At 42.0% G+C, this 576716-nt stretch overlaps 8 protein-coding genes and 4 pseudogenes across 22 annotated transcripts; 6 read left to right on the forward strand and 6 right to left on the reverse strand.

Moving 5' to 3' along the window:
* Positions 1–17543: 17543 nt before the first annotated feature.
* On the forward strand, positions 17544–238894 carry NINL (ninein like). Of its 4 annotated transcripts, none has more exons than XM_081033320.1 (22): positions 17544–17698; positions 124417–124610; positions 130855–130951; positions 136253–136425; positions 138181–138247; positions 140668–140858; positions 142192–142344; positions 144922–145092; positions 149251–149387; positions 150978–151118; positions 153339–153513; positions 154615–154725; positions 155326–155406; positions 178877–179006; positions 181693–181802; positions 182742–183088; positions 203546–203650; positions 204915–204984; positions 211207–211365; positions 212106–212219; positions 218030–218143; positions 236607–238894. In XM_081033320.1, exons 2-22 carry the CDS (start codon positions 124428–124430, stop codon positions 236796–236798), a joined length of 3021 nt encoding a protein of 1006 aa, XP_080889446.1. In that variant the 5' UTR covers positions 17544–17698; positions 124417–124427; the 3' UTR covers positions 236799–238894. The 4 variants fall into 4 exon arrangements, with proteins under 4 accessions (XP_080889446.1, XP_080889448.1, XP_080889445.1 ...); XM_081033319.1 differs by lacking the exon at positions 17544–17698 and adding an exon at positions 17750–17977; XM_081033322.1 differs by lacking the exon at positions 150978–151118 and having other exon boundaries at positions 17572–17698.
* On the reverse strand, positions 92849–95810 carry LOC308490717 (cell division control protein 42 homolog). The gene has a single exon (XM_081033332.1). It carries the CDS (start codon positions 95738–95740, stop codon positions 95165–95167), a length of 576 nt encoding a protein of 191 aa, XP_080889458.1. The 5' UTR covers positions 95741–95810; the 3' UTR covers positions 92849–95164.
* On the reverse strand, positions 173059–174242 carry LOC308490712 (B box and SPRY domain-containing protein-like; annotated as a pseudogene). The gene has a single exon. The product of its transcript is annotated as a B box and SPRY domain-containing protein-like (transcript).
* A 7874-nt stretch (positions 238895–246768) lies between the features above and the next one.
* Positions 246769–268878, reverse strand: GINS1 (GINS complex subunit 1). Of its 3 annotated transcripts, XM_081033331.1 has the most exons (8): positions 268576–268776; positions 266801–266855; positions 266108–266172; positions 261463–261561; positions 260885–260975; positions 257780–257896; positions 253573–253647; positions 247164–249147 (listed from the first exon to the last, which is right to left on the reverse strand). In XM_081033331.1, exons 3-8 carry the CDS (start codon positions 266140–266142, stop codon positions 249079–249081), a joined length of 486 nt encoding a protein of 161 aa, XP_080889457.1. In that variant the 5' UTR covers positions 266143–266172; positions 266801–266855; positions 268576–268776; the 3' UTR covers positions 247164–249078. The 3 variants fall into 3 exon arrangements, with proteins under 3 accessions (XP_080889455.1, XP_080889457.1, XP_080889456.1); XM_081033329.1 differs by lacking the exon at positions 266801–266855 and having other exon boundaries at positions 246769–249147; positions 268576–268807; XM_081033330.1 differs by lacking the exons at positions 261463–261561; positions 266801–266855 and having other exon boundaries at positions 268576–268878.
* Positions 268879–276137: 7259 nt separating this feature from the next.
* On the forward strand, positions 276138–346170 carry ABHD12 (abhydrolase domain containing 12, lysophospholipase). Of its 5 annotated transcripts, none has more exons than XM_081033325.1 (13): positions 276138–276480; positions 322787–322911; positions 328282–328387; positions 330879–330998; positions 333902–333932; positions 336012–336057; positions 338372–338501; positions 339830–339867; positions 340389–340468; positions 341481–341563; positions 343371–343449; positions 344481–344608; positions 345550–346170. In XM_081033325.1, the coding sequence occupies exons 1-13, from the start codon at positions 276305–276307 to the stop codon at positions 345587–345589; spliced, it is 1182 nt and encodes a 393-aa protein (XP_080889451.1). In that variant the 5' UTR covers positions 276138–276304; the 3' UTR covers positions 345590–346170. The 5 variants fall into 5 exon arrangements, with proteins under 5 accessions (XP_080889451.1, XP_080889449.1, XP_080889452.1 ...); XM_081033326.1 differs by having other exon boundaries at positions 276185–276529; XM_081033323.1 differs by lacking the exon at positions 328282–328387 and having other exon boundaries at positions 276184–276480.
* On the forward strand, positions 295991–296580 carry LOC308490715 (ATP synthase subunit O, mitochondrial-like; annotated as a pseudogene). Its single transcript has one exon. The product of its transcript is annotated as an ATP synthase subunit O, mitochondrial-like (transcript).
* Positions 321320–322019, reverse strand: LOC308490734 (double homeobox protein A-like; annotated as a pseudogene). The gene has a single exon. The product of its transcript is annotated as a double homeobox protein A-like (transcript).
* Positions 346171–353393: 7223 nt separating the features above from the next.
* PYGB (glycogen phosphorylase B) lies at positions 353394–395948 on the reverse strand (the record flags this gene model as incomplete). The annotated part of the gene is given in 23 exon segments (XM_081033789.1): positions 353394–353415; positions 353721–353928; positions 355719–355860; positions 357642–357700; positions 358183–358348; positions 361336–361503; positions 362379–362480; positions 363146–363193; positions 363197–363260; positions 364165–364261; positions 364264–364285; positions 364291–364326; positions 365064–365128; positions 365131–365203; positions 366782–366874; positions 367467–367490; positions 367492–367611; positions 368556–368638; positions 369031–369142; positions 371165–371296; positions 395283–395468; positions 395571–395867; positions 395937–395948. Coding segments are annotated over 23 exon segments (2331 nt in total).
* A 21213-nt stretch (positions 395949–417161) lies between these two features.
* On the reverse strand, positions 417162–428840 carry ENTPD6 (ectonucleoside triphosphate diphosphohydrolase 6; the record flags this gene model as incomplete). The annotated part of the gene is given in 13 exon segments (XM_081033790.1): positions 417162–417260; positions 417396–417428; positions 417432–417461; positions 417463–417509; positions 418747–418803; positions 420466–420603; positions 423167–423189; positions 423191–423266; positions 425421–425478; positions 425480–425486; positions 426168–426247; positions 428323–428415; positions 428823–428840. Coding segments are annotated over 13 exon segments (759 nt in total).
* Positions 428841–431191: 2351 nt separating this feature from the next.
* On the forward strand, positions 431192–448614 carry VSX1 (visual system homeobox 1; the record flags this gene model as incomplete). Its single annotated transcript, XM_081033791.1, is given in 11 exon segments — positions 431192–431546; positions 434216–434265; positions 434268–434296; positions 435444–435558; positions 435562–435567; positions 443000–443027; positions 443030–443095; positions 443098–443169; positions 448387–448405; positions 448407–448578; positions 448582–448614. Coding segments are annotated over 11 exon segments (945 nt in total).
* A 38188-nt stretch (positions 448615–486802) lies between these two features.
* ACSS1 (acyl-CoA synthetase short chain family member 1) lies at positions 486803–561850 on the forward strand. 2 transcript variants are annotated; one of them, XM_081033960.1, is made up of 15 exons: positions 486813–487428; positions 496453–496549; positions 524606–524805; positions 532619–532794; positions 533183–533335; positions 536672–536819; positions 538133–538270; positions 549556–549648; positions 550819–550931; positions 551343–551469; positions 552225–552352; positions 552448–552511; positions 555882–556000; positions 557356–557527; positions 561262–561850. In XM_081033960.1, exons 1-15 carry the CDS (start codon positions 487110–487112, stop codon positions 561267–561269), a joined length of 2055 nt encoding a protein of 684 aa, XP_080890086.1. In that variant the 5' UTR covers positions 486813–487109; the 3' UTR covers positions 561270–561850. The 2 variants fall into 2 exon arrangements, with proteins under 2 accessions (XP_080890085.1, XP_080890086.1); XM_081033959.1 differs by lacking the exon at positions 561262–561850 and having other exon boundaries at positions 486803–487428; positions 557356–558138.
* LOC308490926 (transcription initiation factor IIA subunit 2-like) lies at positions 548454–548934 on the forward strand (annotated as a pseudogene). The gene has a single exon. The product of its transcript is annotated as a transcription initiation factor IIA subunit 2-like (transcript).
* Positions 561851–576716: the final 14866 nt, after the last annotated feature.

The following is a 576716-nucleotide window of genomic DNA, read 5'->3' on the forward strand; positions in this document are numbered from 1 at the left end:
GATGTTTGCCAGAGGGGAGGGGGTTTGGGAGGCTGGATGAAGAAGGTGAAAGGATTAAGAAATACAAATTGTTAGTTACAGAATAGTTTGGGGGATGTAAAGTAAAGCATAGAGTATATAGTCAACAATTTTGCAACAACTATGTATAGTGCAAGGTGGGTACTAGACTAATCAGGGGAATTACTGTATAAATTATATAAATGTCTAACCACTATGCTGTACACCTGAAACTAATATAAAATAATATTGAATATCAACTGTAACTAAAAAAATAATAAATAATTGAAAAAATGAAAATCAGAATAGTAGCTATGAGATCTCTATGTTTATCTTATTTGTGTATGTTAATGTTATGTATGTTCTAGGTATCACATATTTCTACTATTGAATGGTATTGTGAATTTGTACTATTAAAGTAGCTTAAACAAACAAGAGATTACATGAGAATTTTCAAAAATATAACAGAAACTAACCAAAATGCTCATCAGAATCACATGATCTTGGAAAATATTAGATATTAAAGTGGTTTTGAGTTTGATTTGGTTAAATAGGTCATATCATTTCTGTTGCAAAACTTATCAGCAGGAAAAATAAATTGGTATCATAAAATTTTCAGAAGTAATCTAAAGTTAATTGTTAGAAGCAAGTAAATTAAATAAATGTAAGTAGGATATAAAGTTTCTTTTGGGTTAAAATGGTTTTCTAAATCTCTTTGGTAACATGGAACTTTAAAGTTTTGTTAGGTAAATTAAATAATGAAGATTCATTGAATACCTAAGTCATTACCAAGTAAGAATCCCAAGAAATTTTACATGCGGTCGTGCTTAAGATTAAAACAAATTTAATCAAGTAAGTGAACTTAATTATTAAACTAAGCTGATGCAAAATTAAAGTTTTCTCTCTGCTAAAAAAGACAAAATTTCTTAGACTATTGGTTTGCTACTAATATTATGAAAAATTTTCTGCATAGAAAGCAAAGATTCTGTGTTTTATCAGAATAATTTTCTGTATTTTATCAGGTCCTTGTTTACTTAAGAAAACTGAATCTCCTCAGTAGTAAGAACTAATTTTTGCTAATAATGATGTAAGGTCCTGTATTTGTGTTTGAAATTTCCTATTGCCACTTTGGGTAAATTAATAATTTAATATTACTTCATAATGATGTATGATCTTTTTTGTCAAGTATGTTTGACAATTTTCCCAGGGTTCAAATTTTAAAAGGAGACTTTTTCTTAACCTGGAAATGGCTTTGCGTTGTTCCAATGAGTCTCTAGAATACCTCAAAGATTTGCTCTTTTTCTCATTAAAAGAGAAATATTAAATTAATTAGACTTATTTTTGGTGTGCTAAACTTACATGGGAAGATTTGTCAAATAAAGAAATAATAATTATGTTGTGTTTGTATGCATATATGCTTATTACTAAATGAATGTTCTAGAGATTATAATCTTGAGTCTACAATGTTCTGATATAATATTTTCATTTGGTATTTTAATATGTTATGTTACAGAGAAAAGCAAATTTCTTTGTCAATAGCATTATAATCAGATCTACAACTGTGTCATTTTAAGTTTTTTTGGTCATTTACAGTCATTATTGAACTCTGCTTTTGCAAATATGTTTCATCTTCAGAAAAATCTATGGTGGACTGACATTCTAAAACACAGGTTTCTGAGAATAAATTTTCAGATCATACCTTTTAACTGGAGGAAGATTTATAGAATTACAGAATAACTGGATACATAAAATGCTGACAAATGGTTGGGATTAAAGAAGAATTGATTATATGACACTGAATGAACTAAGGATGATTATAATTTTTATAACTTTTTGTTTGAAATATTGCTGATTTTTAAGACTTTTTGTTTTCCAGATACAAGGAAACTTGTTTTTCTTAGAGCTATTTGTTAAATTACATCTTTGTAAAGCTAACCATTAGAGGAATTCTGCTTGTGGCTTGAATTTTACAAAAACAGCACCTTCCATATTCCCTTCCCTTGACATAAAAGAAGCCTAAAGTTTACTTTCTTAAGATATATGCTACTGGGACTTCCAAATTCTTGATTGGTGCCGGATGCCTAATGAATTTATAAATCTTTCCTTACTCCAAACTGCTGTTTTGGCTTTTGATGTATCAGATACATCAGGACTTTTGGCCTGTAACACTTAAACTAGCTTTTATTTAATGAAGATTGTCCTAGATCACATGAACTTGAAAACAATTGTGATTATTTCCTACCTTTCTGTGAGTATTCTTGATTTATATAAGTTTTTAATTTCCTTTAAACCAATTTAAAAGAGCTATTTAGAAATTAACTTTGGCAATACCATCTAGAGGTAGAAAAATATCACCCATCTATAGCATACACGTATAGACATACACAAATATAAAGACAAATGCAAACCGAGATCTTATAGCTTTCATTTAAAATTTTTAGCCACGAGACACGTATGATAGTGCAAACTCACTAGTTTATAAAAGAATAGTTGGATCCGAATTGTGTTTCAGGCAGATGGAAGAAGTTAAGGTTACCTGCTCAGATGGCTTAAACTTTTCATTAATATTTGTGCAGAAGACTTTAAAGATTTTTCATAGGTTTAGTTTCCAAATAGCTCTTTTTTTAAAAAAATTCTGATTAGAATTACCTCTGATAAAAGTGAACCGGCATCTTAAGATGCTTAACGATAGAGCTGGGAGGACTATGGGTGGAGCTGGGCTCCTTGTTAACTCTCTAGTCTTGACTTCCTATTGAACTCTGTGGTAACTTCTGGGGGAGGGATGTGAATAAAGGGGGAAGCCATGTTGGTCTCCGCCCATCTTTTGTTCCATGTGGGCAGCCGGTTGGGACACTGGCCGGCTAGTGTGCATATACCCTCTCCTTGGTGGCTTTGTTTCTTTTTCTTTTCCTGAATAAACCATTCTTTTGGTGAATTACTTGGAGACTTATTTGTCCAGTCGACATTTATGGTGGCCTGTAAGGGGACCAGAGGAGAACGGAGCTCTGGCAGCTTTCTAACAAGTGAGAAAACCACATAGGCGCCTACTGAGTTGTTAGGCTCTGCATTTTGCTCCTCGGCTTAGGGGCTACTGAGTAAGTTCTCTCCTGGATATGAGCAAGTGGATTTTTTGCGTCTCGTGCTTTCTAGGCTTTATTCGGGAATTGTTTCAATTTTTTTTGTCATTGTTGTTGCTTGTTTGTTTATTTGTTGCTGTGTGTGTGTGTGTGTGTGAATGCTTTAAGGCCTATTTCTTTGTGTATTCGTGGCACATCGGCTTGATTTCTTTGGAAAGCAGGCTGTCCTTTGAGATGAAAACTGGCCTTTGCCTAATGCCCCCTAGGGATAAGAGGTTATTTCTACTGAAATTGTTCAGTTTTAGGTGGTATTAGATTGTGCTATCTCATTGAGAAAGTTGACAGAGTGGGCCACCCAACTCAACCAGTGACCTAACTCCCTGAGAGTTGGTTATTTACCTGGAACTGGCTCTAGCCTTCGGCCTGGTTCGCAGTGATCAGACTGTTCCAGAGCAAAGTGAGCTGAGGGATCTGCAGCTTATTCTAGTAGTTAATTGCTTTGGGGCCCAGTGTTAAAAATGAGATCTCTGATGTCTAAGCTTTCTAAAACTGTCCCTTCTGCAGGGACACTGGCCAAGTATATGTTTAAAACCTGCGGGGAGTTTTCATGCACGTATATACCTAAAGGGACATATCTGACTGTGGATAATTATAAATATCAGTGGCCACTTTGGGGAACTTTTGAGGTTCCCAAACTTGATTTTCTGAAAACTAAATTGGATAGTAACAGCACTGAAACTGAGAAAGAAGAATGGAATTCCTATTTGGAATGGTATATGGAGGCCTCCAAACAAGACTATGGATCTAAAGTTATGTTTTCACAAAGTCTCAAAATTAACAGAGATTGTTAAAATTTTAAAAAGAAAAAAAATAGCATCTGAAACCTCATGTCCTCCCTCCACTACACTGCTTTGCCCTTTCCCCACTCCTCTGTCTCAAACTCCACCTCTGATGTCATCTTGTTCCTCATTGCCGCCTCCTCTGCCTTCCACTCAGCCCCCAGTGGCACCTTCTCATGAATCTTCTCTCTCTTCTTCCTCGGAACCTATCAGTACTTTTCCATTTAAGGTTGAACCCGCTGGGGATCCTAGTAAACCCCATGTCTCCTATGTTCCCTGGGCCAAAGCTGAATTGAGAACTATTGTAAAGGAATTTCCTACAGTAACTAAGTATACTAATAACTTTGCTAAAGAATTTGATATAACTATTCAAGCTTATCAGCCTGGATGTTCTCATTTATATCAGCTAATTAATATGTTGGTTGGTGAAGTCCAAGCCAGACATTGGATGAAAATTGCTGGATGGGATCATCCTGAAAGGGATTTAGAAAAGCAAAGCCCCAATTACTGGCAGAAAGCCAGGGAACTTGCTCAGAAACTACATCAAGCAATTCCTGAGGCTTTTCCAAAGTGTGTTGATTGAAGCAAAATTCAGGATTGCTCACAAAAGCCTGACGAATCTGTATTATGAAAGATTCTAGGTCATTTTTAAGGAAAATTCTGGTTTTCCTTTGGATGTTGGCCACACGTGGGCAGCTTTTAATTCTTTGTCATTGGGCTGAAAAAAGACCTTTCCCTCCTGATTAAGAAATCCAGGATGGGATGGGGGAAAATGCCTACCCTAGACTTGGTAAATTTGGCAGATGGGCTTGCTAATACCCTAAGCAGGCCACCTAGAAGTAAGATTGCTAAGACATTTCTTCCCATGTAACCCTTTCACATTGTAATAACCTTAATCCAGCTACTTTTCTTCCCTCTGAGACTGAAGCCCCTCATGACTACCTGATATTAACAGATCACCTCCTGACTCCTCATGACAATTTGCAGAAAACTCCTCTAGGTAAAGCTGATTTTTCATAATTTAGCGATGGTTTGTAATTAAAAAATGACAATGATGAGTACTGTGCTGGTTACGCTGTTGTAACTCCTGAAGCCATTGAGGCAGCACCTTTGCCCCTGGCCACTTCAGCACAGCAGGCTGAATCATATGCCCTTACTCGAGCTTGCATTTTAGCAAAGGATAAAGCTGTCAACATTTATTCCAACAGCATATATGCCTTTGGGGTGACCCATGACTTTGGAATGCTATGGGAACAATGTGGCTTCCTTACCACCAATGGGAATAAAATTAAGAATGGTCCATATGTATAGAAATTATTGAGCATTATACTTTTAACTGATGCCTTCGCCATTATTAAGGTTCCAGGGCATTCTAAACTTTACTCCCTGGAAGCCAAAGGAAATCACCTGCTGACATTTCTGCTAAAAATGCTGCCCTTAAAGGTATCAGCAGGAATTGAATCTCTGTCATGGTCCAGAGAGAAGTTTCTCCAGCTGCTAACTTAGGAAAACTGGCCAGAGAAGCCCAATAATCAGCTTGTGAAGAAGAAAAACATAACAGGAAATCCAGCAGTTGTTGGTTTAATAAGGAGAAGAGACTCTAGTTCGGACCAAATAACAATACGTTCCTACCAGAAAGTCTAAAATTCCCACTCTTAACCACTGTATTTGCATTGAACCATTGATCAACTGACAAAATGGTAGCTTTCATGCACCAATATTGGTGGGGAAATATTAATAAGGCTGCAAAAACTGCCTACCTCAGGTGTCCCACCTGTCCAAAGTATAACTCAGGAAAGCCTATTCACACTGCCCCTAGGACATATTAAATTGCCAAATAGACCATTTGAGGTCTGGCAACTAGACTTCCTACAGCTTTCCCTATCTCAAGGATACAAGTATGTTTCAGTCATGATATGTATATTTTCTCACTGGACTGAAGCTTTCCCTTACAGACAAGCTGACGAATCTGCAGTGGCTAAAGTACTTTACAAAAGATTATTCCTACTTGGGGAACTCCTCTTGAACTCCCCAGTGATTGAGGACCCCATTTCACTGGTCAGATGCTAAAACAAGTCTGTGCTGTTTGGCCAGTCCTACAACATTTTCACTGCGCTTACTATCCTCAAGCTTCAGGATTGGTTGAATGCACTAATGCTATTATTAAGACTCATTTGGTAAAATTTGTGGAAACTTCAAATACCTTGGCCAAACGCATTGCCATTTGTCTTTTTATATCTCAGATCTACTGCTTTTGGGACTCATAAGGTCTTACCTTTTGAGATAATTACAGGGTACCCTATGTATCTGGCTCCTGCCTCTCTTGATCCACAGTTGGTGAAAGGAGACATTCTTCAATATTGTAAAGGTTTAATTGATTCTATCGACAATAATCATACTTTAGTCGAACAATCATTTCACTATGTACTCCAGGGAAAAACTAAAAATTTGTACTCTACAACCTGGAGATTGTGTTTATTGGAAAAGATACCTCAAGAAGGACTCCCTCCAGCCATGTTGGAAGGGCCCTTACCCCACGTACCGATGACTAACCCCTATACTGCTAAACTCGGGAGTAGACTCTTGGATACATGTGTCACACCTAAAGTAGGCACCAAACCCTGACTGGAAAAGCACAGTCTGGTGACCTGAAACTAAAGTTGTCAAGATTTAAAGCAGGTGACCTGTAAGGAGCTTGAGTTCCTGGTTTACACCTGCCACATAAGCCAGGTTGCTATGTTCTAATTCTGTCTTTAACTTTGATGGTTTTTGAGGCCGGTTGACTCTGGACACCAGCTGTTTCCCAATCCATGCACTCTTCCCCATGATGTAAGAGGTGACACTCAGAAGAGGCCCTTCTGACATCGAGGGACAAAAGGCTGAACAGACACCAAGGGACTAGAGGCTGAACAGACATCGATGGACGAAAGGCTGGACACTGGAAAACCTGAGACTAGAAGACCTGACTATTGATCAATGATCTTTTAGAGAAAAGATCTTGATCAAGAGGGGGGAATGATAAAAGTGAACTGGCGTTGTAAGTTGCTTAACCATAGAGCTGGGAGGGCTATGGATGGAGCTGGGCCCCTTGTTAACTCTCTGCTCTTGACTTTCTGTTGGACTTTGTGGTAATTTCCGGGGGAGAGATGATATGGAATCAAAGCAAGGAAATTATTTGATTGGCTATAGCTTAAGCAATCACCTTATTTGAGAAAGCCTAATTGGCTCTTTGTGATTGGTTTCCTTAGGTTTTAATTTCTTAACCTTGAAGAATTTACTTAGGTTTTGTTTTGTATATGTAGGCTGGTAGGCCATTAGGACCACCTCAGTCTAATGCCCCCTTATTTAATTAATGTAACATTGACATCTGTTTGCTAGCTGAATATTAATAACACCTAATATTTTTACCCAAATGAGACTTCACTCAAAAAAAAAAAATGAACCCTATTAGAATGGTTAAAATTTAAAATATCTGACAGCACCAAATGCTGACAAGTATGCAGAGGAACAAAAACACATTCATTGCTAGTGGGAAATACAAATGGTACAGCCGCTTAGGAAAACAGTTTGGCATCATCATATACAATTAAACAAAGACTTACATACAAGCCAACAACCCCACTCATAGGTATTTCCCAAAATGAATAGAAAACTTATGTTCAAACAACAAAGAAACGTGTATGAAAATGTTTATAGTAGCTCCATTCATAATCAACAAAAACTGGAAGTGACCAAGGTGCCTTTTAACAGGTAAATATATAAACTGTAGAACATTCATACAATGGAGTACTACTTCGCTATCAAAAGGAATGAGCTGCTGATACATGCAGCAACATGAATGAATCTTAAATTTACTTTGCTAAGTGAAAGAAGCCAACCCAAAAGTCTACATATTGTATGATTCCATTCGTATGACATTTTAGGAAAAGCAAAACTATAGGGACAGAAAACAGATCAATGGTTGCCAGAAATTGGGGATGAGGGGAGCAGTTAAGTGCAAAAGGGACACACAGAGGAATTTGTAGGGTGATGGAACTGTTATGTATGTTACTGGGGTGGTAAGTATATGATGATACTACACATTTGTCAATTCCATACTATATAATTTTACTGTATGCAAATTTTAAAATAACCAGGATGTTGAGGACCCAAAATGGAAAGCAGACTGTGACAAATCTAACTGTATCATAAATGTGTGATATAACCCCACTGAAAGGGGTAGGGAAAGAAAGAACTGACCCAAGTAACTTGGAAAACTAGTTTTTTGACTGGAAATTGTAAGGCTAAAAAATTGTACATAAACACTGTATTCTAGCTTGTAAATTTGTTTTTCACAGGAATATGAGTTAACAATTCAGAAAGGTCCTTACATCTATACTAGAGTCAAACAAATAAGTAAATAAATGGTAAATAATGGGAGCCAAGTTTCTTACCATTAACGACAGAAGTTACAACAAAGCAAGGGGGGAAATGCCAGAAAGAAGCTTGTGGTGTTGAATTTAAATTGGAATTCGTGTTCAGTTTAATAGTTGATAGGTAGAAGATAGGTAGAAGATAGATGATAGATAGATAGATAGATAGATAGATAGATAGATAGATAGATAGATAGACAGATAGGTAGATAAATTATGTGTGTACACATGGTTCAGTATACATAGATATATTTCCTGAAATTGTGCACTCAGAGTGCCTAGAAGCAGTGACATCCCCAATAGCAATAAGTACACCCTCACCCAAATCTTGATTTCTAAATACCATTTCCCAATAAAAGTGACCAGGGCTCCTTGAGGGCATGACTGATACAAGGGCTGGGGCAGGGAAAGTATAAGCTGAGGCTGGATTATTTTATAGTACCAGAAGCTAAGGAAGTGCTCCAAAAGCAAAAGGATGGGGCATGTAAAGGGACACAGAAGCCAATCTGAACGAGCTTCCAATGGCCAAAGACGGAAAAATTTGAGCAATGAACTAAAAAGCATAGCATTGAATTATAACTGATAGTATAAAATAAATGAACACTAATCCATACTGATATAAATAATGTAGATGACTGAATAAACAAACAAACAAACAAATAAATTGAGGAGAAAAGACAGATCTTCCTTATAAAGAATACTAAATAATATATCTAGGTATTTCCCCCTCCAGGAGATGGAATTTAATCCTCCCCTTCTTCAGTGTAGGCTTGACGTAGTAACTTACTTCCAAATAAAAGAGTGTGGAAAGGGAAAATTGAAACTTTGCAGGAGAGAGATCTGGCAGACAGCCCCTGAAACAAATTATCAAGATTAGCATCACTATGTAATGTACAACACGGAGACTATGGTTAATAATACTGTACTGCATATTTTAAAGTTGCTAAGAGAGTAAATCTTAAAAGTCTCATCACAAGAAAAAATAATTTTTATAACCTCATGTGGTGACAGACATTAACTAGACTTTTTCTGGTGATCATTTTGCAATATATACAAATATTGAATCATCTTGTACACCTGAAACTAATATAATGTTGTATGTCAATTATATCTCAATTTTAAAAATGAAAATGAAAAAAGATTAACATCACAAAGAATGTCAAGATGGATATCAGGTATTCCTTGAAATGATGCAATGAGAAGGGCATTTCATCTCTGCATGTACTTCCTAAAAGCTAATTACAACAGTCTAATCATGAGAAAACATTAGACAAACCAAAATTGAGGAACAATCTAGGAAATGCCTGACAACTGTCAAGATCATGAAAAACAAGGAAAGTCTGAGAAACTTTCTCAGGGCAGAGGAGAATAAGGAGATATGATGACTAAATGCCATCTGGGATCCTGGATAGAACTTGGAAGAGATAAAGGACATTAGTAGAAACACTGCTGGGATCCAAATGAAGTCTGGAGTTTAGCTAATAGTCATGTCATTATTAGTTAATTTCCCGATTTTCATCATTGCATCATGGTTATGTAAGATCTTAACATTAAGGGAAACTGAGTCAGAGTTATATGGGAACTTTCTGTACTATCTTTGCTACTATTCTATAAATGTAAAATTATTCCAAAATAAAACTTATTAAAATAATAATAAAGTGGAATTTACTGAAAGGGTCAGATATATTCAGACTGAGTAAGACTGTGTATATGTGCGTTCTCAAGGCTTTTCAAAGGGTAACAAAGCAACAACATCCATAAATAAATATATTTTACTACTGTGCTGAGGTCAGCACATGACTCCCAGGGAATGTTATTTATTTATTTTTTTAACGACTACTGTGTTCCTTTTATTTTATTTTATTTTATTTTATTTATTTGTTTATTTAAAGAGGGTGCAGCTCACCGTGGCCCATGCAGGGATCGAACCAACAACCTTCGTGCTACCAGCACCACACTTTAACCAAGTTAACCGACCACCCCCCTAGGAAACGTTTCAAGAACCTGAATATGGCAAATGTTTCCTTTAAAGGATAAAGTTCTCTGTTAAGTCATTTGATTGTTGTTACTGTTTTTTAATTGAACTATGGAAAATGAATGTTAATTAACACTGTAAAACAAATGCAGTATCTTTTGGCCATTTGCCAAAGCACAGCCATCTGAGGGGTTGCTTGTATTTCTTAACTCCCTACATGACATTGGAATTTATAGTTGGCAATGTTATGATATGTTATTTGAGAACAATTGGATGTCTACATCACAGAAAACTGTTTTTCTACTCCACATTAATTGAAACCATTGCCAGAGACATAGAATTGTCACTAGAAATCAATATGATAGTGAACCCTTACTGTTCACCAGGTTTTTTACAAGGTGTTATGAGGAATATAAAGACATAAAAATCATGTCTGACGGTGGGAGCTTACAATCTCTTTGGCACTCACAGAAGAAGGACCAACCAGTGGAACTTCAGATAGTGACACAAGCCTTAAATAACAAATCAGGACACGAGGAAAACTGGTACAAAGCAGAATAAGAGTACTTACTTAATGGGTGGGACAGACAGCAGGCACTGTAGGTGTCTTCTCAGAAGTGACCAGTTCAAGTAGATAGAAAGGAGGCATGGCATGTCAAAGACACTAAGGCAGGAGTATAAAGGACACTCTCTTTCAAGAGGGAGCCTGTATATGGCTTTGCTGGAGTCAGGGATTCATGAGGCAGGTGACATAGGTTGGAAAGGGGGGCTGGGATGTCTGTGAAGGATCCTGAACAAGGATCCTTTACTAACAAGGGTTTACTAACAAGGGTTAGTAAATTCAGATTCCACCATCTAGTAAATGTGGAGTTATCGAAGGCTATAAAGGAAAAACAAATATGTGATTAAAACGGGTTTGGGGAAAGATGAAGTTCATTTTGTCATAGTATATAGAAAGATGAAAGGAGAAACATTTGGGAGACAGTGGCTGTGGGTTTAACCTGGTAAAATGTTATGTTATCATGAGTGGTCTTCAGAACTCTGGAGCCATGGCTCCTCTCTCATACATATCAAGGTTACACCGACTCCCTTGTGTCCTGAATAAGTAATATTTATTTTTTCTTTTGCATCATTAGTCTCTCCAGACATCCAGTCTGTTCTAAAGACAGAAAGACTAGATTTTACCAGAGGCTGATAAGTGTTTCCCATAGGATAAGACTTACAAAGTAAGTAAGGATTTTGCCAACTTCAGTTACTGACTTATTGTTGCTATTCATGTTTCTTCTAAATGCAGGCTGTGGGTGAGATGATATACTTCTAATGAGGGCACTAGAATCTACCTCTGAGCCCCATTTCTGGTTGATTTCACACCATATTCAGTTTATAAGACAATTACAATTCAATGTTCCACTGGCAAGTCATGGTGAGAACAGAGTATTTAACTTCTCCCTAAAGCATTGGGCAACATCATCTTCCACCTAAGCAAAGTACCTGGGAGACATTTCTGATTTTCATTTCTCTTTGCCTCTCACTACACCATTTAGTTTGTAGCTACCTCTTCTTTTTATATGTCAGCCAAATCTAGCCACATTGCCAGATAAAATTTCAGGTCTGATCACTTTCCTGCCTGTTTTTCTACCTGGGTTTGCTGCTGGCAAGGGAACCCACATTCCTTTCTCTATCTTTGTCTCACCTGGTCCCAGCTACCTAGGGTTGGGTCCTTCCACTTTTCGCTGGCCTCTAAGACCTTCTAAAACATATAGAATACTTCTCATGTCTGGAAAGTAGGGGTAATGGTTACCACATTTAGGGTAGGAGACTCAGCTCTGCAGGCAGTTGGAGCTATGCAGTTGGCCCAGGACAGCAGGGCAAGAAAGGGGGAGGGGCACGCTTAGCAGCCTACTTTAAACAACCTAAGGAAAATAAGTTTAATGGCTGTAAGGATTAAAATAAAATAAGAGAACTGAATATGTTATACAATTGTGTTGAAAACTGCTAGCTGACCCAAGTTATTAATTTTCTTTCTCCTTGGGGTTATAGAATGTTTACCTGGGCACTTGTTCACTCTGAATAAAAACTGTTGCTATGCAATGTGTTGAGATTCCTAATTCCACCCCTATACTTCAGCAAACACACTGATAGTTTTTACTAATATACTCCAAAATGGACAGAATCAACCCAAGTGGCTATCTTCATTTTTTTTTCTCTTTATCTTCTGATTAGGAGCTTGGAAATGTCTAATAAGTAGAAAAGTACGAAACGTGTAAAGTAAAAAGTGCTGAATTGGTGGGTAGCTCTGAAGCCTGCGTGTGTTTTCCATGGGTACGCTTACAGGATAACACCTGAAACCATGAAACTCCTAAGAACACATCGGTGGTAAGCTGCTTGACTTGGGTCTTGGAGATGATTGTTTCGGAGTTGACATAAAAAGCAAAGGCAACAAAAGCAAAAATAAGCCAATGGGACTGCATCAAACTAAAAAGCTTCTATACAGCAAAGGAAACCACAGACAAAATACAAAGGCAACCTATTGAATGGGAGGAAATAATTCAAAATCATATCTGGTAAGTGGTTAACACCAAATATAAAGAACTTATACAACTCAATAGCAAAAAAAAAAATTACAAAATGGGTAGAGGATCTGAATAGACATTTCTCCAAAGAAGACATACAAAAGGCCAACAGGTACATGAAAAGGTGCTCAACATCACCAATTATCAGGGAAATGCAAATTAAAGTCCCAGTGAGATATCATCTCATGCCTATTAGAATGGCTATTATCAAAAAGACAAGAAATAACTGTTGGTGAGATTATGGAAAAGGGAACACTTGTGCACTGTTGGTGGAAATGTAAACTGATGGAAAACAGCTGCTATGGGAACTATGGGAAACAGTATGGAGATTCCTCAAAAAATTAAAAATAGAATGACCATATGATCCAGCAATTCCACTTCTGAGTATTTATCAGAAGAAAATAAAAATACTAACTCAAAAAGAATATCTACACCCCTATGTTCATTCAGCATTATTTACAACAGCCAAAACATGAAAGCAACCTAAGTGTCTACTAATGGGTGAATTAGTAAAGAAAATGTGATATATAGATATATATATATTTCAGCCATTTTAAAAAAGAATGAAATCTTGACGTTTGTGACAACATGGATGGAACTTGTGGGCATTATGCTAATTGAAATAAGTCAGAGAGAGAAAGATAGATACTGTATTATCTCAGTTATATGTGAAATTAAAAAAAAAAAGCTCATATATCGTTATCAGAGGTCAGGGTTGGGGTTTGGTGAAACAAATGAAAGTGGTCAAAAGGTACAAACTTCCAGTTATAAAATAATTAAGTCAAAGGGCTGTAATGTACAGCATGGTGACTATATTTAATAATACTGTGTTCTATATTTGAAAGTTGCGAAGAGAGTAAATCTTAAAAGTTCTCAACACAAGAAAAACATTGTAACTGTGTATGGTGATGGATGTTAACTAGATGTATCGTTGTGATCACTTTGCAGTATATACAAATATTGACTCATTATTTTGTACACATGAAACTAATATAATGTTATATGTCAATTATACCTCAATTTAAAAAAATGCTGAATTGGTGGGTAGCTCTGAAGCCTGAATGTACCCTCCATAAAGGATAAACCACCCTCACTGGATCAAGAGAAACTGTACAGAGAAACAATACAGAATATTCTTAAAACCTTCTAAGTGAGAAGAGAGCCCAGATATTCTAACAAGATTATATCCTCCTCAGCTAACCTCTCATCCTGCCCCATCCACATCTGGCCATGCACTCTGACTATCAGATTACCAAAAATAAAAAGAGATCACAGAATACACAGCCGTCAAACAAATAGCTCGTCAGGCACACCCAACTGATGTCAGATACAGTGGGCCAGAAATCATGAAGTCATCCAGACTATTTCAGGGCAAAAAGTGGTTTTAAAGAGCGCTATTTGGACAAGAGTACAATGGAACCCATACATGCTACAGTTACTTTTCTCCTCTTACACAAAGGAAAAAAGAAGCAAGAATGCAAAATACAGAATGTATAACCCAAGGAACAACGGCAACAAAAATTCCCCACAGGTTCTTCATACTCTACAATATCATAAAAACAACATAATGTTAGTTGATAAACAAGAGCTCAAAGATAAATAGACAAAACAACAGTATGAGATGCAAGGAAAACTGCAGAACTAAGGAAACAAATTGAATACCAAAGCTATACCATTACAAAAGTAATCAGTAATTAAGAAACAACAAAGCTTAAATAAGATGTAGAGAAGTAAAAGCAGAGGCAAAAAGAATGATAGTAGCTTGTGTTGGAATGGCAATGGTAGGATTTTGGATAGGATCTTGGAAACCAACAAAAAGGACATTATAGAAAAACTGGTCAAATTCTAACAAGGTCTTTAGTTAATAGTAGTGTATTGATTTTAAATCCATTGTTCTGATAACTATACCATGGCTATGTAAGATGCTAATATTAGGGTAACCCAAGTGAGAAGTATATGGAAACTATACTACTTTTGCTACTTTTCCATAAATATAATGTTAATTCAAAATGAAAAGTTTTTTAAAGGAGAGCCACATAGATGTGATGATGATGTGTTGAATGTGGGATATAAAAGAGAGAGTCAGGATTGACTCAAAGGTTCTTTCCTGAGCAAATTTAAAAATACCCACTGCATAGGAATTTACCAAGTTTAAATGAGCTAATCAGTGGTTATTCATCTGAGGAGAGTAGGGAGACCAGGAATTCTCCACCTTAGATATTTTTAAATTTTAAGTACCTGCCCTCTACACCCCCGAGATTTGTCAGCTTTCCACAGACGCTCCCGGACTAACCTCCTGCACTCCTTAACTCTGTCTCCTACTTTGCTTCTCCTTAGCATTTATAACTAACATTTTTGTTATTTTACAGATGAGGAAACTGAGGACCCCAGAAGTTAAATGACTGGGTGGTCCACAGTCAAACAACCAGGAAATGACACTATGATTCGCAGCTTCTGACACAAAATTCATTCTTCAACTGGTGAGTAAAAACCAAGCACAGAGGTGAGGCCTGCGGATCGTGCCTCTTCACTGGCTGGAGAGGGTCCCAGAAATAGCAGAAAGGCTCCAGCCTCACTCAGAGCAGGTCAGGAAAACGTCACAGCCCAGGCCATAGTGTGGGCACGTCTTCCCTAGTCCCCTCTGATTGCCTTTCCAGGCACCTGGAAGTATCACTTGCCCTTGGCCCCTCCCCCCTGTTTCCTATCCTGTTCCCCCAGAGCCAAGGTTTCATCCTGCCTCTTCCTCCCCATACCAGTCATTTTGCCCCAGATCCTCACATCTTTTAAAGTGGAGTCCCTAAAAATATACAGTTGACCTCTGAACAACTTGGGTTTGAACTGCACAATATCCCATCTGTTTTTTTAATAGCTGAGCAATAATAGTCCACTGTATATGTGAACCACATCTTCTTTATCCATTTAGCAGTTGATGAACACTGAGGTTGTTTCCATAACATGACTATTGTAAAGAATGCTGAAATAATTAGTCTTTTTAAATTAGTCTTTTTATGTTCTTCAAATAAATACCCAGAAAAAGAATTGCTGGATCATATAGTCTTATTCTTAATTTTTTGAGGAATCTCCATACTGTTTTCCATAGTGGCTGTACCACTTTACACTCCCACCGACAGGGTATGAAGGTGCCCTTTCTCCACATTCTCTCTAACACCTGTCATTTCTTGTCTTTTTTATAATGCCCATTCTAACAGGTGTGAGATTATATTTTATTGTGGTTGATTTGCATTTCCCTGATGATTAATGATGTTGAGCATCTTTTCATGTACCTGTTGGCTATATGTCTTGCAAAAATGTCTATTCGAATCCTGTCAATTTTTTAATTATGTTGTTTGCTTTTTCCTTGTTGAGTTGTATAAGTTCTTTATACATTTTGGATTTTAACCCCTTATTGGAAGTATCATTAGCAAATATCTTCTCACAATTCATTTGGTTGCTTTTTTGTTTTGTTGATGGTTTCCTTTGCTGTGCAAAAGCTGTGTAGCCCCATCTGTTTATTTTTGTTTTGTTTCCCTTTCATTTCCAGTCGAATTCACAAAAACACCACTGAGACCAATGTCTAGAAGCTTAGTGCACATTTTTTCTTCTATGTATTTTATTGTTTCAGGTGTAACATTCATGTCTTTAATCCATTTGAGTTCATTTGTCTACAGTGTGTAAATTCCACAAGGGGCAGGAATTTTTGTTGCCCCTCCCACCATTGACTGCTGTATTCTCAGCCCTTAGGACAATACCTGGCATGAGTAGGTGCTTAGGACAATACCTGGCATGAGTAGGTGCTTAATAAATATTTATTGATTCAATATATAATGGAAAGACAGTAACCAGAAGTTTTACGTCTTCCGGTTTCCTCAACTACAAACTTGGGATATTATCCTTGCCTAGTCAGCCTCCTCAGGTTGTTTCCAGAAGAGGATACTAAACCAAGGGCCACAGAGAACAAATGCTTACAGGGATCAGCGAAGTCAGCAGCAGTGTTGACGCCTTGAGGCTTATACTTTCCAGAGATGGCCAACAGGCTGAGACAAAAACCCAGACCCTAGTTCACTGCTTCCGCTGCCACCCCCTTCCTCTCCCCCTCTCCTCCCACCAACCCTCCTGTGGGGACAGAGCCAGGAGTGCAGTTTCCAGGCTCTTGGCTTCACGTGGAAAGGTGCTCACTCAGGTAGTAAATGGCCATCAACTGTGATTGGATGGCCATCAGCTGTGGCTAGTCGGCTGTCAGCTGTAATCAGTGAGCCATTGGCCATTAATATAACTGCCATGGCTATGCTAGCAGAAAAAATGGGGGCTAGCAAGCAAATGGTGGCTGGCAGTGATGGAGTGCAGCTAGCAAGTGAGGTAGGTTGGCAGAAAAGCAGGCAGCAGGCTGCAGCTCCTGCTTCCTGGGTCTCCAACCCAGCCGCCAGTATAGTGATATGAGTCCCCTACTTATGGCTCCGTGGGTGTTCCTTTTTGGCCTCACTGTGTCCTGCGTTCTTTCGTGGGGAGCGGGACCAGAGACCTGACATCCTGACACCTCTTCACATTCCCTAAGCAGCCCGCCAGCTCCCCTGGGACCCCGCCGGCTCCGCCCACTTCCGGCCCCCTCAGGCCCCTTCCACTCCTCTTCCCGACCTACACCCCGCCCCCTCCGCGTTTGGCCAGCTGCGCATGGCGAGGGGCCCCTCGGTGGATGGGAGAAGCCCGGCATCTGCACCTCCAGGCACAAAGAGCAGCTGGCTGACCGGGGGAGGAGCCGCGGGCCATCTTAGCGCCCTTGGCCCCCGTCCCTGTGCCGCGCGCGGAGACCGGAGACACCCGTGTCCTGGTGAGCAGGGCCGGGCGGGGCGGGACCGCACGTGCCGCGGAGGCTGGGCCGGCGGCGCTCCTCCCTGGGAGCCGCGGAGCCGCGTGGGTGGCATCACTCCGGCTGCGCCCCAAGAAGTCAGGTGGGACGACAGTGTCCTGACCCGCCGCGCTGGGCGGAGCGGAGACGGGTTTTAGAAATCGCGGCAGCCTTTCTGCCCTCACCTGGGCGCCCGGGGCTGGCATCAGCGTGGGGCCCGCCTTCTCCCGTCGCCTTGTGTTTGGGCGCCCCGGTTCGGTGGTACGTAGTGTCCCGCTTTCCCGTCGTCCTAGAGGGCTCTGGGTGGGGTCACTCTGAAGTAACGTGACCTGTGGGAGTCCGGCTGCTTGACCAAGACTTTAAACACCAGGTCCTACAATAGAGGCCGTTTCTGAAGTGTCGGTGCTTCTTTGAGCAGGGTTTGCAGCGTCCGGCCCCTTTGCTAAAGTGGACGTTCAACTCCCGGCGAGCGATCCAGGATGGGGCGAAGGCAGTGGTTTCATTGGGAACGTGGAGGATAGACGGTTGGGGAGACGTGGGCCACTGCAGCCTAATTTTGCTCCCCACATGCGTCGCTGAAGGCGGCCAGGTGCCTTTATTGCCCATCCCACTGTTGCCAAGTCCCTTCAGGCTTCCCCTGTCACCTGCAAAACGCGAGGGCCGCATTCCTCTGACACATCGAATTATTTCACAGACTCATCTATAAATAAGATTGCATCCCACTATAGAACAACTTTTTAGGTTGTAGCTTGTAGCTCTTTCCTTTTGTTGTTTTATAAGTTTGCATTTGAAAAAATTGTTTGACGTACGACGCCACTCTCCGGGGCGGAAAAGTCTGCTGTGAGTTTTATCTATTGTACTAGAATCGCCCCTTTTCCTCCCATCAGTGTGCTCAGTCACAAATGCCATATAGGAGTCTGTCCAATCTCTTTGAGTGTTTCGCGCTCATAGACCGGTGTCCTGCTGCATTGTTAAAAGCTCTGTGTAGGACTGTGTGTTTGCACAAGGTGGAAGTGAAGAAGGGTCACTTGCATCCTTTCTGCTCTAGGTGACTTAGGCCAAATGTGGAACTGGGAGGAGATCCAGGGAAAGAACTATGAAGCTAGAGGGCTTGAAGGTCAAGTGAGGCTCAAGGTACCACCACCAACACTGTCAATAGGAGGGAAGGATTATGAGTGGTGGTGACTTTTAGAGGCCTGTGCTATGGTTTCCACATTGGACTTAGAATACTTTTAAAAGAAGATTTTAAAAAATTAATGATAGTTAAAACTGGTGTGTTAAACAGAACACTGTCAGCATACTCACAGTTTTTATAGCTGTGTACAAAAGTATATGTATATTAAAATAAAAATGCTAAGGCAGTTAGAGAAGTTGGCTATCACTGTGCTGTTCCTTTCCTGTTTGGTTTATCCATCATCTAGTAGTTTAAAACAATTACAAGTTTAACTGGTCAATACTGGCAAATAGAAGGGGGACATGTGTGTTTAAATGTAGTTCAGATTCATTAAAAATTAGGGGATAATTATTTTTGCAGAATGAGAAAATAACCTTTTCCGAAGAACTTCAACTTCAGATAACATTTAATAACTACCAAATTAGAAAGAACACTTTAAAGGAAAAGTTAGGGTTTAAAAGTTTTTTTAATTGAGGAGTTTGAGGAATTGAGAAGTTAAATTGAGGAATGGATAAACTTTGATGAAAACTGTTTTTCTCTAAATTGTGTTTATCCCATATACTGTGGTTTGCAGGGCTGCTTGGAGATGGATGAACTGACAGTATATATGACAGCATTTTGTAAATCCCTTAGTGTTAGCGTGTCCTTTGTTCTGAGTCCTTATGAACCTTTGGTGAGTGACTTTAGATCCTGGTTGGTGGATGGTTCTGTTTATTTTTTACCCCCTTTGAAGATGAAATGTGGCATTTGAGACTTGGGGCGTGTGACCACATTCTTTCTACCTTGGACTCTTAGGTTTGGGTTTTGCCTTGAACAGGTGGCTGCTAGATACTCTCTCCTTGCCTGACTCAAGAAAGGTCTGTGCCCTTTCCTTGCTCCCGACTAGAAAGACATTTCCAATGCCATGGCCACTTTGCTCCCAGTTCCGTGGTCATTCTGTAAAGGTTGAGCGGCAGTGGCTGTAACTGGAGTCTAGATTTGGGTTTAGCTTAGTCTTTGGTTTCAAGTACAAATTAGGAATTCAGGCTCAAGGGCAGAGATTTGGTTAATCATAAGCAAGAGGCTAAAACTTTGGGTCAGACTCCACCTGGAGCTATTTGGAGGGCAGTGGTAGCAGATAGTTTTCCTTCCCCATCCTTAGGCTAACCTTGAGCCTCTTGATCAAAGTTCCCTACCAAAGGATTCTGACTGTCATCTTAATGAAGAGTCGGACAGAGTCATCTCATGGAGCATGTTCTCTATTTTTATCTTTTGACAAAAGTTGGAGCATGCCCCTTGTGCTGCCTGGTTGCACTTTTCAGTCTTTCTTAAACCTGTATTGTCCCTTTCTAGACTTCAAGGGGATAAATGGCTTCTAATTTCTCAAAGTCTGGTGCATAGTCTGCCTTGAGTTGAAATCATTTGTTTTTCAAATGAATGAAAGTCTTACAGGTGATTCTGATGCACTCAAACTTTGTGCATTGACTGTTATTTTGTATTTCACGAGACAAAATTGAAAATTCGCAACTCTTTTTGTGATATGAGACATTCCCTTTTGATCCAGTTACCTTATTTTGGGATCTCCTTTGTTTAATAAATTAAGATTTTGGTGTGTTGGAGTTTCTGAACATAGTCATCATTTATTGTCAAAGATCTGAAAGGAAATCGTTCTCCACAATTTCTAGATTTTCAAGGTTCCACTAAAGAATTTTACATTTGTAGATGTTCATCAGTTTTTAGCTGCCAGTGATGGAATACCTAATCAGTCTTGGCTTAAACAATTAGGGAGGTCCCAGATAAAAAATTCAGGGCTTCAAGATGGGTTGTTCCAGTGGCTGAGCCAGCCTTGGGGGCCGCAAGTTGCTCCTCTTCTGCATATTGTCACGTTGGTAGTAGCTGTCTCACTTCTGGAGGGAGAGGGAGATTAGCTTTTGTAGCTCTTTTTAAAAATTTATTTTTCAACATTAGCATATTATATTAGTTTAAGGTATACAATATAGTGATTAGACATTTATATTATTTACAAAGTGATCCCCTGATAAGTCTAGTACCCATATGTTACCATGCATATTTATTACAATATTACTGACTACATTTCTTATGCTGTACGTTACATCTCCATGACTTTTTGTAACGCAATTTGTTCTAGTTAATCACTTTCACCTTTTTACCCATTTCATCAAGCCCCCTCCCATCTGGCAACCATTAATTTGTACGCTGTTTCTGAGTTTATTTTTGTTTTCTTTGTTTATTTTGTTTTTTAAATTCCCCATATAAGTGAATTCGTATGGTATTTTGTCTTTGTCTGACTTATTTCACTTACCCTCCAGGTCCATCAATGTTGTTGCAAATGGTAAAATTTAATTATTTTTATGGCTGAGTAATATTCCATTGTATATAGGTACCACATCATCTTTACCCATCTGTAGACAATAAGGTTGCTTCCATATCATGGCTATTGCAAATAATGCTACAATAAACATGGGTGCATATACTTTCTTGAATTCGTATTTTGGATTTCTTCAGGTAAATACCCAGAAATATAATTGCTGGTTATATGGTAGTTCTATTTTGAATTTTTTGAGGAACCTCTATACTGTTTTCCATAGCAGCTGCACCAATTTACAGTCCCACCAACAATGCACGAGGGTTCCCTTTTCTTCACACCCTCACCAACACTTTTTGTTGATTTATTGATGACAGCCTTTCTGACAGTTGTAAGGTGATATCTCATTGTGGTTTTAATGTGTGTCTCTGATTCTCTGATGATTAGTGATATTGAACATCTTTTCATATCTCTATTGGCCATCTGTATGTCCTCTTTGGAGAAATGTCTGTTCAGGTCCTCTGCCCATTTTTAAATTGGATTGTTTGTTTTTTGGGGGTTAAGTTGTTTAAATTCCTTATATATTTTGGATATTAACCCCTTATTGGATATATTATTAGTGAATATTTTCTCCCATTCAGTAGATTGTTTTTTTGTTTTGTTGATGGTTCCATTGCTGTGAAAAACTTTTTTAGTTCTATTTTGTTTATTTTTTTCTTTTGTTTATATAAGGAAACACATTTAAAAAATTGCTAAGAGTGATGTCAAAGAGCTTACTGCCTATGTTTTCTTCTAGGAGTTTTATGATTTTGGGTCTTACATTAAGGTTTTTAATCCATTTTCAGTTTATTTTTGTATATGGTGTGCCTAGTTTCATTTTTTTTGCATATATCCAGTTTTCCCAACACCATTTATTATAGACGCTGTCTTTACCCCATTGTGTGTTCCTGACACTTTTATCATAGATTAATTGACCATATAGGCATGGATTTATTTCTGGGATCTCTATTCTGTTCCATTGATCTATGTGTTTGTTTTCATGCCAGTACCATGCTGTTTTGATTACTACAGCCTTCTAATATAGTTTGATACATGGTAGTATACCTTCAACTTTATTCTTTTGTCAAGAATGCTTTGGCTATTTGGGGTCTTTTGTGATTCAACATAAAATTTAAGATTATTTGTTCTAGTTCTGTGAAAAATGCCATTGGTATTTTGATAGGAATTGCATCGAATATGTAGATTGCTTTGGGTAGTAAGGACATTCTGACGATGTTAATGTTTCCTAGGAAAAATTATTATTTTTCCTAGTAATTTTTTGTAATTACTCCTATAAGCATGGAGTATACATTTATTTTATTTTTTTTATTTACTTAAGTCTTCTTCAATTTCTTTCTTACAATGTCTAACAATAATGAGTACAGTGTAGGTGCCTGCCGACGAGACGAACAGTCCCTGAAGTGGGAGTGAGGATTGAGAAAAAAGAAGAGAGACAAAGATGGGATCGGGAGGGCATTCAATTCTAAGTAGACTGCCGCAGTTCTAAGTAGAATGCCTCACCCCAAGTTTATTTTTGCAGCTTATATACAAAGGGCATCAAAAAGTAACAGAACTGTCTGCAATCAAGTAGTTACAATGTTTGCATGAACAAGGGCTTGTTTTTTGTCCAGCTCTGCACTTCCTGACCTTGTCTGGTTCTGTGTTCTCAAAGTAGCAAGTTTTGCCTTGCTGGGAGCACAAACCACTCAAGGAAGTCAAAGGTTCAACATTTCACAAAACAACACCTGCTAGCACTTCAGCACCCTTTCCCACAGTACAGATTTTTTTTTTTAATCTCATAGTTAAACATATTCCTACGTATTTTGTTATCTTTCCTGCAGTTGTAAATAGGATTGTTTTCTTAATTTCCCTTTCTGGTAATTCATTATTTATGTATAACAATACAACTGACTTTTAAATATTAATTTTGTATCCTGCAACTTTACTGAATTCATTAATTAGTTCTGATACAATTTTGGTACCACGGTAATGCTGGCCTCATAAAATAAGTTTAGGAGACTTCGTTCTTTAATTTTTTAGAATACTTTGAGAAGGTATGCCTCTATGAATGTTTGGTAAAATTCATTTGTAAACACATCTAGTCTAGGACTTCTGTTTGTGGGGATTTTTTTGGTTACTGATTCGATTTTGTTAGTAGTTTTAGTCTGTTCAGATTTTCTTTTTTTTTCTAATTCAGTCTTGGAAGATTGTATGTTTCTAGGAATTTATCCATTTTATCCAGGTTGTCCAATTTGTTGGCATATAATTATTTGTCATATTTTTTAAAAAAGATTTTTATTAAAATATAGCTAACATACAATATCATATTAGCTTCAGGTTACATCACAGTTATTCAAAAATACCCACTTGGCACTCTACATAATTATTACCATATATATATATTTTTTAATTTATTGGGGTGACAATTGTTAATGAAATTACATAATTTCAGGTGTACAATTCTGTATTACATCATCTATAAATCCCATTTTGTGTTCACAACCCAGAATCAGTTCTCCTTCCATCATATATTTGATCCCCCTTACCCTCATCTTCCACCCCTCACTCCCCTCTTACACTCTGGTAACCACTTAACTATTGTCTGTGTCTATGAGTTTTTGTTTCTCATTGTTTGTCTTGTTCTTTTATTGTTTTTGGTTTATATACCACATATCAGTGAAATCATAGGGTTCTATGCTTTTCCTGTCTGACTTATTTCACTTAGCATCATACGCTCAAGATCCATCCATGTTGTCACAAATGCTCCTATATCATCTTTTCTTACTAACGAATAGTATTCCATTCTGTTTATATGCCACAACTTCTTTATCCATTCTCCATCCATGTCGTCACAAATGTTCCTATATCATCTTTTCTTACTAATGAATAGTATTCCATTCTGTTTATATGCCACAACTTCTTTATCCATTCATCTATCGAAGGACATTTTGGTTGTTTCTATGTCTTGGCCACCGTAAACAAAACTGCAATGAACATTGGAGTGCACGTGTCTTTATGGATAAATGTTTTCAGATTTTTTGGGTAGATACCAAGGAGAGGGATTGCTGGGTCATATGGTAATTCTATTCGTAATTTTTTGAGGAACCTTCACACTGCCCTCCATAACGGCTACACCAAACTGCATTCCCACCAACAGTGGATGCGGGTTCCTTTTTCTCCACAGCCTTCTCCAGCACTTGTTACTATTTGTCTTGTTGATGATAGCCATTCTGACTGGGGTGAGGTGATATCTCATTGTGGTTTGTATTTGCATTTCTCTAATGATTAGTGATGTTGAGCATTTTTTCATATGTCTATTTGCCATTTGTATGTCCTCTTTGGAGAAATGTCTCTTCAGGTCCTCTGCCCATTTTTCAATTGGGTTGTTTGTTTTTTTGTTGTTGAGTTTCATGAGTTCCTTGTATATTTTGGATATTAACCCTTTATCGGAGGTACTGTTTGCAAAAATCTTCTCCCATTCAGTTGGTTGCTTCTTTATTTTATCGATGATTTCTTTTGCTGTGCAGAATTTTTAAGTTTCATATAGTCCCATTTGTTTATTTTAGCTTTTACTTCCATTGCCTCTGGAGCCAAATTTATAAAATGCTCTTTGAACCCAAAGTCCATAGGTTTAGTACCTATGTTTTCTTCAATGCAGTTTATTGTGTCAGGTCTTATACTTAACTCTTTGATCCATTTTGAATTAATTTTGGTACATGGTGACAGATAACAGTCCAGTTTCATTCTTTTGCACGTGGCTATCCAATTCTCCCAGCACCATTTATTGAAGAGGCTGTCTTTCCTCCATTGTATGTTTTTAGCTTCTTTGTCAAAAATTATCTATCCATATTTATGTGGTTTTATTTCTGGGTTCTGTATTCTATTCTGTTGGTCTATGTGTATGTTTTTCTGCCAATACCATGCTGTTTTGATTATTGTAGCCCTTTAGTGCAAGCTAAAGTCAGGGAGTGTGATACCTCCAGTATTGTTCTTTTTTCTTAAGATTGCTTTGGCTGTTCGGGGTCTTTTGTGGTTCCAAACAAATCTGAAGATTTTTTGTTCTATTTCTTTAAAAAATGCCAATGGGATTTTGATGGGGATTGCATTAAATCTGTATATGGCTTTGTTTAATATGGCCATTTTAACTATGTTGATTCTTCCAATCCATGAGCACGTAATGTCTTTCCATTTCTTTATGGCTTCTTCAATTTCCTTCAAAAATGTCTTCTAGTTTTCAGCATATAGGTCCTTCACATTCTTGGTTAAGTTTATTCCTAGGTATTATTCTTTTTGCTGCAATTGCAAAAGGAATTGTTTTTTGTGTTTCCTTTTCTGAGATTTCATTGTTGGTATATAGGAATGCAATGGACTTTTGTACGTTGATTTTGTAGCCTGGCAACTTTACTGTATTCGTTGATTGTTTCTAATAGCTTTTTAGTGGAGTCTTTAGGGTTTTTATATAGCATCATGTCATCTGCAAAGAGTGATAATTTAACTTCTTCATTCCCAATTTGGATGCCTTTTATTTCTTTTTCTTGCCGGATGGCTCTGGCAAGGACTTCCAACACTATGTTGAAAAGCAGAGGTGATAGGGGACAGCCCTGTCATTTTCCTGAACATAGAGCAAAGGGCTTCAGTTTTTCACCATTAATTATGAGATTAGCTGAGGGTTTGTCATATATGGCCTTTATTAGGTTAAGGTGTTTTCCTTCTATACCTATTTTATTAAGTGTTTTAATCATAAATGGATATTGTGTCTTGTCAAATGCTTTTTCTGCATCAATTGATATAATCATATGATTCTTGTCCTTTATTTTGTTTATGTGATGTATCACATTGATGGATTTACGAATGTTCAACCATCCTTGTGCCCCGGGGATGAACCCCACTTGGTCGTGATGAATAATCTTTTTAATGCATTGTTGTATTCAATTTGCTAAAATTTTGTTTGGGATTTTAGCATCTGTATTCATCAGAGATATAGGTCTGTAGTTTTCTTTTTTTGTGTTGTCCTTACCAGGTTTTGGTATCAGGGTAATGTTGGCCTCATAAAATGAGTTAGGGAGTACTGACTCTTCTTCAATTTTTTGGAAGAGTTTGAGCAGGATTGGTATTAGATCCTCTTTGATGGTTTGGTAGAATTCACTAGTGAAGCCATCTGGTCCAGGACTTTTGATTTTGGGAAGGTTTTTGATGACTGATTCAATTTCGTTACTGGTGATTGGCCTGTTTAGATTTTCCATTTCTTCATGATTCAGCCTTGGAAGGCTATATGTTTCTAAGAACTTGTCCATTTCTTCTAAGTTATTAAATTTGGTGGCATATAGTCCTTCATAGTATTCTTGGATAATCCTTTGTATTTCTGTGGTGTCCGTGATAACTTCCACTTTTCCATTTCTGATTTTGTTAATTAGTTTCTTCTCTCTTTTTATCTTAGTTAGTCTAGCCAAGGGTTTGTCGATTTTGTTAATCTTTTCAAAGAACCAGCTCTTTGTCACATTAGTTTTTTCTATTGTCTTTTTGTTCTCTATTTCATTTAGTTCTGCTCTGATTTTTGTTATTTCCTTTCTTCTGCTGACCTTGGGTTTCGCTTGTTCTTGTTTTTCTAGTTCTTTAAGGTGTAACATGAGGTTATTTATTTGGGATTTTTCTTGTTTCTTGATATAGGCCTGTAATGATATCAATTTCCCTCTTAAAACTGCTTTTGCGTCATCCCAAAAATTTTGGTAGGATGTATTTTCATTGTCATTTGTTTCTATGTATCTTTTGAGCTCTCCTCTAATTTATTCTTTGACCCAGTTGTTCTTTAAAAGTATGTTGTTTAATCTCCATGTATTTGTGTTTTTTCCTGCTTTGTTTTTGCAGTTGATACCCAGTTTCAAAGCTGTGTGATCAGAGAATATGCTTGTTATGATTTCAATCTTCTTAAATTTGCTGAGGCTGATTTTGTGTCCCGATATATCGTCCATCCTTGAGAATGTGCCATGTACACTAGAAAAGAATGTATAGTCTGATGTTTTAGGATGAAGTGCTCTATATATGTCAATTATGTCCATTTCATCTAATGTGTTATTTACGGCTCCTATTTCGTTATTTATCTTCTGTTTGGATGATCTATCCATAGCTGTCAATGATGTATTTAAGTTACCTAGTATAATTGTGTTTTGGTCAATTTCTCCCTTTAGTTCTGTTAGTAGTTGCTTGGTGTATTTCGGTTCTCCCTGATTGGGGCATAAATATTGATGTATGTTATGTCTTCTTGTTGTATAGTCCCCTTTACCATTATGAAATATCCATCTTTGTCTCTTGTTATCTTTTTCACCCTGAAGTCTGTTTCATCGGAAATCATCATGGCTACACCTGATTTTCTCTGGGTACCATTTGCTTGGAGTGTCAATTTCCACCCTTTCACTTTGAGTCTATGCTTGTCCTTGTAGCTGAGATGTGTCTCTTGGAGACAGCATATGGTTGGGTTTAGTTTTTTGATCCATTCTGTTACTCTGTGCCTTTTTATTGGTGAGTTCAGTCCATTTACATTTAGGGTGTAATTTACATATGTGAATATTTCCTGTAATTCTATCTTTAGTTTTCTGGTAAGGCTGTGTCTTTTATTGTTTTTTTGCCTTTTTGTTGTTGTCTATTATTTCTGTGTGGTGGTATTCTATGATGTTTCCCTCTGTTTCTTCTTTTATTACAGTATATATTTCAGTTCTGGATTTTGTTTGAGTGGTTACTGTTAAGTTTATGTAAAAGAAAGTTTGATATTTAGACTATTCCAGTTTCTTCAGCACGCTTACTTTCTCCATTCCCATATTCCAGTTCAGGACTTTACTCTCCCCCTTTTTATATTTTGGTTGCCACAAATTGTCCCTGTTGATGGTGGTCGAATAGCCTCCGATAGTATTTCTTGTAGCAGGTCGTGTATTAGAAAATTCCGTCAGCTTCTGTATGTCTGGAAAGGTCTTTATTCCTTCTTCATATCTAAAGGATATCTTTGCTGGATATATTATTCTTGGCTCATAATTTCTCTTTTTCTATAGTTTGAATATTTGGTTCCGGTCCCTCCTGGCTTGTAGAGTTTCTGCTGAAAATCTGATGATAATCTAATGGGTTTTCCTTTGTAGGTTACCGTCTTTCTTTCTTTGGCTGCCTTCAAGATTCTTTCTTTGTCGTTGATTTTAGATGTCTTCAATACAATGTGCCCAAGAGAAGGCTTGTTGAGATTGAGATAATTAGGTGTTCTATTTGCTTCTTGGATTCAAGGATCCAGTTCTGTCCACAAGTTTGGGAAGTTCTCATCAACAATTTGTTTGAATATATTCTCTGTTCCCTTCTCTGTTTCTTCTCCTTCTGGTATGACCATTATTTTTATATTGCTCTTTCTGATTGAGTCAGAAAGTTCTTGTAGAGTTCTTTCATTTCTTTTAAGTCTCAAGTGTCTTTCTTCTTCCATCTGTGTAATTTCCAGGTTTTTATCTTCGATGTCACTGATTCTTTCCTACATCTGGTCAACTCTACTACCTAAGCTGGTTATTCACTCTTAACTTCTTCTATTGAGTTCTTAATCTCCAGAAATTCCATTTGGTTCTTTTTTAAAATTTCAATCTCTTTCGTAAAATGCTCATCTTGTTCTTTGATTGTGTTTCTGATTTCATTATATTGCTTTTCTGTGTTTTCTTGCATCTCTTTGAGGTTTTTCAGAACTGCAATCTTGACTTCTCTGTCATTTAATTCACATATTTCCATAGCTTTAAGTTCCTTTTCTGGAGACTTTTCACTTTCTTTCTGAGCTATCTTGTTGCCTTGGTTATTCATGGCAATTACTGATATATTATTTCTCTTCCTAGACATCTATAGGAGTGGCTTCTGCAACAGGTTGATAGGAAGAGGTCTTTCTTTTGTTTTCCAGTACTTGTTATTAGAATGTTTTATTTTCTCTCCGAGTGCAGTCTTGTTTTTCTCTGTCACACGGTAGTGCTGTGTTTTCTCTGCACTATTCCAGCTTCTAACACAATGGGGGGATTCCCTGGGAGATGGGCTTCTCCTCTGTTAGTAGTTCACCTGGGTCACAGGGCGCAGTGTCTGTATGGGTATCTGGAGAGCTTTTGAAGTTCCAAAGCTCTTTCTGCACCAGATTCAGAGCCCGTTTGTTTCAGCAGTTCTGTTTACTCCTGCAGGGATCGGCCCAGATGGGTGGGGCCAGGGGCGGGGTGAGTTGTGAGAGGTGGCCCAGAGCAATGGTGGCGACCACCACCACAGCCTGTCCTGCTTCCACAGCTCCCTCCCCTTTGCCAGAACTAGTTGAGCTGCGAGTCTGTGTATGCAGTCCACTTCTCAGAAAAGCAAATATTCTGTTTTTCTGAGGTGACACTGCTACTGTTCAGCTTCTAGCACCGGGCAGTTGGGGGCGGGCGATTTTTGGAGGGTAGGAAGGGGGCGGCTAGTCTCCGTGCCTAAGGCTTCCGTTCTCTGCTCGGCAGTGAGGGCTTAAACCACCGTTTTCAGCCTTCTTCCCTCAGTCTTTTCTCCGAGGTCTCTGCTGTGAGCGTTGGGTTCAGCTGTGCTATATGCTGCCCCCTCAGCCCTGTGGGCCGTGAACAGAGCCCTAGCAGTCCGAGTCCTTCCCTCTCCCGCAGTTGCGGAAGATCCAGGAGCAGCAAGCTCGGAGCACTGAGCTAGGTCTGCGTCCTGCGCCTGCGTGGCTCTGTCTCTGCACTTCTCCCTTCTCTCCTCCCCCGCTCGCGCCATTCTCCCACCTGGATTTTATTTCAGTACTGGGCCTCTTCGTCTTGCCTGTCTGCTGTGCAAGGAGTCCTTTGTGGAGTTATTGTTGTCCGATTCGTTGTAAATTTCAGGGGAGCTTTACAGAGGTTCACCTCACGCCGCCATTTTTCAAAACTGCATGATTATATTCCCTATGTTAAAGAAGTGGTCAACATGATAAGTCCAGCAGCCATCTTACACCATACCATGTTATCATAATATTATTGACTATATTTTCTATGCTGTATATTACATCCCCCAGACTTGTTTGTTTTGTGCCTGGAACTTTGAACCTCTTACTCCCCTTTATCTTGTCCTCCCTTTTACATTTTTCAATTATAGTTGAATTCAGTGTTATTTTATGTTAATGTCAGGTGTATATCATGGTAGACATTTATATAATTTTTGAAGTGATCCCCCTGACTAGTACCCACCTGGTCTTATTTTACTATAATATGATATCCGGTATAATATAATAATAATATAATATAATATAATATAATATAACGTAATATAATGTAATAATATTAATATAATTAATATAATATAGTTAATATAATATAATACCGGGTCTTATATTAATTTTTGCTCTAAAAGATGCATTAGAGCTGAGTGTCAGGCTAGGTCTGATTTTCGGGGAAACACAGTAGCTGCCTTTGCTCTTCCACCTCCATGCCTCCTAGATATTTGAAACTCACTATATTCTGGACTGCATTTCTATCTTAATCTCCACCAACCCCAAACTCCTTTTCTCTGATTCCTGTCTCAAGGAATAGAAGCCTGATTTTTAGCCAGTGATGGTTCCAGAATCTCCCCATGGAGGGAGTGTAGGGAACTCTCCAGGTGTGCATAAAGGAGATGGGCTGGGCCCTCGCCTAGTCCTGCCTTGGTACAGATGCTAGTTTTAGTGCTTCCTATTTCTTGAAGTGTCTTTGGGCTCCAAAGGTCTGTTCTTCATTTTCACTACTTGTCAAGTGAGAAAAGTTTTCCCAAGTCAGTTAAGATATTGAACAAAGCAACTTAAGATACCATACAATTTTGAAATTGTGTGACTTAAAAGAGGAGAGCTTTTTAAAAAGTCTTTTATGATAGAATCATTGAAATAGTCAATTTCTTTAAGCAGACAAATCTCTGATCTCGTGTGTCAGTAAAGGACAGGGGTGTGGCCAGGTTCCTCTGTTTCTTGACTCCCAGCACCTCCAGATTTCTTTCTTGTACTGGATCTGGTTCCTGGTTGAGTCAGTGTAGAGTTGATTTTTACCCTGGATACTTGCAGGGACCACCAGGAATAGGCACGATTTATAGAATTTAAGGTGGCCTGATGCTCCTGGGCTCCTCTGCTCCCTAGGACTACCAGTCACTGCAATGTTGGAAACTTTCGTGGTAGTGTTTCAAGTCTCATTAGATCTTGAATCCCACCTTTGTCAGATTTGGAAAGTATTTTTAGTCTTCTCTAGTCCCATTTGATTCAGGGGAACTTTGCATCAGCCCAGCATTATGACATATTGTTTTAGTTTATTTTATTTGGCATGGACTTTAAGCATCTATAATAGTAAAATACAGTGATTTCCCCATGGCCTGCTTTCTTGGACTACCACATTTTTATCTACATTTAAGATGATTTGTTCTTGGTAAATCTGTTTTGTTTTTTTAAGATTTTATTGGGGAAGGAGAACAGGACATTAATGGGGAACAGTGTGTACTTCCAGGATTTTTTCCAAGTGAAGTTGTTCTTTCAATCGTACTTCTGGAGGGTGCAGTTGAGCACCCTCAACTACCCACCATCCCTTGTGGGACTTGAGGAATTGAACTGGCAACCTTGTGGTTGAGAGCTCACTGGCCCATCTGGGAATCGAACTGGCAGCCTTCGGAGTTAGGAGCATGGAGCTGCAACCGCCTGAGTCACCACCGGCCTGGCCCAGTTCTTGATAATTCTGAATCTGTTTTTAGAGCCATTGAGTTGTTGGTGTTGACACTGACCTTCACAGCAGGCTCCTTCTTTAAGTAGAAACTCAAAATATTCAATCCCCCATTGGAGTTTCTGGACTTTTAAATACGTGTAGAGAGAAAAGACTATCAATAGTGCTTGTGTGATGTGTGTTTAGGCTCCTAATTGCATGGCTGGAGTTCAGATAAAATTTGGGATAATAATGAGAAAGGAGAAAATTATTCTTACAGTTTTCTAAATAGATTTTATAGGATATGTTATTTTATTCTCTTATTTTTTTTATAGCCAACATGAAACAAAGGTTACACCATGGTCTTGGCAAAGAGAGAGTGTGTTGCTGTTTCCATATAGTTGGGTAGAATAGTACTGGGATATGGAATATTTGGCTGAAGTATTTCTGTTTAATTTTGAGCACTATTCAAGGTACTGTTCTTTCCTTATAATTAGGTTTACTAATATGAAATATTTGCATAACATGAGGACTTTCTGCTTTATTTTAGTTAAAAGAGACATTGTCTCAAATTCTGGTGTGTGGAACATAAGTGACTTCATCTTAAAGTGAACCTGCCATCTTGACATCTGGGTGGACCTGTACCCTTTAACCCCTTCTCTTCCACTAGTGAGCTCTAGAATATGATCAGCCCTGGGCTAATTCTGTGTTTCCCCGAAAATAAGACCTAACTGGAAAATAAGCCCTGGCATAATTTATCAGGAGGACATCCCCTGAACATAAACCCTAATGCATCTTTTGGAGCAAAACTTAATATAAGACCTGGTCTTATTTTAGGGAAAACATGGTTACAGGATTCCCACTAGTTTCTGTCTGAGGCAGTGCACTGTAGATGTTAACTTGCATTGGCACCAGAGCCTTCCCGCACCTGGTCTGTTTGATCTTTCACATATTATTACTGCGTTGGAGATATAAGAAAAGAGTCTGCGGTGAAGGAAGGCATGGAGGATGCCTTCCTCCATGGTGGGATTCAACATCTAATGTCGTCTTCCCGCCTCCCATGGTAAGCCTCCTAGGTAAGTTTCCTTAATAAATTCTGAATGTAATAGTGGAGTTATCAGCCTCTCTCTCTGGTCTCTTGGCTATGGGAAATTTTATGTAACATTTAGATTTTAGATTCCTATACTTATTCATGGAAAACTTTTTTTTTAAATATTCAAAACTACTTTGTTTGTTTGTATGCTATTAGTAGTCATGAGGCGGCATGTAAAGGTTGGTAGTTCTAACTGTGGAGTTAGACCTTAATATACGTTCACTTACCACCTCTGTGACTTTGGGCAAATTACTTAACCTCTCTGTGCCTCAATTTCCTCTCCTTTATTATGGGGATAATAATAGTTTCTCACAGGGCTAAATTCCTAAGTGCTCAGGAATGTGCCCAGTATATGAGTGCTCAGGAATATTAGTTTTGTATTATCAGAAGAGGATTTATTTAGGAAAACTAAGCACCTGACTAAGTAGTCAAAAGTAGAGACATCTGTCCAGTGGCTCTGACTGTCCAAAGAGAGTAGACAGTCATAGACCTGCATGGCTCTGAGTATAGTGTTAAGGAAATCTCCTAGGGCCCTTTTAATTTTTCCCCCTCAACCATTAAGATCACTTGACTGAAATAAAAATAAAAAGCAATAATTGTTCCACAAAAAGAAACTACTCAAAATGGCAAAATGACAGCATTCAGAAACGTCTCTACTCTGCCTGTCTTACTGCCTACTTCAAAGAGAGAAATCTAGGTTACTAGTCCTCAGTGCTTGTTTGTTTCTCTCAAAATGTATCTGCACCCACACATCTCCTCTGTCCTTCACAGTGGCCTCCCTAGAGAAGCTGACACACCCACTTCCATTTAATTGGGCAGGTTCTGTCCTCATGTTTGAAACTGAGGTGTGGGCTGCTGCTGCAGGATGACAAGGAAATTGCAGCTTCAACGATCTGCATCACAGACCATTGTTGCTCAAATTGGAGTAAGATTGAGATCCTTTGGGAAGTTAATGATCACAGACTCTCAGAAGTAAAGTTACAATTTTTTAAATAAAACTAGGTAAAAATGCCTTAGCGTTTATAAACTTGCAGCAGGATCATTTATTGAAATTCAGTACATGTTTTATTCATTTTTCACATTCCAAAATGGCAGGCAGACATTAATGTTCCTTTGCCTCCAGGAGGGTTTGTTACAGGGCTGAAAGCAGAAGTTTCTGGATGATGACCTCCCTCCCTTTAAAAAAAAAATTGCATACACCAAAATTGACTTACATGTATGTGTGTGTACAGTTTTAAGAGTTTTAACATATGTATAGATTTGTGTAACTGTCACCACAAAGTCCCATTTCCCCAAAACACTCTTGCTGTCCTTTTATGGTCATAGCCCTGTCCACTACTGATGTGTTCTCTGGACCCTATAGTTTAACCTTTTCCAGGATATCATATAAATGGAATATTAAAGCATGTAACCTTTTCAAACTGGCTTCTTTCTTTCAGTATTTATGTTGTTGTGTGAATTAATTTTTTCCTTTTTATTGATGAGTAGCTTTCCAAGTGTAGATGTACTACAGTATGCCAATCCATTCACCTGTTGGAGGGCATTTAGGATTGTTTCCAGTTCTGAAGAGTTATGAATACAGCTGTTATAGACATTTATGTGTAGGTTTTGTGTGAACATGTTTTCACTTTTCGTAGGGCAAATAATGTGGGATTGCTGGGTCATATGGCAAGTCTATGCTTAATTTGATAAGAAACTGCTTACTTTCCACAGAGGCTATACCATTTCCACCAGTAATGTGTGAGAGTTTCATTTGCATTCCTTGCCTGCTCTTGGTATTAGAACTTAAAAAAAAATTAATGTTAGCTATTCAGATAGATGTATAGTGGTATCTCATTGCAGTTTTAATTTTGGGAGAATTGACATCTTAACTATATTGAGTCTTCCAGTCCATGAACATGGTGTGTCTCTCCATTTATTAAGATTTCCTTTGATTTCTTTCATTACTGCTTTGTAGTTTTTAGCATACAGATCTACACGTTTTGTTAGAATTATACCTAAGTATTTACCTTTTTTTACATGTTTTGTAAATAGTATTGTTTTATAAATTTCAGTTCCTAGTCCAAAGAAATATGATTGTTGTATGTGACCTTGTAGTCTGTGATTTTGCTAAACTCACATATTAGTTTTAAGAGATTTTTTTTTTTTTGTAGATTTATTGGGATTGTGAATAGGGACAGTTTTATTTCTCTTTTTCCAGTCTGTATGCCTTTTATTTTATTTTCTTTCATCACATTGGGTGGGACTTTTCAATATGATGCTGAATTGGATACACCAGGTATCTTTGCCTTATTCCCAATCTTACAGAGAAAACATTGTGTTTCACTCTTAAGTATGATGTTAGCTGTGGGTTTCTTGGAGATGCTCTTTATCAGCTTAAAGAAGATCCATTCTGTTCATAGTTTGCTGAGAGTTTTTTTTAGCGTAAGTAGACATTGAAATTTTGATATTGTCTTAGGAAAGGAGAGAAAATGGAATCATACAAAATGCTCAGTTAAAACCAGAGAAGGTAGAAAAGTTTTATTTAAAAAAAAACACAAGTGGAATAAATAGAAAAGTTAGAAATATGGTAGATACTAATCCAAGTACATACCAATAATCATGTTCAATACAAATGGTCTAAATTCACCAATCAAAAGACAGAAATCAATACAGCTACTCCAGCTTTCTTTTGATTAGTGTTAGTGTGATATATCTTTCTCTGTTCCTTTACGTTTAATCTATATGTGTCTGTATATTTAAGGTGGATTTTTTTAGACAACATATAATTGGGGCTTGTTTATTTAATCCACTCAGACAGTTTCTGTCTTTTGATCGGTGTATTTAGACCATTCACATCAAAAAGGTTCCTTTTATTTTTCCTGTTTTTTTTTCTACTTGTTTTTCAGTTTGAGAAGTTTCTGTTTACATATCCTTAAGCTCAGAGATTCTTTCCTCAGCTGGGCCCAGTTTTTGGTAGGCCTATCAAAGTCATTCTTTGTTTCTCTTACAATATTTTTGACTTCTAGCATTTCCTTTTATTTGTTAGAGTTTACATCTCTCTGCTTACATTATCCATCTGTTTTTGTATGTTGTATACTTTGTCCCATTAGAGCCTATTAATTATAGTAATTTTAAACTCCCAGTCTGATAATTGCAAAATCTTTGCTGTACCTGAATTGAGTTCTCATGCTTGTTTTGTCTCTGTGTTTTTATTTTCTTGCCTTCAGCATGCCTTGTGATTTTTGTTGAAGGCCACACTTGATGTATGAGGTGATAAGAACTGAAGTAAATAGACCTTTAGTGTGAAGTTTTGGGTTTATCTAGCTAGGGTTAGGCTGTGTTTTAATGTTTGCTACAGTTGTAGATGTCAGAGCCTTCAGATGCTGAGTATCCTTTTTTTGTCTCCCTATCATCTTTGCATTTCTCCAAAATCTCCATCTTAAATGGAGACTGTCTTACAGCCCTCGCAGTTGTAATCCACTGTTGTCCTGGAGTCCTGCTGATGTGGTGAGGTATTGGGTGAGGGAAGCATTCTGGAATCACAAACTGAAAATCAATCTCAGTTTTTCAGTGGGTCTGTGTGCCTGGATTGTGCCCTTCACTAGAGTCCTAGCCTTTCCTTTTCCTTCCATCCCTTTTGTGAGACAGGAAGGCTAGAGGAGGCGCCACTCGTCAAATGGCCCTTCTCCTAGGTCAGATTGGCCTCTAATAAAAAAATAGTTTCCCTTGAGAGAAGTCCTTTGTTATGGACTGTTTTCAAAATGGTTATTTTTTTCTCTGCCCCCTGTCCAAAACGTGAAAAAAAATTTTTTTTCCCTCTGGTCTTTACCATGAGAACCTGGTGGGGTTCCTGGAAGTAAAGCTCATCAAAGTGTGTTCTTCCATGAGTCCTCCCAATGTTTCCAGACTCAGGACTGTCGCTGCTTGTCGCCCGGTGCCCAAGAACTTTAGTGACAAGGGTTGGTGAGGAAAAAAGCATACTTTATTCTAGATGCTAGCATCTAGGAAAGATCGGAGACAAATGTCCAGAAAAAACCACCTTCCCCCAATGAGAATAATCAAGAGGTTTTATAGTCAGGCAGGCAGGTGGGGGAAAGAACAAAGAAAAGTGTGAGGTGGTGATGTAAGTTTCAAGGCTGACAGTTGGGAAATTGCCTCCCAAGGTCTAGTGGGAGAAGCTGCCTTCTGTGGTCTGTCTGTTTCGCAATGCGATCTCAAACTCAGCAGCAGTGGCTGGAATGTTTCATGCATAATCAGCAAAAGCTACAGGGGAGTTGCAATTCCAGTGTCCGGGTGCCTGAGAATTGAGAAATTGTTCTTTCCAGGTTAATGCTCTGCTGCTTAATTAGATCAGTAAGGTATATATAGTCTTAAGAAAGGGAACTAAGCAGTCATTAAATGAAGCAGTGAAGGGGAAAAACAAAGTTTTCTCTTGTTTACTATTCATAGTTGAATAGTAAGCTATGAGGTGACTGAACTAAGTCTAAATCATTGATTTCCCGAGTTTCACCCTTACACCAAGACTAGTAGGCCCCAGCAGTTTTGAACATTCCAGCTCTCCACAGTTGGTCTCTTTCAATCATCAGTTATCCCTCCCATGTTCCTATCAGTTACTGGCTCCAACTCTGCTTCAGGAGAGTTGTGCTTCTCTGTATATGCCTGTCTCGAGTTTTTAGGGCAGCCACTTCCCTTGTGACCTCATTCTCTAAAGGATCTAAAAAAAGTTTTTGATTTTCATTTTGAGTTGAGAGAAAAATAGTATCATTTCTGTAACTGTTTACCATTTCTGTGACTTCTCCTTTATTCCTGAAATTTTAGCTTTCCCTCTGGTCATATTTCCTTTTCATCTGAAGTTTATTTTTGTTTTTTGTTTCTGTTGTTTTTTTTGTTTTGGCATTTCTTTTACAGCAAGTCTGCTGGTGAGATATTTTTGCTACTGTTATTCAGTTCTCATAGAACCTCTCCCTTCCCTCTCTTCTGCTTTAAGACTCTCAGGTTCCTTGAAGGAGCACGTTAGGAGAAAGGAGACAGTGAGTTCTGTGAAAGGGGCCATTAAACTACACAAGAGACATCCCTGAAGACTGGGAAAGGTACAGGGGCTGTAGTTTCTGGAGGAACAAAACATCCTGTCCCAGTCCCTTGAAGATTCTGGGGAAGTCCAGGTTCTTGGAAAGCAGATTAACAGCTGCTGGAACAGATAGGGATGCCATACCCAGGCATTGGCTCAGCAAAAATTCCTGTGCCTGTTTTGGCACAGATATATGAGGGCCACCTGACTTCCAAGGTCTTGAGCTACCTACTGACTTAAACCAATTTGATCATTTACAAATTTTAGGTTCCTTTTGCAAGGGGATGTTAGCTACATAGGAAGTTAGAAATGGGTGAGGGTTAGTTACTTCTCCCTCATTATAACCTTGCTTTCTGATTATAATAAAAGGGCGTCTCAGACCAAATTCCGTCCATTATAAAGGCATTGATTAAACAAAAGTTAATAGCAATGAGGCAAAAAACTGTATATGCAGCTTGTTTCATGACCTCAGTGGAGTCCAGACTTTCATCTTTTTTGTGATCTGACCACTGCTTTGCACAAAAATTTCACTCAGAGAAGATTCTGTAACTTCCATGAAGCTGGGATTTGTAATTGTCATCAAGTAGCCAGAAATTTTCTAATAAATAGACTGGACACAGGTTGTTTAGGAAATAAGCATGGCCTCTTGGATTCTCATCCTCCATGCATGAAGAGTAGCTTTAAAGCAAATCCACATATCTGAAAACTTTTGATTTCTCCAGTGAGAGTCCCATTTGTGGACCAAAGGTCATAGCCACCAATTTAACACCAATAAGAATCCCCAATTTGTGGTGTGGTAAAAGACTTTTCTTCAGTGAAAAGAGCTCAGTTGTGAAATAGCAAGGCTATTGAGCAGCATGGCTGTGGAAAAGCACAGCTATGAGTGTGGCCCAGGCCAGGTAGCCCAGGTGCCTAGGCCTCAGTATTTCAGCTCAGCCAAAGTTGCAGCTTTAGCTGATGTTGCAGCACCACATGGGGAAATGCAGTCTTTGATGGAGATTGAATATGTGCTCTACCGAGACAGAGCTAAAACTGGTTTATACAGAGAAGAGATCACACCCTGCCCATCATCTCTGATTGGTCTGTTCTTATGCAAATTAGAACTCCAAATCCTCACAGTTTGATTGGTCCAAAAGCACTGTCCTGATTGGTTGGTAAAGATGCAAATGAGGATATAGCTGTGTAGCTCCAATTGGACAGGGAAAGTCTCAGTTCTAATGGTCGAATTTCAAACCCAGGGGCTCTAAGGGCTGACTAACAGGGCAGGAACATGATGCAAGAGGCTTGGAAGCCCAGTTTATGGCTTTTTCCTGAAATGCAGGGTATGTGAATGCATACGCTATAAGCAATGACTCTATAAGCAATGAGTATAAGCAATGACTGCTAGACTCTGGTTGTGAATTTGATCCCATTTAACCACAAGGGATCTTTTTAGGCAGGTATATTCTTTTCGGGGTCAACACATTATAAAATTATTAGCCACTTAGCAGCCTGCTAATTTCACCAATAAATACCCATTTCTGACTTTCACTATGCTTTCCAGGTATTGTAACAGAAATGTTTCTAGCGTTTGTCATCAAAGAATGGATTTCCTGATTAGAAACCAAGCCAACTACCCCAGCCTATCCTTCTTTTTAGAATGCTGCTTCCATCTGGTTTGCAGCTGAATGCAACTAGCCTACACATATGTGTATGCTGAAATATGTTAAAGTAAGTCATAGACATCAAAACACACTACATAGGCAGAGACTGGATCAGTGATAATCAAATAGATTTAAGAGGAGAAGAGCCTCCCCAAATGTTATAGCCATTGCACAGCCTGGAGTAAGGATCCAGGAATCCCAGTAACACAGAGACTGGTTTTCCTGCCATTCCAGTGGGAAAGGGCCTAGGGTCAGGTTGAATTTAATTTTTTTAAAGATCACATTTTTCGTATACTTAAGTTCTTGGCATGTATTTTACATAACTTTACAGTCGAAATATAGTTACGTTTTAAGTATCACTGAAACTACAAAACCTTTAAAATTCAAATTAACAATTAATAATAGAGTTTTCTGCCAGAATAAAATCTTCACAGGACACATCAACCTTTCCTGACCGCTGTAGTGTCAGTCGTCTGGGTTTGACATGTGTCTGTCACTATCTCTAGGTACCTCTAGTTCACTGTACCCCTCCACCACCTCACCTCTATCACCGAACCCCTCCATCATCACTCTCCTGCCTCTATGGGTCACCACCACCATATGACACATGATTGCTCATGTCTCCCACCTCTGTTTTCTCTTTGAACTGTGGCAAAGCCTTGATATTGAGGGGCCATGATATCACTTACTGTTTAAAGTGTGCATTTATAAAATTAGTTTGCCTCTGGTCTTTTCTTAGTAGCCACAAAACTAAAATAGAGGTGCTTGGAGATTTCAGGTCAAGATGGTGGGCTAGGTAAACACTGCACTTGCCTCCTCTCACGACCACATCAAAATTACAAATAAACTACAGAATAACCATCATTAAGAATCTCCTGAAGTCTTGCTGAACTAAAGTCCTACAACTAAGGCCATACAGAGGAAGCCACCTTGAAATTGATAGGAGGGGCAGAGACACAGAAGGAGCTGGTCTCATAACCACATGTGACCATTAAAAATCAGGAGGGCTGCAGAGGTACCCCCATCCCTGGAGAAGCGAGGGGTCCCAGACCCAAACCAGGCTCCCCAGTCCAAGAGTACTCACAGCTTCTGTGAAAATCAGTGGAAATTGTAGCTGAGTGAGATGGAGGGCAGCTGGATTCCCAGATGTTCTCTGAAAGGGCCCACGCCTATTCACTGATAGACTCACTCACTCTGAGCTCCAGTGCTGGGGCTGCAGCTCCAAAGGCTCCCGGGACATATGGGGAGGAACTGAGTTGTCTGGCCTCAGGGTGAGGGCTGGAGGGACAACTTTCTTCCTGATGGAGGAGCTGGCAGAATCCATTAATTCTTTGTTGAGCCTTTCCCCCTCCTTGTGTGCAGATGCCAGTAGGTGCCAAGTCTCAGTCTCCATCAGCCTAGCTAATACCATTCATTCCCCCCAACTCTACCCTGTCCTGCTGATTCCCTAAGACCCCACCCCATCCAACTTGCAGGCACACCAAAGCTGGTTCCAGTGGATTTTCCATGCAAACACCCTATCTTGGCTCATGCTGCAGAGTTTCCTAAAATGTCTCAAAGGTTTACAAAACCCAAACAAGTAGCATCGGGCTTTGGTTTGTCCTGAACCTTGTGCTGAGCGGCTCCAATCCTGGCACTAGCAGCAGGCAGCCTCATGCAGCTTGGCCTCTTGAGACACTTCCATGCGCAGCTCTGGTGGTGGCCATCTGCACATTGCAGCTCCCGCCAGGTGGATCCAGGCAAGACACAGGCAGCAGGTGAACTTGGCCTGCAGCGGGGCCCCCCTGAGAAGGCGCCAGCGCTGGCACACCAGGTAGCCAGCTTCACATTGAGCCAGAGCATCACCTGGCTGCCTCACCCCAAAAGACAACACCCAAAAGGCAGACTGGGCAAGCACCAGAGCACTGCTAAAGTGAACACTGTTTTATTAGGGTCAGCCCCTGCACAACAGCTCCTCCACTGTAGTCATGGCCAGTCCTCACAACCAGTCAGATTGAGGGTCAGTCCCTCCCATTGACATGTAAACAGCAACCAAGAGTCAGCTACAGTAGGAGATCCCAACAAGGGACACATCTGGAGCATCCAGCTCAGGTGAATAGGGAGACTCTGCCACTGGGCACCACAGGACACTTACTACATTAGGCCTCTACTAATACCAGGAGACATAACAACCTTACTTAATACATAGAAACAAGCACAGGGAGGCAGCCAAAATGGGGAGACAAAGAAACATATCCCAAAATAAAAGAGCAGAGAAAAGCTCCAGAAAATGATGTAAACAAAATGGAGACAAGCAATCTATTAGAAGCAGAATTCAAAATACTGGTTATAAATTTGCTCAGTGATCTCAGGGAGGACTTCAGCAAAGAGATACAAAACATAAAAATGTAGGTAGAAAACATAAAAAAGAACCAGTTAGAAATAAAGACTACAATAACTGAAATGAAGACTATGTTGAGGGAATCATTACTAGATTAGATGAAGCAGAGGATTGAATCAGTGATTTAGAACAAAAGGTAGCAGAAAACACCACATAGAACAGCAAAAAGAAAAAAGAATCCAAAAAAAAAGGATAGTTTAAAGGGCCTCTGGGACAACATCAAGCATACTAACATTTGCATTATTGGGGTACCAGAAGGAGAAAAGAGAGAGCAAGGAATTGAAAACCTATTTAAAGAAATAATGATGGAAGACATCCCTAACCTGGCAAAAGACATGGATATTGAACCCCAGGAAGTGCAGACAATCCCAAAGTAGATGAACCCAAAGCTGTTCACACCAAGACACATCATAATTAAAATGCCAAAGGTTAAATAAAGACAAAGAAAGAATCTTAGAAGCAGTGAGAGAAAAGCAGTTAGTTACCTAGAAGACTGTTAGCTGATTTCTCAGCAGAAAGCGTGCAGGTCAGGAGGGATTGGCACGAAATATTCAAAGCGATGAAAAGCAAGGACATAACCAAGATTACTGTACCCAGCAAAGCTCTTATTTAGAATTGAAGGACAAATAAAGAGCTTCCCAGAGAAGAAACAACTAAAGTGATGAAAAGCAAGGATGTACAACCAAGATTACTGTACCCAGCAAAGAGATTATTTAGAATCAAAGGGCTGATAAAGAGCTTCCCAGACAAGAAAAAGCTAAGAGTTCATCACCACTAAACCAGTATTATAAGAAATCTTAGAGGGACTTAACTTTAAGCCAAAAAAATAAAATAAAAAATATGAATAATAAAATTGCAAGAATTACATACCTATCACCAACTGCTTTCAATGTAAGTGGATTAGATGTTCCAATCAAAAGATCAGAGGACTGAATGGATAAGAAAACAAGACCCTGACATATGCTGCCTATAGGATACTCACTTCAGATCAGTAGACACACAGACTGAAAGGAAAGGGATGGGAAAAGCTATTTCATGAAAATGGAAACAAACCAAAAAAAAGCTGGGTTAATAATACTTACACAAAATAGACTTTAAAACAAAGACAAGACACAGAAGGACCTAGTAATCCCACTTCTGGGTATTTATCCAAAGAAACCCAAAATACTGCTTCGAGGGGATGTGCTCATCCATATGCTCATTGCAGCATTATTTATATAAGCCGAGATATGAAGACAACCGGGGTGTCTGTGAATGGATAAAGAAGAATTGGCACACTTATACAATGGAATATTATTCAGCCACAAAAAGAAGGAAGTCTTGCTATCTCTGACACATTGATGGGCCTAGAAGGTATACTGTGCTGAGTGTAATAAGTCTGTCAGCGAAAGACAAACGTCATGTGATTTCTCTTATAAGTGGAATCTAAAGAACAAAATAAACAAATGAAACAGAAACAAACTCAGATACAGAGAACATTTTGATGGTTGCCAGATGGGAGGGGAGTTGGGGATGGGTGAAAAAGGCAAGGGGTTAGAAGTACAAATTGGTTGTTACAGAGTAGTCATGGGGATGTAGGGTATAGCCTAAGAAATATTCTCAATAGTATTGTAATAACTCTTTATGGTGTCAAATGGGTACTAGATCTATCAGGGTGATAAATGTGACGGAGTTGGGAGCAGTGTGGAAAAGGTGAAGGGATTAAGAAATACAAATTGGTAGGTACAAAATAGTCATCGGAAAGTAAAGTACAGGGAATATAATGAATAATACGGCAATAACTATAATGCCAGGTGATATTAGAAGGGGTTTCACTTCATAATCACATAAATATCTAACCACTATGCTATACACTTGGAATTATTATAAAATAATACTGTCAACTCTAATTGAAAAACTTAAAAACGGGAAAGGTCAGTAGTATTGTGATAGTGTGGTACAGTGTGAGATGGTTGCTCATCACCATAAGGTGATCACTTCTTTAGCATAGGCAATAAAATCAATGTGGTAATAACTGTATAGTGCTAGGTGGGTACTGTTGAATAACTATGATATATAGCTGAAACTAATATAGTATTGTATGTTAGGTATATTTTAATAAAAATATTTAAAAAACTTTTACAAAGAATAAAAACATCAAGTGAAAGTAAAAAAAGGAAATCTAGAAAAAGAGTACAAATTGGTTATTACACAGTAGCAGTAACAGTATACATGGGGATGTATAGGGTGTAGCATAAAGAGTATAGTCAATGTTGTAATAACTATGTGTGGTGTCAGATGGGTACTAGATGTGTTACTATTATTATTTATTACAAAATAGTCATGAGTATGTAAAGCATAGGGAATATAGTCAATGATATGGTAATAACTATGTATAGTGTTAGGTGGGTACTAGACTAGTCAGGGGGATCACTTCTTAAATTATGTAAATGTCTAGCCTCTGTTGTACACCTGAAATTCATATAAAGTAATACGAATGTCAACTGTAATTGAAAAATTTAAAAAGGGGGAAAAGATGAAGGGGAATAAGAGATTCAAATTTTCAGGTATAAAACAAACAAGGCGTGGGGATGTAATCAATAATATTGTGATAGCATCGTACAGTGTCAGATGGTTGCTGGACTTAAGCTGATCACCTCTTTAGGTATAGAAATGTTCAATAACTATGATGTACACCTGAAACTAACATAATGTATGTTAGCTATATTTTCATAAAAATCTTTAAAAACAAAATAAGTGCTTGGTGCTAATTCATAACTCAACTGCTAACACTAGCGCTGAATTTTTGAGGCAGAATTTAGTTGAAAGTTGATTACTGATCGAATAAGTAATGTATTTTCACATAGAAAACTTTGGTGCCTGAGAATATGGGAGAATTCGGTTTAAGAAACCCTTTTCTATGGCTCCACCTCCCCCACCTTAGTGTGGATGGTCTGGAGTGAGCAAGGATTCAGCATAGTGCTGCCACAATTGGTAAATATCCAGGGTGTTCGGTCACTGTTAAATGATTTTGTATAAACTTGATAAAGTTAGTATACTGGAATTGTGTGTATTTCAGCCATAAGATATGGATACCTTGTGTTAGATTTTTAATGTTCTGTATCAGTTGGGGGTAACTGAGCCTGGACTAAGTGCTGTCTGTGGTGTTTGCCTGTTACCTCTTATCTGCCTTTGCTCCTCTTGACTCAGTGACCCCATGTCTTCTTGGAATTTATGCCCCCTTCTATAAATGAACAAAGCCCAGTCATTGGCCATATGCTTCCATGATCACTGGGTGACATTGGAGCACTGTGTGCTAGCGTTTCCAAAACCATCCGGTATTCTCTTGGATAATATGGAACTAAATAGTTTTTCTCCATCATTAAAGGAATTTCACGTTTTAAAAATCAGGCAGGGGAATATTTGGGGGAGTTTAGGGACCCCCTTAAATCATTTGATGCCAACATTGCTGGTTCTGAAGGTACCTTGTTAGCTCCTTCAGGACAGGAATGATGCATCCTTCCAGAGGTTTTCTCTGCATGCACAACCACGTGTATGCACACGAATGGAGGGCACCTTTGTTCATGCAGAAAGGTCAGTGAAGCCTTCCCAGTCCACTATATTTAAAATTGTAAACTATCGTCCCCACTCCCTGGTGCTTTATTTCTCTCCATACTACTTCTCACCATCTAAAATAGAATTTGTGTATTTATTGTGTTTATTTGTCTATCCCCACTAGAATATAAGTTCCACAGGTGAAAGATTTGTCTATATTGTTTGTTGCAGTACGCCACAGGTCTAAAATGTGCAAGGCACATAGTGTGTGCTCAGTAAACCTTTGTTGAATGAAAACCTATTTTGCAACTTGGTTTTTTTCTTTTACAAAATAAGCTGTCTCTGATAGCCTCCTGTGGCATTTGTAGCTGCACCAGGCACCTTCTCCCTTTTAATGTACTCTCTGTTTTAACCTAATCCTGATTTTCCTTCTGCTCCTATAGCCAAGCAGAGGGCATCGTATTACTTGCCAGTGTTTTGACAGGAATAAACCTGCTATGGGGCCCCTAGAGCCTTAGGATGGAGGAGCACAGAGTCCTTGTTGTGGCTTTGTTGGAGGCTCTCTGAGTGTGGAAATGCCTCAACCAACACTGGTCCTGTCCTTTCAGGCTTTATACAAAGTCATTATATGATCATCTTTTATGTCCAAGGAGGTTGTAAAAATCTCTTGAGACAGACAACCTTGCATATAATTGTTAAAAAGTAACAGTGTTACAAAACATGTAAAACCCTAGAAAATATCACAAGGCCTTGGCAGCAAAACCGCCTCTGGTAAAAGCAAAAGATGCAAGCTTGTGTCTTGCTTCTGCTGCTTAATATTAGGAAATGAACAAATATCTACTGTTGTGTGTATCAAATGGGGACACAAGGCTTCTCCACTTTTTACTGCATTATATTTGCAGTACTCAAGAAACACCTATGCTTGGACACTGTATACCTCTGTCTGCCTATTTGTGGTTGGCCCTAAACATACTGCTGAAGGGAATCAGGGCTTCTTTTCATCAATAAAGACCTTGGTGCTGGGGAGTAGAGAATTTAAAAATCTAAGAGGAAAGAATGTGACTATGCTTTGGGGAAAATGGAATGTTTTGAATGAGTTCCTGTGCTTGGAAAATTTTGTAAGAAGGAAAAAGTCATCAGTGCGAATGGGTCAGTTTCTTTAAGACTTGACCACTGAAAAATCCTTATCAATTTGAAGGAGATAAAAACTTACTATGAAATGAATGTTTACATTGCATATCATACTCAGCATATTTATTTTTAGACAAGGTGGTTGATGGTGATCATCTACCAGGAAACTAGTGTTAACGTTTCCAACTATGATTGAGAAATTTTCATTCTGACAGTTCTTGCTCTGTATATTTTGAGGCTCTATTGTTAGGCACTAACATTTCTATGTCTTTGCTGTTATCGCTGTGAAAAGTCTATCTTTGGTAATACTCTACCTCTAGAAGTCTATTAATATGGCCTCTTCAGCATTCATAGGTTTACAGTATGCATGGTACGGGTTCCAACAGCTTTGTTGAGACATGATTTACGTACAGTATAATTCACCCACTTACCATGGACATTCCAGTGGTTTTTGGTATATTCACAGAGTTGGGAAATCATTACCATAAAAATTTTTAGAATAGTTTCATCACCTTGAAAGAATCCCGTATTAACAATCACTCCCTATTTCTTTCCAACACTTGCCCACCCCTGTCATCCCTAGAGAACCACTAATTTACTTTTTTTTTCTATAGGTTTGCCTATTCTGGACATTTCATATACGTGGAATTATACTATATGTGGTCTTTATGACTGACTTCTTTCACTTCGAGTGATGTTTTCAATGTTCATCAGTGTTGTAGCATACATATATCAGTACAGTCATGCATCACTTACTGATGGGGATACATTCTGAGAAATGCGTCGTGAGGTGACTTTGTGCAAACACTATAGAGTGCACTTATACAAACCTAGATTGTACAGCCTACTACGCACTGGGCTCTATGGTATGGCCTGTTGCTCCTAGGCTACACGCCTGTACAGCACATTACTATACTTAATACTGTAGGCAATTGTAACACAATGGTATTTGTGTATCTGAACATACCTAAACAGAAAAAGTATGGTAAAAGTGCAATATGAAAGATAAAACATGTTATACCTATAGAGGTCATTTGCAGGAATGAAAAGTGTTCTAGGTGAATCAGTGAGTGATAAGTGAATATAAAGGTCTAGGACATTACTGTAAATTAATGTAGACTTTATAAACTCTGTACACTTTGGCTACACTAAATTTACAAAAAATAGTTTCTTCAACAATAAGTTAATCTTATTGTTACTTTTTTACTTTCTAAACTTTTTAAAACTTTTTTACTCTTTTGTAATAATACTTAGGGTAAATCACGAACACATTGTAACACCTTTATGATAGCTATGATGTCCATAGGAGATAGCAACTTTTCAGCTTCATAATAATCTTCTGGGACCACAATTGTGTATCGGTCTGTTGTTGACCAAAATGTTATGTGGTGCATGACTGTATTTCATCTAACCATTTTTCTGTTTTTTAAAAACATATTTAATACACTTTATTATTTAGAGCAGTTTAGGTTCACAGGAACATTGAAGAGAAAGTACCAAGTTCCCATATAATTCCCAACTTGTAGCCTCCCCCACCATCGACATCCCTTACCAGTGTGGTACATTTTTTACAGTTGATAAACCTACATTGACACATCATTATCCATAATTTATATTAGGGTTCACTCTCTGTGTTTTATATCCTATAGGTTTTGAAAATGTATAATGACCTGTTTCCACGATAATAGCAGCAGACAGAACAGTTTCAGCCCTAAATCATCTGTGCTCTGCATACTTCCTTCCCGTCCCCACCCCTGGCAACTGCTGATCCTTTTACTGTCTCCACAATTTTAACTTTTCCAGAGTGTCATATGATTGGAAGTACATAGGATCCAGGCTTTTCAGATTGTTTCCTTTCACTTAGCAATATGCTTTTAAGGTTTCTCTATTTCTTTTCATGGTTTGATAGCTCATTTCTTTTTAGTGCTGAATAATATTCCACTGTGTGGATTCTATTCACCAATTAATGGACATCTTGGTTACAAACAACTTTTGGCAATTGTGAATAAAGTTGCTGTAAATATTTTTGTGCAGATTTTTGTGTGGACTTAAGTTTTCCACTCATTTGGATAAATACCCACGAGTGCAATTGTTGGATCATATGGTAAGAGTATATTTAATTTTATAAGAAACTGCCAAACTATCTTCCAAAGAGGCTGCACCATTTTGCATTTCTACAAGCAGGGAATGAGAATTCATGTTGATCCCCCTGGTTGCTGTTTTGCGCTATCATTGTTTTGGTTTTTGGCTATTCTAATAGATGTGTAGTAGTGTCTCGTTTTAATTTGCACTTCCTTAATGCAGTTCTCATATGATGTTGAGCATCTTTTCATATGCTTATTTACCATCTGTATATCGTCTTTAGTGATGTGTCAGTTCGTATGTTTTGCCGATATTATAATGGGGCCGTTCTTTTTGTTATTGTTGAGTTTTCAGTGTTCTTTATTTTGGATTGCAGCCCTTTATCAGATGTCTGCAAATATTTTCTCTGTTTGTTTTTCACCTTCTCATTTTCTTTACAGTATCTTCCATGCAGCAAATGTTTTTAGTATTAAGTCTAGCTTATCAGTTATTTCTTTCATGTATTGTGCCTTTAAGGTACTATCTAAAAACTCATTGCCAGGATAGAGGTCCAAGATGGTGGATTATGTAAATGCTTTGCCTACTGCATCCCAGGGTCATAGCAAAATTATAAGTAAATTATAGAACAGTGAACCTCAAGAATCATCTGAAGACTAGCTGAACAGAGAGAGCCCTTATAACTAAGGATATAAAAAAGAAGCCATGTCGAGACTGGTAGGAAGGATGGAGATGCGAAATGGGCTGACCCCAAACCCACAGATAGTGGTTGAATGCAGGGAGGGACACCTCAGTGGCAGAGGTACCCCTGAAGAGGGAGGGGTCCAAGCCTCCCGATAAGCTCCCCAGCCCAGGGGTCGTGTGCCAGGAAGAGGAGTCCCCACTGCATCTGGCAGTGAAAATCAGCGAGGACTCTGTCTGCCCTTCCCGTTGGGTGGAGGGTAGTTGGAAACCCAGTTACCCTCTTGTAGAGCCAGCACACAGGCTCGCTCATTTCCCGGTCTCTGATGGAGGAATGGCAACTTGGGAGGCCCAGGGACATGCAGGGAAGGACTGAGTTGTGTGGCTTTGATGTGGAAGGTGGAGGGACAGAAGCCATTGTTGTCCCTGTGGAGGCTGAAATACGTGTGGCCTATAGGAGGGTGACATCTTTTCAGTGTTTATACGTCTCACAAAGGGCCAAGTCTGGGACTGCATTGGTTTGGTGGAATCCTCATGTGCGCACCATCTTGGGTGCCCTGGGTCCCCACCCACAGCACAGCTGGTGCTACATTTCCTTGACTGCTGGGCTGCTGGGCCCACCCCACAGGCTGCAGGAGGCTGTTTGCAGTGGGCAGATGTCCCATGGCAGCCCAGGAAAGTTTGCTGGTGGGTGGTAACCAAGACCTGTGCTGCAGTGTCTCTTGGTCAGCTTTTGGGAACCTGCAGGCCTGAGACAGGTGGTGGCTGGCCATGGCGTTCTCAGGGTATTTTTTGAAGGGTGGGCCCAGAACTGGTGCGGGAGCTGAGATTGCATTGACTTTGTAGAAACCACCGACCACAACACTTAGCTCCCTGGAACTCGGCCCTGCGCACCTAGAGCTACATTGCCAGGAGCACTCTGGGTGCCTGGATGGCTGTCCCTGCCCCACAAACTGTGGAGGCCTTTTCCAGCAGTGGACCGTCCATGATGGTCCAGGGAGATTTTGGTGGTGGACAGTGACCCAAAATCTGCACAGCAGCCACTCTTGGGCAGCTCTTGGGAATTTATGAGCCTGATGCAAGCGCTGGCTACAGTGTTCTAAGGGTGTTTGTTGCAGGAAGCGGTCACAGGCCAGGCATTGCCCTGAGGCAAGTGGTGGCTGGTTGTGGTTATCTGGGGTGCTGTGTGAAGAGGTAATAAGCTGGGCACTGGCGTAAGAACTGAATCTGCATTAACTTTGTAAAAACCACCGGCCATGTCTCATGCCTCCTTGGGACTGCAATCTGCCAAGCTAGTGCTGCATCACTGAGGGCATACTCAACACCAGGTCAACCAGGCCAGCCTGTGCAACTAAGGAGGCTCTTTCAACGGATGGGCCTTATGGGCAGCTAGTGGTGGGCAATAGTCCTAGGGAACCTTAGGCCTTTTGGTAAGCTGCCTCAGACCCATGACTGGTGGTTCACAGCGAGACCACCCCAACATATCTCCAGCAGTTGCCAAACACATACAGCTTTGTGGTTCCTACCAGATAACAACAGACTAGTAGTAGGCAAGGCTGACATTGGCCTGCATGGGAGCCCATCCCAAGAGAAAACAACACACGCAGAGGCCAGCTTCAGACCACACCAGAGTACTACCTTGTTAGCCCCACAAGTGGCACACCCAAAGGTGGGGGTCTCAACAGGCACAAGAGACCGCAGCGGCAAAGCCTCCTTTGAAGGTTTCTGCCCCCACACAGCAGCTCTGGGCATAGCCCATATACACTGTGGGCATATCCAGTTTTCACAGTCAGTCAGAGAGTCAGTCACACTCACTGATGTGTCAAAAGCAATCAAGGCTCAACTACAACAGAACACACACAAACATTCAAGGGAAACTCGAACATACACACAGGAGATCAAGGAGACTGTACCATTGGACCACACAGGACATATACTATATAAGGCCACCCAGCAAAGACTGAGAGACATAGTACATCTATCTAATACATAGAAGTGAACACAGAGCAGCAGCCAGAATAAAGAAACAAACAAACAGGAGAACTGGAAAAAATGGCGGCGTGAGGTGAGCCTCTGTAAAGCTCCCCTGGAATTTACAATGAATCGAACAACAATAACTCCACAAAGGACTCCCTGCACAGGCAAGACGAAGAGGCCGACTACTGAATTCACCTCCAGGTGGGTGAATTGCGCTAGCGGGGGAGGAGGGAGAGGAGAAGTGCGGAGACGGAGCCGCTTGGGCGCAGGACGCAGACCTAGCTCAGTGCTCTGTGCTCATTGCATCCCGGAACTACCGCAGCTGCAGCTGCAGGAGAGGGAAGGACTCCGACTGCTAGGGCTCCGCTTAGGGCCCACAGGGCTGAGGGGGCAGCATACAAAACTGCTGAACCCAACGCTCGCTCACAGCAGATCTCAGAGCAAAGACAGGATAGAGGGCTGAAATCGGTGGTTTAAGCCCTCACTGCCAAGCAGAGAACAGAAGCCTTAGGCATGGAGACTAGCCGCCCCCTCCTTACCCTCCCACCTGCCCGGTGCTAGAAGCGATAAAGAAGCAGTGTCAGATCAAAGGACAGAATATTTGCTGCTCTGAGATCTGTGGACCGCAGACACAGATTCGCAGCTCAACTAGTTCCGGCAAAGGGGAGGGAGCTGTGGAAGCAGGACTGGCTGTGGTGGTGGTTGCCACCATTGCTCTGGGCCACCTCTCACAACTCACCCCGCCCCTGGCCCCACCTATCTGGGCGGATCCCTGCAGGAGTAAACAGAACTGCTGAAACAAACGGGCTCTGAATCTGGTGCAGAAAGAGCTTTGGAACTTCAAAAGCTCTTCGCATATCTATCAACTTGTTGCAGAAGCCACTCCTGTAGATGTCTAGGAAGAGAAATAGTAAATCAGTGATTGCCATGAATAACCAAGGCAATAAGACAGCTCAGAAAGAAAGTGAAAAGTCTCCAGAAAAGGAACTTAGAGATATGGAAATATGTGATTTAAATGACAGAGAATTCAAGATCGCAATTCTGAAAAAACTGAACGAGATGCAAGAAAACACAGAAAGGCAGTTTAATGAACTCAGAAACACAATCAAAGAACACCATGAGCATTTTACAAAAGAGATTGAAATTTTGAAAAAGAGCCAAATAGAGTTTCTGGAGATTAAGAACTCAATAGAAGAAATTAATAATAAAATATCCAGCTTAGGTAGTAGAGTTGACCAGATGGAGGAAAGAATCAGTGACATCGAAGATAGGAACCTGGAATTTACACAGATGGAAGAAGAAAGAGACTTGAGACTTAACAGAAATGAAAGAACTCTACAAGAACTGAAAAGCTTCTGCACAGCAAAAGAAACTATTGACAAAATAATGACGCAACCAACTGAATGGGAGAAGATTTTTGCAAACAGTGCCTCTGATAAGGGGCTAATACCCAAAATATACAAGGAACTCATGAAACTCAACAACAAAAAAACAAACAACCCAATTGAAAAATGGACAGTGGACCTGAAAGGACATTTCGCCAAAGAGGATATACAAATGGCAAATAGACATATGAAAAAATGCTCAACATCGCTAATCATCAGAGAAATGCAAATGCAAACCACAATGAGATATCACCTCACCCCAGTCAGAATGGCTTTCATCAACAAGACAAATAGTAACAAGTGTCGGAGAGGCTGTGAAGAAAAAGGAACTCTCATACACTGTTGGTGGGAATGCAGACTGGTGCAGCTGCTATGGAAGGCAGTGTGGAGGTTCCTCAAGAAATTACGAATAGAATTACCATATGACCCAGCAATTGCTCTCCTGGGTATCTACCCAAAAAATCTGAAAGTATTTCTCTATAGAGAACGTGTACTCCAATGTTCATTGCAGCTTTGTTTACGGTGGCCAAGACATGGAAACAAGCAAAATGTCCTTCGATAGATGAATGGATAAAGAAGTTGTGGTACATATACACAATGGAATACTATTCGGCGTTAAGGAAAGATGATATAGGAGCATTTGTGACAACATGGATGGATCTTGAGAGTATAATGCTAAGTGAAATAAGTGAGACAGAAAAAGCAGAGAACCCTATGATTTCACTGATATGTGGTATATAAACCAAAAACAAGAAAAGAACAAGACAAACAAATGAGAAACAAAAACTCATAGACACACACAGTAATTTAGTGGTTACCAGAGGGTAAGGGGGTGGGGGGGTGGGTGATGAGGGTAAGGGGGATCAAATATATGGTGATGGAAGGAGAACTGACTCTGGGTGGTGAACACACAATGGGATTTATAGATGATATAATACAGAATTGTACACCTGAAATCTATGTAAATTTACTAACAATTGTCACCCCAATAAATCTAATTTTAAAAAAAAGAAGCAAACAAAAATGCCCCAAGTGAAACAACAAGAGAAAAATCCAGAAATAAAATTAAATGAAATGGAGGCAACCAACCTACCAAAGACAGAGTTTAAAACACTGATTATAAGAATGCTTAAGGAACTTAGTGAGAATTTCAACAAAGAAATAGCAAACATAAAGAAGGACATAGGAACCATAAAATACAACAAGTCAGAAATGAAGAACATAATAAGTGAAATGAGGAATATAATAGAAGGAATCAACAGTAGATGAGATGAAGCAGAAGATCAAATCAGCGATTTAGAAGGCAAGGTACTGGAAAACACCCAATTGGAACAACAAACAGAATAAAGAATTAAAGAAATGAAGATAGATCAAGGGATCTGTTGGGCAAGAAGCGAAACAACATTTGCATCATAGGCATACCAGAAGGAGAAGAGAGCGAGCAAGGGATCAAAAACTTATTTGAGGGGCGGATAGGTGGCTCAGTTGGTAAGAGCTCAAGCTCTGGGCAATTGGGCTGCCGGTTCGATTCCCACTTGGGTCAGCGAGCTGCACCCTCCACAACTAGAATGAAGTCAATGAGCAGCAGCTCAGCTTCCGGGTGTGGCCAGATGGCTCATGGAGTGCATGCTCTCAACCACAAGGTTGCCAGTTCGACTCCCACAAGGTATGGTTGGCTGTGCCCCCTGCAACTAACAACGGCAACTGAACCTGGAGCTGAGCTGTGCCCTCCACAACTAAGACTGAAAGGACAACAACTTGACGTGGATGGAGTTGATGAGTCCTGGGAAAAACACACTACTGTTCTCCAATAGAAAAAAAAAGTCCTGGAAATACACACTGTTCTCCAATAAACTCCAGTTCCCCTTCCCCAACAAAATCTAGAGAAAAAAACAAACTTATTTGATAAAATAATATAATGACTGAAAGCTTCCCTAACCTGGTGAAGGAAATAGACATACAAGCCCTGGAAGCAGAGAGTCCCAAACAAGATGAACTGAAACAGGACCACACCTACACACATCATAATTAAAATGCCAAAGGTTAAAGAAAAAGAAAATCCTAAAAGCAGCAAAAGAAAGGCAACTAGCAACTTATAAGTGAGCTCCCATAAGACTGTCAGCTGATTTTTTTAACATAAACTTTGAAGGCCAGAGGGAGTGTCAGGAAATATTCAAAGTGATGAAAAACAAGGGTCAACAACCAAGACTACTCTGCCCAGCAAGGCTATCATTTAAACTTAAGGGAGAGATGGAGAGCTTCCCAGACAAGAAAAAGCTAAAGGAATTCATTAGCATCAAGCCAGTATATTAAAAAAAAAAAAAAAAAAAAAAAGTTAAAAGGACTTCTTCTTTCAGCAGAAGAAAGGAGAAAAGAAGCCAACGAAGAACAAAAATCCAAATAATAAAATGGCAATAACTACCAGAGGGTGAGGGGGGAGGAGGGTAGTAGATAAGAGTAAGGGGGATCAAATATATGGTGATGGAAGGAGAACTGACTTTGGGTGGTGAACACACAATGGGATTTATAGATGATGTAATTGTACACCTGAAATCTATGTAACTTTACTAACAATCGTCACCCCAATAAACTATAATTAAAAAAATGGCAATAACTATGTACCTATCAATAATCACTTTAAATGTAAATGGATTAAATGCTCCAAACAAAACACATAGGGTAGCTGAGTGAATAAGAAAACAAGACCAAAGCATATGTTTTCTACAAGAGATCTACCTCAAATTGAAGGACACAGAGACTGAAAGTAAAGGGATGGAAAGAGATACTTCACGTAAATACTTCACGTAAATGGAAATCAGATAGCTATACTTATATCAAACAAAATAGACTTTAAAATGAAGACTATAATAAGAGAGAAAGAAGGACATTCATAGTAATAAAGGGATTAGTCTAAAAAGATGACATCACCCTCGTGAACATTTATGCACCTAACATAGGAACACCTAAATATATAAAGCGAATATTGACCAACAGAAAAGCAGAGATCACCTGTAATGCAATCTTAGTAGGGGACCCTACTGACAGCAATGGACGGATCTTCTTGACAGAAAAATCAGCACAGAAACAGTGGCCTTAAGTGACACACACTAGACCAGATGGATTTAATTGATATTTGTTTTACAGCATTTCACCCTAAAGCAGCAGAATATATGCTCTTTTCGGGTACACATGGAACATTTACCAAGGTAGACCACATGTTAGACCACAAAACAAGTCTCAGATTTAAGAATATTTAAATCATATCAGGCATCTTCTTTGATCACAATGGTATGAAACTAGAAATCAATTACAAGAAAAAACCCCAGAAAAACACACAAACACATAGAGATTAAATAACATGCTACTGAGTAATGAATGAGTCAACAATGAGATCAAGGAAAAAAAATCAAAATACATTGAGACAAATGAAATGAAAACACAGTGACCCAAAATCTGTGGGACACTTTGAAAGCAGTTCTGAGAGGGAAATTCTTAGCAATGCAGGCCTACCTAAAGAGACAAGAAAAATCTCAAATAAAGTGTATCTGTACACCTAAGGGAACTGGACAAAGGACAGCAAACAAAGCCCAAGGTGAGTACAAGGAACAAATAATAAAGATCAGAGTGGAAATAAATGAAACAGAGATTTTTAAAAATCCAAAACAATGAAACCAAGAGCTGTTTTTTAAAAAAAGATAAACAGAAGTGACAGACGTTTAGCCAGATTCATCAAGAAAAAAAGAGGGAGGACCAAAATAAATAAAAGGGGGGGTTAAAGAGAAGTGACAGCCAAAACCACAGCAATACAAAAAATTTTAAGAAAATACTATAAGCAATTATATGCCAAGAAATCGGACAATCTAGAAGAAATGGATAAATGTCTTGAAGCATACAATCTTCCAAGTCTGAATCAAGAAGAAACAGAAAATCTGAACAAACCAATTATTAGGTTGGTGCAAAGGTAACTGCGGTTTTGAACTGTGAATTTTAAATCATTATAACTAGGCTCAAACACATCTTTATTAATCAAAATAGGAACCATTATAATCAACACATTTTTGCCAATGAAAAATAAATTTGTTTATTTCTGTAGCACAAAAATCTGTGCTTCAGGATTCGATGAACTCTTGGAAAGCATTTTCTGCATCCTGCTGGTTGTGGAAGTGTTTTTCTTGCAAAAAGTTGTTGAGATGCTTGAAGAAGTGGTAGTCAGTTGGTGAAAGATCAGGTGAATATGGTGGATGAGGCAAAACTTCATAGCCCAATTCATTCAACTTTTGAATCATTGATTATGCGATGTGCAGTCAGGTGTTGTGAAGAAGAATTGGGCCCTTTGTTGACCAATGCTGGCTGAAAATGTTGCAATTTTCAGTGCAACTCATTGATTTGCAGAGCATACTTCTCAGATGTAATGTTTTCGCTGGGATTCCAAAAGCTATAGTGGATCAGATCGGCAGCTGACCACCAAACAATTACTGTGACATTCTTTTGATGCAAGTTTGGCTTTAGGAAGTGCTTTGGAGCTTCTTCTCCATCCAACCACTGAGCTGATTATCACCGGTTGTCGTATAAAATCCACTTTTGTTTTACGTCACAATCCGACTGAGAAATGGTTTGTTGTTGTTGTGTAGAATAAAAGAAGATGACACTTCAAAATGATGATTTAACGATTTAAAAAAAAATTTTCAGTCAGCTCATGAGGCCCCACTTAATTGAGCTTTTTCACCTTTCCAATTTCGGCTTCAAATGCCGAATGACTGTAGAATGGTTGACATTGAGTTCTTTGGCAACTTCTCATGAAGTTGTAAGAGGATCAGCTTTGATGATTGTTCTCAATTGGTTGTTGTCCACTTCCATTGGCTGGCCACTATGCTCTTCATCTTCAAGGCTCTCATCTCCTTTGCAAAATTTCTTGAACTACCACTGAACTGTATGTTCATTAGCAGTTCCTGGGCCAAATGTGTTGTTGATGTTGCAAGTTGTCTCTGCTGCTTTACGACCCATTTTGAACTCGAATAAGAAAATTGCTCAAATTTGCTTTTTGTGTAACATCATAGTCTAAAATATATACAAAATAAACAGCAAGTAATGAGTCATCAGCAAAAAAAGTCATGTGAGAAATGCTCATTAAAATTATGTTAATAACCACATTTATTGAAGAATTTATTCCGATATCAAAGGCAAATTTCAACAATGCAAAAACCTCAGTTACATTTGCACCAACCTAATACTTCCAATGAAATTGAATCAGTAATCAACAAGTTTCCAATAGATAAAAATCGTGGACCAGATAAAAGAATTAACACCTATGCTCCTCAAACTATTTCAAACAATCCAGGAGGATGGAAGGCTCCCAAGCTCATTTTACAGGGTTACCATTACCGTGATTTAAAAATCAGACAAAGACATTACAAAATAAAAGAACCATAGGCCGATATCCCTTATGAACATAGATGCTAAAATTCTCAACAAAATATTAGCAAACTGAATTCAGCAATAAATTTAAAAAATTGTACATCACCATCAAGTGGGATTCATTCCGGGTACGCAAGGTTGGTTTAGTATCTGCAAATCAATTAACATGATACACCACATAAACAAAATGAAAAATAAAAACCATATGGTGATGTCAATAGATGGAGAAAAAGCATTTGACAAAATCCAGTATCAATTTATGATAAAAACTCTCAGCAAAGTGGGAATAGAGGGAACATATATATTAGAGGCCATATACGAGAAACCCACAGCTAATAGACAACTGATGAATGAATTTAGAATGTAGCAGGATACAAAATTAATATTCAGAAAGTGGTTGCATTTTAATATAACAATAGGACTATCAGAGAAATTGCAAAACAATCCCATTTACAGTTGCATCAAAAAATAAAATACTTTGGAAAAAATTTTAACCGAGGAAGTAAAAGACCTGTACTCAGAAAACTGTAAGACATTGAAGATAGAAATTAAAGAAGATGCAAAACAATAGAAACATATACCATGTTTATGGGTAGGTAGGATTAATACAGTTTCAAATTTCCATACTACCTAAAGCAACATATAGATTCAATGCAATCACTATCAAAATACCAATGACACTTTTCACAGAACTAGAACAAACCCTAAGTTTTATATGGAACCATAAAAGACCCCAATAGCCACAGAAATGCTGAGAAATAAGAACAAAGCTGGAGGTGTTATGCTAGCTGATATCAAATATACTACAAGGGTATAGTAAAGCAGCATGGTATTGGCATAAAAACAGACATATAGATCCGGGAGCAGAATAGAAAGGTCAGAAATAAATTCATGTCTATATGATCTTTTAATCTGTGACAAAAGAAACAAGAATTTACATTGGGGTAAACACAGTATTTAATGGTGCTGGGAAAACTGGAGAGATATATGGGGGAAAAAATGAAACTGGACCACCTTCTTATACCATGTACAAGAATAAACTCAAAATGGATTCAAGACTTAAATGTAAGAACGGAAACCACAAAACTCCTAGGAGAAAATATAGGAAGTAAACACTTAGACATTACCCTTAGAAGTATTTTTACTGATATATCTGCTTGGGAGAGGAAAAGTAAAGAAAAAATAATCAAATGGAACTACATCAAACTAAAAATTTTTTTTTCATGGTAAAGACAACCATCAACAAAACAAAAAGATATCGTACCAAAAGGGAGAAGGTATTTGCCAATGATACATCTGTAAGAGGTTAATATCTAAAATTTATTTTAAAAACGCATAGAACTCAACACTGAAACAACAAAAACAAACCAAAACAAAACAAAAAATAACAAGCAATGCAGTTAAAAAATGTGCAGAGGACCTGAATAGACATTTCTTCAAAGAGGACATACAGATGCCCAATAGACATATGAAAAGATGCTCAATGTCACTAATCATCAGGGAAATGCAAAAAAAACCCACAATGTGATACCGCCTTACTCCTGTCAGAATGCCTATTATTCATAAATCAACAAACAACAAGTGCTGGTGAGGATGTGGAGAAATTGGATTCCTCATGCACTGTTGGTGGGATTGCTAATTGGTGCAGCCACTATGAAAAACAGTATAGAGGTTCCTCAAAACATGAAAAATAGAACTATCTTATGACACAGCAATTCCACTCCAAGGTATTTATCCAAAGAAATCCAAAACACTAATTCGAAAAAAATATATGCACCCCGATGTTTAGTGCAGCGCTATTCATAATAGCCAAGGTATGGAAACAACCAGAATGCCCATCAATAGGTGATTGGATAAAGAAGTTGTGTTACATGTATACAATGAAGTATTAACACTGCTATAAAAAAGAATTAAATCTTTCCATTTGAAACAATATGGATGGACTTAGAGGATATTATGCTAAGTGAAATAAGTCAGACTGAGAAAGACAGATAGCATATGATGTCACTTATATGTTTCATGTAAAGAACAGAACAAATGAGCAAACACAACCGAAATGAACCCACAGTTACAGAGAACAAACTGATGGTTCCTACAGATAGAAGAAGTGTTGGGGGATGGGTGAGAAGCTGAAGGGATTAGAAAACACAAATTGGTAGTCATAAAATAGTCATGAGAATGTGAAATACAGTATAAGGAATATAATCAATGTTGTAAAGAGTATGTAGTGTGTCAGATGGGCACTGGACTTATGGGGGGATCACTTCATAGATTATATAAATGCCTAATCACTGCATTGTACACCTGTAACCAATATAAAATAATACTGAATGTGAACTATAGTTATCTATATATAGATATGTAGACATAGATAGATGGTCATGGGATGTAAAGTACAGCACAAGTAATATAATCAATAGTATTGTAATAGCTATGTATGATATCAGAGGGGTGGTAGATTTGGTGTGGTTATCAGTCTATGAGAAGTGTAAATGTCTAATCATGCTGTTTTGTACACCTGAAACTAATAATAAATTAAATTTAAAAAGAAGTAATTGCCCAACCCAAGATCATCTAGGTTCTTTTCTATATTGTAACAGTTATGTAGTTTTGTATTTATGAGGTCTGTGTCTAGATCCCTTTTTTTCATGGATGTTCAGTTTCAGCACCAATTTGTTGTAAAATTATCCTTTTCAATTGAATTGTGTTTGCTCCTTTGTCAAAAACCAGTCGGCGGTATTTGTGTGGTTCCATTTCTGAGCTCTCTGTACTGTTCCATTGACGTATTTCTGTTTTTTTTAATCAATACCACGCTGTCTGCATTACTGTAGCTTTGTAGAAATTCTTGAAGTTGATTAGTGTAATTTCTTTTTTCAAGAAAAGTTTTTTGTGGTAAAGTATATACAGCAAAATTTACCATTGTACGTATTTTTAAGTGTACAACTCTGTGGTATTAAATACAAATTGTTTTGCTACTATAACGACCATTCATTTTTATACTTTTCATCTTCCCAAACTGAAACTCTGTGCCCCTTTAAACAATAACCCCCGTTCTTCCTCCTCCCAGCCCCTGGAAACCACCATTCTACTTTCTGTCTCCATTAATTTGACTGCTTTAGGTTTTTTATATGTAGGAACATACAACATTTGTCTTTTTGTGTCTGCTTTATTTTACTTAACATAGTGTTTTCAAGATTCATCCATGTTGTAGCATGTATCAAAATGTCATTCATTTTTGTTTCTCAATACTATTCTCATTCACATATGTATAATTTTGTTTACCCATTCATCTGTTGATGGACACTTAGGTTATTTCACCTTTTGGCTATTGTGAATAATGCTGCTATGAACGTGTAGTGTACAGGTGTCCGTTTGAGTCCTTGCTTTCATTTTTTGAGGGTTATGTACCTAGGAGTGGAATTTCTGAGTCATATGGTAATTCTGTGTGTAAAGTTTTGAGGAACTACCAAACTATTTTCTACTGTGGTTGTACTCTTACACATTCCCACCAGCAATGAAGGAGATTGCAATTTCTCCACATTTTTGCCAAGACTTTCTTCTTTTTTTAAATTACATTCATTCTAATGCATGTGAAGTGGTATTTTACTGTGATTTTAACTTGCATTTCTCAAATAACTAATGATATTGAACATCTTTTCATGTGTTTATTGGCCATTGGTATATTTTCTTTGGAGTAATATCTATTAAAGTACTTTGCTTATTTTGTGTATTTTTTTCTTGTAATTGATGTCTAGTTTCATACCATTGTGGTTGGAGTAGTCGTTTGATATGATTTCAGTCTTCTTAAATTTATTCAGATTTATTTTGTGGCCTAACATGTGGTCTATCTTGGAAAATGTTTCATCTGTATTTGAAAAGAATGTATACTCTGCTGCTTTGGGGTCAAATGCTCTAAAAATATCAGTTAAACCCATCTGATCTAATATGCCATTTAAGGCTGCTGTTTCCTTACTGATTTTCTCTCTGGAAGGTAAATCTATTGATGTCAGTGGGATGTTAAAGTCCCCTACTGTGACTGTATTAATGTCGATGTCTCCCTTTATGCCTGTCAATGTATTTGCTTTATATGTTTAGGTGATCCTATGTTGGGTGCATACTGTGTTTCCCCGAAAATAAGATCTAGCCGAACCATCAGCTCTAGTGCGTCTTTTGGAACAAAAATTAATATAAGACTCAAATTATATTGTGCCTGGTATTATATTATATTATGTTACCCAGTATTATATTAAAATAAAACCAGATCTTATATTAATTTTTGCTCTAAAAGACACATTAGAGCTGATGGTCCAGCTCAGTCTTATTTTTGAGGAAAACACGGTAAATGTTTACAAGGATTACATCCTCTTGTTGGACTGGTCCTTTTATCATTATGAAATGACCTTGTCTCTTATAGCCTTTGTTTTACAATTTATATTCTATGGTATATGTACTGCTGCTTCAGGTTTTTGTTTTTTTTTTCATTTTCATTTCCATGAAATAACTTTTCCCATCTCTTTAATTCCAGTCTTTTGTGTGTCTTTCAATCTGAAGTGGGTCTCTTATACATAGCCATATGTATGGGTCTTGTTTTCTTATATTCATTCAGTTACTGTATGTATTTTGATTGGAACATGTAATCCATTTACATTTTAATTGAATTTGATAGGTACTTAGTTACTACCATTTTATTCATATTCATGGTATTGTTTTCTCCTTCTTAAAGAAGTCCCTTTAATATTTCTTGTACTATTGGTTTGGTGGTGATGAATTCCTTTAGTTTTTTTCTTGTCTGGGAAGCTCTTTATCTGTCCTTCAATTCTAAATGATAGCCTTGCTGGGTAGAGTAATATTGGTTGTAGGTCTTGGCTTTTCATTTCTGAATATATTGGGCCAGTCTCTTTTGGCCTGGAAAGTTTCTGCTGAGAAATCAGTTGACAGTCTTTGACAGTTTTTCGGGAGCTCCCTTATAGGTAACTAACTGCCTTTCTCTTGCTGCTTTTAAGGTTCTTTCTTTGTCTTTAACCATTGGCATTTTAATTGTAATGTGTCTTTGTATAGGCCTTTTGGGGTTTATTTCATTTGGGACTCTCTGTACTTCCTGGACTTGTATATCTATTTCCTTTGCTAGGTTAGGGCAGTTTTCAGTTATTATTTCATCAAATAGGTTTCAATCCCTTCCTGTCTCTCTCCTTCTGGTACCTATGATGTGAATGTTGGTACACTTGATGTTGTTTCCAAGGTCTCTTAAACTATTCTCATATTTTTTTTTTAATTTTTCTTTTTTCTCCAAGCCTCTACTGATTGGTGTCTTTCTGCTGCCTTGTCTTTCAAATTGTTCATTTGTTTCTCTTCTTCACCTAATGTATGCTTCATTTATTGTATTCTTCTAGTGTATTCTTCATTTATTGTAGTTTTCATTTCTGACTGGTTCTCTTATTTTATGGTTTCTACGCCGTTTTTTATACTTACTATCTTTTTGATGAAGTTTCACTAAGTTTCTTGAACGTTTTTATAACCAGTGTTTTGAATTCTGTATCTGGTAGTTTGTTTGCCTCCATTTTGTTTAATTCATTTTCTGGAATTTCCTCCTGTTCTTTCATTTGGGATGTATATCTTTGTTTCCTCATATTGGCTGTCTCTCTTTATTTGTATATATTAGGTAGGTCTGCTATGTCTCTCAGTCTTGGCAGGGTGGCCTTATGTAGTAGGTGTCCTGTAGGGCCCAGTGGCACAATCTCCCTGGTCACCTGAGCCTGGTGCTCCAGGAGTGTCCCCTGTGTGGGTTGTGTGCCCTTTATTGCAGTTGAGCCTTCTTGGCTGTTGGCACATCAGTGGGTGGGATTGACCCTCACGCTGACTAGTAGTGAGGATTGGACATGAGCATGGCTGTGCTGTGCAGGGGCTGACCCCCCCGCCCAGAGCAGGATTTGCTTCAGCATGCTCTGCTGCCTTTTAAGACCACCCTTTGGGTATGCAGCTTGTGAGAGTAATCATCTGGTGCTCTGTTGTGGTCTGAAGCCAGCCACCAGCTATGCTGACTGACGGGCCTCTTGGGAGGTCCTCCTGTGCAGGCCAAGGTCAGCTACAGTCTGCAATTGGCATGGGGCTATCTGGCAGTAGCTACAAAGGGATCCATGATTGATAGTTGACTGTGCTGGGCCTGGAGGTCTGTGGGAGAGGCCACACTGCAAATTGAGGCTGGCTGCTACCAGTATGTGAGTTGGATGAGGTGAGAGGTCTCAGAGTCACCAGGGTGGGGCAAGTGGCATTCACCAGGTTAATGCCTATTCAGATTTGGCACCAGTGCTGAGCGTGGAGTTATTCAGCAAAAAGCACAGAGCATACTGAGGCCATCTATCACCTACCTGGGGTCTGCAGAACTCTGAATTGTCCATGAAAGACTGCAGCACAGGCTAATACCTGCTGCATGCTGCGGAAAGAGACTCAGGCAGTGCACAAGTTGGGTCCCAGGAAGTCACCAGGGTGGATCAAATGGAGTTCACCAGGCCAATGCAGATTCAGATCTGGCTGTGTACTGGGAGTGTTCAACACAGGGAAGCAGGATAATAGCAGCTATTTCTCCAGCCCTCTTTCTGAGTCTATACGACTCAATCTCTTCCGGTATGTCTCTGGTGCCTCCCGAGCCACCGTCCCTCTGCTGGAGCCCAGGGTGAGTGCTTGGGAGAGAGTCTGTGTGAGGGCCGTGTAAGAGGACAGCTGGGTTGCTATCTGCCTTCTGTCTCACCTAGACTGACAGAATCTATGTTGATTTTTCAGATTTTGTGGGGGTTCCTCTTCCCAGTACTGGTGTTTCAGGTTGTGGAGCCTGGTGTGGGGCTGGGACCCCTTGCTCCTCAGGGTTTGACCTCTGCAGCTGAGATACCCCTTCCAGTTCTCAACTGCCACATGGGTGTGGGTCCAGCCTGATTTGCGTCTCAGCCCCTCCTTCCAGTCCCAACGTGGTTGCTTCTTTATATTCTTAGTTATAGGAGTTCTGTTCAGTTATTCTTCTGATTATTCTCCAGGTTGATTGTTCTATAATTTAGTTGTAACTTTAATGTAGTCATAGGAGGAGGCAAGCACAGAGTTTCCCTGCTCTGCCATCTTCACCAGAACCCCCTAGTGTGTTATTTCTTTGACTTTGTTTTTCTTCAATATTTTCTTGGCTATTCTGTTATTTGCCTTGTTATATAAACTTTAGAATCAGTCTTTTGAAATCCACAAAATAACTTGCTGGTATTTTGATTGGATTGCATTGATGCTGTAGATCTAGTGGAAGAACTGACATTTAACAGTATTTAGTCTTCCTATCCATGATCACGGAATATCTCTCCATTTAATTAGTCTTTGATTTCTTTCAGACCATTTACTTTTAATTCATCAGTTTCTTTCCATTATGGTGAATCTCTTGTGGACAGTTTATAGTTAGGTTTTGCTTTTATAAAACTCATTCTGGCAGTCTCTGTCTTCTAACTGGAGTGTTGACTCCATTAACATTTAATTATCCATATGTTGGATTTAGGTCCTTTATGGTACTGTATTTCATTTATCTCCTCTGATTTTTGTCCTCTGTTTCTGCTTTCTTCTCTTCTTTTGGATAATTTGCATATCTCTTAAAATTTCAGTTTAACTTTTATATTGGCTTTCTTATTATAATTGTTTGCATTATTTTTAAGAGTTTTCTCGGAAGTAACAATATGTATTCTTAACTTTTTGCAATCTACTTACAGTTAATATTCTAGTACCTGACGTGACACAGAAATCTTGCAAATGTGTATATCTGTTTAATCTACCCTTTATGATACAGATAATATGCCTTTGCATCTATATGTTATAAATTCTACAAGACAATGTTATGATTATTTACTTTAAACAGTTGTTTATATTTTTTCCAATACTAGAACTTTTTTCTTTTACTTAGATATTTACCTTTTTGGATGTTGTTTATTCCTTCCTGAAAATCTAAGTTTCCACCTGGTATAATTGCTCTTCAGCTGGAGATCTTTTTTTAGCATTTAGTATTTCTTTTAGAACAGGTTTATATGTATTTCTCTTATTTTTAAAGAAATACATTTATTTTCATTCTTTTTTTAGGTGTTTGTTTGAACCTTTTATTCCCCTTCATTCCCCCCCCCCACCCCTTTTTAAATTTCTCATGTACTTTCATTCTTGAAGGATATTTTTGGTGTATTGATTTGTAGCTGGACAGGTTTTTTTCATTTGTTTTTTTGTTTTAAGCATTTGAAAGATGGTGTGGCACTCTGCTGGAATCCATTGTTTCTGATGAGAAGTCAGCAGTCATTTAAATTGTTTCCTTGTGTGTAGTGTGTTGTTTTTCTATGTCTACTTTCAAGGTTTCTCTCTTCATATTTGTTTTTAGTCACTTGATTGATGTGCCTAGGTGTGGTTTTATTAACATTTATCCTAAATGGGGCTTACTGAGTTTCTGGAATCTGTTAAATTTTTTTTTTTTAACAAATTTGGGAGAATATATACCATTTGTTCTTCATTCTGTTTTTCTGCTTGATTTTCTTTCTTGTTTCCTTTTGGGATGTATGCTAGACCTTTGGAAATTGTCTCATTAGTGTCTGAGGGTTACTCTTTTTAGAATTCTATTTTTTCTGTTAGTTAATATTAGATTTTTATTCATCTGTTTTTGAGTTCACTGGCTATTCTGTGTCATCTCCATTCTGCTGTTAAGCCATGTATGTGAAGTTTTAAAATTTCAGATATTGTAATTTTTAGTTTTTGGATTTCCACTTAGCTCTGTTTTATAGTTTCTATTTCTCTGTTGAGATTTCCTAAATGTGTATTCATTAGGAGAATATTTTCTTTTGCATCCTTGAGTATAGTGGTACTGGCAGAGGATTTTTAAAGCTGATAAATCGAACATCCCATTCATCTTCACTTGGTCTCGGGTTGTGTTTGCTCTTGAGAATGGAGTATTTTTTCCTCTTTCTTCGTTTTTGTGAGTAATTTTGGATCTTGTCCTGAACATTGTGGTGTTGTATTGTGGAGAATGAGAGTTCTGTTATATTCCTGTGAATAGTATTGAGTTTTGTTTGTGTTAGTAGGCAGTTAGCTTGATTGGACTCAAATTCAAAACTCTGTCTCTTGGGCAGCAGCTCAAGTCTCTTTTCAGTTCTTTTATTTTTAGATAAGCTACTCAGAGGCAGCTCCACCCATGCATAGTTCAGGGGTCATCTGAAGATGTGAGTAATATTTATTCACAGAATTTGGGGCTTTCTGTCTCTGATACTTTCCTTTTCAGGATCCCTTGTTCATTGTTTTTGTTGCTGTGGTTGCCTCAAACTCTACAGTCTATCAAAAGTTATCTTTTTCTATCAGAGTTTTAGCTGCTTCATATGGTGTGGCCTGGGGCTTCCTTTAGCCTCGAAGTTGTGAAAATGCTACTCAATGCCTAGAGCTCCCTTCCAGAATCTTTCTGTTCTTGGTTGCTCTCAGGTATCCACAGGAAGTTGGTTTTGTATTTTATCCAGAGTTAATGGTTTTCAATGTAAGAAATGTCCGAACTTGTAGAGAAGTTTTATAAGATTTTATTTGAACCAAACTGGCAATAGTTGCCAAGAAACAAGATCTAAAATGCTCCAAGAGAATGAGAGTTTTGCAGTTTCTTCTATACCTTTGGAATTAAGGTGGGAATGTAAGGAAGATTACATGAAGTTGGTACAAAATAGTTAAAATTATATGTTCTTTGAGGGTGGTTATACTTTCCAGGGGTCTAGAAAAGATTACTTCTGATGTTTCCAACATGTGTTAACCTAGATGCACAAGAATAATGGACAGGGCTTAAGGCAAAGATAAGCCTTTTACTAAAGAAGTTACATGTCTGTGGTGTGACTACCCACTATGACCTGCCCAGTTAGGAACTTATGATCAGATCATCCTCTGATGTTCTTTTTGGTTAGATTTATTACTGTGTCCGTGTTTCGTTCACTGTTTCTTTCAGTCATAAATTTATCTTAAGGATGCAATCCTAAGGATATCCAACCAATCTTTTGGTTGGATAGGGTGGTCTAACAGTACCAGAAGGCTTCTTTCTAGGAAGTCTTGGTATTGATGTCATCTTGTTGAAACAGTGGGCCATTGGGGATAGACCAATACTATAACCATGGGATGTGAGTTGAGGCTGAATTCTCCCAAACAGGGAGGAGCAGGTAAATGGAAGGCAGTCAAGTCTTAGGGCCTTCATTGTGAAAAACACTCTGGATCATTTCTATCTTGTGATCATCTATTTGAGTCTTGCAATCTGTCTCATTTTTCTGTATTTTACAACTAGTATAACATTTACATAAGCCATGAAAAGAGTAGAAACAGTTATCTTATACATCTTCAGGGATCATAAACAGTTGAACTATATAGAAAAATCCAAAGAACAAGTATAACTATTATTATGACTAATATCATTGGCAGAGAGGTAAAGACAACCAGACAAAATAGTTTCTGTGTTCAACATCAATCACAGGTATACAGGTCTTACCAGTGTCTTGAGATAGCAGTCGACCTCTGATGTCAGTGCCTTCTCATCCTAGAGGAGTTTTTGATGTCTGTAATAGGTGGAGGTGAGTGTCAGAGACAAGGGTAAATTTTAATTCACAGTTAGATGCCTGAAAAGATCCCTTCCAGTGAGTTTGGAGAATATGTTTTATTTCATGTCCTTCCCAATAAACAAAATCTCCAGGTGCAAATCAACGATCTTGAAAGTTTTTGTCTTTTGGAAGCTCACTGTGAAAGGAAGAAAGCAGTTACCTATTTGGTGTTTTGTTGAAGTGACTTTATAAAACCTTGGCAATAGCATAAGATACCTCCTTTTAATAATGTCAGCTCTTAAGTTCCTTCATCTAATTTAAGTCCAGTTTAAAGACACTGTGCTGCATGAAGGGATGCAAAATCCAAAAACAAATCGTGTTTGCCAAAGTCCTGGAAGAACCGAGTGGCCATCTGGGGTTTCCCATAGTCCGAACTATTTGATTAATTTACGTCCATTGTTTACCCATACAATATACCATAGATGTTTTCTATCCCTTAATTTTATAATGCTTCCCATGCAATTTGACATAAAAGATAAATCTTTTGAGGTGTTCCACCAGCCCTTCTGAAACACTACAAACTTATTCCTACATATATTGAGATTTTACTCCTTAAAACCTCAGTTTCTAATGAAAACTAAGAAATAAGCCATTAGCATTCTTTAGCTAATAAGTGAAAATTTTCATAAATGAAAATTTATGAAGATATTTTATACATTCTAGAAGCATAGGCTCTAGCAAATACATTTAAACATGCTTCCTCAACAAAGTACAAAAACATTTCAGTAACAGATAAGCCAAAAGTAGGTAAACATATGTTCAGTAATTGATTATTTTTTGTGAACCCAGGTGAAATAAAGACATGACAGTTTTACTTAATTCAACAAACTTAAGCTAGCTTTTATTTTATTTAATCTTAATCTTAGATTATGTGAACTTGCAAATATTTGAGTTAATTGCTGTATTTCTGAGAATTTTAGAATATCCAATCTTTGCAAGCGCTTATATAATGTATCATTAATTTTAATGATACTGTTCACAGGTAGAGCATTATTTCATGTTTAAAACCTACATATAGAGACAGACACAGAGAGCTTTTAGCTATGAGAAAAACTCACTAGTTTATAAAGGACCAGTTGCATCCAAATTTTGTTTTGGAGGTATTTACAATTTATATCTCTCCTTGACTAGTTAAGTTCCAAGTGACCTTCCACTTTTAAAATAAGGTCAGCCAGTTTTAGTACCTCAGAGAATTTGGTTGACACCTAAATGACATCATTGGTTTGTCTAAATCCTTTTTTTTAAAGTTTGAGAGACCAGATAAATATATGATTTCCATTCATTCTGCCTAATTTTATACCAGCCTTTTGTAATTATCCACACAAAAGATTAATTTAGTAGTACTAAAGGTCTTTTTCTTAGCTATCTTGGTACTAATGGGGGCTGATTGTCGGGGACTTGTACTCAGAGGCAAGATTTCCCTTGTTAATTTTAATTTTTCTTTATAGCCAACTTTGAAAACCTGAAATTAGAAGAAGCCAATAAGAACAGCTCAAATAACGTCAGGACCCACTACCTAAAGCTGGTAGCTCCGGAATTCCAAGAGAAGACTCACCCAAGTTCTCCTGGTGTGAAGTAGGGAGCCAGTGGAACACAGTAGCCCCTTCTGATACCTAGCACTAGGTCCCTGTCCGCAGGGTGGCCCTAGGTGAGTTTCTTCAGAATCCTGCCGACTACACCAAGTAAACGTCGATGTAGAAAAATGTCCAAACCAATTCTCCAAACACCGTTTATTGAAGAGGTTGTCTTTTCTCCATTGTATGTTTTTTGCTTCTTTGTCAAAAATTGTCCATATTTATGTGGTTTTATTTCTGAGTTCTCAATTCTATTCCATTGGTCTACGTGTCTGTTTTTCTACAAATGCCATACTGTTTTGATTATTGTTACCCTGTAGTACAAGCTGAAGTCAGGGAGTGTGATACCTCCAGCATTGTTCTTTTTTCTTAAGATTGCTTTGGCTATTCGGGGTCTTTTGTGGTTCCAAACAAATCTGATGATTTTTTCTTCTATTTCTTTAAAAAATGCCATTGGAACTTTGATGGGGATTGCATGAAATCTGTATATTGCTTTGGGTAATATGGCCTTTTTTTTTTTTTTTAACCAATGTAATACAGAATTGTAAACCTGAATCTATGTAATTTTACTAACCATTGTCACTCCAATAAATTTTAAAAAATGAAGGAAACATTAATAGGGCCATTTTAACTATGTTGATTCTTCCAATCCATGAGTACGGAATGTCTTTCCATTTCTTTGTGTCTTCTTCAATTTCCTTCAAAACTGTCTTGTAGTTTTCAGCATATAGGTCTTTCACATCCTTGGTTAAGTTTATTCCCAGGTATTTTATTATTTTTTGCTACAATTGCAAAAGGAATTGTTGTTTTTTTATATTTTTTTCTGAGATTTCATTGTTGGTAGATAGGAATGCATTGGACTTTTGTATGTTGAGTTTGTAGCCGGCAACTTTACTGTATTAGTTGATTGTTTCTAATAGCTTTTTGGTGGAGTCTTTAGGGTTTTCTATATGTAGCATCATGTCATCTGCAATGAGTGACAATATAACTTCTACATTCCCAATTTGGATACCTTTTATTTCTTTCTCTTGTCTGATTGCTCTGGCGAGGACTTCCAACACTAGATTGAAAAAACAGCACAGATGACAGGGAACAGCCCAGGTGTGTTCCTGAACATGGAGCAAAGGGCTTCACTTTTTCACCATTAATTATGAGATTAGCTGAGGGTTTGTCATATATGGCCTTTGTTATGTTATTTTCCTTCTATACCTATTTTTTTAAGTGTTTTAATCGTTAATGGATGTTGTATCTTGTCAAATGCTTTTCCTGCATCAATTGATATAAACATACGATTTTTGTCCTTGTTTTGTTTATGTGATGTATCACATTGATGGATTTGCATATGTTGAACCATCCTTTTGCCCCAGGATAAACCGCACTTGGTCATGGTGAACAATCTTTTTAATGCATTGTTGCATTCGACTTGGTAGAATTTTGTTTAGGATTTTTGCATCTGTATTCATCAGAGATATTGGTCTGTAGTTTTCTATTTTTGTGTTATCCTTACCAGGTTTTGGTATCAGGGTAATGTTGGCTTCATACAACGAGTTAGGGAGTACTGTCTCTTCAGTTTTTTGAGAGTTTGAGCAGGACTCCTATTATCCTCTTCGAAGGTTTGGTAGAATTCACTAGTGCAGCTATCTGATCCTGGGCTTTTGCTTTTGCGAAGGTTTTCGATGACTGATTCAGTTTCGTTACTGGTGATCAGTCTATTTAGATTTTCCAGTTCTTCATGGTTCAGCCTAGGAAGGCTGTATGTTTCTAAGAACTTGTCCGTTTCTTCTAGGTTATTGAATTTGGTGGCATATAGTCCTTCATAGTATTCCTGGGTGATCCTTTGTATTTCTGTAGCTTCTGTAATAACTCCCCCTGTTTCATTTCTGATTTTGTTAATTAGTGTCTTTTCTCTTTATCTTAGTGAGTCTAGCCAAGGGTTTGTCAATTTTGTTAATCTTTTCAAAGAACCAGCTCTTTGTCACATTAATTTTTTCTATTCTTTTTGTTCTCTATTTCATTTAGTACTGCTCTGATTTTTGTTATTTCCTTTCTTCTGCTGACCTTGGGTTTCATTTGTTCTTCTTTTTCTAGTTCTTTAAGGTGTAACGTGAGGTTATTTATTTGGGATTTTTCTTGTTTTTTGAGATAGTCCTGTAATGATACAAACTTTCCTCTTAAAACTGCTTTCGCTGCATCCCAAAAATTTTGGTAGGATGCATTTTCATTTTCATTTGTTTCTATGTGTCTTTTGAACTCTCCTCTTATTTCTTCTTTAACCCGGTTGTTCTTTAAAAGTATGTTGGTTAATCTCCATATATTTGTGGCTTTTCCTGCATTTCTTGCACTTAATATCCAATTTCCAAATTTGTGATCAGAGAATATACTTGGTATGATTTCAGTCTTCTCAAATTTGCTGAGGCTGATTTTATGTCCTCATATATGGTGTATCGTTGAGAATGTTCCATGTACACTAGAAAAAAATGTATACTCTGATATTTTAGGATGAAATGCCTTGTAAATGTTGATTATGTTCATTTCATCTAATGTGTCATTTAGGGCTGCTGTTTCTTTATTTCCTGTTTGGATGATTTATCCATAGCTGTCAATGACGTATTTAAATCCCCTAGTATAATTGTGTTTTGGTCAATTTCTCCCTTTAGTTCCATTAGTCGTTGCTTGGTATATTTCGGTGCTCCCTTATTGGGGCATACATATTGATGACTGCTCTGTCTTGTTGTATAGTCCCCTTTACCATTATGAAATGTCCATCTTTGTCTCTTGTTACCTATTTCACACTGAAGTCTGTTTCATCTGATATCACTGTGGCTAAACCTGATTTTCTCTGGATAGCATTTGCTTGGAGTGTCAATTTGCACCCTTTAACTTTGAGTCTATGCTTGTCCTTGTAGCTGAGATGTGTCTCTTGGAGACAGCATATAGTTTGTTTAGGTTTTTTATGCACTCTTCTGCTCTGTGTCATTTTCTTTATGAATTTCGTCCATATACATTTACAGTGATTATTGATATGTGAGGATTTCCTATCATTCTATCTTTAGTTTTCTGGTAAGACTGTGTCTCCAGTGTTTCTTTGCTTTTTTGTTATTGTCTATTATTTCTCTGTGGTATTATTCTGTGATTTTTCCCTCTGTTTCTTCTCTTATTACAGTTCTGGATTTTTGTCCGAGTGGTTACCATTAAGTTTACGTAAAATGAAGTTTAATGTTTAGAGTTTTCCATTTTCTTCAGCATTCTTACATTCTCCATTCTCATATTCCGTTCAGGCTTTTACTCTCCCCCTTTTTATGGTTTGGTTGCCACAAATTGTCCCTGTTGATGCTGGTGGAAAGCCTCATTAGTATTTCTTGTAGGTCAGGTCGTGTGTTAGAAAATTCCCTCAGCTTCTGTATGTCTGGAAAGGTCTTTATTCCTCCTTCACATTTAAAGGATATCTTTGCTGGGTATATTATTGTCGGCTCATAATTTCTCTCTTTCAATAGATTGATCTTTGATTCCACTCCCTCCTGGCTTGTAGAGTTTCTGCTGAGATATCTGATGATATTCTCATGGGGTTTCCTTTGTAGGTTACCGTCGTTTTTTCCCTTCCTGCCTTGAGGATTTTTTCTTTGTCGTTGATTTTTGACAGCTTCAACACAGTGTGCCTTGGAGAAGGCCTGTTGGGGTTGAGGTAGGTAGGTGTTTTATTTGCATCTTAGTTTCGAGGATCCAGTTCTTTCTACAAGTTTGGGAAGTACTCATTGACTATTTGTTTGAATATACTCTCTGTTCCCTTCTCTCTTTCTTCTCTTTCTGGTATGCCCATTATTCTTGTATTGCTCTCTTTTTGATGGAGTCAGAAAGTTCTTGTAGAATTCTTTCATGTCTTTTAAGTCTCAAGTCTTTCTTCTTCCATCCTTGTCATTTCATGGTTTCTATGTTAGATGCCACTGATTCTTTCCTCAATCTGATCAAGTCTTCTACCTAAGCTGGCTATTTCATTCTTCATTTCTTCTATTGAGTTGTTAATCTCCAGAAATTCTGTTTGACCCTGTTTTTCAAAATTTCAGTCTCTTTTGTAAAATGGTCATTTTGTTGTTTGATTGTGATTCTGAGTTCATTAAACTGCCTCTCTGTTTTTTTCTTGCATCGTGTTCATTTTTCTGAGAACTACAGTCTTGAATTCTATGTCCTTTGTCACATATTTCCATATCTTTAAGTTCATTTTCTGGAGACTGTTTATTTTCTATCTGAGCTGTCTTGTTACCTTGGTTATTCTTGGCAATTAATGATTTATTATTTCTCTTCCTAGAGATCTACAGGAGTGGGCTCTGCAACAGGTTGATAGAAAGAGGTATTTCTTTTGTTTTCCAGTATGTATTGGGATAATATTTTATTTACTCTCCAACTGTAGCCTTTTATTCTCTCTCACACTGTAGTGTTATGTTTTCTCTGCACTATTCCGGCTTCTTACACAATGGGGGGAATTCCCTGGAAGTCAGGCTTCTCCTCTGTGAACAGTTTGCCTGGGTCATGGGGCACCTAGTCCGTGTAGGGATGCGGAGAGCTTTTGAAGTTCCACAGCTCTTCCTGGGCCAGATTCAGAGCGCATGTGTTTCAGCAGATTTGTTTACTCCTGCCAGGAACCACCCACATAGGTGGGGCCAGGGGCAGGGTGGGTTGTGAGAGTTGGCCCAGAGCAATGGCGGTGAGCACCACCACAGCCAGTCCTGCTTCCACAACTCCCTCCCCTTTGCTGGAAGTAGTTGGGCTGTGAATCTGTATCTGCAGACCACAGTTCTCAGAACTGCAAATACTCTGTTCTTTTGATCTGTCACTGCTACTGTTCATCTTCTACCACTCGGCAGGTGGGGGCGGGGTGAGCTCTGGGAGGGTAGGAGGGTGGCTAGTCTCAGTGCCTAAGGCTTTCATTCTTTGTGGTAGTGAGGGCTTAAACCACCATTTTCAGCCTTCTTCTGTCAGTCTTTGCTCTGAGGTCTCTACCGTGAGCGTTGGGTTCAGCCGTGTTATATGTTGTCCACTCAGCCCTGTTGGCCATAAACAGAGCCCTAGGAGTCCGAGTTCTTCCCTCTTCCACAGCGAGCTCGGAGCACTGAGCTAGGTCTGCGTCCTGCACCTGCGCGGCTCTGTCTCCACAATTCTCCCTTCCCTTCTCCTCTACTCGTGCTATTTGCTCACCTTTAGGTGAGTTCAGTAGTGAGCCTTTTCGTCTGGCTTGTCCGCTTCCCAGTGAGGCCTTGGTGGAATTATAGTTGTTCAATTTGTTGTAAATTTTAGAGATTTCAGGAGGCTCACCTCACACCGCCATTTTTATTACATCACTCTGCCATGTGGTTTTTGTCCTTTATACTATTGATATTCCATGAATTTATTTTCGTATATTAAACCAAACTCATATTTCTGACATAAATTCCACTTGTTTGTGATGTAAAATTTTTTTTCATATATTTGCTGGATTTGGTTTGCTAGTATTTTATCAAAGATTTTGCATCAGTGTACATAAGAGATATAGTTTCTTATATTGTCTTTTTCTGGTTTTGGTATCAGGGTAATACTGGCGTCAGAGTTTGAATTGGGAAGTGTACCCCCTTGTTATACTTTTTGGGAGAGTGTTTTTGAAGAATTTGTAATCTTCTGTAAATCATTGGTAAAATTGAACAATGAAGCCATTTTTACCCCTGTAACTTTTAAACTATATATTGACAGAGCAGGTTCCTGACAAAGTAAAGGCTAAATATATGAATATAATATCTTTAACCAGAAAAATTTTAAATTTGTTGAATCTGTGAAAAAGGATGGTTTTGCCAGATATGGAAATCTTGGTTGACAGTTTTCTTTCACACCCCGCTCAGCCTTGCTCCCAGGCTTTGACTATGACATCACATGTCATCTGGTCTTCCTGGTTTCTAATGAGAATTCAGCTGGGAAGATTATTAGGAGCCATTGTAGGTGATGAGTTGCTTGCTTCTCTCCTACTGCTTTCCAACTTATCTATTTGTCTTTGTGTTTTGACAATATCCCTATAATATATCTCTGTGTGAATCTCTTTCAGATTATCGTGCTTGGAATTTGTTATCTTCTTGGATTTGTATATTCACATCTTCAGTCAAGTTTTGGAAGTTTTTGGCCATTAATTCTTCATATATTTTGTTCTGCCCTTTTACTCTTTTCCTTCTTGAAGTCCTATGATGCTTATATCTGTGCTCTTGATGATATCCCTTAAGACTGTTAGGCCCTGTCAGTTTTCTTCATTTTCTTTTATATCTGCTCCTTAGACTTGGTAATTTTAATTGTCCTATGTTTAAGTTTATTGATCTTTCTGCCTGCATGAATGTGCTGTTGAATCAGTCTAGTGAAATTGTTGTTTTAGTTTTTGTGCTTTTCAGTTTCAGAATTTGATTATTTTTAATAATTTCTATTTTGTTATTGATATTTTGATGTTGTTTATACATTGTTTTCTTGATTTACTCTAGTCTTTGTCCATGATTTCCTTTAGTTCATTGCGCATATCTAAGACAGCTGATTTAATGTTTTTGACTAATAATTCTAATATCTGGCTTCTTCAGGAATTATTTCTGCCAATTTGTTTTTTACTATGGATGAGTCATATATCTTCCTGTTTCTTTGTATGTATAATTTTTTCTTTGGATCTGGATATTCTCAGTAGTATTCTTGGGTAATTCTGGAATTCTGATTCTCCTACACCTCAGATATTGAAGATTTTTAGTATTTGAAGTCTGAAGCTGTCTTTGCGATTTTTCCAAGCTAATTTTACAGTATTTATTCTATGTTGTGTGTGGTGACTGGTTTCTGTTCCATTATGTCCACAGTCAGCCAACGATGTAGCAAATGTTTTCCCCCAAAAAAGGTCTTTTTGTCTCTTTAAATCTTGTTATAGATGTCTCTGAGGGAAGCTGCTATACCGCAAAGGCTGACACCAAGGCCAATATCTGCTCCAGTACCTCAGGGAATCACTAGACCAACCAAAACATGTAACCCCCAATAAAACCCGACAGGGTCCCCACTGCCAACTCTAGCACTAGCCAGACACTCCAGGAACTTGGGCTGCTGTCATCACAGCTCTAGTATGGCTGACTAGTTGGATAGGTAGCTAGCTCGTGCATGCCACTCTTTTACAAAGATCATCCTCATCACAGTGCTGTAAGTGTCTGATCTGGTTCCAAAGTTTCAAAATAGAGTTGTCCCTTGAACAGTGCGGGGGTTAGAGATGCCAACATCCCGCACAGCCGCAAATTCATGTACAACTTTTGACTCCTCAAAAGCTTAACTACTAGCCTGTCTACTGGAAGCCTTACCAATAACATAGTCGATTAACACATTTTTATACTATACATATTATATATATGTATATATATTCTTACACTAAAGTAAGCTAGAGGAAAGAAAACGTTAAGAAAATCTTAAGGAAGACAATGTATATTTGTAATACTGTACGTATTTATTGAAAAAAGTTCAAACCCATGTTGTTTAATGGTCAACGGTAGTTGATTCATATCACTCTTTTTGGATCATTGTTGCTTTGTTGATTGGACCACCTCTACAGATTCTTCCTCCACCATTTTGCATGCCATCACTTCTCCCCACTCTTTTAAATCATGTGTTTCTGATCCTTGCCGTATTAGCTATTACAATGGTGATTTAAAATTTTGGTTTTCCATTTCTGTAATTTATAGGAAAGAAGAGACATTTGCTTTCTTTATGGTAGAATTTTCTAGGTGAATTTGAATTAGAAATTGACATTGATGTTGCAAGTAAGATTTTCTGTATTTCTATATGTGTAATGATACGTGTAGAGAAGGTTCATTTTATGCATGTAAAATCATATGTGGGACATCAAAATGGCGGCCTGAGATGAGCCTCTGTACAGCTCCCCTGGAATTTACAACTAATCGGACAACAATCACTCCACAAAGGACTCCCTGCACAGCAGACAGGCAAGACGAAGAGGCCCACTGCTGAATTCACCTAAAGGTGGGAGAATCATGCAAATGGGGGAAGAGGGAAGGGAGAAGTGCGGAGACTGAGCCGGGCGGGCGCAGGACGCAAACCTGACTCAGTGCTCTGAGCTCACTGCATCCCGGAACTACCGCAGCTGCTGGAGATGGAAGAACTCGGACTGCTAGGGCTCCGCTTAGGGCCCACAGGGCTGAGGGGGCAGCATATAACACGGCTGAATCCAACGCTCATGGCAGAGACCTCGGAGAAAAGACAGAGAAAAGAAGGCTGAAAACAGAGGTTTAAGCCCTCACTGCCGAGCAAAGACCGAAAGCCTTAGACACTGAGACTAGTCGCCCCCTTCCTACCCTCCAAGAACTCGCCCGCCCCCAACTGCCCGGCGCTAGAAGCGGAACAGTAGCAGTGTCAGATCAAAAGAGCAGAGTGTTTGCTGTTCTGAGAACTGTGGACCGCAGACACAGACTCGCAGCCCAACTAGTTCCAGCAAAGAGGAGGAGCTGTGGAAGTGGGACCAGCTGTGGTGGTGGTCACTGCCATTGCTCTGGGCTACCTCTCACAACTCACCCCTCCCCTGGCCCCACCTATCTGGGTGGATACCTGCAGGAGTAAACAGAACTGCTGAAATAAACGGGCTCTGAATCTGGTGCAGAAAGAGCTTTGGAACTTCAAAAGCTCTCCCCATCCCCACAGGGACGTGGCGCCCTATGACCTAGGTGAACTGTTAACAGAGGAGAAGCCCGTCTCCCAGGGAATCCACCCATTGTGTGAAAACCTGGAATAGAGCAGAGAAAACATACCACTACTGTGTCAGAGAGGGAAAAAAAGGCAGCAGTCAGAGAGAAAATAAAACATTCTATCAACAAGTATTGGAAAAAAAAAAAAAAAGACCTCTTCCTATCAACCTGTTGCAGAAGCCACTCCTGTAGATGTCTAGGAAGAGAAATAATAAATTAGTACTTGCCATGAATAGCCAAGGCAACAAGACAGCTCAGAAAAAAAGTGAAAAGTCTCCAGAAAAGGAACTTAAATATATGGAAATATGTGACTTAAGTGACAGAGAATTCAAGAATGCAGTTCTGAAAAAACTCAACGAGATGCAAGAAAATACAGAAAAGCAATTTAATGAACTCAGAAACGCAATCAAAGAACAAGATGAGCATTTTATGAAAGAGATTGAAATTTTAAAAAGAACCAAATGGAATTTCTGGAGATTAAGAACTCAATAGAAGAAATTAAGAATGAATAACCAGCTTAGGTAGTACAGTTGACCAGATGGACGAAAGAATCAGTGACATCGAAGATAGAAACCTCGAAATTACACAGATGGAAGAAGAAAGAGACTTTAGACTTAAAAGAAATGAAAGAACTCTACAAGAACTTTCTGACTCTATCAGAAAGAGCAATATAAGAATAATGGGCATATCAGAAGGAGAAGAAAGAAAGAAGAGAACAGAGAATATGTTCAAACAAATTGTTGATGAGAACTTCCCAAACTTGTGGACAGAACTGGATCCCTGAATCCAAGAAGCAAATAGAACCCCTAATTACTTCAATCCCAACAGGCCTTCTCCAAGGCACATTGTAGTAAAGCTGTCTAAAATGAACGACAAAGAAAGAATCCTCAAGGCAGCCAGGGAAAAGAAGACGGTAACCTACAAAGGAAAGCCCATTAGATTATCATCAGAATTTTTAGCAGAAACTCTACAAGCCAGGATGGAGTGGAACCAAATATTCAAAATATTGAAAGAGAGAAATTATGAGCCAAGAATAATATATCCAGCAAAGATATCCTTTACATGTGAAGGAAGAATAAAGACCTTTTCAGACATACAGAAGCTGAGGGAATTTTCAAATACATGACCTGCACTACAAGAAATACTAAAGAAGGCTATTCGACTACCATCAACAGGGACAATTTGTGGCAACATAAAAAGGGGGAGAGTAAAGGCCTGAACTGGAATATTGGAATGGAGAAAGTAAGCATGCTGAAGAAAATGGAATACTCTAAATATCAAACTTTCTTTTACATAAACTTATGGGTTACCACTCAGAAAAAATCCAGAACTGAAATGTATACTGTAATAAAAGAAGAAACAGAAAGAAACATCATAGAATACCACCACACAAAATAATAGACAACAACAAAAAGGCAAAGAAAAAATGGAGACAGTCTTACCAGAAAACTAAAGATAGAATGACAGGAAATCCTCACATATCAATAATCACCCTAAATATAAATGGACTGAAATCACCAATAAAGAAACACAGAGTAGCAGATTGGATCAAAAAACTAAACCCAACCATATGCTGTCTCAAAGAGACACATCTCAGCTATAAGGAGAAGCATAGACTCAAAGTGAAAGGGTGCAAATTAACACTTCGAGCATATGGTACCCAGAGAAAATCAGGTGTAGCCATAATGATATCAGATGAAACAGACTTCAGGGTGAAAAAGATAACAAGAGACAACGATGGAAATTTCATAATGGTAAAGGGGACTATACAACAAGAAGACATAACATTCATCTATATTTATGTCCCAATCAGGGAGCACCAAAATATACCAAGCAACTACTAACAGAATTAAAGGGAAAAGTTGACCAAAACACAATTATACTAGGTGACTTAAATACATCATTGACAGCTATTCATAAATCATGCAAACAGAAAACAAATAACGAAATAGCATCCCTAAATGACACATTAGATGAAATGGACATAATTGACATATATAGAGCACTTCATCCTTATAAATCAGACTACACGTTCTTTTCGAGTGTACATGGAACATTCTCAAGGATAGATTATATATTGGGACATAAAATCAGCCTCGGCAAATTTAAGAAGATTGAAATCATACCAAGCATATTCTCTGTTCACAAGGCTTTGAAATTGGATATCAACTGCAAAAAGAAAGCAGGAAAAAACACAAATACATGGAGATTAAACAACATGCTTTTAAAGAACGACTGGGTCAAAGAAGAAATTAGAGGAGAGCTCAAAAGATACATAGAAACAAATGAAAATGAAAATATATCCTACCAAAATTTTTGGGATGAAGTGAAAACAGTTTTAAGAGGGAAATTTATATCATTACAGGCCTATCTCAAGAAACAAGAAAAATCCCAAATAAAGAACCTAACGTTACAACTTAAAGGACTAGAAAAAGAAGAACAAGTGAAACCCAAGGTCAGCAGAAGAAAGGAAATAACAAAAATCAGAGCAGAACTAAATAAAATCGAGAATAAAAAGACAATAGAAAAAATTAATGTTACAAAGAGCTGGTTCTTTGAAAAGATTATCAAAATTGACAAAGCCTTGGCTAGACTCACTAAGATAAGAAGAGAGAAGACACTAATTAACAAAATCAGAAATGAGAAAGGGGAAGTTATCACAGACACCACAGAAATACAAAGGATCATCCAAGAATACTATGAAGGACTATATGCCACCAAATTTAATCACCTAGAAGAAATGGAGAAGTTCTTAGAAACATATAGCCTTCCAAGGCTGAACCATGAAGAACTGGAAAATCTAAACAGACCGATCACCAGCAGTGAAATTGAATCAGTCATCCAAAACCTTCCTAAAAGCAAAAGTCCGCGACCAGATGGCTTCACTAGTGAATTCTACCAAACCTTCAAAGAGAATCTAATACCAATCCTGCTCAAACTGTTCCAAAAAACTGAAGAAGAGACAGTAGTCCCTAACTCATTTTATGAGGCCAACATTACCCTGATACCAAAATCTTGTAAGGACAACACAAAAAAAGAGAACTACAGACCAATATCTCTGATGAATACAGACGCAAAAATTCTGAACAAAATTCCAGCAAATCGAATACAACAATGCATTAAAAAGATTATTCACCATGACCATGTAGGGTTCATCCCCTGGGCACAAGAATGGTTCAACATCTGCAAATCCTTCAATGTTTCACATCACATAAAGAAAGGCAAAAATCATATGATTCTATCAATTGATGCAGAAAGCATTTGACAAGATACAACATCCATTTATGATGAAAACACTAAAATAGGTGTAGAAGGAAAATACCTTAACAAAGGCCATATACGACAAGGCGTCAGCTAATCTCATAATTAATGGTGAAAAACTGAAGCTCTTTGCTCTACGTTCAGGAACACGACAGGGTTGTCCCCTATCACCTCTGCTTTTCAACATAGTGTTGGAAGTCCTTGCTGGAGTAATCAGGCAAGAGAAAGAAATAAAAGGCATGCAAATTGGGAATGAGGAAGTTAAATTATCACTCTTTGCAGATGACGTGATGCTATATATAGAAAACCCTAAAGAGTCCATGTAATAGCTGTTAGAAAAAAATCAACGAATACAGTAAAGCTGCCAGCTACCAAATCAACGTACAAAAGTCCATTGCTTGACTATATTCTAACAATGAAATCTCAGAAAAAGAAATGTAAAAAAGAATTCCTTTTGCAATTTCAGCAAAAAGAATAAAATACTTAGGAATAAACTTAACCAAGGATGTGAAGGACCTTTGTGTTGAAAACTATAAGACATTTTTGAAAAAAATTGAAGAAGACGCAAAGAAATGGAAAGACATTCCGTGCTCATGGATTGAAAGAATCAACATAGTTAAAATGGCCATATTACCCAAAGCCATATACAGATTTAGTGCAATCCCCAGCAAAATCCCAATGGCATTTTTTAAAGAAATAGAACAAAAAATCATCAGATTTGTTTGGAACCATAAAGACTTCGAATAGCCAACGCAATCTTAAGAAAAAAGAACAATACTGGAGGTATCAAACTGCCTGACTTTAACTTGTACTGCAGGGCTACAATAATCAAAACAGCATGGTATTGACAGAAAAACAGATACATCGACCAATGGAATAGAATTGAGAATTCAGAAATAAAACCACATAAATATGGACAGATAATTTTTGACAAAGAAGCTAAAAACATACAATGGAGGAAAGACAGCCTCTTCAATAATTGGAGCTGGGAGAATTGGATAGCCACGTGCAAAATAATGAAACTGGACTGTTATTTGTCACCATGTAGCATAATTAATTCAAAATGGGTGAAAGAGTTAAGCATAAGACCTGACACAATAAGCTGCATAGAATAAAACATAGGTACTGAATTTATGGACCTTGGGTTCAAAGAGCATTTTATGAATTTGACTCCAAAAGCAATGGAAGTAAAAGCTAAAATAAACAAATCGGACTATATGAAACTTAAAAGCTTCTGCACAGCAAAAGAAGCTATCGACAAAATAAGGAGGCAATCAACTGAATGTGAGAACATATTTGCAAAAACTGCGTCCTGTAAGGGGTAATATCCAAAATATACAAGGAACTCATGAAACTCAACAACAAAAAGACAAACAACCTAGTTGAAAAATGGGCAGAGGACCTGAAGAGACATTTCTCCAAAGAGGACATATAGATGGCAAATAGACATATGAAAAAATTCTCAACATCAGTAATCATCAGAGAAATGCAAATAAAACCCACAATGAAATATCACCTCACCCCAGTCAGAATAGCTATCATCAACAAGACAAATAGTAACAAGCGTTGGAGAGGCTGTGGAAAAAAAGGAACCCGCATCCACTGTTGGTGGAATGCAGTTTGGTGTAGCAGTTACGGAAGGCAGTGTGGAGGTTCTTCAAAAAATTACGAATAGAATTACCATATGACCCAGCAATCCCTCTCCTGGGTATCTACCGATAAAATCTGAAAGCATTTATCCATGGAGACAAGTGTGCTCCAATGTTCATTCCAGCTTTGTTCACGGTGGCCAAGACATGGAAACAACCAAAGTTTTCCTTCGATAGATGAATAGATAAAGAAGTTGTTCTATATATACACAATGGAGTAGTATTCGTTGGTAAGAAAAGATGATATAGGAACATTTGTGACAACATGGATGGATCTTGAGAATATAATGCTAAGGGAAATAAGTCAGACTGAAAAAGCAGAGAACCGAATGATTTCACTGATATGTGGTATATAAACCAAAAACAACGAAAGAACAAGACAAACAAATGAGAAACAAAAACTCATAAACACAGACAATAATTTAGTGGTTACCAGAGGGTAAGAGGGGTGGCGGGAGGGAGATGAGGGTAAGGGACATCAAATATACGGTGATGGAAGGAGAACTGACTGCGTGGTGAACACACAGTGGGATTTATAGATGATGTAATACAGAATTGTACACCTGAAATCTATGTAATTTTACTAACAAATGTCACCCCAATAAATTTTCAAAGAAGGGAAAAAAAGCCATATGTGGATAAACTTGTGTGTATATAACTAAGTAATTGTATAAGTGTTTTATCACCACGTTTATAAATTTTTTGTCTGTAGCTGTAGTTGTAGCATAAATGTATGTGTAGTTATAAAAGTCTTCAGGAACTGGGAAGATATTTGTCAAAGGGTACAAATGTAAGATGAGTAGGTCTAGAGATTTAATATACAGCATGATGATTATAGTTAAAAATGTTTCGAATAGTGGAAATTTCCTGAAAACGTAGATTTCAGGTGCTCACATGACACACCAATGACCACGATGTGTGGAGAATGTATGTCCGTGAACTTGTGTGGTAATCATTTCACTGTGTCCGTGTGTAGTAAGTCATCATGCTGTACACCTTCAGTTTTTATAGGAAAGTAAAAAATCTTTACTTATATCTATTGACATATAATCAGAATTTACAAGATTATATATATATATAGTTATTTATTTTACAAGCCTGGATGCCTACCTAGTTTGTAGATGATTATAGATGTGTGTAGAGCCCGAGACACATCTGCCTGTGTAACAGTGGAGATGCCAGTGTTTATTCAGTAATTGCCATATACCAGACACTGGTCCCAGTATTTATTTAATAAATTAAAATGCTTAATAGTAGCTCGTTTAATTCTCACAATTTCCTTAAATTTACTGAGGATCAGAATTGAAATAATTTTTCCAAAGTCACAGAGCTAGAAAGTGCCATATTGTAGCTGCAGTTTTCTGCCATCACTTTGTACCACAATGTCTTCTTTAGGAGCCCCCAGAAAAGTAGGCTTTCTAGGACAGTTTTATTTATTTTTATTTTATTTTTTAAAGATTTTTATTGGGATAGGACAACAGGACTTTACTGAGGGACAGTGTGTACTTCCAGGAGTTTTTCCAAGTCAAGTTGTTGCCATTTCAGTCTTGGTTGTGGAGGACACAGCCCAGCTACAGGTCCAGTTGCTGTTGTTGTTGCAGGGGGCACAGCCCACCATCCCTTGCTGGAATCGAGGAATCGAATCAGCAACCTTGTGGTTGAGAGCCCACTGGCCAGTGTGGGAATCGAACCGGCAGCCTCGGGCATTAGGAGCATGGAGCTCCAACTGCCTGAGTCACTGGGCCAGCCCTCTAGAACAGTTTTAGAATTTGATATCCTTATAGTTTCTAGTCTAAATATCTACCGATTAAATGAGGTATCAGTTTATGTTTATATTGTTCGGACTGGAAAATTCCTTTGATAAAAATGGTTCTCTAGGTTTAATGCTCGTATTTAGGGCTTATGTAGGCAAAGTACATAAGTAGTATAAATTTTGAAAAACAAGAAAAAAACCATGAAAAGTTAATGCATAAATTAATACTGAAAGCTCAGAACTGCTGAAGTATGAAGGTTTGTTTACTAACTGCAAGGCTATTTAAAGTGGTGCCAAGGTCTGCTGTGCTAGAACCCAATGCTTTAATATTTAATAGGGATCACATCTTTCCAGATAAAGAATGAACTGACCTAGAATGTCTACCTTTGGTCCTATTCATTATTAGCACGTTTTTATGGAGGGCCTTGTTTGGAATTGTTTCCTATTACAATATTCTGGGTCTGCAAATATCAGCACCCGTAGGTGCTCTGAGAGACCATGCTTCTCATCCCTCTCCGCAATACCCAGCAGGTTTCTAGGGGCACAGATTAAATTCCCTCATCACTGTGCATCAATTAAATGCAAACCAACACCTTGCTCTGTAGGCCTCCAGAGGGCTTTATTGTTCTGCAGAATGCTGGCCAGCAGCATCTGTCTCTCGTCCAGTCTCCAGTTTAATTCGTTTGGGGGTAAGTTTTTCTCCCCAGGATGAAAACAGGATTTTGCTTCAGACAGCAAATTTACATTTGTATTTTAAATTAAGCTTTATAGCATTAGCATTATTGAGATTCTACTGATTCAAATATCAAAAGAATTAAACCATGAGAAATCAAGTGCTCCTCTTTATCAGTATTTTGTCCACAGTTCTGCATTTAGCTGCTGGTTTTGATGTATAAACATTTTGTATATACGTGGAATCCTGAGGAGGATTAAATAATTCAGTTTGGATGAAGAAGAAACTGGAGAGGCGCTTGAACTCCTGGGAGCATTTATTATTTATAACAAGAACTTTGCTACGAGGCCTGCACTCCACCCCATCCCCCACCTGAGAGCGAGAAGGCGCTCGCCCCGTATTTCTTTTCTCCTTCCCAGGGTCCTGTGGAAGTATTATAGGGGAAGGGCAATTCTGCCTTCTGCTCTCACACATAGGCCTAAGGGAGTCGAAGCAAGATTCCTGTGATTAATGCACTGTAGGTTCCCCCTGGGCAGGGGCCAGAATTATGGCAGCTTTTCTTTCTCACCTTAGTGTTCTGTACTTGAGGTCGATTTTTTTTTTCCAGAGAGGAAGGAGAAGCAGTTTTTCAATGAGGCCGTCTATAGAAATAGAATTTGAGCAGCAGGAACACTAGGAAGCTGGGAACGTCTGCAGGACCAGTAATTCTGATGTTATTAGTGGTGGTGCTATAACAAGCACTGAGCATAAGTAGCAGTTTCTCTGCATCCAGTATCTGGCATTTTCTATAACCATCCTCTCAGTAGCTCAGTGAAGATGTTTTAGATGCAGTTTGACAGAAGCTGTGACTTATGCAGAGCCAAGTGGGGCTGGCATCCCACAACTTTGCAGTGAGGCGTGGAGAAAAAGGGCATTGGGTCACCTTAGTTGTGAAGGCAGCATTGCCAGCCTTTTGGGTCAATTAGGTCTGTCTTTGCAGGAGTCAGAAAAACACTGACACTTTTAAACATTCACATGAAATCTTTGGCCCATGTCCGTTTATCTTTGTGACAGGAATGTGGCATTCTCTGGACTCCTTACCCTGTGGTGTTTCATTAACATGCAAAAGCGGGCTTGCAAGGGAAATCAGATGCTTGGAGAATCAGAGGTTCAGATTCTGGGGCTTCAGCATTGCATTAAAGGAATTGACCCTGACTCAATCCATTTCATTGTCCATTTTGATAACTTAATATTAGTACCCACCAGACATCAGAAGGCAAAGCTCACATCCTTTGATCAAATACTTTATCCAGTGTGAGGGGATTGTGCAGCAGCAGGTTGCTGTATCCTGAGAGCCCTTACCCAGTGTCTTCTGTCACCACCCTTTGTGTCTGATCATGTAGCACCTGCTATGCCCTTATCCCTGCCCAGCACTGTGGCCACCCCATTTGACCAGCCACAGGTTGATGGCCAAGGAACCATGACTGTCCTGTTGGAGACACCCCGTGTACTGTTTGCCATCTACACCAGGTCTAGGTCCAGTGGAAGCTTGAATGAACTGAGAGAACTTGCAAAGCAAATTTTGGTGTAATTCATTTTGTGGGAAAAATAAAAATATAGCCTGTAATATTTTTGCAAGAGGTAGGTCTCTGCGATCAGGAAATCAGACAGCAATAGTAGATACTCAAACCTGGAATAACAGACCTACTTTCTTTTGGGGGTTGCCAGCTCTGTTGAAGTCTTTTCATATTCATAAGGTAAGAGCAAAAGCATATGTGTGTGCATGCACACTCCATAAGGTTTAGCTGCTTCTCTCAGAGGAGGAAATCTAAATGAAAACACAAATTCCCTTAGTTTAGCGAGCGTTCTACTTAGAGTACAGTGTCCTGAGGTGAAAAATCCACACCAATTCCCTCCCTGCTGTTTACTCCTGTTTTGGATGGTGACACATGTTTATCTTTGAATTGATATTGCAGGGTTTGGACTGGCCAGAGCTCACCTGAGTGCAGTCCAGTCACCAGTGTGTCTCTTAGGCTGTTTTTCACTCAGATAACCCCAGTATCTGAACCAGGACTTCAGTATCAGTGGGATAGAGGCGGGTTCCCAGAGAAAGGGAATGAGGAGGGTTGGAGAAAGATTGAAAAATTGAGAGGGAGGGATGGAGAAGAGGAAGAGGAGGGAGACAAGGGAGAAAGAACACACAGTGAAAATGGAAGTGGTAGGCACTTATTAGGTTGGTGCAAAAGTAATTGCGGTTTAAAAGGTTAAAAATAATGGCAAAAACCACAATCACTTTGGCATCAACCTAGTATCTTGACTCCTTTCTGGAGCTCTGATGGAGGCCTGTGAAATACCACTCCTGGCTTATAAATGGGGCAGAGCATGCTGAGGTAACTGCATCTCACCTGAACTGTCCATTTTTGGAGGTCTCCTGCCCTAAACCACCTCTCCTTGTAACAGGAACTGTTACCTCAGATGGCGCCTCCACCTCGAGGCTTCACTGTCACCCCAGTGGAGGGAGGTACTGCCTGACTGCCACACTGTCATGTTGTGTGGGGTACGATTACATTTCCATTCTTGTGCCAAGTTTGGCTTTACAGAGTTCAATATTTTCTTAGTTTTTACTTATTTACTTTTTAATGTACTTATTCTTTACCAAATGCTCCATCAGCTCTGTCAGAAACCTTTCCATGTTATTTTCCAGATTGTCACACACAGCACCTGTTGGTTCCCCCATTGTCTGTTTTGCGTGGGTTGCCCTCTGTGGACAAAAAAAGGGGTTCTATGGAAAGTAACCTCACAGGGTGATCTGATCATAAATTCCTAACTGAGCAGGTCATGGTGGGTAGTCATGCCTCAGGCATGACATTTCTTTACCAAAAGGCTTATCTTTGCCTTAAGCAAGCCCTATCCATTGTTTCTGTGCATCTAGGTTAACACACCTTTGAAATGCCCCCTTTCAGATTCCTCAAGATAGCACATAATCTTCAAGACCCGGTCTTATTTTACTATAAGACCGGGTCTAATATGATGTGATGTGATATAATTAATATAATACCAGGTCTTATATTAATTTTCACTCCCAAAGATGCATTAGAGCTGATCCGGCTAAGTCTTATTTTCAGGGAAATGCGGTAATCTTTATGTTCCCTCCATAATCAAATGCATAAAAAGAACCTGTAAAACTTAATTCTCTGGAGTATTTGAGATCTTGCTCCCTGACATATGTAGTCAGTTTGGCTCAAATAAACTCTTATAAAAATTCTCTACAGGTTTGGGCATTTCTTACCTTGACACCTCCTATAAGTCTCCACTGCTTGCATATGACCCAGATCCTAGATCCTGTGTCTTTCTTTCTTAGTTAATCCCTCAATTTGCTCAAGTACAAATTCCAGTAGCTTCCAGATTAGGTTGAAAGTGATCTTCCCTCAGCATGGCAAAGGCACTCCTCTAACTCTCAGTCTTGCTGGTGAGAGCCTATTCTACATTACTCCAGCCCAGTGTGCTGAGAGTGTGGGGCTGCTCCTTTCTCTTTGGATACTTTTGTTTTTGGATACCCCAGGTTGTTCACTGAATGTGAAAGAATTCACAAGTCTCAAAAAGAATACAGGTTAGAAAGCTTATTTACGAAAAGTGCTGGCAGGGAAGTTGCCAGGGGCAGTCTTGAGCAGACAACTGCCCTGATCTTTAGATTAGCTTTTCCTTATATAGGAAAGGGGGAGTCCGTCAGGCAGGTCTGAGGGCTGACATTGCTTCCTGGGGTCTGGTCTGTTTTAAGATAATGTTATCTCCAGACTCCAGGGGCTTTTTGTGTCACCAGTAAAAACTACAAGGGAGTTGCAAAATGGATTCCGGTGTTGAGAAGCATGAGAATTAAGAAATTGCCCTGGCCAGGTTAGGATTCTGCTAATTAAATGGATTAACGAGGTATGGGTAGCCTTGGGAAAGGGAACAAAACAGAGTTCTTAAATTAATCACTGAGGGGAGAAATAAAGAGAAAGCAGCTGAATGTCAGGATGGATCTAACTGCAAATTAAGTCAACAAGTAACCCCCATATAATATGGTTGTTAGGTTCCTAAAACTGCCATGTTATATGAAACAAAGAACTAGTACAAAAAAGGGGGTTACGTTCCAAAAATTTAAAAATATATACTGTGGGGACAAAACCCCAAAAAACAGTTTCCAGGCTCTCGGCCTCACATAGAAAGGTGCTGGCTCAGGTAGTAAATGGCCATCAACTGTGATCGGATGCCAGCAGCTGTGGCTAGTTGGCCGTCAGCTGTAACCCGTAGGCCATTGGCCACTAATATAATGGCTGTGGCTATGCTAGCAAAAAGGAATGGGGGCTAGCAAGAAGATGGTGGCTGGCAAGCGCGGACTGCTGTTAGGCAGATTATGTAGATCCTGCTTCCTGTGTCTCCAGCCCAGCAGCCAGCGAGAATATATTGGTTTGACTCCCCTATCTATGGCTCCGTGGGTGTTCCTTTTTGGCCTTACCGTGTCCTGCATTCTTGGGCGGGGAGTCGGAGCTGAGACCCTGCACGACAAATGGCGCAGCGAGCAGGGTCCCCTGCGTGACATATACTATTATATTTTTATAATTAAGAGAAATATCTTTATTAAAGCAACTTTCACCAATAATATAACATGTTAATATGTATTAAATAATGTTTTCTTCGTCATCACTATTAAGCACCATTAACCGAGGGCATTTTCTTTTTGACAAGATATCTTCATTCTCTGAACTTAATACTCCATGAACAAAATTAATTTAAAATTCTAATAAATTTTAAAATTCTGCAGTCAAATCTGATACGACATTCATGCTTGAATGAAAATTTTCAAATGTGATATCTTTTGCTCTTAAAAGCTTTTATGTTCTGTGTTATTCGGGGATTTTCCTAATTTCAGATGAGATATTTTTCGCTCTTAAAAGCTCTTAATACGTTCCATGTTGTTCAGGGATTTCCCTAATTTCGAATGAGATACTCTTTGCTCTTGAAAGCTCTTACTATGCTCCGTGTTGTTCGGGAATTTCTCTAATTCTCAAACCATGTTAGAGTGAAACTGTGTTCTAGAATGCTGTGTTGTACGAGGGTTTTCCTCAATTCTCGAACCGTGTTAGAGGGAAACCGTGTTATAGAAGTGCCATGTTATACAGGGGTTACCTGTGATTACAGATGGCTAGATAGGGAGCTATGTGGTGAATTAAACTGCAAATTAGCTACATCTAATTGTGTTATTGATTTATTGAATTTCGCCCTTACAAGTTTTACAACTTGTTTGTTCTGAAATTTCATGAGGATGTACTTGGTGTGTGTTTGTCCTTGTCCCACGTGAACTTTGCCATCAGTGTTTTTTGAAAAGTCTTGTATTATTCCAGTAATCCCTCTTCCCTTCATCTTGTTCCCTTTCTTTGTTTATAGAGGATACCTGGAGTTTTTGGGTTGATTTTTTTGTTTTGTTTTGTTTTAAGGAAAGAGAAAAGGCATCGTAGAACAGAGCCAATTTCAGAAAGCAAGCCATCAAATGAGCTTTCTTTTTAAACATTTTTTTATTTCTTATTTAAAAAATTTTAATTGTAGGAAAGAAAACAATGTGAAATTTACCCTCTTAACCATTTTTAAATGTGCAGTTCAGTATCGTTAACTATATGCACACTGTTGTGCAGACAGATCTCTACAACTTTTTTTTTTTTTTTTTTTTTTTAGATCTCTACAACTTTTTCACCTTGGAAAACTGAAACTTTATACTCATTGAATAATCCTCCCATTTTACCCTCCCTCAGCCCCTGACAACCACCATTCTACTTTTCCATGATTTTAAATGTCTACTTCAATGTCTGCTTTAAATATTCCACTACTTTAAATGTCTTGTATAAGTGGAATCATATAGTATTTGTCTTTTCCTTTTGTGACTGGCTTATTTCACTCAACATAATGTCTTCAAGGTTCATCTGTGTTGTAGCATGTGACAGGATTTCCTTGCCTTTAAAGACTGAATAACATCCTGTTGTATGTATGTGCCACATTTTCTTTACCCATTTGTCATTAGACATTTGGGATGCCTCTCTACCTCTTAGCTATTGTGAATGATGCTGAAATGAACATGGCTGTGCAATATCTCTTTGAGATCCTCCTTTCAGTTCTTTTGGATAAATAACCAGAAGTGTGATTGCTAGATCATATAATAATTTTAGTTTTAGTTTTTTTGAGGAACCTCTTTTCTGTTTTCCATAGTGGTTGCATCAGTTTACATTCCCACTAACTATATACAAGGGTTCCAATTTCTTTACATCCCCCATTCCCCCAACAGTAGTTGCTTTCTGTGTTTTATTTTTTTAATTTGTACTGTCTGTATTGGTGTAAAATACCCCTGGTCATTCGCAGTGTGAAAGGATTCACAAGACTTAGGAAAGTTTTATTAAAGATCGGGCTGAGAGAATAGAAGGCCTGTGGCAGTGTCTAAAGAAGACGGGTGCCGCACATTGTAAGGAGAGAAGCACCGGCAGAGGCATTGCCGGGGACAGAGTCTAAAGTAGACAGCTGCAGCGGGTTGCTGTTTAGCTGGGGTTTTATATTTTTCTATGCAGTATGTAGGGGGCTCGTCATCTTGCAGTTGTTCACAGTTGCAGCTGGCCCCTTCTGAGAACTATTGTCACAGTTGGTTTCCTCTGAAAATTGTCCTGGTGTTTGTCAGTCTGCAGGTGTTAGTGCTAGCTGGGGACTGAGAGCTAAGTGGTTAATCTTTAAACCTATTCCTGTTAGCTCCTAGACTCATTCTTATGAACTTTTTCTGACTTATCAGGTAATCTTTAGGTTCATTCCTGTTAGCTCCCAGACTTGTTCTCATTAATTCTTTTTTCTGACTCATCATTGTTCATCCTAATGGGTGCTAGATAATTTCTCATTGTGGTTTTGTCTACAATAATTTCTAGTATATTGTCACTCAAAACCTTTTCTGGGACTTCCGAATGCTGGGGAAGCCACTTGAATCAGTGTGACTCCTCTATGGTGATGGTGGAATGTAGACCTGAGCCTTATTTTCCAAATGAAGGTGGCCTTGGCTTTGGGGCGTTGGAGTTTTCCAAGCCTTCCTGGCCAGTGTTTCCAACTGTCTTCACCACTAAGGTTTGTCCTGTAGTATTTGAGAGGCTACAAAAAGACGTGCATGTACATGTCTTTGCATTTGTTGAATAATTACAGCTGTTGAGCACTTTTCTATATGCCCTTTGGCCACTTGTATGTCTTCTTTGGAGAAATGTCTGTTGAACTTTTTTTTTTTTTTTTGAAGGGTTTTTGTTTGTTTAATACATCTGAAAAGAATGCATATACAAAGAATTGAGACATGAGAAAGCATTGGTTCAACACTAATGAATCTATAAGAATTAGGATTTGGGGAAGGTGGAGATTACCTAAACATTTTTAAAAATTGGAAACTGCAACCCAAATAAGCTGATAAAATCCCTATTAACACTTATGAAGAGTCTTCATAAGACTCCCCCCGTGACTTTTATTAAACTAGAGAGCCCCAATTGGCTGCTCTAGAGTTCCTCATGCAAAACAGAAATAAGGGGATTCCCCTGACTGGTCCCCATGTTGTTAAATGTTCTCCCCATCCCCACCCCACCCCTAGCTTCTTAAGGAAGCAGGTCTCCATCCTCCTAACTTGAAAGAGGATGTGAATCACTCCGCAGACATCTGTCCCCTAGCACCACCCCTCATATACACCAGGTCTTCTGCTGTGTTCTAGGAACACCGTATCACACACTATCAAGCTGCACATCTATGCTAAGCATATAAGACAATGACTGACGGGGAAAAATGGTTTTTTTAATTACGTACTCAATCCATTTGGTGCATTTCAAAAGGTGCAATACTTGTTTTCATTTTATCAGTAAAAGAAGTTAGAAATTAACTTCAAAAAAAAAAATCAGCAAATGGCTACCAGATTTCCTTGAAAGTCACAGTCACGTATATAGTGCATCCTAGAAAAGAGGAGGGGCAAGACAGGTTCCACCCGCTTTCATGAGTTTCATCAAATACTGGACCTACTCAAGAGTGGAGAGAAAAGGCAACTTTCAAAAAGGAGTATGTCATTAAATGAGGCATTTACTATACTCCTTCCTAAGAGCACCAGGTGGGGAACATGTTTTCTAAACTAGATCTAGGAGGTGGAATGCACAATCACTCCATCCTCCTCCCCGTAAGGGCTGTCTGATGGTTAATGAATTTTTTAAAAATGACTAAATAAAAACAAACCCCACACACACTCCCCCCGCCCCCCCCAAAAAAAAAACCCACTAGACATCCCAGATTACTCTCCAGAGTGGAACCCAGGAGCAGCTTCAATAACCCAAATCAGTCTGCTACAGAGTCATCACAAGCATGCCTTGCTTTTAAACAAAAAACAAACAAACAAAAAACTGGAACAACAAAACAAAAACTAGTACTGATCACTTTTCTGACAATACACAATTACCCAAAATTAACTAGTACTGAGGGGGGGAAAGGGGCCATACCTACGGGCCTTGTCTCACACGAGTGCATGAGGGTAGGTGCAGGGCATTTGTCATTATTGCCAAAACAAATTTTAATTTTTAATCTTTAGTTTGATTTAAACATTGCTTTTAGTATGATGCCGACACCAGATGTGCAGAAAGGACTCTGGAGAGATGTTCATAGCAGCACACACCTGCGGCTCTTCTTCGGTTCTGGAGGCTCCAGGGCAGCCAATATTGCTTCGTCAAATACATTCTTTAGGCCTTTCTGTGTGAGCGCAGAGCACTCCACGTACTTGACAGCCTTCAGGTCCCGGGCTAGTTTCTCAGCCGTCTCTGGAGTGATAGGCTTCTGTTTGTTCTTGGCAAGTTTCTCAATAGTAGAGGGGTCATCTCTTAGATCAATTTGGGTCCCAACAAGCAAGAAAGGAGTCTTTGGACAGTGGTGAGTTATCTCAGGCACCCACTTTTCTTTCACATTTTCAAATGAGGATGGAGAGACCACTGAAAAACAGACTAGAAAAACATCTGTTTGTGGGTAACTCAGCGGTCGTAATCTGTCATAATCCTCTTGCCCTGCAGTATCAAAAAGTCCAAGAGTATATGGCTCTCCACCAATCATAACTGTGACTGCATAGTTGTCAAAAACAGTCGGTACATACTCAGATGGAAATTTGTTCGTTGTATAGGATATCAGGAGACATGTTTTACCAACGGCACCATCACCCACCACAACACACTTAATTGTCTGCATTGCTGAAACCGTTTTCTATCCACTTTAAATACTTCAAATCCGATGATGACCTCAGCTTCTCGCCGGGGCGTTGGCACTCTGTTGAACTTCTTTGTCCATTTTTAAATCAGATTACTTGGTTTTGTTGTTGTTGAGCTGTAGGAATTCTTTATATGTTCTGGTTATTATCTCCTTATCCAGATACATGATTTGTGGTTGTTTTCTCCCATCCGTACATAGGTTGCCTTTTTACTCTATTGTTATCTTTGATGTACAGAAGTTCTTACGTTTGATATTTGCCTATTTTCGCTTTTGTTGCCTGTGCTTTTGGTGTCATATCCAAGAAATCATTGCCAAATCTGACATCTTGAAGCTTTTCTCCTGTGTTTTCTTCTAAGAGTTTTATAGGTTTAGGTCTTAGTTTAGATCTTGAATCCATTGAGTTAATTTTTGTGTATGGTAAGGTCGGGGTTGGACTTCGTTCTTTTGCATGTGCATATCCAGTTTACCCAGCACCATTTATTGAGGAAATTGTCTGTTCTTCATTGTGTGTTCTTGGCACCCCTGTCAAAATCATTTGACCATATATGCAAAAATTTACTTCTGGGCTCTCTGTTGTGTTCCATTGGTTTGTGTGTCTGTCTTTATGGTACTGTTTTAACTATATGGAATTTTGATTTTGATTACTATATGGAATTTTTAATTTTCTCATATTTTCCTCTCATTTTTTAAATCTCTTTATTGTTTAGATAAACTTTATATAAGATTACCTTGTATTTATCTTCCAGCCTTGCCATTGAATTTTTTATTGCAACTGTAATGTCAGTGTCCAGGAGAAATCCCTTGATGTCTAATCATTCCTTTTACCAGCAGCCTATTTTGTTTAATGACTTCAATGATTTTCTTTTAGCTCTCTGTAGATATTAGTTTTTGTGCATGTGTGCATGCATGTACATGTCTTCGGTTAAGCTCTACTTTTACTGCCCTCTCCTCCCTCACAGGCATCTTCTACTTCTTCCCCAGTCGCTGCCTTCAGATTCCAGCAAATAGGGTATGTGTGTAAATGTCAGAACTCTGAGCCCACATTCAGACTTCTCCGTGAGTTCTGAGACTTTCCACAATTCTGTATATTCTAGTATGTTGTCACTCGAGCCCTTTTCTGGGACTCCTGAATACTGGGGAAGTTACTTGAATCAGTGTGACTCCTCTGTGGTGATGGTTGGGTGTAGACTTGAACTTAGGCCTTATTTTCCAGATGTGGCTGGCCTTGGCTTTGGGGCCTTGGAATTTTCCAAGCTTTCCTGGCCAGTGTTCCCAACTATCTCACCACTAAAGTTTGTCACGTAGTATTTGAGAGGCTGCAGAAAGACATCCCTCCCCCCGCCCCATCCCATGGTGGGAAGAGGACAGATTCCATAGGGTATACATGAATAGAGGCAGTGCTTCCTTTTCCCCATTATTTTGAAACAGTTGGGCATTGTGTCGGATGGAGATTTAGGAATTGTCCTAGCAAATTGTGACTGAAAGATCTTTTTTGCCCAAACTGCAGAACTGCTGTACTTGAATCACCCTGCTTTCCTGTACCTGGATGGCCAGTAGATGAAGCACCTATTGTCTTGGGGCATTGTCTCAGATTCACAGGGATGAGGGAAAGGAGTGTTCCCAGTGGCCAGGAATTCGATTGTGTGGGGTTGAGCAAAGCTAGGTATAACATAGGTGATGTGGGGCTCAGTGTATGGAGGCCTAACCCTGTGTCAGACCTTGCATGGAGGCAGTGGGTGCAGACCAGCAAGTTCTCTCAAGAGGGGCCTGGCTAGTCATTGCACCTGGGAGGGCCCTTTGGTGCTCTTTAACTTCCAGCTCCCGCACCTGAGTTCTGCCAGGTTCTGGTATCCTGAGGCAGGACTTCAAGCAGGTGTGCCATGTGTTCAGCAGGTTGAGTGGGATGCAGGTATACACGAAAGTTTGCTGCGCATCAATTTTCCATATTTTTCCTCTATGACAGTGCAAATATTGGAAAGGTTCTTGAGCTTACCTAGCCCCCTGGGGAATGCCCTTACCTCCTGAGTGAAGTGCCCTAGAGTGCTACTCCCCACTCTTACCCTGCTCAGCCCACCCAGCTCAGACATGTATTGGGAGCGTCCAGGGAGGAGTAACCCTGAGATTAAAGGGACCCTTAGTGCCATTGAGCTTCCTTTGAAATAGTTAAATTGCACCATCATGTATTGATGTTGCTTATATGGGTTCATTGTAGAATGTCAGGCATAAAGAAGTAAATCCAAAACATTTCTGGCATTTGAGCCATTTGACAGAACACACAACAAGCCTTCTGCACTGAGGTTGGCTCTGAGAATGGAGGAGGATGCTGGCAGGATTCCTCCCTGAGTGTGTCTGCCTTGTGGCCAGGAAAGCTGAGATGGAATAGGAAGTTTGGGAGAACTGTGGCAGTCACTCCCTCCTGACCTTGGGTCCTGTTGGCCTGAGTTTTGCCCATTTCCCATTTACATTTTCTTGTTTCCCCTTCCACCCCCAGGTCCCTGTTTGCACTTGCCGAAAGATGCCCCTGTTACTAATGTGTGTCCTCTTCTAGGAAGACTTGTGACCTCTTAAAAGAGGTTTGCTTAAGACTGTGTCATGGGCTGGCCTGGTGGCTCAGGTGGTTAGAGCTCCATGCTCCTAACTCCTAAGGCTGCCGGTTCGATTCCCACATGGACCAGTGGGCTCTCAACCACAGAGTTGCCAGTTCAACTCCTCGCAAGGGATGGTGGGCTCCGCCCCCTGCAACTAGGATTAAACGTGGCACCTTGAGCTGAGCTGCCGCTGAGCTCCCAAATGACTCAGTTGGTTGGAGCGCGTCCTCTCAACCACAAGGTTGCCAGTTTCGACTCCCACAAGGGATGGTGGGCTGTGCCCCTTGCAACTAGCAATGGCAACTGGACCTGGAGCTGAGCTGCGCCCACCACAACTAAGACTGAAAAGGACAACAACTTGAATCTGAATGGCACCCTCCACAACTAAGATTGAAAGGACAACAACTTGACTTGGAAAAAAGTCTTGGAAGTACACACTGTTCCCCAGTAAAGTCCTGTTCCCCTTCCCCCCCTCCAAAAAAAAAAAAAAGACTGTGTCATAACCTGGCATGTGGGACCACCCTGGGGGTGTAATGGATACACTGCACACTGCACTATACACTGTGGAAAGAGGTGGCCTGTTTGTTCAGATTCCCTGAAATGTGCTCCTGGCAGTCTCTTCCTATAAGGGGTGGGATGGGGTGGAGGTCCCTGTTTTCAGAACCTGAATCTGTTTGCATTTTAACAAGGTCAGATTTTCTTTGCAGTCTTGCCCCTCAGATTCATTTTGGGTACTCTGGGTCTTCTGCTGCAAGCTGACAAAGATAGGGGCCTGAGGGACTCTGTGCTCAGTACGGTGGGAGCAGGGGCAGTTCAGACAGTGCTGCTCTCCTCGAAATGAAGGCCCACCCCTCCAGTGATCTTTTCACTCATAGTCATATGGGAAGCTCCTCTTGCATTCTGGAAATGTCAGCCCTGCCTCAAAAATGTGAATCTGTGTCTCCAAGGAAATGAGATAAGAGGGCTGGACCTCCTGAAACAGCCCCAACTTGCGGGAACTAGCAAGAATTAGAAGGGGAGCTTCAAACACTACTGTTGTGGGTTATGAGGAAGGACCTGCCATCCTTTTTAAGTCTTTTTGCCTCGTAACCCCAAGACTCAGCAGTTATTTATTTATGCCTCTCCTTGTTCCCACAGGGTTTGAGGTGTCCTTCTCACCAGGGGAGAATTCACACACAGCCTGCACCTCCCCATAGGCTGTCAAAGTGCCACAGACACCAGTCTGAGGCTTTTCCCCCCTTTTCTATTTAGAAAGATGCATCTCGGTAAGAACTTGAAATCCCTTTTGTGCTGTTCCTTGTGAAAATAAAAATAATATGTGATAGAGGGAGAACTAAGACTTGAGTCCTGGCACCCCCAGTTGGCTTGATGCAGGACTTGCTCACAGCTGGGACATGAAGAAGTTTCTTTTCTTCCTGCTCTGCCCTTGGCAAAACAGCCCGGCTCTTGCACTCTTCTCCGAACCCACCTTCTCCAGGGACACTCCTGAATAATCCAAGGGCATGCTCCTGCCAGACATGGTCAATGGGAGACAGAGGTCAGCTTAGCCCCTTCTGAACTCATGAAGAGGCATCAACAGAGGTGTTTGCTGAGGAATGTTTTGTAAGAGAAAACCCTGGGCACTCCCAGTGTCTCTCTAAGAGAATCCTTATCTACATTATGTTATACATCCCTGCACATGAGAGCAAATAGTCAGTCATTTTTTACAATGAGGAAGGCATGGAAAGATCTGTCAGATATCATATGGTTTCGAAAAAGTTGCAAAATAGTATATTCAGAGTTATAATTATGTAAAAACACGTGTGTCTATGAATATACATGTATATGTGAGTCCATCTGCCCTGTAAACTTGGGAATAGTCTCAAAGCCCACACTCAAAGCAGTGATTTCCTCTGGGAAGTCCATTTGGGCTAGAGGGTCAGGGCTTTGTTTGTGTTTTGCTTTTTTTCACTTGATATAATAGCCTTTCCCCCACCCCCAACCATTCTCTCCAACTTCCTTCTCTTTGGCAACCATCAACTTGTTCTCTATATCAAGGGTCTTTTTCTGTTTTGTTTATTTATTTGTTTTATTCTTGTAGACTCCACATATAAGCGAAATCAAAAGGTATTTGTTTTTTTCTGTCTGATTTATTTCACTTAGCATAATACACACTCAGTCCATCCATGTTGTCCCAAATGGCAAGATTTCATTTTTTTATGGTTAATATTCCACATTTTCTTTATATGAACACTTAGATTGTTCCCTATCTTGGCTACTGTAAATAAAGCTCCAGTGAACATAGGGGTGAATATGTCTTTTCCAGTTAGTGCTTTGAATAAATACCCAGAAGTGGTATTGTTGGAATGTATGGCAGCTCTATTTTAAATTTTTTGAGGACCCTCCATACTGTTTTCCATAGTGGCTTCACCAACTTACAATCCCACCAACAGTGTACAAGGATTCCCTTTTCTCCACAACCTCTCCAACATTTTTTTTTTTTTGATACTAGGCAATCTAACAGGTGTAAAGTGATGTCTCATTGTGGTTTTAATTTGCGTTTCCCTGATGATGAGTGATGTTGATCATCTTTTCATATATCTGTTGGCCATTTGTATATCTTTTTTGGAGAAATGCCTTTTCAGCTCCTTATTTTTAATCAGATTTTTTTTCGTGCTTTGTGAGTTCCTTATATTTTTAAGCGATATTAACCACTTATTGGATGTATCATTTTCAAATATCTCTTCTCAGTCAGTAGGTTGTCTTTTCATTTGTTGATGATTTTCTTTTCTGTGAAAAACCTTTTAGTTTGGTTATTCCCATTTGTTCATTTTCTCTTTTGTTGCCCTTGCCTGAGGAGACATATCCAAAAAGATATTGCTAAGAGCAATGTCAAAGAGTTTCCTGCCTATGTTTTCTTCAAGGAGTATTATGGTTTCAGTTCTTACCTTTAAGTCTTTAATCCTTTTTGAGTTTATTTTTGTATATTTGTAAGAAGGTGGTCCACGATCATGTTTTTGCATTATCTGTCCGCTTCTTCCAACACCACTTATTGAGGAGACTGTCTGTACCCCATTGTGTATTCTTGCCTCCCTTGTTGTAGATTATTGACCATATAAGCTAGAATTTATTTCTGGGTTCTCTATTCTAGTCTACTGATATACATACATATATTTGTTTTTATGTTAGTACCATACTGTTTCGATTATTGTCGCTTTGTAGTGTAGTTTGAAATCGAGGCGTGTGATACATCCCACTTTGTTTTTTCTCAAGGTTTCTTTGGCTATTGGGGTTTTTTGTGGATCCATGTAAATTTTAAGATTAGTTATTCTAGTTCTGAGAAGAATGCCATTGTTTTAATAGAAATTGCATTGACCCTATATATTGCTTTAGGGTACTAGAAGTACTTCTAATTGTTTGAATTGATTACAATTAAAGACAAAATAGAAAAAAATGGAGAAGCCGGCAAAGTAGCAGGGAGAGCCTGGGTGGTGGGAGAATTGTGGTGGTACCAGTGTGGTAAGCTCTGCAGTTAGGTTCCCTGGTCACTTGTTACCCTCTGTGCCTTAATTCCCTGCCTTTCAAATACTGAGTTTTGCCACTTGTCTTTCTTACTGTTAAGTTCTTCTATCAATGTACTTCTGCCTTATCAAAAATTAGCATTTGCAAATATCAGTAATTGTTTTCTAATTTATTACTTAATGTTTTTCTTTTTTCTGTTCATTTCATTCTTGATGTTTTTGCAGTTACCTTCTCAAAACAGTCTGGGAGAGGGGCACATGTTCACAGCTTGATCTCTCTTTAGCCTTTCTTTTCTCTTTTTCAAGTTTTTTTTTAAATTAAATTTATTGAGGTGAAATTGATTAATAAAATTTTATAGGTTTCAAGTGTACAATTCTACAATGCATCATCTGTATATTGCATTGTGTATTCACTACCCAAAATCAGTCTCCTTCTGTCATGATATATTTGACTCCCTTTACACCTTTCTGCCTCCCCCGTCCCCACCTTTCCCTCTGTTAACCACTATAGCGTTGTCTGTGTCTATGAGATTTTTCTTGTTTGTCTTGTTCATTTGTTGCTTTCAGTTTTGTATCCCACATATGAATGAAATCATATGGATTTCGACTTTTTCTGTCTGACTTATTTCACTTAGTATGATAGTCTCAAGATCCACCCATGTTGTTGCAAGTGGCAGAATTTCATTTTTTCTAGTGGCTGAATAATATTCCATTGTGTATATGTACCTCATCTTCTTCATCCAATCACCTATTGACATTTCAGTTGTTTCCATGTCTTGGCCACTGTGAATAATGCTGCAGTGAACCTAGGGGTACATATATCTTTACGAAGAAATGTTTTCAAATTTTTTGGATAGATACCCAGAAGAGTGATTACTGGGTCATATGGTAATTTTATTCTTAATTTTTTGAGGAAATTCCATACTGTTTTCCATAGTGGCTGTACCAGTTTACGTTTCCACAGCAGTGTATGACGGTTCCTTTTTCTCCACATCCTTTCCAATGCTTCTTATTATTTGTCTTGGTGATAATAGCCATTCTAACTGATATGAGGGTTATCTCATTGTGGTTTTGGTTTCCATAATAGCTAGTGAAATTGAGCATCTTTTCATATATCTGTTGACTATTTGTGTATCTTCTTGGGAGAAGTGTCTATTCAGGTTTGCTGCCCATTTTTTAATAGGATTGTTTGTTTTTTTGTTGCATGAGTTGTATGAGCTCTTCATATATTTTAGGTATTAGCCCCTTATAGGAGTTGTTTTTTGCAAATATCTTCTCCCATTCAATTGGCTGCCTCTTTATTTTGTTGATGGTTTCTTTTGCTGTGCAAAGCTTTTTAGTTTGATGTAGTCCCATTCATTTTTCTTTGCTTTTACTTCCCTTGCCTTTGAGGTCAAATTCATAAAGTTCTCTCTAAGACCAAGGTCCCTAAGTTTAAAACCTATGTATTTTCTATGCATTTCATTGTTTCACGTCTTACAGTTAGGTCTTTGATCTGTTTGAGTTCATTTTTGTGTATGGTGACAAATAGCAGTCTACTTTCATTCTTTTACATGTGGCTTTCCAATTCTGCCAGTGCCATTTATTGAAGAGGTTTTATTTTCTCCATTGTATGTTTTTGGCTCGTTTGTCAAAAATTTTTTGCCCATATGTATGTTGGTTTATTTCTAGGTTTTCAATTCTACTCCATTGGTCTCTGTGTCTGTTTTTCTGCCAATACCATGCTGTTTTCATTATTGTCACTTTGTAGTATAATTAGAAGTCAGGGAGTGTGCCACCTCTGGCCTTGTTCTTTTATCTCAGGATTCCTTTGGCTATTCGGGTTCTTTTGTATATAAATCTGATTATTTTTTTTTTGTTCTCTTTCTTTAAAAAATGCCATTGGGATTTTGATGAGGATTGCTTTGAATCTATATATTGCTTTAAGTAATATCTCCATTTTAACTATGTTGATTCCTGCAATCCATAAAAATGGAATATCTTTACATTTCTTTATGTCTTTTTCAATTTTTAAAAAAATAATGTCTTGTAGTTTTCAGTGTATAAGTCCTTCACATCTTCTGTTTATTCCTAAGTATTTTACTCTTTTTGTTGTAATTGCAAAAGGAATTGCAAAAGGAACACAGTGATATTGTATATTGATTTTGTATCCTGAAGCTTTACTGTATTTGTTTATTGTTTCTGACAGTTTTTGGTGGAGTCTTTAGGGTTTTCTATATAAAGAATCATGTTGTCTGCAAAAGGTGACAATTTGACTTCTTCATTCCCAACTTGGATGCCTTTTATTGTTTCTCTACCTGATTGGCTAGGACGTCCAATACTGTATTGAGTAACAGTGATGAAAGATGGAATTCTTGTCTTGTTCTTGATCTTAGAAGAAAAGCTTTTAGTTTTTCACTATTAAGTATGATAATTAGCTGAGGGTTTGTCATTTATGGCCTTTATTATATTGATACTTGCCTTCTATACCTATTTTACTAAGTATTTTAAGCATGAATGGATGTTGTATCTTTTCAAATGCCTTTTCTCCATTTAGTGATATAAACATAATTCTTCTACTTTGTTTATGTAATGTATCACATTGATCAATAACCATATGTGGAACTATCTTTGTGCCCCTGACATGAACCCCACTTAATTGTGATGTATAATCTTCTTAATGTATTGTTTTATTTGATTTGCTACTGTTTTCTTTAGGATTTTTGCATGTGTGTTCATCAGAGATATTGGTCTGTAGTTTTATTTTTTTGTATTATTCTTCTCAGGTTTTGGTATCAGGATTGACTTCATAAAATAAGTTAGGAAATATTACCTCTTCTTCAATTTTTCAGAAGAGTTTGAGAAGGATAGGTATTAAATCTTCTTTGAATGTTTGGTAGAATTCGTTAATGAAGCTATCTGGTCTTGGACTTTTTAGGAGGTTTTTTATGATTGTTTTAATTTCCTTACTATTGTTCAGTTTATTTAGATTTTCCGGTTCTTTGTGATACAGAAGTTATATATTTCTAAGACCTTGTTCATTTCCTATAGGTTACAATTTGTTGGCATGTAGTTTTTCATAATATTCTTATATGATCCTTTGCATTTCTGTGTCTGATTTTATTTGAGTGTTTTCTCTTTTTTCCTTAGTGAGTCTAGCCAGGAGTTTGTCAATTTTATTAATTTTGTGGAAGAATTAGCTCTTTGTTGCATTAATTTTCTTCTGTTGTCTGTTCTCTATATCGTTTAATTCTGCTTTATTTTTATTTATTTATTTTATTTATTTTTTTAATTAAAGTTTATTGGGGTGACAATTGTTAGTAAACTTACATAGATTTCAAGTGTACAATTCTGTATTACATCATCTATAAATCCCATTATGTGTTCACCACCCAGAGTTAGTTCTCCTTCCATCACCATATATTTGATCTCCTTTACCCTCATCTACCACCCCTCTCCACCCTTACCCTCTGGTAACCACTAAACTATTGTCTCTATCTATGAGTTTTTGTTTCTCATTATCTGTTAGTTTTTGCTTTATATACCACAAATCAGTGAAATCATAAGGTTCTCTGCTTTTTCTGTCTGACTTATTTCGCTTAGCACTATAATCTAACGATCGATCCATGTTGTCATAAATGGTCCTATTTCATCTTTTTTTTACCGCCGAATAGTATTCCATTCTTCTATAGAAGGAAATTTTTGTTGTTTCTATGTCTTGGCCACCATAAATAAAGCTCCAATGAACATTGGAGCACATGTATCTTTATGGATAAATGTTTTCAGATTTTTTTTTTACCCATGAGAGGGATTCCTGGGTCATATGGTAATTCTATTCGTAATTTTTTGAGGAACCTGCACACTGCCTTCCATAACAGCTGCACCAGTCTGCATTCCCACCAACAGTGGATGCGGGTTCCTTTTTCTCCACAGCCTCTCCAACACTTGTTACTATTTGTCTTGTTGATGATAGCCATTCTGACTGGGGTGAGGTGATATCTCATTGTGGTTTTTATTTGCATTTCTCTGATGATTAGTGATGTTGAGCATTTTTTTCATATGTCTATTTGCCATTTGTTTGTCCACTTTGGAGAAATGTCTCTTCAGGTCCTCTGCCCATTTTTCAATTGGGTTGTTTGTTTTTTTTGTTGAGTTTCATGAGTTCCTTGTATATTTTGGATATTAGCCCCTTATTGGAGGCACTGTTTGCAAAGCTTTAATTTTTATTAATATCTTTCTTTTGTGGATTTTAGGTTTTGTTTGTTCTTTTTCTAGTTCTTTAAGATGTAATGTTAGGTTGTTTATTTGGTTTTTTTCTTGTTTCTTGAGATAGGCCTGTAATGATGTAAAGTTCCCCCTTATTACCACTTTTGCTGCATCACAAAGTTTTGCTATGTCACATTGTAATTTTCATTTGTCACTTTGTATTTTTTATCTGTCCTTTTATTTGTTCTTTGACTCAGTCATTCTTTGGTATCATGTGATTTAATCTCCACATGTTTATGGTTTTTCCTGCCTTTTTTATTTTTGCATTTGATTTCCAATTTCAAAGCATTGTGCTCAGAGAATATGCTTGGTATGATTTCAATGTTCTTATATTTGTTGAGACTAGTTTTGGGTCCCAACATATGGTCTATCCTTGAGAATATTCCATGTACACTAGAAGGGAATGTATAATCTGGTATTCTTCTGGAATAAAAGGCTTTGTAAGTGTTGATTGTGTCCATTTGGTCTACTGTGTCATTTAATGCTGATAAATCCTTACTGATTTTCTATTTCGATGATCTATCCATACCCGTTAATGCAGGTCAATGGAGTATTTCAGTCTCCTACGACAATTTTCTAGTTTTGGTCAGCTTCTCCCTTTAGTTCTGTTAGTAGTTACATTATGTATTTTGGTGTCCCCTGATTGGGTACATATATTTTGGTGTTTGTCTTCTTGATGTATTGTCCCCTTTATTGTTGTAAAATATTTAACTTTGTCTCTTGTTACCCTTTTTATCTTGAAATCTATTTTCTCAGGTATAAGTATGCTTACACCTGATTTTATGTGGATGCCATTTGCATGGAGTATCTTTTTCCACCCTTTTACTTTGAGTCTGTATTTCTCCTTGCTGCTGAGATGTGTCTCCTAATGGCAGCATATACTTCGGTTTTATCTTTTGATCAGTCTGTGCCTTTTTATTGGTGAGTTCAGCTCATTTACATTTAGTATGATTATTGATATGTAAGGATTTCCTGTAACTGCTTTACCTTTTCTTTTCTGGTAGCTCTGTGTCCCCATTGTTTATTTATTTATTTTTTTATTAAAGTTTATTTGGGTGACAATTGTTAATAAAGTTAATAATAGATTTCAGGTATACAGTTCTGTAATACACCATCTATATATCATACTGTGTTCACCACCCAGAGACAGTTTTCTTTCTGTCACCATATATTGGATCCCCTTTACCCTCATCTACCACCCCCCACACCCTTGCCCTCTGGTAACCATTAAACTATTGTCTGTATCTTTGAGTTTTTGTTTCTTCATTTGTTTGTCTTGTCCTTCAGTTGTTTTCAGTTGTATATACCACATATCAGTGAAATCATATGGTTCTTGACTTTTTCTGTCTCTTATTTCGCTCAGCATAATAATCTGAAGATCCATCCATGTTGTTACAAATGGTACTATTTCATCCTTTCTTATGGCAGAATAGTATTGCATTGTATATATACACCACAACTTCTTTATCCAATCATCTACTGAAGGACATTTCGGTTTTTCCATGTCTTGGCCACCGTAAATAAAGCTGCAATGAACATTGGAGAATATATGTCTTTACGACCAATGTTTTCAGATTTTTTGGGTAGACACCCAGAAGAGAGATTGGTGGGTTATATGGTAAATCTATTCTTAATTTTTTGAGGACCCTCCAAACTGCCTTCCATAGAGGCTGCACCAATCTGCATTCCCACCAACAGTTTCTGAGGATTCCTTTTTCTCCACAGCCTCTCTAACACTGGTTATTATTTGTCTTGTTGATGATAGCCATTCTAACTGGAGATATCAATGAGGTGATATCTCATTGTGGTTTTTATTTGCATTTCTCTGATGATTAATGATGTTGAACAATTTTTCATGTGTCTTTTAGCCATTTGAATGTCTTCTGTGGAGAAATGTCTTTTTCAGGTCCTCTCCCCATTTTTTAATTGGATTTTTGTTGTTGTTGTTGTTGAGTTGTTTGAATCCCTTACATATTTTGGATTTAGCCCATTATCGGAGTCATTGTTTGCAAATATTTTCTCCCATTTGGTTGGTTGCCTCTTTATTTTGTTGATGGTTTCTTTTCCTGTGCAGAAGCTTTTTAGTTTGATATAATTCAGTTAATTTATTTTAGCTTTTACTTTCTTTGCCTTTGGGGTCAAATTCATAAAATGCTCATTGAACGCGAGGTGCATACATTTAGTACCTGTATTTTCTTGTATGCATTTTTTGTTTCAGGTCTTATGTTTAGGTCTTTGATCCATTTTGAGTTAATTTTGGTACACGGTGACAGATAGCAGTCCAGTTTCATTCTTTTGCACGTGTCTTTACAATTCTCCCAACCCTATTTATTGAAGAGGCTGTCTTTTCTCCATTGTATGTTTTTGACTTCTTTGTTGAGCGCATATTTTTGTGGGTTTATTTCTGGCTTCTCAGTTCTATTCCATTGGTCTGTGTGTCTGTTTTTCTGACAATACCATGTTGTTTAGATTATTGTTGCCTGTAGTACAAGCTAAAGTCGGGGAGTGTGATATCTCCAACATTGTTCTTTTTTTCTTAGGATTGCTTTGGCTTTTATGGTTCTTTTGTGGTTCCAAACAAATTTGATGATTTTTTTGTTCTATTTCTTTGAAAAATGCCATTGGGATTTTGATGGGGATTGCATTAAATCTGTATATTGCTTTGGGTAATATGGCCATTTTAACTATGTTGATCCTTCCAATCAATGAGCACGGAATGTCTTTCCATTTCTTTGTGTCTTCTTCAGTTCCTTTTAAAAATGTCTTATAGTTTTCAGCATGTAGGTCTTGAACATATTGGTTAAGTTTATTCGCAGGTATTTTATTCTTTTTGCTGCAATTGCAAAAGGAATTGTTTTTTTTGTATTTCTTTTTCTGAGATTTCATTGTTAGTATATAGGAATGCAATGGACTTTTGTACGTTGATTTTGTAGCCAGTAACTTTACTGTATTAGTTGATTGTTTCTAACAGCTTTTTGGTGGAGTCTTTAGGGTTTTCTATAGCATCATGTCATCTGGGAAAAGTGACAGTTTGACTACTTCATTCCCTATTTGGATGCCTTTAATTTTTTTATCTTGCCTGATGGCTCTGGCTAGGCCTTCCAATACTATGTTGAAAAGCAGAGGTGATAGGGAATAGCCCTGTCGTGTTCCTGAACATAGAGCAAAGGGCTTCAATTTCCCCCCATTAATTATGATAGTACTTGAGGGTTTCTCACATATGGCCTTTATTATGTTGAGGTATTTTCCTTCTGTACCCGTTTTATTAAGTATTTTCAATATAAATGGGTGTTGTATATTGTCAGATGCTTTTTGTGTATCTATTGACATAATCATATGATTTTTGTCCTTTTTTTGTTTATATGATGTATCACGTAGATGGATTTGCATATGTTGATCCTTGTGCCCCTATTTGCTAGAATTTTGTTTAGGACTTTCGCATCTGTATTTATGAGAGATATTTGTCTATAATTTTCTTTTCTTTTCTTTTCTTTTTTTTTAAATCCTTACCAGCTTTTGGTTGCAGGGTAATGTTGGCTTCATAAAATGAATTAGGGAGTACTGTCTCTTCCTCAATTTTTTTAGAAGCCTTTGGGTAGGACAGGTGTTAGATCCTCTTTGAATGTGTGGTAGAATTCACTAGTGAAGCCATCTGGTCCCGGATGTTTGCTTTTGAGAGGGTTTCTGATGTCTGGTTTAATTTCCTTACTGTTGACCGGTGTGTTTAGATTTTCCAATTTTTCCTGATTTAGCCTAGGAAGGCTACATGTTTTTAAGAACATGTCTTTTTCTTCTAAGAGATTGAATTTGGTGGCATGTAGTCCTTCATAGTATTCTTGGATGATCCTTTGTATTTCTGTGGCATCCGTGATAACTTCCCGTTTCATTTCTGATTTTGTTTATTTGTGTCTTTATTTGTGTTTTTTCTCTTTATCTTAGTGAGTCTAGCCAATGGTTTGTCAAATTTCATTAATTTTTTCAAATCTCTTCCATTAATTTTTTTCTGTTGTCTTTTTGTTCCCTGTTTTGTTTAATTGTGCTCTGATTTTTATTTCCTTTCTTCTGCTGAGTTTGGGTTTCATTTGTTCTTTTTCTACTTCTTCATGGTATAATGGGAGGTTATTTATGTGGGATTTTCTTCTTCCTTAAGATGGGCCTGTAATGATATGAACTTCCCTCCTAAAACTGCTTTTGTTGCATCCAAAAAATTTCATTGTCACTTGTGTTTGTGTATCTTTTGACTTTTCCTCTTATTTCTTCTTTGACCCAGTCGTTCTTTAAAAGTATGTTGTTTAATCTCCACATGTTTGTGGTTTTTCCTGCCTTTTTTTTTGCAGCTGATACCAAATTTCAAAATCTTGTGATCAGAGAATACGCTTGGGATTATTTCAATCTTCTTAAATTTGCTGAGACTGGTTTAATATCCCAATATATGGTCTATCCTTGAGAATGTTCCATGTACACTAGAAAAGAATTTATAGTCCAATGTTCTAGATGAAGTGCTCTGTAAATGTCAGTTATGTCCATTTCATCTCTGTGTCCTTTAGGGCTGATCTTTATTTATTTATTTTCTGTTTGGATGATCTATCCATAGCTGTCAATGATGTATTTAAGTCCCCTAGTATAATTGTGTTTTGGTCAATTTCTCCCTTTAGTTCTGTTAGTAGTTGCTTGGTATATTTCGGTGCTCCCTGATTGGGGGCATAAATATTGGTGATTGTTATGTCTTCTTGTTGTATAGTCCCCTTTACCATTATGAAATGTCCATCTTTGTCTCTTGTTATCTTTTTCACCCTGAAGTCTGTTTCATCTGATATTAGAATGGCTACACCTACTTACTGTGATTACCCTTTGCTTGAAGTGTCAGTTTCCACCCTTTCACTTTGAGTCTGTATTTGTCCTTATAGCTGACATGTGTCTCTTGGAGACAGCATATCGTTAGGTTTAGTTTTTAGATCCAGTCTGCTACTCTGTACCTTTTTATTGGTGAGTTCAGTCCGTTTACATTTAGGGTAATTATTTATATATGAGAATTTCCTGTCATTCTATCCCTGGTTTTCGGTAGGATAGTGTCGCCATTGTTTCTTTCCCTTTTTCTTGCTGTCTATTTTTTCAGTGTGATGGTATTCTATGATTTTTCCGTCTGTTTCTTCTTTTTTTGTGTTACATATTTCAGTTTTGTATTTTTTTTGAGTGGTTACCGTTAAGTTTATGTAAAATAAAATTTCATTTTTAGAGTATTCCATTTTCTTCAGTATGCTTACTTTCCCCATTCCCTTGTGCTGGTTCAGACCTTTACTCTCTCCCCTTTTGTTTTTGTTGTCACAAATTATCCTTGTTGATGCTGTGAGTTGATTTCTGCACTGATGTAGCAAGTTGTCTTTTTCTCTGTTTTTAAGTGTCTTTTTTTTTTCTTCTTTACCCTGTATGTTATGTTTAAGGTATCGTGTTCTATTCAGTGTAGGGGTTGCCATTTCCTGCTTCTGTCTGTTCATAATATTTGTAATACTACTCATAGTTTTGTATTCTTTTGTTTTTCTGTCAGGCTACATAGCCTCCTTCAGTATTTCTTGTAGTGCAGGTCGTGTATTAGAAAATTCACTCAGCTTCTGTATTTCTGGAAACGTTTTTGTTCCTCATTCATATCTAAAGGATGTCTTTGCTGGATATATTATTCTTGGCATAAAATTTCTCTCTTTCAATAGTTTGAATATTTGGTTCCAGTCCCTCCTGGCTTGTAGAGTTCCTGCTGAAAAATCTGATGATAATCTAATGGGCTTTCCTTTGTAGGTTACCGTCTTCTTTTCCCTGGCTGCCTTGATGATTCTTTCTTTGTCGTTGATTTTAGACAGCTTCAATACAATGTGCCTTGGAGAAGGCCTGTTGGGATTGATGTAATTAGGTGTTCTATTTGCTTCTTGGATTCTAGGATCCAGTTCTTTCCACTAGTTTGGGAAGTTCTCATCGACTACTTGTTTGAATATACTCTCTGTTCCCTTCTCCCTTTCTTCTCCTTCTGGTATGCCCATTACTCTTGTATAGCTCTTTTTGATGGAATCAGAAAATGCTTGTAGAGTTCTTTCATTTCTTTTTTTTTTTTTTATTAATTTTATTGGGGTGACAATTGTTAGTAAATTTACATAGATTTCAGGTGTACAATTCTGTATTATATCGTCTATAAATCCCATTGTGTGTTCACCACCCAGAGTCAGTTCTCCTTCCATCACCATATATTTGATCCCCTTTACCCTCATCACCCACCCCCCACCCCCTTACCCTCTGGTAACCACTAAATTATTGTCTGTGTCTATGAGTTTTTGTTTCTCATTTGTTTGTCTTGTTCTTTTTGGTTTATATACCACATATCAGTGAAATCATAGGGTTCTCTGCTTTTTCTGTCTGACTTATTTCACTTAGCATTATTCTCTCGAGATCCATCCATGTTGTCACAAATGCTCCTATATCATCTTTCCTTAACGCCGAATAGTATTCCATTGTGTATATGTACCACAACTTCTTTATCCATTCATCTATCGAAGGACATTTTGGTTGTTTCCATGTCTGGGCCACCGTAAACAAAGCTGCAATGAACATTGGCGTACACGTGTCTCTATAGAGAAATGCTTTTATATTTTTGGGGTAGATACCCAGGAGAGCGATTGCTGGGTCATATGGTAATTCTATTCGTAATTTCTTGAGGAACCTCCACACTGCCTTCCATAGCGGCTGCACCAGTCTGCATTCCCACCAACAGTGTATGAGAGTTCCTTTTTCTCCACAGCCTCTCCAACACTTGTTACTATTTGTTTTGTTGATGAAAGCCATTCTGACTGGGGTGAGGTGATATCTCATTGTGGTTTTCATTTGCATTTCTCTGATGATTAGCGATGTTGAGCATTTTTTCATATGTCTATTTGCCATTTGTATATCCTCTTTGGAGAAATGTCTCTTCAGGTCCTCTGTCCATTTTTCAATTGGGTTGTTTGTTTTTTTGTTGTTGAGTTTCATGAGTTCCTTGTATATTTTGGATATTAGCCCCTTATCAGAGGAACTGTTTGCGAAAATCTTCTCCCATTCACTTGGTTGCCTCATTATTTTGTCAATAGTTTCTTTTGCTGTGCAGAAGCTTTTCAGTTTCATATAATCCCATTTGTTTATTTTAGTTTTTACTTCCATTGCCTTTGGAGTCAAATTCATAAAATGCTCTTTGAACCCAAGGTCCATAAGTTTAGTACCTATGTTTTCTTCAATGCAGTTTATTGTGTCAGGTCTTATGCTTAAGTCTTTGATCCATTTTGAATTAATTTTGGTACATGGTGACAGATAGCAGTCCAGTTTCATTCTTTTGCATGTAGCTATCCAATTCTGCCAGCACCATTTATTGAAGAGGCTGTCTTTCCTCCATTGTATGTTTTTAGCTTCTTTGTCAAAAATTATCTGTCCATATTTATGTGGTTTTATTTCTGGGTTCTCAATTCTATTCCATTGGTCTATGTGTCTGTTTTTCCGCCAATACCAAGCTGTTTTGATTATTGTAGCCCTGTAGTACAAGGAAAAATCAGGGAGTGTGATACCTCCAGTATTGTTCTTTTTTTTTTAATATTGCTTTGGCTATTCGGGGTCTTTTGTGGTTCCAAACAAATCTGATGATTTTTTGTTCTATTTCTTTAAAAAATGCCATTGGGATTTTAATGGGGATTGCATTAAATCTGTATATGGCTTTGGGTAATATGGCCATTTTAACTATGTTGATTCTTCCAATCCATGAGCACGGAATGTCTTTCCATTTCTTTGTGTCTTCTTCAATTTCTTTCAAAAATGTCTTATAGTTTTCAGCATATAAATCCTTCACATCCTTGGTTAAGTTTATTCCTAGGTATTTTATTCTTTTTGCTGCAATTGCAAAAGGAATTGTTTTTTCTATCTCTTTTTCTGAGATTTCATTGTTGGTATATAGGAAAGCAATGGACTTTTGTACGTTGATTTTGTAGCCAGCAACTTTACTGTATTCATTGATTGTTTCTAATAGCTTTTTGGTGGAGTCTTTAGGGTTTTCTATATATAGCATCATGTCATCTGCAAAGAGTGACAATTTAACTTCTTCATTCCCAATTTGGATGCCTTTTATTTCTTTCTCTTGCCTGATAGCTCTGGCGAGGACTTCCAACACTATGTTGAAAAGCAGAGGTGATAGGGGACAGCCTTGTCGTGTTCCTGAACGTAGAGCAAAGGGCTTCAGCTTTTCACCATTAATTATGAGATTAGCTGAGGGCTTGTCGTATATGGCCTTTATTATGTTGAGGTATTTTCCTTCTATACCAATTTTAGTAAGTGTTTTAATCATAAATGGATGTTGTATCTTATCAAATGCTTTTTCTGCATCAATTGATAGAATCATATGATTTTTGACCATTATTTTGTTCATGTGATGTATCACATTGATGGATTTGCGAATGTTGAACCATCCTTGTGCCCCGGGTCGTGATGAATAATCTTTTTAATGCATTGTTGTATTCGATTTGCTAGAATTTTGTTTAGGATTTTAGCATCTGTATTCATCAGAGATATAGGTCTGTAGTTTTCTTTTTTTGTGTTGTCCTTACCAGGTTTTGGTATCAGGGTAATGTTGGCCTCATAAAATGAGTTAGGGAGTACTGACTCTTCTTCAATTTTTTGGAAGAGTTTGAGCAGGATTGGTATTAGATCCTCTTTGAAGGTTTGGTAGAATTCACTGGTGAAGCCATCTGGTCCAGGACTTTTGATTTTGGGAAGGTTTTTGATGACTGATTCAATTTCGTTACTGGTGATCGGCCTGTTAAGATTTTCCAGGTCTTCATGATTCAGCCTTGGAAGGCTATATGTTTCTAAGAACTTGTCCATTTCTTCTAAGTTATTAAATTTGGTGGCATATAGTCCTTCATAGTATTCTTGGGTAATCCTTTGTATTTCTGTGGTGTCCGTGATAACTTCCCCTTTTTCATTTCTGATTTTGTTAATTAGTGTCTTCTCTCTTTTTATCTTAGTGAGTCTAGCCAAGGGTTTGTCGATTTTGTTAATCTTTTCAAAGAACCAGCTTTTTGTCACATTAATTTTTTCTATTGTCTTTTTGTTCTCTATTTCATTTAGTTCTGCTCTGATTTTTGTTATTTCCTTTCTTCTGCTGACCTTGGGTTTCGCTTGTTCTTCTTTTTCTAGTTTTTTAAGGTGTAACATGAGATTATTTATTTGGGATTTTTCTTGTTTCTTGAGATAGGCCTGTAATGACATAAATTTCCCTCTTAAAACTGCTTTCGCGGCATCCCAAAAATTTTGGTAGGATGTATTTTCATTGTCATTTGTTTCTATATATCTTTTGAGCTCTCCTCTAATTTCTTCTTTGACCCAATCGTTCTTTAAAAGTATGTTGTTTAATCTCCATGTATTTGTGTTTTTTCCTGCTTTCTTTTTGCAGTTGATATCCAATTTCAAAGCTTTGTGATCAGAGAATATGCTTGGTATGATTTCAATCTTCTTAAATTTGCTGAGGCTGATTTTGTGTCCCAATATATGGTCTATCCTTGAGAATGTTCCATGTACACTAGAAAAGAATGTATAGTTTGATGTTTTAGGATGAAGTGCTCTATATATGTCAATTATGTCCAATTCATCTAATGTGTCATTTAGGGCTGCGATTTCGTTATTTATCTTCTGTTTGGATGATCTATCCATAGCTGTCAATGATGTATTTAAGTCCCCTAGTATAATTGTGTTTTGGTCAATTTCTCCCTTGAGTTCTGTTAGTAGTTGCTTGGTATATTTCGGTGCTCCCTGATTGGGGGCATAAATATTGATGACTGTTATGTCTTCTTGTTGTATAGTCCCCTTTACCATTATGAAATTTCCATCGTTGTCTCTTGTTATCTTTTTCACCATGAAGTCTGTTTCATCGGAAATCATTATGGCTACGCCTGATTTTCTCTGGGTACCATTTGCTTGGAGTGTCAATTTCCACCCTTTCACTTTGAGTCTATGCTTGTCCTTGTAGCTGAGATGTGTCTCTTGTAGGCAGCACATGGTTGGGTTTAGTTTTTTGATCCAATCTGCTACTCTGTGTCTCTTTATTGGTGAGTTCAGTCCATTTACATTTAGGGTGATTATTGATATGTGAGGATTTCCTGTCATTCTGTCTTTAGTTTTCTGGTAAGGCTGTGTCTCCATTGTTTCTTTGCCTTTTTGTTGTTGTCTGTTATTTCTGTGTGGTGGTATTCTATGATGTTTCCCTCTGTTTCTTCTTTTATTACAGTATATATTTCAGATTTGGATGTTTTTTGAGTGGTTACCCTTGAGTTTATGTAAAAGAAAGTTTGATATTTAGAGTATTCCAGTTTCTTCAGTACGCTTACTTTCTCTATTCCCATATTCCAGTTCAGGCCTTTACGCTCCCCCTTTTTATGTTTGGGTTGCCACAAGTTGTCCCTGTTGATGGTGGTCTAATAGCCTCCTTTAGTATTTCTTGTAGTGCAGGTCGTGTATTAGAAAATTCCCTCAGCTTCTGGATGTCTGGAAAGGTCTTTATTCCTCCTTCATATCTAAAGGAGATCTTTGCTGGATATATTATTCTTGGCTCATGATTTCTCTCTTTCAATAGTTTGAATATTTGGTTCCATTCCCTCCTAGCTTGTAGAGTTTCTGCTGAAAAATCTGATGATAATCTAATGGGCTTTCCTTTGTAAGTTACCGTCTTCTTTTCCCTGGCTGCCTTGAGGATTCTTTCTTTGTCATTGATTTTAGACAGCTTCAATACAATGTGCCTTGGTGAAGGCCTGTTGGGATTGAGGTAATTAGGTGTTCTATTTGCTTCTTGGATTCGAGGATCCAGTTCTGTCCACAAGTTTGGGAAGTTCTCATCGACGATTTGTTTGAATATATTCTCTGTTCCCTTCCCTCTTTCTTCTCCTTCTGGTATGCCCATTATTCTTATATTGCTCTTTCTGATGGAGTCAGAAAGTTCTTGTAGAGTTCTTTCATTTCTTTTGAGTCTCAAGTCTCTTTCTTCTTCCCTCTGTGTAAATTCCAGGTTCCTATCTTTGATGTCACTGATTCTTTCCTCCATCTGGTCAACTCTACTACCTAAGCTGGATATTTTATTGTTAATTTCTTCTATTGAGTTCTTAATCTCCAGAAATTCTATTTGGTTCTTTTTCAAGATTTCAATCTCTTTTGTAAAATGCTCATGGTGTTCTTTGATTGTGTTTCTGAGTTCATTAAACTGCCTTTCTGTGTTTTCTTGCATCTCGTTCAGTTTTTTCAGAATTGCGATCTTGAATTCTCTGTCATTTAAATCACAAAGGTCCATATCTCTAAGTTCCTTTTCTGGAGACTTTTCACTTTCTTTCTGAGCTATCTTGTTGCCTTGGTTATTCATGGCAATCACTGATTTACTATTTCTCTTCCTAGACATCTACAGGAGTGTCTTCTGCAACAGGTTGATAGGTATGCGAAGAGCTTTTGGAGTTCCAAAGCTCTTTCTGCACCAGATTCAGAGCCCGTTTGTTTCAGCAGTTCTGTTTACTTCTGCAGGGATCCGCCCAGATAGGTGGGGCCAGGGGCGGGGTGAGTTGTGAGAGGTGGCCCAGAGCAATGGCGGCGACCACCAGCACAGCCAGTCCTGCTTCCACAGCTCCCTCCCCTTTGCCGGAACTAGTTGAGCTGCGAATCTGTGTCTGCGGTCCACAGTTCTCAGAGCAGCAAATATTCTGTCCTTTGATCCGACACTGCTACTTTATCGCTTCTAGCACCGGGCTGGTGGGGGCGGGGCGAGCTCTGGGAGGGTAGGGAGGGGGCGGCTAGTCTCCGTGCCTAAGGCTTCCGTTCTCCGCTCGGCAGTGAGGGCTTAAACCACCGATTTCAGCCCTCTTCCCTCAGTCTTTGCTCCGAGGTCTGCCGTGAGCGAGCGTTGGGTTCAGCGGTTTTGTATGCTGCCCCCTCAGCCCTGTGGGCCGTGAGCGGAGCTCTAGCAGTCCGAGTCCTTCCCTCTCCCGCAGCGGCGGTAGTTCCGGGCGCAGCGGGCTCCGAGCACTGAGCTAGGTCTGTGTCCTGTGCCCGCGCGGCTCCGTCTCCGCACTTCTCCTCTCCCTCCTCCCCCGCTCGCGCGATTCACCCACCTGGAGGTGAATTCAGTAGTCGGCCTCTTCGTCTTGCCTGTCTGCTGTGCAAGGAGTCCTTTGTGGAGTTATTGTTGTCCGATTCGTTGTAAATTCCAGGGGAGCGTTACAGAGGCTCACCTCACGCCGCCATTTTTCTCCTCTCTCCTTTCATTTCTCTTAACTCTAAAGTCTCTCTCTTCTTCCATCTTTCTTCTTCCATCTTTCTTTTCCGAAGATTTCTGTCTTTGATGTCACTGATTCTTTCCTCCATCTGGTCAGATCTATTACATAAGCTGGCTGTTTCTTTTTTAATTTCTTTTATTGAGTTCTTAATCTACAGAAATTCTTCTTGGTTCTTTTTTTAAATACCAACCTCTTTGGTAAAACGTTCATTTGATTTTGTTTCTGAGTTCATTACACTGCCTGTCTGTTTTCTTGCGTTTCGTTGAATTTTTTCAGAACTGCAGTCTTGAATTCTCTGTCATTAAGTCACACATTTCCATGTCTTTAAGTTCATTTCCCGGAGACTTTTCATTTTCTTTTTGAGCTGTCTTGTTACTTTGGTTATTCTTGGCAATTAATGAATTATTATTCCTCTTCCTACACATCTGCAGGAGTGGGTTCTGCAACAGGTTGATAGGAAGAGGTCTTTCTTTTGTTTTCCTGTTGGTTTGGTGGAATTTTTTATTGTCTGTTTGATTGCAGACTTTTATTCTCTCTCACACTATAGTGTTATATTTTCTCCATAGCATACTGGCCTCTCACACAATCTGGTGATTTCCTGGATGGCGGATTCTCCTCTGTGTACAGGTCACCTCGGTCCAGGGCACTGCTTCCGTAGGGGGATGTGGAGAGCTTATTAATTTCCAAAGCTTTTCCTGCACCAGTTTCAGAGCCTTTGTGTTTCAGCGGATCTGTTTACTTCTGCATGGATCTGTCCACATAGGTGGGGTTGTGAGAGGTGGCCCAGAGCAATGGTAGCGACCACTAGCACAGCCAGTCCTGTACCCAAGGCTCCCTCGCCTTCACTGGAACTAGTTGAGCTGTGATTCCGTGCCTGCAGGCCACAATTTTCAGAACTGCAAATATTCTGTTATTTTAATGTGACACTGCTACTGTTTCGCTTCTAGCACTGGGAGGGTGGGGGTCAAGGTGAGCTATGTGAGGGTTGTGAGGCTGCGGCTAGGCTCTTTGCCTATACCTTCCCTCCTGTGCTCGGCAGTGAGGGCTTAAACCGCCATTTTTACCCTTCTTCCTTTAGTCTTTGCTCCGAGGTCTTTGCCATGAGCATTAAGTTCAGCCATGTTATATCTGATCCCTCAGGCCGTACTGTGGTCCATAAGCAGTGTGAATTCTTACCTCTCCCACAACTGCGGTAGTTTCAGAATGCTGGGATCTTGGAGCTCTGAGCTCTGGTCTGCTCCTGCACCTGCAGGGCCCAACATCTCCACACTTCCCCTTTCCTTTCCCCATCCCCCAACTTGCCCACCTTTAGATGATTTCAGTTGCACTCCTCTTCGTGCTGCCTGTCTGCTGTACAGGGAGTCTCTTGTGGAATTATAGTTGTTCAATTTGTTGTAAATTGTAGGGAAGATTTTAAGAGGCTTACATCACGTTGCCATTTTTATTCCCATTGTTTCTTTACCTTTGTTTTTCTGTCTGTGATTTTAATTTGGTGGTATTCTATGATTTCCACCCCCTATGTTTTCTCTTTTCTTGTGTATTATGTGTCTCAGTGCTGGATTTGTAGTGTGTGTGTAGTTACCATTGATTTTATGTAAAAGAAAGTTTCAAATATACAGTAGTCCTTTTCTTTTGCATGTATCTTATTTCCATTACACTTTGCAGATTCAGTCATGTACCCCCTCCACTTCTGTGCTTTTGTTGTCACAAATTACCCCGATTTGTGCTGTGAGTTCGTTTTCAAGTTGTCTTCTTCTCTTTGTCTTTCTTATGTTTTAATTTCCTTTAATATTTGTGTTATATTTAAGTGTATAGTGCCCTATTCTGAATAGGGGTTGCAATTTACTGCTTCTATTTGTCTGTTAGACATCTTACTCATAGTTTTGTATCCTTTCGTCTTTTTGTTTCAGGTATAATAACCCCCTTCAGCATTTCCTATGATACAGGTGTTTTGGAAAATTCCCTTGGTTTCTGTATGTCTGGAAAAACTTTTATTTCTCCTTCATATCTAAAGGATAACTTTGCTGGATATATTATTTTTGGCTGCTAAATTTTCTCTTTCAATAATTTGAATATTTAGTTCCATTCCTTCCTAGCTTATAGAGTTTGTGCTGAAAAATCCGATGATAATCGAATGGGATTTCCTATTTAGTTTACCATCTTCTTTCTTGGCTGCCATGAGAATTCTTTTGTTGTCATTAGTTTTTGATAGGTTTAATATAATGTTCCTCAGAGAGGGCTGTTTTCAATTGAGATAATTAGTTGTTGTGTTTGCTTCTTGGATTTAAGGATCCAGTTCTTTCCATAGGCTTTAAAAGTTTTTGTTGACTATTTATTTGAATAGGTTCTCTGTTCCTTTCTCCCTCTCTTCTCCTTCTGGTATACCCATTTTTCTTGCTCTTTCTGATGGAGTCAGATAGTTCTTGTAGTGTTCTTTTATTTTTGTTTACTCTCAAGTCTCTCTACTTTCATCTGAGTCATTTCCTGTTTTCCATCTTTTATGTCACTAAATCTTTCCACCTTCTAGTCAGCTCCATTTTCTAAGCTCACTAGTTCATTATTCATCTGTTTTCTTGAGTTCTTTAAAATTTCAGTCTCTTCGATCAGTTAATTGATCCTTTGTTCATTGATCTTATTTCTGAGTTCATTAAATTCCCTATCTGAGATTTCTTGCCTCTCATTTAATCAGCAGTGCAATCTTGAATTCTGTCATTTGAATCACGTATTTCCATGTCTTTAAGTTTATTTTGTAGAGACTTTTCATTTTCCTTGTGAACTGCCTTGTTACCTTGGTTGTTTGTGGTATTTGATGGAGTATTTCTCTGCTTAGTCCTTTATGGGAATGAAATCTGCCGTTTTTTAATTTAAAAAAATTATTTTTTTTAAGAGATACCTTTTTAGCAGATTGATAAGAAGAGGTCTTTCTTTCGTTTTCCCTTTGGGTGGCACTGGAGTGCAAGTGTTATTTTCTCTTGCACTTCTCCAGCTCCTTGGATCTCTGTGGGGATGCAAAAATGTCCTGTATTCCCTGGGGAGGTAGGCATCTCCTCTGTGATCAGCTCTCCTTGATCTCAGCGCATCATCCCTGTGCCAGAATGTGTTGGCGATGGAGTTCGGAGCCTGTGACATCCTGGTGCTGCCTTTGAGACCAGGTGCAGTGTTGGCACTACCAGAAATGTCCCGGTTGCCCTTGCTAAGGGATGGGTGGGGGCAGGATGGACTGGGAGAGGCCACTGTGCTTTTGTGTCTTTTCTTCCCAGTAATGGCAACTACCAGACCTCAGCTGCCTTACATCTGTGTCTCCATCATTGTCACTGGGATTAGCTGCAGCCTGCTTCTGCTACTCAGGTACTATCTCTCTAGGATTGTAGATACTCTGTTCTGTAATCCCATACTCATTTTTACAGCTTCTTCTGGGGCCTGCTGCTAGCTCTGGGAGGGTAGGGGGAGTCAGTCAGGTTCTGTGGCTTCATTTTTCTGCCTGTCAATTGCATCTTCTAGAACACAGCTGTCACATGTCTATATTCTGTCTCTGCCCCATCACTGAGTTGAGCCACAGTATATGCTGATCACTCAGGCAGGAATGCTGGGGTCTGCAGAGGACACACACTGCAACCTAATTTGTCCCCTCTCCCAAGACCTGCAGTGAGCTCCAGGCTGTGTCCATCGTGGCACCTGTCTTTGCTCTTCTCCCTTTCCTCCTCCCCTGTTCACTCTGGTTTGCCCACATTCAGATTTTATGATGCATGGCTCTCTCAGACGTGTTTGTTTGTTGAGCAGGGATCCTTTGTTGAGTTATAGCTGTTTCAAACTTGTGCTTGTAGTAACTTCAGGGGGAACAATCAGGAGGACCTTTCATGCCATCATGCCTCTGACATCACCACTCTTTGCCCTTTCTTAATTTCCATTCTCTTGTCTGGGAAGTGAATGAATAATTTGATGAGCAAATAGAGCAGGGCCACACAGATTGCTGAGCAGGTTTGATATCCTTTTGCTCTTACATGAAATCTGAGACCATGCACCTGTTTGTTCATCCCCGGGATGGGTACTGGCTCTTTTTATGGCTAATCAACAGGGTTTTAATTAAGAGTTCAGGCGAGGTAGGTCACCTACTGAGAATCCAGTGGAATACCACGATGAAGATTCTACTCAATGTTTGCTTTTTTATTTCATCAATTCTGTTGTTTGCCTGAGTAAGATAATGGACATGCACATTTTCCATTTAGGGGTTGATGTGAACAGATTCTAATCCTTCATACAGTTCTAGTGCTGATCCATCCATCCCTCCCAGCCCCATATGGGTGATGGTGAGTGAACACCGCTGACCATTTTAAAATTACATCTCTATAATTGGCATTTAAGGAATGTGTGCTGTACCTTAGTAAGAAATGTTGCTTCATTGTTTCATGTTTGTACATTACTTGATTATTAATAAGCTGGCTTGATTTTCCATGTTTTTTTACTTACCATATTTATGCTTTTCAGAATTGTCCCTTATGTCCTGTGTCTATATAATAAACTAAACCATATGAAATTGTCATTTTTGTGGGTCAGAATGGTCAAATAACGTATGGATTATCCTAATATCTTTAGGAGCTTAATGTTTTATTCATGTTTTAATAACATTTTTCTTGTTGCAAAGTGTTCTGCTTATTATAACATGTTTAAAAAATGCAAAAATAAGGGCAGCTGATTAGCTCAGTTGGTTAGAGTGCGGTACTAATAACACCAAGGTTGCTGGTTTGATCCCTACATGGGCCACTGTGAGCTGTGCCATCCTTAAAATATATATATATGAAAACGTAAATGTATAATTGATGTATAATCCATTATAATGGATATGTACTGGATAAATGTATAATGGATGTATAATGGATGGGTGTATAATCATCCATCCATGTGACCATAAAATCATCCCTTACTATTTTATTGTACTTTTTCTCTTTTACTTATCTCTTTTTAAAATATATTTCCCCCCTGAAAGTTGCAGAATTTTCTTGGTAGAACTATTAAGAGGCATAAGTGAATTATTATATGCATAGTGACCAATAAGTATATTTGTTATTAACATTATAAACAGCTTTATCCTGCCTTGATATTTTATCAACTATACACTTCTTTTGCTATTAAATATTCTTTAGAAATGTGACTATTTCATATTGTGCCATATAAATACTGTATAATTTAGCAAATTATTATTTTATTGGATATTTTAGGTTATTTTTCTTTTCTGTCCTTATATAAACAATACTCTGATGAACTTATATCTTTGTAGCGTTTTTTTCCTTTAGTATAAGGAACTTCTGTTAGGCATTTAATGTATGTGAAATAACTAGGTCAGGTAATTGAAATCTCTTAAAATTTCTTAGACAAAGTACCCTCCAGAAACATTTCTCAATTGTCACTTCCTCCAGGAATGTCTGAGATTTCCCTTCTCTGGGAGGCTTAATTAGCAGTGAAAGTTTTTATTCTTGATAATTTGGCAGTCACAATTAATACCTCTTGGTTTTAATTTGAACATTGTATAGATGTTTGTTGACCATATATCTTTCTTCTTTTGTGATTTGTTTACTAACATCTTATTTTTATTGGAGTTTCCATTTTGTATTATGTTTGTAAGGAAAAAACCATGCTTATATGTAAAGAGAAAAATTAAAATTTATAAATACTAATAATGATTTTTTTAGGTAGTGAAATTTTAGATGGTTTTCGTTCTCTTTATATTTGTCCTTTTTCATGATTATTCTGTAGTAGATTTTTTTTCATACAGAACGAAGAAATTCTGGTTTTTATGAATGAAGGAGTACTGGCTCTTGTAACATGTTCCTGGCCTCTGCTGCAAAGGTGGAGCTGGTTCCTCCCAGTCCCACTTAAACTTGAGAGGACGCTGGATGCCCTTTGCCCACATGCCCAGCTTCTACCCTGCACCTGGGCCACACTGCCTGGGATCGCAACAGTGTGAGGTGTGACAGTAATAGTGTACCATTGTTGTTTTTTCCCCCTGGCGTGTCCAGCCTGCTATTGGATGGATGAAGAAGAAGAGAACCACTATGTTTCACAGCTCAGAGAAGTCTACAGCAGCTGTGACACCACCGGGACAGGCTTTTTGGACCGGGAGGAACTGACCCAACTTTGCCTTAAGCTTCATCTGGAAAAGGAGCTGCCCATCCTTTTGCAAACACTTCTTGGAAATGACCACTTTTCCAGGGTGGGTATTTGACTTTATTCTCATAAAGAAAAACACAGAGTACTATAGTTGGCCATTACAAGCATTTGATAAATATCAGTTATCAGTTAAAGATACTCATCAAAGGAAAGTTATTAGGAAATGGGATGGTGTTTTTCCTTCTTATGGAACTCCTAAATTATAGAAAGAGTTTCCTTAGGATGACGTTTTTAGTGTAGTAACTTCCAGAGGTTTTGTTTTGTTTTTCCGGGAAGATGTTTGAGTGAATTTTTGGCTCGGGTCAGGGGCTTATGGTCTTGGTGGGTGGCAGGTGGTGCACAAAAACACAGGGCTGGATCTGTGGGCAGCTCACACACTGGTCAGTCATTCAGAGACTGGCAGCTTCAAAGTACCTCAAGGGTAGATTGAATTGTACACCTGAAATCTATGTAAATTTACTAACAATTGTCACCCCAATAAAATTAATTAAAATATATATATATATATATATAAGGGAGCTATATTAAGAAAATATGTCAAAAAAGACTTGAATAAATGAAATGATATTCCAAAAAAAAAAAAATTACACAGGTTGAAATTGATCTGGCAGTTGGACAAAATCGCAAAGTACTCTGAAGGAATAAAGGATTCCCGTCTTCAGAAGAGTTCAGTGATTTCATCTAGGCCAGATATTAACTCTTTTTCTCTAGGAAATTCAAGGTGATATGAATAGTGATCTAGAAATTTTCCTGATAGAAACACCAAAAAGCACCTCCGGCCTTGTTCCTAATTCTTGAATGTGTCCAGATGTTAACATGTCAGTGCTAATGACAATGCCTGTTATCTTGTCATCTTTGGAGGGAGAGTGGCTTTTTTTCCACAGAACTGAATAAAAACTATTTCATTTTTAATGAGAAAAGAAACCCAGCCTGCAGATTTCCCTGAATTGGCTCTTGGCCAATAACAAATGAAGAAAAACAAACAAAAAGAATCCTTACTACTGGCATAGGAAGACAATCCAGGCGAATTCGACCTCTTGTTACTTTCCCAAAGCACCCACTTCCCTGTGTTGCTAATGCTTGTCAGTAGGGTATTACTACTCCTTCATAGAGAACTTGAGTCAATTAAACAGACCATACCTTTTCTGTCTTTTTATTCTAGTCCTCCTTTTTTTTGACTTAAAAGGCAGTTTGTTTTTGATAAATTGTTCTAGCCCCTCTTGCCATCACCTGGACTTGTGTTTGGGACCTAGATGAACAAAAATCAGATCGTTTGGGTTTTTGGTGTTGTGTGAGTCCCTTATATATTTTGGATATTAAGCCTTTATTGGCTGTATCATTTTCAGATATCTCCTCCCAATCATTGGGTTGTCTTTTCATTTTGTTGATGGTTTCCTTTTCTGTGAAAAACCTTTTAATTTGATGTATTCACATTTTTTAATTTTCTCTTTTGTTGCCCTTGCCCGAGGAGACATATCCAAAAAGATATTGCTAAAAACCATGTCAGAGTTCACTGCCTATGTTTTCCTCTAGAGGTATTATGGTTTCAGTTCTTACATTTAAGTCTTTAATCCATTTTGAGTTTATTTTTTTATATGGTATAAGAAAGTGGTTGATCCACGTTCATTTTTTTGTCTGTATCTGTCTACTTTTCTCAACACCACTTATTAAAGAGACTGTCTTTACCCCATTGTATATTCTTGCCTCCTTTGTTGTATATTATTGACCATATAAAGCAAGGATTATTTCTGGGCGCTCTATTCTGTTGATCTATATATCTGTTTTTATGTTAGTACCATACTGTTCTGTAGCTAGGTAGTGTAGTTTGAAATCATTGGTATTTTAATACTGATTAAATTGGATCCATATATTGATTTAGGTAGTTAAGGACATTTTAACAATATTAATTCTTCCAATCTATGAGCATGGCATATCCTTCCATTTATTTGTATCTTCTTAAATTTCTTTCTGCAGTTTCTTAGTTTTCAGAGTTAGGGTGTTTCACCTCTTTGAATATATATATATATATATATATATATATATATATATATATATATATATATATTTTAGGTATTTAATGCTTTTTGATGCAATTGTAAATGGTACTATTTTCTTAATTTTTCCTATTCATTCAGTATTGGTGTACAGAAACTCCACAGGTTTCTATATATTGATATTTGTATCCTGGAATTCATTTATTAGTTCTCATCGTTTTTTGGTGGAGTCTTTAGGGTTTTCTCTATATAGTATCATGTCATCTGAAAATAGTGTGAGTTTCCTTCTTTCTTTTTCTCTGTCTCTCTCTCTGTCTCTCTGTCTCTCTGTCTCTCTGTCTCTCTCTCTCTCTCTCTCTCCCCCTCTCCGTCTCTCTCTCTCTCTGTCTCTCTCTCTCTCTCTCCCTCTCCTTCTTTGTTTCCTTCCTTCCTTCCTTCCTCCCTCCCTCCCTTCTTTTCTTTTTCTTGTCTGAGTGCTGTGGCTAGGGCTTCCAATACTGTGTTGAATAGAAGTGGTGAGAATGGGCATCTTGTCATGTTCTTGATCTTAAAGGAAAAGCTTTCAGGTTTTTACCATTGAATATGATATTAACTATGGGTCTGTCATATGTGGGCTTTATTATGTTGAGGTATGTTCCTTCTGTACCCACTTTGTTGAGAGTTTTTGGGATATTGAATCTTGTCAGATTCTTTCTCTGCATCTATTGAGATGATCATATGATATTTATTTTGTTTTTTGTTAATGTGATGTATCACATTCATTGATTTATGGATATTGAACCATCACTTGTATCCCTGAGATAAATCCCACTTGGTTATGGTGTATAATCCTTTTAATGTATTGTTGAATTGAGTTTGTTAATATTTTGTTGAGAATTTTTGCATCTGTGTTCATTAAGGATATTGGCCTGTAATTTTTGTTTTGTTCTTTGTAATGGTTTTGGAATCAGGGTAATGCTGGCTTCATACAATGAGTTTGGAAGTGTTCCTTCCTGTTCAGTTTTTTAAAAAATAGTTAAAAACGATAGGTATTAATTTTTTTAATGTTTGATAGAACTCACCTGTGAAGCTATCTGGTCCTGGGTTTGTGTTTGTTGGGAAAGTTTTTGTTTGTTTTTGTTTTTAGTAGTGCTTCAATGTCTGTGAGTAATAGATTTGTTTAGATTTTCTATTTCTTCCTGGTTCAGTCTTGGAAGGTTCTATGCTTCTAGAAATTTATCAATTTATTCTAGATTGCCAAATTTGTTGGCATATAATTGTTTATAGTATTACTTAGTGATTCCTTGTGTATTTCTGTAGCGTTGGTTGGGTTGTGACTTCTGTTTTATTTATTATTTCGTTTATTTGGGCTCTGTTTTCTTGATAAGTTTTGCTAAAGGTTTGTCAATTTTATCCTTTTAATGAACCAGCTCTTAGTTTTATTAATCTTTTCTGGGTTTTTTTAAAAATTTCTTTTCTTTTTCACTCTGATCTTAATTATTTCCTTCTTCTGTTTACTTTGGGTTTTGTTTGTTCTTCTTTTTCTAGTTCCTTTAGGTATAAAGTGAGATTGTTTATTTGGGATGTTTTTTGTTTCTTGACGTAGGCCTCTATAGCTATGAACATCTTTCTTAGAACTGCTTTAGCTGCATCCCATAAATTTTGAAAAGTTGTTTTTTAATTTATCCTGGATAATGTTCCACGTGTATTTGAAAAAAAAAATGAATCTTTTTTCATGTTTGGGATGAAATGTTCCATAAATGTCTATTATGTTGCTCTCGTGTATGTGGCATTTAAGGCCACTACTTTCTTATTAATTTTCTGTCTGGACGATCTATCCATTGATGGGAGTGGGGTATTAAAATTCTCTATTATTGAATTATTGTGAAGTTCTCCCTTTAAATCCATTATTTGTTTTATATATTTAGGTGTTCTTGTGTTGGGTGCGTAGATATTTACGATTGCTACATCTTCTTGTATCAGCCCCTTTCTCATTATGTAATGTCCTTTTTTGTCTGTTTTTACATTCTTTTTTTCAAGTCTATTTTGTCTTATAAAGTATTGCTACCCCAGCTCTCTTTTTATTTCTGTTTTCATGGAATATCTTTTTCCATCTGTGCACTTTGAGTGTGTATGTGTCTTTCAATTTGAAGTGAGTCTCTTTTAAGCAGCATACAGATGGGTCATGTTTTTTAATCCATTCAGCCACCCTATGTCTTTTTATTGGAGTATTTAATCCATTTACATTTAAAGTAATTGATAAGTAGATACTTATTGTCATCTTGTTCGTTGTTTTTTTGGTTGATTTTGTGGTTCTCTGTTCCTTTTTTTTTGTCTTGATACTTTCCCTTATGGTTTGCTGGGGTTTTTTAGTGTTTTGTTTGGGGTCCTTTTTCTTTATTCTTGGTATATGTCCTTTGTAGGTTTCTGGGTTTCAGTTACCATAAAGTTTATGTATATCATTCTGTATCTATAGCAGTCTATTTTAAGGTGATAGGCATTTAAGTTCAACTATATTCCAAAAGGACTACATTTGTATTACCCCTTCCATACTTTGTTTTTGAATGTCTGATTTGCTGTATTTGTTAAATATTTGACTTCACCTATGAGATTTTTTTCACCTGTCACCTATTTTCTTATTTCTAGTTATTGCTTTTCTGTTTAAAGAAGAACCTTTAACATTTCTTGTAAAGCTTGTTTAATGGTGATGGATTCCTTTAGTTTTTATTTGTCCAGTAAACTTTTTATCTCTCCTTCATGTCTGAATGGTGACCTTTCTGTGTAAATTATTATAGGTTTTTGATTCCTTTATTTCAACTTTTTGAAGACATCCTGACACTGCCTTCTGGCCTGTAAGGTTGCTGCTACAAAATCATCTGATATCTTTATGGGGTTTCCTTTGCAGGTAACTAGTCATTTTCCTCTTGCTGCCTTGAAGATTATCTCTTTATCTTTAACTCTTGCCATTTTAATTACAGTATGTCTTGGTGTGGGTCTCTTTGGGTTTATCTTGTTTGGAACTCTCTGTTTCCTGGACATGGATGTCTTGTTTCCTTTCCCAGGTTAGGAAAGTTTTCAGCCATTATTTCTTCCAATAAAGTTTCTGTTCCTTTTTCTCTTTCTTCTCCTTTAGGCATCTCTAAATTGTGAATGTTAGTGTGCTTGATGTTGTCCCAGAAGTCCCCTAAACTATCCTTATTAAATTTTTTTTTTTCTTTTTGCTATTCTGATTGGTTGCTTTCCACTAGGATGTCTTCAGGTTGCTGATCTATTATTCTGTGTTAGCTAACTTGCTGTTGATTTCTTCTAGTGTAGTATTGTATGCTTCAGCTCTGCTTGGTTCTTTATTATACTTTCTAACTCTTTGTTGAAGTTCTTCCTATTCCACTCTCAAGTTTGGTGAGCATCCTTATGACTGATTCTTTCAAGTCTTTGTCAGGTAAAGTACTTATCTCTGCTTTATTAGTTCCTCCTCTCCTCCCCCTTCGGGGGGGGGGGTGATTTTTCTTGTTCCTTCATGCAGGAGATATTCTTCTGTCTTTTAATTTTGTTCATCTTCCTATGTTTGTTTATATGAATTAGACAAAATAGCTTACCCAAATTTCAAAAAGTGGTCTTGTGTAGAAACAACCTTTTTGTAAGCTGTTTGCTGGGTGGTTTGGGGAGGCCATTTGGAGCCAAGCAGGTGTCAAAGGCATCTGGGGACACCAGTGTACTGTGCTGTAGTAGTTCCGGGAGGGGAGGCCGGGTTCATGTAGTAATGCCTTGTTGATCCTGCTTGCTCCCCTTATTTGGATCCAAAATAAGCTCTGGGCAGTGTGGCTGGGAATGCACTGTGACGATCTTGCAGGTAGGCCACAGCACCTAGATAGAGCCTCGACCTGCCCTATGGAGGTGGAGAGGTTTGTAAACAGTGGTGCTCAGTGGCTCCTCCAATCCTAGAGAAATCATGCAGGCCCCAGAGGGCTCCCTCAGTTTTCCAGCCTTCTCTGTTTGGTCTCTTTCTCTCATTTACTGTCTAGAAGCTGTTCAGTCAGCGCTCAGTTGTTTCTCAGGAATAAATTGCTCTATGTATAGATGTATATTTCACTGTGCTCTTGAGAGTGGGGGAGTCTGGCATCCTCCTGTGTGGCCACCATCTTGGACCTCTTACTATTTTTAAAAATCTTAAGTACATTTTTGAAAAAAATGAAATGAATATTCTTAATGCAAAAGGCAACAATAAGATGTTTCCATCTAAGAAAAAAAAGAAAAGGTTGATAGCTTATGTGTTTATTTTGTTGAAAGTAATGTTGATCTCCTAAATTCACACAGGTTAACTTTGAGGAGTTTAAGGAAGGTTTTGTGGCAGTGTTGTCATCAGATGCTGGTGTTGGTCCCTCAGATGAAGACAGTAGTTCTTTGGAATCAGGTAACAAGATTTCCTCCTCTTGCCTTTAGTTTATATTCATTTACTACTTTCTGAAGTATAATACTCTGATTGAGGAACCTAGTAGGTCTGAGACTAAATTTTAACCCCACTCTGCCGCTACCGAGCTGTGACAACAGGGACAAAACATTTCCGTTTTTTCTTCTCTATCCTTATTTGTAAAATAGTATTGTAAGATAAAAACCCTGTTGTTTTCCTTTAAACTGCACACGATACTCTGAATACTAGCAATCTCATCACCAGATGTTTGGTAGTTTTCCCCACACCAACCAATTCCAGCTGGGTGCCCTACAATTCAATTCTGTTATGACCCACCTGGAGATACTATATTTCCCCGAAAATAAGACCGGGTCTTATATTAATTTTTGCTCCAAAAAGACACATTAGGGCGTATTTTCAGAGGATGTCTTATTTTTTCATGTATAACAATCTACATTTATTCAAATACAGTCATGTCATCTTGTTCTGGAACATTGTCATGAAGTAGTAAATGCATCCGTCTGGCTGACGATCTTAACTGGGGCTTATTTTCGGGGAAACATGGTAGTGTCAGAGCCCACAGGTTGAAGGCTCAGTCTAATTAGTCCTCCACTTCAGATGCTGTTTGCAAGTCCAGGTTGTCACCTGTGCTTTGGACCAACAGCTATGAGTCAGAGGTTCCACGACCCTCTCCTCAGGTTTGACTAATTTACTAGGGCAGTTTCCAGAACTCAGAGTAACATTTTACTTACTATATCACTGCTTGTTTAATAAAAGTATGTAACTCAGGAATACCCAGAAGAAAGAGATGCACAGGATCAGGCATAGGGAAAGGGTGCAGAGCTTCTGTGCCCTCCACATGCGCCACTGTCCCCCGTCCACTTGTTCACCAACCCAGAAGCTCTCCAAACCCCATCCTTTTGGGGTTTTATGAAGAATTCATTACATAGACCTGACTGATGAAACCATTGGCCATTGCTGATTGAACTCTACCTCCAGCTTCTCCCCAGAGGTCATGGGGGTGGAGCTAAAAGTTCTAACCCTCTCATCACATGGTTTGTACCCTTGGTAACCAGGCCCCATTCTTGGGTGCTTTCCAGAAGTTACCTCATTAACAAACACAGGGATAGTTGCTCTTATTAGGAAGTTTGAAGAGTTTTAGAAGCTCTATGCCAGGTATGGAACAAAGATATATAGAAATATATATTTATATATATTTACAAATATATTATAAATCACAGTATCACAAGTGTCAAGTAATACTATGTGCTATCCTTACAGCATAGGGTATTGACATGAATAAATGGATGTGGTGGAATTGAAGATTTCAAGAATTTAAAGTACAGTACAGATGTAAGGTGTTTGTAGAAGTTGGTAGAGCAGGTAGGATACCACCAGCCCAAGACGGACCTCAATGTATTTTTTGTCTCAGACCATAGTGTTGCACTGTGCTCACAGTACTTATTCGACTCCTGTTACCAAAATGGGGCTGGTCAGACAAAGGTAACATTTCTAAGGGAAGGTGGCATCCTGAGAGGGAAAGCCACCTGGCATCGGTAACAGGAGGTCGAGGGAGCATTTTGGAAGGAGGTCCACTCAGAGGCATGTAGATTGTGGGGTGGGAGTTGGAAGAGGGTGATAGATGAGCTCACTAGTTGTTCCTGCTCCATCAGGTCTCAGGCTTTGAGTGATAGTCACCTGATCTGCCAGGACTGAGCTTGGCTCCTCCGCATGCGTAGGGAAGAGGGGTGAAGGAATGATAGTGGAGCCTCTGTCTCTTGTGTGGGGCAGTGTGTTTGACGAAGGAGGTGGTGGTGTTGGTTAGCAGGTTGAGGAGGGAGCTCTTGCTCTCTGGTGGATCCATGGTGAGGAGCAGGCGTGTGTCTGTTGGAGACCAGGGTGACAGTCTAGGAGGGGCCTATGGTGGAGAAGGAAAGTAGATCAGGAACATTGTCTTTTGTGTGTCAGCCTTTGAGCTTTATGCACATTTTATATAGGTTCCGTTTAACCCTCATAGAAATCCTGTGCATTATCATATGCATTATTTAGATGAGGAATCTAAAGCCTGAGATGTGAAGAGATTTGTCCAGGATCCCACAGCTAGTAAAATAGTGGCTACAGTTTAAATCTCAATTTTCCAACGCTAAGCCCTGGGCCCTTGTCTATGTACTGTTGGCAGAAGCTGCACCTTCCACTGGGTGCTGATGGTTGACCCCCCTTCCCATCTCCTCCTGCTGGTTGCAAAGACACCTGAGTACAGTGTGAAGAGCCCTGAAGTGAGAGGGAAAAACCCTTGGAGGTTCATTGGGTGCTTTGTCTCACACTTTTCTTTAAGATGTGAAGGCCCACTTGCCTTTCCTAACTCATAGAATTTTGGAATATGATCGTGTAACCATGGATTTGAACATGCCTAAAAGGCGAGTGCCCAGTGTCACTGACACTGTATGTCTGCTCTTCAGACTAGAGAATGTGTGACGCTTCTAAGCCTAAAACTATGTGGATCTGTGGGACATGTTCTCAGGCCCTCCACAGAAACAAGAAGCTATTTTAAAACTTGTGCTTTTCTCACCAATGACAATTTTGTTTTATTTACTTTCTTGCGGATTTCAAGCTTTCCTCAATTAAATGGTTGTATGCCCTACTTCCTCTCGAGCCTGCAGACAGGGCTCATCCCAGTGTCCATCTCCAAGCACCCATCCACAGAGGCCTGATACCCACTGCTGGAAGGCCTGACCGGGCGTTGGTGGTTCTGTAGCACAGGGGTTTCCTGGTGTCTTCCAGGATTGTGTTCTTTCAGCTTCCAACCCCTGGCTCACCCTTCCTGTCTTGGGCCCCTTCTGTCAAATGTGGTTTAAGACTTGGCCTCCTCAGTGCCTCATTTGCCCCTCTGCTCCATTCATAGCATCACTCTTTCCCTGCTTTCCAGTTTGTCACATCGGAAAAATGTGCTTTTGATACTCCAGGAAAGAGAGTGTCATTGTGGGATCAAATTCTGGGGACTTTGAGGACTATCCCTGCTTCCCTATCATTCTACTGTTTTCATTAAAGGCTGTTATTGAACATATAACCAAACGTATTTTAATTTTTACACTTTGTTACTCCTTTCCTATAAATAAAAATGCACACCAAGAAGACACAACAGGTGTCCAGGGTTTGGCTCAGCAGGTGTACTGTCCTGTCTTCTAGGGCCACTGAGGGGTCGTATCTTGTGCTCTGCAGACCCTGTAGGGTGCAGGACGGGGGATTGGGCTGTGCCTGCACTGAAATATGGTTACTATCCTTTCCACCCTGAAAAGGTATGACTCTTGTGATTCTGTGGGTAGTGGAAAGCTGCCCCATTCGTTTTACTGTCATTCCTATGCCCTTGTTTCTGTCCTGACTTGCCACATGGACACTCTTTTCTAGAGTAGCATTTCTCCCTATTGGAGGGAGGGACGCAATAGGTTTATGGACCGTTTTGTTGTTGTTGTTGTTTGTTTTGAGAACATTGGGGAATATTATGAAAAGAACATTGGGCAACTCATTCCTCTAAGGAGAGTACCGACTGGCTGGCAACAATGGAGAAGTGGGGTCAGCATCAAGGACAGGGTGGGACTTCAGACCTGGACTAGGGGTCAACTAAGAAGGGGAAGTAGAAGGAAGGAAAATCAAGCTTGGGAACCAGAAACACATGCTGGTCACTAAATCTTCATGTGTGCCAATGAGCGGGCAAAATCCAGGAAGTGACCATGGTGCTGACATAGGGGCCAGGGCTCTGCTTTTGCTGGGTCTGAGGGGTCTTATAATTTAGGGAGGCATGCCAGAGCTCCCCTCAGAGTTTTCTGCACTTGGTTTTCCCACAATTTTCCCCTTACCATGTGGCATGAAAATCCCTCATCTAATACCCCTCAAGGGGGAAAAAGGAGGATTCTTCTCCACCCATAGTTATCAGCTAGCAGCCTTCCTATAAATAGAAACCAGAATGAGATACAAGAGCCTTTATTCATTGGTCCCTCATTCACCCTTTCAGCAACTCTCTATTGAGAGCCTTTCTCCATGTAGTTGTAGTTCACCCCTTGTGAACACTGGCAAGTTTGCTCATGGATTCTCTGTTTTTCCCTCTGCTGACTTAAACACTTTGCCCCTCTCTTCAGGACGTCCCATGAACTCTGTCATATGGTGAGAGTTCTTTGGGCCAGACCCTGTCAATGCCTGTTGTGCCAGGGTGAATAGTAATAGTGCCTTTGATTACCTCAAAATGGCCCACTGGGGTGAGAAATTATATAGTCAACCTGCATATTGTCAGCTGCCTTGAATGTCACACTGTCACTTTATATTCTGCATATCCCATGTGGAACTGAGCATCCTCCTCCTGGAAACTCGTCCCGCTTTCCCAGGATGGACCCAGGCTGTGGACCAGCTGTTTGGGACATGAAGGAAAGAAATGTGGTGGCACTTGGCTTTAAGGAGCATGATTTCTGTTGGGGTGAGGCCCAAGACACATTTGCAATGAAATGCTCCTTGTTTTCCTGGCCTGGCCTTGCCTCACTGGGCCCTATCCCTTTCTCTCCAACTGGCCCATTCTGATTGCTTCCCTCTGACCCCATATCCTGTCCTGGCTGCTGCCCATTTCTCCACCCCGTCTGTCTCCTGCCTGCCAGGATTCTGCATAGAGTCAGTGTGTTGTCTTCTCTGCCTGAGAGGTCCCAGCTGCTCTGTGCAGACGTGGACAGGTAAGGGGGAAGAAGGAAGTGCAAGAGATTATTAAGGTTTAGAGAGGTCTCATGAATTCCAAAACTAAAATCCATGCCTGCCCGCGGCCCAGACTTTAGACCCACAGGAAGCCTGAGCCTCTGAAGCTGTATCTGAGGTCTGTGCCCTCCCATATGCACCCCCAGTCCCGTGGGATGGGGTCCTAGAGTGAGCAAGGTGCAAAGTGACCTTCCTGTCTCTAGAGCAGTATGTTGTTGAATTATTGGAAGTTTTTATTTCTTTGCATAAAAGAAATTTTTTAAAAGCTAGATTTTGTATTAATCTTTTATTATATAAACAAAGCAAAATACACTTGAAAAAATTTAAACAGTATGTAGAGTTTAGAGTGGAAAGTCCGTTTCCCAGCCTATCTCCCTTAGTTCCTGCCCCAGAGAATAGGATAACTGCTGTTAACTGTTCCCTGTGTTCTTCCAGACATTTTCTGTGTGCGTAAAAGTGTGTCCATCTATGCAAAATATACTCTGAACTTTCTCAAAGTGCATCTCAGTGGCATGCATGGGCCCAGAGTTTGCTTTAAAGGCTCACCCCACAAACTTCCCATTTTCTTTCCAGCTGCCTCCCGTGCTGTCCCACCCAAGTATGTGAGTGGCTCTAAATGGTACGGTCGTAGGAGCCGGCCTGAGCTGTGCAATTCTGCAACTGGAGACAAATGTTTAGCGGAACAGCAAGCCAAGGCCACTGTGAGACACCAACTTCGGCGCTCTGTATCTCTGGAAAGTGTGGAGGTGGGTCGGGTCCCCTCTTCCCAACCCTGGGTTACCCAGCATTAGGCAAATAATGTTTCACTTAGTCACTGCTCACTACAGGAAGATGTGAAGGGAGAAATAAGCATTCCTGGCATTTCATTACCAGAAGTGTGGGTGCACTTTGGAGAATGACATAACATTCTAAAGTGTCTCCAAGTCTACTTGTCTGCAGGGAAATTCTGGCCACAGAGCATAATCCTTGAGACATTGGGATGGTGGAGAGTTTGTACACAAATCACTTGTTCCTCTCCCTGCCCTACTCACCACTGCCACCTTTCCCTGGCGCTGCAAAAAGGAGCATGACTTCTATTGGGGTGAGGTGTGAAGTGGTAATTGGCCAAGGATAGAAAAAGGCAGGTACCTTTCTGATGCAGCTGAAAGGTTAGAAATGTGGATGTACCAAGCCCACCATTCCACCTGCCTTGAGCACTTAGAATATCCCAAGCCACACATACACTACTTGGTGAGCCGATGCCAGGTCTTCCAAGGCTTTGGGTGTTGACTCTAGCCCCCAGTCTCCCTGAGCTGTCCAGTGCAGCTCAGGGACTAACCCAGGAGACGGGCTGCTGGAGCCCTGCAACCTTCATGTCAAGAAGGATCATGCCACGGGGCAGAGCCACAGCCTGTGAGTTAATTGTGGACTTCTTAGACCTATTTTCAAGGATTCCAGAAGTTTTGTGGTTCCTGCCCTCAATGACACCTCCGTTAGATGGAGCTATATGGGGACTTACCTTTAATATGACAGCCCTGAACCCCAAAATTAATTTATATATGTGTTCAACATTTATGGAGGCAAAAAGAAAACAAATATGTATCTAGATCCTAAATCTTGTCTCAGTGATGAGCTCCAGCCGGGCAACATCAGCAAGTTTAGGGCATTCGCTTTTCGTTCTCTTCTTAACTTGGCCCTTAGGGATGGAGGGTTGAGTTGGTCCATCTTTGTGGTACTCTGCTTCTTAAAAACATCTTTGATCCCCAGAACTAGAACACAGGGAATACTACTTTTAGGGTTGTAAGTTGAGTTGAATGAATGCATTAGAAAAATGGGATATACCAACTACTCCTACATCCCTGCCCTCAGCTCAGTGCTGGCTCTAAGGAGTACTGAGTCTTGGTCAACCGACACATTCTAAAATTGGTCAGGGGACACACAGCACGTCTCAGAAGCAGATTTTGACTTTGTGGCCAGCTGCCTCGATCACAAAAACATGAGGTATTTACTTGAGTCAGGCATTTCTTGATGGCCTGCCTCCTTCAAGAAGCAGCTTACCAAGGTGGCAGGTGCTTGCTACACACTGTGCTGTCCCAGGAGCTCCAAGAGGTACAGAGAGACCTGTTCTTCTTCTGATTGTTTGCATGACTGATACAGGTGATAAGGGATGGGGTGCAGAGAAGTGAGGATCTTCAGGCCTCAAATTGAGATCCTATCCTGTGATGAAATGTTTAAGTTCCAGGGCCACTGTTCCTGAAGAGGTGCTGGTTTGGAGAGCTTTTTTCTCTTCTGTTATAATGGGATTCCTTGACTGTATTTTCATTATGAACTGCCGGGGTGCAAAGACTGCCTTGCAGGGGTGAGGTTTTCTTTGGAGACGTTGCATCTCATGAGGTTGCTGGTTCTCTTCCTCAGTTGGCCCTACCTGTCCCTAAGATATACCACCTACTTTTAGCTTGGGCTCTGCCCACTCTCACATCCTCTGGGGTGATTTGTGTCCTTCTCTTTTCATTTTTCTGCAGAGTCTCAAGTCAGATGAAGAAGCCGAAAGTGCTAAAGAATCTCAGAATGAGTTGTTTGAAACACAAGGTAAAGCCACGGCCTCATTCTTGGTGCTGCCTTTCAGCAGTGCTTTGAAAGCTCCAGGAGCTGGGTCATTGGACAGTGAGCCAGCCAAGTGTAATTTCTTGGGAAGTGGTGTGCCTGTGGGCCCCTTCTCCAGGGTGGTCACAGATGTGAGGCTGTCACTTGGTTCTTAGTATCCCCTGACGTCAGACCCTTGGGCACAGGCCACTGGCTAAGGGAGCAGTGTGGTTCTGCCACATTCCACTGTCTGGAAGGACCAGCATGACCCCAGCTGCCAGGGGTGGCCCTGAGGTCTCAGGCCTGTTGCTCCATGGTTAGGCCCTACCTCCCCATCCTGACGCACAGATCTGGGTGCAGCCTCTTTCTTGCTGTGGGTGCATAGTCTCAGCATCCACCAGCGGCCCTGTCTGTGACCCGAATAGAGTGCAAGACATGATTCTGGTCCTGAGGAGCCTACAGTAACAACTGAAAGGCAGCAATGGGTGTGCTTAAGCATGTGATGTGTGACAGGGCAGAAAGTACAGGAACTTGGCTCGCAGAGAGGGAGACCAGAGTTCACCTTGAATTTCTGCTGCAGTAAAAAGTTAGCAGTTGGGACTGCGCATCCTCTAGATTGTGGCGCTCAAGTATAGGGTCATTGTTTGTCCCACATTTACCTCGCTGGGTGTCAGGGGAACTGACCTGAGCATCTGCCCGTGCTGCTGGACAAAGCAGACAGACCCCTTTGTGTTAGGAAGGGCAGCCAAGCCCCCACGTCTTCATTTTCTTGGACTCAGAGTCTCAGGAAGGGCTCTTCGAGCAGATTATTCACAGAGCAATTTGGTGCTTGCTCTCTGCCTAGAGGGCAGGCTGGCTTTTTCCCAACCTTAAATAGAAACTTTTCCATCTAGATTAAAACCAGCACTAGTGCACTAACACTCATGTCAAACCTCAAAGGATTTATTTACTTCCTCTACCAGCACTGAGAAATAAACCCCAATATCAGAATTGCTTTTAAATTTTTCTAGAAATTTCAGACATTTTAAGTTGGAAGGGATCTCAGAGGTGGCCCTTTCCCATCTGACCCTTTCCTGGCATTTTCCTCAGCCCATCCTATAACAGCATTTGTGAACATGCAGGCCTGGCTTTCCTTGAGGAAAGTGGCTTTCAGGTTATTAGTTGGATTATCAAAGTAATTAATACCAGGGTGGCTCATCTACGGAAAAGGTCCAAACCACTGACATGGAACTCTAGTTGCTCAAGTCTGAATTAGGTAGAAGTGGCCCTCTTTCTGTGTTGGGCTGGTTGTGAAGGTGAATGTCTGGTTAGGAGCATAGCTCTGCCATGGATAGTTCCTCATGGGCACCCCCAACATATGTCCTCTTCCACAAGTTGTTTCTCTGGCAGAGCTTCAGAAATACCAGTAAGCCACCTGGCTAAAGTAGAAAAGTTATGAAATCTGGCCATCTGTCACCCAAATCCACTGATGAGTCTTTGCATTTCAAAAGCACCTGCGCCTCCCGGTGTGAGGTGGTGTGGAGTACACAGTTCCAGCTGTAGAATGTTTTTGCCCGGAAAAAACTGAGCCTGAATCCAAATTACGAACTAGCCTTTGATGTTAACTTCACGTTTATAGGAATTAGTAAGGATGGAGGGACAAGTTACATGATACCATGAGGAAGCAGACAAATCCAGATGGGGGACATTCTATAGAAGAACTGCTGATTCCATTTCTTAAACAAGGCAGTGCTAGGGGTTGGGGGGCAGGGGAGGTGCTCATGATTGAAAGACTTAAGGGACTAACCAAATGCACTGTGGGGATGCTGTTTGGGTACTGATTCAAACAAGTCACTTGTAAAAAAACTTGAGGCACTTGGGAAATTGTTCATTTTGGCATTATGATTGTGATAGTGGCATTATGGTTATATAAGAAAATGTCCAAATATTTCAAAAATACATATTAAATATGTAAAAATAAAAACATGAGATCTAGGATTTAAACACTTCAGCAATAGCAAAAAGGGGATAGTTGAAGGCAGCATGGCAAAGTCTTAATCACTAAAGAGCCTATGTGACAGGTGCACTGGGGTTCACTGGACTGTACTCTTTACTTTTGGTAGGTTTGAAAAGTTTCTAAAAATTAATTTTTAGGGGCTGTCAATGTTGTGACTTTAGTAGATTCCCTTCAAAAAAAGCTTTCCCCACGTAGAGCAGCGATTGCCACCCTACCCCCAAGTTATTTTCATGAAAATTTGCAAACACAGAATGAACTTGAAACAATTGTTCTGCGAACACCCGTGTACCCACCACCTAGATTCCACTTTTGATGCTTGGCTACTCACCTGTGTCCATCTGTCCGTCCAGCTGATTTCAGGGTAAATTACCAGCAGGTGTGTTGCTTCCACCTGGAGCACTGGGTTTACCTGTCACTCCCTCTGCTTCAGGCCAGCTGCCAACCTGGGGTTCCGAGGTCTTTGGGAGCCCCCAGAAGTCCTGCAGCCCCTTGTTTGACATCCCCGAGAGCCAGGTCCGGGGCATCTGGGAAGAGCTGGGCGTTGGCAGCAGTGGTCACCTCAATGAACAGGAGCTGGCTCTGGTCTGCCAGAGCATCGGGCTCCAGGGACTCAAGAAAGAGGTAAAAGGGGCCAGGATAGGCCACCCTCAATGACTGGTTCTTTGTGATGGTCATGGTTGATGCTGGATCTGGAAAATCGCTTCACCATTCAGACACTGATTAAGTTGTATCACTCTTTGGTCTAAAATCCTCTCAGTGGTTCTTCTGAAGTTTATACTCTCAAGGGTCCATCTCTGACCAGGTGTGGCCCCAGCCTCCCCAACTTCTAAGCACCTTCACGTAGGATTCTTCCTCTACCTATAGCACCCTTTCCCCCTACCTGTGTGGCCCTGTTCTACTGCCCAGCCCAAACACAATGCCCTTGGAGCTTGGCCACACTTCTGTCAGCTGTATTTGTCGCTGGAGGCTCACAGGGATGTCCAAGAGAGGACTCAATCCAGAACAGCGGTGATTGGATTATTGTCTCTGCCCAAGAAAGAATTCAAGAGCAAGACAGATGGAGGAAAGCGAAAGCTATTTATTGAAAATGGAAGTACACACCTGAGAGGAAAGTGTGGGTGAAGTCAGAGAACGAAACGCAGAGGAAGTCATGATCAGGAGGTTTTATCCCTCCCACAGTGGGAACTGGCAACGTCCCATTGTGGTTCATTCATCTTCTCTACCTGTACGGGACCCTCCATTTCTCATTTTCTTCCTTATGTATTTTGTTCCTTTGGAACTGTCATGGCATCAGATGCATGATGGGAGCTGTAGTAACCATAATGCAAATGACATTAAAATTGGCTAAAGGTAATATCCCTGGTAATGGGGATGAGCTTTGCTGGATGAAACTGGTTCTTGTTTTTCTCCAGCTGCAGGTGCTGGATAGAATCACTTGGTTTTGTAAGCAGTGAGCCACCTCATGTTTACCTTGGAGGGGATTGTCAATTTCCTAGGCTACCTATCCTGCCTCATATTCATCCTTCCTTTCCTCTTGCGGGGCCGATGGGCGGGAGAACAGGCAGTGGTGATAGGGCAGGCCTCCCCTTCCTAAAGTCCCCCTTAGCCCTTCTGCCTTTGAGAGACCCTGAACCTCTGGGGCCCAGGCCATATGTACATCGTCTTCCTATCATCGAGCACGTTCCTGCCACAGTAGACACTGAATGAGGATTTGTGGAATTTAGGGAGTTCAGCTAGTGGGATAGAAACTGACTATAAATGTAGATTTCACAAACCAGAGCCAGGGTAGGCTAGGTGTGACCCAGCAGTCTGAGGTTGGATGAGAAAAAGCAAATTGCCCTGCTTGGGAAAGGAGGGAGGGAGAGAGGAAGGGTGGCTGGCCTGGTGATTGTGGCTGGCATGTAGCTGCTTGTGGGCAGAGCTTCTGAGCAGAGGTGTGGTGGATTTTGTTTAGGAATTGGAAGACCTATTTAACAAACTGGATCAAGACCGAGATGGCAGAGTGAGTCTTGAGGAATTCCAGCTTGGCCTGTATAATCATGGGCCCACTTCACTTCTGGAATCTTCCACTCCTGTCAAGCTGAGCAGGTGCTGGTCTCATCACCAGGTAAGATGGGATGATGACATATTGAGTCACAGCGGTAACTGCTGTCACCCTCTGGCCTTCAGCGGTTTTCACAGAGCTGACCCCTCGCCGGTGTCCTCACAGTGGACTGCCGGCAGTTGGCCAGGGCATGTGCACATGCATGTGTAAGTGAGCCCAGGTCGCTTAGCACCTCACAGACCGCGGAGCTGCGCCTTCATTCTGTACATCACTGCGTGAAGTACATTCTCCGCGTCTCCAGCTCCTCATTTGGGAAATAGGTGCCAGTTTCTCACTGTGTTTCCTCAGTGTAGGATACTCTGTGTTCCAATAAGAACACCCCTCTCCCTCCTCTCCATCGTGGTGCAGTGAGAGCAGTGTCACTGAATTGATTCTCAACTTTCCTTAGCATTGCCCTCCAAGTACTCGTTAACCTGTGCTCTCCCTGTCCTCTGTTCCTGAATTTTGTCTCTCGTACAAATACCAGGTCTCTGCAGTTGGAGGAGAGCAAATTTTAGGGAGTCACGTCGTGGTTTTTGTTTGGTGAGTGTTGGCCCAGTACCTGGTTCTCAGTGCTGGGGCAGTAAGGCCACCCTCTCCCACCTCAGCACAGTCGCTCTGGGACTCTTGCCAGTACTTCTTTGCTGATGTGGCTGATCCCATGATTTGGGGGCAGTGGTACAGGACCAGTAACTTTGTTCTCTGCCTGGCTGGGTGATCTGAGAATCAGGTTTCTGAATCTGAAGTCAGCAGAAATAGACAAAGTAGAGACTAGGAGTGCTGAGGGAAGGTGTCAGGACACATAAGGTCAGAGACCACAATGAAGTCCCATGAGTCATTCTCAGAGCCACTGGAGGGACGTTGCCCCCTCTGATGGGGAGCCATCCCTATTTTCGTGTCCTGATATGGAGGCCCAGCTGGAGAGGGACCTGAACCATGGCGCAGGTCAAGGCCAGGCGGGCCCCACATCTGGTTAGATGCTGGCAGCCAGAGGAATGAGACCTGCTTGCCTGGCAAGTGCCCCTAGCCGACATGGTTGTGGGATGGAGAGTGTCACATCCTGTGCTTGTGGATTGGCATGTCATAGCGGTGCTGGGCCCTCAGATGTGTGCTACAGATGGAGATTTGCCTCAGCCCCATATGGTGGCCCCTGTTCCCAAGCTCACAGTCCTCAGAGAGGAAGTGGGTGGGAGGGAGACCAGGGCGGTCCAGGTGTATTTGGATATCTGAGTTTCTCCAAGGTGACCATGTATTCTTGAGCTGCCCTCTCCTTTTCTGTAAATGGGGTAAAATGGCTACTTTGTAAGGCTTTAATGTGCTCAGAACAGCTCAGTGAGCACCCAGTCCTTAAGTAACTGTTCATGGTGAGATAGGGACACAGCTAAGGGCAGACAAGGACAGGTGACTGTCGCATCCACAAGAAAGGCAGACTGCACAAAGGCCAGTGAGCTCCTGCTGAAGAAGTGAGTACTGTGAGGGGAGGTAGTGCGCTAGCAGGGGCTTGGCCGGTCCGGGGGAGCACATCTGAGCAGAGCCATCAGCAAGGGACCAGCCATGGAAGCGTTCAGGGAAGGCATTTCGGGCAACAGGACAAGCTTGGAATGTTCAGGAAGAGCAAGGAGGCGCTGGAGCCCGTGAGGAGGGCATGGGAGGAGGCTGGTGAGGACGGTACCCATACAGGCATGGCAGGGCCACTGGTGGCTGCAGGGACGGGCTGCTGCTGCTTGTGTCTGTGACCCCAGACGGCAAATGCTTGTTCTGAAGGCCCTGGGACAGAAAACGTCAACTAAAATAACCTTGTGCTGTGGATTCTTATAGCACCTAAGCCTAACAGGTCAACTTTCTGGCCTGGATTTTTTTTGCCTTCATCTTAAAACTACCCAAGTTTGCATTTCTGTTTCCTGAGGAAATGCTCGGGCTGACCCACCTCTTCTCTTTAAGTCAATGTTGGGTTTTTCCCACAGACTGCATTGTCTAGCCCTGGCATGTGCCTTCTTGGGCTCTTCTTTTGTGAGGACAGGCACACACCGTTATTGATTCAGGGCAGAGGTATTCAATACCTTCATGTCTCCCACTAAGTTGCTTGTGCTGACCCATCAGGCCACTTAGGCCATGGGACACATTCCCTGCTCAGGGCCTTGGACGGATGGTAGAAGAGGAGGTACCCGAGGTCCTTGAGAGAGGGCTGAGCTGGGGGTGAGGCGCCCTCGGTTCAACACCTGCTTTGCCACCTGCAGTACTGTGCGATCATGGGCAGATCGTGCAATGGTGCTGTGCCTTTGTTTCCTTGTCTAAGAAAGGAAGCTAATACTGCGTTTCCTCGAAAATAAGACCGGGTCTTACATTAATTTTGCTCCAAAAAATGCATTAGGGCTTATGTTCATGGGATGTCATCCTGAAAAATCATGCTAGGGCTTATTTTCCGGTTAGGTCTTATTTTCGAGGAACATGGTAGTAACCGTGTGAATTGTTTTTATCAGGCTTCAAAGAGTCCGCGAAGGGCCCAGCACAGGTTGTTGTGGTCAGAAAATGTTAAAGATGAACAGACATGCTTCAAGAGGCCAGTGTGCTCACAGGCAACTCCCTGTTCCCCATGCACAGGTTCTGGAGGAGGGTGACTGCCGCACCACCACGACGTCATCCCTTGTGTCCATGTGCTCAGGCCCACGCCTCTTCTGCAGCATTGACAATGGCACTGGCTTTGCCTTTCCCGAGCAGCTCATTGACTTGTGGGCCCAGGAGGGGATTCAGAACGGCAGGGAGGTCTTACAGGTTTGGAACTGGTTACTTACAGCTGCCTTATTGGGAGGCGTCTAGGCTGTGGGTGCTGGGCAGGGGACCGAGGGGGCCGTCTTCCCACAGAAGAGGCTAGACAGAGCACTCCGCACACACACCAGCTGTGCACTCTGTGCAGAGAACCCAAAGTAGTGAAGTTGGAATCACTTTTTTCTCTGTTTTTATTTTTGCTGTTAAAATACAGGAAGTTTTCACTTAAAAGATAATAAATAGAAAACAAGAAACAACATCCTGAAATGAATCCATTTGAATGTAAGTTTGAGTATGTTAGGCATTTAACCCAGTGCATTTCAGCCTTGGAGATGGTCTGTTTTCTTGTATGAGGGAGGTCAGTCCCACAGATGAGGTAGTGCAGATGTCTCCTTCCTTGTGGTGGAGAGGTCTTCCTGGATGTCACTGTCACCGGAAGTCTGAGCATTTCCACCCAGAGCCTCTTATCTAGCTGGTTGAGCTCTTCTCCCCGCATAACCCCACTCACCCCAGGATCTCCCCTGCTAGCTCGGGCATGGGGAGGCTCACTGCCCTGCTGCCTCCTCCTCAGCTCCTTATGCTCTTCTGGGGACCAGTTCAGGAGGCTGTCCTTAGATGGGTCTAGGCCTCTTCCTGGGTGCCAGGTATATCTCCCCCAGGGCCACAGGACCAGACCCTGGGGCTTGGAGGGAGCTCTGCTCTGGGGTGGCAAAGTGGTGTACAGGGGCCAGGTGAGGTGAGGGAAGAATGCTGGCGGGAAGTGTGGTGATTATTTTCATTTCCAAATTTTACTTCCCATTTAAAAAAAAAAAAAGTGTCAACCATACAGAAATCTATAAGATAATAAAGACTACCCCCTCTTCACTACTATTCTCCAGGGGTGGCGACAGCTAAAGGCTTAATGGTATTCTGCAGAGCTTTTCCCTGGCACAAAAAAGAAATACATATTTAGACATTCTAGTTTGTCTAAACTAGAATGTTGGACATGTAGATTTTTTCCTATTACAATTCTTGGCATTTAAAAGGCACCTATATCCTGCTCCTCCAATGCTGCTATTTCTGTAGGCTTCCTGAAGTTACACAGTTTTATTCTTGATAGGGTCTGTCATATTGCTTCCAAAAATGTCCTTATTAGCACAAATCAACAATATATGAAGGAGTCCAAAGATAGCCTTTAAAAGTCTGCTTGGCTCCTTGGGCCAGACCCTCCTGGACCTAAATTCAGCCATTGCTGAGTCTGGCCACCCAGCAGCCTTGGGTAGAGCTCAGAGAGTAAGCCCAGACCTGGAGCTGGCCCCCGAAACTGAGACTGAGCCCAGATTACAGAAATTGGCCCCCAAATGAGGGCAAAATGTGAAAGGGCTCACAGTTTTTAGATTTTCCCTGAAACCCGTTTCTGACTCCCTGGAATTTGGAGGTGGGCTGGCTGCCATCATAGTCTGACCAGTGTGACCAGTGGTGAGTCTCAACCTTGCCTCTGACATTTCAGAACTTATTCTTTTTTTTATTTTTTTTTTTTTTGTTGGGGAATGTTGTGGAACAGTGTGTTCCTCGAGGGCCCATCAGTTCCAAGTTGTTGTCCTTCAGTCTAGTTGTGGAGGGCACAGCTCAGCTCTAGTCCAGTCACCGTTTTCAATGTTAGTTGCAGGGGGCACAGCCCACCATCCCATGTGGGAATTGAACCAGCAACCTTGTTGTTGAGAGCTCGCACTCTAACCAACTGAGTCAACTGGCTGCCCCTCCAGCAGCTCTGCAGCAGCTCGTTGTCTTCAATCTAGTTGTGGAGGGTGCAGCTCACTGGCCCATGTGGGAATCGAACCAGCAACCCTGTTGTTCAGAGCTTGTGCTCTAACCAACTGAGCTATCCAGCTGCCCCAGAACTTTTTTTACTGCTTTCCTGTTATCAGAGAATATTTCCCTTTAGCAATTTATAATTTACCAGTTACATTCAGGATTTGATTTCATTTTATTCAAAATTAGTGATGTTTATTGAACTCCTCAGCACCTGGGCATCAAGCAAGGACCTGTCAAGTGTGTGACTTTATTTCTTACCTGGTCCTGAAGATGTTTCTGTCTCGCTTGACAGGTGGAGTGGCTGCCTGAGGACACATGGCCAGGGCAGGAGCACTGGCGAGTTGGGCAGGTGGTCTGGGTGTCCCGGTGCACCAAGTCAAGGCCCTTCCTTCCGGTGACTCTGAATAACTGCTTATCTGTGACATTGGCGGTCAAGACCATAGGCCTCTGGCCGTGCCAAGAACAATAAGCACACGTGCCTGAAAAAGGCCTTCCCCTTGGGAAGGAGGTATCTGATGGGCAAGCCCTCAGCCTGAATATGTTGGCATTACACACCCAACTTCTTAAGATCTCTGGCCATTTCAGGGTGCTGAAATGGTGTGTGAGAGTGCCTGTGGAAGCAATGCTAGTTCTGGTGCAGCTTTGTGAGGAGGCCCTGGATCGCTTATCTGTCCCTCCTCAACAAATCACCACTAAATTATGCCTTAAAACACAATCAGTGTTTCTTGTCTTATGCAGTTTCTGTGGGTCAGGAATTTGGAAGCTGTGTAGTTGGAAGCTGTACAGCCCAGGGTCCCCCATGAGGTTCGTCAGATGTCAGCCAGTGCTGCAGGCTTCTGCAGGCCTGACTGGGCTGAGCATCTGCTTCCAGGTGGGCAAATTGATGCTCACTGTAGGCAGGAGGCCTGTTCCTTGCCATGTGGGCCTCTACCTAGGGCTGCTTGAGTGTCTTCACAACATAGCATCTGGCTTTCCTGGTGTGCAATCCAAGAGAGAATAGGAGGAGGTCACCTGTGTTCCATGCACAAGCGTTGGAGGTCACATGCCATTACTTCCTCTACATCCTGTGGGTAACACAGGTCAGCCCTATTCAGTGTGGGAGGACACACAAACATGAAAGCTAGGAGGTGAGGAGCACTGGGGCCATTGTGGAAGCTGGCTCCCACCCATGCCATTCAGTTTTTGATGACTCCTTTCTTGATTGTACTCTGTCTTGTGAGATTATTGCTAGGAAGTTTGCCCTTGTGTAATGGGCAACAGCTTGAGCTTCCCAAATTACTGTCTTAATGTCATTTCTCTTCATAAGCACTTTGGGAAGTGGGGAAGCAATGGAAATTCATGTCTCCATTTTATAAGTTTAAAAAAACAGGGATCATACCTCATTCCCACATGTGAGCTGGGAATGCTGTGGCTCTTTCTCTGTTGGCCCTGACGGGGGTGTTCCTATCATAGAAGAAAGCAAGAGTCAAGAATACTCAAAGCTAAAAATGCAAATGAGGCAAACTGTTAGTTATTGGTTAGTCAAGCAGAGGGGCATATAGGACATGGGCATATAGGTGTTCTTTTTCTTTTTTAAGTTTTTACTGTGGTACAATACATAAAACAAAAATTGTTCTTTTTCACAATCCTGAGAGGAACAGAATGCTCCATTCTCTGGAATGCTTAGCCATTGCTCATCTCTTGGGGATAGATCATTTTTCCATGAAAAAAGTGACTAATCCCCATATATGAAAAGTGACCAATCCATATATATGAAATATAACATATTTCATAGCAACATACCAGTCAGGATTCTGTTAGTTTGAAATGACTAAATCCCAACTCAGAATGGCTTAAAGCAGAAAGGAGGCTGTTAGGGCCTGGGAAGAGAAGGACATAAGGCATTGGGGCTCGTGGAGCTCCAGCCTGTTGTCAGGACTTCCTTCTGTTTCTTTGCTTGCTTCTTGGTAGTGTTGGCCTCAGATTCAGTCTCCTCAAGTAGCTCCCTAAGACCTGCAAGCTCCTATGCAACTGATTTCATAGGGGAAAAGACCTCTCTTCCCCAGCCTCCTATCAGTCGCCTTGAAGTTCTTTTAACACATGCTCCCCTTCTGTGACAGTCATTTTGTCTAGGGAGGGAAACTCTGTCCAGCTTGGGCCATACCCAAGCTGAAGAGGGGAGAACTCAGTGTTGACAGGAATGGGTGGGGTGGGGTGGGGCACTGCAGTTATATGGGTGGGGACGGGGCAGAGACTTTGCAGACAGAAAAGTGGCAGGTGCTGCCTACAGGACAGCATGGATCACACAACCTGGACTGTCTCTAGGAGAACCAGGAATTGTTTGGAGAAGCCACTCATCCTGTCCTTCCTAATGAGCCTTGCTATTTCCAGAGCCTTGACTTCAGTTTGGATGAGAAGGTGAACCTTTTGGAGCTGACCTGGGCCCTTGAGAATGAGCTCATGATGATCAGCAGTACCACTCAGCAGGCAGCCTTGGCCTGCTACCGCCAGGAGCTACGCTTCCTCCAGTAAGAGTGCTGATGTGGTTGGGACGGGCATGGGGAGTCCGCTGGCTGGACTGGCCTGGAGGGGAGTCTGAGGAAAGGGGCACTCTGCCCTCATCTACCCCAAATGGCCAGTGCTGGGAATGGGGGGGGGGTCTGCACCACCTTTTCTACTGGCTTTCCTTTAGCTGGCACTCCCAGTGAGACAGGAAAAGAGCTGAGCAGTGGGAGCAGGATGAAGGCTCCCTGTGCCTCGAGTTCCATCCATTTGTGTGGTTTGAGTGGGGCCCAGGGAACTGTTCAGTGGATGCTGCTTGGGCTTTTGTGGCCACAACTTAAGGGTTACTGGTCTTCCCTCCCACTTGGTGAGAAGCTTAGAAATCTATGTAAAGATCCTTCCTTAGTTCCTTTTAGCAAGATTCCAAAGAGAAGGATTTGAACTTGATACTCCTGTTGATCCAAGCAGAGGTAGAAACCCTCCAGTCTGTGGGATGTGTTTTTAAGAACAGCCAGAGGGCTCCTGGTGTCTGTCCCACTCAAGCTGAGTGTTTTATATGTGTCTGTGATCACTGAGACGGAAGGATGTTTTGAGAGAGGGCTAGTGAAGGACTTTGGAGCCTATTGGCTCAGCAGAAAGGAGCCTGATATACTAGAAGGAGCCCAGAGCCTGAAACCTGAGCTAGAGAGGAAAAAGAAGTATTTTTCAGACGTGATCATCAAGCGCAAAGTGACACTTGGGCTAAGAATACGTGCCACTTTAATTGGGTTCAGCTTTGGTTTAACTGAGTATTCAAGCCATTCATCTGCTTGGCAGATTAGCGCAAAGATATCTCTGTATTTTTATTGATGTTCCGAAGCTGCAGAAATGGTTGGCAGAAATCACAATTTCCATCCTTAAGACTTTGTATCTCATTAGGTGCTGACAGATGAGCTTTCAGACCTCAGGCAGCTCTGCAAATAGGACCAGAGAAAGACTGTGCCTTGAGAGAGGGGACAGGGGAAAGCTCACTGCACCTTCAGTAGGAGAAATGGTCACTTAGAATAGTGAGTGCTAAAGTTGATTTGAAAGTGTCCAGGGGGTCATGGGGTGACTGGACAGAGCCAGGGCCCCACACAGAGATGGCCTTCTGCTCTGGGTGATTCACCTTGTACTCACTCAGATGCCAGGCTGCAGGTGTCAGGGCTGTGATGAGGCAGTATATTGGATGGTCAGTCATCTCCCTTCCTGTGTCCAGTCCTGGATTAGGTGCTGGGGAACCCTGGGGCCCAAGGCCCAGCTGGAGACTAGAGGCTGCCCAGACAAATTTTCACCTGTTCTGGGTCTGTCTGGAGGTATGGCACCTCTAGGCTCAGCTTCCTTGGTTCAGAAACCTAGAAGCTTTCCTTAGCAAGTTGTTTAACCTTTCTCTCAGTATGTACACCTGCAAACTAGGCATAGTAATTATAGAAACTGCCTTAGGAGGTGGTTGGTGGTAGCGTGAGTTTAGAGCACATCACTGGCCCATGCCCTGCGCCCAGCAGATGCTGGCCCTTTTTATCATTTAGGCAGACATAGGGCTCGCTGGGCCCAGAGTGTGTGGTCCATTAATCCTGTCTCCTCCCTGCATACGGCAGGGGGCAAGTGGAGCAGATGGTAAGGGAGCGAGACAAGGCAAGGAAGGATCTAGAGAAAGCTGAGAAGAGGAACCTGGAATTTGTGAAAGAGATGGACGACTGCCACTGCGCCCTGGAGCAGCTCACGGAGAAGAAGATCAAGTAGGTCCTGCCAGTACTGCCTGAGCCCAGAGCTTCGGCTCCTTGGCACCAGGGCAGCGATTCCCCGGCTCTGGCTGAGGGTCGGTAGTAGACGTGAAGCTGCCTCCAGGGTCATGAACATTGTAGAGCCAAGACCCTCCTATTTCACTTGAGCTCATGGAAATCCAGCAGACACACTGTTGGGAATGCCCTTCGTGGAAAGAAGAGGGAAGGACGCATTTAAAAAGTGCGTCCAAAAAGGTCTTGTTCTTTATGATGGGGCACGGGTGCAGCAGCACCCTGCGGTGCCTGCTTGGGGACTACAGGGAGTTCCTCTCCGCTGCTCACACTTTCCTCTGCTTCATTTATGGTGTCTGTCCCACTCAAGCTGAGTGTTTTATATGTGTCTGTGATCACTGAGATGGAAGGATGTTTTGAGAGAGGGCTAGTGAATGACTTTGGAGCCTATTGGCTCAGCAGAAAGGAGCCTGATGTAGTAGAAGGAGCCCAGAGCCTGAAACCTGACTGCAGGCATTGTGCTGGATGGTGGATTGAGCAGACCCCTGGTGAGGTCTACACCACCCATTAGGATGGTGGCTGGACAGACCAGAAGAAAGGATTTCTGACCTTTTTTATGGGCACAAAACCACTTGTCTGGCTTATTAACTAAAACGTGAGGAAATCCAGCCCCTAAGGATTTCCTAGGCTGGGCCAAGCAAGGGACAGTCTTTCTCACTCCATTCTGGGGAATAGTTTATGCTAGGCTCCCCTGACAGAGCTCAGTGGTTGTTCAGCTTTCTGAGTAATTGAGAACTGATTTGCCTTAGTCGTGGCATGTTAGGTTTGATTCTCTCAACTACCTCAGAAGAACTTTGTGCTGTGTCTTTCCTGGGGTCAGAGAATCATACCTGGACCTGAGAATCAGGCCCAGGGACACGTGAAGGCTGTGTGGGCTGTGTGGGCTGAGTTTGAATCTTGCTTATGAGCAACGGGGCGTCATCAGTAGGTTTCTAGAAATAGCTTTTGGAAGCATTGAGTTTTTCTTAGTATAGAAGTAATAAATAATACATGTTCATTGTATAAGAGAAAATGCGAGTAAAAGTAAAAATAAAAGCAGAAATCTCAGTTCCCAGAGTTTGTCACTCCTAACATTTTTTATGTCCTTCCCTTCGTTTTTCCATGTACAGCATTATTTACAAAATGATGTCACATTGTATATGATTTTCTGGTGGTCGCAGATCACCTCGTTATGTGATCACCTCTGCCATATTTTATTTAACCATTTTTCTTTGGTTAGATATTTCAAAAGTTTTTAACTGGAGTGATATCAAACATATATTTTTAGAGCTGCCCCAAAGGTTTGTATAATGTTTCATTAGCCAGATTTATCTTACTGTTTTCCCCTTGGTAGCAGCTGCCCTTCTTCTATCTCCTTCCTTCTGGGTCTTCTTTCCTTAAAGTTTTGAGATGAAATTGAAAGTCCAGCCGTGGAGGATGAGCCCCCAGTGTTCTCTTATACTTAATTATTAACATGGCCAAGCCCGTTGCTGAAGTAAGTGTTTCACTCATCTTTAGTCTAGACAGACTTGGTTTGAGAAATCCTGTTAAATTTAAGTAGCTGTTTCAGTGATAAAACTAAGATTTGGCAGTTTTTTTCTGCGGATGGAAATGGTTATTGCAGAAGATTAATGCAGATCTGAGGGTGATTGTACTTCCTGTCTTTTACTCTGATTGCTTTGGGATTCATTGCAGGTTGTACTGTCTATGTCCTTCATGAGAGAGGATCGATTTACGGTACATTTAGTTATCAAAGGCATTTAGTGGCTGCTGAGTGTGGAAGGAGGTTGAAAGGCAAAGGGACATCACAGAAACCTACCCCCAGAGGTCATTCTCTAGCTTGCCCCAGGGGTTCCAAGGGCCCACTGGCTCCTGTGTCTGGGTGTGGTCACCTGCACCAGCCCTGAGAGGTGGTGTCCACTGTCAGGCCCCAGGGGGAGGACTTAAAGGAGGACACCTGGCCTCACAGCTAAACATGCTGTTTAGCCGAAGAACAGTGACCCCATCTGTCAAGCAGGAACAATTGAGTCCAAGATCCTGTAACCAGATGCTCTGTGCAGGGGGATTCCAGGGAAGGAAGAGGTTTTATTGGCTGGGAAGCTGTCCCTGGAGAAGCAGGGCCAGGTGGGCCTGGGCAGCACCCTCAGGAGCCCAATATGACATGTGCTGTTATGTACCTTACAGACACCTGGAGCAGGGTTACAGAGAAAGGCTGAGTCTCCTGCGGTCAGAGGTGGAGGTGGAGCATGAGTTACTCTGGGAACAGGCCCTCAGGCAGCGGGCCTCATTAGAGAAGGACCTAGGGCACATGCAGGCTGAAGAGGCAAGCCTCCGGGAGAAGCTGACCCTGGCCCTGAAGGTAGGTATGGAGAGGGGCTGGAGAATGCCGGGGAGGGGAGGGAGGGGCTTTCCACCAGAAAAGATGGAAAAGAGCTTGCCTGAGGTTCCTCTTCCTACACACACATTTTCCTACTCAAGGATCTAATACCTCCCAGCGGGTTTTAGAAGCCTTAAGTTTGCCCTTCTGTGGTAGGAAAATCCCTGGGATTTCAAACTAAGGAATATTCAGCCACCATAGAGTTAGCATCTTTTTCAGCTACGGTAGAAATGGTCCTGGCTTCTGTCCCGCTGCCTTCTCTCTGGTTATGGGGGCAGCTGGACAGGCAGAGACCTACAAGGCTCTCCCTTTCTGATCTGGGTCTGTGGGACTAGATTGGGGAGGGTAAGCAGCCACCCTGCTGCCTACCCAGAAGACCAGAGCACCTATGGGGTCAGCAAATCTAAAGCCCACCTGCTGGCCGTGGGTGCGGCCTGGGGCAGATGTGGTTTCTGGGCTTCGGTGAATGTCCCGCGACCCACAGACACCCTGCATTTGGGTCCCATGAGGTGTCTCCTGGCCCTTCCTGTGCTCCTGCCTTCCTCTTCCTCACTGACTCAGAGCCACCTCCCTCAGTCTCTGTCTGCCGGAGGAGCAGCCAGGCTCCCCAGGAGCCTGTGATAGCAGTGCTTACAGGGCCTGCTGCCCGGCCTGCCTGGGCCCTCCACTGCACTATGTCCTCACCGCTCTTTTCACTGGTTACCAACGTGCAAAGACACTGCCTTCCTCTCCCGTGGACATCTGACCTGTAGTGGTACAGTTTCAAATCCCTCATTTAGAAAGTGTCTCAGAAGGACTTGCCACCAGCCGTTTCTTGACCTGAGCGCTTGGAGTGGAGAAGAAGAGGCAATGGGGAAAGCAGAGCATTGTTGAGGCCTCTGTGGGGTCTGTCCCTAGGCAGCTTCGATCAGCCCCCAGCACAGCCTCCTCTGCATGGTGCCAAGTCAGTGAGTATCAAACACCACACGGTTTCTTCCTGATTATGAGTGCTACCAGAAGTAAGCCTCTCAGAGGAGACAGACCTGCCAATAGCTTCCTCCACCACTCCCAAAGCCTGGCAAACCGCTGGCCTGTGTCTTGCAGGAAAACAGTCGATTACAGAAGGAGATTATTGAAGTTGTGGAAAAGCTTTCAGAATCAGAGAAGCTGGCCCTGAAACTGCAGAATGAGCTGCAGTTTGTGTTGAAAGACAAGGCAAGTTCTTTTGCTGATTCTTAGTGTTCAGAGTGGAGCCTTTGCTGCTGGGTGAAAAGTGTCACGGTCTTGAAAAAGAATATTTAGGCAGCTGAGTTTAGTTTTTTTTCTATTGAACTTCTAGAATAGAGAGAAAATTAGCATGGTGTCTCTCCGTCTGTTTTCCTCCACTTCGGGTCAGCACAGGGGTGCCAATGTGCCCCCGTGATGACTTTCATGTCGGCTGGCCTTTTAATGACAATACCAGAGCCAGCCAGTGACGTCAACTCCAGTGATAGGTTTCTCAGTGGTGAGGAGCAAGGAGAGGGTAGAGTTTGGTGCCCACCATGAGGCCCCCCCCAGCCCCCCACCTGGCTGTGCCCATTACCTAGGGAGGAGAACGGGAGGGGAGTTGCCACACTGGAGCACAGTCCAGGCAGGGGGTGTCCCAGAAGGTCAAGGCAGAACGTCCTACTACCCTGAGACCTTTTAAACGGGGGTGGCAGGAGGGATAAGAGGTGCTGAGCCTAGTCAGAGGAGCGTGACAGATGACAAGCATGTGTTTTACCTGGCCTAAAGTCCTGTCTAATTTTCCTTTGAAAATGTGGGTCTGACTTTCAGCTGGAGCCACATAGCACAGAACTCCTGGTCCAGGAGGAGCGGTTCGAGGAAGTCCTGAAAGAGTATGAGCTCAAGTGCAGGGTACGTGTCCTACCCAGCCCCTTCACCATCCTGAGCCTTAGCATTTCCTTTGTCTTGAACCAGGCTGTCACTTTTGTCTTTGGTGCATGGGGCCCTCACGCACTCCTGCCCTGCACTCCCCAGCCCACCCTGCAGCAGGGGCCGTTTTTTTCTAAGAGCTTGGCCCTCTACAGACTGTGTGTGCCAGAAGGTTGTGGTACCTTCTCCCAGCCACGCCTGCTAAGAATGGGGTGCTGGAGTACATGAGATGGGCTGGCCCTACAGGTCGTCAGCTTCTGTGTGGCTCAGACCTGGGTCGTGGCATGCAGGCCTCCTTCCTTCCCTTCCTGCCCAGGAGTGGCCTGGCATTCCTGGTGGGCCTCATGCCTGGCCTCCACGTGAAGGGTGGTCCTGCACAGCTCAGCAGGAGCGTCCTCCTCTGAGCAAAGCAAGCAGAGCCTGTGATCTCAGCCTGCGTTCTGATGAAGGGCTCTCCTCCAAGCCTCATGTTCTGCTAGGAGGTGGGACAGGACTTGCCTCAGCACCTGTTTTTGGCTCCACGTGGGCTGGCCAAAGTCACGAGATTGGCACCAGTTCTGAAGGCCCCTCTGTGTTTCCAGGCACTATGTAGGGCTTCATTGTGTTTTCTGTTGTTGAGTATTTAGATTTCCTGAGCCACACCTACGAGTGTCAGTCCATTCAGCTAGGGACGTCGTAGTGTATAGTAGGGCATAGGTGGTAAACATCAGTGGTGTTGACCATATTACACTCTTAAAATTATCAAAGACCCCAACAGATAAACATTATTGTTAGATATTAAAGGTCTATTATCAATTTCCTTCTTAATGATTTCCATCCAAATTAAAGTAAGAACTGACTTTTGTTCCTACCACACATTGCTTTGGCAATACCAGAGGATAAAGGTGAGCCCTTTATCCTTGATAAACGAGTGTGACATGACCCACTGCTGTGCTTTTTCCTCCTTTCCAAACCCTGAATCCTTCAAAAGCGGTGCCCTTTGGAAAATCCTATGTGTGGTTAGTTGTGTTACTCTCCTCCTGAACCCAGTGGTGTGTGTGGGGTGAGGGTTAGGGGGTTGTGCCGCACAGCTTCCTGCTGGAATTGTGGTCCATGCTGTGTTTTTTCCCCTCCCTTTAAGCTTGTTGGGAAGACTTAGAACCTATAACTAACCATCAGTTAAAATGTTATACTTTAGTGCACTGGATTTTTCAAACAAGTATAAACTCCATCTTTATTTAATATCACTCTGTTACTTAAATTAACTGCTACTCATTTCACTTTTGGTTCTTGAAATTTTACTTTTTGAAACATCAGCAGAAATATTTTACATTTTAGTGCTAATCTATTGATTTAGAAATTTGCCCTCTCAAGTTTTTGGACACTTTTGGCTATTTCCAACTAACATTTAGAGCATCAAAAAAAACCCCACCTTTTTATTTGAAAATAATTTCTAATACATAAAGTTACAAAAGTAAAAATAGTGCAGGGAATACCTAAATATACTTGCCAAGATTCACCTGTTGTTTACATTTCACCCTGTTTGCTCTGTCATTGCTTACTTGCTCACTGTGTGTGTGTGTGTGTGTGTGTGTGTGTGTGCGCGCGCACGCACACGTGTGCTCATCGGGATGAGAATGTGTATACATAGTTATATTTTTAAAGTCTAAGGGTAAGTTACATGCATCATGGCCTGTTGCATCATGGCCCTCCACCCCTGAACAGATCAGTGTGCATTTCCTAAGAACAGTCTTAATCCTCCAACTTCACAGTGGTGTGCAGGTGCATGCACCAAAGCTGACCGCTAAATGTTCAGGAATTTTGCTAGCCTGTTATTAAACCTTTGATAGCTTGACATCAGCTATGGTGGGAGTTACTTACACCACAGAAATATACGAAAGCTACAGATCCGGAGAGCCAGCTTCCAAACACCCTGATAATGAGAATATTCTAATAACTGTGGCACACTTACGAATAACTTCATGATTTCCATTGATACATTGTATTTCAGTTTCATTAGTTAAATTAACAATGTGCTTTGGAGCATTTCTCCTCCAGTTTGGATCAGGTAGGTATTGCCTTTAGTTGTCATGTCTGTTTAACGTCCTTTAATCTGAAGCATTCTGTTTTAGTCCATTCAGGCTGCTGTAACAAAAATACCACAGACTGGGGGGCTTATAAACAACAGAAATTCAGTTCCCAGAGTTCTGGGGGCTGGGAAGTCCAAGATCAAATTGCCAAAAAATTCCGTATCTGGTGAGAGCTCTCTTTCTGGTTGCAGATGGTTGGCTGTGTTCTTACTGTTTTTACGTGGCAGAAGGGGCAAGGGAGCACTCTGGGGTCTCTTTTATAGGAGCACTAATGCCCTTCATGAGGACTCCATCCTCATGACCTAATGACCTCCCAAATACCATCACATAGCATAGTTAGGATATAACACATGAATTTGGGAGGACACATTCAGTCTATAGCACATTCCCACAGCCTTTCTTTGTCTTTGACATCAGTACTTTTGAAGAATACAGCCCTTCACCCTTTGGTAATAGAACCTTTCTCATTTTGAGTGTTTTTGATGTTTCCTTTGGATTAAATTGAGGTTATACAATCCCAGCTGGACAGCATAGGTGATGTTTAATTTTGGTCACCTGCTTAAGGCATTGGCTAATTTCTCCTCTGTATTATTACTCAGGATAGAAATCAAGTAAGTAGGCAAAACAGTTTTGCAGAAAGAAAAGTTTGTTAAAGCGAAAACTTGATGCACCAAGGGAGCACACTCCGGAGGAGAATGGATGTGGCTCCCCGTGGTTTGCAGGTGCAGTGCTTCTGTGGTCTCTTAGAGTGAGGGGCCACCCCCCTCTTTCATTTATCCCTCCACAAAGCATATTGAGGCAGGTCTTTTCCTGCACTTGTGCAGTGTACCTACTGTGTTTCCCCAAAAATAAGACCTAGCTGGCCAGTCAGCTCTAATGGGTCTTTTGGAGCAAAAAGTAATATAAAACCCCGTCTTATTTTACTATAAGACCGGGTTTTATATGGTAATATAATATAATGTAATACAGTGTAATACCAGGTATAATATGATATGATATAATATAATATAATATATATAATATAATATAATATAATACCGGGTCTTATATTAATTTTTGCTCCAAAAGACACATTAGAGCTGATTGTCCAGCTAGGTCTTATTTTCGGGGAAACACGGTACATGCTACTTCATGCATCAGATATCTCATTAGCATCTTTTTTAACTTTTAAAATAGTTTTATCGAGATGTAATTTACATATCAGAGAGTTTACCCATTTAAAGTGTATAATTAGTGATTTTTACTTTATTTCCAGAGTTCTTCAGCCATCATTACTGTCTAATTCCAGATAATTTTCATGATCTAAGAAAGAAACCTGTAAACAGTCACTCCCCATTCTTCCTACTTTCTTTCTTTATGGGTTTTCTTATTTAGCACATAGGGATTCATACAATATGTGGTCCTGTGTGACTGTCTTCTTTCACGTAACGTAATGTGTTTATGGTTCATCCATGTTTGTAGCATGTGTCAGGACTTCATTACGTTTTATGGCTGAATAATATTCCAATGTATAGATATACCAGAGTTTGTTTATATCATCAGTTAGTGGGCATTTAGTTTAGTTCCATTTTTTGGCTATTCTCAATGCTGCTATGAATATGAAACCTACTAAGTTTGCATGTAATGTATAGCAAGCTGAAACTGGCCACATGCCTTTGAATATGTACACATCACAAACTGTCATTTGAAGAGCTAAGTTGTCACTGGGAAAATATTGTACTAGTTTAGACTTAGGTTGCTTTTTTTCCCCACAAAACAATGTATATAAAGTATATCAAAGGAAAGGAAAAAACATATCAGATGTACTACAGTGTTTGTATGCTTGCCACTTTATAGGTTTTTTTTTAGCTCTTTCCAGATGTTAATTGTATTATAATTACAGTCACTGCCATTATTTATTAATGAGCTAAAGGAGGGTCAACACATGATAATGACATGTCTGTGAGTTCCAACCTAAGCAGTGATTGGCATATTATTTTCTTTTTCTCAAAAGTATTTTTTTTCAGTTACACTTGCCATTCAGTATTATTTTCTATCAGTTTCGTGTTAACAGTATAGCGATTATAATTTATGCAGTGATTCCCCCTCATTAGTCTGGTACCCAGCTGGCACTATACTGTCGCATCCAGCGCAACATGGGCAGTGAGAGAACGAGAAGGGGCAGTGAAGGGTTAAGAAAGAAACAGAAGTCAAGAGATTTATGCACTAGAGGCCTAAGGTCTCACAGCCTCAAAGTACTGAGAGCCCCGAATTGGGCCACCTTGTGGGTTTTATTGATGTTCACACAGGGAAGTAGTAACATTGTTTTCGCCACAGTCTGTGAATGTCATCCATTATAGTAGGAAACTGATTGAAACTAATCACCCTTGCCTGCAAGCAGCGGAACCGTAAATCTCAGGATGTATGTACCTCCCCCAGGGACAAAACCTTTATGCCGAAACTTACTGATGTGAATAGATGGAGAAAACAAATACCATTGAATCTCTTCCCAAGCAGGTTGTGGGAAGGAATGCAGCCACTAAGGCAGACACTCTCCTTAGCCGGGGGATAGTGGGGGTTTATGCCCACCTCTATCAACGCCGTGGGTTCTCCTGATGGTCCCCACGCAGCTGTACCTGGCTTGGGTGTTCCCCACGTGGGGAATCTTACCCATCATTGGCTGACCAGCCATCCTTTGGGGCCAAACAGTGAGACATAAGGTATAAGCACAAAGGTGAAGCAAAGTCCCTGAAAGGATTAGTCTCACAGACTCTTTCTTTAGGGGTAGGTACGAGGGGACAGACCAGTAGGCTGCTGTGTGACAACACTATACATATTTGTTTCAAAATTATTCATTATATTCTCTATGCCATACTTTCCATCCCTATAACTATTTTCTAACTACCAATTTGTATTTCTTAATTTCTTCATCTTTTTCACCCAGCTCTGCAATGCCCCTCCCCTCTGGCAACCATTAGTTTGTTCTGTTTTGTTTGTTCATTCATTATGTTCATTAGATTCCACATATAAGTGAGGTCATCTGGTATTTGTTTTTCTCAGTCTGACTTACTTCACTGATCATGATACCTCTAGATCCATTCATGTTATCGCAAGTGGTAACATTCCGTTCTTTTTATGGCTGAATAATATTCCATCGTATATATGTACCACCTCTTTATCCAGTCGTCTATTGATATGGACTTGGGTTGCTTCCATATCTTGGCTGTTGTACGTAGCGCTGCAATGAACATAAGGGTTCATATATCTTTTTCAGGTAGTGTTTTGTATTTCTTCAGATAAATTCCTAGAAGTGGAATTGCTGGATCATAAAATAGTTCTATTTTCAATTTTTTGAGGAACCTCAAACCATTTTCTATAGTAGCTGCACCAATTTTCAATCCCACCAGTAGTGTACAAGGGTTCTCTTCTCTTCACATCCTTACCAACATTTGTTGTTTGTTTTGCTGTTTTTTTAAGTTTCAACATCATTTGTTTTCTTTTTTAAAATTTATTGGGGTGACAATTGTTAGTGAAATTACATAGATTTCAGGTGTACAATTCTGTATTACACCACCTATAAATCGCACTGTGTTCACCACCCAGAGTCAGTTCTCCTTCCATCACCATATATTTAATCCCCTTTACCCTCATCACCCACCCCCCACCTCCTTACCTTCTGGTAAACACTAAACTATTGTCTGTGTCTATGACTTTTTGTTTCTCATTTGTTTGTCTTGTTCTTTTGTTGTTTTTGGTTTATATACCACATATCAGTGAAATCATATCATATGGTTCTCTGCTTTTTCTGTCTGACTAATTTCGCTTAGAATTATACTCTCAAGATCCATCCATGTTGTCACAATTGTTCCTATATCATCTTTTCTTACAGCCAGATAGTATTCCATTGTGTATATATACCATAACTTCTTTATCCATTTATCTATTGAAGGACATTTTGGTTGTTTCCATGTCTTGGCCACCGTAAACAAAGCTGCAATGAACATTGGAGCACACGTGTCTTTATGGATAAATGTTTTCAAATTCTTTGGGTAGATACCGAGGAGAGGGATTACTGGGTCGTATGGTAATTCTATTCGTAATTGTTTGAGGAACCTCCACACTGCCTTCCATAGCAGCTGCACCAGTCGGCATTCCCACCAACAGTGTATGAGGGTTCCTTTTTCTCCACAGCCTCTCCGACACTTGTTACTATTTGTCTTGTTGATGATAGCCATTCTGACTGGGGTGAGGTGATATCTCATTGTGGTTTTTATTGGCATTTCTCTGATGATTAGTGATGTTGAGCATTTTTTCATATGTCTATTTGCCATTTGTATGTCCTTTTTGGAGAAATGTCTCTTCAGGTCCTCTGCCCATTTTTCAATTAGGTTGTTTTTTTGTTGTTGAGCTTCATGAGTTCCTTGTATATTTTGGATATTAGCCCCTTATCGGAGGCACTGTTTGCAAAAATCTTCTCCCATTCAGTCGGTTGACTCTTTATTTTGTCGATGGTTTCTTTTGCTGTGCAGAAGCTTTTTATTTTTTATTTTTTAATTAAATTTATTGGGGTGACAATTGTTAGTAAATTTACATAGATTTCAGGTGTACAATTCTGTATTATATCGTCTATAAATCCCATTGTGTGTTCACCACCCTGAGTCAGTTCTCCTTCCATCACCATATATTTGATCCCCTTTACCCTCATCACCCACCCCCCACCCCCTTACCCTCTGGTAACCACTAAATTATTGTCTGTGTCTATGAGTTTTTGTTTCTCATTTGTTTGTCTTGTTCTTTTTGGTTTATATACCACATATCAGTGAAATCATAGGGTTCTCTACTTTGTCTGTCTGACTTATTTCACTTAGCATTATACTCTCAAGATCCATCCATGTTGTCACAAATGCTCCTATATCATCTTTCCTTAACGCCGAATAGTATTCCATTGTGTATATGTACCACAACTTCTTTATCCATTCATCTATCGAAGGACATTTTGGTTGTTTCCATGTCTTGGCCACCGTAAACAACGCTGCAATGAACATTGGAGCACACGTGTCTTTATGGATAAACGTTTTCAGATTATTTAGATAGATACCCAGGAGAGGGATTGCTGGGTCATATGTCTGCATTCCCACCAACAGTGTATGAGAGTTCCTTTTTCTCCACAGCCTCTCCAACACTTGTTACTATTTGTTTTGTTGATAAAAGCCATTCTGACTGGGGTGAGGTGATATCTCATTGTGGTTTTCATTTGCATTTCTCTAATGATTAGCGATATTGAGCATTTTTTCATATGTCTATTTGCATTTGTATATCCTCTTTGGAGAAATGTCTCTTCAGGTCCTCTGTCCATTTTTCAATTGGGTTGTTTGTTTTTTTGTTGTTGAGTTTCATGAGTTCCTTGTGTATTTTGGATATTAGCCCCTTATCAGAGGAACTGTTTGCGAAAATCTTCTCCCATTCAGTTGGTTGCCTCATTATTTTGTCAATAGTTTCTTTTGCTGTGCAGAAGCTTTTCAGTTTCATATAATCCCATTTGTTTATTTTAGTTTTTACTTCCATTGCCTTTGGAGTCAAATTCATAAAATGCTCTTTGAACCCAAGGTCCATAAGTTTAGTACCTATGTTTTCTTCAATGCAGTTTATTGTGTCAGGTCTTATGCTTAAGTCTTTGATCCATTTTGAATTAATTTTGGTACATGGTGACAGATAGCAGTCCAGTTTCATTCTTTTGCACGTAGCTATCCAATTCTGCCAGCACCATTTATTGAAGAGGCTGTCTTTCCTCCATTGTATGTTTTTAGCTTCTTTGTCAAAAATTATCTGTCCATATTTATGTGGTTTTATTTCTGGGTTCTCAATTCTATTCCATTGGTCTATGTGTCTGCTTTTCTGCCAATACCATGCTGTTTTGATTATTGTAGCCCTGTAGTACAAGCTAAAGTCAGGGAGTGCGATATCTCCAGTATTGTTTTTTCTTAAGATTGCTTAGGCTATTCGGGGTCTTTGTGGTTCCAAACAAATCTGATTACTTTTTGTTCTATTTCTTTAAAAAATGCCATTGGGATTTTGATGGGGATTGCATTAAATCTGTATATTGCTTTGCGTAATATGGCCATTTTAACTATGTTGATTCTTCCAATCCGTGAGCACGGAATGTCTTTCCATTTTTTGTGTCTTCTTCAATTTCCTTCAAAAATGTCTTCTAGTTTTCAGCATATAGGTCCTTCACATCCTTGGTTAAGTTTATTCCTTGGTATTTTATTCTTTCTGCTTCAATTGCAAAAGGAATTGTTTTTTGTATTTCTTTTTTGAGATTTCATTGTTAGTATATAGGAATGCAATGGACTTTTGTACGTTGATTTGGTAGCCACCAACTTTACTGTATTCGTTGATTATTTCTAATAGCTTTTTGGTGGAGTCTTTAGGGTGTTCTATATAGCATCATGTCATCTGCAAAGAGTGATAATTTAACTTCTTCATTCCCAATTTGGATGCCTTTTATTTGTTTCTCTTGCCTGATTGCTCTGGCAAGGACTTCCAACACTATGTTGAAAAGCAGAGGTGATAAGGGACAACCCTGTCGTGTTCCTGACCGTAGAGCAAAGGGCTTCAGTTTTTCACCATTAATAATGAGATTAGCTGAAGGCTTGTCATATATGGCCTTTATTATGTTAAGGTATTTTTTTTCTAAACCTATTTTACTAAGTGTTTTAATCATGAATGGATGTTGTATCTTGTCAAATGCTTTTTCTGTATCAATTGATATAGTTATATGATTTTTATCCTTTATTTTGTTTATGTGATGTATCACATTGATAGATTTGCGATGTTAAACCATCCTTGTGCCCCGGGGATGAACCCCACTTGGTCGTGATGAGTAAACTTTTTAATGCATTGTTGTATTCGATTTGCTACAATTTTATTTAGGATTTTTGCCTCAGTATTCATCAGAGATATTAGTTTTATTTTTTTGTGTTGTCCACCAGGTTTTGGTATCAGGGTAATATTGGCCTCATAAAATGAGTTAGGGAGTACTGTCTCTTCTTTAATTTTTTGGAAGAGTTTGAGCAGGATTGGTATTAGATCCTGTTTGAACGTTTGGTAGAATTCACTAGTGAAGCCATCTGGTCCTGGAGTTTTGCTTTTGGGAAGGTTTTGGATGACTGATTCAATTTCGTTACTGGTGATCAGTCTGTTTAGATTCTCCAGATCTTCATGTTTCAGCATAGGAAGACTATATGTTTCTAACTATATGTTTCTAAGAACTTGTCCATTTTCTAGGTCGTTGAATTTGGTGGCATATTGTCCTTCATAGTATTCTTGGATAATCTTTGTATTTCTGTGGTGTCTGTGATAACTTCCACTTTTTCCTTTCTGATTTTGTTAATTAGTGTCTTCTCTCTTTTTTTCTTAGTGAGCCTAGCCATGGGTTTGTCAATTTTGTTAATCTTTTCAAAGAACCAGCTCTTTGTCACATTAATTTTTTCTATTGTCTTTTTGTTCTCTATTTCATTGAGCTCTGCTCTGATTTATGTTATTTGCTTTCTTCTGCTGACCTTGGGTTTCACTTGTTCTTCTTTTTCTAGTTCTTTGAGGTGTAACATGAGGTTCTTTATTTGGGATTTTTCTTGTTTCTTGCGACAGGCCTGTAATGATATAAATTTTCCTCTTAAAACTGCTTTCGCTGCATCCGAAAAATTTTGGTAGGATGTATTTTTATTGCAATTTGTTTCTATATATCTTTTGATCTCTCCTCTAATTTCTTCTTTGACCTAGTCCTTCTTTAAAAGTATGTTGCTTAATCTCCATGTATCTATGTTTTTTTCCTGCTTTCTTTTTGAAGTTGATATCCAATTTCAAAGCCTTGTGATTAGGGAATATGCTTGGTATGATTTCAATCTTTTTAAATTTGCTGAGGTTAGTTTTATGTCCCAATACATGGTCTATACTTGAGAACGTTCTATGTACACTTGAAAAGATTGTATAGTCTGATGTTTTAGGATGAAGTGCTCTATATATGTCAATTATGTCCATTTCATCTAATGTGTCATTTAGGGCAGCTGTTTTGTATTTATTTTCTGTTTGGATGACTTATCCATAGCTGTCAATGATGTATTTCAATCCCCTAGTATAATTGTGTTTTGGTCAATTTCTCCCTTTAGTTCTGTTAGTAGTTGCTTGGTATATTTTGCTGCTCCCTGATTGGGGCCATAAATATTGATGACTGTTATGTCTTGTTGTATAGTCCCCTTTACCATTATGAAATGTCCATCTTTGTCTCTTGTTATCTTTTTCACCCTGAAGTGTGTTTCATCTGATGTCATTATGGCTACACCTGATTTTCTCTGGGTACCATTTGCTTGGTGTGTCAATTTCCACCCTTTCACTTTGAGTCTATGCTTGTCCTTGCAACTGAGATGTGTAACTTGGAGACAGCATATGGTTGGGTTTAGTTTTTTGATCCAATCTGCTACTCTGTGCCTTTTTATTGGTGAGTTCAGTCCATTTATATTTAGGGTGTTATTTATATATGTGAGGATTTCCTGTCATTCTATCTTTAGTTTTCTGGTAAGGCTGTGTCTCCATTGTTTCTTTGCCTTTTTGATGTTGTCTATTATTTCTGTGTGGTGGTATTCTATGATGTTTCCCTCTGTTTCTTCTTTTATTACAGTATATATTTCAGTTCTGGGTGGTTTTTTTTGAGTGGTTACTTTTAAGTTTATGTAAAAGAAAGTTTGATATTTAGAGTAGTCCATTTTCTTCAGCATGCTTACTTTCTCCATTCCCATATTCCGGTTCAGGCCTTTATTCTCCCCCTTTTTAAGTTGCCACAAATTGTCCCTGTTGATGGTGGTTGCCACAAATTTTCCCTGTTGATGGTGGTCGAATATCCTCTTTTAGTATTTCTTGTAGTGCAGGTCGTGTATTAGAAAATTCACTCAGCTTCTGTATGTCTGGAAAGGTCTTTATTCCTCTTTCATATCTAAAGGATATCTTTACTGGATATATTATTCTTGGCTCATAATTTCTCTCTTTCAAATGTTTGAATATTTGGTTACACTCCCTCCTGGCTTGTAGAGTTTCTGCTGAAAAATCTGATGATAATCTAATGGGCTTTCATTTGTAGGTTACCGTCTTCTTTTCCCTGGCTGCCTTGAGGATTCTTTCTTTGTTGTTGATTTTAGACAGCTTCAATACAATGTGCCTTGGAGAAGGCCTGTTGGGATTGAGGTAATTAGGTGTTCTATTTGCTTCTTGGATTTGAGGATCCTGTTTAGTCCACAAGTTTGGGAAGTTCTCATCATCGATTTGTTTGAATATATTCTCTGTTCCCTTCTCTCTTTCTTCTCCTTCTGGTATGCCCATTATTCTTATATTGCTCTTTCTGATAGAGTCAGAAATTTCTTGTAGAGTTCTTTCATTTCTTTAAAGTCTCAAGTCTCTTTCTTCTTCCATCTGTGTAATTTCCAGGTTTGTATCTTCGATGTCACTGATTCTTTCTTCCATCTGGTCAACTCTACTACCTAAGCTGGTTATTTTATTCTTAATTTCTTCTATTGAGTTCTTAATCTCCATAAATTCCATTTGGCTCTTTTTTAAAATTTCAGTCTCTTTCGTAAAATGCTCATGTTGTTCTTTGATTGCGTTTCTGGTTTTATTAAATTGCCTTTCTGTGTTTTTTTGCATCTCGTTGAGTTTTTTCAGAACCTTAATTTTGAATTCTCTGTCATTTAAGTCACATATTTCCATAGCTTTAAGTTCCTTTTCTGGAGACTTTTCACTTTCTTTTTGAGCTGTCTTGTTGCCGTGGTTATTCATGGCAATTACTGATTTATTATTTCTCTTCCTAGACATCTACAGGAGTGATTTTGCAACAGATTGATAGGAAGAGGTCTTTCTTTTGTTTTCCAATACTTGTTGGTAGAATGTTTTATTTTCTCTTCAACTGCAGCCTTTTATTTTCCTCTCTCACACAGTAGTGCTATGTTTTCTCTGCATTATTCCAGCTTCTCACACAATGGGGGGATTCCCTGGAAGGTGGTCTTTTCCTCTGTTAACAGTTCGCCTGGGTTATAGGGCGCCACATCCCTGTGGGATGCGGAACTCTTTTGAAGTTCCAAAGCTCTTTCTGCACCAGATTCAGAGCCCGTTTGTTTCAGCAGTTCTGTTTACTCCTGCAGTGATCCGCCCAGATAGGTGGGGCCAGGGGCGGGATGAGTTGTGAGAAGTTGCCCAGAGCAATGCAGCAACCACCACCTCAGCCGGTCCTGCTTCCACAGCTCCCTCCCCTTTGCCGGAAGTAGTTGGGCTTCTAATCTGTGTCTGCTGTCCACTGTTCTCAGAACAAGAAATATTCTGTTCTTTTTATCTGACACTGCTACTTTATCGCTTCTAGCACTGGGCAGGTGGGGGTGGGGCGAGCTCTGGGAGGGTAGGGAGGGGCGGCTAGTCTCAGTGTCTAAGGCTTCCATTCTCTCCTTGGCAGTGAGGGCTTGAACCACCGTTTTCATCCTTTTTTCCTCAGTCTTTTCTCCAAGGTCTCTGCCGTGAGCGTTGGGTTCAGCCTTGTTATATGCTGACCCGTCAGCCCTGTGGGCCATATGCAGAGCCCTAGCAGTCCGAGTCCTTCCCTCTCCCGCAGCTGCGGAAGATCCGGGAGCAGCGAGCTCGGAGCACTGAGCTAGGTCTGTGTCCTGCGCCCGCGTGGCTCCGTCTCCGCACTTCTCCTCTCCATCCTCCCCCGCTCGCGCGATTCACCCACCTGGAGGTGAATTCAGTATTCGGCCTCTTCGTCTTGCCTGTCTGCTGTGCAGGGAGTCCTTTGTGGAGTTATTGTTGTTCGATTCGTTGTAAATTCCAGGGGAGCTTTACAGAGGCTCACCTCACGCAGTCATTTTTCTGTTGTTTGTTAATTTATTGTTGATAGTCATCCTGAAAGTTGTGAAGTGATGTTTTATTGTGGTTTTCATTTTCATTTCTCTGATAATTAGTGACATTGACCATCTTTTCATATGTCTGTTGACCATCTATATGTCCTCTTTGGAGAAATGTCTATTCAGGTCCTCTGCCCATTTTTCAATTGGATTGTCTCTTTTCTTGGTGTTGAGTTGTATGAGTTCTTTATAAATTGGGAATAATAACTTCTTATCAGATATTTTATTGGCGAATATCTTCTTCCCTACAGTAGGCTGTCTTTTGATTTTGTTAATGGTTTCCTTTGCTGTGCAAAAGCTTTTTAGTTTTATGTAGTCCCATTTGTTTAATTGTTCTTTTGTTTCCGTCACCCGCCAAGATAGATCTGAAAAAAAATCACTAGAGCAATATCGGAGAGTTTACTGCGTGTGTTTTCTTCTGAGTTCTTTGGTTTTGGGTTTACATTGAAGTCTTCAATCCATTTTGATATTATTTTTGTTTGTAGTTTAAGAAAGTGGTCCAGTTTCTTTCTTTTTTTTTACATGTGTCCAGATTTCCCAGCAACATTTATTGAATAGACTGTCTTTACCGTCACGGTATAGTCTTGCCTCCATTGTCATAGATTAAATGACCATATAGGTGTGGGTTTATTGCTGCGCTCTTTATTCTGTTCCATTGATCTGTGTGTCTGTTTGTCGGCCAGTACCATAATGTTTTGATTACTATTGCCTTATAGTATAATTTGATACCATATGTGTGTGTGTGTGTGTGTGTGTGTGTGTGTGTGTGTGTGTAGCGTGATACCTCCAAATTTGTTCTTTCTCAGGATTGCTATGGCTTTTCAGGGTTTTTTATGGTTCCATATAAACTTTAGGATTATTTGTTCTAATGCTGTGAAAAATGCCATTGGTATTTTGATGGGGTATTTTGCATTGAATCTATAGATTGCTTTGGGTAGTGTGCACATTTTAACAACTGTCACTTTCTATCCATGAGCACAGTATATGCATACATTAATTCGTATGTTCTTCTGTTTCTTTCTTCAATATCTTATAGTTTTCCAACTACAGGTCTTTTACTTCCTTGGTTAAATTTATTTGTAGGTTTTTGGTTTTTTTAATGCTATTATAAATAGGATTCTCATCTTAATTTCTCCTTCTGACAGTTCATTATTGGTATATTAAAATGCAACAAATTTCTGAATATTAATTTTGTATCCTGCTACATTACTGAATTCATTTATCAGTTCTAATAGTTTTTTTGGTGGAGTCCTTCTGGTTCTCTATATGTAGTAATATCATGTCATCTGCAAATAATATCTGTTTTACTTTTTTTTTTTTCAGTTTTGATACCTTTTATTGTCTGATTGCTGTGGCTAGGACTTCCAATACTATACTGAATAAAAGTTGTGAGAATAGGCATCCTTATCTTGTTTCTGATCTTAAAGAGAATGCTTTTAAGTCTTTCTCTGTTGAGTATGATGTTAGCTGTGGATTTGTCGTATATAGCCTTTCTTATGTATCCGACTGCTGAGAGTTTTTATCATAAATGGATACTTAGGTTTTGTCAAATGCTTTTTCTGAATCTGTTGATACAATCGTTTGATTTTATCATTCATTTTTTTAATGTGTCTCAAGTTAATTGATTTGTGGATACTGAACCAACCTTGCATTACAGGAATAAATGCCACTTGATCATGGTGTATGATTTTTTTTTAATGTATTGCTGAATTCAGTTTGCTTATAACTGTTGAGGATTTTTGCATACGTGTATATGTGCATCAGGGATATGGGCCTATAATTTTCTCTTTTTGTAATGTCTTTGTCTAGTTTGGAAATCATGATAAATGTAGCCTTGTAAAATGAGCTTTGGAGTGCTCCCTCGTCTTGAATTTTTTGGAATAGTTTGAGAAAGATAGTTGTTCATTCTTTGAATGTTTGGTAAAATTCACCTGTGAAGTCATCTGGTCCAGGAGTTTTGTTTGTTGTGAGTTTTTTTGAACACCGATTTGATTTTGTCAGTATTAATTGGTCAGTTCAGATTTTTCGTTTCTTCTTCATTCACTCTCGAGAGACAGTGTTTCTAGGAATTTATCCTTTTTTTTCCAGATTGTCGCATTTGTTGGCATACAATTAATTGTTCATAATGTTTTCTTATAATCCCTTATATTTCTGTGGTGTTAGTTGTCACTTTTCTTTCATTTCTGATTTTATTTATTTGGGTCCTCTCATGTTTTTCTTGATGAGTCTGGTTAAAGGTTTATCAATTTTGTTTACCTTTTCAAAGAACCAGTTCTTGGTTTCATTGATCCTTTGTATTTTTTAGATTCTATAGACTGTTTATTTCTGCTTTGATCTTTATTATGTCCTTCCTTCTACTCACTTTGAGCTTTGTTTGCTCTTTTTTTTCTAGTTACTTTAAGTGTAAAGTTAGATTGTTTATTTAAATTTTTCTTATTTCTTGAGGTAGACCTCTGTTGCTGTGAATTTCCCTCTTAGGGCTCTTTTCATTGTGTCACATAGAGTTTGGGTTGTTATGTTTTCATTTTCATTTGTCTCAAGATATCTTGATTTCTTCCGGAGCTCATTGTTGACCATTTCATTATATAGTAGCATGTTACTTAGCTTCCATTTGTTTGTGTGTTTTCAGTTTTGTGTTGTTTTGATTTTTTGTAGTTGGTTTCTAGTTTTATACCAATGTGGTAAAAGAAAACACTTGATATCATTTCATTCTTTTCAATTTATTGAGACTTGTTTTTGTGGACTAGCAAGTGGTCTATCTTGGAAAATGTTCCATGTCCACTTGAAAAGAATGTATATTCTGCTTTAGGGTGAAAGCTCTAAAAATAATCGGTTAAATCCATGTGCTGTAGTGTGTCACTTCAGGCCACTGTTGTCTTGTTGATTTTCTGTCTGGACGATCTGTCCATTGGTGTCAATGGGGTGTTAAAATCCCCTACTATGAATGTATTATAGTCAGTCTTTCCCTTTATGTTGGTCAATATGTGCTTTCTATATTTAGGTACTCCTCTGTTAGTTGCATAGAAGTTTACAAGGGTCACATTGTCTTGTGAGATTGATCCCTTTGTCAATACGTAATTGATTGATAGACAATCCCTCTTTGTCTCTTATTATAGGCTTTGTTTTAAAGTCTGTTTTGTCTGATACAAGTATTGCTACTCCAAATTTTCATTCATTTCCATTTGCATGAAATATCTTTTTCCAGACCTTTATTTTCAGTTTGTTTGTGTCTTTCCATCTGAAGTGGGTATCTTATAGACAATATATGTGTCTTGCTTTCTTATTCATTCACCTACCCTGTGTCTTTTGATTAGAGCATTTAATCCATTTACATTTAAAGTGAATATTATTAGGTGCGTAGTTATTGCCATTTTATTATTCATATTTATGTTCTTTATTTTCCCCACCTTCTTCTTCTTAAAGAAGTTCTTTTAATATTTCTTGTAATACTGGTTTGGTGATGATGAACTCCTTTAGCTTTTTCTTATCTAGGAAACTGTTTATCTCTTTTTCAGTTTTAAATGATATTCTTGCTGGGTAGACTAATGTTGGTTGTAGTTCCTTGCATTTCATCACTTTGAATATTTGCTGCCAATCCCTCCTTGCCTGCAGAGTTTCTATGAGAAATTAGCTGACAATTTAATGGGAGCTCCCTTGTAGGTAACTACTTGCCTTTCTCTTGATGCTTTTAGGGTTCTCTCTTTGTCTTTAACCTTTGACATTTTAGTTATAATGTGTCTTTGCGTGACCCTGTTTGGGTTCATCTTGTTTGAGACTCTATGTGCTTCCTTGGCTTGTATTTCTACTTTCTTCGCCAGGTTGGGAAAGTTTTCCGTCATTTTTTCTTTCTTTCTTTTTTTTTTCTTCTGTCAGTCTTTTAAAACTTTTGATAAAGCACGTTTCCTAAGGCTGGCCCTCATACTCTTTCAGCACTTTCTGGCCTGAGGCCCTAGCCCCAGGTTCTCCACATTATGTCAGAAGGTGCCATTAGTGGGGTACTCATCAGCTGCAGTCAGGGGGAAAAGTCATCCCTGTTACCATGGCGGGGCCCCCTCCATCTTCTAAGCGGCCAGGCAGGACGTGAGGCCAGGACGCCGGCCCCCAGGCCAGTGTCCTCCGGGCAGCAGTAGCCCAGCAGTTCTAAACCCCTTCCACGTGCCCTTGTGTGCTACAATATGTTCTCTGTGCCATGTTATGGAGAGGACTGAAAAGCACTGAATTGAGGCAATGGAAGGACTTCAGCCACAGGCTCTTTTGCCAGAGAACCACCTCTACATGCTTTTGAGCTGGGGGGCAGGGTCTGAAAGGCAGTGCTTCTCCAAAGGACTACTGCATGCACCCATCCATCCACTCATTCACCACGTATTTATTGCACACTCACTAGGCACCAGGCACCATGCTGGATGCCAGAGATAGAGTGGTGAATAATACACACTCAGAGGGTAGAATTGGGGTACTGCGGCCCAGGGTAGCACATTCCCTGTAGATACCCAGCATTTAACAGTTGTACTCAGATCTGAAACGGATCCCTACGCCTCCCAAAGCGGCCCAGTTGGCCTAGGCAACATTTCAGAAAAGGACACTGGGTAGAAATGTAGCCTAAAAGGGTAGTGGGGAGGTAGGTGTGGCCTACCCAGGGCCGAAGGTCAGTGGACAATGGAAATGGCCTGGTCAACCACAGCAAAGACCAGGAAGACGAGCCAAGGGAAGGACGCGTGGTGGGTGTGGAGCACCGTGCCTGAGGCCGGCTCATAGAATAGCAGCTTCTGGGCCTGCAAGTCCAGCTACGCTGGGCAGTGCAGCAGGCCCAGGGGTTTGCGCTGCCCATCATGTGAGAAACAGATCTGGTTGTAGTGGGAAGAGAAGTTGTTGTGACTCAGACAAGAGTCACTGCCAGAACCTTTGTGGGGCAGGTGGCATAAGGCCACACCCACAACTGTTCTGCACGTTCACCATCCAGGTGTGAAGCCCAGCCTGGAAAGAAGTGGTGGGCAGGGCACTGGGCCAGTGGTCAGAGCGCTCTGAGCCATCTGCACAGGCGTTGGACTTCTTGGCATTGAAGGTCAGAGTCCTTTGATCATCTGACAGTTACAGGAAGGGGCTGACAGTCCTCTTGTCGATAGACCCATCTTCCATGCCTGAGAGGGACCCAAAAACTGCTGTTGCCCAGAGCTGGGTCAGTAGTAGGCTCCGAATACACTTCTGATTAAAGTTTAACTTTTTCAGCTCCTGGGGATTCAAAATGCCCTGTGTTTCCTCTGTCCTTTCAAAAGTCTCCTGCTCCTTTGAATCAGCTGGAAGTCATAGATACTGGTGTGCATGTCCACCAGGCTGGTGTGGATGCTGTTTGGCTTCTGTCGTGCCTCGGCCCAGTGTGCTTGCTGTGTCGGGACATTTTGGTGGGCCCGCTCCTCTTCACCATGACCCCATTCCAGCATCCACTGCTCCTCAGTCTCATGCATACTTCTCACCAGACTCAACTGCCTGATGACTAGATTCCCTCACTGCGTTGGCCGTGCTCACTGCTCTCTGGTTCTTCTCTGGCAGACCTTGGCCACATACTTGCTGATGCTGGCACTCTGTAACTGCAGCCTCTCACACTGGTCCACAATCTTGTTCCGCAGCTCTTCTGCATGCTCCTCGGCCTGGTGGCTACAGTGACCCTGGCAGCGGCCGCCCAACTCCATGCAGGCGGCGCACAGCAGCCATCACTCCAGCAGCAGAAGCAGCTTAGAGCCTGGCTGTGCTCGGGGCAGAGCGGCCCCGGCTTGGACCCCGGTCCTGGCTCCAGCCCAGGCCCTGGCTCTGGCCCTGTGCTCTCTGCAGACATCCATTATTTCTTCAAATACTCGTAGGTTTCCAATCCCTTGCTTTCTCTGTTCTCTTTCTGGCACCCCTATGATGTGATTGGTGTTAAGCTTGATGTTGTTCCAGAGGTCTCTTAAACTATCCTCAGTTTTGAAAACTCTTTCTTTGTTTTGCTGTTCCGATTGGGAGTTTTCTGCTACATTGTCTTCCAAAGTGCTGATTCGGTCATCTGCTTCATCAAATCTGGTGATTCCTTCTAGAGTATTCTTCATTATTGTAGCATTCACTTCTGACTGATTTTTATAATTTCTGTGTCCTTTTTTATGCTTGCTATGTTCTTATTGAAGTTCTCACTAAGTTCCTTGAGTGACCTTATAATCATTGTTTTGAACTCTGTGTATCTGGTAGGTTGCTTGCCTCCATTTCATTTAGTTCTTTTTCTGGAATTTTTGCCTGTTCTTTTATTTGAAGTCATCTGTGCTGGGTGCTCCAGGAGTGTCCCTTGTATGGGTTGTGTGTGTCCTCCTGTTACAGTTGAGCCTTGAATACTATAGGCATGTCAATGGGTAGGATTGACCCTCAGGCTGACTGGCAGAGCGGGATTTGCCCCAACAGGTTCTGGTGCCTGTTGAGACTGCCCTTTGGGTGTGCCACTTGTGGGGCTAATATGGTTGTGCTTTGCTGTGATCTGAAGCCAACCTCCACGTATGTTGGCTCTGGCACCTCTTGTGTGGGGCTCTAGTGTAGGCCCAGGTCAGCCACTGCCCGTATCCAGCTGGGGACTACCTGTAGGAACTGCAGAGCAATCTGTGGTTGGTGGCTGTTGGTACTGGACCTGAAGGCATGTGGGCAAGGCCACTCTGCCATCTGAGGATGACTGCCATCAGTACCAGGCCTGGGGTGGCTCAGCAAAGAGTCTAGGGCACCATGAGGTCTGTTGCTTAAGACTCAGCTGCTGACAGAGCTCCATGCAGTATGTGAGTTGGATGAGGCAGGGTCTCAGAGTTGCAAGGGTGGTACGATCGGTGTTCACCAGGTTAATGTAGATTCTGGTTTGGTGCCAGTGATGAACCTGGAGTTACTCAGCAAAAGTCTCAGAGCACACTGAGGCCAGCTGCCACCTGCCTGGGGTCCGTGGACCCCTGAGAGTTGTCCTGGAAAGAATTCGCTGTGAGTAGGTCTGGCTGCTCATGGAGAAAGTGCCTCTGGCATTGGGTGAGTTGGGTGGAATAGTGTCCCAGGGAGTCACCAGGGTGGAATGAGCAGGATTCAGGCCAATGCAGATTCAGATCGGCCATGTGGGGTGCGCTCAATACAGCAAAGATGGTGCCTGCCTGCTGCACAGGAGGAATATTCTCCCCAGGGAAAACGGCAACTGTCCCTCCAGTCCTTGCCCAGAAGCCACACAACTCAGTCTTTCCCTGTATGTTTCTGCTGCTTCCCCAGTCACTATTGCTCAGCTGTAGCCCAGGGAGAGTGCCTGTGAGTGAGTGAGTCTGTGAGGGAGCCCTATACGAGGTTGTCTGGTTTCCTGCATCCTTCCATCTCACCCAGATTGTCAGAATCCCCACTGTTTTTCACAGCCAGATATGGGAGATCCTTTCCTTGGTATCGGTACGCCAGGCTGGGGAGCTTGGTGTGGGGCTGGGGTCCCTCACTCCTCCAGAAGGGACCTCCATGGCTGAGATATCCCTCCCAATTCTCAACTGCCACATGCAGGTAAGGGGCATCTCCACATCTCTGCCCATTCTACATCTCGGCACCACCTACCAGTCTCGACAGGGCTGCTTCTTTATATTCTTAGTTCTAAAACTTCTGTTCATTTAGACTTCAGATGGTTCTACAGGTTGATTGTTCTATAATTTAGTTGTAGTTTTAATGTGGTCAAGGGAGGAGGCAAGTACAATGTTTATCTACCCCACCATCTTGAATCAGCTTATCTATAACATTTCTCCCATTGGCATTTTAAATCTCCACCTAGGGATGCGTTTTTTATTATGATAATGAGGAAAAGTTAACTATAGGACAGCTCTTTTAACTAATGTGGATGCGCAGCTTTCGGAACTTTCTGTGGGCCTTCTTATAACATTACTGTGATTATGGTTCTTTCTGCTCATTGTTTCTTACTGGATGCGGGATGTGACTTAAGATTGTTTTCCCCAGCTGTCAGCTCTGGCTATGTGTCTACCAACCACATAATTGTTTTGGTGCTCAAATTGTGTCAGATTTGCCCAGTTGGAGTGTCTTCCAGACGGCAGCCATGTCTTTGTGACATGTCACCATCATGTTTTGTTTTGTTGATTAGTTCCATACTTTCTAGTATCATAAGATGCTCCAGATTCATCTTGTACTTTAAATTATTAGCACTTGCCCAAGAATCAACCATTTCTCCAAGGAGCCCTGGTTCCTTACATGAAGGAAAGGTCTTCGAGACCAAGATCTGGTTGCTTGATGTGCTGAGAGGGATCTCTGCTTCTTGGCTGAGGACGTTTTTTTGTAGTTAGTCTCCAGAGGTAGAGATAACCTTGAACCTTCCCCAGTGTGCATCACCCAGTCTTTCCAAAGTCGCTGCTTGGTGTTTCCCTAAAGTTTATAACCAGGATATTTGTTAGCAAGGAAACTGTGCATTCCCTTGTTGCCAAATTCCCTTCCTGTTTAACTGTCATTTTAGCTTTCCATTCTTGCTTTCAGTTGTCAGCCTTGGTTTTCTTGTCGAGGCTTCCTTTAGTAAAAGGAAATGTAGAATGTTAATCAGATCCTCCTAAGAGATTCTTTGAAGTTGCATGTTTTCCCTGCTGCCTTGGGTAGACACCATAATGAAGTAGTGTGTCCCTGATGAAAAGCCCCAAATGGAGATTTTCCCTTTCTGAATTTCCACACTTTTATAGACTGAATGTTTGTGTTCTCCCAAATTCATATATTGAAACCTTTTCCTCCACTATTAGGAGGTGGGGACTTTGAGAGGCGATTAGGTCACAAGGGTGAGCTCGGTGAAGGGTATTAGTGCTATATAAAAGGGACCCAGAGAGTTCTCCCATCACTCCATCACTTGAGGACATAGGAAAAGATGGCTGTCTATGAATCAGGAAGCTCTCAAAAGACATTGAATCTGCTGACTCCTTGATCATGGATTTCTAGGCTCCAAAACCATGAGAACTACATTTCTGTTATTTATATAATTCCCCAGTCTGTGGTGTTTTTGTTATAGCAGCCCAAATAGACAGACACATACCAACCCCCTAACAGAGGTCCCCACCATTGCCTGTCGGTAGGTGGGTCTTCAGCCCCCCTCATGTGTTGCTTACTCAGGCCTGGCTTGTCACCCTAGGCAGCTGCTGGCACCACTGTGCTCACAGATGTTTTCCAGTGCTGCTGTTGAAATTACACCCTCCCCCGGCTTTCCTTCATGAGCTTGCTTTTCTCTTCTAACAAGAAGATAAGGAAAGCCTCTGCGCATCTAGAGTGCTCAGACCCTCCGTGCTGTAGTGTGTGGGCAGTGGGCTTGTTGCCTACTCTCGCTAGTGCAGTCGTGCCCTGTAACTACCCTGGCATCCACAGGCACCCAAATAAACAGGCAGGACATGTGAACACAGACAGGCTCCTTCTCCAGGGGGAGATGTGATGACAAGCCAGTCCCTACCCTCCAGTAACAGTTTCAGGAAGACTAGGTTTATTCAATAAGAACTGCCTGGAGAAAAAATTCAGATAGGATTAGAAATCAGAAATGGAGTCCTGTGGGTATGCTGTGTCTGGGGCCCTGAGTCCTCTCCATATGGTCTTAGCTAGTTTTGGCTTCCCCCAGGGTGAGTGTCCTAAAAGGAGAAGCTAGTAGAACCTGTGCCTTTGGAAGATGTGCCATCACTTCTGCCATCTCCCAGGTCGGGCAGTCACTGGCCTGCCCATAGTCATGAGTGGACATGGCAACATGCACATTCATGGAGCTGGCTGTGGACAATCTGGGAAAGTGGGCTGTAAACTCTACTTTTTCTAGCCCTTTAAAAATCAGGTGACTGAATGTGTTTGCTAAGATATAGTTCATTCAAACGTGGTCAAAATTATACTTGTTGCAAAAGAGACCCTATGAAGTTTTCATGCCTCCCCAAATAACCCCTCTTCCCCTGGCATACCTACTCTCCCAACTTCCTTACTTCCTGTTTGACACGATCGTCTCTGCTTTGTGGCCTTGGATCTGAAGCACTCAGTGTCCTCTTTGGTAGTCACTAGCTGCAGAACCCTTTGCAAATTCCACAGCGGCTAAGGCACAAACCCCAGGACACACCCCGGGTCACGTCCGGGATGTTGCTGCCTCACACGCACGTTGCAGCATCATTGTGATTTTAAACGAAGCACACTGTAATTTCATGTGTTGGCAATTCTCTATGTTTTCTACATTTCTCCTCAATTTTTACTCCACTTTTTTTTTCCTGAACCCCTTCTATGTATCCAGTTGTAGAAAGTTGCACCAGGCATAAGAAAGTCAAGAGATGACCCTTGCTATTGTTTCATTCACCATATTGTTAGGAATGTAGGACACAGCTTAAGTATCCATGCCACAGCAGGCTTTGTTGCTCCCTGAGTGGCCCAGTCTCCAGGCCAGTGGCTTCTTGAGCTGAGTGACCACAGCAGCTGGAGAATGTGTCCGGCTCTGCCCCACAGGACCTACAGGACCAAAATGACGAACTGCAGGCTGCACTGGAGGACCTGCGGGCATGGTTGCCCCAGAGTTGGCACAGCTGGCCCCATGCACAGTCAGACAGACAGCTGCTCCCTAGACATGGCCGAGCAGGTAAGAGTGCCGTCCTGGGAGGTGGCAAGGGTGTGCTCCTCCTATGTGCAGGGGGTGCTGGTGGCAGTGGGAATGTATCTGCCTCTGCTACACAGGCTTCCTTCAGGTGCAGGCAATGCAGTGGTGGGTGGGCTGGCTTCACAACACGTCAGGGTCTGGCCTAGCTTCCAGGTGGTCATGAGCCCCTCAGACCGCCACATGTAGGGGAAGGGTCTATAACTCAAGGCCACAGGTGGACACAACACCCAGAGCCCTGAGGAAGTTGAGGGTTTTACCATTTAGATAGAAATGGTGAAGGTTAGGATGACCTTGACATGACTGCAGGGTTGGTACGTCCCAGTGGCCTCCTGTGTTGTGAGGAGGTCCAGGGGACCCAGGCAAGTGTTCAGCATAGTCCAGATACACATACGGTCATCTAGAGAAGGGAGGAGAGGGGAGGCTGGGGTGCGTAGGGTCTGGTCTCAGGTCTGTGACAGCTCTTACGAAGGGAAAGAAGACACAAAAGCATATAAATGGGTGACGGACTCCCTGGTATTCACAGAGGCCTTGTGTGGACCGAGGCAGACCCGGCTTGATGTTTACAGCCTGGGTGAAGTGGATGGTATCATCCTCAGGCTCTGAGGTGGGAATGACACTGGGAAGTGCCCCCTCCCCCATGCAGAGCTGCATGCTGAAGGGGTAACTTGAAAAAGACCAAGTTTTTGTGCTTCCTAATTCAGCCCATAGATTTGGGGTGAGCTCCAGGCCCTGAGAGGCCCTGAGGACCATTGTTTAAATGTTCGTGGCTTTTTCTAGAGATAAGTGGGGGTTCAGATGCCAGAGCTGTCCTTGAGGGTCTGTGGTTCTTTTTGGAGGAGTGTGGTTTTGGCTGGTTGCTACTCTTCCTGGTGGTTGTATAGGGCAGACGCCATGCAGGGTCACGGGATGCACATGGCTTCATGCTTGCTGCTGCCGGGGGCCGTGGGGACCACAGGAATGCTCCAGCAAACCTGACCGCCTCCATCATACATCATGGCAGCTGCAGCCTCTCACACAATATCTTGTTCCCATTTTGAACACTGAGAACACTTGGAGTTTCCCATATTGCTTGGAAAAAGCTTACTTGATAAAACAGAAACAAGTACGTAAGAAAGCCAACATATGAATCTCCATAGGAACCGTGGGTTTTCTGTGCTTATGGGCACAGCTTCAGCCCCCAAGGGAACCGCTCACGGGCAGCTTCTCTAGTGCAGTCTGATGGCTCCTGAGACCCACAGCAGGAACGTTTTACCATGTGGTCAGTGCCTTAGATGTTACCAGATCCCCAGATGAATTCTGATATATGGCTAGTTGGGCAGCCTGGCCACAGGGAAGGAGACACTTGTCATCTCCTTTGTCCCTGGAGAAGCCTGAGCTGCACAGGTTGTGTAACCCTAGTTATGAGCTACTGACCTGTAGCCCAGGGCATAGCAGAGCTGGGTTCCAATACCCAGGGTTGTCCTTGTCCAGAAAATCTTGGGCTGTGGCACCAGAAGCAGTTCCATGCTTCATGTTGTCATTGACAAAACTAAAGTTAGGTTCTCAGCTAGGGCCTTTTCTCTTCCCCTTCGCTCCTCCATCTCACCATAGAGGTTCCATCGTCCCCATCAAAGGAGGAGGGGTCGGTCTGCTGCCAGAGGGGACCATATGGATTGTGGCGGCCAGGCCATCAGCACATTTACCTGGAGCCACTCCTGATGGACGCCCATTTACCTGGGCCCATTGGCCAGATCCAGATGGCAGCTTCTGGCTGTCAGGGCAGTAGGATGCCTTCTTTCCTGAGGTGTTTACCCTGAGTTCTATTGGCCCTGATGTCCATGAATCTGTCACTTTTTTTCATGGAAATTAATTTGGAAAATGGAAGATAGTAAGCTTTAGGAGATGTGTCTTTTCCTCTTACTTTCCTAGTCCCTGGTCCAGCACAGATGAAAGAAACCCTAGCAGTAACCAAAACCCACATTTACAGTCAACCCTTTGATGTGCCTCCCAACATGCACAATGTTGGAAATGCCTGGCACTCCAGGAGGGCTGGTGGAGCTTGTGGGCTCACAGGTATCTCATCAAAATGAACTGCCCATATGTCTGGTGAGGAGAATCTTCTGGAACGAAGTACCAATTCCTGTGATTTCTCAGAACCTTCACTCTGCAAGTATTTCACTCCATGCCTGACTTACCTGTCGAAAGCCCACATTATTTGTATGATGTATATGCCTTGTCATAAAATACTGACTGCACAGAGATTTGTCTGTGCTATGGATCACACGTGTTTCTGTCTTTTTAGTCCCTCTGTGTAGCTGGCTCAGGGAACACAATTTAGGGTGCATTAACTATACCATATATGGCATCTTTTAGAGAATTAAAGGGCCTGACAAATCTTGCAGGGAGCCTCTTGGAGTAATCTATATTCTGGCTAAGACTCAAAATGCTGATTTCTCAAGAGCTCCAAGTTTGAGAATGAGGCATAACAAACAGACCATTTGTGGAAACCTGCGAGGAGCACTGAGTTTTTTTCACAGAAAGTGCCTGTGGAAGGTTGGGCTTTGTCATTGGTGGTGCAAGAAAGCTGGGATGACTACTCAGTGCTGTCCAAATGTCAGATGGGATGGTTGGGAATAGACCCCATGGCGTCCTTGGCAGGACATAAACAGAAATGTCCTCTTGTTTGCAGGCATCATCTCCTCTGTGGGTGATTCCACTCCAGTGAGTATAGAAACGGAGATAATGATGGAGCAAGTGAAGGAACATTACCAAGACCTCAAGATCCAGCTAGAGACGAAGGTCGGGGGGCATGAGGGAGGCCACAGGGAGATTCGGGGGCTTCCTGCTGCGAATCGGAGAGCTTCTCTCACTGTGCTGATGGTTGAGCATGCACGCATCTGCCTGCAGATTCCCCTGCTCTGTAGTAAGCCCACTCAAGGGAGGAAAGTTTGTATGGAAAGGGAAGAAAAATTGACATTCAACCTCAAGCCCTCTTTGGCGGAAGTGTGATAACTAATAATGGGAGAGAATGGGGTTATGTGTGTCTGGAGTGTCACAAGGGTACTGCTGAGGCCAGACCTCCCTGCTTGCTCTGCCACTGGGGAATTGTTCTAAGCTGAAACGACTCTGGGGCTTGCTCTTGGTTAGGTACTCCATGGCTTCATGGCGAGGACCACCCCAGCCAAGTCTGTCTTCTCAGATCAACATGTCTCCTGCTCTTTTATCAGACTGTGGTGGGTTTTGTTAAGGGACAGTGTCCACCTCTGTCTTGCAGTCATGCCTGTGGGTTCCCTGAGTGCATTAGCTGGAAACTCCTGCAGGAACCTTGTCTACCCATAACTGAATAGTATTCCTTCCCACCGGGATCTCCAGGGTATTCAGAGCCATTCCGCTGGTCTCGTGAAGGCTCCCTTTTCTCTCAGTGTTGTCACAAGCTCTGTCCTCCTCATGCTGCCAGGCCAGGTACCTGACCCATCTGGACCCCAGCTTCTCCTCCCCACCTGCTGGAACTGCCTCATGGGATTGATGGAAGGTTACGGGGATAAATAAAGCCTGAGGCCACCTGGGCCCTTGGGGGAGCCTTGGACATTGTTGGCATGGCTGTCCCTGGCACCTCATCAGATCTGGGCCACCTGATTTTTGACTGTCCTGCTTGGCACTCTCATACGTCTGTGTTGTATTGTCAGTAAGTTATTTTGGGGACCTCCTGATCGATATTGCTCATGTTTATTTCCTCAGGTAAATTTCTATGAAAGGGAAATTGAGGTGATAAAAAAAGACTTCGCAAAGGAGAGAAATGAAATGGAGCAGGCTTTCAAGCTGGAGGTCAGTGTACTGGAGGATCAGAAAGCTGACCTGGAGACACTCCATGTGAAATCTCAGGAGGTCATCCGAGACCTGCAGGACCAGCTCCAGAGTGCAGCCCATGGCGCTGAGCTGGAAAGGAAGTTTGAGCTGGAAAAGGTGGAGATGGAGCAGTGCTACACGCAGGCGCTGTCTGGCCTGGCCCAGCGGCTAGCCCAGGAGAAGGACCAACTGGAGGAGGGGCTGCATCGGAGCCATCAGCACAGGCTACAGCAGATGAGGTCCAGTGCCACGTCCATTCAGGATTTCATGTCTAGAGTTTCTTGCCAAAAACCAAAATTTAAAATTGAATTAGGCAAACTGTTCAGAATGGCAATACCTATTAACTAGGTGGTTTTTCTCGGGATGAGCTTTGAAAAACACAGGTCACCGTATAAGGATTTTTACTTTAAATTTAAAATGTGCATTAACTAGAGCTTAGGCAATGAAACAGTTTACTTTTTAGAATTGTAACTCATTGTTTATTACCTTCTGCCTCAGACTTGTCTGGTCTGAGCAAAGGGCAATATGTTCTTCATCGTTTAATATCTTGTTCTAATTTTCTGGGATATGGTGATATTGCCCATCAGGAGATGGATAAAAGATTTAAAAGCACTAAACCAATGGGAAGGATCATTAATTTGGGTTAGTGAGATTCTTTCTTTTTTTGAATCTATTGCAGTGACAATTGTTAGTAAAATTACATAGGTTTCAGGTGTACAATTCTGTATTACATCATCTATAAATCGCACTGTGTGTTCACCACCCAGAGTCAGTTCTCCTTCCATCACCATATATTTGATCCTCCTTACCCTCATCTCCCACCCCCCACCCCCCTTACCCTCTGGTAAACACGAAACCATTGTCTGTGTCTATGAGTTTTTGTTTCTCATTTGTTTGTCTTGTTCTTTTGTTGTTTTGGGTTTATATACCACATATCAGTGAAATCATAGGGTTCTCTGCTTTTTCTGTCTGACTTATTTCTCTTAGCATTATACTCTTAAGATCCATCCAGGTTGTCACAAATGTTCCTATATCATCTTTTCTTACCGCCGAATAGTATTCCATGTGTATATATACCACAACTTCTTTATCCATTCATCTATCGAAGGACATTTTGGTTGTTTCCATGTCTTGGCCACCGTAAACAAAGCTGCAATGAACATTGGAGCACACGTGTCTTTATGGATAAATGTTTCCAGATTTTTTAGGTAGATACCCAGGAGAGGGATTGCTGGGTCATATGGTAATTCTATTCGTAATTTTTTAAGGAACCTCCACACTGCCTTCCATAGCGGCTGCACCAGTCTGCATTCCCACCAACAGTGTATAAGGGTTCCTTTTTCTCCACAGCCTCTCCAACACTTGTTACAATTTGTCTTGTTGATGATAGCCATTCTGACTGGGGTGAGGTGATATCTCATTGTGGTTTTTATTTGCATTTCTCTGATTAGTGATGTTGAGCATTTTTTCATATGTCTATTTGCCATTTGTATATCCTCTTTGGAGAAATGTCTCTGCAGGTCGTCTCCCCATTTTTCGATTGGGTTGTTTGTTTTTTTGTTGTTGAGTTTCATGAGTTCCTTGTATATTTTAGACATTAGCCCCTGATCGGAGGCACTGTTTGCAAACATCTTCTCCCATTCACTTAGTTACCTTTTTTTTTTGTCCCTGGTTTCTTTTGCTGTGCAGATGCTTTTAAGTTTCATATAGTCCCATTCATTTATTTTAGCTTTTACTTTTCTTGCCTTTGGAGTCAAACTCATAAAATGCTCTTTGAACCCAAGATCCATAAGTTTAGTACCTATGTTTTCTTCTATGCAGTTTATTGCGTCAGGTCTTATGCTTAACTCTTTGATCCATTTTGAATTAATTTTGGTACATGGTGACAGATAGCAGTCCAGTTTCATTCTTTTGTACTTGGCTATTCAATTCTCCCAGCACCATTTATTGAAGAGGCTGTCTTTCTCCATTGTATGTTTTTTGCTTCTTTGTCAAAAATTATCTGTCCATATTTATGTGGTTTTATTTCTGGGTTCTCAATTCTATTCCATCGGTCTATGTGTTTGTTTTTCTTCCAATACCATGCTGTTTTGATTATTGTAGCCCTGTAGTACAAGCTAAAGTCAGGGAGTGTGATACCTCCAGTATTGTTCTTTTTTCTTAAGATTGCTTTGGCTATTCGGAGTCTTTTGTGGTTGCAAACAAATCTGATTATTTTTTTTCTATTTCTTTAAAAAATGCCTTTGGGATTTTGATGGGGATTGCATTAAATGTGTATATTGCTTTGCGTAATATGGCCATTTTAACTATGTTGATTCTTCCAATCCATGAGCACAGAATGTCTTTTCATTCCTTTGTGTCTTCTTCAATTTCTTTCAAAAATGTCTTATAGTTTTCAGCATATAGGTCTCTCACATCTTTGGTTAAGTTTATTCCTAGGTATTTTATTCTTTTTGCTGCAATTGCAAAAGGAATTTTTTTTGTATTTCTTTTTCTGAGATTTCATTGTTAGTATATAGGAATGCAGTGGACTTTTGTACGTTGATTTTCTAGGCAGCAATTTTACTGTATTCACTGATTGTTTCTAATAGCTTTTTGGTGGAGACTTTAGGGTTTTCTATATGTAGCATCATGTCATCTGCAAAGAGTGACAATTTAACTTCTTCATTCCCAATTTGGATGCCTTTTATTTCTTTCTCTTGCCTGATTGCTCTGGCAAGAACTTCCAGCACTATGTTGAAAAGCAGAGGTTATAGGGGACAACCCTGTCGTGTTCCTGAACGTAGAGCAAAGGGCTTCAGTTTTTCACCATTAATTATGAGATTAGCTGAGGGCTTGTCATATATGGCCTTTATTACATTACGTTATTTTCCTTCTATACCTATTTTCATAAATGGATGTTGTATCTTGTCAAATGCTTTTTCTGCATAAATTTTCTCTGGGTACCAAAATCATATGATTTTTGTCCTTTACGTTGTTTATGTGATGTATCACATTGATGGATTTGCAGATGTTGACCATCCTTGTGCCCTGGGATGAACCCCACTTGATCCTGATGAATAATCTTTTTAACGCATTGTTGTATTCGAATTGATAGAACTTTGTTTAGGATTTTTGCATCTGTATTCATCAGAGATATTGGTCTGTAGTTTTCTTTTTTTGTGTTGTCCTTGCCAGGTTTTGGTATCAGGGTAATGTTGGCCTCATAAAATGAGTTAGGGACTACTGTCTCTTCTTCAGTTTTTTGGAAGAGTTTGAGCAGGATTGGTATTAGAATCCTGTTTGAAGGTTCGGTAGAACTCACTAGTTAAGCCATCTGGTCCAGAACTTTTGCTTTTAGGAAGGTTTTGGATGACTGATTCAATTTCATTGCTGGTGATCGGTCTGTTTAGATTTTCCAGTTCTTCATGGTTCAGCCTTGGAAGGCTATATGTTTCTAAGAACTTGTCCATTTCTTCTAGGTCATTGAATTTGGTGGCATATAGTCCTTCATAGTATTCTTGGATGATCCTTTGTATTTCTGTGGTGTCCGTGATAACTTCCACTTTTTCACTTCTGATTTTGTTAATTAGTGTCTTCTCTCTTTTTTTCTTAGTGAGCCTAGCCAAGGGTTTGTCAATTTTGTTAATCTTTTCAAAGAACCAGCTCTTTGTCACATTAATTTTTTCTGTTGTCTTTTTGTTCTCTAGTTCATTTAGTTCTGCTCTGATTATTGTTATTTCCTTTCTTCTGCTGACCTTGGCTTTCATTTGTCCTTCTTTTTCTAGTTCTTTAAGGTGTAATGCGAGGTTATTTATTTGGGATTTTTCTTGTTTCTTGAGCTAGGCCTGTAATGATATAAATTTCCCTCATAACACTGCTTTCGCTGCATCCCAAATATTTTGGTAGGATGTATTTTGATTGTCATTTGTTTCTATGTATCTTCTGGACTCTCTATTCTGTTCCATTGATCTATGTGTCTGTTTTTATGCCAGTACCATGCTGTTTTGATTACTGTAGTCTTGTAGTATAATTTGATGACAGGTATTGTTATACCTCCCACTTTGTTCTTCTTTCTCAAGATTGCTGAGGCTATCTGGGGTCTTTTATGGTCCCACATAAATTTTAGGATGATATGTTCTATTTCTGTGAAAAACATTGTTGGTAGTTTGATAGGAATTGCGTTGAAATGTATATTGCCGTAGGCAGTATAGACATTTTAACTATATTAATTCTTCCTATCCATGAACATGGTATGTGTTTCCATCTATTTGTATCTTCTTTCATAGCTTTCTTCATTGTCTTATAATTTTCTGAGTACAGATCTTTTACTTCTTTGGTTAAATTTATTTCCAGGTATTTTATAGTCTTTGGGGCAATTGTAAATGGGATTGCTTTTTTAACTTCTCTTTCTGATGTTTTATTATTGGTATATACAAATGCCACTAATTTCTGAATATTAATTTTGTATCCTGCTACTTTACTAAATTCATTTATCAGGTCTAATAGTTTCTTGGTGGAGTCTTTAGGGTTCTCTATATATAGTATCCTATCATTTGCATATAATGACATTTTACTTTCTCCTTACCAATTTCAGTGCCTTTTATTTCTTTTTCTTGTCTGATTGCTGTGGCTAGAACTTCCAGCACTATGTTGAATAGAAGTGGAGAAAGTGGGCTACCGCATTGCCTTGTTCTTGATATTAGGGGAATGGTTTAGGCTTTTCCCCATTGAGTATGATATTAGCTGTGGGTTTATTATATATGGCCTTTATTATGTTGAGATATGATCCATCTATTCCCACTTTCTTAAGGGTTTTTATCATAAATGGCTGCTGGATTTTATCAAATGCTTTTTCTGCATCTATTGATATGATCGTGTGATTTTTATTTTTGATTTTGTTAATGTGGTTTATCACATTAATTGATTTGCTGATGTTGAACCACCCTTGCATACCAGGGATGACTCCCACTTAATCATGGTGTATGATCTTTTTAATGTATTGCTGAATTCTGTTCACTAATATTTTGTTGAGGATTTTTGCATCTATGTTCATTAGCGATATCGACCTGTAGTTTTCTTTTTCTGTGGTGTCTTTGTCTGCTTTTGGGATAGGTTGATGGGGGCCTCATAAAAAGTGTTTGGGAGTCTGCCCTCCTTCTGAATTTTTTAGAAGAGCTTGAGGAAAATCGGTGATAATTCTTTTTTGAACATTTTGTAAAATTCACCTGTAAAGCCATCTGGTCCAGGGCTTTTGTTTGTTGGGAGATTGTTGATTACTGATTCAATTTCCCTGGTGGAAATCAGTCGATTCAGATTTTCTGTCTTCTTGAGTTAGCCTTGGAAGGTTGTACAACTCTAGAAAATTGTCCATTTCTTCCAGGTTGTCAAATTTGTTGGCATATAGTTGCTCATAATAATTTCTTAAATTTTTTTGTATTTCTGTGGTGTCTGTTATCACTTTTCCTCTTTCATTTCTGATTTTATTAATTTGGGTCCTCTCTTTTTTTGATGAGTTTGGCTAAACATTTGTCAATTTTGTTTATCTTCTCTAACAACCAACTCTTGGATTCATTAATCTTTTGTACTGTTTTTTTGGTTTCTATTTCATTTATTTCTGCTCTGATCTTTGCAGCATTGGGGTGAAATGCTCTGAAAATATCGATTAAATCCACGAGGTCCAATGTATCAATTAAGGCTGTTGTTTCCATATTGATTTTCTGTCTGGAGGACCTGTCCCTTGTTGTCAGAGGTGTGTTGAAGTCCCCTACTATGATAGTGTTACTGTTGATCTCCGTCTTTATGTCAGTCAGTATCTGTTTTATATATTTAGGTGCTCCTATGTCGGGTGTATAAATGTTTACTAGGGTTATGTCCTCTTGTTGGATCGATCCCTTTATTATTATATACTTTCCATCTTTGTTTTTTAATATGTTCTTCATTTTGAAGTCTATTTTGTCAGATATAAGTATTGCAATTCCAGCTTTTTCTCATTTCCATTTGCATGAAATATCTTACTCCAACCTTTCACTTTCAGCCTGTGTGTGTCTTTTGATCTGAGGTGAGTCTCTTGTATACAGCATATACAAGGGTCTTGCTTTCTTATCCACTCAGCCACACTATGTCTCTTGATTGGAGCATTTAATCTGTTTACATTCAAAGTGATTATTGATTTGTACATAGTTTTTGCCATTTTTAAATTTTTAGTTAGATTGTTTTCATCTTTCTTTTATTTACAGAGGTCTTTTCAGTATTTCTTGCAATGCTGGCTTGGTGCTAATAAATTCCTTCAGTTATTCTTTTCTGGGAAGCTCTTTATCTCTCCATCAACTTTAAATGATAGCCTTTCTGGATAAGGTAATCTAGGTTGTAGGCCTTTGTGTTCCATCACTTTGAGTATCTCCTGCCACTCCCTCCTGGCCTTCAGTGTTTCTGTAGAAAAGTCATTTGATAGTCTTATGGGAGTTCCCTTGTATGTAACCCTCTGTCTTTCTCTTGCTGCTTTTAGGATTCTCTCTTTGTCTTTAAGCTTTGCCATTTTAACTATAATGTGTCTTGGTGTGGACCTGTTTGGGTTTGTCCTGGTTGGAAGTCTCTGCACTTCCTGGGCTTGTATGTTGGTTTCCTTCATCAGGTTAGGGAAGTTTTCGGACATTATTACTTCAAAGATGTTCTCAATCCCTTGCTTCCTCTCTTCACCTTCTGGTATCCCTATGATGCGCATGTTGTTGCTGCTTGATGTTATCCCAGAGGTCTCTTAAACCATCTTCATTGTTTTTCATTCTTTTTTCTTTCTGTTATTCTGTTTGGGTGATCTCTGTTAACTTGTCTTGTAAGTTGCTTATTCGGTCTTCTGCTTCATCTAACCTGCTGTTAATTCCTTCAAGTGAGTTCTTCATTTCAGTAATTGTGTTCTTTAGTTCTAGCTTGTTGTTTGTTATGATTTCTACATCCTTCTTTATGTCTTCTCTAAGCTCCTTAAACATTCTTATCACCAGTGTTCTAAACTCTGTCTCTGATAGGTTGGTTACCTCTGTTTCTTTTGGTTCCACTTCTGGAGGTTTCTTATGTTCTTTTATTTGGGACATGTTTCTTTGTTTTTCCATTCTGGCTGACTCTCTGTGTTTGCTTTGATGTATTAGGTAGAACCTCTAGAGTTCTTACTATTCTTACTGGGTTATCTTATGTAGTATGTGTCCTTTATATTTGACTTGCACTACTTCGTTCTTCTCCTCTGCATGTGCTCCAAAGGTGACTCCTGCATTGTGTATATTGTCCTGTTAAAGATCTTTAATTATTTTTCGCTTGTGAGTAGTTGGGGATAACTCCTAGGCTGACTAGTTGTGAGACTTGTCTCTACCCACTGCATGGTGTTCTGCTGCGTGAGGTTTGACCACTTATATGTGGTTTGGCCTCTATGGGTTCTTGTGCCTGTAGAGAATTCCCTCTGGGTATGTGACTTGTAGGTCAAACCTGGTAGTACTCTGGTTTGGTCTGGAGTTGGCCTCTGGATATGTTGAATCCTTTGCCTTTCAAGCTGGGCCCTGGTAGGGCAATTTCAGAACAGAGAAAATCACCAAGCACAACAACAACAACAACGACATCAAAGAAAAAAATCAAATACATTCACATGTAAAAACAACCGACAACCCCCACTCAACATAGGCAAAGATACCAAAGATATAAAGACAAAACCAAACAAAACAAAGCAAAACAAAAAGCACCTCCAGTCTTGGCTTAAGCCCACCAAGTAATCTCCAGGTTGTTTTTTGCTGTACCAAAGAGTCCCCTGCATATTATTCAGGCAGAGCCGGTCACCTGGTGCCCAGAGTGACTTTGAGTCTGCAGATTTAGATGCATGGGTCTGAGGGGTCTGTATGGTAGTTTTTACAAAGTCAGTGCAGTTTCTGCCCTTGCCTGCAGATTTGCACACTGAGAGTAGCACTACCAGCCTTCTGTCCAGTTCTCCTGAGTCTTTGGGCACTTCTTCCGTGTGTGTGTGTGTGTGTGTGTGTGTGTGTGTGTGTGGCGGTCAGGAGATTTCTGAGCTGCTGAAAGCCTGTAGCTGCGTCTGAGGCTTACTGCTGTTCCCTGGGAGTGCCTCCGCAGATGTAGTTGCCCTGCCCTAGGCAGGCCAGAAAGGGTGGGGGCTGGGGGTGGAGGAGTCTGTTCTCTCCTAGCCCAGCAAAAATCACACTCTTCCCAGACTCTTCCCTTGGTCAGAGCTGCATGCCGGTCTTCCCAGAGCCTGAGCACTAAGGCTTCTCTGTAATCTGACACTACTCCTCAGTTCAGGGGCCAGTTTAAGTCTCTGGAAGGGGAGGGGTAGGATTCGAAGGGCGGGGTTGGGCCTAGGTACGGAGTTTGTGTCCTTTGTCCGACCTAGGGCCCAACTAGCTGCCCTTGGAGGGAGAGATCAGCTGTGCGACGCAGGGAAAGGTCCCACCTCCTGGCTTTTGTGTTCTCTGTTCCGTTCTGGGATCCCCTGCGTCTCTGCAGCTGCAGATGCTGGCCGCGTTTCCACCGCCACAGATGCGGTCCTCGTCCCTACAGTCACAGATGCAGGCTGCGTCTCCACTCCGCTCCCTTCCCTCTTCCCCTGCTTGCCCAGTTTGCGCCTTAAAATTAATTTTTATCAGTAGACATATCAGTGGACATTGACTTTTTTATCCTGGTAGAATATACATAACATAAAATTGATTATTTTAACCATTAAGTGTATAGTTCAGTGGAATTAAACATTCACAGTGTTGTACAATCATCACCACTATCCACTTTCAAAAATTCCATCATCCCAAAGAGAAACTGTGTATCTGTTAAACAATATTAAATATTAAAATTTTTGCTACCATGTTTCCTCAAAAATAAGACCTAGCTGGAACAATCAGCTCTAATGTGTCTTTTGGAGCAAAAAATTAATATAAGACCCAATCTTATTTTACTATACTATAAGACCTGGTATAATGTAATGTAATAATATAATATAATACCGGGTCTTATGTTAGTTTTTGCTCCAAAAGATGCATTAGAGTTGATCTTATTTTCGGCTAGGTCTTATTTTCGAGGAAAGATGGTAGTATTTTGTTTTTTAGGATTTTAGCATCAATATTGTAAAGGATGTTGGTCTATAGTTTTCCTGGAGTGTCTTTGTCTGGCTTTGGTATCAGAGTAATGTTGGTCTCAGACAATGAATTGGAAAGTATTCCCTCTGCAGTATTTGGGAGGAGTTTGAAGATTGGTGTTAATTCTTTAGATGTTTGGTAAAATTCACCTGGGAGTCCATTTGCTCCTGGGCTTTTCCTTGTTGTGAGGTGTTTGATGACTGAGTCACTCTCTTTACTAGTTACAAGTCTGTTCAGATTTTCTATTTTTTTCCATGAGTCAGTTTTGGCAGGAATTTGTGTTACCGGGTGTGACGATTGTACCTCAGTTCTTTTCTTTTTCAAGGAAAGAATTCAGTCATGAGACAGAGTTTGTGCAGTGCATGATAGTAAGAAATCTATTAGCAAAGTAGATTCACTCCAAAGATTTTGAAGCTGGCTGTCCCAAGAGAGGGAAAAGCAGCCCTTCCTTACTTTGCATGAGAGTTTTTATTTCTATGGTAGAATTATCTCCCCTCCAGTATCCCTCTTTAGTATCTCTCATTCTCCTATCTGGCATGCCTCATACTCCCTTCTTGCTGCCAAGGTTGTCTGAGCTCATCCAATGGCCCTGAACTTTGGGGGCTTCTGTGAGCCCTCTAGCCTAGTGAGCTAGTTGGTTTGTGCGCCTGCCTGTTTATGATATCCTGCAGAGCAGGATATCTGTTGACCTAAATAGGAGCAGCTGCAAGGGGTGTCCTAACCAGGGCTGATTCCCTCCTTCTTCTGCTCATTTCTACCTTTCTACCTACCCTATCATTTCGACATTAATATTTTTGAAGCATCAAGACCAGGTGTTTTACAGAATGGCCTTCCATTTGGATACCTGGTTTTCCTCACTCTAGGTGCCGATGGAACATTTTAGGTGAGACTTGTCTGCTGATAATGCATCCTTCTCAGCTTGTCAAGTCAGAAGGCTGTAGTTAGTCCTTTTTTGAATCTCATGCCTAATTCTTTAGAGAACCATTTTCTTTCTTTCTGATATGTATGGCCTACAAAAGTTAGTGAGACTCTTTGGACTGAATTTCCTCAGTTTTTGTTTGTCTGAAAATGTCTCAAACATTCATCCGTTTTTGAAAGAGACTATTCCTAGGAACACAAATCTAGGTTAACAGTTAAAGGGCTGTCTTCTGCCCTTCGAACATGTTCAGTATCTTCAAGATTCCTTTGTTGATATTGAGTAGTTTATGCTGTGTCTAATTTTTGTTCCTTTGTATGTATATTAGTTTCCTATTGCTGCTGTAACAAATTACCACAAAGTTAGTGGCTAAAAACAGCACAATTTATAATTTACAGTTTTGGAATTTAAAGTGTGAAGTGGGTATGACTGAACTAAAATCAAGATGCTGGCAGGGCTGCCTTCCTTTCTGGTGGCTCTGGAGCAGAATCTCTTTTCTTTCCTTTTTCAGCTTCTACAGGCTGCTCGGATTCTTTGGTACCTGGCCCCCTTCCGTCTTTAAAGCCAGCAGTGAGTGGTTGAGGCCTCCTTACCTCACATCACTGACACCGACTCTTATGCCTCCCTCTTCCACACCTAAGGACTCTATGATTACATTGGGCCCATGTGGATACTCCAGGATACTCTAAGATCAGCTTATTAGGAACCTTCATTTCATTTGCTACATTAATTTCTCTTTGCCAAGTAATATAACATTTTCACAGGTTCTGGGAAGTAAGCTGTGGATATCTTTTAGAGGCTATTATTCTGCTTACCATAGTATGTGGTCTGAGTTGTGTCCTTTGGCTGCTTTTAGGATCTCTCTATATTTTATGGGTTTTGTTTGGTGTTTTTAGTTGTGTATTTTTTTTTCAACTTTTTATTGAAGTATTATATACACTAGAAAAATACACATAGGAGGTCTTATGATTAAGTTCACAAACTTGTTGCAAACCTTTTTCTTCATATCAGAGGGATTATTTATTATGCATTTATACCAACTGGACAAAAAGTTAACCCAGTTTACTATTTGGAAGTGCTGAAAAGGCCGTGTGAAAAAGACAACCTGAGCTTTTCACCAACAATTCATGGCTCTTGCATCACGACAATGCACCAGCTCACACGGCACTGTCTGTGAGGGAGTTTTCAGCCAGTAATCAAATAACTGTATTGGAACACCCTCCCTACTCACCTGATCTGGCCCCCAATGACTTCTTTCTTTACCCAAACATAAAGGAAATATTGAAAGGAAGACATTTTGATGACATTCAGGACATCAAGGGTAATACGACAACAGCTCTGATGGCCATTCCAGAAAAAAGAGTTCCAAAATTGCTTTGAAGGGTCCTCTAGGCACTGGTGTCAGTGCATAGCTTCCCAAGGGGAGTACTTCTAAGGTGACTGTAGTGATATTTAGCACTGAGATATGTAGCACATTTTCTAGGATGAGTTCACAAACTTAATTGTCTGATCTTGTATGTTAGAAGAATTGTCAACAAATTGGCTATATCTGTGTTACCAGCACCCAGAACAAGAAATAGAACTCCTATAGAAGGAAAATACCTCAACATAATAAAGGCCACATACGACAAGCCCTCAGCTAATCTCATAATTAATGGTGAAAAGCTGAAGCCCTTTGCTCTGCGTTCAGGAACATGACAAGGTTGTCCGTGCTCATGGATTGGAAGAATCAACATAGTTAAAATGGCTATATTACCGAAAGCCATATACAGATTTAATGCAATCCCCATTAAAATCCCAATGGCATTTTTTAAAGAAATAGAACAAAAAATCATCAGATTTGTTTGGAACCACAAAAGACCCCGAATAGCCAAAGCAATATTAAAAAAAAAGAACAATACTGGAGGTATCACACTCCCTGATTTTTCCTTGTAGCCAAAGCAATATTAAAAAAAAAGAACAGGGAAAAAAAAAAAATGGCGGCGTGAGGTGAGCCTCTGTAACGCTCCCCTGGAATTTACAATGAATCGGAGAACAATAACTCCACAAAGGACTCCTTGCACAGCAGACAGGCAAGACGAAGAGGCCCACTACTGAATTCACCTCCAGGTGGGTGAATCGCGCGAGCGGGGGAGGATGGAGAGGAGAAGTGCGGAGATGGAGTCGCGCGGGCGCAGGACACAGACCTAGCTCAGTGCTCGGAGCCCGCTGCTCCCGGATCTTCCGCACCTACGGGAGAGGGAAGGACTCGGACTGCTAGGGCTCCGCTTACGGCCCACAGGGCTGAGGGGGCAGCATACAAAACCGCTGAACCCAACGCTTGCTCACGGCAGACCTCGGAGCAAAGACTGAGGGAAGAGGGCTGAAACCGGTGGTTTAAGCCCTCACTGCCGAGCGGAGATCGGAAGCCTTAGGCACGGAGACTAGCCGCCCCCTCCCTACCCTCCCAGAGCTCGCCCCGCCCCCACCTGCCCGGTGCTAGAAGCGATAAAGTAGCAGTGTCGGATCAAAGGACGGAATATTTGCTGCTCTGAGAACTGTGGACCGCAGACACAGATTCGCAGCTCAACTAGTTCCGGCAAAGGGGAGGGAGCTGTGGAAGCAGGACTGGCTGTGGTGGTGGTCGCCGCCATTGCTCTGGGCCACCTCTCACAACTCACCCCGCCCCTGGCCCCACCTATCTGGGCGGATCCCTGCAGGAGTAAACAGAACTGCTGAAACAAACGGGCTCTGAATCTGGTGCAGAAAGAGCTTTGGAACTCCTAAAGCTCTTCGCATACCTATCAACCTGTTGCAGAAGACACTCCTGTAGATGTCTAGGAAGAGAAATAGTAAATCAGTGATTGCCATGAATAACCAAGGCAACAAGATAGCTCAGAAAGAAAGTGAAAAGTCTCCAGAAAAGGAACTTAGAGATATGGACCTTTGTGATTTAAATGACAGAGAATTCAAGATCACAATTCAGAAAAAACTGAACGAGATGCAAGAAAACACAGAAAGGCAGTTTAATGAACTCAGAAACACAATCAAAGAACACCATGAGCATTTTACAAAAGAGATTGAAATCTTGAAAAAGAACCAAATAGAATTTCTGGAGATTAAGAACTCAATAGAAGAAATTAACAATAAAATATCCAGCTTAGGTAGTAGAGTTGACCAGATGGAGGAAAGAATCAGTGACATCAAAGATAGGAACCTGGAATTTACACAGAGGGAAGAAGAAAGAGACTTGAGACTCAAAAGAAATGAAAGAACTCTACAAGAACTTTCTGACTCCATCAGAAAGAGCAATATAAGAATAATGGGCATACCAGAAGGAGAAGAAAGAGGGAAGGGAACAGAGAATATATTCAAACAAATCGTCGATGAGAACTTCCCAAACTTGTGGACAGAACTGGATCCTCGAATCCAAGAAGCAAATAGAACACCTAATTACCTCAATCCCAACAGGCCTTCACCAAGGCACATTGTATTGAAGCTGTCTAAAATCAATGACAAAGAAAGAATCCTCAAGGCAGCCAGGGAAAAGAAGACGGTAACTTACAAAGGAAAGCCCATTAGATTATCATCAGATTTTTCAGCAGAAACTCTACAAGCTAGGAGGGAATGGAACCAAATATTCAAACTATTGAAAGAGAGAAATCATGAGCCAAGAATAATATATCCAGCAAAGATCTCCTTTAGATATGAAGGAGGAATAAAGACCTTTCCAGACATCCAGAAGCTGAGGGAATTTTCTAATACACGACCTGCACTACAAGAAATACTAAAGGAGGCTATTAGACCACCATCAACAGGGACAACTTGTGGCAACCCAAACATAAAAAGGGGGAGCGTAAAGGCCTTAACTGGAATATGGGAATAGAGAAAGTAAGCGTACTGAAGAAACTGGAATACTCTAAATATCAACTTTCTTTTACATAAATTCAAGGGTAACCACTCAAAAAACATCCAAATCTGAAATATATACTGTAATAAAAGAAGAAACAGAGGAAACATCATAGAATACCACCACACAGAAATAACAGACAACAACAAAAAGGCAAAGAAACAATGGAGACACAGCCTTACCAGAAAACTAAAGACAGAATGACAGGAAATCCTCACATATCAATAATCACCCTAAATGTAAATGGACTGAACTCACCAATAAAGAGACACAGAGTAGCAGATTGGATCAAAAAACTAAACCCAACCATATGCTGCCTACAAGAGACACATCTCAGCTACAAGGACAAGCATAGACTCAAAGTGAAAGGGTGGAAATTGGCACTCCAAACAAATGGTACCCAGAGAAAATCAGGTGTAGCCATAATGATTTCCGATGAAACAGACTTCAGGGTGAAAAAGATAACAAGAGACAAAGATGGACATTTCATAATGGTAAAGGGGACTATACAACAAGAAGACATAACAGTCATCAATATTTATGCCCCCAATCAGGGAGCACCGAAATATACCAAGCAACTACTAACAGAACTAAAGGGAGAAATTGACCAAAACACAATTATACTAGGGGACTTAAATACATCATTGACAGCTATGGATAGATCATCCAAACAGAAGATAAATAACGAAATCGCAGCCCTAAATGACACATTAGATGAATTGGACATAATTGACATATATAGAGCACTTCATCCTAAAACATCAGACTATACATTCTTTTCTTGTGTACATGGAACATTCTCAAGGATAGACCATATATTGGGACACAAAATCAGCCTCAGCAAATTTAAGAAGATTGAAATCATACCAAGCATATTCTCTGATCACAAAGCTTTGAAATTGGATATCAACTGCAAAAAGAAAGCAGGAAAAAACACAAATACATGGAGATTAAACAACATACTTTTAAAGAACGACTGGGTCAAAGAAGAAATTAGAGGAGAGCTCAAAAGATACATAGAAACAAATGACAATGAAAATACATCCTACCAAAATTTTTGGGATGCCGCGAAAGCAGTTTTAAGAGGGAAATTTATATCATTACAGGCCTATCTCAAGAAACAAGAAAAATCCCAAATAAATAACCTCATGTTACACCTTAAAAAACTAGAAAAAGAAGAACAAGCGAAACCCAAAGTCAGCAGAAGAAAGGAAATAACAAAAATCAGAGCAGAACTAAATGAAATAGAGAACAAAAAGACAATAGAAAAAATTAATGTGACAAAGAGCTGGTTCTCTGAAAAGATTAACAAAATCGACAAACCCGTGGCTAGACTCACTAAGACAAAAAGAGAGAAGACACTAATTAACAAAATCAGAAATGAAAAAGGGGAAGTTATCACGGACACCACAGAAATACAAAGGATTATCCAAGAATACTATGAAGGACTATATGCCACCAAATTTAATAACTTAGAAGAAATGGACAAGTTCTTAGAAACATATAGCCTTCCAAGGCTGAATCATGAAGAACTAGAAAATCTTAACAGGCCGATCACCAGTGACGAAATTGAATCAGTCATCAAAAACCTTCCCAAAATCAAAAGTCCTGGACCAGATGGCTTCACCAGTGAATTCTACCAAACCTTCAAAGAGGATCTAATACCAATCCTGCTCAAACTCTTCCAAAAAATTGAAGAAGAGTCAGTACTCCCTAACTCATTTTATGAGGCCAACATTACCCTGATACCAAAACCTGGTAAGGACAACACAAAAAAAGAAAACTACAGACCTATATCTCTGATGAATACAGATGCTAAAATCCTAAACAAAATTCTAGCAAATCGAATACAACAATGCATTAAAAAGATTATTCATCTCGACCAAGTGGGGTTCATCCCGGGGGCACAAGGATGGTTCAACATTCGCAAATCCATCAATGTGATACATCACATAAACAAAATAAAGGACAAAAATCATATGATTCTATCAATTGATGCAGAAAAAGCATTTGATAAGATACAACATCCATTTATGATTAAAACACTTACTAAAATTGGTATAGAAGGAAAATACCTCAACATAATAAAGGCCATATACGACAAGCCCTCAGCTAATCTCATAATTAATGGTGAAAAGCTGAAGCCCTTTGCTCTACGTTCAGGAACACGACAAGGTTGTCCCCTATCACCTCTGCTTTTCAACATAGTGTTGGAAGTCCTCGCCAGAGCTATCAGGCAAGAGAAAGAAATAAAAGGCATCCAAATTGGGAATGAAGAAGTTAAATTGTCACTCTTTGCAGATGACATGATGCTATATATAGAAAACCCTAAAGACTCCACCAAAAAGCTATTAGAAACAATCAATGAATACAGTAAAGTTGCTGGCTACAAAATCAACGTACAAAAGTCCATTGCTTTCCTATATACCAACAATGAAATCTCAGAAAAAGAGATAGAAAAAACAATTCCTTTTGCAATTGCAGCAAAAAGAATAAAATACCTAGGAATAAACTTAACCAAGGATGTGAAGGATTTATATGCTGAAAACTATAAGACATTTTTGAAAGAAATTGAAGAAGACACAAAGAAATGGAAAGACATTCCGTGCTCATGGATTGGAAGAATCAACATAGTTAAAATGGCTATATTACCGAAAGCCATATACAGATTTAATGCAATCCCCATTAAAATCCCAATGGCATTTTTTAAAGAAATAGAACAAAAAATCATCAGATTTGTTTGGAACCACAAAAGACCCCGAATAGCCAAAGCAATATTAAAAAAAAAGAACAATACTGGAGGTATCACACTCCCTGATTTTTGCTTGTACTACAGGGCTACAATAATCAAAACAGCTTGGTATTGGCGGAAAAACAGACACATAGACCAATGGAATAGAATTGAGAACCCAGAAATAAAACCACATAAATATGGACAGATAATTTTTGACAAAGAAGCTAAAAACATACAATGGAGGAAAGACAGCCTCTTCAATAAATGGTGCTGGCAGAATTGGATAGCTACGTGCAAAAGAATGAAACTGGACTGCTATCTGTCACCATGTACCAAAATTAATTCAAAATGGATCAAAGACTTAAGCATAAGACCTGACACAATAAACTGCATTGAAGAAAACATAGGTACTAAACTTATGGACCTTGGGTTCAAAGAGCATTTTATGAATTTGACTCCAAAGGCAATGGAAGTAAAAACTAAAATAAACAAATGGGATTATATGAAACTGAAAAGCTTCTGCACAGCAAAAGAAACTATTGACAAAATAATGAGGCAACCAACTGAATGGGAGAAGATTTTCGCAAACAGTTCCTCTGATAAGGGGCTAATATGCAAAATATACAAGGAACTCATGAAACTCAACAACAAAAAAACAAACAACCTAATTGAAAAATGGACAGAGGACCTGAAGAGACATTTCTCCAAAGAGGATATACAAATGGCAAATAGACATATGAAAAAATGCTCAACATCGCTAATCATCAGAGAAATGCAAATGAAAACCACAATGAGATATCACCTCACCCCAGTCAGAATGGCTTTCATCAACAAAACAAATAGTAACAAGTGTTGGAGAGGCTGTGGAGAAAAAGGAACTCTCATACACTGTTGGTGGGAATGCAGACTGGTGCAGCCGCTATGGAAGGCAGTGTGGAGGTTCCTCAAGAAATTACGAATAGAATTACCATATGACCCAGCAATCGCTCTCCTGGGTATCTACCCCAAAAATATAAAAGCATTTCTCTATAGAGACACGTGTACGCCAGTGTTCATTGCAGCTTTGTTCACGGTGGCCAAGACATGGAAACAACCAAAATGTCCTTCGATAGATGAATGGATAAAGAAGTTGTGGTACATATACACAATGGAATACTATTCGGCATTAAGGAAAGATGATATAGGAGCATTTGTGACAACATGGATGGATCTCGAGAGAATAATGCTAAGTGAAATAAGTCAGACAGAAAAAGCAGAGAACCCTATGATTTCACTGATATGTGGTATATAAACCAAAAAGAACAAGACAAACAAATGAGAAAGAAAAACTTATAGACACAGACAATAATTTAGTGGTTACCAGAGGTTAAGGGGGTGGGGGGTGGGTGATGAGGGTAAAGGGGATCAAATATATGGTGATGGAAGGAGAACTGACTCTGGGTGGTGAACACACATTGGGATTTATAGACGATGTAATACAGAATTGTACACCTGAAATCTATGTAAATTTACTAACAATTGTCACCCCAATAAAATTAATTAAAAAAAAAAAAAAAGAAATAGAACTCCCCAAATTCCCCTAGCCAGGGGTAACCACTACCCTGACTTCTAACAGAATAGATTAATTTTGCCAGTTTTTTGTACTTTACATAAAAGAATCACACAGTGTGTACTCTTTTGTGTCTGACTTTCTTGTCTCAACATGTTTGTGAGATTCATCCGTATTGTTGCTTATACTTATAGTTGATTCATTTGCACTGCTGTGGAGTATTGTGTTGTGTGAATATATCACAGCGTATTCATTTACTTGTCGATGGGTATTTGAGTAGTTATAATGTTTGGCTATCACAAAGAGTACTGCTAAAAAGTTCTTATACAAGTCTCTTAGAGCATTTATGTTAGGGTATACCTAAAAATGGAATTGTTGCACTGTAGGGTTTCTTTTTACTTACTGCTAAAACATTGTGCCTGTTGAATGTATAAATTTGTGTCTTATGAAAAAAAACTCAGCCATTATTTAAAACTATTGCCTCTCCTGTCACTATCCTCTCAAATTAGATGTGTGATGTTATATCTTTTCACTTTTCCTCCATTTATTAACTTCTCTTTCATGTCTTCCATCCTCTTTTCTCTGGCACATTCTGGGTACTTTTTTTCGTATCTCTGTGTTCCAGGTCAGTAATTCTTCAACTGTGTCTAATCTGCCATTTACCACATTTGATGAGTGTTTATTTTGGCATTGACTTTTTCCATTTCCAAAAATTCTGGACATTGATTTTTTTTCATTTCCACAAACTGGCCCCGTTTGAACACTTTTGATAATTTATTGTTTATGTTCCTTTTTTAATTTCTATCTTTTATTTTATAAACATTTCAAAAATTTATCTTTAGTTTGTGTCTGATAATTCCAATATCTTAGGTTCCTGTGGGATCTAATTCTGTTGTTTTTACTTCTGATTCTCATAGGTGGCTCTTTTCTATGTATGTTGTAGTGATCTTTCATTGTTAGCTCATGTTTAAGTGATGTTAATCTCTGGGAATCCTGGGAACTGTAGTAGAAGACACTTACTACAGAAAGGATATTGTATTGCTTTTGCCAGGAATTAGGGGCCTACTAGTCTGGGACCACGTTAACCTCCTTCGAAGGTACTGGCTTTAGTGCAGGTGTCCATGGTACAGTTTCTCAATTCTGCTGACATAGACATTGGTGTCAGGGTTACCCCATTTTTGCTTAATGTTCACAGCTTCAGTTTCAGCTTCCAGGTTTTTGTTTAGTTTGGGTCTTGGAGATTTCCATTACCTTCTGTGAGAACAATCGCACATTGTATGATCAGCTTCACACAGGTTGTAGTTGTTTGGTGAGTGTGTGAGGGATGGGGTAGGGCAACCATCAGCTTATCTGAGGTTGGAAGCTGGAAGTAGACCCCTGGCCTGCCCCCACACACAAACCTGCTTTGAATCAATTTGTTTTCCATCCTGGAGCCAGAATGACAGTTTCAAAATACATACGTCATTTGTTTTTCTGCCAGAAACACTTTGCTGCTATTAAAATTCCAGTTACTTCTGTTTTTTTTTTCATTTTTCTCTTTAGTTCCTCATGAGATAAAATGAAGTCATGCTGACAAAAGAGGTTCTTATACTTCATATTATTCGCATAACACATAATGAGATCATATGACTTTGAGTATTTTTAGATTGAAAAAATTACAAGCTGATAGCAGATAGAGACCTGTTGGGAGGAGTAAATGTCAACTCGGCTAATATGCATTAAGAATAAATTTTCTGGGCAGAAAGTATGGGCTTTAACTAACTTCCCTGTGATATTTATTGGCATGTTGCTCATTTACCATATATTAATGGTGTTAGCTAATCAGAGAGCAAAGTCATCAGAAAGCTAAGGTAGCTCCAGGCAGACTTGGTTCATGTAGTAGCTGTTCATACTTACTTTTCCCCTTGAAGAATCATGTTTCTCTCCATAAATGGATGTAGGCATCTTCCTGGGTTGCTTCTCCCAGTGCTGTAACCTCAGAGTGTAGAATGGGAGGTAGAGTGCTCCTCACCCAAAGAGGAAAATGTGCCAATGTATTTTGATCTTCTGATTCCTTGTGTTCCTTAGCTCAATGCTGGAGTCACTGGTGGAAGATGAATACCCTTTGCAATAACCTGAGGATTCACACCCAACATTGTGCATCGGTACCAACCACAGACATGCTCATGTTGCAGTTAGAGGTTATAAGATACAGGAACAGGTCAGCTATAAATACAAAGTAAATGAAACCAAGGTGCTGAACACATTAGTGAGTTGTTGATTGGGTGACCACTTTGGAAGCTAAGAAAGCTTTGTTTTCTGTAGCTTATCTCTAGGAAGATGCAAACCATAGCATGTTAACACTGGATAGAGAAAAAGGAAAAGTGTCCCCACTGCCATCATCTAGGGAAGGGGAAAATGTAGATTGCAGGCTTGCCATGACTTCCAACTGCAAGACCAGACTTGTGGACTGCATATGGTGGACAGTGCCCAGAATTCCCACTGTCTTTTTTCAACTTTTCATGCAGAATTGAGTTGGATAGAATTTTTGAAGAAAACACATTGTTTAAAAACGAGCTGAGAAGGATTCAACAGGAGCTTGAATCTACAGAAAGGACAAATGATGCACAGAGGTATGGGCCCTGTCTCAGAATTTCCAGCCTATGACGTGTTTTCCTCTTTGTACAATGAACTTAGAAGATATTACTGTAGAAAGTGAGACATGTTCACAGATCAACCCCAGATTCTAGAAAACTTTAAGTGGGTGAGCCTTGCTGACCTCTGAGCTGCCTGAAAAGGCTTGGACTGAGGCATGAAAAGACTCAGACCTCCTTCCAGATGTTGGCAGCCACCTTCATTCATGAGTGCTTGGTCTCAGAAGCATGAGGTAGAGAGCACGTGTCTGCTGCAGCTCAGTGACCACCACCACAGTGAGCAGCTCCTGCATACTCCCGCTTATCTCAGAAGGCAATATGCATGCAGCTCTCACCCCTACAGAAATATTCCACATCACGCTAAGGGGTGGACAAGACAGCAAGTATTTTTTTAGGAGTAAGAGGTGCTCCTGAGGCCTTTCTGGGCAAGTAGAATCTGTTCGTTCATGTCCTGATAATGGTTTCAGCTGTGCTTTACTCCAAGGTTGGTTCATTTCTGGTCTACCAATTTTAGTGAGTCAGTGAGGGGTCGGGGGTGAGCATAAGGAAGGGGTGCAGAGACCTGAGCACTGAGGCAGGAGAGACTGTTGGGGTGGGGGGTGGACACAATCTTTTGGTGGATTTCTGCTTTCACTACCCCAGCCTTATCCAAGAACAGTTGTTTGATTATTTTTTTGTTTGTTTGTTCAACTCTGAAATTGAATATGAGCTCAGTTCTAAACTGCTGAGAATGCAGGTGCTGATTTGATAAAATTGCCATGATGATTAAAATATGGAATCCAGAACAGGTAGTCCACAAGTGATTGCTATTACATTATAGCAATTCTAAAACCTATAAGATTTTTTCAAATCCAGAAACCATTTTTACCTAAATTTGCTGCCAGCTCCGCTTGTCAACAGACCTCAGCAGATATAAGGTTGTTTCGGTCTTTATTTATGCTGTTGGGAATGAATAGTCACATCTTGTGCTAAAGAGATATTAATATGTACAATTGAGTAATGTCATGGAGGGTGTTTGTTCTACAATACTGGCCGTGTCCTCTGGTTCTGAGGATTGGGATCCAGTTGGATCCTCATCAGCAGTAATAGTATAGAATAGTAACAGAGCAGTTGCTGTGGGGTACCAGGAGCATATGTGTTATGTGGCTACAAATCTTAAACTGCTGTAGTTACAATAAGTGATGACTGGGAATAAAGAAACTAACTGGTCAGAGTGATAGTGTTAATTTTGCTTCTTCAACAGGAAGGAAATTGAGGTTTTAAAGAAAGACAAAGAAAAGACCTCCTCTGAAATGGAAGAGCTCAACAAACAGGTCAAGTATTGACACTTGTCATGAAGCTAATGCCACCCTCCTTTTTTTCATTATTTCGAGATTTCAAACTTACAAAAAGGAAGTAGAGAAATTTTTTTCTGAAAAATTGAGTCGTCAACCCCCTGCCCCTCAAAATCAGGAAATGAATGGATGCGGAATCCCTGCCTTAGTCTCCTACCCCTTCAGCTTTGCGAGCTGTCCCACTCATTCAGAACCATGCATGCCATTTAGTCTCTTTCATTCAGTCTGTCCTTGGTTTTTAGGACCGTAGCTCTTTCAAAGATAACAAGTGATTATTTTATAGGAAGTCCCTCAGTTTAGTTTGTTTGATGTTTCCTTGTGATTAGATTTAGATTATGTATCTTTGGCAGGAATATCCCCCAAATGATACTGTGTTCTCATTTCATCCTATCAGGTTCAAGGATTTGTCCCGTTATCAGTGATTCTTGTTTAGGTAGTGTTGGGCAGGCTATTCCACAGTAAAGTAGCTTTTCCTTTTGTAAGTAATGAGTAATTTATGAGTGGATACTTTGATTATTATGTAAATATTCTGTTCTTCATCAAATTTTCACCCACTTACTTTAGCATCCTTTATTTCTTGGTGGAGACAATTATTACCATAATGTGGCCCATTGATGATTAATCCCACCATTCCTTATACATTTATTAATGGCATTCCATCGTAAGGAAGAACTTTTTCCTCTCCATTTATTTATTCATTTACATCTGTATATTACTATCACAGGTTCCTGTTTTATTCAATGGGTTATAATATGTTACCCTCAGTTACTGATCGCTTGTAGACAGCTATCTTCTTCCTATGTCCTCACATGGTTTTTCTTGGTTCATGTCTGTGTCCTAATCTCTACTTATTAGGACACCATCTTACTGGATTAGGACGCACTTATATAACCTCATTTTACTCTAATCACCTCTTTAAAGACCCTATTTCTAAATACTGGGGGTTTGGACTTTACTATAGGAATTTTGGGGGGACACAAATCAGCCTATTACAAATATTTCAACCAAGCTATTGACATTGATACAATCCATGGATCTTATTCAGGTTTCATCAGTTTTACTTACTCGTGTGTGTGTGTGTGTATGTGTGTGTGTGCATTAAGTTCTACACAATGTTATTGCCTGTGCAGGTTCATGTATCTACCACCACAGTCAATATACTGAATAGTTCCAACTCCACTAGGATCTTGCATGTTGTTCTTTTATAACCACACCTACCTCCTTTCTGCCCACCTACTCCAGCTCCTAAACCCTGACAACCACTAATCTGTCCTTTACTTCTAAAATTGTATGATTTCCAAATGTTAATATAAAAGGAACCATACAGAATGTAACCTTTGGGACTGGCTTTTCTTATATTTAATAACCCCCTGGAGATTCATCCAAGTGGCATATATCAATAGTTAGCTTCTTTTTATTGCTGAATAGTATTCCAAGGTATTGATGTCCCACAGTTTGTTTTAATACTCACCTTTTAAAGGATAGCTGGGCTGATTTTTTTTGGGCTATCAACAAATAAAGCTGCTATGAACATTCCTTTTCAGGTTTTGGTATGAACATAAGTTTTCTTTTCAATGGGATAAATGCCCAAGAGTGTATTTACTGAGCTGTCTGGTAGTTGCATGTTAAGTTTTATAAGAAACTGCCAACTTGTTATCCAGAGTCACTGTAAGAGTTTACATTTCCACTGGCAGTGTATTCTTGATCCAGTTTTTGCACATTCTTGCCAGCTGGTATTATCACTATTTTATTTTGGCTACTCTGATAGGTGTATACTGAGACAAAAAGGCTAGAGGGGCTGGAGCGGCGTATCCCCTTCTCCCATGTTGGTTCTACTCTGGTAGTTTCCTTTGAGGGCAGGAAAACAGAGTGCTGTTAGTGTACTTTATAATGGTCACTGTACTAGTCTGCTCCGGTGGCCATAACAAAATACCACAGACTATGTGGCTTAAACAACAGAGATTTATTGTCTCACGGGCTAGAAGTCCAAGATCAGGGTGTTGGCTGATTTGATTCCTGATGAGAACTCTCTTCCTGGCCTGCAGACAGTTGCTTTCTCACTGTGTCCCCAGATGGCCTTTCCTTGGTGCATGTATACAGAGGAAGAGAGACTATGCTCTTCTTTTTCTTTTTATAAGATCACAATCATATCGTATTAGGATCCCACCCTTTGAACTCATTTAACCTTAATTACCTTCTAAAAGCCCTGTCTCCAAATAGTCACATTGGGGTTTAGGTCTTCAACATATGAATTGGAGTAAGGGAACATAATTCAGTCCATAACAGTCACTTTATTATCCCCTTGCTAGAAGCATGAGGGCATTGTTCTCTGATCTTAACTGCAAGACTCTGATGATGCTCAGGAAAGTTGGGTTCTTTCCTGAGAGGGGGCTCCCCTGAGACTGGCCTTCTATGAGTTTAACTCTCAAGCCAGTCCAGGCGTAGCTCCCAGCACTCATTCTTACAGTTCCAGTTTCCTGTCCTGTTTTAGCTCCAGCTCTCTGCTCCTGGTAAACTGTGATTCTCTTTGCCTGTCTCTCCAGTTGCCAGGGCATTGGTTTGCCTTGTGACCTCAATTCTCTGATGGATCTAAGAATTGTTGATTTTCAGTATATTTAGCTTTTTTCTTTTTGGGAGCGAGATAATGATGATTTCCAAGCTCTTTATTATGTTTTAATTTGGGTTTCCACATGTTCACTAATAGGACATAGAAGTGCAATGGATTTCCATTTGTTGACCTTGCATCCTGCCACCTTGCTGAGCTCACTTATTCCACAAGTGTTTTTGTTGCTTTCAGTTTCGTAAACTCCTGGGTCCTCAAGATAAGTCCCCAAGCTTTTCTCTCCTGATCCACCTCTTCCTACATGTAGCTGATGAGAGGTTTCTGCCATGGAGATGGCCTCAGACCACTCATGGGCAAGTGGCTTATCTTGGCTCCCAGGTTTGGGTGTTTGTTTCCATGGTGAATATGTGGTAGCCTTGCTTGGGCCTTCTCCCATCAGGAGGATAATTCATGGATTGGTTTATAATGAAAACTTTAGACTCTGCATTGGCCTGAGGACCAGCTACTTGTATAAATGACCCATCTGGGGTTTTCCTGGACCTGGAAAGTTGCCTGATCCCTCCCCCATTCCAACTAATCTCTAGAACACATTCATAAATGGATTATTTGTTACCACTTTCCCTCAACTTTCTTTCCCACAGCTTTTTATTATGAAAAACTATAAACACACAGTAAAGTTGTAATGATTCGTGTATACACCGATCAGCCACATTCCACAGCCATAATTTGACAGTTTTTAATTGTCATATGTGCTTTAGTTATTTGTTTATAGCTGTCTCTGTATTTCTGTGTGTTTGTGTGTTTTTTGAACCATTTGAAAGTAAGTTACAGATACAATAATACTCCGCTCCTAAATATTTCAACAGGCATCTCCTAAAAGTACGTTTTCTACCTAACCACACTACTGCTATCACACCTAAGAAACTTACTCATAATTACTTACTGTTATCCAATATTCAGACCATACCCACATTTCTCCAATTATTCGGAAATGTCTTATATAATAGATTTTTAGAACAAGGATCAGTTGAGTTTGACATACTGCATTGAACTGTCATGCTATTCCATATTAACTGCCACGAAACAGCCTCTTTACTGTGCTTATGGAGCCTGTGCGTCAGGGGTGCAGACAGGGTCCAGAGCAGCCAGCCTGTCTCTGCTCCATGGCGTCAGGGCCTTGGTTGGAATACTGGACAGCTGGGACGACCGGGATGCCAAGGACTAGAGTCATCTCTCTGTGGGGCTGGGCTCCTAAAGGAAGTGTCATGAGGGGGCCGTCAGATAGCGAGTGTTCCAGGAGGACCAGGTGGAAGACACAAGGCTTCTGATCCCACCGTGGAAATCACTCCACGTCACTCCCACCAAGACCACACAGAGCCACAGGGAGGGACACAGGCTCGTCTTAGTGGGCGAGTGTCTAGATCACACTGCAGAGCGGAGGTGGGATAGGAGTTGTTTTTGAGGACGTCTTTGGAAAATATGGTTGGCTATGATATGTCTTCAGTCTTTTTAATCTAGAACACCTGTCTCTCCCCCATGGTGCTGTCACCTTGGAGGTCAGCCTACACTGTGGATCTGTCCAGCAGTTTCCTGATGGTATTGTTCAGTCTGGTTCTCTGTCCCTTGTTTTACTTACAAACTGGAAATTAGGCCAAGACTTGATCAGATTCAAAGTAAATATATTTAGCACAAATAATTATGTGTTCAGGAGTTGGCTGCTAACATCTCATTTTGCCTTCTGCAATAAAACCCAGAGTAATGCCAGTTAGAATTAAAGAGGTGACCAACACAAACACTAACACACAGTTGGCTTCCCACACCTCCCAGTGTGGTGTCCTGAAGAAGACACAGCAGCACTTGAGCAGTATTCTAGCCAGAGCACATTGCCTGAGTCTAGTCACAAGGGGACATCAGACCAACCCCAAATGAGGAACTGTGAAAACGGGGAGAAGGGGAGCTGTGTTTGTCAAAAATGTTAGTATCATACAAGACAAAGGCCGTGGAAACATTCCAAATTCAAGGAACCTAAAATGACCTGGCGGATGAAGGCACTATCTGCCTGATCCTAGACTGGGAGGGAAGGGTGCTCCAAAGATCCTAATTGGGCCATGTGACAAAATTGGAATGTGTGTGATACATCAAGGTTCACGTCCTGAAGCCAGAACTGCACAGCAGCCACGTGAGAGTACACTTCGCTTCTTAGGAAACGTACTGTGGGGCTGTGGCTCAGCAAACCACCTTATGTGGATGTGCATAGAAATGCCAGTCACACGGCAGATGAGGAGAGTGCTGTCAGCTGGCGAGCCTGGGTAAAGGACGCATGGATGTTCTCTACGGCAACTGTTCTGCAAGTTTGACATTATTTCCAAACAAATTCAATGTCTTTAAATATTAAGGATGAATAGAAGAGACTCAACTAGTGTGTATATACCAGGGGTTGGAGGAGAGTTTCCATTCTGGCTGTTAATGGAATCAAGGCTGTCCTCAGAGGACAAAGGTGAATGTGTATTAAAAGTGAAAAACAATTTTAATTTTCACAGTAAGATGTTATAAACACAAGAGAGCTCCGTACCAGTGTAACTGCCATGAACTCACGATATGGTGGAAACACCTCTTCACCCTCTTAGTTCTGAGGTTCTAAGGAAAAGTCAAGGTGGTGATCAGTTTAGAGAAGAAAATGAGAAATCATTGCAAGAAAAATGTGTAGGCTCACTAAGCTTGAATAAGCTGAAACAATTTCTAGGTTCCATTATGTGGTATCAGACGCTCGAAAACATTAGTGGTTGTTAGGACAGTCCTGAGGAAAGAGTGAGGTGGGCGCGTTGCCAGGAGTGCCAGAGCCGGCTCAGAGGACGCCACTCTGCAAACACCTGAGAGCCGCTGATGCTCGGCCTCAGCCTCAACAATTGACTATTGTGGGGAAAGCAAATAAGCAAAAGTGTGGCTTGCATGAAGACATGCAGCACAAACAGTAGAAAATGACTGGTGTTTCCATGGTAAAAGACTGCAGGCCCAACTTCCTGGTTGCTATTTCCGCTCCCAGCACGTTTGCTCACCCACCCAGCAAGCATTTGTTAGCATCCACTGTCTGTTGGGGGGTGGTTACTGAGGAAAAGCAATGTATACAATTTAATCAATGCCTACACCCTGCTTAAGCTACATTTACCTGTGCAGGGACAAAAAGCAGAGGAAATTTTGAAGAGATTCATATACCTCAAATTTAATTAGGGTTTTTTTCCTTCAAATTGCTTAAAATAATGTTAGAAATAACCATGGAAGAAATGAGAAAAACATGAAAGGTCTTCAGAACAGTGGTTTGTGTGCTCATGACACATACCACCTCTGGTGGCCCAGGATGTGTCTCATTTCTTCTGGGGATGGTGCAAGTTCTTACATGCTCACTCTGATGCCATTTGGGCTGGTCCTTCTCTGCACAAGAGGATGCTGAGTACCTCACCCACTGGTTGCCAATACCAGTCCCCCTGCCCCAGCTGTGGTAACCAAAATGTCTCGAGACATTGTAAATGTCCCCTGGGAAACAAAAGTGTCCCTGATTGAGAATCACTGAAATGATCTGAATTGAATTGCTGGTTTAAAAAATAACTTTTTCAGCTGCATTTCCACCCTTTTTTATCTAGAGTCAGAAATGCAAGGATGAATTGTCCCAACTCAACCAGAGGGTCCTTCAGCTGGTAGAAGAGGCCTCTACCCAACAGGCCCAAAACAAGAAGAATTACTTCACCATTCAGCTATTAACACAGCGACTGGAGGAGGCTGGATGCCGGGAGGAACTGCAGGTGAAAGTAATGGCCCATGGGCAGTGGGGCAGAGAGGTGCAGGCATGTGAGAAAAGCAGCCTAAAACAGGTCAGGAAGAGCCCTAAAATGCCGAGAGGTGGGCACTGCCACACAGGAGAAATAAGGGACTTAAGCAGCCCTGGAAAATATGGGGACTTAAGCAACTTTTACAAATCCATGGTATCTAGAAAAAGTACTAAAAAAGAATTAAATTCTGATGATTGGAGAGTAAATTGGTACCACCTCTCCAGAGGACAGTTTGGCAAAATATATATAAAGAGCTTCAAGAATGTCCGTATCCTCTGACTTCATGATTCTACTTCTGGGAATTTTACCTGAGCATTGTGTGAAGACTTAGGTGGAAGTATTTTCATTGCTGTGATATTTATAATGGCAAAATAGAATTGGAATCAGCTTGAATCACCTATCAGCAATTTACTGAATGAATCGATAAATTATGGTACAGTCATTGAAAACCATGTTTTCAAATAATATTTTAATTAAATGATCAAAGTATAATAAGGAAGAAAGTACAGCATACAGCATACGACACTACGATAGAAATGCTGTGTTTAGAAGAAGGGCTGACGGATGACAGCACAATGTCAGGTGTAGTCCTTGGGCTGGTGGAATCACGGGTGATTTGGATTTTGGCTTTTCTGTAATTTTCTAAAGTTTCTGCATTAAACGTGTATCAGACTGCTAAGATATACATGTGAAATTGATTTGTTTAAAAACAGGGTGACCAAATCCAAAAACTTGAACTTGAACTTGAACACATGAATCAGGAATGTCAGAACCTAAGACTGTCACAGTCACATCTGAGAGAGACCCTTAAGAAAAGTCGAGACCAGGTGAGTGCATACAACAGCCTGAGGCACCGCGTCCCAGGGGGGGAGGAGACCCGATACAACTCAGTGCTGTCCGAGCCTTGCCAGGACTAGTCCATTCCAGAGAAGTCACACAGCTAATGGGGCACTCACCAGGCATAGGACTGAAGTCAAGCCTAGTCCAAGGTTGGGTTGACCTTGAGCAAGCCGTGTGAAGGGCTATGCCTCAGTTTACTCCTGAGGGACGGAGGCCAGTAAGCATTGTTGACTGGACAAAATAATTCTCCAGGTAGTCCACCAAAAGAGCAGTTTATTCGGGAAAAGAAAAAGAAACAAAACCACCACAGCAGTGTGTGAACACACACCTCCAGCTGGGGCTCCAAACTGCCACATACAAGGAAAAAGGAGAAGCGAGATCACAAGATGACCGTGTGTGTCTGTGTGTGTGTGTGTGTGTGTGTGTGTGTGTGTGTGTGTGTGTGTGTGTGTCTCTCTCTCTCTCTCTCTCTCTCTCTCTCTCCTGGAAGTTACCACAAAGTTTAACAGGAAGTCAGGACTATAGAGTTGATAAGGGGCCCAGCTCCATCCATAGTCCTCCCAGCTCTATGGTTAATCTTAAGATGCCAGTTCACTGTTATCAGCATGCCTTTGAGTGTGCCCTCCACAGAACCTAGGAGGCAGAGGAAAGCATCGGAGTGGCCTCTGAGGAGGGGAAATGGTATCAGATCCAAGACAGCCAGTCAAGGCCATGGGGCAAAGTAGACCCGATGGGTAACAAGCTCCATGCCCCCATCTGACACATATTTATATGTGCACAGTGAAGCCCTGAAATAGCACATGCCTGTGGGTGTCACACTTGCTGGTTTCCACACTCTCTCCTGCTCCAGCATTTATCACTTGCCAAACTCAGGAGATACAAAGATGGGGAGGCAGGGAGTTCATGGCCAAGGACAAATAAGAACCTCAGGGTACCCTGACAGTGTGAGGTGCAGGGACAGAGAGGCATAGCCAGTTCTTGCTGTAATATCCTGTAATACTCAAGCAGGAAGAGAGAATGGCAGGTGTGTAACAGTGGGAAGTGTTGAGGGCTGAAGGCCCAGTGCAGACTCAGATGTGGGTGCACTTGGAGGGCCAGGGGGCTACAGGGTAGAAAGAGGGACCATGGGAGAGGCCACCCCAAGTATCGTATAGAAGGGGTCTCTAATGCTCATGGTTTTGGGCCCAGCACCAACCCCACCTGAGTGTGGCACCTAAGTGCCTCTCTCTGCTGAGCCTCTTTGCAGGTTCTTTGACTGGCCCCTGGCCTCACAGCTGGACTTTGCCATGGTCACCTGTGTGAGAAGGTGAGATGCCCAAGGCTGCGGATGGGTCAGCCTGGATATAAGACCCTCCAGGGCTGTCAAGGGCTCCTGTAGGCTCTCAGCCTTCCCATTTCAAGCAAACACATTCCCAGAGGTGCCTCTATGTATTTGAGAGTTCCCTTCTCTATTTTTAAGTCTGAAAGGAATCTTGAGAAATTGCCTTGGCCACTTTGAGCTCTTTGAAGCTAAGGAGTCAGCCAGCACCATGGGCAGAAGATACCTTATTTAAGCAATCCTGCTGTGTGAGCTGGTTTCTGCTGCTTTGTGATTTGGAGGAGGAGCCTCCCCCCCCGCCAAACCACACTGATAAAACTCCAGAGAAGGGAAGTAGAGTTGCCTACAGAGTAGTTAAGTTACCTCTGGGTGTGCTGTGGTGAGAGTGAGCACGGAGCCACGTGGGAGGGAGCCAGTGCTGTCACTGGGGCATCTGTGGGTGGTCCCAAGGAGGAACTTCTAGGACGTCACAGCTCCGAGCAGATTGGACAGGTACTAGCAGGGAACAGCTCGTGTGAGGTTACAGGAGGTCCCAGCGCTGTTTTTCTTAGAAACAGGTGACCAAATCCAACCTAGATTCAAGGGGACGCCACAGCCCCCACCTTTCAATGGGAGAGGGCCCTCAATGGGAAAGGAAGAGCAGCCTGTGTGCTCTGGAAGCGGGCCAGCTCCATCTGCATCTCACTTTGCTAAGGAGGGAGATGACAACTGGGAGGAACTCAGTTCATGGATGCCTATGGGCCGTCTGCCCAGGCAGAGAACCGATGAGCAGGGCTGCTTTAACTCCCATGCTGGGCCCGACAACGGCATCCCTGCAGAAAAGCTTGCTGTCAGGGGCCAGAGTTCAGAGGTGGCAGCAAGGAGCGTGGGGCCATGTGTTCAAAGGAAGAACTTATCAGAAGTGGAGGGGGGTGAGGCCAGAGCATGAGTACCGTGAGGTTGGGTGTGCACTCTGACAGTTAGTCACAGGGCCTGGCTAGGGTGGCTGCAGATGACCATCTGAAGCGGGAAAGCCAGAGGAAGCTATATTTGGTGATGTTTTAGCACTGGTTCTTCTGTTTCCCTCCCAAAAGAGCACGACAGTTGTCCTCCTGGAAGCTGTGCATGTGCAGATGTGTCTCTCTGGGATAACCCCTCCTAGAGAGTGGCCACACGTTACGGTGATGATGTGGCCCCTGAGATAGCACCTTGGAGATGTGAGGTGACACAGGAATCTGGGCTGGAGTTTTGCAGCCTCACTCTTGCCCTTGCATGGCTATAGTGGGTGCCCCCTCTTTCTGACCACTGGGCCACTTGAGACCTGCCATAAGTGTGACCCTTGATGGAGCCACCTCCCTCTGTCTATGGGGTCTCAGAGGTGCATGAGGGCTGGCGTGGCCAGTACTTTTAGGGGCCAAGGAAATGCTGTGTATTCTAGATAAGGCTCCAGAGTCAGTAATTAATGGCATTTGAACCTGACCTCCCAATTGCTTAATGAAAGGACTGGTCATGTTATGTGCAGTTCAGTTATAATGCCTCAGCTTAACTCCGTGAGTTTTCTACCATCCTCTGTGGCTAGGGCTTCATTCCACACCTGCTCCCAAGTTCCCTTCTGCACTCACTGTGTGTTAATTAATTACCCTCTGTGACTACAGCCTAAGCGAGGTCTCAGAGTATAAATCTACACTTAAGAAGAAAATTACCACACCTGGCTTGCATTAGTACAGTTGTTAATCAGACTCCAGGGAGATACGCTGAAAGGTAAAACTGGAAAATGGTCCTCCTGTGGACCCAACATTAGGCTCAGCATCGCCATTCCGAGGATCACAGGCCCTTTTCCTAACTGACTCTCTGTGCAGAAGCTCTGACTATGGCAGTTTTGCTGTCAGAATTCCAATGAGGAGGCTCTTTATAAGTCCTGCGTTTTGCTGCAGATGAAGGGACCATAGAGGAGAGAGGATACCTTACTTGCCCTTCCAGTTGTAGAATGTCCTTAAAAGCAGAGTCTTCCATGTCTGGCAGTGACCTTGTACCTCTCAGCAGTCGCACCTGGCCTTCTCCCTGGTGCAGCTGCAGGGAACCAACCCGAGGCTGGTGCAGTCCCAGCACTCGCAGGCGGTCTGCCAGCTGTGGGAGAAGGTGGAGCAGAGGGTGCCTCTGCGCCTTGTGGCTGAGCTGCAGCAGCTGCTGGAAAGGGAGTGGTACGCGGCTCAGCAGTTCTGCAAGGAGTGCACCCTCCAGGAGGAGTAAGGGAGGCAACTGGAAACACAGCGGGTGAGTGGGGACAATGGCCCAAGGGCCAGCTGATGGTGACAGAGAGGGTGAGGTTGAATCACTCACTGGCCACTAAGCCAAAAACTGCCCCAGTGCCAAAGGGAAGATGGCCCAACAGCTATCCCATCTCCACGAGGACTGGTTGTAGAGAAGCTCTGGGACCCCGATTTTCACTGTGAACAAGGAGGGACTCTAACAGATGCCAAGGAAGGATCAGGGAGGGGTGGTGAGCCTTTTGGGAAAGATGTCTGCCACCCCCTCAGGGAGCGTTGAGCCGGCTGATCCTAAAGGTCTCTCCAGCCTGGGGGCCACAGGTCCCCCCAGATGCAGTCTGTCGTCGAGGGCTGCATATGTCTGTGGTAGGCCACATGGCTAAACATTAGGGGCCACACATTCAAACTGCTTACAGGACCTGGAAGGTGACAATGGAGAGGCTGTATGAGGCCTTAAACTTAGGTGCTCGTCCCTTCCCCTGTAGCTTTGTGGGAGTGCAGGCCCCACCATGCCGATTTTCCTTATTTCAAGGAAAAGCCAGAAGTTTTTTACATGAACGCTCCCAGTTTCCAAATGCTGCACCTAATTTAAAAGGAATCTTACACCATTACGTAGACTGAAAAAAATCCACATAAGGAATACAAAACTTACTGGATACACACTGATCTAGGTATTGGAGATACAGAAAAGAACACACAAGGCAAAAATCTGAGCCCTTCTGGAGCCTATATTCTAGCGTTGGTGGGGAGATAATAAAAAGTAAAAAATGAGTAATATGGATAGCATGTCAGATGGTAATGAGTACTGTAGAGCAGGAGGCTTTGCAGTTTTAAATGGGGTACAGAGAAGGTGGTGCTTGAGCCAAGACTGGAAGTCATTGAGAGAGCAAGCTTTCCAGTTACCTGGGGAAAGAGAGCTATTGGCAGCAGAGCAGCATATGCAGTGGCCCTGAGGTGGGTATGTATGTGGCATGTTTAAGGATAGCAAGGATCAGAGGGAGGGAGGACAAGGGCAGTGGTAAGACGTCAGTAAGGTAACAGCATAGACCTGGGGAGCCTGCTGTGTCAGGTGCTGCACTAGGCACCTAGAGATGTGGAAACGGGTCGCTGCCATAAAGGGGCAGCAGGACACAGTGGTTCAAGCACGGACTGCAGAGACTGGGATCCTGGCTCCTCCACTTCCCAGCTAAGTGTGACCTTGGGCCAGTTATTTAACCTCTGTATGCTTGTTTCCTCATCTGTAAAATTTGGATACCAGTGGTACCCACCTCAAAGCGTTATTGAGAGGCATCAATGAATTAGCACTTTTTTAAAGTGCTTGAATTGTCTGTGGTACATGTGCACCCTATGTTAAGTGTTTAATTTAAAAGTCTGAGAAAACAACTCGATCCTGAACTGTCACAATACAGTCCATGAGGAAAAGTCCAGGGCAGGAGGGCTGTGGAGATCAAGAGCCAGAGGGCAGGGGATGCCTTCATGAGGAAAAAAATAGAGTAAGACTTGAAAGGCGGATAAATTTAATGTTTGTTAAGCATAAATTCTTTTTTTTTTTCATAAATTTATTTATTTATTAGTTTCAGGTGTACAAAACAAGGTAATACTTAGACGTTCATCATCCATATCCCTCACACTGTGAACCCCCCTCCCCCCATCCACCATCCCTCCGACCCCACACCGAACCATCACATTATATATATAAAATTATAGTTGGCATTCATTAATGTCCAGCCTCTGGTGTCCAATGCCATGATCAGGTATCCACAGCATCCCTGAGGTGGTCTCCCAAACAGGATGCATGCCCATCGGATACCCAACAAAATCTCCACAACATTATAGAATACTGTTAAGCATAAATTCTAAGGAAGAACCACCTTTCAGCATTATGCAAAAATGTTAAAGACAAGATAAAGTATGATAGATTATTGACAAAACAAAGATATTTAATCAAAAATCCTTTAGAAATATTTAGTAACATGTTTGGGAAAACTCACTTCGGAGTCACTTAGGATTAAACTTTTTAGACAAAGCAGTCTGCTAATTCTCCTTGAACTACAAAGAGAAATAACAGCTTTGTGCCTTATGACAGAACAGTTTTTAACCATTACTCTATACAGATGAAAGGTTATCTGTAGTTACTCTCAGATTTGCACATTTTAGCTAATTTCCATTCTAAAGTGAATAAGCCTGAGTTGATTCTTTTTAATAAAATATTGGTCTGTAACTTTTGTGGCAGGAAGAACATAAAAAACAGCTTAACGACGCAGAAGAGCGGGTAGAAGAGGTGGAAATGATTTTGAAGAACATGGAAATGCTCCTACAAGAAAAAGTGGGTGAGCTGGGAGAACAGGTGAGTGAGGGGCTTCTGTCAGTGCATGCTCATATCCTATTTTGGAACTTTTTTTCCTTTACGAGGGTTCAAGTACTTGATCCAGGGAGAGAAACTGTCTTGTCTAAGAACCCCACATTCATTTGGAACCGCTGAATCTGGGGCTCTATCTAAACTTCATTTTGAGAATGTGAATATACAAATTTTTTTCAGATTAACAATTAAAACCAATGAATAGAAACTTTATTTTACTAAAAACATGTCCTACAATCTTTGTACATTGTGTTTATTTTCTTTTGGGAATTGTTTTAAGATTTATTTTTCGAGGTGTTCACATAACCTCAGAAAGGATATTCATTCATTTATTCAGTCATTCAGCAGATGTGTACCTACCACTTGTTATGTATTAAGGGATTGTTCTAAGTAGACCCTGAGATGAGCCCTCAAGAACCTTACATTCTGGGGGCAGAGACAGGTGATAACAAGATAAATGATCTTAGGTTGTGAGACATGCTCTGGAGAAAATAAAATGGTGATGGATGGGAGCAGATGGAGATAGTGAGGGGACTACTTAATGGCCTAGCCATAAAAAGGTCTAGCTGTGTCTCCCAACAGAGGCCAGGTTGGCATTTTGGAAGGGAGGACTGTCCTATGCATTGTGCTAAATGCCAGTAGTGCCCCCAATCACTGGGACAGCTGTAAAAGGGCACCTGCATGTCTCCATATATGCCGGGGGACATGATGGAACCCCAAGGAGGAGGTGCAATCCAGGCAGAGGATCAGTGCAAGCAGATGTCCTTAGATGAGACCAAGCATGGCACATCGCACATCGAAGACCACTTAAGAGGTTGCTGTGGCTGGTGTAAACTGATGATAGGCAGGTACAGGTAAGCAGGGCCTGTTCAAGGTCAGAGGTTTGGATTTTAATTGCAATTAGAAGCCATTGGAAGATTTTCAGTAAGAGCATGATACGATCTATATATACTTTTTTTTTCAATTAAAGTTTTTTGGGTAGACAATTGTTAGTAAAGTTACATAGATTTCAGGTGTACAATTCTGTATTACATCATCTATAAATCACACTGTGTATTCACCACCCAGAGTCAGTTCTCCTTTCATCACCATATATTTGACCCTCTTTATCCTCAAGAACCACCCACCTCCCCCCTTACCCTCTGGTAACCACTGAACTATTGTCTGTGTCTGTCAGTTTTTCTTTCTCAGTTTTTCTTTCCATTTGTTTGTCTTGTTCTTTTGTTGTTTTTGGTTTATATACCACATATCAGTGAAATCACATAGTTCTCTGCTTTTTCTGTCTGACTTATTTCGCTTAGCATTATACTCTCAAGATCCATCCATGTTGTCACAAATGTTCCTGTATCATCTTTTCTTACTACCGAATAGTATTCCACTGAGTATATATACCACAACTTCTTTATACATTCATCTATCGAAGGACATTTTGATTGTTTCTATGTCTTGGCCAACGTAAACAAAGCTGCAATAAACACTGGAGCACACGTGTCTTTATGTATAAATGTTTTCAGATTTTTTGGGTAGATACACAGGAGGGATTGCTGGGTCATATGGTAATTCTATTTGTAATTTTTTGAGGAACCTCCACACTGCCTCCCATAGCGGCTGCACCAGTCTGCATTCCCACCAACAGTGTATGAGGGTTCCTTTTCTCCACAGCCTCTCCAACACTTGTTACTATTTGTCTTGTTGATGATAACCATTCTGACTGGGGTGAGGTGATATCTCATTGTGTTTTTTATTTGCATTTCTATGATGATTAGTGATGTTAAGCATTTTTTCATATGTCTATTTGCCATTTGTATGTCCTCTGGAGAAATGTCTCTTCAGGTCCTCTGCCCATTTTTTGATTGTGTTGTTTGTTTTTTTGTTGTTGAGTTGCATGGGTTCCTTGTATATTTTAGATATTAGCGCCTGATCGGAGGAACTGTTTGTAAAAATATTCTCCCATTCAGTTAGTTGCCTCTTTATTTTCTCGATGGTTTCTTTTGCTGTGCAGATGCTTTTAAGTTTGATATAGTCCCATTCATTTATTTTAGCTTTTACTTCCCTTACTTTCAGTGTCAAATTCATAAAATGCTCTTTGAACCCATGGTCCATAAGTTTAGTACCTATGTTTTTTTCTATGCAGTTTATTGTTTCAGGTTTTATATTTAAGTCTTTGATCCATTTCAAATTAATTTTGGTACATGGTGACAGATAGCAGTCCAGTTTCATGCTTTTGCACGTGGCTATCCAGTTCTGCCAGCACCATTTATTGAAGAGGCTGTCTTTTATCCATTGTATGTTTTTTACTTCTTTGTCAAAAATTGTCTGCCCATATTTATGTGGTTTTATTTCTGGGTTTTCAATTCTATTCCATTGGTCTATGTGTCTGTTTTTCTGCCAATACCATGCTGTTTTGATCATTGTAGCCCTGTAATACAAACTAAAGTCAGGAAGTGTGATACCTGCAGCATTGTTCTTTTTTCTTAGGATAGCTTTGGCTATTCCCGAATAGTCTAATAGTCTTTTGTGGTTTCAAACAAAACTGATGACTTTTTGTTCTATTTCTTTAAAAAATGCCATTGGGATTTTGATGGGGATTGCAATAAATCTGTAAATTGCTTTGGGTAATATGGCCATTTTAACTATGTTGATTCTTCCAATCCATGAGCACGGAATGTCTTTCCATTACTTTGTGTCTTCTACAATTTCTTTTAAAAATGTCTTACAGTTTTCAGCACACAGACCTTTCATATCCTGGGTTAAGTTTATTCCTAGGTAATTCAATTCCAATTTTTTAATTAATTTCAGGTGCACAAGACAAAGTAAAACTTAGACGTTTATCTTTTATATCCCTCACACTGTGAACCCACCTCCCCGATACACTATCCTTCTGACAGCGCACAGAGCCATTACATTTCCACTATCTCTATTCCTAATGCTGTACTCTGCTTCTTGTAACCATACATATATATATGTAATTGTAATTGACATTCATTATTGTTCAGCTTCAGCTTCAGGTGTACATGCAGTGATCAGGCATCTACATCATCCTTCAGGTGGTCTCCCTAATGAAACAAGTGTCCATTGCATACCCTACAAAATCTTTACATTACTGATTACATTCCCCAAATTAATTTTCAAAACCCCATGGCTATCTTGTGCATACTGACTGTTTTCTAATCCCCTCACCTTCCCCCTTATCCCCACCCCACCACCCATCTAGCAAACCTCACTTTTTCCTCTTTGTCTCCAAAACTGTTTCTGATTAGTTCATTCACTTATTCTTTTCTTTAGATTCTACATATAAGTGAGATCATATGGTATTTGTCTTTGCCTGTCTGACTTATTTCACTTAACATAATGTTCTCTAGGTCCCTCCATGTTGTTGCAAATGGTAAGATTTCTTTCTTCCTTATGGCTGCGTAATACTCCCTTGTATAAATGTACCACAGTTTGTTAATCCAGTCATCTACCGATGGGCATTTCAGTTGTTTCCATGTCTTGCTTATTGTGTATAGTGCTGCAATAAACATAGGAGTGCATAAAGATTTTTGAATTGGAGTTTTGGATTTCTCCAGATAGATACCTAGGAGTGGAATTGCTGGATCATAAGGTAATTCCATTTTCAGATTTTTGAGATACCTCCATACTGTTTTCCATAGTGGCTGCACCAATCCGCAATCCCCCCAACAGTGCACAAAGATTCCCTTTTCTCCACATCCACGCCAGCACTTGTTGTTTGTTGCTTTATTGATAATAGCCATTTTGACTGGGGTGAGGTGGTGTGTCATTGTGCTTTTTATTTGCATGTCTCTAATGATTAGTGAGTTTGAGCATTTCTTCATATTTCTGTTTGCCATCTGTATGTCCTTTTTAGAAAAATGTGTCTTCATGTCCTCTGCCCATTTTTTAATTGGTTTGTTTGTTTTTTTGGAGTTGAGTTGAGTGAGTTTTTTATAAATTTATGATACTAACCCATTATCAGATATATCATTGGCAAATATCTTTTCCCATTCAGTAGGGTCACTTTTTGTTTTATTTATTGTTTCCTTTGCTGTGAAAATCTTTTAAGTTTGATGTAATACCACATGTTTAATTTTTCTCTTACTTCCCTCGCGCGAGGGGATATATCAGTGAAAATCTTACAACAGGTAATATCTGTTAAGTTTCTTCCTGTATTTTCTTCTAGTAATTTTATGGTTTCAGATCTTACATTTAAGTCTTTAATCCATTTTGAATTTATTTTTGTATATGGTGTAAGGAGGTGTCCAGCTTCATGTTTTTGCATGTGTCTGTCCAGGTTTCCCAGCACCATTTATTGAATAGACTGTCTTTAACCCACCGTACATTCTTGCTTCCATTGTCGTAGGTGAAATGGCTATAGAGACATGGAGTTATTTCTGGACTCTCTATTCTGTTCCATTGATCGATGTGTCTGTTTTTATGCCAGTGCCATGCTGTTTTGATTACTGTAGCCTTGTAGTATAATTTGATGTCAGGTATTGTTATACCTCCCACTTTGTTCTTATTTCTCAAGATTGCTGAGGCTATCCGGAGTCTTTTATGGTCCCACATAAATTTTAGGATTATATGTTCTATTTCTGTGAAAAACGTTGTTGGTAGTTTGATAGGCATTGCGTTGAATATGTATATTGCCTTAGGCAGTATAGACATTTTAACTATATTAATTCTTCCTATCCATGAACATGGTATGTGTTTCCATTTATTTGTATCTTCTTTCATTTCTTTCTTCAGTGTCTTATAATTTTCTGAGTACAGATCTTTTACTTCATTGGTTAAAATTATTCCCAGCTATTTTATAATCTTTGAAGCAATTGTAAATAGGATTTTTTTTATTTTCTCCTTCTGATGTTTTATTATTGGTGTATACAAATGCAACTGATTTCTGAATATTAATTTTATATCTGCAACATTACTAAATTCATTTATCAGCTCTAATAGTTTCTTGATGAGTCTTTAGGGTTCTCTATATATAGTATCATGTCATCTGCATATAATGACAATTTTACTTCCTCCTTGCCCATTTGGATGCCTTTTATTTCTTTTTCTTGTCTGATTGCTGTGGCTAGAACTTCCAGCACTATGTTGAATAGAAGTGGAGTTAGTGGGCAACATTGCCTTGTTCCTGATCTTAGGGGGGATGGTTTTAGTTTCTCCCCATTGAGTATGATGTTAGCTGTGGGTTTATCATATATGGCCTTTATTATGTTGAGATATGATCCCTCTATTACTACTTTCTTAAGAGTTTTTAATCATAAATGGCTGCTGGATTTTATCAAATGCTTTTTCTGTATCTATTGATATGATCATATGATTTTTATTTTTCATTTTGTTAATGTGGTGTATCACATTAATTGATTTGCAGATATTGAACCACCCTTGCATACCAGGGATGAATCCCACTTGATCATGGTGTATGATCTTTTTAATGTATTGCTGAATTCTGTTCACTAATATTTTGTTGAGAATTTTTGCACCTATGTTCATTAGCAATATCGGCCTGTAATTTTCTTTTTCTGTGGTGTCTTTTCTGATTTTGGGATCAGGGTGATGGTGGCTTCATGAAAAGTGTTTGGAGTCTACCCTCCTGAATTTTTTGGAAGAGCTTGAGGAGAATAGGTGATAATTCTTTTTCTGAACGTTTTGTAAAATTCATCTGTAAAGCCACCTGGTACAGGGCTTTTGTTTGTTGGGAGATTCTTGATTACTGATTCAATTTCCCTGGTGGAAATCAGTCTATTCAGGTTTTCTGTTTCTTCTTGAGTTAGGCTTGGAAGGTTGTACAACTCTAGAAAATTGTCCATTTCTTCCAGATCGTCAAATTTGTTGGCATATAGTTGCTCATAGTTATTTCTTAAAATTTTTGTATTTCTGCAGTGTCTGTTGTCACTTCTCCTCTTTCATTTCTGATTTTATTAATTTGGGTCCTCTCTTTTTTTTAATGAGTTTGGCTAAACATTTGTCAATTTTGTTTATCTTCTCTAACAACCAACTCTTGGATTCATTAATCTTTTGTATTGTTTTTCTGGTTTCTCTTCCATTTATATCCACTCTGATCTTTATTATCGCCTTCCTTGTACTCCCTTTGGGCTTATTTTGCTGTTCTTTTCCCAGATCCCTTAAGTGTGAAGATAAACTGTTGATTAGTGATTTTTCTTGTTTCTTTAGGTAGGCCTGCAATGCTATGAATTTCCCTATTTAGGACTGCCTTTGTGACATCCCATAGATTTTGGGTCATCATATTTTCAGTTTCATTTTTCTCAAGATATCTTTTGATTTCTTCCTTGATCTCCTGGTTGACCCATTCATTATTTATTAACATGTCAGTCAGCCTCCAGAATTGGTGTGTCTTCCAGTTTTTTTCCTGTAGTTCACTTCTAATTTCATAGCACTGTGGTCAGAGAAGACGATTGGTATGATTTCAATTTTCTTAAATTTATCAAGATTTGTTTTGTAGCCTAACATATGGTCTATTGGAAAATGTTCCATGTGCACTTGAGAAGAACGTGTTTTCTACAGCTTTGGGGTGAAATGCTCTGAAAATATCGATTAAATCCAAGTGTTCAATGTGTCATTTAAGGCTGTTGTTTCCATATTGATTTCTGTGTGGAAGACCTGTCCCTTGTTGCAGAGGTGTGTTGCAGTCCCCTAATGTGATAGTGTTACTGTTGATCTCTGTGTTTATGCTAGTCAATATCTGTTTTATATATTTAGTTGCTCCTATGTTGGGTGCATAGATGTTTACTAGGGTTATGTCCTCTTGTTGGATCGATCCCTTTATTATTATATACTGTCCATCTTTGTTTTTTAATATGTTCTTCATTTTAAAGTCTATTTTGTCAGATATAAGTATTGCACCTCCTGCTTTTTACTCTTTTCCATTTGCATGAAATGTCTTACTCCAACCCTTCACTGTCAGCCTGTGTGTGTCTTTTGATCTGAGGTGAGTCTCTTGTATACGGCATATAAAAGGGTCTTGCTTTCTTATCCACTCAGCCACCCTATGTCGCTTGTTTGGAGCATTTAATCCATTTACATTTAAAGTGATTATTCATAGGTACATAGTTATTGCCATTTTTAAATTTGTAGTTAGATTGTTTTCATCTTTCTTCTGTTTCAGAGTCCTTTTAGTATTTCTTGCAATGCTGGCTTGGTATTAATAAATTCCTTTAGCTTATTCTTTTCCGGGAAGCTCTTTATCTCTCCATCAACTTTAAGTGATAGCCTTGCTGGATAAAGCAATCTAGATTGTAGGCCTTTGTTTTCTATCACTTTGAGTATCTCCTGCCACTTCCTCCTGGCCTTCAATGTTTCTATAGAAAAATCATTTGAGAGTCTTATGGGAGTTCCCTTGTATGTAACCCTCTGTCTTTCTCTTGGTGCTTTTAGGATTCTCTTTTTGTCTTTAGCCTTTGCCATTTTAACTATAATGTGTCTTGGTGTGGACCTGTTATGATTTATCCTGGTTGGAACTCTCTGCACTTCCTGGGCTTGTATGTTGTTTTCCTTCATCAGGTTAGGGAAGTCTTCGGACATTATTACTTCAAGTATATATTCAATCCTTTGCTTCCTTTTTCACCTTCTGGTATTCTTATGATATGCATGTTGTTGCGCTTGATGTTATCCCAGAGGTCTCTTAAACCATCTTCATTATTTTTTATTCTTTTTTCTTTCTGTTGTTTTGTTTGGGTGATCTCTGCTAATTTGTCTTCTAAGTCGCTGATTCGATCCTCTGCTTTCTCTAACCTTTTGTTAATTCCTTCGAGTGAGTTCTTTATTTCAGTAATTGTGTTCTTTATTTCTAACTGGTTGTTCATTATGATTTCTCTATCCTTCTTTATGTCGTCTCTAAGCTCTTTAAACATTCTTATCATCAGTGTTCTGAACTCTCTCTGATACGTTGGTTATCCCTGTTTCTTTTGGTTCCATTTCTGGACGTTTCTTCTGTTCTTTTATTTGGAATATGTTACCTTGTTTCCCCATTCTGGCTAACTGTCTGTGTTTGCTTCGATGAATTAAATAGATCCCCTAGAGTTCTTAGTTCTTGCTGGGTTATCTTATGTAGTATGTGTCCTTTATATTTGACTTGGACTACTTCGTTCTTCTCCTCTGCATGCGCTCCAAAGGTGACTCTTATGTTGTGTATATTGTCCTGTTGAAGAAGATCTTTAATTGCTTTTCACTTGTGAGTAGGTGGGGTTAACTCCTAGGCTGACTAATTGTGAGACTTGGCTCTGCACACCGCAGGGTGTTCTGTTGGGTGAGGGTTGACCACTTAAATCTTGTTTGGCCTGTATGCGCTCTTACAGATGTAGAGAATTCCCTCTGGGTGTGTCACTTGTAGGTCAAACCTGGTTTGGTCTGGAGTTGGGCCCTGGGTGTGTTGAATCTTGTGCCTCTTAAGCTGGGCCCTGGTAGGACAATTTCAGAAAAGAGCAAATCACCAAGCATAACAACAACAACAAAGAAAAAAATACATTCACATGTAAAAACAACCGACAACCCCCGTTTAACACACGCAAAGATATCAAAGATATAAAGACGAAACAAAACACAAAAGAAAACAAAAAAACAAAAGAACAACAACAACAAAAAGCAACGCCAATCGTGGCTTAAGCCCACCAAGTATTCTCCAGGTTGTCCTCTGCTGTACCAGATTCGTCAATCTGCTGTACCAGAGTTGGTCACCTGGTGCCCAGAGTGACGTTGGGACTGCAGATTTAGATGCGTGGCAATGAGGGGTATGGATCGTAGTTTCTAACTTCACTGCAATTTCTGTCCTTGCCTGCACATATGCACACTGAGAAAAGCACCACCAGCCCTGTGTCCAGTTCTCCTGAGTCTTAGGGCACTTCCGTGTGTGTGTGTGTGTCTGTGTGTCTGTGTGTGTGAAGTAGGCGGGAGATTTCTGAGCTGCTAAGAGCCCAGAGCTGCATCTGTCACCTACTGCTGATCCCTTGGGTGCCTCGGCAGATGTAATTGCTCTGCTCTAGGCAGGCCACAAAGGGTGGGGGCTGGGGATAGAGGGATCTTTTCTCTCCCAGCCCAGCCATGTCACACTCTTCCCGCAGGCCATAAAAGGTGGTGGCTGATATACAGATTTAATGCAATCCCCATCAAAATCCCAATGGCATTTTTTAAAGAAATAGAACAAAAAATCATCAGATTTGTTTGGAACCACAAAATACCCCGAATAGCCAAAGCAATATTTAAAAAAAAGAACAATACTGGAGGTATCACACTCCCTGATTTTTGCTTGTACTACAGGGCTACAATAATCAAAACAGCTTGGTATTGGCGGAAAAACAGACACATAGACCAATGGAATAGAGTTGAGAACCCAGAAATTAAACCACATAAATAGGACAGATAATTTTTGACAAAGAAGCTAAAAACATACAATGGAGGAAAGACAGCCTCTTCAATAAATGGTGCTGGCAGAATTGGATAGCTACATGCAAAAGAATGAAACTGGACTGCTATCTGTCACCATGTACCAAAATTAATTCAAAATGGATCAAAGACTTAAGCATAAGACCTGACACAATAAACTGCATTGAAGAAAACATAGGTACTAAACTTATGGACCTTGGGTTTAAAGAGCATTTTATGAATTTGACTCCAAAAGCAATGGAAGTAAAAGCTAAAATAAACGAATGGGATTATATGAAACTGAAAAGCTTCTGCACAGCAAAAGAAACTATTGACAAAATAATGAGGCAACCAACTGAATGGGAGAAGATTTTCGCAAACAGTGCTTCTGATAAGGGGCTAATATCCAAAATATACAAGGAACTCATGAAACTCAACAACAAAAAAACAAACAACCTTATTGAAAAATGGACAGAGGACCTGAAGAGACATTTCTCCAAAGAGGATATACAAATGGCAAATAGACATGAAAAAATGCTTAACATCACTAATCATCAGAGAAATGCAAATGAAAACCACAATGAGATATCACCTCACCCCAGTCAGAATGGCTTTCATCAACAAGACAAATAGTAACAAGTGTTGGAGAGGCTGTGGAGAAAAAGGAACTCTCATACACTGTTGGTGGGAATGCAGACTGGTGCAGCCGCTATGGAAGGCAGTGTGGAGATTCCTCAAGAAATTACTAATAGAATTACCATACGACCCAGCAATCGCTCTCCTGGGTATCTACCCAAAAAATCTGAAAGCATTTCTCTATAGAGACACGTGTACTCCAATGTTCATTGCAGCTTTGTTTACGGTGGCCAAGACATGGAAACAACCAAAATGTCCTTCGATAGATGAATGGATAAAGAAGTTGTGGTACATATACACAATGGAATACTATTCGGCGTTAAGGAAAGATGATATAGGAGCATTTGTGACAACATGGATGGATCTCGAGAGAATAATGCTAAGTGAAATAAGTCAGACAGAAAAAGCAGAGAACCCTATGATTTCACTGATATGTGGTATATAAACCAAAAACAACAAAAGAACAAGACAAACAAATGAGAAAGAAAAACTCATAGACACAGACAATAATTTAGTGGTTACCAGAGGGTAAGGGGGTGGGGGGTGGGTGATGAGGGTAAGGGGAATCAAATATATGGTGATGGAAGGAGAACTGACTCTGGGTGGTGAACACACAATGGGATTTATAGATGATATAATACAGAATTGTACACCTGAAATCTTTGTAAATTTACTAACAATTGTCACCCCAATAAATCTAATTAAAAAAAAAAAAGTGGTGGCTGCGGGTCTAGGAGTCTCTTCTCTCCTAGCCCCGCAAAAATCACTCTTCCAAGCCTTTTCCCTGGGTCAGAGCTGCACGCCAGTCTTCCCAGAGCCTGAGCAGTAAGGCTCCTCTTTAATCTGACACTGCTCCTCAGTTCAGAGGCCAATCTCTGGAAGGGCGTGGTTAGGATTGGGAGAGTGAGGGGAGGGGCCCAGATATGGAGTGTGTGTCCTTTGTCTGGCCTAGGGCCCAACTGGCTGGCCCCCTCGGTGGGAGAGAGCAGCTGTGGGACTCAGGGGAAGAGCCAACCTCCTGGCTTTTGTGTTCTCTGTTCCATTCTGAGACCCCTTCGTCTCTGCAGCTGCGGATGCCGGCGGCGTTTGCACTGCCCCAGATGCTGGCCGCGTCCCCACTCCACTCCCTTCCCTTTTCCCCTGCTCGCCCAATTTGCCTACCTTCAAGTAATCCTTACACGAGTCTCTTAGCTATTCTGCATGAGGAGCATAGAGTCCTTTGATGGGTTATATGTCCCGTTTGTAATAAGAGCCGGAGGAGAACTCAAAAAGTGTGCCCCGCTGCCACCATTCCTATGACGTCACTTCCGGTATTTTATTCTTTTTGCTGCAATTGCAAAGGACTTTTGTACCTGACTCTGTAGCCATCAACTTTACTGTATTCGTTGATTGTTTCTAATAGCTTTTTGGTGGAGTTTTTAGGGTTTTCTATATGTAGCATCATGTCATCTCTAAATAGTGACAGTTTAACTTCTTCATTCCCAATTTGGATGCCTTTTATTTCTTTCTCTTGCCTGATTGCTGTGGTGGGCACTTCCGACACTATGTTGAAAAGTAGAGGTGACGGGACAGACGACCCTGTCGTGTTCCAGAATGTAGAGCAAAAGGATTCAGTTTTTTACTGTTAATTATAAGATTAGATGAGGGTTTGTCATATATGGCCTTTATCATGTTGAGGTATTTTCCTTCTATACCTATTTTATTAACTGTTTTAATCATAGATGAATGTTGTATTTTGTCAGATGCTTTTTCTGCATCAGTTGATATAATGCGATTTTTGTACTTTATTTTGTTTATGTGATGCATTGCATTGATGTATGTGCATATGTTGAACTATCCTTGTGCCCCTGGGATAAACCTCACTTGGTCATGATGAATAATCTTTATATGCATTGTTGCATTAGATTTGCTAGAATTTTGTTTAGGATTTTTGCATTTGTACTCATCAGAGATATTGGGCTATAGTTTTCTCTTTTTGCATTATCCTTACCAGGTTTCGGTATCAGGGTAAAGTTGCCCTCATGAAATGAGTTAGGGAGTATTGTATCTTCTTCAATTCTTGGAAGAGTTTGAGCATGACTCGTCTTCTATCCTCTTTGAAGATTTGGTAGAATTCACAAGTGAAGCCATCTGACCCCGGACATTTGCTTTTGGGAAGGTTTTGGATGACTGATTCAGTTTTGTTACTAGTGATAGGTCTATTTAGATTTTCGAATTCATCATGGTTCAGCCTAGGAAGGCTATATGTTTCTAAGAACTTGTCCATTTTTTTCTAGGTTATTGAAATTAGTGGCATATAGTCCTGCATAGTATTCTTGGATGTTCCTTTGTATTTCTGTGGCATCCGTGATAACTTCCCCTGTTTCATTTCTGATTTTGTTTATTAGTGACTTTTCTCTTTTTATCTTAGTGAGTCTAGCCAAGGGTTTGTCAATTTTGTTAATCTTTTCAAAGAACCAGCTCTTTGCAACATTAATTTTTTCTATTGTCTTTAGTTCTCTATTTTTAGTTCTGCTCTGATTTTTTTTATTTCCTATCTTCTGCTGACCGTGGCTTTCATTTGTTGTTCTTTTTCTAGTTCTTTAAGGTGTACCATGAGGTTATTTATTTGGGATTTTTCTTGTTTCTTGAGATAGGCCTGTAATGATATAAATTTCCCTCTTAGAACTGCTTTCGCTGCATGCCAAAAATTTTGGTAGGATGTGTTTTCATTCTCATTTGTTTTGGGGTACCTTTTGATCTCTCCTATTTCTTCTTTGACCCACTCATTCTTTAAAAGTATGTTGTTTAATCTCCACGTATTTGTGGTTGTTCTTGCTTTCCTTTTGCAGCTGATTTCCAATTTCAAAGCCTTGTGATCAGAGAATATGCTTGGTATTATTTCAATCTTCTTAAATTTGCTGAGGTTAGTTTTATGTCCCAATATATGGTCTATCCTTGAGAACGTCCCATGTACACGTTTTTTGTATAGTCTGATGTTTTAGGATGAAATGCTCTACAAATGTCAGTTAAGTTCATTTCATCAATGTATCATTTAGGGCTGCTATTTATTTATTTTCTGTTTGGATGATCTAGTCATACCTGTCAATGATGTATTTAGGTCCCCTAGTATAGCTGTGTTTTGGTGAATTTCTCCCTTTAGTTCCGTTAGTAGTTGCATGGTATACTTCGGTGCTACCTGACTGGGGGTATAAATATTGATGACTGTTATGTCTTCTTGTTGTATAGTCCCCTTTACCATTATGAAGTGTCTATCTTTGTCTCTTGTTACTTTTCATCCTAAGCTTCATCTGATATTATGGCTACACCTGATTTTCTCTGGATACCATTTGCTTGGAGTGTCAATTTCCACCCTTTCATTTTGATTCAATGTTTGTCCTTGTAGCTGACATGTATCTCTTCGAGACACCATATGGTTGGGTTTAGTTTTTTGATCCATTCTGCTAATCTGTGCCTTTTTATTGGTGAGTTCAATCCATTTACATTTATAGTGATTATTGATATGTGAGGATTTCCTATTATTCTATCTTTAGTTTTCTGGTAAGGCTGTGCCTCCATTATTTCTTTGCTTTTTCGTTGTTGTCTATTATTTCTGTGTGGTGATATTCTATGATTTTTCCCTCTGTGTCTTCTTTTATTACAGTATATATTTCAGTTCTGAAATTTTTTTTGAGTGGTTACCATTAAGTTTATGTAAAAGGAAGTTTGGTATTTAGAGTGTTCCATTTTATTTAGCATGCTTGCTTTCTCCATACCCATATTCCGGTTCAGGCCTTTACCCTCCCCCTTTTTATGTTTTGGTTGCTGTCCCGACCCGCGGGACACTACACGAGGGACCCCGAAGCATCTAGAAGGGAGGAAATGGGAGACACAAAGACCGGAGACAAGACAGGAGTTCTGATCAAGTCTCTATTGCAGCTCAATCATGGGTTATATACATTCTTTTGCTGGGTGGAAGGGCATTAACATAAGAAGGGTTGCCACAGGCTAGTGGTCTTAAGCCATCCGGACACCCCTTACAGAATGTGGGTGTTACCCAAGTAACTTCCTCTATCTCATGCTTCTCAGTTATGTGATGGTGCCTTACAGGCACCCGCCCTCTACAGGTTGCCACAAATTGTCCCTGTTGATGGTGACTGAATAGCCTCCTTTAGTATTTCTTGTAGTGCACGTCATGTGTTAGAAAATTCCTTCAGCTTCTGTATGTCTAGAAAAGTCTTTCTTCTTCCTTCATATCTAAAGGATATCTTTGCTGGATATATTATTCTTGGCTCATAATTTCTCTCTTCCAATAGTTTGAATATTTGGTTCCACTCCCTGCTGGCTTGTAGAGTTTCTGCTGAAAAATCTGATGATAATCTAATGGGCTTTCCTTTGTAGGTTACCGTCTACTTTTCTCTGGCTGCCTTGAGGATTCTTTCTTTGTCATTGATTTTTGACAGCTTCAATACAGTGTGCCTTGGAGAAGGCCTTTTGGCATTGAGATAATTAATTGTTCTATTTGCTTCTTAGATTCTTGGATCCAGTTCTTTCCGTAAATTTGGGAAGTTCTCATCAACTGTTTGTTTGAATATACGCTCTATTCCCTTACCTCTGTCCTCTCCTTCTGGTATGCCCATTATTCGTATATTGCTCTTTTTGGTGGAGTCAGAAAGTTCTTGTAGAGTTCTTTCATTTCTTTTAAGTCTCAAGTCTTTTTCTCTTCCATCCTTGTCACTTCCAGATTTCTATCTTCGATGTCACTGATTCTTTCCTCCATCTGGTCACCTCCTCTACCTAAGCTGTCTATTTCATTCTTCATTTCTTTTACTGAGTTCTTCATCTCCAGAAATTCTATTTGCTTCTTTTTTAAAATTTTAATCTTGGTAAAATGTTCATTTTGTTGTTTGATTGTGTTTCTGAGTTCATTATACTGCCTGTCTGTGTTTTCTTGAATTGCGTTGAGTTTTTTCAGAACTGCAATCTTGAATTATCTGTCATTTAAGCCACATATTCCCATATCTTTAAGTTCATTTTCAGAAGACTTTTCATTTTCTAGCTGAGCTGTCTTATTACCTTGGTTATTCATGGCAATTAATGATTTATCATTTTTCTTCCTAGACATCTACAGGGTGGGTTCTGCAAAAAGTTGATAGAAAGAGGTCTTTCTTTTGTTTTCCAGTAGGTGTTTGGAGAATGTTTTATTTTTCTCTCTGAATGCAGCCTTCTATTGTCTCTCACACTGTAGTGTTATGTTTTCTCTGCACTATTCCGGCTTCTCACACAATGGGGGCATTCCCTGGAAGGCGAGCTTCTCCTCTGTGAACCGTTCCCCTGGATCATAGGGTGCCACATCTGTGTAGGGATGCAGAGAGCTTTTGACTTTCCAAATCTCTTCCTGGTCCAGATTCAGAGCCCGTGAGTTTCAGCTGTTCTGTTTACTCCTGCCAGGATACGACAGGATAGGTGGGGACAGGGGCGGGGTGGGTTGTGAGAGGTCGCACAGAGCAATGGCGGAGATCACCTCAGCCAATCCTCCTTCCACAGCTCCCTCCCCTTTGCTGGAATCTAGTTGGGCTACGAATCGGTGTTCGCGGACATAGTTCTCAGTACTGCAAATATTCTGTTCTTTTGATCTGACACTGCTACTATTTTGCTTCTAGCACTAGGCAGGTTGGGGTGGGGCAAGCTCTGGGAGGGTAGAGAGGGGGCAGTTAGTCTCAGTTCCTAAGGTATCTATGTCTGCAGCAGTGAGGGCTTGAACCACCGTTTTCAGCCTTCTTTCCTTAGTCTTTGCTCTGAGTTCTCTGCCGTGAGCGTTGGATTCAGCCGTGTTATATGCTGTCCCTCAACCCTGTGTGCCATAAACGGTTCCCTACAAGTCCGAGTTGTTCCCTCTCCCACAGCTGCGGTAGTTCCAGGATGCAGTGAGCTCAGAGCACTGAGCTAGTTTTGCGTCCTGAGCCCACACGGCACCATCTCTGCACTTCTCCCCCTCCTCCCCCGCTGACGCAGTTTGCCCACCTTTAGGTGAATTCAGTAGTGAGCCTCTTCGTCTTGCCTGTCTGTTTCGCAGGGCGTCCTTTGTGGAGTTATAGTTTTTTAATTTGTTGTAAATTCCAGAGGAGATTTCAAGAGGCTCACTTCACACTGCCATTTTATGACGTCACTTCATGTTTTTAAAGAAATCACTCTGGGGAAAAAATAACTTGGGCTGCTATAGAGAGCAAAGAACAACAACAAAAAAAGGTCATAGCTGCCCTGATCAGTAAAAGCTTACAATCTCAATCAGTCAGCAATTTAAATTGGTAAGAACTGTTAGAACTTGTGGTGGAATAGCCAGCATCAGGGGTGCTGGGAGGGCGGGGCAAGGCTAGTGGCAAAGGAGAGACACAGAAAAAAGGAAATAGCAGCTACTCCAGGAGTTCTAGTGCAGTGCTAGAAGAAATTAAGAGAAATGTGAGAATCTGTAGAAATATTTTTATTGCATAGTTATCAAGTATGTGTTTATCTGAGGGATCCTGAACAGAGCCCAAATGGGATAAAACATTGGTGCTGCCTGTTGTTCCCGAATTGTGGTGGAAGGTTCCCAGGCTGAGTCATTCTCAGAGGTCTATCCCCTTCCTTCCCACCTTCTGGGCTTTGCTGTTCTGGCATCCACTGACCCTCTCACCATCTCCCCAGTCCTCATTTTCCCTCCCAACTGTCACAGACTCTCCATGAGTCCCCCTTACAGTCACTCCCTTGCAAACCCTCAGTTTGCCTCCTCTCACCTGGTCAAACCTCAATTCTGATTCAGTCCTGTGGCTGTTGCCCACCCACCCAGCCCATACCTCTTGGCTCACTTGCAACCCCCCCTCTTCCTCCCTTTTTCCCTCTATCACCTCTTTCCTCTCCTCTCAGCAGCAATTGTTGCTGGTTTCCCTGGAAGACCAGAAGCGCCCAGCCCAAAGCAAATGTGCACTGTGCTATTGCTATGCTCACAGCCACCTAGTCTGTGCGAACGTCTCCTAGATTGGCTCTCAGCCCTGCCTTCCTCTGCGGCCCTGCTTGCTACCGAACACAAACCTTAAGGAGGCCTGTTCCTACCTGTTCTCTGCTCTTCACAGAAATACCTTCAAAGAGGTGTCCTCACATTCCCCTGCCTGCCTTCATGGTTCACCCTTGCCACTGACTCAGGTCCAAACCTTTGGAGTGCTGTGGGCTCCTCACCCCCAACCCACCCAAATCACAGTGTTCCCATCTAGTCTGTCAGCTGTGCTATCAGTGTAGAGACAGAACCCAACCACTTATTGCCCTGCACCCAATGCTCCCACCCTCATGTTTGGTGTCATTATGTCCTGGTCTGATGTGTTGTCAGCACAGAAGCAGCAGCAGTCCTTTACAAGTAATTGAGGTGCTGGCCCTTCTCTGCTCAGAGCCATCCAGTCTTCTCAGGTCTCTCAGAGTAAAAGGTGGAGTTTTTACAGGGGCCTCCAAGATTCGACAGAATCTAGGCTTGCCTAGCCAGCACGCCCTTTCTCTTGGCCTCCCCAGAACCATGCCCTCCAGCCACAGCCCCCCTAGCCATTCTGTCACCCACAGCATGCACCAGTCTCTGGGTCTTTGCACTTGTTCCTCCCTCTGCCTAGAATGTTCATGCTCAGATAGCCTCGTAATTTATTCCTGGGTTTTATTTAGACCTCTGTTCAAATGTTGTGCAGAGAAGCTCTGTCTCTTCAGCCCAACCAAAATAGGAGGCCCTCCTCAGCTGTCTGTCCCCCTGCTGGATTTTCTCAGTACTTCTTATCAGCTGACATACTGTAATTTGTTTCCATTCTGTCTCTATTTCCTGGAATATGTGCTCCACTACTGCAGGGCTATGGCTAGGGAAGTGTCTGGCACATGAGTGGTGCTCAGTAACTACTTGTTAAATGAATGGTGTTGACTTATGAATCCCAAGACCAGGGCCTTGGTGCCTTTGAATCTTGAACGAGGACTTATGACTTAGAGTGCCCTTGTGTCCCCATTGCTAAGCCCCTATGGCTGTTGTGTGTGGTGACCATGCCAGTCTGCCAGGGGGAATGACGTAAGTGCCTGTGGCTTACAGAGCACACTAGGAGGAACCAAACATTTTTGGCAGTCTTGAAAAATTTCCTTGTTTTACATTGTCCTGAATAGTACTTTCTGAGGTCTATGGATTTTGGTCTTTTTATATCTTCAGTTCATGGTAAAAATCAATTATCAAAAAGTCGACAGACTTTTTCTACCACATCGTTCCTCTGATTCTCAAATTTCTTCCCACATGCCAGGATAACAAAAATTGTCACGACACCCAATGTATGTATCAGATCTGTAAAATCCCCCAAATTACGGTTTGAATAAAGATGGAAGAGTAAAGGGGGACAAGCTGGTAGCATAGCATTTCAGGACTAGATTCACAGTAAAAAGTATAGCTTTCTCCCCTGTCTAGTTTGAGAAGAACACAAAATCCGATTTGCTGCTCAAGGACCTCTACGTGGAAAATGCTCACCTGATGAAAGCACTTCAGGTCACTGAAGAGAAACAACGAGGGGCTGAGAGAAAAAACCGCATCTTGGAAGAGAAAGTTAGAGCTCTCAACAGACTAATCAGTAAGGTCACTTCAGCATCCCTCTCTGTGTAAAGACTGTTTGTTTCCCTGGAATTCATTTTGAAAGAGCGTCTTTTACAATTAAGCCACTGTGATTCCATAATTTTCTATGGCTCATTGGCCGTACCCCCTGGTCATATGAGCCAGATGCTAGGGAAATAGACATGCTGGAAAAGACTACATTTTTATAAGTGATCCTGGATAATTTCCTTGTAAAATTCCCAATTGTGTCACTCAGCGGTGAAATCAGATTATGGGGGCTTTCAGCAACAAACGACTGAATAAAATGGTAGGTAAAACAATTTCAATGACCTACAAAACACTGTCAACCAACTAAAGTTTATAGAACTTTGTGCTTTTGACTTTGCCTGCAGAGATTAAAATGCAAAATTAGGGCTCTGTACAGTTTTACCATTCCTGTTAATACTTTGGGTTTAGATCATTAGTATTCTCAATGGTGGGTCTATACAGACATTACAGAAAGGCTTCACTTGCTGTGACTGACACTCAGAGATAAAGGACAAAGGACTGGAAGCACCTTCAGATGTTCGCACAGTGCTTATTTTAGGTCTGTAGACTCAGGGATGATGGGATTTACTGTGAATGCAGTCTTCTCATTAAAATGTCATCACACTGGAAATTGTATTATATGTTTAAAAAAGTATCCAAAGTACACATAAATTATGGTCATTTAGTTTAACAGAATAAACTACTGTAGTATGAAAAGTCACTGTTTGCACTAAACATTTCTATTAAAATTGATTTAACTGCTGTTTTTTTCTAATTATAAAATATTCCAAACATATAGAAAAATAGTTTTATAAAAAACACTGCTGTGCCCATCAAGTAGATGTACTAAAGCATTCTACTACATTTTTGATAGAGGTACAGACCCTATCCTTCTTCTCCTTCCTGGAGGCAACCACTATCCTACAGCTACTGTGTCCCATCCCCTTTTGTCTGTACATTTACTGTACATGCTTGAATGAGAAAAGCCTTAAAGCACTATGGAAAGACGCAAAGACTGGAACAGATGGAAAGCTCAGTTCTTGGATAGGAAGACTCAACATTACTGATTAATGTACTACATTCCCAATAAAAATACAAACAGGTGTTTCCTGCCCCAATCAACTGCTTGTTCCAGAATTGGACAGTTCTAAAGTTTGTATGTACAACTAGATAAGCAAATTAAATAATCTGGAAAACTATGAAAAAAAGAGCACTGAATAGAAATAGCAAGCCTCAATATAGTTTGGGTTACATGGGTATATACATTTGTCAAAACTCATCAAAGGGTACACGTCTTCATTCACTTTGGGTTTCTGGCTAGGATTAGAGTAACAAGGAAATTGGATCTAGTAGACCTACAAAACACTGTCAACCAACTAAAGTTTATAGAACACAACAGCCAACAATAGCAGAAGTCCACCTGGAACATTTGCCAAGCTAGACAATATTCTGGGCCTTGAAACAAGTCTCAAAAAAATTAAAAGGAGTCAAGTCATATAAAATATGTTCTCCAAACACAGTGGAATTAAATTAGAAATCAACACCAGAATGGTATCTGAAAAATCCCAGTATTTGGAAACTGAATAACACACTGCTAAATAACCCACAAAGCAAAGAGGAAAATCATAAAATATTTTGAACTGAATGAAAATGGAAACACAACAAACCAAAATTTGTGGGGTGGAGCTAATACATTACTTAGGGGAAAATTCATAGCACTAAATACCTGTATTTAGAAAAGAAGAAAGGTCTCAAAATCAGTGACTTCAGCTTCTACCTTAAATAACTGGGAAAATGAAAGCAAATTAAACCCAAAGCAAGCAGAAAAAAGGAAATAATAAAGATGACAGTAGACGTCAAGGAACAGAAGAATGGGTTGGCAAACTATATGCTACAGGTTAAGCCCAGCCCATGGCTTGTTTTTGTAAACAGTCATATTGGCATAACCACACCCATTCATGTATGTATTGTCTCTGCATGGTTTTGTGCTACAGCATCAGCCATGAGAGACTCTTTGACCTACAAAGTCTAAGATACAGAAAAAGTTTGCTGAGCCCAACCATAGAAAACAGGAAAAAGAAAAAAAAGCCAATGAAGCCAAAGGCTGACTCGTTGAGATTAATAAAATCAATGAACCTCTAGCCAGGATGACCAGGATAAAGAGAAAAATCATTTACCAATATCACGAATAAGAGGTGCCATCACTACAGAATACAAAAAGCATAATAAAACAATATTATGAATAACACTTTATCAATAAATTCAGTAACATAAATTCAGGATAAATTCAGGAGCAAGCAAATGGAAATTATCAAAGCTCATTCTAGAAGAATAAACTGAACAGCCCTACATCTATGAAATAAATTGAAATTGTGATTAACCTTCCTACAAAGAAACCTTAGGCCCAGATGTTTTAAATGTGGATTCTACTAAACACTTAAGGAAGATATAAAGCTTACACAAACTTCCAAAAAAATTGAAGAGGAGGAAGTATTTCCCAACTCATTGTATGGCAGGATTACCCTGGTCCTCACAGACATGACAAAAGAACACTACAGTCCAACATGCCTTGGAAAAATACAGAAATTCTAAACAATTTTAGCAAATCAAGTCCAACAAAAAGTAGTAACACATCATGACCAAGTGGGGTTATGCCAGGAACCCAGGGTTAGTCTAACGCTGGGAAAAAAAATTTATCAAAGATCAACATCTCTCCCCAAAAAAGATTCATACCCAGATGGTTCTACAGGTATTAAAGCTATTTTAAAAATTACATTTCTATTTAAAATAGGCAAATGAACGAGCAACAACTCATTTTCTATACCAGACACTGACAACCAAAACTGGCTATGGTGGCCATTTGGTGTTCCCACCTTCTTATTGTTAACGTCCCTTCACTTATCTGGGCAACCTATGAACATACTCACTGATGATATATGGCAGAAGTGGTGGTAGTCCAGTACCAGGCCTCACCTTTCAGAAAAACTAGCATTACCCACTTATATCCTCTTAGCACTGTAGGAGTCCTGAACTTCCAGGTAAGCCCAGCTTGACCTTGCAGGAAAGAACAACATGAAAGGTGAGACCACATAAAGATGGGAGGTCGAGCCAGCCAGTCACCATCTGAATACAACCGCACCAGAGACCCCAAGCAAGATTTGCAGAACCACTCAACTGAGCCCAGTCTGCCACAGAATTGTGAGAGCTAATAAAATGGTGTGGTTTAAAGCCATGTTTTGGGTGATTTGTTTCACAGGAACAGATAATTGCCAATACTAACAAAGGATGGACATGCATACATGCACATATTCCCTTCTTCCAAAACACTAGAAACCAGAACCACTCACAGTTGCAAAATTCCCCAGTAAAATAACAGCAAATCCAATATTGCGGTTCACTAAATGGTTAACACACTCTGGCCAAAAGTGTAGCCCAGAGAATACAAGCAGTTCAACAATAGAACTTTATTTATATAATTCATAACAGGGAGATAAGTGAGAAACCATATGATCATTCAAGTTCCAAAAAGCACATTTGGAAAAATATTTATTAATTTCTACTGTTTTATTTCTAATGATGGTATTGCATTTATTTTGAGGCTTCAAGTTGCACTGAAGGAAGCCACAAGTTTTGGTATTTTTTCTGAAGAAGTATAGGATAAAAAGATTGAGAAAGGAGACCATGGCTTTCTAATCAAGTCATGAAAAAGATAAGCTGCCAGCAATTAGCAACAGCAGTCAACATTTTTCTGAAAATCCTAGACAACAAAATCGATGTGAAAATGAGTTCATATAAATAGAATGTGGCCAAGTCATAATTTGCAATTTTCATACACGTATCAGCCAAAGCCAGTTAGAAAATAGAAAGATTCCATTCACATTAGGAATAAAAACTACAAAATAATTGAAAACAACTAAAAAGAAATGGGATTGTAACCAACTAACAGTGAACATATGGATGGTGGTATTTAGTAGGTGAAGGGGAACTTTGATTTTCTACACTGTATATTTTAACTACCCATATATTACCTTCACAATAAAAAAATGGTGTTTAAAATTCTAGCCACAATTCTAAATAGCCAGTCAATATAAACTGATGAAAACCTAACCGTTTCGGTTTGTTGATCAAAATGGCGGCGTGAGATGAGCCTCTGTAAAGCTCCCCTGGAATTTACAACTAATCAGACAACAATAACTCCACAAAGGACTCCATGCACAGCACACAAGCAACACGAAGAGGCCCACTACTGAATTTACCTCCAGATGGGCAAATAGTGCGAGCGGGGGAGGAGAGAAGGGAGAAATGCGGGACGGAGCGGCGCGGGCGCAGGACGCAGACCTAGCTCAGTGCTCCAAGCTTGCTGCATCCAGGAACTACTGCAGCTGCGGGAGAGGGAAGGACTCGGACTGCTAGGGCTCCGCTTACGGCCCACAGGGCTGAGGGGGCAGCATATAACACGGCTGAACCCAACGCTCACAGCAGACACCTCGGAGCAAAGACTGAGGGAAGAAGGCTGAAAATGGTGGTTTAAGCTCTCACTGCCGAGTGGAGAACGGAAGCCATAGGCACGGAGACTAGCCGCCCCCTCCCTACCCTCCCAGAGCTCGCCCCACCCCCACCTGCCCGGTGCTAGAAGCGATAAAGTAGCAGTGTCAGATCAAAACGACAGGATATTTGCTATTCTGAGAGCTGTGGACCGCAGACACAGATTCGCAGCCCAACTAGTTCCGGCAAAGGGGTGGGAGCTGTGGAAGCAGGACCAGCTGTGGTGGTGGTCGCCATCATTGATGTGGGCCACCTCTCACAACTCACCCTGCCCCTGGCCCCACCTATCTGGGCAGATCCCTACAGGAGTAAACAGAACTGCTGAAACATACGGGCTCTGAATCGGGTGCAGAAAGAGCTTTGGAACTTCAAAAGCTCTCCGCACCCCCACAGGGACGTGGTGCCCTATGACCCAGGTGAACTGTTAACAGAGGAGCGGCCTGTCTCTCAGGGAATCCCCCAATTGTGTGAGAAGCTGGAATAGTGCAGAGAAAATATAGCACTACTGTGTCAGAGAGAAAAAAAAAAGGCTGCAGTCGGAGAGAAAATAAAACATTCTACCAACAAGTATTGGAAAACAAAAGAAAGACCTCCTCCTATCAACCTGTTGCAGAAGCCACTCCTGTAGATGTCTAGGAAGAGAAATAATAAATCAGTAATTGCCATGAATAACCAAGACAACAAGACAGCTCAGAAAGAAAATGAAAAGTCTACAGAAAAGGAACATAAAGATACGGAAAAATGTCACTTAAATGATAGAGAATTCAAGATTGCAGTTCTGAAAAACCTCAAAGAGATGCAAGAAAACACAGAAAGGCAATTTAATGAACTCAGAAACACAATCAAAGAACACCATGAGCATTTTACAAAAGAGACTGAAATTTTAAAAAAGAACCAAATGGAATTTCTGGAGATTAAGAACTCAATAGAGAAATTAAGAATGAAATAAAAAGCTTAGGTACTAGAGTTGACCATATGGAGGAAAGAATCAGTGACATCGAAGATACAAACCTGGAAATTACACAGATGGAAGAAGAAAGAGACTTGAGACTTAAAAGAAATGAAAGAACTCTACAAGAACTTTCAGACTCCATCAGAAAAAGCAATATAAGAATAATGGGCATACCAGAAGGAGAAGAAAGAGAGAAGGGAACAGAAAATATATTCAAACAAATTATTGCTGAGAACTTCCCAAACTTGTGGACAGAACTGGATCCTCAAATCCAAGAAGCAAATAGAACAAATAATTACCTCAATCCCAACAGGCCTTCTCCAAGGCACATAGTATTGAAGCTGTAAACTTAACACCAAAGAAAGAATCCTCAAGGCAGCCAGGGAAAAGAAGACGATAACCTACAAAGGAAAGCCCATTAGATTATCATCAGAATTTTCAGCAGAAAATCTACAACCAGGAGGGAGTGGAACCAAATATTCAAACTATTGAAAGAGAGAAATCATGAGCCAAGACTAATATATCCAGCAAAGATATCTTTAGATATAAAGGAGGAATAAAGACCTTTCCAACATACAGAAGCTGAATGAATTTTCTAATACACAATCTGCACTATAAGAAATACTAAAGGAGGCTATTCGACCACCATCAACAGGGACAATTTGCGGCAACCGAAACATAAAAAGGGGGAGAGTAAAGGCCTGAACTGGAATATGGGATTGGAGAAAGTTAGCGTGTTGAAGAAATAGGAATACTCTAAATATCAAACTTTCTTTTACATAATCTTAAGGGTAACCACTCAAAAAAAATCCAGAACTGAAATACATACTGTAATAAAAGAAGGAACACAGGGAAACATCATAGAATACCACCACACAGAAATAATAGAGAACAACAAAAAGGCAAAGAAACAATGGAGACACAGCCTTACCAGAAAACTAAAGATAGAATACCAGGAAATCCTCACATATCAATAATCACCCTAAATGTAAATGAACTGAACTCACCAATAAAAAGGCACAGAGTAGCAGATTGGATCAAAAAACTAAACCCAACCATATGCTGTCTCCAAGAGACATATCTCAGCTACAAGGACAAGCATAGACTCAAAGTGAAAGGGTGGAAATTGGCACTCCAAGCAAATGGTACCCAGAGAAAATCAGGTGTAGCCATAATGATATCAGATGAAACACACTTCAGGGTGAAAAAGATAACAAGAGACAAAGATGGACATTTCGTAATGGTAAAGGGGACTATACAACAAGCAGACATAACAGTCATCAATATTTATGCCCCCAATCAGGGAGCACCAAAATATACCAAGGAACTACTAATAGAACTAAAGGGAGAAATTGACCAAAACACAATTATACTAGGGGACTTAAATACGTCATTGACAGCTATGGATAGATCATCCAAACAGAAAATAAATAACGAAATAGCAGCCCTAAATGACACATTAGATGAAATGGACATCACTGACATATATAGAACACTTCATCCTAAAACATCAGTCTATACATTCTTTTCGAGTGTACATGGAACATTATCAAGGATAGACCGTATATTGGGACATAAAATCAGCCTCAGGAAATTTAAGAAGATTGAAATCCTACCAAGCATATTCTCTGATCACAAGGCTTTGAAATGGATATCAACTGTGAAAAGAAAGCAGGAAAAAACACAAATACATGGAGATTAAACAACATACTTTTAAAGAACGACTCGGTCAAAGAAGAAATTAGAGGAGAGATCAAAAGATACATAGAAATAAATGACAATGAAAATACATCCTACCAAAATTTTTGGGATGCAGTGAAAGCAGTTTAAGAGATAAATTTATATCATTACAGGCCTGTCTCAAGAAACAAGAAAAATCCCAAATAAATACCCTCATGTTACACCTCAAAGAGCTAGAAAAAGAAGAACAATTGAAACCCAAGGTCAGCAGAAGTAAGGAAATAACAAAAATCAGAGCAGAGCTCAATGAAATAGAGAACAAAAAGACAATAGAAAAAAATTAATGTGACAAAGAGCATGTTCTTTGAAAAAATTAATAAAATCGACAAACCGTTGGCTAGACTCACTAAGAAAAAAGAGAAGACACTAATTAACAAAATCAGAAATGAGAAAGGTGAAGTTATCACAGACAGCACAGAAATACAAAGGGTCGTTCAAGAATACTATGACTATATGCCACCAAATTCAATAACCTACAAGAAATGGACAAGTTCTTAGAAACATATAGTCGTTCAATGCTGAACTGGAAAATCTAAACAGACCAATCACCAGTAAAGAAATTGAATCAGTCATCCAAAACCTTCCCAAAAGCAAAAGTCAGGGACCAGATGGCTTCACTAGTGAATTTACCAAACCTTCAAACAGGATCTAATACCAATCCTGCTCAAACTCTTCCATAAAACTGAAGAAGAGTCAGTACTCCCTAACTCATTTTATGAGGCCAGCATTACCCTGATGTCAAAACCTGGTAAGGACAACACAAAAAAAGAAAACCAGACAACTATATCTCTGATGAATACTGATGCAAAAATCCTAAACAAAATTCTAGCAAATCGAATACAACAATGCATCAAAAAGATTATTCACCACGACCAAGTGGGGTTCATCCCTGGGGCACAAGGATGGTTCAACATTCGCAAATCCATCAATGTGATACATCACATAAACAAAATAAAGGACAAAAATCATATGATTATGTCAATTGATGCAGAAAAAGCATTTGACAAGATACAACATCCATTTATGATTAAAATACTTAATAAAATAGGTATAGAAGGAAAATACCTTAATATTATAAAGGCAATCTATGACAAGCCCTCAGCTAATCTCATAATTAATGGTGAAAAACTGAAGCCCTTTGCTCTACGTTCAGTAACACGACAGGGCTGTCCCCTATCACCTCTGCTTTTCAACATAGTGTTGGAAGTCCCTGCCAGAGCCATCAGGCAAGAGAAAGAAATAAAAGGCATCCAAATTGGGAATGAAGAAGTTAAAATATCACTCTTTGCAGATGACATGATGCTATATATAAAAAACCCTAAAGACTCCACCAAAAAGCTATTAGAAACAATCAACGAATACGGTAAAGTTGCGGGCTACAAAATCAACGTACAAAAATCCATTGCATTCCTATATACTAACAATGAAATCTCAGAAAAAGAAATACAAAAAACAATTCCGTTTGCAATTGCAGCAAAAAGAATAAAATACCCAGGAATAAACTTAACCAAGGATGTGAAGGACCTATATGCTGAAAACTATAAGACATTTTTAAAAGAAATTGAAGATGACACAAAGAAATGGAAAGACATTCCATGCTCATGGATTGGAAGAATCAACATAATTAAAATGGCCATATTACCCAAAGCTATATACAGATTTAATGCAATCCCCATCAAAATTCCAATGGCATTTTTTAAAGAAATAGAACAAAAAATCATCTAATTTTTTGGAAACACAAAAGACCCCGAATTGCCAAAGCAATCTTAAGAAAAAAGAACACTGCTGGAGGTATCACACTCCCTGACTTTAGCTTGTACTACAGGGCTATAATAATCAAAACAGCATGGTATTGGCAAAAAAACAGAAACATAGACCGATGGAATAGAATTGAGAACCCAGAAATAAAACCACATAAATATGGACAGATAGTTTTTGACAAAGAAGCTAAAAGCATACAATGGAGGAAAGACAGCCTCTTCAATAAATGGTGCTGGGAGAATTGGATAGCCACGTGCAAAAGAATGAAACTGGACTGTTATCTGTCACCATGTACCAAAATTAATTCAAAATGGATCAAAGACTTAAACTGCATTGAAGAAAACATAGGTACTAAACTTATGGACCTTGGGTCCAAAGAGCATTTTATAAATTTGACTCCAAAGGCAATGGAAGTAAAAACTAAAATAAACGAATGGGACTACATGAAACTTAAAAGTTTCTGCACAGCAAAATAAACCATTGACAAAATAAAGAGGCAACCGACTGAATGGGAGAAGATTTTTGCAAACAGTTCCTCCGATAAGGGTCTAATATCCAAAATATACAAGGAACTCATAAAACTCAACAGCATAAAAACAAACAACCCAATTGAAAAGTGGGCAGAGGACCTGAAGAGACATTTCTCCAAAGAGGACTTACAAATGGCAAATAGACATATGAAAAAATGCTCAACACCACTAATCATCAGAGAAATGCCAATAAAAACCACAATGAGCTATCACCTCACCCCATGCAGAATGGCTATCATCAACAAGACAAATTGCAACAAGTGTTGGAGAAGCTGTGGAGAAAAAGGAACCCTCATACACTGTTGGTGGGAATGCAGACTGGTGCAGCCGCTATGGAAGGCAGTGTGGAGGTTCCTCAAAAAATTACAAATAGAATTACCATATGACCCAGCAATCCCTCTCCTGGTATCTACCCAAAGAATTTGAAATCATTTATACATAAAGACACGTGTGCTCCAGTGTTCACTGCAGCTTTGTTTACAGTGGCCAAGACATGGAAACAACCAAAATGTCCTTTGATAGATGAATGGATAAAGAAGTTGTGGTATACATACACAATGGAATACTATTTGGCGTTAAGGAAAGATGATATAGTAACATTTGTGACAACATGGATAGATCTTGAGAGTATAATACTAAGCGAAATAAGTCAGAAAAAGCAGAGAACCCTATGATTTCACTGATATGTGGTATATAAACCAAAACCAACAAAAGAAGACAAATGAGAAACAAAAACTCATAGACACAGACAGTAATTTAGTGGTTACCAAAGGGTAAGGAGGTGTGGGGGGAGGGAGAAGATGGTAAGGGGGATCAAAATATATGGTGATGGAAGGAGAACTGACTCTGGGTGGTAAATACACAATGGGATTTATAGATGACATAATACAGAATTGTACACCTGAAATTATGTAATTTCATTAACAATTGTTACCCCAGTAAATAAATTAAAATAAAAAAAAAATAAAAAAGCCTACCGTTTCCCCAAAAATAAAACCTAGCCGGACAATCAGCTCTAATGTGTCTTTTGGAGCAAAAATTAATATAAGACCAGGTCTTTTATTGCTCCAAAAGACACATTAGAGCTGACTGTCTGGCTAGGTCTTATTTTTGGGGTAACACGGTAGAATACATTCATTTCAAATTAGGATATACTTTATTATTTTATTGAGGGAATTAAATACAAAACAACAGTATAATTTAAGTTCAGGAATGATGGTGGGATAGTATGATAATGGCCTTCATGCCACTTATCCTCAAAGCTGACTCGTGGACTTTAGGGCTCACCTGTGTGAATAGTTCCATGTGCTGTGGGAGTAAATATGAAAGAAGTTACTTCACACCCACAGTTAAAATATCAACATTCATCCCATTTATTAGGGAAATTTTCTTTAGTGTTTATCAGCAGAGATTTAGATTAAAATCTCTTCTGGCTACAAAAACTATGGGAAGAAATTTGTTTCTTTTTTAAAAAAGGCATTTATTCAGCATCATGATCAGACTATTACATTTAGCAATCAACAGCATGGGTGCAAAAAAAAACAACTCTACATTAAAACCCTTTGTTGGAATGCTTTACTTTCTACAGAACAGAAACTAAAATAACATGTTATACAATTAGTCACAAATAAGTCCTTGAGTTTTTGCCCATACACATGAGTATTGTCTAAAACATGTCTTTGTGAGTCCCTGTCACCACTGTGCTCGGCTGAGTTCACAAATCTCTTATAACCTGTAGATTCCCTGTCACTTCTCTGGCTCTTCGGGGAGAAACTACTTTCAATAATGAGTATAATCTGCAAAGTGCAGCCTACTCCCCTAAGTAGGTTACAATGAAAACACAGATCCACATCCTAAATGCTTCTATAACTTGATTTTGGCCAGAAACATTCCCCTATATAATGCATGTATAGTATGTGCAAGGTACCAGGCTTATCTAGTCTTGTAAATTTGAATGCCTCATTTAGATTACTGGGCTGGTCATGGAGGGGACTATTGGGGAAAGGCCAATGACCACTAGGCAAGATCACTCTGCCTCTCCAACTCCTACCATTCAGTTCATTGGACAATAGAAACTGCCCTCTACTTACATGACCAACTCTTCATGTGACTTTTCTGTCCATTTGAATCTGGGGAAAAACTGTACATAGCTTCTTTTCTAGCCCTAATTTCTATTTCCCTTTCCAAAGTGGTGAAACTGGTGCTCACCCCACAAGCTCAGACAAGAGGCAGACCAGCCACAACTGCTGGAAATAGGCAAATCCATTGTGTCCTTTTTTCCCATCCCAAATAGCCAGACAATTATCATTAAACATTACATATATTGAAAATTTATATAGAACATCATCTCCATGTGCCCATGTGATCTGGAAGCACATATTCCAGAAAGTCAATTCCCCAACTTATACAATGCACACCACCAGGAACAACACTAGATGTACAGGGACCTACTTTCTCCCTAAACAGCCAAGTGAAACTCTCTTACTGTTTAAAAGATTCAAATGTAATAAATGTTTACTTTCTTTAAAACAAAAAACACACACATTGCAGTAACTGTAAGAATGTTATGATTATAGATACATATTACCAAAAAAGGAGGAAACCTGTACAACAGAAAAACAAACAATACTCCTTAGCCAAATATTCTGGGTTATATTGAAGAATGTAACTTTTAAAACCAAAGGAGTGGGGGAGGGTAGAGAAGGAAGTGTAGACGTTTCTGTGGATGGATTCAGCGTTGCAACACGGGGAAGCTTGGCAGTGCCTCAGTGTGAGGTCATGACAGGACATGCTCCAGAATTCCTTGTCTAATCAGCTGCTCACACTTCCACCGAGGTAGAAAGTGCTAAGGGGAATGGTAGGGGAAAGAAAAAGAAATGATTGGTAAAGAATTTTAAATTGGGCCAGCCCAGTGGCTCAGGTGGTTGGAGCACCATGCTCCTAATGCCGAGGTTGCCTGATCAATCCCCACATGGGCCAGCGAGCTGCACCCTCCACAGCTAAGATTGTGAACAACAGCTCTCCCTGGAGCTGGGCTGCCGTGAGCTACAGTATGCTGCCGTGGGCTGCTGTGAGTGGCCCAGCGGCAGCATGGGCCAGAGAGCTGCGCCCTACACAACTAGACTAAGGAACTGGCTTGAACCACAGTTGGGGGGGAGGCAGAAGAAGGGGGGAAAAATGAATTTTAAATTACATTTTCCATCATTAAAAAGCAGCAACTGATTATACATTTTTCAAATTCTAACAGTTATATAGTTAAAAGCTAAACTTAAGTATATCTGCTGTTTTCGTCAACTGACGCAGACCTGTACTGAACTGATTTTTATAAACAAATTCATAGTTTCCTTAAGTTAAATATAAAGACTTCTGAATTCCAGTATGTAGTTTCCTTAGTGTTTACATTTTGAATTTATGCATAGAAAATCTAGGTAGATGAGATTTTGGGACACCAGATTACAAACAATACAACTTATTAGGAAGACCAACGAAGGAACATCTCCATTAAACCTTTCTAGCATTTTAGTCTGAACATTTATTCTAATAACAATAACAACTTTACTCCTATGCTTTTCAAGGATTAAAACTATTTATAACCTATGAAGTTTGTGCTGTTCACAGTGTATGAAGACACTGGTACCCAGCTAACGCTCGTCCTCCATACCCTAAGAGGATACCGTTCTCGTTCTGAAATGGAAAGGAGTATCCTTGTCTGATTCCCTCTCAATACACGGAGGTTTAAAACAGAAATGAACATTTCCTAAATTGGAATGAGGAAGTGCAGGAAGACGTTCCAAGCTCATGGGTGATCAAAGTAATCTCAAGGCAAAGACAGACATACTTGTAAAAACAAACAACAGTACATTAGAAAGTCCAGGGCAAATAGCATTAGAAAATCACCACCACAGAAGAGATTATCAAAAGTAGTCAAGGAAGCAAAATGTAACTTCAGCAGCACTATGCACCTAAAGGTCCTTCCTCACAAACTCAAAGGCCTTATGCAAGACCCATGATCAAACACTCATAAATGCCTCCAAACCAGTCACAAAGACATGGGCCAAAGACTATTACATAACTTGTTAACTGAATTACTAGAAAACCTTTAGAATGCAAAAATGTACAAAAAGGGAGAGAGGAAAAAATTTTGGGGGCCGGCCCGGTGGCTCAGGCGGTTAGAGCTCTATGCTCCTAACTATGAAGGCTGCCGGTTCGATTCCCACATGGGCCAATGAGATCTCAACCACAAGGTTGCCGGTTCAACTCCTCAAGTCCTGCAAGAGATGGTGGGCTCCACTGCCTGAAACTAAGATCGAACACGACATCTTGAGCTGAGCCGCCTCCCGGATGGCTCAGTTGGTTGGAGCAGGGGCTCTCAACCACAAGGTTGCCAGTTCAATTTCTTGAGTCCCACAAGGGATGGTGGGCAGCGCCCCCAGCAACTAAAATAGAACACGGCACCTTGAGCTGAGCTGCCGCTGAGCTCCCGGTTGGTTCAGTTGGTTGGAATGCATCCTCGGATGGTGGGCTGTGCCCCCTGCAACTAGCAGCAACCTGGAGCTGAGCTGCGCCCTCCATAACTAAGACTGAAAGGACAACAACTTGACTTGGAAAAAACGCCTGGAAGTACACACTATTCCCCCAATGAAATCCTGTTCCCCTTCCCCAATAAAATCTTAAAAAAAAAAAAATTTAACTTTTCCAATGTCTTCTAAAAAGTGGATTTCTGATTTTTAGAATAACAGAAACATGTTTGTCATACTGACAAGCGTAAGTGATTGTACGGTAAGAAAATGTCTCCCTATTAATGTTTTACAATATATGGATGATGTACACCATAGATTGCATAGGAAACTGATTCTAGATGTGGTCAGACATTTTAGAAGCCCCTTAATATCAACTATAGTAGGTTATATGTTTTTTTAATTTTTTTCCCATTTTTTATAATAGCAGGTTGGGCAATACTGAGAAACAAAGTTAAAAGTATCATCAAGGCAAAGGCTCTGCATGGTCCACACAGGAAACAACTGTCTAGCACAGGAGCAGATGGAGAAGGGACTCAGCTAGGTTTCTGCCTGCCCCAGCTCTACACAGGTACTCCCTGATACTGAGGAATCAATATTGGGGCCCACCAGGTGAGAAGATGAGCTATAAAGCTTGAGAAAGAAATTCAACCACAGGACAGTGTTTAGGAAGAAGTTGCATTTTCTTATATCTTGCTTTATGAGGATAGCTTTCCTCCTGTGAACCAAAGCTTCACACTCCAGAAATACAGATTTCTATGAGAGCATTGATTTATTTTTTTATTTTTCATTTTAAAACATATTTATTTTTTTAAGTGTGTTTTTCCAGGACCTATCAGCTCCAAGTCAAGCAGCTGTTCCAATCCAGTTGTAGAGGGCACAGCTCACACTGGCCCATGCGGGAATCGAACTGGCAACCCCAGGACCACGAGCATCATGCTCTAACCAACTGAGCTAACCGGCTGCCCCAGAGCATTAATCTATTAATATAAGTATTAACTCATTAGTATTATTCAACTAAGTATACTACTTCTAAGAGGACAGTGGGAGGGAACTTTTGCCTTATCCCTGAAAATCTGCCTTTAAAATATTCAACCCTTTTTTTTTAGAAAATTACTCAAAATTCTAAGGGTACTTGAATGAGATATCAAGTCATCTTCTCTTAGGGAAATAAGCCCAAGAACCATATGATCTGAAGCATTCTTTTGCTCCAAGGCATACAAAGACTTAGGGTCATTAGACACTAACTGGTTGATAACAAGATGGGAGGCAAAGAAAGAGAGTGGTTTTCATTAGGTCATTTTTCCTCCTGTATTAATGTGACTACAAACAATTAAGATAGGATAAAGGACGGCCAGATGACTCAATTGGTTAGAGCTGAGCTCTTTAACAAGGTTGTCAGTTCAATTCCCACATGGGATGATGGGCTGTGCGCCCCGGCAACTAGGTCGAAAATGGCGACTGGACTTGGAGCTGAGCTGCGCGCTCCACAACTAGACTAAAGGACAACGACTTGACTTGGAGCTAATGGGTCCTGGAAAAGACACACTGTTCCCCAATATTCCCCAATAAAAATTTATTTTAAAAAAAGCCAGACCTTTATTTAAAAAAAAGGATAAAAATAAATTTAGCTAATGTGAATTAAGCTAATGTGCACTTGAAGAATTCTAAGGAAACAATAAATACCAGGAGTGCCAAAAAAATTATATACATTTTAAGAGATGTTATCTATGTATTACTTTTCGAAGTTGAATTGAATTACAGTAGCAATGTGTAGTATGACGTTCAGTCAAAAGATGTTTGTGGGAACGATTGATTTTACTTCCAACAAGATGGCACCCTATCGGACTTCCATCAAGATGTGAGAGCTTACCTCAATGAAAATTTGCCAGGACAATGGACAGGACGAAGAGGTGCGGTTGAGTTTCCCTCACGTTATCCTGACTTAACAACCCTTGACTTTTTCCTATGGGGGACCTTAAAGAATGTGTTGTACCACAGAAAACCAGCTACACTGGTGGTACTTCAGGAAGAAATTGAAACGGCATGTGCAGCAATACAAGTGGACACTTTGGTCAACGCTGCTCAAGCAGTAGTTTGCCGTAATCAGAAGTGTCTGGATGCTGATGGTAACCAGTTTGAGCACCTCTTGTAATTGCAGAAGTCAAACGTGATTTGTATTCACCTTTTGTTATCGGTATGTATTACAATTTTAATACAGTTTTTTCCCTTCCTAAAATATGTATACTTTTTTTGCACCCTCTGTATATTGAGATTCTTAGTAAGGAAAAATTTAGTTTAAGTTACAACTTCATAATTTTAGTCTTTCCCTATCAAATTCTGTTATGTTTATGTATTACTTAGAAATTTTTGATCCACATCACTATTTATTTACTAAAGAATTAGGATTTATTTATATGGTGAAGTACTAGCTGAAAATGAGTACTGAGCACCTTTTTAATTAATTGTAATTTGAAGGAAGGTGTTAAATTCAACATTTTAACAATGCCTTAACTAGAATAATGCCCAATGTGATCATTTTCCTGGAAAATGCTTAAATACAAGCAATATTCCAGTAAATTAATTAACCTTGCCTTAACATTTCTTTGTATTTAGAAAAAGTAGTCTTATACTGAACATAATTCCTAGATATAAATGATCAACACAAGGTGATGTTTATTTTACTACTGATTTCAATGTTTCCATCATGCAACACTCTTACAAGATTTAAAGTATCATAAGACAAGAAATACCTGGCTATTTTTTTTTAATAGGACTGAAGTACCATCATCAACTTCAAATTCTCCGTAGTCTTTTAGACAGCGCACCTGAAAGGAAAAACAAAGGTTTTATCTAAATTATTTTTAATACATAGTAACCATAAAGTAAATAACGATTATACAAATACCACACAGTAAAGGTACTAGGCTTTTTTCTGTGTACTTAGGCCTAGTACTCCTACTGTGGTATTCTAGTAGTTCCAACTGTCCTGTTTTAATGGGAAGGAAGAAGAAAGGCAAAATCTCGGAATATATGTGTATGTCGCGCTGACAGCAAGAAAACCCAGGGAGCTGCTAAGGAGAGACATCATTGCATTCTTTCCCCTCTGCAAAGCCTGAAATATCAACAGTTGAAATACGTATTTACAAAGAAAACAGAACGTTTTAGATCTACTCTAACCTGCCTCTTATAGATTCCTCACATGAAATATCAATATCTGAGAACAGGACATAGGTAAGTCTGCAAAATTTGTTTTAAAAAAATTTTCCCCATCTCCTTTCATATTTACACTCTGCCCCATAAATCCTTAGAAGTGTACCATGAAAGAGAAGATGCAGACTCATGTTATAAGAATCAGGAGAGATTTTTAGTTGGAAGATGGGAGGGATAAGGCAGCCTTTTGATAACCACTTCTGCAACTACAAAGAAGGAATGTCCCTAAAGAGAAGGTTGGCTATAGCTCCAACTGCTGCCACAGGAAACCATGATATTTTTTCATCTTCTATGAGAACTCAGGACTGGGGTTATCCTCCTGAGTACCAGGATTGGTACTAGTAAAGCCAACTCCAGCAGCAAGTTTCAGGCATCTACTTTTCCTAGGTAATTTCATTATGTCCTATAATTCCTCTGACTTCTTACCATGACCCCCCAAGGTATTTTAACTTAGTCTGAGAAATACTATTGTAGAAAAATCCCTACCACACTACTATCTTTTACATCTTTAAACATACGGAAAATCTTGAACATATTCAAAAGTAAAGATTCCGAAACTCAACGTCCCATCAGCTGGCTTCAACTATTATCAGCATCTGGCGGATCTTGTTCCCTAGATTCTAGATTTTGAAGCAAATCCTAGACATGATATCATCTATAAATATTTTATATCTACTTCTACAAAATAAGATTCTTTTTAAAAAATACAATTACTGCATCTTTTAGTTAAAAAATTTTAAGTTATGAAATATCCAGTTAGTATCCAAATTTCCCCATTCATCTCATTTTTTAAAAGTTGCCATGTTCAAATCAGAGTTCAACAAAAGCTGCACATTACATGTTCCTGATATGTCTCTAAGTCTCTTTTAATCCAGAATTCCTTCCCCGTTTTTCCCTTCTCCTTGGCAATTTGTTAAAGAAACTGAGCAATTTGGCAGTTTCCCATAAACTAGATTTTATTGTGGATTCCTGTGGAGTCATTTAACATATTCCTCTGTCCCTGAATTTCCTATAAACTGGAAGTTAGGTCTAGAGGCTGGATAAGACCAAGTCTGATTTTCTGACAAATGGTGTTTTGTATGTCCTATTGCAAGACCTCATGAAGCACAGAATGTCTGGCTGTCCCTTTCTGGATGTGTGGACCCCAAGAAGAAAGATTCATATGATGTCCCCGAGAAGGAATTTATCTGCTGAGGTAGACTCCCCACGGTCAACTGAAGGCCCAAATTTTATAAATAACAGGAGTCTAAGGACTATTTTCTGACAGGGACTTCTTCTTACTCTGTATAACAAGAAGAATCTCACACTGAACTGCTTCACACACTATGTGCCACATTTTTACACCATCTGAGTCAACCACTGCTTAGAAGCCCTGGTTTTATTTATTATTTTTTAAAATTTTACTGGAGAGAGGGAACAGGACTTTATTGGGGAACAGTGTGTACTTTCAGGACTTTTTTCCAGTCAAGCTTTTATTCCTTCAATCTTAGTTGTGGAAGGTGCCGTTCAGCTTCAAGTTGTTGTCCTTTCAACAAGTGAGCCATTGGCCACTAACTAGGTCCAGTTGCCGTTGCTAGTTGCAGGGGTACAGCCCACCATCCCTGGGAGTCAAACCGGCAACCTTATGGTTGAGAGGACGCGCTCCAATCAACTGAGCCATCCAGGAGCTCAGCGGCAGCTCAGCTCAAGGTGCCATGTTCAATCTTAGTTGCAGGGGGCGCTGCCCACCATCCCTTGCGGGACTCGAGGAATCGAACTAGCAACCTTGTGGTTGAAAGCCCGCGCTCCAGCCAGCTGAGCCATCCCGGAGGCAGGTCAGCTCAAGGCGCTCCAGCCAACTGAGCCATCTGGGAGGCAGCTCAGCTAAGGTGCCGTATTCAATCTTAGTTGCAGGGGGCAGAGCCCACCATCCCTTGCAAGGCTCGAGGAGTTGAACTGGCAACCTTGTGGTTGAGAGCCCATTGGCCCATGTGGGAATAGAACCGGCAGCCTTCGGAGTTAGGAGCATGGAGCTCCAACCGCCTGATTTACTGGGCCGGCCCTGGTTTTATCTTTTGACCAAGGGACTAGTTCTAGGGACTAAGAACTGCTCCATCCAATCAGTTTGCAAATTGTATCCTCAGTATATCCTCATTTGCATCTATACCAACCAACTGGCACAATTTGGACCAATCAGAACTGTACAATTTGGAAACCTCATTTACATGAAACTGACCAAAATGGGAACTGTGGGCAAGAAAATTCCCTATAAAAGGTGATCTCTTCTTTGTCTCGGTGGAGCAAACTTTTGGTTGCTACCCGAAGCTACCTCTCCCCTGGTTTGCAAACCATTACGTAAATAAAGTCTCTCCTTTTTCACTCCAGTGCCCTTTGGATTTGTTTACAGATTTTGAGATTGAGCAGAGGGTCTAGGTGGTATCCAAACCCATCCCTATCCATCCGTTATTAAAGTTTCCATTAACGTTTCACCTAATGGTTTTAATAGCTATTTGCCTCCATGCATTAAGGTTATAAAATGTCATCAATCTAGTTCTTTTATTCTTGCTACATTCATTAGTGGGAATGCTACTATAAAGAAGAAATTTCCCTTGTAAACAATCTGGTCACCCCCAAATAGAGTTTATACAGTAAAGGCAGATGGATGCTTGATTGTATTATTTACTGTTTTTCAAAATGAGTCGCATCATTCATATTCTCCAAGGCAACCCAAAGAAGTTTTATTTTTTTAATTACTGTTCATTGTTATTTGGTGTCATTATGCAGTCATACTTTTAACACAATTGCTATGGATCAATTCACTGCAGTTACCATATACTTTGATGCCCACTGTCCCTTCTTTATCCAGTGGGAGCTCCTTCAAATCAGTTCCCAAGACTTTTGAGAAATCCCCATGTAGTCCTTGATGTTTTCCTTGCTTTCTAGAAAGACAAGGTGTTCCATGCTCAGTTTGTACATTTTTTATTTAGGACCGAGAATCAGCCTTTTTTTCAAGGAGTCTTGGCTTGCTTTCAATCTTAGTTGGGAAATAGCTGGGAAATAGCATTTCAACTCCAGAATTTGGATGCTCATGGCTACTGGTTTGGTTCTTATTGCTAAGCTTTTTCAGTGGACAGAGCTAAGAAATACTTTTTCCAAAAAAAGATGATTCAACCAGAGTCCATACTGATCCTTCAAATTCAAGTTTGGGAATATAGGATTTTGACTTAACTTTTTGATTTTAACTTTTTTAATCTCTTTTTTTTTGATCCTAATGCCACACTTTTTGCTCTATTCTTTAACATATAAACTGTTTCAAAATAATGGCAACAATATTATTACTAATTATATGATTTAAAAAAAATTAAGATCCCTCTGTAATTCTTCTCATCCTTAGAATATACCAACTAGGAATATATGATCAATTTATGTCTTTTTAAAGTAATTTAAAATAATTCCAGTTTGACTAATCCATCAATTTAAAACACAGGTTCATTGGTTTCATTCTGCTTTCAAAATCTGTGGGTTTGTTTTTCCACTTTGATTTAATAATTTGTAAAACATTTACATGGTTCCAAAGTCAAAACTATTAAAACGGGTCTATTCAGAAAATTTTAGCTTCTTGATCTGATTCCCATCATCCTTATATAGGTAACATTTTCAGTTTTGGTTTATGTTTCCTTTCCTTTTTCATATAAGCTACTATATATTCGTATGACCACCCCACACACACAAGCAGGACAAAAATCCATTTTTAAGATGTATACTTACTTCAATATATAGGCTTTTTGGAGGTTTCATATCCTGTGTAATATCCAAACCTTCATCACCTCCCAAAGACCTCATATAACTAGCAAGGGACTTTTTATAATGATTGAACCACTGCATCTGCGAACATAAAGATGGTCATTTCGGAAAGTCGTAAGAAAACCCTGCACAAGTTGTACACTCATCCTCTCAAACAGAGCATACATCCCCCCATGGATCACTGCTGACCATTCATTCATTCACACTGTAGCCCTATCTCCTTTTATTGTGCTTCACAGATACTGTGTTTTTTAAAAATTAGTGGTTTGTGGCAACACTGCAAGAAGCAAGTCTATCAGTGCCATTTTTCCAATAGTGAACATTGTGTCTGTGTCACATTTTGGTAATTCTCACAATATTTCAAACTTTTTCCTTATTATTTGTTACGGTAATCTGTGATCAGTGATCTCTGATGTTACTATTGGAATTGTTTGTGGGCATGATAATAAGATGATAAACTTAACTGATAAATGTTGTATGTGTACACTTACTACAGTATAGCATAAACATAGCTCTTATATGCACTGGGAACCCAAAAAATTAGTATGACTCACATTATTGGGTATTTGCTTTATTGGGAACCAAACCCAAATATCTGCGGTTTACCTGTACAAATATTGATTGCCTGCTATAAACCAGGCACTGGTATGGGTACTTAGGATGGATAATTAACCAAATGAACAAAAATCTCTCTTCTCACATTACACTAGAAACAGAACCATGAAAAATACACCACTTCAGAATTATGATCTCTTCAAATTCTGCACTGATTTTTCTGAAAACTATAAAACATTCTTTAGAAGAACATCCAACTGTCCATCAACTATTAGATACATATATCCATACAATGGAATATTCAGCCACAAATCGAATGAAGTTCTCACACATCACCACATGAATGAACCTTGAAAACATGCTTAAATGACAGACATAAAAGACCACATATGCATGATTCCACTTAATGTAAAAAAAAAAAATCAACAATCAGCAAACCTATAAAGTCAGAAAGTAGATTAGTGATTTTTAGGGGCCATGAAGAGGGATGAGAATATGGAGTAAAACTGATAATGGTTATCGGGTGCTTTTGGAGAATGATAAATAAGACAGTGCTAATGGATGCACAACTCCATCAATATACTAAAAAAACACGGAACTGTATTCTTTAAAAGGGTCAACTTTATGTATGTATATTATATCTCATGTTATTTTTTTAACTTAATGAGAGAAATTAAAGACCTAAATATATGGAAGGATATATCACATTCATGGATTGGATGACTTAGTATTGTAATGTCACCAGAACTATATATTGAATTCAATCTCAGTCGAAACCTTAATTTTTTTAAAAAATGGAACTTGACAAATTAAGTCTAAAATTTACATGGAAATGCAACGGGTCAAAAATAGTTGAGACACTCTTGAAAAAGATTAAGATGGAAATATTGTTCAAGATATATTATAAATTTACAATAATTATAACAGTATGGAATTGGTGCAAGAACAGACAAATTAAGAGAATAGAAGAGAAAGCCCCCATCCAAAATCCACAGATATACTGACACTCAATTTATGACAAAAGTGGCACCACGCACACAGCACTGGGGAAAGGAGAATCTGCTCAATAACTGGTGCTGGACCATCTCAATATCCATATCCAAATGCCCCTTGACTCCTACATTATACACAAAAATCAATCCCAGTACTGTAGATCTCTCTGTGAAAGGTAAAACAATGTACGGTATTTTGCAGTGTATAATGTGCATTGTTTTGCCCAAATTTGTGAGGAAAAAATAAGACGGCACATTATACATGGGTAGTACTAATTCCATATCTATATAAATGTTTTTAATTCTTTTATTTATGCTTATGAGTTAAAAGTGTAACTCTAGAAATCAATGATATCCATATGCAAAATAATACCCTGGAATATGATAACAGGTTTTGTTGATCTTACGACAAACTTGGAAAAACAAAGAGTTCTTGCCCTTCTGTGACGTGTAAATATCGTAAATTTGTTACCAGTGCATATAATGTCTTGTACTTTGTATCTGTTCTTGTGTTTCGTAATTATTTCTTACATAAAATTTCTCATACCATAATATGTTAAAACATAAATGCTAAAAATTCCTTTATAATACAAAAAACGAGTACCTAAATGTAAAAAAATAAAAATCTGAATTAAAAAATTAAAACGAAAGACTTTTTCCCCTGAAAGTTAGGGCCAAAAACGTGGGTGTGCATTATACATGGCAAAATATGGTAGTTCCTAAAAGACTACATAAAAAAATATCTTCATAACCTTCATGAAATTGCCATATACTAGAAGCGATGTGTGACAGGAGTGTTGTCATGATGGAGGATAATTTACAGCACACTTTAAAACACACCTTCTCTCAACCAGAGCTCACACCCAACTGACTGCACCAACCAAGTTGAAAATTGTCACACAATTTTACTAAGGTTCGTCATGCCGTTTCCCTTATTGAAGATCCCTGCCTTTCCGTTGGATGGCACTTGGCAATAGCATTCACTATATTTGCTCATCACAACGGAAAGGCTCTGTAGCACACATCACTTCTGGTATGGTAATTTATGTCAAATAAAAACATTACGGTATGTCCTCATCCGTGTAATTCACCAGATCGGGCACCATGCGACTTCTGGCTCTTCCCCAAAGTCAATGATGTCATGAATCGATTCATAAGGTAAACGTTTTGAATCGATTCAGGACATCGAGGCAGCCACAACAGTGCGACTAAAGACACTCATGAAAAAGGACTTCCAGAATTGCTTCAGAAAGTGGCAAGAACAATGGGATAAGTGTGTTCAAAGTGAGGGGGAGTATTTTGAGGAGGATTAACAGCAATGTCTTTTACTGTAATATTTTTTAAATTTAAACATTCACCATATTTTTTGATCACACCTCACATACTGAATAAATAAATACAGGCCAAAATCTGCTGAAAAACAGATGTTAAAAACAAAAAGAGAAATACTAATAAATACTATCATAGAACAATGCCTCAGCATTTTCCAAATTCATAAATTTGAACAACAGTGCTAACTTACTTCTTCAGCAGACATGTGAAATCGTAAGGCATTTGGCAAAACACTGCCATATTCCCACCTGAGTGCTCTAATCCGAAGTAATCGGTCATACCTAGGAAATTAAGAAGGTATTAGATGGCATAACAAAAGGGATACAGAAGTTGTTTTGATCAGGACACTCAAGACTCACAATAAACTAAATGTACTATGTGGACTTCATTTGGCTCCTGAGGCAAACAAACAAACTGTAAGAAGATATCTTTGGGATAATGCAGAAAACATGAGATGCATACTAAAGTTCAGCGGCAAAATGTCATGATGCACCACAATAGTGTAACATAATAAAACAATATGAAGCAAATATGGCAAAATGTTAAAAATGATTACAACTGTATGATGGCTCCATGGAGGTTTCTAACATTATTCTCCGAGTTTTATGAATATTGCAATTTTCCATAATAAAAAATTTTAAAAGGGAAAATTTTAGAATGCTTGCAGAGAGAGAGAAATCTAAGAATTTCTGTTTTCCATTTTAAATGGATAATTAGGAAAATGCTCCATTGTTTTCTGCCACCCCAAGCAAAAACTGAGAGGCTTACAAGTATGCTACAGTGCAGCGTCGATTTCTTAACAATGAACAGTGGCGAAATTTGATGGTTGGAATCAAATCACTACGTCCACCTGACTTTGCTTCATTCCTAGTAAGAATATTTAAAAAGGAAAAGAACAAATATATATATTTCAGTATAAATAAAATTTTCAAAACAAACTAACCACTGACTTACATGCTGTTTTTTTATTAGAAGTTACCCTAACCAAATACAGTGTTTCCCCGAAAATAAGACTTAGTCGAACAGTCAGCTTTAATGCGTCTTTTGGAGCAAAAATTAATATAATAATTTTAGACCCAGTCTTATTTTACTGTCTTATATTACATAAGACCCAGTCTTACATTAATTTTTGCTCCAAGACGCATTAGAGCTGATTGTCATGCTAGGTCTTACTTTCGGGGAAACAGGGTAGTACCTGTCTTTGTATCAGAGCTTTTATTAATGTGTTAAAAGGTAAAAAAAGCCAAAAGCCAAATAATTTGCTTAAGATCATACTATCAGTATTTCATTTAACCATGCGGTACTTTGCATTTTTGCATGCTGATTAATCTCTGTTATTTCCAAAAGACAAACACTGTACTGACTCACTTTTGGGAATTCCTTTAACATGCTAGGATAAGAGACTAACCTAACATCATGGTTTTTATTCCCATGTACAAATATCTGTTGATCTTCAACTACGAGTATGAGGACTGACAATTAAGTTCACAAACTCATTCTAGAAAAAGTGCTATATACCTCATTGCTGAATATCACTACGGTCACTTTCAAAGTACTCTCCTTGGGAAGCTATGCACTGACGCCAGTCCACCCTTCAAAGCAATTTTGGAACTCTTTTTCTGAAATGGCCATCAGAGCTGTCGTCGTATTACCCTTGATGTCCTGAATGTCATCAAAATGTCTTCCTTTCAATATTTCTTCTGGTAAAGAAAGAATTCATCGGGGGCCAGATCAGGTAAGCAGGGAGGGTGTTCCAATACAGTTATTTGTTTACTGGCTAAAAACTCCCTCACGGACAGTCCTGTGTGAGCTTGTGCACTGCTGTGATCCAAGAGCCATGGATTTGGCAAAAAGCTCAGGTCGTTTTCATGCAGCCTTTTCAGCACTTCCAAATAGTAAACTTGGTTAACTGTTTGTCCAGTTGGTACAAATTCATAATGGATAATCCCTCTGATATCAAAAAAGGTTAGCAACACTGCTGTAACAAGTTCGTGAACTTAAATTGTCAGATGTGTTCCTCACACAGAGAGGGGGAAAATTTTGGGTCCACTCTATAAAATATATTATTTCCTTAGATATTTGATAAGTATAACATTTTAAAACCAAATATACAATTGTTTAATTGGTATAGAGTTTCAGTATTACAAGATGAGGAGTTATGAAAATGGCTGGTGATGACAGTTGCAAATAATGAATGTAGCTAATACTACTGAACTGTACATTTTTAAATGGTTTAAAAAATGGTTAAGATGGCAAATTTTATGTTATGTGCATTTTACCACAATTTAAAACAACTGAAATAAAAACAAAACAAAGCCAGATGTACAGAAAGAATAAGAATCTACTTCAGAGTTTTAAAAGGAACCAGATGAATATGAAAAGGATTCCTTTATTCAGTATGTGCTCTACGTCCTGAAAATAGAGGCAAATTTTATGTCCCGTCCAATCATGTTTTCTAGATCTATACACATTTCTGCCACTCCTTGAAAATCAGATTTATTCTCCATATTATTTACAATGTGCTCGAAATTATAAAGAAATAGTACAAATAAAATACACCCAAACTACATTAGAGTACTTTAGTAAGTACACAGGACTTCCTAAAAATTCACATTTATACATGAGTAATTTAAAAGGAATAAATTTCTTTTGACAAATAATTTTAACCAGAAACTGGTAATAGTGATTGTCCCCTTAGAAAGTAACTAGGAGGACAGGGCACAGAATTTTGGATCATGAATTTGCAAATGGTACAAACACAGGTGTGATCAAACAATACAGTAAATGTTTCAATATTAGGTTGGTGCAAAAATAATTACGGTTTTCGTATTTATCTTTAACCTTTTAAACCGCAATTACTTTTGCATCAACCTAATAAAAAAAAAATTATTACAGTAAAAGACACATTGCCATTAATCCCCCTCAAAATAACTCCCCCTTGCTTCGAACAGAGTTATCACATCATTCTTGCCACTTTCTGAAGCAGTTGTGGAAGTTCTCTTTCATGAGTGTCTTTAGTTGCACTGTAGTGGCTGCCTTGATGTCCTGAATCATTCTGACTTTGGGGAAGAGCCAGAAGTCACATGGTGCCAGATCCGATAAGTAAGGTGGATGAAGACACATCATAATATATTTTTTTAAAGATTTATTTTTTAAACTTTTTATTTATTTTAAGTGTGTTTTCCCAGGGCCCATCAGCTCAAAGTCAAGTAGTTGTTTCAGTCTAGTTGTGGAGGGCACAGCTCACATTGGCCCATGTGGGGATTGAACCGGCAACTCTGGTGTTGGCGAGCACCGCGCTCTAACCGACTAAGCTAACCGGACGCCCCTACACCATAAAGTTTTTATTTGACAGAAATTGCCATATACCACAAGCAATGTGTGACATGGAGTGTTGTCATGATGGAGGATGATTTATGGCACACCTTAAAACACAACTTCCCTCGAAACTTGTCACACACTGTTACTAAGATTCCACGCACCACTTCCTGTATTGAAGATTCCTACTTTTCCATTGGATGGCACTTGGCAGCAGCATTCACTATATTTGTTTTGATCCACGTTATTCACTGGATCTGGCACTGTGCAAATTCTGGCTCTTCCCTAAAGTCAAAATGACCATGAAAGGTAAACGTTTTGAATCAATTTAGGACATCGAGGCTTCCACAACAACATAACTAAAGATACTCATCAACGAGGACTTCCAGAACTGCTTCAGAAAGCGGTAAGAACAATGTTCGAAGTGAGGGGGAGTATTTTGAGGTGGATCAATGGCAATGTGTCTTTTACTGTAATACATTTTTTTTATTTAAACATTCACCATATTTGTTGATCACACCTTGTACAAGGAAAATAGACAATCATTCCCTTTCCCTTAGTGGATCAAGGCCTGTTAGGCCACTGCAAAATGTTTAACCTGTTCACTTTTTACCTAGTCTGAGTCACCTCTCCTGTCACCTGTATGACAAGCATGCCTCCCTCTCCTCTCAGCTCCCCTGTACACAGAGCAGCCCGCATGATCTTTTAAAACACAAATATGCCACCACTTGCCCCATACACTTAAAAATATCACCTGGTGTCATGCTTTGCCTGCTTAGTAAGCTTCAGCCACACTGGCCTTCTGTATATCCCCTTCCTGTGCATTTCCTTCTTTCATGCCTCAAGGACTTAGCATATGCTATTCCCTCCACCTGGAATGCTCTCTGCCTACAATTACTGCCTCTTTAAATACCTGCTTCTCCTTCAGGCCTCAGTTGAAATGTCTCTTTCTTTGAGAGAATTTCCCTGATTCCTCAACCAAATTATATCTTCAATTCAGTATTCTCTCTCTTAGCACTCTATTGTGTTCCTTCATAGCATGTATTCCAATTTGGTATATCTGTATTTAATATCTGTCTTCCTCATTAGACTGCGAGGGCCATAGGGGCAGAAATCTTTACTACTGTGTTTACAGCTTAAACACCAGAACCACTTATCAGTACATAATTGTTTAGGACATATTTGTTGAGTGAATGAATGAATGAATGAATGCATAGCTTGGGAACTTGAATTCAGGACTTTACATTTGCCTTACATTTACTATAAACTTGTTATGGTTCAGTTCCTCATTCCATCTTTTCTGTATCTATCCTTAAACACTATACTTAAAAATGCTGCTATGGTTCTGTGAGCTCCACAAATCTTATTAGCATGTTACTGATTTCTATATCCAAGTGACTGATTAAAACATGTACCTAACAAGACCAAAGATGAAACCTCATGTCACAGGAGACTTCACAGGAGAATGGAACATCTCACCTATAATCTAGAAGGTGGTGTCTTTAAGACTCTTTTGTGTCTTACTCTGCACCAAATTACAAGGACCTAAGAAGTTTGTCATACAGACCAAATTCTCCATTGTGCCAACTACCATGTTTAGCTGTAAATATTCTATAAATCTAGACTCTTCTCATTCTACCAACCTGTAGCCTTTTGTAGCACTAGTTCTCAGTGAACTCCACTCAAGCTATTGGAAATCACTACTGCTCCTGCTAAGTTTACAAATTGCCTGTTCTTTTCATCAATGCACTAAGGTATCTATTAATGAAAACAAGCAGTGGAAACTATACATTTCATTTTGTTAGGGTTTTTATTTGCTCATATCTCATCTCTTTCAGGTCTACCCTAATTATCTTTCAAGTCATGTCAAACAACAAATATTTATTGAGCATCCACAATATGCTAAGCACTACTTGAATCCCGGTAGATACAGCTGTGATCAACACAAATCCCTTTAGTCCTGTATACCTAGAGTATGATCAGGCGGACAGAGAATTAAAAAATAATAATAACATCAAAAACTGATGTAAGTTTATCTGATTTCAATATCATATTTCTTAAATTGTTTTAAAATATCAATTTTATCAAAACTTACACATCAGACTGGTTTTGTTCATATAAAGCTTTCATTTCCTCCAGAACTTGCCTGAGTCCATCCTCCTAGAACATACAAAATGATATTGATCCACATTCATTAATACCCCCACCAAGTCTATAGCAATATTCTATTTATACTATGTTTATCTTTGATTTATATATCTTATCAAAAAGCAATAGTCCTGTCATACCTCCTACGATAGCTATAATAACAAGTGTTGGAGAGGATGGGGAGAAATTGGAACCCTTGTACATTGCAGGTAGAAATGTAAAATGATACAGCTCTGTGGAAAAAAGTCTGATGGTTCCTCAAAAAGATAAACATATTACTATATTATCCAACAAATCCATTCCTAGGAATATACTCAAGAAATTGAAAACATGTTTTTATAAAAACACATTCACAAATGTTCTGAGCAGCATTATTCATAATAGCCAAAGAGTGTAAACAACACAAATGTCCATCCACTGATGAACCAATAAACCAAATATGGTATATCTATTTGACGAAATATTATTTGGCTATAAAAAGCACTGCAGTACTGATACATGCATCAACAGGAATGAACCTTGCAAACATTATGCTAAGAGAAACAAGCCAGACATAAAGAACAAATACTGTATGAGTCCACTTATCTGAAATATCTAGAACAGGCAAGGTCATAGAGACAGAAAGTAGATCAGAGCTTACCAGAAGTTGTGGAAAGATGGCAATGGGTAGTTATTGTGTAATGGTTACAGAGTTTCTGTTTGGGATGATGAAAAAATTTCAAAAATAGGGGAGATAGTTGCACAGCAATGTAAATATAATTAATGCTACGTAAGTATACACTTAAAAATGATTAAAACGGCAAATTTTATATTATGTTTATTTTACCACAAAAGAAATAGAAGAAAAAAACAATGAAAAGGAAAGAATTACTGACTACACAACCAAGACACTGATTAATGTCTCAGTCTTCCAGGCTGCTGAGTCACCTGACTAGCAGGTGGGTTTGTTAGTAGAAGGCATGAATCCCTCAAAGGTGCAAAAAGTTCTCCACCAAACTAAGACATAGAAGATGGAGTGATTTTACAATTTCTAAGAATCACTCCCCAAAAGTGGTAAAGCAACACTTATCTACATACCTCTGTATTCCATCATCTCTACTACACTTCCCACTGTTGTCGCCTAGCTTTTTAGAGGTAACTATCCTGAAGTTGAAAGGACAACAGATTGGAATCTAGGAAACCTGTGTTCAAAGTGAGACGCTGCCTCCAATATGCTGTTAAGTTCAAACAAGTCCGTGAACTTGATCCAGAATTTCAGCTGTTTCCTTCTCTGTAAAATGATTACCCAGTCACTCCCCTGTCTAAAACCCTTACCAGCTTCCGAATGACTTGTGAGTGAGTACCAATCTCTCCTAGACCTAGCCCTTACCTTTGCAGTCACTGTACTCGCTGTCAGTCATCCTTCCTATGTGCTCATTCGCCTGCTGACTGCTGACATGCCTCACTCCCTTCTCAGAGTGGTGGCCTCCTCCTCCTAGGTGGGCCTCAAACGCCCTGTCCTCTACCCCAGCTCACACCTCTCTGGTATAACTTGACACGTTGCATTCTACTACCTGTTTCATGCCCCTCTCCCGGCAGAATGTGCCCTGGGATCCACACAGCGGCCGTTCTATAACAGGGAATATGATCAAGTATAGAATTTAGAATGCGGGTCTGAAAGCCAGAGTGCCAGGGTTTAAATCCTTAGCTTTACTTCTTACTGGCTATGTCACCAGGGGCAAGATAATCTCCCCAGGTCTTCACATATATAGCTGGAAACCATGGAAAACAACAGTTGAAAACTCAGAGTTATCATGAAGACAAGCGATAATGTAGATCAAATGTGTAGCACCCTGACTGGGGTAGCAGTAATAAGAAAATTCGCAATAGTGATTAATAGCAGCAGCAGTGGTAAAAAAAACTGAGTCATCACTGTGTCACAAACATTGTCCATCTCACTGAGCCCTCACTACACCAAGAGTTGGGTACTATTACCATCGTCCCCAAGTTTTGCAGAAAACTGAGTACACGGAAGGCTGGAGTCACTGACACAAAATCGCAAGACAGAGCCAGAATCCCAACGTGACTCCAGAGGCCTAGCTTTTGCCTCTGTGCACAACAAATGTTAGATTATTATCAGGGAACCAATAAATGTTTGGGTAAACAAAGAAACAGCAATAAAGTTATACACGGAAAAACACTGACGGAAATATATTCAGATAAGGAAATGCACCAAATCGCTGGGTGATACAAGCATGAAGGCTTTCTTTTCGCTCCTATAAATTGTTTTGCTATGTTCCAAAATTTTAGTTCTCGACTTTGGAGCTGAGAAAGCAAACCCTCCAGGGAAGGCACACGGGGCAAACGCCAGGGCGCCGCCCCGCCCTCAGGTCCGCCCCCTAACACGCCCGCCCAGTCTACCAGGTGCCCCCTCACATTGAAAGCTGGCAGCTGCCCTTCCGACGCGCGGTGCAGCTCGCGGACCAGCTCCAAGGCCTTTTCGCAGAACATGGCGGATGCGTCCTGGTCCCGCCACCTTGTCAACCGCACGCTCTCACGGCAAACGGCCGACGGGCTCACAGCCGCCCCTTTGGTTTTCGTTCCGGGTCCCACACCTCCTGAGCCTCGCCTTTAGCTTCCGCTCTGCGCCTTGGCGCCTGACATGCCCAGCCAATGGGAACGCGCTGCTGGGCCTCGCGGCCGACGGCGGCAGTGAAGGGACGTTTACCTCCGCTGCGCAGCCGCACTACAAGAGGGATTGAGGTGTCGTTCCCTGGGGCTGTCCCCAGCATCTGGGGGAGAGTGGGCGGGCCTCGGTTTGAACCTGTAAAGTGAGCAAAGATTCGTTTGCAAGTTCCTAGGCGGCTAACCAAATAATTTTACTCGCAGCACAGCTCGAGATAAATGCACGTGCCGCAACTTCCTTTTTCCATGGCATTCATTGATTTTCGTTTAGGTTCAAAGGGATGTGCTCTTTGAGCTTGACAAGGAGGGCCCAGAAACTTGGTGTGCATTAACGTTATGACCCAGCGTTTCATTTATTTAGTTTTGCAGTGTGGGTGTTTTCTTTGATGGTAAAGGGAAACCAACTTTTATTGGGTATCTCCTGTATTGTAGGGACTGGGACGCATATTTCATTTAATTCTCAGGATTAACCCTAAAGTAGATATTAAGACTCTTGGTAGTGATTAGGAAACAGAAGTTAGATAATTTGCCCAAGGTCACACAGACCTTGTATTTAACCTTTCGACTCCACAGGACCACCTTTGATTTTAAAGCAGTCATTTAAAAACACTGGTAAAATAGCTCTAGTCACAAGGTCTACAGAGAGGGAAAAATGCCTTACACATTAACACGAATTCACATAGCCATAGTCTTCCTAACATGATTATGGAGATTTTCATAACCATGTACAATCAAAGGTGGGAATTACTGCTATAGAAAATTCATTTTATTTGGCTATTTTTTTAAAAGCGGTATTTTTTTTAAGCACTATTACTTGGATTCATTCTAGCTGACCCTAGAAACTTTGTTCCTCTTAGTTTCAGGTGTACAGAACAACATAATGATTAGACATTTATACCCCTCACAAAGTGATAACGCCACCAAGTCTACTACCCCTCTGACATCCTACATAGCTATTATAATACCATTGACTATATTCCCTGCGCTATACTTCACATCCCATGAATATATATACGTATATGTATATATACATATGTATTTATAGTTGACATTTTAAATTAGTTTCAGATGGGTACTGTAAGTTCAGTACCCATCTGACACCCTACATAATCTTTACAACATTACTGATTATATTCTGTGTGCTGTATTTCACATCCCCACGACTATTTTGTAACTAACAATTTGTACTTCCTAATCCCTTCACCTTTCCCACCCATCCCACAATCCTCTTCCATCTAACAACCATCAGTTTGTTCTCTGTATCTATGAATCTATTTCTATTTTCTTTGCTCATTTATTCTGTTCTTTAGATTCCACATATAAGTGAGATCATATGGTATTTGTATTTCTCAGTCTGCTTTATTCACTTAGCATAATATCGTCTAAGTCCATCCATGTTGTTGCAAATAAGATTTAATTCTTTTTTATGGCAGAGTAATACTCCATTGTATAAATTTCTTTATCCAATCATCTCTTGATGGGCATTTCAGTTGTTTCCATATATTGGCTATTGTGAATAGCTCTGCAGTAAACATAGGGGTGCCTATATTTTTTTGAATCAGACTTTGGGATTTCTTTGGATAAATATCCAGGAATGGAATTGCTGGGGCATAAGGTAGTTCTATTTTTAATTTTTTGAGGAGCGTTCATACTGTTTTCCATAGTGGCTGCACTAATTTGTAATCCCACCAACAGTGCAGGAGAATTTCCTTTTCTCCACATCCTAGCCACCACTTGGTGGTTTGTTGATTTATTGATGATGGGCATTCTGACAGAAGTGAGGTGGTATCTCATTGTGGTTTTATTTGCATTTCTTTGATGATTAGTGATGTTGAGCATTTTTTCATATGTCTATTGGCCATCTGTATGTCCTCTTTGGAGAAATGTCTATGCAGGTCTTCTGCCCATGTTTTAATTGGATTGATTATGGTGGTGAGGGAGGGTTGTTTGTTATTTTGCTTTTTTTGTTTCTTTTGGTGTTGAGTCGTATGAGTTTTTTGTAAATTTTGGATATTAACCTCTTATCTGATGTATCATGGGCAAATATCTTCTCCCATTCAGTCAGATGTCTTTTTGTTTTGTTGATGGTTTCCTTTGCTATGAAAAAACTTTTTAGTTTGATGTAGTCCCATTTTTAATTTTTTTCTTTTTTTTCCCTTGCCCAAGGAGATATATCAGTAAAAATATTGCTAAGGGTAATGCCTGAGAGTTTATTTCCTATATTTGCTTCTAGAAGTTTTATGGTTTCATATCTTACATTTAAGTCTTAAGCCATTTTGAGTTTATTCGTGCATATGGCATAAGAAGGTAGTCCAGTTCCATTTTTTTTTCATGTATCTGTGCAGTTTTCCAGCCCCATTTATTAGATTGTCTTTACCCAAGTGTAGATTCTTGCTTCGTCATAAATTAAATGACCATATACGCCTGGACTTATTTCTTGGCTCTCTATTCTGATCCATTGATCTATGTGTCTGTTTTTATGCCAATGCCATGCTGTTTTGATTACTATAGCCATGTAGTATAATTTGATATCAGGTAGAGTGACATCTCTAGCTTTGTTCTTAATTCTCAGGATTTCCATGGCTATTCAAGGTCTTTTATGGTTCCATATAAATTTTAGGATTATTTGTTCCAGTTCTGTGAAAAATGTCGAATTTATATATTGAATGTTGAATTGTTGAATTTATATATTGCTTTAGGTAGTACAGACATTTTAACTATATTAGTTATTCTTATCCATGAGCATGATCTATGTTTCCATTTATTTTTATCTTCTTTAATTTCTCTCTTCAATGTCTTCAAATTTTCTGAGTACAGGTCTTTTACTTTCTTGGTTAAATGTATTCCTAAGTTGTTTTTTGTTTTTGTTTTTTTGATGCAATTGTAAATGAGATTATTTTCTTAATTTCTCTTTCTGATAGTTTATCAGTGTATAAAAATGCAACTGATTTCTGAATATTAATTTTGTATTCTGCTTTACTAAATTCATTTATCAGTTCTAATAGTTTATTGTTTTGTTTTGTTTTTTTGTGGTGTCTTTGGGGTTCTCTGTGTATAGTATCAAGTCTTTTGCAAATAATGACAATTTTACGTCTTTCTCAGTTGGATGCCTTTTTTTTTTCCTGTCTGATTGCTGTAGCTAGAACTTCTAGTACTATGTTGAATAAAAGTGGTGAAAGTGGGCATCCTTGTCTTGTTCCTACAAGGGGTATGCTTATAGCTTTTCCCCACTTAATATGATATTTGCTGTGAGTTTGTTACGGCCTTTATTACGTTGAGTTATGTTCCTTCTACTCCCTCTTTGCTGAGAGTTTTTTATCACAAATGGATGCTGGATTTTGTCAAATTTTTTTTGCATCTATTGATATGACTATATAATTTTTGTTTTCCATTTTGTTTTTGTGGTGCATTGTGTTAATTGATTTGCAGATATTGAACCAACATTGTATATCACGAATGATTCCCTCTTGATTATGGTGTATGATCTTTTTAATGTATTGCTGAATTCAGTTTGTTAATATTTTGTTGAGGATTTTTGCATCTATGTTTATTAGGGATACTGGCCTATAGTTTTCTTTTTTTTGGTAATGTCTTTGTCTGGTTTTGGAATCATTGTAATGGTGGCCTCATAAAATGAGGTTGGAGCCTTCTCTCCTCCTGAAGTTTTTTGAATAGTTTGAGAAGAGTAGGTGTTAATTCTTGCTGTATGTTTGATAAAATCTACCTGTGAAGCCATCTGGTCCTGGAATTTTGTTTTTTGGCAGCTTGTTGATTACCGATTCAATTTCATTGGTAATAATTAGTTTGTTCAGATTTTCTGTTTCTTCTTGATTCAGCTTTGGAAGATTGTATGCTTCTAGGAATTTATCCATTTCTTCCAGATTGTCCAATTTGTTGGCATATAGTTGCTCATATATTTTCTTAAAATGTTTTGTATTTCTGTGGTGTCAGTTGTCACTTCTCCAATTTTATTTCTGATTTTATTTCTTTGGGTCCTCTCTTTTTTCTTGATGAGTCGGGTTAAAGGTTTGTCAGTTTTGTTCATATTTTCAAAAAAACAGCTCTTGGTTTCATTGATCTTTTGTATTTTTTTAAACTCTATTTCATTTATTTCCAGTCTGATCTTTATTATTTCTTTCCTTGTACTCACTATGGGCTTTGTTTGCTCTTCTTTTTCCAGTTTCCTTAGGTGTAATGATACATTGTTGATTTGTGATATTTTTTCTGTTTCTTTAGGTATAGGCCTGCATTGCTATGAATTTCCCTCTTAGGACTCAAAACCTCTGATTCTTATCCTTACCTTGTATGACATTTACTTTTGTGGATGAAAAAGGGACCACATACTAAACCTGACAAGCTCAGGGGAGGCCAGCATGGCAGGCCCTACAAATTTGGAGACCGAAATTAACCACATAGGATGATCTGAACATAAAAAATCATAACTAAAAGTGGGCTATGGCCATAGTCACGTCCTTGGCCTGTAGCTTCCTCGACAAAGCTCAGTCTTTACCTTAAGTGAGCCTGTGTACTGTCTTTTTGCATCTAAGATAACATATTCTTGGAATGTCAGATTAATCCCTTTTTTCTGGACCCCTCAAGGCACAACCCACAGCACCAGTGCGGGAGACTACAGAACCCCTCATTGCTATCTTGTTCCATCTGAATACCATCTCTATGTGCTGTCAAATGTTAATTGTTAACTGTCCTATACCCACCAATGTAAAAGAAATATGTGTCTCTCAGTTTTACTTTTTATCCATTCCCAGAGATTTCATTTTGCTTTCTCCCACCTCCTTAATCTATCACCAATGGATTTCATGTAACCCTCCTTACAACTCCTCCTTTGATTCTAATGTATAAAATAAGCTGTAAAACTGCCATTCTCCAGAGCATTTACTTAATCCACTGAGATTTTGCTTCCTGGCAATTGTCAGTTTGACTCAAAATAAACTCATTAAACTTCTCTACAGGTTTGGACATCTTTTACATTGACATTTTTCATCTCTACAGTAAGGGATAATTTAGCTAAGTGTTTTTATACAATTCTATAGTGGACCTTGCTACAGGACTGTAATCCAAAGGTCACCAGCATCCACAGCCTTCCTTTGCCATAAACCATTTTAATTTCAAACCCAGGCCTGAGTTCAATTCATTACATATACAGTGGGAACAAAACTACCCACTTCTGAGGGGTTGTGACAATTTATTATTCCTTTAGCTAATATTTATTAACTGTCTACTATGTAATATACTAGGCATTGTTCTAAACACTGAAGATAAAGCAGTGAACAAAGTCCTTGCTCTCAGTCTATGTTCTAGTGTGAGAAAACAGCAAACCACAGATACAGATATATTGATGATAAATATGTTCATGAAAAGCGCTAAGAATAAACCAAGGAAGGTGATCAAAATGATAGTGAGAGGGCCTGAGGATTTTGAGTTAGTGTTCAGAGAAGGCACAGACCTAAAATGGGGAGGGAGTAAGCCATACGGATATGGGGCCATAGGGAGGGGCAGAGAATTCTAGGAAGGCCCTGAGGAGGGGTGTGTGGTGGCTGGCACACATGCCACCCACATTCCTCCTGGGTACCTCTGCTTCAGCAAGGAGGCAGTGACCCTGGAGCAGGATGAACCAGGGAGAGGCTAGTGGCTGAGACCAGATCAAAGGCTAGAGGCCCTTTCATAAGCTTTTGGTTTTATTTTCAGTGATATGGGGAGCCATGGAAGTGTTTTCAAAATAAAAGTGACAGGATTGGACTAGTTTTTTAAACAGACCTTTGTGGCATCTGAGTTAAGTAGACAGAAGTGAGGCAAAGGTGGAGACAAGAAAAATAATCCAAGTGAGAGATGATGGCAGCTTGGCCCAAGTGGTAAGAAGTGGTTGGATCCTGGATAGGTTTTGAAAGGAGACCTGCTGTGGCATAAGAAAGGAGGAATCAAGGATGACACCAGGGTTTGACCTAAGGAACTTCAAGAATGGAGTTATCATTACCACCTGAGGTGGGAAATGTTATTCATGGAACTGGAGGTGGGAGAAGACTTGGGAGCTCAGGTTTGAACACAATTTTAGGTGACTGTAGGCTATCAGAGTGGATGAATAGATCATCGGATAGAGCAGCCTAGGGTTCAAGGAAGAGGTGTGGACTAAAGATACAAATGTAGGTGTCACCAACGTGGGGTGGTATTTAAAGCCTAGATAAGACCGCTCAGAAAGTGAGTGTGGACCAAGAGTTGAAGATCGTGTGGGCAAGGCCTGCTACCAACAAGAAAGACACAATACCCCTTACTGTCTTCTCTCTAGCCCTCCTTTCCTAGCTTTTTTGTTTTTCTATTAAAGAGCATTCAGTGAGTGTTAGAATAAAATATTTTTTTTAGTGTAGTTGCTTGATTCCCAATCTCCAGTATGTGTTACTTTAGGGAATTCACCACTTAAATCACTTTAGGGAATTCACCACTTAAATTTTAAAAGTGTATTTGAGCATAATGTTGTAAAGATTTGTTGGGATTTGATGGACACTTGTCATTTGGGAGACCACTTCATGGCTGGTGTAGATGCCTGAGCACTGCAGTGTGTACACCTGAAGCTAAATAATGTCAACTATAATTTTATATATATATATATATATATATATATATATATATATATATATATATATATATTTTTTTTTTTTTTTCTCCACAAGATGTGGAATACAGCATAAGGAATAGAGTCAGTGGAACTGTAACAGCTATATACGATGTCAGAGGGGTATTTCATTGGGTGAGGGATATAAATGTCTACCTATTACGTTGTTTTGTACACCTGAAACTAATAAAAAATTTTTTTTAATCTCAGACAAAAATGTATTTGGGCAAATATGAATGGTGGTTGTGATATTTAGTAATATGATCAATGAAACTGTTTTGCAATTTAAGTATCATTACAAAGCGAATATAAGAAGCTATTGGATTTCTAAAGGCATTTCTAATTGATGTTAAACTGTAAGTTGCCAATAGTGATCACTGACACAAATGTTGACATTTGAAAAGTTACTTTGGAAGAGTAAGCAAATCTCTTGGTCGTACATTGAGGCCAATGATCTGTGGCACAACGCCGAGACGGTGGCGGCGCCCAGCCCCGGGGACAGAGCTCAGCGAGACACTTCCGCTTAGCCCTGCCCTGACCATGACGCGCGCTGAGATTACATTCGCCCTTCTCCAAGATGGCTACGGGTCGGCGCCGGGGATGCTGGGCGCGCTCCCTGCAGCGCCAAGAAGGAGGCGGGCCGGGGCCGGGGCCGGCGGGAGCCGGGCGCTGATTGGCCGGTGCGGCCGACCCGCCCTGGCGCGGGTCCGTAGCCTGCTGCCGCGGCCGGGGCTGGGATGTGAGGGGCGGTGGCCTCCAGGCGGCAGCGTCTCCTCTCTGCGGCGGCCACTGCGGCGAGGGCGGCACGGACGAGGCCAGCGGGCGCCGTCGGCAGCCGAACGTGCCGGCCGCGGGATGAGGAAGCGGACCGAGCCCGTCGCCCTGGAGCATGAGTGCTGCGTCGTCTCGGGCTCGGCCTCCTCAGTGCTAGACGCCGACTGCCGCTTGAAGCGGAACCTGTGCCTGGCGGGCAAGGGGTCGGCCGAGCCGCGCTGCGCCGCCGACGCGGGCATGAAGCGGGCGCTAGGCAGGTGAGGTGAGGCGCGGAGCGGGGGCCGTGCCCTCCTACCTGGCGCACAGGTGCGGCCCGCGCGCCAGCCCCCCACACCCCGCGTAGGTTCCCTGTACGGGGCGCCCCCCACTTACCCTCCATCGCTTCGGTGTGCTCCTCCGACCTTCCTCGGACGCCCTCCGTTCTCCGGTCAACTCCCGCATCCCTTCCCCAGGTCCCTGCCCGCCCGCAGGAGAGCGGTTGCCTACTTCCCCGCATCTGATTCTGTCCCCAGCCCCCCACCCAGCACTCCGAGCCCAGCCCCGCACCCCTACCTTTCCCCAGGTGAGCAAGCGGGATCCCTGCAGCCATGGGCTGGATGAGCGTCTCCCCCAGGGGTATGGAGCGGCGGGGAAGTCACGACTCCGTGTAGGGGAGTGGGGGATGGGGTGGGGACATCCTGGGAGGGGGGACGCGGAAGGGCGGGCGCCAGACCCTGAGCTCTGGCTCCACGCGGATGTCCTCCCGCGTTGGACTCGAAACCAGCGCCCCTCACTAGATTGGCGTGTGCGGAAGCTGACCTGTATTCCGCTTCTCACTTCGGGAATTCTTCTGCGTTAACTGGCTGTCCTAAGTGGCCTTCTCTGCTAAGAACCGCCGGACCTCTGGACAAGGTTAAATGGGCTGCTGTGTCCAAGGGAAAGGAGGGCTGCACCGCATCCTCAGCTGTTTGTGGAAAACCTGTCGTTCGCTGTGCAGGTGGCTTTTGGTACTTGAAATTTGCCCGCACGAGTTGTCTACTTGGGAATTTCCATAATGTCAGGAAATCATTTGGTTATGTTCTTCCTTTGCGTCGATGAATCCGTTTATTAAAGCTGATTTCAAAATTGAGATAGCATATTTCACGCTGGCAAATTTCTCTCCCCATAAGCCGGTTTCTTAATTATCTAGCTGTTTGTAGAACATATCATTTCATTCATGCCAATTTTGAATTCCTGATACTTCATGGTGTGGGAAGTTAGTATGTTCTCAGGTGTTGTAACAGTCATTTCCTTTAGGGTCAACTGGAATGTCCTTAATTGACACTGGTCGCTTCAGTGTAAAATATCCAGACAGCCCCTAAAAATACTAACTTCATTGCCTAAAAGATCATTAAATTTAAAATATGAATACTTGCATAAATAAGAATATCCGAATAGTTCCTTAAAAATTTCAGCTTCATTTCTTAAAAGATCATGAAATTAAACTATGGACTCCTCTAAATCATTGGTTCCCACAGTGCCCCCAGAAGGGGAGGGACAGACAGTATTTTTGTTCTTGTATAAAATTATCCAGCAACTGGTCAACATTTTTTCTGAAACTAACGTGTTCTCTTTTCTATGGAAAGTTTTATCTGCATTAAAAAGTCATGATTAGCTTTAATGCACTTTTATTAACAGCCGTGGCATAATACTTAGCTGTGTTGGGAAATTCTTCCTTTAAAGATACCAAATTGTGATGCCCAGTAATGTTTGGAGAAACAATGCTGGCCTGACACCTTCTTTGAAAGATACTGCATTATAAGGATCTGATTATTTTTATTTTTGTATGGGGGACAAAGAGACATTCAAGTGGTACTCATATTCTTTGGATAAACAAAAGACTGTTAGGGGAATCAAAAGAAAAGCAGAGGGCAGAAAGGCCAAATTTGTGTGTTACATATTGGCTTCCTTCCCCAATTCCAGTAACCCTCTCCTGGACATTCATTCTCCTTTATTCAGGTCGCCTTCCCAGACCAGCACATCCGAAATAGCCTTCATGCCACCCACAACCCCCTTATTCTGTTTACTTTTTCTTTATTGCACTTATCCCTTACCTGACCTTGTAATTTCCTGCATGCTTGACTTATTTTATTGGTTGCCTCATCCTCTACAAGAATCGAAGCCCCATGAGAGTAGGGACATTATTTTCTCCACCTCTAATCTCCAGTGCCTGCACATGGTAGGTAGGAGAAACTACTTGTTGAATGAATATATAGGATAAGTTCCTACAGGTGGAATTACTGGGCAAGGAGTATGTGTTTATAACTTTGAAAGGTAATGCCGAAGTGCCCTCCAAAGAAGTTGTGGTAATTTTTATTCCCTCTAGCAGTGTTAGCTGTCTCCCCCAATATTGAATAGTACTAGATATTTTGATCTTTTCTATTGGATTGATGAAAATGACATCTGATTTGTAGCTTTCATTTGCATTTCTTAACTGTGAGGTGGCAATTTTTGTGTGCTTTAGTAAGCCTATAATACACCTTTGGGATTATTTATGTCTGTCATGACCCTCCTTCGTTTGGGTCCTCCTGCACATTTTTTTAAAATCTCTATTGTGTACATGTTCAAATATACAAAAGTAGAGATGATATGATGAATCTCCATGTATTCATCACTCTTTCACCCCTTTTCCATGTTTTGCCAATTTTGAATCACCTATCCCTCCTCTCCATTTTTTGCAGGGTGGCTATTTTAAAATAAATTATTTCATCCATAAATATTTCACAATATGTCTTGAACAAGTAAGGACTTTTTGAAATATATATAACACCAATGCTATTATCATATTTATCAAAATTAACTGTTATCTGTAATTAATATCTATTATCCAATCTACGTACGTCTTCCCAATTTCCTCAGAAATGTCTTTTTTAAGTTGGTTTGTTTTAAAATTCTGTACATTTCTTAAATTTATTCTTAGTTTTATCTTTTTTGTTGTGATTTAAAATAGGATTTTTATATTATATTTTCTTGTCAGTTGTATTTAATAATTTTATAGTTAGCAACTTACGTAATCTTATGGTCTAGGAGATTTTGCAGTTGGTTCTCTTGGGTTTCCAGGTATATTATCATGTCGACTGCAAACAATAAGAATTTTGTCCCTTGTTTTCTAATCTATATGTCTCTTGTTTTTTTCTCTTTTCTGACTGCATTGTATTTTCAGAACAAGGTTAAATAATAGAGATGATACTAGATACCGTCATCTTGTTCCTCACTTTAATAAGAATGCTTTTAGTGTTTTTGCCACACTAGTTATTTTACTAAGGGGTGTGTTGCTGCTGTTTTGTTTTTAATCAAAAATGGTTGTCGAATTTTATCAAATGTTATTTTAGCATCTGTGAAATGATCACAAAGATTTTTCTCCCTTAACTCAGTTATAGTAGTAGACTTTATATTACTAAATCATCATTATTGAAACATCAGTGATAACTGTTATTGTGTAGTCAGGTTCTAGTTATTAATTGTTTACTTGGTAATTTAACACCATAATTTGTGAGACTAGTCTGTGATTTTCATTTTTTAATGCCATCTCTATCAAATTATTTTAGTGTTTTCTATAACTTTATTAAAAGCTTTCTCTTCTTTAGCCAGTTTAAATACTTTTGAAATGATCTGCTTTTTAAGTTTTGTTAGAATATCCCTTATAAAACTGAGCCTGTAAAAAAAAAAAAACAAAAAACTGAGCGTGTTTTTGTTGTTTTTTAGAAGATAGCACTTTAATAACTATTACAGTTTCTTACATTTGTTATTGCTTTCTGGGTTCAGTTTTGGTGATTTATATGCTCGTAGAAAATCATTCGTTATATCCAGCATCTTCCTCTGTACCTGGGGCTTATTCCCTAGTTTTGTTTCCTATTTCGTGTAAAGTTTTTCCCCCCGCTTTTTTTCTTGATTTAGGTTAGTTAATGATATATCTAATACCTATACATCCACTGAAGTGGATATTTTTCAAAGAAAAAGGTGTTTTTCCAAACAGAATATTTTTTTATTTATTAATTCTGGAGACCAGGATGATGCTTAGGGCTGCAGAGAAGTAGTGAGAACATGTTCTGTCTGAAGGAGGCAACAGCTACTGCACTCTGTCTTGTTGCCTTGCAGGAATGTGGGGCCAGAGTGGCCAGATCTTCCAGTCTCTCCAGAAGTGTAGGTGTGTAGGTGTGTGTGTGTGTGTGTGATCTCTCTAACTTTTTAATATTGTCAGCTAATTCAGGTGAAAACAACATTGGAGGTCAAAAACACCCAGGTGTTTTGTTTTCTTAAATTCTGGACTAAAGGGTTATTTATAAAGATAAATGTTTATCTCACTTGTACATCAACTCTACTCCACAAGGGGAGAACCTAGATACTAGTTTTGCTTTGCACATTCTCTGGTACAAGCAGGAACTTGGCAAATGAGGGGACTTGTGGGTCTTTCATGTTCTTTTCAGTATCCCTGGAGTTCTTGGGAATATGCCTTAAAGGCATAAGTGGTCTAAATTGGACCCCACAAAGGCAGTAATGAGATATACAGGTCTGTGTGTTTCAGTCAATTAGTCTTTATTCCTCCATTTGCAGCTCTCTGGGCAGATCTGCTGGATGACTGAGATCAGTGGGCTGCATGGGGAATGTCATAGCTAATGACCCCAGCACGTATGTACAGAACTGAGGCATCACCCTACTTCCTTCTTAACCCAAAGGAAGGGACTTCCTCTAGGGCTGCTAATGGCTTCACCATAACCCAGAAAGGTGGGTGGCTGAGGTTAACGTCTGTCTTCTTTAACAGCAGCCTTCCTGAGGGTGAATATTAAGCTTACCCTCTAAAGCTCTGCATGGTATTTCTTTATTCTTTCTTTACACATTGAGAAGATGAGAGCGTGTTCTGAGCTAGCTTTTGTAGTTGAAGTCTGCTTTTTTCCCATTCCTCTTCTACTCCCCCAGAGTACAGTCTGTGCCTGGACTGTGACAAGCAAGGGGGAAGGCTTTGTTATGGAGTTTCAGCCAGGGCCCCAGAGACTGACTAGTCAGTCTCTTCCCAATTGTCATTTATCTTATCAAGGCCACATTTCAGCCCTAGACCCAAGACCCTGGGACTTGGGTCTTTGTTGGCATCTCCATCTTTCGTGTCCTGTATTTCTGCTTGTTTCCCAGTTCCTTTCAGCCAATATGTACTCTCCTTTCTCAAGGGAGTGTCCATCTTCTACAGTAACTTTAGGCAGACACCACTCAAATGTGGGAGATATTTTTGGGTAGGTTCAAAGCTCCTGAAGACACTATCATGGAGATAGCCTTGGAAAGAGTTATGGAAGATAGGTCATCATCTCAGGGTTATGCTGACAGTGATGAAGATAGGATGCTATTCCAGACTCATGATCCTCCTACTTCTCCCATTAGAGCATGTTTTTTTCCAAAATGAAGTCTATAGGAAAAATTTTACTGTAATTTGGTCTTGAAAACTGACAAGTTAAGTGAATGCTCTTCACCCAGAGATGATGCCTACAGAACTTGAGTGTCCGTGGATTTATGCTTTGCCAGGGAGCTCTTTCAGCATGGAGAGTAGGTAAGTCATTTGTCTCATCCTGAACTAAAGTGTGGAGTGGCATTGAGGACAGGGGATACCAACACAGGGAAGAACAATAGCTAGGAAGCCTTGACTAAGATGTCCGGTTAGCAGTAAGACCCATTATTTAGGCTTGGCGCCCATTGGAGTATCATTTGGTATTTTAGAGGAAAGCTTGCATAGATAACGGAACCCTAACTGAGTGTTTTCAGATTCTGTGGCTTGGGATGGGTTGCTTAACTTTCTGAGTTTGTTACTTCCTCTGTGATGTGGGGGTAAAAGTGTCTTCCCTGTAGTATTGGGGTAAGGCTTGGATGTATGAGAGTCGGGCACACAGTGAGCACTCAATCAATGGCATCTTCTATAATAGTTACTCCATGATTATTACTGATATCATTAGTTGGAAGTATTGAGAAAGCTTTGTTAACTTACATCAAGAAGCATTTACCCTTCTTTCTGTTTTTGCCCCCAAACTGTTAATATGTCTTCTTAGCCGGTTTTCATGCCCATAGTTGTCATCATGATAAATTAACATATCTGTTGGTATTAGAACATATCTGTTGGTATTAGAACATTTTAAACAATACTGTTCGGTTATTCAACACTTTTCTTCACCTGTTCATTTAGCAGAGTTTGAGTACCTGTTATGCTCTTCTAAATGCTGAAGCTGTAGCGGTGGGTGCAGGTCATTTCTTGTGGACTTTATATTCTGGTGGGGGAGACAGATGACAAATAAGTACACAGGTGCTCAGATTCCTGAGGAGGAGAGTAGGGCCATTAAAGAGCAGCTGAGGTGTGTGCATAATTTGGGTGACAGGACACCTCCCTGATAAGGGGACATTTGAATGGAAGCCACTGGCTGCTTTAGAGCAGAGGATTGCCTTAATATGTTGTATGTCATTACCATGTCACTGACTGCTCTGATGAGGAGGACCAGTTAGGAGTCACCTAGGCAACAGATGATGGGGGCTTAGGCCTGGGTTAGCTGTGGAGGTGAGAAGTGTTGCATTCTAGATCTGCTTTGAGTAGGTGTCAGTAGGATTTGCTGATGGATTAGTATGAAAGAGCGAGGAGTGTCAATTGTTAGTAAAGTTACATAGGTTTCAGGTGTACAATTCTGTAATACATCATCTATGTATCACACTGTGTGTCAATTCTCCCAGTCAGTTCTCTTTCCATCACCATATATTTGATCCCTTTTACTCTCATCTACCACTCCCCTCCCCTCTTTAATAACAATTGTCACCCCAATATACTTTAATTAAAAAAAGAAAAAGAGTGAGGAGAGTTAGGATTCATCAGTTCTCTGAGCAACTGGGAGAATGGAGGTACCATGTGCTGAGATGGGTCAATTGTGGGAAGACCAAGTGCTTTGGGGGGGGGGGGTAATGAGTTTTGTTTGTGTTTAATGAGGTGCTTGTTAAACATGCAAGTGAAGTAGGTAGGAGGAGTTGGAGTTCAGGGGAAAGTTAGGGCAACATCTGTTACGTGACTGTTAGCCCGTAGGTGGTATTCAGAGTCATGACGGGGGTCACAGGCTGGGCCCTGAGCCCTGCATGTTTAGGGGATGGGAGAAGAGGACACTCAAGCCAAGGAGACCTGAAGGAAGTGAGTTAGAAAAAGAGCTAGGAGGCAACCATTGGAATAAAGCCTGATGCAGAGGAAAGAAGATCTACCATTGGATTTGGTGACATGGAGATCTGTGGTTGACAAGTGGAGTGGTAGTAGTAAGAGCCTGATGGAGTAGTTTAAGGGTGAGGCAGAGAAAAGTAAAGCTTTTTCAAGGTTTTTGCCATAAAAAGGCACAGAAATGAGGAGGGTAGCTGGAGTGGGAGGAGGTTTCTGACTAGTGCTGCTAGAGACGTTGGTGTGTTCATAGGGACAGTCCAGTACGGGAAAGGCTGGCTCTGTGGGCACTGTGAACGTGCTTTCTCTGGGACCTAGTGCCCCAAGGCCAAGTGGAGGGTCCCGAGATAGGAAGGCAGGCCAAGGGTGCTATGGAGGTTCAAAGATTTGTTGGGGGAGTATTGGAAGTTCTTTTCTGGGTACTACTGTTTTCTCTGTGAAGTAAGAGCAAGGTTGCCTGCTTAGCAGGGACTCTTCTTTCTGACGTGATGTTTCAAAAATGGATGACAAAAATGCTTTCCACAGGAAGTCATTTCAGCCATGACTTGCTGTGTATCTGAGAAGCTGTGGATGTTTTGCACAGTGCTGCCTTGTTCTGGAGTAGGAAGGCAGTGGCTCCATGAGGTCCCTGCACACATCCCAGCAAAGAGGGGGTTAGAGCTGGGTTTAATGTAGAGGTGGGGAAGAAATCAACCTGAACTAAGATCAAGACAGAGTGAGTTATGTGGGACTTAGGCAGAATTCTTACTCAGGTTTTGCTAATACACAAATAGCTAAGTTTCCAAATAGAATTTGTCTTGAGATGGTATTTGTGGACTTCAGGTGTCTCAATCAGGTGTGATCTGTTTATCAGGTATGGAAATGACCTGAAAGGTAAAAAGAGGAGAGGGTAGATGGCTATCAGTGTGAGGAGTTTCAGAAGATTAAGGCTCTCCATTTGGTCAAGATGAAGGCAGAGAAGGGATGCTGGTGAAGGAATACAAACGCATCTCAAGAATGCTAGAATTTAGGGTTTATCTTTGAAGCTGGAAACAAGTTGCCCTGAGCATCTTGTTTTCAGTTCTTACTAGACTTGTGGAATCACCACATAAGATTTAGATATATTGACTGAATTATTCATGAGAAGGGAAGAATGTTCAGGGTTGAAGCAGTTCGTTTTGATGCTGTAGTTTAGAGCCCTAAAAGAGATATATGACTTCATCTGTTTTCTTCTCCAAATAGTATGTACAACAAAGATTCCCTACTCTTTCATCCTGACTTGTGCCAGTGTAGTCCTGGAATATCGTGTTGTTCACCTGAAAGTGGCCATGCCAATGCTGGGTGCCCATAGGTTATTTTATTCAGTAAGTAGTTATTGTTCCAACACAGGCCATGCTAGGCTCTGGGGATGTAAAGATAAAAGAAGACAATAGACAAGACATTGTCTATCCATTTTTATGCATGGCAGCCATCAGTTCTTAATGCTCAAATGTTTTCATGTCTATAGTAGAGGCAAAATGCAGGATGGCTGGAGATGGTTAATCTGAGCTCACATTCATCCTTTGTTGCTCTGACTTCTTTGTGTGTCGATTTATCTTCAGAGTATCTCATATTTTAGGTTCTCACTTCGTTAACAGGATGTAACCATCCTGTCAGTGCATCCCTGGAGTACTGAGGTATCTGGAGCTATAAGAAAAATTCTCATAGTTTGGGGACACAGAACACTTCGTCAAGGCATGTCATGGTACACCCAACAGGTAGGAAAATAAGAAGACTGCCATTCTAGGACATTTGATATTTGGCTTAGGGTTCCAGAAGGAAGGGATTGTTCCACCAGTATAGGCCAACACTGTAGGCCTGCCAGTACAGCCCAGGGCCTCAAGAGAAAGCTCCAGGGAGTTTCTGCAGGGATCTCCAGGTCTGAGGCCACTCTGGGGGATGACAATTGCCATAGTGAAAGGTGGCCTCTGAAGCACTCTCTCTGGCTCCCTCTGTTCCTTTCTCATTTTATTTTTTTTCTCATTACAAAATTAAAAAAAAACATTTCTTAATAAAAATTTAAAACAGTGAAAATAATTGAGGAGATGGACTGCCTCTGGATAATTACTATTTACATTGTGGCATATATCAAGGACATTGCTTACATGTTTGTTCTTTCATTCCTCTAGCAAATACTAGTTGAGAGCCTACTATGTGCTAGATGATGTGAATAAAACATTGCACAAGAGTTGGACAAGTTCCAGCTTATGGAGCTTACATTCTCATGAAGGAGAGAGACAGCAAAAAAGTGGTTGGTAAATACACAGTAAAATTTCAAGGAGTAATAAAGTGCTATGATTAAAAGTAAAGCAAGGTAGTGTTAGAACAAGACAATAAGCCCAAAATGCCCTGCGTTACCAAACTGAGAATTACAGTTTGGGCTCTCCCAGAAATGGAATCTTAAACCAGTCAGTCAGGAATCCTATAATCAGCACTAGAGAGGTAATCTGCCTGACACACGCCTGCCGTCCCCTAAAGGAACGCAACCTTGCAACAACCAGTCAGCGTTTTTGCGTAATACAGCTTCCTTGTTCTTGTTCCCTTTGCCTGTTAAATCTCTTATTTTGTATAGCTTCTCGGAGCTCCTATTTTCTAGATTGGATGCTGCCCGATTCATGAATTGCTGAATAAAGCCAATAAGATCTTCAAAATTTACTAAGCTGAATTTTATTTTTTTAACAGTAGGTAACGCAGTTTCGTGCAAAACACTTGAAAATGAGCTGTACTGTAGTGGTAAAACATTCTTGTCTTTGCCAGGACACCCAGCTATTCAACTATGTTCACATCTCCAAGGCTTTTTTGTTTTGTTAGCCCTCTGGGAACAGAGACATTTATGGATTGCTCATATATATTTTATTAATACCTTAAGGTTTTCAATTCTGTTGAGTGAAATTACTCCCAATACTGACTGCTCAAATAAGATTTTGAAGATTGTTCTTAAGGTTTCTACCAATAACCTAAGAAGAATATAATCCAACTTTTAGTTTTGGGGAATGAGTTTTGGCTTTACTCTTTAATTCCTTCTGAATGAATATAATGAGATACTATAGTGGAAGCTAAAGTATGTTATAAAATATACATTATGGAATATATTAATATAATGGAATAAAACCAGACACTTTTCCTTAATAATTTGATGGTTACAATAATGGAGGAATTGGTGAAAACCAGATACCATATTTCCCCCAAAACAAGACCTAGCCGGACAGTCTTATTTTAATGTAAGACTGGGTATAATATAATATAATATAATATAATATAATATACTATACTATACTACCCGGTCTTATTTTAATATAATGTAAGACTGGATCTAATATAATATAATACTGGGTCTTACATTAATTTTTGCTCCAAAAATTAGAGCTGATTGTCTAATTAAAGCATTAGAGCTGTTGGTCTTATTTTGGGGGAAACATGGTATAGATACATTTTAGTAGTCTGCTATGGCAAATAACCACTTGAGCTAAAGCCGACTCCAGATATAGACACATTTTAAAAGACGTACAGAATTTCCACTTCTGGCCAAGATGGAATAACAGGGACTGAATTTACCTTACCCTGAAATAATCAAAACAACAACAAAAATCAGACAGAATGCATGAAACAAAAGTTTTTCAAAACACTGGGCACTGAGAGATAGTAATGAGAGAGAGTTATCTCTGGGAGATGATAAATAGGTGAGCCCTGCAATGACCTCAGCTTCCTTCCAGTAGAGAGTTTCCCTAATGCAGCACAGGAAGGGGAAAATTGATGTGGAGCTTGGTCCACTCCCTGCATTGTAGATAAGGAGCTGAGACGCTAGGGAGACCTATGTGCTTATGGTTTATAGGACAGAGGACCAGAGAGGAGATGGGCCCAGAGACATCTGCAGAGGGGCCACCTGGTGTATTCAGTAGAGTACTGCTCAGCACTATGTGTGAGGAAACTATCTGAGGCTGGGGAAAAAACTTCCTGGAAGGTTTAGATGGAATAGTTCCAGTTCCCTCTAACGACCATAATTCCCAGGACATTGGGTAGAATACTCAGGAACATCACGCTTCAGTAAAGGACACTAGACTGAGCACTGCCCTAGGCCCACCTAACAAGACCCAGAAGAACCAAACTGTTTCCAAGCATCTTAAGTGCATCCTAGAGTAAAATTCAATAATATTTATAGAAATATAAAAATATCTAGCACTGAACAAAGTAAAAGTCATAATGTTTGGTGTCAAATCAAAGATTACCAGATATATTAGTTTGCTCAGGCTGCCATAACAAAGTACCAGACTGAGTGGCTGAAATAATAGAAATTAATTGTTTTACAATTTCGGAAGCTAGAAGTCTGAGATAAAGGTGTTGGCAGCGTTGGTTTCTTCAGGGGCCACTCGCCTTGGCTTGTAGATGGCCATCTTCTTCCTGTGTCTTTCTCCAAAGTCTTATTGGATTATGGCCCATCCTAATGACCATTACCTTATTTACCTCTTTAAAGACTCTGTCTCCAAATATAACCACATTCTGAAGTACTGGGGGTTAGGGCTTCAACATTAATGAATTTGGGGCGGGAGGACACACAGTTCAGTCTGTAGCACCAGGCATGCAAAGAGACAAAAAAATGTGACCTATCATGTGGAGAATAATAACTCAATGGAAACCAACTCAGAACTGACACAGATGTCAGAGTTAGCAAAGAAGGACATTAAAGGAGTTATTACAACTGTATTCCATATGTTCAGAAAGTTAAATAGTCATGGAAGAGAAGAAAATTACCCAAATCAAATTTCTAAAGATGAAAACTACTATGTGTGATATAAAAGATACACTGAAGAGCAGTAATGGCAGATTAGAGACTGTAGAAGAAAAGATGCAATTTTCCAGTATGCAACACAGAGAGAAAAAATAACCAAAAATTTTTCAGAAGCAGCACTGAGCTGTGGAACAACTTCAGGCAGCCTAATAAATGGGTAATTCAAGTCCATAAAGAAGCAAGAGAGAGAGCGAGAACAGTAGAAGAAATAATGGCCAGAAACTTTCTAAGCTTGATGAAAACTATAAACTCACTAAGAATTCAGTGAATCGTCCCCACAAAAAGACCTGAAGAAAACTCACAAATCACATCATAATCAGATTGCTCAAATGCAGTGATAAAGATAAAAATCTTAAACAGCAGCCAGAGGAAAAAAAGACACATACGGAGAAATAAAGATGCAGGCAATAGCAGACTTCTTGTCAGAAAAAGCAACCAAGGCAATACGGCAACATCTTTAAAGCACTGAAAAAACAAACAAATGTAAAATGACTGTCTACCTAGAATTCTTTACCAGGTGAAAATATCTTTGAAACACACACAATAAGAAGTTTCCAGACATGTGAAAGTTGAGAGAATTCATTACTAGCAGACCTGTACAGTAAGAAACATTAAAGGATGTTCTTCAGGTTGAAGAAAAATTGTACCAGATGAAAATCTGAATCTACATAAATGAATAAAGAACATTGGAAATGACTACATGAGAAAATATATAAGCTGGTTTTATTAATATAATTTCTTTAAATGAACAGTTTATGCAAAAATAATAACAATGCTTTGTGAAGTCCATATAAGAATGTAAAATTTCTAAAAACAAATGCATTTAGCCTGGGAGGGAATAAATGGCAGTGCACTATTGTAAGGTTCTTATATGTGAAATTATAAAATTTTACTTGGATGTACAATATGGTAAAGATGGAGAGTATAAACATTAAAGCAACCACTAAAATAACAGAAAAAAGAGTTACTAGCAGTCTAACAAAAAACATTAAATGGAATCTTAAGAAATGCTTAATTCAAAGGAAGAAAGAACATGAAGAAATGGGGAACAAAGACAGATGGAATAAATAACAAGACAGTCTAAACATCCAATTAAAAGGCAGAGATTATCAGATTGGGTAAAAAAAGCAATAGCCAACTATATATATGATGCCTACCAAAAAAAAAAGGCAGTTAAAATATAGCACAAAAAAGATTAAAAGTGGAGAGCAGAAAGATGGCGCCTGCCAGACAACAGCACTGAAGGGTCTTTCAACCGGCCTCTAGGTGTGTGTGTAATTAGATGCCTGTTCCTCAGGCTGACAGTTTAGGATAAGTAAATAAGCCTCATTTCACAAAAAGCTTGGGCGCTTTTCCATTGGTTGTATCTGTGCTGGGTCTTGGGGAAGAATATAACAACTCGTATGATCCAGACACCAGTTATATGGTAGAAAGATACCCAACGGTGTCACCAGCTTGCAGTTCTACAAACAACTCAGCTTTGAATCTCACTTTTGAATCTCTGTAACCCAAAGAAACAGCAAAGACAGCAGTTAAGCTTCCTTGATGATGCTCCCATATGGTGAGGACTGTGACTTATGTGCAGTGTTAAACCTGGCACATGGTCAGAACTAACATGTCTGCTGAATGTAGGACGGATTCATCAGTGAGTCTCAGGACTGTTTATCATATTCCTCCTTCATGTATGGGAGAGTCTGGAGAGAGACAACCAAGATGGAGCATTAGGTAAACGCTGTGTTTACCTTCTCTCAAAATCACATCAAAATCTATATAACAACCATTGTTGAGAATCGCCTGAAATCAAGCCGAACTGAAGCCTTTTAACTAAGGATTTGCAGAAGAAGCCACCTCCAGACTGGTAGGAAGGTCAGAGATGTGGAACGGGCTGGTCCCACACTTGTGTGTGACATTCATTTATTTATTTATTATTTTTTTAAACTTTTATTTTTTATTTATTTTAAGTGTGTTTTTCCAGGACCCATCAGCTCCAAGTAAAGTAGTTGTTTCAATCTAGTTGTGGAGGGCGCAGCTCACACTGGCCCATGCGGGGATTGAACCAGGAACCTTGGTGTTAAGAGCACCACTCTCTAACCAACTGAGCTAACCAGCTGGCCCTGTGTGTGACATTTAAAGATCGGGAGGGCTATTTTGGCTGTAGGGGTACCCCCCATACCCTAAAGGAGCAAGAGATCCCAATCCCACCCCAGCCCAGGGTCCCAGTGCCGGGGAGTGAAGTCCCCATGATTTTTATTTGTGAAAACCAACAGAGATTCTGACTGAGTGAGACTGTGTACAGCTGAACTCACAGGCACTGCTCTTAAAGGGACTATGCACGGACTTACCCACCAACGGAATCACTCTCTTTGAGCTCAAGTGCTGGGGCAGCAGCTGGAAAGGCAGCAGAAACAAATGGTAGGGAATTGAGTTCTCTGGCTCGGGATGGGGCATGGAGAGGTGGCTTTCTCCTGGGCAGGGGAGTAGGCGGAGGCCATTGTTTCTTTGTTGAGCCCTCCCCCTTCCCAGTGTACGACAGATGGCAGCCATTTCTGAGTCTCCTCTGTTAGTTCGCCATGCCCGTGAATTGCCCCGCCCAACTTTCGGGTACAGCCAGGCCACTTTCAGTAGCTTTTTCATGCCGACCACCTGCCTTGGCTCAAGGTGCAGACTTTCCTAGGGTCTCTCAAAGGTTCTTGGAACCCAGACAAGCAGCATCTGGCTTGAGTGTGTCCTGTACTTCTGGCTAAGCAGCCCTAAACCAGCATTAGTGGCAACTGGCCTTGGTTCGTGGCTTGGCCTCTCGCAGTGCTTCCAAGCACAGCACAGGCGTCAGCCATCTGTGGATTTCTTTCTGGCTCCCACTGGGTGGCCCCAGGAGAGGCACAGGCTGTGGCTGAAGTAGACCTACAGCAGATCCCCTCCAAGACGGTCCTGGGGCTGGTGCCCCCAATGGCCAGCTTCAAAATGAGCAGGAGCACCACCCAGCCCCCTCCAAGTATGACACACCCAAGGGGTGGATTGGGCAGGCACCAGAGTCCTGCTGAAGCAGATCCTGCTCCATAGGATCAGCCCCTGCACAACAACTCTTTCATTGTAGTCAAGACCACTCCTCGAAACTAGTGAGCCCAAGGATCAGTCCCTCCCATTGATGTGCAGTTATCAACCCAGGCTCAACTAAAAGAAGAGGGCATACACACCTGGAGCTCATGGCTCAGGTGACCAGAAAGACTGCGCCACTGAAACCCACAGCACACCTACTACATAAGGCCACTCTAATAAAGACAGGAAGACATAGCAGCCCTACCTAATACATAGAAATAAACACAGGGAGGCAGCCAAAATGGGGAGACAAACATGTCCCAAATAAAAGAACAGAGCAAAGCTCTAGAAAAAGAACTAAGTGAAATGGAGATAAGCAATCTGTCAGATACGGAGTTCCAGACACTGGTTATAAGAATGCTCAATGATCTCAGGGAGAACTTCAACAGAGAGATAGGAAACAAAAAATGGAGATGGAAACCATAAAAAAGAACCAGTCAGAAGTAAAGGATACAATAATGGAAACAAAGAATGTATTACAGGGAATCAACAGTAGATTAGATGAAGCAGAGGATCCAACCAGCAATGTAGCAGATAAAGTAGCAGAAAACACCCAACCAGAACAGCAAAAAGAAAAAAGAACCCCCAAAATTCAGAGTTTAAGGGGCCTCTGGGACAATATCAAACGTACCAACATTCACGTTATAGGAGTTCCAGGAGGAGAAGAGAAAGAGCAAGGAATTGAAAACTTATTTGAAGAAATAACGACAGAAAACTTTCCTAACCTGGTGAAGGAAATGGACATACAAGCCCAGGAAACACAGAGAGTCCCAAACAAGGTAAACCCAAAGAGGCCAACACCAAGGCACATCATAATTAAAATGCCAAAGGTTAAATACAAAGAGAGAATCTTAAAAGCAGCAAGAGAAAAGCAGTTAGTTACCCACAACAGAGCCCCTACAAGACTGTCAGCTGATTTCTCAACAGAAACTTTGCAGGCAAGAAGGGAGTGTGGCAGGAAACATTCCAAGTGATGGAAAACAACGACATACAACCAAGAGTGCTCTTACCCAGCAAGGCTTTCATTTAGAATTGAAGGACAGTTAAGGAGCTTCCCAGACAAGAAAACGGTAAGGATTTCATGAACACCCAACCAGTATTACAAGGAATCTTAGCTGGACTTCAAGATGGGAAGGGGGTTAAAGGTGAGGAAAGGGGAAAGGATTAAGAAGTACAAATTGGTTGTTATGCAATAGTCATGGGGTTGTAGGGTATAGCATAAGGAACATAGTCAATAATACTGTATTAACTAGGTGTGGTCCAGATAGGTAGTAGATCTATCAGGGTGATAGATGGGAATGGGGTTGGGGGCAGGGTGAAAAAGGTGAAGGCATTAAGAAATACAAATTGATAGTTAATACAGTGTGGGGTATATAATCAACAATGTTATAAAGATCATGTAAGGTACCAGATGGACACAGGATTTATCAGGGGGATCACATCATAGACTTTGTAGATGCATTATACACTTGAAGAGCTGAAGTAGAATAATACTGAAAGTCAACTATAACTATATAGGTATATATAGTCACGGGATGTGGAATACAGCATAAGGAAGACAGTCTGTGGAATTGTAACAGCTATATAAGATGTCAGAGGGATAGTAGCTTGAAGGGTGGTTATCACTTTATGAGGGGTTTAAATGTCTAACTATTAGTGATGCTTTGTACATCTGAAACAAACAAAAGGATTAAAAGTAAAAGAATGGAAAGAAATATATACTATACTAACACTAGTCAAAAGATAGCTGGGGTGGTTATATTAATATCATACAAAGTAGATTTCGGAGCAAAGATATAACCAAAGATAAAGAAGATCACATCATAATGACAGAGGGATAAGTTAATTAAGAGGGCATAACAGTCCTAAGCATTTATATAGATAACTGATAGAGCTTCAAAATACATAAAGCAAAAATAGAACTTCAAGGAAAATAGACACATCCACAAGTAATAGTAAGGGATTTCAATAACCGATGGAAATAGGAGGCAGAAAATCAGTAAGGACTTGACGAACACCATTCACCAACTTAACTTGATTGACAGTCCCCCCAACAACAGGAGATACACATTCTTCTTAAGTGCATGTAGAACATTTACCAGATAAACCATATTTTAGGCCATAAAACAAATTGCAATAACTTAAAAGAATTTGAGTCATGCAAAAACTGTTCTCTGATCATAAGGAACTAAACTAGAAATCAATTATAGCAAGTTCCCAAAGCATTTGAGAACTGAAAAAACACTTCTGAATAAGTGTTTTTGGATCAAGGAAGAAATCAGAGGAAATTAGAAAGTAGTTCGAACTGAATGAAAATAAAGACACATGTATGCCTCTACTAAAGCATCCTTGGGGAATTTATAGCATTAAATGCCTATAGTGGAAAGGAAGAAAGGTCTTCAGTCAATGACTTCAGCTTCCATATTAAGAAACTAGAAAAAAAGAACAAATTAAATCCAAAATAAGCAGAAAAAGCATACGTAATAAAGATTGAATCAGAAATCAATGTAGAAAATAATGTTAATAGGTTTAATCTGGAATAGACAAAAACTAGGAACAACCCAAATGTACCACTTTGGTGTGGGATATTGGGAGAAGTTGTGGGGCAGAAGTATATGATAAATCTCTGTACCTTCTGCTCAGTTTTGCTGTGAAACTAAAACTTCTCTAAAAAAATAAAGTGTTCTTTTAAAGGAATGAACTATTGATACAGGCAGCAATGTATGAACTAATGAATCTCAAAATAATTATACTGAGTGAAAGAAGCCAGACGAAAGAAATTCCCTTTATATAAAACTCACAAATTCAAACTGATCTGTAGTGACAGAAAGTAGATCTGTGGTTGCTTTGGGGTGGGGAATGGGGACCAGAGTGTCAGGAGGGAGGAATTAAACAGGCAAGACAGAACTTTTGGGGTGATGGCTATGTTCACTATTTTGATGGTTTTACAAACGTTAAAACTTATCAAATTATACACTTTAGTATGTTCAGTTAATGTCAATTATACCTCAATAAAGCTGTTTAAAAAACTAAATAAATATTATAGAGCTTTTACATGAGCATTTTGGGAAAAAAAATGTTTTTCCCAGCTTTTATTCTCTAATTTTTTTCTGGATTTCTGGCAATGTTTCATTCATTCCCAATGAGAATTTGGTGGAATGGAAAGAATGGGCAGACTTAGAGTCCCAGGATTTGAGCTCATCCCTAACTGAGACTTTACCTTGAGCGAGTTACTTAATAGCTATGAGCTTAGCTTCCACATCTCTATAATGGGCATGTTATCTGTTTTGCCTACTTCACAGAGTTGTACTAAGATTTCAACAAGATCATATCAGCATTATACAAGTATAAAGTGGTATATTGCTTTTTTTCATCTACTTTTTCTGTTAATTTAAAAGAAGTCCATAGGAGATATATATTTGACATGTTAAATTTGTTTTCCTGGTTTTTATACTTTTTTTGAGAGATTAAATTATCTATATTGCCAGTATATGTTAAGTACTTGTATTTTTACTATGTATTGCCATAGGTTTCAGAACTTTTCTCAGATACTTTTTTGCTATAACAATAACACTGAAGAGCAGGTAGTTTCTTATTCTAGTTGATAAGGGGTGCTTATTTTTTTAGAGATTCATTATGTCTTCTAGAGCTACACAAAAGAATGCTTCTTGAGTGAACTAAATGAAAAGGGAGCTATAATAATTTCCCAAATGAGACAGCCTTTAAAAAGTATTTTTTATTTTTGTAAAATACACATAACAAAATTTACCATTTAACCTTTTTTTAAGTGTACAAGTATATTCACAGTTGTACAACCATCGCTACTACCCTTCTCTCGTATTTTTTCAACTTCTTAAACTGAAACTCTGTACTTGTTAAACATTAACTCCCTACCCACACCCTCTAGCTCCTAATAGCCACTGTTACACTTTCTGCCTCTGAATTTAACTACTCTGGGTACCTAATATAAGTGGAATCATATAATATTTGTACTTTTGTGTCTGGCTTATTTCACTTAGCATAATGTCTCTAAGGTTCATTCATGTTGTAGAATGTGTCAGAATTTCCTTCCCATTTTAAGATTGAATAATATTCCATTGCATGTATATACCACATTTTGTTTATTCATTGACATGGCCTTATTTTTAGTAGGAATGAGAAAAATTTTAAAGTACCACTTTCCATCCTTGTACTGTTGATAAAATAGAAAAGCAGTGTACTGGTTTCCTTCAGTGTATAACTTCCTACCACTTGTGCATCTACCTCTTACATCACCGAAAATCCAGGACCTCAGTGGTCCTAACCTGTACCAGGAAGAACAAAACCCCATATAAGATGATAAAAAGATGGCATTACTCCGGCCCCCCTTTGGAGGATGAGGCCAGAAGTTTATCTTCTAGTAATCAATACTACTTCCATAAATGAAAGGGGGAGTATAGGACCAAGAGCCCCTAAGTGGGATCTGGGGGTTTCTGGAACCAGGCACCCAATGGACAGAAAACAGAACCGCAGGTACTAAAGAGGGAGGGAGGAGAGAGGGAAAAAGACTGTTTCTGAGGAATGGGAGTGCCAAATACTGGCTTGGGTTCCATGGCATTTTTGGACTAAATGTTTACTGTCTGGAAGAGAGATTAAAATACAGGGACAGCTTCCCTTTCGGGTTTGACCGACAGCCACCCGGGGGAAGATGGCAGCCCCAGCAATGTCCAGACTCTCCCGGCAGGTGCAATGCTTCAGTATATCTGTAGTCAGAACATTTAGCAAGCTTGTGAAGCCACCTGTTCAGATATACAGTGTTGAAAGTCACTATGCCAGTGCTCTGTATTCTGCTGTGTCTAAACAGAATAAACTGGAACAAGTAGAACAGGAATTGTTGAGAGTAGCACAAATCTTAAAGGAACTCCAAATGGCTGCTTCAATTATGAATCCCTATGTAAAGTGTTCTGTTAAAGTGAAAAGCCTAAATGACATGACTGCAAAAAATAGGTTTTCTTCCATCACATCTAACCTGATCAATTTGTTTGCTGAAAATGGTCACTTGAACAATTCCCCTGGAGTCATTTCCAGCTTTTCTACCATGATGAGTGCACCGTGGGGTTACCACTGCATCTCCTTTAGATGAAGTCACTCTTTCTGATTTAAAAACCATGCTGAAGAGCTTCCTAAGTGAAAATAGATACTGATATTGGAAGTTAAGATTGATCCGTCAATCATGGGTGGAATGCTTGTCTGTTTGGAGAGAAATGTATTGATATGTCTGCAAAAACCAAGATTTAGAAGCTGAGCAGGGTTATGTGAGAGGTTTTCTGAAGGTGTTGATTTTCTGTCAGGGAAAATTCTTAAATTGGAGCAATGATAAAATGCTTCCTGAGCAGCAAAGAAAGAAAAAAATACAAGGACAGTATAGAGAATCTCTCAGAAAGGTAAGTTTATATATGTTTGAATCCTGAGACAATGTCCTTTCTGCTTTTTTTTTTTTTTTTTTTTTTTGGTGTTAAAATGGGCTCCCATCAAATTAACTAGTTTTTGTTTTTGAAATCCTTACTTGGTAAAATAAAAACTTGACAACACTATGTCTGTCCCCATTTGGTGGAAAATTTTACTGGTCCGTGAAATCCAAAAATCTAGGAATCAGTTCTTTTGGGGTCCAGGGAAGGAGGGTAGGAGTAGGCTGGGAGGAACCACTTCTAGAGATGAATGGTTGAAGATGAAGCAGTCAACATGATTTCTAGGTGTTTTATAACAGAATTCTTAGTTTTTAAAAAATCACCTTTTTGTGCGTTTGAGCCTGCTGCTGACTCCAGGTTGTAAATGGGCTTATGAGAGCTGGTCACAGTAAAATCTGATACATGGCTGCCAGTTAGGTGCTTCAGCTTGGTACATACAAGTCCACCGCACCTAAATGCCTGTGTTGCCCAAAGGGACCTTTGTGTAGGAGCTGAGGTTACCACTCTAGGTCTTGGTCCCTCAAAAACAGGAAGTCTTTGTTTGCTGAGCTTGTAAAGCAGCCATATAAGCCCATATCTCTTATATCCTGGACCTCCTCCCCACCCCAATCTTTCAAAAATAGCATCTGAAGTTGTGAAATGTATCACTTTATCCTTTTTGTAAGTGCTGTACATATAGCTGTTTCGCCCTGTGGGCACATCACTACTACTCACTGAATTTCCATTTCAGGGCCTTTGTCAATTGAAGAGAGACATGGTCTCGCAGTCTGAATTAAATGACATGTGACTCTTTAGATACAAGTATTTCATAGCAGTGGTTCTCCGTGCCTTCTTTCCTAAAGCCATTTGTGGAGACGGCAACATCACAAAGTGATGGCGCTTCCTGATAGGTTCCTGAGTGACTAGGATTGATAGAAGCTTCTGCTCATCTGTGCTGGGCACATAGCCAAAGCAAGAAATAAAGTATTCTGCTGGATTTGGTGGTGGTTTGTTACTGCAGCATGGAGTAACCTGTTCACGAATACAACACCCTATCTTTGAAATCTTTTTTTCTTATATAAAAGAAACACATGTAAAAAATTTTCAATATACTGAAGCATATGTGGTGAATTCTGTGCCCCCACCTCCCCTTCCATGACATGAACAGTTCCTCCCCCCCATAGGACTGTAAGTCCTTTCACCCCCAACCAAGTCACTGCATACACAGACATGCAATCTTTGTTCTTAACTGCATGTCATCCATTGTGTAGATGTACTCCCTATTAGGGACATAAAAAAGTAGTATTTTGTGATCCATAGTAGTATTCTGTGATCCATTCTGTGATTCATATATACAAACAACAATTGGTCTTGAGACATAATGGAAGGAAAGACTCAAAAAAATCAACAAAGAAATAATGCTTATAAGGATGCTTAAAAAGAAATATTCAGTCTGTGAGAGTAAAACATTCCTGAAGGAAACTAAAGTAGACTTGAATAAATGAAAGGAAATGTGTGTTTGTTTTTTCATTAGATTACCAGTTTATTATAAAAGGATATAACTCAGGAGTAGCCAGAGAGAAGAGGTGCACAGGGAAAAGGATGGGGAAAGGGCAGAGAACTGCCATGCCCTCTGCAGGGGCGCTACTCTCCCCAAATCTCCACATGTTCACCAGCCTGGAAGCTCTTGGAAATGTGTGTTTTGTGTGTGTATGTGTTTTTTGTTTTTAAATGTATCATTAATAGTAGGTGTTATTTTTTGTTGTGTTTTTTCTTTTTAAGATTTTATTGGAGAAGGGGAACAGTGTGTACTTCCAGGACTTTTTTTTTCCAAGTCAAGTTGTCCTTTTAGTCTTAACTAAGACTGAAGGAGGAGGGCGCAGCTCAGCTCCAGGTCCAGTTGCCGTTGCTAGTTGCAGGGAGCGCAGCCCACCATCCCTTGCGGGAGTCCAACCGGCAACCTTGTGATTGAGAGGACCTGCTCCAACCAACAGCCATCTGGGAGCTCAGCGGCAGCTCAGCTCAAGGTGCCGTGTTCAATCTTAGTTGCAGGGAGTGCTGCCCACTATCCCTTGCGGGACTCGAGGAATTGAACTGGCAACCTTGTGGTTGAGAGCCCACTGGCCCCTGTGGGAATCAAACCGGCAGCCTTCGGAGTTAGGAGCATGGAGCTCTAACCACCTGAGCCACCGGGCCGGCCCAATGTGTGTTTTTTTAATAGGAAAGTTCAACATCATAAACTGCCTAATCTCCCTAAAGTTAGGTTATTCATTTAACAAGATTCCAAATACAAATACCCACCTGCTTCTCTTGGGTTCTACACAAGCTGATTGTTCAAACGTGGCATATGGTCTTGCCAGGAGTACTCTGAAAAAAGAAGAGTGGTGAGTAGAGAGTGGTCCACGCTGCAATGCTCAGTTTAGACTGTTGGCAGTTACTTTGAGTAGTAAGCCAATGAGACAAGACAGAAATTCCAGGAATGTAACTACTGAAATACATTTGGGAATTTAGGATAAAGATGTCATCATAAATGTGTGGGTTAGAGACTGGTCTAGATTTTCAGTACAAGGTTTTGGGACAACTGGTAGCCATCTGGAGTAAAGTCTACATCCGTATCTCATACCAGGGTCAAGGTCCTAATAGATACTAAGAGTTAAATGTAAAAATGAAACAAAGTACTAGAAGAAAACTTGAATGAAATTCTTCTAGTCTTGTGATAGAAGAGGCCTTTCTAACTAGAACTCAAAGTCGAAATTCTGTTTAAAAGTTTTAAAGTAAATGATTTCATAAATATGCAAAACATCTGTATGACATAACTATGACAAAAGAAAAAATATTTGCAATGCATAGAAAATGAGCAACTTTAATAAAGAGTTGACAAGAAAAAGATCAAAATCCAATGAAAAATGTGCAAAGGACATGCATAATTCATAGAAAAAAATACCATACCCCTTCAGTATGTGAAAGGGTACTTAACCACATTTATTCATAATTAGAAATCAAATTAAAAGTATGCCACAATGCCATTTCTCACTTATCAGAGAGGCACGCATCTGTTTGCTGTATTGAGGCATCTTCAATAACCACTTTGTTAGTGAGGCTTTCAGGGAACCAGGGGTTCGAGAGAGTGATCTCTTTGATCCAACAGTTTCCATTCTAGAACTATCCTGTGTACACTGACACACAAAATTGTGTATGTACAGAATGAGTCATGGTGGCACTGATTGCTGGAAACAACTTGAGCATCCAGCCAAAGGAGACTGGTTTAATAAACCTATAATATATCAACCCAAAGAAATACTCTGGAGCTGCAAAAAGACTATGAATTGATATGGAGAAATTGCCTGGATATATTGTTGAGAGAGAAAAATCAAGGTGTAAAACAGTTTACAACGCGTAGTATGCCACCTTTTGTATGAGAAACAGGAAGCAATGAGAACGTGTACAATAGTACCTCGGTTTTCGAATGTCTCCGTTGACGAACATTTCGGTTACGAATGCTGTAAATCTGGAAGTAAATGCTTTAGTTTTCGAACACACCTCGGAAGTCGAACATGTTACGCCGCTTCTGCTGAATGCAAGATCCTGAGGCCTACCTGTCGGCTGTTTTTGAACATTTCAGAACTTGAACGGTCTTCCGGAATGGATTACATTCGAAAACCGAGGTACAACTGTACATGTATTTGCACAAGGAAACATTGGGAGGATAAGTAAGTAGCTAATGAAAATGGTTATCTGGGCAAGAGGAACAGGATGTATGGAAACAAATTGGCAGTGAAACTTATTTTTTGAAGTATGTAAACATAGGAACTTTAAAAAATATATTGGTCAGCTAAAAGCAAAAACATGTATGTTGATAGAGTATACGAGGTCAGACAATTGAGTTCACAAACTCACCCTAGAAAAAGTGCTACATCCCTCATTGCTGAATATCACTATAGTCCCCTTCGAAGTACTCCCTTTGGGAAGCTATATGCACCAACGCCAGCACCTAGTCCACCCTTCAAAGCAATTTTGGAACTTTTCTGGAATGGCCATCGGAGCTGTCGTCTTATTACCCTTGATGTCCTGAATGTCATCAAAATGTCTCCTTTCAATAATTCCTTTGTCTTTGGATAAAGAAAGAAATCAATGGGGCCAGATCAGGTGATTAGGGAGATTGTTCCAAAACAGTTATTTATTGGCTAAGAACTCCCTCACAGACAGTGCTATGTGAGCATTGTCATGATCCAAGAGCCATGAATTGTTGGCGAAAAGTTCAGGTCGTCTAACGCAGCCTTTTTTTAGCATTTCCACATAGTAAACTTGGTTAACTGTTTGTCCAGTTGGTACAAACTCATAATGAATAATCCCTCTGATATAAAAAAAGGTTAACAACATTGTTGCAACAAGTTTGCAAACACTAGTTGCTTTACCAAATCCATACCAATGACCAGTCACACATCAGCTGACTCACATGGCCCCAAATGCTCCACATTGGACTGGAAATGTAGTCCCAACTAGGCAGCCACTTCCCAATACTAGCTCTACCCTTGGGAAGGATGAGTATAAACTTGGTGGTATGCTAGCCATCTCCAACACAGATCCTAACTTTATAAGATATAGTCAATACGGAATAGAGCTTATAAAGACATATTACACTAGTAACTAACTAGTAACTAGTAACTAACAGTGGCTTGTTTAGGATCATGTCATTAGAGGTGATTTTTATTTCTAAATGCCTTTTTGCAACATGCAAATTTGCTACATTTGTCTGTTATCAGGGATGGAATAAAGCTATGAAAAAGTAACCCTTGATGAATATTGTGGATATATTCCACTTTTCTCTCACAGACCATCCTGCAGAGAAGACATCTGTGTAATGCCTTCCTGATATTCTTGGATGGGTGGTCAGTCCTTCAGAGTGATGTGCTCGGTCAGAGAGCAGGTCTCACTGGCAGTGGAAGAGTGCTCAAACTGTTTTGTCAGTCTTTACTCTGCCGATAATATAGGTAAAGATGGAACTTCCTTGTTTAATTTGTATTTCTATATGTCATCTTAATGTCACAGGTTTTGGTAACAGGAAATATCTCAAATTAACTCTGTTGCCCTTTACATCTGAAGATAAATTTCCAAAATATTGCTTCATTATGAGGTTTTGTTTTGTTCAAATTAAAATGAAAGAATGATTTAAAGAGACATTTCATTACAGCCTCAGGGTGGCCTTAACCCAGAGCCTGGATGGCATAGTCCTGGGGCATCTGGTATGTATGTCCTTGTTATCTGGCCTGTGGGATTTAACAGGATAGGTTTTTCTGCTCCATTCTCAGCACAAGGAACCCCAGGTCTTAGGGATTCTCAAGTGGATGGGCATTGAGGTGGGAGTCCACTTAGGAGATCTTTTCAGAAGGCCTAGGTATTTGTCTCCAAAGTGGGGTGGGTTCACCCAGAGGTATATGAGACACAGTCACCGGAGTATGGGAAGGAAATATTGGGACTTATAATTATTTTTGTATTTAGAAATGAACCATATAAATATACAGACCAAAGATACATGTGTATAATTTAATAAGTATGTATTGAGGGCATGCTCCAAAATGTTATTGATCAAACGTATAATCAAAAAAGTTTTTGACTGTTCTGGACATTTTGTGGTAATGGACCAGAGAGGCAGCAGTTGAGGTGACTAGAGGTAGATGGATTTGAAATATGTTTTGGAGACTTGGTGTGGATTGGAAGTGGAGGTAGGGACAAGAAGGGGGGTATCAGGAACAACTGGGGATTTGTCTAGGGCCTGGGACACATGGTGTTTGCTGAGATGGAGAACCTGGAGGAGAAGCAGGTTTGGGGGAAGGGGAATGTGAGAGAGAAAGGATTTGGTTTTGGACAAGTTAGTTTTGAGTTGCATGTGTAACTACAAATGGAGGCGCCAAGGAGAAGGCTGGACATACGGCCCTGCTGCCCCGTCCATTCCGGTCTTCATGTTGTTGATCTTACCTGAAGGCCTCAGTTCAGGTAAAGAAATGAGCATAGGTCAGGGTGGAGCATGTCACGCTGCAGAACCCCTGGCTCACAGGTGTGTTCCTTGCTCCCACAACGCGTCCTGCATGGGCTCTGCTCCTTGTGGTCACCTGAGGGGCCAGGCCAGTGGGGCATCCATTTCGTCAGCAGTGGCTTCTCCTAAAGTGTCCACCCAGAAGTCAGTGTCTTCTGTTCACTGTTCTGCTCACTGCTCTTCTGTTTCCTTAGCCAAAGTGAGCCACTTGGCCACCCCTAATTTTAAAGAGGGAAGGGACATGCCATGCTAACATGGACCCAAAGAGAACCAGATATAACTGGTGAGTGAGACTGGAGATTGCCACATAATTCTGCAGAAGAATTGATGGGCTTGCCCATTTATAGCACATAACAGTGGAGCAGCACTGGGCTTGTGCAGCACACAGCACTACGACCTCACATTCTTTCCTTGGTTTAGGGCATGCCTTAGGGGGTGGGGGGCAGAAGCCGCTCAAACAAAACTTCTCCAGGAAGGTCCTTTAACTTGGATATAAGGTGTCATTGTCCTCAGGACTGAGGGCTGCAGGAGAAGCAAGCTACCAGGGCTAGGCAGACTCCCCTGAGGAGGCTGGCAACCCTATGCCTGCTTACAGCTTAGCCTCCCTTCTGATGCTGCAGGCGGCATTACTGGAGTCGTTTCTAAACTATCAAACTACTTTTAAGCATTAATGTGATTGTAGAGTAATTGTAACTCACGATACCCGAGCAAGAAATTAGAGCTCAGCTGGATGGTTTAGCCAAGAAAGGGACTGGTGTCTGTGAGAGCTGGACAAAACCAGGATGTGTTCGCCTCTCTCTCAGCCCCAGCGGAGACCCTTTCAGTTCAGTGTTAGCTACTCCATGTGCAGGACTCCACACTAAGCGTTTCACTTCCTTGCTCATTTACTCTGCACAACGGCTTTTCAGACAGATTCCATTATAGGAGAAATGAAGACTCAGAGAGTCAGTTTGCCCAGGGGTCTGGCCAGCTCAGGTCAGCCCCTAGCCCTCACGTGGGAGCCCAGAACTGAAGTCAGTTGGGGGATCTGGCACCTGTAAATACCAATACATTTTTTTTTTCTGGAGCATGTAACACTATTATTTATTTTATTATTAGTTTCATGTGTACAAAACAACGTAATGATTAGACATTTATACCCCTCACAAAGTGATAACACCATCAAGTCTACTACCCCTCTGACATGGTACACAGCTATTACAATACCTTGGACTATATTACGTATGCTAACCTTTACATCCTGTCTGTGTGTGTGTGGGGGGAATTTTATATATGTATACACACACATATATATATATGTATACGTATATATATTTGACTTTCAATATTATTTTATATTAGTTTTCAGGTGTAGAGTATAGTGGTTACACATTGATATCATCTATGAAGTGATTCCCCTGTAAGTCTAGTACACATCTGACACCCAACATAATCTTTACAACATTACTGATTATATTCTGTGTGCTGTATTTCACATCCCCACGACTATTTTGTAACTAACAATTTGTACTTCCTAATCCCTTCACCTTTCTCTCTCATCACCGCAACCCTTCTCCCCTGTAGCAACCATCAGTTTGTTCTCTGTATTAGTCTTGTTTCTTTGTTCGTTTATTCAGTTCTTTAGATTCCACATATAAGTGAGATCATATGGTATTTGTCTTTCTCATTTATTTAACTTAGCTTAATATACTCTAGGTCCATCCATAGTGTCATAAATGGTAAGATTTCATTCTTTTTTCCCCCCGAAGTTTACTGGACTGACAATTTTGGTAAAGTACATAAATTCATAAATTTCACGTATACAATTCTGTATTACATCCTCTATAAATCACATTGTGTGTTCACCACCCAGAGTCAGTTCTTCCATCACCATATATTTGATCCCCCTTATCCTCATCTCCCTCCCCCCACCCCCTTACCCTCTGGTAACCACTAAACTATTGTCTGTGTCTATGAGTTACTGTTTTTTATTTGTTTGTCTTGTTCTTTTGTTGGTTTTGGTTTATATACCACATATCAGTGAAATCATAGGGTTCTCTGCTTTTTCTGTCTGACTTATTTCGCTTAGCATTATACTCTCCATGTTGTCACAAATGTTTCTATATCATCTTTCCTTAACGCCAAATAGTATTCCATTGTGTATGTATACCACAACTTCTTTATCCATTCATCTATTGAAGGACATTTTGGTTGTTTCCATGTCTTGGCCACCGTAAACAAAGCTGCAATGAACATTGGAGCACACGTGTCTTTATGGATAAATGATTTCAAATTTTTTGGGTAGATACCCAGGAGAGGGATTGCTGGGTCATATGGGTCATATGGTCATATGGGAATTCTATTTGTAATTTTTTGGGGAACCTCCACACTGCCTTCCATAGCGCTCTGCCCATTTTTCAATTAGGTTGTTTCTGTTTTTGTTGATGAGCTTCATGAGTTCCTTGTATATTTTGGATATTTGCCCCTTACCAGAGGCACTGTTTGGAAAAATATCCCATTCTGTTGGTTGCCCCTTTATTTTGTCGATGGTTTCTTTTGCTGTGCAGAAGCTTTTAAGTTTCATATAGTCCCATTCGTTTGTTTTAGCTTCTATTTCCATTGCCTTTGGAGTTAAGTTCATGAAATGCTCGTTGAACCCAAGGTCCATAAGTTTAGTACCTATGTTTTCTTCTATGCAGTTTGTTGTTTCAGGTCTTAAGCTTAAGTCTTTGATCCATTTTGAATTAATTTTGGTACATGGTGACAGATAACAGTCCAGTTTCATTCTTTTGCACATGGCTATCCAATTCTCCCAGCACCATTTATTGAAGAGGCTGTCTTTTCTCCATTGTATGTTTTTTGCTTCTTTGTCAAAAGTTATCTGTCCATATTTGTTTGGTTTTATTTCTGGGTTCTCAGTTCTATTCCATTGGTCTATGTGTCTGTTTTTCTGCCAATACCATGCTGTTTTGATTATTGTAGCCCTGTAGTACAAGCTAAAGTCAGGGAGTGTGACACCTCAAGCATCGTTCTTTTTTCTTAAGATTGCTTTGGCTATTCGGGGTTTTGTGGTGTCAAACAAATCTGATGATTTTTTGTTCTATTTCTTTTTTAAAATGCCACTGGGATTTTGATGGGGATTGCATTAAATCTGTATATTGCTTTGGAAAATACAGCCATTTTAACTATGTTGATTCTTCCAATCCATGAGCACAGAAGGTCTTTCCATTTCTTTGTGTCTTCTTCAATTTCTTTCAAAAATGTCTTGTAGTTTTCAGCATATAGGTCTTTCACATCCATGGTTAAGTTTATTCCTTGGTATTTTATTCTTTTTGCTACAATTGCAAAAGGAATTGTTCTTTTTTCATTTCTTTTTCTTAGATTTCGTTGTTAATATATAGGAAAGCAATGGACTTTCGTATGTTGATTTTGTAGCCGGCAAATTTACTGTATTCGTTGATTGTTTCTAACTGCTTTTTGGTAGAGTCTTTAGGGTTTTCTGTATATAGCATCACGTCATCTGCAAAGAGTGATAATTTAACTTCTTCATTCCCAATTTGGATGCCTTTTATTTCTTTCCCTTGCCTGGTTCCTCTGGTTGAGGACTTCCAACACTGTGTTGAAAAGCAGAGGTGAGAGGGCACAGCCCTGTTGTGTTCTTGAACGTAGAGCAAAGGACTTCATTTTTTCACCATTAATTATGAGATTAGCTGAGGGTTTGTCATATATGGCCTTTATTATGTTAAGGTATTTTCCTTCTGTACCTATTTTATTAAGTGTTTTAATCATAAATGGATAGTTGTATTTTGTCAAATGCTTTTTCTGCATCAGTTGATAGAATCATGTGATTTTTGTCCTTTATTTTGTTTATGTGATGGATCACATTGATAGATTTGCAGATGTTGAACCATCCTTGTGCCCCTGGGATGAACCCCACTTGGTCGTGATGAATAATCTTTCTAATGCATTGTTGCATTCGACTTGCTAGAATTTTGTTTAAGATTTTTACATCTGTATTCATCAGAGATGTAGGTCTGTAGTTTTCTTTTTTTGCATTATCCTTACCAGGTTTTGGTATCAGGGTAATGTTGGCCTCATAAAATGAGTTACGGAGTGCTGTCTCTTCTTTTTTTTTGTAAGAATTTGAGAAGGTCTGGTTTACTAGGGTGATGTCCTTTTGTTGGATCTATCCTTTTATTATTTTGTGATGTCCTCCTTTGTCTCGTATTATGCTCTTCATTTTAAAAACTATTTTTCTGACATAGGTATTGCTACCCCAGCCTTTCTCTGCTTTCCATTTCCATAAAATATCTTTTCCATCTCTTTACTTTCAGTCTGTGTATCTTTCAATCTGAGGTGGGTCTCTTGTAGACAGCACATGCATGGGTCTTGTTTCTTTATCTACTCAGCTACCCTGTGTCTTTTGATTGGAGCATTTAATCCATTTATATTTACAGAGATGATTGATAGGTACATAGTTATTGCCATTTTATTCATATTTTTGATCTTCATTTGTTTGTTTTCTCCTCTCTTCTGCTAAACAATGTCCTTTTAACATTTCTTATCATACTGGCTTGGTGGCAATGAATTTCTTTAGCTTTTCCTTGTCTGGGAAGCTGTTTATCTCTCCTTCAATTTTAAATGATAGCCTTGCTGGGTAGAGTAGCCTTGGTCGTGGGCCCTCGTTTTTCATCACTTTGAATATTTCCTGCCACTCTCTGAGGCCCGCAAAATTTCTGTTGAAAAATTGGCTGATAATCTTATAGGAGGTTCTTTGTAAGGAACTAGTAGTCTCTCTCTTGTTGCTTTTATGATTCTCTTTGTCTTTAATCTTTACCATTCTAATCACAGTATATCTTGGTGTCGACCTCTTTGGGTTCATCTTATTTAGGACTTTCTGTACTTTCTGAGCTTGTATGTCTGTTTCCTTGCCTGGTTAGGGAAGTTTTCAGCCGTTATTTCTTTAGATAGGTTCTCAATATGTTGCTTTCTCTCTTCTTCTGGTACTCCTTTGATGTGAACGTTGTTATGCTTGATGGTGTCCAAAGGTCCCTTAAGCTATCTTTGTTTTTTAAAATTCTTTTTTCATGTTGTTGTTTTGATTGGTTTTTTTCTATCTTGTTTTCCAAATCGCTGATTCAATCCTCTGCTTCATCTGTCTAATCTGGTGTTGATTGCTTCTAGTGTATTTTTCATTTCAGTTATTGTATTCTTTATTTCTAACTTGTTCTTTTTTATGGTTTCTTTGTTCTTCTTTGTGCTTACTACCTCTTTGTTGAAATTCTCACTAAGTTCCTTAAGCATTCTTATAACCAGTGTTTTGAACTCTGTCTTTGGTAGGTCAGTTGTCTCTAATATTTCATTTGGTTGTATTTCTGGGTGTTTCACCTGTTCTTTTTTTTAAAGATTTTATTGGGGAAGGAGAACAGGACTTTATTGGGGAACAGCATGTACTTCCAGGACTTTTTTTTTTTTCCAAGTCAAGTTGTTGTCCTTTCAAACTTAGTTCACCTTCAAGTTGTTGTCCTTTCAGTCTTAGCTGTGGAGGGCACAGTTCAGCTCCAGGTCCAGTTGCCATTGCTAGTTGCAGGGGGTGCAGCCCACCATCCCTTGCAGGAGTCGAACCAGCAACCTTGTGGTTGAGAGGATGCGCTCCAACCAACTGAGCCATCTGGGAGCTCAGTGGCAGCTCATCTCAAGGTGCCATGTTCAATCTTTCGTTGCAGGAGGCGCTGCCCACCATCCCTTGCGGGATTTGAGGAATCGAACCGGCAACCTGGTGGTTGAGAGTCCACGCTCCAACCAACTGAGCCATCCGGGAGCTCAGTGGCAGCTCAGCTCAAGGTGCTTTGTTCAATCTTAGTTGCAGGGGACAGAGCCCACCATCCCTTGCGGGACTCGAGGAATTGAACTGTCAACCTTGTGGTTGAGAGCCCACTGGCCCATGTGGGAATCGAACCTGCAGCCTTCGGAGTTAGGAGCACGAAGCTCTAACCGCCTGAGCCACCGGGCCGGCCCTCTCCTATTTTTTATTTATCTATTTTTTTACTTAAAGTTTATTGGGGTGAGAATTGTTAGTAAAGTTACATAAATTTCTGGTGTACAATTCTGTGTTACATCATCTATATATCACATTGTGTGTTCACCACCCAGAGTCAGTACTCTTTCCATCACCATATATTTAATCTCCTTTACCCTTATGTACCATCTCCCTCCTCTCTTACCTTCTGGTAACTACTAAACTATTGTCTGTGTCTATGAATTTTTGTTTTTTCATTTTTTTGTCTTGTTCTTTTGTTGTTTTCAGTTTTATATACCACATGTTAGTGAAATCATATGGTTCTTGACTTTTCTGTCTGACTTACTGTGCTCAGCGTAATAATCTCAAAATCCATCCATGTTGTCGCAAATGGTACTATTTCAAAATCTTTTTTTATGGCAGACTAGTATTCCATTGTGTATATATACCACATCTTTATTCAGTCATCTTTTGAAGGACACTTTGGTTGTTTCCATGTCTTGACTACTGTAAATAAAGCTGCAATGAACATTGGAGCACATATATCTTTACAGATAAATGTTTTCAGGTTTTTGGGGTAGGTGCCCAGGAGAGGGATTGCTGGGTAATTCTATTCTTAATTTTTTGAGCAAACTCCACACTGCCTTCTATAGCGGCTGCACCAGCCAGCATTCCCCCCAACAGTGTATGAGGGTTCCTTTTTCTCCACAGCCTCTCCAACACTTGTTACTATTTGTCTTGTTGATGATAGCCATTCTAACTAGCGTGAGGTGATATCTCATTATGGTTTTTATTTGCATTTCTCTGATGACTAGTGTCTCCTATTCTTTTATTTGGGACACATTTCTTTGTTTCCTCATTCTGGTTGCCTCTCTGTGTTTGCTTCTATATATTAGGTAGGTCTCATATGTCTCTCAGTCTTTGCTTGGCAGCCTTACGTAGTATGTGTCCTGTGTGGTCCAGTGGCGCAGTGTCCCTGATCTTTTGATGTGTGTTCCAGGAGTGTCCCTTGTGTGTGTGTTCTGTTGTAAGTGAGCCTTGATTCCTTTTGGTGTGATGGTGGGTGGGATTTACTCCCAGGCTGAATGACCGAGGATTGGCTACACCCACAGTGTATGAGCTGCTATGTGGCAGGTAACCCCCAAGAAGGGTATCCACCTCCGCCAGCTCTTGTGCCTGTTGAAACTACCCTTTGGGTTTGTCTCCTATGGGGCTAACAAGATAGTGCTTTCATGTGGTCTGAAGTTGGCCTCTGAGTATGGTGTTTCTGTCATCTCTTGGGAGGTGCTCCTCTGCAGGCCAATTTTAGCCTTTCCTGTGACTGGCCTGAGGCTACCTGGTAGGCGCTACCCTGTTTGCCCAAAAATAAGACCTAGCCGGACCATCAGCTCTAATGCGTCTTTTGGAGCAAAAATTAATATGAGACCCTGTCTTATTTTACGATAAAACCCGATCTTATCTAACATAATATAAGACTGGGTCTTTTATCAATTTTTGCTCCAAAAGACACATTAGAGCTGATGGTCTGACTAGGTCTTATTTTCGGGGAAACATGGTATATGTGGTTGGTTGCTGCCTATGGAAGACCTGGAGGTATGTGTGGGTGGCCTCTCTGTGAACCGAGGATGGTTTCCACCATTACTGTGCCTGGGACAGCTTAGTAAAAGACTCATGGCCTTCTAGGTCTCTGGGCTAGTTGACCTGGCATTGACAGAGACTGTGGTGATGCCGCACTAGCTGGGTGGGACGGGATTCCAGGGAGTCATGAGGTGTGGCTGGTGATTTTTACCAGGTTAATGCTGATTCAGTTCTTGCACCCATGCCCGGCCTGTGACCACTTTGGAAAACTGAGAAAACTGCAGCCAGCCAACCAGCCAGCACTCTCCTAGGACTCACAGATCCCCGAGTGCCACCAAGAGAGGCTGCCGCACAAGTTGTGGCTCACTGTCTGCCACCAAAGTTCTCTGGGCAGCTGCAGACTGCCACTGTAAAAGGCTTCTGCAGCTTGTGGTGCAGGGCCAGCCACCCAAGAGCCAAGAGTGCCGCCTGCAATCCAGCAGTAGTTTGGCGGGGCAGCGTTTTTGGGAATTACAGGATGTGTATGGTGGTTTTTACAAAGTTAATGCAGTTTCAGTTTTTACACTGGGTGCCGGGCCTATGACCACTTCGCAAAAATGCCTTGAATGAAACCACAGCCAGCTACTACTTGCTTCAGGTTGGCAGGTTTCCAAGAGCCACCCAAGAGAGGCTATGGTGCAGTTTGTGGCTCACTGCCCACTCTCAAATGTTCCCCGGGCCACTGTGGGTTGTCCGCTGTTGTAGAAGGCTTCTGCAGCTTGTGGGTCAGGGCTGGTGTCCTGGAGCCAAGAGTGCCCCAGGCAATGCAGTATTACCTGTGCGAGGCAGGGAGCCAGGGCGTCACCAAGGTGGTGCACACGCATGGATTATTTCCAGACCACTGCTGTCGCAGATTGTCCCTTTGGGGGAGGGTTCAACGTATAAAAGATGGGCCTTCCTGTAGGCTACACGTGAGGCCGGCTTCACATAGAGACAATGGGTGCTGTACTTCCAGCCCTCACCTCAAAGCCACATGACTCAATTTTTCCAAGTATGTCTCTAGCATCTCTTGAGTTGCTGCCCCTCCGCCAGAGACCAGGTGAGTGTTTTCAAGTGAGTGATTCTATGTGTGTGCCCATTTCACTGGGATGAACAGATGAGTCCTTGCTGATTTTCACTGCCAGGTGTTTTGGGAACTCCTCTTTCCCACAGAGGACCCCTGAGTTTGGATGCCTGGTGTGGGACCCGGACCCTTGCCTCTTCAAGGGGAACCTCCATCACTGAGATGTTCCTCCTGGTGTTCAACCACTATCTGTGGGTTTGGGGTCAGCCTGTTTCATGTGTCCACCCCTCCTACCAGTCTCAATGTGGCTTCTTTATATCCTTAATTATAGGGGTTCTGTTCAGTTCATCTTAAGATGATTCTTTAGGTTGATTGCCCTATAATTTATTTATAATTTTGGTTTGGTCCTGGGATTCAGTAGGCATAGTGTCTACCTGATCCACCATCTTGGACCTTCTCCCCTAAATACTAATATTTTAAAAGCTCACATGAATAAGCCAACCATACACCTTAAAAAGCTGGAAAAACAAGAACAAACTAAATCTAAAACAAGCAGAAGGAAGGAAATAATAAAGAGTTGAGCAGAAATTAATGAAATAAAGAATAGAAAAACAGTAGAGAAAATCAAAGAAAGCAAAAATTAGTTTTTTTTAAAGAAGACCTAAATTGACAAGCTATTAGCTAGACTGACTAAGAATAAAAAGAGAAAAGATGCAAATAACTAGAATCAGAAATGGAAGTTGGGACATTACTACAGACTTTACAGAAATAAAAAGATCATAAGGGAATACTTTAAACAATTGTATGTCACTAAATTAGATAATTTAGATGAAATGGACAAATTCCTAAAACTCAAGCGACTGAAACTGACTTAAGAAAAAACAAGAAAGTAAGGAGATTAAGTTAGTAATAAAAAAAATTACCCACAAAGAAAAACCCACGCAAAGATGACATCACTGATAAATTCTGCCAAACATTTATAGAAGAATTAATACAAATTCTTTACAAACTCTTCCAAAATAAATAAATAAATAAAATAGAGGGGGAAACACTTCCTAACCTATTTTCTATGGTTAATATTACTCTGGTACCAGAACCACACAATGGCATCACAAGAAAACAAAGCTACAGTCAGTATTTCTTATGAATATAGTTGCAAATATCTTCAACAAAATACTAACAAATCAAATCCAGAAAGATATATAAAGTGCTATATACCACGAAGAAGTACAATTTATCCTAGGAGTGCAAGGTTGATTTAACATCCAAAAATCAATTCATGAAATATACCATATTATTAAAATAAAGGACAAAAACCACACCACAGGAGCATTTCAATAGATGCAGAAAAATTATTTGACAATATTCAACATCCTTTCATGATGAAAACTAACAAAACAACAAAACAATAAACTAGGAATAGAAGGGAACTTCCTTAGCCTGATAAAAGACATCTAGTAAAAACCCACTGCTAACATTGTATCTAATAATGAGAGACTGAATTCTTTCCCCTAATATCAGGAATAAGACAAGGATGTCTGTCTGTTACTACTTATGTTCAACATTGTATTGGAGATCCCAGCTAGGACAAGTAGGCAAAAAATAAAAGGCCTCCGGATGGGAAAGGAAGGTGTAAAACTATATTTGCATATGACCCAATTTTATATATAGAAAATCCTAAAGAATCTACTAAAAAACTGTTAGAACTCATAAACAAGTTCCGCAAAGTTGTAGGATACAAGATCGATATACAAAATCAATAGTATTTCTATACATTTGCAATGAACAGGCCAGAAATGAAATTAAGAGCACAATTTTATGTACAATAGCATCAAGAAAAAGAAAAGACATCTTGAAATATTACAATAGCATCAAGAAAAAGAAAAGACATCTTGAAATATTAAATCTTTTCACAAAGGAAAATACCATTTTATCATTATACCAAATACTGCTTTATACTCCTGAAGAAAGTCCCATAGTTTTCTCATGTCTTGTTAGGATGGTTCTTGGGGAATTAAAAAAAAATTTTTTTCTATCGTGATATGAGAACCTTTTCCCAATGTGTATTTTATTTTGTAGATCCTGGACTGTAGGAAAGCTATTGGAATTTTTTTGGCAACTAATCACTTTCTCAGTCATTAATTTTTTAGTTTTTCAGTTGAATCTCTTGCATTTTTTTTTATCATGAAGGTTTTATTTTATGTTGTTTATTAAAACCACCATATGTCTAATTTTTTCCGTATGCTTCCATGTTATGTGGACCAAAATGGGGCCAGAGCATTCTTGGTGGCAAAGTGACAGGATCAGAGAGAACCTCGGCCCCAGCCCCCATGATGGGATCTGGGGATGGTGCAGCCCTAGGGGCTATTCCTGCCCAGGCTCTGCCCTGTGGGGTCAGGATGCCAGCGCCAGCCTGTTCTCTCTCCCCTGCAGTTTACATCATCCTCGGCCAAGGCTTTCTGCTGTCTGCAGTCATCTTGTCTTTCCTCAACATCCTCATCATGGTGTCCTTTGCATCTCAGCTCTTTCCGAGGACCCAGAAGTACAGTTTTGTGTCAGCCTTCATCAGCTTCTTCACAGGTGTGGACCAGGCAGGCAGGCCCTGTCCTCAGGCAGGTTCCCACCTTGGGGAGGGCCTGGGTGGTCTCTGTGATGTCAGGGGGGAGTATTTTAAGGCCTCTTTCCACAGTTGCCTTCTCTATGAAGTATCCCACCCACTCAGGATTTATGACTCCTCCTTTGGGGCTTTTCAGCACTCCATACTTCCAGCTGGTACAGCCCTTACCTCGTTGGCTTGGGGCCATTTGTCTAGGGGTCTTTTTACCAGAATTATCCCAGCGACTGTCATAGAGTCTGGCATAGAATTCTCATATAATTGAGAGATGTGATATAAATGAAATATAAATGTTTGTTGGATGAATGAATGGAACAGATCATCTCTGCTTTTTGGGACCTTTCACTTTAAAAGGCTCTCCCCTGGCTCTCCCCTGGGAGGCTCTCCCCTGGGCTCTCCCCTGGGAGGCTCCCATCAGGTGGAGGAGGTAGAAGGCTCACAGTGGGACATTTTTTAAATTACCTTTTCTCTTCCAACTTTTATAGTTATAATTTGTATTTCTTCTTGCCTTATTATTTTAAAATTACACTTCCAGAATATTGTTAAATCATGCTGATAGTGAACATCCTGTCTCTGTCTAGTGTTTTACACTGAGTACTGCTTGGTTTTGATTACTAGCTTGGGATAGGTCTGAATGTTATTATCTTAAGGGAATATCCTCTATTCCAATTTTATTAAGTATTTATTATTGGGACCACATGTTAAGCTTTATTAACCCTTCTAGCACTTTTATCCTCTGACTACTCCCATGTTTGACTTTTATGCTCCTAGAGGAAAACCTATGAGGTCGTATTATGTTAATCTTTCATGTTCCCTGAATTTAGTTTTTCTTTAATTGGAATAAAATATACATAATACAAAATTTTTAAGTGTCCTTTTAAGTGTACAATTCAGTGGCATTAAATACATTCATGTTGTATAACATTACCACTATCCATTTCTAGAACTTTTCCATCATCCCAAACAAGCTCTGTACCTATTAAATATTAGCTGTTCCTTCCCACCCCACCCCGAACCCCTGGTAAACAATATTTTACTTTTTCTCTATGAAGTTGCCTATTTTAGTTTCCTCATATAAGTGAAATAACAAAGTATTTTGCCTTTTGTGTCTGGCTTATTTCAGCATAATATTTTAAGGTTCATCTATGTTGTAGCATGTATTAGAATTTCATTTTTATGACTGAATAGTATTCAATGGTATGTGTATATCACATTTTGATTATCTGTTCATCTGTTGATGGACACTTACATTGTTTCCACCTTTTGTCTATTGTGAATAATGCAGCTGTGAACATTGATCTACATGTATCTTGTTTGAATCACTGGTTTCAATTCTTTGGGGTATTTACCTAGGAGTAGAATTACTGGATCATATGGTGATTTTGTGTTTAACTTTTTGAGGAACCACCAAACTGTTTTCCATAGCAGCTGCAGTATTATACATTCCTACCTGATTTGCTTTTCCACTTCCAGGAATTTTGTATCTCTAGTCATAATTGAAATTCATTAATAGTTTTTGTGTATGTGTGGTGCTGGATTGATTCTATTTGTCCGTTATACTCAAACCAGCTTTGACTTTGAACATTCTTCCTTGCTTTCCGTGTTCTGCCACTGATGGTATGATATGATAATTATCTATTTCTTAAAAGTTAGAAGGAAATGCCTGTCAATCTTTCTGGGCTTAGTGTCCTTCAGGGGTGAAATTTTTTGGTAGCTTGATCCAGTACTTCATTTTCTTTTGGAGTGAATTTTCACCATTTATATTTTCCTACAAAATAGTCTATATCATTGAATTATAAAAAAAATTAGTAGTTTAGCTAAGTACATAATATTCTCTATTAAAAAAACTACTCATCTGTGGTTATCGCATCTTTCTGATCCCTAATTCTCTTTCTAGCCTCAAACTTAATCTATTTCTTTTTCTTGAAGGAACAGCTCTTGGGTTTATTAATTAATTTTGCATTTATGTCTGAACTCTTTTTAAACACGAAAATATGTTTGTCTTGCTGATTATGCAAGTTTAATAAAGACTTGTAAGTTTTTTTTTCCTCTGTTTGCCTTTTAGAAAGATTTTCAGACTTGCAGACAAGATTTGCTGCGGACCATGTACTGACCACTGATTGAAATAGAATCTAGAGAAATTACATTTTATTATGGGAACTTATACTTTCACATATTAAAAGATTATGAATTTCACCATTAAATATTCACATGAAGAGATAACATTGGAAATCTAGAAACTCATGTCCTATATAAGAAAAAACTCTCAGGATGAGAGAGAAAGAAAAATACCCCAAAGAACCATCTAGATGCAGCTTTAAAGGCAAATAGCTAAACTGTCTCCATATAGGAGGGAGAAGGGTTCTGTGGAGTACCCTGCTGAGAACACTAGACTGGCTACATTTCTAGATTACAGAAGCCCTGTCCTTTAGCTAATAGACTCTTGCAGAACTATTCACAAATGTAGAACTTCCTGATAAAAATAATGACAAAAATTTTAATATAAGGTCTGTGGAGTTTTCAAAACTAAATAGTTTTCTTCTCTGAATTTCTTAGTGCAATGTTTACTTTTGGTTTTATCTAAAATTACTAACTGCTAGCTGCCATTATTGCACTATCCTCATCTCCCGTCTTAGGTTTCAGGTTTCCTGGAGAGTTCCAGAACATTGATAGTGCTGAGTAACAGCACATACCTCCCTCAAAGCCCTTACGTCAGCTTCATTGCGCTGACAGCACAATATAGATGCTGATGCCCTCCTTTGCTGCCCTTATTGTTCACCACCTGAAAGTGCTAGATGCTCAGTAATAACCGTTGAATAAACCAGGTGAATGAGTGAATAAATTACATTATAGATGAGCATGTTAGTCATCAGCTTTACTGAGGCATTATTTACATATAGCAAAACTTAACCAGTGTATACAATTGTGTAACCACAATCAAGATAAAAAGTATTTCCATTACTCCAGAAGTTCCCTGTGCCCCTTGAAACCTTTTATCCTTAGCCCTTGGTAACCACTGTTCTGTTTTTCTGTCCGTATAGTTTTGCCTTTTCTAGAATTTTAGATAAATGGAATCATACAGTATATAGTCTTTTGTGTCTGTCTTATTTAATTTAGCATAATGCTTTTGAGATTCATCTGTATTCAATGTGTCAGCAGTTCCAGGTATGTTTTTAAAACTACTTTGAATATTTTTTTATTGCACTTCACCTTTTCCCCCTTTTTGAATTTTTCAATTACACTTGACATGCAACATTTTATATTAATTTTAGGTATGCAGCATAGTGGATAGACATTTATATAATTTAAGAAGTGATCCCCCTGATTAGTTGAGTACCCACCTGACACTATACATAGTTATTACCATATTATCATTGGCTATATTCCTTAAGCTACAGTTTATATCCCTATGACTGTTTTATAATGACCAATTTGTATTTCTTAATCCCTTCACCTTTTCCACCCTGCCCCCAGCTCCCCTCCCATCTATCACCCCAATAAACCTAGTACCCATCTGACACTATACATAATGATTACAATATTATTGACTATTTTCCTTATGCTGTGCCTTACATCCCCATAACCACTTTGTAACAACCAATTTGTACTTCTTAATCCTTCTCCTTTTTCACCCATCCCCGGAAGACCCTCCCACCTGACAACCATCAAAATGTTCTCTGTATCTATGAGTTTGTTTTTGTTTTGTTTATTTTGTTCTTTAGGTTTTGCATATAAGTGAAATCATATGGCATTTGTCTTTCTCTGTCTGACTTACTCTGCTCAGCACAATACCCTCTAGGTCTATATATAGATACAGACATATAGATATATAGATATGATATATATATATATATGATATGTAGGTATGATATATATATCACCTCTTCTTTATTCATTCATCCGTTGATGGAAACCCAGGCTGCCTCCATATCTTGACTATTATAAATAATGCTGCAATGAACATATGGATGTACATGTCCCTTCCAGGTAGTGTTTTGGGTTTCTTTGGATTAATACCCAGAAGTGGGATTACTGGGTCCTTCTTTGTCTCCTGTTATAGCCTTTGTTTTAAAGTCTATTTTGTCTGGTATAAGTAAGTATTGCTACTCCAGTTATTTTCCATTTCCATTTTCATGAAATATCTTTTTCCATCCCTTTACTTTCAGTCTGTGTGTGTTTTTTGATCTGAAATATATGTTTCTTGTACGCAGCATATGTAAGAGTTTTGTTTTCTTATTCATTCAGCCACCTTATGTCTTATGATTGGTGCATTTAATCCATTTACATTTAAAGTAATTAACAATAAAATTATTGCCATTTTATTATTCATATTTTTATCTTTGTTTTTCTTCTTATAGAAGTCCTTCTAACATTCCTTGTAATACTGATGAACTCCTTTAGCTTTTTCTTGTCTGGAAGCTCTTTATCCTTCAATTCTAAATGATAGCTTAGCTGGGTAGAGTAATCTTGGTTGTAAGTCCTTGCTTTTCATTGCTTTGAATATTTCATGCCAATTCAAACTCTGGCCTGCAAAGTTTCTATTGAGAGAAATTAGCTGATAGTCTTATGAGTGCTCTCTGTAGGTAACTAACTGCTTTTCTCTAGCGGCTTTTAAGATTGTCTTTAACCTTTGGCATTTTAATTATGATGTGGATTGGTGTGGTCTTCTTTGGGTTCATCTTGTTTGGGACTCCCTTGCTTCCTGGGCTTGCATATCTATTTCTTTCACCAGGTTAGGGAAGTTTTCTGTCATTATTTCTTCAAATAGGTTTTCAGTTCCTTGCTCTCTCTCTTCTCCTTTTGGTACCCCTATGATATAAATGTTGATATGTTTGATGTTGTCCCAGAGGCCCCTTAAACTACCCACATTTTTTTTTATTCTTTTTACTGTTCTGTTTTGATGTGTTCTGAACCTTCTAAATCACTGATTTAGTCCTCTGTTTTATCTAATCTACAGCTGATTCCCTCTGATGTATTCTTCATTTCAGTTTTCTTCATTTCTGACTGGTTCTTTTTTGTTTTCTATCTCCATTTTTATGTTTTCTATCTCTTTGTTGAAGTTCTCACTGAAATCACTGAGCATTATTATAATCAGTGTTTTGAAACATGCGTCTGATAGATTGCTAGTCTCCATTTTGTTTAGTTCTTTTTCTGAAGCTTGTTCTGATCTTTCATTTGGAGCATATTTTTTTGTCTTCCCATTTTTGCTGCCCCCTGTGTTTGTTTCTATGTATTAGGTAGGGATGCTATGTCTCCCAGTCTGAATAGAGTGGCCTTATGTAGTAGATGTCCTATGGGGCTCAGTGGTGCAGTCTCCCTGGTCACCTGAGCCAGGTCCTCCAGGTGTGTCCTTTGTGTGAGCTGTATGTGCCTTCCTACTGTAGTTGAAACTTGGTGGCTGTTTGCACATCGATGGTAGGGATTGACCCTCAGACTCATTGGTTGTAAGAGCTCGCCTTGGCTACATGGGGGAGTACTTGTGCAGGGGCTGACCCTACAGAGCAGGATTAACTTTAGCAGGGCTCTGGTGCCTGCCCAGTGTGCCCTTTGGGTGTCATCTTTGGAGATGAGGTAGCCAGGCTATGCTCTGGCTTGGTCTGAAGCTGACCACTGGGCATGTCAGCCCTGGGGACTCCTGGGAGGGCCTGTACCCTGCCCAGGACCACCTGGCATGAACCACAAAGCAGTCTGTAGATGGCCCCCACCCATGCTGGGCTTCAAGATACCTAGAGAGGCCAAGATATGAACTGAGGCCAGCTTTCACTAGTGCCAGGCTTGGGGCTGCTCAGCATGAGGTGTAGGACCCCCAAAGCCAAATGCTGCTTGTTTGGGTTTTGTGAATCTTTGGGAGATTTTAGGAATATCTACTGCATGAGCCAAGGTGGGTCATTTGTATGGAAAAGCCACTGGAATCAAGTGGGTGTGCCCAAAAATTGGGTTTAGTGGGGTCTCAGGAATCACCAGGGCAGGTTGAACAGTGTTAGCTCGGTTGATGGAGACTCAGTTATGGCTGCTGGGAAGAGGAAAAGCTCAAAAAAGAAACAATGAATTCTACCAGCACTTCTGTCTGGAAGAAAACTGCGCCTCTATCTCTCGCCCTGAAGGCAGGCAGCTCAATTCCTCTCTGTATATCCCTGGCGCCTTTCGAGCTGCTGGCCCAGGGTTAGAGATCAGAGTGAATGAGTTCCTCAGCAAGTAAGTCTGTATGTAGGCGCTTCACGAGGATCATCTGGGACTCCAGCAGCCCTTCATCTCAGCCACCATCTCTGCTTGTTTTCACAACCAGAAGTTACGGGGACTTCTCTTCCTGGCACTGGAAGCCTGGGCTGGGAAGCCTGGTGTTGGGTTGGGACTCCTGCCTCCTCTGGAGGGGAGACCTCCACAGCCAAGATATTTCTCCTGATTTTTAACAATCACACGGGGTGTGGGACCAGCCCATTCCTCATCTCTGCTCATCTTACCAGTCTCGAGGTACCTCCTTCTGTATGTCTTCAGTTGTAGGGCTTTGGTTCAGCTGGACCTCAGGCAATTCTCAATGATGGTTGTTCTGTAGTTTAATTGTAATCTTGATGTGGTTGTGAGAGGAGGCAAGCACAGCATTTACGTACTCCATCACATTGACTGGAAATCCAATACATTTTTTTTTTTAACAATCCAGAAATAAATAACTAGCCACACTAAGGTTTTGCTTGATGTGGTAAGTTAGAACAGTGGTTCCCAAGGCTGCTCTAGGGGCTCATGCTGAGTCCCCAAAATCATTTCAGAGTGTCCGTAGGTTACGATTTTCATAATGATACTACGTTATTTACCTTTTTCTTTCTCATTCTTTCATGGAGCACTATGGAGTTTTTTGATACTACATGACATGTGGTATTGCAACAAGACTGAATGCAGAAACAGATACAAGAATCTGTCTGTCTTTTATTAAGCTGTCTGCCTTAAAGAAATTTGTAAAAATGTTAATTGCACTCTTCTCCCTAAAGGTTTTTTTTTTTTTTACTTAAAAATGATATGAATAAGTTTATTTTCATTTTCTTTGACCTCTGCTGAAGTGTGGAGCCAGGCTCCGTTGGATAGGGCTGTGGTGCCTTGTATCTGTCTGCCTCCTGAAGTTCTGTTTACCATCTCCAGAAGGCTCAGCTTCTCAAGAAGCTGACAGTATATTTAGAAGGGTATGTTCCCAGGATGAGAGAGATTTGGAGCCCAGGCTGATGACATCAAATTTATATCTTGGTCCATTCTGTTCTGGCTTCAGAGAAATAAGACAGTTGTTAACGAGATTGGTGCCATTTGGTGTAATTTCTGCGCCTTGAACTCCCATGTCTCAGAGATTTTGTTCCTGGTCCTGTTTCTGTTGTAAGAGCTCACCACGTTCTCTTTTTTTCTGTACATGAAATCTAGATCTTCGATTTTGAAACCAAATTTGGACTCTTGACTCTGGAACCCTAATTTGCTTAGCAAGTTGCTCTCTGGCATCAATCCCAGGATAAGGGTTGTTTGTAAATGCTGTGATGAGGGTGTGTAATTTGGAGGAAGTATAGCTGGTAGGACACCGTCTATCTTCTCTACCATGAATCTTCTCTTCAGGGTGATCTTGGTCTTGGCTAGCTTATAAGTCCTCAGGTTCTAATCTTTCCTGAACTCGGTGCTTAGCTCTTCGATTCTGAAACCAAATTTGGATTCTAGACTCTTCAGTGTTGATTTCTAAAGCAAGCTTTTGTTTGATAGCATCACCTGGGTAAGGTGTTTGATTGAATGCTTTGATGAGGATATTCAATTGGTCTTCTGTGAATTTGGTGCGGCTTCGTCTGTGATTCCTTGCTGTGGTCTTGTTTGGAGAGTTGTTTTGGGCCATGTTGTAATAGTCTTGAAGCTTTCAACCCTCCCTAAAAGTTTTTGCATTGGGAAAATATAACCACTTTTTATAATGTGTTAATTATGTTAACAATGTGTTGGGTTGTTTATTGTTATTAGACTCATTAATAGATGTTTTAAAAAAATTTTTGTTTTTACTTCTCATATGACAAATAATAATACATATAAACAGAAGCTCAATTTTTTAGTTGTAGGAAACTCCTTAGTCTAACAAATTTGAGAATATCTGGACTAGGGACATTTTTTAAAGGGGATCAGTAACAGGATAAAGAAGTCTTGGATCTGGTTAGAGATTAGAAGAAGATCTTCACACCCTGGGATGACAACCTGGCCTGAGGTACCTGGAGAAGGAGCCTCTGTTGGGTGATGCCAAAGGGGACAAGGGCAGAAACCGGAGGACATACAGTTGACAGCCACAGTCTTGTTTTCAGCCCTCTGCTCCCTCCCAGGACCTGGTTGGGTAGGTTCTATTGATGTATGCTCTTCTTACAAGGAGCTAATGGGTAACCCGCCTGTGGCTGGCTTGAGGGAGGGTGATCACCAGGCCTACCAGACAGCCAGTGTCTTCTATGATGGAGTTGCAGCCATGGACTGATATAAGGTTGGGCGCGTTCTGAAGATCTGATGTCTGTGCTGTGTTCTGATCCCAGGGAGAGCATAGGAAATGATTAGCACTGCTTCTTTTGCTTTCATGAAAAGACTTCACCCCTACAGTAGTGTTCTAAGATCAAATTAAAAGAGTGCCTAAAATAATTATTTTAACAAAAGCAGGTGGGAGGCTATTCTTATTACTGGCAATATTCTTGTGGGAAAACATATATGTGCATCTTGGTTAGTAATTTTGACAATGCTACTAATAAACTATAGTAAAATTGCACCTACTGCCTTTGATCTGTTAATTACTTTTTTCTTGCAGGCGAAAGGGCCTGTGGTTCCGACTGAGGAAAATACTTCTCTGTGTTTTGGGGTTGTATATTATCATTCCATTTCTCATCAAACTATGTCCTGGGATACAGGCCAAACTGATTTTCTTGAATTTTGGTAAGTGCCATGTGTCCATTTTTCCTTTAATTTTTAGTAAGAGTTCACTTTTGTGATGGTTTATATATTTATATACCCACCACCCAGATCAAGACATAGAACATTTCTATTACCCAGAAAGTTTCCTTGTGCCCCCTCCCAGTTAAAGGCTGTTTGTAAAGAGTGTGTTGCTCTCCAGGGTTGGCATTTGTTTACACAGATGAGTATGCATGGTGAGGATTTTTCTTTAGCTGAGAAAGGTAAAAAGGACAGCATGGAGAGCCTCTTGAAGCTGTTGTGTAGGAGATGCTCTGTCACTTGTGTAGTCTAGAAGGTTAACTTTCCTTGGAAAAGATGACCACTTTTTAAAGATAATAATAATTAGGGTTTTTTTCCTTTAAAAAAAATTAGGTTTTCCTTTTTTCACTTAAAAAATCCTGGCAGACTTTGGTTTCTGGGGAATAATATGCTGACTTTATGGTTGTTGTAGTCTCCTTGAGTTATCTTGGACCTCATGTATTACAAAGGTGGTTTTGTTATTCATGCTATATGTTTACTTTTTTACAAGTGGGAGGAGAAAGGTGCAGAAGTATCAAGCATGTGAAATAGACGGTATGTGGTTGTTGGGAATAATCCTTTTAAGGAGCACCATTTTACACCTACAAGATGAGGCTAAGAGAGCAGGGACTGTGTGAGCGGGTGTTAGATGTTCGAGGATAGAACATGGCACTCTGTAAATAGTGGCCTTCAAATTGGGTGTGGATAGCATTCGAACCATATTAGGTGGTCTCTGTGCATGTTCTTTGGCTGTGTTGGTTTGCAAAGAGTGGATTTGAACCTTACGTGTTCGGGAGCTAGGGACTTGGGGAGCTGGGGTTCATGCTGTGCTGTGCAGGCAGCAGGGGAGCTGGTAGAGAGGAGAAGGGAGGAAGAGCCTGAGGACCAGGAGCAAGACAGACAGGAGGTGCTGAAACAGTGCGTGTGTGACTGCAGCCTGGTCCATGCAAGGCAAGGCATGGGTGGCAGTAGGGGTGGGTGTGTCACGGGACTCCAGAACTGCTCATCTGTGGTAACACAAGTGTTCCCAGCTCTGCAGGCGTCTGGACATACAAGTTTGGGGCGTTAAGTCTGTATAGATTTAATGACAAACTTGGAAGTTGCTGGATAAAAGGAAATTTTTGTTCTAACGAGGAACAGTAGGAAGAGGAACAGAAATAGTAAGGTCATTATTTAATATTTCAAATACCTAAAATATTAAGTGTAAAATGCATGTAGTATCTAAGAGGTGTTTGATTTTTCTAACAGAAACATAGCTGAACTTCTAGGAATTTATCATCTCTAAGTTTTTGCCACTTGTGAGAAGCACAAAGTAACTAACAACATACTAAAATCAAGGGGAGGTTGGTTTGTTTGTTTTTTCCCCCTGACTTTATTGTCCCTTAAGTGTCCTCAGTCAATCCAACACAGAAGACAGTTTGAGTTTACATATAAACACGAAGCTACAGGGCTGCAGATGTCCTGATGGCGGACCTTAGAACTGACTCTACGTGACTTTTCCTACTTTGCAGGCGTCCAGGTACCTTGGACCAGGTGCCTTCGTGGCAGCGGGTGTGTGTAGCATGCTGCTCTCTGGGGCCTGCTACACAGTGAGTTCCCAGCAAATACTTGAATTGAATTAACTTTCTTCAGATCAGTTATTTGAGCTACTTTAGACACAGCCCACAGATTTTGCTCTGTTGGTTTCCTAATGAAATGACAGAATGTTCTACAAGCACAGAACTTTGGGTTTTCCTATTCCAGCCCTGGTGACACAGAAAAGGAAGGCAATGGCTTCCGCCCTGCACCTCCCAGGGAGACGCCTGTCCCTAACTCTTTCTTCTGCGTGTCTGCTGCATGGGAGTGGGATCATCTACAATGGTGTTTTTAAAGGAGACTTTCAGTTAGTTGTCTGTGCCCAGGAAGGTCCCCTTCCAGAGGAGGTGGGGGTCTCCAGCATTGCCCTGCAATGACTTGGAAATTTCACCTCATGCTGTTGGGGTGGCATCTCCATTCTTACCTCCTCAAGATGTGAATCATGAACCTGTGGATTTTCATTTGGACGTTAAAGAAAGCTTAACAATCTTTTGGGCCTTACATGGGAGGTCAGAGTGCACTGGCCAGCAGGAGTGAGCTGTGTTCCCGCTCAGGCAGGTCCTGGGACCCTTCTCAAGCCAGCCCGGGTCTCCTGTTTCCTTTAACCCCATTCCTTTGCTTTGTGGCATTTCTGCTCACTTAGTAGTGGTCAGGTGGTTCTTGTGGCCACTGCTCTCTGGGGCTGTCTGACCCCTAGGACTAAGTAGCAGCCTTCCATGAGCTGGAGTGGGGAGACACATGGGCAGCATCTGCAGAACTGCACATTCAGTGACTCCTTTTTTACAATTGCTTCTAAAACAGTAGTAAAAGTGAACTGGGAGACAAGCTTTGTGGAATGAGGCTGTCCTGGAGTAGAATGTAGGCCCTCAGTTCCTAGATTTCTGGGGCTTGGAGGCTGTCAGGATTAGCTGCTAATCTTCATAAACACTTTTCATGGGTGGGAGTCCTCTGAGTTCTGGGGTACTGTGTATGTAGCTTGGTCGCCTTCTCTCTGGACACAGAACCAGCCAAGGTCTGAAAGCTGAGCCAGCGGAAGCCAAGTTCCTCAGCCCAAACACTCACTTTTTATTTGGCATCAGGGCTGGGGGCCGGCAATACCAGACTTAGGTGGAGAATTGATTGAGTCTGGGTGTGGGATTGACTTTGGGCACCAAATTTGGATATTCAAAGTTTCACTGAGGAAGTCATTTTACCTCACAGTTGTCAGATGAGGGACTGGCATATCCAGATGCAGCCTTCAGCTTTCACAGCGTGAAACAAAGTCACAGAATGGAGTCTGCAAGTGTAGGAGCCTGCATCTGAAACAGCACAAGAAACAGGAGCCCTTCCCAGGCCTTCTCTCTGGTCAGGAGCCTTTCTGAGTCCCATTGCCAGAGTAAACTTCATTTGTTCCTGGGACGTCTTAACAAATACCACAAACTGGTGGGCTTGAAAACAGCAGATATTTACTCTCTCCCAGTTCTGGAGGCTGAAAGTCTGAAAACAAGGTGTTAATAGTGCTGTGCTCCCTGAGACTCTGGGTAGAATCCTTCCTTGCCTCTTCCCAGCTTCTAGTGGTGTCCAGTAATCCATGGTGTCCCTTGGCTTGTAGCTCCAATCTCTGTGTCTGTCGTCATATGGCTGCCATCTCTTCATGTCTTTACATTGTCTTTTTGTGTCCTTATATGTCTCTATGTCCATATTTTCCCTTTTGACAAGGACACCAGTTATGTTGGATGGGGTCTTCCTAACGACCTCACATAAGCTTGATTACCTCTGTAAAGATCCTATTTCAAAATAAGGTCACATTCTGAGGGCTTCAGTGTATCCTTTGGTGGCGAGGGCACAACTCGACCCGTAACAAGTCATTTGGGGCTAATGAGGATTAAAGCCAGTTTACCTTTCTCTCTTCCTGTCCGGATTAGTCAAGAGTGTGGGCCATGGAGTCGCACTCCCTGGGTGCAAATCTATCACGTGAGCTGGTGACTTCACAGGAGCTATGAAACAGCAGTAGCAGCCTGTCTCAGGGAAGGTGTGTAGATTACAGGAGGCATTGTGGGGAAAGCCAGAACAACATGGTGCCAACACAGTGAAAGCACCAGGAAATATGATGCCACCTCCTTTGATTGTCATTTTTTTTTCTTCTGTGAGAAAATGATAAGCTTCCAAAAATTTAGCCTGCTTCTTGGAGAAGGAAGAGATTAAAAAGCTGGAGGTACGAACAGCAGCCCTGGTGGGAAGATTTGTCTCCCCATCTGGTCTGAAACATTTGCTTAGGGAATTTCTTAGGGAAAGAGTGTGTGTGTGTCCCCATGTCCTCAGGAGTTGAATACTTTATTTCGTCAGCAAATGTGTTCTGAGCCACGGTGACATTTCAGGAAGTGAGAACTAGGTGTGCAGGTATGTGGGGGGAATGCTTTCAGACAGAGGAAACAGCAAGTGCAGGAAGTTCTTCCTGGAGCAGGAAGTTCTTCCTGGAGCAGGAAGTTCTTCCTGGAGCAGGAAGTTGAGTGCGGCTTAGGAAGGGGACAAGGTGGGAGATGAGCACACCTGTCCTTTTATACCACATGTATATGTGAGGTTATTTAATTAAATTACTTTCTTCACCAAAGAAAACTGTAAAGATGTATGCAGCTTCCTTATAAAAGGTGGGATCAGCTAGAAGCTAGGACCATACTGCTCTTTGTCACTAAGTGCCATTTTATAAAGTGAGTAAATCCCACCTCAAGGTTTTGGGTTTTGGGGTTTGTTTTTGTTTTTGTTTTTTAAGTTTTTCAGTTTTCAACTGAATATATCTTAAAATATGTTCACCTCAAGCAATAAAAGTAAAATGATATATAAGGGGAAAATTCAGCATCACCTGACACACACAGACACACACACTTTGTTAACAGTCTGTCATGTGTCTTTCTGTATTTCTTTCAAGCCACACATGGGTGTTGTTGTTTGCGTCTTCTTACAATAACAACATGGGCTAATGCAGCACACACTGTGATCTTCTTGCTTCTTCCCTGCTCTTCTCACCTACCTGTAATGCTCTGGTCAGTCTCTGTCTAATGGCCCCAGGATGTTCCATAGGGTGGGTGCACCACAGAATTCTGCCCTCATGGCAGGTCACTTGTTACACTTAGGGCTCCTGGTGTATTGCGCCACTTGACTATACTCAACTCTGGATGGGTTCTGTTGGTTCATCCACCCGTTTGTAACCACACCTCATCTTCTGCCATCCTTTTGCATTAAGTGACAGCACTGGAATCTTCAGAATCCCATTTAACTGGCTCACACCCACATTCAGTTGGTTGTCGAGTCCTTTGGGCTCAGCTCCAGAGCATACCAGCCATCTGTCACCTTTCCCTCCCTCCCTCCAACACCTGGCTCCAGCCTTCAGTCGCAGCTTACCTGAGCTGCTTCCAGAAGCCTCACTGGCATCCTTGTCTCCAGCCTCTTTCAGGGTCAGGCCGACCACCAGGCCTTTCAGGGATTTTTTCTTTCCTCATTTGTATCTTCTCACACCTTGAACAACCTTCAGTGGGTCCGTCTCTACTTAGATGTCGCTCTTGCTGGAGGTTGTGTAAATGCTCTCACAGTGTCCCAGAGCAGGCTTGCCTACAGCCCCACCCGAGACTAGAGGGCCCAGTACACCTGGCAGTATTGTGTTGGAAAAGACTTGGCACTTTTTGAGAGCTTCACCTCTGCTGTGTGCATGTATGCGTAAGTCAGTTCACGTGTGTGTCCATCCACCCTCATTAATCCTGGTTTCCATCTCTTTGTCCCCCACAGTGAGGGTTCCCTATTTCATTGACTTGAAAAAACCACAGGATCAAGGTTTGAATCACACCTGTAATTACTACCTCCAGCCAGAGGAAGATGTGACCATTGGAGTCTGGTGAGTGTCTAGCCAGGTGGCTACAGGGCCAAGGCGCCTGCTCTGTGGAGTCTCCAGAAGGCAGGAGGGCTACGCAATGTGGCGGGTGTCATCTTGGAGAGCAGTGTGTGAGCCTGCTGCCTCTGCATTCCTATCTTCATCCACTTTATTGCCAAAGCAAAGAGCGCTGCTAAATCCGGTCCTAATGCAGCACAATGAGATGGCACCAAACTATTCTGGGATTTTCAAACAGCTTTGTGAACCACATTGCTTTTGGTAAAGAGCCTTATTTCCAGGGGGAAAGAAAAAGCTAGAAACAAAGAGCATATAAGCACAGAATTGTGAGCAGAGGTTTGAGATACACCATTCATTTTCAGAAAAAGGAATGTCTAGGTATTGAAACGGCCTGATTTCTTTTCACATACAGTTTTTGGCAGTTGACAGTGGTGGTGTTTGTTATCTTCTTAGTATTTACTTTCTGTAACCATAAATTTGAATTGGACGTAAGCTCTGTGGTTTCTTTGTCCTTAGAATATGTTTTAATGGTTTTTTTTCCTATGGACAACTAAGTGTTTTTGAACAACTAAATCAAAATTGACCAACCTTGTTATGCTATTTTCATTTTTCTCTCAGAATCACTGCCCCTTAATCTAGCTGGGATTCTTTTTCAGTAGCCATAATGTCTTTCTTTGCTGTGTATGTGAGAAGCTTCTAAATGAAATGCTATGAATAGCATCCCAGTGTGGATTGCAAGGTAGTTCAGGGATTTCTATAATAATAATCGTCCTGGGTAAAGAACAAAATGAGAAGGGAGATTTTTGTTTTTTGGAGTTGATGCTGGGATTCTAGAGTCTTTTGTTTCCAGTTTGATTTAATCTAGCAGTTATTGACCAATGTGTGCATGTGGGACGCTTTGCTTTTCCATCTTTATTCAGAAGTTTGACGTGTTTTGCTCAGAGCTGTTTGCTGGGAATTGGTTGACCCTCCTGCTGGTTAATAGGGTCTGTGCTTTGAAGACCTGGCAGTTTAGTCAGTACTTCTTCCTCGTATTGCAGAGGGGTGTTTGTGGTGCTGACACTTAGGCTGAAAACTTTCACAGGAGTTACCGAAGAAAGTTGTATTTAGTGACAACAATGGTGAGTCTCAAAGTAGTGACAGCCATGCTGTGTGCTGGTAGGTGCCCAATGCCTGCCCACGTCTGTGTCCTATGCTGTTGTGAGGATGGTGTGGGCCCTTGGTTCACCAGCTGTCCTCCCCAGCACCTTGACAGATTCTCCTACTGGCAAAGGCTTGGAGGAAAGCTGAGGATATACTTGGCGGTCTCAGCTGCCTGTCTGTGGGCATAGTTGTCCACCTGGCATGGGGGAGGAGAGCCCCAGGAATAGGTTCCCACCCCTCTGGCTGGGAGCTTCCTGGGCCTTTTCCAAGAGCTCCAAGTTTGGGGTAGCCTGGTTACTGGAAGCACATCAGCCCCTAGCACCTTTAAAATATACCTTTCAGTCCCATAGGTTTATAATTGTAGGAGAGTAAACATTACAGTGGTCAAAACCACCCAAAATGTAATCCTCTGGAACGAATCAAAGATATACATTAGAAATAAGGTGCTGAAACTTAAGAGCTAGAAAATAAGAAATTGGCCATTTACTACAGTATTTTAAAGGATTCTTTAAAATGCTACAGTAAATGAATAAATTTAAATAAATTTTACAGAAAAACCGTATTAATTCAGACCCTCCCCAGTGGTTAACAGTATTTGATGTGGCCTGAGTTAAGATTAACCAGAGCATCTCTTTGAAGGAGGGTTTGACCAAATAGACTGAGTCTCCAAGAGCCTGGCCTGGTGCAAAATGAGCTGGGTGAGTGCAAGCACACCCACGCAGTGGGGTGACCTGCAACACCTCTTCCTGCACAGGTGGGTCTGCTCCTAGACAGCTTACAAGCAGGCCCTGAAATGTGCCGTACATTAGAAGTGGTGCTTTAAGGATGGCCAGGCTTCTAGTGCGGCTCACAAAGATCATCGTTGCTGCACGTGTAAACAACATCATACTATCTTAAGCACACTGATGCTGTGCTTGTGTACAGTTTAAAAATATGGATACGTATGAGGGGAAAAGCTGTTACTTAGCTAGTATTTATTAAGTGTCCATTCTGTGCTAGTCCCAGGTGAAGGCCTGGTGATTGATCCAGGTGGGATCCTCCCTCACAGAGCTTCTGGTTCCTATGAGAGAAACAGCCCCGGTGCACGCCCCTTCTGATAACTACTACCAGGGCGAATCTCTGTGGCCCAGTGGAGGTCCATTAGCAAGAAAGGAAATGTCCTACTTAAGCTGTCAGAAGCCATCCCGACAGCTTGGACTTCCATAGTTATTTCATACTCTGGTAACAGGGACAGTTTGTTTCTCCAGCCCACCTGTCCTCTTGCTCTGTGCTCAGTTGTGACTTGAGCTCCACAGCTGTTCCTTTGACAGTCATCATCTGCTGATTGTGCCGTTCCCTCTGCTTCTGTTTGTAGGCACACTGTCCCTGCTGTCTGGTGGAAGACTGCCCAAGGGAAGGACCAGATATGGTACGAGGATGCCTTGGCTTCCAGTTACCCTATCATTCTGTACCTGCATGGTAATGCAGGCACCAGGTGAGGAAGAAGAGCCCACGGATATGTCCTGCATGCAGTGCTGGCTTCTTTGTGGGCAGGAGTGTCCAGGCCCAGGCGGGCTTACTGACTCACTGCAGTAAGGGAGTGGGCACGTGGGGGAATAGACAAAAAGAGGGTTTAGGTGAAACTTAACATGAAGCAGTGTTCCCAGAGGCTCAGAGCAAGGCAGTGCTGTGTGCAAAGTGGACCCACGCCTTGTTTCCTTGGGAACCACCATGTTAAGCAAATGTGGGAAGCTCCGTCCAGAAACCCCTTATCTGAAGCTCGCACTTGGTGGAATGGAGGAGGCTGCATCTCTGTCAGAGTGATCCTGATCCTCTGCCACAGAGGGGTGTTTCCCTTTTCCTGACTAAATTTAAAGGGCAAAGTGTCTGAGGGCCCATGATTTAGGGAACAGCATTTCTCAGTGGGTAAGGAAGTGGTGGTCCCTCAGAGGAGGGGTCCTTGTGACACTTATGGGCCACAACATGCCCTGAGGAAAGTTGTCTCTTGTTCAATAACAACAAGATCTGAGGATTGCAGGCAGGTTGGCACTTTCTCCCTGGTAGGTGTGCCCTGCTGGAGGAGGAGGAACGCTTCCTGGAAAGGGCAGCAAGTGCTGAGAAGAGGCAGGGAGGAAGGAAGGCCAAAGGAAGAGGGAGGCCAACAGAGACCCTGCCTGAGCATGCATGGACAGACTCATCCTTTGAGGTGGCCCCACCGTGCTGTCAGGTCAGGGTGACTTGCTTGAGTTCTCCCCTTCCAGCTGTCACCCAGAGTGCCAGTGCATCCTGCTGGGCCAGTGATGAAGCACTACTGTCTCTGGCAGGTAAAGCCCTTGGCCAGATTTATTTCAGGTGCTTTTCAGGAGTGGCTTTGATGGCATGTCCTTCAGACTAGCTGTGATTGGAGTTACCATCCTTGGTTTAAAGACGGCTCCTTCCACCCCATGTGGTCAACCTTGCTTAGAAGTCTCTGTGAGATAGCTGGTGGGAGTGAAGGAAAAGGTGGATTTTCTGAAGAAAACATTGCCTGAAACTCCCAGCTGCCTTAGGTCCTGTGAGAGCCAGCAAGGAACTGGCAGAAGGCAGGGCACTTTGGCCATGGTGATGGGATGGGGGTGGTCATTTTATTGGCAGAAGCAGCAAGGAGAACAATGCTCAGGCCTTTCTGGAGGGGAAAGCAGGCCACAGTGGGTGTTTGGGCAGAAGGACTGCACAGTGGACATGCAGAAAGTCCAGGAAGTGTGGCCTACGAGGATGGTTCCTGAGCCAAGTGAATACAGTGCCTAGCTACTGAATCATGAGTACACTTGGCTGTTTGATTTCTTCTTTGAAACAAGCTACAAAGGGTTTCTCTTCTGCTTTTCAAAGAGCAAGTGGCTACAAAGCTCTCGTAGCATCTTTCTATAATGAGAGAATTTTGTAGTTTACTTGAGTAAGGTTAAATTAAGCAATGCCAATCACATGGTAAAAAAAAAAAGACAAAATCTGCCTGTAATTTCAGGTTTAAAGGAATATTGTTACTTTGAAAGGTTTGCTGCTCCCTCGCACTGCCCCGAAGACTGCCCATGTTGCAGATCTCGCCCACCCCTGTTCGATGACCAGACTCATGAGGCTCCCTGAGACCCAGACCGCCCTCCCCAACCCCTTTCACCAGGCTGCTGCTGCCCTTGTGTTAGGCTCTAAATCCTTTTTTGCTCAAGGTAGGGAATTTAGAAAGTTTAAGAGCTACTGTGAACTTTTCCAAAGATAACTGAAAACATTGTGCAGTATTTCCTTTTGGTTTTGAAACTCATTTCTTTGTGTTTTTGTTTCTGCATTATATTGGTTTCCTCTTTCATCTCATCCTTCTCTCTCCCAAGGACGCTCCCTCCCTCACCCCCATACACATACCCGAAATGGCCAAAATGCTCATTATAAAAAAGAAAAACATCTGAGAAGTCTGGAGAGGGTGAGCTCACCTGCGATACACTTTCCTGTCTCAAGGTGGCCCCATCCCTACTTTGGTATCTGTTCACAGTAACAGCAAACCAACGACTAGACAGAAAGTGAGAAGAAATTGATAGTCCTCGGACAAAGAAGTACAGATATGTGAAACAGTTCAGATGTGTGAAAGCCTGTTCAGCCTCAGTAATAAAAAGTACCCACTAAAACACTAGTCTGTTGGTGAGGGGCTGGGAGATAGCCGTTCTCACACATTCTTGGTGAAAGGCAAAGGCCCTCTGAAGGACTTGGCAATGATTGTCAAGATTATAGTTGCACACCTTCGACTTGTAGTTCTACATGTAGGAACATGTCCCACACATGGGACACATGTATGTGAAAGGACATCACAGGCTGGCCACATCAGCAAAGTTTAAGTCAGCAGCAGATAGGAAAGAGCCAAATGACCACGAGATGAGCAAAGTGACCATCACTAAAAAGAGTGTACCGAAAGTGAACAGAAGGTACGTGTAGTAGGTCCCTGTGGGTATATGACTGCAAGTAAAGAAATGCCTTTGCTTCTGTCTACAGGTGGTCCCTGGAAACTAGGAGGCTGAAGAAGGGGGCTGGATACTGGGGCAGGAGTGGGAGGGGCTTGCTGTGTGTCCTCTGATGTCTTCTGGATTTCGTGCTGTATGTGTATGCATTACCTAGTCAAAAATAAAAGTAGGGTAATAATTACCAAATATCCCCAAAGTGCTAAGACTGTCCCTTGCTTAGCACAGTACTGCCAGAGGCAAACTCGGAGCCACTGAAGGTGGACCAAGGAGGAGATCACTTGTCCACCATCAAGCCCCCTGTATGGATTTGGTGACTGAGTCACTAAGGGCCCAGATGCTCCATTATTGACCCCTGACCCTGCCTCTTTGAGAAGATGCACTAACACCCATTCTTGTTTCCTTCTCTCTGACATTCTAGAGGAGGTGACCACCGAGTGGAGCTTTACAAGGTGGGTGAGGGTGGCACACAGTGTATGATGTAGAGAACAATATCCACATGGTCTGTGATAGGCCTAGCAGTGTCTACACCATGTATGACAGACGGAGCAGTGTCCACATGGTCTGTGATAGAGGGAGCATTGCCCGAGTATTGTTTCTTGTATTCCAAGTATTATGCTCTCTCCAGGTGGCAGTATTGTGCTTTTTCCGGGTGGCACGAACAGAAGGGAATCTCCTAATAATTTTTTTTCCCCAAAGAATCCTCATCTTTTTTTTTTTTTTTTTAAAGATTTTATTGGGGAAAGGGAACAGGACTTCATTGGGGAACAGTGTGTACTTCCAGGACTTTTTTTCCAAGTCAAGTTGTTGTCCTTTCATTCTTAGTTGTGGAGGGCACAGCTCAGCTCCAGGTCCACTTGCCGTTGCTAGTTGCAGGGGGTGCAGCCCACCATACCTTGCGGGAGTCAAACTGGCAACCTTGTGGTTGAGAGGACGCGCTCCAACCAACTGAGCCATCTGGGAGCTCAGCGGCAGCTCAGCTCAAGGTGCCGTGTTCAATCTTAGTTGCAGGGGGCAGAGCCCACCATCCCTTGCGGGACTCGAGGAGTTGAACCAGCAACCTTGTGGTTGAGAGCCCACTGGCCCATGTAGGAATCGAACCGGCAGCCTTCGGAGTTAGGAGCACGGAGCTCCAACTGCCTGAGCCACCGGGCCGGCCCTCTCTTAATAATTTTGATCCTTAGTCATGGTGGTCTTTCTGACACTGCCTCTGTGGATGACTCCCCCATGGAGTACTTCCTACAATGTTGCCTCCAGGGATGGTTTCCAAAATCAAGATGAGTGAACCTTGTGGATCTTATGCCAGATATTGGCTGATAACTTAAAAGATGTTTGAAATCGTTTGTAAACGTGTTACTCCTATGTGAAAGGCATGGAGAGGACAGAGGGGTCAGGGAGCTAGACTTTACTCCCAAGTTGCAGGCTAGGGAATTGGGCTAGCGCAGAAGTTTCTGACCTCCATGGGTCGGGTTTAAATCAGACTCCAGGCCCGAGGGGAAGCCCAGCAGGTCTCCGCAGGTAAAGGGGGCTGCAGGCAGGTGTGCAGACCTTCCCTTCTGTTTGGTTTTCCTCTTCATCAGGTGTTTGGGTCGAGGAGCCTGAAGTGTGCAGTTGCTGCCCGTGTCCGGGGCCACCATGCCTGTCTCCCTCATCCTCCTCTCAGACAAGCATCTGCCTGTGCTACAGGGTAGAAAGGGACGTAAACCGATGTGTGGGAATATCTGTGCCACGTGGGCACTGCTCTGTCCGTCATACACCTGGTGGACTGCTCCAGGCTGTGGAGCATTTCCTTGCATGGATCAGATCAAGGCAGGGAAGGGAATGCTTGGAAAGCTGTAGGTTCCCTTTTGAGGTTTCTGTTCATAGAACGGTTCACACTGGGAGCAGGTGTGGCTCTGGAGGGTGCAGGCTCTGCAGGAAGCTGGGAGCTGGAAGGTAGTTTTACAGGCTACCCTGGGGTGGCCTAAGGAGAAAGGTGCTGGGACATGGTGGCTGGCAACTTCCACATGGCCCTGGGCAAACCCCAGCCAGGGCTGGAGGGGGTGGAGGAGGGAGGCAATAAGTATGGATTTAATGAAAGAGATCACCTAGTCTAGAGGGATTTTTTTTTTTAATAACATAAAAAATTCAGTGAAAGTTTAAAATCTGAGATAGGTCGCAGTAAGGGTCCCCAAATGCGAGCTCTGTACTGTGGAGTCGCTCCAGGGTCTCTGGGTGATCAAAGCGTCTGCTGTGTGCCCTATGGTGGGGAGCATCTGTGAGCCCCTGAATGCAGAGATGAAGCTCTGAGCCCGGAGGGAGGCATCCGGCCCACATTACTGAGGAGGAGGGTAATGCTGTATCCGGTAGCAGTTGGCATTGGGTTTTATAAGATCCTGTTAGGAATGGGGCAACGTGACAAGTCTTTATTAAGTTTCCCCCTATGTGCAGGGTATAAAGACAGAAACCAGGATAGGTTTAGTAAGGAGCAAGATGCCCTTTATCCAAGATGTGTGGATTTGTTACCCACATGTTTGTTTTTCACTTTGCAGGTGCTGAGTTCCCTTGGTTACCATGTGGTTACCTTTGACTACAGAGGTAATGGTTCTTTTGAAAGTGCATCTTGGGCCCTCCGACTTCCTCCTGTTAGCGTTTAATGTGCAGGCATCATTCCGAGAGGCTCAGACATAGCTAGCGGGTGCCTGACTGGCACCGTCGAGTGTGTCAAGGTAGTGGGGGTGGGGGGGCGGCAAGGTCTTCTGTGAGTGCCCTGCATGCAGACGCCAGGGATGTTCCTCTCGTAGGGAGGCAGCAGTGCCTGGAATCCTGCATGGGGAAGAGTCTGTCTTTTTTCTTTATTGAACTCAGACTTTCCCTGCAGCTAGACACCAGACACAGTTTATGCTCAAGAGAGCTTGTCTTCTTGAAGTTAGGAAAACAGGAAAATGAACTGCTAAGAGAGAAGAAAGATTATTTTTTCTGCCCCCTCAGTATTTCTTTCTTGAATAAATAAGAGGGCTTGCCCCTGAAGAAATCAAGAACCCACAGTTTGATGTAAGCTAAGAACATTCTACCTCAAGGAGCCAGGAAAATACATTAACAGCAGGTAGCTGTGTGAGAAGTATATTCACTTCGTGGTCCTTAGTTGGAGAGAGCAAAGGGTGAAGGCCGCTTGGCCGACTTACCTTGACCTTCTTGGAGGGCAGTGGTGTCCATAGCCTCAGACCAAGGATATGGGTGTTGTGTTAGTTTCCTCTTGCTACTGTAACAAATAACCTCAAACTTAATGTCTTAAAATAACACAAATGTATTATCTTGTGGTTCTGGAGGTCAGCAGTCCAAAATCTTTAGCCATTGGGCTAAAATCAAGGTGTTAGCAGGGCTGGTTTCTGCAGGAGGCTCTATGGGAGAATCCGGTTCCTTGCCTTTTCTAGCTTCTTAAGGCTGCCCTCGTTCCTTGGCTCTTGGCCCATTGTGTCTGCATCACTCTGACCCTGACTTTTGTCTTTCTCTTTCACTTATAAAGACCCTTGTGATTTCTTTGTGCCCAAACTGATAAGCCAGGATACTATACTCTCCCATCTGAAGGTGAGCTGATTAGCAGCTTCAGTTCTTCTGCAACCTAGTTCCTCCTTCCACATAACTTAAAATATTTGTAGGTTCCAGAGATAAGGATGTGGACATCTTTGGAGCCATTATTCTGCTGACCACAGGAATGGTTATATCATGGAAGACTGTTCCATCAGGATGAAAGTTCTGGATTGGGAAAAACTGAAATGAGGATCTGGAAAATAGTTCACCCATTCATCCTTTTCTCCATGCTGAAAAGAGTTTTCAGTTCCTGCTGCATGCTCGAGCCCTCAGGATAATGAGAAGAGCAGGCAGCCTTCTTCCTATTCCCTCCCTGTGCTTCTACCCTGAAATGAAATCCAGTATAGCACTTCCTCTTTTCAGGTCTTATTGAGCCTCTGCATTCCTAAGGCCTACAAGAGACAAAATTTCTGCCTCTAAGTGTCTCTCTCAGTCCCTGTCTCTCTGTCCCTGTCCCTCTGTATCTTCGTCCCTTTCTGTCCCTGTGTCCCTGCCTCCCGCTCTTGCCCTGAGCCTCTCAGTCTGGCCTTGTCTCCCACACGACTTCTTCCATAATCTGGCATCTGGAACACCCAGAGGATGTAGCTTGTTGTGCCCCCTAACTCTGTGGGTTTTTGTTTATGCAGCAGAACCTGCTCTTTCTGAGCCTTTTGATGCTCTCAGATCACTTGATTATGACTCACTACTAAGCTGCTAGAAATGACTAGACACATGGCCTTTCCTGGAGACTGGGTGGAAGGGCCCTTGGAGAGGACAGTGTGGGGGCAGAGATGTTTGGCCTTCCTCTATTATGCAAACAAGATGCTCAGAGCCCCTTCCCTTTCTAGATCAGAGTTGCCTGGAGCTTGGAATTCCACCCACCCACCCTATTTTCCAGAGCCTTGCCTCCTGACTCCCATGCCTGTCTGTAGCTGGGCCACACCTGGGCCATGGAGTCTGGACTAGGCTCAGGGGCCCTTGGGCAGGCCAGGCTCTTATTGGCCCTTCATCCTAGGCCAGCCACCAGCAAGCCCCCAGTTTTGGAGAGGTTGACGTCCTGGCAAGATCTCTCCCTTCTACACTGCTGCTCATCAGTATTTGGGAAGAAGGCTTGTGATGGCCTTTGGGTTCCAGGGTTGTAATTGGGTGAGGAGGTGGGGGAATTAGGAGCAGGCTTCTCAGGATACCCTGTGCCTGGAGCTGTGGATTGTGATGGTAGACTTGTATTGCCCCAGAGGGCCTGGCCTTATCTGTTGAGAAATGGGGGTGGGGGGTGGGTCTACCACTCAAGAGGTTCCATGAACTGGGCTTGATTTTCCCTTCTTCTGCTTCTCTCCCCCAGGTTGGGGTGACTCAGTAGGCACACCATCGGAACAGGGCATGACCTATGACGCACTCCATGTTTTTGACTGGATCAAAGCAAGAAGTGGGGACAACCCTGTGTATATTTGGGGCCACTCCCTAGGCACTGGGTAAGAGTTCCCAGCATGATGTGGCCTTTGGGGGAGCCAGGTCTTCATGGGAGACTTTCTAGCATGGGCTCTCTGCAGGTTCCCTGGTGGCCTCTGGATCCTGTGGCACCATTAATTCCAACAAGCCTTGTCTCCGGTCCCCCATTTGGGTGCAGGGGATGAAGCACCACAAGAAACCACAAAGGGTTTGAGCTACTTTAACTTTCCAACCCAAGAAATAACTGGAGACATACATGGGCAGTTGTGGGGGTGATGTCCCCCCCACACAAGGAGGATGGGCAGATTTCCCTCATCCCAGGGTTGTACCCTTGGGGAGACATCTTCAGAGCAGACTGGATAGGGTTCAAGTTCAAGATGCACCCAGGCTTCATATCCCCTGGTTTTGGACTGTGTGTGCTGGCCAGAAAGCTCCAGTGCCAGAGCTCTGATCACTGCAAACCAGGGACATTTGCAACAACTGGGCCACATGGCCCATACTTGGCTTACCAGAGAACTTGGGGGAGGCAACAATACCAAGACAGGAAGCACTTGAATGTTCCATTTGGGGCCTCCTGAATTGCTTCTGCTGATGTGAGGTCCAGAGTGTTTCTAAAAAGAGCCGCTGACGTCAGTGCCCAGAGCCCAAGACCTTCAGCAGCCTTGCCTTTTCCTCCTGCCTTTCCTTCAAGTGCAGTGGCTGCAGCCTTTTTTCAAGCTGCTGCTCAACTTGGATAGCATGCTGCAGTTGGGCCAGGGACTGTGGACTGGGCATTGTCTGGGACAGGGCCTCCTGGCCCACCCTTGTGGGGAGAGTAGCCCATGTGCCTTCGGAGAGGTACTCTGGGTAGAGGCAAGCAGGCCACCCTGGCACGGCTGTCTTCACAGGACCCCCTGGTATGGTTCTGAGACGGCAAGAGGCCCCTGGACCTGGCAGACTCCAAATGCTGCCACCTCCAAGAATTGTGCAGGTAGACTGCAGCCAGCTCTCAATTGATAGGGCAATGCTGGTCCCCGTTGTCCCTCTGTCTGTCACAGCAGCACCCACTCCAACTGAGGGGCGGTGCTGTGTAACCTGAAGGAGGCTGTTCCTGGTGAGGTTGCAGAACATGCCTTAGGTACTTGAAGGGTGACTATCATTGTCACCCTTATTAAAGGAGCTGGCTGATGGTTGGAGCAGCCGGGCCCACCCATGGTCCTGGAGCATCTTTGCCCCCCTACCACCCTCTCCACAACCCTACCAATTGCTTCACAGATCCTATGGCTTTTCTGGTTACTTTCTAGTATTAGAACAGTCTCATCTAAAACTGTTTTTGTCAAAATTCAACTGAACTGTTTTTTTCTCTTTTCAGAGTGGCAACAAATCTGGTACGGCGCCTGTGTGAGCGAGGTAGGGGCTTGTGTGGATGTGAGCTCTGGTGGCATTCCCTCAGGGCAAGCAGAGTGTTTGGACACTGGCTGCATTCCAGGCCCTGCTGTGAATTCTTGTGAAGTGGGTGCTGGGTGGGCAAGTAGCACATTGACTGGGTTCCGTGTCCTCACAGAGCCCCTTGAGTTGGGCACTGAGGCCAGGACCTGGGCAGACAGACCCTCAGTTGACCTAAGCATGTATTCCCCATGGATTCTGGAGCAGCTGGTACAGCCTCACCAAGGACGGGGCTCCAAATAAGCAGCTTCAGCAAAGGTGGTTCTCAGGAGCGACCCGAGGCCACCTGACAGTCCCGTGTGGGCTCTTCCCATGTGCCGGTCATGTGGGAAGGCCCGACAGGGTGCCAGCCAGACTGGCACCCTGGATTTTACTATCTTGTCTGGGGGGCTGCCCCTCCCGTGAACCCACCATGGGACCATGGAGTGTGTTTTGTCTGGGCTTCTTGCCCATCTCACAGTTCCCTGTTTGTTTTACTTATCTAGAGACACCTCCAGATGCCCTTATATTGGAATCTCCATTCACTAATATCCGAGAAGAAGCTAGGAGCCATCCGTTCTCAGTGGCAAGTACAGATCTTATTAAAATTTGACTTATTTTCATTATTAAAATAATTACTATAAAAATAACTACAATAAATAAGTATAAAATAAAACAATAATCACAAAAATCTCTTAACTATTCCAATGAATACGTGTTTTATTAAAAATGGATCCTGTTCTGGGCACTGGCCTGACTCCAGAGCTCCCCAGGAAGTTTGCCACCATGTAGGGGTTCACAGCTGGCTTGTCTAGGGTGGTAGGACCCACAAGAGGCCTTGCCCCTGTGGCACGGTTTGTCCACTGGGCATCACTGCCCTGTAGGAGTCAGCCCAGGCTGGGATCTGCTGTCCCGAGCTCCTTCGCCAGGATTGAGCTAGTGGGTGCCCCCACTCTCAGTCCCCACAGACAGTGCTCGGCAGCCAGGCTCTTACGGTTGTATCTAGGGGTGACACCCTGGGTAAACCCAGGTGGGGGCCCCAGGGTGAGTCAAGCCCTCACTGACTGTATCAGAGCCTATTTATAAGCCTGGCCCAGAGGGGCTCCCTCTGTGTCTGGTTACTTTCTCCTGCTTCCTGGGTGGCCATGTTTTCTGGGGGAGCTGTGTCAGCCCACTGCCTGACTTCACGCTGCTCTGTTGCAAACCAAAAGAAGTTCTGTTCTTTAGTCTTAACTTCCTTGGTGTCGCTTTTCTTCCAAGTCCATGGATCCTCATTTTCCCTGGGGGGTGGAGGCCCTGATGTTTGTGGGAAGTCTAGTCTCCAAGCTCATCCTGGTTGCTGCTCTAAGGGTGGGAGCCCCATTTACAGGCAGCCCTTGCTGCAACCAGTCCAGGGGCCTCTTGAGCAGAGAATCTGTGGTCGGAGCACAGGGGTGCTGGGGTGCCCCAGCACAGTTCTGGTGGGGCTGCAATTCAGCTTGCTCAAAAGCAAGTGTCTCCTGGGCACTCATCACCTTCCGTTTGAACCCTTGACCTTGGTTCTCTGCATTGAGTATTTTAATTGATGCTTCTGCACCTTGTTTCCATGTCACCTTCAGATATATCGATACTTCCCTGGGTTTGACTGGTTCTTCCTCGATCCCATTACAAGCAGTGGAATTAAATTTGCAAATGATGAAAAGTGAGTACTGCGGCAGAGTACCTAATTTTTCAATTTAGAAAAACACTGAGAATGCTCAGTATAAGCCTGTTCGGTCATATTTACCAAATAGGATGGAATTCTGAAGACTACAGGGTTCTTCTCTAACCAACAGATCTTAATAGAGGGAAAGTAGGTATAGCACTGCAGGGAAGAGAAAAAGGAGTGTGGAAAGACTATAGAATTAAAGGTGTATGAAAACAAACTATTTTGTCCATATAGGTTTTGTTGGAAAATAGTTTGGCAAAACCAGAACTCCTAAATAGGTATTAAAGCTGTAATAGTAACTGTTATTCAAACATTGACTTTTCCTCAGCCATTTGATTGATGTTTGGTTATGAAAAGATGTTACAAAGTTTATTATTTAAAATATTTCTATTAGGAAAACCAAAAGTGAATATTCTAGTTAAGGACTCTTTCTTTGAACAACGTTCCTATTCTGCTAACATTATCTCTGTGATACCTTTGTTTCCTGGGTTTTCTTCAAAAAAAGAAAAGGAAAGGAAAAAATTTTTATCTAAATATTCAGCTAACATTTAAAAATCTACACTTAGAAACAGAATGTTAAAAAAATGGAGTATTTTTCCCCCTTAGGTAAGGCTTTTTAGTTCTAAAAATGAAAATAGAACAAACTGAAATTTGAGCAAATTATAAGCAAATGACCTACTTGTTTGTAAATATTATTGTCTTGGAATTTAAAGAGTTATCTGAATAAACTGGATTCCTTCTAAACAACAGTGTGTGCTGCCTGCCCCCCCCCGCCCCCCGCCTCAAGTCACCTTTGGCCTTGCCCCCCAGCTGAGTGGTGGGAGCAGTGGGGACCAGCAGCACATCGTCCCCACATGAACCAGCCCTCACCCATTGGAAGTCAGCAGCTCCCTCTTGGTGGGCAGGTCTGTTGCCAAATACTTGCCAAGGTGACAGCATGTGAGCCAGGCCTCTTCCAAAGCAGGTAAAGGTAAGACAAACTGCCTGCAATACAAAAGCTGAAAAATAGGCAGTTCAAAGTGTGACTTACACACCAGAAACACGTCAACCTGGAAGCAGAATGAGGGGAGAGCGTTTGTTATGCTTGTGCATCACTAGCAGAAACAGACTGCCAGATGGGCTGGGCATCTCTGGGCTAACAAGCTCCCTGGCCCGGGGTGTGCCAGGTGCCAGGCTTGACCAACACTGCCCTCACGGAGCCCCCAGATCAGTATGGCATCGCCAAGAGCAGGGGGGTGCCAAGTCCACCAGCTCACCGTGAGCCCTCAGTAAGGCAGTCAGGAGGCACTCAGCCTGTTCTTCTGTTATTTGGTTTGCTGAAAGGTTTGGATTGAATGAACCTGTGGAAAATATTAATTTACTTGTAAATGTTCAGGAGTGACCTTAAATATTATTTATACCAAAGAGAAATTATAGGGTATAGACTTTTTTTACCAACAGATTCCTAGTAACATGTATTTGCAGTAAGTTTCTTGGCCCGCCGAAATTATTCATTTTGTAACTGTTTTGTAACTTTTAAAGAATATGTCTACTGGCAAAAATAATCATTTTCAATTTTCAGAAACTATGCAGGGGCCAGGTTTGGTGAATGACTCGATCTCTAGATTTGATTGACACCTATCACCTAGAATAGATATTGACAGAAACATCTGAGAAATTGACTTTTAGTTATGTAGTAAAAAGCCCAGCAAATGGTAAAACACTCCCTGAACCCAGCTCCCTGCCAAGGGCAGGCCCAGGGTACTAGGAAACTCCAGCCATCTCTCTGGGGTCTTGGTCTAGTCCTTTCTTTTCCCCACAGCATGAAGCACATCTCCTGCTCCCTGCTCATCCTGCATGCCGAGGATGACCCCGTCGTGCCCTTCCAGCTTGGCAGAAAGGTAGGTGTCGGTGTAGCCCCTGGTGTGGGCAGGTTGTCTGTCAGGCCCCTGGTCGGGCTGGGCTAGGCATACGCAGAGGTGGAGGAGAGGCCGCTGCTGCCAGTGTCAGGGTGGGGGCCAGATATCTACTGTATCCACAAGAAGAAACATGAAAATAAGCAAATGTCTCCCGAGTCCCCATGCAGGGATCCTGGTCTGACAGATACTTGACTACAGCAAACTTAGCTGGGAGGGCTCTCCAGTTACTGGCTGGTGGGTGGGACCCTCGATGATGAGGAGCCCCCGGCCCCAACATAGAAGTCCCAGTCAGTAACATTGACACAGAACCTCTCGTTTGTTCTTCTCCCTTTGGGATTGGGCCAATGTCAGAGGAGTGTCGTGTTGCTGTGGCGCCTCCGCATTTGCTTTTGCTACCAGGAAGCAGAATTAGATTTGTAGGCTAGTGTGGGATAAGAGGCAGCACTGCCTGGCTGTGGTGATGGCAAGGAGCAGGGTCAGCCTAAAGGTACTTGGGCTACTTCCACCTTGGAATTGTCCCAAAGTACAGGTGGGTCCAGCAGGGCGAGGTCCCTTCCCATCAGCAGGTCTGAGCACACAGCCTGGCCCTGGGGACAGGAGGAGGGAGGGGCTGAGGCAGGACAGATCCTGAGCCCGCTTGTTGACTGACCTTGACCAGGACAGAGTAAAGTCTGAGGCACATGAGCCATCCCGGCCCCCAGGGCTGCGCCATCACGGCTGTTCCAGGCTCTCAGGCCAGCACACCATCCCATAGCAGTGCTGGCTCACCCACCTTGCCAGGGGTGAGGACACAGAGGGTCTTGGACGGCAGGGAGGAGTTGCGCCTGGGACTGCTTTCTGCAGCATCCCCGCCCCAGCCACGGCAAAGTGCAGGGCAGCAGTGCTGTTTGAGGCGGCGTGCGCTGCTCCGCACAGGCAGCAGTCACTGGCTGGCCTCTGTCGAAGGGGAGGCCCTCACGCAGGTCACCCCAGGGCTACCATCTCTGGATGCTGACCCATCTCTCCCTCCCCAGCTCTACAACATCGCCGCACCATCTCGAAGCTTCCAAGATTTCAAAGTTCAGTTTATCCCCTTTCACTCAGACCTCGGCTACAGGCACAAGTACATCTACAAGAGCCCCGAGCTTCCTCGGATACTGAGGTGAGACATTCTCTTCTCACCAGGACCATCGTCCTGGGTGCTGAAGGTTCAGGCCAGACATACAGCAGGCTCAGCCACTGAAGTCGCCTCAGTGGGGTCAAGAGTCACCATGATTCAAGAGCTTTTCATTTCCATCCAGAGGGGCTGAGAGTGTTTATTTCCCCACCGTCCTGGATCATTCCCATGATCTCCCTGTGGTACAGGTTGTACAGGCCCACACAAATACCCCCTGCGGGGGCTTGCCCAGTGCATAGCCGGCCATGTGCCGAAGCCCCCACCCTATACGCTCCCCAACTGCTATAGGTGAGGCCTCGGTCCCTTCCCACACCCGTCGGGTTCTGCCCTGCGCACACGGCCCAAAGGCACTCTGGCTTGGGCCAGCTCTTCAGAAGCCTGTTTGTCTCCAGCTGCTTCTAGTGGTTGCTGTGCTCCTGGCTGTGAGTTCCACTTCCTGAGTCTGCTGAGCCTGGGGTGCTCGAATCGGCCCTCGGCAAGTTTCATCCTGTGTGTAATTCTAGTTCACACTCAGCTCTCCCCTGGCTGCCTTGAAAGTTTTGGAGGCAAAGCTACGTTTGTTTAGCAGTTTGCCATTCCTTGCCACATGGAGCTGGGTGGCTGAGAGGAACAGTGAGCTGAAAGAGTATGGGTATGCTCTGGGGTTACAGTTTTTCCCCATCATAAATGGAGTATGCTACAGAAAATTTAGGCCAGAGTATAGGTCTAAAGTTTAGAATAAAGAAGAGTAGCCTGGTCTTTCTTTCTGCGTGTCAGGACTTGACTGTGTGCTACTGGTGCCCTCCTTGTTTAACTCACTGATGGTTTTCTGAGTGGGACTGAGGTCCTCCAGGCTCCTGTCCTCCTTCGATGGCTGTGTGAGGAGTACGCCAGACAGGATGTCTGGTTTGGGCTCGGATCTGGCTAATGCTTGTCCTCTGTTGTAGGGACTTCCTGGGGAAGTCGGGACCTGAGCACCAGCACTGAGCCCACTGCCTGAAGGAGCATGCAGATCCCCGCCCTCCTCCCCGTTCCTCTGGAGCCTGGGCGCCAGGATCTGAGATGCCCCTGGAGAGGGGACTCGGATACTAGCTAGTGCAGGCGGAGGCGGCCCCGCCAGACTGGTGGCCAGCAGCAAAGATCTTTGTGGAAAATGCAAGTGGCCCTCTCTCCCTCCTGCTGCCACTCAACCTGAGCTCTTGTTGGAAAGACAGCGACATTGCAAGCCACCTACTGGCAGGTCAATCCCACACTTACTGAGCTGGGCATGGAGAACGAAGAGGAGTGAAGTTTCGGACCACACAGCTTTCCAACACCACCCACGGGAATGTGGGGAGAGTTGGGTTCTTCTGTCCCTTCCCAGCACATAAATAGCCTCTACTGGTTCCATCATGCCCTCCTGCGCTGTGCACCCCACTTGCCTTCCTTGGCATCCCTGCCTCCCTGGACAGGCCCTGCTGCTTACAGTGGTAGAGGGGCCGGAGATCTGCACTTCCTCCACTTTCCACCCGTTTGCCTAATCTGGTCTTCGACTGAACATTTATTTAATAAAATCCTGGTGGTCTGTCGCTTTCTCAGTGCTGCCTCTGGCCCCACCCAAGCCCCGCCCACAGGCAGGCACTCAGCCTGGCCACGTGTGTGGAGGGGTGACTGTAAGGCTGAGGAAGAGGGCCTTTCTTTCCTCCCTTCTTCCAGCGAGGGTCCTTTTCCAGATGTGGCAGGTGGCATTTTCTTAAAATACTGGCCTATCTAGGTGACCCTTTCAACCTCACGCTAAGCAAGCTCCTTGGATGTGGTCGTATCAGTAGACAGGCACTGGGGTTTCACCACAAACCCTGACTACTGAAGGACAGGCCACCTGAGTGCTGGGACTCAAGTTCTGGCCCATGAGCATTGCCTCATTCACTCACTGGTGGTGGCTCGTGTTGTTTGGCTTTTTGTCAAACCAGCCTCCCCTGCAGTTCTGCTGTTCCCACCCACTGGGGATCCCATTTCTCCCCTCCCGTCACTGGTGATAGGCTAGAGTCTTACATCCTAGCTAAGCAACCTCTCAGAGAACTGTGTGGCTTAAGAATGGAGCTTAAACTGGCCCCACAGGGTGCTTTCCTGCCCCTGCTGTACAGGTACAAGGGTGTGTCCTCGCTTGGAGGATGTAAGCGTTTCTTGATCACTGACCTTCCTCCTCTTAAGTCCTAAGGCTATAGAACTTATCAGTTTTAGCTGCTCAGAACTTCTCTAGGTATAAGGAGGGGCTCATTTACCTGCCTGCCTGTTCTCTAAGGCCTTATCCAAGGTCAGTGTTAGCAGATGGGGCTGGCCTGGGGCCCAGAGGCCGAAGTGGGTTACACCTCCTCTCTGAGGCACCTTAGACCTGCCTATAGCGATTCTTCCATCTGGGAAACACATGCCTTTGTTAAACTAGGGTTGAAACGTGTACAGACTCTTCTCCTGAGGTCAGTGTGTTTCAGGTATGGGTACTGCCTGTAAGACACCACCGTCCCAGGCTGCATGTATTTCAGAGCTGGGACACCCAGGTCTGACCCAATGATGTCTTCCTGTGTAACTGCTCTACATCAAAGGCTCTGAGAACCACAGAAACACCTTCATGAGACTGCCATGCTCTTCTGGCTTTGTCACCAAGGCCCCAAGGCTCATGTCAAGTTCCCAGCCCATCTCAGCCAAGGAAGTGGGTGTGACCTGTACATATGGTCTCAGACCTGCCTATTCTGCCTGGGCTCAAGTCTTCATCTTGTTTTTGTTTTGTTTTTAAACTTTTGTCTATGTGAGCTGATTCAGATCCTTTCTGGGGAGAATGAAGCAGGATATAAAGAAAAAATACAAGCTGTTAGTGTTTTTATAGGTGCCTGACAGGTCAACTGAAGATGAGGGAGCAGTGAGTGGGCAGCCACTGGGCCATCTGTCAGTTAAGCAGGTCCAAAGGCCCTACCTAGTGGTTTCTTGGCTCATTACCTTGATACAAGCAACTAAACTTAAAATGTGGGTGAAGACTAGTCCTTAAAAATAAATCGAAGACATGGTGATGTGCATAGTGGTAAACTGCAGTTACATGCATGTATCCTGGGAGCCACAAGATGGAGACAGGGAGCGTATATTCCCAGGACACATCTTGGGGGTGGGGGTGCGGGGTAGGGGGTAGTCAGGAGAGCCTGACAGTACCACCAGCCCCTGCAAGGGTTCACTGTGCTCCAAGGTCCCACAGTTCTCACAGTCTTTGGGTAACACTCAGCCCCAAGTTCATGTCCCTCCTGTTTTTTATTCAACTTGTAGCTATACAATTTTGGGGGAAATATTTTGGTCCCTAGGGCATTCAACTCCCATGGCCAGGAGTGGGTGGCAGAATACAGGTGCAAAAAGGAACCAATACAATTCATAGCAAAAATGCCAACGCCCAGAGGACAATTTACCAAGTGGCTGGATTCCACAATTCTCTGAAGAGCTGGCACATACAGCTCTAAGTTCCACAGCAGCTGGAATAAGAGAACTTTTCCTCAATCCCTGAATAATGGGCCGTAATTTAGCTCAGTTCCTCGTTACCAGTGAGGGACTGAAGCCTGTCTGGGCCAGTGCAGCGTGAAACACAGAGGCCAGGTCAACTGAGCACGGGCAGGAAGGTTTAATCAGTTTTCTCATACATGAGGCAGGGAACAGCACGTGGTACAGTGATAGTCGCATAAGCCTAAAGGACGGGGCAGTGGAGGGTGTTGGGGGTGCAACCACAGACCCCAACAGCTCTGATGAAGTGTGCACTTGAGCAAGTCTTCCATGGCCTGGTTCTGCGAGCACTCAGGACCTGGAGTGAAGGCAGAGTCTGGGATGCCGAGACCCAGCATGCAAGGAGGCAGAGCCCTCTGGAAGGGCGATTCTGTTCCACATTGCCAACACCCTATGGTATAGGGTGCCCCCTAATCTCAGCTCTCTCCTTTGGGCAGCTGAGGGTTTCACTTGCCCTTCCTGGCACCAGCCTGCTGTGTGGGCAGAGTGGAAAGTGGGCTGCCCTCTGGGCCCACTTGGTCCTTTTCCAGAGCCGGTTGTCACACTAATGGAAAAGGAGGGAGGAAGGAAGCCAGCCTTGTGTGTAAGAACAGAAATGCACTCTCCAGGACAGGGCAGGGGCACAGGGAAGGTGCAGATCTGCAGCAGCGGCTAGACATTCAGCCTCCTCAGCAGAGGCAGTGACCCTACCCCAGGGCCCCATGGTGGGGCGAAAACATCTTAGAATTGCTTCCCCTGCCAAAACTTTCAGAAGTACAATTTTTAGTAGCTAAAACAAGAAAAAGGTTTCAGCTAGTTTAATTTCCTTGTGAAATTAGTTTTTTCTTTTGAAAAAGCAAAAGCAAGCTAACTTTGCATCAGCCAGCTTTACCAGCCAGCTCAGGTGCTGCAGAACACACTTCCCCAGGCTTTGCCATGGCCACTTGCCCAGACTCCAGAGGCTCAAAACAAAACAAGCTCACAGCTAGGTGTGTGTGTAAGGTTTCAAAGGAACCCAGCAGGTGGCTCCACCTTCCCCACCTCTGTGGGGCGGACAAGTCAAAGGGGCCGGTGGGCTGAAACTATGGGTTCTGGCTGGTCAGTGCTATGAGCTCTGCTTTCCTGCCAGAAACCAAGCAGCACCTCACTCTTAGCCCCTTTCCTTTTTTTTCCATCCCGCTGCACCCCGCCAAATCCCAAGCCACCACCATGATCCCCACAACCCTCCCTGAAATACAGCATTGAGAAAATCAGGGACCACTGGCTGCTGGCCAAGTGCCTGGTAACCAGCATGAGGTACAGTCAACAAAAAACCCAAATCCCATTGGTCCCACTGCACTAGCACCTAGTCCCTGGGGAAGTTGGGGGGATGGGATCTGCAGGTCAGAGGGCTCCACACCCCAGATGTCTCAGGCATACTCCCTGATGGTCCTGTCACTGGAGAACTTGCCGGAGCAGGCGATGTTCCTGATTACCTTCTTGGTCCATTCTTTGGGGTTCTACAAAGAGAAGATGCTGAGTAATCTCAGGCACAAGAGAATTCACACTTCCAGAATTTTAGGATGTTCCTAGATGAGCTCTTAGCCCTCGCTCTGGGCAGCCTGATGGAAGAGGAGAAAATGGCAATCATAGCTCATTGAAAATGGGCCCTAACTACCAGAAAAGCTACCAAATGACTACATATAAGGGGCCAGGAGTCTAAGTAGGTCCTGGCCCTTGAAATGCTCCACACCTTGCTAGGGCACAGGCCACACAACAAAGACAGAAACGCTACCAAGTGAGTATATGCCACCAGGCGGATCCAATTCCCAGGGAGAAGTGGTAAAGCGGTCTCCTTCCACCCAGGGCCCACCAGAGCCTGGCAGCTGCCCTCCAACTACAGCCACACCTGGAGGGGCCTCCTCAAAAGGGCCACTCCTTTAGGCCCAGTTTAAGGGAAGCAAAGTTTCCACCCAGATCCCCACCCATCACTCCTTTTCCAGGCCCCATCCTGTTCTTTCGAAGGCAGGAACATCAGGAGCTGTTTCTCAAGTGCAGGCAGTGATGATAACTTCCTAAGCAGGGGGCCAAGATTGGCAACAAATCAGATGCACAAATCCCTCAGGCTTCGTCCAAGAACCTGTTTAATTTGAGGAAATAAACCATCTAAGCCAAAATTCTTCACAGTCACACCACCATCACCAGTGTCCCCTCCCACTGTCATCTTCCATGGGGTGTGCACCCAGAAAAGGGAGGGAAGTAGGCACCAAGGGATACCCTCCTTCACCTCCCCCAGATTAGGACTTGGATCTTCCCTTGGGATCCCATGTGAACTCCAAGGTGGGGACACCAGTCTCACGGGGCTGCCACGTGCAGCCAAGCATATGCTTCACACAGAAACCTGGCATTTGAGTTTTCTTCTGGTCCTGCTTCCTATACCACCAAGTAGAGAGCTGGCTCTAGCATCCCTGCCTTAGAAAAACACTCCTTACAGCTACAAATACTTCACTCTACTAAATATCAAAGCCTGTATCTCTCCAAGATATCATTCATATTCTCATTTTAGACATGCTTTCTGTATGCACTTCTCACCAGGCCTGTCCCTCTTGGGTCAGACTCTGCACCTGATCCCCTTCCCACCCTGATCACACCAACATGGGGTGGTCAGACTGCACGCTGAGGCCCATCTCCACCCCCTCTGCTGGGGAAACTTGTGCCAGATGGACAGCAGCCTGGCTCCAAGGAGTCACAGAAAGCAGCAGGGCAGTCAAGAGCAGAGGACAGCTAAGACAGCCCCTGAGTAGAAGATGACAAAGAAGGACAGCCTGAACCCAGGATGTGACTCAGTTTGCCGAATCCCCAGCCAGCCTGCTCTGGGCCACAAGCTTAACTGTGACCTCCCAGGAGTAGCCCAAGACAGCAGGATGGAGATGTGCCCCTCTGCTCCCCCACCATGACTGCCCCCGCCAGCTCTGGGGCCCAAGAACCTTACCTGGTACAGCTCGTCCATCTGGGCCTGACATGCCACGTATGCTTCATAACCCGCAAACACTTCCAACCTGAAATGGTAGACAGGAGATCAGGAAACCAGCTACCTGACTGCCATCTGCATCCTCACGCTCCGGGGTGACGGAGCCCGTCTGTGAGCAACACTTCTGTCTGAGGACACTATTCTCAAAAATTTTTGTTTTAACCTATTCCTTTATAGAAATTGGTAATTATAATACACCCTCTTTGTGCACATGGGTTAGGGCTGCACAGCTGAGAGGCTTCCTGCCTTTTACCTCCAAAGGTAAAGGGGCACAGAATGGCAACAGGTTCTATGTGGCCGTCTGTTCTCAGTTCTAACTGGGCCAAGAACTGGTTATATAGGAGAAGAATGCTCTGGACAAAACAAACAAACAAACAAAACCCAACAGGATTTATGAATACAGAAATGCATTTTTGTTTACAATTGAGTGAGATACACAATTCATAAAATCATTAAAATCCTTTCCTTGATTACAAACCTCAGCCAGGGCCAAATTCCTCGCCCTAGTACCGGTGTGGTTACTATCTGGTCTGGCTGAAGCCAGCTGACAGCATTCATCAAAAAGAAACAAAACTAACCCAGAAGCATCTGAAAGTGGAATAGGGATCAATTCTCAGCATTCACCAGACTCAACTTGTACCAACAGGGTAAAAGAACTGTCACAAATGTCACAATGGCAAATGGTGCTGCCAAGCTGTCCCAAGTGAGTAAGTCTGTAACTGAAGGTGAGTTATAACCATGTGTCTATTGCATTGTAATAAAACACTAACTGCACTGCAATTTATGTCACAAGTTAACTTCATTTGAACCACTTTGTGTCACCATGGACCCACATTTACTGCAGGGTTCTGCCCAACCCCGCCCTGCCTGCCTCCCAGAGGTTTCTGGAACATCCTGCCCACACTCCCTCTACTGCTGTACAAGAGATGGCACAGGAATCACCCGCAATCAGCAACATGGGACACCACCTCCTGCTTGTCACACCCATCCAGGTGGTCAGCTGGTGCTTAAAGCCTGAAGCTGGACCATGCAGCTGGCAATTCCCACCACTAGAGTCCCCCACAGCATGCCTGAGATGTACAATAGCACACGTGGCTCCATAATATTCCCACAGCAGAGCTGCTCCAGAACTTGCAGTGCTGTGCATCCCCACCTGCCCCCAACGCCCTGCCCCTGTCCCTTCCACCCCTCTCCCCAATCCCCTACCCTCCGCCCTCCCACCCCCATCCGCACCCTCCGGGACCCAACAGGCCTGTGGCCATCAGGAAGTCTGGGAAAGGAGGACACTGGCAGATATGGACATCCCAGGACATGGGGATGGGGCAGCAAGAGCCCAAACGAGGGGGTGTGAAATGGGACATTGTGTGTGTGCTCCTAGACTGATAAGGATGCAGTTCTGGCTTTTAAGGTGACATTTGGGTTTTTACCTAGCTGGCGCCTGAAGCCTCACCAACTCCCCAGAGAGCTTTTAGGCAATTAGACAACACTGTCTTTTCTTTTTAATTATTGTTCAGAATTACGCCAAGGGCTTCTCAAGAGTGTCCAAGGCCATGAAAAACGAGGAAAGGCTAAGCAGCTATCAGACCAGAGAAGATGGAATCCTGGGACAGAAAGTGACAAGACATTCATGGCAAATAAAGTATTGACTTTGGGGCCCACGCGGTGGCTCAAGTGGTTAGAGCACCCTGCCTGTTCGATTCCCACATGGGCCAGTGAGCTGCGCCCTCTACAGCTAAGAGTGTGAACAACAGCTCTCCGCGAGCTGGGCTGCCATGAGCGGCCGCAGGTTGGCCTGAGCCGCAGCAGGCTACTGTGTGCCTCCATGAGCGGCCAGTGGCCAGCGTGAGTGGCCGGCAGCCATCGTGAGCAGCCAGCAGCTGGTGAAAGCTGCCATGAGCTGCCGACCGACGACTGGCAACCCTGGCGATGGACTGCCTAGCCAGGAGGAGCACAGGGCTCATAACACCAGCATGGGCCAGGGAGCTGTGTCCGACACAACTAGACTGAGAAACAAGGGCTTGAACCAGAGTGTGGGAGGAGGTGGAAGAAGGGGGAAAAAGGAAAAAAAAAAAGTATGGACTTTAATAAATAACAACATAACACTATTGGTTAATTGTCACAATATTCCACACTAATTAGCAGGGTGTAAGCAACAGGTGAAATTGGAACTCTCTGTACTGTCTTTGCAACTTTTCTATAAATCTAAAACTATTCCTAGACAAAAGGGTTAATTTACAAAATTAGGGCAGAAAATCTCGGCAGTGGGTCAGCCTCAAATCCCCAGATAGGTCAAAAGTGATCAGGGCCCTGTCTGCAAGGGAAGACCAGGGCCTTCCACCCTTTTGAAAACACTTGGTCTGGACCCCTCAGAGTGGGCCATGGAGAAGAAGCACAAAGCAGCCAGCTCCTGCCCAAACCGGCCTCGTTGGACAGCATGCTTGGTGCTCTGGAAGTGAGCAGACCAGACCAGTGTGCCGGCAGCCACACCCCACTCTCTGGGCAGGCTTTCCCCCTGGCAAGCAGAGGCCTGGCCAGAGAGCCCTTTGAGGCCCTCCACAGTGGGCAGTCCCCAGGGTGCTGCCATGTCCTCGACAGCATAGGAGGGGAAACACACACCCTTTCTGGTCTAGGGCCTCTATGTCTTCTACCTGCAGACCAAAAATGAACAGGTTCTTAGCTCTGGCTTCCTCAGCCATCTCCACGTTGGCACCATCCATGGTACCGATGGTGAGGGCACCGTTGAGCATGAACTTCATGTTGCCTGTGCCGGAGGCCTCAGGGCCCGCGGTGGAGATCTGCTGTGAGAGGTCAGCAGCAGGGATCACTGGATGGGGCGGGGCAGGGAGCAGAAAAAGCCATGTTAGCCACCAACCACTCACAGCATGAGCCATGGGAAGGCAACAAATACTGCTCCCTCCTCTTGGCCTGCAGCTGGCGCTCACTCCAGGATGAAGCAGACCCCGAAGGTAACTGAGGCTAGGCATTGCCCACCCCACCAGTAAGGGCTCTCCTTGATCCAGGGCAGCCTGAGGCAGAGGATCCACGAGGGCACTCCTGAGGAGAAGCCTTGCAGGTAGCAAAAGACCTTTGTTCTGGAAACTTCCAGGGACCGGGACCCAAGCAAAGCCTGGTGGGGCCTCTGGTCCTGGCCTGTTGGTTTATCACCCCCTTCATCCCAGCACCACTTTTGTCTTATTCAATCAGCCCATAAGGCTCACCAGATCACTTCAACAGGAATATAGACCCAGGGAACCAGAGGACTAAAAACGTGTGTGTGTGTTGGTGGGGCAATTTCTTCGTGTTCACACAAATGGCCACGCAGCTGCTTCCAAGCATAGGTTCCCTGCGCCTTTTCTGTCCCACGTGCCTTGGCATCCCTGCTCCCACATCCGCAGCTCGTCTGCGGAGCTGATGCTTTCCTAACCCAATGGCTGGCATTCAAGGCCAGCAAGACCAGAGCCCAGCCGTTTTCCAAGGTCAAGCCTAGGTATTAGGATAAAGAGACATAGGTGTCTCAGTCCACATGCAGGCACGCCCATGAGCAGCATGACACAGCAAACGTGATGGCAGAAATATTGTCACAGCAAGTCCAAGAGCTGAGGGACAATGCAGAGGCTGTGGGAGTCCAACCCAGACTGGCCACAGGCTGCACACCTTCAAGGTCAGTTCTAAAGAAATGCAAAAGCCTTCCCCAAATAACAGTGAGGGGCTGTTCCAGGCAGCAAATGGCCATGTGTCAGAAGCTCAGTGAAGGACGAACCATACCAACTGAACCAGACATGGTCCATGGCAATGGGGACCACAGGGATGGCTCTGATAACGGGCCGCGCTGGCAGGAGAGAGCACACTAACTTGCACATCTTTACTCATACAAAGCCCAGGAAACAGCAAGTGGCCTGTTTGAACCACAGAGGTGCCTGCTACGTGGTGTTAGAATTCCAGGCTCAGCTTTCCACCATTTGGTTGGACAGATGCTTCCCAGCCAGGATCCCCAGAAGAGGCCAGATCAGGATAGCCATGCTCTAAGGCACATTTAGCTGCAGGACCTTCTTTAGAACCTTCTCCTAGGAACACATCCTAGGCAAGTCTCCCCAAAGTGGAGTGGCCCTAGGCTCAACTCTGAATAGAGCAGGGAGAGATGTCAGGCCCTGAGTTGCCCTTGGAAAGCACAAAAGAAACTAGTGCTGGCCCAGGTGAGAAGCAGGCAATGAATGCTCTTGAGAGTGAACAGGTGGTAATGAGCAGAAGCACCCTCTGGGGATGGGGAAGGGGAAGGGAAAAGGGAGATGCATGGAAGCATATCCTGCCAGCAAGAGTGAGTTCAGCAGCAGAAAGGCAAAACTGAGAAGCCTAGGAGAGAGGAAGGGGAAGAGACAATGAGATCAGGGCAGGAGCAAGAAAGTACAGAGACAAAGGACATCCAAGGTTGAGAGTAGTTCTCCGCACTTAAGGACATATAGGCTCCACAAAGCCTTTCAATGCTAGACTGAAGACTTCCTTTGGCTGGGGAGCCTGGTGTCCAGGGCAGAGTTAACCCTTGACCAGCAATGACCACCCACATCGCGCCCAGGCAGGGACAGACTTTCTAGTCTAACATAGTCTCTCCAGAGGTACCTTTTTCAGCCAAGGACACTCGGTAGTTCTCTAGGAAGATCACTTTGAGCTTGTCACCCAGAGTTGGATCACGGTTGACGACATCACCGATGGAGTTGACCAGCTTGATGATCATGCTGGCCATGTGGTAACCAGGAGCTGCCTAGAAAGGGGGAGGGAGGGCCCAGCATGAACACGCCTGTATTCAGCGGCTGGCATTGCTACTGCTTGCTGAAGCCTGGTGCTGGGCACACTGAGATCATGCTTAGCTGAGCTGACTCCTGGTATCGGGGAAGGGTGGCTTCCCAAAGGGGCTGAGGCCATGGCATTCTTGTGTGTCCTCCACACAACCTAGCAGACGGATTCGTGGCAGAACTTGCAACCCTACCGGGTGTGATGTCCCACTTGCTCTCCCTCAGCTCTGACGGAGCACATCTCATGACGGCCACCTCACCATGTGCAAAAATCTGTCAGCTTCAAGCTTGTTTCCTAATTCTAGTCAGTTTTCAGAAATGAAGAGCTAGAAAGAACAGGTTACTAAAACTAACTACCAACTTAAAGGAACTACAGGGAAATAAGGAACATACTGGATCATGCAGGAGGGATGCAGTCAGGAGAAGCCCGCTGGGGAAGACACCCCGCCACCAATTTCTATAACAAAACTAATTGCAGGGGGGCAGAAAAGAGAGACATGGAGAAGACCTACAAATGAAGCGATTTAAGAAACAGCCAGCGATCAACCATGCTAGCCATCTCCAGGGTCCTGATTCAAACAAACTGTTCAAAATATATGTGATTTTAATAACCAGGTGTGATGATGGTCTGGTGTGGCAGTGTTCAAGAGTCTGTACGTGCTGTGGTTTAGGGGAAAACATCACTGTGTGAACATGTGAAGTGCTGAGGGGTAAAGCACTCTAGTATCTGTGGTTTACTGAGAAACGGTCCAGCACAAGTATAGCTTTATGGATGTTCCACAGTTCTTTCTACTTTTCTCTAGGCTTGAAATTTTTAATAATTAGAATGTTTTAAACTGTTTGAAAGTCCGTATCTCTAAGATATACATATACATATTGAAATACTGACAAATGAAACTAAATGATGTCTAGAATGTGCTTCAGAAGCAGCAGAAGTTGGAGGCGTGGACAGAGACCAAAGAAGGTGAGTGTGCGCTGCTGTCTGAAGCTGGTGGGTTTACGGAAGAGCTTCAACTTACTGTCCACCTTCATACATGCTCGAGTCGGAGCAGAAGACAGAGCCTGGCCCCACCTTGTGATGCCCCCCCATAAAGAAGATGTGCCCCTAGTGCAGCTCACACTCTCTGATGATGTCAGGGTGCTGGGAAAAGGGGCAGAGAGTGGGACACTGACCCGAGTGCAGAGCGCAATGATGAGACCCACCAATGCCTAAATAAGCTAGACTCCACAAGAGCATATCCAAAGCACATGCCACAGTAAATAAAATGAAATAAAGCCAGTCTGAGCTCAGCCTGAGCTCACATCTGGTCGATGAAGCAGCCAGTGACCTGCGTCCTTTCAGCACATGAGTGGGGGGTGGGGATGCAAGCTGGGGCCCCAAAGCTGGGCATAGCATGAAGGGTGGTGGTTATTCAGAGAAAGAATGCCGCCCCACCAAATGAAGGGGTCAGCAAGCCACTGGGGGCTACCCTCACGGCTGGGGTCCCCCAATCCCATGTGCTGGGAAGGCTGGGGTCCTACCCAGCTCCCTCCTATTGCTGAGCTGATGCAGATTGAACCATCTCAGCCCACAGTCTTACCTCGGGGCCCGGGAACCACTGGTATTCCACGTACATCGTGCCTCTGAGCCACTCTCAGTGTCCAGCCCAGTGGGCAACTGGTGCCCAAGTCGGAACACAGTGGCACTGCTGAAAAGCGTGGTGCTTTTTCCATTCTGGCCAAATATCAAGCAAAGAGGTCATTATCTCACCTTTCCCCTGATCATGACAGTTCTGGGCACAAAGCCCTTGGCAGGGTCCTTCTTTATTCCTGCAGGACAAACAAGAGATTCGAGTGGAGCAACTAGAGCCATACAATCCCCTGCCCTGTTACGCACCTTGGTGATCAGCAACTGCAGAGGTCAACCTTGACAAAGGTGATAGGGTATAGCAACTGGGCCCCAAAACCCTCCAGGAAATCCCCCTTATAGAAGGGGGACGAGGCCCCTAGATTTTGCACTTGTGTCCCAGGGTGGTGAGGAAGGCCAGTCAGGAGCAGACTCTTCCGAAGGCCCACAGGAACAATTGCACCCCTGTTTACAGAACAGCCCAACACAGGAGCCTGCTTTGGGTCTGGTCAAGGCCCAAGGCCCTTGCACATAACGGGCACTCGAAAAAGAGGTGATGCCAGTACCATGGTAATGGCACTGTCAGTCTTCGAGGGTAACAGGTGAAACCCCCAATCCCCCCACTCCTGTCCTGATGCTCTCCTGCAAGGAGCAAACAGAGGATCAGCTACAATGGCAGGCTCACCTTCAGCCCCAGCAAACTGAGGTGTCCTCACCAGGCCACCAGTTTTCAACTTCAGTGTGTGTGAGGGGCGTGTCCACTCAGAGGTGACAGGCCGCCTTAGACAGCGTGCATCGGAGAGCCAGGAACAAGCCATAAGCAATACAGAGTTGTGGCTTATCTTTAACTTCTGATTTCAGGTCCTGGTAGGAACATGGCTGTCCCTTACTTCTAAGTCGTCCCACTTCCAGAAATCAGACAAAATAACATGAAGTACAGAAAAAAATAAAAACACTACATTTTCACCAAAAACTAGGGAAGAGTAAAAACATGCAAACTCCAGAACATGGAGCAAGTTCTGTCAGGTCACGGGGACAGAGGGCCGGAGTGGGGGTGGGCCGTGTGGTCGGGGGCAGGGCTGCAAATGCAAGGGTCTCAGGACGTGGCCTCCCCACAGGAGCTGTGAGCGAGGAAGACAGGGAAGGAGCCCGGGGGGCAGGCAGGCTGAGCTCATCAGCACCTGTCCTATAGGGAAACCTTGGGAGGAGGGTCTGACATCTTTAGTGGACAGAGGCCTGCAGGGGAGAAACCAGGGGAGCCCGGGTGGGGAGCCTCCTGAGCCAGGCTGGACTTGGAAGAGGCAGAGGAGATGCAGCCAGAGAGGCAGCAGGCCTTGGGGAAGCCGGCAGCTGCCCGAAGGCTCCACGCAGCTCCACGCAGCTCCACGCAGCTTCTGCTAGGCATCATGGGCAGTGCAGCTCACTCATGTAGGAGTAGTAAACAGGAACTCAGCTTCCCTAAAGACAAGGGAAAGTGGAACCAATCTTCCTGTGAGAATCTCCAACCTGTGAGGACCATCAACCTGGAAAGGGGACCACAGCGCCGAAACACAAGACTTTGGGAGAGGGCAGAACACAGGAGCATGTGAAATGAAAACTGGTAGAACATGGGAGCAAAAAGGCAGAACCACCACATGTAAATGCAGCCTGATTACAGACGCCAAGAGGGAGTAAAGGGTCACAGAAAGCATAGCAGACACACAGAGGATGGAAACAAGAGCAGAGAATCTAACAAAAAAGGAAAGACCTCTAGAAATGTTCAGAGCGAAATCAACAGGCAAGAAGGTAGATAGAAGAAGAACCACCAATCCCCACCCCCCAGTACCCACACCTCGCTGGAGTCCCAGAAGAAGAAAACCAAAACAATGGCTCCATCAAATGTTTTCAATATATTTCAAGAAAAATTCCTAGAAATACTGCAAGATGGCAATCATATTCAAAGAACATCCTAAGCACCTGGGAAACTGACCCACAGCGGCCAGCATGCAGACACAGTGCAGTAAAATTAACACAGGCAATGTGACCAGCTCACTTATGATATGAGAGCAAGACACACCAGAACCCTCTCTCTAGACCAGGGGTGTTCAAACTTTTTTCAACGTTTTATACCAAGGGCCATATGTGGTAAGATACACAAACAGCCGGGCCACTCACTTGAGGTGAAGTACGTATTGCCTCACCTGGTTTATTTAAGTAAACTAAATATATTTTTGGAATTTGCTGCAGGCCAATTAACAATGAATTGTGGACCGCACTTGGCCCGCGGTCCGTAGTTTTGACACCCCTGCTCTAGACAGAGGAGCGCAGGACCTAAATGATGCTCAAGGAAAGAAAGTGAACTGAAAATGTCACCCTCCATTGTCCTTCACAATGAAAAGCTACAGACTGTTCTGAACAAGGAAGAACTTGGGGAGTGTGGTTCATGGGAGCAGTTTTGTGAACTAGAAGGAAATTCAGGCAGGACGGCTTTGCAAAACGACTAGTGCGCACTAAATGTGTTCACCCGCAGACTAAGGCAAAAATAAAGTCTGGAATGAGGACAGCAGAGCACAGTGTCAATGTCATATGCTCTAACCATGGAGAAAGCACCTGTACACACATGAGCACACATACAGGCAGGGGTAGGTGAATGAGAAAGAAATGAGCACGAGCCCCATACAGCCTCAGTGGAACAGCTGGGGATCACAGGGTGTAATTAATAGCTGACAATCCCTGCAGGAGGAGAGCATGATGGAAGTACAAAGGCACACACCAAAAGAAGTGACAGAGAAACTACTGACTGTAGGTGGGGCCACAGTGGGAAGACGGAAGGGGCACCCAGTGATTTCACTGCTATTCAAAAACTGGGTTCAAAGAAGGGACTCAGGGACACCACTGGGGAAACTGATGAAAAAATGCAGAAAATCATGACAACAAAAGAAAAATATGGCAAAATAAGGCAAATAAAACAGAAGAAGGTCTCCATGAACTGTTTCTGGCCAGGGAAGCATGAAGTGCTCCGTCAGCCGCACACAGGAGGCCCCTCACCTGCAGCCTTCTCTGAAGATTCGGGTCAGCAGCATCAGAAACACTCAAGCCTCAACCCCATCTACCCTATCACTCAACTGTGTCACAGGGACTACATTCCTCCACCTGACTGAGTCTTATTTATTTGTAACAGGAGCTCTAATGCTCTTGAGAGGAGCTTTCTAGCTTGAAAAGAGTTATTTGTGGTTCCTTTTGTTTTGAAAATAAATATTCACTTATTACATTACAAAACTTTAAAAATGAAGTTATTTTTTAAGGTTTTCTTATCATATTTGTAAACCTAGCAAATATTCATTTACTTTTAGAGGGTTTTTGATTCATATTTGCTCTCATATCTAAATGCTGCTTAAGTAATTTAAGGTACAAGTATAAATTTAATGTATACTATTTTGGTTTTCAGTAAGTATTCTTTTAATGCCTGCAATAAGTAAAATCTTTCCAAATAACTCAAGGCAAGTCTAAGAAAGACAACAAGTAAATTTAAAACAAAAGCTGAAGTGAACCTGAAGCCCAGCCTTGGAGTCGCAGGAGGCTCCCCCACCCCGGGCCGCACGCCGACACCTGGGCCCCGCGCGGTCCCGAAACCCCACGGCCCTCGCGAGCTGTTCAGCGCTTTGCCCGCCCGACCCCCCAGCAGACTGGAGGCAGAGCTCACCCTGCCCTCCGTCACTCCCCAGGCACTGAGCGCACAGAACACGTGACGTCCCGCGCGGAGGGAGCGCCCACAGGCCCGCCCCGCCCACAGGCCCGCCCCGCCCCGCCCCGCCCCGCCCCGCCCACGCAGGCCCGCCCCCGCCCCGCCCCGCCCCGCCCCGCGACTGCAGGAGGGGCCGCCGGGGCCCTCGCGGTGCCCGTGCAGGCGGCTCAGCAGCCGCCGCTCCCACTCGTGGACCCCTTCACGTGCACATCGGCCGTGGACGAGGCGGGGGTGCTCACCGGGTCTCCTTCCCAGGAAAGCACAGAGCTTCAGCTTGTTTTCCTGGGGACAATGAAGGGAAAGGAGGGTGGGGCGGTTCACAGGAACGAACCCCACACACTCCCCCAGGTCCCACTAGTGCTGGGCTTTCCACCTGGGCTCAGAACACCTCCGTCAGAAACGCGGCAGGGCGGGGGCTCCCCGATGCCCGCTGCTGCCCCCGGGAAGACCCCGGAGGGCGGAGGGAGGACCGGAGCTGAGGGGCGGACGGGCGTGGGGGGGGGGAGGGGGGGCCGCGCGAGGACAAGTGACGGCGGCAGAAGGGGGGTCCTGAGAGCGCGTGCGCGCCGCCAGCGGCAGAAATAAATGGAAAATCAGACCACACAGCAAACCTGCAGGAAAGCAAAGGATAAGAAAAGCACATTAAAAGAAGACTAGTCTGTATAGTATAAAAGGAGACGGACGAGAGCAGTCGTGGAGAGATGAGAGAGAGGACGTAGACTTCCAAATAATGGGTTATTTCTGGGCATGGAGCAGAGGTAGGTGGGGGGCGCATGGTGTCTCACGGTCAGTCCTCGTTCTCCATCAAGGCCCCCCACTTGGTCTGAAGAGTCTCAGCGCCCCCTGGCCTATGGAGCCGTGAGGCTGCCTAGTGGGGAGAGGCTCAGGCGCACAGATCTGAATCAGCGTTGTTAGCGCTTCCCTCTGGACAGAGCTTCGGGTGCAGGCATGCTCGAGGCTGCTCTGGGGGTCTGCGCTCCCCCACCCACACATCCACCTGCCTGTCTGCTGCGTGACCTGAGGTCAGTCAGGCCCTCATATGAAAACCCGCATAGAGTGGATGGACTTTACAGCCCCTGTCCCTCCTACCTGGACCGCTCAGGGATACAGTCCCACACTAGCTCCAGGCAGCAGGACCAGGCTGCACACGGGCCTACCTGCTTGACTTTGGCCATGTCTCTGAGGAGTGCCTCGTCATTGACCAAGGGCATCTGCTTCTTCTGGTGGCTCAGGTCAGTCAGGAAACCCTCCCTGATTTTCTGGAGAATCACAAAGAGACATATGATTTCTCCCCATTTCAAGACCCATCCTCCCAGAGAATGTCCTCCTCCCATTTTGTCACCCATGCCTCTACTTCGGCTACCTCCTACTCATTCTTCAGATCTCAGTTCCACTCTCCCTTCCCTGACACACACACAGCCCCAGTCAGGCAGTGTCCCCACAGCAGGCCTTCACCCCAGGTACTGCATGCACAACTACCGGCTGTACCCTTGAGCCTAGCATACCCCCTGGCATCCACAAAGGCTCATTTCCTTCCTGAGTGAGTGAGCATATGAACAAGTCAACAAACTACCATGTCTCTAGCTCACAAAACCTCTTCAGCTGTGGGCTTATGGCTGCCATTCAGTTGGGTGGCCCTACCTCAGTCCTTCCAAAAGTCCAGGACCTTGCTTCTGAACTCACCCACAGGCCCCAGAGGTCACTGACTGACTGGCCAGTCTGGTTCAGCACTCCCATGTCTAGGGATGGCAGCTGGACCTCCTCCTACTCCCATCTAGGAGCTACTGCTGGTCTACACACAAAGGAACAGATTGTTGCTTGTTCAGCACCCACTGCTAACAGGCCTGACAACACCAGAAAGGCAGTGGCTGTGGCTCTAACTGTGCCCACAGCAACCTGTGGACTCAAAGTCAGCTGGTCTCATCTCCACAACGGTGTCAGCCAGCCCTGGGTTACACAGGAGCAGCCTCTGTCAGGGTGTGATACCATTCGTCTTATTCTGAAACTTCTTTGGTTCCAGCTCATAAAAATCCTTAAAGCTAAAACCACAGAAAATAGGCAAGTCACAATCGCTGTGTTCTGAACAAGGTGAGCAAGAATGTAAGAACCTTGTTAGGAAATCCCCTGGAAGCTCCTGAAGCTCAGTTTTCCTATTTTGTTTTCTAAAGAACACAGAGCTGTCAGCATTACTGCACACTCTGAGAACAGTGGGCATGCAGCACATGCTTTTCAATTCACCCCACTTCCAGTCTTGCAGCCTGGGACTAACTAGAACTACACAGGTATTGGGACTTGGCCATTTTCTAGAGTGATCATGACAGTAGAGAAACCGGAGCTCAGTTTTTTCACCTGTAAAATGGGGAGCCCCCTAAGAAATCTGTTGTGGGGATTAAAGCCCCCAGGCAGGCAGGCACTGGGAACAAAGAAGCTTCCACATGGACAGACCTGGTGTAGGCCCACCTAGTGCTCACACAGGTGTGAGGATGGAAGGAACTCCAAGATCACATCCCACCAAGAGGGGACAGGAAGCACAAGATTTGACCTAAGAACTCCTTCAGTCTGACAATGCCAAACCCCAGCCCATCACACCCTAACCTCTATCCTATCCAAGCCAGGAGAGTCATCCCCAGATACTGTGCTCATGGCACTTGGCCAAAGGTAGAGGACTCTAGGAGCAGAGGCTCTGCCTAGACAGACCAAGAACACAGAAAACAAGAGGAGCCACTGGTAATGAGGAGAAGGCTCAACTTCCTAATATCACCTGCCTACCAGTGTGCTTTGGACAGTTCATCCATTGCCCATGAGGGCAGCACAATAATGGTGTGGAGCATGGGCCACATGCCTCAGCCACTGTGCATATGGGCAGCTGACAGTCCCTAGAGGCAGGTGTGAGGTCAGAAAGGAGGTAAGCCCTGGCTCGGGGCAAACGCCAGCTCCACTCACACTGAATGCTTCACAATCTCCGAGGGGATCCTCACCACACCACTGATAGCGTGGAGCCAGATCACACACAGGTGAGCCATGTTAATCCGCTTGCAGACCCTTCCTCAATCACAGACATCCTTCATAGATGGTCCACATTCCCGGCGACAGGGCAGCCACATGCTGTTCCCAAGACAGAGAGCTGTGAGCAGGAGAGCAGGAGGTCCCACAGTGGTCCAGGGGCTCCCTGTGGGAAGTTCTGTTTCTTTCAAGAAAATCCCAGGGTTGCTGCACCCCAGACCTGCACTCAAATACCCTGGACACACCTCTGAGAGCCCCTCCTTCCACACCGCCTCAGCCCAGGGAAAAGCCAGGGCCGGCCTGAACTGCTCTGTAGGAGGCAGACTGAAGAATCAGTGGTGCTGAGGCCACGCCGTGTGATTTACAAGGAAAAGATGGGAATAGTGTCCCTGTTGGCCTAGGTAGGGATTAACCACATTGACAGTGGGAATAGCTGCCTTTTCACCAAAAGGTTAAAAAATGAACTGTAATCACATCTGGATTCTAACACCATTATCATATCTGCAGTTAACAAAGACGAATGGGACTTTGTTTCCAAATCGCCCAAATGCTGCTATGTCCTCTCAGGACAAAGGTCTCTGGCATTCCAGAGACTTTAATCTAATCCCAACAGGGAATGGGAATGTTTTAAAAGACCTGAATCCATGACTCCCATGTACACAGCAGGGGTCTAGGCATGGGCACTAGCCAACAGCTCTGCCAAATGACAGCCCTCAGCCTTCAAAGTCCTCTGCTGGACAGAGGCTATTCTGGTCAAGAAGTAATGTGGAGGACAGAGGAGGGCGCTTGGCAAAGGTGCAGACCACAGCCAGGCCCCCACCCCAGACAGCAGTGCTCATGTCCAGGTGCCTCTGGTTGATGGCATGGATGGTCTCCAGATGCTGTAGCAGCAGCTTCTCAAACAAGGCCGGCGCTCCAGGGCCTCCGGCAACACAGTGTGGTTGCTGTATGCACAGGTATTCTTTGTGATCTCCCAGGCCTAGAATATTCTAGAACATTCCAGTATGCTTTGTTTAGAAACAAGCAGGTCTTGGCGGCCGGTTGGCTCAGTGGTTAGAACGCTGTGCTCATAACACCAAGGTCACCGGTTTGCGTCCCACATGGGCCAATGAGCTGCACCCCCCACAACTAGATTGAAAAACGACTTGACATGGAGTGGATGGGTCCTGGAAAAACACACTGTTCCCCAATATTTCCCAACAACAACAACAAAAAGAAACAAGCAGGTCTTTTGTCTGATGGCTAAGCAAGGAGAAAGTCGAGGATCAAAGGTAGATGTTCAGATCCCAGCAAAAAGGGGCGCAGCCTGCCACATTCCTTTGCTCTCTGGGGCGGGTCTACACCTTTCTCAAAACCTGCCGTTGAACCCCGTACCCTTCACTTTCCTAACATAATCCACATGCATCTTGCATCCTGACGCAGCACACATACACAAATGAGTAAAGCTTACCCTACCACCTAGAATCACCTGTTTCCTTTTTTTCGTAAACTGCTTTTTATTGATAAACAAAACAGACCACTGAGCAGTCTTCTATTTTATTTCCACTAAACTGACTTCACACCCACATTCTGGAGAATGCTCATAAACTGTGTGTGGCCATGCCCTCTGAGGGCCAGGAATGGATAGGACCCAAGACGGGCCTCCCAGCCCCATCAGGTGCACCCCAAGACCATAGAAGGGCTCTGAGTTCTATGAACAGGGTAAAATTTATTTTATAGTTTCACATGTTGATTTAATTAGACTAGGTTGAGAATACACCACTATACTAAAGAATTTAGGACCAAACTAAGTCATGAAAACAAACCTATAAAAATGGTAATCAATGTATTTCTTTAATGTTTCTGGGTTTTTGTTACCATGATTTCTAAAATGAGAAAATACATGAGAAGCGCTAAGAAGTGTCAAGATTCTTTTTTAGTCTTCCAAAAAATTGCTCTTCTGTGCCCTTGCACCCCTGTTCCCATTCACTGTGTGCTGGTCCCTCAGGAGGAACCCCCATATCTGCCTTTGTTCTCCCCCCCACAGCCTCTGTCTTTTCAGGTACAATATCCGTCCATCCTGCCAAGGCCACAGGGGAGAGGCCTCCCTCAGTGTGGTAGGACTAGCTCAGTATCTGCAACCACTGCTGGGATAGACTCTAAGGTCAGGGGGATACTGTCACCCCACATCCAGCTCTATAGGGAATACCATTACCCCATGTGCCCAGCTCTGCGAGGAATACCATCACTCTGACGTGACCAGTTCTGCAGGAGACACCGTCATCCCAGGTGTCCAGGTTCACAGAGGACTCCTGTCACGCCCTAAGTATCCAGCTCTGCAGGGGAAATCATCACCCCATGTGCCCACGTCTGCAGGGGATATGATCACCCCATATGCCCAGGTCTGTAGGGGACATTGTTATTCCTTATTCCCAGGTCTACAGGGAGTACTGTCAACCCTATGTGCTCAGCTCTGCAGTAGACATCGTCAGCCCAGCTCTGCAGGGGACATTGTTACCCCTTATGCCTAGGTCTGCAAGAAACACCATCAACCCACGCCCTTGTCCTCAGTGCTCACCTTGTCCCAATATACTTTCTCCACATCCACCAGGATCCTCATGAGCTCAGGGATGGCAAGAGCCAGGTGGGTGTCGTTCCGCTGGATGGCAACCTGCAGTTTACAAAGGGTGATACCTTCTGTCGCCTTGCGCCTGTGGGGCAGCTAGGCCCACATGGTTGTTGTGTGCGGGCTTGGGATCCTCAGTTGCCCACCCGTGAGGAGTCTGGTCTACAGGACTGACAGCAAGGAACAGAGAGTGCCACACAGGCACTGGGCCCAGCCAAGGAGCAGGAGCAGGGCCGGAGGGGCCACAGAGAGTGACTGGAGGACCCCATGGGCTGGCTCTGCAACATGTTTGCTCTGCAGCAGGTGTCCAGGAGCTGCAGGACCCTCAGCCCCCACCACCTGAAGCCCTCTCACCTAGGATATGTTGGCTTTCTTTAAGATCACTGAACAGAGCCCGCCAAACACATCCAGCTTTGCCCATGGGAGCCTTTGACAGTATCCTTGCTGTTATGAGTCCTAACAAGGCCTAGTGTGGCCCTGGTTGGTAAAAAAAGGGGCCCAACCCCCACCTCCATGACAAAGAGACCAAGATGAGAGGGTGCTAATGTCCCGCCACGTCCCTCCTGCCAATGCCCAGCCTTGAAGAAGAAAATCCTGTGCTTCCACACTGAGCCTGATCCCCAGTCAACAAACAAACCCTGTCTGCGAATGTCTCAAAACAGGGTTCTCACTGGGTCCCGGCAGCCAACCTTGGAGGACTTAAAATGACGGATAATGTCCTGCAGGGTGGCAGCCACCGCAAAGTACTCCTGCTTCAGGTGGAGCTCCTTCCCCTCAAAGAACTGCAGACACAGGACAGCGCTTGCATCAACACAGCCAAAGGAGCCACCACAGGCCTTCAGGACTCCCCCATCCCACCAACCCCAAGACCCAGGACAAGGCACTAGGCTTGGGACGGGGGTCCTGCCCCACGGACTGCAGAGATGTGTGTGTGTGGATGAAAGAAGGAAATCCCTGGAGTGCCACAATCCTGGGAGCCCAGATGTCAGGTGACCTGCGGTTCAAAGGTACAGATGGAAGGTAGCAAGTGGCCTGACCTGCTGTGACCTTCAGACAGGGAGGAAGCATAAGAGCCGTCAGCAAAGAGTCACATGGTTCTGTGTGAGGACACCAAGCAGGAAGGTCTAGTCCCTTAACAGTGAGAAGCTGAGGGCCAGGAATACGAGAGCCACCCAGAAATGCAATCTCCAAACTCCATTCTAAAAATGACTTGTTCCTGAAGCTTTAGAATAATCTGCTCAAAATCTCTGGAAGGAGGGGGCTGGGTATTTTATTGTGATCCTTTCAGCACCAATGGCCTTAGCCACTTTGTGTACATATTTCTTTGATAAAATAAAAAGAATACACAGCCCACTAAGATAAGCAAATTTCAAGGACTCCTGTCTGGCACCAAAAACAAAAATGCCACCAGACACTAAATTCAGTGGCAATGGATAATGTGGCTGCAACCGTCATCTAGTATGAGGTGGGTATCTAAGACCTTTTCAAATCATGATTGTTATATCTCTCAAGATGGCACTGCAAAATAGGGACTACTATCCCCAGTTGACAAATGGGTCATCTACTTCTTGGGAAATTGTCATCAGAAGAGCAGAAACTGCCTAGAGCTCATTTATGTGGTCTCACCTAACAAATATGAGGCCAGCAAATAGGTCTTTGTAGAGAGCCCCAGCCTACACTTGGACAGGTATAGTGCAGACAAGAACTAACCGTGGGTACTATTTACATTGTCATTGGGGTACAGGACTCTGGAGATGTTCTCAGTCAGATTCCTGTCCAGGACCACCTTGATGTAGCCGCCCACGTTAACTAAGAGCAGAGACAGCCAGGTCAGGACCGGCATGCCTTCTGAGATTCTCCATGTGCCCTCATGTTGCAATGTTGCACTTGCTTCGCTGAACAGTCTGAGGACAAGCATTCCTGAAGAGAAAGGCCCCCGGAGCTGCTGCTTTACCTGCCTCATGCTCGACCCTTCAAAGCCATGCTGAGTGCCTCATACCACATGCACCCCCAGCCCTTTGTTCTTTCCTGAGGGCTTGGGGCCAGAGCGCTAGCCGTGTCTATGGGCCCTCCCTGGGAAGCCCCTTGCTCACAAGGAACCTGCCCGCTGCCTATAGCAATGAGCGCACAGAGAAGGGACAGGAGCTGCACCAGTGAGTTTGGAATAAGTTACCCAAAGGAGACAAAAGAGTAAAACGCACAGTCATGGAGCTTGAAGTCATTGGGTGCCTTGGCGGACCACAGCCTCATGGTGTTGACAGTGTTGTTCTTGTAGCCTGGCACTGGGGTGTCGTATGGCATGGCCAGCACCACCTGGCCGAGAGAGATGGTCAAGATCCAGTCAGCCAGAGACTGGTGCCCAGTCCTGGGTCCACCCCTGGGGCAGTGCCAGCCTCACAGGAAGCAACATTCTGCCTCCCTGCTGTCTTCTGCTCATCCTTCTCTGGCTTTTTTCCTTCTGCCCAAAACAACTTGCCCCAGGCCAGGCTAAGTCCTAAACCCCTTCCTGCCCTTCTGTATACCTGCACCTGCAGCCCCAGCTGTGAGCGCCTGACAGGTAAGCCTCTGAATACACTCCAAAGGCAACACTGTCTTTCTAAACTTACCTGCTTCAGTACTGGCATCAGCTTAACAATTCTTCCCACCTCAGCTCCTTAAGGTGCTGCTCATGCTCCCTCGGCAGCCACTCATTCCATGTCTGCGTCCTCTGCCCTCCACGCCTTCCCTTTTCTCACTCTGCTTGAGTAATTTCAGGACTCAACTAATTTCACCCAACACACAACGTCCATTTCCGACCTCCATTCCCATATCTGCAGCCAGGCTCCTCCTGGCGCATGCTTTGATCTCTAACTCTCAAGGAGACCAAACTAGCCAACACATTCCCCTCTCAACAGAAAACACAAGACCTGCTTTCCACCCACAGAGGCTGCCACACCCCTTCTCACTTCCCATCTGTCCAAAACTGTCAGCTTTACTTTGGGGAAGCACAGGAAGAACTGGAAACCTCAAGGTGACTTCCAGCTCTCAGACCCTCCAATCAGGCTTTTCATACTCAGGCTTGCTTATGGTGCATACAAGTGCAACTGTTCATCTTTACAAGATGAAGTCAGCTCTGGCAGCCACAAAGGACTGTGTAAAGGTACCACCGTCTGAAAGCCCCAGTGTCATCTTTCCCTTCTGATCTCCCCTGAACGTTCACCCTGCCCCCGTTCCCGTCCAAGCCAGTGACAATTGTGCAAAGCATCTCTGACTTCCCTCTTTACCTCTCCATGGCCAGCCCTCCCGGACAAGGCCCTCATCACATTCAGTGTGGGATGTCTCAGTGGTCCGTGGGGCCTTACATACACTGACATGTTCATCTTTTAGAATCACACACATTTAGAAAACCAGATTCCCTTCTGTTTTTTCAAATTAAATACTACTTATTATGGCATTTTAGGCCTCCAGCCAGCTCTTGACCCATGTACCCTATTTAAAACTTACATTGCAGAAAATCTGGATGACTCACTTTTGCGTGCCTGTGACTACCCGTCTCCTAGCTCATCTCGTTTTTGCTCAACCTGCCCACATGACTAGACAACTATGTCTTACTAATAGCAACCCTCTCATGGTGTCTTTCCTTTCATTCCTCTGCACGCTAAAACCATCAAGATGTGTGCTGTCTGCCATCTCTGAGCCCCGACTGGACTGTCCATGACTATACTCCACTATAGCTGGCACCACGTTCTGCCAAGTGCTCTATGCTCTTGCCCTGGTCGTGCCATCAGGGCTCAGCTGGGAGAGAGGGCCTGTATGCCGTTCCAGGACATCCACTCAGGCCTTCCCAAACGTCCAGGGATCTGAGGGCTCATAATAACTGGTGAGCTACACCTGGGGCATTACTGAGAGCTATAGGCCACACCTGGGACCAGGAGCGTGTGGCAAGGGAGTACACTGAGCACTTGCTGGGGAGCTATTCACGTCCCCCAGGGGATAAATGCCCTTGTCCCTGTCACAGTGCTGTCCTACTTGTCATTAAACAACTGTTAGTCTCTACTCCAACACACAGCTCCTGGTAAACTGGAGTGTGGTTTCATAATCAGCATTTTCTACGGTCAAGACAAAATGTAAGTTCCTGACGAAATGTAAGAAATCGGGTATATAAGGAGAAGGAAACCTCTCAGGCTTCTACCTTGAATTAGGTCCTCTGGGGTAGCTCATACGAGTGCACGCCTCGCACTCCCAAAAGCAAACCAATGCCGACAGTGAAACCCAAGTGGTCACCGTGTTAAGCCCACATTTCCCAGGAAACGCCAAAGTGGGTTTGGTGTGCGGACCTGTGTGTCCTGGACACACCTGTGTGTCCAGCCACCTCATCCCCTCGGGAGTGTGCTCCACTCTCCCATAGAAGTGGACAGGAAGTATGTACTCGGGCAGGGCCTTCACCCAGGGGTTGTCATAGCGCAACCAGTCATCAGCCTCCTGTACCTGAAAACGAGCCAGCAGCAAGGTGAGTGAGTTCTCGGGGGTGGGGGGGGAGTTTTGGGTGCTGAGCTGACCCTGTCCTCAGCCTTCACTGACCATGCTGTCAAAATGACACTGCCCTGCATTGAAACAAAACCAAAGCCTATTGACAATGCAAACATTTCCAATTCCAATTACGGTCACATGTTTTAAAACTTTGGACTATAAAGAAAATAAACTTATGTAAAATTCAGAATAATGCATCAAAGTGAAAAGACATTAAGAGTCACCTGAATTTAGCAATAAAAGAGGGCCTGATGCATGCTACAACACGAATGAAACTTGAAAACATTATGCTGAGTCAAAGAAGCCCACATATTGTATGATTCCATTTATATGAAATGTCTAGAACAGCCAAATCCACAGAGACAGCAAGTAGATGAATGGTTGTGGGGTGCTAGGGACTGACTGCAAATGGGTACTGGGTTTCTTTTGGGGGTGATAAAAATGTTCTGGAAATATAGTGGTGATGGTTGCCCAACTTTGTGAATATATTTAAAACCACTTGATAGCTCAATAACTGTCATTACAAAAAAAAGAAAATCAATGGAAGCCCACTGTTTTGAAAATGACACCACAAACCCGTAGGTGCCAGGGGCCAATCTGCCTCCCTGGGAGCACTTGCAGCCGGACACTCCACTAGAAGACACATTCCTTTCTGCTTATCTATCAAAAACTGCACCCATTGACATCTAAAATCAGTAAACACACAAAAGTCTTCCCACAAATAAAATCAAAAGTAGTCCCACAGATTCTAATTCTTAACTGTTTGGTAGGGTAGCATTGCCCACCACACTGTGGAATTTATGCTGCTTGCAAGCAGTGGGATTCATTTGGTAGATCAATGAATAAGGAATCATGAAAATAAATTAACTAAAATTTAAATGAGATCAAGTATTTTTCTTCAAATTCAATAAGCAACTCTATCTAGGTTACTTTAAGATTTGTTTTTTCAATGGTCTTCACACAGAAATAAAAAGTCACTAAGCAAACACCACCAAAAACCCTTCCGTTTATAACCATAATACCACTAGGCAAAGAAGAGCCTCTGAGTTTCTGTCTTACAAACATACACATTACCTCAACTGTAAAAGAACTAGCTAGAATAGGTCAAAGAACATGTGTAAACTGGTGTATCTACTATGGAAAATAATATGGAGGTTCCTAAAAAACTAAAAAAATAGAACTGCCATACAACCCATCAATTCCACTTCGGGGGATCCATCCAAAGAAAATGAAAAGACTAATTCAAAAAGATATATACACCTCTATGTTCACTGCAGCACTATTCACAAGAGCTAAGATATGGAAGTAACCTCGGTGTCCATCAACAGATGAATGGATAAAGAAGATGTGGTACACACCGTGTGTCCCTGAAAATAAGACCTAGCAGGACAATCAGCTCTAATGCATCTTTTTCTTTTTTAATTAATTTTATTGGGGTGACAATTGTTAGTAAATTTACATAGATTTCAAGTGTACAATTCTGTATTACATCGTCTATAAATCCCATTGTGTGTTCACCACCCAGAGTCAGTACTCCTTCCATCACCATATCTTTGATCCCCTTTACCCTCATCACCCACCCCCCACCCCCTTACCCTCTGGTAACCACTAAATTATTGTCTGTGTCTATGAGTTTTTGTTTCTCATTTGTTTGTCTTGTTCTTTTTGGTCTATATACCACATATCAGTGAAATCATAGGGTTCTCTGCTTTTTCTGTCTGACTTATTTCACTTAGCATTATTCTCTCGAGATCCATCCATGTTGTCACAAATGCTCCTATATCATCTTTCCTTAACGCCAAATAGTATTCCATTGTGTATATGTACCACAACTTCTTTATCCATTCATCTATCGAAGGACATTTTGGTTGTTTCCATGTCTTGGCCACCGTAAACAAAGCTGCAATGAACATTGGCGTACACGTGTCTCTATAGAGAAATGCTTTTATATTTTTGGGGTAGATACCCAGGAGAGCGATTGCTGGGTCATATGGTAATTCTATTCGTAATTTCCTGAGGAACCTCCACACTGCCTTCCATAGCGGCTGCACCAGTCTGCATTCCCACCAACAGTGTATGAGAGTTCCTTTTTCTCCACAGCCTCTCCAACACTTGTTACTATTTGTTTTGTTGATGAAAGCCATTCTGACTGGGGTGAGGTGATATCTCATTGTGGTTTTCATTTGCATTTCTCTGATGATTAGCGATGTTGAGCATTTTTTCATATGTCTATTTGCCATTTGTATATCCTCTTTGGAGAAATGTCTCTTCAGGTCCTCTGTCCATTTTTCAATTGGGTTGTTTGTTTTTTTGTTGTTGAGTTTCATGAGTTCCTTGTATATTTTGGATATTAGCCCCTTATCAGAGGAACTGTTTGCGAAAATCTTCTCCCATTCACTTGGTTGCCTCATTATTTTGTCAATAGTTTCTTTTGCTGTGCAGAAGCTTTTCAGTTTCATATAATCCCATTTGTTTATTTTAGTTTTTACTTCCATTGCCTTTGGAGTCAAATTCATAAAATGCTCTTTGAACCCAAGGTCCATAAGTTTAGTATCTATGTTTTCTTCAATGCAGTTTATTGTGTCAGGTCTTATGCTTAAGTCTTTGATCCATTTTGAATTAATTTTGGTACATGGTGACAGATAGAAGTCCAGTTTCATTCTTTTGCACGTAGCTATCCAATTCTGCCAGCACCATTTATTGAAGAGGCTGTCTTTCGTCCATTGTATGTTTTTAGCTTCTTTGTCAAAAATTATCTGTCCATATTTATGTGGTTTTATTTCTGGGTTCTCAATTCTATTCCATTGGTCTATGTGTCTGTTTTTCCGCCAATACCAAGCTGTTTTGATTATTGTAGCCCTGTAGTACAAGCAAAAATCAGGGAGTGTGATACCTCCAGTATTGTTCTTTTTTTTTAATATTGCTTTGGCTATTCGGGGTCTTTTGTGGTTCCAAACAAATCTGATGATTTTTTGTTCTATTTCTTTAAAAAATGCCATTGGGACTTTAATGGGGATTGCATTAAATCTGTATATGGCTTTGGGTAATATGGCCATTTTAACTATGTTGATTCTTCCAATCCATGAGCACGGAATGTCTTTCCATTTCTTTGTGTCTTCTTCAATTTCTTTCAAAAATGTCTTATAGTTTTCAGCATATAAATCCTTCACATCCTTGGTTAAGTTTATTCCTAGGTATTTTATTCTTTTTGCTGCAATTGCAAAAGGAATTGTTTTTTGTATCTCTTTTTCTGAGATTTCATTGTTGGTATATAGGAAAGCAATGGACTTTTGTACGTTGATTTTGTAGCCAGCAACTTTACTGTGTTCATTGATTGTTTCTGATAGCTTTTTGGTGGAGTCTTTAGGGTTTTCTATATATAGCATCATGTCATCTGCAAAGAGTGATAATTTAACTTCTTCATTCCCAATTTGGATGCCTTTTATTTCTTTCTCTTGCCTGATAGCTCTGGCGAGGACTTCCAACACTATGTTGAAAAGCAGAGGTGATAGGGGACAACCTTGTCGTGTTCCTGAACGTAGAGCAAAGGGCTTCAGCTTTTCACCATTAATTATGAGATTAGCTGAGGGCTTGTCGTATATGACCTTTATTATGTTGAGGTATTTTCCTTCTATACCAATTTTAGTAAGTGTTTTAATCATAAATGGATGTTGTATCTTATCAAATGCTTTTTCTGCATCAATTGATAGAATCATATGATTTTTGTCCTTTATTTTGTTTATGTGATGTATCACATTGATGGATTTGCGAATGTTGAACCATCCTTGTGCCCCGGGGATGAACCCAACTTGGTCGTGATGAATAATCTTTTTAATGCATTGTTGTATTCGATTTGCTAGAATTTTGTTTAGGATTTTAGCATCTGTATTCATCAGAGATATAGGTCTGTAGTTTTCTTTTTTTGTGTTGTCCTTACCAGGTTTTGGTATCAGGGTAATGTTGGCCTCATAAAATGAGTTAGGGAGTACTGACTCTTCTTCAATTTTTTGGAAGAGTTTGAGCAGGATTGGTATTAGATCCTCTTTGAAGGTTTGGTAGAATTCACTGGTGAAGCCATCTGGTCCAGGACTTTTGATTTTGGGAAGGTTTTTGATGACTGATTCAATTTCGTTACTGGTGATCGGCCTGTTAAGATTTTCCAGTTCTTCATGATTCAGCCTTGAAAGGCTATATGTTTCTAAGAACTTGTCCATTTCTTCTAAGTTATTAAATTTGGTGGCATATAGTCCTTCATAGTATTCTTGGATAATCCTTTTTATTTCTGTGGTGTCCGTGATAACTTCCCCTTTTTCATTTCTGATTTTGTTAATTAGTGTCTTCTCTCTTTTTATCTTAGTGAGTCTAGCCAAGGGTTTGTCGATTTTGTTAATCTTTTCAAAGAACCAGCTTTTTGTCACATTAATTTTTTCTATTGTCTTTTTGTTCTTTATTTCATTTAGTTCTGCTCTGATTTTTGTTATTTCCTTTCTTCTGCTGACCTTGGGTTTCGCTTGTTCTTCTTTTTCTAGTTTTTTAAGGTGTAACATGAGATTATTTATTTGGGATTTTTCTTGTTTCTTGAGATAGGCCTGTAATGATATAAATTTCCCTCTTAAAACTGCTTTCGCGGCATCCCAAAAATTTTGGTAGGATGTATTTTCATTGTCATTTGTTTCTATGTATCTTTTGAGCTCTCCTCTAATTTCTTCTTTGACCCAGTCGTTCTTTAAAAGTATGTTGTTTAATCTCCATGTATTTGTGTTTTTTCCTGCTTTCTTTTTGCAGTTGATATCCAATTTCAAAGCTTTGTGATCAGAGAATATGCTTGGTATGATTTCAATCTTCTTAAATTTGCTGAGGCTGATTTTGTGTCCCAATATATGGTCTATCCTTGAGAATGTTCCATGTACACTAGAAAAGAATGTATAGTCTGATGTTTTAGGATGAAGTGCTCTATATATGTCAATTATGTCCAATTCATCTAATGTGTCATTTAGGGCTGCGATTTCGTTATTTATCTTCTGTTTGGATGATCTATCCATAGCTGTCAATGATGTATTTAAGTCCCCTAGTATAATTGTGTTTTGGTCAATTTCTCCCTTGAGTTCTGTTAGTAGTTGCTTGGTATATTTCGGCGCTCCCTGATTGGGGGCATAAATATTGATGACTGTTATGTCTTCTTGTTGTATAGTCCCCTTTACCATTATGAAATGTCCATCTTTGTCTCGTTATCTTTTTCACCCTGAAGTCTGTTTCATCGGAAATCATTATGGCTACACCTGATTTTCTCTGGGTACCATTTGCTTGGAGTGCCAATTTCCACCCTTTCACTTTGAGTCTATGCTTGTCCTTGTAGCTGAGATGTGTCTCTTGTAGGCAGCATATGGTTGGGTTTAGTTTTTTGATCCAATCTGCTACTCTGTGTCTCTTTATTGGTGAGTTCAGTCCATTTACATTTAGGGTGATTATTGATATGTGAGGATTTCCTGTCATTCTGTCTTTAGTTTTCTGGTAAGGCTGTGTCTCCATTGTTTCTTTGCCTTTTTGTTGTTGTCTGTTATTTCTGTGTAGTGGTATTCTATGATGTTTCCCTCTGTTTCTTCTTTTATTACAGTATATATTTCAGATTTGGATGTTTTTTGAGTGGTTACCCTTGAGTTTATGTAAAAGAAAGTTTGATATTTAGAGTATTCCAGTTTCTTCAGTACGCTTACTTTCTCTATTCCCATATTCCAGTTCAGGCCTTTACGCTCCCCCTTTTTATGTTTCAGTTGCCACAAGTTGTCCCTGTTGATGGTGGTCTAATAGCCTCCTTTAGTATTTCTTGTAGTGCAGGTCGTGTATTAGAAAATTCCCTCAGCTTCTGGATGTCTGGAAAGGTCTTTATTCCTCCTTCATATCTAAAGGAGATCTTTGCTGGATATATTATTCTTGGCTCATGATTTCTCTCTTTCAATAGTTTGAATATTTGGTTCCATTCCCTCCTAGCTTGTAGAGTTTCTGCTGAAAAATCTGATGATAATCTAATGGGCTTTCCTTTGTAAGTTACCGTCTTCTTTTCCCTGGCTGCCTTGAGGATTCTTTTTTTGTCATTGATTTTAGACAGCTTCAATACAATGTGCCTTGGTGAAGGCCTGTTGGGATTGAGGTAATTAGGTGTTCTATTTGCTTCTTGGATTCGAGGATCCAGTTCTTTCCACAAGTTTGGGAAGTTCTCATCGACGATTTGTTTGAATATATTCTCTGTTCCCTTCCCTCTTTCTTCTCCTTCTGGTATGCCCATTATTCTTATATTGCTCTTTCTGATGGAGTCAGAAAGTTCTTGTAGAGTTCTTTCATTTCTTTTAAGTCTCAAGTCTCTTTCTTCTTCCCTCTGAGTAAATTCCAGGTTCCTATCTTCGATGTCACTGATTCTTTCCTCCATCTGGTCAACTCTACTACCTAAGCTGGATATTTTATTGTTAATTTCTTCTATTGAGTTCTTAATCTCCAGAAATTCTATTTGGTTCTTTTTCAAGATTTCAATCTCTTTTGTAAAATGCTCATGGTGTTCTTTGATTGTGTTTCTGCGTTCATTAAACTGCCTTTCTGTGTTTTCTTGCATCTCGTACAGTTTTTTCAGAATTGCGATCTTGAATTCTCTGTCATTTAAATCACAAAGGTCCATATCTCTAAGTTCCTTTTCTGGAGACTTTTCACTTTCTTTCTGAGCTATCTTGTTGCCTTGGTTATTCATGGCAATCACTGATTTACTATTTCTCTTCCTAGACATCTACAGGAGTGTCTTCTGCAACAGGTTGATAGGTATGCGAAGAGCTTTTGGAGTTCCAAAGCTCTTTCTGCACCAGATTCAGAGCCCGTTTGTTTCAGCAGTTCTGTTTACTCCTGCAGGGATCCGCCCAGATAGGTGGGGCCAGGGGCGGGGTGAGTTGTGAGAGGTGGCCCAGAGCAATGGCGGCGACCACCACCACAGCCAGTCCTGCTTCCACAGCTCCCTCCCCTTTGCCGGAACTAGTTGAGCTGCGAATCTGTGTCTGCGGTCCACAGTTCTCAGAGCAGCAAATATTCTGTCCTTTGATCTGACACTGCTACTTTATCGCTTCTAGCACCGGGCAGGTGGGGGTGGGGCGAGCTCTGGGAGGGTAGGGAGGGGGTGGCTAGTCTCCGTGCCTAAGGCTTCCGTTCTCCGCTCGGCAGTGAGGGCTTAAACCACTGATTTCAGCCCTCTTCCCTCAGTCTTTGCTCCGAGGTCTGCCGTGAGCGAGCGTTGGGTTCAGCGGTTTTGTATGCTGCCCCCTCAGCCCTGTGGGCCGTAAGCGGAGCCCTAGCAGTCCGAGTCCTTCCCTCTCCCGCAGCTGCGGAGGATTCGGGAGCAGCGGGCTCCGAGCACTGAGCTAGGTCTTTGTCCTGCGCCCACGCGGCTCCGTCTCCGCACTTCTCCTCTCCCTCCTCCCCCGCTCGCGCGATTCACCCACCTGGAGGTGAATTCAGTAGTCGGCCTCTTCGTCTTGCCTGTCTGCTGTGCAAGGAGTCCTTTGTGGAGTTATTGTTGTCCGATTCGTTGTAAATTCCAGGGGAGCTTTACAGAGGCTCACCTCACGCCGCCATTTTTCTCCTCTCTAGGGTCTCTAATGCATCTTTTGGAGCAAAAATTAATATAAGACCCGGTATCATATCATATCATATCATATCATATCATATCATATATCGTATCATAAACCCAGTCTTTATTAATTTTTGCTCCAAAAGACACATTAGAGCTGATTGTTTGGCTAGGTCTTATTTTCGGGGAAACACAGTATATATCCATAATGGAATATTGCTCAGTAATAATATAGAATAAGACCTTGTCATTTGCAACAACATGGATGGACTTAGGGCATTATGCTAAGTGAAATAAGTCAGTCAGAGAAAGACAAATACATATGGTTTCACTTATAGGTGGAATCTAAAAAAAAAAAAAAAACACGAGCAAACAAAATAAAACAAACAAACACATAGATACAGAGAATGAATTGATGGTTGCCAAGGGGGTAGGGGATAGGAAGATGGATAAAAAAGGTGAAAGGGAATAAAGGTTATTTTATAACCTCCAGTTACAATATAAATAAGTCAATGGGGATGTAATGTACAGCACATAAAATGCAGTTAATAACATTTTAATAACTGCATGGAGACAGACGGTGGTTACCAGACTTACCATGGTGATCACATTTATAAAGTTAAATCACTATGTTGTACACCTGAAATTAATATAATATTGTATGCTAACTATATTTTAATAAAAAAACCCAGAAAACTCCAAAATAGAAAATAAAAATCTGCAATCGTTGCTTAAAAAAGAAAAGATGTGTGTACAAGGGCTGGACTACATCTGACAAACAAACACACATGAAGAACTGTGAATAAAATTCTCCAAAACGTACCAGGAGGAAAGCTGCATTCCTTTTAATGTAAAAAAGTATTTCTATAAATTAAGCAATGGGTACAAATCTGTTTTAAGTTTTATTTTACTTTTAGCCATAATTTTCTTTGCCAATATTTCATTATGAACATTTTCAAACATACAGAAGTGTTAAAAGAATTGGCAGTGAACACCCACGTACCCACCACCCAGGTTCTATAACTATTAACTTAGAGTTGATTTATCGCATATCCATCCATTGATCCATTAATTTTTGGATGCGTTTCAAAGTAAGTTGCCCTCCTCCCCTGAATACTTCAGCATGCAGTTCATCATGTGTTTATTTTTTAGGTTAATATATATATGGTGAAATGCATAAATCTTGAGGGTACCACTGATGAGTTCTGACAACTGCAAAGCCCCTCAAAATACAGAGCATTTCTATCACCCTAGTCATCAACAATTTCATGTAGACTGTACTACTGTCAAGTTACACAACTCAATCCTAACCACAGTCTTGTTTTATCTGTGACTTTGAGACCCCAAATTGTGTTTAAAAAAACAAATAAACCTATTCTCCACTCAAGGTGAATAGTTATGCCTTCCATTTGGAAATGCCAAATGACAGGAAACAACCACCTCACTTAGTGGAGGACAGTAAGACTGCATTTTGAGATTACGCTCTTCACTGATGTGGTCTTGACCGCCTTACTTAGCTATGGTTTGATGCTCTAGAATTAAAGCGCACTCTAAGGACCACTTTGCTTTGCAGAGACTGGCCTCTAACCCCACATAACCCTGCCTTCTCACTGCCTTTGTCTCTTGTTATATCCTTTATTTTAAAGTCTATTTTGCCTGACATAAGTATTGCTAACCCAGCTTTATTTCCCTTTCCATTTGCATGAAATCTTTTTTCTTCCCTTTATTTTCATTCTGCACATTTCTTTCTATCTGAAGAAAGTCTCTTATAGGCAGTGTATGTATAGTTCTCGTTTTCTTATCCATTAAGCCACACTGGAGGACCCTTCTAAAGCACAGCCTCTGATCATTGCCCTTCTGGAATCCTCAGAGGTATACTAACTAGTCTCCTTCTGATGGTTGAGAACAAAGCTCTCAGAACCAGACAGAGCCAGGTCTGAGCTTGGCTTGGCATCTTTCTATCTGGGTGCCTTTGCTCAAATGACCTCTGCACATTTCTACCAAGGGATAAAACAGTCCTGTAAGGTGTGGAAGTATTTTTAGGTATTAACAGCTTCTATCCATGTTAAGTACTCAATAAACAGCATAGTCAACATGACAGGATGAATAAATGGACACATCCATTTCTATCAAGCACAAGTGTGGGTTTTACCTGCTGTCTGTTTGCTGCTTTGGGGGACTGGTATCTGTGACAGCTGCATGTAAACAAGGAAGATAACTACCCACATGTACTGGGCACTGAGCAGAGTTCTAAGAACTTCCATTGCCCAGTACCACTTACTCCTCACAACCACCCAATAGGTGGGTATGGTAGTGGCAGACCTGAGATCCAACACTGGCTGGTAGCTCAGAGTCCTGCTCTTACACAGAGCTCCATATTGCCTCCTGCTGTGCCATCAAAAGTAAGGCCTGGAAAAAACAAATCGGAGGGAAATATTGTCTTTACAAAAGAATTCCAATTAATAAATGTAGATGAGAGGAACAGAAAATCACCACAGGAACACCACAGTGATAACTGCTACAGATAATAGCCAACGCCAAACACTGAAAACAGTGGGCAGAGCTTTAAGGACTAATGGGATATCTGCATAGCCTCCAAGTATCTCCCCCAAATTACCATGGTGGTTTTAACAAATTTCCAAAAATTTTGTGATATATTTCTCTCTAGGAGGTGTTACTCAATGCTTCTCCCCTTGAGGGTGGAATGGACTTAGTAAGTCCCTTCTGATAAATAGTCTAGAAAGGGAAAATTGTAACTTCACAATGGAGAAACCTGGCTCAAGCCACGTTCTCCAAGTGATTCAGGTTAACTCACCAGTACCAACTCATGGTGATACACTGTGATATGAAGGGGAATTTGCCTCTGCAGTATTCTTTTCCAAAGTCCCTAACCCCAGAATAATTGTGAGAAAACATCAGATGAGCCCAAACTGAGGAATATTCTATGAAATGCCTGACCAGTACTCACCAGATTTGTCAAAATCATGAAGGATAAGAAAAGATCAGTAAACCACTGTAGATATGAGGAGACTAAAAATACATGACAACTAAATGCAATGAGGATCTTGAATTAGATCCAGGAAGAAAGAAAAACATTAGAGAAAAAACTGGTAAAATTTGAAGAAAATGCTAAGCCAGCACTGATATCTTTGTTTTGATAACTGTGCTATGGTCATACAAGATATTAACATTAGGAGAAACTGAGTAAAGGGCACACAGGTACTCTATATTATCTTTGCAATTCTCTTACAACTAATTTTGCTTCTAAACAAGGAGTTATAAAACAAAACCAGGCTCACACTCTGTGAGGGTGTGCGTATACGTCATGATGTGTGAGTGCGCATCTTGGATTCAGATGAGAGTACTCACTCTCCCATAGTTCTATACTTCCTGTGGGTTAAAATTTCCAGAACACATTTTTAAAATCTATTTCGCTGTGGGTTGCAGAATGCAGAGAGAGAAAAGACCTAGATTCATTCTCCTTGGACAGCAAGGAGGGTTCCTGAGGCCTGTAATCTTTACTGGAATGCAAGTGGAGGGCAGCCTAACTAAGCAAGAGGGGCCCTGACTGCTTCATGATCAGCTTTGAAATCCATGTTCCATGCAGTGATACTCTTAAAGTCTCTTTTTTTATACCCTGCTTAGAATTTTGACAAGCAGCTGACCAGAAACATTTTGAGAAACCCAATGGCCATCCACCAGACAACAGCTGTTTCAGCAGTGTCACCACTTGGGTTTTTACAACATTCATACCATTACATTACATGTTAATGTAGTACATTTTAAACCATTCTCCTCAGAACCAAGAAGCAGTCTCAAAGGGTGGGTGGGGTTCAAAAGGGCTCCCAATTTCCAAAACACACTAGAAAGAGACACCTAAGTAAATGAAAAGACATCCCATGTGAGTGAACAGGATGGCTTAACATTGTTAAGATGGCAATACTCCCAAAACAGATCTATAGATTCAACACCTAAACCCTGTTAAAATTCCAGCTCACTCCCTTGCAGATTGACAAGCTGATTCTAATATTCAGATGGAAATGCAAGGAACCTGGAATAATCAAAACAATCTTGAAAAAGAAGAACAAAGTTGGAAGACTCATACTTCTTATTCTCAAATCTTACTACATAACAACATTCATCAACACTGTGTGGTAACAGCATTAAGATGGACATGTAAAACAATGGAATAAAACAGAGAGTCCAGAAATAAGCGCTGACATTTATGGTCAACTGATTTTCAACAAGGGTGAACAGAAAGTTCAATGGGAAAGAACAGTCTCTTTAACAAATGGTGCTGAGACCTCTGGATATGCACCCACAAAAGAATGAGGTTGGATCCCTACCTCACACCACAGACAAGAATTCAAATTGGTTCAAAGACCTAAATGTAAAAGCCAAAATTATAAAACTTTTAGAAGAAAACATAGAAGTAAATCTACATGACCTTGGATTAGGCAATGGTTTCTTTTGATATGACATCAAAAGCACAAGTAACAAAAAATAAATGACATGGACTTTATCAAAATTAAAAACATTTGATACCATTAAGAAAGTAAAAAAAGATAACCCACAGAATGGGAGAAAATATTCACAAATCACATAAGTGATAAAGAAATTTGTATCTAAAATACATATACAACTCAATAATAAAAAGACAACCCAATCAATGCTTGGTTAGGCAAAGGGTCTAAACAGACATTTCTCCAAAGAAAATAAAAATTGCCAATAAGCACATGTGATGATGCCTAACATCATCAATCATAAGGGAAATACAAATGAAAACCACAATGAGATGCCACTTCACATCCACTAGGATGCTATAATCATAAAGTCATGAGATAATAACAAATGTTAGCTAGAATGTGAAAAAATCAGAACTCTCCTACACTGCTGATGGGATTGTAAAATGGTGCAGTTCCTCTGGAAAATAATCTGGCAGTTCCCCTTAAACAGTTACCACTTGGCTCAGCAATTCCACTCGTGGGCATATATCCAAAAGAAATGAAAACCTCTGTCTATTCATAAACTTGTACATAATAGCCAAAAAGTGGAAACAACTCAAATGTCCATCAATTGATAAATGAATAAATAAACTGTGGTGTATCCATACAATGGAATATAGTTCAGCCATAAAAAGGAATCACATGCTACAAGAATGAACCTAGAAAACATTACACTAAATGAAAGAAGCCAGTCACAAAAGACCACATATTGTATGGAATATAGGTAAACCTATAGAAACAGAAAGTAGATTAGTAGTTGCCCAGGGCTAGGAAGACAGGGAGTTTGAGTGGGTGATAGTTAACAGGTATGAGGTTTTTTGGGGGCAGTAATGAAAATGTTCTAAAATTGATGGTGGTGATGGCTGTACAACTCTGAATATACTGAAACCTTTAAATTATATACTTTGAATGGGTGAATTGTTTTGTATGTGAATTTTATCTCTTTAAAACTGTTACAAAAAAAAACCACAGTACAAAAGTTTGACAGATTGCAGTAAAATAAATGTTTATAAAATAAAATATTTCCAGTTGTAAAAATGGTGGAATAAAAATGCCTTTGCCGCCTTCTACCTAAAACTCACTGACTATAAGAAAACAGAGGTAGATACGTTTCTTCTCATTTTTATAGGTAAAATGTTAGTGGATAGTGAGGGATAAGTTTTTCCATTTTATTCTTTATTGGCTCTGCACTGGGAATGAGGAGTCTTTCTTTACCTTTATATTTCATGAGAAGTCAAAAGAGAAATGAAGACAAGGTAGAATATCTTCTTAGCAGTTTATTTTGCTTAGTCCCAGCTGTTATTTCCTGCCTCATCCTGCTTTCCTTACTGTCTGGATTAATTAAGCAGCCTGCTATTTTAAAGTCACACATTTATACTTTGAGAACACCATGATTGTTCTTTACTTCATAGTTTGAGTTGTTTCTCTGTAGGGTTATGCTGTAAGTTTCTTTTCCCCCGCCTTTAAGAGAAATTACTGATAAAAATGATCTTGCTTTAAATGTTATATATTTTGAAAGCATTACTTTTTTGAACATATTAAAAATATATATTAATAAAGAAGACAAAAGGATAAAATAGTTGTCATTTTTAAAAATCTGCATGGATTCATTTTAGTTCTGTATGTAAGTAAAGATTTTTTTCAAGTTAAGGTATGAAGTGTATTTTCTATATGTATTTACCATTTCTACTTAACATTTTAGAAAAACTGTTTTTGAAATGAAGGGAAGTCACTTTGGAACTATTATTTCCTTTTTAAATATGATCTTTTGTTTTGGGTTTCTAGATATTCAGATGATAATTTAGTGGGTTAAACAGTCTAGATACACTGATCTTTGAAAGGGAAACCACATTTCAAATCTGTAATTACCATGAATATTTAACTGTCTCATGATATTCTATGTTTTTTTTATTTGATATACATCAATTTGTTTTCTAAATTAAATATTTGCTTAATAAATAAATGTAAATTTCATGAATTATAATTTTAGAATTAAAATTCATTCTACTTATGAAGAAAAAATAGGAATATAAAAAGGTGACAATAATTTACATAAACTACATTGATTCTGTTTCTTTGTGGAGACTAATTATGTGGAGACATAATTCAGAGATTTTCAGTAACCTTAAAAATGTTTAGTTCAATGACTTTAAATCTGTAGAACTGAAAAGAAGCTAAAAACTTTATTATTTGTCATGACTCAAAATAAAAGCTGTTCCATTGGGTAGCCACAAGAGTAAAAAAAAGAAATAAAGAAAAAAAACAAAGGTGGCAAGTCAGGGCTGGTAAAACGAAACTAGAAAGCAGTGCCTCATTCCACTTTGCCACGAAGCAGAACATAGGGACACAGGTAACTGTCCACTGCTGGTATCTGCTTTCTGAAGATAGGGAAAGGATAAAGCGCTTCACACTCACATGGGCACACTCACGCATATGCACACACAAGCAAACATACACGTGTGCACACACATGCACACACACTCACATGTGCACATGCAACCTCACATGCATGCACACATGCACTCACTTGCACAACCATTCACACTTGTACACTCACATACACGTGTTCATGTACACTCACATGTGTACGCTCACACATACAGTGCATTCACACACGTGCACACTCACTCACACATTTGTATGCACACACTAACACACACACAATCACAAACCTGGGAACTAAGAAGGAGCTGCTTCCTCTAGGCTGCACACATCAGGTCCCTGCCCCGTTATCCAGCTGCAAACAGCTGGCTCAGGAAGAATTCCTTCCACTCCAAGAGACGAAGCTCAGGATCTACATCCTGAAAATAAAAATAGGAAGATAGACGGGGAAACATGATGGGCAAAGAGCACCCAGCATTTGCCAAGGGGCAAATGAAATTTGTAAATACAGACTCATCCAAGAAGTAAAGAAACACTGATAAGGTAACGAAAGGACCTGACCAAGCATGGGAAAGAAAGAAAATAAGAAATAAAACCACCATAGAAGTGGAGCTACCACTGAATACAAAACAAAGGCAAAGCTGAAAACAAAAACCTGGCTAAGGAAAAGTGAAAAAAATGGGAAAATATGAAAAGAATTGAAGAGAAAAATATCAATACTGAGTACAAAAGATACTTAACATCTGCATCAGTGTCCCTTAAAAATAACTGAATATAACGTTAAAAATTTATCATATGTAATTTAAGAAAACTTTCCATATTTAAATCTACAAATTGAAAGAACATGCACACATATTTAAAAACTCAGAGTTCAGTCTTTGCCTTTTTAAACTTTGATTATTTGAATGTATAGTTTCTAAACTACTACATATACAAATTCCAATGCACTTTAATTCACAAACACATAGTGTAATGAATGAATCCGCAAATCCTACCACGGCAGTCACTACTGCTCATGGTCCACTACATTTTCCTGACTTTTCATCAGCTTGGCTTTATTTACCCTACACTTGAACTGATGTATTATTATATGGGGTTTCCATAGCACTGCATCTCCATTCCCTCCAGACAGGCCTTAGTAACCAGTGTGAGAATACAGAGCCCAACAAAATCCAGCTGTCTGAGAAAAGTGTGAGTACAATCATTTCCTTTTTCCTACACAAACAAAGGCTTGTTCCTCCCACACACACATACTTTTGGGGTTCTCCCCAAGAGGTTTCATAAAAAATTGGAAGGTCAGGAATATGATCAAGATGTTTTTATTTGACTTCATAAATATGTATTTTAAACTTTAGTTTGATCTTTCTGCTAAAATTTCTAACTTTTAACTAGCACTGTGAAAAAAAAGTGTTGTTTGTTGTCACACAGTAGCCTACCAGTCTGTTCCCTTGTACCTACCCCTAAAGAAAGGAGAGTCTGTGAGACTAATCCTTTCAGGGACTTTGCTTCACCTTTGTTCTTACACCTTATATCTCCCTGTTTGGCCCAGGAGGATGGCTGGTTAGCCAATGACGATAAGATTCCCCACTGGGGGCACAACTCAAGCCAAGCACAATCAAGTGGGGACCAACAGGAGAACCCACAGGGTTGATAGAGGTGGGCATAGACCCCCCCCCCCACCTTTCCCCGGTTAAGGAGAGCTTCTGCCTTTGTGGCTGACCACAACCTGCTTGGGAAGAGATTCAATGGTGTAATAACATCAGTTCTCCATCTATCCATTTCAGTAAGTTTCAGCATAAAAGTTTGTCCCTTGGGGAGGTACATCCTGAAACTGAGGGTTCATCTTCTTGCATGCAGGGGTAATTAGTTCCAAGCAGTTTCTTAGTATAATGTGTGAAATTCACAGACCTTGGAGAAAACAATGTTACTTTCTTGTGTGTACATCAATAAAAGCCACAAGGTGGCCGGATTCAGGGCTCTCAGTCCTTTGAGGCTATGAGACCCTTGGTCCCTGTTTCATAACTTTCTTGATCTGTTTCTTACTTTCTTAACCCTTCACCACCCCTTCTCATTCGCTCACTGCCTGTGTTGCCCGACAGTTGTTCTTCCAACAGCTTATCTCTTTTTGTAAGGGAGGGATAGCAAAGCATAAAATGTTGGGCCAAGACTTGAAACTTTTGAATCTCTTTCATTTTCTTCCCATGTTGATCGCAGATATCAAGGCTTCAGCAGTTTATTTATTCTGCAAGTAGCTCTGGGCAGTCTCCTACTGCACCTCTGCATAAGAAGGGAGCAGAGCACCATGGCATCCAGGCCTCTGAACACCACCACTCAGAAAAGACTGACTGTGTCTGCTCTAAGCCAGGCATGGCTGCAGGGCTGCTGAGATGGAGTTCTGAAATCTGGGACTGTGGCTGGTTTTTTTCTGTTGTTTGTGTGTGTGTGTGTGATTTGTTTGAAGAACTTTTAGGTTTTCTGCAAATAAGTTGATCTTGTTTTCCCCAGTTCCCTTAAGATGGTTCAGAGTAAAAACCATAAAACTGAAGAAGGCCAAGAAGATGCACAGACTTTGAACTGTGCAGACTGGGGTCCAATCCTGATACCTACCACAGCCAGTGGTATGATATGGGTCACTGCACCTCTCTCAGAACACACCTACCTCGGGGTTCAATACAGGGCTAGGCTTGGACTCATGCAACATTGGTTCTCTCACCAGGCCAGATAACCAGGAAGAGTTGGCAGTTCTGGAAAAAAGCCAGTTGCAGGCACAGACTAGGGGACTTGCCTGAAAACAGCCAGCTTCTTGGTGGCCTCTGCTGCTGCAGGCCCTAGGCCATCCAGGCCAAGTCCAGCCTCGCTCCACCCCTGTAGCCCATCCAGCCTCCTCAGCTACCCTTTGTACAACCTTGTGTAGGGCCTCCCAGCTCAGGGAGTGCTGGTTCGAGAATCAGACATGCACCTGCTTTAGCCCGAGAACAACAGGGATCCTTTAACCTCTGTACAGCAGCTCTTGGGGGGCCTGCCCTCTGGGGCGTTGAAGTGGGCCTTTGATCTTTCTTGTATGGTCCCTTGTAACATTACTATAACAAGGGTTAAAATGGCTTAGGGACAGGCTTAATTTTTTTAGTTGGGTTTATTTATTAGACACAAAGCCTATACCAACAGGTAACATGAGAGAAAAGCATAAAAGCTCTTCAGCAGAAATAGATGAAAAGAAGATCAACACAAATATTATGCAATATAGTAATTTTCCAAAGACGTCTTAGGCATTAATGAACTCTGTGGAAATGGAGTTTAATATCAGTAGATAGAGCCTAGTTTTCCTCTTCACAGTGAGACTGAGTTGGACTCTGAGAGATCTCCCATTTTTTTTCCCTCTCCTAAAAGGTTTTTTGAGCTTTTTTTTAACACAAGGATCTGAACACCCAGCAGGAAAAGGAAAGAAAGAACTTTTCCAATACTCAGAATAACAAAACAAAGACTGGGCAATTCCTTTCACCAAGAACATGATTCTACTACAGGCAGACCTGGCCAGACATGTCATCCTGTGCCAAGAAAATGCAACCAATGCTCCTCTTGTCTATTAGATTCTGTCTCTGCCCCTTTGTCGTTCCGCACCTTCACATCCCCGCCCCCACCGCCAGCACTGGTCTTAACACACCAGCTGTCATCTCACCGTGGCTAAGTGGGAATAGAGTAGCTCCCATGGCCGACTGTTGTCTTGCTGCTGGACAAGGCAAAGTTGGCCCTGACATGACACAGGGACACTGACCACTGACTCGACACAGAGGCACAGCATTGCACTAGCTAGCTCTGGTGTGCTCCCATCCTCTCCAAACACACGGGCCACCTCCCTCCCGCCACTCTCCCCAGTCCAGCCCGGATAGGAGGGGAGCAGTCCTCCTGCCTGACAGACAGCCAAGGTTCACCCTTGCCTCTATGGACATGCCACATTGTCCACTGTGCTGCATTTGAGGAGCTTTTTGGAGGGTCACACCAAGAACAGCTTTATAAAACCACCACTACGTTGTGTAACAATATTGACCTAACATTGCCTCCCACACCTCTTAACCCCAACCTGTGAAGTCCCACTTAAGCACTTTCTTTTAGAATTAAATGCCAGGGAATCTTGGCTTTCTGCAGGTAACTAGTAAATTTTGTCTCATCGTGGATCATTATTTCCTTTTTTATTTTAGGTAGCAGTACCTAGGTCTAGAACACAGAACCTTTGCTCAAACTCAACCTGGAAAATGTAAAATATAATAAAATTACGGAATTTGAGAACTTAAAGGGACTTTAGAGACCATTTAGTTCTGCAGGAAACAAATTTATGTTTTACCCCGTGACATCACATTTTTACAATCCTCTGCCTTCAGCCATTAAGCTCTACAAAATGTCTACTCACTAATGTCCCAGAGACAATCGGAGACAGTCTCCCTGAGACAGTCTCCTTATCACTGAGAGATAAGCCATGGCCTAAGCAATTTCTATGAGTTATCTGGGCTATGTCAAAATATACTTATAACTAGTGGGGTACTACTCAGTTTTTTAAACAGAGCTACTTTCACCTTTCATTTTCAACAATGTTTCAAGGCTGAGAAAAACACTCAGCTAAAACTGAAATTACACATAATTCCTATCCAAGAAGACTCTACTGAAGGCACCATGAACCAAAGCCTTCTGTGGCCCAATTACCTTTCTAAACTCCTGTGTTCTCCCTTTCACTGTATCCTAAGAACCTCATTCTGTAAGAGGTACGGAAAAAAAACCTATCGCCTGCTGTTTATTTGCTTCATGTCTTCGACTGTGTGGGTTTCTAAACGGCTTAAAGTCTTGCTCTGCTTAATGAAAATTAGGTATAATCTAAAAAGACTTATAAAGTTCTTTCAGTTTTCTTATTAGTATTTATTAGTAGGACACCTGGCAAAGCTGACATCTGTGGAAGATAGCACATGTCATTGAGAAGTTTAATCGTGCACTGGGGTTGTGTAAAAGAGTTTCCCTGATTTGAGGAAGCACACATAAGTTTTAGGAGCATCAGGTCTGCAACTTACTTTCAAATGGTTCAGAGAAAAAAATATATTTATTTATACACATATATAGAAAAAAATAACAAATGTGTTAAAATGTTTAATGTTTGGGGAATCTGGATGAAGAGTATATGGGAATTCTATGTATTATTCTTGCAACCTTTGAAGTCTGAAATCATGCAAAATAAAGTTTTAAAAAATAATTTTAAAAGAACTGGGATCCCGAAATGAGGTCAGTTACAATATTTCATAAAGATACAAAAGGTCCTTGCAGCCATCCACAGCACCTGTGTGTCAGTCAGAGTTCTCTAGAAAAACAGAACAAGACAGACATGTACATAGAGATTTATTTTAAGGAACTAGCTCGTGTCATTGTGGAGGTCGGAGACTAAAATCCAATGGGGTTGGCTAGCAGACTGGAGACGTGGGGGAGAGCTGCATTTAGAGACCAAAGAGTCTGCTGGCAAAATTTCTTCTTACTGGGGAGTTGTGATGGTTTAGTCCTTGTTCTATTGAGGCCTTCAACTGATTGGAGGCCCACCTATATTAGGGAGGGTAACTGCTTTACTTAAAGTACACTGATTTAAATGTTCATCTCATCCCAAAAACACCATCACAGGAACATCCAGAATAATTTTGGACTAAATATTTGGGCACTGTGGTCCAGCCAAGTTGAAAAAGAATATTAACCATCACAACCTGAAAGAGAAGAGGCCAAACTGTCTTCTACAAAAAATCATGGCACATGTTCAGTGAGATTTCTTAATCTCATAAAATGATGGCTTCACCTACCTTCCACTTGGCAAGCTCTCAGGGTAATCAGCAACACAAAACATCTGCCCATCATCAGCTTCTAATCAGAGAAAATAACTTTGTGCTATATGCTGTCAGGGAAGCCAGCCCATGGGATACAAGGTCAACTTCACACACACAGGTAGAAACACATCATAACTGGGTGTGTTAACAAGATTCCAGTGCCTGGTCTGAGCATGAATTAAAACAAAATCTCAGAAGTGGGGGCTGTGGGCAGTGAAGGCTACAAAACACTGCTGTAGATTATCTTCCTTTAACTCCCAGGTCCAGCCAAACCAAAAAAGTATTTGTATTCATTATAATAAATACAAACTAGAAATATTTAAGATCGCAGTTTAGACCCCCTGGTAGAGCTCCTTTTCCTTAATCTACCATTGAGATTATGCCATGAATTTATAAAAAAGGGCCATAGGAAACGTTATTTCAATCACTGCAGGGATAAAGTAGGTGGTTATATAGTAAACTGACTATTCCATCCACCCACTGCAGGGGTGATGTAGGCCAGTTATATAATAAACTGACAATTCCATCCACTAACTGCTGGGATGCAGAAGTCCAGTTATATAGTAAACTGGCTATTCCACATGGTCACTGAAGGGATGCAATAAGCCAGCTACATAGTAAACTGGTATTCCATCCACTCATTGCACGGATGCTGTTAGGTCAGCTGTCCACACTGTACATCTGCTTTAGAGACCCACAGAAGAAGTTTCATACCTACCCGCCATAGAAGGTATCGCAGAGATTCCATGACTCCCATCATTGGGTATGATCTGCCATTTGCTTTGGTTGCTAGACCTAATGTTTCCATTTTGTCTCCTGACTTTGTATCCTGAATTAAAACTATTTTCCTACCCTCACTGTCTTGCCCCAATTTTCTCTCTTTTTTTTTTTTGCCTTTTTTTTTGTTGTTGAGAGCCCGCTGGCCCATGTGGGAATCGAACCGGCAGCCTTCGGAGTTAGGAGCATGGAGCTCCAACCGCCTGAGCCACTGGGCCGGCCCCCCAATTTTCTCTTTGAGATAGATCATCTATTAATTTGAAGCTTTTGTGTCAGACCTTGCTCATGCATTCTGAAATTCTTTTTGGATGGAGATGGAATGTCAATGTAATATGGAAACATTTTATAAGCAAACACAAAACCATGTTTTAGAATGGCAAGGGACCTCAGAAATAGATTACCTAACTCAAACCCCCTAATTTTAAAGATAAAAAAACTGAAGCCAAGAAAGTTTAAGAAGTCAAATGAAGTCCATGTTTGCATAGGCTGAACTGCAAAGCCAGAACTAAAGGAACTTGATTCAAGTGAGCCATCTCTCACCACCCAGTTCTATGCCATTCCTGAGTTTAGAGTGGAGTTCCGACCTTACCATCACTTCAAAGAATCCCTGAACAGTCTTTAGAACTAAGTGCTGCCTCCTGCCAAGCACACACCTCTCAATTTTAGCCAGATTTTTAGATTTGCTGATTTGCCAGGCAGGCTGCTTGAAGAACCTGCCTCCCAGTACTGAGTTTCAATTGTTTCTGCTGTTACCAATACAAAGTACTAAAAGAGTTGTGAAACAATAGGTACAGCACAATACTATTTAGTGTAATAAAAACAAATATTTCTACTAGTATAGGAAAAATGACGAACACAAAATGTTTGTAGCATGTATAATGTTATTACTAGATGGTGAGATTACAGTTAATTTTTTTCTTTTGGTTTATCTGTATTTTCTAATTTTTCTTCCAGGAAGCATAAGGACTTGCATAATTGTTTAAAAGACAAAAATAATAAAAACACTCTAATTTATTAAGAATTGATAGGCAGGCAACCCCAGTCTGAAGTGTGATGGTACAAGTCCCTGAGGCTATTCCCAAGGCTGAGGTTGTGGCTCTGCAGGATTTTTATTGGGAGCCCTGGGCTCTGACCCTTGTGAGGCTTGTTTCCATTATAAGCAAACATGCAGAAAAAGGAGATGAGCTTATTTTCAACATGAATTAGCCAGACTGAAGCCCTTAAATTCCAATTCTCCTTTTTAAAATGGCCTTTCTGTCCAGAACAGGCATTTCATTTACAGGCTGTGTGGTTTCTTTAAAAGAAAAAGGTTTCTACCTATGGCCATCACAGCAGACAATCAAAACTCAGACCACTCGCCGTGGATCAGCAAACCTGTTAGGTTAAAGGGATTAATTCTGTTCATGAAATGTCATTTCGATAATCCCTGAGCCCATCACTGGCCTTTTGAGGACCTAAACATACATAGACTCTAAGGGAAGTCCTAAGGGGTTGGGGTGTGTCCTGCTCCAGCTCCCGGGAAACGCTCTTGACTGTGCCGTCAAAGCCATGCATCTGCTACTTGGACGATAAAACGGATGTTGTAAAGCAGAGCTCTGCATTCGGCAGGGAGTTCTAGGGGAGGCGCCGCCTCCTGGCCAGCTTCCCAGGCAGTCATCCCAAGCCTTTCTTGTAATAACCTGTTCTAGCCATTTGGTGCCACTTCTTTCTGCTGTGTTGCATACTAAATATGAAGAAGCCTAGTTGGTATTTCAACAAATCTGTCCTTTTACCATTTCTTTTAGAAAAAAAGAGTGCCCCAGAATAAGTTTGAAAAAGCAATCAACCTCATGCTTAGCAATTATTAAACATTTCTTAATGCCCTGTGAAAATACTCTAAAATACTGCCAACAAAGCAACTGCCCCGTGCGCAGGTGTACACTGCAAGTCAAATCTTTGCAAACTGTCTTTCAGGCCCGCAAGTGTGTCCTTTCCTTGCCGGTTTTCACTCTACCTTAGGATAGCAGAAAGAACAAAATTCTACTGGCTGCAGGGGGCTGGTCCCGCCTATGATACACTTATCAAACTGAAAACTACCAATGATATTGGAGAAGTATGTTTACTAACATGGAGCTGTTGAAAAAGTTGCAAATACTGAATAAAACAGAAAAGCCACAAAACTGTATATGCAACATACTTTTTAGAAATGTGTGTGTAATATATATATATATATATATATATATATATATATATATATATATATATATATATATATATTTAGGAGTAGAAAAAGATCTGAAAGGACATACACCTATATTTCAATATAGATAAGAGTAATAGAGACCATCAGTGACTTTTCTTTTGTGTATCTTGTATTTTCCTACCTTAAACATAAATTTTTGCAAAACGTAAAAAGTAACAATTACTTAGTCTCCGTGAACCTTATGGTAAGTAGAGTTGTTCAAGGAAGGTGTGGACCTTACAGCCTTCTTTCCGGGCTTTTTCCTGAGCTTCTGACCCCTCCTGCTTTAGAAAGCATCTCCAAGGATTTTCCTCTAATCGCTGTCTAGACAGAAAAAAATCCCCATAATTTCCTGCAAATTACAGTTCACCCCCTGCCAACTCATAAACGACCCAGGCCTGGTTCCAGTCTCCTTTTCTCCCACACGCTGCTGCAGAAAAACAAAGGTGGGGCCCGAGGTAAGAGGAAGCCCCGACTCTGCAGTCATCACGGAAGCACACAGCCGGTGACAACATAAAATTCCGCCAGGATCCACGGCTCAGGAATTCCGGGGGCAGCGGAGGTTTGCAAAGGCCAGAATCCTAGGGCAAGTGTCCTGCAGGCTCCGCACTGAGCAGAGGGTGCCAAAGACCAGATCCCCTGGGGCCTCGTCTGCCACGGATGGAGGGGACAGCCAGAATCTGCTCTGCGCCCCGGTGGCGCGGCGGGAAGTACCGGGCCAGCGGCGTGAAGCTCGCTGCCCCCCAGGGAAAGGCGGTGGGGGCGAGGCGGGGGTCAGGAGCCCCACGCGAAGCTCCTTTCCGCCGCGAGAGAACAGCGTGTGGATCCCCGATGCGCCGTGGGAGCGGACGGGGTGACCGTGCTCAACTTAGGAACATTCCGCAGGCATTGGCCCTACGTGCCTCTTTCTTGGGAGCGGTGCAACGCTTTCTGTCGCTTCTCGGGGCATGTGGCTCGGGAGACCCGGCACAAAGGACTTCCGTTTGTCGGGGTGGGGCCGCGGGCGCTGCAGGACGAGCGCAGAGCCCCCGGCCTGGGACTGGGCCTCCGGCGCCGCCTCACCCGAGGGTCGCGCTCGGAGTCGTGCAGCCGCGCGGGATCCCGCGGCCCACCGGGCGGTGGCGCAGCGTGTGCGGCGGCGCGAAGTGGTCACGGCGCGTGTGAAGTGCCGGTGCCCGCGGAAGCCTTTCCTCCCCTCGGACACGTCGCCCAGCCCCGCAATCCCACGCACCCTTATCTGCTTCCGTTTCTAGCTATCTGTCACCGGCTTCGCCATCGCGCCGACAGAGGAGGAGGAGGAAGAGGGGGACGGGGAGGGGGAAGGGGAAGAGGAGGAAAGAGTCGGGGAGGGGGAAGAGGAGGAAAGAGACGGGGAGGGGGAAGAGGAGGAAAGAGTCGGGGAGGGGGAGGAGGAGGAGGAGGAAGAGGGGGACGGGGAGGGGGAAGGGGAAGAGGAGGAAAGAGTCGGGGAGGGGGAGGAGGAGGAGGAGGAAAGAGACGGGGAGGGGGAAGGGGAGGAAAGAGTCGGGGAGGGGGAAGGGGAAGAGGAGGAAAGAGTCGGGGAGGGGGAGGAGGAGGAGGAGGAAAGAGTCGGGGAGGGGGAAGAGGAGGAAAGAGACGGGGAGGGGGAAGAGGAGGAAAGAGTCGGGGAGGGGGAGGAGGAGGAGGAGGAAGAGGGGGACGGGGAGGGGGAAGGGGAAGAGGAGGAAAGAGTCGGGGAGGGGGAGGAGGAGGAGGAGGAAAGAGACGGGGAGGGGGAAGGGGAGGAAAGAGTCGGGGAGGGGGAAGGGGAAGAGGAGGAAAGAGACGGGGAGGGGGAAGAGGAGGAAAGAGTCGGGGAGGGGGAGGAGGAGGAGGAGGAAGAGGGGGACGGGGAGGGGGAAGGGGAAGAGGAGGAAAGAGTCGGGGAGGGGGAGGAGGAGGAGGAGGAAAGAGACGGGGAGGGGGAAGGGGAGGAAAGAGTCGGGGAGGGGGAGGGGGAAGGGGAGGAGGAAAGAGACGGGGAGGGGGAAGAGGAGGAAAGAGTCGGGGAGGGGGAGGAGGAGGAGGAGGAAAGAGACGGGGAGGGGGAAGGGGAGGAAAGAGTCGGGGAGGGGGAGGGGGAAGGGGAGGGGGAAAGAGACGGGGAGGGGGAAGAAGAGGAAAGAGTCGGGGAGGGGGAGGAGGAGGAGGAAAGAGACGGGGAGGGGGAAGGGGAGGAAAGAGTCGGGGAGGGGGAGGAGGAGGAGGAGGAAAGAGACGGGGAGGGGGAAGGGGAGGAAAGAGTCGGGGAGGGGGAGGGGGAGGAGGAGGAAGAGGGGGACGGGGAGGGGGAAGAGGAGGAAAGAGACGGGGAGGGGGAAGGGGAGGAAAGAGTCGGGGAGGGGGAGGGGGAAGGGGAGGAGGAAAGAGACGGGGAGGGGGAAGAGGAGGAAAGAGTCGGGGAGGGGGAGGAGGAGGAGGAGGAAAGAGACGGGGAGGGGGAGGAGGAAAGAGACGGGGAGGAGGAAAGAGACGGGGAGGGGAGGAAAGAGAGGGGGATGGGTAAGGGGGGGAGGAAAGAGAGGGGGAGGGGGAGGAGGAAAGAAACGGGGAGGGGGAGGAGGAGGAAAGAAACGGGGAACCCCGAAGATGCTGAGGTAGCTCTGGCTGCAGGGACCCTGCCTGCGCCCCAGGCAGGACCAACAGTGAGGCTGGGCAGTGGGGGGGGGTCCCGGAGAGATGGGGCGGCTAGGCGTGGCTTTAATCAATGGAAGCTGCCGTTGGATACCTATTTCGTAGATGAGGAAGCTGAAGTGATGCGCCCTTGGCCAGCCTAGAGCAGATCTGGCCCCAAGTTGGCCAAGTCCCGCAGAAGTGGGAGGCAACTGCAGGAGCTGGACGACTTGGGAATCAAAGCTGCGGTCATGTTAGTCCTTGTCCCCCTAGGGCAAATGGGAAGGACGCTGCCCCCACTCTCACCTGACTTTTGGGATTTCTGGGGCCAGCGACCCTCTCGCCCTAGGTGACTGTTAAGGTCTAGAATCGACCACCCCTCAATTGGACAGAGGACACACACGATAATGCAAGTCACACAGCGAGGTTTATTTCCAGCTAGCTGGGGTCCGAGTATCTGCCCGATGCAGCGGGTTTCAACAAGGACCCCGAGCACTCAAAGCCAAGGGTTTATATAGCATCTTTAAAGCATCCAGTAATTTTCCATAGCTTCAAAGAGTATACATATCATGGGCTTGTTCCACATTCTGGGGATTTGACAAGATAAGCTGGTTTGTACCCCACCCAGTCGGTAGTTAACAAAATAAGCTCTCTTCAAACAGGACATCTGGTCCACACCCTGTTAAGGTCATCCAGAAAATGGTTTTCTTTCTTATGCTAACCTACTCTTACAGTGATCAGCTGCCCCCAGACCGGAGTGTCCTGGGTACTGGGGTGCAGAAGTTAAGGGAAACAGAGCACACACTTCAAAGGCAGTCACCCATGCCTAGTGGGCCCAGTCCCTCTTGAGGTAGGGGTGGCTCTGAAAATACCAGTGTCGAGGAAAAACATCTAGCCTAAAAGAAAGCTTATAAGAGTTTATTTGGGCCAAACTGACGACATATGCCCAGAACCCAAATCTCAACGGATTGAGAAAATGCTTCGCAAAATGGCAGTTTGCAGCTTATTTTGTACATAGAATCAAAGGAGGGTACTTCTTTCACATAAGCGGTACAGGATAGTTAATAGTTCACATAGAGATGTTAATCAAGGGACAAGAATAATAATGAGGGATTCTGTACTTTCCTGCTCTGGTCCGGATAAAGGGATTACTGACATTCCAAGGATGTCATTTTACATGCAGAAAAATAATAGACAGGCCCACAGGCCCACTTAAGTGCACAGATTAACTTTACGAAGGAAGCTAAAGATGTGACTTCCCACCATGGCCCATTTAGTTATGAAATTTTTTATGCTTACACCATCTTAGGTGGTTATTTTCAGTCTCCTGAGCTTCGCAGGTTTAATATGTGGCCCTTTTTCTGTCCACACCAGCTAAGAAAGTAAAACTTAGTTTATACTGAAAAAGTGCCAACTTGCCTGTGATCCTCAGGCTGGGCTGACCAACATTGCTAATGTTGAAGAAAAGCGGCAAGGACCGAGAAACTCAAGCGGCACGCAGACATCAGGGAGAACACAGCTCTATTACACCCGGCGGGCTAAGCGGGATCCTTCCCAAAAGACAGTCCCTAGCAAAGTTTTGAGCAGGTTTTTATGGGTTGGGGACTTCCTTGAGTCGGGGAAGGGGTAGGTGTCATCTGGTGATTGGCTCAAGGTGTGGCTTGGAGGGGGTGATGCGGAAGTGGGCTGGGGCTTAGGCTGGGGACCTCTCTCTCCACTGGGGCCACCATTTTAGCTCAGTTCCACGTGGCAGGGAATCATTTTAAGGTCAGTTTCCCCATCACTAGTTAATAGGAGTCAACTGTCCTCAAGGCACGCTGTGGACCTGAAGTGTCACGATAACTCCAGTTCTCTGAGGGACCACCACTTCCTTAACCACCGAGAAACCTTGTTCCTTAAATCACAGGGCCTCAGACACTTTGCCCTTTAAATTTAGTTGGGAAGAGGGACACACCTCTCTGTGGCAGAGGGTCTGTGTCACTGGCAGAGACATAGATTCCACCCATTCCACCCAGTGTGAGCTTCGGATAAGGGGTATCTGGACAGAATGTCCCATGTCTGCTTAACATAGTTGTTCCCAAGGAAACAGGGCCTGGGCCTATTTTGGAAACAGCACTGCCTTGCTCTGAGACGTTGGGAACATTGCTTCATGTAAGTTTCATCTACACGCCCTTTTCCTCTATTCCCCCACGTGCCTGCTCCCTCATTGCAGTGGGTTAGTAAACCAGATTTAGTGGGACTGCTGGGGTTCACCTGGTGGCCCTAGTCTTGTCAGCTGCAAAGGTTCTCAACTTACAAGGAGGTCAAAATTACCCACAGGAGATGTCATAAAAGTCCAGGTGCAAGGAGGTTTCCTGGTATTATGCTTCTAAAGTTATCTTCTTACTTGGAACTTCTTACAGCTGCAGACTTCTCAAGGGACAATAAATCTGGAATGCCCTCTATGCCCCACACTGCACATACCCACCTGCTCCAGCTCTTAAATTCTCTCTTGCATTAACTATTCCCCCAGGATTTAAGCCAGCAAGATGAATTTAATTCACATGGATGGCAGGACTGTGAAGGTCTCAGCAATGCTCCCCAGCTTGCGTAGAGGATGTGCAGACTGATGCAATCTCTCTGAGAGTTATCTGGCAATTCATGAGAAGACTTGTAAAAATGATTGTGTCCTACAAAAAACAAGTTGTACAAAGATGTTTTCTGCTGTGCTATACATTATACTTAAAACCTGGTAAAGTTTCAACTGCCCAGCAATGAAGCACACTGGGCAAGGAATGGGAGAGTTAATGTTTATTGATCTTTACTGTGCTCTGTACATGTATTAACTCTTAATCCCCACAAAAAGCCTTCTCTGACTCCAACTTGAGATGCAAAAGCAGAACTGCAGAAAAGTTAAAAGGCTTGCCTAAGCTCACACAGCTAGTAAGGGAAACCACCAAGATTGACGCCCAGGCCACATTTTGCTCCACTGGAAAAAGCCTGCACAACTTCTGTTTACTCAAAGTTAATACCATAAAACATTGTGTTGCTAAAGGGAATGACAATTTTCATAACTAGGAAGGTGTAAAGAATACAGCGATGATAAATGAAAAGACAGAAATAAGAAGGATGTGATACAGAAATGAGAGTGATGTTTTAATTTCATTCCAGTTAAATTTAAACTGAATAACCATATGTGGCAACCGTGTTGGAAACAGGTTTATACCAAAACATAAGCACTGGTGATGTAGGAATATTTGCCTCTGAGTCCCCAAAAGACGTAAATGATGTTGGATCTGCTGGCAGTTTCTGGGTGTGGGCCGGGATCCTGTCTCCTGAAGCCAAAGAATGGACACACAGACCCAGGAGAGGCAATGTCGTGCAGGAGACCCTGCTCGCTGCGCCATTTGTCGTGCAGGGTCTCAGCTCCCACTCCCCGCCCAAGAACGCAGGACATGATAAGGCCAAAAAGGAACACCCACGGAGCCATAGATAGGGGAGTCAAACCAATATATTCTCGCTGGCGGTTAGGCTGGAGACACAGGAAGCAGGATCTACATAATCTGCCTAACAGCAGTCCACGCTCGCCAGCCACCATCTTCTTGCTAGCCCCCATTCCCTCTCTGCTAGCGTAGCCACAGCCGTTATATTAGTGGCCAATGGCTTACGGGTTACAGCTGACGGCCAACTAGCCACAGCTGCTGGCATCTGATCACAGTTGATGGCCATTTACTACCCGAGTCAGCACCTTTCTATGTGAGGCCGAGAGCCTGGAAACTGTTTTTTGGGGTTTTGTCCCCACACTCCACCCCTACAGGGTCTCGCCTCACAATCTACGCGACAAGCGTCTTCTGCGAGGGGCCCTGTGCAAGGAGCCTGGAGGTGAATGCAATATCCTGGACACAGCCAGGCTCTCTGGGCACAGCCAGGGTTTCTCCGGGCACCACCAGTACTTCTGGGCACAGCCAGACATCCTGGGCTTCTTAGGGTACCACCAGTCTCCCCGGGCACAGCCAGGATTTCTCAGGGGACCACCACAGTACTTCTGGGCACAGCCAGACTTCCTGGGCTTCTTAGGGTACCACCTGTCTCCCCGGGCACAGCCAGGATTTCTCAGGGCACCACCCCAGTGCTTCTGGGCACAGCCAGACTTCCTGGGCTTCTTAGGGTACCACCTGTCTCCCCGGGCACAGCCAGAGTTTCTCAGGGCACTGCCACTCTCTCTGGACACAGCCAGACTTCCTGGACACAGCCAGGGCCTCTCAGGGCACTGCCACTCTCTCTACACAGCCAGACTTCCTGGACTCAGCCAGGGCCTCTCAGGGCACTGCCACTCTCTCTGGACACAGCCAGACTTCCTGGACTCAGCCAGGGCCTCTCAGGGCACTGCCACTCTCTCTGGACACAGCCAGACTTCCTGGACACAGCCAGGGCTCTCAGGGCACTGCCACTCTCTGGACACAGCCAGACTTCCTGGACACAGCCAGGGCCTCAGGGCACTGCCACTCTCTCTCTGGGCCTCTCGGGGTACTGTGCTGGAACAACAGCGGCTCACATCAAGGTGCTTACATATTATCAATGGCGGCCAGTCAAGACACAAAAAGCAAACATTCTCGCCAGTCCCACTACATGGTGGTATGTTCCCAAACAGTCAAGTGTCCAATAAATTAGGGATGGAAGGCAATTCCCCATAGTCCATAGTCATTCTCCAGGGCTGTCCTGGGGGTGAGGGATGACTTTGACCTCACCCTCATCTCCCACGGAGGACTCAGCAAGCGTTTCCTCCTGGGACGAAAAGTCCTGCATTCGGGCTGCCTCAGCAAGCAGTTCCCAGCTCACAGAGCAGCAACAACCTCCGCTTTCTCCGCTTTCTCCGGCCTCTGCTGGTTGGGGAACCATCACATCTTTCCACCCCTCCACGGGAATCGAGCTCTCCGGCAGCTGCTCCTCCTGGTCTTCCTCAGACTGAGCTTTCTTACGCACAAACTGCTCCACTGCCCTTCGGAGAGCTTTGGCCGGCACCATATCCTGCCGACTACGCCATGTGTTGTAAGAGTAGGTTAGCATAAGAAAGGAAGCCATTTTCTGGATGACCTTAACAGGGTGTGGACCAGATGCCCTGTTTGAAAAGAGCTTATCTTGTTAACTGCTGACTGGGTGGGGTACAAGCCAGCTTATCTTGTCAAATCCCCAGAATGTGGAACAAGCCCATGATATGTATACTCTTTGAAGCTATGGAAAATTACTAGATGCTTTAAAGATGCTATATAAACCCTTGGCTTTGAGTGCTCGGGGTCCTTGTTGAAACCCGCTGCGTCGGGCAGATACTTGGACCCCAGCTAGCTGGAAATAAACCTCGCTGTGTGACTTGCATTATCGCGTGTGTCCTCTGTCCAATTGAGGGGCGGTCGATTCTAGACCTTAACAGTGTCACGCAGGGGACCCTGCTCGCTGCGCCATTTGTCGTGCAGGGTCTCAGCTCCCACTCCCCGCCCAAGAACGCAGGACATGATAAGGCCAAAAAGGAACACCCACGGAGCCATAGATAGGGGAGTCAAACCAATATATTCTCACTGGCGGCTGGGCTGGAGACACAGGAAGCAGGATCTACATAATCTGCCTAACAGCAGTCCACGCTTGCCAGCCACCATCTTCTTGCTAGCCCCCATTCCCTCTCTGCTAGCGTAGCCACAGCCGTTATATTAGTGGCCAATGGCTTACGGGTTACAGCTGACGGCCAACTAGCCACAGCTGCTGGCATCTGATCACAGTTGATGGCCATTTACTACCCGAGCCAGCACCTTTCTATGTGAGGCCCAGAGCCTGGAAACTGTTTTTTGGGGTTTTGTCCCCACAGGCAAAAAGTTTTAAAAAAGAGGATAGTTTATTAGAAGCAGGAGAAGAGGTTGCATCTCCAGAGCAGGAGGGGGTCCCGAATGGGGGGGTGCCCAGTGACTGAGGCAAAAGCTCTTTTATACCTTCCCTTGCCTGCTAGGAGAAGGGGGCTGGGCCTTCTAATTGAATTCATCTATCAGGTTTGTCCTGTTTGCTCATCCTGAAGGGATTAATGAACTAACCCATCCCTATCTATCAGATCTGCTCCTTTGTCCGGCCAGAAGGTATTTGAGATTATCTATTAGCCTCAAGGTATAGTCTCATGTCTCTGTCCTGAAGTAAAGGAGACATTCCAGGATCTGGAGTTTCAGGATATGGCTGCTTTTGTTTATTTCACCAGGGACCCCCCCAAACACTCACCTAGCCAACATACTAACCTGTCTCACTGGTTATTACTGAATGACAGAATCCAGGGAATTAATTATTTTCCTTATGTTTTGTAGTTCCTGTTTTTTCTATAATATTTCTTCTATAATTAGAATAAATATAAGAAAAATTAGAGGCCATAGACTATGTTAATGATTGCTGATTTAAGGACTATGTGTTCTTGATGTAGGAATATTTCTCTGTGAGTCCCCAAATGATGTAGGGGACTTTTGAGTGCATGAGTGCTGGGATTGTGTCTCGTAAGACTGAAGAATGGAAACACGGACCCAGGAGAGGCAGTTTTAAAAGAAGATAGTTTATTGAAAGCAAAAGGTCAGAGCTCCCAAGCGGGAAGGGGATCCCGAATGGGGATGCCCAGTGACTGAGGCAAAAGTTCTTACTTTCATACCTTCCTTTGCCTGCTTAGGGAAAGGGGCTGGGCCTTCTAATGGAATTCATCTATTAGGTTTGTCCTGTTTGCCGATCCTGAAGGGATTAACAAAATAACCTGTTCCTATCTATCAGATCTGCTCCTTTGTCCAGCCAGAAGGGATTTGAGATTATCTGTTAACCTCAAGGTATATTCTCATATCTCTGTCCTGGAGTGAAGGAGACATTCCAGGACCTGGAGTTTCAGGATATGGCTGCTTTTTTGTTTATTCCACCAGCCCCCCCCCCCCGCCCCCATCTACCAGTAACATACTAACCTGTCTCATTCTCTCTTACTGGAATTGACTTTTAGTTTCCTTTGTTACTTCTAGTTAAAAAAAATTTAAGTCCCCAGTCCATCCTTCATGCTGTGGACGGAAAAGCGGCCACATGTTAAACCTCACAAGCTCGGGAGATTGAAAATAACCCATAGGATGGCGTGAACATAAAAATTCCTAACTTAAGTGGGCCACAGCGGGAAGTCTTATCCTTGGCCTATAGCTTCCTGGACAAAAGTCCATGTTTACCTTAAATGAGCCTATTTGTTGTCTTTTTGCATCTAAGATAACTGTTAATGAAAAAACATCTAGCCTAAGGAAAATTTATAAGAGTTTATTCGAGCCAAACTGACGACAATTGCCAGGAAGCAAAGTCTCAACGGATTGAGAAAATGGTCCGCGAAATGGTGGTTTACAGCTTATTTTATACATAAAATCAAAGGAGGAAGGTTGCATGAAATCCATTGGTGATATATTAAGGAGGTGGGAGAAAGCAGACTGGGAAAATCTCTGGGTTTGGATAAAAGTAAATTGGAGAGACAGGTACTTCTTTTACATAGGTGGGTACAGAATAGTTAACAGTTCACTTTTTACAGCACATAGAGATGGTAATCAGGAGACAAGCATAATGAGGAATTTTGCAGTTTCCAGCTCTGGTCTGGAAAAAGGATTACTGACATTCCAAAGAAGTACTTTAGGTCCAAAAAGACAATAAACAGGTCCACTTAAAGGCACAGATTAACTTTATGGAGGAAGCTAAAGATGTGACTTTCTGCCATGGCCCACTTAGTTAAGAAATTTTTTGTGCTCATGCCATATTATGTAGTTATTTTCAGTCTCCCGAGCTTGTCAGTTTTAATATGTGGCCCCTTTTCAGTCCACATAACATACCCTTGGAATGTAAGAGTAATACCTTTCCGGACCCCAGGGGGCACAACCCACCACTCTAGAACAGAAAACTAATCCCTCATTGTTATTTTAGTCCCCAAATACTATCTCTATTTGCTATAAAACTATTAACTATCCTGTACTCACCAATGTAAAAACAAGTGTGTCTCTTCATTTTACTTTTTCTCCAGTCCCGGAGATTTCGCCACTTTGCTTTCTCCCACCCTCTTAATCTACAACCAATAGATTTCATGTAATACCCCCACTCCTTTGAGTCTAATGTTTAAAATAAGTTCCACAACAGCCATTTTCTGGAACATTTTCTCAATCCATTGAGACTTTGCTTCCTGGCAATTGTCAGTTTGGCTCAAATAAATTCTTATAAGTTTTCACTTAGGCTGGATGTTTTATGGCCGACAATGGCTATACTTGTTTTATGAAATTTTCCACGATCCTCCCACCCAGATGTAATTTCTTTCTCCTGAGGACCCCGTGGTCCTTCCTCTATCGTGTCATTTAGTAGAGTCTTGAATCTTCATAATGTGTACGGTTGAAGCAGGTAGCAGCCTTTTCACCATTGTGTTCCCTCACTTCCTACAACCACTAATATCAGTGGAATGGATAAGTGAAACGCATGAGCATCTCAGCCATTTTCAGATAAATAATTTTGAGATGAGTATAAGTGCTATGAAAAAAAGCAGGTTGAATTGCTAGTGAAGGGAGGTGATATTTGAATTTAGAACCCAAAATATTAATGAGTGAATGAACCTGGGGGAATGGCAAATGCAAAGACCCTCAGATGGGCACCCATTTAGATAGTTCACAGAACAGATAGCCCAGTGAAGGTGAAACAGAGAGCACCTGAGGGCTACCAGAATATGCCACCCCAAAAAATGCCGCTTTGGCATATAAATTATTTTAAGCTAAAGGCCACTGAGAAACAGCAGAAGCAGGAAAAGCTCCAAAATCAGGATAGAAGTTTTCCTTTTGTAAAGGAAATTTACATTTATAAAGGAAATTTACATTTGTGGAGATGTTTCCCTCTCCCAACTTAAGTCAGCCAGTAAAACTTGACCAATAGTAAATAATATTGTAATAACTACATAGGATGTCAGATGGGTACTAGACTTATCAATGTTTAACCTCTATATTGTACACTTAAAACTAATATAATATTGTATGTCAACTGTAATTGAAAAATACATTTAAAAAATTTTTTCTTCAAACTTAACCTGTTTACCATACTTTTCCTGGTCACCTTCCCTTAACTTGTCTTCCTTGCCCAAAAGACCCAAACTGCTTTTCCTTTGTTTTAGCCTAAGATGATATATAAACCTAAGTTCTAACCACCCCTTTTAGTTACTCATCTCTGGGTAGTCCTCTGTGTATTGTCGACGAGAAAACATCCAGCCTAAGAAAAATCTTGTAAGTTTATTTGAGCCAAGCTGATAACAATTTCTGGGAAGGAAGGCTCAACAGATTGAGAAAATGCTCTGCAAAATGGCGGTTTGCAGCTTATTTTATATATAGAAGCAAAAGAGGAGGGTTACATGAAATTCACTGGTGAAAGATTAAGTGGGTGGGAGAAAGCAAAGTGGGGAAATTTCTGGAATTGTATAAAAATATATTGGAGAGACAGGTACTTCTCTTACATAGGTGGGTGCAGGATAGTTAATAGCATTTTACAGCACATAGAGATGGTAACCAGGGGACAAGAATAATAAGGGATTCTGTAGTTTCCTGCTCTGGTCCAGAACAAGGGATTACTGGCATTCCAAGGATGTCGTTTTAGGTGCAAAAAGACAACAGACAGGCTCACTTAAGGTAAAGATTGACCTTATCAGACTAAAGATGTGACTTCCTGCCGCATGGCCACTTAGTTAGGAATTTTTATGTTCACACCATCCTGTGTAGTTATTTTCAGTCTCCTGACCTTGTCAGGTTTAACATGTGGCCCCTTTTCTGTTCACAGTACGCATAATGAACATGCTAATAAACTTGTTTGTTTTTCTCTCATTAATCTGTCTTTGGCCAATGGAATTTACAGGGCCCAAGATGGAGAATTTGAGATGGGTAGAAAAAAACCATATTTTTTTCCCCTATACAACCAAGGTGAATTCAGACCAGAGGCGGGGAAGACAGGTCAAGGAGCCATGTCAGTCCTGGTGAGGAATCTGGATCTTATCTTCCATCTTGGAAGATAATTTTAGGGCTTCAGAACAGGCAACATGGAAAGAAAGCGGGCTCAGGTTTGGCCCTCCAAGAAAAAGAATTTTTCTTCTAACAGCCTGGCTCAGCTGTGATCAGGCAAGGTCCACCTTTTCTCCTGCCCTGTTGAGAAGACGGTTATGAGGCCACTCAAGCCACCTTGTTACAGACTGACTGGTTTTCTATAATCGCTTTCTTCTCTTTTTGGGAGACCATTTAAAAAAATTGTTTACTAAGAAATGATAGATATTGGTCCAGGTTCAGTTACTGTTGTAGTGAGCTATTGTGGTTTGTTGAAGATAATAAATTACCTTTAAAGTTCTTTTAAGCAGGTATTTAAGACTATCTGTAGCTAGTCCTCTGCCTCAAAAACACAGATGAAAGATGTCTTATGTGTGGAATGAAATGCTGTGGGAGTTAGAAGAAATTGGGTGTGGAAAACAGACATTTTTGGTGGGCTAGGTATAGTTCCTTGAGGGTCTGATGAGTGTCTTATTGATCATAAGGATAAATAAATATTGGTTAAGTGATTGACTCAGAAGCATCACCAGCCCTTTGTAAAACTGCATGCACCAAGGGTAAAAACTGTCTGGGATCCAAGTAACGTCCCTGGCTGATCTGTGCTAGTCAATTAAATGTTTGCAAATGAACACAGACCTGGCCTTTAGAAACAAGGAGGCAAATAACAAAAGCGTTATTTTTGAGAGGTTGATAATTATAAAGCTCAGTAGAATGAAGACCACCTGCTAGAAAGACATTGTGAAATTGGGGCTCTCCCTTCACTGGGGAAGGTAAACGTTAATGTTTTTTAACACATTGATGTTAAAAAAAAAATTCCATGAGACCAGAATGATACTAAACGGAAATAAAAGCAAGCTGAAAAGGAAAAACGGAAGCTCTTCTTTACAGAAAATGCCAAGTAAATATAGGAGTAGATGCTAGAACTATTGGACAAAAAGCTTTAGGGGAATAGGATAGTCATCGTCTCAGAGGACCACCCCACAGATTACCTTATTAGTTATAAAGGAAAAAAGGCATTTTACAATGGAGAGAGAATCCAGCCTCACGAAGTGGTCCAACCTAGCAGCACCAATAAGGGGACAAACCAATACTATGTGCCTTCTGATTCAATGGTCTGAGAAGGACACAATATAACTTACAGTAACATAATGTAGTATACTATATATATACCATAGTGTGGATTGAAAAGGGGCCACATATTAAACCGGGCAAGCTCAGGAGACTGAAAATAACCACATGAGATGGCGTGAGCATAAAAAATTTCATAACTAAGTGGGCCATGTCGGGAAGTCACATCTTTAGCTTCTTTCATAAAGTTAATCTGTGCCTTTAAGTGGGCCTGTCTATTGTCTTTTTGCACCTAGATGATATCCTTGGAATGTCAGTAATCCCTTTTTGTGGACCAAAGCAGGAAGGTACAGAATCCCTCATTATTACTCTTGTCTCTTGGTTAACATCTCTATGGGAACTATTAACTATCCTGTACCCACCTATGTGAAAGAAGTACCTGTCTCTCCAATTTACTTTTATCCAATCCCAGAGATTTCCCCTGCTTTGCTTTCTCCCACCCCCTTAATCTATCACCAATGGATTTCATGTAACCCTCCTCCTTTGATTCTATGTACAAAATGAGCTGCAAACCACCATTTCGCGGAGCATTTTCTCAATCTGTTGAAATTTTGCTTCTCAGCAATTGTTGTTAGTTTGGCTTAAACTCGTATCAGCTTTCTCTGAGCTGGATGTTTTTCATTGACAATAGTAATATAGGAAAGACACCTCTGACCCAGCATATAGAGGTGCAGATAATAGCTAAGGCAGTTTATCAAACTTGATGACAAGAACTCTCTGTAGGGCTTGTTACAAGCAGGAATCCCAAAGCCCCAAATCCAGAATTCCAACTGCCTAACTTTCAGGACATTCTTTTCATTGTGCAAATATGGGACTTTTTGCTCCAGACAACCTTTCTACCCCAGCACCCAGGATCCTGTTCTTGGAAGAACCCTATCAGGTGCACCATCGAGTTCCCCAGTATGCATTTAGGGTTTTTGGATATGTTCAGGTAAGGCACTGTCTCATGTTCATCTGGTCTGTTACTTGTTATGTGACTTGAGGTGAGTCCTAAAACCAAGTTGCAAGAGTCAGTTTGGGATGTCCACCGCATGGCCACTTTACTCAGGCCCTTCCCACTTTCCCCAGAATGGAAGGCAGCAGAAATAGGAGTTGGTGAGCGACGGAGTGGTGTACATCCTACAGAGAAAGGAAGCTGCTCACACCCCAGCGCCACCACCCTGATGTCCTCTAAGCAAACAGCATTCCCCGACTTTGGCAGGGATTGGACTGTTTTGATGATTACTCTAGAGTTGGTTATTAGACTGGATTTTCTGCTGCATCAGAGTGACCTGGGGGACCATGGTTTCATCCAAGGGAGAGGGAAAACCATCAGCCTGGAGGGCTCAGAGAACCAGGTATGAGGAGAGCAAGTCTAATAGGCACACTTGCACCTGCTATCTTCTACAAAGTCAAGGTCAGGCGCTGTGAGGAAATTAGCACTTAAAGAATCAGGGCTCCTCAGTATTGCTCCTATCTCTCAACAGACACTTCTTGGCATCACATGGAACAGAAGGTTGCAGTCCCCAGGCAGTCCTGTTTGCCTCTCCAGGGGATATGTTAAGCTCACAGTGAGAAAGTCTCAGTCTCTGCACAGCCTGCATTAATGTATGATAAACGATAATGGCTTTTCAATTCTTTTTTGTTTTTCCTGTTGTGATTTAGTGTTCTGCTACCTTATCTTTCAAATTGCTGATTCCATCCTCTGCTTCATGTAATCCACTGTTGATTCTCTCTCATGTACTCTTCATATGAGTTATTGTATTCTTCATGTCTGACTGGTTCTTAATTATGTTTTCTGTCTCCATTTTTGTTTCCTAGCTCTTTATTGAAGTTCTCACTGAAATCACTGAGCATCCTCATAACCAGTGTTTTGAACTCTGCTTCTGGTAGAGTGCTTGTCTCCATTTTGTTTAGTTCTTTTTCTGGAGCTTTGTTCTCATCTTTCACTTGGAATATGTTTGTCCCATTTTAGCTGCTTCCCTGTGCTTGTTTCTATGTATTAGGTAGAGCTGCTATGTCTCCTGGTCTTAGTAGAGTGGCCTTATGTGCTAGGTGTCCTGTGGGATCCAGTCTCCCTGGTCACCTGAGCCGGGTGCTCCAGGTGTGTCCCTTATATGGGCTGTGTGTGTCCTCCTGCTGTAGTTGCATCTTAATTGCTGTCGGCAAGTCAATGGGAGGAATTGACCTTCAAGCTGATTGGCTCTGAGGACTGGCCATGACTACAAGGGAGAAGCTGTTATGCTGGGGCTGACCCCATGGAGCAGGATTCACTTTAGCAGGGCTCTGGTGTCTGCCAAGTCCACCCATTGGGTGTGTCCTTTGGGGAGGTGGTTAGATGGTGGTTCTGTTGTTGTCTGAAGCTCATTCTGGGGCCTCTTGGGAGGGTCTCTGGTGCAAGCCAAGGTCATCCACTGCCTTTGCCTTGCCCAGGGTCACTTTGCATGACCTACAAAATGACCTGAAGATGGTTGCCACTTGTGCTGGGCTTGGAGGTGCCTGGGAGAAGCTAAACTGTGAACTGAGGCCAGCTACGGTTGATGTTGATCTTGGGGTTGCTTAGCAAGAGATACGTGGCATGCCAAGGCCAGATGCTGTTTTAGGGTTTGTGAACCTTTGAAAGATTTTAGGAACGTCTGCAGCATGATTCAAAATAGGCCATTTGTACGGAAAGCCACTGGAAGTGGCTTGGGTGGGCCCACAATGTGGGTGGAGTGGGGTGTCAGTGAATCACCAGGTCGGGATGAATGACATTAGTTGGGTTGATGGAGACTCAGATATGGCCGCTGCCTGCATCTTTACCTTGGTGGGGTAGAGATCAACAAAGGAACAATGGCTTCTGCCAGAACTTCTAGCTGGGAGAAAGCTGCCCCTCCAGCCCTCGTTTTAAAGCCAGACAATTCAGTTCCTCCCTATATGTCCCTGGCACCTTTCAAGCTGCTGCTCCAGCACTGACCTCAGAGCAAGTGAGTAAGTCTATGCAATTGCCCTTTAAGAGGAACACCTGGGAGTGTAGTTACCTCCATCTCACTCAGCCACTGTCACTGCTGTTTTTCAAGCCAGAAGTTATGGGGACTCTTCCTGGCACTAGAACCCTAGGTTGAGGAGCCTAGTGTGGGGCTTTGACCTCCCCCCCACCCAATCCTCTGACCCTGAGATATCCCTTCTGATTTTTAATCACCACACTTGGGGGTGGGACCTGTTCTGTGTCTCTGCCCCTTCTATCAGTTTCTATGTGGCTTCTTCTATATATCCTGAGTCATAGGATTTTGGTTCAGCTAGACTTCAGGCAATTCTCAATAATGGTTGTTCTGTAGTTTAGTAGTAATTTTGATGTGGTCATGAGAGAAGGTAAGCACAGCATTTACCTACTCTACCATCTTGACCAGAAATCAATATGGTCACAGTTTAACACATTCCTGCCCTCATAACAAAGGAAATCATCAAGAAAATGAAAAGGCAACATACTGAAAGGGAGAAATATTTGCAAACCATATATTTGATAAGGTTTTAATATGCAAAATATATAAAGAACTCACAGAATTCAATAGCAAAAAAAAAAAATACCTAATACCTAATCTGATTTTAAAAATGGGGAGAGGATCTGAATAGATATTTTTCCAAAGAAGACATACAAGTGGTCAACAGGCACAAGATACCCCTCACACCTGGTAGAATGGCTATTATCAAGAAGACGAGAAATAACACGTGCTGGAGAGGATGTGGATAAAAGGGAACCCTTGTGCATTGCTGGTGGGAGTGTAAACTGGTGCAGCCAGTATGGAAAAGAGTGTGGAGGTTCCTCAACAAATTAAAAGTAGGACATAACCCAGCAACTCCACTTCTGGGTATTTATCCAAAGAAAATGAAAACACTAATTCAAAAAGATATATGCACTTCCCATGTTCACTGCAGCATAATTTATAATAGCCAAGATAAGGAAACAACCCGTATTCACCGACAGATGACTGGATAAAGAACATGTGATATATAGGTACACACACACACACACACGAATACATTCAGCCATTAAAAAAATGAAAAATTGCAATTTATGATAACGTGAATGGACCTTGAGGGCATTATGCTAAGCGAAGTAAGTCAGATAAAGACAAATACTGTATGATCTCACTTATATGTATGTGAAATATAGAAAAAATAAAAACCAAAAAACCATGATCATAGATACAGAGAACAAATTGTTGGTTGCCACAGGTGGGAGGGGGGGCAGGGAGTGAAATGGCTAACGGGGGTCAAAAGGTACAACCTTGCAGTTACAAATCATGGGAATATAATTTCCAGCATGGTGACTGTAGTTAATAATACTGTACATTTGAAAATTGCTAAAAAAGTAAATCTTAAAAGTCCTCATCACAAGAAAAAAATTGTAACTATGTATAGGGACTGGCATTAGATGGATTTCTTGTGGTGATCATCTCTCAGTATATACAAATATCACATCATGATGTTACTTACCTGAAACCAATATGCTATATGTCAATTATACCTCAATAAAAAGTCAACCGAGACTTCAAGATGTGATTCCATATGTCTTGGCTAGGTGAATTTGTTTCTCTTCTGTGTGATTGGGGTAAGAACAGCAAGTAAACCTTTGGGAGTGTTTAAGCAAGCCTTTTCCTAAATTCTTCTAGCAATCTCAAAACTTTTTTTTGGAAAAAGCGTAGGTTTTTAAGGACTCTACTCCCACAAGAGCCCCCTACCTTCGCAGGTTTTTCATAATCTCCGCTTGCCTAGAACAGTAATGGTTCTTTGGATAGGTAAAGCTGCCATTTTGACCACTTTATCTCATTCTTGAGACTCCCATCCTTCTCTTCAGTAGGGCAGGACAAAAATAGACCTCCAAGTCCATACAACTTCTCAAAATCTGACCCCAGAACTCAAGCAATACAAATTCTCCAAGTAGGATGTCTCAATGACTTTACCTAAGAGAGCCTATTGGCACTTTTTCTATTTTCTCAAGATACTGAATGAAACAATCCTGTGAAGATGAAGAGTAATTGTCATCTCAAGCTGAGGTATTTTGAATATCAGAGGGTACATTTTATGTTAGGGAGTAAGAATTCATTTAATTCCATTATTTTCTAATTTATATTGATCCATTCATTTCCCTCATCATTTAAGCTGCAGTTTAACATAGATTTTAAATTATTTATTGAGAGATGCTTCTAAGAAGTACCTTGAAACAAATGTTCTGCTCTTGGATCTGGCAAGGTCAGGACTGCTCATGCACATGGATGTAGGACTGGAAACTTGATGCTTTGAGGTCCTGTCATCCAAACATGGGGTTGGCACCAGCCACTGAAGGACAAGGCAGCTCACATGCACCTGCAGGCGTGATTGCTCTAAGTGCACACAGAAAGGTTTGAGACACATGGGCAGGAGGTAGCATGTGGGATGTGCAAAGAAGACCAGACTCTCCAGATGCACACATCCTTTTCAAGGTGGAACACATGGGAACAAAATTCTCATTGTATCCCATTTGCATCTTTTACGTGTGAGGATGTGCATATGCAGTTAAAAAAAACTACTTTAATAAACACAAAAGACACTCAGAGTGACGTGACTTGCGTATTTTTCTGGGTTTAAAAATATTCCATGACTTATTTGGCAATCTTCTGGGAAAGTTCCAGTTGTTTACACTTTTTCAGATGTGGGATCACTAACCTATAAATGGACCAAATACATTTTTACTTTTATCTTCATGCATCTTTAATTCTTTTCCTCTGGAGTTCTTTATTTTTTTTTTTAAGTAGGGTGCAGCTCACAGTGGTCCATGCGGGGATCGAACCAGCAACCTTGGTGTTATCAGCACCATGCTCTAACCAAATGAGCTAACCCGCCATCCCTTCTCTGGAGTTTTTAAATTCAAATTGCTAGATATTGTGGAAGGAAGAGGCTGGGGAGACCCTACTAAGGCAGGGGTGGTGAGGTGCCGGGGAGAAATCATTTTCATGTGCTTGTCAAGCGACAACTTCCAAGCTTTAGTCTTAATGTGGCTTTTTACTTGGGGGAAGCATCTGTCCTGCATTGTCTTTTCCTACTTGGGTCACATGTAGAGCTCCAGACCATTGCTGCAGGGGTTATGTTCTGGGGAAACCACTGGGAAGAAGAGAGCTGACTAATTTTTGTCAGTGCTTTGCATCCTGGTGGCCCCCCTCCAGCGTTGGAGTTGTAGTAGTAATGCTCACCCACTCAGACCAGATGAGCACACTCAGGAAAGGGGGAGTGTTCTGTAGGCACAGAGCTTCTCAAATGTGAAAAGCTTGGGAGGTGTGATGAAACAATACGGTGAATATTTAAATAGAAAAAATTATTACAGTAAAAGACACATTGCCATTAATCCCCCTCAAAATACTCACCCTTGCTTCGAACACACTTATCCCATCATTCTTACCACTTTCTGAAGCAGTTCTGGAAGTCGTCTTTAGTTGCGCTGTCATGGCTGCCTCAATGTCCTGAATCGATTCCAAACGTTTACCTTTCATGGTCATTTTAACTTTGGGGAAGAGCCAGAAGTCACACAGTGCCTGATCCAGTGAATAAGGTGGATAAGGACACACTGTAATGTTTTTATTTCACAGAAATTCCCATACCAGAAGTAATGTGTGACATGTATTGTCATCGTGGAGGATGAAACCATTTGCCCATTTCATGTTAATGCGTTGTTCGTGATCCATGATTTATGGCACAGTTTAAAACACACCTTCTCTCAACCGTACCTCACACCTGGCTGACTGCACCAAACGAGCTGAAACTTGTCACACGCACTGTTACTAAGTTTCGATGCATTGCTTCCCATATTGAAGGTCCCTGCCTTTCTGTTAGATGGCACTTGGCAGCAGCATTCACTATATTCTTTGATCACACCTCGTACATTTGGATCCCTCTTTTGTCTCTGTCCACTGGGAATTTAAGGCTCTGGAGATAAGGAGCAAAATTATCCTTCCTTTTTTTCTGCAGAGGCCTTTTCTCTCCCCATAGGCCTCTACCACGTGGGATTATTTAGCAGTTATGTCTGCTCTGGTCCTGCTGTGGCCTTAGGAAGTCCAGGGGCCAGACATTGTGCTCCCTCCCATCAGGTCCTGAGAGAGGCATGGGGGCTGTGAGCACCTATCTCTCGGGATGAGGAGTCCAACCAATCTTTGCTTGACATGTGACCCCTTTCCAACTGATCTACATTAAAGTCAGGTCCTCACTCTACACACTGCTCCCTGGGTCTCGGCACTCTGTTGAGACCACCATGCTGCTGGAGGTGATATATGTGAAGCCTTAACTGGCACGTGCTGTGGGTCAGTCACAGAGAGGAGGGGGAGCTGTGCTCTGAGAAACCCCCGGGGAAGACAAGGGGCTCCCTGGCCAGACCCTAGAATAGCTTCAGTCAGTCACTGACAGGAGATGTGGGGGCTTCTCTATGTCCTTCTGCTGTGGTCTCCTCACAAGATATAGTGACTGGCCTTAATTGTGCCATCACTTATCACCCCACTTGGACAGTTTTCTGTTTAAACTTTAGTGAACAGGGAACTCAGTGCTTTTCCACCAGTGCTTGGTGGATGAACATCGCTAATGCTCACTGAGAAGAGTAACAGAGGAGCAGTAACTCTTGTAAGCCTTTATTCTGAGTGGAACATACAGGTTCAGCTTAGCTTGCATACTGCGCATTCACCGCACAATGACTGTGAACCTGGGAACACACTTGCACAAAGTGCATGGCCCACATCTCCCCTCAAAGGAGCTTGCCACGCCAACATTGGAGGGCTGAGTCAGCATCCTGTGGAGCTTAAGAGGCAAGAGCCATGGGAGGGCAATTCCGAGAAGGCAGTTCTGGGGACTGCGGTGACAGCTGACCAGAGGCGGGTTGTGTCTCCTGACACTGCTCAGCTGCACATGGTTCATGGCAGCAATACATTCACTGGGGCTCAGAACACAGTGGCCACACAAGCACTCAGCACTGCACAGCAGAGACGTCGCGTCACTCACGCAGTACAGCCATAAATATTTTACAGCAGTAAAGACTCACATTCAGGCTTTCTTGACGTGCTGGGGCACATGAGGGCCATGAAGAAGTACTTCCCCAAGCCCTTCCTCCTACTCAGTGTCAACTACATCAGCGAACCCCGAGCCCCCCAAGGACTGAGGAAACAGACCTCTGGATGACTTTACTTGTCCACACCCAAAGAGGAACAAACATATTCAAGTCCATATTTCAGAGCGTCCCACGTGACCCACCCTTTCAAAGGGCACAATGGTTCCCACTTGGGTTACCCTGAGAGGAGCTAGGACACCCTGCACAACTTACCACCGACTCTTGGGGAGAAGGTGTGGAAGTCTGCCCTGAGATAGGGGGGTAGACAGGGGTAGGGACACAAAACAAGGCTCCAGTCACAGGGACGCATGTCACAGTTGCCCAACCCTGCAGATAGGGATCATGGGAAGAGTGGCGTTGTGTTGTCCTGGCCTCTGCATGTGCCCTTTCCCTGTATGGTTTACTGCCCACCTAGAACTGAGGCATGTAGGAGGAGGTGCTGGGCCTGAGCCGGGTCCCAGCCCTCTGCCAGCCCAGGGGCAGGCCCGCAAAGGTGGGATCTCGGCCCAAGCTGTGGCCTCCTCCCAACACATCAAGGGATCCCAAAGGGACTGTCTGAGGACAGAGGGCAGTTCAGCCACTACATGGCCCAATTCTTCTGTCCATTTATGGAGTCGATGTAATGAAAAATGGCTCCCAGGTCCCAGCTGGTCTCAACATTGTCGATTTTCCGAGTGAGCTGGAAAAGACAAAGGGAGGGGGAGAGAGGACCATGTACATGGGTGAAAGGCCAGCCTGGTTGGGAGGCAGGAGGCAGTGTTCCAGCCCCTCTGGCCATGAAGAGCACGCGAACACCGAAGAGGCAAATCCTTACTTTTATCACTTTGTTCCTTGGGAAGCCGAATTCTTAGAGCATCAAGCTAATATAGGTAAGATCCATAACACACGAAGGGGTTGCTCTGTGGTTGGGTCTCCGCTGTCCGGCACACTAGGGATGCGACAGCAGGTCCCCACTCAGGTTCCCAGTGGTTCACTCCCTGGGGGTGGGGGTGGAGTGGGTGCGTGCAGACCCTGCACCAGGCTCTGTGCCAACCCCAGGTCCTCACTACTAATATAAACAAGTCTGCAGCTCAGAGCAGGGCAGCAACCTGCCAAGAGCAAACTGTGAGACAGGGCCTCAAGGCCAGCCCAGTCTCTACCAGGCTGGGCCTCCTGTCTTGGAGTCATGGGTAGAAAGCCACATCTCTGCACCAGTGACCCTGGACACCTCTCCCAGGTATGGACCTGAGCTTTTTGGGGAATGAAAACAGCAACAAAGCTGGCTCAGAACAATCCACTCTTATTCTTGCAGGGGATGGGTAAACCTACCAATAGCCTTCGCAGAATTCTGCTAGGAACCTTTTCCTATTGAAGAGTCATGGACACCCAGTGTCCATGAGACAAATTCAGAAGTGATAAGCTTAAAAGCCATTTTGGGGGGTAAGGAAGAAGGACTTTCTATGGAAAAACATACAAAGGTTAACTCTTTGGACCTATAATTGGGAATGGCAACCAAAAAGCAGAATATTTATGACAAGTCTTCACTTCACATCCCAGTCAGCTGGAGTGAGTGTGAGGTGATGAGGAGGGAGGGACGGCCCAGGACTGCTAGGTCAACACCTGTACCATCCCAGGGAAACAGCTATTCATTCCTCACATGCCAGGCTGTGCTTACCTGGGTGAGAAGGGCTGGGGCACGGCGGCAGGGACACTGTCCCAGCTGTGACAGACATGCTGCAGTGCTTCTGACTCAGGCACTGGCACTAGAATTCTTGGGTTTTGTTCCTGATTCTGTCAACCAGGCGAGCATTTAGAGGTGTGGGAGTACGGAGTTGAGAGTGCAGTTGGAGTCACCATGCTGGGCCCAGACCACAAGTTCGCTATGTCTTGTATGGACACAGGTGATGGGGGACAGAGCCTTAATGTCCCCAGCCAGAAAAGGGCCTATTTTTAGTCTTTGGATTGTGAGGAATAGACTCCCTTGATTTCACTTTTCTTGATGCCTTTACACTGTAACTCAAATAACCCTAAGAGTGATTTCCCCTAAAAATGTCCCAGTAAATTCACAATTGTCACCGAACCTGAAGGAGCCAAGGACCCCTGCAGCATGTCTCTCACAGCTAGGACAATGTCCCTGCCACCGTGCCCCAGCCCTTCTCACCCAGGTAAGCACAGCCATCGCTCACCGTAGTTAGCTGCAATTTCACAGACTCTGATAACTAGGCTGCCTCCTGTCTCCATATCTGTGGGACAAGACCAAATGTCCAGTCTGGATCAGCACTGCAGGAGTCTCAAAGCCACTGAGGCTCTGAGGTTGGCACCTGGAGAGCCTGGAGGGCAGGCAAGGGGCTGTGTTTAAGGAATGACTGCAAGTCTGGCTGCAAGCAGGGCCGTGGCAGCCAAGCATGGTTTCTGAGGTGACTGACGTGCTTAGGATGGGCAGTTGTTCCATGCAGGACCATGGGGGTGGTCAGCACATCAGACACCTGAGAAGGGCTCCCAGAGGAAACCTCACCAGGATCCCTGGATGCACACGGAGCAAACTCTTAATTTTAAATGTAAAAAAGTAAACTGGCAACGTTTCTTAAAGCTATGCCCTGAGCTCAGCAATGGGATTTCTGGTATCAATTTCCTGAATGTGAAAAAAAATTCTATATATAAAAAAAATTGAGGAGTGGTTTGTTAGGTCTTAGAACAAATGGGCAAAACCTCTGTGTGGCTCTCCAGGAGGGCATGGTCTCAAGCCTCTGTGCCATTTCCGGGGAGGGACGCACTAAGGGCTGTGTCTCCAACTCTCAGGGACAGCAACCGGTTGCTTCAATGCCCCCCAAAACCTCTACGTTCAACAGAAGGTCCCCAGGTGTCCCACATACTTATGTCTGTTATGAGAAAGCTACTCAATGTGTTGAAAGACAATCTCGTGACTGCTCCTTGATTTTGGGCGTTTATTGGTAAGTTAGCAAATATCATCGTTAAAGGTAGATACCATTTCTGAACACAGACCCAAGCGGTTCTTTCAGAGCTACCTGTGACCACAAGAGAGGGTTAGAAGAGCTCTTCTGAACACCCAGCATCTCTTGAGGTCATCTGAGAAGATGTAGGTCTCCTAGAGAAAGGACAGCCTGCAGCCAGGGTAAGGGGCCCATTGAGGAGGGGATGCTGAGGTGAGTTCTCCAGCAGCAGGCTGCCAGGCAAAGTTGGGGTGTGGTGGGCCCTGGGAATTGTGATGTCTACAGCTGGCAGCATGGTCAGGAAGTGTGCATGAGTATGCCCTTACTCCAGCTACATGGATCTCTCAGGAGCCCCTCAGGCCCAGCAGCCATGGGGTTGGCTTCAGGGGGCACCAGGGATGTTCCTCTATGCCAGAGACAGGGATGAGAGGTCCCCTTCTACCCAGACTACCCTCATCTCCGTGGGCTGCCTTCCACACTGGGTTCTGACAGCAGGCGGCTCAGAGAGTGCAGCTGGAGGCCTTGGGTCCCCAGGAGCTGAACCTGATATCAGTTTCTTCTGGAAAGCTTTTTATTTACATTAGTGCTCTTATCTTAACCACAGGCAACACATTCTGATCTACCCAATTATTTCATTAACAAGATTTCTGGTCATGGCCCACTGTAAGTGACTTCACACCCTCAAGCATTTTCACCCTTGGTCTGACTACCACAAGCCGTGGCAAACTCAAGTATCACCCCCTGTCCTAACCTCACTCTGGGGTGTGGAGGAGGAGTCAGAGAAACCCCATAAGCTCATGAGCGTGACCAGTGGAGTGGGCTGACCCCTCCCGAAGCCAGCTTGGGTGCCTGCCAGGGCCAGGCAGCCTCATGGCTATGTCGCAAAAGACTCCCTGACACAGGCCCTCTGCCCAGGGAATCCATACCCAAGTTCCTGGCCCAGCCCACCCTTACCTATGAGGCCGACATTTGCTGCAAGGTCGTAATAGTAGGAAAAAGCATAAAAATGCACATCCTTCACTTCTTCCGTTCTGTGCACTTTATTTTGAAGGATATCCGGCACTCTGCTGGCACACAGCTGGTGTAGGTTCACTGCTGGGCAAAATAAAAGCAGGGTGAGAGGTGTTAAGGTCTAGAATCGACCACCCCTCAATTGGACAGAGGACACACGCGATAATGCAAGTCACACAGCGAGGTTTATTTCCAGCTAGCTGGGGTCCAAGTATCTGCCCGACGCAGCGCGTTTCAACAAGGACCCCGAGCACTCAAAGCCAAGGGTTTATATAGCATCTTTAAAGCATCCAGTAATTTTCCATAGCTTCAAAGAGTATACATATCATGGGCTTGTTCCACATTCTGGGGATTTGACAAGATAAGCTGGCTTGTACCCCACCCAGTCGGCAGTTAACAAGATAAGCTCTTTTTAAACAGAACATCTGGTCCACACCCTGTTAAGGTCATCCAGAAAATGGCTTCCTTTCTTATGCTAACCTACTCTTACAGAGGTTACTGGGCTCTGAGGACCCGGGCCGCAGTCTTTGGGAGCCTTTCCAGGTGACTTGATACCCTGACCTGGAGGGTGAGGCGGGAGCAGAAGCCTACCTACACAGACCCCACCCCAAGTTGGGTGCTCACCAGCACCACATGGCAACAGCACCTTTCAGGAGCCATGGCACTGCAAGTCCAGATCAAGGGAGAGAAACCTGATAACGAAAGTGGCTGGAGAGCATGGCTCCTGACTCTGAAGGACACCAGCCTCCAGCTAGGCCCTGTGCAGTTATCCTTTCACAGCCCAGTGGGCTTTGCACTGTTATTCCACACTTGCCCTCTGCCAGCCCTGTGCTGAGCTCTAAACATGCAGTGTTTTACTCCATCTCATCAGCCACCTTGGAGGTATGGCCTGCATTCTCCTTGTCACAGATGAGAAAACTGAGGCCCAGCAGGCAGCTGAGCAAGCTCACAGACCCCAGAGTTAAGGGATGTGGGTGTCCCACAGCCCATTCCTGGCCGCAGCCGCCTCTCTTCCTGCCCCTAAGCCTGTTCCTCCATCCAAGGGTAGCTCCATCCATTTCTGCACGGCCCAGAGCCACACCCTTGCCCTCCAGACCCAATCTCCCTCTACTCTCCCCCATGTGATCAAACTACTTCCTCCTTGTTCCTTAAACACAGAAGCTGCCTCAGGACCTGTGCGTGTGTTGCCTCCTCAGCTTGGATAACTGCTCCTTTAGATCCGTGTGGCTCATTCCACATCTCTTCAAATCTTATCTCAAATATTACCCCAGGAAGTTTGCCCTGCCTATCTTCTCTAAAACTGCAATCTCTCTCCCTTGGTAGCCCCTCTCCTCCTTCCATTCTAATTTTCTTCAAAGCACTTTCTCATGTGGTACACTGCCGGACTCCTCCCCTTCCGCCTGGGCACATCTGTCTGCACTGCACTGCTGTGCCCAGTAGCTGCAGCAGGGCCTAACACATGGCATGTGCACAAGTGGCTGATTTATAATGACCTGTGTGGTCATTGGATAACAAGAAACATGTTTAGTTTTTGTTCCTGTTTGACACAGAGCTTCTAAATTCCTTGTAAGATCCTGAGTGATGGGGGTGAAAGGAGCATCTTCTGTTATTTATAAGGCCCTTTTAAGGGCTGGCCCAGTGACTCAGGCTGTTAGAGCTAACTCCAAAGGCTGCCGGTTCCATTCCCACGTGGGCCAGTGGGCTCTCAACCACAAGGTTGCCAGTTCAATTCCTGGAGTCCCGCAAGGGATGGTGGGCTGTGCCCCCTGCAACTAGCAACGGCAACTGGACCTGGAGCTGAGCTGCGCCCTCCACAACTAAGACTGAAAGGACAACAACTTGACTTGGAAAAGTCCTGGAAGTACACACTGTTCCCCAATAAAGTCCTGAAGACCCTTTTAAGCAAACCTGAGTTTATGCTAATGAGGTGACTCCTGGAGGGTTCCTAGATGGCTACAGGGTGGGGGCTGTTAAGGGGTAAGGGACTAGCACTGACTTAATCATCAATGGCTAATGACTTAATCATTTGGAGAAATGGTTGCTGTGGAAAACCCACATATTTGGTGTCAGAAGTGTTGTGAGGAGAAATAGCTCTGTCACCAAAGGCAGACAAACCTCCCATGTGTCCAGCCCGGGAACAATATTTCAGTACTTCTTTTAGAAGACACTAGAAATGCACAGAGCAACAGAGATCATGTGCAGTGAGAGGGGCCAGGTTGGCAAGACCCTGTCACGGGGCTTCAGGGACTCTGTAGCCTGGAGCAGCCTCCTCCTGATGGCAGCACTGGGTGACGGGTCTTTGTTCAGAAACAGGCTTGCTGATTGTCTTAGAGCCTTAGGATGTTCAGGTCCTTCCTCACTGGGGGCTTGTTGAAAAATCTGGCCCTTTGGAAGAAAGCATTTGGCAACAGACAAGGAAGCCTTGTAAAGAGACTTTGCAGGAGCTGGTGGATCCCAGTGGGCTGGCAAGGGCCTCCCAGAGCCCTGATGAGGTTCATAGAGCACCTCCATTTCATGGTCAAGTGCTGGCTTGTCTGTGAAGGAGGTTTGGTGACAGTCTCCCTGCTTCTCAGAGATCCTTGGAAGGGGCAAGCTGCCCTTGTTAGCCCATATAAACCACCAATGAAGGATAAATTCACGGTACCTGACTTCTGTCCGGAAATACTATGTTATTTCAGCATGTTCCCACTCTCCTTTGAAATTGGGAGACAAACAAAGGCTGACCAACTCCTTTTCATCCTCTGCTGAAATAAAAAGAAAAAAGCACATTGTCACTGTAAGACTATGGCATTGCATAGAGCTGAGAGATACGATTCCACTGAAAGGAGTGTTATGGCAGAGTATTTTAGGCTACTACTGAAGTAACTGGAGGATTAAGGAAACACACTTCCTTTCTGCCAGGTGAGGCCTGACTCGTGGAAACATTCTAGGTCAGCTGTAGCTTTTATCTCAGAGGCTGTAACAGAGCCTCGTCTGCCCTGGGAATATGGCCACTTCCAGTTGTCATTCATTCAGGGGCTTTGGGTTCCAGGCAACAGACCAAGTGCTGTTCAGTGAATTGTCACAAGGACCCTAATCAGAGGGGAGCCACCATCCCCCAATTTTATAGACTGAAGCAGGGCCAGGACAATGCTACCAAGTGCCACCACACCACAAATCTGTACTGCTCCACAAAAGCTGGGACCCCATAATCAGCAAAGGAAATATGCTGATTGGCCTCCAAGGCTGACCATATGATGCTACCTCTTGAGGATGTGTGTGCTGATGTCCTACCGAGAACTGGGTCCCTGTCCCTGCCCTGGATTCTGGCCTAGCCCTGCTTTACCAATTAAATGCGAAGGATACGATGTCCTGTGACTTTAGGCAGTCTTTCTTGCTCTGAGTTGCCAAGGAGAAGTCCATACTGCACTGCTGGGGAAGAGGCCATGTGGAGAAGCGCTGAGGCACAGACATGAAGCTCAGCTGCTCTAAATGCCACCATATGGGACCACAGGGACTCCAGTAGAGGTGCCACCCAGTTAAAGCTTATAGACTTATGAGATACAATAATAAAAGTATTGCTGTTTGCTGTTTGCAACCACTCACTTTGGTGGGTAATCTGTTGTACAACAACAGATTACACAACAGGGAAACTTATCCTCTGGGGCACACCCCTCTTGGTGGGTGTCACAACCCCATGTTGACCAATGGGGCACTTGTGTGGCCTGACAAGAATACCAGTAGCCTCCCAGCTGTTCTGTTGAGAGGGGAGGGTGCAGGAGCTGATGGGATTCTGAGGCCAGCCTCAGATGGACAAACAGGTGCTTGACTTCTTCTCATTGACTAAATAGGTGTTTTCTGGCCCCAGAGTGAAGGTCACATGTGTTTCTGAGATGTGAGTCTATTTCTGGTTTGCAACAAAGGGATATCATTATGAAGTTAAACACCAGGACTTGAAAAAAATGAACAGAAATAGGGCGTACATGGAAAACAAAAATTTCAGTTGAACATTTCTACCCTGTCAGAACAACCAGGCCCTTGGAAGAGGTGAGCAGAAGTGCTGGGCTGGGAGAAGGGGGCACTGAGAGGCAGGGCCTAGGGAAGGGTGTGTGGCTGGAGAACATACGTGGGCTCACATGCATACATCTGAACTGGAGGCATGGGTCAAGGCCTTTGGGGCCCCAGCTGATGTTTACAGGACGGGGAGATGCCGGCCTCAGAGCAGAGACCACCCACTCCAGAATCGGGACACAGTGATCCCCTAAGTTCTCCTAAGAATTCAAGTGCACTGCCAGCCAATGACAGGCTTCTCCTCAGCCAGGCCCATCAAGAGGGAGCAGAAAAGGTCTGGGAGTAAATGAGACTGTAATAACCTGACCAGACACAAGCTTCATCTCCATTCCAACACCACGTCTGGAGGAAGGGCCAAGCCCATGTTTTATGATAGAGCACAAGAAGACGGCGAGAATCATGGTGAATGAGAAACCAAGTCCGCCAGTCCCATGGCAACAGCCCAGAATCACCTCCTCATGGCCCCCTCCTGTACTGCTGAAAAATAAGGCTCTCTTCAAATCCTTAAAAATAAGCAAAATATAGGTGACGACTGTACTAAAATCTCCCAGCTCAGTGTTTCATAAATGACTTCACTAGTATCTTTCTTTTAAAATGTAACTTAGAATGTACACAGTTAAAACACATTAGCTTGTGTCCCCATCTGGGTGCCACCAACAAGATCTGGGACACATCTTTCCACACAACATCCCTTCTGGGCTCCCTGAGTCCTGCCGGCAGGGTGAGTAGGCCAGGGGCTGGCAAGCTGCTATGGCAGTGGAGGCATGGGGAAAAGAAGGGGCACTTCTCCCAAAAGACTCCTCAAGCCTGCTGAGCAAGGAGGGCTCTCGACACTGCATTCCACTCACCAGGTTTCCCCTCTATGCCGCCCAGAATCGCCAGCCATGCTGACATCAATCCGAGCCCCCAGGTAGCTGTGGAAAAGAAAGTCCTTGGTGAGGGGATGGCCTGCCACAGCAAGTGTTGGCTGCCATCCTCAACTCTGATTCCAGTACATTCACCTGGCCTGGATCTAAAACGAGTGGGAAAGGAAGGAAACTTGTGGCAAGGCAGCAGGCTTTTCTGCTTCTAGAAGACTCCCTTTGTGGAAGTTAGGGCATTCAGCTAATTAGTTCAACAAATGAAGGCCTACTTGACAGGAGCTTGTCTAGCCATGGACACTGGTGAACGCAACAGACACGACCCTGATCTTTATGGTGCACATGTGCTTTACAGAAAGAATTTACTGAAGGCACGATGTGGCAAATAGATGACCCAGAATATTCCTGCACAATCCACGGGCTCTTCCCCACTTCTTCAAAAACCTCCTCCAAAGCAGAATATAGAATAACAACAAAAGAAGAAATGCAATTCTACTTCAGGAAAACTGAAAAATGAAGGAAGAAGGGAGGCGGAAGAAGGAGCAACAGGGAAGAGGAGGCAGTGGCTGCAGGTGGGTCCACAGCAGGGGGTTTCCCCCGACCTAGTTTGTCTGTGATTGAACGTGTAGTTCACTCCATAAGGAAGGAGTCAGAGGCAAGGAGGAGGCGGAGCAGTGCTAGCTGAGCTACCTGCCTGGGTGGTCAACCTCTCCATCCTCTCTCTCAAAGACACACCTGTAGGAATAGAGCTTGTAGGTCCTATTAAACATCTGCAGTGACGTCAGGTAGCCAGGTGGGGAGGTCTGAAGGGTGCCCTGGGGAAGAACATAAGGGTTACTACCTTTCCTGGGGCCTTTCTAGAAAACTATCCCCCACTCACTGAGTTCACTTGAAAGAACTGGGATAGTCTCATGTATTCAATTAAATTAACTTTTAAAGTATGGAGTTTCCATTAAAAAAACTAAAAATACAATTACTATATGATCCAACAATCTTATTTCTAGGTATATCTCCAAAAGAACTGAAAGCAGGATCTTGAGATTATTGCACACCCGTGTTTACTACAGCATTATTCACAGTAGTCAAGAGGTAGAAACAGCTCAAATGTCTATCCATAGATGAATGAATAAAGAAAATGTGGTATATTCATATAATATTATTCAGTTTTAAAAAGGAGGAAAACTCTGACAAATGCTACAACATGGATAAACCTAGAAGACACTATGCTAAGTGAAATAAGCCAGTCATACAGGACAAATATTCCACTTACATAAGGTACCTAAAGTAGTCAAATTCATACAGACAGAAAGTAGAATAGTGGTTCCAGGTGCTGGGGGAAGACAGGAGATTTACTGTTTAATGGTCACAGAGATTCAATTTGGGAATATGAAAAAGTTCTGGAGATACCATTTCCCCGAAAATAAGACCCAGCTGGACCATCAGCTCTAATGTGTCTTTTGGAGCAAAAATTAATATAAGACCCGGTATATTATATTATATTACATTATATTATATTATATTATATTATATTATATTATATTATATTATATTGACCCGGTCTTATATTAAAATAAGACCTGGTCTTACATTACTTTTTGCTACAAAAGATGCATTAGAGGTGATGATTGGCTAGGTCTTATTTTCCGGGAAACATGGTATACGTAGTGATGGGCACAAAAATGTGAATGTACTGAATTTATGCCACTGAACTGAACTTAAAAAAGGTTGAAATGATAAATTCCATTATATATATATATATATATATATATATATATATATATATATATATATCACAATAAAAAATGCTTCTGAGGCAAAGCAGGAAACAATGAGTTCTGTGGCGTAGCACTAAAGGCAGTGGAAGGGGAGGAAAATGAAGATGGCTGGGCCTGCCTGTTGTATCAAATTTAAACTGTTTTGAAGTTACTAGTCACACCCCACTCTCTCAACAAAGGTGACAGGTCAGGCTTTATTGAGTCTTCCTGCCTTTAACATTTTGTTTTGTTTTGTCCTTTGGTCCTTTCTTCACACCTCTGCAAAACCTACCCAAGATGCTTACTTGCCACTCTGAACCCTAGCAGCTGGAGACTCCTCCCTTGGTTTCCTTGGTGCTCTACTCACTTCCCCTCTCTGAGTAAACTGTATGTAGAGTGCCTCTCTTGCTTCTTGTTAGACGGCGCTTTTCTGGGAGCAGGGACCAGGCCATCATCGGGGATCTCCTACCTCTGACACAAGGCCAGGGCCCAGCAGCTGCTCAGCCAAAACTTGCTGGTGAAGGGGGCCGGCTGACCGCTTAGCAATTCACCGAGGCAGACAGGCAGTCAGGGGAAGATGGAGCCATAGAAGACACTCCCGCACGCATCCCGCTCCTTAGTGCCTGTACTCCACGCTGACAGCCGGCCAAGGGCGGCTCCAAAGACCCCGGCATAGGTCTCCTCTGTTGAGCCTGGTCCAGTCTCAGCCTGGCGCCGTGAAGAGCTGGGACGCTGAGGGCCTGGGGAAGTGGAGCTCACATTCGTGTTTGGCCACGGAGAGGGGCTGGAAACCTTCTCTGGAAAATGATGCGTAGAGAAACCTTTACTGATTAGTTAAATTCAGGATAACGCTGACTGGTGACAGCAGATACGGACTCTTTACGGACGTAGGGTTCCAAAAAAGACTGAAGGCGGGGGTGACCCAGGGCCGGGACGCTTGAGAGGGCTCTGGCAAGGGCTGCAGATTTGTGTGTGGAGGAGGCGCTGAGAGCCGCCTACCCTCCACCCGCTAGGGCGTGCGGGAGTTCCCCAAACGCCGGCGTCCCCCGCGTAGACCGGCGCCCACCAGAGAGCTCCATGGAAGCTCAGAGTGGGGATGGACTCGGGCCCGCTTGCTCTCACCAAGTCTCCTGCACCCGGGCTAGTGCCGCTGCCCCCTCATGCTCAGGAGCCCGGGCTCCGAGCGAATCCCGCAGAGTCCAGAGCGGACCCTCGATCCCCGGTAGCTGCTGGGGGTGGGAGTGGGGGCACGGATTAGTGGGGGGGGAGGAGGAAGAGGGAGCAGTGACACTGCCCTCTGGCGCTGCTCTCTTCCCCCAACGTTGGTCCAGAGGGCCCCTCCTGCAGGTGAGGCCGGAGGAGACGTTAGGGACGCTTCTACCCAAGAAATGCAGAGTCCCTTTAGGGCTCCAACCCAGGCTTTCTCCCTGCTCCCCCCTCCCCCTCCCCCGCCCCCCCTCTGCTTCCCTTTCCCGGTTTCTCTCTCCGTGTCCGGTGTGAGCAGATTAATAAACCTCAGTTACTCTTAGCTGCAAAATTAGTTTTGTAAGATCCTTCCGAAGAGTTCTTGGCACTGTGCGGCGGTCACCGTGTGGGGTAGCCCAAGTTGGGATCCTCCCGCCAGGCCTTTTGGTACCTCTGGGTCCTTGGCCATCTACTTGCGGGTCTGTCCTCTCGGTGATCTCCTGCCTCCTCTGGCAGAGGTTAAGGGAGATAGACTCCAAGATCCCTGCCCAAGCGAGGGGACGCTGTCAGTATTCCAGGCTCCACGGGCCGCGCGAGCGTCCGCGCTAGCCCCAGGAGCCACCTGCAGAGCGTGCCTCGAGTTGGGACACCTGAGGGGCGGTGGTCCTGCTTGCCTCCCCCGGATTCGTTCTGCAAACGTGTGGATCCCTAGGTGTCTTCCTTAACGGTGTGGCTCCACATTCTGATTTGCAAAGGACTACTCTGCCGGGCAAAGAGTCAGAGCACCTTGAGTGGATTCTGTACCCCCAACACCTTCCCTAAACCCAGGGATAAATTTGGGGAGAAATTCCTGACGGAGCCGAAAGCGACGCCTAAGTCTAAAGCCGCCCCCGACCACGACCCCGAGCAATTCAAAAGACAATTATCCCAAAGGAAAGTTATTGTTTTGCTAATCCTGGGAACAGCTTGTGAGGGGAGATTTGAGTCTTCCCTCAAAGACTCTCATGTTGGAGAGTTAGTGCGCAGTCTTTTGTAGTTATCTTTTTTGGAAGCCCCGAGTTTAATTTGTATGTTTACCAGAGAACCACCTGAAGGCTCGGCGAGCTGGTGACGCACTTTGCTGGGCTCCAGCTCCCGCAGGCGTCTAGCGAGCCGCGCCTCACCCCCGCTGGGCTCGCAGAGTTGCCGCCTCCCTCTCGAGGTGACCTCGGACAGCTAGGCCCTCAGGGAGTGGAACTGAAGAGATATATTGCTTCCCAAGGTCTATGTTTGAGAAGGGTAGGGTCAGGCCTTGCAGTGATTCGGGTGGGGTGGGCTCAAATTTTGCGCGTGTGAGCCAGGAGAGGCTTATCCACATGCTGTGTTTGGCGCCAACTTTAACACATATGGTTGTTTCACATGAAAAACAGCCTTTCTTTGAATAATCATAAACTGACAATAAAATTTGTTAGCCTCAGTGAAGAGCGCTTGGTCCCAGTAGACAGACCCTATTTTCCAATTTACTCCCCACCACCCCATTTAGGGTTGCCAGATAAAATTCTGGCACATGCTCATACTAAAACATTATTCATTGTTTATCTAAAATTCAAATTTCACTGAATCTCCTGTAACTTAGTTTGCTAAACCTGGCTTCATTTCCATCTTTCTAGCAGAGTCACTCCACTTTTTTCTGCCTGTCTTTATTTTTATCCCTTCCCCCAGTTCCTATGAGTTTTACGACCCCCAAGCACACTGGGGGGGTAGGTTTGGCTGGAGGTGGAGTGGGCATTGATTAAATAAACATTTTCCACTGTTTTCTTCTTGGGGATTTTCAGGAAAGGCCTCCTTGGCTCCAGGTGGAGTTGGAAGGCTGGAAGGGGACATATCAATGGTAGTAATGGGAGTGTGGCTGTGAATGGAGCCGGATGGTGGAGCGAAGCTTCGGGGCAGCGGGGCAGCGCTGAGCGGGACCCCCACCTAGAGAATCTGGAAAGGAAGGGAAAACCAGCGTGGGACTGAAACCTGTGGCTTTCAGAGGGACGGGCAGATAGGGGAGTTGTTGTCCCCTCCCTGCTTTCCTCCACACGGAAAACAGGGATGGGGATGGGCAGGGGGCCAGCTGGAGAGGAGAGGGAAAGGAGGTTGTTGTATCTGCTCGCTTGCCGGCTGTGAGAGAATTCGCGAGTCAGGTAAAAATATAGAAGAAAGGTTTATTAAAGTAAGAGAAGGGTCAGCTGGGCAGACTCTGCTGGAGACTACTACAAACTACTCCGTTGAGTATTTGTTTGGTCTTAAGTTTTATATTTTCTAACCAGGATGTAAACTGCTTTGGCCTGTAGTTGGGGGTGGGAGAAGGTGCAGTTAAGTGGATTATGGCAACCTTTTATATGCTATGTAGATTTAAGCTGGAGCTAGAAGTGGATCCCACACAGATACAAAACCTCTCCCAAGTCTCAGGGTCTGCACTGGGCCGAAGTAAATAAAAACATTGAAGCTGGTCTGCAGAGTAAATGTACAGGAAGTAAAGAAAGCTTTCAAAAAGTCCCAAGCTAAATTACACTTGTTAAATTATACCAGAGAACCAAGTCTCAAAATAGGAGATTGAGTGCCACCATTACAATCCCGTTTTAACAGAGGTGATTGAGGGGACTGCAGCTGTGAGGGTGGCTTCCGAAGGGAGGGGAATTGGCGGCCTCCTCATCTCTCAGGGTTCGAGGGATGACGCGTCGGCGCCAGCTGATTGGAGCCCTCCAGGTCTCCCACTTTATAAAGCGTCCTCCGAGCTGAGCCCCTTCTGCAAAGGTGATTGACAGAGGGTCAAGCCTCGCCGACTGAGAAACGATGACCCGCCGAGATGCGCTTTCCCACGGGCGCGCTAGGATCGGGGCTCTGATGCCGGGTGATTCTCCGACCGGCCCGCACCCCCGGGGCTTCGCCATCACCACCTGCTGGACCCTGGCTGGGAGCGGAGGTGCAGGGCTTGGTGTCCCCCCGGGCGCGGGGCCCTTCCGCTGGGTGTCGCCTCCTCTGCGGCCTCGGTGCGCAGCTCCCTGCGGCCGCTCCGGCGCCCTGTCTGCTCCTAGCCGACGCGCCCTGCCTGCCTCCCGGGGGCCTGAGCCCGTGGCCCTGCTAGCCCTCCGTCACCCGCTGCCCCTGCGTGGCGGCCAGAAGCGCGGCGAGAGCATCTCCACGTCCGGTAAACAGGCCTGCTCATCCCGCCCCTACCCGTTCCCTCCGGTTTGGGCCGCGCAAGAGTAACGGAGCGTGGTCCCACTGTGTCCCCACCCCGCAGCATCCCAGAGCTAAGGGAAGGCCAGATCCTAGAACCTGGCCGGGTCCGGGGGAGTCGTATCTTTACACCGCGCCCCATGTCTCTTCCCTCTCCGCGCGGTTCTGGTCGCAGCAGTGGGTGGACCTGGTTCTGGATCTACCCCGGGGATCTCGTCAACCCAGCAGCGGTCTTCTGAGGACCTTTCCCCAGCGCCCCGCCGAGTCTCGGCCTCCGGGAACGGCAGAGGTCGGGAAGGCCTGGGCCGGTCTCCTTCACCAGCATCCCAGAACCCGGCACCCCGTGGGCGCTCAAACATTTACTGAATTAATTGAAGGGTTTACCGGTTTTTGAAGAGCGAGGGCCCGGACCCCTGGGACTGTACGCCTCTCCGGGTGCTGAAAGGGAGCCCGAGTACCACGGTTCTCTCCTGCCATCGCCCTCCTCCTCCCCAGGCGGAGAAAGGAAGCAACCTTGCCAATTTTATTGTAGTTATGCTTTGCGTTTTGTTCCAGCTCACCTATTTCCTCAAAGACGTAGAGGCGGATTATGGGGAAAGAGAAGGAATCATTAAAATTCTGTGAAAGACAAAGGCCAAGAAATTGACACGTTTCGAGTGTGTGTGAGGGAAACAGAGAATTACACAAGAAAATGTGGACTGAGAGAAACTATGTAGTAGAACCTAGAACTGAGCATCCAGACAGCCCAGGTAAAGAGTATATTGGGTATCCACTGATAATAAAAGAAAGGCAATAGGCAAGTGAGCTTTTGCTCAGCTCTAAACGGACTTTATTTCATGAGTCTTTTTGTAAAACAAAATGAGCCTTCTATTAGTTGTTTCGCTGAAAAGGCAGAAACCACTTTCAGAGGATAGGATCTTTCCTCTGTGAGCACTGATAAAAGGAAAAGCAAAATGCAACTAAATCTCAGTCTGTAAGGGAAGATCACGAGCAACGCTATCCAATAGAAATATGTGTAGAAGTATAATGAAAATTTCCCAAAGCCACATTAAAAAGGAAAACTAAAACAAGTGAAATTAATTTAAATACTGTATTTTATTTAATCCAATACATACAAAATATTTACATGTAATGAATATAAAAATTATTAATATTTTACTTTTGGTGGTGCTAAGTCTTCTAAATCCACCGACTATTTTACATTTACAGCAGGTCTCAATTTGAACCAACCTCATTTCATGTGTTCAATAATGTTATGTGTCCAACGGTACCAGACTGGACAGCATTATTATAATATTATAATCAAAGCAGTTTTCTGATGAGCTAATGGATGTTGGAGTAAAACTAACATTATTTTATTAATTTTCCTTTAATTCATTTTCAATATTTTGAGACAAAAATGCTTTTTAACAATGAATCTGACAATAGTTTTATCATGTAACCTTCCTTTCTACCTGGATCTTTTGATATAATGGACATCAAAAGTAAAGTATAGTGGGGTTCTTAATATTTTTTTCAAGTGCATCCAAGAATCTGAGCACATTTGTCACGAATGAGTTTCTGGACCCGACCTCCAGAGATTCAGCACTGACACAGCAGGTCTGACAAGTGTTCTGATGTCACAAACCTCAACCCTCCTTTGAGAAATGTTGGTGTGCTGATTAAGATAATCTTAAGATTAAGATTCATCCAGAGGAAGTGGATGAATTTGGGAACTGAGTGGGTATAGGAAATGCAATTAGTGGCCAAGTAGTTCTGGCTTCACACAGTCTGTGCTTTGAATCCCACCTTCCTCATTTACTACCTGTGTAATCTTGGACAAATTGCTTAATCTCTCTGTGCCTCAGTTTCCTCATCTGTCAAAATAGAATATTAATAGCAGTTATCTTGGAGTTCTTTTATTTTATGAAGAATAATTGCAATAATCCATGGACAAGGCTGAGCACAGTGCCTGGATTATAGTGTTAAAAATGCTCGCTTGTACACATGTGCTCCAATGTTCATTGCAGCTTTGTTTACGGTGGCCAAGACATGGAAACAACCAAAATGTCCTTCGATAGATGAATGGATAAAGAAGTTGTGGTATATATACACCATGGAATACTATTCGGCAGTAAAAAAAGATGAGATAGGAACATTTGTGACAACATGGATGGATCTTGAGAGTATAATGCTAAGTGAAATAAGTCAGACAGAAAAAGCAGAGAACCCTATGATTTCACTGATATGTGGTATATAAACCAAAAACAAGACAAACAAATGAGAAAGAAAAACTCATAGACACAGACAATAATTTAGTGGTTACCAGAGGGTAAGGGGATGGGGGGTGAGAGATGAGGGTAAGGGGGATCAAATATATGGTGATGGAAGGACAACTGACTCTGGGTGGTGAACACACAATGGGATTTATAGATGATGTAATACAGAATTGTACACCTGAAATCTATGTAAATTTACTAACAATTGTCACCCCAATAAATTTAATTTAAAAAAATTTTAAAAAATGCTCGCTTGTATGGCTAAATACTACTCACATTCTTCAACAGGTTCATAATTCAACCATCATATTAAAATCCAGAAAATAAAGTGAAAAATATGGTCACCTTTAAAGTCCTCTCTTTCTCCTTGTGTCAGCAGATAAGTACAGCCCATGTGAAGACAGGAGTGACCTGAAGGTGTCCCCTACCCCCCTGGCAAGAGGAAGAAGCGGCGGCACAGGTACAGGCCCCGGCCATCCTTCTGACCTTTCCTCCTCGGGACACAGCATCTGAGAGTGTGTGGTCCTGTATTAGGGCAGGCCCAGTAGCCTCCAGGTTGGCAGCAGGAAGGGCACAATAATCATTAAGGAACATAATTCTATAATTGCCAAGAAGCTGGATGTTGTGGCCCGCGCAACAGGGCAGTGAGGGTGCGAGGAAGGGGCGGTTTGGGTTAAGTTATTAAGCAAGAAACAAACAGAGACTTAATGCAGTTAAATCTCTCCAAAGGCCAGGGGTCTCTCAGTCTCAGAGGGCTGGAGCCCAGAATAAAGCTGGCTGGAGGTTTTTATTGATACATCTACAAAGACAAGAAAGCAATATTTTTTCTTACACAGTCTGTGAGGCTCAGACTTCATAACAGAAAATGTTTATTCCAATTACCCTTTGTCTTTAAACAGCGGAAGCACAAGTTCCCAATATGTTTTTACTTAAAGCATGTACCTTTTCAAGATCATATCTTTCACATTGTAACAACTCTGTTGAGAGAAGTGGAAACAGGTGCAAGGGGAAAGCCAAAGCCAGCAATAGACTTTCCCAAGCAGGGGGAAGGGGAGGCAAGGCCCCTTCCCATACCTGTCCAAGGCAGCTCATTGGGGGTCCCCACTCGGTTCCGCCTGGCTTAGGTTGTATCTCCCGTGAGATATCTTACCCGTCTTTGGCTGCAAACCATCTTTTGGGGACCAGACAGAGAGACATAAAGTGTAAATACAAGAATGGAACAGAGTCCCAGAAAGGCACAATCTCACAAACTCTTCTTTCCTTAAGGAAAGACATGAAGGGACATTTGGCTAGGCTGTTGTGCGACTACAGCTGGAGGACAATCTTTGCATTTAAACGACACAATTTTGTGGGCCTTTAAAATGGGTCTTCTTAGAATGAGTTGATGAAATTCTTTGAGGAGAAATAAAATGCTGAAGAACTCTGTCTTATTTGAACCAAACTTCTGGACTTTCCGAGGCTAATCATTCAGAGGTGTGGTATCCAGTTATCATGAGGTGGCCCTTTGGGGTGTGGACAGCGGGGAAAGTAGGCACAGGGTCCCTAAGCTGGGAAGTCTTCCAACCTCCTGTGGACATAGGCCCATGTGTGTTTGGGCCGCCTTGCAGGACTGTCTTCAACACCCAGCAGCTGGAAGAGGTAGAGAAGGCATTCAGCAAGGCCCACTACCCCGATGTGGATGCCCGGGAAATGCTGGCCATGAAAACTGAGCTTTCTGAAGACTGAATACAGGTATCTGGGGTTCCCTTCTCCTTTCCTAAGACACCAGAGAACATGTTAATCCCACATACAGTGAATAACCCACAGCTACCTCAATACATTCCCCTGCACAGGCAAACTGAGGGTCACTCAGCTGCAGGCACCACAGTGCTAGAGCCTTCCTTTATGTTTATTGCAAGAGGATATCCTCAGTATCCTTTTTTCTTTCTTTTATTAAATCATTCTTTAAAATCACAATATTAGGACGTCATCAAAATGGCAGCATGAGATGAGCCTCTGTAAAGCTCCCATGGAATTTACAACTAATCAAACAACAGTAACTCCACAAAGGACTCCCTGCACAGCGGACAGGCAAGACGAACAGGCCCACTACTGAATTCACCTACACATGGGAGAATCGGCGAGCGGGGGAGGAGGGAAGGGAGAAGTGCGGAGACGGAGCCAAGTGGGCACAGGACACAGACCTAGCTCAGTGCTCCGAGCTCTCTGAATACTGGAACTACCGCAGCTGCGGGAGAGGGAAGAACTCGGACTGCTAGGGCTCCGCTTACGGCCCACGGGGCTGAGGGGGCAGCATATAGCACGGCTGAACCCAAAGCTCACGGTAGAGACCTCGGAGAAAAGACTGAGGGAAGAAGGCTGAAAACGGTGGTTCAAGCCCTCACTGCGGAGCAGAGAACGGAAGCCTTAGGCACGGAGACTAGCCACCCCCTCCCTACCCTCCCAGAGCTCGCCCCACCCCCACCTGCCCGGTGCTAGAAGCGATAAAATAGCAGTGTCAGATCAAAAGAACAGAATATTTGCTGTTCTGAGAACTGTGGACCGAACACACAGATTCGCAGCCCAACTAGTTTTGGCAAAGGGGAGGGAGCTGTGGACACGGAACCGGCTGTGGTGGTGGTGGCTGCCATTGCTCTGGGCCACCTCTCACAACTTACGCAGCGCCTGGCCCCACCTATCTGGGTGGATCCCTGCAGGAGTAAACAGAACTTCTGAAATACACGGGCTCTGACCTGCTGCAGAAAGAGCTTTGGAACTTCAAAAGCTCTCCGCACTTTCACAGGGATGTGGCGCCATATGACCCAGGTGAACTGTTAACAGAGGAGAAGCCCATCTCCCAGAAAATCCCCCCATTGTGTGAGACGCTGGAATAGTGCAGAGAAAACATAGCACTACCGTGTGAGAGAGGAAAAAAAAGGCTGCAGTCGGAATGAAAATAAAACATTCTATCAACAAGTATTCGCAAACAAAAGAAAGACCTCTTCCTATCAACCTGTTGCAGAAGCCACTCCTGTAGCTGTCTAGGAAGAGAAATAATAAATCAGTAATTGCCATTAATAACCAAGACAAAAAGACAGCTCAGAAAGAAAAAGTCTCCAGAAAAGGAACTTAAAGATATGGCAATATGTGACTTAAATGACAGAGAATTCAAGACTGCAGTTCTGAAAAAACTCAACGAGATGCAAGAAAACAGAAATGCAATTTAATGAACTCAGAACTGCAATCAAAGAACAACATGAGAATTTTATGAAAGAGATTGAAATATTAAAAATGAACCAAGTACAATTTCTGGATATTAAGAACTCAATAGAAGAAATTAAGAACGAAATAACCAGCTTCGGTAGTAGAGTTGACCAGATGGAGGAAAGAATCAGTGACATCGAATATAGAAACCTGGAAATTACACAGATGGAAGAAGAAAGAGACTTGAGACTTAAAAGAAATGAAAGAACTCTACAAGAACTTTCTGACTCCATCAGAAAGAGCAATATACGAATAATGGGTATACCAGAAGGAGAAGAAAGACAGAAGGGAACAGAGAATATATTCAAACAAATTGTTGATGAGAACTTCCCAAACATGTGGACAGAACTGGATCCTCGAATCCAAGAAGCAAATAGAACACCTAATTACCTCAATCCCAAAGGTCTTCTCCAAGGCACATTGTATTGAAGATATCTAAAATCAACGACAAAGAAAGAATCCTCAAGGCAGCCAGGAAAAGAAGACGGTAACCTACCAAGGAAAGCCCATTAGATTATCATCAGATTTTTCAGCAGAAAATCTACAAGCCAGGAGGGAGTGGAACCAAATATTCAAACTGTTAAAAGAGAAATCATGAGCCAAGACTAATATATCCAGCAAAGATATCTTTAGATATGAAGGAGGAATAAAGACCTTTCCAGACATACAGAAGCTGAGGGAATTTTCTAATACACGACCTGCACTACAAGAAATACTAAAGGAGGCTATTTGACCACCATCTACAGGGACAATTTGTGGCAACCAAAACATAAAAAGGGGGAGAGTAAAGGCCTGAACTGGAATGTAAGAATGGAGAAAGTAAGCGTGCTGAAGAAAATGGAATACTCTGAATATCAAACTTTCTTTTACATAAACTTAAGGGTACCCACTCAAAAAACATCCAAATCTGAAATATATACTGTAATAAAAGAAGAAACAGAGGGAAACATCATACAATACCGCCACACAGAAATAATGGACAACAACAAAATGACAAAGAAACAATGCAGACACAGCCTTATCAGAAAACTAAAGACAGAATGACAGGAAATCCTCACGTATCAATAATCACCCTAAATGTGAATGGACTGAACACACCAATAGAAAGGCACAGAGTAGCAGATTGGATCAAAAAACTAAACCCAACCATATGCTGTCTCCAAGAGACACATCTCAGCTACAAGGACAAGCATAGACTCAAAGTGAAAGGGTGGAAATTGGCACTCCAAGCAAATGGTACCCAGAGAAAATCAGGTGTAGCCATAATGATATTAGATGAAACACACTTCAGGGTGAAAAAGATAACTAGAGACAAAGATGGATATTTCATAATGGTAAAGGGGACTATACAACAAGAAGACATAAAAGTCATCAGTATTTATGGCCCCAATCAGGGAGCACCGAAATATACCAAGCAAGTACTAACAGAACTAAAGAGAGAAATTGACCAAAACACAATTATACTAGGGGACCTAAATAAATCATTGACAGCTATTGATAGATCATCCAAACAGAAAATAAATAACGAAATGCACCCCTGAATGACACATTAGATGAAATAGACATAATTGACATATATACAGCACTTCATCCTAAAATGTCAGACTCTACATTCTTTTCGAGTGTACATGGAACATTCTCAAGGATAGACTATATATTGGGACATAAATTCAACCTCAGCAAATTTAAGAAGATTGAAATCATACCAAGCATATTCTCTGATCACAAGCTTTGAAATTGGATATCAACTGCAAAAAGAAAGCAGGAAAAAACACAAATACATGGAGATTAAACAACATACATTTAAAGAATGACTGGGTCAAAGAAGAAATTAGAGGAGAGATCAAAAGATACATAGAAACAAATGACAATGAAAATACATCCTACCAAAATTTTTGGGATGCAGCGAAAGTAGTTTTAAGAGGGAAATTTATATCATTACAGGCCTATCTCAAGAAACAATGAAAATCCCAAATTTATAACCTCATGTTACACCTTAAAGAACTAGAAAAAGAAGAACAAGTGAAACCCAAGGTCAGCAGAAGAAAGGAAATAACAAAAATCAGAGTAGAACTAAATGAAATAGAGAACAAAAACACAATAGAAAAAATTAATCTGACAAAGGTGGTTCTTTGAAAAGATTAACAAAATTGACAAACCCTTGGCTAGACTCATTAGATAAGAAGAGAGAAGACACTAATTTACAAAGTCAGATATGAAAAAGGGAAAGTTATCAGGGACACCACAGAAATACAAAGGATCATGCAAGAATACTACGAAGGACTATATACCACCAAATTCAATAATCTAGAAGAAATGCACAAGTTCTTAGAAACATGTAGCCTTCCAAGGCTGAACCATGAAGAACTGGAAAATCTAAACAGACCAATCACCAGTAACGAAATTGAATCAGTCATCCACAACCTTCCCAAAATCAAAAGTCCGGGACCAGATGGCTTCACGAGTGAATTCTACCAAACCTTCAAAGAAGATCTAATACCAATCCTGCTCAAACTCTTCCAAAAAATTGAAGAGGAGATAGTACTCCCTAACTTATTTCATGAGGCCAACATTACCCTGATACCAAAACCTGGTAAGGACAACACAAAAAAAAGAAAACTACAGACCAATATCTCTGATGAATACAGATGCAAAAATCCTAAACAAAATTCTAGCAAATCGAATACAACAATGCATCAAAAAGATTATTCACCACGACCAAGTGGGGTTCATCCCTGGGGCACAAGGATGGTTCAACATCCACAAATCCATCAATGTGATCCATCACATAAACAAAATAAAGGACAAAAATCATATGATTATGTCAATTGATGCAGAAAAAGCATTTGACAAGATACAACATCCATTTATGATTAAAACACTTAATAAAATAGGTATAGAAGGAAAATACCTTAACATAATAAAGGTCATATATGACAAACCCTCAGCTAATCTCATAATTAATGGTGAAAAACTGAAGCCCTTTGCTCTACATTCAGGAACACGACAGGGCTGTTCCCCTATCACCTCTGCTTTCCAACATGGTGCTGTAAGTCCTTGCCAGAGCAATCAGGCAAGAGAAAGAAGTAAAAGGCATCCAAATTGGGAATGAAGAAGTTAAATTATCACTCTTTGCAGATGACATGATGCTATATATAGAAAACCCTAAAGACTCCACCAAAAAGCTATTAGAAACAGTCAACGAATACAGTAAAGTTGCTGGCTACAAAATCAACGTACAAAAATCCATTGCATTCCTATTACTAAAAATGAAATCTCAGGAAAAGAAATACAAAAAACAATTACCTTTGCAATTTCAGCAAAAAGAATAAAATACCTAGGAATAAACTTAACCAAGGACCTATGTGAAGGACCTATATGCTGAAAAGTATAAGACATTTTTTAAAGAAACTGAGGAAGACACAAAGAAATGGAGACATTCCGTGCTCATGGATTGGAAGAATCAACATAGTTAAAATGGCCGTATTACCCAAAGCAATATACAGGTTTAATGCAATCCCCATCAAAATCCCATTGGCATTTTTTAAAGAAATAGAACAAAAAAAATCATCAGATTTGTTTGGAACCACTAAAGACTGCGAAAAGACTAAGCAATCTTAAGAAAAAGAACAATACTGGAGGTCTCACACTCCCTGTTTTTATCTTGTACTACAGGGCTACAATAATCAAAACAGCATGGTATTGGCAGAAAAACAGACACATAGACCAATGGAATAGAATTGAGAGCCCAGAAATAAAACCACATAAATATGGACAGATAATTTTTGACAAATAACGTAGGAAATACAATGGAGGAAAGACAACCTCTTCAATAAATGGTGCTGGGAGAATTGGATAGCCACGTGCAAAAGAATGAAACTGGACTGTTATCTGTCACCCTGTACGAAAATTAATTCAAAATGGGTCAAAGACTTAAGCATAAGACCTGACACAATAAACTGCATAGAAGAAAACATAGGTACTAAACTTATGGACCTTGGGTTCAAAGAGCATTTTATGAATTTGACTCCAAAGGCAATGGAAGTAAAAGCTAAAATAAACGAATGGGACTATAGGAAACTTAAAAGCTCTGCACAGCAAAAGAAACCATCAACAAAATAAAGAGGCAACCGACTGAATGGGAGAAGATTTTTGCAAACAGTGCCTCCAATAAAGGGTTAATATCCAAAATATATAAGGAACTCATGAAACTCAACAACAAAAAAACAAACAACCCAGTTGAAAATGGGCAGAGGACCTGAAGAGACATTTCTCCAAAGAGGACTTACAAATGGCAAATAGACATATGAAAAAATGCTCAACATCGCTAATCATCAGAGAAATGCCAATAAAAACCAGAATGAGATATCACCTCACCCCAGTCAGAATGGCTATCATCAACAAGACAAAAGTAACAAATGTTGGAGAGGCTATGGAGAAAAAGGTACCCCCATACACTGTTGGTGGGAATGCAGACTGGTGCAGCTGTTAAGGAATGCAGTGTGGAGGTTCCTCAAAAAATTACGAATAGAATTACCATATGACCCAGCAATCCCTCTCCTTGGTATCTACCCAAATTTTGAAAACATGTATACATAAAGACACGTGTGCTCCAATGTTCATTGCAGCTTTGTTTATGGTGGCCCAGACATTGAAACAACCAAAATGTCCTTCAATAGATGAATGGATAAAGAAGTTGTGGTATATATACACAATGGAATACTATTCGGCGGTAAGAAAAAATGATATAGGAACATTTGTGACAACATGGATGGATCTTGAGAGTATAATGCTAAGTGAAATAAGTCAGAGAGAAAAAGCAGAAAACTCTATGATTTCACTGATATGTGGTATATAAACCTAAAACAACAAAAGAACACAACACACAAATGAGAAACAAAAACTCATAGACACAGACAATAGTTTAGTGGTTACCAGAGGGTAAAGGGGGTCGGGGGTGGGAGATGAGGGTAAGGGGGATCAAATATATGGTGATGGAAGGAGAACTGACTCTGGGTGGTGAACACACAATGGGATTTATAGATGATGTAATACAGAGTTGTACACCTGAAATCTATGTAATTTCACTAACAATTGTCACCCCAATAAATTTTTTAAAAAATGAAAAAAAAGTAAAAAATAAAAATAAAAGTATAGTCACAATATTGTGGGCTGCAATTAAAAATTATATAAAGACATATCAATGAAAGAAAGTGACCATATCTCTAGTATAAAACTTCAAGAAACCGGTGTAAATAGCCTGATGTGGACTTTTTGCACAGTTTCCACATCATATAGCATATATCTCGCCCTGAATGAAACATATACATATATATGTGTGTGTGTATATATATATATATATATATATATATATATATATATATATATATCCTCACATACATATAGAATTCTATTTTATTTTATAAAAAGGTATTATGTTATACTTCTTAGCCTTTTTGCTTGACAATACATCTTGGACATTTCTCTATGTCAGAAGTTATGCCCCTAACTTACGCTTTAAACAGCTAAACAATATTACATAGTATTTCTTTATTAAGATAATGTTTTCCATGAGAAATGTTACTAGCAACCCAAAAACCTGAGATTAGAAGGGGCCATTGACTGCATGAACTCTTTACACTCTGTGAGAAAAACCAGGAAGCATTACAGTTGACTCTTTCACACAATGTGGGAAAGAATACTTTGATTTTATTTTTGTCATTCCAATTTCGTGGAAAAACTCAGTGGAAATTGGTCACACCCACAATGATGAGTCTCTGTGAGTCTTGAGTAAATGGTGGATACAATTCCCAAAAGGTCTACGTTCTATGAGGAAGGATAGTTGGCCCATTTTAGAACTCCTTGTTCAGAAACACCTTCAGGCATCCTTGTCACAGTGTCTCCTTCTGCCTCACACCAGGTCTGGTTTCAAAATCGAAGGGCCAAGGGTGAAAGCGAGAAAAGCATTGGGGAGGCAGCAGCGTGATGGCCCAGTATGGGCTCTATGGGGCCATGGTGTGACACTGCCTGACTCTGTCCTCAAGTCCACCGATGGGGGCCTGGTGAGTTCCCGTGCACCCTGGCTCCTTGGTAAGGAAGAGGGACCTGCAGTGAGCACGGGGGCAGCAGAAGTTGGGGGTGGTATCTCTACATCAGGCAGACATTTGTAAAGCAAAGCAGTGTGAATTTACTCAGATTCAGGCCCAGAATATCACAGTAAATTTTTCATTAATTAAACGGTTTGATCAGTTGCCTTATTTTTCATTGGAACTGTGTAGACAGTGTGTAGAAAGGTCACATCAGGCCTTGGTTTTAGTACTTCCGTTTCACATACTTGCATTATGTGAAGTAGATTTGCAAAATGTTGAGTCCTATTAGAATTTTTGAAAACTAAAATTTACAGCTTATGACAATAGGAAACAGGATAGTGCAGAGTAAGCAGTGAAACCTGGAGATGATGTACCCCCCTCATACTGAAGTCAGGAGGTCCAGTTTCTGGTACTAGTTCTACTATTAAGAATCTGCCACGGTCCGGCCCGGTGGCTCAGGCGGTTAGAGCTCCATGCTTCTAACTCCGAAGGCTCCCGGTTCGACTCCCACATGGGCCAGTGGGCTCTCAACCACAGGTTGCCAGTTCAATTCCTTGACTCCCACAAGGGATGGTGGGCAGCGCCTCCTGCAACTAGTAACGGCAACTGGACCTGGAGCTGAGCTGCACCCTCCACAACTAAGACTGAAAGGACAACAACTTGAAGCTGAATGGCACCCTCCATAACTAAGATTGAAAGGACAACAACTTGACTTGGAAAAAAAGTCCTGGAAATACACACTGTTCCCCAATAAAGTCCTGTTCCCCTTCCCCAATTAAAAATATTAAAAAAAAGAATCTGCTACATACATTTTGTTTCTCTTAGATTTTATTTATTTATTTTTAAGATTTTTATTAAAAAATATAGCTAACATACTACATTATATCAGTTCCAGGTATACACCATAGGTGTTCAACATCTATATGCCTAAAGAAGTGATCACCAACCATCAAGGCCATACTGTGCTGTCACAATATTATTGACTATATTCCCCATGCTGTACATTATAACTCCATGACTTATTTGTTTTACACCTGGAAATTTGAACCTCATTCCCCTTCACCTTTCTTCCCATTTTTTAATTACAGTTAACATTCAATATTATTTTATATTAATTTCAGGTGTACAGCATAGTGGTTAGACATTTGTATAATTTAAGAAGTGATCCCCCTGACTAGTCTAGTACTCAGCTGGCCCTGTACATAGCTATTACCATATTATTGACTATATTGCCTATGCTTTACTTTACATCCCCATGACCATTTTATAACTACAGATTTGTACTTCTCAATCCCTTTATCTATTTCATCCTGTTCCTCAGCCCCGCTCCCATCTATCACCCTGATAAAACTAGTACCCATCTGACACCATGCATAGTTATTGCAATATGATTGACTATATTCCTGTGCTGTACCCTACATGACTACTTTGCAATAACCAGTTTGTACTTCTTCGTCCCTTCCCCTTTTTTCACCCACTCCCCTCAACTCTTCTCCCATCTGGCAACCATCAAAATGTTCTCTGTATATATGAGTGTGTTCCTGTTTTGTTTGTTTGTTTTGTTCTTTAGATTCCACATATAGGTAAAATCACATTGCATCTGTCTTTCTTTGATGTACTCCACTCAGCATAATACCCTCCAGGTCCATTCATGCCACCACAGATGGAAAGAACCCATTCCCTTCCATGGCCGAACAATATTCCATTGTATGTATGTACCACTTCATCTTTATCCATTCATCCATTGATGGACACCTAGGCTGCCTCTACATCTTGGCCATTGTAAACAATGCTGCAATGAACATATGGATGCACAGGTCCCCTTGAAGTACCATTTTGGGTTTCTTTGGATAAATACCCAGAAGTGGGATTACTGGGTCCTTTTTTGTCTCTTCTTGTAGCCTTTGTTTTAAAGTCTATTTTGTCTGGTATAAGTATTGCTACCCAGCTTTTTTGTTTTTCTATTTCCATTTTCATGAAATAACTCTTCCATCCCTTTGCTTTTAGTGTGTGTCTTTCAACCTGTAGTGAGTCTCTTGTAGGCAGCATATGTAATGTTTTCGTCTTCTTATCCATTGAGCCACCCTGTTTTTGATTGGAGCATTTAATCCATTTACATTGAAAGTAATTATTGATATATATGTATTTATTGCCATTTTATTATTCATATTTTTTTATCTCCCCCGTCCCCGTCATAAAGAAGTCCCTCTAATATTCCTTGTAATACTGGTGTGGTGGTGATGACTTTAGCTTTTTCTTGTCTGGGAAGCTGTTTATCTGTCTTTTGATTCTAAATGATATCTTTTCTGGGTAATCTTCATTGTAGGTCTTTTCTTTTCATCACACTGAATATTTTGTGCTAATCCCTTCTAGCCTGCAAAATTTCTGTTGAGAAATCAGCTAACAATCTTATGGGAGCTCCCTTATAAGTTACTAGTTGCCTTTCTCTTTCTGCTTTTTTTGTCTTTAACCTTTGCAATTTAAAAAAAAAGATTTTATTGGGGAAGGGGATCAGGACTTTATTGGGGAACAGTGTGTACTTCCAGGTCTTTTTCCAAGTCAAGTTGTTGTCCTTTCAATCTTAGTTGTGGAGGGCGCAGCTCTGCTCCAGGTTCAGTTGCCAATATTAGTTGCAGGGGGTGCAGCCCACCATCCCTTGCGGGAGTCGAACCGGCAACCTTGTGGTAGAGAGGATGCGCTCCAACCAACTGAGCCATCCGGGAACTCAGCGGCAGCTCAGCAGCAGCTCAGCTACACGTGCCATGTTCAATCTTAGTTGCAGGAGGCGGAGCTCACCATCCCTTGTGGGAGTTGAAGAATCCAACTGGCAAATTTGTGGTTGAGAGCCCACTGGCCCATGTGGGAATCGAACTGGCAGCCTTTGGAATTAGGAGCAGAGCTCCAACTGCCTGAGCCACCGGGCTGGCCCAACCTTTGGAATTTTAATTACAGTGTGTCTTGGTGTGGGCCTGTTTGAGTTCATCTTGTTTGAGACCTGCACTTCCTGGGCTTGTATGGCTATTTCCTTTGCCAGGCACTATTTCTTCAAATATATTCTTAATCTCTTGCTTTCTCTCTTCTTCCGGTACCCCTATGATGCAAATGTTGTTACACTTGATGGTCTCCAAGTGGTCTCTTAAGCTATCTTCACTTTAAAGAATTCTTTTTTCCTTTTGCTGTTATGATTAGGCATTTTCTGCTACCTTGTCTTCCAAATTGCTGATTCAATCCTCTGCTTTATCTAATCTGCTGGTGATTTTTTCTAGTGCATCCTTCATTTCAGTTATTGTATTCTTCACTTCTGACTGGTTCTTCTTCATGGTTTCTATGTCTTTTTTATGCATGCTATCTCTTTGTTGAAGTTTTCACTAAGTTCCTTGAACATCCTTATAACCAGTATTTTGAACTCTGTCTTTGGTAGGTTGTTTGCCTCTATTTCATTTAGTTCCTTTTCTGAAATTTTCTCCTGTTCTTTCATTTTGGATGTATTTCTTTGTTTCCTCATTTTGGCCACCTCTCTGTATTTGTTTCTATGTATTAGGTAGACCTGCTCTGTCTCCCAGTTTTGCTGGTTGGCCTTATGTACTAGGTGCCCTGTGGGGCCCAGTGGCACAGTTTCCCTGGTCACCTGTGCTGGCTGCTCCAGGAGTGTCCCTTGTGTGGGTTCTGTGTACCCTCCTGTTATAGTTGAGCCTTGATTGCTATTGGCAGTGGGCTGATTGGCTGTGGGGTTGGGCAACATCCACAGCTTAGGGGCAGCTGTGTGGGTGGCTTACCATATGGAGTGTCATTCCTCCCAGAAGACTCTGGTGCCTGTTGAGATTGCCCTTTGTGTGTGCCACTTGTGGGGCAAATATGGTGGTGCTTTGCTGTGGTCTGAAACCAACTTCCAAGTATGTTTGTTCTGGAGCCTCTTAGTAGGAACTCTGGTGTAGGCCCAGGTCAGCCACTGCCTGTGACCAGCTGGAGTATACCTGATAGGAGCTACAAAGTGACCCATGGTTAGTTGCTGCCTGTGCTATATCTGGAGACACATGGGAGAGGCCACACTGGGAACCGAGGACAACTGCCACCAGTACTAGGTCTGGGGTAACTCCACAAAAAGCCAGGACACTTTGAAGCTTGCTTCCACTTCCCAACTCCCATAAGGTTCAGCCACTGATAAAGCCTCCTTCAGTACGAGAGTTAGGTGAGGCAGGGTCCAGCCCGGTCTAGCTAGCAAAGGTGGGTGTGGGACCAGCCCATTTTGCATTTCTGCCCCTCCTACCAGTCTTGACATGGCTTCTTCTTTATATCCTTAGTTATAAAACTTCTGTTCATCTAGACTTCAGATAGTTTTATAATTTAGTTGTAATTTAGATGTGTTCACAGGATGAGGCAAGCACAGCATTTATCTTCTCTGCCATCTTGAATCTCTAGTCCAACTGTGACCTCTTTCCCTTAGATTTTTGGTGCTAGAACTGTCTACACTGGTGAGGCCCAAGCCTTGGGGCTGGGTGTTCTGAGGTAGCACCACGCTTAGTGGTCTATTTGCTGTTACCAGAGACCAAGGGGCAGGGATCACAGCTTAGAGGAATGAATCAGGACAGCACCCTGGGAAGGGTTGGAGATTAAAGTTAGGGGGCTGGTGGTGGCATTTTAAGTTTGAGAGGAAGAGGGATTTTGTCCAGCAAACATTTTTTGAGCCCCTATTGATCAGATACTATACTGAGACTAGAGATACTAACTGTAAATACAGTCTTGATTTTGCCCTCTTGAAGAGACTAAGAGAGAATGTTCAGTGGGAAACCAAGCCCACCCCTTTGAACTTACAGGAACAGGTGTGTGTGTGGGAGGGGTGCCTACTGGCATCCATGGGTTCATGGCTGTACAAGAAACTAGGCCCAGTATTGCCAGACGTTCTGACTTTTGAGAGAAGTTGGAGATTTCACTTTTGAAATATAATCTGATTTTTAAATGTTGGCAACAATTTAAAAATAAAAATTTAAAAATTACCATGTCCTCCAAACAAGGCAGATTTGCTGGCTACACCTGGCTGGCACACAACAGTTTTCAACCCCTAACCATGGGAACTACATGACTCTCTTGAGGACCCAGAGAGAGGTACTGACAAGGGCAATTTTAATGGTTATTAGAAAACAATAACATTGAGTAAATTTGTTTAATTGCTGAATTTATAGATATCTATTTTTATTATTTCATTTTTCTTTGTTGAAAGGGATGCATAAAAAATCCAGTTATGATAAGGAAACCAGGAAATGAAGAAAAGCTGGCTGGACTCTGGGGCCCTGAACACCTCAAGGAAGGTTCTAGTCCAAGTCAGGCAAGACCCCAGAGAGTCTCCAATGAAGCCAGCCCTAAGAACAACTTGGAAGATGTGACCATTGACCTCTCCAGTTCCACATGGCAGTAGACTAAGAAAGAACACCAGGGGACTGGTGTTTGAGGATGCTCAACTTCTGAAGGGCTGAAGGGGCTCCACCCTGGGAAGGTGGGAGTCTTATGAGGCCCACAGGTCCCACTCTCAAAGGTTGGAAATGTGTGTATTCTACATTTTGGCTTTTTCAAAAGACAAAAGTTGTCCAGGACGAATCATCTCAGTCAGATTGTCTTCCTAGCATCAGGATAAAATGCAATGCCATGTGCTTTAAGAAGATGAATGGGTAAGTTAGGGAAAACTCCATTTTGTTCTAGAATGGAAACTACTCCTTAAAGACACTTGAACCAGTTAATTTGGTGTAAAATTTTTATTCTCTTCTGTAGAACTTGAGGAGGGAAGATTTTAGTTCAAACAGCATTTTCACTGCTGGGCATCATTTGTGATTTGGTTCAATATACTGTGACAATTAATAGGTTAGGTCTGATGTCTTTACTCTGAATTCGAAAATATAAAAATACTTAATCTCCTGAGAATCAGGTGTTTTCATAAATAGTGAAGACCCCATGGAGACATATAAATGAATTATATTATCTTTATCTTGAATTTGGCTTCGGACATTTCAATTTTTTCATTAGGCAATAATTTTATATTCTTCTGAATGTCATTTAATAGGCTATGTGTATTGGAACTCATAAAACAAAGAAAGCCATACTTTCCCCTTCCTTTCTAAAATATTAATAACATGGGGCCATATTCAAACAATAGTTGATTATCTACAAACAGTGTTTTAAGTTCAGACCAGGTTTCTTGGTCTTAAAATTTATGTTTTAAAGCATTTTAGTGACTTGGATTTCATGACTATTTCCTTTCCTGTATTTCTTTTGCCACTTATTATGTAAAAATAAATGTGTTTTCCTCTCAATGTGGAAGGTGCACACTTACACATCTCCATATTGTCATTGATCCGCTGACAAGTGTCCCCTTTTAATGTTGGAACATCTAAAGCATTTATTTCTTCAGGCTGCAGAGTCTAACATGTTATTTTGTAAACTCCAATGGGCAATAACTGTATCTAACTCACCTTTTAGAGTTCAGAGTACAGAGACAGCTTATGTCTAGCTGAGGGGAAATGCAGAGATTCATGAAGAAGGCAGAGCTTGAAAGGAAAGTGGGGAAACACTGCTTGCAAGGGTTTCTGCTGGAAGTTGGTGCAGTCATCTGTCAGGCTGAGCCTGGTTCTCTCATCTCTCTCGATGAGAAAACAGGGTCTCTTTTCCTTTGGCTTATTTTTTTCATCCTAGTTCCATACTGTTGTGAATATTAAATGGCACCTATTTTTACTGTAAAAACAAAACAAAGAGCCTTACCTTCTTTTATTCACTCTGGCTAATGGAGATCATAGCTGAAGCCTGAGACTGGATGGTGAAAGAACAGTTGTTGGGAAAGAACTCTAGAAGTTATTGCTCTAGTTATCCTGTCTCAAGGCAGTAGAGCAGGCTCTGAGCTATGTGGCCATCCTTGTTCTGGACCACATTTTGCCTCCCTGCTGACTCTCACACATTTCTTTGTGTCCATTCCTTAGAATCTCGCTTCCACCCTTCTTCCTTGGTTTATCAGGGCTGAGTTTGGGGAAGGGAGCTAGTGACCTGTGCAGCTTACATATATCACACTTATAAAATATTATACAACCACTAAAAATGATAATAATAAGGCATATTTATGTGGAAAGAGGTTCATGAAGTGTTGCTGAGTGAAAAACTCCTAAATAAATAAATAAATAAGACACAAATGGAAATAAACTAAAATATAAAGCAGAATAAAAATGAAATTTTATGAAGAATCTTTAACTGCTTCTACATAAAAAAATTTACAAATAATAGAAAAGTTTCGACGCAATATTGTAAAGATAAAGGAGAAAACAGGAAGAGGCAAAGAGAAAGGGAGTAGGACATTACAGTAATATAATTTTAAATGTATAAAAAAGTACTATTCACAACTGAAATGTGTACTAATATTTTTTAAAACTCTCCTACAAATGGATATACTTTCTTGAAAAATACATATTACTAACATTGACTACAGAATAAGTATGAAATATGAAAGATCAATAACCAAGAAAGCAATTATACTATAAAATAGTTCTGGATTTAGATGGAGTTACATGTGAATTCTTAAGGGTTTCAAGGAAGAGTTCATTCTTATGGTACATGAGAACATAGAAATGGAAAGGTTTCTAACCCTAACATAACGTTGGTTCCCAAACCTAACAATCCCTCCCCTGAAAACTCTCTAGTTAGCTTCATTAATGGAAATATGAAATTCCTAATTAAGGTACCAATGTTTAGAATTCAACAGTATACTGAAAATGATGGACTACAGAAAATCTGCCCCAGAAATGTAAAGATAATTAAATGTTGTAAAAGGAAATTATTTATACATTTTATTAACAGCTCACACAAACAAAAGAGCTTATCTCAATAGATGTTGAAAAGCGTTCAATAAATCCCATTTCTTTAAAAAAAACCTTAAAAAGCAGAAATAAAAGGATGCTTTCTTAACATAAGGCAACTTATTTCAAAACAGCATCCTAAAATTTTATAATGTATATATACATATGTGTGCGTATATAAGAGCACAGTCTTTGAGGTGTCTCTGTCACCTTTTAGCTTTGTTACCTTGGATGAGGTCTCTGACATCTCAGTTTTGTCAATCATAAAATAGGGATAACAAGAGAACACTGCTGAAGTTTAAATGAGAGGACATGTCATGTAATTAGCTCAGTTTCTAGCAGAAAAAGAGAAAAATAGATGTTGACTACTGATATTATTACTGGCATTCCCATTAATATCAAGACAAGTAAGAATACCTATCATCATTATAATTTAACAATATGGGATCAACTAAGTAAATCATGGACTAATAACCTGTTGGAATGCGCTCTGTAAATAACATTTAAGAACTCTAAGAACACAGCAGAATGCCACCCTAAGGGGAGGACCAGATGTGCCAGTTGCATTGCTCTAGGTTGTGCAAGCACCAGGAGCTTAGCAAGATGTGCCCAATACAGGAAAACTGTTCTTGTGCAACTTGAATCCAGAGATGGGGCCTTTCAGCAGGTCAGGGACATCACTGGGACGACTGGAGCACACTTTGGTTGTTTCCACGTCTTGGCCACTGTAAATAATGCTACAATGAACACAGGGGTACATATATCTTTATGAATGTTTTCAAAAATTTCAGATAGATACATAAAAGAGGGGTTGCTGGGTTATATAGTAGCTTTATTCTTAATTTTTAAAGTCATCTTCATACTGTTTTCCGTAGTGGCTGTACCAATTTACATTCCCACCAGCAGTATACAAGGGTGCCTTTTCAAAACGAGACTTTTAAAAGTTACAATTTTCACAAGGCCAATTTCAAAGGATCCCTAATGTGAACAAGTGTCACTCTCCCAGGTGCTAGTCAGTAACGGGAGGCAGCACATCAATGCCAAGAAACATTCATGAATTCAAGAGGTACTTTCAGAAACGACAGAAGAACAAGTGACAGCAATCCACATTGTTTCCTTCAGTTTAGCAGTATAACTGCAATAAATTAAAACTCTATCGTTCTCTGGTCTAGAAATCATGTCCATATTAGTTGTCTTTTCCAACTCTCACAGCTAGTGAGAAACTGGGCTACAGAAAAATTAAATGAACTTGCTAGCTGATTTATAAGACTCAGAGCAGAAGAGCCAAAATCCCTTGAAGAAGAAGATGGACGACTTGCTCTATCACATATCAATATTTTGATAGAGCTGTAATAATTAAGCCTTTAGAGTATTGGCTTGGGGAAGGTACAGACAAATACATCAGAATAAAGAGCAGGAACCACACGTATGTGTGGATACAGAGGCGGTGAGTCTTACCACCAAGGAAAGGGTTGATTTTTTGATATGTTATTGGGACAATTGTTTACCTGTATGGGAAAAAACGAAAATGGACCTTGATGTCACAAGTTACAGGAGAACAGTTACAGGTAGATTAGACATAAATATGACAGGCAAAACTATCAAGCTTTCAGATGTTTGGGTTTAGGATATGCTTTTGTTACCCCCAAACTGTGGCTTGAAACAATCATTCCATTTTTCTTACAATTTTGTGGGTCTGTTTTCAGCTTGGTTCACCAAGCCACAGCCACCCTCCTTTCCATCTGTCTATCTATTATCTATCTCTCTAACTACACTATATATACATATATGTATAGATTTATATATTTTTCTGAACCATTTGAGAGGAAGTTGCATTCATAACCTGCCCCTTTATCTTTTTACAGCTTTGCTGAGATATAATTGACGTATACTATTGTATAAGTTTAAGGTGTACAATGTAATGATTTGATACACATATATATTGTGACGTGTTTACCATAGCAAGGTTAGTTAACACATCTTTCACCTCACAGAACTATAGTTTTTTGTTGTTGTTATGGTGAAAAAATTAAAGCTCTAGTCTCACAGCAACTTTCAAGTATACATTACAGTGTTGCTGTAATCACCATGCTATACACTAGATCCCCATAACTTATTTATCTGATAAATGAAAGTTTGTGCCCTTTGGCCAACATCTCCCTATTTCCCCCACCCTCTTCCTCTGGCAAACACCATTCTACTGTCTGCTTCCATGAGTTAGATGTTTGTAGATTGCACATATGAGATCATACAGTGTTTGTCTTTCTCATCTGACTTATTTCATTAGCATAATGCTCTCAAAGTCCATCCATGTTGCAAATGGCAAAATTTCCTTCTTTCTTATGGCTGAATAACATTTCATTGTGTGTGTGCATAACACTTTCTTTGTCCATACAGCTGTTATGTTGTTTCCATGTCTTAGCTATTGTGAATAATGCTGCAGTGAATATAGGAGTGCAGAGATCTCTTAAAGATAGTGATTTTATCTCCTTCGAATATACACCCAGAAGTGGGATTGCTGGATCATGGGGTAGTTTCATTTTTAATTTTTTGAAGAACTTCCACACTGTTTTTCATAGTGGCTATACCTGCTCCTTTATCTCTTAATAATGTGTGTTCTTCCCAAGAATAGGTCATTCTCTTACATAACATGAGTAGTTTTCAATTTCAGAAAATCTGAATACAATGCTTTAATTTAAATCTAAATATAATATTCTAAACTTCAACAGAATATAGTATTCTAAAACTGAATACACACTTTTATCTAATACAATGTAGTATTAATTAGATATATTTCATATTGAATAAATACAGTATTCTGATTTGAATACAAAGCTTTTATCTAATACAACACAGTACTGATTACAATATTATGAATCTAAAACAATACAATATTCTAAATCTGAATACAAAACTTTTATCCAGCCACCATTCACATTCCAGTTTTACCAATTAACTCAAGAATTTGTATTTAGAGGGACTCGTGGGACCCAGGGAGGAACGGAGAACACAAAAGCCAGGAGAACGGTTAAGAGACTTGTGGAAGGTTTGCTTAGGGGTACGCTAGTTGGGTGAGCGGGGGAGGAGAGAGGGGCGTGAAGTTGGGACGCGCACTCCCCCAGTGGAGTCACAGCCCAGCAGCACGTGAACGACAGCAGCAGCGAGGCAGCGCCTGTGGCTCCAGGGAAGTGCAGGAGCCCAAGGGTGCAATGGAGAGCACAGAAGCCAGGAGAACAGCTAAACACTCGCGGAAGGTTTGCTTAGGGGTGTGCTAATTGGGCGAGCGAGGGAGAAGCGAGGTAGACGAGAGGAAACGCACCGCTTGCTCCCCCCTCCCCGCACAGTAGAGCCATGGCCCTACAGCAGGCCTACAGCAGCAGCAGCAGCAGCAGCAGCGCGGGAGCCCAGGGCGGAACAGGGAACACAAAAGCCAGGAGGTGGGCTGTTTCCCTGCGTCCCACAGCTGATTGCTCCCGTCGGGGCGAGCAGCTGGTGGGCCCTAGGGCAGACAAAGAACACAGACTCCACTCCTGGGCCCCTCACCCCACTCTTCCAATCCTACCCCCACCCTTCCAGAGACAAACTGACCCCTGAACTGAGGAGTAGTGTCAGATTACAGAGGAGCCTCTGTGCTCAGGCGCTGGGAAGATTGGCAGCCAGCTCTGACCCACGGAAGAGGCTGGGAGGAGTGGGATTTTCCCTGGACGAGGAGAGAGGAGACTCTTCCCCCACCAGCCAGCACCTTTTTGGGCCTGCAGGAGGAGTGTGACACGGCTGGCCTGGGAGAGAGAAGACCCCTCAATCCCCAACACCCACCCTTTCTGGCTGGCCTGGGGCGGGGCAAGTGCAACTGTGGAGGCACTCCCTGAGATCAGCAGTAAGGGGCAGAGGCAGCTTCTGGCTTTCAGCAGCTCAAAAATCTCCTTCCCCCACCCCCCGCCCCCACACACACACGGAGGAAGTGTCCTAAGTCTCAGGAGTACTGGGTACAGGGCTGGTGGAGCTACTCTCAGCGTGCATTTGTGCAGGCAAGGGCAGAAACTTCACTGACTCTCTAAAAACTGTCATCCAGACCCCTCAGCCCCTCGCATTTAAATCTACAGTCCCAAATTCACTCCGGGCACCAGGTGACCAGTGCTGCCTGCGCAATAGGCAGGGGACTCTTTGGCACAGCAGAGGACAACCTGGAGATTACCTGGTGGGCTTAAGCCAAGACTGGTGCTGCTTCTTGTTTTGCTTTGCTTTGTTTCTTATTTTTTCTTCTTTTTGTTTTTTTTTGTTGTTTTTTTTTCTTTTCTACTTCTTTTGTTTCTTTTCTTTTGTTTTCTTTTGTTTTGTTTTTTGTTTTTTGCTTTGTTTTTGTTTGTTTTTTGTTGGTTTGTTTGGTTTGTTTGTTTTGTTTAGCTTTGTTTTGTCTTTATTTCTTTGATATCTTTGCCTGTGTTAAGTGGCGGTTGTCAGTTGTTTTTTACATGTGAATGTACTTGATTTTTTTTCTTTGTTGTTGTTGTTGTACTTGGTAATTTGCTTTGTTCTGAAACTGCCCTACTAGGGGCCAGCTTAAGAGGCACAAGATTCAACATATCCAGAAGTCAACTCTAGACCAAACCAGAGTACCACCGGGTTTGACCTACAAGTCACACACCCAGAGGGAGTTCTCTGAAGGCACAAGAGCCCATAGAGGCCAAACCTCATTTAAGTGGTCAACCCTCACCCAGCAGAACACCCTGCGGTGGGCAGAACCAAGTCTCACAACTAGTTAGCCTAGGAGTTAAACCCACCTACTCACAAGCAAAAAGCAATTAAAGTTATTCTTGAACAGGACAATATACATTATATTAAGTGAAATAAGTCAGAAAGAGAAAGACTAGTACCATATGATCTCACTTATATGCGGAATCTAAAGAAAAGAATAAGTGAATGAACTAATCGGAAAGAGTTTTGGGGGCAAAGAGGAAAAACTGAGAGTTGTTAGATGGGCGGTGGGGTGGGGATAAGGGGGAAGGTGAAGGGGTTAGGAAACAGTCTTTAGCCACAAGATGGCCTCAGGGTTTTTGAAAACTAATTTGGGGAACGTATTCAATAATGTTGTAAAGATTTTGTTGGGTATCTGATGAACACGTGTCCCACTTGGGAGACCACCTCCGGAATACTGTAGATGCCTGATCATGCCACTGTACACTGGAAGCTAAACAATAATGAATGCCAACTATAATTTTATATATATAATGTGATGGCTCAGTGCGAGGTTGGAAGGATAGTGGAAGGGGGTAGGGGGGTCCACAGTGTGAGGGATATAAATGATGAACGTCTAAGTATTACCTTGTCTTGTACACCTGAAAGTAATAAATAAATAAAAAAAGAATTAAAAAAAAGAATTTGTATTTAAGTAATTGTTTGCAAATTCACACCAAATGCACACACATACATATACGGAAAAAAGTCTTGAAGGGAATATACCAAATTTTAACTGGTTATCTTGGCATGGAGAGATTATGGATTATTTTAATTTTCTTCTTTCTAAATACTTTTATGAATCATTTTCTTGTTAAAAAAAACACTTGGCATATATTACTTCTGTGTAAAACATTATTTTCATTTGAAAATTATGCTGAATGTCTTTCAGACCAGCACCAAATTATGGTGATCCAATTCAAGAACAATCTCTGAGGCATGGCTATCTATGCTCCATTTATCTTTGAAATGATCTTAAATGGATCTTTAAGGAAACTTCTTGAACCTAATAAATTCCAGAAGATTCTTGACACATTTAGGATTAGTTGTATGTCTCCCCTTCTTTCCCTACTCCCATTTCTCTTATTATGTAAGCCAACGTGTTGACTGAAAATAATGCTAGAGAGTGGCTACAAGCACAGCAGTATAATTTATCAACACTACTACTTCTGGAATGTACCAGAAGTAACACTGTGCTTACTCAATAGTGAAATACAATCTACCAAACGTACCCCTCAAAAAGAAACATCATCTTCTGTGACATTTTACAAGCTAAGATTTCTCTCCTTCTAGTTCAAAAACATGAGTCAACTGAAGTCAACATTAAGAAAAATAACCTTGTCTTTCAGCTAACACATAGAACAGTAGAGAGTGCTATCAGGCTCTCTATGACACAACTCATTTCTCCATTGTGCCCTATGACTTCTTCCCTAGTGCACTGGAAGGGGCCCTATGTGGGAATCAGGAGACCTGCAGTCCAGTGGCTCTCTCATGGTGTGAGACTTGGGACAAAGCACTTAATTTCCCTGGGCAACTCTTTTTTTTTTTTTTAATTAGTTTCAGGGGCACAAGACAAAGTAATACTTAGACGTTTAGCATTTATATCCCTCACACTGTGTGAACCCCCCTCCCCCCATCCACTATCCCTCTGACATCGCACCGAGCCATTGCATTTCCACTGTCTCCATTTCTAATGCTGTACTCCACTTCTTGTAAGTATATACATACACACATATATATACATATATATATATATAATTATAGTTGGCATTCATTATTGTTCAGCTTCAGGTGTACAGTGCAGTGATCAGGGATCTACATCATCCCTGAGGTGGTCTCCCAAATGTGACACGTGTCCATTGGATACCCTACAAAATCTTTACAACATTATTGATCACATTCCCCAAATTAGTTATCAAAACCCCGCGGTCATCTTGTGGTTACCGACTGTTTTCTAATCCCCTCACCTTCCCCCTTATCGCCACCTCCCCGTCCATCTAGCAACCCTCAGTTTTTCCTCTTTGTCTCCAAAACTGTTTCTGATTAGTTCATTCACTTATTCTTTTCTTTAGATTCCGCATATAAGTGAGATCATATGGTATTTGTCTTTGTCTGTCTGACTTATTTCACTTAATATAATGTTCTTTAGGTCTATCCATGTTGTTGCAAATGGTAAGATTTCTTTCTTCTTTATGGCTGCGTAATACTCCACTGTATAAATGTACCACAGTTTCTTAATCCAGTCATCTACCAATGGACATTTTGGTTGTTTCCATGTCTTTTTTTTATTATTTTTTTATTTTTTTATTAGTTTCAGGTGTACAAGACAAGGTAATACTTAGACGCCCACCATCTACATCCCCCACACTGTGAACCCCCCTCCCCCCACCCACCATCCCTCCGACCTTACACCCAGCCATCACATCACACACATAAAATTATAGTTGGCATTCATTAATGTTTAGCCTCTGGTGCACAACGCCACGATCAGGCATGCACACCATCCCTGAGGTGGTCTCCCAAATAGGACACATGTCCATCGGATACCCAACAAAACCCCTACAACATTATTGAATAAGTTCCCCAAATTAATTTCCAGAAAACCCTGAGGCCATCTTGCGGCCACCAGCCGCCTCCCAATCCCTTCACCTTTCCCCTTATCCCCAACGCCCCCCCCGCCCCCGCCCATCTAACAACTCTCGGTTTTTTCTTTGTGTCCTCAAAACTGTCTCTGATCAGTTCATTCACATGTTCTCTTCTTTAGATTCCACATATAAGTGAGATCATATGGTACTTGTCTTTCTCTTTCTGACTTATTTCACTTAACATAATGTTCTCTAGATCCATCCATGTTGTTGCAAATGATAAGATTTCTTTCTTCTTTATGGCTGCGTAATACTCCATTGTATAAATGTACCACAGCTTCTTAATCCAGTCATCTACCGATGGGCATTTCGGTTGTTTCCATGTCTTCTCTATTGTGTATAGTGCTGCAATAATCATAAAAGTGCATACAGATTTTTGAATTGGAGTTTTGGATTACTCTGGATAGATACCTAGGAGTGGAATTGATGGATCATAAGGTAGTTCCATTCTCAGATCTTTGACATACCTCCATGCTATTTTCCATAGTGGCTGCACAAATCTGCAATCCCACCAACAGTGCACAAGCGTTCCCTTTTCTCCACATCCGCGCCAGCACTTGTTGTTTGTTGATTTATTGATGATAGGCCTTTTGACTGGGGTGAGGTGAGATCTCATTGTGGATTTTATTTGCATTTCTCTGATGATTAGTGATGTTGAGCATTTTTTCATATGTCTATTTGCCATTTGTATGTCCTTTTTAGAAAAATTTCTCTTCAAGTCCTCTGCCATTTTTTAATTGGGTTGTTTGTTTTTTTGAAGTTGAGTTGAGTGAGTTTTTTTAATAGATTTGTGATATTAAACTCTTATCAGATATATCATTGGCAAATATCTTTTCCCATTCAGTAGGGTCACTTTTTGTTTTATTGATGGTTTCCTTTGCTGTGAATAACTTTTTAGTTGGATGTAATCCCACATGTTTATTTTTTCTCTTTCTTCCCTCGTGCGAGGGGACATATCAGTAAAAATCTTACTATGGGTAATGTCTGTGACGTTTCTTCCTAAATTTTCTTTAAGGTATTTTATTGTTTCAGATCTTATATTTAAGTCTTTAAGCCATTTTGAATTTATTTTTGTATATGTTGTAAGGAGGTGGTCCAGCTTCATTTTTTTGCATGTGTCTGTCCAGGTTTCCCAGCACCATATATTGAATAGACTGTCTTTACCCCGCCGTACATTCTTGCTTCCATTGTTGTAGGTTAAATGGCCATATAGGCATGGATTTATTTCTGGACTCTATTCTGTTCCACTGATCTATGTGTCTGTTTCTTATGTGAGTATCATGCTGTTTTGATTACTGTAGCCTTGTAGTATAATTTGATGTCAGGTATCATTATACTTCCCACTTTGTTCTTATTTCTCAAGATTGCTGAGGCTATCCGGGGTCTTTTATGGTTTCACATAAATTTTAAAATTACATGTTCTATTTCTGTGAAAAACGTCGTTGGTAGTTTGATAGAAATTGCGTAGAATATGTATATTGCCTTAGGCAGTATGGACATTTTAACTATATTAATTCTTCCTATCCATGAACATGAAATGTGTTTCCATCGATTTATATCCTCTTTCATTTCTTTCTTCAGTGTCTTATAATTTTCTTTTTTTTTTTTTTTTTAATGTTTCCCATCATGCATTTATTTATTTATTTTTTAATTAATTAATTTATTTATTAGTTTCAGGTGTACAAAACAAGGTAATACTTAGACGTTCATCATTTATATCCCTCATACTGTGAACCCCCCTCCCCCCATCCACTATCCCTCCGACCTCACACTGAACCATCACATTATATATATAAAATTATAGTTGGCATTCATTAATGTTTAGCTTCTGATGTACAATGCCATGATCAGGTATCCACAGTATCCCTGAGGTGGTCTCCCAAATAGGACGCATGTCCATCGGATACCCAACAAAATCTTTACAACATTATAGAATACCTTCCCCAAATTAATTTTCAAAAGAAAAACCCTGAGGCCATCTTGTGGTTACCAGCTGCTTCCAAATCCCTTCACCTTTCCCCTTATCCCCAACCCCCTCCCACACACCCATCTAACCACTCTCGGTTTTTTCTCTGCGTCCCCAAAACTGACTCTGATTAGTTCATTCACATAGTCTTTTCTTTAGATTCCATATATAAGTGAGATCATATGGTACTTGTCTTTCTCTTTCTGACTTATTTCACTTAACATAATGTTCTCTAGATCCATCCATGTTGCTGCAAATGATAAGATTTCTTTCTTCTTTATGGCTGCGTAATACTCCATTGTATAAATGTACCACAGCTTCTTAATCCAGTCATCTACCGATGGGCATTTTGGTTGTTTCCATATCTTGGCTATTGTGTAAAGTGCTGCAATAAACATAGGAGTGCATACAGATTTTTGAATTGGAGTTTTGGATTTCTCCGGGTAGATGCCTAGGAGTGGAATTACTGGATCATAGGGTAGTTCCATTTTCAGATTCCTGAGATACCTCCATACTGTTTTCCATAGTGGCTGCACTAATCTGCAGTCCCACCAACAGTGCACTAGCGTTCCCTTTTCTCCACATCCGCGCCAGCATTTGTTGTTTGTTGATTTATTGATAATAGCCATTTTGACTGGAGTGAGGTGGTATCTCATTGTGGTTTTTATTTGCATTTCTCTGATGGTTAGTGAGGTTGAGCATTTCTTCATATGTCTTCTTGCCTTCTGTATGTCCTTTTTAGAGAAATGTCTCCCCAAGTCCTCTGCCCATTTTTTAATTGGGTTGTTTGTTTTTTTGGAGTTGAGTTGAGTAAGTTTTTTATAGATTTGTGATATTAATCCCTTATCAGATATATCATTGGCAAATATCTTTTCCCATAGAGTAGGATCCCTTTTTGTTTTATTGATGGTTTCCTTTGCTGTGAAAAAACTTTTTAGTTTGATGTAATCCCACATGTTTATTTTTTCTCTTACTTCGCTCGCGCGAGGGGATATATCAGTGAAAATCTCACTCCGGGTAATGTCCATGAAGTTTCTTCCTATATTTTCTTCTAGATATTTTATGGTTTCAGATCTTACATTTAAGTCTTTAAGCCATTTTGAATTTGTTTTTGTATATGGTGTAAGGAGGTGGTCCAGCTTCATTTTCTTGCATGTGTCCGTCCAGGTTTCCCAACACCACTTATTGAACAGACTATCTTTACCCCATCGTATATTCTTGCTTCCATTGTCGTAGATTAGATGGGCATATAGGCATGGATTTACGTCTGGACTCTCTATTCTGTTCCATTGATCTATGTATCTATTTTTATGCCAGTACCATGTTGTTTTGATTACTGTAGGCCTTGTAGTATAGTTTGAAATCAGGTATCGTTATACCTCCCACTTTGTTCTTATTTCTCAAGATTGCTGAGGCTATCCGGGGTCTTTTATGGTCCCATATAAATTTTAGGATTATATGTTCTATTTCTGTGAAAAACGTCGTTGGTAGTTTGATAGGAATTGCGTTGAATATGTATATTGCCTTAGGCAGTATGGACATTTTAACTATATTAATTCTTCCTATCCATGAACATGGAATGTGTTTCCATCTATTTATGTCTTCTTTCATTTCTTTCTTCAGTGTTGTATAATTTTCTGAGTACAGATCCTTTACATCTTTGGTTAGATTTATTCCCAGATATTTTATAGTCTTTGGAGCAATTGTAAATGGAATTGTTTTTTTAATTTCTCCTTTTGCTATTTTATCATTGGTATATACAAATGCAACTGATTTCCGAATATTAATTTTATATCCTGCTACTTTACTAAATTCATCTATCAGTTCTAATAGTTTCTTGGTGGAGTCTTTAGGGTTCTCTCTATATAGTATCATATCATCTGCATATAATGATAATTTTACTTCCTCCTTACCAATTTAGATGCCTTTTATTTCTTTCTCTTGTCTGATTGCTGTGGCTAGAACTTCCAGCACTATGTTGAATAGAAGTGGGGAAAGTGGGCAACCTTGTCTAGTTCCTGATCTTAGGGGGAATGGTTTTAGCTTTTCCCCATTGAGTATGATGTTAGCTGTGGGTTTGTCATATAAGGCCTTTATTATGTTAAGATATGATCCCTCTATTCCCACTTTCTTAAGGGTTTTTATCATAAAAGGTTGCTGTATTTTATCAAATGCTTTTTCTGCATCTATTGATATGATCATGTGATTTTTATTTTTCATTTTGTTAATGTGGTGTATCACATTAATTGATTTGCGGATGTTGAACCACCCCTGCATACCAGGGATGAATCCCACTTGATCATGGTGTATGATCTTTTTAATGTATTGCTGAATTCTGTTTGCTAATATTTTGTAGAGAATTTTTGCATCTATGTTCATTAGAGATATCGGCCTGTAGTTTTCTTTTTTTTGTGGTGTCTTTGTCTGCTTTTGGGATCAGGGTGATAGTGGCTTCGTAAAAAGTGTTTGGGAGTCTTCCTTCCTTCTGAATTTTTGGAAGAGCTTGAGGAGAATAGGTGATAATGCTTTTTTGAATGTTTTGAAAAATTCACCTGTAAAGCCATCTGGTCCAGGGCTTTTGTTTGTTGGGAGATTCTTGATTACTGATTCAATTTCCCTGGTGGTAATCAGACTGTTCAGGCTTTCTGTTTCTTCTTGAGTTAGCCTTGGAAGGTTGTGCACCTCTAGAAAATTGTCCATTTCTTCAAGGTTGTCAAATTTGTTGGCATATAGTTGCTCATAGTAATTTCTTACAATTTTTTGTATTTCTGTGGTGTCTGTTGTCACTTCTCCTCTTTCATTTCTGATTTTATTAATTTGGGTCCTCTCTCTCCTTTTTTTAATGAGTCTGGCTAAAGGTTTGTCAATTTTGTTTATCTTCTCTAAGAACCAACTCTTGGATTCATTGATCTTTTGTATTGTTTTTCTGGTCTCTATTTCATTTATTTCTGCTCTGATCCTTATTATCTCCTTCCTTGTGCTCCCTTTGGGTTTATTTTGCTGTTCTTTTTCCAGATCCCTTAAGTGTGAAGATAAACTGTCAATTAGTGATGATTCTTGTTTCTTTAGGTAGGCCTGCAGTGCTATGAACTTCCCTCTTAGGACTGCTTTCGCAGCATCCCATAGATTTTGGGTCATCGTGTTCTCTTTCTCATTTGTCTCAAGATATCTTTTGATTTCTTCTTTGATCTGCTGCTTGACCCATTCATTATTTAGCAACATGTTATTCAGCCTCCATGAATTGGTGTATCTTCCTGGTTTTTTTCCCCTGTAGTTCATTTCTGATTTCATAGCACTGTGGTCAGAGAAGACAATTGGTATGATTTCAATTTTCTTAAATTTATCAAGGCTTGTCTTATGTCCTAACATATGATCTATCTTAGAAAATGTTCCATGTGCACTTGAGAAGAATGTGTATTCTGCAGCATTGGGGTGAAATGCTCTGAAAATATCAATTAAATCCAACTGCTCCAAAGTATCATTTAAGGCTGTTGTTTCCATATTGATTTTCTGTCTGGAGGACCTGTCCCTTGTTGTCAGAGGTGTGTTGAAGTCCCCTACTATGATAGTGTTGCTGTTGATCTCTGTCTTTATGTCCATCAGTACCTGTTTTATATATTTAGGTGCTCCTATGTTAGGTGCATAGATGTTTACTAGGGTTATGTCCTCTTGTCGGATTGATCCCTTTATTATTATATAGTGCCCATCTTTGTCTTTTAATATGTTCTTCATTTTAAAGTCTATTTTGTCAGATATAAGTATTGCAACTCCAGCTTTTTTTTTGCTTCCATTTGCATGAAACTCCAACCCTTCACTTTCAGCCTGTGTGTGTCTTTTGATCTGAAATGAGTCTCTTGTATACAGCATATACAAGGGTCTTGTTTCCTTATCCCATCTTTATCTTTTAATATGTTCTTCATTTTGAAGTCTATTTTATCAGATATAAGTATTGCAACTCCAGCTTTTTTCTCATTTCCATTTGCATAAAATATCTTAATCCAACCCTTCACTTTCAGCCTGTGTGTGTCTTTTGATCTGAGGTGAGTCTCTTGTATACGGCATATACAAGGGTCTTGCTTTCTTATCCAGTCAGCCACCCTATGTCTCGTGATTGGAGCATTTCTTCCATTTGTGTTTAAAGTGATTATTGATAAGCACATAGTTATTGCCATTTTTAAATTTGTAGTTTGTTTGTTTTCATCTTTCTTTTATTTACAGAAGTCCTTTTAGTATTTCTTGCAATGTTGTCTTGGTGGTAATAAATTCCTTTAGCTTATTCTTTTCTGGGAAGCTCTTTATCTCTCCATCAACTTTAAATGATAGCCTTGCTGAATAAAGCAGTCTAGGTTTTAGGCCTTTGTTTTTCATCACTTTGAGTGTCTCCTGCCACTCCCTCCTGGTCTTCAACGTTTCTGTGGAAAAGTCATTTGATAGTCTTATGGGAGTTCCCTTGTATGTAACCCTCAGTCTTTCTCTTGCTGCTTTTAGGATTCTCTTTTTGTCTTTAAGCTTTGCCATTTTAAGTGTAATGTGTCTTGGTGTGGACCTTTTTGGGTTTATCCTCGTTGGAACTCTGCACTTCCTAGGCTTGTATGTTGGTTTCCTTCACCAGGTTAGGGAAGTTTTCGAACATTATTACTTCAAATATGTTCTCAATACCTTGTTTCTTCTCTTTGCCTTCTGGTACTCCTATGATGCGCATGTTGTTGCGCTTGATGTTTTCCCAGTGGTCTCTTAAACCATCTTCATTGTTTTTTATTCTTTTTTCTTTGTGTTGTTCTGTTTGGGTGATCTCTGCTAACTTGTCTTCTAAGTCGCTGATTCAATCCTCTGCTTCATCTAACCTGCGGGTAAATCCTTCAAGTGAGTTCTTAATTTCGGTAATTGTGTTCTTTAGTTCTAAGTGGTTGTTTGTTATGTTTTTTACATCCTTCTTTATGTTGTCTCTAAGCTCCTCAAACATTCTTTTTTTTTTATTTATTGGGGTGACAATTGTTAGTAAAATTACATAGATTTCATGTGTACAATTCTGTATTACATCATCTATAAATCCCATTGTGTGTTCACCACCCAGAGTCAGTTCTCCTTCCATCACCATATATTTGATCCCCCTTACCCTCATCTGCCTCCCCCCATGTCCCTTACCCTCTGGTAACCACTAAACTATTGTCTGTGTCTATGAGTTTTTGTTTCTCATTTGTTTGTCTTGTTCTTTTCTTGTTTTTGGTTTATATACCACATGTCAGTGAAATCATATGGTTCTCTTCTTTTTCTGTCTGACTTATTTCGCTTAGCATTATACTCACAAGGTCCATCCATGTTTTCACAAATGTTCCTATATCATCTTTTCTTACCACCGAATGGTATTCCATGGTGTATATATACCACAACTTCTTTATCCATTCATCTATCGAAGTCCTTAAACATTCTTATCACCAGTGTTCTGAACTCTGTCTCTGATAGGTTGGTTACCTCTGTTTCATTTGGTTACACTTCTGGAGGTTTCTTCTGTTCTTTTGTTTGGCACATGTTTCTTTGTTTCCCCATTCTGGCTGACTCTCTGTGTTTGCTTGGATGTATTGGGTAGATTCCCTAGAGTTCTGAATTCTTGCTGGATTATCTTATGTAGCATGTGTCCTTTATATTTGACTTGCACTACTTCATTCTTCTCCTCTGCGTGTGCTCCAAAGGTGACTCTTGTGTTGTGTCTGAATACAATACTTTTATCCAGCCCACCATTCATATTCCAGTTTTAACAATTGACTCAAGAATGTCCTTTAAAACAATTTTCTTCTTCCATATAGGTTCCAGTCTAGACTCGTATTCTAGGTAGTTGTCATGTTTCTTTAGTTGGAACATTTCTTATCCTTTCTTTGTCTTTCATGACATTGACATTTTTGAAGAAAACAGATTAATTATGTTACAGAACGTCTCCTCAGTTTGCATCTAATGTTCCTTTATGATTAGATTTCAAGTTATACATTTTTGACAGGAATACTACTGAAGTGATCACCTAAAGGATTAAAAGGTTAACTCTGAATAGAAAGGCTGGAGTGAGGGGAGATAGGAAGGCAGAGACTCATAGTAATCTCTATATATCCTTCTGCGTTATTTGAGTTTTTAATGGTTTGAATGAGTTAAAACTCATTATTTGAGCTTTAATTTTCAATAATTTGATACAATTTTTTAAAGTAAGGAAAACATTATTGGAAGGCACATATTCTGGAGGTAAGTAGGCACACAAATTGTTTTTCAAAATTCTTTGAGTAGGCAAAATAGGTTGAAAAGTCTGTGCATGCTTTAGGAAAGAATTCTTTCTGTCTAGGAGAAAGTCATCTTCCATCTTCTCAGTATTTACAAACTCTCCAGTTGATGTCCTAGGAATCCACATAATAAGTACTTAGAAGGTAGAGAGACTTGCCTTCTTTCCACTCTGTATTTCCATATTGTCAAGGTCATGTTGGGCATGTAATGGCAGTTCATTAACTCTGGGCCATTGATTTTGAAATTGCTTTGAGATTCTTCTGGCCTCACTTTGGAAGCTGAGAGGGGGCTGCAAATGTTTTTGGAATCTTAGGAATGGGACCAAGGGTTTTTGTCATGGAGAGAGTAATTTCTCTGGCAGCTCTTGCAAGACCTATCTCTCTAAAAATTGTTGTAAAACTAGTTTCCAATTTAAACTTCTGCTCATCCTGGCATCAATTTATAACATTATCATAGAGGACACAGGCTCATTCAAACTCTGTTTTGGTGCATGATCACCTTCAGCCACACCTGCTAATACTGCTGAAGTTGGCTGCTCTGAAAAAGTTCTCATGAAGCTGTGTTCTGTCTAAATAAGCATGCCAATTTCCCTTTGTCATCACTAATGATCCCTGTTACCAGACACCCCACTTGCTGAGCTCCCCAAGTATGCAAAGTTTTCAACAACTTTATAACATTGATCGCCCAAGTGTATTATATATTTTTTCTCATATCTGTTACCTAGTTGATGAGAATAAAACCATATTCATGACATCTAGGTCCATGTTCCAAATGCAGAAAGCTGCTCTTACAGAAACATTTCTCCATATTAAAGGTACTTGTTAAAGGTACATATTAAAACTACTTCTACACAAATATGTCAGGAATGAAGTGTAGATACCCATGACATTGTCCCAACATTTTTGGGACCACCCCCTTCTTAAAAATTCATCAAGACTGGCTGTCTTAAACAAACAAACACAGCATATCCGGTTTCCACCTCTTGGCAAGCATGTGGCAAGCTTTTGCCTTGACTGGTAGGTTAGTATCAGAATTCACAGCTTGAACATTTTTCTGTAGAGAAATTTCTATGTTTTTCTACACTTTTCCCTCCAACTCACCCTCCAACTCACCCTCTAAATCACCAGCCATGGTCTTCTCTTTGCTCATTTTTGAAATGTCTTCATTCACGTAATTGTCTCATTAGCCACACTTTGGGCCATTTGTTCAGTCTCATATTACCATTTTGGGACTTCTCTTTCATTCCCTTCCACTGAAGACCACCTATATTACCTCTTTTCTCTTTCTTTCTTAAACACACTGTCAGTTTTGCCCAAAAGTTGCATCGAATTTTGAGTAAAGGGACTGGGGATGCATTTCAGTGGGGAAGTCAGGAGATTCTGAGATCTCTTTTAATGTCCTGAGTAGGGAGCCCCTGAAGGGCCAGGGGTTCCATAATGACCAGTTGAAGCCCAATATTGCAAGGGAGTGTATTTGTGTCGGGGAGGAGAATAGAAATCCATTAATTTTACCAAATAATGCAATGAAGAAACTTGAAGAAACTTCTGATGGGGATACTCTTGTGCTCCATGTGACATCTTCTGGAACATCTTTTACTCCAATTTCAGCAACCAGCTTTGCAAGTCTGGCCACCGCATTGGTTATCTCTTGTTTTCTGTCTGGAGTTTCTCAGACACTGAGGTTTGGATCCTTCTGGGAAATTACGTGGTACTTTCACCTGTGAGACCTGGAAGTGCAAGGAAGTTCATAGCAACAATGGACAGAAATACAAGGAGTGTCCCTTGTGTGGGCTGTGTGTGCCTTCCTGTTATAGTTGAGTTTTGTTCACTATTGGCATGTCAGTGGGTGGGATTGACCCACAGGCTGACTGGCTGTAGGGTTTGACTACATCCATAGCTTATGGGCTGTTGTGTTGGGCAGAGCAGGATTTGCCCCAGCAGGCTCTGGTACCTGTTGAGACTGCCCTTTGGGTGTGCCACTTATGGGGCTAATTGCGTGGTGCTCTACTGTGGTCTGAAGATGACCTCCATGTATGCTTGTTCTGAGGCCTCTTGGGAGGGGAACTGACGCAGGCCCAGGTCACTCACTGTCTGTAACCTGGTAGGAGCTGCAAAGCAATCTTCAGTTGGTTGCTGCTGGACCTGGAGGTGTGTGGGAGGGGCCACACTGCAAGCTGAGGATGGCTGCCTCTAGTACTGGACCTGGTAGCTTTGCAAAAAGCCCAGGGTACCCCAAGTTCTGTTTCCAAGTGCCTGTTCCCATAAGGCTCAGTTGCTCATAGAGCCTCCTGTGGTAGTGACCTGGATGAGGTGGGGTCTCAGGGAGTCACCAGGGTGAGACAAGTAGTGTTCACAATGTTAATGTAGATCCTGGTTTGGTGCCAGTGCTGAGTCTGGAAGTACTCAGCAACAGTTGTAGAGCACACCAAGGCCAGTGCCCACCTGTCTGGGGCCCACAGAACCTGGAAAGTTGTCCAAGAAAGAGTGTACTGTGGTTGGGGCTGTCTTCTCACCAAGAAAATGCCTCCAATGTTGGGCAAGTTAGGTTTGGTGGGTTCAAAGGGAGTCACCAGGGTGGAGCAAGCAGAGCTCACTAGGACAATTCAGATTCATTTTTGGCTATGTGGTGGAAACCTTAACACAGGAAACGTGGTGCCAGCCTGCTGGCTGCTCAGAAGGAGGACTCTATACAAGGAAATTAGCAACTGTCCCTCCAGTCCCTGTCCTGAAGCCACACAACTCAAGTTTCTCCCTGTACGTCTCTGATGCCTCCCTAGTCACTGTTCCTCTGCCATAGCCCAGTGTGAGTGACTGCGAGCGAGTCTGTGTAAGCGCCCTTTATGAGGAAGTATGGGTTTCCCGCAGCCTTCAGTCCCACCCAGTGTTTTTCACAGCCAGATGTAGGGGCTCCTCTTCCTGGCACTGACACTCTGGGCTGGGGAGCCTGGTGTGGGACTGGGATCCCTTGCTCCTATGAGGGGGGCCTCTGCAGCTGAGATATATCCCTCCCGATTCTCAACTGCTACACAGGTTTGGGGGCAGCCTTTTCCATTTCTATCCCTCCTACAAGTCTCAACATGTCTTCTTTTTGTCTTTAGTTATAAAACTTCTGTTCAGCTAGATTTCACATGGTTTTCTAGGTTGATAGTTCTATAATTCAGTTGTAATTTTAATGTGATCACTGGAGGAGGCAAGCACAGTGTCTATCTACTCTGCCATTTTGGATCCTTCCACTGAATATTGCCTCTTTCCATTTTCTCCTTCTGGAACTCCAAATGTGTGTGTGTGTGTGTGTGTGTGTGTGTGTGTGTGTGTTTCATACCACATATGTTCATACACGCAGATCCAGAGAAAAGGATGGAGACTGAAAATGTACCCCCTGAAATGGAGGGCAGGGAAAAACTAAAAAAAGAGACTGTGATTCCAGTTTGGCAATTAACAGAGTTTATTAAAGGAAACTTATATATGTGGTGTGTCTTGGGCAGCTGTAAAACAAAGTGAATATCTTCTAAGCTGCTTGACAGGTGCTAAGTGTCGTGTCCCGCGCAACAAGGGCAGTGAGGAGGCGAGAAGGGGTGGTTTGGGTTAAGTTTTTAAGAAAGAAACAACCAGAGACTTAATACTGTTAAATCTCTCAGAAGGCCAGGGGTCTCTCAGTCTCAGAGGACTGGAGCCCCAAATAAAGCCAACTGGAGGCTTTTATTGATAAGTATACAAGGGAGTAGCAGTGTTTTTGGCATGGTCTGTGAGACTCACTTATCACGTTATAGAAACATCCCAAGCCAATTATTTTAACCTTCAAACAGCTGAAGCACAAGGTCCCATGATGTCTTATCTAAGGTCTGTACCTTCTCAGGGTCAAGTCTCTCATATTGTAACAGCTCCGTTGAGATAAGTGGAGAGAACTGATCTTTATTGTTCTCATGACTTCTCTCATAAACAGCTACAAGGGAAAAGCCAGGGTGCACAACAGACTTTTCCAGGCAGCGGGAAAGGGAGGCAAGGCCCCTTCCCTTATTCTTCTAAGGTAGCTCATTAGGGGTCCCCACTCGGTTCCGCCTGGCTTAGGTTGTATCTCCTGTGAGATATCTTACCCGTCTTTGGCTGCAAACCATCTTTTGGGGACCAGACAGAGAGACATAATGTGTAAACACAAGGATGGAACAGAGTCCCAGAAAGGCACAATCTCACAGACTCTTCTTTCCTTAAGGAAAGACATGGAGGGACAGTGGTCTAGGCTATTGTGTGACTACATCTCCCCCTTTTTTGTTTTTGAAATATGAGAGACACAGACCGTGCAGTTTCTTCATTTATAGCCCATCGGAGGGCTATTTGTTCACATCTAAGGACTAAGTAAAATAAACAAAGAATGATAAACAAAATAGCAATAACCCCAGCAAAACCTCCACCCAAAATTTTTATCCATTTAACAAGGTTTAAATTGGAAAGCCCTTCTGCAGCCACAGAAAGTGTCTCTTCTCCAGGGAGGAGCCGAAGCTTGGCGCTGGACATCTGGTCAACTTCTTGTTGTAATTGGAAAATGTCCACAGTGAGATTAGGCATATGTCCCAGGAGATGGGCTCGCACCTTAGAACAAGGGGTATGAGTTTGATTATAAGAAAATGGGGTTACACAGTAAGTGGATATATTCCAATCACATTTTAAGGTATTCATATTGCGAAGATATTTTACTTGATCACCAAGAAATACAACAGTGGTTTTTAAATCTGTTAATCTAATAGTAATTTGTTGATCTATTTTGATTTGTTGATTCCAAGATTTACTAGCATTTTTATGCCATTTTTGTACAAATTCTGTAGTTTGAACAGTTTGATGTAGAGCAACACCAGAAACAGCAGCGACAGTGGTTATAGCAATAATATCCATAATAGCAGTAATCAGCGATCCTACAAATCTTTTAGTTCTATGTAAAATCTTATGAAGCAGTTGAAGAACAATATGAACAGTGGGAGAGCCCTCCCACACTCGAGGGGCTTGGAAAGGAATCCATAGACCCCGTCTTCTCCTCAAGATCATTATCTGATCCTGGGAGGAATTATAAATTGAAGAATCCATGTAAGTGAACAAACAACACTGATGGTGTCGTGCGGGGTGTCCGGCGGGGCGGCCTGCGGGGTCTCTGCTCCCACTCCCCACATAAGAACGCAGGACATGGTGAGGCCAAAAAGGAACACCCACGGAGCCATAGGTAGGGAAGTCATACCACTGTGGTCTCACTGGAGGCTGGGTTTACACGACGTGCGACCTGCTGTCTGCTTTCCTGCCAACCGACCAACTCTCCTCGACTCTCCTTACTCTCCTTCAGTCTCCTCCTTCACTCTCCTCGGCTCCCCTTCATAGCCGCGGCAATTATATCAATGGCCAATGGCTCAATGGCTACAGCTGATGGCCAACCAGCCACAGCTGACGGCCATCCACTATCCGAGCCAGCACCTCTCCACATGAGGCCGAGAGCCTGGAAACCGCTCTCTGGGGCTCTGCCCCCACAGATGGCATTCAACTTTTTAAAAGGTTGAATCAATTGTGAACCTTCCCATCAGAAAAACAAAAGGAGTTTTAAGACAAACTTGTAAATTAAACATGTGTTTTTTCAAACTTAAAGGTATATTGATTACCAATATCTTTAGTGTAATTTCCATTCCAAATTTGATTTTGATCTAAACCTAAGGCAGTGTGACCAGAGAGTATAAACTCTCGGCCTTCTTTATCAGGGAACATGGGGCCTCTTTGATCCTCAGGTCCGGGAAACCAGGAGCTATCATTAATTAAATTAAAGGAGGATCATCATTCCAAGTCACAGGTGTTAACAATGGAGGGTTAGGAACATAAGCCCAATTGGTAAAATTATCAGCATAAACTCATTGGAAGGCAAGTCACAGTGTAAAGAATAGCTACCCTGGAAACCAACATGTTGGTATCTGTTTTGGGTAATTGTGGGGACAAAACCCCAAAAAACAGTTTCCAGGCTCTCGGCCTCACAATAGAAAGGTGCTGGCTCGGGTAGTAAATGGCCACCAACTGTGATCAGATGGCCAGCAGCTGTGGCTAGTTGGCCGTCAGCTGTAACCCATAAGCCATTGGCCACTAATATAACGGCTGTGGCTACGCTAGAAGAAAAATGTGGGCTAGCAAGAGCGGATTGCAGAGAGGTGGATGCCGCCAGTGAGAATATAATGATATGACTCCCCTACTTATGGCTTTGTGGGTGTTCCTTTTTGGCCTCACCATGTCCTGTGTTCTTATGTGGGGAGCGGGAGCTGAGACTCCGCTGGACGCCCCGCACGACAGGAATATTTTTTAATTAAATTTTTATTAGTCTCTCGGGACAACTTTTCACGTTGTCTCCAAGTAAGGAGTGTGGTAGCATTCAGGTTAGGAGCCTTAGTTGAAGATGAAGCAGCAGGCACCGGAGCAGGACGGCTACAGGCGTCGCGCTGTTTCCTATCAGGTGATGGAAGTGGAGTCACCACAGGCAGCTGCCGACGGGGCTGGAGCGGCATCTCGGGAGCCGGTGGCTGATAACGGGGTCCCATGAAGCAATGAGGCCAGAGGTGCCAGTCCCTCTGTAGACTCACACTGGTGGTCGGTGATGATTTTGTCAGGCGAGTGATTATCACTCTGAACTGGGGTGCGAGGTCCACAGTATGGTTTGATGCACCGACTAGGCACCCACAAAGGACGTTCTTTTGGTCCTGGAGAGACACAGGCAAAACCTCGTCCCCATGTTAGCAAAGTCCCTAACTGCCATTGATTAGTCTGAATATGTTTCCACCAAATGGGCACATCCTTCAAAGCCTTAGGACTATGGAGATTGTTAAAATGTCTTTCTGCAGCTGTGCGCCCAAGGTGTGGCTCTGTATTATTGTTAGAGCCAGAAGAATTCAAAAAATTTAAAGTAAACATGGCTTTGGCCAGTTGTACTTGTGGAGGATTGTCTCCTCCCTTTTGTTTTTGAAGTTGTTTTTTGAGAGTACAATTAGCACGTTCTACAATAGCTTGTCCTTGGGGATTATAAGGAATCCCTGTGGTATGATTAATTTTCCACTGTTCACAAAATTTTTAAAACTTGTTACTAGTGTAAGCTGGGCCGTTGTCTCTTTTAATGGCTTGAGGGAGGCCCATAATGGAGAAGCAGATAAGCAAATGTCTGCAACAGTGGCTAGCATTTTCGCCGCTTTGAGCGGTGGCCGAGATGAAACCAGAAGATGTATCCACCGTGACATGAACAAAAGATAAACGTCCAAAGGAAGTGACATGAGTTACATCCATTTGCCAGATTGCATTAGGAACTAGTCCTCGGGGATTAACCCCTTTAGGGCACTCTTGAGAAGCATTAAGAATTTGGCAGGTTGGGCAGGTTTGAACTATATATCTGGCCTGTTTGTAAGTAATAGGAAAACGAGCTCGAAGGCCAGCAGCATTTGTATGGGTTAAAGAATGAAACTCAGTTGCCTCAGTAGTTAGAACATTAGCAATCAATGAATCAGCAACAGCACTGCCACGCATCAGTGGTCCCGGTAGGGAGGTGTGGGCGCATATATGAGTAATGAAGAATGGATGTTGTCGGTTTCTGACAACCTGTTGAAGCTGATTAAAAAGAAATTGGAGAGATGGGTTTGAGTTATTAGACAGTAACGCCGTCTCAATGTTTTTTACTGTGTGAACTACATATGCTGAATCAGAGACAATATTTAAAGGTTCAGTATAATCCTGTAAGGCAGTTAGCACAGCAACTAACTCTGCTCTCTGTGCAGAGGTGCAATTAGTTTGAATGACTTGTTGATTTATTTCACTCACTATCGCTGCCCTGCCATTACTAGACCCATCAGTAAAAACTGTTACAGCTTTTGAAATTGGAGCTGGACTTAATCTCTTAGGGAGAATCCAACTGGTCTTTAGAAGGAATTGAAACAATTTATTTTTTGGATAGTGATTATCAATAATTCCAAAATATCCACAAATAGCAACTTGCCAGATTTCAGAATGGGTATTTAAGTGTATAATTTGTTGTTTTTTAAATGGGACTACTATCTTATCAGCTTCGATTCCGTTTAACTGAAGAACTCTAGTACGAGCTCGTGAAACAAGCTCTGAAATTAATTCCAAATAAGTTGGGAGTGATTTGACAAAATTATTAGGTAGAAACAGCCACTCCACCAAGTCATTTTGTTGAGTTATCACCGCTGTAGGTGAATGGGGAGTAGGGAAAATTAAAATTTGTAAAGGTTGAGATGGATCTATGCGCTGAATTTGAGCTTCTTGAATTTTTTGTTCAACTAATTGTAGTTTTTTATTGGCCTGAGGAGTCAGGGTACGGGGACTATCTAATTGAGAGGGACCCTGTAAAAGGCCAAATAAATTACTGAGCGCATAGGTGGGGATTCCCAGAGTGGGACGAAGCCAATTAATATCTCCCAACAATTTTTGTAAATCATTTAATGTAGAGATTTGGTCTCTTCTGATTTGTACCGTTTGAGGCCTAATCGTTTGTCTGTCAACAATAGTTCCAAGATATTTTACAGGACTCGCGGTTTGAATCTTATCAGGAGCAATATGGAGACCTGCCAACTCAAGTTGTCCTTGAAGCAACTTAACACAATCTGCTAAAGTCTCTGTAGTAGAAGCAGCACAGAGAATGTCATCCATGTAATGAATGATGTAACAACCTGGAAATTTGTTTTTGACTGGGGAAATAGTTCTGGCTACAAAAAACTGACAAATGGTGGGACTATTAAGCATTCCCTGAGGAAGCACTTTCCATTGATATCTTTTACTAGGCTGTCTATTATTTAGAGAGGGCACTGAAAATGCAAATCGAGGGCAGTCTAGAGGATGTAAAGGGATAGTATAAAAACAATCTTGCAAATCTATTACTACCAAAGGCCAATTTTTGGGAATCATGGATGGTTGGGGGAGTCCAAGCTGTAGCGGACCCATAGGCTCAATCAAAGCATTAATTGTTCATAAGTCAGTGAGCATTCTCCACTTTCCTGATCTCTTTTTTATGACAAAAACAGGAGAATTCTAAGGGCTATTTGAAGGTTCTATATGATCTTGTTTTAATTGGATCTGTACTAATTCAGTTAAAGCCTCTAGTTTTTCTTTTGAAAGGGGCCACTATTCAATCCAGTGAGGCTTGTCACTATTCCACTTAAGAGCCAAGGGAGTTTTTAGCTCCGTGACAGTGGCCCCTAACAAAAAGGCTTATGATTTTGTGAATTAAATCCCAATCCTTTATGTCCAGTCTGAAATGTCGGCTGAATAGGCTGAGTAATTCTCTGATTAAACTTTCCTAAGCCTTGTCCTGGTAGGAAACCCATCTGATTTATCATTTTTTGGCTCTGAGAGCTACATTGTCCTGGGGTTATCCAGATCTCTGTTCCCCATTGAGAAAGCAGATCTCTACCCCACAAACTGATTGGAATATCAGCGATATAAGGCCGTAAAAATACTTTCTGTCCTTCTGGCCCGAGGCAAAGGAGAATGCAGGTGCTTTGAAGCAGTCCTGAAGCCTCGCCTATCCCTACAACATTAATGTTAGATGGTTGTACTTGCCAATTAGCTGGCCAATCTTGAGAATTTATTATAGAGATGTCCGCACCAGTGTCCATTAATCCTGAGAATTTTTTGTTATGAATCTTAATTTGACAGACTGGGCGGATGTCAGAAATTTTTTCTGCCAGAAAAGTACCTGCTGATCCTGTACTTCCAAATCCTCCAGTTCTTTTTTGGGTTCCCCTCTTTTTAGGGGGTATATAAGGGAGCAAAAGAAGCTGTGCAACTCGCTCTCCCATTTTAGCAGACCAAGGGACTGAGGAATACATAACAATTTGAATTTCTCCCTTGAAATCTGGATCTATGTTAAGTTTGAGCGACCAAGGAGAAGTCCAACTGTATTTTGAGAGATTGGTCCAATTATTCCTGTGGGCACACGAAGGGGGGTTTCCCCTGGAAGTAGCAGTATATCTTGAGCTGTACAAACATCCACTGCAGCACTTTCTTCAGTGGCAGGAGTTAATTGTTGAACAGATAATTTTGAGAAGGAGGCACCATCTGGTAATTTGGAGGTGCCGCCTGACTCACAGATGCCCCGGTTATTGTCTGGGCCTGGGGCTGGCCGGGCTTCTCGTTTCCCTGAAGCGGGGCCCCATCTTTATGATATTTAGATTGGCATTCAGAGGACCAATGGTTTCCTTTTTTACACTGAGGACAAACCCCGGGTTGTATAGGACCCTGGGGAGGAGAAGGACTTTGCAGCAATGAGCCGCTTTTTTTCTTAATTCTGCAATTCTTTTTAGTATGTCCTGGCTTGCCATAATTATGGCAAGTACCAGAAAACTTATCTTTTCTCTGAATTGCCCCTGTAATGGCATTAGCTAACATAGCAGCTTTATGGCCTTCTGATCCCACTTCCTGACACAGCCTAAGATATCCCATAGCATCAGTTTTTCCCTTTTGTGTGCCAATGGCACGTTTACAATCTTTGTTTGCATTCTCAAAAGCCATAATTTGTAAGATGATATCTGCGGCAGCAGAGTTACTGATTTGTTTATTGATGGCTTCTTGCAAACGTACAAGGAAATCTGAATAAGGTTCCTGTGGGCCTTGTAATATCTTTTGAAAAGAGGCGGAAGTTTTGCCCTCTATCTCAATCTTTTCCCATGCTATTAGACAAATTTGTTTTAATTGTCTGACAGCTAATTCTTCCATATCTAGCTGATCATGGATCTCAGCCCAAAGTCTCTTCCCTAATAGCTGGTCAGCAGAAATATTTATATTACGAACCTGATTTTGCCTCTCCTGTGTTTCTGTACCATCAATCCACTAAATTTTAAATTGGAGGTATTGAGAGGGAGTCAGACAAGTTTTTGTTAAAGCATGCCAATCAGCGGGAATCATCCGATTACCATCAGCAATATTTTTAACAAGGCCAACGGTATAAGGAGAAGTGACTCCAAATTGTAAAACTTCTTGTTTTACTTCTTTTAGCAACTTAAAGGGGAAAGGCTTATAAACCGCCTTATGGATCCCTTCAGGATGGTCTGCATTAGGGGCTTCAGCCTGTCTAAAGATCACTGGAAAATTAAGGACATCTATGTCTCCTTCGAGTCTAGCTTGATGTATGCCATGCTCTATAATTGATAATGAAGAGCGTATACCCTCCTTAGTTGTCTGAGGGATACTTTTACAGAGAAAGGGATTATTGTTTTGTTTAGCTGGTTTGGAAAGCCTCCAAGTTTGTCTTAAACAAGAAGGTGGCGGAGGTAGCCAAGGAGACGGAGGAGAGAGACAATCGTCCTCAAAACCTTCCTCTGGATTTGGATATAGATTTTTAGGAATGAGAGAGGATGCCGTCTCGGACCCTTCTTTTGTCTTTTTAAACTGGTCTATGCCATCTTTTTCTCTCTCTTCCTCTAAGTCTGTTTGGAGTGGTTCCAAAACTGAGTGGATTAGTTGGAACGTTTCCCAGATTGAACTGGGCAAGGACACTCCGTTAGAATGTACTTCACGAAGACTTTGACCTACTTCTTCCCACTTATCTATATCAAGTGTCCCAAGGTTTGGAAACCAGGAACAATGAATCTCAATTACTTTGAGGAGTTCCTCTAATCTTTTTTTTCTGGGATTTTGTGCTTTCCCTTCTTAAGAAGCTGCTGAAGCAGGCAGATATAAGGTCTGTACTTGCTTTCTGCATTACCCATGTTAGTATTTAAACAGGAAAGGAAAGAGAAGGACTTTCACTCCAATTCCACTCTGATGCTCGGTTCCCCTCGTGGGGACTTAGAACACATCTTGACTAAGGCGTGGTTGTATAAACCCCAACCCTGGTTGGCGAGATGCTAAATCGCCGTTTTGCCCTATGACGCATTACGGAACCCCGGTTACGAGCCCAAGCAAACTCCGTAGTCCTAAAGGACGGTGGAGCTATAGGCATTCACTCACACAATCACACTCTTACACAAGAAAGTGTTAGTTGTTTCTTTCTAACTTCTTCGTTACCCTAGTTAAATTCTCCAAGTCCATAAACTACCTCCTTACCCCAGGTAGCTGTTGTGGCGGATTCTTGGAGTCCCTTCACCGCGTCTGCAGATCCTTACGACTCTTAGTCGTCCTTCCCTTCTCGTGCCACCCCATGTTGGGCGCCAGATGTCGTGTCCCGCACAACAGGGCAGTGAGGAGGTGAGAAGGGGCAGTTTGGGTTAAGTTTTTAAGAAAGAAACAAACAGAGACTTAATACTGTTAAATCTCTCAGAAGGCCAGGGGTCTCTGAGTCTCAGAGGACTGGAGCCCTGAATAAAGCCAACTGGAGGCTTTTATTGATAAGTATACAAGGGAGTAACAGTGTTTTTGGCACGGTCTGTGAGACTCACTTATCATGTTATAGAAACATCCCAAGCCAATTATTTTAACCTTCAAACAGCCGAAGCACAAGGTCCCATGATGTCTTACCTAAGGTCTGTACCTTCTCAGGGTCAAGTCTCTCATATTGTAACAGCTCCGTTGAGATAAGTGGAGAGAACTGATCTTTGTTGTTCTCATGACTTCTCTCATAAACAGCTGCAAGGGAAAAGCCAGGGCGCGCAACAGACTTTTCCAGGCAGGGGGAAGGGGAAGCAAAGCCCCTTCCCTTATTCTTCTAAGGTAGCTCATTAGGGGTCCCCACTCGGTTCCGCCTGGCTTAGGTTGTATCTCCCATGAAATATCTTACCCGTTTTTGGCTGCAAACCATCTTTTGGGGACCAGACAGAGAGACATAATGTGTAAACACAAGGATGGAACAGAATCCCAGAAAGGCACAATCTCACAGCCTCTTCTTTCCTTAGGGAAAGACGTGGAGGGACAGTGGTCTAGGCTGTTGTGCGACTACAGCTAAGAATTCTATAGAGTAGGGCAGAATGGATAGGGGTATTGTTGTGTGACCCATCCCAGGTATGGGGAAAATACATTATATGCTTGCCAGCATCAGGAATCAGCACACTGTAGGATATAAGGAAGAGGTACTGGTTTATGTCAGAAGGAAAGTATCCATTATGATCAGATAGTCTCTGAGGGGGTTTACAGGAAATAATCTTTGTTCTGGTCCAGGTGTAGATTGAAGGTCTGGCAGCCATCACATCATGGAACCAAGTGTTCCTCCACAGCCATATCTTGCATCCTCTCTTCCAAATGTTCTATCCTTTGACAATGTGCTACTATTTCTATTTAATGGGAAATTTTGATTAATTCATAGCTATTACTGGTATGATGCTTCAATATATCCCTTGACCTTATTTTAAATTTTCCAACTTAGCATCCTTGCCTGCCTCTTCCCCATTCCACTTATTCCAGTTTTTTTTTTTTTTTACTGACTAACTATTGTTCCATTTCCCACCCCAATGGTTTTGGTTACATACTCTATTTCCAGTTTTCTAAAAATTATCCTTAAATTTTAAACACATATCAGCATATGTTTCTATAAATATCTAGTTACATGGGGCTTATGTCATCCCATCTAGACACAAACTTTTGCATGGTTTTACTTTCCTCTACCCTCACTTCTCCAACTCTCAATCAAACACCTCATGGTTTCCCCAGAGTATGTTCATGCTGCTCACATCTGGTTTCTCCAAGTCACTTCCAACTTCTACATGTTTTGGGCTGTAGTTTCTTCCTTTAATTCCACCTTGTTTGCTCCCCATCTGCCAGGGATTCCTCCTCAGGATTTCTCTTCAACCAAGGTGTTAAGGACTGAATGTCTGTGTCCCTCAAAACTCCTATGTTGAGATCCTAACCCTCAGTGAGATGACATTAGGAGGCATTAGTGTGGGGCATGTGGGAGGTGATTAGGTCTTGAGAGTGGAGTCCCCTGAATGGGGTTAGTGCCTTTATAAAAGACCCCAGAGAGATCTCTCTCTCTTTCTGCCACATGAAGACACAATGAAAAGACTGTCTATGAACTTGGAAGCAAGTCTTCACCAGACACTGAAGCTGCCAGTGCCTTGATCTTGGACTTTCCAGTCACCAGAGCTGCGAGAAATAAATTTATGTTTAAGTTGTCCAGTTTATGGTACTTTTTAAAAAATAAATATCAGCCTGAATTAAGAAACAAAGGCCTTACCTTTTCACAACTTAACAGATTTGGAAATGAATCTTTTCAGTTATTTCATACACCCAGTCTACCACCTTGATTGAATTTGTCATTTGTAACACATCTCTCCTGTCTCTAACCAGGGTGTCCATCCCTTGAGTCCAGGACTGCTAATCAGTCACTGCTGATTAATTCACTACAGAGACAAAGAAGAAACAGACTATTCCAAGGGGACTCATCATTCAGGAAATGCTCCTGGACTTCCTTTGCTGATGACATGATTGCAAGTAAATATGTTCTGGTTGGCTTGTCCTGTGATTACAAATATTAGGTTCCCCAGATAATTAGAAAGGTAGAAGCCATTGCCAGGTGGCAGTGTTGGCTAGCTTTAAAATTTCTCAAATTCAGTGATATAAGAAATTTGGTTGATACTAGATTTATTTTGTTTTTTGTCACTCATCTTTGCATTTGACCAATTCAGTCAATCAATCAAGCAATCATTTATTGAGCTCCTGCTCAATCAATATACATTCTCTTGGATCTCCAGACAGTGTTTTTTGGGGGGCCCTGTTTACTCTCCTTGGGACCCACGAGGCTGGCCTCAGAGAAAGCTATGTCCCTCCAGTAGGTCAGCACATTTGCTGTGTAACCCCTTCCCTGCGTTGGTCGTTGTCTCAAAGTCATGCCCTTATCATAAATCCTCCCTCTTGGATCGACAGAGCTGAGAGGCTGAGGAAGCCCACAGTTCCTGAGGCCACACGCAAGAGATAGTAACAGTGGTTATAGCTGACTTTGCCATCTGGCGGCAGGAAAAGGGGGTCTGATAGCTCAGATCTGCCCAAAGACTCTTATAGACTCTCATAGACTCTTATGGAAGAGCCAAGCAACAAGGATGATCATTGTGAAACAAGCATCTGAGCAAGGATATCCTCTGGACTGAGACCACGAAGGTGACAGGGAAGGCTGCTGCCGTGCATTGAGACCTGGGGCTCAAGAGTGAGTGGACCATACAGGCTTCTGCCAGACAATAAACCCATAGGATGGACCATGAGGACAAGAGGCTACTGGGCCTTTCTGGTATTTGTGGGAAATCCACATGCTGTTCCGGATGACTCTGTCTTGGCTTTTGAGTCTGTTTCTCTGAGTAGTGTTGAACTCAGCCACCCCACCCCTTTGCCCTGTGGAGTATAAGCATCCTTCTCCTCTCGCTTCCCCACTGTGACTAGTCATTTGAACTCACATTAAAGGAAACTCCATGAGCCAGCTGACAGCACCTTCGTAGCTGCCACCCACGAAATTTTTTATTTTATGCAAGTCAAAATACAAACCTTCCCAGTCAGAACCATTCTCAGAAGCTACTGGATCATAAAACCGTCAAACTGTGGATTCTTGGTTGCAACAAAGTTCAAGATAAAGTCAGTTCCTGTTGTGCCAGCTTTAAAAGAAAACCACACAAGACGTTCCTTCCTGCCTCACTCAGCTGTGAGCCTGGGCACTAAAGTTGTGTGAGAAACAGCAGTTGTCCCTGGCCTGGGAGACTGTGCCCATCCACCTGTGGTGGACAGTCTAATGAGTTGGAAACAAAGACAAGGAATGGGGAAGAGGGTCAGGCTTGAGATCTCCAAAGCTGAAGCACAACAGCCCTTAAGCACATTCATGGAGTGCCCACACCGAAAGAAACTCATTTAGGGAAACAGAAGGAACTCCGAAACTAAGTCAGTCTGACATACCCTTTTTGGGACGGATGCACCACTTAGAATTTTAGAGCTAGAGGATTCAGAATTTAGCTCACATTTGTTCATTTTGCAGATGAGAAAATTGAGGCTTAGAGATATTGGAGGACTTGCACCACTGTGGGCTGGGCCAGAACTGAGGGTCTAGTCCAGGTCTTCTGGTTTCCTGCCCTCAGAGGCTGATGAAGACAGGGTTTGATTCACATGTGATGTGGCCAAGGCTCAAAGTGCTTGCAACTTGGCCTTGGAGTGACCTATATGTATCTGTGCGATTGCCACTAACAATGCTAGCGCAGGCCCCGAGTGAGAGCAGGACATACTGTCACCTCAGCAAGAGCATCTACTCAGGAGACCAAGGAGAGGGTATGGGCGTTGGGGGTATTGGCTCCCCTTGGCCCAGTGCACCCGGCAGTTAGGGGACTGGTTCTTACAGGTCAAATGACTAGCAGTCACAAGAGATGCCATTGTCTTCACGCATGATGCTCTCGACTTCTGTGGGCTGTGGGGCATCTAATGGAGGCCACATGTGAATTCAAAAGCCGAAGTCCTTTCTGTGAGTTTGTGGATGGATGACACTCTAGCCTTTCATGCTCATGCAGGGTTAGAGTGAATTAAGAGTTTACAGAATTTGGTGTTGATGGAATTTAGTTAGCTAGCATGCTGCTAGAATTCATGGAGAATGGATCCCATCGCGAGGTCTGGCTGCTCCACACATGGCACTGCCCTCAGACAAGGGTTCCCTAGCTCCAGGAGGACACCTGGCTGCCAGCCTAGCACTATATGGAGTCAGTCCTGGCTTTCACCTCCCATCTCTTCCTGCTCTTTTGTGGTGAATCCTCTCATCCTGGGTTTGCTGTGTGTTGTTGGGTGAACCCCAAAGGTCATAGGGATCTGGTGTGCAGCATTACAAGATGGAGACAAAAGCAGTGGTGCAGCTGTATGGGAATCATGGAGCTCCAACTGCTGAAGCAGCTTACATAGCCTCCCCTCATGTTATCATTACCACTGAGTTCATGTGGACATCAGGAAATGGGAACAGAAAGGGAAGGTGAGCCCTCCACTCTCGTGAAGCCACTCCCAGACTGCCAGCCAACCGGGTTCTCTCCTTCCTCCAACCTTCTTCAAGGTTTTGATTATGGATTTTTTCATTTTGGTTTTTCATTGGATTTCAGTTATTTGAGCTGATGTCTGTCTCTCTCCACCACCACCCACACTCTTTCCCCATCATTACTTTGGGTTCATCCTTGTCAGGCTGACAGCCCCTCGTTCTGGGCTGTGATCCACAGATATCCTTTCCGTGTCACTGAAAAGAAGAAATGGGGAAATGAAGAGAACAGAAAAAGGAATGATGTAGGTGTAGATAGAGCCAGGAGTGTACTTTCCAGGCTCTTGGCCTCACGTGGAAAGGTGCTGGCTCAGGTAGTAAATGGCCATCAACTGTGATTGGATGGCCGTCAGCTGTGGCTAGTTGGCCGTCAGCTGTAACCAGTGAGCCATTGGCCACTAATATAACTGCTGTGGCTACGCTAGCGGCAAATGGGGGGCTAGCAAGAAGATGGTGGCTGGGCTGGCGGGAGTGGATTGCGGTCGGCGCGGTGGATTGCAGCTAGCAGGTGAGGTTGGTTGGCAGACAGAAGTGGACTGCGGGTTGCGGATCACGTGGCTCCTGCTTCCTGTGTCTCCAACCAGCTGCCAGTGATTCTATAGTGGTATGACTCCCTTACCTGTGGCTTCGTGGATGTTCCTTTTTGGCCTCACCATGTCTTGCGTTCTTATGTTGGGAGCGGGACCAGAGACCCTGCATGAAACCCAGTGTCGTACGGGAGACCCTACTCGCTGCGCCATTTGTCATGCAGGGTGGCCTGCAGCGTCTCTGGTCCTGCTCCCCACATAAGAACGCAGGACATGGTGAGGCCAAAAAGGGAATACCCATGGAGCCATAGGTAGGGGAGTCATACCACTATACTCTCACTGGAAACTGGAGTCACACGACCTGCAACCCTCCGATTGCCTCTCTGCCAACCAACCGATTCACCGACTCGACTCACTGGACTCCCCAACCAGTGCAGCCACAGCAGTTATATCAGTGGCTAATTGGCTAACTGGTTACAGCTGATGGTCAATTAGCCACAGCTGATGGCCATCTACTACCTGAGCCAGCAACTTTTTATGTGAGGCCTGGAAACTGCTCTCTGGGACTCTGTCCCCACACCCAGCATGACAAATGGCGCAGCGAGCAGGGTACGGTGCCGGCCGAAGCTCTCCAAAGGACGGAGGAGCAGTTTGTGTGTATGAACACTCAGTCTCAGGAAGACCAGGAGGAGCAGCTGTTGGAGAGCTGGACCCCCGTGGAGGGGTGGGAAGACTTGGAAGGTTCCCCAACCAGCATAAGCCAGAAAAAGAGAAGGTTGTTGTGGCCCTGTGGGCTGGGAAGTTCTTGCTGAGACAGCCCAGATGCGGGACTTTTACACAGGATATGGTAAGGCCAAAAAGGAACACCAACGGAGCTATGGATAGGGGGCTCATACCACTATATTCTCACTGGCGGCTGGGTTGGAGATACAGGAAGCAGGAGCCACACGATCTGTAATCCGCTGTCTGCTTTTCTGCCAACCAACCCCGTGGCCAGCACAGCCACGGGAGTTATATTAGTGGCTAATGGCTAACTGCTAACAACTGATGGTCAACTAGCCACAATGGCTGGCCATCTAACTGAGCCAGCACCTTTCCATGTGAGGTTGAGATTGGAAACTGCTCCTGGGACTCTGTCCCCAGAACTTGGAGCCCTCGCCCTGTGGAGAGGGCACACATTGTGAGGCCAACACACAGCCCTGGCAAATGACTGTGGACTATGGGGAATTGCCTTCCATCCCTGATTTGATGGACTACTTGACTATTTGCTTGGGCACGTACCACCATGTAGTGGAACTGGCGGATATTTGCTTCCTGTGTCTCGCCCAACAGCCAATGAGACTGAGGTGCAGGAAGACCCCTTGTTGGGCTGCAGGTGGGTGTTTGCTTCCTGTGTCTCGACCGGCTGCCGGCGAGAGTATAGTGGTATGACTTCCCTATTTGTGGCTCTGTTGTTGTTCTTCTTTGGCCTCACCATATTTTGTGTGGGAGCAGGAGCTGAGACCCCTCATTACAGCTAGGTTCAAGGGGGGAGAGGACAGGCTCCTCCTCTTGATAGAGTGCACCTCTCACACACATAAGTGGATGCAGTGTTGGTGGCCATCTTTGGAACCCCCTGCCACAGTTATGGCCTTTCTCTCTTTGCAATTTTGTATATTCTAATAAAAATGGGGATTCAGGCCAAGTGGTGAGTCGATATCAAATAGGGGGAGTGTGTGTGTGTGTGTGTGTGTGGATGCTGGTGCTATTCCATCAGCCCATGTTGTATTTAGTAAGTCTATTGATTAGTTTGGTCTCCTCATTTATTCCAGCAGGGGTTGATAAGGGGCCGGAGTTGATAGCGCTAGATAATTTTTAAATTAAGTAAAAACTGCAGGTCAAGCGCTTCATGCAGGTCAGGGCACATATCTAATGCTAGCTCTCCTATGATCACTGGTTCTCCAGCCTTAAATTCCTCTCTTCTTTGGCAGGAAGTAGGTGTTCAACATGGCCTGGGGCTGACTGACGACAGAAGCTCCTTGGAATGGCAGGGACTTTTCCTCTGCATATCTCACAGCTAAGAAGGTGGACTCTTTCCCAAGCTCAAAGAATTGAACCATTGAATCTTCAAAAATCCCCTTCCCCCCATGTTTACATTCTTATAATGTGTTTACTTCTTGGTTGTTGAAATACTTAAGAATCTGGTTAGGACTAGTTTCTGAGTTCCCTTCTATCTTTTCTTGACAACAAGAACACTGCCTCCACTATTGTCCTCCCAGACGCTTCGGACATGATCTCATTTATTCTTTACTGCTGCAGGGGAGGGAGATATTATACTCCTTTTCACTAGAAAAGGAAAACGAGGCACAGAGAGGTTTAGGAACTTGCCCAAGGTCACAGAGCTAGAAAAGTCAGAGTGGCCACGGTGGTTGGAGCAACTGGAGAAAACTGCCACGGTTCCACAGTTCCTCTGATTAGCCCATTTAGCCCACTGGGGCTACTTGTGTATGTGGGGGAGGCGGCACAGGTCCGCCTGGCGGGTGAGGGCACACAACTGGATTAATACTTTGATTTCAGCCTGAGATGCTGAACCGACCGAACTTTGGTCCTAGAACCCACCTGTGTGCTTCGCTGCATCAGTCGCGTCTGTTCTGAGTGGGTTCCTTTCCTCCACCGAGACCGCTGCAGGAGCCTGGCCCAGCCTGCGCTTCCGACGCACGTGTCTCTGCTGTTAGCTGCGCCGCGCCGCGCAGCTGTCGGAACTTGACGCACAAACTGAAACCAAAACGGCTGGACGCCCGGGTCGGTGCGCGAGCACAAACGAGGGGCGCGCCCCGCAGCCCCGCCGGGACTGGAACAGCGCTCCGCCCCGCTCCCCGGCGCCCCTCCCCGGGCCGTTTCCCCTCCTTCTCCGCGGAGGGCGGCTGTGGACCCGGCGGACTCCGGAAGGCAGCTTCAGGCCGGGAAGGGTGGTGGCGGGAGGGCGGAGACGGGGCGGGGCCCGAGCAGAGCGGAGGGGCCTCGGGTTTGCCTCCCGGCTGGGGGCCCAGAGACCGTGGGGCGGCGGAGAGATGGCGGCGCGCAGCCTGGGCTGTGGCGTCGGGCGGCTTCTGGGCAGCCTGCCTGGGCGCGCAGGAGCGCGGGGGTGGCCTCTTGGGGTCAGCGCACTGCGCACGGTGGCCTCCGGACCCCCGCGCAGCGCCCCGGCCGCTGTGCAGCCAGCCTCTTACCCCGCGCTAAGAGCGCAGGCGGCCCGGCAGCCCGCCGCCTTCTGGGGGCCGCTGGCGCGGGACACGTTGGTGTGGGACACCCCATACCACACCGTTTGGGACTGCGACTTCAGCAGCGGAAAGATCGGCTGGTTCTTGGGAGGCCAGCTAAACGTGTCTGGTGAGTGTGCTGCAGGGACCCAGGGCGCCTCCAAATCACGCGTCCACAGGGGACTCAGAACCTGGCCGGTTCAGAGGTCCGGGGCGGATCGCAGACCCGGGGGCCTCGTCACCCCCGCCCACGTCATCCCGGGCTCCAGAGGCTCCAACCTGCACGCCAGCTGCAACCCCCGCCTCGACCCCATCTTTCCCGGAGACCCGGCCCAGCGTCAGCTCGAGTCGCCAAGCTGCCGGCCTTGGCCCAGCTGGCTCCTCCAGAGGCAGGCTCTCACTTTTAAACACAGGATTCCCCCGCCCCGGGGAGCCCTGGGCGACACCTGGGCCAGGGTGGAGGGTGCGGGGTGCCCATTAGTTGGGACTTCCCTGCTCTTGTCCCGCGGACCGGAGGCAAAACTGAAAAGTATCTGGCTGTTGTCAACACCAGCTACCTGCCTCTCTGCCCATGTAAACAAACCGAGCTGTGGTGGTGGGGGAACGAGAGAAAACCCCCCGGCCAGCAACTGGAATCGCTTATCTCCTTGCTCCCAGGCACGGCCTGTGGGCAGAAAGGAGGGAATGGTGGGGCCTCCCAACTCTGTTTCAGCTGTCCCTGCGTCAACCCCCAAAGGCCCAGAGCCAGCTTTACACCTGGTTCTGATTGAGATCCCAGAAACCAGCTCCACTAGCCAGTCAATTCTCTGGTATCTGCTGAGATTGAATTTTCTGCAGTTTTGTTAAGATTTGGGATTGGGGTGGTGGTGCCCTCAGGCAGCAAGGAGAGAAGGTGCAGAAACAGGAGACAGTGGCCAGCCAGGCAGGGTAGGCCTGAGTGTGGGCAGCCTGGAGAGGACTGGACTTGCAGTCAGGTGGGGTTCTCAGGGGGGCTGTGCTGTCAGGGAAGATGGGGTACCCTGTTGGATGGGGTCTACCGGGTGTTTCAGGGAAGGACCTGCAGATCTTCATGACAGGGTCAGGACCCTGGCCAAGACCTGAACTTGGAGGTAGGATTTGGTGTTTCACACAACTCTACCATTTACTGGTCCAGCATCTCTACTCCTCTGAACAGAAGTCTCGTTTGAAAACTGGGGGCAGTAAACCCACCTGCTAGGCTGATTGTAAGGACAGAGTGCCAGAGGTGTGGAACAGACCTAGCACTTACTGGTGATTAATAAGTAGTAGTGATTTTAATTTATTATGTTTAGAAACGTAATTGTAGGTAGTGTCTTGCAGTTATTTTTGAAACAAAAAAACTTTAAGGGAACTTTGGACCAATTTTTTTTTCATATAGTATACTACTTTGCTGATTAATCAAAATGAGTCACTTACTAGATAAGTGTTTTTTTTCTATAATTGTGTCAGCAACAAGTGTCCTTGAATTAGTGGGGGGAAAAACCAAACTCTTAGTGTTGATGGCATGTGTCCTTGATGGGAGGAGAGCAGCTCTCAGGAGAGGGCAGAAAATGTGCAGCTCCTGTGGAAGCTGACCAGGACTTGGGAAACCTGAGGCTGGCATGATCGGTCGGCGTCGGCTCATGCACACTTACAGCCTCTCACTCTTAGATAAGTTACAGGGAACAGACTTTGCCCGGCAGACAGCAAGAGCCTCTTTCACCTCCCTTGGGCAGGGTCAGCGTGTGATCAGCTAGCAGAAGTGCCTCTTTTTCCTTCACTTATTTTGCCAGAAATTGAGCTTCAGAAACTGCTTTGTGGAAAAAGGCAATTTCTGACCTTACATGTGTATGTCCATCCTCTCATCTATCAGGAATATCTCTGTCCTTTGCCAGTGTCTGCAGACTACAGAGGTGATGGTATGAATAAGGCCGGGACAGGCTATAGCTACCCTGGGAGCCTCCTAGAAAGCTGTGGAATGGTGGGGGTGTTTTGGTCTGTTCTGTCTGTCGGATAATCAGCGTGATTATGGCTTGTTCCAAAGGAGCGTCACTTTTGAAACTCCCATTACTTCTTCAGTATCAGCAGTTCTCAAAGTGTGGTCTCCGGACCAGCAGCATGAGCATCTCATTTGAAACCTGGGAACGTTTTAGAAATGCTCTATCCTACTCGTAGATCCCTGGAATCAGAAACCCTGAAAGTGGGGCTCTGCTATCTGTGTTTACAAGATCCAGGTGTTCCTCAAGTACACACAGGGTTGAGAACCACTGACCTACATGCCCCAAACTAGGGCAGATGAAGGTACTTCTAAATGGGCAGAATTGAGATTAGTGGAGATGACTCTAGTAAAGAAACAGAAATGGTAGATAAGTGGTGCAATACAGCTTAGTGCTTCTGGATGTGTCTTGAGAAACTCACCTGGGTCTGAATCCTTGCTTCTTACTCTTCTTTGCTTGGGTTTCCTTGTCTGTACTATAAAGACAGTGTTCTAGTTACTATTGTTACATATCAAACTGGCCGCAAGCCTTGTATTACTCTCACAGTTCTGTGGGTCAGGACTTTGGACAGGGCCTCACGGGGATGGCTTGCTTCTGCTCCCCATTGATCTATGTCTGGGACTGTTGTCATCTACTTGCTTCTCACTCACAAGTCTGGGACCTGGACTGGGATGACTCAGGTGGGGCTCAGCTGGAACTGTGGCCCAAAGCAGCTACACAGGGCTTCTCAAAACTTGGTGACTGGACCGAAAGAATATCAGTGACCAGAGGTCACAGACACCATGGCAGAAGCTGCTAGCCTTCTGACCAGCAGTGGATGGCCTGGGGACACCTAGGGCTGTTGTTAGCATTAAATGAGAAAAACTGCACAGTGTTTAGCCTGTTACTCTTACCTAATCACTCTAATCAGTTTGTTATTTATTATTGAATCCTTTGGGGGTGGGGGTTTGGAAGGGGTAAGGGTTGGTGACCTTGAACCTGGCCTGCAGCAGTGCTGCTGGGAGTCCCGTGTTGCCTCTGAATAGGACCACAGGGGTTTGCATCTGGTATAACAGGGAAACAGGTCAGGAGGGCATATAGGCCAACACGGCTGTCAAAGCCCATCCTGGAGCTCTGGGATAGTAGCCAGGTGGCCAGGTGGGTCATGGTGTCAGAGGGCCCCCTGGGCATTGAAGAGTCACCACCCCCTTCAGTCATTTACTACTACTGTGTTTCCCCGAAAATAAGACCTAGCCGGACAATCAGCTCTAATGTCTTTTGGAGCAAAACTTAATAATAATAACTGGTATATTGTGTTGTGTTGTGTTGTGTTGTGTTATATTATTTTATATTAAGACCCGGTCTTATAGTAAAATAAGACCGAGTCTTATATTAATTCATATTATTTTTGCTCTGAAAGATGCATTAGAGCTGATGGTCTGGCTAGGTCTTATTTTTGGGGAAACATGGTCTTACTTTTACATAAAACTGCTTTGCAAAAGGTTCTTTGGAAAACCAAGATCTGAAATTCTTTCCAGTCTTTGAAATTTTGTTGTGTCCTTCGTAGGGCTCAACAGATGTTTTTCTGTGTAGCATATAAACTCAGGAAGTTGCAAATGCAGAACCAGAGGGTAACGACATGTGTTGCTTTCAAAACACACAACTAAACTCTATTTTCTAAACACCACATTCTCAGTCTGTTTTTCAAAAAAGTGTGTGTATTCTTACTTTGAAGCAAGGTTGTAGAGAAACTGTTTTTAACCAATCGTTGAACACAGAGATTTCTGGATGCTTTTTGGAATATTAGTTGCAACAATGGGAACCATTTGGCTGGACCTTTTTCCTCTTTATGACATGCCTCCAATAATTTAGAAGGCAGACACCCTGACGACAGCAAGATGCTAAACTCCTGTGCTTCACTTATCTCTCAGTGATTGAAGTAACTTGTTTAAGGTCTTCCAAGGAACTCAAAATGGAAATGTAACCCCAGGTCTTAGGATAAAGTTCCTCCAGAAGAGACTGAATTCTCCCCAGTTGTCAGAGGCATGACTTACTTTAAAAAGCAGATGCTTCTGGAAAGTTGGCAAGTACAACTTTTGTGACTGATGTGATTTCTTAAAATGTGCCAGGGAGATTTTCTATTTAAAGAAAACCCATTGTGAATCATTTTGTGAATATTAACTCCCTTGTTTCTTTTGATTAAAATTGAATTTCTCTATGTGGGTTTACTTAAAATAGGGGAAGGAGAGGGATGTATTTGAACAACTGACAGGAGTTCTTGAAAATTCCTATGTAAGTGGGTGCCATCTTTATAGTGGAAATGATAACCCTCTTGCAGTCTTTTCTTTTTTCTTTTTATTTTTTTAAATACAAACCCCTGAACCCATGAACCACCAACAGACGTTTGCATAACTATATACAGAGTTGTGTTAGGCTCCGTGTTAGACCTGCACTAAGGTGAAATGATGGATATCTCATCATCGTGACACCACTGGGAAGTGGTTGTGAAACTAGAGGCCAAACGAGTCCGGGGCTTGTGCTGCCTGTGCTGCTCAGCCAATAGACCGACATAGTAGTTGGGTCCTAGAATAAGTGTTTATTATCGGAGCACCGGTGATCTGAGAAGGCAGCAGGTTAACATCTCCAGAAACTGCATTAACATTCTCAGACTAGCCTTGGGATACTTAAGGGAAAAATCTGGGCATTCCTCCAGTAATGGTTTCAGGGGTCTGCATGGAGCCTCTGGCAATATGGCTCTCCAATGTGATCACCAACCCAGGAACACTGATGACAGTGACCTGTAAAAAATGCTAGGCCATAAAGATTGTAATTGGCAAGCATGGGGGGCATTATGACTAGTAAGCAAGCATGAGTTTCAGGGTAATTATCTAAAGTAGGGAACTGGGACAGGGGATATTCCAAACTTAAACCACAGGGAGGGGGTTGATCAATTGTTAAGCTCTAGGCCAGGGAGAGACAAGGCCTCTTTTGTGGAGGTCCCAACCAGGCCCTGTTTCAGTTGGTAGTCCCATTGTATAGATGTGGAAATAAAGGAGAATTATGATGTCACCTACCCATCCCACTCCCATGATACGTGAATCTTTGGGACATGGTCCCTGTCCTTGTGACTCATGGACCTTGTGACTCAAATGGGGGAGGGTTTAGCAGAGCCAACATTGTGTCCCAAAATGGACCACTGGGCAGAATAAGCTGTTAAATGATGTGAGCCACTGAATGATGGAGAGGGAGAGATCATTGTGTGCTGGAAAATTTGGAAAAGGCTTGAATTAAGAGGTGGGGTTTGAGCTGAGTCTTAAATTATGCAGGGGCCTTGCCCAACTCTTCTTGGAAATGCTTGTAAATGGAATTTTCTTGTCCCACTGCCCAGTTCTTTGGGTGGAAAACGTTTGAATTCCTTGCTTTTATCCTCCCCTTCTTCCCCCCACCCTTCTTTCTTTTTCTCCCTGCAATTGAGCCAATAGCAGGAACATACATATGTGTTAAAAGCCAACACATATGTATATGTATATATACACACATATATTATATACATATATATATATATATACGTATATATGTATATATACATATACATATACACATATATATGGCATTTTAGGGCCACTGTCACCCAGACCCTGCACTGTGCTTTCTCTAGGTGCCTGTCATCTGAGTGTCAACCATAACAGCTATGAACTGTATTCCCTTGGGAACACTGCCACAACATCTGACCCTGTGACAGGAACCTCTCCAGTGGCATTGAATTCCTACTGTCACTCCCAGAGTCAGGAACCATTACCCCCACTGCAGATTAGGAAAGTGAGATTTAGATTAAATAACAAGTGGGTCTCCCTGTTAGTGAGTGGCTAGACAGGGGCAGGACTCTGGAGGGTGGGTTTGACCTGGGACTCCAGGCTGCCATCGAGCGAGGGCTTCGCGAGATGTCTTACAAAGCTGGCAAGTGTCTTTGATCATTCCTGTCCCCATAGGGAAAAGAAGGCCCTCTGGAGTCTGGAATATACATACCAAGTAGAATGCGTGTGCATTATTATGCATGCACTTCTGTCTGCGGGCGCGTGGTCCTGGACCAGTGGCAACAGCATCTCCAGGATCTGTTAGAGGTGAAATGCTCAGGCCCACCCAGACCTGCTCTATTAGAGTTACGTGTGTTGAGGGTGGGTCGGGGAGCTCATATCTGTGTGCTAAAAAGCCCTCTGGGGGTTCTAGTGAATTTAGACCAACAGAAATGATCTTGAGAAACAAAGCCATGAAGACAGGAAGAGGTCTGGTTTTTCCCCTGGGCGCAGGGCCAACCTGGTGCCATTTAGACTCTATTGTTGCCCTCCAGCTCGAGGACTTGAATGGTCTGTTTGCCATCTGGAGCTGTTTGTTCTGTGCTCTGGGTTAGGCTGCATGTGTACAAACATCTGGACAGTACATCTGGCCCCTGCCCATGGAGGGACAGCAAGTGCAAACATCTCAGGTGAGTTAGAAAGGGGCACAAGGTTCAAGGGATGTGAAGTGCTCACTGAGAGAGTGAGAATGTGTAGGCCAGGACCTGCAGGAAGGTGGGCACCAGGTGAGGACAGCAGTGGGTAGAATGGGATAGTGTGCCCCAGGCAAGGAGAAATCATGCAAAGGTCTCGGGGCAGGAAGGTGCTCTCCGGACTTGGCACTGCCAATGGGGAGAGATAGATCACATGGGGCCTTGGTGTTCACATGTTCAGCACTGCCCATATGCAAGGAAAGCACCTAGGGGACACTGCAGCTGGGGCTCAGTGCTGAACTGCCTGAATTACTGCTATTCATCTGCCCCAGGAAGAGAGGACATAGAACTGGTCTTGCTGGCCACCCAGCCACCCCCTGGCTGCTGTTCATCACTTGGCAGATCTTTCCCCTCCACCTTCTGTACATCTGCCCTCTTGGCATAAATGAGGAACAAGATGCTCTGATAAGCACCAAGGCACTGAGGGTCTAGGCTTGACGTCAGGCAGTCATTCTCATGGTGAGAAGCATGTTCTGGCACTATGGCTGCCGTGGGAGCAAGTGGTGTGGACAGATGAGCCCCAGGACAGGTGTTACTCATGCTTTGAGGCCCTTACTACTGCTTCGTGGCTGGGCCTTGGGCAAGTCACTGGACCACCTGGAAATTGTTTTCTAAGCTACTGTACCTAAGCTGGCCACTTTCTAGAGTGACTCAGAAGGTCCAACTCAGGATGGGAGAAGGTGTGTTGGAACAGGCTTCTCTGATAAGAGCGTGTACACCTGTCACCTGGGGTCTTCTCAGAGCAGCTCTGGGGTGGGGCCAAGGGTTTGCATCTGTGCCCCAGTGCCTGGAGCAGCCAGGGGCCAATGAACACTCATGTGCAATGCCCTCCCTGCTCAGTGCATAGCTGTAACCCACTCTGTTTCTCCTCCAACCCTTTCTGCAGTATCGGCCCTTAGCTTCAAGGATCTGGGCACTCCAAGGCTTGCTGTGAACCTCCCAGTCACTGCTTTCCCTTCCATTGATGAGGTCCTCCAGAACCAGTCAGGGCCCTGCTAAGGGGTAGCTACCATCTCAGCTCCCAAGGAGAGTGTGGCCTCATCTGCTGATTGTTCAAGAGAAGTTAGAAATCCAGGGTTTTATTTGTGAAAACTTGATTTCTTAACTTCGGACCAGATTGACACACACACACGTACGCGCACAGATTTTGGGTTTAATTGTGTAAATCCAGATTCTGCCATCATGCCCCTTGCAGTTTCTCTTTTTTTCTTTCTTCTGTTTTTTAGGCATTTCTTTTATAAGAATTCAAAGAAGTTTTCTGTGTCAGTAAGTAGTCTTAGTAACTTTCCATGACATTTATCTTTATTAAATTTTTTGACATATAATTTATATATCTGTTAGGAGCTGTAAAATTGAAATGATTTTTTTATTATAAGAATAAATAATAGATAAAATAACCCAAGAGGGAAAAATGTAGTACACACACACACACACACACACGCGCGCGCGCGCGCTAAAGCAGGTAAATATTTTCATGTAAATTCACCCTCTCAAGAATTATGAGAATCACGTGACGTTTTGGTGTCTCCCATGACTTTTGTCACAATGGTTATCCCATTTAAAAGTCTCTGTGGCTCATAGCATGGTATTTATCAGTTGGTAATAGTACCTTGTATTCATATAATAGCACTTTAACATTCAAGCTTTCATTTGTTTCTGGTTATTATCCTGTGAGTTAGACATGATAGATAATGCAGTGCCCATTTATATAGGAGGAGATTGATTTGGAGAAGATAAGTAACTGTCCTGAAAAGAAAAATTTATATACGTGGACATTGGTGTGGCCTGAAGATCCAATAGCTATTTGTGGTGTTCACTTCCCACCCTGATGGAGAAGTGAGCAACGAAAGCCAGGCTTTGAGGGCTGGTTGTGAGGGGCTCTGGCATTAACCAACCAGAAGTAAGGTCAGCTTGAAATCAAAAGAGTAGTGAACACAGGATGTCAGCAAATGAGCATGGTCCTACTAATCTTCAGGTTTACAGTAAACCAGCAAAACTGAACTGTTTTTGTAGGCAGTCATGTGACCTGAGGTTGGATAATGCAGCGGGAGGGGATCAGAGCCTTTTGGAAAATCAGCATGGCATTTCCCCATCATTGTATCACTCCATGGAGCAGAGGCTGGTTTGTAGGGTGTTGCCTGAGAAGAGATGTGGCACCTTGACCTGGACTGCATCTCTACCACATCTCTACCTTGCATGAGCTGTGTGTTGAATCAGGGTGTCCTATTTGCATTAAGTATGATTTCCAGCAGCTCAGGCTGCAATGTCTAGACCCAGCTACACATTAGTACCACCCAGGGAGCCTTGAAAACCACCAGATCAATTTGGTCAGGGTCGCCCTGGGTGCCCTAGATGACACCTAGATCACACCAATATGTGGCTGGGATTGGGACTACTGGCAAGAAGTGCGTGCTTCAGACTATTCACAGGATCAACCTGCACCTGTGAGATCATATTTGTGTAGTGATCATCAAGTTTTCACAGGCTCTGACAATCACCCTTCTTTTTGCAAGGAAGTAGAAACCCCACGTTTGGAGAGGGAAGTAGAGAGTAGTGCAAGCCACAGCAAACCAGACTCTCCCCTGATTCTGACTCTAAAAGCAAGTGTAATGTCAATAAACCTGTTTTTGTGCAGTCAACTGCTTGGATCAGCATGTTCGGAAGTCCCCGGAGAGTGTCGCCTTGATCTGGGAGCGAGATGAGCCTGGAACAGAAGTGAGGATCACCTACAGGTACCGTGTGCCCCCGACAGCAGGCATTTCGGCATCCCACAGTGTCTCCTGGGCCTCCACATCTCTTTGCAGTAGATGCTGGTACCAGACACCTCCGCTGGGCCGTTCCCAGAAGCAGAATTGTCCAGGAGGTCTGGCTTTCTTGTTCACTTGGCAATACTCGGTGTCTTCAGATTCCCATAGAAAGAATTGGGTCTTTGGGAACAACTATGGTGAATGTTCAAGACATAGGGGAGGCTGTTGGCACAGCATGTGTGTCTGGTCCTCGGCAGGGGTCGCCTGAGTATCAGGGAACATGTTTCAGCTTTGAGAATGTTCTCTCAGCCCAGGAAAAGTAAACATGAATGCAAGCTGAATAAAACTTTAATACATGCTGGCATAATTAAAATCAGCCCACTCAGCCTCTTACTTTTAGTGCGCTTATGAGAGTTTGACAAAAAATAAAACCAAGTCTTTTAAAGAGGGGGTACACCAGACATTCATATTCTTTGATCCCTTAAACAAATTCTTCACATATTCTGTGTGCTATGCACCCCTCTGGACCTTTTGGATTTTGTGTATGTGTTGGGGGTTTGAATGAATCCATCATCCAGGAACTAACTGGCTTCTTGGAAAATGCTGCCTCCTGTGGGGACTGCCCTGCTTGGGGTCTCTGTGGCTGGTCACTGCAGAACATTGGGTCTCCCTTCCTTTGGGGTAAAACTCCCTTTGTTAAAGCCTCGAGTGCCATTTACAGCACTATCTCAGACCCACTATGAACCTAAGTGGTATATCCTTTATTATCACCTCCACTCCCCATCAAGGAGTTATGAGTGCAGTTATTCTCCCAGTGGGTGGCTTATAGCTTTTCTTTTCTGATCATTCAACAAGTTTCATTGTGTGCCACTGTATCAGGAAAGGCTGGGTATGTTGCAGTAACAGTCCCACAATGTATGACAGAATGTGGCTGGGTGGTCACATTAGATTATAATAGTCATAGAAGGCCTCTCTGAGGAGGTGACATTTAAGCCAAGGTTTTATTGATAAAAAGAAGCAGCTATGAGAAAAATGGAGGAAGAACTTCCGAGGCCCATCCAGGACCCTGAGGGGGAGTAAGGGTAGGTAACCCAGGAACAGAAAGAAGAGGCACGTGGCTGGGGCAGTGAGAATGAGGGGATGTGGTAAGAGGAATGTTCACAGAAGCAGGTCCAGATCTGGGGTCCTAAGAATAGCAGTGCCTTCCCTGCCACTCAGGTGACTGGTGGGGAGGCGGGGCACTGGGCTCCCCTAGTTTTCTGGTTATTTCTCAAAATTGGGTTTTATCACAGACCAAATTCACCAAAGATGGTAAAACTGCTCAGGTTGATTTTTGGGTACAGCAAAGTGATGTTTGTTAATGTGCTGCGGCTTCTAGTGGGCACCACCCTATTCGTCCTCCCCTCTTTCCACCACCAACACCCTCAGCCATCACAGTCCATCACAGTCGTCCCAGCCACTGTAGCGACCTGTCTCCTGCTGGCCGAGCTTAGGGCCTGTACTTTTAAACCTTGGGCCCCACCCAGATGACTGAGGCAGATTCCCCAGGGCCCCCGTGCCCCCTTGCCCTGGGGAGCGCTGTTCTAATATACAAACTGGCTCTACTGTTCTTTGCTATTATTGACCCAACCTGATGTATTTGTGATTCTTTAGTAAAAGATTAAGACTCTGTGCGTGGGGGTGGAGGGACTAACCAACTGAATGCTGGAGATAAAGTGGGTCCGGCCATGGACTGATTTCCTTCCGTCACTGCCTCAGACGTGCCCAGTCCCTGGCTTGGGTGGGTGGGCAGGCGAGTGATGGGTGACATTCCCTTGGCTGGGCATCTCCCATGCACATGCTAAGTGAGAGCTAATTAGTTAGTGTTCAGTCTGAGGTGGGCTCAGTCAGGCCTGTTGAGATGTGTGGCTAATTGTAAACCATGGGGGAGTTTTCAGGAGTGCAGCCAGTGTGTTAAAGCTGAAAACAACTTTAGCTTGTGGGGACAGCGTCCCAGAGAGCAGTTTCCAGGCTCCCGGCCTCGCATGGGGAGGTGCTAGCTTGCGTAGTGAATGACCATCAACTGTGATTGGTTGGCGGTCAGCTGTAACCGCTTAGCCAATTGGCTACTGATGTAACTGCGGGGCTGCGTTGATTGGTTGGTTGGTTGGCAGGCAGAGAAGTGAATGGTGGACTGCAGATCGTGTGGCTACTACTGCGTGTGTCTTGCCCAGCTGCCAGAGAGATTATAGTGGTATGACTCCCCTATCTATGGCTCCGTGGGTGTTCCTTTTTGGCTTAGCCACATCCTGCGTTCTTATGTGGGGAGCGGGAACTGAAACCCCGCAGGCCGCCCCGCATGACACATGGCACAGTGAGCAGGGTCTCCCGCATGACAGAAGCAGACGGCAGATTGCGGATCGTGTGGCTCCTGCTTCCAGTATCTCCAACCCAGCTGCCAGCAAGAATATAGTGGTATGACTCCCCTATGTATGGCTCTGTGGGTGTTCCTTTTTGGCCTCACCACATCCTGTGTTCTTATGTGGCAAGTGGGAGCTGAGACCCCGCATGACAAGTTCCATTGCACCAGAGTAGCCCCAGGGAAGGGACAAACTTATGAGTACAGGCAAAGTATTTATTATTTGTGGCATAGAATTAACCCCTGGTCCTTCGCAGAAAGTGAAAGCTTTCACAGACTCTACAAAGTGGGAGAATGAGAAAAGGTTTTATTAAAATTAAGGCAGAGAGAATGCCCATGGCAGTGTTAAAGAATACAGCTGCCACAGGTAGCAATGAGAGAAACACTGGCAGGGGGTGGGAATGGGGTGTTGCTAGGACAGAATCCAGAGTTTGAGAGTGGACAGCTGCACTAACTTCAGGTTAGCTTTCTCATATAGGAAAGGGGGAGTTGGTCAAGCAGGTCTGGTGACTGACGTCCTTTCCTGGGGTCTGATCTTTTTGAAGATGATATTATCTCCAGTGTGGGTACAGAGTCCCAGAGAGCAGTTTCCAGGCTCTCGGCTTCATGTGGAAAGGTGCTGGGTCGGGTAGTAGGTAGCCATCAGCTGTGACTAATTGGCCATCAGCTGTAACCAGTTAGTCAATTAGCCACTGATATAACTGCCGTGGCTGTGTTGGTTGGTTGGTTGGTTGGTTGGCAGGCAGAAACACGGACGGCAGATTGCGGATCGTGTGGATCCTACTTCCTGTGTCTCGCCTGGCCGCCAGTGAGACTGGGGTGCAGGAAGACCCCTTGTTTGGGTACTGGTGGATGTTTGCTTTTGTATCTCCAACCCAGCCGCTAGCGAGAATGTAATGGTACGTCTCCCCTATCTATGGCTCCGTGGGTGTTCCTTTTTGGCCTCACCATACCCTCCGTTCTTATGTGGGGAGCCGGACAAGAGACCCTGCATGACATCCGGATTCCAGACTCAGGCTTGGCCATTATGACCTGGGACTTTAATGCATTATCAATAAATACTGCAAGAAGTCATAAATTGGATTCTGGTGTCAGGTGTTACGGCACCTGAGGATTAAGAAATTGCTCTTTTCAGGTTAGGATGTTGTCAATTAATGAGGTATGAGTAACCTCGAGAAAGGGAACAAACAGAGTTCTTTAGTTTATCAGTGAGGGTAGAAACAAAGAGAAAACATGAATATCAGGATGGATCAAACTGAAAACTGAGTCTAATTATAGGTGGTTAGATAACGAGCTGTGCAGTGAGTCAAACTGCAGATTAGCTAAGTCTAACTGCATTATTGATTCCCTGAATTTCACCCTTACATTATTCTCTCTCCAAAAATATACAGACTTAGCCCAGAATGGTTTTACAGACTTCAGCCAGTCTTTGCACCAGATGACTATTACTATTTACTGTTTGAGTAAAAAGAAAAGTGTGTGTACAGGTTGTCTATAATTACTGCTACTTAATTATATTTCTGGTCTTTTTTGGTTTTTGAAATGAAATTTTCTTCGTCTCGTCTCAGAGGAAAGCCACCTAGACACTGGTGCTGGCTGTCCTGCTTGCATATAAACTGCCACTAAAATAAAGGGCTTTCCTGCCCAGTGTCTCATGAGGTGACACCCAAGTTGGCCCAGGACAGTCACAATCCCAAAGACCAAGTTCCAGACTTATAGCTTGAGCCCTTTACAGAAACCCTGTGGGGCTGTGGTTCTCAGAGGCTGAAGTGCTGGTGGCAGTGCATTTTCCTGGGGACCATACCCTCCTTGTCTGTCTGAAGTTTGGGGCAACCTATCTCATTCCTCAGGTAGCTATAGCCTTTCATTCCTGGGTCTGATCAATTTTTTTGACTTGGCACATTTCTGAAGAATCATTATAGAGTTTGTAACATGAATGTGGGGACAGAGCCCCAGAGAGCAGTTTCCAGGCTCTCGGCCTCACATGGAAAGGTGCTGGCTCGGGTAGTAGATGGCCGTCGGCTGTGACTGGTTGACCGTCGGCTGTGGCCGGTTAGCCAATTGGCCACTGATATAACTGCCGTGGCTGCGCTGGAGAGTGGAGTCGGTCGGTTGGCAGGCAGCAAAGCGGACAGCAGGTCGCACATCGTGTGGATCCAGCCTCCAGTGAGACCATAGTGGTGTGACTCCCCTACCTATGGCTCCGTGGGTGTTCCTTTTTGGCCTCACCATGTCCTGCGTTCTTATGTGGGGAGCGGGACCAGAGACCCTGCAGGCCGCCCCGCACGACAATGAACCAACAGTTCCTGCCCCAACAACTGTTAGTAACACCTCCATCCTACTTGCAAGAATCGCCACTGTTTGCCATATGTCTAGGCAGACATTCATGTACATGCCTATGGGGATGTGTATATATACATGTACATATACACACACACACACAGAGGGTGCCCAAAAAATGTATACACACTTTGAGAAAGGAAAAAAAGCTATTAAAATTGTAATACTCAATATATACAGATAACAAAAGATGAATACAAGTCATATATATACATTTGTTTGGCACCATCGATATATATGTGTGTGTGTATACACCATGTGTACCTGCATACATACATTTTAAACATCCTCATTCTCCAAGGCATGTTTCCACAACCTGCTTTTAGTGTTCAAGGATCTGTCCTGGAAACATTCTCCAGGTAGCAGACATGGCCCTGCTTCTTGCTCTGTTAGTGTTGCCTTATGATTACTTAGCTCATGCCTGTGGCTCCACTCTCATGTTGCCTTTAAGTGTCTGCTATTCTGAATACTGATGTGTATTTGTAACCTTACCTCCCTCGGGTGGCGGAGGCCTGGAGGGTTGGATTTGGGAACCTTGGGGAGGCCTCCAAGTCCTCATCTTGTCCCCACCCTTCTTGCCCCATCAGGTCCTTCTCTCTGTGACACCAGCTGGCACCAGTTTTGAGGCACACCCTGCCAGATGGGCTGAGGCTGAGAGGAGGGGGGGTTCCTCAGCAATGCGGGTAGGCCTGGGAGGAAAACCTCATGGGCTGTGGTTTTTTTGAGCTTCCTCCTTCAGAAGTGTAATGCTCACTTCCCGATAGGAAGCAAAGGGGCAGGAGTGCTTTGCTTGGCAGGGATCAGCCTGGGATTGTTTGCACACATCCCCATGGGAACAGGGCAGCCTGTGACCTATGGCAGGAGCCAGGGCCCAAGGGCCTCCCCAGCCTGATTTCAGAGGTGTGTTCATGGATGGCCCGAGGAAGCTGCTCTCTCAGTGAACCAGCAGGTCTACAAACACTGGGCCCTTCTTGCACCTGAGGCTGGACCTGTGGCCCTGATGCCTGATAACCTATATGGCTCCTGAAAGCTTTGTGGCCAGATAGCACCCTGAGTGTTACTCTTTCCAATTGTCCACATGAGCTCCTCCAGCATGGTGCCTGTTTTACAAGATTGTCCTTCACGTGTAGTTCAAATTGGCAGATTCCAGAGACTCTTGGGGATAAGATGTGGAGAAACACAGATCTCTTTCCTTCAGGAAGGTGGTAGTGGGGTCTCAGGTAGATTCATGAGGTGAAGACCACTGTCTGCCTACAGCCCATGACGTGGGACAGGAATGTCCAAGCTGGGGATGGACACAAGGCAATGAGTACAGCAGACAGGCCCTGTGGTTGGTCATGGCTATCCCTGCACATAGGGCCTTCATCCGATGAGGTATGCATGGGTACCCAGAAACAGAGGAAAAAGCAGGCTATGGGTGCCATGCTGAGGGTGTTTACCAAGGCTTTTAACCAGCATATCTTTTGCCTGAAGTTCTTTGAAGAGAGGTTTAAACTTCAAACTGAGTCCAGATGTGGGAGGCAGTTGAGCCTGCAGCCTGGAGGCGCCTCTCCCAGAGTCGTTTAATTAAGCTGTAATATGTTTTAACCATGGCCAGCTTTATGGACCTCAGCATCCTTCAGTCACTAGGGATTAGTAGAGACCCGTGCTGTTCCAACACTAGTGGGCATGGGGCAGTGCATTGTGTCACTCCCAGCATTATAAATGCAGAGCAGCAGAGCTGGTCATCAGTGCTGCACTAGGAAGGGCAGGGGTTGTATTGTGTGTGCCCCCTTGTGAGCTGAGTGTAGTTTTCATTCTGGGTTGAGCCCCTGCATGGGGGACTTCTGTGCTTGTTTCTTCTGGACTTTCTTTTGGGGGTGTGTGCACAGTGATGAGTCCCTGTCCAGAGGAACAGGAGGGACATCAGGCACCCCTCCACACTGCCTCTCTCAGAGCTCAGGTAGGCACCAAGGGGATGGCTTTCTCCCTGGGTGTGCTAGACCAGCATTCTTTTATTATAGTATATGTTTCAGTTCTGGATTTTTTTTGAGTGGTTACCATTAAGTTTATGTAAAAGAAAATTTGATATTTAGAGTATTCCATTTTCTTCAGCATGCCTCCTGTCTCCATTCCCATATTACGGTTCAAGCCCTTACTCTCCCCCTGTTCATGTTTTGGTTGCCACACATTGTCCCTCTCGATGGTGGTCGAATAGCCTCTTCTAGTATTTCTTGTAGTGCAGGTGGTATATTAGAAAATTCCTTCAGTGAAATCTTGAGATGTCATCAAAATGGCGGCGTGAGGTGAGCCTCTGTAAAGCTCCCCTGGAATTTACAACTAATCGAACAACAATAACTCCACAAAGGACTCCCAACACAGCAGACAGGCAAGACGAAGAGGCCCACTACTGAATTCACCTGAAGATGGGAGAAACGCACTAGTGGCTGAGGAGGGAAGGGAGAAGTGCAGAGACGGAGCCGCGCGGGCACAGGACGCAGACCTAGTTCAGTGCTGAAATATATAATATAATAAAAGAAGAAACAGAGGGAAACATCATGGAATACCACCACACAGAAATAATAGACAACACCAAAAAGGCAAAGAAACAATGGAGACACAGCCTTATCAGAAAACTAAAGATAGAATGACAGGAAATCCTCACGTATCAATAATTACCCTAAATGTAAATGGACTGAACTCACCAATAAAAAGGCACAGAGTAGCAGATTGGATCAAAAAAGTAAACCCAACCATATGCTGTCTCCAAGAGACACATCTCAGCTACAAGGATAAGCATAGACTCAAAGTGAAAGGGTGGAAATTGACACTCCAAGCAAATGGTACCCAGAGAAAATCAGGTGTAGCCATAATGATATCAGATGAAACAGACTTCAGGGTGAAAAAGATAACGAGAGACAAAGATGGACATTACATAATGGTAAAGTGGACTATACAACAAGAAGACATAACAGTCATCAATATTTATGCCCCAATCAGGGAGCACTGAAATATACCAAGCAACTACTAACAGAACTAAAGGGAGAAATTGACCAAAACACAATTATACTAGGGGACTTAAATAAATCATTGAAAGCTATGGATAGATCATCCAAACAGAAAGTAAATAACGAAATAGCAGCCCTAAATGACACATTAGATGAAATGGACATAATTGACATATATAGAGCACTACATCCTAAAACATCAGACTATACATTCTTTTCGAGTGTACATGGAACATGCTCAAGGATAAACCGTATATTGGGACATAAAATCAGCCTCAGCAAATTTAAGAAGATTGAAATCATACCAAACATATTCTCTCATCACAAGGCTTTGAAATTGGATATCAACTGCAAAAAGAAACCAGGAAAAAACACAAATACATGGAGATTAATCAACATACTTTTAAAGAACGACTGGGTCAAAGAAGAAATTAGAGGAGAGATTGAAAGATACATAGAAACACATGACAATGAAAATACATCCTACCAAATTTTTTGGGATGCAGCTAAAGCAGTTTTAAGAGGGAAATTTATATCATTACAGGCCTATATCAAGAAGCAAGAAAAATCCCAAATAAGTAATCTCATGTTACAACTTAAAGAACTAGAAAAAGAAGAACAAGTGAAACCGAAGGTCAGCAGAAGAAAGGAAATAACAAAAATCAGAGCTGAACTAAATGAAATAGAGAACTAAAAAGACAATAGAAAAAAATGTGACAAAGAGCTGGTTCTTTGAAAAGATTAACAAAATTGACAAACCCTTGGCTAGACTCACTAAGATAAAAAGAGAGAAGACACTAATTAACAGAAATAGAAATGAAAATGGGGAAGTTATCACGGACACAACAGAAATACAAAGGATCATCCAAGAATACTATGAAGGGCTATATGCCACCAAATCCAATAACCTACAAGAAATGGACACGTGCTTAGAAATATATAGCCTTCCATTGCTGAACCATGAAGAACTGGAAAATCTAAACAGACCGATCACCAGTAACGAAATCGAATCAGTCATCCAAAACCTTCCCAAAAGCAAGTCCGGGACCAGATGGCTTCACTAGTGATTTCTACCAAACCTTCAAAGAGGATCTAATACCAATCATTCTTCAAAACTGAAGAAGAGACAGTACTCTCTAACTCATTTTATGAGGCCAACATTACCCTGCTACCAAAACCTGGTAAGGACAACACAAAAAAAGAAAACTACAGACCAATATCTCTGATAAATACAGATGCAAAAATCCTAAACAAAATAATAGCAAATCAAATACAACAATGCATTAAAAAGATTATTCATCACGACCAAGTGGGATTCCTGCACAGGGCACAAGAATGGTTCAACATCCGCAAATCCATCAATGTGATACATTACATAAACAAAATGAAGGACAAAAATCATATCATTATATCAATTAATGCAGAAAAAGCATTTGACAAGATACAACATCCATTTATGATTAAAACACTTAATAAAATAGGTATAGAACGGGAATGAATACCTTAATATATTAAAGGCCATATATGACAAGACCTCAGCTAATATCAAAATTAATGGTGAAAAGCTGAAGCCCTTTGCTCTACATTCAGGAACATGACAGGGCTGTCTGCTGTCACCTCTGGTTTTCAACATAGTGTTGAAAGTCCTTGCCAGAGCAATCAGGCAAGAGAAAGAAATAAAAGGCATCCAAATTGGGAATGAAGAAGTTAAATTATCACTCTTTGCAGATGACATGATGCTATATATAGAAAACCCTAAAGACTCCACCAAAAAGCTATTAGAAACAATCAATGAATACAGTAAAGTTGCTGGCTACAAAATCAACGTACAAAAGTCCATTGCTTTCCTATATACCAACAATGAAATCTCAGAAAAAGAAATAACAAAAAACAATTCCGTTTGCAATTGCAGCAAAAAGAATAAAATACCTAGGAATAAACTTAACCAAGGATGTGAAGGACCTATATGCTGAAAACTATAAGACATTTTGGATAGAAATTGAAGAAGACACAAAGAAATGGAAAGACATTCCATGCTCATGGATTGGAAGAATCAACATAGTTAAAATGGCCATATTACCCAAAGCAATATACAGATTTAATGCAATCCCCATCAAAATCCCAATGGAATTTTTTAAAGAACTAGAACAAAAAATCATCAGATTTGTTTGGAACCACAAAAGACCCTGAATAGCCAAAGCAATCTTAAGAAAAAAGAACAGTGCTGGAGGTATCACACTCCCTGACTTTAGCTTGTACTACAGGGCTACAATAATCAAAACAGCATGGTAGTGGCGGAAAAACAGACACATCTACTGTCGCATCCCACGCAACAAGGGCAGTAAGGAGGCGAGAAGGGGAGGTTTGGGTTAAGTTTTTAAGCAAGAAACAACCAGAGACTTAATGCAGTTAAATCTCTCGGAAGGCCAGTGGTCTCTCAGTCTCAGAGGGCTGGAGCCCAGAATAAAGCTGGCTGGAGGTTTTTATTGATAGGTCTACAACTACAAGAAAGCAACTACAAGAAAGCAACATTGTTTCTTACAGTCTGTGAGGCTCAGACTTCATAACAGAAAATGTTTATTCCAATCACCCTTTGTCTGTAAACAGCTAAAGCACAAGGTCCCAGGATGTTTTGTACCTAAAGTATGTACCTTTTCAGGATCAAGTCTTTCACATTGTAACAACTCTGTTGAGAGAAGTGGAAACAGGTGCAAGGGGAAAGCCAGAGCCGGCAATAGACTTTCCCAAGCAGGGGGAAGGGGAGGCAAGGCCCCTTCCCATACCTGTCCAAGGCAGGTCGTTTGGGGTCCCCACTCGGTTCCGCCTGGCTTAGGTTGTATCTCCTGTGAGATATCTTACCTGTCTTTGGCTGCAAACCATCTGTTGGGGACCAGACAGAGAGACATAAGGTGTAAACAAAGGATGGAACAGAGTCCCAGAAAGGCACAATTTCACAAACTCTTCTTTCCTTAAGGAAAGACATGAAGGGACATTTGGCTAGGTTGTTGTATAACAACAATAACCAATGGAATAGAATTGGGAACCCAGAAATAAAAACCACATAAATATGGACAGATAATTTTTGATAAAGAATCTAAAAACATACATTGGAGAAAAGACAGCCTCTTCAATAAATGGAGCTGGGAGAATTGGATAGCCACGTGCAAAAGAATGAAACTGGACTGCTATCTGTCACCATGTACCAAAATTAATACAAAATGGACCAAAGACTTACGCATAAGACCTGACACAATAAACTGCATAGAAGAAAACATAGGTACTAAACTTATGGACCTTGAGTTCAAAGAGCATTTTATGAATTTGACTCCAAAGGCAATGGAAGTAAAAGCTAAAATAAACAAATGAGACTATATGAAACTTAAAAGCTTCTACATAGCAAAAGAAACCATCGACAAAATAGAGAGGCAAGAAACTGAATGGGGAAGGTTTTTTCAAACAGTGCCTCCGATAAGGGGCTAATATCCACAATATACAAGGAACTCATGAAACTCAAACAAGCAAATAAACAAACAAACAAAAAACAGTAAAAACCAAACAACCCAATTGAAAAATAGGCTGAGGACCTAAAGAGACATTTCTCCAAAGAGGACTTACAAATGGCAAATAGACATACGAAAAAATGCTCAACATCACTAATCATCAGAGAAATGCAAATAAAAACCACAATGAGATATCACCTCACCCCAGTCAGAATGGCTGTCATCAACAAGACAAATAGTAACAAGTGTTGGAGAGGCTGTGGAGAAAAAGGAACCCGCATCCACTGTTGTGGTGGGAATGCAGACTGGTGCAGCTGTTATGGAAGGCAGTGTGGAGGTTCCTCAAAAAATTACGTATAGAACTACCATATGACCCAGCAATCCCTCTCCTGGGTATCTACCCAAAAAATGTGAAAACGTTTATACATAAAGACTCGTGTGCTCCAGTGTTCATTGCAGCTTTGTTTACGGTGGCCAAGACATGGAAACAACCAAAATGTCCTTCGATAGATGAATGGATAAAGAAGTTGTGGTATATATACACAATGGAATACTATTCGGTGGTAAGAAAAGATGATAAAGGAACATTTGTGACAACATGGATGGATCTTGAGATTATAATGCTAAGCGAAATAAGTCAGACAGAAAAGCGGAGACCCATATGATTTCACTGACGTGGTATATAAAGCAAAAACAACAAAAGAACAAGACAAACAAATGAGAAACAAAAACTCATAGACACAGACAATAGTTTAGTGGTTACCAGAGGGTAAGGGGGGTGAGGGGTGGGAGATGAGGGTAAGGGGGATCAAATATATGGTGATAGAAGGAGAACTTACTCTGGATGGTGAACACAATGGGATCTATAGAAGATGTCATACAGAATTGTACACCTGAAATCTATGTAATTTTACTAACAATTGTCACCGCAATGAATTAAAAAAAATTCTGAAAAAATAATAACATTTGCTAACACAATGGTGGGTTACATGAGCCTTTTTTTTCTCTCCCCCCCCCTTTTTTTTTTTTTTTAGCAGTTTTCTGTTTCTCCAAGCCACGACCAAGAGTCCAGGTAAGCAAGCTGGCCCCAAGATAGTCACACCCTTTTTGCACCCTTTGGATTCCCACCGGTGTGGCTGTGTTTGCCAGAACAAACTGGCTCTGCTTACTTTCCTCTGGGTGTTCACTTGGAAGGCTTTGTGGATTCACTGTAAAGCCTGAGAAATAGAGCCACCCCCACCTGTGTCTGGTCTGAAACTTTCTGTTTGATTTTGCTTGCTTCATGTTTGTTGTTGCTGTTGTGGCGCAGCGGACTTGTGTGGAACCGTGTAGAGAGACCCACCAGATCTCATATGGGCATATAAACCTGGAGCAGGACCTGAACGATATCCTGTGGCATTTTTTTCTTTAACCACAGGGAAAAGTGCATATTTTCAGATAGTTAAAACCTACTTCTCCAAAATTCTACCAGGTATAGGCCATCAGTTCTGTGGCTTCCCCGGGAGGTAAACAAGCCTGCTGGCCAGTGGGTAAATGTCCTGCCAGGACACCAGCTGTTTTCCGGGCTGGGTTCCAGACTGGAGTCCGTCAGTGTCCCTTGTCCAGGCTTCCAGCCTGCAGGAGCTCCTGGGGTTCTTAGTGCATGGGCTCCATGCTCCCTCAGAAATATGAGCCGGGTTTTGGGTATGGAAAGGAAAGAACTTTTTAGGAGACAAGACTCTGACTGACTGCCAAGTGCTGAGGTCTGAGGGGAAATGGGCCAAGGTGGAAATTACATGTTAATTAGGGAATAGGACAGAGCTTTACTGAAATCTGACCCTTATTCCCATTCCACACCATTTGTCTAGAGGCCAATAGTATGCTTGGGTGTGTCAAAGTAGGAGAAAAAGACTCAGGATGTGGCATTTGACCTGGGCATGCCTATGGAGATGTACCCAGGGGCAAGTGGTCACTGAATAATGAAGGAAAAGACCACCATTACCCCCAGTCCTACCCTCTCCCCCGTTAACCTCCATCCTGATTATGAGAAAGGCTCCATAGAACTACCGTTAGCAGGCTTTTAACACTTCTCTTCCTAATTTCCCTCTTATTCATTTTATTTTTAAAATATTTTTATTAAAATATAGCTAACATATAATAGTATATTAGTTTCAGGTGTGCACCATTGTTATTCAACATTTATATACCTAAAGAAGTGATCACCATTAGGGTAGCAACCATCTAACACTGTACAATGCTATCACAATATTACTGAGTTTATTCCCTAGGCTGTACATTACATCCCTATGACTTATTTCTTTTTTATTTTATATTGGTTTCAGTTGTATTTCGCAGTGGTTAGGCATTTATATAATTTGTGAAGTGATCCCCCTGATAAATCCAGTACTCATCTGACACCCTACAGTCTTTACAACATTGGTTATATTCCTCATATTGTATTTCACATCCCCCCATGACTATTTTGTGACTACCAATTTGTACTTCCTAATCCCTTCACCTTTCTCACCCAACCCCACCCCTTCCCATCTAGCAACCATTAGTTTGTTCTCTGTATCTATGAATCTGTTTCTTTTTTGTTTGGTTGTTTAATCTGTTCTTTACATTCCACATATAACTAAGATCATATGGTATTTGTCTTTCTCAGTCTAACTTATTTCACTTAGCATAATGTCCTTTAGGTCCATCCATGTTGTTGCAAATGATAAGATTTCATTCTTTTTTATGGCAGTGTAATACTCCATTGTATAAATGTACCACAATTTCTTTATCCAATCGTCTCTTGAGGGGCACTTCAGTTGTTTCCATATCTTGGCTATTGTGAATAGTGCCACAGTAAACATAGTCGATACATATATTTTTTCAAATTAGTGTTTTGGATTTCTTTGGATAAATACCCAGAAGGGGAATTGCTGGGTCATAAGGTAGTTCTGTTTTTAATTTTTTGAGGAGCCTCCATACTATCTTCCACAGTGGGTGTACCAAATTGTAACCCCACCAACAGTGCAGAAGAGTTCCCTTTTCTCCACATCCTTACCAAAGCTTGATGTTTGTTGATTTATTGATGATAGCCATTCTGACAGGAATGAGGTGGTTTCTCATTATGGTTTTTATTTGCATTTCTCTGATGATTAGTAACATCGAATATCTTTTCATAGTCTACTGGCAATCTGACGTCCTCTTTTGAGAAATGTCTATTCAGGTCCTCTGCCCATTTTTCATTTGGGTTGGGGTGTGTGTGTGTGTGTGTGTGTGTGTGTGTGAGAGAGAGTGTGTGTTGAGTTGTGTGAGTTTTTTATAAATTTTGGATATTAACCCCTTATCAGATGTATTATTGGCAAATATCTTTTCCCATTCAGTAGGATGTCTTTTTGTTTTGTTTATGGTTTCCTTTGCTGTGAAAAAACTTTTTAGTTTGATGTGGTTCCATTTGTGTATTCTTTCTTTGGTTTCCCTTGCCTGAGGAGATATATAAGTAAAAATATTATTAAGGGTAATGTCTGAGAGTTTACTTCCTATATTTTTTTCTAGGAGTTTTATAGCTTTGGGTCTTACATTTGAGTTAATTTATTTTGAGCTTATTCTTGTATATGTTGTAAAAAGGTGGTCCAGTTTCATTTTTTGCATGTATCTGTCCAGTTTTCCCAGCACTGTTTATTGAATACACTGTCTTTAACCCAGTGTAATTTCTTGCTTTTTTTGTCATAAATTAAATGACCACATAGGTATGGATTTATTTCTGGGCTCTCTATTCTTTATTATTGATCTATGTCTGTTTTTATGCCAATATCAGACATGCTGTTTTGATTACTATGGCCTTGAAGTATAGTTTGATATCAGGTAGCATGATACCTCCAGATTTATTCTTCTTTCTCAGGATTGCTATGGCAATTTGGAGTCTTTTATTGTTCCATATAAATTTTAGGATTATTTGTTCTAGTTCTGTGAAAAATGCCATTGATGTTTTGATAGAAATTGCATTGAACCTATAGATTGCTTTGGGTAGTACAGACATTTTATTTAAATTCTTCCCACTCATGGGGATGGTATGTTTCTATTTATTTGTATCTTCTTTAATTTCTCTCTTCAATGTCTTATAATTTTCTGAGTACAGGTCTTTACTTCCTTGGTTAAATTATTCCTAAGTATTTTATTTTATTTTTTGATGCAATTGTAAATGAGATTATTTTCTAAATTTCTCTTCTGATAGTTGTGATTGGTGTACAAAAATGCAATTGATTTCTATATATTAATTTTGTATCCTGTTACTTTACTAAATTCATTTATCAGTTGTAGTTTTTTGGTGGAATCTTTTGGGTTCTCTATATATAGTATCACGTCATTGGCAAATAATGACAACTTTACTTCTCTCTTTCAATTTAGTTACCTTTCATTTCTTGTCCTTGTCCTATTGCTTTGGCTAGAACTTGTAGTACGGTGTTGAATAAAAGTGGTGATATTGGGTTTCGTTGTCTTGTTCCTGATCTTAAGGGGAATGCTTTTAGCTTTTCCCCATTGAGTATGATATTCGCTCTGGGTTTGTCATATATGGCCTTTATTATGTTGAGATATGGTCCCTCTGTTCCCACTTTACTGAGAGCATTTATCATGAATGGATGCTGGATTTTGTCAAATGCTTTTTCTCCATCTATTGATGTGACCATATGATTTTTATTTTTCATTTTGTTTGTGTGGTGTATCATGTTAATTGATTTGCAGATATTGAACCAAACTTGTATACCAGGAATGAATCCCATTTGATCGTGGTGTATGAAGTTTTTAATGTATTGCTGAATTTGGTTTGCTAAGATGTTGAGGATATTTGCATCTATGTTCATAAGGGATATCTGCCTATAGTTTTTTTTTTTTTGTAATGTGTTTGTTTGGTTTTGTAATCAGGGTAATGATGGCTTCATAAAATGAGTTTGGGAGCCTTCCCTTGTCTTGGATTTTTTGGAATAATTTGAGGAAGACAGGTATTAGTTCTGTTTTTGAATGTTTGGTAAAATTCTCCTGTGAAGCCATCTGGTAGAGGACTTTTGTTTGTTGGGAGCTTGTTGATTATTAACTCAATTTTGTTGGTAGTAATAAGTCTGGTCAGATTTTCTGTTTCTCCTAGATTAAGCCTTAGAAGATTGTATGTACTAGGAATGTATCCATTTCTTCCAGATTGTCCAATTTGTTGGTGCCTAGTTGCTTGTAGTATTTTCTTAACTTTTTTTTTTGTATTTCTGTGGTGTCAGTTGTTACTTCTCCTCTTTCATTTCTGATTTTGTACATTTGGATCTTCTCTCTATTTTTCATCATGTGTCTGGTTACAGGTTTGTCAATTTTGTTTATCTTTTCAAAAAAACAGCTCTTGGTTTCATGTTGGTGTGAGCTTTTGTATTTTTTTAATCTATATTTGGTTTATTCTCGCTCTGATCTTTATTATTTCCTTCTTTGTACTCACTTTGGGCTTATTTTGCTGTTCTTTTTCCAGTTCCCTTAAGTGTAAAGATACAATATTGATTTGAGATTTTTCTTGTTTCTTTAGGTAGGCCTGCACTGCTATGCATTTCTCTCTTGGGACTGCTTTCATTGTGTCCTGTAGATTAGGGGTCATGTGTTTTCATTTGCATGTGTCTCAAGGTATTTTTTGCTTTCTTCATTGATCTCATTGTTGACCCATTCATTATTTAGTAGCACGTTAGTTAGCCTTCATGTATTTCTGTGTTTTTCAGTTTTTTTTCTTGTAATTGATTTCTAATTTCATACCATTGTGATCAAAGAAGATGCTTGTTATGATTTCATTCTTCTTAAATTTACTGAGACTTGTTTTGTGGCTTAACATATGGTCTATCTTGGAAAATGTTCCACGTACACTTGAAAAGAATGTATATTCTGCTGCTTTGGGGTGAAATGCTCTAAAAATATCAATTAAATCCATTTGATTTAGAGTGTCATTTAAAACCCATGTTTCCATGTTGACTTTCTGTCTAGAATATCTGTCCATTGGTGTCAGTGGAGTGTTAAAGTCCCCTACTGATTGTGTTACTGTTGATCTCTGCGTTTACATCAGTCAATTTGTGTGTGCTTTATATATTTACGTGCTCCTATGTTGGTTGCATAAATGTTTACTAGGGTGATGTCCTCTTGTTTGATTGATTCCTTTATTATTATGTAATGTTTTTTGTCTCTTATAGTCTTATTTTGAAGTGTATTTTGTCCAATGTAAGTATTGCTACCTCAGTTTTCTTCTCATTTCCATTTGCATGAAATATCTTTTTCCATCCCTGTACTTTCAGTCTGTGTGTGTCTCTCAATCTGAAGTAGGTCTCTTGTAGATAGCATATGCATGGCTCTTGTTTTCTTATCCATTCAGCTACCTTATGTCCTTGGATTGGAGCAGTTAATTCATTTCCATTTAAAGTGATTACTGATAGGTACATTGTTATTGCCATTTCATTATTCATATTTTTTTTAATCTTCATTTGCTTGTTTTCTCCTTTCTTCTGCTTAAAGAAGTCCTTTTAACATTTCTTGTAATACTGGCTTGGTGGTAATGAATTCTTTTAGCTTTTTCTTGTCTGGGAAGTTCTTTATTTCTCTTTCAATTTTCAATGATAACCTGCTCAGTAGAGTAGTCTTGGTTTTAGGCCCTTGATTTTCATCAATTTGAATATTTCCTGCCACTCCCTTCTGGCCTGCAAATTTTCTGTTGAGAAATTAGCAGATAGTCTTATGGGAGCTCTCTTGTAGGTAACTAGTTGTCTTTCCCTTGCTACTTTTAGGATTCTCTCTTTGACTTTAACCTTTGTCATTTTAACTATGAGGTGTCTTGTTGTAGGCTTGTTTCGGTTTATCTTGTTTGGGATTCTCTGTGCTTCCTGGGTTTGTATGTCCACTTCCTTTACCAGGTTAGGGAAGTTTTTAGTCATTATTTCTTCAAATAGATTCTCAATCCCTTGATCTCTCTCTTCTCCTTGTGGTACATATGATACTAATGTTGTGTTTGATATTGTCCCACAGGTCCATTAAACTATTTTTATTGTTTTTTTATTCTTTTTTCTTTTTATTGTTCGATTGGGTGTTTTCTGCTACCTTGTCTTCTAAATCACTGATTTGATCCTCTGCTTCATCTAGTCTGCTGTTGATTCCTTCTAGTGTTTTCTTCATTTCCATTATTGTGTTCTTTATTTCGGACTGGTTCTTTTTTATGGTTTCTCTGTCCTGTTTATGCTTGCTATCTCTTTGTTGAAATCTCACTAAGTTCCTTAAGTCTTCTTATAAACTCTGTCTTTGGTAAGTCGGTTGCCTCCATTTCATTTAGTTCTATTTCTGGGGGTTTCTCCTGTTTTTGTTTGTTTGTTTGTGATATGGTTTTTTGTTTTCTTATTATGGCAGCCTCTCTGCAGTTGCTTCTAGGTATTAGGTAAAAACTATGTCTATCAGTTTTTGTTGGTGGCCTTTTATAGTATTTGTCCTGTGTAGTCCAATGGCAAAGTCTCCCTGATCTCCTGTGCATGTGTTCCTGGAGTGTCCCTTGAGTGTGGTATGTGCCTAATTGTTGTTGGTGCATCTGTGGGTGGAATTGACTCCCGGGCTGACTGACTGAGGATTGGCTACACCCATACTGCATGAGCTGCTGTGTGAGGGCTGACCTCTCAGAGGAGGATTTGCCCCCACAATCTCTTGTTTCTGTTGAGAACCCCCTTTGGGTGTGCCGCTTATGGGGCTAGCCAGGTGGTATTCTGGTATGGTCTGAAGCTGGCCTCTGAGTGTGTTGTTTCTGGTGTCTCTTGGGAGGGACTCCTGTTCAGGGCAATTTAAGCCTTGCGTGTTAGAGGCCCTTGGCTATCTGGGTAGGAGCTACAAAGCAATTTATGGTTGGTTGCTGCCTGCGTGGGACCTGAAGGTATGTGGGGGTGGCCTCACTGAACTGAGGCCTGCTGCAACCAGTAGTGGGTCTGAGGCAGCTTAGCAAAAGGCCCAGTGCGCCCTAGGCCAATTGCCATCCACTGGCTGCCTGCAAGGCCCAGCCATTGAAAGAATCTCCTTAGGTGTGTGGGCTCAGCTGGTTGACCCAGTGTTCAGAGTGCCCTTGCTGATGCAGCATTAGCTGGGTGGGGCAGAGTCCCAGGGAGTCACGAGGTATGGCTGGTGTTTTTTCCAAAGTTAATGCAGATTTAGTTCTTACTCCATTGCCTGACTTGCAACCTCTTTACACAGTGCCCTGAAAACACTGCAGTCAGACACCACTTGCGTTGGAGCAGTGCCTGGCTCATGACCACTTTGCAAAATACCGTTCGAACACTACAGCCAGCCACTGCTTGCTTCAGGCTCACAAATCCATGAGAGCTGCCTAAGAGTTGCTGTAGCACAGGTTTTGAGTCACTCTCCACCACCAAAATCTTCCCGGGACATTGTGAGCCCTCCACTGCTGCAAAAATCCTCTGTGGCTTGAGGGGCAGGGCCAACCACCCAGTTGCCCAGGTGGCCCTGGCAATGCAGCTGGAGGTGGTCAGGGTGAGGTTCCAGGGAGTTAAGGGGTGTGGTTGGTGGTTTCTACAAAGTCAATGCAGTCTTGACTCCCTTACTGATGCTGGGCCTGCAACTGTCCCACAAAAATGCCCCAACAACACCACAGTCAGCCATGGCCTGTGGGCTTCAGGTTCCCCCAAACTGCCCAAGAGCCACTATGGTGCAGGCCTTAGCTTACCATCACCAGCAGACATTTCCAAGGCCACTGCTGGCAGTGTGCCAACTGCAAAAAGGCTTCTGCAGCCTGTGGGGTGGGGCCAGCAGCCCAGCAGTCAAGAATGTTCTGGGCGATGTAGCACCAGTTGTTCACAAGAATGAGGACCCAGGGTGTCACCAAGGTGGTTCACACACGTGGATTTTACCAGACCAATGTGGTCCAAGGTCCCAGACTTGGCCCTTTGGGGGAGGGCTTAACACTGAAAAGATGGCTTAACATGTGTCAGGCTCCACACAAGGACAGCAATGGCTTCTGTCCCTTCAGCTCCTGCTCTGCAGCCACACAACATAGTCCTTCCCCACATTTCCCTGGGCCTCCCAAGCTGCTGCCCCACTCCACCAGAGACGAGAAGTGCCCACAAGCGAGCGAGTCTGTGTGCTCTACAAGAGGTTCTACAAGAGGGCGTCTGCGTTTCCAGCTGCCCTCCGCCCCACCAGGAAGAGCAGACAGAGTTGTTGCTGAACTTCACTGACAGATGCCGTGGGAACTTCTCTTCGCGGTACAAGACCTCTCGGTTGGGGGGCCTGGCATGGAACTGTGACCCCTCTTTCTTCAGGGGGGACCTCTGCCATTTGAGGTGACCTTCCTGGCATTCAACCACCATCCATTGACCTGGGGTTAGCCTGCCTCATGTCCCCCCCACCTCATATCAGTCTTGATGTGGCCTCTTCTTTATCTCCTTAGTTATAGGGGTTCTGTTCAGCTAGTTTTCAGATGATTCTTGAGGTTTATTGCAGTATAATTTATTTGTAATTTGGTGTGAATCTGGGATGCAGCAGGTATAGCGTTTACCTAAGCCACCATCTTGGAGCCAATCCATCTATTTTCCCTAACTACCCTTTTGAGTAGGGTGAACCTCAGGTTCAGAGCCTTTAGTTTATTGTTAAAATAAATTACATAAAAATAAACCAACTCTTCTGTATTACATCATCTATAAATCCCATTGTGTGTTCACCACTCAGAGTCCGTTCTCCTTTCATCACCATATATTTGATCCCCCTTACCCTCAGAATTGTACACCTGAAATCTATGTAATTTCACTAACAATTGTCACCTCAATAAATTTAAAAAATAAAAGAACCCCAACTCTGCAAAATGTTACATAAATAGTAATAGAGTTGGCAGATGGCAAAATCGTGAAGTCGAGGTACCTTTGCAATAGAAAGCAAGCTGTTCTGATACTGAGGGTTACAGAGGAACTGGTTAAGACAAGACTGTTGGAGCCAGGCCTAACCCTTTCAGTTGAATAGCTGTGAGAAAGTCTGTGTGTCTCAGTTTCCTCATCTGGAAAATGGAGGGGGTATGATGATAGCTCATACCCCAAATGCTGTTGTGGGGTTACATGGGTGTGTGAAGGATTCAGAGCAATCCTGGGCACAGGGCATTCACTTAATAGCTGTTAGTATTGTCATCCCATGGGAAGGAAATGTGAAGGGAGGGGTAAGTAGGCAAGAGGAGAGTATTCTGGATAGTAACATGGGGGCTAGGGAAGGCACCATCTCCTCCATGCTGAGGAGGTAGGAGATGGTGGGCCTGATGGTGGCCATAGCTGGCCTAGAGAGGAGGTTCCTGTGCTCACAGTGGGAGACATATGTGGCTGGAGAAGGTGGGGTTGCTGGTGGAGACTGACATGGGTGACAGATGGGTAGAGAACGAAGAGCATGGTGGGGTGGGCCTGCTTTCCCTCCAGCCTCTTGGATCTGCAGGTCATGGGTGAGTGTCTGGAGCCTGCAGGTCAGTAACAGCCCTAACTGTGGATGACGTACTCTTCTCAGATCCACCCCCCACCCCAAAGTGAGGACTTCCCATCAGTACCTGCCATAGGGATACAGCAGGTGGGCTGTGCAGGTGACCGCTTAATGCATGGCATTCAAGTACACTTTTGAGGCTCATTCACCCTGAGCCAATGACACAGATACCCGCAACTTACATAAAAGCAAACTGGCATTTTCGTTCACCCTCCTGAGAACAGACACTTGAGGTGCCCATTTTCTATTAAGGAACCACCAGTTTTCATTACATTTCTTTTTCTACCAATTTTTGCAATAATTGTGCTTGGGACTTCATATTTGATCCTTGTCTTAACTCTGTTCCGTCTTAACAAAATACCGCAGACTGGGAACTTAATAAACAACAGAAACTCATTTCTCACAGTTGTGGAGTCTGGAAGTCTGAGATCAAGGCGCCAGCGTGCTGACATTCTGGTGGGGTTGCCTCCTGGATCATAGCCTTCTTGCTGTGTACTCACATGGTGAAAGGGGCAAGGGGGCTCTGTGGGGTCTCTTTTATGAGGACGCTAATCCCTTTCATGAAGGCTCCGCCCTTCTGCCTAATCACCTTCCAACAGCCCTACATCCTAATACCATCATTTTTGGGAGTTAAAATTTCCACGTGTGAATTTGGGGGGACACAACCATTCAGATAATAGCAGTCTTCACAACCACCTTGGTAGAGAGCCCTTTCATTAGGCCATTCTATAGATACGACAACCAAGGACCCAGGTGTATGGGGAGCTGTAGTGGGAACCCCATCTCTGATCGGAGGTTGTTTGGCCTCCAATGACACACTCTCCTGAGAGAAATTCTGAGTCCAGTATTTTCTACAGAGTATAGCCTCAAGGAAAATACAGTTATTTTTCTGTAGGGAATTTAGAAAACTTGAAGCTTTAGTGGTCCCAAATTCACTGCCTGACCTGGCGTTACCAGTGGCAGTTCAGCTGAACTGTGTTCTGTGAACCCTAAGTATGACTGGGACCTTTGTTGGAAAATTATAGCTTTGGGAGTTTTTTATGTTTAAGTGTGGCTACTGCTTTATATTTTACTGCAGCTTCTCTGTGCTAAAGGTCATAGTCACAAAATCAAATAATGATGTGTGAGGAATGTTTACTTGGTTTATGAATCCATACAGCTGAAGTTCCTGAGCTTCTATTCTCTCAGTGGTCGTAAGTAGCAGAGTGAGCAAGTTTCATCACCGTTAAATCAGATTTGATGGCTACAGTAATGTCTGGGCCAGAGAAGTCTGCCAGGAGGGAAGGAGTTTGTCCTGAGGCCTGGTTCTAAGATGTGATTCATGAGTCGTCTCTGTGCTCTGCCCTGTCTTGTATGCTTTCCCTGTGTGAGACAGGTCCCCTTGCTATGTTCTGCTTTTGCAAAGCCAGTTCTTTCATTTCTTACCAACTTCATCTTCCAAAAATAGCTTGCTGAAGAGAATATCAAATTCTAGAGAAGCGTAGTGAGGAAAGATGAGTGTTTTTTCAGGTTCTGCATCTAGACCAAGGAGTTGACCTCTTCCCTATAAGCACTCAGCCTTGGAGAAGAGGAGTTACTCTCTGTGAAATGCTTGTGTCTGTCATGGGCCTTACAGTCACATACCAACGCAATTACCTGGGCTTACTTCCCTTGTTGGCAGACGAAAATGAAGAGAAAAGTAGTTGGGAGTTGGTTTAGCAGTGAGGTTGGTCCTTCCCATTTGCTCTCTCAAAGAGGCAGAACATTTTCCTGCTAGTGTGACACTGAGGTGATGGCCAGCCTCGCCCTGGCTTGGCTCAGGAAGGTGGAAGGCATCTGCAGAGTGGACAGGCACTTATGGTTAGAGCCTGAGCTCAAGTTGCTCTGGGCCTGCCGGGCTCTTGTTGCTTCAGGCTTACCCGCTGTTCCCATTCATCCAACAAATATTTATATGGCACCTTTAATGAGCTATGCTCAGTTTCGGACACTGGAAAAAAGGCAATTACATAACCCCCAAGTCTCTGCCCAAGTATAGACTGACAATAAAGGAGGTTAAGTCTGATAGCTGGTGTCTATTTAATGACCATTAAGAGCCAGACTAATTGTAGGAAGTGAGCAAATCATGGATTCCTCATTTGTTCATTTCTTAAATACAACAACACACACACATGGCTTACCTTACTTCCCTGGGCTGCCATCAGGAAACACCTAGGAAGGAAAGATACTTTAAATTAGAACCATGAAAAAACAGCTTTGATTTGAAGATAGATAAATAAATACCACTGTATTTCTTCCTCTCTTTCTTCTGAACTCTGTTTCCAGCTGTGTCCCATTTTGGACTGAGCTGTGCCAGGGGTGCGTTTATACCATCTGAGTTTAGGCAGGTGTCATGTTGGTTACAAATACGTATGGTCAAATTTTGTCTTTAGCACTGGATAAACATTATTCCCCGTTGATGCTTAAGAGTTGGCTATAGAAGGTCTCTTTCCAAAAAAAAAAAGAAGGTCTCTTTCCTTCCTCTAAGGCCAGTCAGCATTTTACTGGTATTAAGCACCATGTACACAAGGCCACATTTGTGTATTTGGACACATTATTTGCATATGTCAACAATGAAGGCTTGTCCTGGAGGAGTCTACGTTGCAGACAAACTTAGATACCTTGCTTAGCATCTGAATAAAAAATGTTATATTTCTCTTTGCACTTGAAAATATAACTCTAATTCATTTTAGTGAGATCATTTCTCAGAAAGTTGGACGTTACTGTCCCTTGGAAAGATCCCATAGGTAAGGAGGAGGAAGCCAGTGTGTCCTGCAGTGACAGCCCAAAGTACGGGTCATTGAGTGGCTGCATTATCAACAGAAGCATTTTGATTTGTGGAAGTTTTTGAGAAGTCACACATATCCAAAAACTTGCTTTTGAACAATCTTTGAGTACTTGGAATAACCGGATCATTTGAATAACATTTATTTTTCAATGATTTGAAGACCTAATCAAATATGGTTTGCTCACCATATGTTCCAATGGAGGAGATTGCTAATGAAAAGCAAAAATTTTAAATGAAAAATCCAAGTTTGAAAAATAATGGATTAGCTGGAAAGATGAGTAGAAATTGAGATAGAATTAAATAGGGAAATGGAAAGTCTGCTTTTAAAAAATAATTCCCTGATCATGATATGGGAAAGCACTGATTAAAGAGCTGTTCCATGTATTGGGGAATAAGAGGTGGGTTAGTGGGAACTTGTTGAATTTGAGCCACCTGTGTCAGATGTTAAAAAATTAATGTTCTCTTAATTTACATGGTTAAATAGAATTGAAGTCAAGGGACTGGATACCTATATTCTGCTCTGGGCAGACACCATAGGAATACGGGGGTCCATGTGGTAATGTGGAGGTGTCTAGAGTGTGTGAGCGGGGTCCTGGAGAGCTGGACGAGAGAGAACCTGGGAGACAAAAGACTTCATGAGGTGGTGAAGGGTAGTCAGGAATTTGAAGGGCTGTCATTGAATGACATTAGATTTCTTCAGGGCAGCGTTAAACAGCTGAGCTAGGACCAAGGGGTGTAATTTGAATAGCTACAAATCTTGGTCCAATTTTAGGAAGACTGTTTCTCTACTAAAATGATACAAAGGGGCAGCCCTGTGAGGTGGTGACTTCCAGCAGTGTGACGTTTAAACAGAGGCTGAACTGCTGTGGACAGGAATGTGGCAGCGAGATTTCTGAGCCCCAGGCTCCACTCTCTGTCCTTCAAGGATTCCTTCGACCTTGAGGTTTATAGCCTTGGCAGATTGAATAGAAAGGGGAGTGTGCTTGGAGATTTACCTAGATCCAATTCTTTATTAGAAATTTCTCCTTTGAATGCAGCCATAGGGGTGTGGGACCCCCAACTCCAGCTCTGGGACACATGTTGAGACCCGTTGACCCTCCAGGGAACACATGGCTTGCCTTCAAGTAGTCTCTAAACCCTTCCCCAGGGCTATGGTCAACTGCCAGGCAACTTCTGCCCCTCTAGGGAAAATTCACTCATTCCTTTCCTGTTTGTTGCCTTGCTCCTCCTCCACACAGCCAACCTTTCCAGAAAGCTTTCCCTGCTGCCCTCAACAGGGTCCCACTAAGCTGAGATGATGAATGCCCTTCACACTCTCATGCATGTGCCTTTATTTCCCCAGTCAGAGCTGTGCTTTTGGAAGAAACATTCCCTCTCATTTCCTTTGTCTAATGTCCCACTCACCCCCATGGTATGTAGAATGGAATGTTTAACATCTTAGGAATTCACTAACGTGAGTTAGCTAATTTTAGTCATTTTTCGAAAATGATTTCAAACAAAGATATTTGATGGAAAAGATAATAACTACTGAATGTTTGGCAGGGTCTTGGGTGGGTGACGCTTCTCATTAATACTTGTGACAGTTACATAAGGGGGGTGGTGCCTGCTGTTTCTTAGGTGATTGTATGGTAGCTGAGAAAGGTAAGCCCCCATGCCAATGCAACTGCTATAGAAAGCTAATGCAGGCCTCTCTGTTCGGACAATTCACATGTGTTCCTTGACTTCAAACTGCTGCCTTTGGTCTGCAGAATGACTGGATTTCATCACTATTGATGTGCGGCACACAGTCAAGCTTCTATCTCCCCTGCACTGCCTGGAGGCTTAAGTCCTTAGAGCTATGAAGATGGCGCCTGTACTGGACTTGAGTTACTCTTCTGTGTGATTGACAGGAGCTGCCTCTTCAGCACTGTCATAGGCCATCCCAGCCTCTTCCTCTGGAGTAGTGGATTGTTTCTGGCCCTTACAATCTCGGAAGTTAGTGTTGGGGGATGTTGGGGAGGGGCTCTTTCTTTCATCATAAACTTAGGTAAGTGATGAGTAGGGTGCCACTGAATGATGCCTTTGCCCTCTTGAAAGCTTTAAGGAGAAATGATGAAATCCCGCAGAAGAGGTTCACTGGAGCTAGTCTGGGCAGGAGTCGCCGGCAGAAGTGAGGTAAAGTGCAGGCTGGGTCTGTGATCTGGTTCTCATCTGGTCTCCTTGCATGATGGCTTTGGGAAGAAACATAAGACCCCTTGAGGCTTCTGCCTGAGATGGGGACCTTTCATTTCCATTCCACTGTACTTTTCTGAGCAGCCTCTTGTTAAGCTCTGCCTTTCCCTAGAGACCATTCCTTGACAACCCTGGGAACAGAGGGGAGCTATGCAAACACACTTATAGGGGGCGTTGCAGAGCTTGAGGGTCTGACCTCTGGCCCACCTCTGGCCTGCAGCAGCCACCACTTCCCCACTAGGGACCTCTTGGAACACTGAAGAGGGCATGGGTTTGGCTCCATTGGTGGCCTGCACCAACCAGAGAGAGGAGGGCCTTGGTTTCCCCTTATTCTATTCTTCCAGATTAGTTTTTTTTTTAAAAAAGTTAAATAATAAATTAAAATCAAACCATGTACAGCAAAAATGGATGATGGTTAATTGCAAAGTCCAGATTCAGCTAGACCAGGTGTTAGAGCAAGGTGGAAAGGAGCCTCCAGCTTACTTCTGCTCTTCCAGCTGCATTTCTCCACTGCCTGCTCCATTCCAGAAAAGTGGGCAGCTCCCAGAGTTGACTGCCTAGACTTTGGGCCAGTTTGGCTCACGTGGCAATCCCTAAGCCAATCAGCTTGTTCAAGGAGATACGGCGTTCTGATTGGCAGGCCAAGACTCATGATAAGCCCATGAGGGGAGGGCAGAATCACTGCACAAGGGGAGAGGTGTGGGACAGTGGGCCACTGGCGCAGCCCATCTCCATCCCACCCTGCCCATTCAGCACCTAGCATGGAGAAAAACGGGGTGCTCTCATTAACCCCCAACCCTGCCTTGGCACTGCTTGGAGGTTGACTGTCCTGTGGCCTACCTTCCCTGCCAACTCACTTTGGCCAAGCCCAAAGTGAGCCTGGACCTTGCCTGGCAAGGGCCTTGGTGCCACTGGCCTGTGTTGATTGAAAAAACTGGGGCCTTGTCCCCACTAACTATTACTTATGAAATCTTTATTTCGGAGGTGAACGTTTTTAAGAGTCTCAGGGATATGAGAATCTAGACTTTGGCTGGTTGGGGTTTTTGAGTAGCCCTGCTCTAAATGGAGGCAAGGATAGTTATTTTACCTACTTTATCGTCAGCAGCATGACGGTGAATCTTTGTTGCTATCAAGACCAGTTAAAAACATTGTTTACTGTAAAAGAACTTACCATGCAATAAGTATTTGGTTGTCTGCTGTCCTCCAGGCACTGACTGGGTGTACAGTACTTGCAGTTTGCAGAATTATTCCACTCCAGATTTTTCTGTGTTTTGGGCCTCCTCTATCTCTGATGGCCTTCGATTCTCTGTGCCATAGGGAACTGCTGGAGACCACATGCCGCCTGGCCAACACGTTGAAGAGGCATGGTGTTCGACGAGGGGACCGTGTGGCCATCTATATGCCTGTGTCCCCACTGGCCGTGGCTGCAATGCTGGCCTGTGCCAGGATCGGAGCTGTCCACACAGTTATCTTTGCTGGCTTCAGTGCGGAGTCCTTGGCTGGGAGGATCAATGATGGTGAGCATGTGGGCAGGGGAGAGAGGGAGGAACCCAGGGTCCACTGGTCCTTGTTCCTTGGGTCTTGACCATCTGGGAATTAGAGTGGAGACAAACATTAATAAAAGTCACACAGACAAATGACAGATACTACCAGGGACAGGCACATCGCTGAATGAGCATTTGTTCTATGAGCTGAGATCCAAGTGTGTTTACCCAGGTGAAGAAGGGAGGAAGCTTCTAGGTGGAGGGAATAGCACAGGTACTGGCTGAGTTGGTGGAACACAGTATGTATGAGGGCCTGGAGGAGACTGGCATAGCTCCAGAGGAGGAGGGAAGAAACGTATAGGGTGAGATGAGGCTGGGGGTGTACAGGGAAGGTCCCACAGGTCAATAGCTGGAAGCCTTTCATCATGAAGAACTATGGGGACCATCTCCGGAGTCCTAGAGTCAGGTGTGAGAGCTTGCGACTTATCTTTAAGGTTTTCTGTTAGCAGGTGGGTCAGAATTTTCTGGACAGTGTGCAGAACAATATCATCTCCTTCTCTTTTTTAGTGTCATAGGGCCCAGTGTTTGGATGGTGCCCCATGTGTGTGCAGTCTGAACCTGGCTCCATTGAGATTCTAGAGAGTCCTTGAGCTGGCTCCCCAAGGAGGTTGTCAATTTCTGGGGGCCATCAGGAATTCTTTGTGTCTCAGCGAAGACTTGTCTATGGGTAGTGAACAGAGCTAAAGTTTGGAGTTCTCAGACCCCTGCTGACCACCCTATTTAGAAAAGGCTGGTAAGCCTTTCTACTCCTTTTCTCCATTTCTCCCTCCACTTCCAAGGGCTGGTGCTGCCACCCTTTCTCTTTCTCTCTCTAAACTGTAGCACTTACCATGTGTGAGGCACTGTTTTAAGCACTTTGCAAAGGTTATCTCCTTTAATTTAACTTAGTCCTTATAAATATCGTCTGAAATACTATTCTTACTATTTCTCCCTTTTTTATTACCATTATAACCATTTTAAAGTGTGCAATTCCGTGGTATTAAGTACATTCACAATGTTGTCCAGCCATCATCACTGTCTGTTCCAGAACTTTTTCATCACTGCAGATGGACTCCTCATACCCATTAAGCAGGCATTCTCCATTTCTGCCTCCACCAGGCCTCTGGCAACCATTAATCTGTTTTCTGTCTCTATTATTTGCCTGTTTTGGATATTTAATTAAATGAATTCATACAATGTTTGTCCTTTTGTGCTTGGCTTCTTTCACTCGGCATAATGTTTTCAAGGTTCATCCATGTTGTAGTGTGTATCAGTGCTTCATTTTTTATAGCTGAAAAATATTTCACCGTATGGATATACCACATTTTGTGTATCTCCATCTATTGGTGGACATTTCAGTTGTGTCTACTTTTTGGCTGTGATGAGTTGAGCTCCTGTGAACATTTGTGTACAACACTGCTTTCAATTTTCTTTTTGTTTGGTATATACCTAGGTGTGGAATTGCTGGCTTAAATTGTAATTCTATGTTTAACGTATTGAGAAATGCAAAACTGTTTTCCATACACTCTGACCAGCAATGTATTAGGGTTCCAATTTCTCCAAATTCTCATCAACACTTGTTATTTTCCTTTAAATTAATTATAGCCATTCTAATGGGTATGAAGTCGTATCCTGAAGTGGATATTACTCACTTTCCTTATGAGTAATATCATTGAGCATCTTCTCATGTGCTTGTTGTCCATTTGTGTGTCTTCTTTGGAGAAATGTCTTTTTAAGTCCTTTGTCCATTTTTTAATTGGCGGTTTTTTTGTTGTAAGAGTTCTTTATATATTCTGGACACTAGACTATATATGTATATATATATGGTAAATATATATATATATGTATGTCTGTATGTATGTATGTGTGTGTATATATATATATATATATATATATATATATATATATATATATATATATATATATATACCGGGGGTGCCAAAAAAATGTTTACACATTTTAAGAGATGTTATCTATGTTCACGGTAATCAGAAGTGTCTGAACACTGATGGTAATCACTTTGAGCACCTCTTGTAATTTCAGAAGTCAAATGTGACTTGTATTCATCTTTTGTTATTGGTATATACTGAGTATTATAATTAGTACATATTTTTCCTTTCTTAAAATGTGCATACATTTTTCTGGAACCATATATATGTGTTTGTGTACAAACACACACACACATATGTAATTTGCAATTATTTTTTTTCATCCTATGGGTTGTCTTTTACCCTTTCAGTAGTATCCTTTGATGCACAAAAGTCTTAAATTGTGATGCAGTTCAGTTCATCTATTTTTCCTTGTGTTTGTGCTTTTGGTGCATTTTTAAAAGATGCATTGCCAAATTCAGTGTCATAAAGATGTGCTTCTGTGTTTTCTTCTAAGAGATTTATAGTTTTAGCTTTCACATTTAGATCTTTGACCCATTTTTGAGTTATTTTTTTTGTTTATAACATAAAGTAATGGTCCAACTCAACTCTTTGGCCTATGGATATCCAGTGGCACCAACATCATTTGAACAGACTATTTTTTCCTCCATTGAATGGACTTGGCACCCTTGTCAAAAGTAATTTGACCATATTTGTGAGAACTTATTTTTGAATTCTCTATTTTATTCTCTTGATCTATGTGTTTATCCTTATGCTAGATACTGTAGTTTTGTAGTAAGTTTTGAAATTTGGAAGTATGAGTCTTCCAACTTTGTTTTCCTTTTTTAAGATTGCTTTGGCTGTTATGGGTTTCTAGCATTTTCATATGCTTTTTAAGATCAACTTTTCCATTTCTGCAAAAAAGCCTATTGGGATTTTGCCAGGGATTGCACCAAATCTGTAAAACAGTTTGAAGAGTATTGCCATGTTGACAATATTAAATCTTCCAATTCATGAACATGGGATGCCATTTCATTTATTTATATCCTCTTTAATTTTTTCCAGCAATGTTTTGTGGTTTCAGTGTACAAGTCTTACATCTGCTTGGTTAAATTTATTCCTAAGTATTTTATTGTTTTGAAGCTTTTGTAAATGGAATTGTTTTATTAGTTTCCTTTGTGGATTATTCATTGCTAGATATAGAAATATAACTGATTGATCTTGTATTCTGAAAATCTGCAGAATTTATTAGCTTTATAATAAACTTTTGTGGATTCCTTAGGGTTTTCTACATATAAGATCACGTTACCTATGAACAGAGAATGTTTTACATTTTCCTTTATGATTTGGATGCTTCTTTCTTTTTTTATTTTTCCTAATTACTCTGGTTAGAACTTCTGTAACAGTGTTGAATGGCAGTAGTGAAAATGAGTGTCCTTGTTTTGTTTTTGATCTTTGGGAGGAAAGCTTTCAGTTTTTCACCGTTGAGTATGATGTTACCTGTTGGTTTTCACAGATGCCCTTTATCAGGTTGAGGAACTTCCCTTCTATTCCTAGTTTATTAAGTGTTTTTATTATGAGAGTGTTGGATTTTGTTAAGTGCTTTTTCTGCATCATTTGAGATGTAGTTTTTGTCCTTCCTTCTATTAGTGTGGTATATTACATTGATTGATTTTCATATACTGAGCCATCCTTGCATTCTGGGAATAAATCCTACTTTGTTGGCATTTTGTGTTGAGGATTTTTACATCAGAGTTCATAGGGATATTGGTCTGTAGTTTTCTTGTGATGTGTCTGTTTGGCTTTGGTATCAGGGTAATGCTGGCCACATAGAATGAGCTAGCAATTCCTCTGCAATTTTTGGAAATTTGAGAAGCATTAATATTAATTTGCCTTTAAATGTTTAGTAGAAATCAGTGATGCTGTCTGGTCCTGGAATTTTCTTTTTTGGAAATTTACTATTCAATTTTTAAAGACAAGGAAAATGAGGCGTGGAGAGGTTAAGTAACTTGCTCAAGGTCACATTGTTAGTGACTGAGCCAGGGTTTGAATGCAGGCATTCTGCCACCAGAGCTCATGCTTTTATCATTACTCTAGGCTGCTCTTTTCCTCTATTGCTGATATGTCCATAGTTAAAAAGTGTTTCTTTTAAGATTCTTGGAAACAAACAGTAGCAGTTGACTCTGGGGATTTAGCATATTGGGATTTAATAGCTGAATGCTGGTGCAGCGCTCAGAACCTAAACAACCAGGCCATGGGAGAGCAGGGGCTGAGGCTCAGAGTGCCTCAGTAGGTGATATGGATACTCCTGTAACTTTTCTCTAGAACTCTGCCATACAAAGGCTCTTTCCCAACATCCTTCAGCCTCTGTCCAGCTATTCAGATGTCCCTTTCCTGGGGAACTCTGTTGTGAGAGGCGTCTGTGTTCTCTTGGGTTTTGTATTGCTGTATAATTATTAATGAGTAGTTTATTGGTATGTAATAAACTACTCCAAAACTTAGTGCTTAAAACAGTAGCTTAAGGCAATAAATATCATTGTTGTATTTCATGATTCTGTGGGGCAGGAATCGGGTGGGCACAGTGGGAATGTCTTGCCCTGTTCCATGATGGCTGGGATATAAGCTGGGTTGGCTTGAATGGTGGGGGACTGCAGGTGTTGCTTTCTCTTCATGTGGTTTTTCCAATGATCAACTTGTGCTTCTCATAGTGTTGCAAGCTCAGGTAGCCAGACTTGTTACATGGTGGTGCATGGCTCCAGGAGGAAGGAAGTGGAAATTGCCAGTTGTCCTAACGGCCAGGGCCAGAATACACATAGTATCATTTTAGCTATACTTCAGTGGTCAACTCAGTCAGCGGCTGTTTTAGATTCAAGGGGATGGAACCTAGATGCCACTTCCCATGTAAAGTCATGTGAGACCAGGTCACAGAATTTTCAGCTATCTTTAATCTGCCCCTGGGAGGGTGGAAGTATGATTATGGCCACCATGGTCTCACCTTGAGCTGGTTGGCCACCTCAGGTAGTAAGTACTGTTCTAGAGTTCTAGTCTCCTGGCCTGGCCTCCAGGTTCTGACCACTCCTATTCCCTTTATTTTTTTTTCTCTTGCTTTAGGCCATGTGAGGAGTGGAGAGAGAGGGAGGAGTGGTGGGGAGGGTGGAGGTCAGGAGAAGAGCTCTGAGAGATGCAGCGAAGACAGAATAATGTCTGGCACAGATTACCACTCCCTAATCTCCCAGAATTTGTGAGTATGTTACCTAACATGGCAAAAGGGTTTTACAGATGTGATGTACCTTAAAATGGGGAGATTATCCAGGTGGACCCAATCTAATCACATAAGCCCTTAAAAACAGAGAACTTCCTCTGGCTAGAGGCAGAAAACGTGTGGCAGAAGGGGAGGTCAGAGAGGGTCAAAGGGTGAGAAGGACTTGACCTGCCTTTGCTCAGGGATCATGAGCCAGGGGATGTAGGTGAAGTTGAGAATGACCACTGGCTATCAGTCAGCAAGAACTGGGACCTCAGTGCTACAGTCACATGGAACTGAGTTTTTGCCAATACCCTGAGTGAGTCTGGAAGCAGATTTTCCCCAAGAGCCTCCAGATAAGAGCCCAGCCCCCTGACATCTTGATTTTGGTCTTGAGACTCTTAGGACAGAACCCTGCTGAGCTCACCTGGACTACAGAACTGTAAGCTAAAACATGAGTGTCCTGAGTCACTAAGTTTATGGTACTTGGCTATGGAAACCATAGAAAACTAATACAAATGCTGATCCTACTCAAAAACCAGGGAGATAAATGGAATCCTCCCAGTCAAAGCATCAGGTTGATCCTGCCTGTGCCCTGATGCTATGAACTCATCGTGTACCTGTCAGCCATTTACGAAGAACCACAGCGTGATATGTGCTCTCCATGTACCTCCTAGGGACCAGGCCTGTGTACACAGGTTCCTGATCTTGAGAACCCCCTGAGTGGAGGCTTTGGATAAATGTGCTCAAGGAGTGAGGCGTGTGCCATGGGAGGCTGGGGAGGAGCTAAAACCTACGTAATGCAGTTCCAGCATGTCAGATGAGCCAGGCTGATGTTTTCTCCTGAGTAGTCCTTGAGAAGGTTCCCTTTGCACCTGCTGGGTCATCTCTCTTCCTTCCCTTTATGGAGCTCACCTGGACCAATCCCAGCTCTTTTTTACAACTGTGTTGGTATAAGGATGAATATACCTGGAGAATCTCTGATAGGCTCTGTCCAACAGAATTTGTGTTTCTAGGGTTACTGCCAAGGCTTCAGGTGCAAAAAGTGCGTATGACCAAGGGCCCCTGGTACGCAGAGCAAGATGTCACTACCCTTGGCACCCCAGGCAGTCTAGAGTATCTCTCGGAGTCCTGGATGACCCTACTGAGTCATCCAGCTACAAAGGCCTGTCTAGAGAATTCTCAGGTAGCCCCCAAGGCCATGTCACCTCTAGGTCTCTTGGGAGGAAGAAAGAATGTGGGTATATTGCTAGATATGCTTTTCAATCTGAAAAGCTGAGGGAGATTGGTGCCTTAGTGCTCCTTCAGAAGCAGACCCTGAGATGAGAGGTGAAGTTCAGTTTGGAAGTGGTCCTGGAAAGTGCTGTAGGGCCATGGGAGTGAGTCTGGGAAGAGAAATGAAACCAGAACGGCTTCCACAGTGGGTGATCACAGCTTAGTGCCATAGGGGAATCCTGGGAGATGACGGAACCACATGCATCAGGATGACCCCTGACCCAGAGGTGAAGGAGTTGGGGTGTTTATACACCAGCCTTTGAGAGTGATTGGTTGAGGGCTGCTGGAGTTGGGATAATTCCCCAGCACTTCTGCCTCTGACTGACTCCTAAAGAAGCCCTTGGAGCAGAGTGATTAAAAGATTCAAGTGCTGTGCCTGGGGCCCCACCAGTCAGTACTAAACTGGATATTTGTTCTAGGCTCTTCCTTAGAGTTGTCGACTGAACAGTAACATTGACTAGATAGTCCGTCACCAAAAGGATTTATTTGGGAAAAGGAAAAAGAAAAGAGAAAGGGCGGTGTGTATGGGTAAGATGGAGGATACCTAAGGCAGTGAGACAGGAAGTTAGAACCATAGAGTTTTATAAAGAGGAAGTTAGGATCATAGAGTTCAAGGAGCCCAGCTTTACCTAGCTCTTCTCATAGACCTCCCAGCCTGATCAGTTTCCTTCAAGTCCCAGTTCGTGTTTATCAGGCAACCATATAAAAACCCACTGTAACCTGGATCCTTCCAGGTCATCCAAGTTGGGGCACACTGTGGAGGGTCATTCCTTTGCTTGTAGTCCTGAGGCCTAGTTTGTGCCCATATCTGATTCCCTGCTCTGGGCATTCCCCTAGGTTAATTATGGAAGCTCGGATCAGCCTGGCACTGCCATGGGCCTGGCTGAGTCTGGCTGGGTCATTGAAGAGCAGGTGTGGAGCCTAGAGGGCCTTCCTCTGAAAGTGAGGGTGTGGGCCTGCAGCTCCTGGCATCTACCCAGGGTGTGGTCTCTGTTCTCTGGCAGTTTGGCCCTGGATAGTGAAGGGGTTGCACTGGACACATTGAGGCTTGGTCTCTGGCTGCCCAGCTTTCTTAGTTTCTGCTTCATGGTGGCTGTGCCTGGGGGTGATGTGATGCCCTGTTACCTGGGAAAGTCCCCGGGGCAGGTGGGAAGGAATGGTAGAAGGTTGGAAGAGTTCAGCTTCAAAGTAACTTATCTCCAGTTACTTCCTGCTACTCCTCAGAGCTAGAAAAATACCTGGTACTTTTGCACTCAGCACAAAGATTGCAAAGCAGGACACCCCTCACTTTTTTGTTGACTCTATTACTCAAGATTGATTTTCTCTGTCACTGCCCTAGGCCTGGAATGTTTGGCTGCCAGTCTGGGCTGTGAGGGTTAAAGTGGGGAGAAAACTGATGAGAAATGTCTGTTATCTCTGTTAGCCAAGTGCAAGGTGGTTATCACCTTTAACCAAGGACTCCGGGGAGGGCGCGTGGTGGAACTGAAGAAGATAGTGGACGAAGCTGTGAAACACTGCCCAACCATCCAGCGTGTCCTGGTGGCTCACAGGACGGACAACAAGGTCCACATGGGGGATCTGGATGTTGCCCTTGAGCAGGTGGGTTCACCTTACTTTGCACAGTTTGTGGAGGAGAGGTTATTCTTTGGTTAACTAGATCTTAGTCTTGTTGGATTGTGGTTCTGAATCTGGGTCTTCCCGAGGTGTCCAGGTTTCCCTGTGGTATATGATGGGCTTATATCCTGGTTAGGAAAATGGAATTCATATACCACAAACATAGTGAAACAGTTAATGTAACAGAAATGATTGGATTCATTTTTTTATTTTGTGTCCTCTCTGCATCTGGAATTGAACTAGGGCAAGACAGAGGTGAGCTCTGATCCAGTCTGCTGAGTCTCACAGCAGCCAGAGGTGTTCTCAGGGAAGCGGCATGGAGGGGAGAGGCTAACTGCCCTGGGTGGGGCTGTTTTTGTTTTCTTCCTTGTAGGAAATGGCCAAGGAGGACCCTGTTTGTGCCCCAGAGAGCATGGGCAGTGAAGACATGCTCTTCACGCTGTACACCTCCGGGAGCACCGGTTCGCCCAAGGGCCTCGTGCATACCCAGGCAGGCTACCTGCTGTATGCTGCCCTGACACACAGGGTATGGCTTTGGTGGGGGTTGGAGGGTGCGCAAAGCTCACCTCCCTGGTGCGGCTGGGCCTGGGGACTGGTGGGGCTGGATTTAGGGCTAGCACTCCTGCCATAAAGTGGTGCCCGTGGGTATGAGGTGCTCATGTTTTCCCACAGTGTGCTGATGAGCTAGGCTGCTGTGAGTCGTGGCACCAGCCCTGTGGAATGGGTAGACAGGGTGGGCTGTGTTCCTGTCCACGTCCCAAGGTTGAGTCTTACTGCTGGCCTTTAGTCCTTTGCACCCATGCCTATGTTGTCTGTTGGCTTGAAGTCCTGCAGGAATGGGGCCCTCACCAGCTCTGACACATTCACGGGTAGGGCCACATTCTGATGCTCAGGTCCTAGGCACTTTGGCCTTCCTGGCCCCCTCCTCCATAAAAAAATATATATATATATATATATATTAAAAATTTTATTTTACAACTGTGTTAGTATAAGGGTGAATATATCACTGTCATGTATTAAAACATTTTCTTCTACTTAAGAGACCAATTTTTCCTTCTGATTTTAAAAGAAAGTAAAACATTTTCATGTGCCCCTAAAAGTATTGTGGCTTCTAGGCTCTGCTCACTTGGACTATATTTTAAAAGTAAAATTAAAAAGATTTGCTTTTGTAAAGAAATTTAAATTTAGTACATGGGAATTATGTTACAGTGTACAGTCCTTTAGGGATTATAAAGCAAGCCATATGACACGTTTTTTTTTTGTTGTTGTTGTTGTTTGTTTGCTTGTTTCATTAAATGAGTTTAGAAATCAGTACTCATTTAAATATGGGTGGGAGATTGCAGTTTATCGTGGCATCCCTGATTGCCTCGGGAAGTGGCTGACAGTTTCCAGGTGGGATTAGATTTTAATATACCATCTGTAGACCAGACACTCTGTTGCAGAAAGCAAAATGAAGCTCCAGCAGATGCCAGCAGCAAAGGGAACTGTCTGGTCAGTTGATTGGAAAGTTCAGGCCCATCTAAGCAGGGCTCAGACATTGTCCTGGGTAGTGCTATCTTCCCTGCCTCGGGCCACTTCTGTGCCCACCACGTTCTCAATAGGTTTTGATTTTTTAATTTGGCTCTTCCAGGGGCCAGAGAGAACCCTGACAATTCCAGTCACTGTGGTCAGAGGTGGGGGTGGGGGTAGAATATGCTGATTGGCCAGCCTGGGTCACGTGGGAGGAGAACCTCATGGAATGAGAATAGATGAGGAGTGGGTGCTGGACAGCGCATACACAGGGTCTCCCAGTGGAGATGTCTGGTCCTGCTAGTGGCCACTCCCACCCCAACACTAAGGATGTTAAAAGTGAGGCAGAAAGACGTGTAGTACAGAGCCAGGCTGAGCAGACAGTGTATTATACTTACTACAAATCCATATTAAGACAGTGCCTTCTGGCTGCTGGGTGACCTTGAGCATGTCATAGAACCTTTTTAGACCTCAGTGTTCTGATCTGAAAAACCTCACCCTTCCTCAGTTCTTGGTGGGATGTTGCAAAGATTGATAAGTCAAGTAAGTAAAATACTTTGGAAAATAGAAACACTGGCATCAAATACCAAGAAAGTGACAGAATGAATCAAATTGTTCCCATCAATTTATAATAAAATTAACATTAGGGAAGCTATAAATGTGAGAGATTCTTTATTTTTTTGTGTTTTCAGAGTATTACCAGGATAATGTCTATATGAACAAAAGAAGTGGGATATAGGAACAGAAGACCATCTTTTGAATTTTTTTCAATACATTGAGTAGTTTTTTTTTTTTAAGCATTAGGAATAGAAACTTTCAGCCTTTTGTAGGAAAAGTGTGTTTGTGTGTGTGCACATATATCTATGTAAGTGTCTCTCTGCACACATGCATGTGTGCACATGCAGAGGATGTTAGGTCTATTGGTTTCTCTCAGGGAAGAGGACGGTTGACTGAAGGGATGATGGGAGTGTAAACTGATTCTGGAGGTATGTAGTGGGGTCAGGGCACTGGCTGCCTCCTGGGCCTTTTGGAGAATGGCTGGCCCCTCGTACCTACCCTCCCTCCAAGAACTGCAGGGGGACAGTCTCCAGCCCTTTGAAAGACTTGACAGTTTGGGTCCAAGTTGTATTAAAAATCCATTCAGTTCCCAAATGATGTGGGGTTTTGGAATGTGGGCATCCTGATTCACCAGGGCAATGAAAGTTCAGTCTTCCTTAAAAGAATCCTCCCTCACCTCAGATACTGCTCCATGGGACTCTAGCCATGTCCAGGCCACCACTATGCTGTCTGGAAACTTCTGGAGAATCTCAGTGCTTGTCTTTGGCAGCAGAAGACTGGAGCCATTTGCCACTCCCCCCAATTAAAAAAAAATTTCTTCAAAATAGAACACAGATATAGAAAACGATCCAAGTTAAATATGTGGCTTAATGAATTATTATAAGGCAAACCGACTTAATTCAGGGGGTGGAATGTCTCCAGCCTCACAGGAGCTCCTTCAGAAGCCATCTGCCCTCAGTCTACTCCCCACACCCTGACTTTTCAGCATCCCTGCCTTGCGTTTTCCTTCTTCCAGTTGTCAACTAGACATGCATCCCTAGGTCCTGCAGCTTACTCTTGCCATTGACATTTTTTCAATATGTCTTTTAAGCCTTTTTAAACCTATAGGTTTCCCTGCATCCCTTCCATTTCCTTATACTTTGTTGTAGCACCTAGCTGTTTACCCTCTGTCCTCCATGTTTCCTGCAAAGGACAGTTGGATCCAGAGATAGGATCAGGCTCAGGTTGAACCCTTTGGCAAGAATGCAAAAGAAATACCTGTGTTTCACCTCTCAGGCTCTTAGCTGATGATGCTTGAGGTATTTCTTGGTCTTTTTGACTTTCATTTTTTGTAGTTTTTAAGGGATTTTAAAAATTATGGTATAACAATGCAGAAAGATTTCCTTATACATACAATTACGTAGCTGAAGTTTTACCTGTGAGCACACATGACGCCACCACCCACATTAGGACATAGGACGTCTTCAGCCCTTGGAAGGTCCTGACATGCCCCTTACAGGCAGTCCCCCAGCAAGAGCATCTTTAGTGTGCATTCTGTATACAGATCATCTTTGTTGAGTTGGGGCTACACTCTGGGATTTAGCTTCTTTCATTGTCCTCTGCAAGAATCAATGTGTTGCATGTACCAGTAGCTCCATCTTTTCATGGCTATGACTGCATGAAACCACCACAGTGCACTTACTCCTCTGCTCTTGGAAGCCATTGGAGCAGCTGTGTCTCACAGTTATAGAACACTCTTAATGACATGTGGGAACATGGGGTGACAGTCTCCTGACAGCCTCTCCTGTTTGCGCAGCTTGTGTTTGACTACCGGCCGGGAGACGTCTTCGGCTGTGTGGCCGACATCGGCTGGATTACAGGACACAGCTACGTGGTGTACGGGCCCCTCTGCAATGGAGCAACCAGCATCCTTTTTGAGAGCACCCCAGTTTACCCTGATCCTGGTGAGGACTGGGAACCCAGCTAGGATCCCCGAGAGGGACCTTAAGGACGGAGGAGAGGTTTATAGGAGGATGGAGTGGAGGCCTTCGCTTGGTCTGGCTGTAGTTTATGGTCCCATGGCATAGCTGCAGAGTCTTGAGCCCTGACACGTGGGCCAGGGCTGGGACCCTTGTCCACAATAAGATCAGACGAGCAATAGAAGGGGGTCGAATTTGGCACTGGAAGCTGTCTCAAAACCATCGATTCTGGCATTCTCTAACTTAAACTGCCTGCCTTGGGCCTTCCCCTATCACAGTGTCTCTCATCTCTCTGGCCACCTGACAAGATCCAGCCCTTTTTGAAGGCCAGACCAACTGCCAGCCTGCTCACGTGCCCCAGACAGAGGGGTCTTTCTTGCAGCCTGCTAAGTGTGCTTTCAGGGCTCTTTCATCAGAGTGCATCAAGCATGGCCTAGAGCCACCTCCATGAATTGATTTCACTTGGAGGACGTGGCCATGTCTTGCTCACTTTGGCATCTTTTTCCCATTCAGTACAGTGACCCCAAGTATTTGTTTGAATGTAATCGAAAGGTGGTAGCCCTGCTAGAGTGCTCTTGCCCCAGCGTCCCACAGTGCTGACAGTTATGTGAGGAGACTGTCTTTGCCATCTCCCCTTCCGCCTATCCAGCCGCCCGGTGGGCTGGCCGTGCTGTAGAAAGTGTACAGGGCATAGCTAGGGATTAAGAGCCATGTCTTAGGTGTGATTACAGGCACATCCCTTCATCCCTTGAAGCTCAGCTTCTTGTGTGTAGAGCCGTGGTGGTGAGTTTTGGGACATTATGGGAAATGAGGTGAGCCTGTGCTGGGCCGTTTCCCTGGTCCCTGGAGTGCAGGCAGTGGTGGCCTGGCTGCAGTCTTCTAGGGGAAGCACCAGTCACCACTGTAGAGACTATTTAAATGCCACTGAACACAAGTTCTATGCTAATGCTATAAGGGATGACTTTTAAATTCACAGTAACATCCTTTTAACTAATTCCTCACTATATCATGTAGGGTGTACCACGTGGGTGGGTGCAGCTGTCCAGAGCCAGGCGAAGGCTGTTTACAGATGGACCAGCCTGTAGACGGGGGTGTGCCGGGGAATGACTGCCACAGCAAGCCCTTTCCCAGAGGGCTCCCTTTCCATCCCAGTGGTAGATGTTGAATCCTGTTTTTGTGAACAATGCAGGAATTTACACATACCCAGTACCCGGTACTGTTCACTGATCTCTAAATTACTTTAAAGTAGATAATGTCTGGTGGGCTCTCAGACTGACTGAATTGGGGCCTTTTTGTAGGTCGGTATTGGGAGACGGTGCAGAGGTTAAAGATCAATCAATTCTATGGTGCTCCGACAGCTGTCCGGCTGTTACTGAAATACGGTGATACCTGGGTGAGGAAGTACGACCGCTCCTCCCTGCGGACCCTGGGGTCAGGTGAGTGCTACTCTGTGGCTGGAGAGGAAGTGTGTGTCGTCTGTCAAAGCCAGTGCAGGCTTTCTAATGACTTTAGTCATGAAAGCTACATGACCGTGTCTGTGGTGAATTCAAACAATGCCAGGCCACACTGAGTAGGAAATAGAGGTCTCTGCCTGTCAGCCCCACTCTGCAGCCATTACCAGTCTGGGACGTAGCATTTTAGACACTTTCTGTGCCTCGGTTCTTTGCTTCATCCTTGTTATGAATCCTCACCAACTTGGTAAGGTAAGGCCTGACCCGTTTCTTCGGTGACTGCACCGGATTGCCCTATGAAAATCAACTGCAGTTCACTTAGCATTTGCCTGACTCTGGACGCCAGTTATTCCCAAGCACTGTAATAAAGATCATTCTGTGCTGTACGCTGCTCTCACTTTAAATATTTCCAGGAAGGTAGATGCAAGATCAAAGGTTATCTATCTCCATTTGTAGTTTTGATAGATGTGGCCAAGTCACATGAAAGCTTCTGGGAAAGGTGACATGGGGTTAGTTCAGATGGTACTAGAAGGCCCTTTCTGTTCTCTTTGCTTTTCCCTGATGCGTTTCATTTCCCCCCTTACACATGTTATCAGGTGTGGTCAGGAGGGAAAGAAAGACGGGAGGCCCTCCCTGCTACTTGGTGAATACACGGATCTGCTTGGTGGTTTTTCATGGAGGAAACACGTGGGGCAGGTATTCCTGGAGATGTGTCTTTCTGCCAGTTGTGTCCATGGAAAAAGGAGTTCGGTGATGGTGTGCATGCATTATTTGTCTGTGACTAGGGCATGTAGTGCTGGTACAGGACTTAGGGCCCACCCTGATTTGCCCTGCCCCTCTTGCCTACAGTGCCCTGCTGCTCTCTCCTACCTCTCAGGATCCTGATCCTACCCTCAAGGCTCCTCTCTGTGCTGCTTCTCCTGGGGATTTCCTTGGCTTCTCTAGACCTTGGGCTGTGGGTTCTCAGACGAGCTGACTCCAGTCTGGATATCTGTCCTCATGTTGACCACCTCACCAGGCAGTGAGATCCCAGAAGTCAGTCATCTGTGTCTTCTGCAGTGCTGTGTCCACATGCAGGGAAGCACAGCAGGTCAGGTGGGGGCTGACTGCTTGTTAGGAAGCTGAGCCCCGGAACAGATGCTGCCCTGATGCTCTACCTGCGTCTCTGGCTTCTCTGGAGCAGAAGCTACTAGGCAGCGCTACCTAGAAGACATGTTTTCATGCACCCAGCTCCTCCTCCCTGCTTGGGTCCTGCCTGGTGGTCAGTGTCAGTTTGTGTCTGGATGACCAAGCACTTTGAATTTTCTAGGTGAGAGCAGCAAAAGGCACATTGGGCTCCATTCTAGGTGGTGGAGTGTCTGAAATATGTCTCTTGGCATGTTGGTTATATAGCGGTCAGGCCTGTACACTCCTGACTGGGACCCTGTGTGGATGGAGAGGACCTGTGACATATCCCTACACTCTGGGCCAGGCATCCCTACACTCAGAACCAACAGTAAGTGGAGGGGTGGCTAGTGCCATAAACAGCTCAGGTTCTCCAGGTGTCATCTGCAAAGCCACCTGAGTGGACCTAGGGAGTTAAGTGGAGACAGGACTAGAGAGAGGTTACTTGCCAGATGCACTTATGGGATTCAGTTGCTGAGGAAAACTCACAATGGCCAAAATGACAAGGGGCATGCTCTGAGCACTTCAGGTCTCTAATAGCTGCATTAGAGTGGGGTGCTGGTCTCCACAGAAAGCTGCCTCAGCCAGGGGTCCCCCAAGACCAGGTGCAGGCCCTCTGTAAAGGTCGTGGTGTCTTGGATCAGGCACCACTGACACATGCAAGGACCCCTCTGTACCAGGGAGCCCACATGAGGTTCAGCTGGGCTCTGGGTACTTTGCTGTCTGGGGGGAGGGGTGCATATTCCTGCCACATAACCAATGCTAATAGTAGAGCCCTGGGAGGGTTTCCCCAAGACCAGGTTATCAGTAAGCAGTGCTAACAGGCTGGCAGTAACCAACGTGTAACGCCTTGCACGGGGTGCTGAACAGCACCAGAGACCGGCAAGCTTCAAGCCTAGCCAGGGCCAGGTTGGTGCTCGCTTCTTGCTGTAGTCATAGCTCAGGACCATTCTAGATGGATTTTTTTCAAATTTATTGGGGTGACAATTGTTAGTAAAATTACATGGATTTCAGGTGTACAATTCTGTATTACATCATCTATAAATCCCATTGTGTGTTCACCACCCAGAGTCAGTTCTCCTTCCATCACCATATATTTGACCCACTTACCCTCATCTCCCTCCCCCCACCCCCCTTACCCTCTGATAACCACTAAACTATTGTCTTTGTCTATGAGTTTTGGTTTCTCATTTGTTTGTCTTTTTCTTTTGTTGCTTTTGGTTTATATACCACATATCAGTGAAATCATAGGGTTCTCTGCTTTTTCTGTCTGACTTACTTCGCTTAGCATTGTACTCTCAAGATCCATCCATGTTGTCACAAATGTTCCTATATCACCTTTCCTTACCGCTAAATAGTATTCCATTGTGTATATATACCACAACTTCTTTATCCATTCATGTATTGAAGGACGTTTTGGTTGTTTCCATGTCTTGGCCACTGTAAACAAAGCTGCAATGAACATTGGAGCACACGTGTCTTTATGTATAAATGTTTTCAGATTTTTTGGGTAGATACCCAGGAGAGGGATTGCTGGGTCATATGGTAATTCTATTCGTAATTTTTTGAGGAACCTCCACACTGCCTTCCATAAGGGCTGCACCAGTCTGCATTCCCACCAACAGTGTACGAGGATTCCTTTTTCTCCACAGCCTCTCCAACACTTGATATTATTTGTCTTGTTGATGAAAGCCATTCTGACTGGGGTGAGGTGATATCTCATTGTGGTTTTCATTTGCCTTTTTCTGATGATTAGTGATGTTGAGCATTTTTTCATATGTCTATTTGCCATTTGTATGTCCTTTTTGGAGAAATGTCTCTTCAGGTCCTCTGCCCATTTTTCAATTGGGTTGTTTGTTTTTTTGTTGTTGAGCTTCATGAGTTCCTTGTATATTTTGGATATTAGCCCCTTATCGGAGGCACTGTTTGCAAAAATCTTCTCACATTCAGTTGGTGGCCTCTTTATTTTGTCGATGATTTCTTTTGCTGTGCAGAAGCTTTTAAGTTTCATATAGTCCCATTTGTTTATTTTAGCTTTTACTTCCATTGCCTTTGGAGTCAAATTCATAAAATGCTCTTTGAACCCAGGTCCATAAGTTTAGTACCTATGTTTTCTTCTATGCAGTTTATTCTATGCAGTTTATTGTGTCAGGTCTTAAGTCTTTGATCCATTTTGAATTAATTTTGGTACATGGTGACAGATAGCAGTCCAGTTTCATTCTTTTGCACGTGGCTAGCCAATTCTCCCAGCACCATTTATTGAAGAGGCTGTCTCTCCTCCCTGTATCTTTTTAGCTTCTTTGTCAAAAATTTTCTGTCCATATATATGTGGTTTTATTTCTGGGTTCCCAATTGTATTCCATTGGTCTATGTGTCTGTTTTTCTGCCAATACCATTCTGTTTTGATTATTGTAGCCCTGTAGTACAAGTTAAAGTCAGGCAGTGTGATACCTCCATTATTGTTCTTTTTCCTTAAGATTGCTTTTGCGAAGTTTGGTTAAGTTTATTCCTAGGTATTTTATTCTTTTTGCTGCAATTGCAAAAGGAATTGTTTTTGTTATTTCTTTTTCTGAGATTTCATTGTTAGTATATAGGAATACAGTGGACTTTTGTACGTTGATTTTGTAGCCAGCAACGTTACTGTATTCATTGATTGTTTCTAATGGCTTTTTGGTGGAGTCTTTAGGGTTTTCTATATATAGCATCATGTCATCTGCAAAGAGTGATAATTTAACTTCTTCATTCCCACTTTGGATGCCTTTTATTTCTTTCTCTTGCATGATTGCTCTGGCAAGCACTTCCAACACTATGTTGAAAAGCAGAGGTGATAGGGGACAGCCTGTCATGTTCCTGAACGTAGAGCGAAGGGCTTCAATTTTTCACCATTAATTATGAGATAGCTGAGGGCTTGTCGTATATGGCCTTTATTATGTTAAGGTATTTTCCTTCTATACTTATTTTATTGAGTGTTTTAATCATAAATGGATGTTGTATCTTGTCAAATGCTTTTTCTGCATCAATTGATATAATCATATGATTTTTGTCCTTCATTTTGTTTATGTGATGTATCACATTGATGGATTTGCGGATGTTGAACCATCATTGTGCCCCAGGGATGAACGGCAATTGGTCGTGTTGAATAACCTTTTTAATACATTGTTGTATTCGATTTGTTAGAATTTTGTTTCGGATTTTTGCATCTGTAATCATCAGAGATATTGGTCTGTAGTTTTCTTTTTTTGTGTCGTCCTTACCAGGTTTTGGCATCAGGGTAACGTTGGCCTCATAAAATAAGTTAGGGAGTACTGTCTCTTCTTCAATTTTTTGGAAGAGTTTGAGCAGGATTGGTATTAGATCCTGTTTGAAGGTTTGGTAGAATTCACTAGTGAAGCCATCTGGTCCTGGACTTTTGCTTTTGGGAAGGTTTTGGATGACTAATTCAATTTTGTTACTGGTGATCGGTCTGTTTAGATTTTCCAGTTCTTCATGGTTCAGCCTTGGAAGGCTGTATGTTTCTAAGAACTTGTCCATTTCTTCTAAGTTATTGAATTTGGTGGCATATATCCTTCATCGTATTCTTGGATGATCCTTTGTATTTCTGTGGTATCCGTGAAAACTTCCCCTTTTTCGTTTCTGATTTTGTTAATTAGTATCTTCTCTCTTTTTATCTTAGTGAGTCTAGCCAAGGGTTTTCTCAATTTTGTTAATCTTTTCAAAGAACCAGCTCTTTGTCACATTAATTTTTTCTATTGTCTTTTTGTTCTCTATTTCATTTAGTTCTGCTCTGATTTTTATTTCCTTTCTTCTACTGACCTTGGGTTTCACTTGTTCTTCTTTTCTAGTTCTTTAAGGTGTAACATGAGGTTATTTATTTGGGATTTTTCTTGTTTCTTGAGATAGGCCTGTAATGATATAAATTTCCCTCTTAAAACTGCTTTCGCTGTATCCCAAAAAAGTTGGTCGGATGTTTTTTTATTGTCATTTGTTTCTATGTATCTTTTGTTCTCTCCTCTAATTTCTCCTTTGACCCAGTCGTTCTTTAAAAGTATGTTGTTTAATCTTCATGTATTTGGGTTTTTTCTTGCTTTCTTTTTGCAGTTGATCCAATTTCAAAGCCTTGTGATCAGAGAATATGCTTGGTATGATTTCAATCTTCTTAAATTTGCTGAGGCTGATTTTGTGTCCCAATATATGGTCTATCCTTGAGAATGTTCCTTGTACATTAGAAAAGAATGCATAGTTTGATGTTTTAGGATGAAGTGCTCTATATATGTCAATGATGTCCATTTCATCTAATGTGTTCTTTAGGGCTGCTATTTCGTTATTATTTTCTGTTTGGATGATCTATCCATAGCTGTCAATGATGTGTATAATTTTGTTTATAGTATAAACAAAATTTTGTTTATAATTTTGTTTTGTATAATTTCTTTTTGGTCAATTTCTCCCTTTAGTTCTGTTAGTAGCTGTTTGGTGTATTTCGGTGCTCCTTGACTGGGGGCATAAATATTGATGACTGTTATGTCTTCTTGTACAGTCCCCTTTACCATTATGAAATGTCCATCTTTGTGTCTTGTTATCTTTTTCACCCCGAAATGTGTTTCATTTGATATTATGGCTACACCTGATTTTCTCTGGGTACCATTTGCTTGGAGTGTCAATTTCCACCCTTTCGCTTTGAGTCTATGCTTGTCCTTGTATCTGAGATGTGTCTCTTGGAGACAGGATATGGTTGGGTTTAGTTTTTCGATCCAATTTACTACTCTGTGCCTGTTTATTGGTGAGTTCAGTCCATTTACATTTAGGGTGATTATTGATACGTAGGGATTTCCTGTCATATCTTTAGTTTTCTGGTAAGGCTGTGTCTCCATTGTTTCTTTGCCTTTTTGTTGTTGTCTATTATTTCTGTGTGGTGGTATTCTATGATGTTTCCCACTGTTTCTTCTTTTATTACAGTACATATTTCAGTTCTGGATTTTTTTTGAGTGGTTACTCTTTAAGTTTATGTAAAAGAAAGTTTCATATTTAGAGCACTCAATTTTCTTCAGCAGACTTACTTTCTGTATTCCCATATTCCGGTTCAGGCCTTTACTCTCCCCCTTTTTGTTTTGCTTGCCACAAATTGTCCCTGTTGATAGTGGTCGAATAGCCTCCTTTAGTATTTCTCACAGAGCAGGTCGTGTATTAGAAAATTCCCTCAGCTTCTGTATGTCTGGCAAGGTCTTTATTCCTCCTTCATATCTGAAGGATATCTTTGCTGGGTATATTATTCTTGGCTCATAATTTCTCTGTTTCAATAGTTTGAATATTTGTTACACTCCCTCCTGGGTTGTAGAATTTCTACTGAGAAATCTGATGATAATCTAATGGGCTTTCCTTTGTAGGTTACTGTCTTCTTTTCCCTGGCTGCCGTGAGGATTCCTTCTTTGTTATTGATTTTAGACAGCTTCAATACAATGTGCCTTGGAGAAGGCCTGTTGGGATTGAGGTAATTAGGTTTCTATTTCCTTTTTGGATTCGAGGATCCAGTTCTGTCCACAAGTTTGGGAAGTTCTCATCGACAATATGTTTGAATATATTCTCTGTTCCCTTCTCTCTTTCTTCTCCTTCTGGTATGCCCATTATTCATATGTTGCTCTTTCTGATGGAGTCAGAAAGTTCTTGTAGAGTTCTTTCATTTCTTTTAAGTCTCAAGTCTCTTTCTTCTTCCATCTGTGTAATTTCCAGGTTTCTGTCTTCAATGTCACTGATTCTTTCCTCCATCTAGTCAACTCTACTGCCTAAGCTGGTTATTTCATTCTTGATTTCTTCTATTGAGTTCTTAATCTCCAGAAATTCTATTTGGTTGTTTTTTGGAATTTCAGTCTCTTTTTTAAAATGCTCATGGTGTTCTTTGATTGTGTTTCTGAGTTCATTAAACTGCTTCTCTGTGTTTTTTTTGTGTCTTGTTGAGTTTTTTCAGAACTGCAATGTTGAATTCTCTGTCATTTAAGTCACATATTTCCATATCTTTAAGTTCCTTTTCTGGAGACTTCACTATTTTTCTGAGCTGTCTTGTTGCCTTGGTTATTCATGGCAATTACTGATTTATTATTTCTATTCCTAGACATCTACAGGAGTGGCTTCTGCAATAGGCTGATAGGAAGAGGTCTTTCTTTTTTTTTCCAGTACTTGTTGGTAGAATGTGTTTTTTTTTCTCTGACTGCAGCCTTTTTTTCTCTCTCTCTCACACGGTAGTGCTATATTTTCTCTGCACTATTCCAGCTTCTCACACAATGGGGCGATTCCGTGGGAGACCGACTGCTCTTCTGTTAATAGTTTGCCTAGGTCACATGGCGCAGTTTCCGTGTTGGTATGCGGAGAGCTTTTGAAGTTCCAAAGCTCTTTCTGCACCAGATTCAGAGCCCATATGTTTCAGCAGTTCTGTTTACTCCTGCAGGAATCCACCCAGATAGGTGAGGCCAGGGGCGAGGTGAGTTGTGATAGGTGGCCCAGAGCAATGGGGCCGACCACCACCACAGCTCTTCCCGATTCCACAGCTCCCTCCCCTTTGCCAGAACTAGTTGGGCTGCGAATCTGTGTCTGTGGTCCACAGTTCTCAGAGCAGCAAATATTCTGTTCATTTGATCTGACACTGCCACTGTTCAGCTTCTAGCACTGGGCAGGTGGGGGCGGGGCAAGCTCTGGGAGGGCAGGGAGGGGGCTGTTTGTCTCAGTGCCTAAGGCTTCCATTCTCTGCTCCGCAGTGAGGGCTTAAACCACCGTTTTCATCCTTCTTTCCTCAGTCTTTTCTCTGATGTCTCTGCCGTGAGCTTTGGGTTCAGCCGTGTTATATGCTGCCCCCTCAGCCCTGTGGGCCATAAGCGGAGCCCTAGCAGTCCGAGTTCTTCCCTCTCCCGCAGCTGCGGTAGTTCCGGGATGCAGCGAGCTCGGAGCACTGTGCTATGTCTGCGTCCTGTGCCCTTGCGGCCCCATTTCCGCACTTCTCCTTTCCCTCTTCCCCCGCTCGTGTGATTTTCCCACCTTTAGGTGAATTCAGTAGTGGGCCTGTTCATCTTGCCTGTCTGCTGTGCAGGGAGTCCTTTGTGGAGTTATTGTTGTTTGATTAGTTGTAAATTCCAGGGGAGCTTTACAGAGGCTCACCTCACGCCACCATTTTGATGACGTCTCTCCATTCTAGATGGATTGATTAATCTTCTTAGCACTCCAGGCTTTGGGTGTGTTGACTTTGCTTAATCTTACCAGTCTGCAAAGTGTAGCTCATTCAAGACTTCTACCCCAATTTATGTATTTCTTTAAATTTTGTTTTAAACTTTCAATTTTATAAGCAACACATGGATACATTCTTACTGTAAAAAGAAAAACTTGGTACTTTGCAATGAAAGCTGATGTCTTGTCTGAGTGCTGCTTCAGGGGACCCTGTTGCTTATGCACCTTCGGGTTCCTTCTTCAAAGTTGTATGAGTATTCCTGTGCAAAGACACAGCTGGTCTCTGAGATGATTTATTTAACATGAACGTGATTATACTGCACTATTATCCTGTGAAGTTTATTTTAACTCAGTAATAGGCAGAGTTTTCCATGTCGTTCTGCTCCCTTGTTTGAAAATGTGCTCACATCCTCCTGTAGGGATTGCTGTGCTCCTTGTAGTCATGTCCCTGTGGTTGGCTGTTGGGGCTCTTGGCACTTTCCCAGTATCAACCAGTGCTGCACAGTGGCATCTTCCTGCCTCCTTGTGGGCATGTGTGAGTGCAGGGGCAATATACATAACACCCAGCCACCCATGAGACCAACATGGGAGACCCCAGCCATAACAGGCGTTGGTTAGCTGCTGCGTCGTGGGTGGTCCTTAGCATGAAGCTACCAGCATGAGAGTAGTTCAGTATTTAGCAACAGTATGTCTAAACTTGTGAGTTCTAGCTGAGTGCTAGTCTGGTGTTGGTGTTTCATTAGAGTAGTGTCTTAGCTGTTCTGGCTGCTATAACAAAATGCCACAGACTAGGGGTGCTTATAACTACAGGAATTTAACTCTCATGGTTGTGAAGGCTGGGAAGCCTAAAATAAAGGCATGGGCATGGTTGAGTTCTGGTGAGGGCCCTGTTCCTGTGCATTCGAGAAGACAGTGCCTTCTTGCTGTGTCCTCACATGGTGGAAGGGTGAGGGAGCGCTGTGGGACCTCTTTCATAAGAACCCTAATCCCTTTCCTGAGGGGTCCACCCTCATGACTTCAGCACCTCCCAAGGCACCACTTCTTAATACCATCATCTTTGGGGGTTAGGATTTCAACATGAATTTGGAGGACATGCACATTCAGATTACAACAGGTAGACACTGAGAATCAGCAATAGAGTTATATGGCATAAGCGCTTTCCCCCTTTCTACTGAGGTATAAATTACAGTGAAATGCACGAATGTCAGGTGTTCAGCTTGAGAACTATTTGTATATATACAAACATATATACATATACATATATATATATATATATATATATATATATATATATATATATATATATATATATATCCACACCCAGATCAAGCCATAGAAATTTCCAGGCTCCAGAAAGTTCCCTTATGTCTCATCCCAGCAGTCAGGATCCCCCAGCCATGACCACTACTTGGTCACTTTCAGTGTGGATTGATTTGCTTGTTCTTGAAGTTCATATACACATGGGCTTGTGTGGCATGTGTTACTCTTGTGCCTACTGCAATTGCTTGGGGCCATGACTGAGGTTTGTCCCTATTGGGCATACTGGTGGCTTACTCATTTTCATGCTGTAGGGTATTCTACTGCATGAATACTGCACACTTTCTCCATTCCACTCTTAATGGATAGTGTTTAGTTTTTGGCCACTGTGAACATCCTTCTATGTGTCCACTTTCAGTGTATATGCACTCGTTTCTGTGGCGTGTGTGTCAGGAGTGACAGTTTTGAGTAATAGAATAAACTTATATTTAGTTTTAGTATAATCTGCCCCAAACAGTTGTCTAAAGTAGTTGTATTGGGGTTTTTCTGCAGTGGCCATGGATGTGGCTGTTCCCTCCTGCTGGGCTCCTGGCTGTGCTGCTTCTGTCTACTTCACAGCAGGAAGTGCCTTCTCCGCCGGAGATCAATGCAAAATTGAATAAGCAAAACAATTTCTTCCTCCTAAGCCATGGCATATCAGTTATGTAGAAATACCACTGTGGAAAACCGTCTTCAGAAAAGCCTTGATGAGCTAATACAGTGTAAACAGGTCACCACCCCCCCACCTTGCCCTTCAAGTACTACTACAGTTTGATAAGGCTTATAAATTCAACATTGGCTCAGAGAGTCGGGAACAGAGTCCGTTCCAGGGGCTCTCTAAATACATATAGATTCTGTGATAATGTATGGACTTTTGTATAGAATGGTATTGAATTCAGAGAGGTGACAGAATGATTAAAGTGGATAAAGTGAAAATTGTAGCCAGTGATGGTAAAAATACTGGCTCCAGTACTACAGAATGAATAGAAAAGTGGCCTTTTTAAATGCCGTCTTCTGTTCTTATTTATCACTTTTTAAAGAGAAACATGGAAGAGACTTTATTAATTCAAGGACTGCAAAAATGACTACACCATGCTAAACTATCAGAGAGTCCAGTAGAAAGAGGCTTATAACTCTGTAGCCTCTTACATTACCTTTATTATTCAGTATGAAGAAACAGAACTTTTTTTAATGACAAATCAAGTGTCATTGCCTTCCTAATAATTCTTTAATAAAGTCATTTTAAAACTCAGAAAAAAATAGTTATATTGGGTGTATGAACTTTTAGATATTAAGAGAAATACCCAAATTGCTCCCCCAAATTGCCATACCAAATTACCTGGTACATGTGATATTGTTTCCCCCACATTCTTGTCAGGTTTTTTCTTTTATTCTTATTTTTAACTCTCCAATGGTGAAAATATCTCATTGTAATTTGTATTTCTTTGATGGCCATAACATGACAGATCTTACTGCTTTTTCAAACCTCCTTTTATGTTCTTTAGGAAAATTATAGAGCTGTTTTCCCCTTAACAATCTATTTATTTTGGTTTCAGGTTTATTGAAGTCTATTAATATCTTTTTTCTTTTGTGTGTGGTTTCAGTGGGAGAACCAATCAACCACGAGGCCTGGGAGTGGCTCCACAAGGTGGTGGGGGATAGTAGATGTACACTGGTGGACACCTGGTGGCAGACAGGTGAGAGCATCCCTGAGGAGGAGCAGTCAGGGCATACTTTGGGAACTGTGCTCTCACATTAGAGCACCGAGAACACATGGCTAAGCACCAGATGTGGGGGATCCAGTGTGAGACTGTGCAAATGCAATCCAACACCACTAATGCCTCAGCCTCATCATATGTGGTTGTCAAAAACCTAGCATAAGGAGCGAGGAAGCTCAGGGGTGGAGCCTGGCTGCTGTTTTGCAGCGATAAGACTTGGGATGTGTAATGACTTCTCTGAGTCACAGTTTCCTCATTTGTAAAATGGGGGCACTCTCTCTAGGCCCCGGTTGAGGATGGAATGAGCTGATACCACTAACGCATGTTGCCCAAGTCCTGACATGTAGTAAGTACTCAGCTAAATGTTCACTTTCCTCATAGCGGCTACTTTCTGAATGCAAGTACATGTGATGAAGGTGAGCCCTGTTGTTTAAGGGACTATGAGTCTAAATCTAAGTTTCAGTGGGAAAAGGAATTTTCTGTGGCGCTTTGTTTAGATTTGCCCCATCTTCTCTTGGTTATATGACTTAATAGGATATTTGGGGCAGGAGACCGCCACTGATGTGGTTGAGGTCTCATCTTTCCAGAAGCCAGAAAGTGGGATGTTCCAAATAGCTCAGTTCTGATCCATTCAGCAGGGCACAGGACTGAGATTACAACCGAATCTCATAAGGTATTTCCATGCAGGCTGATAGAAGGAAGTGCCAGAGAAATAATGTGAAAACAGTTTGTGGGCATCTGCTTTTGTTGTTTGGTCTGTGTGGAATGTGCACTGGCCCAGAAGCAATTCCTCTCCTCCATCTTCCTGTGCAAGTAGGTGGGCTCCACCTTTCCTGCTAAAGCAAGGGCTGGACACACGGGGCCTTGGAGGAGAAGAGGCAGCACCCACTGGGTACTTTGGAGCCATGGCACCTAGGACTGAGTCCTCTACCTGGGCCCCATTCCATTCCACAGTGGAAGAGAACAGAGTCCAAGTCTAGTTTTGCCTTAGACAAAAGTCCTTGTGACACTGGGGGCCATTTCCTTGCTCCAAATGGGCAGTCCCACCCACCTCCCACTCTGGGAGAGCACCCATCAGTGTGGCTGTCCCAGATCCTTAATGACATAACCCCTAAGCCCATTGGTGTTTCTTCCCCATCCTCCCCATAGAAACAGGTGGCATCTGCATCGCACCACGGCCCTCAGAAGAAGGGGCAGAAATTCTCCCTGGCATGGCGATGAGGCCCTTCTTTGGCATTGTCCCAGTTCTCATGGACGAGAAGGTGTGTAAGAGCCTCACAGAGGTGTCTCCCTCTTCCTTGTACACCCTACATAGCTCCCCAGCATTTCTTTCCACCTTCCTGTCCTCCTCTGCCCACTCACCCATGTCACACATACCCAGGATCTGGTAGGTGGCAGAAGGGCCTGTGTCTTCATGCAGCATTCACTGCAGAGGAGTCTTCTCTTAGACACACAGTGGATAAAATCACTACGTGGGGGGAGCCTAGGTTCTCCTCAGAAGCTCTCTCGAGTCCAGTTCCTTGCAGAGGAGAAAACTCTGGACATTTCCTTTGGGGCACACTTGTCATTTTTCTGCCTCAAGCCAAGTTAAGAGAATAATGCTGATTGTCAATTTTTTACTTCTCAACCAGAATCTGCCTGTTATCTCACACTTGTGTCTTCTGGGTCTGCAGGGGAATGTCATGGAGGGCGGCGATGTATCTGGGGCTCTGTGCCTCTCCCAAGCCTGGCCAGGCATGGCCAGGACCATCTATGGAGACCACCAGAGATTCGTGGATGCCTACTTCAAGGCTTATCCAGGTGAACTGCTAACGTGGGTCGTGTTGCGCCTTTATACACACTGCTGGAACCTTATTCTCAGAAAAGGTTTCTAAGGTAATGGTGACTATGAGCATAGTGCAGGTTAAGGACAGGCATTTTTGAGGCATGAGTTTGAGTCCTGCCCCCCCCCTTTACTTCCCTGACTTTATGTCTAAAATGGGAAAAGACCCACTTCAGGGACATCATGGGGTTAAGTGGGAGAGCATGCAGAGCCCTAAGCACATGGCCAGTGGTCCACACTCCTTAGGCTATTAGGAAAGAAAAGAAACCACCTTGGAAAACTATCATGATCACTGCATGTTTTCTTCTGTTTTACTTTTTTTATTTTTCCCTGTTTGCTTTTGTGTTATTGGGTCGGAGGTTTATACACATATAACAGTGTGCCTTTTGGGATTCAGTCTCAAGCTTGTGAGACTAATTTGGGGGGAAGCTTGAGTGTGCTCATTGTTACGTCTTCTGCTCCCCAGACATTTGCAACCTTGACTGCATTCTGCTGTCTCAGAACTATCTGTCTTTCATTAGCATACAGACAAATAGCACATCTAGAGAGTGTCTCTATGAGGGGTTGGAAGGAGGGCCAGCAGGCAGGAAGTCAGCAGAGTGCAGGGTTCAGAGCTTTCTTCTATAGAGTGAGGTTAGGACACGGGTCCCATTGTGTCCCTTATGGAAGGATGGAAGCCCTGCTGGGTCTTGGTTCGGAGGTACTGGCGCTAAATTCCCACACTGTGGTGCAGGCTACTACTTCTCTGGAGATGGGGCTCACCGAACCGAGGACGGCTATTACCAGATCACGGGGCGGATGGACGATGTCATCAACATCAGCGGCCACCGGCTGGGGACAGCAGAGATCGAGGATGCGATGGTGAGTGCAGATCATGTTGACCTCAGATTGGGAGCTGTATGTAATTTGCTGTGTCAGGTGTTCCACTTCTCACCTTTCTGTTCTGTTTGGTGCAGTCTAGTCACCCCGCAGTGCCGGAAACCGCCGTCATTGGCTACCCGCACAACATCAAAGGAGAAGGTGAGCACCATGGAAGGAGCTCCTCTGATCTCTGGCCTTGGTGCCCATCATGGAACCTCTGTAGAAAGAACAGAATCTGGAAAATAGGTGGCAGAGTGTTTATGGGTGAAGCTGTTGGTTTTCTTCTCCTTCAAGTGGAGATTTTGGGTGAAGAGGCTGAACAACATGCCTGTGAGACTAGGGTCAGATTTCAGAGATGCCCTAGCTCCACTGTCCTTTAATGACACTCATCCACAAGCAGCCCTGAGCTGTTTGGTCCCCGCTGAGCTTGGGGAGTTTGCTCCTCTGTCCACAGTGCCCCTGGCGGCCCCATTAGAGACGACCTATGTTGAAATGCCCTGCCGTGCTCACAGCATTCAGTACCAGCTCTGCACCCATGCTGGCAGATCAGAGTATGCCCTGGAGCAGGCTCTTTTGCTGCTCTGGGACTCTTTTTGGAGGAATTTGACCTGTGATTCCCATTGCACCGTGACATGTGGAGGAACACAGAACAACTGATCAGTTGTCTTCTTTACCGAGGACACACTTTGTTCCAAAGTCTGCCAGTTTCTAAGAGGGTGGGTCTACGAAGGAGCAGAGTCCACCTGAGTGTTGAAATGCATGGCCTGGTGTGACCTGAGCACTCATTGACTGCACTGCACTGCTGGGCAGACCGACCTCTACTGTCCCACAGTGTAGCCTGGGACTGGGTGCTCTTCCTCCTGTTATCAGGGACATCCTGTGTTGACTGTATCTCACATGTCCCCTGTACTTCCCTTCCAAGTTTGTGTGCTACTGTTTTTTTTACTCAACACTTTCTCTGTAAAATATAACATTTATTTTCAGTGTTCTAAAGAAAAACATGTTCAGTTGCCTTGAGAAGGATGTACTCATGAGGCTGCTTTCTTTTGTTATCAGGAGACTGAGATATGAGGGAGAGGTGTTAGGGATCAGAAATGGGCAGAGATGAGAACAGGTCCTCTTGTGTGACTCTCACAGGCCTCGGGCCACTTCACACTCCCATCAGCAGCTCTCTACTTACTGGTATCCTAAGTAACTCTGGTATTGCCAGGCCTTGTAATGTCTGCCAGGCTGGTTGAGAGAATTTGTAAGTTATGGTATCATGATACGCGTTTTCCTGATTTCTTACAAATTTGAGCATCATGAATAACTCATTAATTGTTCTTGGTAAGCTCTAAAGCCATCTGCAAAAGCTGTTGTATATTTATTTGTTCCCACCCCTCGATCTGTACTCGATCTGGCCAATGTGCTGTGCTTTTGCTATTGACCTGTCTCACCAGTCCCCAAGTTCAGCCTTGCGTACCTCCTCCTGGCTCTTAGCCAGCTCCTCCTCCCACATTGAGGCTTTCCTGACACATCTCTGCTCACAACTCAACAATCCAGGCTCATTTCAGTATCATCTCATTAGAGATACGAGTGACTGTCAGGGAAATGCGCCGATTAGAGACAAGGGGGAAACACTCAGGGCAGCATGTCAGGTGTGATCCCACTAGGGTTCAAAAGATGGTAGTATACACACCTAGAAGTTAACTTTAAAATTTGGGTCTGGAGGCAGCAGCCAGCAGCCCCCGAAAACCTGCCTATTGTGGGTTCTATTTAGGGGCTGTCACTGTTTAATCCTGACTCACAGCTGTGAGGTGAGTACTGTTAGCTCCCCATTTTACAAATAGAAAACTGTGGCACAGCATGGTTAAGTGACTTACACATAGATAGCAAGCCCACACAGCTCTCTCCTAACCATCATACTGCATTATTTTTAGGGGAGAAAGGCAGGGAGGAGAGGTGTAGTTTTATTTTATATACTTTTGTAGTGTTTTAAATTTTGGTAATCAGTGTGTGTTGCTTTAGTGGTTTCAAATTTTTAATTAACGATAGTTACATCCATAGCAGACCTTATTCGGTGGGCCTTCCCAGCCAGCTCAGGTGTCGGCTTTACCCATTTCTTCTGAGCCCCTGTGGTGTGGGTCAAAACTACCTGGCATTGGACATACCAAGATGAGAGAAAAATACAGCTCTTCCACTCAAAGATCTCACAACTTAATGAGGTGGACATTGGTGGGGACCAACAACTGTTCACATACAGCAAGTGCCACAGCTGTATTCATGGACAGAATAAGGAAAGGCTTTACAAAGTGCAAAGTAGCTAAACTGGGTCTTGAGGGATGAGTAAGAGTTTGTCAGGTGGAAATGGAGGCGGGGTGGAGGGGGAGGCAAAGGCTCTAGGTTTCTACAGATTGTAACTTATTCAGGAAAGTCATTCATTGATGCATTTAACAAACATGTATTGAGGACCTACTATGTTCCGGGAACAGTTCTAAATGTTGAGGCACAATAGTGAGTGAAAGACATGAAGTCTCTGCTCCACAAAGCTGACATGCTGGAGGGGTTAGAGAGTAGAAGGTAGAGACAAACAGAAAACAGTAAACATGATCAATGAGGAAACTACATAGTATGTTAGGTGATATGTGCTGGAGGGAGAATTCATTTAGATGGAGTGGAATTGGTGAGGAATAAACAGGCAAATGAGTAATAAAGAGGGCTGCATATATGTAGAAACATCGTGTGTGAGAGAGGGGAACATTGCAGGTCAGTGGGGAAAGGACAGACTGTCCAAGATGGTGCTGGGATAAGTGACTACTCATATGGGGAGAAAACAGAATTAGATCCCAGTGTCATACCATATACATGATTATCCCAGGTAGATTAAAAAGAAATGTATTCAGAGACCTGTGGGAACCACTGTAAAGCTTTTCTGGAACATGGTAGGATACTGACAAAACGTAGTGTCTATGCTAAATTATGGGTTGGCCAGTGACGCCCAAGAGACTTCCTGCCATGACAGAGCTGTCCCTCATCTGTGCTGTCAGTATAGTAGCCACTAGCTATATATAGCTCATGTGACCGAGGAACTGCATTTTCAACTTAATTTAAATTTAGATATCCACTGTGGCTAGTACTTACAGTGCTAGACACATACACACACAGGTTAGTGCCACGTGCCATGTTCCCTTGCACAATCTCATGGTAGCTGATAGTAAATCTCCTATAAACCCATTTGATGGGCTATTTCACAGGTGCAGGGACAGTTAGAGAGGTTAAGTCCCATGTGCAAGGTCATATGCACAGCTAGTCAACACCAGAACCATGGTGCCAAGCTCTCCACCATGGACGCTCACCCATCTGGGACAATCAGTGGAACTGACAGAATCATGGCTTCTACTTCGAATGAAAATGGTAATGCATTTTGAGGGCTGCAACTAAAGAGACCAGCTGCTACAAGGTCACCAACATATGATTTGGTAAGTTTGGACTTACGCTGATTTATATACAACACTGACTAATCCATCCCAAAACTTTGCTCTCCTTCCAGCTGCATTTGCCTTTATCGTGTTGAAAGATGATGCAGGTGACCCAGATATGGTGATGAGCGAGCTGAGGTCCACAGTGGCCACTAAGATTGCCAAGTACGCTGTGCCCGATCAGATTCTGGTGAGTGGACTTCCATCTCAGGTGCGACTGCACTTCTCATCTCGCTCCTCCTTTTCTGCTTCCCACAGCTAGCATCATAGCAAAACTGACACTAGCTGTTTGGTCTCCTGGGTTGTGGGTGAGGGTGGCGGATGGCTGCATTGTCAGAGGGAGAGGGAGAGGTGCAGGGAGATGCAGCATCAGAAATTTGCACAGCTTGCCTGTCCAGGGGGCAGTGCTGGGCAAGATTATATGCTCTCTAACTTTGCATATGGAGGCTAGTTACAGGAATAGAGGAACATTAGGGATTGTAAGTAGAGAAACGTGTGGAAAAATACCAGAATTCTTCAGCTCCTGTGTCGTTTCTGAACACTTTTCCCAGTGTTAGTGAGGGAGATATCACCAGACCCTATCTGAGGGAGCCTGTGTTGGAGTCAGTTCTGTGGAAAATGGGGCTACCCTCTGAGCCCCGTTAGTTTTTCATTCCTTTCTTCGTTAGCATTTCCCCCATGGCATTACTTGGTCTGGGAGTGGTCCTATGAGGCCTCACTTGGTGTGGCATAGGTCAAACTGTTGCTCTGGGGATCAGAGTTTCAGGGAGTCCTGAATACCCCTTAGACCAGGGGTGTCCAAACTTTTTTCAATGTTTTTTACCAAGGGCCATATGCAGTAAAATACAAAGAGCCGGGCCACTCACTCGAGGTGAAGTACGTATTGCCTCACTTGGTTTATTTAAGTATACTACATGTATTTTTGGAATTTGCTGCGGGCCAATTAACAATGGATTGTGGGCCGTAGTTGGCCCACGGGCCACAGTTTGGACACCCCTGCCTTAGACGAACTGAATTCTTTCAAAAGACAAGTCACCATTAAAGTGCCCAAACTCAGCTCTTAATATATTCCCATTGACACTGAATGGGCTGTGACTGTTTAAAACGTAAAACGCTAAATTTTCAAATACTAAGCAAGACAATGTGTTTTTCCCCCTTAAGTAGCTCTTACCTCATATGTTAAGACAAAACCAACCCTGGCCCAGGCCAAGGAGTGGAGACAAGGTGCTGTGGCACTTGCTTGGTTCTGTTGCTGCCTGGCGACCCTTACTCTAGTGTAGCTTATGGGAGAAGCAGAGGTGTCGGCAGGGAGGTGAACCCAGGTACAGGTAATCCCTGTCATGGTGGAGGCTTCAGCATGACTCACAGTTGATCCTGGACTTTGGGTTGATTATAGCTTCAGGTCCAGATTGTAGGAAGATGAAAGCAGAGATCAGGGGCCCCACTACACCCGGGGCTGAGCCCTTCTTATTTCAGAGTAGTTAGAAGCTGGCTGGGAGTCTGGGCGCCAACCCAGATTCTAATACTGCACCCCTTCCTTACCAGATAGTGAAACGTCTTCCAAAAACTCGGTCTGGAAAAGTCATGCGGAGGCTCCTGAGAAAGATAATCACAGGCAGAGCTCAAGATCTGGGAGACACCACCACCCTGGAGGACCCCAGCATCATCACAGAAATACTGAGCGCCTACCTGAAGCACAAAGACAAGAGGGCTGCTGGTCAGTGATGGCTCTGACCAAGACCCTGAGCCCAAGCACCTAACTTACCCTTCTAGAACACAGCTCTCAGATGGCTTATTCCTAGATGTCCCAGAGCAGTCCCTCTCAGTGCATAACCCACACCACCCCTAATGTGAAGCCCATGCTAAAATCCCTCCCTTCTTTCTATTGAAGAAGCTATGCAGGGCTGCTGTCAGATGTGGTTAGTATTTGTTCTACTTGTCCTGAATTTGGTTTCTTGGGATGAAAAGTCCCTGTGGTCTCTGTTTCTGTGTCCTCTCCAGACGGCACAGGAAGGTGAAAAACCTGGTGAAATACGCCTGCTCAGATGACTGAGAGCTAGAAGCAGTTATGTTTTTTCCACATGCTTCTAGATACAACAGGCAGATATTTTATTTTTATACTTTTATATTTTAGAGGGATAATGTGCAAGCACACACGTGAAATGTATGGATTTGCTTGTACATGCTCTTTGTAAGATTTAGTGTTATGAAACTCTTCTGCCTTCACTTGTAAGGGATATATGGAGAGGATCATATATGCTTAGCATATCTGGAAATCTGAATTGGAAATGTTTATACCTCTGTCTAAACACAGCTCTTTTGAGAACACTTCAGCCTGCTTTTATTTATTTATTTTGTGTGTGTGTGTGTGTGTGTGTGTCTGTGTGTGTATTTCTACTTCCCTTGGTTTGTGTATAATGAAACCCAGCTCCTAAAATGATGGCATGAATGTGCTCACCTTTTAGTTCTAAAGCTAGTCCAGCCACATGTTCTGTTTCTCCAAGATGTGATCTGGAAAAATCTCCCATCCCTACCTTGGATGCCTCTTGGTAAGAGGTCAACATGCTCAAATCTGTGGGGTGGTTCAGGGAAGCTAGGAAAACTCAGGTAACTTAGAGCAGTAATTTGGCTAGAACTAGGTCCTTGCAAACTCTGCCTGTCCTTCATTCTGCGGTTGGGGCCTAAGAACCATTGAGGTCCAGTGATGAGACCTGGAGCTCTGAATCAAGTCTCCCTCTTTCAATGTGACTTAAGTCCTCTGAATGTTAGCAAGATGACGTACATCGTCAGGTCACAAAGTGTTTATTTATTAGCCAGGCATGCCAAGGCCAATGGTGTGCAGTGCAAGGGAAGGTAGCCTGCTGGGCTAGGTCCTGGAGGACAGGGAAAGCTTGTCCTTGTCTTCACCCCACAGTCTGTAGTGCCCTGTACCTGTGTAGGAGTTCATGGGGTCTCTGGGGTGCTGAACACTTATTGTATACCACAGCTGTGCTGGCCTCTCATGTAATTAGGTGAGTGTGCCTGTGACCCCCAACGAGGTGGCCGCAGGACACAGATATACGGCGTGATGGTCTGTTGTTGCAGCACTTAGCCACAAACAGCCTTGCAATCTGCACCTGTCACATTCATGCTGAACTTGGCAGACTGTGGTTATGGTGCTATTTATGAAATGGCATAGATGTCAATTCAGACCAGGAACTCAGAATGATCTGCAGGGCAACTTCAAATACAGCTTTATTTTGTTCATTCTCTTCTGTTTGTAGTGATGTTTTTGATCGAATGCTGTTCTTTGTTGCTGAATATATCGTCAGGACAAAACTGGACGGGGCCTATCCAGCCAAAAGAGAACACTTTAAAAATCCATCATCTGACAGGGAGGAAATACACAATAAGAGGTCACCTCTCTTAGACTGTTATTTGGTAAATTTACCTATGTCTAGATTATTGTGCCGTCTAATACACTAGTCACATGTGGCTATTTAGCTATAAATTTTAAAATGAATAAAATAGAACATTCAGTTCCCTAGTGGCAGTAGACATAGTTCAAGTGCTCAGTAGCCACACATGGTTAGTAGCTACCAGGTTGGACACACGAATGAGAACATTCCTGTCATTACACAGAGTCTGGTGGCAAGTGCTGATACAGAACATAGGTGAGAATGAGGATGCAAAAAGCCCTCTGGGCAGCTGAATCGCCATCACAGACTACACACAGGGAGAGCACAGGCTGCCCTGTGGGGCATCCCATAGACCAGCTTGTCCTACTCTAGATGTGGGTGGATGAGGTTTTCCATGTCCTTCACTAGACAGAGAAACGGAGTTTAGGAGAAAGACACATTAAAGTGGTGCCGTGAGAAGTGGGATGTGAAAGGCCTGGTCAGCTCCCACAAAGCCTGGACCCTCTGCTGCCTCCAAAGCAGGAGCTGGGAATGGCTGTTCCCAGGGATGGTGTTTGTTCTTGTGCCTCAGGGATGTGGGGAGGGAGGTAAAGGGAATTCCCAGATGCCCATCTGAGGTCGTCTGAATGCACAGAAAGGCAACTCACTGGGAAAAGGCACACTTGTGCACCTCTGGGTTCTGTGGGAAGTCATGGCAGGACTGCTCTCTTACCGGAATAGTCTGTACCCATACCTTTTCCAGTGGGGCATCATGAGAGGCTTATAGATAGACTTTTAACAGGTCAAGTTGTCTTTCCTGCCCCTCTGGTAAACCCATCCTGATTGATGTTAGAGACTATCCTGTCCCCTATTTTGTCAGGGACCCACCCTGGCTGCTAGGGAGTTTGTGATGGTCATTCCCAGCATCATGGTCCCTGGCCTAAGTGACAGGTTCTGGACTGGCCCTTCGACACTGTTAGGGCCACCGAGAAGCAGACACGAAGTTGCCGTCAGGAAAGGGGCTATTTCCCATGCATTCACCGGACAAGACAGGACAGCCTTTTAGTCACCATGGGCCTGCCTGGGAATGGAGCAGTACAGAAGACATGGAGTTCAAGGGTCATGTATGGAGGCCTGGCCAAGCTACACCAGGCCCACCCTACCCCTGAACTTCACTTCCTGCTTTGGATTTTTTGTCTTAACTAAAACATCCTGACAAAGATCAAAGTCAGTGCCACTGAGAAGTAGAGAGAAGAGCAGGCAGCTACAGTGAAAGCAGAGGTGAGACATCTGATAGTATGGGAGCACACAGACAACAGATTAGACCGAATTCAGAGATAGCTAATATGAACGTTAAATACAGCTCAGGCTAGTGTGACATATATATGACATTCATAATAACCATAAGTCCCCAAAGCAAATTAAATTCCGAAAAGCAGTATACAGTGCCTTTTAAGAATAATTCCCATTTAAAGTGGCGAAAACGAAAGTCATCACGCTTAAAGGGAAAATTCAGCTTTCAACAGGAGAAATATGTCCCTTTTAAACTCAAAAATGGGGAAGAAAATCATGTCTAATGTTCATGGTTTGCCCAACATTTATCTTAACGTAAATCATGAGGCGATTCAGGCACAGACTTGCCCCTGGTTCACCCATAGCAACTGAGCTTATAATGAAGAAAATAGTGTGAAGTGTCATCCCTTTTCCTCAGATTCAGCTGTGGAATCACCATGACTTGTGCTAGTCCTTGCAGAGCTGACTTCCACTGCTCTCATAACACCCAACATCGGGAACGACAACAGAAATGCTTACATTAATGAGTTCCATGTGCAAGGAGGCTCTGAATAGGTTTTGATTCCATGACCCATTTCATCCTCATACTGCTTTCCAAGGCAGATACTGTCCCCACTTCCCAGAAGAGGTAGGAAAAGAGGCAGAGCTAGGATTTGGATGGAGCTTGTCTGACTCCACTCTTGAACCCCATGCTAAAATCAGAGGTCTGGCCCCCTCCTGGGAGAGATTTGAGTAATTGCAACAGCATTTTATTTTACTTTATTGTTTTATTTTTTTTAAGGCACCTGACTGTTGACCTTGGAGCAGCTCTGTGAGTTGTTATTCTCGATAGAGGAAAGAAGAAGCCTAAATCCAGGCCAAGAAGAAGCCTTCCTGGGGACAGTGACTTTGGGGATAGGGAGGAGGGGTGGTGATACCAATTTGAGTTTTAGTGACCTCTAATTTGAGTCATTTAACTTTTTCTGTCATCGTTGGGAATTTTGCTGCATAACAGGATTAAACCAATTAAGTATCATTTCTGGGTCTATGAATACCAGTTGTCTTTGGTTTCTGTAGTATTTTTTGTTGCCTTGTTTTTATTTGTCCTGCTTAGGCCCTATAGGGCTTCTTAGATCTGTGGCTTGATGTTCATCTTAATCAATTTTGGAAATATCTCAATCACTATCTCTTTTTTTTTTTAAATTAGTTTCCGTTGTACAAAACAGTGTAATAAATATTTATACCCCTTACAAAATGATATCCCCCTTCCCGAATCTACTACCCCCTTGTACATAGTATATAGCTGTTACAGTTCCACTGACTCTATTCCTTATGCTGTACTCTACATCCTGTGCTATATATATTTTAAATTACAGTTGATATTCGTTATTATTCAGCTTCAGTTTCAGGTGTACACTGCAGTGGCCAGCCACCTACATCGTCCATGAAGTGGACTCCCTAATGAGACACGTGTCCATTGGATACCCTACAAAATCTTTACATTATTGATTGTATTCCCCAAACTGTCTTTCATATCCCCGTGGCAATCTTGTGGTTACCGATTGTGCTTTCTAATCCCCTCATCTTTTTCTTCCTCCCCACCCCTCTCCCATCTAGCAACAGTCAGTTTTTCCTCCATATGTCTGAGATTGTTTTTGATTAGTTTGTTCATTTATTCTGTTCTTTAGATTCCACATATAAGTGAGATCATACGGTATTTGTCTTTCTCTGTCTGACTTATTCAGTTAGCATAATGTTCTCTTGGTCCAGCCATATCGTTGCAATTGATTAAGATTTCCTTCTTCTTTATGGCCAAGTAATACTTCATTGTATAAATGTACCAGTTTCTTAATCCACTCATCTACCGATGGGCATTTCTGTTGTTTCCACATCTTGGCTATTGTGAATAGCACTGCAGTAAACATAGGGGTGCATAAATTTTTTTGAATGAGTGTTTTGGATTTCTCTGGATAGATACCTAAGAATGGAATTGCTGGGTCATAAGGTAGTTCCATTTCCAGTTTTTTTAAATACCTCCATATTGATTTCCATAGTGGCTGCACCAATCTGCAATCCTACCAACAGTGCACGAGGGACCCCTTTTCTCTACATCCTCACTAGCAACTTGTTGTTTGTTGATTTATTGATGATAGCCATTCTGACTGGAGTAAGGTGGTATCTCGTGGTTTTTATTTGCATTTCTCTAATGATTAGTGAGGTTGAACATTTTTTCATATCTCTGTTTACCATCTGTATGTCCTCTTTAGAAAAATGGTTCTTCATGTCCTCGGCCCATTTTTTAATTGAGTTGTTCGTGGTTTGGTGTTGAGTTGAATGAGATTTTTATAAATTTTGGATATTAACCCCTTATCAGATGTATCACTGATAAATATCTTCTCCCTTTCAGTAGGATTCCTATTTTTTTGATGGTCTCCTTTGCTGTTTAAAACCTTTCTAGTTTGATGTAATTCCATATATTTATTTTTTCTCTTACTTCCCGTGTCTGAGGGGATATATCAGTAAAACTATTACTAAGGGTAATATCTGCAAATTTACTTGCTATATTTTCTTCTAGGAGTTTTGATGATTTCAGATCTTACATCTTTAATCCATTTTGAATTTATTCTTGTATATGGTGTAAGGAGGTGGTCCAGCTTCATTTTTTTGCTTGTGTCTGTCCAGGTTTCCCAGCACCATTAATTGAATGTCTTTATCTCAATGTAAATTCTTGCTTCTATTGTCATAGATCAAATGACTATATAGTCATGAATTTATTTCTGGGCTCTCTATTCTGTTCCATTGATCTATGTGTCTTTCTATGTGTGTTTTTATGCCAGTGCCATGCTGTTTTGATTACTGTAGCCTTGTAGTATGATTTGATGTCAGGTATCGTGATACCTCCCACTTTGTTCTTATTTCTCAAGATTGCCGTGGCTATTCGGGGTCTTTTATGGTTCCACATAAATTTTAGGATTATATGTTCCATTTCTGTGAACAATGTCCATGGTAGTTTGATAGGAATTGAGTTGAATATCTATTTTACCTTGGGCAGTATGCATATGTTAACTATATTAATTCTTCCTATCCATGAGCATGGTATGTGTTTCCATTTATTTGTATCTTCTTTAATTTCTCTCTTCAGTGTCTTATAATTTTCTGAGTACAGGTTTTTTACTTCTCCGGTTAAATTTATTCATAAGTATTTTATAGTTTTTGAAGCAATTGTAAATGGGACTATTTTCTTAATTTATCCTTTGGATAGTTTATTATTGGTGTACACAAATGCTACTGATTTCTGAATATATGTATCCTGCTACTTTACTAAATCCATGTATCAGTTCTAATAGTTTTTTGGTGGAGTCTTTGGGGTTCTCTCTATATGATATCATGTCATCTGCATATAATGACAATTTTACTTCCTCCTTTCGAATTTGGATGCCTTTTATTTCCTTTTCTCATCTGATTGCTGTGGCTAGAACATCCAGAACCATGTTGAATAAAAGTGGAGAATCTTGTCTTGTTCCTGATCTTCAGGGGAATGGTTTTAGCTTTTCCCCATTGAGTATGATGTTAGCTGTGGGTTTCTCATATATGGCCTTTAGTATGTTGAGATATGATCCCTCTATTCCCACTTTACTAGGAGTTTTTATCATAAATGGCTGCTGGATTTTGTCAAATGCGTTTTCTGCATCTATTGATAGGAGCATATAATTTTTATTTTTCATTTTGTTAATGGGGTGTATCACATTAATGGATTTGGAGATATTGAACCAACCTTGCAAACCAGGAATAAATCCCATTTGATCATAGTGTATGATCTTTTTAATGTATTGCTGAATTTTGTTTGCTAATATTTTGTTGAGGATTTTTGTATCTATGTTCATTAGGGATATTGGCCTGTAGTTTTCTTTTTTTGCAATTGTCTGATTTTGGGATCAAGGTGATAGTGGCCTCGTAAAAAGAGTTTGGGAGCCTTCCCTCCTGGATTTCTTGGAATAATTTTAGGAGAATAGGTAATCATTCTTTTTTAAATGTTTGGTAAAATTCACATGTAAAGCCATCTGGTCCAGGGTGTTTTTTATTGGGAACTTGTAGATTGCTGATTCGATTTCTATGGTAGTAATCAGCCTATTCAAATTTTCTGTTTCTTCTTTTTTTTGAAGTTTTCTTTTTTTTTCTCCCCCCCCCCCATTTCTTCTTGAGTTAGCCTTATAAAGTTGTATGCTTCTAGAAAATTATCCATTTCATCTGTATTGTCTAATTTGTTGGCATATAGTTGCTCATAGTATTTCCTTAAATTTTTTTGTATTTCTGTGGTGTCTGTTGTGACTTCCCTTCTTTCATTTCTGATTTTATTAATTTGGGTCCTCTCTCTCATTTGTGATGAGTGTGGCTAAAGTTTTGTGATTTCGTTTATCTTCTCAAAAAACCAGCTCTTGGTTTCATTGTTATTTTGTATTGTTTTTTTCAACTCTCTTTCATTTATTTCCACTCTGATCTTTATTATCTCCTTCTTTGTACTCCCTTTGGGCTTATTTTGCTGTACTTTTTCCATTTTCCTTAGGTGTAAGGATAAACTGTTGACATGAGATTTTTCTTGTTTCTATAGGTAGGCCTGCATTGCTATGAATTTCCCTCTTACAACTGCTTTCACTGCAGTCATTGGGCCGTTGTGTTTTCATTTTCGTTTGTCTTGAGGTATGTTTTGATTTCTTCCTTTATCTCATTGTTTACCCATTCATTATTTAGTAATATGTTATTCAGCTTCCACGTACCTGTGTGTTTTCCAGTTCTTTTCTTTTAATTGATTTCTAACATCACAGCACTGTGGTCAGAGAAGATGCTTGATATAATTCCGATTTTCTTAAATTTATTGAGATTTGTTTATTGCCTAACATGTGGTTCATCTTGGAAAATGTTCCATGTGTGCTCCAGAAGAATGTGCATTCTGCAGCTTAGTGTTGAAATGCTCTAAAAATATCGATTGAATCCAACTGATCTAATGTGTCACTTAAGGCTGCTGTTTCCATATTGATTTTCTATCTGGAGGATATGTCCCTTGTTGTCAGTGGTGTGTAGAAGTCCACTACTATGATAGTGTTATTGTTGATCTCTGTCTTTATGTCAGTCAATATCTGTTTTACATATTTAGTGCGCCTATGTTGGGTGCGTAGATGTTTACTAGGGTTATATCCTCTTATTAGATTGATCCCTTTATTATTATGTAGTGCCGTTCTTTGTCTTTTATTATATTGTTCATTTTAATGTCTACTTTGGCAGATATAAGGATTGCTATTTCAGATTTTTTCTAATTTCCATTTGCATTAAATGTTTTACTCCATCCCTTCACTTTCAGCCTGTGTGTGTCTTTTGATCTGAGGTGAGTCTCTTGTATACAGCACATGCAGGGATCTTATTATCTTAATCACTCAACCACCCTATGTCTTTTGATTCGAGCATTTAATCCATTTACATTAAAAGTGATTATTGATAGGTACATAACTATTACCATTTTTTTTTCTACTTAAAGATTATTGGGGTGACAATTGTTAGTAAACTTAAATAGATTTCAGGTGTACAATTCTGTATTACATCATCCATAAATCCCATTGTGTGTTCAGCACCCAGAGTCAGTTCTCCTTCCATCACCATATATTTGATCCCCTTTATCCTCATCTACCACCGCCCTTCCCCCTTTACCCTCTGGTAACCACTAAACTATTGTCTGTGTCTATGAGTTTTTGTTTCTCATTTGTTGGTCTTCTTCTTTGCTTGTTTTTGTTTTATATACCACATATCAGTGAAATCATAGGGTTCTCTGCTTTTTCTGTGTGACTTATTTCGCTTAGCATTATATTCTAAAGATCCATCCATGTCATAAATGGTCCTATTTCATCTTTTCTTACCACCGAATGGTATTCCATTGTGTATATATACCACAACTTCTTTATCCATTCATCTATCGAAGGACATTTTGGTTGTTTCTATGTCTTGGCCACCATAAATGAAGCTGCAATGAATATTGGAGCACACGTGTCTTTATGTATAAATGTTTTCAGATATTTTGGGTAGATGCCTAGGAGAGGGATTTTTGGTTCATACGGTAATTCTATTTGAAATTTTTTGAGGAACCTCCACACTGCATCCATAGCGGATGTACCAGTCTGCATTCCCACCAGCAGTGTATGAGGGTTCCGTTTTTTCCACAGCCTCTCCAACATGTGTTACTATTTGTCTCGTTGATGATAGCCATTCTAACTGGGGTGAGGTGATATCTCATTGTGGTTTTTATTTGCATTTCTCTGATGATTAGTGACGTTGAGCATTTTTTCATATGTCTATTTGCCATTTGTATATCCTCTTTGGAGAAATGTCTCTTCAGGTCTTCTACCCATTTTTCAATTGCGTTGTTTGTTTTCTTGTTATTGAGTTTCATGAGTTCCTTGTATATTTTGGATATTAGCCCCTTATCGGAGGCACTGTTTGCAAAAATCTTCTCCCATTCACTTGGCTGCCTCTTTATTTTGTCGATGATTTCTTTTGCTGTGCAGAAGCTTTTAAGTTTGATATAGTCAGTCAAATTCATAAAATGCTCTTTGAACCCAAGGTCCATAAGTTTAGTACCTATGTTTTCTTCTATGCAGTTTATTGTGTCAGGTCTTATGCTTAAGTCTTTGATCCATTTTGAATTAATCTTGATACATGGTGACAGACAGCAGTCCAGTTTCATTCTTTTGCACGTAGTTTTCCAATTCTCCCAGCACCATTTATTGAAGAGGCTATCTTTTCTCCATTGTATGTTTTCAGCTTCTTTGTCAAAAATTATCTGTCCATATTTATGTGGTTTTATTTCTGGGTTCTCAGTTCTATTCCATTGGTCTATGTGTCTGTTTATCTGCCAATACCATGCTGTTTTGATTGTTGTTGCCCTGTAGTACAAGCTAAAGTCAGGAAGTGTGACGCCTCCAGTATTGTTCTTTTCTCTTAAGATTGCTTTGGCTATTTGGGGTCTTTTGTGGTTCCAAACAAATCTGATGATTTTTTGTTCTATTTCTTTAAAAAGTACCATTGGGATTTTGATGGGGATTGCATTAAATCTGTATATTACTTTGGGTAATGTGGCCATTTTAACTATGTTGATTCAGCCAATCCATGAGAATGGAATATCTTTCCATTTCTTTGTGTCTTAATTTCTTTTAAAAATGTCTTGTAGTTTTCAGCATATAGGTCTTTCAAATCCTTGGTTAAGTTTATTCCTAGGTACATTATTCTTTTTGCTGAAATTGCAAAAGGAATTGTTTTTTTAAATTTCTCTTTCTGAGATTTCATTGTTAGTATATGGGAATGCAATAGAGTTTTTTACGTTGATTTTGTAGCCGGTACCTTTACTGTATTCGTTGATTGTTTTTATAGCTTTTTGGTGGAGCCTTTGGGTTTTGAATATATAGCATCATGTCATCTGCAAAGAGTGACAATTTAACTTCTTCATTCCCAATTTGGATGCCTTTTATTGCTTTCTGGTGCCTGATTCCTCTGGCGAGGACCTCAAACACTATGTTGAAAAGCAGAGGTATTAGGGGACAGCCCTGTCATGTTCCTGAACGTAGAGCAAAGGCTTCAGTTTTTCACCATTAATTATGAGATTAGCTGAGGGCTTGTCATAGATGGCCTTTATTATGTTAAGGTATTTTCGCTCTATACCTATTTTTTTAAGTGTTTTAATCATAAATGTATTTTGTATCTTGTCAAATGCTTATTCTGCATAATGTGATATAATCATATGATTTTTGCCCTTTATTTTGTTTATGTGATGTATCACATTGATGGATTTGCGTATGTTGAACCATTCTTGTGCTCCTGGGATGAACCCCACTTGGTCGTGATGAATAACCTTTTTAACACATTGTTGCATTCAATTTGCTAGAATTTTGTTTAGGATTTTTGCATCTATATTCATCAGCGATATTGGTCTGTAGTTCTCTTTTTTGATGTTCTCCTTACCAGGTTTTGGTAGCAGGGTAATGTTGGCCTCATAAAATGAGTTAGGGAGTACTGTCTCTTGTTCAATTTTTTGGAAGTGTTTGAGCAGGATTGGTATTAGATCCTCTTTGAAGGTTTGGTAGAATTCACTAGTGAAGCCATCTGGTCCCGGAATTTTGCTTTTGGGAAAGTTTTGGATGACTGATTCAATTTTGTTGCTGGTGATCGGTCTGTTTAGATTTTCCAGTTCTTCATGGTTAAGCCTTGGGAGGCTATACGTTTCTAAGAACTGTCCATTTCTTCTAGGTTATTGAATTTGGTGGCATATAGTCCTTCATAGTATTTTTGAATGATCCTTTGTATTTATGTTGTGTCCGTGATAACTTCCCCTTTTTCATTTCTGATTTTGTTTATTAGTGTGTTCTCTCTTTTTTATCGTAGTGAGCCTAGCCAAAGGTTTGTCAGTTTTGTTAATCTTTTCAAAGAACCAGCTCTTTGTCACATTAATTTTTTCTATTGTCTTTTTGTTCTCTATTTCATTTAGTTCTGCTTTGATTTTTATTGTTTCCTTTCGTTTGAGGACATTGGGTTTCACTTGTTCTGCTTCTAGTTCTTTAAGGTGGTACGTGAGGTTATTTATTTGGGGTTTTTCTTGTTTCTTGAGATACACCTATAATGTTATAAATTTCCCTCTTAAAATTGCTTTCACTGCATCCCAAAAATTTTGTTAGCTCTATTTTCATTCTCATTTGTTTCTATGTATCTTTTTTTTTAAATGTAATTTTTTTTACTGCATTAAGTATTTATTTTTTTTTTTTAATTTTTTTTTATTTTTTATTAGTTTCAGGTGTACAAGACAAGGTAATACTTAGACGTTCATCATTTATATCCCTAACACTGTGAACCCCCCTCCCCCCATCCATTATCCCTCCGACCTCAGGCATCCACATTATCTCTGAGCTGGTCTCCCAAATAGGACGCATGTCCGTCGGATACCCAACAAAATCTTTACAACATTATTGAATAAGTTCCCTAAATTAATTTTCAGAAAACCCTGAGGCCATCTTGTGGTTACCAACTGCTTCCTAATCCCTTCACCTTTCCCCTTATCCCCAAACCCCCCAGCCCCCGCCCATCTAACAACTCTCGGTTTTTTTCTTTGTGTCCTCAAAACTGTCTCTGATCAGTTCATTCACATATTCTTTTCTTTAGATTCCGCATATAAGTGAGATCATATGGTACTTGTCTTTCTCTTTGTGACTTATTTCACTTAACATAATGTTCTCTAGATCCATCCATGTTGTTGCAAATGATAAGATTTCTTTCTTCTTTATGGCTGCGTAATACTCCATTGTATAAATATACCACAGCTTCTTAATCCAGTCATCTACCGATGGGCATTTCGGTTGTTTCCATGTCTTAGCTATTGTATATAGTGCTGCAATAAACATAGGAGTGCATACAGATTTTTGAATTGGAGTTGTGGATTTCTCTGGGTAGATGCCTAGGAGTGGAATTACTGGATCATAGGGTAGTTCCATTTTCAGATTCCTGAGATACCTCCATACTGTTTTCCATAGTGGCTGCACTAATATGCAATCCTACCAACAGTGCACTAGCGTTCCCTTTTCCCCACATCCGCGCCAGCATTTGTTGTTTGTTGATTTATTGATGATAGCCATTTTGACTGGGGTGAGGTGGTATCTCATTGTGGTTTTTATTTGCATTTCTCTGATGGTTAGTGAGGTTGAGCATTTCTTCATATGTCTTCTTGCCTTCTGTATGTCCTTTTTAGAAAAATGTCACCTCAAGTCCTCTCCCCATTTCTTAATTGGGTTGTTTGTTTTTTTGGAGTTGAGTTGAGTAAGTTTTTTATAGATTTGTGATATTAATCCCTTATCAGATATATCATTGGCAAATATCTCTTCCCATTCAGTAGGATCCCTTTTTGTTTTATTGATGGTTTCCTTTGCTGTGAAAAAACTTTTTAGTTTGATGTAATCCCACATGTTTATTTTTTCTCTTACTTCCCTAGCACGAGGGGATATATCAGTGAAAATCTTACTCCGGGTAATGTCCATGAAGTTTCTTCCTATATTTTCTTCTAGATATTTTATGGTTTCAGATCTTACATTTAAGTCTTTAAGCCATTTTGAATTTATTTTTGTATATGTTGTAAGGAGGTGGTCCAGCTTCATTTTCTTGCATGTGTCTCTCCAGGTTTTCCAACAGCACTTATTGAACAGACTGTCTTTACCCCATCGTACATTCTTGCTTCCATTGTCGTAGATTAGATGGGCATATTGGCATGGATTTACTTCTGGACTCTCTATTCTGTTCCATTGATCTGTGTGTGTATTTTTATGCCAGTAACATGCTGTTTTGATTACTGTAGCCTTGTAGTATAGTTTGAAATCAGGTATCGTTATACCTCCCACTTTGTTCTTATTTCTCAAGATTGCTGAGGCTATCCGGGGTCTTTTATGGTCCCATATAAATTTCAGGATTATATGTTCTATTTCTGTGAAAAACGTCATTGGTAGTTTGATAGGAATTGCGTTGAATATGTATATTGCCTTAGGCAGTATGGACATTTTAACTATATTAATTCTTCCTATCCATGAACATGGAATGTGTTTCCATCTATTTATGTCTTTCAATTCTTTCTTCAGTGTCGAATAATTTTCTGAGTACAGATCTTTTACATCTTTGGTTAGATTTATTCCCAGATATTTCTTGCTTTCTTTTTGCAGTTGATATCCAATTTCAAAACCTTGTGATTAGAGAATATGCTTGGTATGATTTCAGTCTTCTTAAATTAGCTGAGGTTTGTTTTCTGTCCCAGTATATGGTCTATCCTTGAGAATGTTCCATCTACACTAGAAAAAAAGTGTATAGTCTGATGTTTTAGGATGAAGTGCTCTATAACTGTCAATTATGTCCATTTTGTCTAATGTGTCATTTAGGGCTGATATTTCATTGTTTATTTTCTGTTTGATCTATCCATAGCTGTAAATGATGTATTTAGGTCCCCTAGTATAATTGTGTTTTGGTCAATTTCTCTTTTAAGTTCTGTTAGTAGTTGCTTGGTATATTTCCATGCTCCCTGATTGGGGGCATAAATATTGATGACTGTTATGTCTTCTTGTTGTACAGTCCCCTTTACCATTATGAAATGTCTATCTTTGTCTCTTGTACATTTTTCACCCTGAAGTCTGTTTCATCTGATATCATTATGGCTACACCTGATTTTTCTCTGGGTACCATTTGCTTGGAGTGTCAATTTCCACCCTTTCACTTTGAGTCTATGCTTGTCCTTGTAGCTGAGATGTGTCTCTTGGAGACAGCATATGGTTGGGTTTAGGTTTTTGATCCAATCTGCTACTCTGTGCCTTTTTATTGGTGAGTTCAGTCCATTTACATTTTGGGTGATTATGGATATGTGAGGAATTACTATCATTCTGTCTTTAGTTTTCTGGTAAGGCTGTGTCTCCATTGTTTCTTTGGCTTTTTGTTGTTGTCTATTATTTCTGTGTGGTGGTATTCTATGATGTTTCCCTTTGTTTCTTCTTTTATTACAGTATATATTTCAGTTCTGGAATATTTTTGAGTGGTTACCTTTAAGTTTATGGGAAAAAAAGTTTGATATTTAGAGTATTCCATTTTCTTCAGCATGCCTACTTTGTCCATTCCTATATTCCCGTTCAGGCCTGTACTCTCCCCCTTTTTATATTTTGGTTGCCAAAAATTGTCCCTGTTGATGGTTGTCTAATAGCCTTCTGTAGTACTTCTTGTAGTGCAGGTCGTGTATTAGAAAATTCCCTCAGCTTCTGGATGTCTGGAAATGTCTTTATTCCTCCTTCATATCTAAAGGATATCTTTGCTGGGTATATTATTCTTGGCTCATAATTTCTCTCTTTCAATAGTTTGAATATTTGGTTCCACTCCCTCCTGGCTTGTAGAGTTTCTGCTGAAAAATCTGATGATAATGTAATGGGCTTTCCTTTGTAGGTTTCCATTTTCTTTTCCCTGGCTGCCTTGAGGATTCTTTCTTTGTCGTTGATTTTTGACAGCTTCAATACAATGTTCCTTGGAGAAGGCCTGTTGGGGTTGAGGTACTTAGGTGTTCTATTTATCTTGGATTCGATTATCCAGTTCTTTCCACAAATTTGGGAAGTTCTCATCGACTATTTGTTTGAATATATTCTCTGTTCCCTTCTTTGTTTCTTCTCTTTCTGGTATGCCTATTATTCTTATATTGCTCTTTCTGATCGAGTCAGAAAGTTCTTGTTGAGTTCTTTCATTTCTTTTAAGTCTCAAGTCTCTTTCTTCTTCCATCTGTGTAATTTCCAGGTTTCTCTCTTCGGTGTCACTGATTCTTTCCTCCATCTGGTCAACTCTACTACCTAAGCTGGTTATTTCATTCTTAATTTCTTCAATTGAGTTGTTAATCTCCAGAAATTCTATTTGGTTCTTTTTTAAAATGTCAAATCTTTTTGGTAAAATGCTCATGGTGTTCTTTGATTGTGTTTCTGAGTTCATTAACCTGTCTTTCTGTGTTTTCTTGCATCTCGTTGAGGTTTTTCAGAACTGCAATCTTGAATTCTCTATCATTTAAGGCATATATTTCCATATCTTTAAGTTCCTTTTCTGGAGACTTTTCACTTTCTTTCTGAGCTGTTTTGTTGCACTGGTTATTCATGGCTATTACTGATTTGTTATTTCTCTTCCTAGACATCTACAGGAGTGGCTTCTGCAACAGGTTGATAGGAAGAGGTCTTTCTTTTGTTTTCCAATTCTTGTTGGTAGAATGTTTTATTTTCTCTCCGACTACAGCCTCTTTTTTCTCTCTGACACAGTAGTGCTATGTTTTCTCTGAACTATTCCAGCTTCTCACACAATGGGGAGATTCCCTGGGAGATGGGCCTCTCCTCTGTTAAGAGTTCACCTGGGTCATATGGCGCCACGTCCTTGTGGAAGTGCGGAGAGCTTTTGAAGTTTCAAAGCTCTTTCTGCACCCGATTCAGAGCTCGTATGTTTCAGCAGTTCTTATGTGGTAGTTCCGGGATGCAGCAAGCTCAGAGCACTGTGGTAGGTCTGCGTCCTGAACCTGCGCGGCTTCTTCTCAGCACTTCTCCTTTCCCTCCTCCCCTGCTCGCTCAATTTGCCCACGTTTAGGTGAACGTGGCATGAGCCACTTCATCTTGCCTGTGTGCTGTGCACAGAGTCCTTTGTGGAGTTCTAGTTGTTCCATTTGTTGTAAATTCCAGGGGAGATTTCCAGAGGCTCACCTCACACCTCCATTTTGATCCACTCTAGCTATTACTATTTTGTTATTTTTATTTCTGGTCTTCATTAGGTTGTTTTCATCTTTTTTCTGCTTAAGGAAGCCCTTTTAACATTCCTGCAGTCCTGGCTTGGTGGTAATAAATTCCTTTAGCTTATTCTTTTCTGGAAAGCTCTTTATCGCTCCTTCAATTTTAAATGATAGCCTTGCTGGATAAAGCAATCTAGGTTGTAGGTATTTGTTTTTATTCACTTTGAATACCTCCTGCCATTCCCTTCTGATCTGCAAAATTTCTGTAGAAAAGTCAACTGATAGTCTTATGGCAGCTCCCTTGTAAATAACTTGCTGTCTGACTCTTGCTGCTTTTAGGATTCTTTCTTTGTCTTTAAGCTTTGCCATTTTAAATATGATGTGTCTTGGTGTGGGCCTGTTTGGGTTCATCTTGATTGGAACTCTCTGCACTTCCTGGGCTTTTATGTCGATTTCCTTCATCAGGTTAAGAAGTTTTTGGTCATTATTACTTCAAATACGTTCTTGATCCCTTGCTTCCTCTCTTCTCTTTCAGGTATTCCTATGATGCACATGTTGTTGCACTTGATGTTATCCCACAGGTCTCTTGTACTATTTATATTGTTTTTTTTGTTGTTGTTGTGTTTTTAATTTTTGTTGTTCCAGTTGGGTGATCTCTGCTGTCTTGTCTTCTAAATCATTGATTCGAACCTCTGCTTCATCTAAGCTACTGCTAATTCCTTCAAGTGTGTTCTTTATTTTAGTTATTGTATTCTTTAGTACTCACCGTTGTTTTTTATGATTTCTCTACCCTTCTGTATGTTCTCACTAAGTTCCTTAAATATTCTTATCATCAGTGTTCTAAACTGTGTCTCTGATAGGTTGGTTATCTCTAATTTATTTCCAATTCTGGAGGTTTCTTTTGTTTTTTTTATTTGGGACATGTTTCTTTTTTTTCTCATTCTGGCTGACTCTCTGTGTTTGCTTCTATGTATTCGGTACATCCCCTAGGTCTCTCAGTCTTGGCTGGGTGCACTTATGTATTATGTGTCCATAATTGAATTGCAGTGTCCCTATTCTCCTGTGGGTGTGTTCCAGAGGTGTCCCTTGTGTTGTGTGTATTCTCCTGTTGAAGTTGAGCTTTAATTGCTTTTGGCTTGTCAGTAGGTGGGTTTGACTCCCAGGCTGACTAGCTGTGAGAATTGGCAATGCCCACAGTGTATGAGTTGCTGTGTGAGGGTTGACTCCTCAGATGAGGCTGAGCCTCTATGGGCTCTTGTGCCTGTAGAGAATTCCCTTTGAGTGTGTCTCTTGTAGGTCAAACCCAGTAATGCTCTGGTTTGTTCTGGAGTTGGCGTCTGGGTGTGTTTATTCTTGTGCCTCTTAGGCTGGGCCCTGGTGCATGGTGGTTTCAGAACAAAACAAATCAACAAGCACCACAAAACAACAAATACACTCACATGTAAAAACAACCAATATCCATCATTCAACACAAACAAAGCTATCAAAAGTCCAAAAAGGAAAACAAAAGAAACAAAAAATAGCAACACCCCCTCTCCACAAAAAATAATCAATAAAGAAAAATGGAAAGGAGGAGGAAAAGTAGAGCAAGCATAAGAAGAAAGAAGAGAGAGCAAAAGGGAAATATATCTATCTATCTATATATGTGTGTGTGTGTGTGTGTGTGTGTGTATATATATATATATATATATATATATATATATATATATATAATGATAGTAAAAAAACAAAAAAACAAAAAAACAGTGCCAGTCTGGGCTTAGGTCCACCAAGCTATCTCCAGGTTGTCCTCTGCTGTATAAAACCTCCTCTGCATTACCAGGGTCACTCTAGGCACCAGGTGGCTGGCAGAGTCTGAAGGATGTCGATCACCTGTTCATCATCATCAGACAAGTAGCCTCCATTCTATATTTCCTAATTATCCTAGTCCTAATACCACTTGCAAGCATCACAGAAAACCATCTATTAAAATGAAAAGTGTCTGTAGTATATCGTATTGCCCGGGTCTTGTAAACCAGAAAGGGGGAACAACTCCCCCACAGACTGAAGGAAGAAACTCCATGTTCCACCATCAGCACACAAAGCTGAAATTCTACTTGAACTATTCCTTGAACCTTTATATGAATGGAGTTAGACCAACCCATGTAACTCCCCAGTATTAATTTACCAGCACATACCTCTATGTAATTCGTGCATTATGTTAACTAGACCATACATTATATAGTACATGATATGTATAACTGTACATAAGTTATATACCCCATACATATAAGCAAGTACATAAAACTAAGATATTGCATGATACATTGGATGGAATTGTACATAAAATCGTCCCCAACATTAATATTCCTGACCAAAGTCACTGCTCGAAATTGCATAGTACATAATATGATTGGTCATACATACCCCATTAAGTCAAATCATTTCTGGACAACATGCATATCGCCTCCATTAGGTTGTTTCTCGACTAGCAACTCACGTGAAACAAGCAACCCTTCTGAGATGTATCCCTCTTCTCGCCCCGGGCCCGTAAATCATGGGTGTTTGTAAACCTGTGGTATGAATGGCATCTGGTTCTTTCTTCAGGGCCATCTCACCTAAAATCTCCTATTCTTTCCTCTTAAATAAGACATCTCGATGCATTAGTGACTAATCAGCCCATGCTGACACATAACTGTGGTGTCATGCCTTTGGTATTTTTAATTTTGGGGGTATGCTTGGACTCAGCTATGGCCATCAGAGGCCTTAACACAGTCAAGCAACTTGTAGCTGAGCTTATATTGAACCATGCTTGGACTCGCATCAAAATCAAAGGGTAAATAAAGTGAATGGTACAGGACATAACGGTCAACCGAGCATGGAGAGACAACCTTCAACATGCAAACTAAGATGTGGCTACCGGGAGAAGCTGTAGACGGGTGTTATTCAGTCAATGTTTACAGGACATAACAACTTACAGG

Source organism: Rhinolophus hipposideros (assembly GCF_964194185.1).
Source record: "Rhinolophus hipposideros genome assembly, chromosome: 22".
Lineage (NCBI taxonomy): Eukaryota > Metazoa > Chordata > Mammalia > Chiroptera > Rhinolophidae > Rhinolophus > Rhinolophus hipposideros.

What these genes read in the sequence shown, in the direction of transcription:
- NINL (XM_081033320.1), top strand. Translation starts at nt 124,428, where the DNA reads ATGGATGAAGAAGAAGAGAACCACTATGTTTCACAGCTCAGAGAAGTC. An exon ending in CAGGAGCTACGCTTCCTCCA is followed by an intron (nt 149,388 to 150,977) that starts GTAAGAGTGCTG and finishes TGCATACGGCAG; the next exon opens with GGGGCAAGTGGAGCAGATGG. An exon ending in CACAGGCTACAGCAGATGAG is followed by an intron (nt 183,089 to 203,545) that starts GTCCAGTGCCAC and finishes CTTTTCATGCAG; the next exon opens with AATTGAGTTGGATAGAATTT.
- ABHD12 (XM_081033325.1), top strand. Translation starts at nt 276,305, where the DNA reads ATGAGGAAGCGGACCGAGCCCGTCGCCCTGGAGCATGAGTGCTGCGTC. An exon ending in ACGGCGCCTGTGTGAGCGAG is followed by an intron (nt 339,868 to 340,388) that starts GTAGGGGCTTGT and finishes TTACTTATCTAG; the next exon opens with AGACACCTCCAGATGCCCTT. An exon ending in GAGCTTCCTCGGATACTGAG is followed by an intron (nt 344,609 to 345,549) that starts GTGAGACATTCT and finishes CCTCTGTTGTAG; the next exon opens with GGACTTCCTGGGGAAGTCGG.
- GINS1 (XM_081033329.1), bottom strand. Translation starts at nt 268,650, where the DNA reads ATGTTCTGCGAAAAGGCCTTGGAGCTGGTCCGCGAGCTGCACCGCGCG. An exon ending in GAACAAAACCAGTCTGATGT is followed by an intron (nt 261,562 to 266,107) that starts GTAAGTTTTGAT and finishes TATTCTTACTAG; the next exon opens with GAATGAAGCAAAGTCAGGTG. An exon ending in TATTAAAAAAAAATAGCCAG is followed by an intron (nt 249,148 to 253,572) that starts GTATTTCTTGTC and finishes CATTCCCCTTAG; the next exon opens with CACTTTCTACCTCGGTGGAA.
- LOC308490717 (XM_081033332.1), bottom strand. Translation starts at nt 95,740, where the DNA reads ATGCAGACAATTAAGTGTGTTGTGGTGGGTGATGGTGCCGTTGGTAAA.
- ACSS1 (XM_081033959.1), top strand. Translation starts at nt 487,110, where the DNA reads ATGGCGGCGCGCAGCCTGGGCTGTGGCGTCGGGCGGCTTCTGGGCAGC. An exon ending in AGGCCAGCTAAACGTGTCTG is followed by an intron (nt 487,429 to 496,452) that starts GTGAGTGTGCTG and finishes GTTTTTGTGCAG; the next exon opens with TCAACTGCTTGGATCAGCAT. An exon ending in ATGCTGCCCTGACACACAGG is followed by an intron (nt 533,336 to 536,671) that starts GTATGGCTTTGG and finishes CTGTTTGCGCAG; the next exon opens with CTTGTGTTTGACTACCGGCC.